A 549,642-nucleotide genomic window follows, 5' to 3' on the forward strand; every position below is an offset into this window, starting at 1 on the left:
ACAACTACTGGCCTGACACATGCAGTGTTACTTTTGCAGAAACATGGAACGAGGCAGACCAGGGTTCAATTCCACCCTCGGCCTTCTCTGTGTGGAGTTTGCATGTTCTCCCCGTGCATGCATGGGTTTTCATCGGGTACTCCGGTTTCCTCCTACATTCCAAAAACATGCTAGGTTAATTGGTGACTCCAAATTGTCCATAGGTATGAATGTGAGTGTGAATGGTTGTTTGTCTATATGTGCCCTGTGATTGGCTGGTGACCAGTCCAGGGTGTACCCCGCCTCTCGCCCAAAGACAGCTGGGATAGGCTCCAGCACCCCCCATGACCCTCGTGAGGAAAAGCGGCAGAAAATGAATGAATGAATGGAACGGGGCTTGTTATGCCAACTTTTGATTAAAAGTTTCCATTTTGGCGACCATTTTGGCCATTTAAAGCATCTTCGGAACACATCCGACTGGTATAACTTGGATAGAACGTGTTTATAGGTCTCTTAAAATAAATGCCTTATAGAACTAATTACTAATTTCTCAGCCTTTCTCATTTGGCCCAAATGGTTATGAATGAGATTGGAGGCCCCGCCTCCACACCCCCTTACCACTCCTCTGCTTTCAATCCTACCCCCACTACCCTACCTTCTTGGATGCTGCGACTAGCCCTGCCCAGAATAAAATACAAGGCAAGTCAACCGGTGTTCCCACTGAGGAGAAGAGTGCCTGGCTGGCTGCACACAAAGCAGAAGAGTGTGAGGCCGTCGGCTTGCTGCTTCACTGCCCCGTGTGAGCGAGCTGACACACACTCGCCCGGCTGCCGTTCACTCTGACACATGCACACACACACAGCTCCCTCCCTCCCTCTCTCTCTCTCTCGGTAATACACACTAACACACGCACACATGCAGACACACACAGTCAGTCAGTCATCAACCTCATTCAACTCCCTCCCAGCCACGGGTCAGCAGCTCAGACAGGCACCTTGTTCCTCTCCAGCTGGATACAGCGGAGCATCGCAAGGTGCATAGACACACACATTTACACACATATATAAACACAAACGCACAAGCATCATCCTTCAACCCAAGGACTTTTTATCTTTGGAACGGGAAGGCGGACTTCATTCCGAGGAGGAAACCGGACAAGAGAGCAACTTTCATTCACTGAAGATATGTGAAAGGCAAGAAGATGACCTCTGCAGGAACTTTGACAAGCTTGATGCAGTAAGAAGCCCAAACATCACCATCCAGTGGGTCTTCTGTGAGTGGCTCCCCTTTTTCCTTGACATCTCCTCTCCTTTCTTCTCCATCCATCCTTCCGCTGGGACGTCTCCTGATCATCAGCATGACTACAGCCTGCACAATAAGGTGCACCTCGGGAGTGTGACCCACCATGTGCAGATGGACGCCATCCCAAGCTCACCTCCATCCTCCTGAACCTGCTCTCAGGCGACGCCAACCTCCCCCGCCGCTGACCAACGCAGCCTCCTTCTGCCGGGCATGCCTGGTCTTACTTCTGGTGGCCGCCGGTGCTGCCTCTGGGGCCTGTCCTCCCGGGTTAGGCCACGAACCCCTCCAGGTGGTCACAGGCAGCTTGAATTGCTCATGGACGTTGGAGAGGCACACTCGCAGTTACAACCACCTCGAGGGCGATGTGAGGCTGCGGCGGCTTTATTCGGCCAACAAGTTCTTCCTCTGCATTGACAAAACAGGGAAGGTGGACGGCACGCGGCGGAAAAACTACGCAGACAGTAAGTAGCCGTCAGTGTCATGAGCAGACTTGTGACGTTTTATTTTTATGGTTGGACTTTCTTATCTGCTACCTTTTATAGCCGCTCTTAGGGATATCCTGCAGCTTCTTGTGTTGTGTTTAGAGTATGAGACACACGTTGCTAGGTAAGACACCCAGTGTGGATTTGGGCTCCTCTGGGGACAACTGCCTTTTTTTTTTCTTGAGGAAAGACATTGAGCATCAGTTGGCAAGGCGGGCATGGAAAAACTTGTCCAAACTGTGAAGAAAGTGCATCAATTGTAAGTAGCAGGTGGACAGGGGAACACACGTTAAGTCATGCATAAGTTGTCTTTGATTAGGAAATAAGTCTGACTGATGCTGTGCAAATGTCTTAGACTACTAGATTGGTTGTTTAAGCAGTAACATTCTCACCTTCTATACACTTTGTATTTTTTGACTGCTCTTTGCACCCTCATTATCTGTTTTAATGTGCGTAAATGTCCTCAAAAAACAAACATGCAACTTTTTGTGTCTTGGGATTACACAAACTTGTATGCATGAGACCCAGCTAGAGCCAGACAGTTTGTAGTGAGCATGCGGTTCAATGACACCTGAGAAGTGCAGCGGCCGCACCTCATTGTGTCCATCAATGGATGTCTTTCAGACATTTGACCAGGTCAGAGGAGCTGACTCATGAGCTGACCTCGCCTCCATGTCCGTCACTCCCTGACTGACAGGCGGGCCCACTGTAATGCCTCTGACTGTAATATTTATGTATTTGTTAATAGCGTTTTTTTTTTTGTTTACATGAGTGTGTGAGTCAGAGTTTTCCCACATGGCTACCAAGGTTGATGGGGAAGGAGCAGCTGTTTTGTTAAAGTCATTCACGGTGCTGTTGCCACTGTTCCTATGTGTTGAGTGACATTTGCTAACCTCTCCAAACGAGGCACATGGAAGATTTTCACAACTATCCAATCCTGTTACAAAGTAAAGTTGAGGCTACTATGTGGTGTTGGATTGGGATATGTGATGTTGAATTTTCACTCAGTCACCAATTCATGTTTAATAAATATGCATGGTACTTACTGTACTTGCTTCTACTTGCTATAGACACCATTGGCTATTTCTAGTACCTGGTACTCGGTCAACCTCATCTGTCAGTGTAACAGCGTCACAGTTTGAAATGTGAAATATGTTAGCGCACTCCCAAGTCTCCACTTTGCTGCTGGCCCTATTTCATTGCTGCCCTCAGTCTCCTCTTGAATGAATTGTATCTCCTTACTCGTACTGTATTAGAGTATTATTGAGGATTATAATGTTGGATTTACATTATATTTTTCAAACAGTACCTGAGTAAGTGTTATAAACATGCCATTTTCGTAAGTTTCGGTACTAAATAAGAAACACATTTGTCTTTAGCTTTACTGAATCTCATACATGATTATGCAATTAGAATAAAACAACTTCCAGCATGGCCCCATCGCCCCCGGACTGCAAGTTAATTTTATGCCACTGTGGTTAATAAGACAAGATAAGATAATAATTAATCTTTTTCATCTTTTATTACTCACACAATGGATACATTTATGTGCAGCAGCAAAGGGCAAACAACAAGTATGAGCAGGTCAATTGCATTTGTTAGCTGATAATGAAGCCAAAAACAATACATGGAGGCAGGAAACTATAACTGAACCTTTATTATAACATTGTTAAATAACAATGCTAACATGTAGGTGATAAATTTTCACTGCAATTAATTGAATGTAAGCTACTGTTTTACTATGATTTTAAAGCACTATTATTACAAATTAGTGTAACATTAGAGAGCTAGTTACTCCGTTCAGTGCAGTGTCCCAACAGATCCACCACTCGTCATTGCTGTTTTTCTTTGAAGACTATAAAGGACTCATTTTATTCATGTTATACTACTTACTTCAGTATGTATGTATATGTCTGACCTTTTGTTCCTGGGCCTGTCCAGGGGAACAACACTCTCAACCTTTAGTTTATAAATGGACCCTTAGGAATAAATGGAATATTGTTGTAGCTAGAGTATAGAAAACTGCTTTGTGACCTTATAAATATGATTTTTAAACAATTTTAGTTACCTTTACACTCGTATGACCTAATACAGTAGACATAAAAAGAGATAATAAGACATAATAGTAAGACTCACATATCACAGTATTGGGATAATTCCTTGTTGTTTCTTGTTTTTTTACTTTTGGGACTCCCTGTGGGGATTATTGTCTCATCGATAACATAATGATATCATATCATCACTGACACACATTGACACCAGTGTGTAGCAGTACATACCACAATGTCTCTTTCATTGCTTTTTCTGAATGTCTTATAGTTGGATTTTACTTCATTTAGTCAAGCAATCGTGTTAATCTACTATATGTTGCTAGTATTTATGATGAATGGCGAATAGCCTACCTAATTAGTTACGATAAAATCGCCACTGTACCTATAAGCGTTTCCAGCATAGCTCACGTCACTCATACTTCAGGTGGTGTCGATTTCACTCCCCCTTTACGTCCTTGTGTACTTTAGCCACCATCCTCTCATTTCCTTTGGTGGAAAGAACGGTTCTCACAAGGAGCGTTGGGCGTATACGAGTCAAGCCAAAACGGCATTTAAAAACATTCGAGGTCACTGCATAAATGCCACAATATAGTTTGTTTAGGCTTTCAATCAGACTTAAAGCCTCTTGGCCCACAGAAATTCTTGATACTGATACGGCGGCTATAGATTAGAGTGGGAGGTTGTACATATTTAATGACCACATGGGTGAATCGGATACCAGACGAGAGCTAACTGACTACAAAGGCACAACAGCTGCTTTAAAAGTTGGGCTGATCATTCCTCTCTCTCCGTCCCCTCTCGCTTTGCCCTGTACGGTCCATCCTGACGACTTCACCTCCACCCCACTCAATTTTTCCAGGCTCCCTCTCTCTCAGGTGCAAAAACAGTTGGAATTAGTCAACAAGTGCTACGTTAATTGAGGGCTGGAAAATATTGTATCAATCCCGGTGGAACAGTGGCATGGAGCAGCTGAGGGAAAAGGCCACTGGGAGGGAAAGTGGCTTTGGGTGAAAGGAGTGGGACGGGATTGACAGAAGACATCGAAAAGAATGAAAAAAAAAAACCAAGGAAGTGTCTTGGGTTACTGATTATGACGAATGAGCTGTCAGGATGAGATTGATGCGCCTTTTTCAGATGCCTCATCGGAACCAGGGAGGTCCAAACGTGTATCACTTACATCTTCAAAGTACTCGCAGTGGGACGTTCCTGCTTTACCTGTGCACACACGCGCATATGCACACAAACATGCACTCAAGCACACACAAACATTAAGGCTTCGGGTTTCTGCGTCCACGGTGCTAAGCTAACCTAGCCCGATGATGATATTTGTAGTAATTGGACCTTGAACTAACGAAACGTTTTGGATGGTACACCGGCTTGTATCACATTGTCATTGCTTTTCATGGTCTCTATTATCGGTGGACCAGCCAGGACACCTTGTGTTTTGTGTGTTGTACAACAACCACACAATGTTTATTTGAAGATATGATATTAAGTGAAGGCCGTAAGGGCTCCTATGGCCAAACTCAGCGCAAAAAAAACGCAGGAAATGCATTCATGGGCGTTCATGTGACATGCTGATTTTTGAGCCATAGACTGGCCGCAGAGTCAGAAACTCCACCCATCCACGGGTCAGACAAACACTTCCTAAGTTGTCCGTGCCGCCAACCTCTGCACACGTTTTCGTACGTTTTGCTGATGTCCGGTTTGGGCAAGGTGTCAATTTTTTTGTACGTCGGACTCCTGTATGTGTCATACGTAATTAGTGTTACTATTGCAGCAACGCATCATCAGTAGGGTAAAACTAACCTGTCTCATAATGCAGTACTGCATTATGGGGATCAATTTCCACGTGCATGCCCTGTGCTGCTAGATCCCCAATGGAGGTGTTGACTGGGTTAAGTCACCAGCAGCGACAAATGGCTCATATAGCTGTTCTACTTTAACTGATCCAGTCTGAGCAGAGTTTGGGGGAAACGACAAAATCACACAGCCAAAAAATTGTATGTCCAGTTGTGACTTTTTGCATTTTTCATTTGAAAAGTAAATTCTATCGTTCAACTGTAGGGGAGCATTCATTCATTCATTTTGTACCGCTTATCCTCACAAGAGTTGTGGGGGGTGCTGGAGCCTATCCTAGCTGTCTTCGGGCGAGAGGCGGGGTACACCCTGGATTGGTCTCCAGCCAATCACAGGGCACATATAGACAAACAACCATTCACACTCACATTCATACCTATGGACAATTTGGAGTCACCAATTAACCTAGCATGTTTTTGGAATGTGGGAGGAAGCCGGAGTCCTCAGAGAAAACTCATGCACGCAGGGGGAGAAAATGCCAATTCCACACACACAACAGTAAAGATTATGAACACTATTATGTTCACTAAATTTAGTTCCACCACTTGAGACTTGCTCGGTAAAAAGTTGCTTACTGAGTAGGGGAGGGGCCTAGATATGTTTTTCTTTTTTATTATTACTTTTAAAGGGGGGAAACACACCACAAACACACAACTGTTTACAAAAGTTCCAGAGGCAAGTAGGCATCATTTGCTGTCCTGGGTCAACATCTGCAAGGCCACAGCCAAAAACCACTTCACATTTATGGTATTAGGAAATTATAAAGCTGAGAAGCAATAAAACAATCGGAAAAGCGCATGCAATTAAAGGACTTTGAATTGGTACAGTGAAAAAATAAGGTCACCTCAACGCACAAGTCGGACCAGATCCGCCAAAAAACTCTTCTAACCGGGGCGTGTGTGGTGTTTACTGAATTTCTCTCGGGTTTTCTGAGTTCACGAGCGTGCTTGAGTTGGATGGCGCCCAGTGTGTGAGAGCAGGGGGGGGGGGGGGGGGGGGGTGGAGTGGAGTGTCGGGGGAATCTTCCACCCCGATGAAATATGTTGTGGAAATTAGTCAAACTTGTTTTAGATGCTCACGACTTCCAGCCAAGCACTTTACGCCAGGATGAGTGTGCAGTAAGTGTCAGTGCTGACCCTTTCCAGGGTCACAGCAAGGGAGCTGGAGTCTGTCCTGGCTGACTTAGGGGTGAAATCCAGACTACACCCTGGACTGCCTGCTAGTCAATCTGCAGGGTCAGTAGGATGATCACACTGAGTGGATATTTATATCTGACACAAGCTGTATTTAGTAAGTCTGCTATGTGAACAACTACACTACCATTTCATGCAACTGAGTGTTGTGGAAACAACATAACAGTGACTGTTCACATCTCTGAAGATGAAAAATTGTGTATCACAGTAGATGTGTATATTAAAGAAAATATGAATAAACAATAGTCATCATGCTACATGGAGTCATGTGAAAAATCATGGGTTGTCCTAATTTTGTGTAAGCTTCTGCTCCTGAACCATAGCACACTAAAGAGTGAAAATTTGTCAAAACACGAACCTGGACTGTGTTGCCTGTGCTATTATTTTTCTAACAACTTCTATGTTGTTAAACCCTGTAAATCTGATTGACTTGGAATTTCTCACCATGCTCAGTGGGCCCTACAATAACACCCACTGTAACCTTAGCCTGTTTAACCAAATCACCACTGAATTCGATACATACATTTAAGAGACTGGCAAAGACATGTCTGTAACATTTGAGTAGGTTTGATGATACCCTTTTTGCAGCGGCACAAGCACGACTACACAACTAATTGGCCATAAGTAATGGACCATTTGTCTAATGATTAGAAAATATTGAGGATACCTGTATGCTAGCATGTCTTCCAAAGCATTTTTTGTGGCGGCGCCACAAATGTCATTTACAGTCATGTAAAAATTTGTCATGTGTCTTGAAAATACAGTCATTAACACAATAATGTCATATAACCCCAAATAAATGAACACATATCTAGTAATCATTACCTCCAAAAAGGATATACAGTACATGCCAGAACACAGGTTGCCAATGAACACTGCAGGTAATCAAACTGACTGCTTGTTGTTATCCATTTTGAGTTCAAAACGCTGTTGTATCAACAGTAGAGAGCAGTTATATCCACTTCTCTACACAGCAGTAAGTCGGACAGAGCTCAGACAGGAACGCGTGACGGAATCACGGGGGCATAAGAGGGAAGCACCTGGTCTAAGGAAGCGCATTTTGGTATTCGGCATCAACAGAATCCGCATGTTAATGAAGCAAGACGAAGGGCAGGGGGGCTGCTCTGCGCGGTATTGAGGTGGAAATTAAAGTGCTGGAGCTTTTCCAGTTGCTCATTAGGCATTATTTACAGGGTGAGAGGGGATTGGTGGATATTCCGAATTCCATAAAATCAATCATCCCAACGGCAAGAATGATGACCTTTGCTTGTAAGGTACAGAACATTATTGACCACCTAATACAAGAAGCTCCCAGAACACTAAGTCCTGGGAACACTGTTGGGACAAGAGTGTTGGTGTCGCTTTAATTAACCAAGTATCCCTGCTTTCTGCTGCCAGGGCGCAGTATTGTGAATGGACTCTCGAAATGTAGCAATTAGTAGCTAACAACCTTTGGCAGTCCGGCTCCTCTGCGGGATTTACTGGGTTCATCAGCGGGTTTATAGAGTCTGACTTTGGCTCCGGCAGCCGATTCTTTTATCGTGACATCCTGTGGGTGTGAAGGCCTTCACAAAGGAGACGACTTCACAAGGGCTGCCAACAGGACACTTGGACTTTGAAGCAATTGAACTGATATTCTGACAGGCTGGTACAAATCAGATCAATGCTTTGTCGAATAAATAAAAAGATTCTAATATTCCTCAAGCCAGAGGAGAAGAAAAATATATGAGTTTCGATTTGCATCATTCCCCATGACTAAACTAGAGTCAAAAGAGCCAAAAGAGTCCAAAAGTTCCTCCCTTATTGATTTAGGAGGATTAGACGCCCTTGTAAAAACAAGCCACCATTAATCATACAATTTTCAAAGAACAAATAGTATTTTTCTGATTGCAACTCCTTACATCAACATGGCAAACATGCTTCAACAAAAATAACCCAATTTGCCATCAAATGTGAAATGTTTTTGGTGAGGGCTAAATATTGTTTTAATAGAATTCACGAAAAAGAGTTACAAAATGACATACATTTTCTACTAATCATTATCCCCCTGAAAAGAAGTTGGCTTCCTAGGTTTTGCTGTGCCGGATCGATGTGCCAATGGAGTCCTCCAGATCTCTTAACACTCAGCCATGGTCCCAACAATACTGGCACTCCCCTGGCACTTTTAAGATGTGCTCCAGGTCTACCAGGTCCCAAGTGTGCAAGTTGGAACTTGATTTGAGATGGTTCTGCTTTCTGGTTTGGCGTCTTGCAGAGACTTGAAACTCATCTGAAAGGAAGGTACAGTTTGGTGGAATGACCGTATAGGGCGATGCTGTTCAAGGACTGAGGGAGCCCCAGCCATTTCCTGAGAAACTGGGTGATGGACTCTTGAGAGCCTCTACCATTATTATTGGGACTTTGTGGAATAATAGCAGCCAGAGTATTCTTGGCAGGACTCCATGCTGGTAGGTCCAGGCTTTGAATTATCCTGGGAGACCAGATGTGTCCATCACTGTGAGCCCGGTGGTCAGGTTGCTCTTGGCTAGTTGTATGGCAGGTGAGACCCTCGGGGAGCTGTCAAAGATCTTGACCAGACTCCTGACTGTTTTTTCAGTACTTGACATCTGGACTTAGTGGGCTTGAATTTATTAAACAATATGAATATATTTTATATATATGTACTATTGCTATTTGTTTGGGGCACCTTGTTCAGACGTGGTCCGTAGGGGGTCTCATAAACGTTCTGCACTCATCCTCAGGCGCAGTAGAGGGTTGTCTACTGCTGTCAGTGTAGGTGCTCACCAGGGACTTCTGTGGGGTCCTCAATGTAACAGTGGAGCCTGGAAGGTTCTGCTGCTCTCTACTGTTCCCGCCATCTTGTCTTGATCCATTAAGATCTGTTGACCAATTCCTGAACATGCATGGCAAATGGGCACCAGGATTTGAGGTGCTTGCTCTGCGATCTCTCCGTGAAGGTCTTGCGGAGGGGGTGAGATTCACTCGTCTGTACCTTCCAAGCAAGAGCAAGCACAACTCCTTCTTGTCTGACCTCGGTTGGGGCGATTCCAGTTAGGGCATGTATTTGGTGGGTTGGTGTGGCTTGTAGGCATCCAGAGACTGTGCGAAGGGCAGTGTCAAGCTTTTTTTTACATGAGGACTGTGACACCAGACTGGGGAACAGTACTCAGCAGCAGTAAAGACCAGGCGCAGCCGTGGTGCACCTGCCCTGCACCACACCTGAGCCGTGCCAACAGGGTGTGGCCAGCACACTTTGGATGCCATTGAGCACCCCAGGACCTCAATGGAAATGCACAGTGTCCTTGTTGTGATTGTTGAGACTGGTTACAGCTAAGTAGTGCACTCCATTTGCCTAAATTGCTTCAAGACACAATTAACTTCACTTCCTTCCCACACTTGATTAAGCGTTATTATTATTATGTATTGCACAACCAAAAAACAATTGTGTAAAATAAGGAAGCTGAATTTGATTTTCTTTCACAGCATGGTGGACAAGTGGGTGGCCATGTTGGCCACACAGTCAGGAGATCTCTGTGTGGAGTTTGCATGTTCTCTGGGCACTCCAGCTTCCTCCCACATTCCAAAAACATGCTAGGTTAATTGGCGACTCCAAATTGTCCATAGGTATGAATGTGAGTGTGAATGGTTGTTTGTCTATATGTGCCCTGTGATTGGCTGGCCACCAGTCCAGTCCCTGTATCTCTCCCAAAGTCAGCCGCAATCCTAATGGGGATAAGCGGTATAAAAAATGTATACGTGTTGATCATTGGTGGCTGTTAGCATGTTTGACTATTTGTCACATTAACATCGCTTCATTCTTGTGATTTGCTGTTACCACAATCAATCATCTGAACTAAGCTGCACTGTTTATTGTTTCTTTCAAAAATGCCTTTTTTTCACAATGTACTGTAGATATCCATAAACAGATTTATGCCCCCTGCTATGATCGCATTAATGGCTTTGTTTTGACTCTTCTTGAACTGAGCCAGACGTGTGTCGGAAAGCTTTTAACCACTGGCCCAGGACTAAAGCACCCCTGCTGGATGGACTTGGCATCCTTACTGCACTTTATAGCTTTAAATGTCAGCCTGGCACTACAGAGGAATGTCATGCACCTGTTGCCCTAAAGACAGACAAAATCTCCAATGCCTTGTTTGATTTGGTCATGCAGGAAGTAATAAGTCAGTAAAATCAGGCGTTTCCTCCGGTCTTACGCGTGACGTGCAGGTTGATCTTTTTTCCGATTATTATCACAGGTGCACAAAGAAGCTCCATAAAGTCCCAATAGACTTTAAACACTCTGTCTTCTGTGAAATAACCCACTTACACACACAAATAGAGCAAGCACAACATGGAGGCCAAATATTGACTCGCTGTCAGGCAATCATGCCATAAAAAAATCGACTTTACAATGGCAATAGAGTTGAAATTGGACAAATCACGAACACCTCAGGAGAATGTGTGAAAGGGATATTTAGCACATTTACTTGATTACACTTGTGTGTAACCACACACCAGAAAGCACAAGATGGACCAACTGCATCATAAAGTGTTGTAGTTACACGTTTTTAGGACTAGTGATTTTTTTTTTTATACACAAGCCTGAAACTGAAACTAGTGACCATAATACTACCTATAACTTGTCTATATATGTTTTTAGTAATAAGTCAATCACAAAAAAGCAATTAACTCTTAATTACTGAGAGAAAAAACATGAAAAAAGAGAGCTATGTTCGAACCGCGATGTAGCGAAGACCAACACTAATTCAATTTTGAAGCTGTACGATAATGAATGGACAAATTAAAAATCCTTACACTTTTTAAGCACTAAAATACTACCCTCCAGGTTTCACTATTGCACAATAAATGGTGTTGCACTGTAGAACACATGCATCTTCTTCTTACTTTATCAACTTTTTGATTGCGGACCCCACCATGTTTAGCTATGCCCAATAAATGACGTAGCATCATAACCACTGTTGCCAAATCATCAGTAAGAAAAGGAGGTATTTGCTGTCCTAGAAGTCGCTAGATGACATCATCATCATCGGCTAATTTGCATTTCATGATGTGATAGATATTGTATGAAAAAGCATAACCTCATAGGAGAGACAAAAAAGTGAGTGAAAAGACATCTTATTTTTTATTCTTGGTTTGTTCATTAAAAATTAACCACAACTTCTGCATGAAACTTTATACTGGCTTCTTCCTTGGAATAAGTGGAGGTCAAAGGCATGGCTTTCAAATTTTTTTCATTACTTTTTTCTAAAGCAGTTGAATTGTGTTGAGCTGACAATGTGTGTTAAACTCTCCATCTCCTATTAGTCAAGATAGTAAACATTAAATGGCAAATCATAGATGTCTCATATAGTAAAATGATGACCATAAGGACTTACAAATTGCTGGAATGGAGCAGGTTGATGTTTCAACAAATGAATATTGTAGCTCTTTGTAGAATGAAAAACTGAGGTTATAGGAATGAGTCATCTTTGACGATAATGAATGCAAATGCGTGTGGTTTAAAAAACATTTGTGTCCTCATATGATCACACATCCACAAGGACCTGTTTTCTATCTTCTCTGCTTCCCAAGCAGCAGGGATGAGAATTTGGCATTGCCTTGGTGCTCTTTGAAGGTGTGTACATTTGTAATGCATGCGCCTGTGTTTATACTTTTGCCATTGCATCAGCATGAAGTGGACCCTAAACTGAAAAAGAAGATTTGTGCTTTCTCTCTAATATGGCTAATATGAGCCAGACTGTAGCTCACACTCCATTGAAATGCACGTGAGTGCATGTGTGTGCGTGCAGATGTGAGTGAAGGTGGGTGTTTTTTGTATCTAGGAGGGAAGAGACACTGTTTAGCATCAAAGGTCTTTCCTTACCTTCTGTAGAGGAAGCAGAATATGAAGACCCAAATGCGGACACGTCCACCACCACACCTTCTCAGCAGCGCGTTAATGAGTTTTGGCCTAAATTCCTCAAAGTGCTGGAAGCTTTTCCATGTCTATTGAACATCGCTTGGAAGCTGTGAACAGTAACTTGGCCTGCAAAGAAAATCAATAAATCAATTAAATAAATAAAAACATAGCATTGATGTTTTCGCCAGCCACGATACATTGATTGTGCACACGTGGTTGTTATCGTCCTCTCTCTCAACTAAACTGGGTGACAAGAGACCCAAATCAAATAAGGCATGGGAGGGTTCGTCTGTCTTTAGGGCAGTATCTCTGTATCTGGTTGAGGTCGACAGGCAAGCCAGTGAAGTTTCCGCAGTCATGCGGTCACTGCACTGGATGGTGAAGGTGAAGAGAGGACAGCAATTTAGCTGTGATTTAGCCGTTGTTCTACGTTTCCACCACTCACAAATGAGCTTTGGGTAGTGATCAAAAGAGTAAGAGCAAGAGTTTGCCCCGTAGAGTGGTTGGACTCATCCTAAGAGATAGGGTGAGGAGCTCAGTCATACAGGAGGAGCTCAGAGGTGAGCTACTGCTCCTGCATATTTAGAGGATCCACTTGAGGTGGCTCTAGCATCTAGTCCGGATGCCACCCTGGTGAGATGTTACAGGTATTATCAAGGCATGATGGCGCTGGAAGAGGTGGCTGAAGATCAGAAAGTCGGGCTTCCCTATGAGATCGCTGGAGAAGAAAATGGATGGATGGTGTAGCACTAAATGCTGCACTGGGATTGTCGGCGTCCACAAGGACTGTTAGGAGCTCAGGTTGGATTTTCTGAAGGCTCAGTCCTGATGGTTTTCATGAGTCTTGTCTCTGACTGTACATCTAATAGACACTCTCCAGACACTTAATTTCTTCGGTAAACCCGGTAATGCAAACGTAATAAAGAATATTGACTGTAGAAAAATAATAATGCTCATAATCTGTCAGGGAAGATTTTTTCAAATCAATCACATTTTTGATTACATTTTTCTTTCTGGATTTTTAATTAAAAATTCACTAAGCTAATACATTTTACATTTTGTTGTGATTTTTTTTCAAATTTGCTTACTTTTCCTTAATTTATAAACAAATTATAATAACAATACAATTAATCATTTCTTAATTTATGTGGATATATAGGCAACCAGAATGTATTCCACCAGTAGTACAGTTTACACAGTAGTTTATACAGTAGTACATTTTAGGTTCATCCTGAAATGTATCTCAAATATCCCTAACTTCTTGTGGGTAGTATGTATATATGTATATGCGTCTTACATAATAAACATTCAGCAAAACAGCTTCCGATAAGAAGATATCAGGTTTGGTGAATTTCAAGTACTGTTACACACTGATCCAAATTCTCCCCTAACAGTGTCAAAAACTGAGAATTTGTGGTACTGGTTTGTTTTGGATAGTGTAACTATCCAAAGCTTTGTGTCGGTCAGTGCTTTCCCATGAATCGCAACTACGTCTCTCCCCCACCTGCCCCCTCCACGCCTGGATAGTGGATCATATTGGGGTCAAGGCCACCATTTGGCCAGTGGAGCAGGAGACAGTTCTGACAAGACTCCTGACTTTGTTTGGGCGCCCTCTGTCACCTCCCTGTGTGCCCGTCTCATTTGAATAATAATGGAAATGTCGGCTACGGCGAGGGCACAGTGTCAGTCAGGTCTGTGCTCGCTCACTGGAACACACCTGAGAGTCACACACCGACGCTTGAGGCTGGCTGCAGGTGGAAGTAAATACTGCACAATAAATAGGAGCTGACATGATTGACACAATTAAGAAAATAGTAAACTTACAACTAAACATGGCAAGATAAGTGGATAGATGTAGGGTTATTGGTACAAATGTGGTTCAAATTCAAAGTCATTAGTGTTCTTGCTTTGGCCCTGTATCAATGTAACCGTGAATATCACTTAAAATAGTTTGACAAGGACCCGCTTTGATTCCAAGTACATTCCAAATAAATACAGTACATTTAAATACGCACTTTAGCAATGAAAGGCTGAAGAAGATTAGTTTGAAAATTGTGAGCGATGTGCTCAAAATCAGTTTGGACTTTTGATAACTCATTTGATTTGGTTTAAAATGTAGTCCCTCAGAGTGAGGTGCTGCCACCAATACACTTGACTGACGTTAGTGCTAGTAACTTTGAGTCCAATCTTGTGTATCGTGTTGTCTCGTGAGCTGGGTGTCTTGTGACACCGCCACCTGTTACCTTAAGCATTTCACCTTAAGTAGCAACAAATACACGTCAAAACCATGCAACATATAATGTAGCTGATGACATTGTCCAAAATCAAGTGTGTTCTTGCTCTCTAACATAGAACAATAATCTGTGCATGTATATGTACAAGCCACATATTGTAGTCAAAGCGAAACCATAAAGCAGTAGCCAAAACAGTGGTACTTGCAATGTAAAATATTTCTGAGGTGGTACTGAGTGGAAAGAGTTTGAGAAGCATTGCAGTAGATAATGACATCAAGTCATTGCAGTTTACAACAGAATAAACATTTTTTTGTCATCGCCCGATTGTCTTCCATACTTGAGTTTGGCTTTGGACGTTCAGCTTAAACCAACCACAGATGCAGCAGCAGTGCGCCAGCTTTCTGCAATTTAGTGGCACGGGGAGGGAATGACCTCAGACTAATGTGGATTCCACCATCCCGGCCACTATTCCCAGGGAAGCAAAGTGCAGGAAACTGCAGAAGTTGTGAGTCACAAAGGCGCTCTGCTTGTAACTATCTGTAAAAGCCTTTGATAGGCGGGCCGTTGGCTTGTTATGGATGTGATGCATGATTTGGAGGGCACTTTGCTCTTGCTGTCCCCCCCCATGCCTTGATTAAAGAAAAGGCCTCCTTAGGCAGGAAGATTGGTACCACACAGGCACACACTCTTGTTTAACCTTTTTCACCTCCACTATCCATCAGTTTCATTGCCCCCCAGTGCCCCCCTTCCCCCTCAGGTTGCCTGCTAGTTTTACCTTTCCTGGTGGAGTCCCCCTACACGCTTGTAAATGTACGTTTTGATCATCAGAGGGACAGCATGCTGGAAGTTAAATACAATCACATATTTGGTGAAAGGATTGATTCTCAAACTGTGGCAAAAAATCCAGTAGTGGTTCGCATGCTCCATTTAGTGGTACTAAGGAACACCAGCTGAATAATATTAAAGATCTCTTTAGTATAATGATTGCTGATTTTGTAAGTTTACCTGCTTAAAAAGATACAAGGTAGACGATCAACAATAATTTATGGTATGATCCTCTACAAATCAGCAAGCATTCTGACCCACACAGACCAGTAATGTGCCTGTGAAGCCCCGAAGAATCGAGAATGAGAACCTCCTGGCCTCAGCCTGAAAATTGAATATGGGTCATGCATGGATCATGGCCAAGGCCACAAAGAAGTGGCTGAAAAACAAACATATTAAGATCATGGAGTTGCCAGTTTCCTGAAGTTAATCCCATTGGAAATCCATGGAGGGAGTTATCAAGCAATAGCCTCAAGACCTACAGGATTTGGAAAGAGGAGTGAACCAAAATCCCTCATCTGGTGACTGTTTTGTGATCAAATAATTATTTTTCCATCCATCCATTTTCTATGTCGCTTATCCTCACTGAGGTGCAGGGGTATGCTAGAGCCTATCCCAGCTGACTTTAGGCAAGAGGCGGGGTACACCCTGGACTGGTCGCCAGGCAATCACAGGGCCCATATAGACAAACAACCATTCACACTCACATTCATACCTATGGACAATTTGGAGTCGCCAATTAACCTAGCATGTTTTAGGAATGTGGGAGGAAAACAGCGTATCCGGAGAAAACTCACGCACGCATAGGAACATGGAAAGTATTTTTTCCTCAATAACAACCTTTGCGTAATGCTATTTTATTCTAGACATAAAAAAATAGATATTTCTGTTACAATAAACCTCCCATGAACATTTGATTATTCTAAGTTAAACAGTGGCACTAAACTGAAGTAACAAAAACAGTGGTGGTACTTGCAAAGTAAAAGATTTCTGTAAATCTTTTGGGAACCATTGGGATAAGGGATACTACACATGCAGCGTGTGTGCAGACACTAATTAGTGCTTGATGAGGAGTGAAAATGTAAGCCTCCAAACAGACAACCCCCCCAGCGTACCCCACTCAGACCTCTCCAGATGTGGATTGTGGACCACTGGGTCAGCCAGTCTGACTGGGGGTAAATCAGACAGAATAATCTGTCCTACAAGGGGAGGTGGGGATGAAATGGAAGGGGGGGTAGGTAATTGGTCACATTTGACCCCAGGCCCTGCAAACTGTGGGAACACGGGTCTTATCTACTATAGCGGTAATTGGCTAATGAAACACTTCCGCAGCTCCTCCGCTAAGATTGTCATCCACCGGTTGGGATAGGGTAAGGCATGAAGCGGGTGTGTGTGGTCAATGCGTGTGTGTGATTGTTAAAAAAAAAAAGAGAGAAAATGGCAGGATACGGAACTCCCTGTGGCCATCTCTACCACTTTTATCAACAACATCATCAGTCTCATGATGGCTGCAGCATAGCGATACATTGACAGCACACGTGTGGTTGCCATTAGGGCTTACATTGGGGCTCTGGAGCATGGATGGTTAATGTAATTCCATGTGGGGCAATGACATTAAGGCTTGGGAAGCGTAGGGTAACTCAGAATACGATATGTGATACATGGCTCACCATCCATCCATCCATTTTCTATGCCGCTTCTCCTCATTAGGGTCGTGGGGGTGTACTGGAGCCTATCCCAGCTAACTTCAAACGAAAGGCGGGGTACAAACTGGAATGGTCGCCAGCCAATCGCAAAGCACATATAGACAAACAACCATTCACAGTGGATGAGGCAAAGCACAAAAAAAACAATTGCATAGTTTACATTTGGCAGCTTTCAACTGGGGTAGGCTCCAGCTTATCTGTGACCCAAATGAGGAAAATTTGTGTCGAAATTCTAATTGATATTTTGCAACTTCTCATACCTCTCAAGTAGATCAAATGTATTAAGTAGAAGCAAAACCAATGTAAATATTTAGTGTATTATATTGAGAGAATGGCCTGGGTAAAATTGAGCAGCAAGACAATGTTGGAAATAAAAGACTCACTCATTTAGTAATACAATATTTAGTATTTGAATAGAAAAATCAGTATTTCTCGAACTAGATACAATTTCTCTGTGAGCATGGTGGCGAACAAGGTGACGAACAAGGTGACTTTGTTGTACTTCCCATGTGTCGTATGGCGCATCTTACAATTTAACTTCACCACAGCCGGTATTTGTTTGTTTTTTCTTCTTCTGTGCCTTCCACCCAATTTTCTGTTACTATCGCAGGGATTTCCGCCTGGATGACATGGTAAATGGTGACTCACTGCGAAGGGATGGTGGAGAACGTTTACAGCAGCTGTATTTCAATAATAATGTAAAAACTAACCATAACCACATACCATACAGTGGAGGGAACTCATCACATGTTGGTGCAGATCCAGATAAAGGTGTGACTTTTCCCACTTTTGCGAACATTTTGATTTTTGACAATTTAAAGAAATATTATTTTAAAGAGAACTAGAAAGATTTTTGCAGAAATTTTGAATGGACCCGGTATTGGTATTGGATCTTTGTAGGTTGTTAGCATGCTATATAAACTGTATAGCCTGTCTTGAAGGGCGGATTCCTAATCAGGTGACCCTTATCATAATCATTTATGCTGCCATGGTTGCACAAATCTTATCAAACATAAATAGGGCTCTCCTCCCTGTTGAGACTTATCCAGGGATAGAACTTCTTTGCACGGTTAGCTCCTCATTAACTGCAACAGAATAATATTTACTAACAAATTATTAGTTTGGAGAATAATAGGATGGGCTGTTGAGTGTTGCTTGCAGAGCAATAACGATGCATAAATGTCACATCTCGTTCTAATCACTTATGGGTGTGGGGATTTCAGGATCGGAGTTAATATTAAGTTTATTGTATACAAATTTTTAAAAAATAATTATATGTCCAGAATGGCAAATGTTATGGCAGGTTGTATAAATGGACGGTATGAAAGTGGTGCAATGGCGTGCATGAATGTGACCTCCCATCACCCTAATCCATGCCCTGTCACATCCACACCTACAGTAGTATACAACACCTCCATAGCGCCACCAGTGGTCAACCAATTATAGCACTCCACAATTACCCCCATAACAAACCAGATGAGCTGAACCCAAACGAAGCATAAATGGCTCCTGTGAATGTTAAGCCCTTTTCAACAGAGATCACACAAAATTGGTGATCACACCCGTGCCTCCCCACCACGGTTATATGTAGCTCTGACAAGTAAAGGCAGAAAATTGTTCAAAAGCAAAAAAAAAAAAAAAAAATCAGTATACGCATAAGGCTCTATGAAGGGTGAAGAACTGATTTTGAAAATGCTTGCATTGTAAGCCCCTTTTACATAGAGTTTCCATAAAGTTGCCCGCTTCATAGATTGTATGCATTTCACACAGCTCTCAGGATGCAGGACATCACCCTTTCACGGAGCGACATGCCATCCTACTATCAGACAATAAGAGACATGCCATATACGTATGGAGTGCATATGGAGTGACGTATAAAATATACGTCGCGTGGCGAGACTTGCTTTCAATACAACAGGAAGTGAGTGTCAGGTGGTAAATCTGTCTAGTTGCACTGTCAAACAGGCACCAGCCTGGATCTGTTATGGCTCTGACACTACTGTACCAAAGCTAGAAAATGACCGGTCAGTGTTGTCCTGCACCATTCCCTGTTGGTGCTGTTCACATACTGTTTTCCTGGCAAAGTCATGCCCACATCAATCAGGAGACAAGAAAAAAGGGTTGGGAGGGAGCGGGAAGTGTGTGTATGTGTGTGTCGGGGGCTACTAAAAGAAAAAAGGGCTAAAGTTACAGTGGTGAGACAATGTCTCTGAGGTCCCATCAAGTGAGCCATTCATGGATGCGGGCCTAGCAGTTTGTGAAGCTGGGTAGACACTCCGATAGAGTGGGGCCCAGGGTGGCCTTGTCTTTTTGTCCCAAGCTGACCCCTGCTCTCCTGCGTGGCCTCTGCGCCCCTCACCTGGCCTGTCCCAGCACTCTGGTAACAGGATACCTGTAATTTGCTCTAATGGCCTTTGAAAGAACCTGGCCCGGGCTAATCCCTGGAGTCTTTCTCCCAAGCAAAAAAGGCTGGTGGTAGTGGTGGGGGACTAACAGGGTGGCAGGGGGCGGGGGGCTGAGTCCTGAAAGAGGAGGACGGGTCTCCTCGAGTGTATGTGTGGGAGAATGTCACCTCTTGCGGATGGCGCAAGGGGACGGGAGTCATCTTTCAGCAGATCCCCGCCATGTGTCGTGTTCACAGGCTCTAAAGACCTTGGATTTGTCCAGAAGATTGTCACATCCTCAAACCACTGCACCAAACCACACCCCCCACCCCTGCTTGGTTCTGTACTGAGAACAACTCGCATTTGCCTTACTTAATCTCATGGGATTTATAACAATCAGCACCTTTTTTTGTATCATTCGGCACCAACATAGCTGCACTTGATTTTAAAATATTGCATCTGTATTGTGAATTTCTTGTAGAAATACAGTATCTACAGTCATGGAAATAATTATTAGACCAATCAGTTTTAATGCCTGGTAAAATTAAAAGATACAGTAAATAACTCATCAGAAGTACAATGTTATAGTTATTCATGGAAGAATATAAGTGATTTTGGAAAAATTAAGAAAACCATGGAAGTTGCTAGATATCATCTCTTAAACTCTTATGAATGATGAAGGTTATCATCATTAATAACCTCATCAGGTTCATTCAGGTATCATCAGGCATTAAAGTAAACAAATCAAGTGAAAAAACAAAGAGGGTCTAATATTTTTTTTCCATGACTGTATCTACCTAGGGCTGCACGGTCCAGTGGTTAGCGTGCAGGCCTCACAGCTAGGAGACCTCGGCTATCTCTGTGTGGAGTTTGCATGTTCTTCCTGTCATGCGTGGGTTTTCTCCCGGGACTCCGGCTTCCTCCCACATTCCAAAAACATGCTAGACTCCAAATTGTCCATAGGTATGAATGTGAGTGTGAATGGTTGTTTGTCTTGTATATGTGCCCTGTGATTGGCTGGCGACCAGTCCAGGGTGTACCCCGTCTCTTGACAGCTGGGATAGGCTCCAGCTCCACTATCATATAATCATATATAATACATAATCATATCTTCACTCTGATCCCTCTAGAAATGTGTCTCGGTGACTCTGTGCATGCAGGCCACCTACTGTACATCCTCAAGGGTAACGACGCCTTTGTATAAAGTCACGGCCAGATGAGCATACATTTCCATAGTGACAGTCTGTTTATATGTCTGCGAAAGCTCAAACGTACCAAGATGAAAAAAGGCAAAAATGAGGTTCACAAATAATCCTGGTCCTTGTTTCCTTGCCTTTCCTTTGTCAGATTTGATTTAATTAAAGCAAACATGAGCACATAGCTGAAGGACCCCTGACTGTCCGGGATTTCCGAGTCAAGTTACTTCCAGACAATCTGAGTTCCGTTTAAAGGGAACAAATATCCCCGGATCACACTGGTCGCTTGGTCCATTGGCACAACCAGGTACTGCCAGGTACTATTACAAGTATCTGGTCATCTATGTGTATTGAGCAGAAACACTGCTGCCTATATACGTATATGCAGACACTTTCCCGTTGGCGTTCAATATGGCATGCATCTTGTCGTTTAATACAGTGTGTGAGTCCAATTGTGTTCTTAACTCATTCACTACCAAAGACGTATTTATACGTTTTTACGTTGTTTCGAGTGGTGATGATGCAACTCAACAATAGAGGAGAGCATGTTTGGTGAAGTTTTACATTGAAAAAAAACACCACAAGGTGGCAGAAGTGCATTTAAGGGCACGGCCTGCATCTCCGTAGCAACCAGGAAGTAAAAAGACATCTTGCCGGAAATTTGAAATAGTTCATTGTGTTATATTTGTAAAGAAAATTGTTATTTTTATTTAAAACAACCATTTCTGTGTGTTGTTCTTTGTTGTGGCATTGTTGTTTGGACATTTTGGCTAAATATATGTATATGGTTACATTTGTGTCAAAGTGAAAGTTATGCTTGAAACGTATTTTCCTTTTTTTGTTGAGAACTGGTATTTTGCTGAAACTTCCCCATGTTTGTGTATGTTGAACGGAAAAAGGTAGAAACCAACTTTTTTTCTCACACTCCTACTGTGTTGCTTGTTATTATTTTTTTGACCAATGCACTACATGGTGATGCAGACCCCCAAAACGTAATCCGCATACATTGAATTAACTTTAAATTTCTCACACAGCACACAATCAACTCTACAAATTACCCACTGTATCTTTATGTGGTTGGGCGTAATCACCAGGAAACTGTGTACACACCTTAAGGGGACTGAAAGGTGCACATCTGTAAAATTTGAGTAAGATTGGTTGAAATAGATGGCCGCCATCAAGCATAACATCTTTACCAGGGCAGCTAATTGGCCATAAGTCAGCACTGTTCGTTTGTGTTAACCCAACCTGTCAAGTGTGAACAGAGGCTATAAGTGCAGGCAGTGTCGGTTTCGGGTTCTTGCAGAAGAGTGTAGGATCTGTATAGCAGCTGTTGCTAGGTAATTAATAAATCATACCCGGAGCGAGTCAATAGGTGTGAAGCACGTCCAGAGGTCAAATGGGAGGGAGGGAAGGAAGGGACGACAGTTTCCTAGAGAGTGAGGAAGGAGATGTGAGTCTGGCAGATGGGAGACAGGAGTGAAGAAAGGAAGGCAGGTACAGTATAAAAGGAGGTCTAGACCGACAGCTGCTCTTTAACAAAGAGTCGGTTACACACACTCATTAAATTGCACACAGCCAGCTCTCAAAGCAACATGCTAAGATGCTATATGCTACTGTTTTTCAAACGCTTAAAGCAGACTCCAGAGTAGGTATTCGTCTTAACAGGAGTTGTGTTGTTGTTTGATACACACTTCAAATTGACCAAAGTGGCTTGTAGCGTACTCTTAAACATCATTGCAGTTGTTTGGTTATGTTTGATCAATTAAAGATTGTCTGGAAATGTTGACTTTTGTTTGATTGGCAAAATGAGCCCACATCTACTTGCTTTAAGGGATGCGATGCCACATTATAACATGCATTTATCAATCAAGCCTTCCAGATATAAAATACAATGGATCCTTGGTTAGCATCATTAATCCGTTGCAGAGTCTGACTCTTATTTTGCAGAGAGACAAAAATATAAACCAAGCTTTTTTAAGTTTTGCAATTATAGAATTAAATGCATAAAACAATTCCAAATGCATATGAATGAAAGGGATAAATACACATTTAAGGTTACTTCTACCTTATGTTAGTGTTCCCAAAGGCACAGTGTGTCAGGGAGATCAACACAAACGAACAGTCACACAAAGAATCACATCCTCATTGAAGGTATAAGTAACCTCAAATGATCATTTATCCCTTTCAGTCTTCGTTTACATGCATTTAGAACTGTTTTAAGCGTCGAAAACTACAATTCTAAAATTATAAAAAGGTGTTTTGTGTTAAAACACAGCTGGGCTCACCTAATGTATTAATAAGACAAGCGGCATATTTTACACTAACTGGAAAATGCACGCAAACTGAGGCTAAATTACTGCATACATTTTCAACATTAACTGGAAAACACGCTAGAGTTTATGAGTTTACATGTCATATGGCTTACAGTTCATGAGGTTTTGTAGAGTCCCACTCAATTCTCCTGCTCAAAGACTAATTTACTTCTACTGTCTTTGTATGACAAGATTTTGGCATATTCCACACTTAAGAAGCGATATATTAAGGTAGCAAAACAATTACATTTGGTGGCACATATTTAGGTTAAGCATACTTGTTTCCCATAAAGGGATGCCGCTGTTTTTCTGCAGGACGTAGAGATCAGTTTTCATATCACAAAGCAACAATATCACAACTGACCCGCTATCACATGCCCCACTGTCGACACATCAGACTCCCAAAGCACAAGACCAGCCTTAATCTGTCTGCTCACAATCAATATGAAGGCTGGGTGGTGACATTTTACCAAATCAGCCTCAAATGCAACAAATGTTGAGGTTTTTAGATAACATATGCTTAGGTTTGTGGATAATCATAATCACACAGCCATGAACAATGTCATCGCTGTGTTACCACATGAAAATATGTTCATAAATGAATAAGAATAAATGTGTCATATCATTTGGCTGCAGTGATATTAAGACCTCAGTCTGCTTAAAACAAATTAGGTCAAAAATTCTTGCACTGCGTCATGAGAGAAACCACAGGAAGTACTGGAAAATATTTTACGCAGCACTCCGACATAAGATCTTAAACCCAAAATGAATGGTACTCTGGGGAGAAATAATAATTGCATAAGCGAATGTTTCCTGGAGTCAAAGAATACATAAACCAAGACCATGTCAAGATCAAGACTCAGAGGAGACCAAGATCAGGTTAAGTCTTATGGGATGTTTGTAAATCCTACAAAATGTCAGGAACAGGTTGGCGGACACAAACTGAAGTGCAGGAAACTAGTAGCTTACCACAATGTATAAACATTGGTGTACTAATTTCTGTGACAACTTGGACACCCACTGACAAATTATGCTTGTGTAACAACAGAGCGCCATGCGTACTATTCTTTAAAATTCCCGTCTCTAACCACCACCTGTGCAGGCCTCCTCGGCCGCGCCTGTTCCCATGGTAATCTCTCAAGGTGTTTAAAGCAATACGGAGTCGTGCCGCCTTTGTGTGCCACGATACACACAGGCGACCACTTTCGCCCGCTAGTACTAGACCCTCGGAGGGGGTCACAGCAGATCAAACGCGCTGGTCAGACCCGACATGAAAAGCTTGTATTTTGAAAAGGAGGGCAGCAGCAGAAGGAAAAAAAAAAAAAAAACGACAGGGCCCTCTTTGGTTTTAAAAAGCGAGCAAACTGTGAAATAATTGAAAAGGTGTGTCAATCAAGCACAGGCGCACAGCGGGAACTCCCAGATTCCCAGGCTCGGCTCTGGTCGAGCAATGAGCCATGGAGGGCCGCTCAAGGGGGCGACACAAGAAATTAAAGAAATAAGAAAGGGAAAGAGCGGAAAAATGTGTGTAACTATTTTCTATTCTTCCACACTATTGCAAATTACCTCTCAGGTGAGTGACAAAGACTTATCATGGGAGGCGGGGGGAGGGGGGGGCAGCCTGCACCTTCGCCCTGTACTCTTTTGCACCACCCTCCTCCCCTCATAGCATGAGGGGGACAAAAGGGAAGGAACCCCATGAGAGTTTCACTCGCTTTTTTTTCCTCCAAGGTCAGAAAAGGCTTGAATGATCTGACGATGGGCTAACGTCCAAAAAATGGGGGATGGAAGGAAAAGAAAGAGTATTAAATTTTTTTTAAAAGGACCTTTTTCTGTGCCCATAGAGGAGAAAATAAATGGCAAATCCACAGTTGACTGGACATGTATAGTGCAGGATTTGCTTGTAATGGCAGCTTGAGCTTATTGACAGTCCCAGCCAAAACATGTCAAAGGTTAAGAGATCTACCCAATTGCAAGTGGGAAGCCAGAAGCACCTTTTTTCATCAGCTCAATGGGGCCATCAGTTGATACTTGCATAGCAGAACACGCTGGAGAAGGGCCCTTCAGTCCCCCATGCAACTAAAGAGCAAACAGCTAATTGGACTCCAGTGTTTCTTCTTTTGATATCATTTAAAAGACTTGCATTATGTGCGCGCTTAGCTTGTGGACTGTTAGAAATAGAAATGGTATAAGCCGCTCAGTGCAAAGTCCAACCTGGAGGACACTTCTCTCTTACTTATACCAATGAATAAGGCACTAAACATGTTTTTGGGGGTTATAATTACCCCCATAGCACACTTCAAAAAGAGGATTAATAGAATGATGGGAAGAGACAGGCCCGTAAAGACACAGTATGAGCACGGACGTAAACCTGCAGAAGGTTACTGCAAAATAAACACTTTATGTTGACTGTTTCATTTATAATAACACACCTCACTTGTAGGTTGTGTGTGTCTGTTGAGATCTCTGCTGGGCCTGAAAATTCTCAGAATCAGAATCGCCTTTATTGTCATTGTATTGCATACAACGTGTCTCTTTCTTTGATTTTGACAATGTTATAAAAGGTTTTACTCATGAAGCTTCAATTTCATTCAAAGGGCAGCGAGACCTTATTTTGGAATCTGTTATTGTTATTTTATATATTGTAATGGTTCCAAAGGTGTTACAAGAAATGTCTTTTTTTGAGAAATTTTGTACAGAACTTCGGAACTTTTCACTTATTGGAAATTTGGTATAATTGTCTAACTTGTCAAATGCTTATTTATTTTGTATTTAATTACAATGTTGATATTAAATATAATATTAATGACTAAAATAATCAACAATAATAATAACTATTATTCATACTATTTCAATGATTGTTAGACTATTTATAATACCTAAAGGGAAACATTCTGATATATTGAATTAACTAGGAATGTTTTATTCTTGTCAAATATAATATTAGTATAGTACACTATTTAAGTTTTAAGTATGTAGTTTAAGTATGTGGTTTCCTCCCGCATTCCAAAAACATGCTAGGTTAATTGGTGACACCAGATTGTCCATAGGTATGAATGTGTGACAGCATAATGACAGCATAATGATGCATGCCCAAGTAGCCAACATTGTAGAAAATCTTATATTTGAAGTCCTATGTCAATGTAATAATAAATTAGGGATGTCCAACTCTCGATTTTCGATTTCGATATCAACCGGTACAGATGGACCGATGTGTTGCATATATTTTTCTTGAGTAAAATTGTTGTAAAACAGTGTTTCTCAATTATTTTCTGTCATACCCCCCAAGGGACAGCACATTTTTATTCATTTGTCTGTACTGTACAGACTGAACTTGGTAATGGTAATGGTATCATTTCATTTGAACATGCATCAGGTTACAATTGAGTGCATCACATATTCCGTTCACAGTTCCAAAAGGAGTAGGAAGAAGCAAAGCTTATTAAATCCTACCCCTCCATCTGGTACTTTTACAATCAGTAACTGTTACATTTGTTCACTTTCTGCTCTCCATAATATAATTTTTAATTTTGTATTTATTTTATAAAAAAATATATATATATATTATTTTTTATTGTTTTATTACGTACCGAAGTACGAGTTGATATGACCATACAATGACATAATGGGTACCATGGTAATTGTCAATATAGTGATATATATAGCACATCATGACTGGTTCAAGACGCTTAATTTTTGTATTTAGCAAACATCAACTTGAAACTAAAACCAGAAAAATAAAACAAAATGGAGAGCATACAAGCGTATTCAAGAGTCAAATTGCATGTTGAGTACTATAAATTATCATTTGCATGTAGGTGTGTTGAAATGAAAGCATCTCACGGCCCCCAACAGTTGGTGTTGTTGTAAAGGGCTCACATTGTTGTTGGTTACTCTGCATTAGTTGGTACTGTCATATCTGTTGTTATCTACTTATTAGGTTGCTGCGTGATGTCTTAGCTCTTTCTTTAAGACACCATAAGTAAGAATGGTAGGTGGAATATTAACCCACCCACAATTTCAATAATGCTAGTGAGGTCATCATGAGCGCTCATGTTGCGCTGCTTGCTAAAGTAGGGTGTTAATTCTTTCCCAGACAATGTTTGATACTGATATCACCTAATATCAGGTTTTTAGGGTGATACCGGGCCGTTAATTAACGACATTATTGTACATCCCTAGAACAAATGTATTATTATTGTGTCTAGCATCTTGGATTACTTTGAACAGTTATTATTAACAGCTTCATTATTAACATTTAATTTGCCCTTATAGACAAACCTGAAATTGAGTTCATTTCCAGTTTAATTGCACCTGGTGGAATGCATAGTAGTTGTCTTCGACTGTGCATCTAAGTGAAGCACATCTTAAAAATACAGTACCTGCAGAAAACATTAAATGTTCCTTTGACGTCCATTAAATGTAATTTAAAAGTTCAATCCAAAGTGACCTCTTTCCATGTGGTATGTGACAAACAAGCCTCCAACACTCCTACTGTGTCTGGAAGTCAAAGCAGCAACTAATGGCCATCACTCCTGGCACCACTTTCAGGCACCAGCGGTTTTCATTGGCCTGGACTAATCCCCCATAAATCCTTGCAGTGCTCCAATGGCCAGCCGGGTCTGGGCTAATTGCTTATGAGTCGCTTGCACGCTCCAGGTGCCACCACAGTACACCCGGTGTTTGTAAACACAGCTCGTAAAAAAAAAAGAAAAAAAGAGGAGCGCTACCATCAAAGTATTCCTCTGAGGATCAGAGGGAGTGGAGGAATGATGGGGGTGCAGCTGGTGGTGGGCCGTGTACCTGGACAGCCAAGAGGGGCATTCCCCTGGTCCCCCGCAGCTGGATAGAGCTGAGACCAAAGACACTCAACAGGAGTTTGTGTTTGTTTACCTTGTCTTTTCTTTTGACCCTTTGTACAGCTTGGTGTCTCCGCCGTGATCTCACCTGGCAGGCATGACAAGTGATGTTCTCCAGCCTGAAAAACAATTCATGATGGTTCAATGTTAGCCGTGATGGCAGAAGCAGATGCTTGTGGTGGTGGAAGTGGCTCGCATGGCCTCTGAGTATCAGCACACTGGTCTGGCTAGCTATCTTACAACTTATTTCTTGTAATATTAGCGGTTTGTATTCATAACATTACAACATTATTCTCAAAAAGTTTTCTCATCATATTACAGCTCTTTTCTGTAATATTATGAGTTGATAACATTAAAACTACAACTACATTATTCTTCAACTTTACTCTCATAATATTCTCATACCTTTTTCCCCATTAATATAACATGTTTATTCTTACAGAGTACAACTATTGTCACGGAAAATCTTAATAGTACAATTCTTTACATGTAATATTACAACCTTTTTCATCTTGTAATGCCAACACAATATTATGACTTTTTCAAGTATGAGTGTATTCCCATCAGAATGTTTTTTGTCTTGATTCTTCTACAAAACATTGAAATTCACAACATTATAATTATAATAACATTATTTTTTCCATTAACATTTATTAACATATTTTCTCCTAATAATACAACATTCTAACTTAATTCTTGTAATATTTCCATAGAACATGACAAATGTTTCAGGTAAAATCAGTTTATTCTCAAAGCATACTGTATATCATGACACTTTCTTGTAATTAAGATTCAATATTTTTACAATATTTGTCTTATGATATATCATTTTGTTGTCTTTTCCCTGTAATATTACTTCTTACTGCAATATGTATTACTGTAATATTACTTCTTACTGTAATATTACATTCTCACACATTATAACTATTTTCGTTATAGACCTAATGTATGACTTTTTCTGGGCATTTTAACATTAAACCTATTGTCTCATAATATTATAACTTGTTTCTTGGCAAATTAATACATCTGCATGACAGTACCAATGTTATATCTGATGACAATTCATTTTTGTCTCAAAATAGAAAATAATATTCTTGTAATATTTTGACTGCTCTGGTTAACTCACAAATTTGTCTTGTAATATGATGCATATTTTCTCATTATAAATATTTTATTTTTTTAAATAAAAATAACAAATAATTAACATTAGATTTCATACATTATGTTTGAACATTACCATTTGTAATATTACAACATTATGATGTTATTCTTATAGTATTTAATATTTGTCTTGGACCTTTTTTTTACAGAATATGAAAAAAAAATCTGGCAATTGGTTTATTCTCATGTCTGTCTGTGTTACATGATGCCTCTTACTGCTGTATTACATTATGCATTATGTTTGGAACATTCACACATTCATATTCACTTTTTCTCGTAATGTTCTCTGTTTTTATTCTTCTATATGCTCAATATATTACAACATTTTAATTCTCAGAATGTTAATCTCATAACATGAAGATTACTCATAATATTACTCCTCTCATGATATGCATTTTTTCTTGTAAGTTTAAAAATTTATTCCAGCAACTTTCAGACTTGTTTATTCTGAGAATATTACAATATAGCCTAAGTCTAAGATTATTTTTCTTTTCCAAGTCCTTTTTTACCCTATACTTTCAAAGAAGCGTTCCCACTATGAACTGTACAAGTGGTAAAGCAAGTTAACCGATATGAATACTAAAATCTACAAAATGTATAAAACCATCAGAACTTTGCCGTAGCTGACCTTGTTCATGCTTCTGCCCATAGAACCATTGATGGGGAAGGCGATTTGGATTTAATTATTTATTCTATGTAAGATATGTTAGCTGCATTTGGAAGACATTAGGTGGTAAAATACATGTATATAAGGTGGTAAATACATGTGTAATAACAGTTCTATCCACATTTTTTTTTTATTATTACGACTCCTTCACTGCCAAGCGAAAGATGATTAAAGCGATATCTTTTCATGCAGTGTTTAGCTCTTTTCCATTGAGGGCCCGGTGATAAAGCCTCGGGGTCACCAGATAAAGTCTCCCCATTGTCGTTGGGACAATAGTTACACACCTCTCTCCATTCATCCATTTTCTACACAGCCTACACTCATTAGGGTCACTAGTGAACTGGAGTCTATTAGTTGTGCATATTTTGAATTTATATCTATTTGTGCGAACAAGGAACATTGCCCTAATGAATGTGATCCTGCACTGCAAAAACTGAAATCTAAACAAGATGAAATAACTGAAATCCGTTCATATGGTCTTAGACCAATATGCTTATGTTAAAGGGGACCTATAATGCTCATTTTTCAATTCTTTGTATTGAATTGTGGTCTTCTATAGAGCAGATAGACACAATAACCCACACAGAAAACTTTTTAGATTTTGTAGAATCTGCACCTATTCCAGATGTATTTCCTTTGATTTGTGCTTCTTGCCAAAATGGTCTGTTTTAATTTATTCCAATAAATATTACAATTTGTACATTAGAGATGCACCAACCATTCCATGGCAGGTCAATGGTTTGCCTTAGTTTTGGCACCGGATGCCCTTTCTGACACAACTGCCTTGGAATCAGCACTGGACATCTCCAACACCGAGAATTGAACCTGCACTACCACACGAAAGGCAACAGCATGTATCCACACCACTACACCACCAGGATAAGTCTAATATCTATTCATACTGTTATTTTACAGCATATAAATACCAAGGGCCAATAAAAAACAAGCTGCCGCGTCCACAGTTTGGACACCCGTCTCATTGTTGTTGCCGTGACAAAAGTAACGCACATTTTATGATTATTTTTTAAAGCATGCAGACAAAAGCCAGATGAACCATAAACCACATGGCACTTGTTTGCAAGCCGATGCCTGAGGAAACAATTAGCCTGCAAAAGCTTACCAGCTTGTTCTTGGAGTGCTGGGGAGACCAGCAGACAAAATTTTTTGTTGTTGTTGTTGTAAACAACTATGATCTTGATGGAGCGTCCCACCTGGAATCAAAAGAGAAACACGCAAACAATTCTACAGGAATCCTCTCTGCAATATGATCCAATTCAACTCATGCATAAAAAGCTTTGTGTGCATGTGTGCTTTCTCTTGTATTAACCACAAAGCATCTGGCATCCTATTGATTGAGCTGCTTTTGATGAAGACGCTAACTCTTGTTCTTCTTTATCCCCCTTTATTTTGCAGGTCTGATGGAAATACGATCTGTCAGTGTGGGAGTTGTTGCCATCAAATCTGTCAGCACCGGGCTGTACTTAGCCATGTCCAAGAAAGGCACGCTCTTCGGATCGGTGCGTATAAAACCTGGCAACCGTTTTTTTGGTTAGAATTAGGGCCAATTTGGGGAAAAAGGCGGAATATTAGTAGAATAAAGTCGGAATATTACATGTCATGTGTGTCGGAAGAGAACTAGAGCTTAGTTTTTCAGAAAGGAAACTTTTCTCTTACTTCAGGCAAGGTTTCATTTCAAATGTGATGGTAAAACAGAGCAGTTAAGCATTTAGAATTTGCAAGTCTTTAGCCCTTCTCATTTCCACTTTCCTTACCCTGCACCATCCAAATGCTCAAGACCAAAGGTCACATAAGAAGTCCCCCCCTTTTCATAGCTGTCTCAGGCAATGCATGTAACATAGATTTATGAGATTTATCTTGTAAATTTACGACTTTGATCTAAAAATCTCAGATTATTTCGATACTGCCTCGTAACAGGGATTGTCTGAGACAAAGACAACTATGAAAAGGGTTGACTTTTGGCCTTGACCAAAGGTCATATATCTTGCTACTTTTTTTTCGTAATTTTACAACTTTATTCTCGTAAATTCACAACTTTAAATTAACTTTCATTAATTTAAATAAATTTAAAATGTGAATTATAAAATTTCAATCCAACATCTACACATAGCTTTGATTTTAAAACTGTCCAAAAACAATTACATTATTAGTTAAATTAATAATTCTTTTAAATTAATTATTATTTCTTTCAGACATGCTTAATGAGTTACATTGGCTAATATGATATGCTTTATAAATTACAAATATTAATGTATTGGCCTCTATTTTTGTTTTTATGTATTTTTGTTTTTGTTAGCATTGGTAAAGGTAAGGTAAAGATATCAAAGTGACCCCGGATCCATTTTCTATGCGACCTTTGCGGGAAAACATTTGGACACCCCTGAAGTAAAGGGAAAAGCAGGAGAAGTTAAACTTTCCAAGATTTACCTCAAACAGGGTCAGCGTGTTGCTATCCATCATGGCGCTAACACCTGGCTGCAGTAGCATGCTATACTGTCAAAATAGACAGCAGACACAAGCATTGACAAAGAGACACCTGGCTCCTTTAAAAGTCTTTGCGTGCCATCCCCTTTCTTTTTGTCCTGCGCATTTCAAAAGTATTCCCGACGCTTTGTGACCTGAGGTGTGCGGTCTACCTCCCCCGGAAAACCAGACATCACGCAATCAGTGATGAGAATCAACCTGCGTCAAAGTAGCGCATCCTGATGGATAAAGGGAAGGTGGTGGAATCTACAAGAAGGGATGTGTGTCTATCTGATAAGGAGCGCTAACCACCCGTGGAAGAGTGGCTATGCTTTGCTTGCATTAGCTTCCTTACAGATCTGTTTATCTTCACGCTAAACTAACACAGCTCAGGGTCAGGTCCCACTTAAAGATACAACATGTGTATTCTTTTTAAATCGTTGCCAAGTTGGGGTTTTAAAATGGGTGGCAGGTTAGTTTTTTCATTGCTATTTTATCAAACTCTCAAGTTAATACAAAATGTATTGACAGATTGTCAGATCAACTACTGTAATCTGACTCTTGGGAAACTATGTTATTGTAGAGTAGACCACAAAATAAAAAAATGTTGAAAAGTTTAGCAATATTTAAAAAAATTAAAACAATTTGAAAATTACAACACTGAAAAAAACCCATATGGATTTGACCCCAGAACTCCCCGGCCCTCTCGAAGGCAAAAAGAGTAATAATCAATTGGTTCTTGTTTTGACGTTGCATAAACATTCCAGAGAGTTTGAAGATCAGTGGAAAATCATGCCTGACAGTGTTGACAAGGAACATTTCCCTAATGAGTTGCTCTCACGCTGCAAAAACTGAAACCAAGACCAAATGAGTAATATGCAATACGATAAATATATCTAATAAGCACCTGATCTGCTGACAGAACTAACAATGTGACTACCCAAAAGGCCATTTTACTTGTTTCAAGCAATTTTCAACACATTTTTCTGTAGAAATATTGCCAGGGTCATATTGCCATCTAAAACCTGTATTAACACTTTGTACAGACTTAGATTAGATAGTGCATAACCCATCAAAATTGTATATCAGGCTGGCTTCTTGACCTGGGGCAGATTTAGTCATTTGGGGGGCCCAAGGCAAACCCAGTCATTGGAGACCTCCACATCCTTGCACTACACTGACAAATTTTTTTATTCTCAAATGATTATTCTTATTCTGTTAACGTGGCTTCACTCTTAGCTTCATATGCAAAGTTGCATGGAACGGCATGACAAGGGATAGGGGGGTGGTTGAATTACATGGAGATACAAAATTGTTCATAGGTGTGGATGTAAGTGTGAATAATTGTTGTTTGTATATGACCTGTCTGGCGAGCAGTCCAGGTTGTACCCCGCCTCTTGCCCGAAATCAGAGCACTCGAGACCCTAATTAGAACAAGCGAGGACAAAAAATGGATGGAAGGATGGATGGACGGGGCTATTCTACTTCTAAACATTCTTTTGGAAGAAGTACTACAAAAAAGCCAAAGAAAAAACATGTTGCACAAGCCTTTTGGTCACATTGTAGAACCTTAAGGATGTGGAAATCCCAATTTGGTACCACAGCGTCAATATGTAGGTGCCATACCATTGTGGAAGGGTGCCAAAATGTTGTGAATTACTGTACTGTAGATTACTGTTGTGAATTACTAATACTGTAGAATCCAAATATAAGATAGGTATTTTTTGTCTACAGAACATTTTTTTTTGTTTAAATGGCCTGGAATATTTTTTCAGAAACAGGTCTTGAAAGGAAGGCTTGATCTTATTTTCAGAGTTCCATGCCTGACTGCGATAAATGAATTTCCACTGTGCAGGTATAGGATTCAATGCTAATAAATGGAATATTTTCATAGTTCGATCATAGAAAACCTGCTTAGGACTTTCCAAATATCTTTTTTTAGTATTATTAGAGCCCTCATGACGGTTCTTAGCAAGCAAGCTAGCCAGCTAACAAGCTAACGAGCGAGTGAACTAACTAGTTAGCCTAAAATGTTTTTCTTCTAAACTTAAGAAGACAAAAACCTACCACTTCTACACGGATTGGGAGGAGAACTGTCATGTGGGACATTCCATAGCTAGTGTTATGGTAATGTAATGTAAGGTAATGTAAAGTAAGGTAATGTATCCATGTTTTGTGTCATTACTACCGCCTAGTGAGCAGAATACTACATATTACTTGTAATTCATTATGTTTTGACAATACCCTACCATTTATTAATTAATTTCTGAAAAAGGGAGCGATAATGGAACGACGGTATTGTCAGGGACGACTACTTCAAAGCAAACAGTGATACTTCTACTATACTTCTTTGGGAGCAGCAGTTCTCCGTCAAACCAAACTTGTCTGTAACACCTTTTCTCCTTGTTCGGTCTCCATACAGGTCAAGTACAACCCCAGCTGTAAGTTCAAGGAGCGCATCGAGGAGAACGGCTATAACACCTACGCCTCCCTCCGCTGGAAGCACGGCGGCAGGCAGATGTTCGTCTCCCTCAATGGGCGGGGCAAGCCGCGGAGAGGTCACAAGGCTCGGCGGAGACACCCGTCCACTCACTTCCTGCCGATGCTGCCCTCCTAGCTCGGCCGTGTTTAGCCTCCTCGGACTCGGATGGCCTTGTTTATTTTTATCCTCAGTTTCTCCCACCGTGTCAGATATATGTACATTGGATCAGATCTGTGACATGTATTTGTAGAGGTAGTTTGTGCTTTTAAGTTATTTTCTAAAGACTGTAAAGACAGTAGTATCTTCAGGCTGTGTGCGTGTGTGTGTGTGTGTGAACACTCAACAGGAGCTCCCATTTAAAGAAGCTTCATATGGACTGCTTTTAGTTCAAAGTCAACAAGAAGGGAAGCATCGAAGCCCGCAGGGATGAACCTATCATCCCTATCTTCACCGTCACCTTGGATATGGGACTTCTAGTGAAGGGACATCAACTTAACAAATGACAACTTCATGTCTTCATGTGACGAGAACACAGTGGAAATAGATGGACAATGACTAGCCTTTCCTTTTTAGATGAGCTGTATGTAAAGCCTATGCATGCAACCGTCAAGATGGCTTCTTCTTATTGTGTCTGGATGTAAAGTAAAACTAACATTTCCACCACACCATAGAGACCGCACTGTTAGCTCCACTCCATGTGGCTGATGTAGCAGCCAGTTCACAAGCATTTTCTACACTAAATAAAAAGGTTCCTGCTAACATTTTCCCGATCTACAACAAGCCTAATAAAACATTTAATATATTCAAAATAGTTTGTAGTCTTAATTGTCACACAGCCGTAAAAATAAGTTACCCACAATAAAACCAACTCATCCACTCTTGTTCAGGTACTCTATGTGTTCCACAGTGGATCACATACATAATAAGCATTTTTTTCAAATAGGCATTTTTATAATTCAAATGTATTACTCTTTTGAATGCAGTTAACTCTTTACTTAAGTGCCACCAGCAATTAACCAGAACTATATTTCTCTTCACCAAAATCCGTCCAGAACTTTACTCACAGGACCAAGTGGGAAGAGGTCCCAGTTGATGCACTACACTGCAGATGGGAATGTCGTACAATTTTATGTCAAAAAATCTGAAGTATCCCATTAACTGTGACAACAGGAAATGCATTTGAAAAAATAAGAACAAGTGGAACTAAAACAATGTACAGGGGTGTTAAACATGGGATTTGTTTGGGTCATGAAACAACTGTTCCCATCACTATCAGTATTTCAGTATCATTTCACCTTACATTTTTTTACTGCTTTGTATGTGATTCTGTTCACGTTGTGTAACTTCCTGTATATATTCGTCTTAATGTGTTTCTTTAAATCTTCTTCTTCTTCTTTCTCTTTGGGCTTTTCCCTTCAGCAGCACCACAGCAAATCAACCGCCTCCATCCAACCCTGTCTTCTGCATCTGTCCCTCTCACACCAACTACCCTCATTGAGAAAGGTTCACTACATCCCTAAACCTCCTCTTTGGGCTTCCTCTACGCCTCCTACCTGGCAGCTCTAAACACAGCATCCTTCTACCAATATATTCACTATCTCTCCTCTGGACATGTCCCAACCATCTCAGTCTGGCCTCTCTGACTTTATCTCAAAGGCCTCTAACATGTAATGTCCCTCTGATGTACTCGTTTCTGATCCTATCCATCCTAGTCACTCCCAATGAGAACCTCAGCATCCTCATCTCTGCTACCTCCAGTTCTGCTTCCTGTCTTTTCCTCAGTGGCACCGTCTCTAGACCAAACAACATGGCTGGTCTCACCACAGTTTTGTATACCTTTCCTTTCATTTTAGCTGAGACTCTTCTTAATCTTAATCTCTTTCTTTCGATATATAATCAAAAGACAGCGACAAAGCAAAGTACCAGGAATGGTGGTAGCACTTTCGTGTTCAATGACGTCCCACTTTGAAGTATGAAGTAATGTGTAACATTAGAGGCATATTTTTTGCCCAATTCTGAATTGCACGACTTCTGTGTTGTTACCATGGAGGTTCCAGTTTGTTATGACACTGTGAAACATGACAATAGCATTTAAGCCTACAGTCTCTGACAGTTGCTAACATCTCCATCGGCGCTCTATACAATAATCCCTCCCTCCTCCTGCTTCTTCTCATCGCCATCATCATCATAATCATGACAAGAATCCCAGCGGGGGCGGCGCTTATGATCTACGCGGGGGGACATCAAGGTCATTTAGACACAGGCGAGCGCTCCAGTGGCACAGGAGGCCACTCTGTCTTTTCAGCCGGTAGAAAAGGAGAGCGGGCGATGAATGGCGGCCGTTGGGAGGTTGTGAATAAAGGCCAAGCTTTCAGCACGTCTTTATGCCAGAACGCTGGGACAGGGAGGGACACGTCTGGCCAGGAGGGCGACGCATCCTGATTATCATCATCATCATCCTCATCATCACACTGTAGTTCAACTCCAGATAGCAGCATGGGGGGTCCTATTCAGCTGTTCCCCCTAATGTCCTTCTATCTTTTTATACATTTTCTGGCTGTGTGTATTTGTTTGTGGAAGCGTCTACTTCTGAGCCGCTGCAGACAAAAGGGTGAAAATTTGTCTAAACATGAACCCCTACTGTGTTGCTTCTGTAATTATTTTTCCAACAAATTAAGCCCCATAAGTTGGATTGACTTTAAATTTCTCTCACAGCTCAAAACACTCAAAAACATCCACTGTGACTTTATGATGTTTATCCGCACACACATTCAGTAGACAAACCAGCAAATGTCTGTCAAATTTGAGACTGGTTGAAACACCAGCAAAAACTTTAACACAAAGGCGTAGGTGGGACTTAACAACTAATTACCTACACAGTAAGTCACCGGCCAATGATCTCATGATTATAAAACATTTAGGATGTCTGTATTACATGTATGCTAGCATGTCTTCCAGTCTATTTTGACCACAATCTCATATGTGGTTCCACAAATGTCATTCACAGTCATGTTTGTAAGGAAAGTCAATTTGCCGGTGTTGAACCATAAACCATGCATACTATAAAGGAACGGTGGACTGGCCTGCTCATCAGCCTCTCATGTCCTAAACTATGTCAAAACTGGACACACCAAAGAGGTGACAGGGGCTGTAATTATCATTGTGCTGACAAAACAAGACGCTTTGGGGCAAAACCAACATGGAAGGTCCCTGAAGGATCAGTGAAAGGATGGAAAGGATATCGGGATTGATGTCAAAAACACAAGGGTCCGGTCTCTGCTTGATCAGACCATGATCGCTGCTGCCAAAGTGTCTAATGCCAATGCACCAGGGAACTCAGTGGAAACATCTGCAAAGAGCGCTACATCTCTTCACAACCTCATAAAAAGCAAGCAAAAGTAATAGAATGGACAAAATCTATAGGGGCCACAAGTCATGCTGCCTCAGTGACAACAAGTGGAACCTTTGAAACCCTGTGTGGTCATTCTCTCTCACAGCGGTTGAAAAGAACTGTGGTGGGTGGGAAAGAAAGAATGAAAAAAAAAATCTTATGTATGTAGAGGAAAGTGGAGGGTAGCGGTTTTGCAGGGAGTAGGGGGTGGGGTGGGTCGTCAGACAGGACCGAAGCACGATGTTTAAAGCGCTTATTGAATTGCCATTACAGCTCCTGAGACTAATTGTGGCTGTTGTGTGTCTCTCGGTGGCCTAGGGGGCTCTGGAGTGGACCCTGTATGCTCTTACCCAGTGGGGTTTTCAGACTGAGTGGCCCTGAAAGAAAAAAGGACCACCGTAGATCAATGGCAAACCTTTCACTCTTTCACGGTGCCCGGGCTAATCCGTCTCACTTGTCTGCCGTTTGTCGAGGCACATTCATGACTCCCCGAATTTAGGATTAGGACTTGTTTTGTTACAAAAACAGCCCAACGTATAGTGCGCCACTGAATGGGCCGAGTAAAGAGCGGCCGATGGAGAGACATGTATGCGAGGTGTCTATGCTGATAGCGCCATTATTAGCAGATGTTCACTGTCTTCTTTGCTTTCACAACAGAGCAGAAATTATGTAATATCACATTCTCCAATTTGTTGTACTCGAAATCCCCTTTCACACAGCCAATTGAAGGTGGGATATATTCGCCCTTTTTCATCAACCTGCCACTTTGCCGGCGGTTGTATCAGAAGCATAACAAAGCAAGACACTGCCTGTGTGAAAGGGTATCATGCAATGCTAAAACAGTGATGTGACGTTAACTCTCCAGATGTGCTTTCAGACAACTCTTAGAAGACTGCTTTCTTCTGGCTTTTGTCCATGTGGTTGTTCTGGTTGAACAGCACCAACATGAAATGGATGGTCAAACTTGACTCACTGAATTTGACGCCTTCTGAGGTTGCATCACAGATGCATAACAGAAGCCAGAATGTGAGGTTTAACATTCATGCCGCTCTCAGCAACTTCCCCATCAACAGCATCTGTATAAAAAGCACAGGTGATTAAATGCCAGATGTAAGGTTTCGCCATTTATTATTTTGTGGCAACCCTTTGTGAAAGCGACTGTAAGGTATTTCAGTGTAATGTAACCATATTTTGGAAACTTAAATCCCTTTCACACTGTCTCATAAAAGTGAATTCTTCTGATCTGTATGGCCAGCACTGACACAGAATTGTCAACCTGGGGATTTTCCACCCTTAGAGGTCTGTGTGAAAAGATTTGAAACAATTCAGTGTGCCAGGGGTGTAGACTTTTAGGCCCTTTTCATCGCAAGCTTTTCCTGGCTTTTTTCTGTGTGGGTATTCTGTGTGAACAGGAACACAGAATGAAATGTCATCTTGGACCTTCTAATTTTTATACATATTTCATCATGTAGACAAAAGAAGAGTCAGATGTCCATATCCTGATCTTGCTTTGAAAGTGAAATTTCATAAAGCACAGGAAAAACTTGAACGAATGGATTTAGCACAGTCAAACACCTGCAGAGGAAATTTCACTGCTTCGATCCTCTCTGTCTGAACCCTTTGCGCTTAGATCGAATTGGCACTGCCGCTGCTGTTTCACTGAGGCGCTTTCTTCTCTCCGAGGGCCCTTGGCAGGCATTAGAAGGAGCTGTACCAAGCCGGCACACTCACCAGTATTTGTACCCCCTGAAGCATTGCCATGCTCTGCAGAGGGATTGTGCACGGTGCACACACCCCACATCGGGCATTCCCTGGATGCCTGTTGCCTTGCCAGACACCAGGTTGGGGTGGGGGGTGGGGGTGGAGCTGGGTGAGGAGGACTGTATGTTGAATCGGAAGGGATGAGGAGAAAACAAGCTTCTCTGGTCATTTCCATTTGCTAAGATGCTATTTGTATTAGCATCTGCTCTGTAAAATGTATTTGCGTATGTATGTAACTGACATGAATTAATTGTATTGCTTATATTTTACTAAGCAGACAGACCCATTCCTGTACCACACAGTCGTCCTCATCATATCGTCAAAGTTTGTGGCTTCACCCTGTCACAGTTTTTCAAAAACAAACAGTCGTCCCTCGTTTATTCACTTGGTCTCAGTAATGGTACTGTAACGTTCAGTGAGGCACCCAAGTATCAGACTTGATTGCTGGAATAACAGACTTTCTTTGCAAGGTTGAATTATTTCATCTGCAGAATAATTATAAGTATAAAATAATAGTCATACATACACACTCAACACACATTTGACATACATAAAACGTCATAAAAATAATCATAATAGTAACACAGGCTACTGTTGCAGCAGAAATCCACTCCAAGCTAAAACTCAACTCTGAACCCCCAACGTCACTTCATGTCCTCCATACACTACGCATTTATTGCAACACACACAAGCATGAGGCTTATTTATGTCTTAAATAACTTATTTTCTCTGATTACGTCTACTACATTGAGTAATATACATGTAAAGCTGACTATAGGGGTGTTATTTTGTGTCTAGAGGGCTCTAATATGGGTTAAACCCATATTTAGAAGGTTGTAAACAGGTTCATATGCTCTGAGTACAAAAATATTTTAGTTAAAAATAAGGAATCCTACTTCCCTGGGATTCACTGATCACAGTCAGGTCTAGAACCAATTTACCACGATAAATGAGGTATTACTGTATATCCCACAGTAGTAAATATAAGTTAACCCCTGCTTATCATAAAATGTCCAACAAAACATCTAACCACTACCCTCACCTTTATAACAATGATGCATAAGCCACTGCAGAAGCAAAATGCATGCATAGAATTAATTTGACATTATGTTTGAAAGCCAAAGTTTAGAGATGCATTTTTCGCAAACAGTTCCGAATGGCCTTTAAGACTTTGCACTGTATAGCAATCATAACAAAGCTAATAACGACAGTTACAAGAGTCATGCTGAGGCCCACCCTCTTGTCTGCCGTTCACTGTTCGAGTCCACATTATTAGTCACTGGCAAAAGTTAGAGCAAACAGTTTAATGCCTACCAAATGCAAGCGAAAGCAGACATCACTCTGCCTTTTGTCACTGCATCGCATGCTGACAGTTCTCAGCATTGCACTCCTTTCTGCACTAACATTCTCGGACATAAAGCTAATTTTTTAAATGCACAAAGCTGTTTTCTATTTCCTGACACTTACTGAATGAAATTGGAGAATGGGTTGCATTAATTTAACATGCACTCCAATTACATACCACATAGTATCCAGAACAGAGTAGATTCTGAATTTGGATCCGAATAAAGATTACATTCTGGTAACCATATAAAGAAACAGCACAAGAGACCACACATATACATATACAATATTATGTTTAGATATAATATATATTTTATATCTTATACATATAAAATTATATAATAAAATTAAGGTATGTTTTTGTATTTTACATTAAACTGCTATCGTGTCTATCTAATGCATGCATATAAATTACCAATAGTCATTCTTTTCATTAAGAATGAGCGTTATTCTCACAAAACAAATCAAACTGTGAAGCATCATTGGTCAAATGGTATGTAATTTTCTGTACAGAATATATAGTCTTACTATTTTGTTTTGTTTATAACCTTGAAGTTGGGCAAATTTTTAAATTGAGAAAGGGCGTCCTCTAACGGTATTCATTGGAAGAGCGTTATACCTCTTCTTGTTGACTCTGTCACCCCCTGCTGGGAAATATAAGTAATTACAATGCATACAAACAGTTACAGGCATAAATGTATTCTCTAATGTAGAATTACTCACTCCAAGTTTATAAGATACTAGAATGGTACAAGGGCAAACCATGCTAAGGTTTTTAGGTATATATGGGAAATGAAATACAGTATATTCTTTCTTCCACTTTTAACCAAAAATATTTGCACCTTTATACTGAATTGCACTAAAACTGTATGTGTTAATCTTTGGCCTGCAAACTGACAATAAGCAACAAAAAGAACATACAATGAGCACAAAACATTTGTTCTTTAAATGTGCCCTTAACGTTCAGATTTACAGAAAGGTAGAGCACATAGTCAGAGTACACTATTACTGCATGCATCTTTCACAATAACCAAAGCCAAAGCGGTTGGTTCATGTGCTGTCCTGCAAGAGGAAAAGTTGACACAATCCTATTCGGTTTAACTCCACTTACAGACCACAACATTAAGTACATTCTGCAGTAACAAGCTCCAATACTGCAAAATTCTACATTTGCATAGATTTCCAAAAAAAATGTTCCCATTTGATGGAGTCATCATAGAAAGTGAATCTTGTTCTATTAAGGTGCATTCATTCTAAGGCTGCAATGAGCAAAATGCCTCACAAAAACACACTAAAGTGCCAGTAGCGCTTGCAAAAGACAAAGGGATGCATTGCGTTCAATAAACCTCATGTGCAATACCAGCACGTTTTGCACATGCTTTATATGCATTATACTTATTTCCTTCCTCTGTAGGTTCATCACATTCATACAAACTTTGTAATGCAGACACCAATATGAAGTTTGAGTAAAACCGCCAAAGTGGAACACAATTCTTGAAGTTTCAAACTGTTGCCATCATCGGAAAATTGCTAGTGGTGTTTTATATAACATTTGACTGCCATATATCCATCCATTTTCTATACAGCTTATCCTCATGAGGGCTCTTGTTGGAGCCTATCCCAGCTGTCTTCGGCTGAGAGGTGGGGTACACCCTGGACTGGTCACCAGCCAATCACAGGGCACATATAGACAAACAACCATTCACACTCACATTCATACCTATGGACAATTTGGAGTCGCCAATTAACCTAGCATGTTTTTAGAATGTGGGAGGAAAATTGAGTACCTGGAGAAAATCCACGCACGGGGAGAACATGCAAACTCCACAAGCGGGGAATTGAGTCTCCTAGCTGTGTGGCATGCACGCTAACCACTCAAACACCATGCAGCCATTACTGCCACACAAGTATAAAAAATAAGTTAAACACCGTATAATGAGACTAAAATAAGGCAAAAGTACTCATCTTTTGACAGTTAATGGAGAGTAATAAATGTCTCTTGTCTACTTCATGTTTGCATATGCTTGGTATATTGTGTGGTGTATGCAATTGTCATATTTAATAAATTACATGTCTCATATTGTCCTAGAGTTGCATTTCCTGTTCCATGGTTGTCATCACACTTCTCCTCTTTGCCATCACTGGTGGCCTTCTTCATTGGCATTAGAAACAATACAAAAAAAGTTTTTCAGGTTAACTTTGGAAGTTCCAATTCATTGCGGCTGATGAATTGTGTCACCCTGCTTTGTTATGTAATTTCACCAACTTTGCAAAACCTTCAACAGCATGTTGGTAAATGCAATGAAGCAACAACCACACAGTTAGTGCCCCCCCCCTCACTCCTCAAAATAAGAGAAACAAGAGTGAGAGGAAAGTGTGCACTTGACCATGGCGATCATCCTCTTGCTCTTCTTCATCCTTAACGGTGAGTTTCAGTTAATAAAGACTCAGCACTGCTGCCTTACAAGTATCCACTAATGACGGATACAACTGAGTAATAATTGTTGCTACTTGCTTTAGGAGTTGATGGCACTCACATTGTGGGGGGCAGAGATGCTCCTCCGCACTCACGACCCTACATGGCCTCGCTGCAAGTTCAAGGTCAGCACATCTGCGGGGGTTTGCTGATCAGAGAAGACTTTGTTCTCACTGCAGCACACTGCAGGCTACGCCGGTGAGGTTACTGTCAATGTGTCACACAAGAGATACACATTTTTTTCGAGTGTTAGGGACAAAGGTTTACAGGAAAAAAGTTATTTATATTGTAAAAATTCCCCTTGAGTATATTGAACTCATTGGCATATCTTGTTCTACATTGCAGTGCAGTTTTTAATGTTTCTATATGCAACCGGTATAATTTAATGTAATTTTTGTTTGTTATTAAACATCAGAATAACCAGCATTTATTTATTGCTCTTATCATAATGCTGTCATTTCAATCTGATTTCCACCAAGGCCGAAGTGTCAGCCTTGACTGTATTACATTTCCAGTCTTTCTTGCTGTCCAGGGCATACACAGTGGTTCTAGGAGTAGACTCGCTACAGGCTGATGAGCCAACCAAACAGGTGTTTACTGCCGCCAGGGATATCCCGCATCCTGACTACGACGGGCATGCAAACGACATCATGCTGTTGAAGGTGAGGGCAGTTGCAAACTGAAAAAAAAAACATTTTAAAACAGCATTAACTATTACACAAGAGTAAAAAGTAATGATGGCATGTGTGATGGAGCTACGGCCAAAAGTATGAGGACAGCATTATTTCTTAAATGTGGGCGTACTTACTTTTTTTTCTTATCCTTAATTGACATTTTTCTGATGTGGAAAAGGCGCAAAAAAGCCAACAAATGTGCATACTTTAATGTTTACTGAACTTAGCGTTGTCATGTACGTGGATGGTCCATTTTCGGGATCAAGTGTGACAACAAAGGAAAAATCTAACTTTTTGTGAACGGTTATAACAGCCATTCTTAGTTTCATAGAGATTCCACCTGTGACATATGTAACCGTTTCAAAGTCTGTACTTCATCTCTTTCTTGAACATTTCTGCTTCTCAACAGCACTCAATTTAGTTTTTTTTTGCCTTGCAGCTTAATGCCAGTGCCCAACTGACAGAGGAGGTGCAGCTGATTGTTCCCAAAAGAGACCGACTGGGAAGAAGAGGCTCTTGCATCACAGCCGGCTGGGGGGACATTGGTGACAACAGGACCTTGGCCAGCACTCTGCAAGAAGTCAACGTCACCCTGCTATCTCAGCGTACATGTCGCAGGCGATGGAGGGGGGTTCCAATCGCCAGGACGATGGTGTGCGGCACAGGGTCGCGAGTCGTTCAGGGCTTTTGTTCGGTAATGTTAATTGACCACTCCTTCATTTTAGGATGTGTAGTGAAGCCCTTTTAAAAGCTGTCCTCTGAGAAGTGGTGGGCATATACACAAGGCAGGCTCATCTAGCTTGGGATGGGATCAGGACGCATCATGTCAAAGAAAATTTGCATGGTTTTACGGCCATGCAGCAAGTTGCAAACAGAACTTGGCTTGTCGGCACTCTTTAGAATGCAGCATTTACAATATGTGAAAATGTAACCTTATGAATAATAACACATACGCAATTATCACGTACCAGTTATCCATCTTTAGTGTCTGTTGCTTTCTGCAGCTAAGTAATTAAACTCCTTGCCTACTATTTATTGGTAAACAAACCAAATTTTCAGCCAAAATACAAACAGGTTTTGGTAAAATTGTTCTTGTTTGTCCACTACATCTTTAGGGTGATTCGGGTGGCCCGCTGGTCTGTGATGGCGAGGCAGCAGGTGTGGTTTCGTTCTCTGGGCGACGATGCGGCAACCCCAGGACCCCTGACGTCTACACACGCATATCGTCCTTCTCAGACTGGATTTCCAGTGTGCTGAACAGCAATTCAACAAATGAGTCCTCATATGATTGAAGATGATGCAAGAGAATTTGTTGGTGCTGAGGTTGTGTAAAAGAATGCCAATCAATTATATTGACTGTGTGTTGTCTGCTTGTTTTTGCTTAATTTGGGGTGATTTTGCTTTGGTAGGGTTTATTAGGCGTGCTTGCTTTTGGGTCAGACTAAGTATTTTCTTGTTGGGTTGACATTTTTCAAGGTTCACTGAGCTATAAAAATGCATTTTTGTGTCACCACCCAGGAGATTTACAGAAAACATGAGCGAGTTTGAACCACTAATTAAAGGAACATTATAATGTTGTAAATATTTGTTGTATATAATTACATTGCAGGATTGCTTGTTTTTCTTCAAACTATGGTAAGTTTGCACATTGCCTCTAACAAATATTGTCCTTTATTTACATTCTACCAATAATAAATTAACTATTATAATTATTATTAAATTAATTACATTTTAATACTTTGTAGGGCGAATTAACTATATTTAGTAACCTAATAATAATAATAAGACATTAATAATAATCATCATCATCATACTAGTCACTGTAGGTCGCTGGTTCTCAATATATTATTGAGAAACATGTTATTTATTTATTTAATATTTATGATTTTGAAAAGTACATTACATTACGTTTTGCGTAGTAAATAAAAACAAAATATGTAAAATACAATTACTTACTCTGCCTGCTGAGCTGGTCCTCTGCCTGATTCGCCGACATTTCCCAGTGTCCATTGCGCGCCTACTAACGTCTTCTGCCACTGTTTGTGACGCTGGGCATCTTGGGAAACAGAGTACTCTCCCTCCTTCTCCAGCTCCACAAAGGTTTCGCGAGATTTGCCGAGTGTGGTTGAGGTGTGTAGCAACATTAGTGTGACAGAAGAACCGAAGCATACTGATATGAAATCTACGTAGAGGTGAGACAAACATGAAGTCCACACAGCGGGGATGTATGGTCGTTAGTGTCCATTCTTGTCAGTATTTTTTAGCAGTGGAACTTTGGAGGGGCGGGTGTAGCCTTTTTTAGCCGCCCCCTTTGCTTCTGGAACGTCTGCATTCAGGTAAAGCTAAAGACAAGAGAGGTGAAGTATTAACACGACATGACAGTTTGACTTATATGTCGGACGGCATCCAGCACAGCTGAGACCTTTGGCCGCCTTCTAGGCTCTTCTCGTTACATTTGCAAACATGTCATGTCGCTAGTACTTGATAACACTGTATTTGGAAAGAATTTGTGTATTTCAACAGTGTTATTAGCTACAAACTCTGCTAACTAGAGCATTAGCCGTACCATACTCCCACACACACATATGACAGCCATTGCGGCTGCGTTTTAGGCAACCTTAGTACACAGGAAGTGTTTCCCTCGGACATGACGCCATTGGCTGCTGGGGCTGTCATTTTCGGCTGATTTTGATGACGTCAGTAGCTCGCGACACACTTTTCTTGGTATTATGTCATAAGTGTGAATGATAATATTGTGTCTTTTTTTGTTTCATCCAGTAGCCTTTACATTTCTGGAGGCATGTCAAAGAAAAGAGGCAGGTATGTTCACACAAAGTCGCTGTAAATGATGTACACTGTAAAATCTGCAATGTACAGAAGCACTCCATTTATATAGGATAATCGCATTATAAGTTGTTCCAAGAATTCCAAATGTCGATGCATTTGTGTGAAGTTGCCTCACTTGAGCCTACAACAAAAGTCTACAATCTTGACCCTGTAAACGTTTATCATACAATGCTGCATAATAATATTATTAATATTATTATTATTATTATCTGATTATATAATAATCTGATTATCTGATTATATGGTGGGTTTTTATGACAAACGTAATTACAGAAAATAACACCCCATACATCCATGAAGGTATTTTAGATATGAATTCATTAAAATTGAATATTTTATTAAATTCTTCATTTATTATTTTGATTATTAATATATACGTGTATATTATTTTAATAAATATAGACAAAAATCTGTATAACGTATTGCACTTTTACTCCAATTCTGCCACCAAAATAATAGTACACATAAATTTATACCTCTTAATGAAAAAAACTGAGCATTATTGTTCTTGTTTAAGCTGATATACATACATATACAGGTGTAGGTGTACCTAATGAAATGTCTCAAAGTCCCCCCTCAAAGCCAGTAACTCTTTTGCAGAAAGCGAAGCAGTGGGGAACTGAGTGACACACTAACCCCCGACCCCAACTGCATCCTGGGACTTCGCATTCAGCACAACTGGCGTGAGAAGGGCAACCAGAGCAAATGGAAGGGCACCGTGCTGGACAGGCTCAGTGTGAACCCATCGCTCTTCATGGTCAAGTACGATGGCTTTGACTGTGTTTACGGCATCGAGCTCTTCAAAGACGAGCGAGTGTCCAACCTGCAGGTCCTCTCTGAAAGCGTTGGTAAGCTAATGTATGTTTAAAGGGGACCTATTGTGCTTTTTCCACTTTTCTGACCTTTAATGTTGTATTCTCGTGTTCAACGATGCCAAAGCTTCAGATAATGAGCTTTGCACTTTTGGAAGTGAGCCTGAAAGAAGTTAGGGATGGCTCTGAACGCTCAGTTTCAGAGAGTTTTCACAGACTTCCTTACATAGGTGTGCCCTCCCCCGGCGGTGCACTGTTTCACAGCTCTGATTTCACCATGTTACCACGGAGCAATAGATTCTAGGAAACATTTGTTCAGGTTTGAAGGACAGCTAACTTGTTGGTTGGTTGAGTTGCAGATTCCAGGTGGTCATGTTGAAGAGTTAGACGCGCAAGTTGTAACAACTTATAAGTGTCCTAACTGTTTATTTTCTGAAAGTAAGCAGATATCGTTGTAGCATTATAGAGTGCTCATACAGGGAGTGGAGTGCAAATTACAAGCTCACCGATGTCTAGAGTTGCTAATAGCCTTTTTCCCACCACCAGTCAGTGGTCTACCAGTTTTTGAAACATGCTTAGTCCCCCCCAAAAAACTACCAGTAGCTCCTAACCACTTTTCAAGTAATTCTGCAATGGGTTTATTCATTTATTATCAATTTCAATTATCAAAATCCTGATACCGACAAAATTAGAAAGCGGGCTTCAGCAGTAGTCCAGAAGTCTTTGGGAACGTTTGTGAGTGGTAATCTGGAAGATCTAGAAAGCGTTATATGTGGGTTATCGTGTGTAGCTGGTTGTCCAGAAATGAATACAAATGGAGGAAAAATGAGCATAATAGGTCCCCTTTAAGCCATGTGGTTATCGTTATTATTGATGTCATTAATATATCTTTCTCCATAGTAAACAACAGGATCAAGATACCCCCCGGGGCTGAGGAGCTGGTGGGAAAAGCTGTGGAACATCTTTTTGAAAAGGAGGATGGAGAGAAGAATGAGTGGAGGGGCATGGTCCTGTCAAGAGCTCCTGTCATGACCAACTGGTACTATATCACCTATGAAAAGGACCCAGTGCTTTATATGTACCAACTGTGGGACGACTATGCTGATGGAGACCTTAGGATTTTGCCTGAAGCAGGTACTAGCAAATTGTGCGTAAATGGCAAATCTAAACGTGGAATGGCCTTGTTAATTGTCACTCGAGGCTCTCAATTGAAAGCGTGGAAGGACTAAGCTGTGAAATTATTTGACCAGCGTGCACAGCCATTCTGACAAGCATGCCATATGGGTCAACAGTATTAGCATTTCTACCTTATAAGAAAGTCATGGGACACAGAAAAAAACACTTGAAACGATCATATTGACCCTGAAATTAAGACAAATTTTCTATCCTGCTTAACGTCATTATGGTCGCGGGCGTGTGCTTGAGCCTATCCCAGCTGACTTTGGGTGAGAATAATACTAAAAATAATATACTAAAAATATATATTTCAATATGAATGTAGTGAGCAGATCTATAGTTGCAAGAGATAGAACTTATTACAACATACGTACGTTGTCCTGGCTGATGAGTACAATAAGTCAATTACGAAAAACAATTGTCACTACATGTGTGTTTGTCAAGTCACTCCACATTACAGGATGAGTGCGTCATGCATTGTTTTTATGTGTACTTTTAACAAGAGTTTTATTGATTTTCCACTTTTACAACAGTTAACATTCATTCATTCATTTTTCTACCGCTTTTTCCTCACGAGGGTCGCGGGGGTGCTGGAGCCTATCCCAGCTGTCTTTGGGCGAGAGGCGGGGTACAACCTGGACTGGTCGCCAGCCAATCACAGGGCACATATAGACAAACAACCATTCACACTCACATTCATACCTATGGACAATTTGAAGTCGCCAATTAACCTAGCATGTTTTTGGAATGTGGGAGGAAACCCACGCATGCACGGGGAGAACAGTTAACATGTGATTCCCTATTTTTTAATATTCATGGGAAATTTTTATTCCACATTGGAACAAAACAGGGGTACAGTATGTGGCACAGTGAGCCTCCCCCACATTTGAAACTGGTTTTCAGAAACATACTTGTGGACCTTTCTGCTTACCCCACACTCTCCCTCTTTCTTGCTGTAGCAAGTAAAAATAACTATGCCTTTAAAGTATGAATGTTTGATCATACCGACCGACTGATATTGGCATAGAAATGAGATATCGCTATTGCCAAGAAGCCGTCTTCCTTCAATACTTACAATATAATGTCAAACCTCAGGTGGAATCACTACCAGTCACAAGCAGTGTTTTGGCACTTTTTGTTGAACTTGTGTTGCATTTGTCTTATTTTGCACAAACTCTATTTGTGAAATGCATGCAATAGAAGAATCACAATTTGTTCAATATACAACTTTAGTTTGAGGGAAGAGCTGCTGCCTATATCGGTGTTGATTGATGTCAGTATTGGTAATGAAGTACTGGAAGATATCGGATATCAGTAAGAAAGTCAATATCGTGCAGCTTAGTGGGTTTGAAAATGATTTCTGTTTTTCTCAAACTGCTGTGCCTCCCACAGGTGTTCAGTCATTAAAAGGTGTGTTTGCTGTTAAGAGTGATGATGTTGCCACCTCTTGCCCCCAGAAAACAAGCACCTGTTGCCTGCTGACAGGAAGCCGGGAGAAGAGACGGAGAGCCTAGTAGGCAAACAGGTGGAGTATGTCACCGACAAAGGCGTGAAGAGGACAGGCCTCGTCATCTACCAAGTTCCGGCCAAGCCCTCAGTCTACTACATCAAATATGATGATGACTTTCACATCCATGTCTATGACCTGGTCAAAACCACCTAGAGGAGAGACCCCCACCCCCAACTCATCCTTTTTATTTAAAGCCATAACTAATTCATGCTTGTGTGCAATCTTTCTTTGCTTTTTCTTTGTATGTTTGCACAGCACAACTGTAGCGTTCGCTGTATTCTATGTACGGCATGGAGGGAGTGCATACTTGTATTGTTGCTGCCGATTGGAAGTCCACCAAATAGCCTTCCCCCGGAAAGCCTGGATCAAGACATCCTCAAAAAGGTACTGGCTATGCAGAAGCATAGTCCACGCTTTTAAGCGATGACCAAAATAATTGCACAGACAGGTTACCCAGCTAACAAGCATGGCACAAGTCAAGATAGACATAGACAACCCTCCATTAAGTGGATTTCCAGACCAATGCTTTACAAGACATTAAAAATTTAAATGTCATTGTCGTACGGCATCTGCTCCTTTTAACCTTTTAACTCAAGCTCCTAGGAAGAACAGCACATTTTTTTGTTTATCAAGCTGCCACATGCTTGCTTCCCAATTACACTAGATGCCACACAAAAAAAAAATCATGAAGTGCCTTCAGGCCTGTCATCTTTTGCAATATTGTACATATCTTTCAAAGAATCATCATGGCGTATGAAGGCTATTTGTGTCTTATTAATAATAGGCTGCAGACAAATTTGTAATAGTCGGTGTGCCCTTGTGTTGTGTTTTTGCCTCTAAATGCAGTATGTTCTTTAAACCAATGCAATGGTTGTGTAATCTCTGATGTTATAACCAGGAGCACTTTATTGTACAACGTTTACATGTTTAGATACGTAGATATCCCCTCTTCAAAATGATGTGTCCAAATATGCTTTGTTATATAGGCATGATGGTAAAAAACAACATACAGCAGCACTTTCAGTATTTGATCCCGAAAAATTGTGTACAATTGTATTAAGTTGCCTGTTGTGATTATTCTCATATGAATACGTCATCCAAACAATAAACAGGCAGTGTGGCTCACACCAACTCTGGTTCTACTTATGTCATTTCTACGCTTGCCAGTATACAAGCTCTTTAAACTTTTATTTTTTTTATTTTAGTCCTCAGTAATAAACTCATAATCCAAATTAGGCACAGCTACACAAGCTGTACACAACTTTTGAGAGAACATTCTTCCTTTATAAATATGCTAAATTAATATTTTTTTTAATGTGTTTTCAGCTTTTTATGTGCCAGCGAGAACCTACACAGGACTTGTAGGCATCCAACCGTGTTCCTCGAGTACTTTTGTGGGGAGTATGGCGTACCAGACGAATGAATTCAGACTGTTTTATCCTTGTTTGACTGGGGTCAGATTTTGGCCTGCATTGCCGACAATAGGTCAGACTATTTTCCAGTGAGGGCTGCACTCCACAATAGCTGCCCTTTGTAAAAGATTCTGTTCATTATTTTTATGGACAGAATTTCTAGGTAGAGCCAGGTAATTGAGGGGATTTGGTTAGGTGGCCTCACAACTGAGGTTCACAACTGAGTATGACACAGCTGGGATCAAATTCAGCATGTCCAAGTTCCCGGTCCATGTTTCTCACACAGAAAGGATAGAGTGCCATCTCCATGTTCTCCCCCAAGTGGAGAAGTTTCAGTATCTCGTGAACTTGTTCACGAGTGAGGGTGGAATGTGAGAACAATGGACAGATTAGTATGGCGCATGCAGTGGTGAACACTTGGAATCTGTCTGTTGTGGTGAAAAGAACACTGAACTGAAAGGCAAACTGTCAATTTACGTTCCTACCCTCACCTATGGTCATGAGCTTTGGGTAGTGACCAATAGGACAAGCTTTACAAGCGGCCTAAATTAAGTTCTCTCTGTAGGTTGGCGAGGCTCTCCCTTGGAGACAAGGTCAGAAGCACTGCCATCCAGGAGAAACTTAGAATAGAACTCCTGCTCCAAGAGGAGCCAGATGAGGTGGCTCAGGCATGCTGGGGAGGTTTTTAGAGCACATTCGACCAGTAGAAGGTCTCGAGGAAGACCCAGGACATGTTGGGGAGACTATGTCAACTGGCCTGAGAATGCCTCAGGATCCACTGGGAGAAGCTGGATGAATTTGCTGGAGAGAGATGTCTGGCATTCCCTGACCTGACATCGGATAAGACAAAGAAGATAGATGGATGGAAATCGGATCAACGTGGTCCCCCTCTTGTTCCATGTTGGTGCCATTCACACAGAACGGTGCCAAGGCAGAAAGGCGCATTTGACACACAGCTCTTGTATGTCATTACACTGTACAGGTACATATACCCAATGTGTCTATGTAAAAGAAAGAACATATTGAGAATGATGCCTTATTTACTCACGCAAGTGCAAATATACACAAATGTAAAAAGCATTTGTGGAATAGATACAATTTAAGCCATTGTATTTTTTAAAAACATATTTTCACTTTATAGCATTATATACAAAGTAATCCACACTTTACTTTCTTGACAGAACCATACATCCCTTTAGTAGGACAAACCTGAATATAACAAGGTCATGATGGATGTTTCTTCCGTAGGCATTGAGGACATGTCAGTTGTGTGCAACATCTTAAAGATTAATAATAATAACCTAATCATCTACTTTGTGAGGTCTTTAACATACTGCAAGCCCTGACTAGAATATTCAGCTGCGTTCCTTGGGGCATCTGACAGAGCTGAAATGGACCACCGCACTCCTGCAATAGACAGCCACACATTCCTGTTTCAGTATCTAATTAATAGTGGTTACTTTCTTTTTAGACATAGATGACTATTAATAATGCTAAAATGTTACTTGAAACATTATCTGTGCAGTTCATATAGGTTTTATGGTGGTGCCTGCTGTTAAAAATTCTAATTTGGGAAGTTTTAAGTGATGTTTTCAAGTAAAAACTCACCAGAGTTCCAAGTTTGGACAGGAGAGAATTCAACCTTGGGTACTGTTGGGAGTTGAGCCTAAGGAATGCAAATAAACATCACAGATAATGCTTTTAATGTAAATGTATAGTTGTTTGTTTGAAAATGGTTGAGTATCAACCTCAAGGTGTCAGTACCTCCAACCCAAAGTACTTCATCCACTCCTCCACAGCGGGCGGGATGGCTGCTCTGGCTCGTCCCAAGGCCTCAGAGCCCTGTTCACCGCTGCCCAGGAGCCCGGAATCATAGGCGACGTAAACAGCACCCCCTGCAATGGTCACCTTCGTGACCAGTCTAGAAATTAAGAACATTTAAGATGTAGCAAAACTTGTCACAATCATTTATAACAAGAATACAGGATTGTAACGTTACTTGATTACTCATAATTGTCTTACACTGTGGATTAGCTGGTTGACATTGATACGAATCTAATGTAAAATACAATAAAGCAGAAATCTAAACACATACGAACATTTTAATGTATGTGACCAAAAAAGCTTTTGAAATAAGAGAACGGCTAATTTTGACATCATACTACTACAGGTAGACCGAGCTAGGTTGGCTAGCTATTTTGGCGTCACGCTTTATCTTAGGCCTAAATCTTCTACAACGGGTATAATATGAAACACTTACTTGATCACAGGAAACATTTTTGCCGCCATGGTCCACAACGACCGCTTCCCTTTCAAACCAACACCGATTCGAAGCTCAACCGTAGCAAAAGTACAGCGTGAAGGACACTGTATTTGTTTACAAGGTGGGTGTCAATAAAGCTTAATTCAATCTTCTGGTGGGTTTTACGGCAGATGTCGCAAATAAATATCACTCGCTGTCGTCTCCTCAATTTGGCACATTCTCGATTAACAAGTACTAATCATTATACTTGTTTTAGTGAAGTTAATTTGTAGATTCATTTTGTAAATGTTAGTCTCGTTCACAACTCATTTATTTAATTAAATTTAATGTTTCTTTTTAGCATCCTTCATTTGCCGTTCTAAATACCTTTTATCGATATTCCATTATTATTATGTATACTTTTTTTATACGTATTTATAATTGTTTTCACTTCTTCAAAAACGACGATTAATTGAAAATGCGTGTTCTGACTCGCTCACTTGTTCCTCTTCCAATCCCTACACTTCTGACCAAGGACTGTAAATAAAAGAGGATGTGTAAGGTAGCGTTGTAAGTACGCCATGGCGCAGAAGGTTCGCCATGATGGGAAGCAAGAGAGCTGGGCGGGGCAAAGCGAACAATGTATGCATGTAATCTAACAATGTATTCACTTTCTCTGACCCGAGTGTCAAATAGTTATGCGCTGTGCGTGCACTTTATAAATGAATGTTATTTACGAAGTACAATTCATATGTATGTGTATATGTACATATACATATAAATGTGTAAAATTCATTATATTGCAGACATGTGACCTGCACGTGACAAATCTGGTCTTTTGGACTCTCTACTGCCGCAATTCATGGCGTAACAATGTGCCGAAAACATAAGATGCGATATTTTTGTATTCTGCTCACCGTCATGGCGGCCAAACCTGCGCAGGGCGTACTACGGAAAATCATGTACATTAGACTACTCTATCTAACGAGAGTGCTTGTTTATGACGTCAAAGTGCCGAATTTATGTGTGTGAGGGGTGGGAAATATCACCTGAGTCACCTCTCTATCTCTACACAGCATTCTTTACTCAAGCGAAGCTCGCAGTCACACATAAGTGTAAATATATAAACATTAGAATAAATTTTATAGAACACTAATGATATGCAACCACAAAATTGCGACTTTAGATCTAAAAATACCCCCAAGAGAAGTGAGCTAACCCTATATCCTTACGATGCCAATAGTGGTGTCATTATAAAAACACAAATATACAACATTAATCGTTTCCTCTAGTAAACACAATTCTGTTTGAAGGAGGTCAACGCCTATCAAGGTTCAATTAACTTATCGGAACGACACACCCCCCTGCAGTACAAGCCAAGAGGGGAGGGATCAGATAAAAAAAGCTCTGGATTATACGATTCACTCCTTTTGCAAAGTAGCTCGGAAATCCAGGGATTTACTCGTCATTTGATGTAATTCCAAATTAGTGTACAACATGAAAACATTGACAAAAATCCTGCTAGCAAGTATTGCTGTTGCATTCCTTGCTGTCAAATGGACTGCACCCACTTTCAAAGCAGGTAAGGTGACTTTCTTCTGCACTTACTTATGTAAGTTTTTCAGACAATATGACGAAAATAAAATGCTAGGTTTATGAGGCCAAGCAGTAGTACTATAATATGTAAATCATTCACCCACATTAAAAGGCTTTGGTGTCCATTAAAATGTATTTGCAGTTTTTTGTGGTCCAAATATTAAGGTAAACCATGTTGATTTGTAGAAATTATCATAACATCATAATTTAAAATATGTACAACTTTGTGGTGAATAACAATATCAATAATAACATTATACATAATGCTGAATGTAGTTATTGTTTAATTATATTATTATTATTTATTTACCTTGAGCTTATCACTGGATCATATCAAAGATTATTTGTAATTTTGGAAAATGTTATATTATATTTTGTTTAAAAGTACTCTTCATAAATATAATAACAACAACAATTAAGATTAAGATTAAGATATGCCTTTATTCGTCCCTCAGTGTGGAAATTTGTATTGCACAGCAGCAAGAGTACAGAGTCAGTTAAGCAGTACAAAATACACAATATAGAAAAATAAACAATATAAACAACCCAAGTATTAACAAAAAATCAACAGTTTTTCCCAGAGTTATATACAATACAGTATGTAGGTAATATGAAACCAGATGAGATATATGACCAGTCTATACACTGAGATCTTGTTAGAGAGTTGATATGAGGCATTATGGAAATACTTCACATAGAACTTAGTATATTGCATTTAGAGCCCTTAATATTGCACATGGAGGTTGATCAGATATTGCACAGTGAATGGGGTCTGGAGTAACTATACTGACTATAAAAAAAAGTATTACACAAGTATTACAAGTATTGAAGTATTACACAGTTGTACAAAGTGGTGTAGAAGTCTATTGGGAGCGGTGCTGGTTGTACAGCCTGACATTGTAATTATGATTTTTGTTACTAATTAAGTAAGCTTACTAAATAGAAATCTTGGATTTCTTTACATTTATTTATAAACATGACCAATCGTTGTTCATATGATAAGAAAAATGCCTATACTGTACTGTGGTGGTTGAATGCAAGACCCCTCCAGCACCAATTACAAGCGAAACGCCTGCATACTGAATGTGATCTTCTTTCGTCTTCTTCCGTCCAGGTGATGGGAAGCTACAGATTACTATACCCTCCACTAAATACAGTATCTGTCTTTGGAGAACATGTTACCACTGGGTGATATTTGCAGGGAAGTTTAACATTACCCGGCGGATAAATTGGTGAAGAGATGCTCAAAGTGAGTGTGTAACCGCACATTATTCGACATGCTTGTGACTGTAGAGTGCATACTGCATTTATTTAACACGATTTGAGAATGTAGCCTTCAGTCCAGCATCTGCAGGCGGTTGAATTACACAGTGGGGAAGTCATTGGGCTTGCACGTATGCATGTCTAATACGGGGTATGTCTATAGGGCTGGTTACAAACCATGCAGAATGCCTGCAAGACTAATTAAACACTGGTTACCAGTCACTGCTAACTGGCGATAAGATCGTATAATTTGTAAAAGCAGAGTGGGAAACTGGTCAAAGTACAAGATTATAAAACTGCATCTGTGTAAACAGGCAAATATGTGCAAGTGTATCCCGTCAAAGCATTGGACCTTAACCCACAGCCAAGCTACTTCTCACTTCTATTAGTATTATCACTTTCTATTAGTATTAGTGTCAGTTATTAGATAACGTTGTTGCTCCATTAGTGGCACATTTATTCTATTATATATGGTTATCTTGGAATCTTTCTTTGAATTTGTATTAGTTTAAACTCCCGTCCGTCAATAGCAAAAACACTGAAATATAAAGACAGAATTGTCCAGTTTCATCATTAAGTCTTGGTTTAATTTGCTCATATAGCATAAAGTATATTTAGAACTTACAGCCATCATTTTAGTTTACATACACTTGTAAAGAACATAATGTCATGGCTGAAATTTGGTTCTTTTATGACTTTATCATATAACAGAAAAAGTGACCAAATCTGCTGGGTCAAAAATATACATACAGCAATGCTAATATTTGGTTACATGTCCCCTGGCCATTTTCACTTCAATTAGGTGCTTTTGGTAGCCATCCACACGCTTCAGGTGGAATCTTTTACCGCTCCTTTTGACAGAATTCAGTTCTGTTAAATTTGTTGGCTTTCTGACTTGTTTCTTCACCATTGTCCACATGTTCTCAAAAGTCAGGACTTTGGGAAGGCTATTCTAAAACCGTAATTCTAGCACGATTTAGCCATTCCATTACCACTTTTGATGGATGTTTGGGGTCAATATCCTGTTGGAACAACCAACTGCGTCCAAGACCCAACTTTCAGGCTGATGATTTTAGAAGAATTTGAAGGCAATCCTCTTTCTTCATTATTTATTTATACTTTGTAAAGCACCAGTTCAATTGGCAGCAAAACAGCCCCACAACATGATACTATCACCACCATGCTTGATGGTAGGCATGGTGTTCTTCGAGTTAAAGGCCTCACCTTTTCTCCTCCAAACATTGCCGGGCATTGTGGCCAAACAGCTCGATTTCTGTTTCGTCTGACCACAGAACTTTCCTCCAGAAGGTCTTGTCTTTGTCCATGTGATCAGAAGCAAACTTCAGTCAAGCCTTAAGGAGCAAGGGCTTCCTTCTCGCACGGCACACCTCTCAGTCCAGAGCGATGCAAAACATGCTTGACTGTGGTCACTTGTGTTCCAGCAGCTTCTAATTCTTGGCAGATCTGCTTTTTGATGGTTCTCGGTTGACTTTTCACCTTCCTGACCCATTTTTTTCTCAGCAGCAAATGATGGCTTGCATTTGCTTCCTGATCGTGACAAACAGTGCCATGCACATTATACTTACAAACAACTGTTTGCACTGTTGCTTTGGGGACCTGCAGCTGCTTTGAAATGGCTCCAAGTGACTTGTTCAAGTCAATGATTCGCTTTTTCAGATCCGTGCTGAGCTCCTTTGACTTTCCTATTGTAGCGTTTATGGGTGTTTGTATCCAATGAGCCCTATTTAAATGGTCTCAGTGAAGTCACCGGCTGTACTCACTCATAATAACTCACAAGATGTTATGAAGCTTATTTCATTTACACAACTTTCTAAGGCATCAACATGGCTAATTCATGTTGCTGTATGTATATTTTTGACCCAGCAGATTTGTCACTTTTTCTGTTAACCAATAATAAAGTCATAAAAGAACCAAATTTCATGAATGTTTTTTTACAAAGAAGTATCTGTTCCAATCACTCTATCAGAGAAAAACCAGAGTTGTAGAAATTACTGGAAACTCAAGAGAGCTATGATATTATGATCTTTACAAGTGTATGTAAACTTTTGACCACAATTGTAACATGCCAATGTTTACAGCTCCTGTTGTTGGTTAATTAGACTTAGGTAAACATGACTTAACTGATTTACCTCAAAATTGTATCTAGGTGCATACAGTAGTATGAAAAGGTTTGGGCACCCCTGATAATTTCCAAGATTTTCCTTTACAAATCACTGGTTGTTGGGATCAGCAATTCCAGTTAAATATATCATATAGCACTGCATCTCCGGAGAAGACAAAGTTTGACATCTTTGACTTCAGCTCATCAAAAATAAGTGTTGCATCTGTATATTTGTTGAGTGTTGTTAGAGCATACGTATAAAAATATAGTAGATGTAATAAGCATTCATAGTCATAAATAAGACCCATGTTTGTGGGTGTTGCTATAAATGTATTCCCTAGGAGAGCTGAGTGCCGGGTTCAGAGTTCAGTTTTAGCTAGTCATTGGTTCCTGCAGCAACAGTAGTGTTTTTATTAGGGATTTTTATTTGGGATTATTATCTGTTGTGAGATCATCAAGTAATTAATAATGTAACATTACTGACACCTAGTGACCAGTGGAGGTTACACTATATCATAATTTATTTGAATGTGTCTTCTGAATGTCTTATACTTGTATTTTATTTTATTTAGCCATTTTTATGCTTAAAATAGGCAAAAAATGGTTTGCTCCAGTAGTATGTTTCAATTAGTAATGGGTCGTATTCAACCACAAAACACATCATTTATTCATTGACATATTTTTTTAAATGTGATTGAGTGAAGCTGTGAAATTCGAGCCCTTTCATTGATGACCATTATCCTAAATCATAACATCATAACATAATCATAACCGCTTTTTACATACAAAAAACACCCCCCCCCCCCCAAGCTCAACAAAAGGGTGCTGGTAAATATGATTTGGTTATTTTTGGAGCCAAACTGCAGCATTTGACTTTATTCCAGAATCCCTCCGAGGTGCCAAGGTCTTGGTGACTGGCGCCAGCTCTGGCATTGGTGAACAAATGGCCTATCACTACGCCACCTTTGGTGCCCAGATTGTTATTACAGCTAGGAGAGAAAAAGTCTTACAGCAGGTAAGTTAAAAGATGATCTTTAGAGTTAACAACTCTCATAGTTGACTCTCATCCTGGCCTCTAGGTGGTGGAAAAGTGCCTGAGCTTAGGAGCCCAGAAGGCCGTGTACATGGCAGCGGATATGTCTAGTGAATCAGACCCAGACAGAGTGGTAGAGTTCGCTGTGGAGCAGTTAGGAGGTCTAGATTACCTCGTTCTCAACCACATTGGTCCGAGTCCCTTCAGCATGTGGGAGGGAGATGTACAGCACCTTCTGTGGCTGATGAAGGTAATAACACACATAGGCGTAACTGTAGTCAGTACTTCCTGGTTCAGTGAGAATGGCAAAAAGACGGGATGGTGCCATTTTTCATACTAGTTGGTGAACGTTAATTCCTGTATCTGGAACGTTTTTCCGCATCTCCATCACAATGTAATGTGTGGGCCATAAACCACCACTGTGCAAATTTCCCAAGATTCGAGGTTGTATATTTTGCTAAGCGCAGGCCACACAGCGAGGAGACCCAAGTTCGATTCCACCGTCGGGCATCTCTTGTGTGGAGTTTGCATGCTCTCCCCGTGCATGCGTGAGTTTTCTCCTGGGACACCGGTTTCCTCCCACATTTCACAAACATGCTAGGTTAATTGGCGACTCCAAATTGTCCATAGGTATGAATGTGAGTGTGAATGGTTGTTTGTCTATATGTGCACTGTGATTGGCTGGCGACCAGTCCAGGGTGTACCCCGCCTCTCACCTGAAAACAGTTGAGATAGGCTCCAGCAGCCCCGTGCCCTCGTGAGGACAAGCGGTAGAAAATGAATGAATACATCAGTAATCGTATTTAGTTACTTTGCAGTACTGTGGCATCCTTGTGTATAAATGTGTGTCCTTCCGTAAAGGTCAACTTCCTGAGTTATGCTCAGATGGCCTGGAAAGGTCTCCCTTTCCTGGAGCAAAATAAAGGCAAGCTTGTGGTCGTTTCATCTCTTTTAGGTAAGTAACTGCATGACTGTTATTGCATATTGTGTAATGATAATAATGGTAATGTTGTTGTTGATGCTTCACAGGTAAAATGACCAGTCCTTTTGTGGCTCCATACACCTCAACCAAATTTGCATTGAATGGCTTCTTTGGGACTTTACGTCATGAGCTGGCCCTGAAGAAGAGCAATGTATCCATCTCCATATGCACACTGGGCCTCATTGACACTGACGCAGCCATGGAGAAAGTCAAGTATGTCTACAGAACAAAACACAATGGCCAATATAAAAGCCCTATTACTTCATCCTTTGGAACACACCCACCTGTTTTCAATACAGTTTATGTAACTGATAGAATTGCCATATTGACAGGTATCTTATTGATAAACAATGACAAACAAGAGCAATGACAACAAATGTCAAACATACTTAATTAAGAAATACTAGAAGACAGCCAAGAAGAAGACTTGACTTACTGATGTTTAAAGGCTTACAACAAAGCAATTTATCTCACGAGACAACAAAACCATAAAAAAGTGTGTAATTTGATGATTTTGCAGTCAAATCACACCTTAAGAGTCATAAAAATACATGCAAACCTATAACAATCATGTAGAGTATTATTAACTGTAAAGCACTGATTATTACAGCACAACCATACAAAGAAAAAAAATGAATTTTCCCATTTTTTCTCAGCAGACTTTTGCACATATTGCTTAAAAAGAAAAATGTGCAGAGACCACACAAATAGTGCCAAGTGAATTATTAATCCATTTTTTTTTAAAATCCTAGGGGTGTCACTAATATGCCAGCCTACCCCGCCAGTGAAGCAGCATTGAAAATCATCATGACAGGAGCTACTGGAGAGCGGGAGCTGTTCTACCCGTGGTACACCTACATCGTCACACTTACTAAAGACTTCTTCCCCTCCATCAGCGACTATGTAATACAAAGCTCCTACAACAATATCCCATAAAAACATGGAATGAGTGTGTACTTTGACTTGATATCTAGAGGGGACCTATTATGCTAATTTTTTGGCTCTTTGTATTGAGTTGTGGACTGCCATTGAGCATCTACAAACGATGACCAGCACAGAAAGCTTTCTAGTTCTTCCAGAATCTGCACCTATTCAGCTGTATTTCTTCTGATTTTATGTTTCCCGCGAAAACGGTCTGTTTTAATTTATTCCACCAATGGCCCGCCTAAAGGCACACCCACTCTGCTGTGGTTGGTCACACTTCCGAGTGCTTAGAAGGATAGCCGATTTGTGCTACTAGCTGCAAAACTAACTTTATAGGAGTTGATAATAAATTGTGATGTGTCTTTTTAACCTGCTTTTAACATATATGTGTTGGATCCCGAATCCGATCCGTAAATACCGACTGGACAGTCCGGAGTTTCTCAGGAAATAGGTTACTTCAGGACATCTTTCGGAATTGTAAACAAATGTGGCTTTCCCTTATGAGCCATTGCTAGCAACATAAACAGAGAAGCAGAGCTTGGGGGATGGCAGAGAGCTATCTGACTTACAGCCATGCCCATATAAGGAAGTACTCTTTCTTTTTTTTATGTTTGTCACACTTAAATGTTTCAAATCATCAAACAAATTTAAATATGAGTCACACAACAGAACAAAAAAGGCATTTTTTTAAAATGAAATGTTTTATTACTAAAGGAGAAAACAAATCCAACCTACATGGCCCTATTTTTCTTTGAGATTAATTGATTAATTGAACTCAATCAGTCTGGAAAAGGCATTAAAGCCATTTCTAAAGCTTTGGAACTCCAGCGAACAGTGTCCACAAATGGCGAAAACATGTAACAGTGGTCAACCAACCCAGGAGTGGCTGGCCAACCAAAATTACCCCAAGAGCGCAGCAACAACTCACCCAAAAGATCACAAAGATACCACAACAACATCCAAGAACTGCAGGCTCATTTGGCTCAGTTAAGGTCAGTGTTCATGACTCCACCAAAAGAAAAACACTGGGCAAAAACAGCCTGCATGGCAGAGTTCCGAGACAAAAACCACTACTGAACAAAAAGAAAATCAAGGCTCGTCTCAATTTTGCCAGAAAACATCTTGATGATCCCCAAGACCTTTGGGAAAATACTCTGATGAGATAAAAGTTTAACTTTTTGGAAATTAATACAGCATTTCTGAATATCAGACCAACAGTAAAATATGGTGGAGGTGGTGTGATGGTCTGGGGCTGTATTGCTGATAAATGGAACCATGAATTCTGATGTTGTGGCATGACCTTAAAAAATTCATGCTGGAAAACCCTTGAATGTGGTGGAGTTATAACAATTCTGCAAAGACGAATGAGTCAAAATTCCTCCACAGCGTTGTAGGAGACTCATTGCAAGTTATCGCAAACTCTTGATTTAGTTGTTGCTGCTAAGGGTGGCCCAACCAGTTATTAGGTTTAGGGGGCAATCACTTTTTCGCACAGGGACATTTTCGTTTGGATTTTTTTCTCTCTTAATTATAAAGTGTTTCAGTCTGTTCTGTAAGAGAAAAACAGTTTACTTTGATGTTCCTACCATTATGTTTATGTCTATGTCTGAGTAAAGAATGTCAATGAATAAATATTGTGCTGAAATGACTGCTCTTGTGGTTGTCTTCTTCTGTATTAATTGCAACAAATGATTACTGTATTTGAATACAGTAAATCATTTGTAAGGCAGAATTAAATATGAAGTTGATGTTGGTCATATTTACAGTGTCACGGACAATTATTTATAACAGGCTTAGCAAATGGCTACATCACAGACATGAATGAAAATACAGTGACTATATGAAAGATGTATTTCATATGCGTGCATGTGTTCCATCCACAAAGATGTCTTGTGTCTGTCACTGGGAAATCATGTGGACTGGTGCATGTCTCCACTGACCTCGTCATCACACATTCGTTAGGTGTGCAAGGATGATCTCCATTGCCATGTCACTAACCCTTTTCAAAGAAAATACTCTTTCTCAATGATGTCAACACAAAAGACCTACATCATAAACTTTGTAAAGAATGCAAATATAATAGTTTTAATACACTAAAGATAATAATGACAGCCGCAGGTATGTGGAACCACCATGGAACGTCACTGATGGCCTCCAAACCTTCTCCTTTGGCTTCCTGCACATCATCATTATTTCACCTGCCCTCCAGCTTGATACAGTAAAGGATGCTACATTGTTATACTACATCATATAAGTCATATATGGCATCAAATAATACATATATTGTTGCTGATCAGAGTGTTGTACAAATGAACGAAGTAGCCAAAAAGTAATAACTAAATAAAGGAGCTATTAATATTTCTACAATTTAATATCATAACTTTGCTTCGAAATGTGAATTTTGTTTGTTCGCCTTCACTTTAGTTATGTTACTACTTAAGTCGCGATCAAAGGCAGATGTAATTCTGTAAGGACGTCACAGGGTAAACATGAGACCACGTGACACAACCAGGAAGTGTGAGGAAGGCGAGACCGTCTGAATTCACCAGGCTGGTACGCGGCTGGAGGAGGAGCCTACGAACGTCTGGCCTTCGTAGACCGGGTAAGCTACTGGCCTAGTAGGATATAGACCCCGAATTCAAATACAGCCAGCGTCTATCTCCCTGTCCAAAAGTGGGTGCTCTAATCAGTACCTTCAATGTCCATATGAGGGCAGTAGTGCCAAGGCAGTTAAGGACTGTACAGTAGTCCACGTTTCCAAACACTTCAAAACCATCTTCATTTTAAGTCCATACCAAAAATTCATTGAAAAAGATTTAATTTTAAAATAATCAAAAACTGCAATTTTCCAAACATCTAAAGCCTAACTGCATCGACACTCCCTTTTTTATTATTTTATTTTTCACCATCCCAGTATCATATGTTGTCATTCTAAAGGAAGCTGACCACGGTAGTGATTGCAGACTTCCAGCAGAGCAATGCTTTCTCACTGGGTTCCTTTTGTGTCTTTGTTCGCTTGGGTCCAAAGGCACCACAGGCATCCTGTGAAGCTGTTGGATTAATCCATCCTTGGTGGTCTTGGCTTTATTGTCCTACTTCCTAGAGGGTACCCTGCTGATAGAAAGCAAAGGGTGGCATGGGGTCGGGGTTGGGGTTCTACTGTATATCAGAAGTGAGTTGTCATTGTCATAAAAAAAGATGGAAAAGGTAAACAAAATTCAAAACAATGTTTTTGGTTTTTTTTTTTGCTGAAAGTTTCACCTGCAGATGTTGCCAGGTTTGGTCATGTGGAGCAGCAGAAAAATATTATCCAATATTTGAGTGGAAGTAATGCTGTAATGTCTCTGCTGGGCATAGGAAATGTTCTGGCATTGTTGTTTTAAAAGTGAAGAAATTGAAAATGTAGAACATTCCGTAGAAGATCATTTTTTTGGTGATTAGTTGTGAACACGGCCAGTCTCGCCCAAAGTCAGCTGAGATAGGCTTCGGCATACCCCCGTGATCCTGGTGAGGATAGGTGGCATAGAAAAAGGATGGGTGGATGGATGGATAGTTGTAAACAATAACATGAGCAATATGTGCAAATATGCCATTGTGGTATCATTTGAGGCAACGTTTTTCTGAAATGTCTGGTGACTGATTGTAAACAGAACCATGTGTTAATTGTGGATAAGTAAGTTTATCATTAATTTTAATGGTTTTATTATTTTACTTTTTTGATTGTTTAAACCATCCATACATTTTCTGTATCGCTTATCCTCATGAGGGTCGCGGGCATGCTGGAGCCTATCCCAGCTGTCTTTGGGCGAGAGGCGGGGTACACTCTGGACTGGTCGCCAGCCAATCACAGGGCACATATAGAGAAACAACTATTCACACTCACATTCATACCTATGGACAATTTGGAGTCACCAATTAACCTAACATGTTTTTGGAATGTGGGAGGAAGCTGGAATATCCGGAGAAAACCCACGCATGCACGGGAAGAACATGCAAACTCCATACTAAGATGCTGGAGCGCAGAATCGAACCCGGTATCCTAGCTGTCCGTTTTCACATATGTCATATAATGGTGTCCTGTTTTTCTGTTGTTATATATTAGCTTGGCTATATTGGAAATCACCTCGTTACCTCAACATACTTTATACTGGAAGCTCTGGGTTGGAATCTGTTGGACTTTCTCTCTGTAGAGTTTAAATGTTCTCCCCGTGGGTGTGTGTGAGTTTTCTCCAGGCACATTCCCCACATTCCAAAAATATGCATGTCAGGTTAATTGGAGACTGTAAATTGTATGAAAGTATGAATGTGAGTTTGAATGCTTGAGTGTGTGTGCACTGCGATTGGCCCTGCCTTTGCCCAAAGTCAGCTGGAATAGGCTCCAGCATAGCCCTGTGAACCTTGTGAGGACAAGTGGCATAGAGAGTGAATGAAAGGTAATTTATTTATCTAATAAAATAATTAAATGTATTATATTCTTCATGCTGATATGACCTACCTAACTTTTAAAAAGTATCAGTATCAGATCACAGATATCAGCCTGAATTTTACTGAGTATCGGATTAGACAGGCATTTTTCTGCCTTCCTTCCACATTGTTATTCTATGAAAAAGGGAATGGAATAGTGTGACAAAGTTGTCCTGGTACTTATCTTTCAGAGGTAGTACTCTCTATTGTTACTCTTTGCAGAGTTCTGTATAAAAGGCACATGTGAATAAATAACAGATCTTCTATTATGACTTGAAATCTGTCATGTCAACAGTCCAATATAACTAATTATACAACTGACACTATTGTGATATGTCAATTGATATGACTGATAGGGTAAGTTATGAAATGCATGTTCTCTTTGTCCTTATCTCTATACTCGCCATGATTTGAGACGTTTGTGGTGATAGTTTAATCCCACTGTGGGAGACAAAGAAAAAAAAGTCTTGTTCTTTTCTCTGTCACAAATATGGTGCTGGGGCCTCCCGGCTAGGAGCAGTAATGGCCTCGGAGAACAGCCACAAACACCTGCAACAGATTAGTGTCCATAATGCTGGGTAATAAATCCTCTCACCCTTCTAGAGCATCTCCATCTTGCATATTGCAGAGGAATTGGGTTGTAGCATACTTTATTTACTTTATATTAGGTTATGCACATGTGGATTAATATAGCTGCGGCACAGATTAGCATATCAATACTACACATGTAAAATCAAATGAAATACCAAATGTAGTTTTATATACAAGACAGCTATATTTGCTTGCTCATGCAGCAGAAATGTAATTTGCCAGGATAGAAATACAGGTCCTTCATTCATGGTAATAGTTCTGTACACCTCAACCAATCACACGGCAGCATCAATTTACGATTCTACGTTGTCGTGCTTCTTTGAGCATGAAGGATAAAGGGTCCATAATCCTCTATCTCGGGGTCAAACAATAGAAAAAAAAGTCAGGCTTGGCACACCTGAAGAAATGTCAGTAAAAATACTTTAAATATTAGTATGGTAGCAAATTAGACAAGTAATTGTAGTTCATTTTTAAAATGTCAATTATGTTTACAATGTTTTGGAAAAATATGCATGCTAGGTTAATTGTAAAATTGTACATAGGTATGAATGTGAGTGTGAATGGTTGTTTGTCTATATGTGCCCTGTGATTGGCTGGCGACCAGTCCAGGGTGTACCCCGCCTCTCGCCTGAAGACAGCTGGGATAGGCTCCAGCACCCCTGCGACCCTCGTGAGGATAAGCAGTAGAAAATGAATGAATGAATGAACTAATTAATCTGGTCTTATTCTGAGACAGTATAAGTCAGGGAGTTATGAGGATCTAGTAATAACCACCTATTATTAATCAAATAAAACCAAACAAACAGATGAATTATTACCTCCGTGAAGTATAATGTTTACTTTTTATCTCTTCAAGTTAAATTCTGCCATTGAACCGCAACATTGTGTGAGGCGATAATTTTGAAAAGAATGTTAATCTTCCTGAATAACGAGCTTGTGCATGACCTCTGAAAAGTTTTCACAAAACATTGAGCTACGATAACAAAAGGGCGAGAGCGAGGAAGAGGAACGGCAGGGGCGACACAGGGGAGGGAGGGTGGTTTGTGTGGGGTTCATGTTGGAAAACCTGTGAAAGGGAGTGCCAGTGTGAATAAAAAGTGTGGGTGTGAGAAGGTGACTGAAGTGGCCCTGTGGCCCCTGACCTCCCTCCCCCAAGATCCATTCTCAGTGGCACAATGGTTGACACCTGTGTCCTTTCAGTAACGCCGCTATTATTATTTATATCAGTCGCTCGGCTAAGCGAGAGCGAGAGGGGGGGGGGGGGGTGAAAAAGGCACACCAGCACCTTAAAACTCATTGTCTTTTAGCTCAAGGGCCAATATTATAGAAAGTAAACTTTGATATACTTTAGAGAAGTAAGCGTGTATAGCAGGATCAATTTAATATCCACTGAAAATGGCTCAACACAGCTATTATTGCCTCAAAAGTGACTAGGAATGTTATTGTGCCTAGTCTTTAGCTAGGCATGATGGCAGTAGCACTGTTATTCCCAGTGGGAATAACATCTGTGTCTAACATCAAGTAGCTCCACCAGTGATCAGTCATCATGGAGGAGTGGAAATTAATTCCAGTTACAACCTGTGCAGGTCTGTTGAATTGAATTCCATGCCCCAAAGGATTAAAGCACAATAATGCTCATATAAATATTCACATTTTGTACAAAATGTGGACATTGGTTCACTGTGAAGTGTACTCACTTGTGTTGCCAAAGGAAGAGGATCACGACTGGCTTCAGAATAATACACTTTCCCTCAATGAACCGCAGTAGCCCAGTGCTGGCAGCACTCATGCAGCCCAAGAACATGATGCAACCACCACCATGCTTGACTGTAGGCAAGACACAATTCTTTTTTTACTCACTTTTGTTGCCAATATTACAGTAATAGCTTGTGTGTTTAGTTCTTTTCAGTTGATAGTAAATGTATACCGCTATACAATTTGTACATAATACACTCTAAAGTATATCTCAGCTTACTTTCTACACTATTGTCCCGTATATAATAAAATGGATGCTCAAATGTGGGGTACTATACTGTATAATGTTTCAGTGACAATGTTATGTGTTGTGTGAGACCATTCGTTGACATCTACTGCCTCATTCTAGTCAGAACACATGCTGCCTGCCAATTGCACAAATGGCCATGGATGGACAACGAACACAAATATACTTTATACTTGTTTTTGAACAACTCTACAATTCTACTACCCTGCTAGTAATGTGAATATGGGTGATTTTTGCAACACAGTCCTGTAGTTTGTTTTCTTCTTGCCATGTTCATCATGTCTTTCTGCAATAGTGGTGGTAGGCAGAGTCCCCACGAGTATGGGTGGCAGGCCCGAATTCTTCTTTTTCCTTTTTTTTTTGTTTCATGAGCTGGGGATGAGGGTGGAGGAGGGAGAAAGTCCAATTAACAAAGGATAAGAAGTGAACCGTAAACACCCTCAACAAGGCCCAACAAACCCACCAGAACAAGAGCTCTCTCGTTGGCCCTCTCTCTCCTTCTCCCTCCCTCAGCTCACCCCGTCCCTACCTCCCTCCCCTCACTCACTCACTCTCTCTTCCACTTGGCTCACAAAAGGAAGGCTCAGAGCTTACAAAGTGCCAATTAACACTGAATGTTTGGCCCTCGCACCTCCCTCTCTGAACTGCTGACAGCTCTGGTGTTTGGGTTAATACTAAAGGCCTGCAAAGAATTATAATTCTCCTCCTTGCCCCCCGCCTTCTCTCCCCTCTTCTATCCTTTTATTTTGTTTCCAATGGGGTGGTTTTACAGTTCAATGAACAGTCAAAGGGTGATATAAAATGACTTCCCAAAGAATTTCATTTAGGGATAAGAAGAGGGGCTGTGTAACATCGCAGCAATAAGGGGTGGGGCTTGCAAAGAAAAAATAAATTGAGGTGGACAAAGGGACATCACCATCCAAAATAAAGCTTTATCAAATATTCTTTCGTATTGAAAGCCCAGCATTTTCACATACATACCCAGCTACTCCATCCCATAATGAAGACAGCAGCTTGGGTCATATACCTGTATCACAGACGAGGCTGATGCTTGTTTTTCTCCCTGGTGAACGCCAGTAAATCACCCCCACCCCCAGCCCCAGCCCCCTTTGAATAAAAGGCCGACCAATGAGATGGGGTTAAAGGGTTAAACTCGGGAGCACGCTGGATGTTTTTTAGAGAGCTATTCTACTGCCTGACCGACTTGGGTCTGCCTAGACAAATTTATGACCTCTTGGGACCAGGTCTAGACTCTCGTCTTTCTTTGCTTGGGGATGAGTTGCCCCATTAAAGTGGGTTAGTCTCAGCCATGCATCAATGGATATACAATCGGGTATGATCGCATGAAAACACTGGATTGCCTGTATGTAAAGAGGTAGTTCAATATTCATTATTAAATCTACTGTCAGCTAACTTAGTTTAGGCCTCGAAATAGCTCAACTAACACATTTTACATGGCATTTATCCACCTTTAACTTTTCCAGTGAACCCAGCAAACAATACTGCATCTCACAATCAGATATGAATAACATATATGAACATATGATTCACACAGCAAAGACCAGCATTGCTTCCAGATTTTCAGTTTTGTTGTTATTATTATGCTCATACACACTCGACAAGAGCTTTTGGATATTTGGATTTCACAGCACCAATGTTTTTGTCACCGATCAGACAGAAATGCTTGCAACAACATCCAGGAAGGTACGGATGAATGTGCACCTCCACACACTTTAAGGTGATAGAAAAGGTGCTGAAAACTATGTAAACTGCTTTCTGTTTTCTGTGTCATTAAATAAATATAGGTACTGTTGTTTCACACCTACCATTTCAAGTTGTTTATCTGAATGGTTTTTGTTTTTGAGGTTGCAAATGATCACCTATATCACCTATAGTCACTGGTTGCGAGTTGTACAAAAGCAAAAACAATGGGGTTTTCAAAAAATATTGGCATTAACAGCTGTGGTTGTAGACAATTGTACTGTTGTTTACAATGAATGCTGCACTTTGTTGATTGTACTTGTTGTACTGATAGTACAACTTTACCTTTCCACTTTAATTCTGCCCTCCAAAAATAATAACTTCATAGTGCATATACAGAATTCTCTGTATTCTTTGCAATTAAAACTACAAGCTATGCTAATTTTATGTTATCATATTAGATATAATGACAATCTAAACCTTGTGGAACTACATATCAAAAGTTAGCATTAAAGTCGGAATGCTACTGGTGATGTGGCACCAAACGAAACTGGTTTTGTTTACATTCAATGTCACATGACCTGACACAGTTCATGGTTCCACTAGTAAAAACCCGGCTGGGCCGACACCTCCACCCTGAGACCTTGAGGGTCAAAACCATCAGCCACCTTTCACAGATGAGGGTGGCTGCGGAGACATGTGATTGGGGTCTTTGCTTTAAATCCAGATTTAACTAAGATAAGAGGACCACAAAATGGGTGGGGGGCTTATACCAGAAGGTCATAAGATGGTGAATTCAAACAAGAGTGTGAAAAAAAATTGAGAGGAATCCAATTTCCACATTGCCCGTCACAAGATTAAGTTACACTATCAGTGTAGTTTATGTGAAGATTTATTCGGAAACAGGTGCTCCCCTCGGACTAGGCAGTAATGTCTTGATATCATCTGACCAGGTCTAGTGCTAATTTTACCACTAATGGTCAATGATGAGACCATGTCAAATGAGGGTCATGGGAATGTGAGCATGAAGATAATGTTTTTTGGGTTTTTTTTTAATTTTTTTTTTTAGAAAAGCTAGTTTTCTTGCATTTCATCTACAGATGACAACAAAATGATCTGCATTCCGACAGACCTGCAAAAACAACTCATAACACTGCCATGTGCATTCCAGCATCACTTTGTAAAGAAACAGCACCCCAACTCCTTTGGGTTGCGATGCAATAATAATACATAACATAGCTTGAATGCTACCCCAGCACTGTGTTCCACCATTACCATTGGGACTGTACAATACGCAAGCTGGACGTACATGTGCACATTGATTTTTGGCTTGAAGCCCCTTAGTCATCAATCTCCTATTTCCCATCATCAAGTACAATTTCCTATATTCCTTATACCGCCCTTAATTTCTCTCTGGAATTTCACTTGAGGAACAAGAAACTGTTCACACTAACATCTTACAAAATTGCAGCATCAGACCCTTAAAAGTAGATCCCATTTACTTTTCCTTACATTTCAGACAGAACCAACCAACGTGGAACATTGCCATGACGTTCAAACAGCAACACAGAATCCCAGTATTGAATAATAAAATGCGTGATGACCGGTGTGATGTATAAAATAACTTACTAGCGACAATCGATTCCCACGTTTGTTGTCTTGGTTGTCAAGTATCGCACATGACATGATCACTTCTTATTCTTCCATTATGGCTCTGATACTACCTCAAAGTCCAGAAAATGGTCAAGTCAACTTGGTCATTCTGTGCTTGTGCCATTCACAGTGAACAGAAACATTGCAACAAGTGGGAAAAAGCCAAATATTAAGAATAGTGAGGGGCATGTGAAATTCCCATAAGCAGAACACAGTGGACATGAACATGAATAGTGTAGTACCGTGGTTCCCAAAGTGGGGTACGTCAATTGCCACAGGGGGTACATGAATAAAAATGAAAAAAACAATTAGCGCCTAACACTCAAAATTACGACTGCGCCTGAACGCCTCACAGGAGACGTGGCAAGGTTCCTTGCTTTGTGTGCATCATATCAACAAAAAAAGTACATTTGAATGATTACTTTGTGCATTAAGAGTGTCTTTATTGTTGGTTGTGTGTATTTTTGTACTTCAGATACTATTAATGGTAGTGATTCTTTTAATAGTAGTTGGGACATCCGATAATGCACACTTTGTAATCAACTGTGCAGATTTAGTTCCCACTCAACGTGATGGGCTGGTGACCAGTTCAGGGTGTAGTCCACCTTTCGCCTGTAGCTGGCCGGGATAGGCTTCAACTCCCCATGACCGTGAACAGGACAAGTCACAGAAACTGGATAGATGGATTGTGGAATGCTGTGCAACACCATGAAGCTGCAACATTACTCAGCACCGCCTGCTGTGGTTTGGGACAGTGTGGAGTTAGGGGTGAATTGTGGGTCAGCCATGGAAAAAAATCTCCTTTATTGTCTGTGTCATGGAATAAGGGATGGGCGGAAGAGATGGATGGTAATTGAAGAGCATGGATGAGAAATATGGGAGTACAGGGTGAAATGTTTGATAAAAGAAAAAGTTTTGACTTGTCAGGGGATGAAGACACGAGTCAAACCTTGACAGTCGATAGGTGAACATGTCCAATTTTGTCAGTCTTCTTTGTCTGTTTTTTAACGTTTCCATATGCTTGACTGAGGCACAGTCAACCCCCACCCCTCTGCTTTCAAACATAGCTAGAAGCATGTGGCTGTATACCTTTAAAGCTCAGCCAACACCCCTGACACACATATTTGTATCCAGCAGTGGATCAAAAGCATGTTTTCCAGCATGTATGCTTGCCCCACACTGAAAGTCATGGACGTATGAAAATTACTCTTGACAGCTTGGTGCACAGAATAGCAATGGCAGGGGCACAGCAGGAAGGATACAGAACCTATCATATGCAAAGGAGGTCTTTAGACTCCTCCGGGTTATCAAAAAAAGATGATTTGTACCAGATTTGGGGGTGTCAGAGTTCTTTACCGGGGGTGATTGATGGCTGCGGGGTAATTGTCCATTGTGAGGAGATGTTGGGGGAAGATGGTGTGTCACCTCGCAGTGAGAGTAGAAGAGCCGGAGAATGGAAGTGATTACGTGTAATATTCTCCATCTGGCAGCCATTGCCTCACAAGACAAGTTTCAAAGAGGAGCAATACAACGGGGAGAAGTAGGAGAGCGCCAATGCAAATTTGCACAGGGATTTACAAATCTCCTGATCTCCAATTTGGGTGCACATCTTGTCGTAGTCTCACCAGACAATCACTCATGAAAGGAAACAAACAGCAAACTTACATAAATAACACTATTGAGGCATTATGCCTCATTGCACAACCTCCTGAATATATTGTTGATATAGCTGGCTGTTTTTGTCTGAGAGCAATCACAAAGCACCTTACAAATGGCTGCCAGTGTGTCAGAGTTGAGCATCAGCAAGGTCACAAGTGATCAAAGCATGCGGAGTTGAGTGAGGGAACGTTATCTGGTCCCAATTACATTAAATCATGGGCAATTTGGCAAAGTGCAAAGTCATACAGAGCGAGAGGAACTCCAGAATGAGAGGGGGAGGCCAAATGAGCCGAGGTTGTCCCTCCTGACATTTCCAACAACAGAACCTGGATTTCATTAGATTTTTGCTAATTGTCATGATAATCATAGAGTCACACATGAAACCTGCTGCAACATAGAGATGTGCATGGCTGAACAATCATATTAATTAATTCATTAGTTCATTCATTTTCTATCGCTTATCCTCACAAGCGTTGTGGGCGTGCTGGAGCCTATCCCAATTTGGAGTCACCAATTAACCTAGCATGTTTTTGGAATGTGGGAGGAAACTGGAGTACCTGAAGAAAACCCAGACACGCACAAGAAGAACATGCGAACTCCACACAGAGATGCCGAGGGTGGAATCGAACTCAGGTCTCCTAGTAGCTGTGTGGCCCTGGCACCGTGCAGCCTGAACAATAAAATTGAATAAATACATAAAATTACAAAGCGGGTGTTATGCACAATGGCTAATGACTAGCTGAACATGAAGCCTGACAGTCATCAGTGACAAGCAACAGCAAAACATGTATTGTTTCCTACATCACAGCCAAAATGCTTGGCCATCAATATTGTACCACTTTCAAAAATGTTAATGGTTACAGATCCGACAGTAGTGTATTGGAAGTGTGTAGGCCGAAATCCAGCCTTGATGCTGGAATGTACATAGTTTAAAGATGCTTTTAGGAACTGAAAAGTCATTGAATGCAAGAGCAATTTTTATATTTTATAATGTGAACAGCGTGGCCTACGATGCTAACATTACACTTGCGATTTAACAGCAACATCGAGCTAAGTTAGCCTATTCACTGAATGAGAACTAACTCCCAGCTCCCAGTTCTTTACCTGACTGAATGATATTTGAGAAGTCCCAGGCTTTACTTTAAGATGTGTAGTGAAGCCTGTTTTTTTTTACATTGAAATGTATTTTTAAAATTAGAATAACCTAGAAGTCAAGCAAAGTCACAATATTGGTCCAATGTATATTTACCTTAAAACCATCAATTTAATGAAAAAAAAACATGAATATGTATAAATGAGTTATACATGTTTTTATTTACATTTATTTTAAGTGTTGCTTCTGTGTTGTGCTGCTTAATGGTTCACTGACAGCACAAACCATGACTATAAACCTTCTAAGAGCTTTGAATAATTAATGATGGCTAATGTTTGGCAACATCATGATAAGTTGAGAAATCTCTGACAAGCCGATAATGCTCAAACAAAAGCTTGTCATTGTCTAGCAAAGGAGCTGAACAGACTACATTTCCCCGCCTATTGAATGCTGATAAAGTCAGTAGAGATAGCCACCACGGCATAACAAAAGGGATTTCTCTCACTAAAGATTTGACTCTGATTTGTCAAGTGGTCCCCTCCTCCCTGATTGGCCCCACAAAAAAGTGCGCCCCACCTCCTTTCATTCCCCTGCTGCACTGCAGCCCTCACCCATCCCCCGCCTCTCCTTCCTACCCGGTCCCCCACCTCCTGCCCTTGTGGCCCCCCACCACCCCTCACCACCCCCACTGCCATTCTCCCTCTCTCGCCTCACGGCTTGCTGTGACCCATCTTGCACCTCCCGAAGCCCACAACAGACGCTTGGTGTGTGAAGAAGGTCAGGAGTTCAGGCTGGGCTGAGGCTCCAAACCTCCCTGTGCACAGAGGAGGCCTGCCCCGTGGGTTTATAATTATCTGCCGTTGGCATTCAGCACAGGTTCAAGCGCAGTGCAAGCGTTGGCACCAGTGTGGGGGGATGCGCTTGGCTAAACACTTGGTGATTAGTTGTCCCTAATTGTCAGCTTCTTGTTGCTATTATTTTCTCTCCCACTGTCTCTCCACCTCAGCACTTTCTACATCTTTACATGAAACTTTACACTTGGTTTATTGTTCCAAAAATTCACTCGGCTGTGCTGCTTACTGCTTCATTATTCCTCCGTTTTTTATCATTATTTGAACAAAAAGTCAAGTAACTCTCATTTTTTTCTACTAATTGGTACAATTTGGTACTTTAAGGCTAATTAGAGGAACAGCGATGGCAACTGTTGAATAAACATAGAAATCTCCACATTATGGTTCGAATTTCACGGCTTCACTCTATCAAGTTTTTTTCATTAATAAATCTTGCTCTTTTGTGGTTGAATCCTGCATATTATTAGTTAAATGATATGCACATTGAAGCAAATATATGTATTTTTTACTAGTCGTAAATATGTTTTCTGTACTCCAGTTACAAAAAATATTAAATTCATGGATAAGGAATCCTACTATCGTGGTTGCGATAAAACGAGGGGTTACTTTATTTACATTTCTGATGCCCGAGCCACATCAACTGGCCCCTCTCGATGTGAAAGAGAAGCGGTTCTACTCTAAGACCCTACCGGATGAGTGAGCTTGTATCCGTGATGTCGTTCTTTCGGTCATGACCCAAAAGCTTGTGACCATAGGTGAGGGTGGGAACATAGATCCACCATTAAAGTGAGAGCTTTGCCTTCCGGGTCAGCGCTCTTTTCACCACGACGGTCCGGTACAGCGACCGCATTACTGCAGACATTGCGCCGGTCCACCAATCGACCTCACGCTCCCACCTTTCCTCATCCGTGAACAAGACACCGAGATACTTGAACTCCTCCACCTGGGGGCAGGACCTTAGTTTAATCCTTAAAGAAAAATAAATGTTTTGCTCTTAACAATTATCGGCATTTCAATCTGTTCCAACATCGATCATGTGAATGAGGAGTAGTGCACAAGGGGTAGACACGCACAAGCACGGAAAAGGAAGTGCTTAACTATATTGAATGTCTTAACTATATTGTTAGTCACCACAGATTATTTTTTCCATTTTTTCCGCGATGTTGTAGTAGAGACAATAATTTTATCGCCAAAGTGGGCAGTGTTAACTTGCCTAATTCACATTAATTCAGTCAGAGAGTTTGCCCACATTGACTCAAGTGAATCGTAAGCCTGACGTGGGCTCACAGGTTTGATGAGTCGGTTGATGCGCAGGGTGACATAGACACCGCATTGATTGCTGAATAATACGTCGATGTCACCACCATATTGGATGTGGCAAGAGCATAGTTCGAGTATACTCCGTATACATATCCTTGTCTCTGGTTGTTTTCTTCTGGATTATGTATTTTTTTTGTCCTTTCAAAAAATTATAGCCTGTGATCTGATGGTCCCCCTGAATGGTGTTTGTATCCATCATGCAGAGATATTAGCAGTGACAGCCTACATGATAGATGACATTGGATGAAATCATTCTCAGTGCCTTCAGAAATACCTCAGCCCAATTGGTCACTCACACTGGACATCTGTGCAAGAGTCCATCATTACTGCTCCCAGAAAAACACATTTCTCGACCCTGAAGTGGTCTGACAACTGAAGCAATCCTGTTGGTGAAATACTGTAGAGCAACAGCAGCTGGGCAGATGTGAGGCCTGGATGGCTGCCAAACAGCGGTCCGCTATTCCAACAGTCGGGCCTTCATCTCAGTGTGAGTGAGGGAAGGGGGTAAAGATAACAGCAGGGAGTGTCAGCATGGAAAAGTGGTACAGGGATAGACCCTTTTAACAAAGCATAAGAGATCCTCCAAATCACTTGGCGACATTACAGCATGGTTGCACATACGCGTTCAATCAGACACTCTGACTGATCAGATGGAAAAAATAAAAAAAAAATTAATCCTGCATTGTGCAGACACAGACTGAATGGCTTATTATCCTCTAACGTTTTAGTGGAAAGCAGAATTAGTCCTCAGAGTCTTCCAATAAAATCTATATTTAACTCCTGCACAGGTGGTGGAAATAAAAACCCACATTTACCTCCTTTGTTGTTGCAAAAGAAAGAAATTGAGACTCCTGTGAGGGATGAGACACGGACTTTTGACAGGTGTTTGTTTGAATATCAAACAGAGCCGTGGAAGGAGGCCTGCCTGCAGATGGTGGGCAGATTGCATTCCAAACAGCAGCTTCAGCCCTGCATTGTCAAGGACGAGGGAGTCTTCCATGATCCTCCGGAGGGGTGGATGATTGAGCAAATCCTGTGTCATTGATGCATTACTATCCTCATCAATGCCTCTACCACTGAACATGAAAAGTCATTGCACGTCTGGATTTGCAGTGCTTTCTTGTTTTGATGCGAAGATCTGAAGACAATGACTTCATGATCGCACACAGGCTATAAAATTATCAATGCAACTTATTAAAAAATACCGGAAGTTGGCAGGAAAATCAAAGACGGACAGTAAATTCATGAGTGAAACCAGCATAAACATCACTTTTAAAGACTTCCTGTATGAAATACAACCTCATGTGTGTACCATAGTTGTTCTGATCCTAGGAACATTTTGTGCCGTTCAGTTCTTTATTGTCAAGATATTTTGTTGTATATAACTGCAAGCATCAGCACAACATTTAATGGCTAATTTTCTGCTAGTAACATTGCTGAATCACTGTTGGTGTGTAAGGAACAGACGGAGCTGCAGCTTTTAGTTTAGACCGGGGTCGGCAACCTTTACTATGAAAATAGCCATTTTACCCCCTTGCCCACTAAAGAAACAGAACATTTAAAACAATATCTTATAAAGTAAAAGAAGAGAATACAACAAATAGAAGTGCAGTTAGTGTGCATGTGTAACGGATGCCAACTACTTGGGTTATCATGGTATCATCTAGGTTAAACCTCACTACCTGTCGCCAGAAGAAATGGGTAACACAGTGAATTGACAGCCTGTTTCTTTTAGCTGGCAACCAACAGCTGTGATGAGTTCACATGCAGAGCCAATTAGGAGTCTCCCACGGTTTTGGTCGTCAAACATAGAGGGAATTTTGGGGTATCAAAGTAGTTCAAATAAGAAAAGACGAGTTGATGAAGTACTCTTGCTAATATTGGAGATAAAGTTACATAACTCTGGGAAAAACGGTTGATTTTGTTAATACTTGGGTTGTTTATATTGTTTATTTTTCTATATTGTGTATTTTGTACTGCTTAACTGATTCTGTACTCTTGCTGCTGTGCAATGCAAATTTCCCCACTGAGGGACGAATAAAGGCATATCTTATCTTATCTTATCTTATAAATGTATGTGTAAATTACTGTAAACTTACCTAATTTGTTTACTCTTGCGCAAACAAATGCTAAATGATCTCTCATTTATTGTTTCGAAATGTCAAATAGCTCTGGGGAAGTATTATTTTTTTTCCTCCATGTTTACCTGTGTGAGGGAGAACTGAATAGCATCCTGTATGCTCATCCTTGTGCTCAACCAATCACCACGGCTCATTCGCCAGGATGCATTCATGGTCTGACACAAAGTTGGATTTTTTAAAACTTATTACAAAGACGTGCATTTTCACAACTCGGGTGAAAATATTTGAGCATTGTAAAGTGAGCTACAACAAAGAGGCTGAAGAGCCACATGCGGCTCCGGAGCTGTGGGTTGCCGACCCCTGGTTTAGACCATGATGCTGCATGTGAATTCCTCCTTTACAGAATTCTCTGCTCTTCAAGCTCAGATTTGTGTGACTCCTTTCTAAAATGGAATCTTCCTTTGATTGAATTTCTAATCTGTGTCGTTTTTGTTGGGGTCCATTTTCCCAGTTGAGTGGACTAGCTGTGGCTAGCTGGCGAAATGACTGATTTGCTGGAGAAATAAAACGAGAGTGGGAGGAAGGTATGAATAGCTGGCAAGGTGCAGCCTGGTGAGTCAACAACAAAGCTCTGCCAGAAAAGGTCCAAGCGCACAGAGGCCAACGTAGAAAGAAAGTTTGTTTGTCCTACACTCAGTACCGTTTACAAATCACACTTGTTTGCTGTATTTTGTCACATTTGTGCCCAGTGTCCATATCACGCACAGTTATGTCGGCAGGAAGACCCAAGAGTTTGTGTGTCAGAAACTTGGGAAATAAAACAAAAAAAAAGCGGTGTTTGGACTGCACGCACTCACACCGAGTCTTCTGCAGACCATTCGTGAGGCCAATGTCAACAAGTGCCAGGCCTCAGCTTAGAGTTACTACCTACGCATACATCACCTGTTTGGACCTGGTTACATAACTTCTTCAGAGAACAACCGGACAAACTAAATGTTATTCTTTAACCTCTGCTGGGTTTTTGTTGCTTGTTCGTCAAATTTCACCTCCAATATGGTTCTCCATCTCCAGAAACCAGAAGGAATAAATCCCACTTTGGTCTTATTTTATGCTATTATTTTTTTCCAGAAATTTTTAAGAAGGCAATTCATGACCATCTGCACATGTTAGAAAGAAAAAAAAGGTTCCACACAACATATGCCAGATGTGCTCGCTTCCAAAGCCAAGTCTCCATCAGCAGCTTGCACTTTTCTTCCCCTGAGGGTGGCAGAGCAGCATGCGTAATGCCTGAGCTGTTTCATGCAACAGGTAGCCTCCATTTCCACGTTCATCCCCACTGTTTCGGAAGAAAGGGACTTATTTGTGAATCTCTCACTGTGAGGAGAGGATCTGTTAACCCCAAAAGCTCCATTGTGAGCACCCCCATGCTGATTTCTACTATAACAATGAAACGGATGGAGGACCCATGCCTGACCCTGACACACACTGAGCTATAGACATGAGGCTATTTTCATAGAACTGTTATACAAGACAAATAGAGTTCCTATAGGAAAAGGGACCAGTGCCAATTTGGTAATGGTAATGCTAATGGTTTTATTTCATTTGAACATGCATCAGATTACAATTGAGTGCATCACATAATCAATTCTCAGTTCCACATGTCCAAAAGGAGTAGGAAGAAGCAAAGCTTATTAAATCCTACCCCTCCATCTGGTACTTTTACAATCAGTAACTGTTACATTTGTTCACTTCCTGCCTTTGTAATATAATTTAAGTATTTAAATTAAAATTTAATTTAATTTAAAAAAATGTATTTAATAGAATTTTTTGTCACCTACCGAAGTACGAAGAGATATGGCCATACAATGACATAATGGGTACCATAGTAACTGTCAATATAGTGATACTTATAGCACATGATGAATGGTTCAAGATTCTTCATCCTTGTATTTAGCAAACATCAACTGCTTGTGTTGTTTCTTGAATTGGCTCATCGTTGTGCATTGTTTGAGGTCCTTACTCAATCCATTCCATAGTTTGATTCCACATACTGAAATGCTATGGCTTTTTAACGTAGTCCTAGCAGTGTTTCAGATTTAGTTTTTCCCTTGTCTTTTAATACAAAAAATATCACTTCATTTGCTCAAATGTTAAAATTGGGGGGGTGGGAGGGTAGCTGAACTGAGGACTGTCTTCACTTTTAGGTTTATTTATTCCTATTTGGCAAATTGTGCTTTTTATGCCCTGCTGAAAAAAAACAGCATAGACCAGCTACCAGCATAGACCAGCATACCAGCCTACATTGTGTTTTCGTGTTGGCATGCTGGTCTTGAGACCAGAAGACCAGCAAGACCAGCATACATTGTGTTTTCGTGCTGGTATGCTGGTCTGGAGACTATACAAAACACAACATATGCACAAAACATATGCTGGTCTATGCTGGTTTTCCAGCAGGGTGCTGCCACTTCCACTTCCCCCACCTCCCACCTTTTGGTGTCTGCTGTTGTGGTGGAGTAGCCTACCAGCATGGGATGCTAGTAAGACAAGGATAGACGATGCTGGTAGCTATGCTAGTTTGTGTTCGCTTGTCCCACTCCTTAATCTATATGACATTGAGCAAATACAGTTACAGTGTATATTTTATGTAAAGTGGACAACAGAGCTTGTTGGAGCCACAGTCATGGACAAACACAGCTCATTAGCATTAAAGCTACAGACACACAAATTGCTATGTTCTCTGCAGACTTAGCAAAATAACTTTTAAAATCAAGTTCAAGATTTTGGCGTATCCACACTTGCGGAATCTCTGAGACTAGATTTTGAAATACTGTAGTATAAAGGGACCATTAAGTCATTCAATCTCATGTGCCAATAATTCTTCCTCCTCTAAACATTTTCCATGCACTCTGGCAGAAACCACATGACATGGGTAATTGCAAAAAGCTAATAAAAAAGCCCACATGCTACTACAGCCCGACATGATGACAACAGAACTTGACCACATACTGTAACCAATTTAAGCAAGTGGCTTCAGTAATTCCTACTGATAGAGTCAATCCAGTCTCAAGTGACACACGGGTGGCCAATAAGACAGTGGTCCCGCAGACTTGTCCTGACAGTGTGGCTTCCTTGGTTGCACTTATTTACAAAAAGAAAAAAAGTTCAAGGTGAGGAAAAGCCATCCAATAAACACAAACTTTGAACAAAAGAGGGACGGAGGAGTCTTTGTAAAGAATTTGGCTGCTCTTTCAACGGCTGGTGTGCTCTCTTAGCACCCCCTGTCAAGAGGAGAAAAATCCCAGGAAGAAACAAACTCAAGAAATGCAAAACAATGCCAAACCTCCTGCTGCCTGATGATGGATTGATTAGGACTTCCTTTCTCTCCAAAGGCCCAGAAGTATAACCTCTATGGTGAAAAGCGTTTTTACATGTCATGACAATTCTTGACCACTGTAAATAATACTCTGCAAGTCTTTAGACAGTTTTTTTTGCTTTGACAAGAAAAGATCAACACAAATCATCGCTACTAGCAACCAAGTGGGACTGGAAGGGAGAGGCGGCTGGGGGGTCAGCAGTCATGGTTGGTTATTCTATACCTTTGCAATAACACACCCAGAGTTCAAAACATGCCTTTGCACCACTATTTTAGATTTAGGCCATGTCCACACAAGCCAAGTACTATTGTTTTCAATAGTTACTGCAGTTATCTTCATTTTGTCTTTGTCTGCATTCAAACTTTACATACTTGAAGTTTATTTAAAGATGTGCTATATTTTGCTAGTATGCCTCAGGCAGGATGCCTCCTCTGTATAGATAGAACATTGTTTTATGACAAAATAATATCGATAAAAAGGCACAAGAGCACTATAAAAAGGGCACAAATCCCAAAGGAAGAACGTTCAAAAACCCTAAAATGATTGTAGAAACAGAATGACACAAGAACCTGAAGTCAAATGCTTGTTGTGTTTTTGAATGTAACCAATATTTTCAGGAAAAATGTGCCCTATGAAGTTGAAGGAACTGATGTGCAAGACGTCCCCGATATTGAGAGATTTCAGAGCGCTAAAGAATGAACAAATTCTTGCTTTTTTGTTGGCTTTTTAGTAACACATTCACATAGTTGCCTACATGCAGAGGACCCTAATGCCTGTCCATTTTTATGGCACGCTGAAAATCAATGAAAGCAGTCATTCAATCATTCATTCATTCATTTTCTGTACCGCTTATCCTCACAATGGTTGGGCGAGAGGCGGGGTACACCCTGGACTGGTTGCCAGCCAATCACAGGACACATATAGACAAAAAAACATTCACACTCTCATTCATAGCTATGGACAATTTGGAGTCATCAATTAACCTAACATGTTTTTGGAATGTGGGAGGAAACTGAAGTACCCAGAGAAAAACCACGGGGAGAACATACAAACTCCACAAAGAGATGCCTGAGTCGGGAATCGAACCCGAGTCTCCTAGCTATGTGGCCTACGCACTAACCAAGTATTGACTTTAATGTTGTTTTGACTGTTGACAACATGACAACAGCGTTTTGGACCCTAAAAATGCAAACACTGATAACGGTTACGGTTTCTGTGGGAGGACTGGAAACGGTCTTCAACTGGGGTGTAGCAGCTTGACAAAAATGAAGAAAAATATATTTTTCAAGCATGTTATATATGCTTCACTTATGTGAAAGGCAAATTGAATAGATTTTTAGTTCTGACAGTGAACAAGCAAACAGAAACTTTGGTTCTTTGGTCTAGATCGCCTCTATTTGAAAGAAAAATCCTTGAGAAAAAAAGTTTGTGTTTTTACCAGATTGTTGCCATTAACTGCAGACCCAACAACAAGAAATGCCTTTCCATTTATTCCCCTGTGTTGATTACTGCACCCCATCAAGAAGAAATGATTATAAGAGGTACTGGTGTTAATGTTCTTTTTATGGGTTGCCATTATGAGTAGGCAAGTGTCTTGTATCCTGCATCCGGTCTTCTGATGCACACACAAAAGAAGAGCAGTCAGCCATTAGTGACTTCCGTTGTAGACACTTATAATGGTGAAATAGCGGTCGGGGCGATTAAGAGGCAGCTACTTTCGTAATTATGATAATGTCAATTGAGCTTGTCAAGGATGAAAAATTTCAGAGGAGACAGTAAAATACACCTAACGAGACTTTTCTCTGTGGTAAACATGCAGCTTTTAAAAGTGTAATTAGCCCTTTAATGCCAAACACATGGCTCGCAAGACGTTCATGAGCCCAACTTCCCCTCTCTCCCCAACTACTCCCACCCCCTCTGCTCAGTCGGACACACTTTTCACATAGCTGGATATCTAACCACACAAATAGGAAGCACTCAGTTGGGTGGGAGGGGGAAAGTTACAGGCAAGCCTCCTAACTCAGCAATTGCGGGACAAATTGTTATTTTCCTGTGCTTAAAAATAAATATATACACATGCAAAAAAAAAAAACCCACACATTAAATTGGCTGTGCTTTTGCTCCAGTTGGTTTTAATAGTGAAAAATTATTTATTTGTTATGGTTGTAGTTAACAAGTTACGTACATTGGGTAACACCACATGTTTACACTTGCACAATTCTACATGTCCAAAAAGGAGTGGGAATAAGCTGAACAAAAGTACGTTTTTAAAAAGTTCTCAGGAAAACAAAATCGTTGACACATAAAAAAAGCCCTCCCTCAAACAATACTGCACCTTGGTCCTTTCCCCCTCTTTCCCACAACTGCATCCCCTCTGTACACCCACCTAAAGCATTTAAGAATTCCCCCTTGAGAGACAGACAGAGATAATTGGTCACAGATTTTTGTTGGCAGGACACAAAGGGACCTCCTATTCACCCCCTTGTGCAGCTGTCCACTTCCCATTCGAACATCTCTGTTCCCCACTTGCTCCATACCCCACCATTGCTTCCCAACCAGTGGGGCTAACGCACGGCCCTTCCCATCCCCACCCCGCCATAACACAGCCCCTTTCACTGCCACAATAAAGACACTGGGACACATGCCTCTTATGACCCTGACCCAGAGCTTCCTTGTGCCCGGAGGCCTCACTGACTGGCTGGATCTGTTCATAAGTTGCCTCTGATAATTAAGAGATCCACCAGACTTGGTCGAAGCACCTGTAGATAGGGTCACGATACAACCTTTTTCGCTTCCAGTACGATACTGATATTGCCAATATCGATATCAATCCAGTAGTTTGGATTGTTTCGAACCATAAGCGACCGGGGCTTCTCCTCCGTGGCTCCAAGGCTGTGGAATGCCCTCCCTGACCAGCTAAGGGTCCTAAACACTGTTTTTGTTCTTTTTAAGACACCTAGAAACCCCTATTTTTAAAAATCTTTTAAATATTGTGCACAGGTATAATTTAAATTCTGACTTCATACTATACTCCTGCTTTGCTTATAAACGTCATTATTTTTACTCTATAGCACTTTAAGATTGCCCAAATGTAAAGTGCAATACAAATAAAATGTATTATTATTATTCATAACATCGAAACAAATCATATGTACTTTTATTACTTCTTTTGTAGCTTGGAATGTTAGAAAAGAGTCGGCAACAGTAGGTATCAATAGTCTTTTATCAATAGGCTTGGGCTACTCAAGGAAGCCTTTAAACTTGGGTTGTTGAATCCAGTTAGTATTAGAAGTATTAGTGAAATGGCGATGTACAAAATGGTGAGTAGTTTGTAAGAATCGATGGATGATATGCGCTCAGTTTGTGTTGAATACCAGGACGACTAAAACAGACATTAAAGGCATGAAAAGACACACAAATACAATTCCCAGAGGGAGTGGGGGATAGAATGGAAGCTCTTAGTTTGGAGAAATATAGAGTGATTACAATTCCAGTCACAACCAGCAGCAGTTTCTGCAACGATCCCTGGATTTCTCCAGCAACAAGAGCAAAGCTGCTCCCGAGGGGCTCATGGGAAGCCACAGGTCAACCACCTCTTTCCTGACTCACCACATGTTCAAGGAATTCCACGTTGCATTGTGGGATATGACACCGGCAACCCCCGTGAACACACTGGCAAATTACTAACACATACACTTTGAAACCTTAAAACCATAAATGTAAAAAAGAATGTTGATGATGACATGAGGGGGTATGATTAAAAGAAAATCATACAATGTATAACTCGGTTTTTATCTCATTAGATAAAGATAGGACAATGTTTAAGATTCACTTCTTATCTGTTTGCCAAAGTGAGACAGCAGAAAACAAAGAAAACGGAACCTGATTGGAGAAGCAAACGTTTGACATTCTTTGGTCTTTCTTGTCTTTGAAAGTTGAGTTTTCCTACATTTACAAGAATGTGTTTGTGTGTAGGAGTACGTAGGACTTTTTTAAAGAAGGAACCAATAAAGTGTTTTGTCTGATTTGGATGGATTTACGATCTTTCTTCAGTTCTCTTTTCTCTCTAAACAGAAGCCAAAGACCTGTTGTCAGGAATTATACCTAAAACCAATGGCTTGGAACTATCTGGAACCAAGCAGGCGCATAATAATTGGAGGCTGATCAGTCATAGTGTATCATTATGGTTCTACAGTATACATTCATGCTATTCATGCTGCAAACATCATATTTTAATGTTTTCAACAGTCTCTAGTTTAAAACTATTTTTCCCATAGGACATAATGGAAATTGTGTTAATCCTTTCCATAGTCAAACTGTGGCCATGATACGCGATACACCCTTTACCAATTTTTCATACAAGTGAAAAAAACATCATGTTTTTTTCACCATTGTTGTAAAAAGTTAACCACTGGGAAATAAATGTTTGAAACACAGTCATCTTTATATTGATCGTGTCGTGTATTTCAGATGTGGTGCAGGAGATGTCTACTTTTTCATCATACTTATTTCATTGTTACCGTCAATTTACAGTAATACGGCTTGAACCATGACAGAGATGCTGAACTTTTTCTTTCATTCATTCATAACCGTTTATCCTCACGAGGGGCGCCAGCGTGCTGGAGCCTATTCCAGCTGTCTTCGGGCGAGAAGCGGGTACACCCTGGACTGGTTGCCAGCCAATCAAGGGCACATATAAACAAACAACCATTCACACTCACATTCATACCTTTGGACACTTTGGAGTCACCAATTAACTTAGCATGTTTTTGGAATGTGGGAGGAAGCCTGAGTACCTGGAGAAAACCCACACATGCACGGGGAGAACATGCAAACTCCACACAGAGATGCCCAAGGGGGAATCGAATCCGGGGAACTGTTTCAATAAGGTTTAATTACATTTCCAATTCATCTTTATTTCCATGCGTCATCTCACTTTTCCTGTTTCTGTGATCATAAATAGTCAAAGAAAAAGCCAAACAGAATTGCTGATTTCATCCTTTAGATGCTCACTGAAATGAAGTCTCATGAGATATGCAGACGCTTTCGGTTTTTCATTCCAAAGTGCATGGATTTAGAAGATCAACTGTATCAGAATACATATGGGGGATGCTGGGATGCACCATGGCTGACTGACATCCATCAGCCTGGCAAATACAGTCATTGATAAGAAAGGCCTGGCAAAGAATGTGCGACAGATATAGTAACAAGAGCAGTGCTATTTTAATAACTCGCTGAAGAATTTATGCTTTCATCTGCATGCGCCTGAATATCCCTGACATCCACAGCCTGAATCCCTGTGAGCCTGGGAAGGGACTATATGGAGCCACAAAGGGCCAGAGGGAGGATTCAGACACAGGTGGTGTACAGCAACTACGAGAGGGTCTGTGTATGCAAGCACACTCTCAGCCTGCACTGATGCACATACCATCCAACTGTATGTATATACTGTATATAAATATGTATACTGTATGTAAATACAGTATATACGTACATGCACATGGCACATGCCAACATAATTGTCAGAATGGAAGATGCAGACAGAACCAAACACACCCAAGGACACTTCCACAAAATATTGATCACAACACTCCAACATCAAGGTAGATTTTCTTTCTTTTTTTTTGTAGAATTCTAAGCACATCTGGTGTGCACACATGTGCGCACAAAGCGTGCCTGTCGCTCACAAGCAGCAGACTGAGATTGTTTTTTCTTCACGGCACAATGGTCTTAACACGCACACAAAGGCAAATATCACACCTAAGTTGGATCAGGCTTGAGAAGTGCACACACACACATTGGGCAGCTTGAACAGGAACATTTAAAAAAGAACCTCTTCCTATTCTGATATTTGAAACCTTCAGTCTTAGTGGAAATAACTGTTTCTTGGGGAAAAAGTGGATAGAAAACACGTTGTTACAATAACAGCGTTTTTAGAATGCAACAATTTGAAAGTTTTCTAAACCAATAGCATGAATATGTGTGTACAATACCTCACAATCAAAACAGTAATGGTGGAACACAATATTGTAGTAGCCTATTATTAGTATTACAAGTTTCTCCAACATGAAATAGATTTATGACATCACTACACTACTAAACGTGGAAAATCCAAACAAGATATTTACCTGAAATTGGGGTCAAAAGTGCTTATTTTTTACTCAAAGGTTTTGGTTTTGTGCAGAGTCACTTTCTATGTTAGACTGTCAAAAGAGCAAGTGGAATTTTGTAATTATGTTGGCGGATTTTTTTGGTTAATAATTTTTACTTTTACCGATTTACTTAAGATGAAAGTGACCTGCTATTTTTTTAGGCATCTTTGGCAAGATGTGTATTGTTCCATGATAATCACAGTTCAATATGTACTGTACATCAATTTTAAGAAGACAATGCTAAACATAAAACTACTTAGCTTGGCAAACAGAAAGAAGCAAACATAAAAACTGTATTCTGGTCTTCTTCTTCTTTCTTTTTGGGCTTTTCCCTTCAAGGGTCTCCACAGCAAATCTATCTCCTCCATCCAACCCTGTCTTCTGCATCTGTCGCTCTCACACCTACTACCCTCATGTCCTCCTTCACTACATCCATAAACCTCCTCTTTGGTCTTCCTCTATGCCTCCTACCTGGCAGCTCTAAACGTAGCATCCTTCTACCAATATATTCATTATCTCTCCTTTGGACATGTCCGAACCATATCAGTCTGGCCTCTCTGACTTTATCTCCAAGGCCTCTAACATGTGGGACATTACATATACACGTTCCTGATCCTATCCATCCTGGTCACTCCCAATGAGAACCTCAGCATACTCATCTCTGCTACCTTCAGTTCTGCTTCCTGTCTTTTCCTCAGTGGCACTGTCTCTAGGCCAAAAAACATGACTAGTCTCACCAAAACTGTATTCTGGTAGCAGGTATATAATAACTCCACTATCAACAATGGCTTTCCAAAGGCTGGACTAAAATTCTCATCCACACTATGCTGATTAGTAAATAGTTGCATTCAGACAGTAATGGATAACTCGGAGAAAATAATGTAATACACAGGGAACACCAACATGGGGTGCTGTGAACACATGCGGACGTAACCACGTGACACACCAAACCATAGAAGAAGAAATAACGCATGAGCATACGTCCGTCGTTTTCCGCTTTCCAAGACTTGTCTAGACATACAAGAAGTGGAATTACTTTCGCAAATCATTGTCTGCTGACAAGCTCACTTCTCGTCACATGACAGTGACAGTGTAGTGACGGGTCGGTGAAGTCATTGGTTCTGATAAAACCGCGATGCAGCTGTCTTATATGAAAATGGCAAGCGGGTGTTTTCAGATTTTTCCTCTCTGGAAGATGTTTTCAAACAACCCAGAATGCCGTTTCTGTACTTTCCTCAAAGTAACCTGTTTCAATTTGTTTGATGATGGACCACCTCCTCATCATTCTTTCAATGTTTGGGCAAAAGCTACAGTAAATATCGCAGCTCTGTGATAGGGAGATGGCATGTATGTGCAAAATAGTTGACAAAACAGATTCCGGGTCAGTCAGTCAGCTCTGAGAAAATACAGCGTTGGTGATATTGCAATACCTTTTTCTTTTTTTCATATATATTTATGCTGAAGAACATTGAGTATGGAAAAGACAGATTTAGCAGTTGGCGTGCTGATGCATATTTACAAAGGGCTATGGCCAACTACTTGCCTGGAAGGCATATTGCACAGTTTCCCATTATTTCTGCTGATCTGTGTGAATGTCATCATTTCTGTCAAAACAACAAACTGCAGAAGATATAGTAAACACTTTCCCAGCCAGGCTAACTGTTTTGTTAGTGAGACTAACAATGACAGCAATTTATCCCGAATTCCAAAGCAATGAGGCAACAAATTAAAACAGGCATTAGCGGTGAATTAGAGCTCTCTTCCTCTCTCTTGCTCTCTCTGAGTAATAAGACACATGACTGACAGCAACGTTATGCAAAACCACTTACAATTGTCCCTTTTATTGGTTCCAGGATTCAAACTTCTGTGGAGAGTCTAGCTATCCAGATTGTGGTTACCCGAGGAGGGTTGAATCGTTTACAGCTGAATGACGACAACGAAGTGTCACGTAATTGAAAGCCTTTTGTCGATGCTGTAGATATGATGCCTAACAAAATTGTGGCTTGAGAAAATCTATAAAGTTGATCTCGGTGGGTGGGATTTACTCAGAAGAATGTTGCAACCGGCAATCCTCTCTCTGTTACAAAATAACATGGCAAGACACAACACAACAGTTAAAACGCTGGATTACAGATTCCAACCACCTCTACATGTTTTTCTTATTAGCATCTAAGAGTGTCACGTGTCCCTTTGTTGTGCTAATCCGAATCAGAGCTTGCCTCATGCCCCTTGTTAGCTACAGTCTTTGCAACAAGGCCGTAACACTGGTGACAAAAATGCAGCAGTGTGACAAGACCTTATTCACTTTTTAGACCTATCACATCATAAATAGACAATCCCGCTACAGCAGCTCACACTCAAAGATAACTAGTGCCTTGCTGATGAAGCTGAGGGTGATGGTGTTTGTCCCCTTCAGACATGAGCGCATTTGAGCATCTGTGGGGCATCCTCAAGCGGAATGACGATGGAAAACCTGTGAAACTGTGAAGCTGTGGTGAATTCCGTGTCCAAGAGGATTAGTGCAAACAAACTTATTGGACACATATTGAACATGTTCACTGTAAGGCAGGGGTCTCAAACATGCGGCCCGTGGGCCAAATGTGGCCGGCAGGACACTAGTTTGAGGCCCCCGCCTTGATATGAAAGTTTAATGTTAGTGGGGCCCGCGCAAGCTTGATATGGATGCTGTATGGTATCATGTACCCAGAAAAAATTATTACGTTTGATTAATGTTCATGTTAAAGGTTAAATAACTGCTAATAGTTATCCTCCCTATCTGTGTGGAAGTGGTAAGTTTTTGGCTATTTAAGTTTAAAGGAAATAACTTGAAGGCTACCGTTTAGGTCGCTAGTGCTCTAGTTTGCAAGTTAGCATGTGTCTCAAGACCCTGCCGTTGTGCAATAAGTTGTAAATAAAAAGAGTGTAAATGTGACTATAGTCGTGTTTTGTCATGTCTACAGGGCTCTAATAATGCTTTGTTAATTTTAATCTGAAAAAAATAATTTGTCTACCCACCAACTATATGTGGTTTCTATTTAAGTTATAAGTCTATTAAGTTTTTATTATTTGCCGTTTTATTATTATTATTAGATTTATTTATTTATTACTGAATAATTGATTTTCTTTATTCTTGATTTGTTTATTTATTTTTCATCTTATTTTGTGAAGAAAAATAAAAAGTAAGATATTTGAGAGCAGTGGAATGTTTTATCAGAGCTTTTCTTGTAGAAAATTGGAACCAAAGCGAAGTTTTTTTTAATTTTTTTGTTTTTAATAAATGCGTTTTTTTGGGTTTTTTTTTTTGGAAAACCTGATGCGGCCCAGTCTCACCCAGACCCGAGCTCCAGTGGCCCCCAAGTAAATTGAGTTTGAGACCCCTGCTGTATGGTGTACTCACTTGTGTAGAGAAAGTGAATACTCAATGCATGTCCTCACTTGCACTAAGACAATAATGGCAATGTGTTGACTCATTTTCAGTGGATAGTCAATATATACTGCAAAACATGCTGCACACTGACTATTTTAAAGCATATCCACATAGTATTGCCCCTTGAAAATATACTATATAATAAACTGCTTGATGCCTTTGTGGGATAAAGTTAAAACAGATTTTTAGAAGAAGCAAAAGAATAAAGCTGGTGTTCAGAGTAAAGCTATAATTTATGACATGTCTCCAGTAAGGTATTTAACTTTTCTTTCTTTACTTAATCCTTGTCTTTGTTACGTTTTTGTGTCCATTGTGAGCAAAGATGATAGATTTAAGGTGTGTGCAAGCAAATAAATGCACCCCCCACATTTGGCTCAGTAAGTAAGTCAGTAATTCATCCTGCTAATGCTGATGCATGAACGTTAGGTGGGTGGTTATTTGTCAATACTGCAGGCCTCGTCTTGCCTCCCGTCTTCAGACCTCATACTGTATATCTCTCATCACTTCACGATGCTGCAGGCAAAGAAGAGTTGAGCATTCATGTTGGAGATGATCATCCTACTTTGCTAGTGTTTGTCTTGTGTGTTGAGGGGAAGTGGGAGGGGGGCAGACGGGAGGAGGGTTTCACTCAAAAAACTGACAAATTGCTGAAAATTGCCTTCCCACAGCCATTCCTATTTGGACACACTTGGCACATCTGGTTGTGATCTGGCAACAAAGGTGCCGTGCATGGCAAAGGGCTCAGTTCTCAGAGTGGTGCTACATATTATGCACTCCTCCTCCACCTTCTGGTTTTGTTTGCAAATGAACTGACTAACCAAACACCCCCATCTGCCTCCCTGTGGGGTGGGGTACTTGTCAGTCACAGCATTCCTTGGCTCCTCTCAAAGCTTTAGGGGTGTCCGTGGATTGTATTTGATGTGTAAGTGAATATGAATACAAGTGGTAAAACTCACAAAAGGGGGACATTGCTACCTTCTACCACAGACAGCCCCCAAAAGATATAACCTCAGCTTGGTTAAGCTGCATATATAGTACCCTTGCATGAACTTGTACCATGTAAACAGCCCAACCACTCCCCACCCACCCGGGGGACGCACTATGGACAAAGCAATAGATGATCATTATAGCATCTTGCTCAATGATTTTTGAACAGGAGCAAAGAGAAATCAAATAAACAAAGTAGCATATATATCATATATTGGGTTTACTATAATGATTACCACTTCAACCACAGCTTTAACCATGACATCAATAACTGTGGCTATAACCGATACAATAAACATCACCTTACCTACAACCAAATCCATAACATCACCACAATTTGTGGCGACGACCATAAAAAAAACAACATCCACTATGAAACCATAACGAAAACCAGTACAACTACGACTGTAGCTAACAATTATCATAAACAAAATCTTATGCATGACATAGCATGACTAAAACCATGACCACAAACAGTAACACGAATAAAAGAAAATAAGAACATTCACTTAAACCAGGGAATGTTCACTGGTGGCTCGTGGACCACATCTGGACATCTGAGTGTTTCCGTCAAACCCTCAGAATAAAATGAATTCAGGATAGAGTCCTGGGCTATAAAAGTAAAACATGGATGGCACTAAATCTATTGGGGGTTGGTCATTTTACAGCAAAAATCTGAGGCAGCCGCACATTCATAGTGAGATCACACAGTCAATTAGGTATGAATTAATAATTAACATAGCGAGACAAAATGCCGGCAGTTGTCCGTCAGCTTGGGACCCGTGCTGAAATCAGTGCACACAACGCACCTTTCAAGGCTCACCATCATGGTCCATGCAAGCTGTGAACAATCATGAGACAGCTGAACCGGGTAAGTGCAGAGATTGACGTGCACCCACCACAACAGTGCTCAGTGCAGAGGGCAAACGTGTCACACGTCATCCATAGCCCAACACAGCCTTGCAGACAACAAAAGTTCCTCCTGCACTAAAAGTGCTACATAGTGTCTACATGCTCCCAAATTACCTACTGAGGCGATACTCATTCCCAAATTTTGACCACACTTGCAAGTACAGCGAGTTGGGACAGAAGTTTGAGCCGCTGCTTGACAGATGATCACATCGCAAGCCTTGAAAACTGTAAGTGCTCACCCCCCTAAATGCCACACCAATCTATAGCTTTTTGTTTTGAAGGACAGTCACGGAGGTGTGTCCTGTGTGTGTGGAGCTGCGTTCAAAAACAAACGTGCTTCTTGTATTTCTTCACTTAGAACCTGCATGTCATCAGCGGGCATTGTGAAAAGTTCCTTACATTAAAGCTATAAAACACAACATGGTGAAAATATATTCATGGATCCTGAGTTGCACACCCACAACCAAACTGGCATGCTAAACTCAGCTAACACCTGCTAGTTTCCATTCAACCTGTTTCAGTAGGGAGGAGTTTGTTCAGTGTTAATGAGTTTGTGCCACAATTGAGTAAAAATATATAATATTAATTTCATTTGATCTAATATTTGGCCCTCACAATTTCTACTAAGAAAAAATTGGGCCCTTGCACAAATATAGTTGTCAAAACTATACTCAATACACTTAATACATTGCAACCTTGAATTTCAGGCCCCCATAAAAATACTTTCATTGGTATGTGACTCAGACGGGTGTGTGGTGCAGCGTGGATCATGTAAATCCTCACCTCATTGTTTCACTGTAATTTTTTTACTAATATGAGTGCTCTGCACAACATCTGCTGAGATGACTGCATGCTTTCTATGTCAGCACTGGCACTGCCATTTTTTGTAATGTCTAGAGTGAAAAACACAACATGAATAGACATTATTATGTCTTTGGAATATATTGTACATCCTGCACTTATTTATACATGTATATAGTGTTTCTGTCAGTTTTTCACATGTTACTTCATCAAGTCCAAATAAAGCCATGACCATAACCATACATTAAAGACGTATCTAACTGTTGTGAAGGTTTCTTGTTCACATCAACATATGCCAGAATGCAAAGTAGAGGAGAGGTCATGGGTACATGAAGCATTGTCAGTCCCGCAGCTGCAAGAGCTGGGAAGAGAAAAACTTTGAGTGCACAGCTGCAAACTGAGGCCTCAGCTTCTCAGGTTGCTTCTGCTTCAGTTTCCTGCCCCCCCTTACCCAGCAGCAGGACTTATTAGACCCCTCCCTCTTTCTTAATCTATGATATCACCTCATGCTTTAAGGTGGTCCTTTTCCTTGCCATAATCCCTTATTTGTGCCACCAACGGTTGTTTACTTGAAGAGAATCCGTTCAGCTACGGTTCTTCTGTTGTCTGTCCTGTCCATTGACTAGTATTGCCACATCTGCTTCAGTTTTGACTTCTCACAGTCTGTTTGTCCATCTGTATTTGTGTTTCTCCACCCCCTCCTCCTTTCCCTCTGTCCCCCATCAGTGAAGGAAGGCTGAGGAATGATCAGTCGGGCTTTGATGCCGCTGGCCTCTGCCCTGGCTTTTCCACGACATGAGGGCCCGAGCAATTATGAGAAAGCGCTCCTATAACTGAATGCGATTATTCACAAACAGTCTGAATGAGGTGGAAGATGAGGATAAGTGAGGGTTGACAAAGGAGAAGAAGGAAATGAGGTGTAGGCCAGAAGGAGAACATTTGGCAGATGGGATTTTCTAATGCATATACTATAAGGTGCAGCTGATTACAACATTTTCACAAATTTTGGAACTGTACACATAAGGTGCACCGGATTATAAGGCACATTGTCAATTACCTTATTGTGCCAAAAATACGGTTAGTAAAACATTTTCCATGGTTGCATGTAATTGATGAAGATGCCAGGAAAATGTGTGAGAAATATGCATTCTTAAATCACTGCCCATGCTTCACGTTTTAACACGACAGATGGCTTCAAAGGTCATCCATGGTTTTGGGCAAAAAAAATGCTTTGGCAATAAAGGGAACATGTAGACCAACAACCATTCACACTCACATTTACAGTACTCATGTACTCTGACTTCCTCCCACCTGCCAAAAACATGCATGTTAGTTGAAGCTAAGCTGCAACAGTAGATCCGGCCTTTCATACAGACCCAACCATGATATTAATGGAATTGTTCACACAGTCAAAATTGCCGCCAAAGTAAGTTTGAGTTGTAGTCCATGTACCAGGAGCTAAAATGTGATGTTTTTCTTTTTCCACAACCAATAGAGAAATCGAGAAAGCCTTTTTTACTGTATTTCTTTGAGGAGGTATTGGTACAGCGTGTCCTATTACATAAAACATCTTTGGTCTTTGCCATGGATTAATGTTAACTCTTGCTTTTAAAATCCTGACAGCAACTTGGCCAGTCCTCACAAGGAGATTTCTGCAGGCGAATAATCTTCAATGAATCAGCTCATCACGCTGATTGCGGCATGAATGCTCAGAGGTGCATGTGATTTGTACAAATCAGCTGTTGAAAGAGGCAACGCCACCGCCGTGCTTTTGTAAAGCAGGTTGGCACCGTGTTGGGAGATACCATTATGTGAGGAGAGAAATGCCATTGTTTACTTTTTCCGTAAAAGGTTTGACGTTCATATCCTTTCATAGTTCATAGTTCGGATTTTTCGACATTAAATTGTATGACATCTTCACCAGCAGTGTAGTGCATCACTAGTGACTTACCCCTTCTGTTAGCCCAGTTCTGGTCGGATTTCAGATAGTTTCCTCTTCTACATTCAGTTAGTTTGGAACTACTTTTTTCCTCTTCTACATTCAGTTAGTTTGGAACTACTTTCCTCATCACTGAAATCCGACCAGGACTCACTCGGCTCACGGGACCAAGTGGAGGGTAAGTCAGTGTTGATACACAACAATGTTAATGGGGATGTCATACAACTTCATTCATTCATTCATTTTCTGACACTTATCCTCATGAGGGTCGCGGGGGTGCTGGAGCCTATCCCAGCTGTCTTTGGGCGAGAGGCGGGGTACACTCTGGACTGGTCGCCAGCCAATCACAGGGCACATATAGACAAACAACCATTCACACTCACATTCATACCTATGGACAATTTGGAGTCACCAATTAACCTAGCATGTTTTTGGAATGTGGGAGGAAACCGGAGTACCCAGAGAAAACCCACGCATGCACATGGAGAACATGCAAACTCCACACAGAGATGGCCAAGGGTGTCATACAACTTTATGTTAAAAAATCCAAACTACCCTTTCAATTTACTCTGAGGTTGTCAGTGCCATGGAAAAGCTACACCCTTGTACTAGCTGCATAATCATGACAACCTGGGCTACAATGGCATTGTCTGTTCTTCAGAGAGTCCACTGTATTAATGTACCCCCCATGAGTATTACATTTGTTCGAGGGCTGGTATTTGAACACCCTTTTTCCCCCATAAAAGTCCCAGAAGAGCACACACATTTGAAACTAAACTACATATCAGGCCAACCTCTCAACTCTGCGACACCCTCCCTGCACCTGTTGTGTAGCTGTGAAAGGCGGCAACAACTGCTTACATGTCCGTGTGTGTGTTTGTGTGCGACTGCAAAGAAGCACAACTGAACATGCAAGCTCACGCGCAATGCTTTGTGCTTGAGCTATACCAGAATGGTGCCTCGTGGCACACGGCTCGATATAACCCTCCACAGAATGCCACAGCGACGCCAGCCAGACTTTGTGTAGCCGCATACCTCTAAGAAGAAGATATGGAAAAAATCTGCGGCCCAGTAAATCTTTGGAGATTACGTGGCTCCTCTCAGCTCTGGCTTCAGTAATGCCTCAAATCCGATAGTGCCATGTCGCAATTTGGGCCTTTTATCTCCAGCAAAGAAATCAATCTCAATGTCCACTCCCCATCAGCATGTCATTGTGCATGCTTTTAAAAATTCCTACACGTGTTTGTGTGTTGCTAAAAGACAGGCGAGGCATGGGACAGGGGGATTACATGTAGAAATAGCAATGGATCAACTGAAACACAACATTGGCTTGATTTTTTAATTGCGATGAATGCCTCCTGCAGCTGTCTGTGGGAACAGCTGCTAGCCCAAAATGTTTGGACAGAACACACTCTGAGAGCAGGGTGGCAAAGAACAATGCTGGATGAATCATATGCAGTTTTACGCGTTCAAGGAAAAAAAGTATTTTTGTTTGACGCTCTCATCTGTTCCTTGCAAAGACACATTTTGTATGCTGCCTGGCAGACGGTGAAACAGTAACATGCACTCACACGTGAAGTGAAATAATACAATGTCCTTTTTTCCCCACTTTCGGCATTGGAATTTTGGAGTGGAATTTATAGCAGTTAGAAGAAGCAGGGGGTCTGAAAGATTCTGAAAGACAGTGCAGTATGGCATTTTTCCGACTTGAATTAAGCAGTGTTGGTGTGCTCTCGCCCCCTCACTTAGCCCCGAGGCCCTATGGCTGACTTTTTCTGCATCTATAAATCACCAGGAACACAGTCTTGTATCATGCAGGCAGGGTGCAGAGTCAGTCGCTACCCAACTAAACACAAAACATAAAGCTTTGAATCATTGCTATTCAACTGGCGAACCACGGGCCAAATCCGGCCTATGAATGGCATCTGACCAGCCTTTGAGTTCAGTTCAAAACTTGGGAGCAACTAACATTCTTGCAGGGGGATAGAGGATCTTTGACTAGCATTTTTGTCATATAGAACGGTTAACCCTACAACCGTTTTGGGTCACAAGCAGAAGATAACTGAGAGTTTTCAACTGACATTGCAGACTTCCAGCCCATATGAAATGAAATAAAGGTCTCAGAAAAGTGGCTGGGCAAAATTTAAGATGTACACAATATAAAAAAGTATATAAAAGTGTAGAGACAAATGTAGGTGGGGCCAGGGTTGTAGAAGTGGATCAACAGACAGAACTCTCTTTTACATTGCACACATGCTTGGCTTACGCTGGGGCCAGTCAGCTACTATGCTCTGTTGTTTGTCCGATGGAATTTTAGAGAATTCAGGAAGGTTTCCAAATGTGACATATGCTTCCAAGCCTTCCAATAATCTATAAACCCCCTAGATGTGGTGTGTGTGTGTGTTGTTGCAAGCATTGTGCCTCTATCTGATTAATGTGCTTCAATCTTCTTTCCATTTGGTGAGAAGGGCCCTACCCAGATATGTTGGAATTAGGCCTCATCGCTCACTACCATGCTGCCCTAATCAAAGTGCCGATTCTTGAAACAGACAGCTGCTGTCATGTGCCTTGACTCCAATGGCTATCTGTCCCCGTGGCTGCCCGAGTACTTAGTTGGCCAGCTGAGGTTGTCAGGGAGCGAGGGCTAGCAACGTTTGTCCATTCATATTGCAGCTTATATACCACAAGCACATACAGCCAAGGTAAGTTTGCACTTGTTTTCTCCGTTTTCCATCTTCAAAGATGCTAATTGAGATTGTGGGAACAATGTTCATGTTGACAGGCCACTGAAAGTATACTTTTCAACTAAAAATATTTATATTGTGCGACAATGGGACCACTAACAAACTAGCTTATTAGAAGTCAACTGTGGGTAGCATGGGCCTACTGATTTTCTGACTTTTTGGGTAAATGTGAGAAAATCTGCTAAATTCAAAATAATCTGAGACTATTCAAAGATAATTACAATACACATCATTAACCAACAATGGTTCACTCTATAGGTCTGTATCTATAGCTGTGCTTGCACTGTAAATGTGTGCACACGCCTGCCACGTTCCTCCGCATTTAACATCCACAGTCAGGCTGGGGATAACATTCCATGAATGCTTTCTTAGGACTGAAATTTTGGAGATTAGAGGGGCTAAATATAAATATTGTTATACGTGTTAGTTATTGTCTGCTCATCTGTTCTTGGTGCAGGACTGTTAACCTGGAAGGGCCAGGGCAGGCAGAAATAATAGCTACTGTTGCATATTAATGGAGTACAACATTCTATTGGAGGTTGTGTTGACTCACACAGTAGCTTCAATCAACAATCAACATAACACTGAAATTAAATACAATTCCAATACAAAACAATGCACAGATAATCTCTGAAATCTCCACCTCAGTGAACATCTAAAGCAAAAAAGCGTGTGTGGCTTTTCCATCCATCCATTTTCTATGCCGCTTATCCTCGGGGGGTATGCTGGAGCCTATCGCTGTCTTCAGGCAAGAGGCGGGGTACACCCTGGACTGGTCGCCAGCCAATCACAGGGCACATATAGACAAACAACCATTCACACTCACATTCATACCTATGGACAATTTGGAGTCACCAATTAACCTAGCATGTTTTTGGAATGTGGGAGGAAACCGGAGTACCCAGAGAAAACCCTCGCATGCACGGGGAGAACATGGAAACTGCACACAGAGATGCCCAAGTGGAGAATCGAACCCACTGTAGGTTCCTGACTGTGTGGCCTACATGCAAACCAGTCGTCCATCGTGCGGCTATGTGGCTTTTGCTTTAGCTTTTTGTGTTTTCTTTGTGATGCCCACTGAAGGGTATTAGTGATGTGATCATCCTTCAGGCAGCGGCTAAAGCTCCGGGCCCAACCCAGGTGTGGGCAAAATTTGGGAATTAGTACCGCCTCAGTACTGATTTGGGAGCATGCAGATACTATGGACACTATGTAGCACTTTTACTGTCGGAGGAACTTGCCAAACTGCGTCAGGCATGAATGACGTGTAACGCCCGTGTCCTCTCCAACTGCTTCTGAGAGCACAGTATTGGTGAGCGTGTGCACCGTGCTTGAAAGGCGCATTGTGCCGCCGGTAGTGATATCAGCGCACGAGTGCTGACATCAACATCATGCATTGCACAGTGCCTTTGGTTGTAATTTTCTGAAATTATTTTAGTTTGAAAGTTTACTACAAATTTAAGGTTACTTAAACGTTGACCTCAGAGGTTCCACTGTATTTTTGTAAGAGTAGAACCTTGTTTTCAACTCAGAACATTGAAAAAGGGGTTGCATTGTTGAAAAACACAAAGAATAATTATTCAAGATGGAGAGGAGCTTAACCATCAAAACACATGCACACAAACACAAAGGCAGCCCTGAGTGTCAAAGGTCATATGGGCCTGAACTCTCTCTCCCTCCCCCACTACCTCTCTTCAACTGAGAACATCACAGGTCCCTCTGTGTGTTGCTCTCCATTTATTTTACCCATCATCCCTCATCGGTCCCGTGTGACCCCCCGACCCTGGAGGTAGGGTTACCTTGTCAGTTGACTGTCTATTCACAAGCACGGCTTGACGGTGCGTCAACAGTGGCACTGCGGAAATAGAAAAAGAGGGAAAGAAAGACAAAATTACGACATGGTCACAATAAATGTTTAAATATGAAATTGAATGAATAAGGAAACTAGGATGGAGATTATTCACATGTGGTAAACCCTGCTTACTCTAACGAGTAGAGTGTAAACAAAGGCCTGCTTAGATACCTACCTGTTGAGGGGTCCCTATAAAAACACTCAAGCAACACCCCCTCCCTCCTTTGTGTATGCTGTCAGCTATCATTCAAGATGCTGTAAGTGGGATCTTTGAGTGGAGATGCTATCATGGCTGGCCCCTATGCATTCACACCACAGTCGCCCTTATCTCCACTGCAGATAACAGATCTCCTGCACAGGCGAGACACACGCACTCACTTTCTAAATCTCACTCAGCTATTTCATAGGCCGCTTCATTTCAGAGAGCTTCTTTGAAACAAACAAAAACACACAATTTGTTTGACTTCCTGTTTAAAATTCAATAAGTGCATACTCTCTTACAGCCAACGCTGCACAGGGCGCGTGCCTGCTACTGATTCCGATCTTTGACGTCGGCCTCTCAGTTGACAGCTCTGGACGAGCGTGAAATGTAGCAACGCGCAGGAAGCATGACAGATCAACAATTTCCTGCCACAAATTAAATTTTTATCACTTTGTAAACATTCTGGTAAACAATATTGCTGATGGATTTAACGTCCTGTGTAAACAGCCAGAGTAGATCAGACGGGTCAGTGAAGTGCGATGAGTTGATATTTTGTCACTGTAAACAAAATGGAAGCTGATAATATAATAAGTCACATCAGTACAGTTCTTGAGTTCGAGCTCAGGATATGGTCCCGAAGCTGGTGCTGTTTTTCAGGCCTTCCACCAGACCACAGCACACTGGGCCTAATAACAAAAACAAGCATCCCGGTGTGGAGCTGGTCCCACAGTGTGAGGACCTTAATGAGGAACATGTGGAGCTGCCCAGACACACAGTCAGAGGAAACCTAATCCTTCAACCCCCCACCCCCTAGCTTTCCTCCACCCATCCCCCATTCCTTTCTCACTTCACGTCACATTCTCACTTGGTAAAGTTGCTGTGCTTTTTCAACAGTCTCTCTGCCGCAGTAAAACACTTAGAGACATTATGTGTCATAAGTGATGCACACACTACTTTATATATTGAAATTCTACAATATGCTTTAGAGCTAACAGTCCTACAATGCAATATGCTCATGAGGAAACACAGAAAAGAAAGAAAGAGGTCTTTCTCCCCACTGCCTCTGACAGGCGGTCCAGGACTTCCTTTCATGTGCTGAAGTCATCCTTACCATCCACCTGGATCAATTAGCTGTTTGCTTCAGTGATCATCAGTCTCGCATTCATTTAGCAGGGATACAAAGATCAGCTCTATTGTTACTAAAGCTTTTTTTCTTTCTTTCTTTTTCCTACTGCTTTAACCTGAAATCTACTGTGTTTTGTCCTTTTAGGAAATGCTGTCAAATGATAGAAAGGATGAAGAGTGTAACAGGTGAGCGGAGTTTTATTAAAACCATCAATCACGCCAAAATAGCCACATCCAAACTGTCAAATGCAGAACTGAAGCAAAGTTTCCACCAGCTGAGCTACCGTTGGTAAACCCTGGTTACCGAATTGAGACAAAATTCCTTTCCTTTACGCTCTGTTGTGCACTGGGTTATTACGACCGAACTGCATCTGAACATTGGCATGTTGGCATGTGGCATAGCTTCGTAATTCAACGCAATCAGAGAAACTAATAAATTTAAGACATAAATAAGACTTGCACTCGTGTTTGTTGCAGTAAATGTGTTCCGGACATGTGTAGACCAGGAAGTGACTTCAGCGATTCCGGGTTGAGTTTTATCTTGGAATGGGTAATGGCCACAACAGTAGCTTGTGTTATTATCATGATTATAATTATTATTATGTCATTATTATTGTTCCTGTTTCTGAACCTGCAATAAAAGCCTGTCGTTCAGGCGATCGAGTCTGATGCTATCACCAAAGATTACAGCCTCATATTTGTAATTTTTATTCATTTAGCCATTTTTATGCTTGGAAAAACATAAAATGTGCTAAAATGTGTGGGGTTTTTTTTTTTACTTATATGTCATATTCAACCGTAAAGCAGTATGATTTAATCATGACGGTGATAGAGCCATGAAATTCAAACTGCAATGTGGCGAGGGACAACTTTCTAATGTGCAAGGTGGAGGTTATCATGAATAACTAATTATTTACTATATAAGTCTATAATTTGCTGAACTGACACAGCTTAAAACACACCTCTTGAGCATTTAAAAACGATGTCCATCCGACAATGACAATGAGTTACCTGACCAAAACCTGAACACAAGGATGCGAGTCAAGTGTTCAGTGTAGTGGGCTAATACAGGACACCAGAGTCAAAAGAATAGTGATGGAGCGCAAGGCTCGTCTAACAAACTGTACATTTATGACACTGCTAATATGTCATAACACCTCATACATACTAGAGGTATCAGCGTACAGTAGTTGCGATTTTTTGCTATGGAACATTGGGTATAGTACAGAGACGTACCAAGAATTAACATGGTACAGAATGAATGAGGGAGGGGGAAGTATAACTGCCTAGTCTTTGGCTAGCAGGACTCATGGCTAGCAATAGTGCCAAGTACCAAGTGCCAAGGTCAGAGCTTGAAAACGTTAATGTCTCCTATTTAGGGCAAATTCCCCTTCCCAGTGAAATACATAAGCAAGCAAAGACAAGTGGATAAGACATTCAACATACAATTTCTTCAGGGCATTGTTTACATCTGAATTAAGTTATTGTTTATAACATTCCACATTTGTCCAAAGCTTCACAAATGCCCAATTTTCCTCACAAAAATTTTGTCATTGTGAAAAAAAACAACCAAATTGACACATTGTTTATGTGTTCTAATTTTCAAACAGTCTTCACAACAAACAGCCCATTAGTGCATGTTGTTTTGGGGGGGATTTAAAACATCACCATACAGCAAACCCCCCAAAATTAGCTGAACAAACAGAGTCAGGTAGAGCTCTCGAGGGGGATAAAGTTGGCACAGTGGTTGCAGTGTGACAGGGCCCCTCCTTACAGCTCAGAACAATCCAAAGGTTCCACTTGGGTTGAGCTGTCTTCGTTTCCCCCTTCACTATATATATCAGCCCCACATCAACATGGGCCCGTCAAGACCTTTCACGAGACTGACAGGCCACCTGAATCACACAATTGTGTGGCCGGAGGAGCCGGCATGTGTACAGAAGAAGCAGTGATCCAGTAACTGTCTGGGTTCACTTCTCTTCTCTCTCATAAAGTCAAGAGTGAGGTCTGAATGTTCCAGCTACACCAAAACAACACATTAACTTTTAATCCAATTGGAGGAAAAAAAAAATCTGCAACAGTTGGGTTTATATAACGCCAACATTTCGTACGGTAATGGCCGGGCACATTAAAATTCTTGCTTTGCACGGCTCAAATAGCCCGCAGCATGTCCCAGGTGAGGGGCTGACGGCTTGAGTCGCTGTGCCTTGCAGATGGTCCGGCCTCACGGCAGCTGTGCAAATGAAAGACGAAGTGTCGTTGAAGGAGTGAGTGAGGTGGAAAGTTGGCCACAAAAGGGAAAGAGTAACATACAAGTTGCTCGCTTAAAAATGTCATGGAAAGAACCAATGGTGCTCAGTGAGAAAATCATTGACTTGATTCCTTTTTGGCCTCAATAACAGATAGCAGCCGTGGTTCAACACATATGAATACAACTATGAGCCAATTTAAACAATTTAGATAAAGGCTACTATCTCCACCTTATCACTTTTCATGCCAGCTATTAAGCAATTCAAATTTCAAGCACCATAAAAAAGTTTTCTTTATGGAGGCCAGCAAATAAAGTATGATATAGATATCCTGTGTTAGTTTGCACCCACAACTGTGTCATTGAAGCACCTTCAGGAGTGAGAAAACAACAGGTGATACCCGCCCGCCTCATTCTGAAAACGTGCCAACATTTGTCTTCAGGAGGGTGGGTGGTAGGGAGTGGTGGTGGAGTGTCAAGAGAGACAGATGTCCTAAAGCCTTGGGACTTGCAGTCTGAAGCACAAGTACTGCATTCAACAATACATTTTGTTTATTTATAAAATGCTACGTAATGAGGATAATGTGGAAATATTGCGAGAAAAAAGCTGGTAACAGGTTGGAATAAAAGACAAAGGCTGAGGATAAATGGTAGAAAATGAATGAATGAATTAATGTCATTTTACAAGAATAAAGTTTAGATAGTACGACAAAAAAGGTGCAACATTTCGCGAGTATAACCATAAAGGATGAGAAAAAAGTTTGAATCCTGAAAGAATGTTGCAATTATAAGTATTAGAAAAGATCTCTCAAAGCTGTAATAATATGAGATAATTGTTGTCATACAATAAGGGAAAAAATGACAGAATGTGAGAAAAAGTCAGAAAGGCATGAAGATCAGTTACGAAAAAACATATTAGAAATAAGTCATAACATTAGGAAATTAACGTTGTAATAATATGAGACAAAAGATTGCAAAGACAAAATTGAGAATGTATTTATAGGACGAGAGAAAAGTAAAGTTGCTAGAATAAATTTCAAATATTCTAAGAATGAAATGTACATAGGCTGAGGTGGTTTAATGGTGATGTCATGAGAGAAAAAATGCAAAGTGGTGAGAATAAAGTCTACAAATGAGGGGTGGAAAGTAGTTAGGGGAAGAAAGATTTTTAATTTTTTTTTTAAATATATTTTGTAGCAAAATCTCTTCAACTTCTCAATTAATTCCAAACAGTACCAATGAGACAGACCCCAATGGCCACTTTTGCGGTGTCCTCACCCCACTACATGTAAATATTAAGTGGTTTGTTAGGGAAAAAAAGAACAAATTAGTCCTCCATTGGCCAGCCATTACTTCGGGGCGCCCCCGGTCTAGGCTCAAAACCCCTCCCTCGGTAGAACCGCCCTGAAGACGGGGGCCCCTTTTGAATGACAAGCGCTTGGTGGAAGAAGACAACATTTTTTGTCTTGATTTTCAGCCGCGGTGTCGATGAGAAGCAGTCGAGGAACTCCATTCTAACTGAATGGATTGGCATGGGGAGAAGCGGACCTCAGATCACGGCTAAGCGGCAGCTTTGGGACTGTGTGACGCTGACGATGGTCGTGATTTCGCTGCTCTATCCATCAGGTAAGCGCTACGGTATGCGCTCAATCCGTGCTGCTGCAGTTCCAGCCCGGCGTGCTGAGCTGTAGAAATCCGCTACACTCGACTCGAGTGCAACTGGTTTCTTACTGAATAAGTCAGAAACATGTTTCCTCGCGTTCTGTTACTCAAACCTCACTCGCTGACGTTTTTCAGAACTAAACTACTTTGTTGTACAAGAAAAAAAGTTTTTAAAAAGTACTGAGCCCACCGCGGAGACAAAGTACCCCTCTGCCTCCACTTTGCTAGCCAACCACACGAGTTTACTAACCATGACACCGTTATGGACCAAAACAACACCTTAATAACTTTATCTAACACGCTCTAAATACCCCACGTCTCATTTTAATTCCATACTCTTCTCTTTTTGGGATAAATCGCCATCGTCCAAGTTGTAACCCCACTTTCCGAAGTTAGCTGCTAGCTAGGTCGCTCCACAGCGTCCAGTAATCAGGAGGGGGGAAATCAAGCTTAATTAGTTTTTAGGGCACAAAGATGGACACAGAAAGATTGTTTTGTTTACTGTGGTCACTACTGCAACGTTTATACACACCTTGTCGTCGAATGTTGTCGGCACTTTTGAGTTATTATCATGCCATGAATGGATGCTGCCGGGGGGCTCCAGTATTTGGTACCAAGCGAGAAAGCAATCCTCTAGCTAACCACGACGGCATGTTTAGGTGGGTAATAATGTTTATTTATTCCACTTCGTAGTATGTTCCTATATACGTAGCTGTTGTTTTCATGATTGTTTGTAGTTAGTAGTTAGAATTAGGAGAATTCCTGGATGTATAATAGCCTTTCTATTATGTACCTCAGGCTGAAATATCACAAAATACCTTTTTTTTTTACACGTTTCTTACGGTCTTATGGTCCAGAATAGTCTATAAAAGACTGTTGTTTCTTTTTAAATAAAATATGGTGTGACACCAGGTATATTAATACATTAACAATGGAAACAATGTTGAAGAATGGTGAAAAATTAGTAGCACTGCAAGTTATGACAATTTATTCATGGTTGCATGGCAGCTAGTGTGATTGTGCAATTGGACGTTGTGTAGTCCCTGATGCCTTAAGAGCTGTGCTGAACAATAGCTGGGGTTCGGCTTAATTCTCATTCAATGAGGATGTGTGGACCTGTGTTTGAGCCCAGGAAGTGCGCAGGGCTGAACCACATTGCATTGGTGCTGTGACCCAGGTGAGAGTGCGGTTTTGGGGGGGCGAGTGTAATGCGTGACATACGGTGGTTGTGTGATATGTAAACCTCACTCCCAGATGCCTTAAGAGCTGTGCCGGACAACAAGTTGCCAGGCCTAGGCTTTTAGCCTGTTGGCTTATGGTGCCCGACTTAGTTCACATTCAATGAGGATGTGTGGACCCGGTTTTGAGCCGGACTGTGCTGGAATCCACTGTTACACACTGTGGTCCTTAAAGCATGTGCTATTGTTTCGGTAGAAGTGCTGCGGCAGTTGGTTTCCCATGCGATAACTGTCAGGGTGCTGGACCCCCCCCCCAAGAAAAAGCAAAGTGGCTGAGGCCGTGTTGGAATTCTGAGAAGGGATGTTGAATGCCTCTGGCTTGACCTCTTTACACTGCATCTCTGTTTTATCAGGGCTAGTGTTGAAGTGCCGCCATGGTGACGTGCATTAATCATCTGTCATCCCCCCTCTCCTCCCTTTGCAAAGTCACACCTCTATGAAAGGGAAGAGGTGGTCTTGCAAAACATTCCCATGGTTTGGGGTGGTGACACCATAGTGTCTCTTGTATCAATGAATAGGGACTGAAGTTGTACAAAGGCTGGCATAACGCCACAGGTGTGTATGGCGTATGGGTAAATGCAGCACCCAGAGGAAAAAAGAAACCTTGAAATCAGATACCTTTAGATTGGAATTAGATCTTTTCCAAATTTTAGCACTATCCTGTCAATGTGAGCCTGACAGTAAGTGATAAAATTGTGTGGAAGATGTCACGAAGTACAGCATACTGGACTTCTACTGTCAAAGTTGGAAGCAGGAAGCCCAGAAAGGAGTGGCTACTCTGATATGCTATCCTTGAGTCAGGTCCTACTACTTCCTGATTGGATCAATATGCGATTATGTGTTAGCATTTAACTGGTTCCAGCTTGTGTCAATCAAGGGTTTGTGTGTTCATTTTAGTGCGCAAGCGTGGCAGCTAGCTTGATAATGTTGCCAGGCAACCTGCAACCTGCTAAATTAAAGTATACAACAGTGCAAACATTGTTTATGTCTATAGTACTTCTATTGTATAAGTCAAGTCAACTTTAACAATGGCAGAGGCAAAAAAAGCTTTCTTTTTGAACGTCCTGATGGCTTCCAGTTACTGGCATGTCAAGGTTGCCAGGCAACCACCTGAGGTGTTTTCCATACGCCACAGTGGAGGGGGCACCATTAAAGATGTGGGGTGCTTTTTTTCTTTCTTCAATGAAACAATGGACCTTGAGGGTTGTGCAGGGGTGTCAAACGGCAGCTATGTGGAGATGTGCAGGGGGGAATTCCTCATGACTGAAGACCCTCGTCTGTGTGGTAATGACTGGCTTTTTTGACAGGAAGCACTGTAGTTAACATTGCCCAATTGACTAATGATTTCTTCTTTTGGACCACATTCATAAAGTGTTTGCAATTGCATCAGCAACAACGTCTTCTTTAACCCTGAGCAACAACATAATAGGTAGTTAGCTGAGTGTCTGAAATACTGGGCAATACTGGTCTTTTTCAAGACCCACTTTTGGAGACAAGACAATTTTTTTAAATTATGTTTTCAATATCAGTGACTGGTAGATTGGGATAGAAAGGAATACCATAATTTTGTAGCTGCTCAACAGTTGTATGCTTCATTGATCACCATGATCTTGGAATTTGCATCATAATGCCCCCTGTGTTGTTTGCTCACTACATTTGACAGAATTTTTTATTTTGAATGGGTGCCTGTGTCACTGGAGTGCCACAAGGAAAGCTCTGACTGACTTGGGAAGAAGTCGTTTGGTGCCACCTGTTGGCTTCCATGTATAATCCACATCCCTATATACTATAAAACAACGCGGCTTTATTAGATTTACAGATATTTCATCTTAAAATGGTCTCAAAATGGTCTTTATTTATTGTTTTCTTTTGCATTGTTAGCGCTTTAGATGTTAACATGTAATTTGGGTATGTAGCTTGTTTTGGGGGTTTAGTAAATGCAAACAGTGATAGCAGATATGCGTTTCTAAAATACATGTAAATAGTAAATAAATATGGATTGTAGGCATTAAATCAGATTTAATAACTTAGACATACAGTATAAATCCAGGCGTACATTACGTCCACCAGGCTCAAACAGTTCAACTAAAGGTCCACAATCAGAGTTGGTTCCGAATTTGCTAAACAACTAAGAACACAATAGACCTGAATCAAAATGGCCAGCATTATACATCAAGAAAGTCATATTTTCACTGCGGACAAATTAGTTATTAGCAGGATCACATAAAAACAGCCAATTGCTGTTTCTCCTTAGTGTCAGTTTAGATTTTTTGATATTTGCGAACAAATGCCAAATGATGCTCATGGTTGTGTTTTGTTTTCCAGTTCACTGCCAACAGTGTCGCATCCAGCGCTGCAATACTGAGTATGTGGCGTCTACCTCACCTTCTAGCGGCCTGCAGGAGGACTCTGCAACTGATGTGGACTACTGCATTGCGCTTAGAGCCTATGCTCTGTGTACCCGTCGGCAAGCCAGAAGCTGTCGGGGCGACCTGGTCTACCATTCGGCCGTGTTCCGCATAAAGGAGTTATTCTCTCAGCACAACTGCTCGAGTGATGGACCCACGTCCTCTGCAAAGATGCCCAGTACGCTGCGGCCAGCCGTGCCACAGCTGTGCAGCTACGAGAACAGAGTACTGACTGCTGGCTCAGGCGGCCAGCAGAAGAAATACGCCCATTGTGGATTATTTGGAGACCCACACCTACGGACCTTCCGTGATGAGTTTCAGACGTGTAAGGTGGAAGGGGCTTGGCCACTGATTGACAACCGCTTCCTGTCAGTGCAGGTGACCAACGTTCCGGTGGTCCTTGGCTCCAGTGCCACTGCAACCAGCAAAGTAAGCTAACCTCCATTCTTTTGTTGCCTGCATAGAACCTTTATTATGGGGCACTAGCAAAGTCTCACCATAAAGTGCCAAAACATATGAAGTTAATCGTCATTCCACAGTGCCTCTCGAGTCTCCCCGGCATTCCTCTCGTCTCGGGGCGGCTTCAGATGTATGAGAGGGGGGGGGGGGGGGTAGCAAGGAGGGAGGGAGTCCTTCACTGGTGTGGAATCACTGACATGCTTGAGTGCTCTACCTTTAACACATGGGTGGTCATATGGTAGTGATTAACGCTCACTCAAACATTCTCCTTCTCCACCACGGCCGCTGCTGCAATCTGGAATGTTTTTTTCACCCCTCTGGTCAAGTAATTAGCCTGGCACTTTTTGTGTAAATACGAGATGATGTGGAAAAATAAAAGAATAATTGGGAAGGGAGGAGTGTCCTTTCTCAATTAAAACAAAAGACTGTCTTTCAAGCTGTAACTTTTCCAAGACTTGAAATTAGAAAGTTGGTTACGTCTTAGAACAGACACTTATTAAGTATCACATACTGACATAACAAAATACACTAGGCAAACCATCCATCCATTTTCTATACTGCTTGTCCTCACTAGGGTCACAGGTATTTTGGAGCCTATCCTAGCGGTTTTGGACCAAGAGGCGGGGTACACCCTGGACTGGTTGCCAGCCAGCAGAACATATATAGACAGACAACAATTCACAATTCAATTCACAACCAAGCATGCTTTTGGAATCTTGGAGGAAGCTGGAGTACTCCGTGAGAACCCACATACGGAGAGGGGAGAACATGTAAAGTCCACACAAAGATACGTACGAGCCATTTGACACAACAATAATGGGCCCATGTCCCAGTTGGAGTCTTGAACGAGAAAACCCTGCTGCAGGTTGGCACACCGAATGCAGCCTAGAAAGGTGGTGTTACTTTTCACCTGGTAAATGCTATGGAATGTAATTGATATAGTCTGAAAACTGATGTTAAAACCAACGAACAGAACACCTATCTCCATCAGATTCCTTGCAAATTGTCCAAAACCCCAGTCTCTGATGCACCTATTCTGAGAGCAAGATCATATCTTCACCACAACTCGTATGCCCCCACCGCGCCTTCAAAGTTGTTTTCAACTTGCCACACTGGAGACAGGAAATCATCCATCAACTTACAGTATCCCCTCTGAAAGTGTAAATGGACCTGTGGTGGCTGCTTTGTCACATACTCTTCAGCCCAGATTTATTTACTTAGTTTTCGGAGCTCAGCTAGAAAACAAACCCTTGACACTGCAAAAGCATAGTGCTTCATTTTCTAAGTTGGGTCTTATTCAGTAGCTCAATGGCTTGTTTCACTAAGGCGCAGTGTTTTACATGTTTAGTTCTCTGCTGCCACCGTGTGGTCGTCACCGGTACTGGTCATGTGGGCACCATTTAGTGTAGGTTATTGTACAAGATTCAGGTCTTGGAATGGTACTGATATTATTTTTTGTTTTCTTTCCAGATCACAGTCATCTTCAAGTCATACCATGGCTGCACGGACCAGAAAGTCTACCAGGCCACCACAGATGACCTGCCTCTGGCCTTTCAGGATGGCACTCGCAGCGGCGGCGAGAGCAGTAGTCTGACCATCTCCGAGCGCGGCGGCTCCGGAGTGGGCCGCCAGGTAAAGATCCAGGCACGCTACATCGGCACATCCATCATTGTGCGTCGTGTGGGCAGCTACCTGACATTCGCCATCCGCATGCCCGAAGACACATTGAACTTGTCTGAAGATGGTGGCAGCGGCCTGCAGCTGTGCCTGCACGGCTGCCCACGCAACGAGCTCATCAAGGAGCACACGCTGGGCCGCCAGAGCCAGCAGCAACAACACCAAACGGGTCCACTGCGACCGCCTCACCAGGTCTACACAGTGGAGCGAGCGACGGCTAAATGTCGAGAGACTCTGCAGGTGGAGGACGTTTACTTCCAATCTTGTGTGTTTGACTTACTCACCACAGGAGACCCCGAGTTCTCCATGGCGGCCTATGGCGCCCTAGAGGACCTAAAGGCACTCCCGCCCAGTAAACTGAAGCAGAACTCCCCGAGGACACCCCGTCTTTACAACAGAGGGACATCGCAGACAGTAGTAATTGACAGCTCGTCTTCTGTTCTCACAGTCATACTCATTCTTGTGCTGCTTTTGTAAAAAAAAAAAAAAGACCATAGATATACTTTCAAATTTCAAAAAGACAGGTGGAAGCACCATTAGCTTGAGGAAAGCATGACGAGAAGATTTGACAATGTTGATTCTGTTTTCATTTGAAGGATTTCACACAAGAAGAAATATTAATGTTTTTTTGTTGTAAATATCAAAATGTCACTCTGCCATGCATCTCTTAAGTGTCCCAGTGATAAACAGCACTTAACAGTACCGCCAGCAGTACGTTTTGTGTATTTAAAATTAACTTCCCTATCACTGTTGATGCTAAATACACAAGCTCCAACAACTGTTTATAAAAAAAACTACCTAACCATCGTACAATGACTCGTCTGTGAAACACTCCCTCTTCAAGCTGTTTAAGCTTCCAATGAAAAAAAGACAAAAAACAAACACAAATCTTTATATAATAATATATTAAGAGTGTATATATGTGTTTTATATTTATGTACATTTGCTGATGTATAGATGTTTTAACTGTAATATTAATGTTCAGTAGGCTGTTTTAGGAAATAAAACTAATGTTGTTCCCTATGTACATTTCTGTATTAAAGTGTTGAAAAATCCTCAAAATTGTATTCATTTTTAGAATGCTTATTGCTATTGACCACTTCCACAAACGTGAACAGTTCCTGCCTTAAGAAAATACTGATATACAGTACATATCAGAGGTTTGGACACACAACACAAATGATGGTCCCAGTCCCATTAGTAAGGCAAGAAATTCCATCTTGGAGATGAATAAAGTATATATCTGACAAGGCACACATGTTTGTTAAGTACATGATTCAATGTGTTCATTCTTAATTTTTAGAATCTATTATGTAAATAGTCATGACAATAAAGAAAACGCATTGAATGAGAAGGTGTCTCCAAACTTTTGGCCTGTACCCCAAGTCAAAACTCTATCCAACACATACTGCATGAGTAGTTGTAGTTCCCATTCTGCCCTGGTGGGGTCCTCAGTCAATAAGAGCTTATAAAAGCGATATAGCTTTATGTCGCTGTGAAGGTGCGCCAAGCTTCAAACACTACAACCGAGATCATTGTTCTAACTATTTTATATTATTATAGGATTATTATATACGTAGTATACACTTAATATATATGCTGTGTGTATACACAGTATATGTGTGTGTAAATCTATACACATGTGTATGTATATATATATATACTGTATACATACTATATATTTATACACACATGCACACACCATCTGTTTATAACTCCCAATTGGGGGACTAATGAATGTGATGTAATGTAATGTAATGTAATGCAATGCATACATACAGAAGAGAAAGATCATTTGTGAAGCTGGTTGGATGTGCCGGTGAAGAGTATTCCCAGAAGTGAGAGAGAGAAGTAGTCAGTGAAGACCTCAATGGCCACATTGGTGAAGGACATAGAGGAGTTGAGGGGATGATTGGCAGGTTCGGTATTAAGGACAGGAACATGGAAGGACAGATAGTGGTAGATTTTACAATACAAATGGAAATTTTGTTTGTTTCTTTCGACTTTTTCCTGATTACGGAGTCGCCACAGCGGATCTTTTTGATCCGCATACTGATTTTTGGCTTGAGCCCTTTAAATTCCGGATGCTCTTCCTGACGACTGGCTGTGGTAAAAGCTTATTTCCAGAAGAGGGAGGAACACAGTGTCAGAGTCACAGAGTCAAAGAACGAGAACGAGGACTTCAGGAAGAAGTTGAGACCAGCTCTTTGTTGCAGATATGCATGTGCGGGGATGCAATGGATGATGGGAAGTTTGAAATTTTTTTTTTAATTCTAAACTCGTATTCAATTTTGTCATGTTTACTTCTTACCTGCCTTTTTGTCTTAACCTGTATGATGATTTTATTGTTCTTTCTAAGACAACACAGTGAGTCACATTGAGTAATAACTCGCAATTTGTGATGGCTTGTGATTGGCTCCTGCCAAAGACAGAGATGCCTTTTCCTCAATGACTCGCGAGCAACACAGTATTTAAACGATTAGTGGTAATTCAGTAAGGACTGTGTGGTGTAGCTCTATGAAATCTTCATGGGACATCTGGTAAGAGTGAGGTATGCCCATCACATCAGGGCATGCACTAAGTAAGTGTCCGAGCTGAATAACTGTCATGTCATGCCACTAAGACGTTGCTAATGGAGATCCATGAAGCCTCCAATTAGGATATGAAATACACACAATGTGTTTTGCTTGATATTGCCACACCATCGCACCACACAAAGTTACCAAGTCATGGAAAGGAGTGTGCAGTGGCTACCTATCAGGCTTCATGGCGAAGTAGGTGTGTCCTATTACGTGTGTTGTTAGCTGCCTAATGCTAGCAGTAAAGGGGAAAAAAGTGCTGTTTTCCTTGAAGTACTTAGGGTCAACCGTTCAGAGCAACAACGGAGTGTGGAAAAGAGTACAGGCAGGAAGGAGTGGGTGGAGAAGAATGTCAGGAGACAAAGAATATCAGCAAAAGTGAAGGAAAGGATGGTAGAAAATCGACTGAAAACCCAAACCAAATCTCTAGCGACACTTTCTTCAGGCAGTGGTACAGGAGAAAGTATGCATCTTTGGGTTTTTTTATGCACCACAATGCTCCATGGCATGTATATGGACACATCTTGGACACAAAAGTATTATCTTTAAACCCTTAAAGAAGAAAGGAACCACTTCCTCACCGGACCTAAAACCTATTGACAACTATATTGGGCCCTAACACACGTTTTAAGGTGAAATAAAACAGTCCTATCTTTTGAAAAGAAACAAAAGTGATGGGTAAATGCCTTTTTTCATTTTGTTGCATAGTAGAGTATATGTGCAAGTAAAAAAAATATCCAAAACCTCACGTTTAATTCCTTAATTATTCAGCTTTGAGGATCATTAACAGTCGGGGGCAATAATAAAATTCATTAATTCATTCATTTTCTACTGCTTTTCCTCATAAGGGTCGCGGGGGTGCTGGAGTCTTCAGGCGAGAGGCGGGGTACACCCTGGACTGGTCGCCAGCCAATCACAGGGCACATATAGACAAACAACCATTCACACTCACATTCATACCTATGGACAATTTGGAGTCGCCAATTAACCTAGCATGTTTTTGGAATGTGGGTGGAAACCGGAGTACCCGGAGAAAACCCATGCATACACGGGGAGAACATGCAAACTCCACACGGAGATGGCCGAGGGTGGAATTGAACCCTGGTCTCCTAGCTGTGAGGTCTGCGCGCTAACCACTCGACCGCCGTGCCGCCTCCAATAATAAAATGAATCCTCAAAAACAACAAACCTTTCCTAATAATAATTTTGCACCATAGAGTGTATAATAGACTTCCATTCATATGGTATATGTCATATTTTAGTACATTTGACTCCATCTGTAAAAGACTGCCAAACTTAGCATGTGACCTATAAACATATATGATTATATATGTGCCATATATCTGTCATCACTCATTAACAATTCACAGTTCCAGATAGCAGATGTGGGTGGAAATGTACTGTATATATGAAACATAATTTGTCACACATACCATCATACTTAATCCCCTCATGTCCTTCTGCTCCTTCATCTTACTGAGTGAGGCTTTAGAACCAGCAGTGACATGTTACAGATCCGCCATGTTATTTATGAAGAGGATGCAGCAGGTGACGCTGCCGTGTCGTCTTACTTTGACTCGGTCTTTCATTTTGAGCTCTAAGAAGTGATGGCAGTGAAATTAAATAAAATATAACCCATGGAAAAAAATAAGCAGACGCTATTTTTAAAAGGCTCCAGGCGTTTTGTTTTGATGCATGTCATTGAGCTCTTCTGAAAGGCAGCGAAAAAACACTACACTAGCATCACAAGCCCAGGAGAGAGCGCTATATCTTCCCCGAATGGTTTGAACAGGTTAGAATTTGTAAAAGTCACTGATAGAGAAGCATTTTCTTTTTATGCTCGCATTAGCATGTAATGGAACTTAGTATGCAATGGAAAAGAAAGTCTGACATGTTGGTAAGCAAGTGAGCTGGATGCATCGACGGTGTACAGCAGGGGTCTCAAACATGCGGCCACTAGACACTAGTTTGAGGCCCCCGCCTTGAAAAAAAGTTTAATGTTAGTGTGGCCCGCATAAGTTTGATATGGATGCTGTATGGTATCATGTGCCCAGAAAAAATTATTACGTTTGATTAATGTTCATGTTAAAGGTTAAATAACTGTTAATAGTTATCCTCCCTATCCGTGTGGAAGTGGTACGTTTTTGGCTATTTAAGTTTAAAGGAAATAACTTGAAGGCTACCGTTTAGGTCGCTAGCTCTCTAGTTTGCAAGTTAGCATGTGTCTCAAGACCCTGCAGTTGCTCAATATGTTGTAAATAAAAAGAGTATAAATGTGACTATAGTCGTGTTTTGTCATGTCTACAGGGCTCTAATAATGCTTTGTTAATTTTAATCTGAAAAAAATAATTTGTCTACCCACCAACTATATGTGGTTTCTTGAGTTTTTATTATTTGCCGTTTTATTATTATTATATTTATTTATTACTGATTGATTTTCTTTATTCTTGATTTGTTTATTTATTTTTCATCTTATTTTGTGCAGAAAAATAACAATTAAGATATTTGAGAACAGTGGAATGTTTTATCAGCGCTTTTATTATAGAAAATCCGAACCAAAGCACTGAAAAAGTTTGTATATTTTTCTGTTTTTAATAAATGCGTTTTGTTTTTTTTTGGAAAACCTGATGCGGCCCAGCCTTGCCCAGACCTTAGCTCCAGTGGCCCCCAGGTAAATTGAGTTTGAGACCCCTGGTGTACAGTGTATTCAGTGGGTTGAGATGAGTGTAAAATAAAGTTATGTGTGTTATGCGGCACTCATCTAATGCGGGGCTGCTGTGCCAGTGTGAGCCGTCGGCTAAGCGGAAGGAAGGTGTGCAGTGATCTGATGTGGTGTCGACCAAAATGAGAGCAGCTTGTATGACTGGTTGGGATGACAGATTAGGTCCAATATGACAAGGACAGGTTGTCTCGCATGATGCTTCAGGGACTGCTGCTTCATCCAGTATTGCTGCCGGGGCACTCATCCCCACCAAGGGAAGGTGTTGCCAGTGGGCTCACTCCTTTCAGTGGGAGCAGGTAGTCCATGGGAAGCTGCTACTGATATCCAAGCATCAGGAGGGCCAGAGAAGTGTCTGCGCTCTGTAGCGCCAATGCAAAAGGAAGGCCGTCCTCCACCAGGTGTGCTCTGAGGCTATTTTTGAGAGTTTGTTTGAACCTCTCTACACCACCATTGGCCTGAGGGTAGTATAGGGAAGTTCTAATATGTTTTAAGCCCCTCTCCTCCAATAAGTTGGTAAAACTGGCTGAGATGAATTGAGACACATTGGCGGTGACAGGCCCTGCGGGCAGCACCTCAGGTCATTTGGTCATTTCCACCAGGAGGAAACGTTGATGCTGAGGAATGCTGTGAAGTTCCCCATAGATGGACGTAGGACCACAATGATGAAGGGCACAGCAGAAGCTGCAAACATTTTATATATAAAGTATACATCTGGAGGTCCTTGATTAGCTAACTATTCACTAATAGGCAAGGTAGCAGTTAGCAGTGCGGTGTCAGGGGACACAGTTGAGGTAGATGAAAATGATAGTCATGCATATTACGTTAAATGGCAACTCCAAATTGTCCATAGGTACGAATGTCAGTGTGAATGGTTGTTTGTCTATATGTGCCCTGTGATTGGCTGGCGACCAGTCCGGGGTGTACCCCGCCTCTTGCCCGAAGACAGCTGGGATATTTGTCCACTGAACTGTATTACACATATATTTTTTATATGACTCCAATTGTTTTTAACATTTTCTTCAACTAAAGAATAAACATAATCTGAAGCTGCCCCGAGCATCTCTTTCCAGGTTTGTACACAAGCCCTGTCTGCTGTCTGAATGCAGTTCGGCTGGATCATGGCACCTGCCAGTTTCTTGTAAGTGTTACATCATTATTCTTGCTAATAAGACGATAAAATACATAGAAATTTTAAACAGGAGGCACATGCAGTACTTGCTTCCACCTGAAGGGGTGTGAGCTGGAAGGCACTAGCCGCTGCCGTCAAATGCAAGATATTGGTATGCCCTGCTGAATGAATGACTTTGACTACCGTTCTTTGCCGCTTATCTTCACTAGGGTCACGAGTATGCTGGAGCCTATCCCAGCTGACTCACACATTCATACCCATATTCATTCCAAGTAATACTTGGAACAAAGAAGTATTTGAATTTTTGTGCGTGTGAAATAACAACATTTAAGGTTAAAAAATAAAAACCTAAAAAATTTAATAAATTTTTTTCTTTCTTTTTTTCTTAAAATAAAACTAAATGTCTAAAACTGGATTTATGCTGGTATGCACTTTTTGTACATGGCACAATTTTGTAACATTCATCCACTTATTTTAGAAAGTATATACATATATTTAAGTATATTTTGTTATTTTTAATTACTGCAGAAAACAAACAATAAAAATAAAAACCAATGTATTCAAATCCAGTTTCAGCGGGCATACCCAATTGCTTTAAATGCCAGAATAAGTTATTTATGATTAATGCATTCAAAAATGTAAGTAAAATTCATACCTATGCCTAAATTTTCAAGCACGATGAATACACTTTTATAAATAAATATACAAATATTGCAATAACAACAAACTAAAGAACCACCTATGGAAAGTGGCAGTGTAACGTAATACTTATCCATATGGCAATGAAAACAACTCCCCCATTACGTAGATAAACATCTGTCCGTATTAAGTGTTTTATTTGTATTTATACACGAGTCACAAAACTTTTAAGGACCCCCCCCCCACTACGCCCTCCGAAGGTGCCAATTAACAAAGGGCTTGGAAATGAAGCATCTGCATAATAAATCTCGGTAAGTTACGATAATTTGCAATTCAGTCGCTCTACAAAGGCAATATTAGGCTAATTTATTATCTGCCAAGACGAGAGGTGGGGGGGTGCACAAAGGGTGTGGAGATAAGAGTTTATCAGGAGGGGATTGATTTTCATTAACTGATTGTAATAAAGATGAACTGCCTCCTGTGCACGCTGACCAAGAGCCACACGTTCTTGTAATTGGGACAATTTATTTCATGAGCTCTACTGCGTGTGTGTGTGTTTGTAACCTTATTACTGTATCCTTAAGGGTGCAATGACATCATCAGTGTTCAATTTCAAGAGCTATGTGGCTATGGCATAGAAGGGTGTCAGCAGCAAGGCGCTTCCTTTGTGCAACAACTCTCCCTTTCTTTGCAGCAACACATAAAAACAACAACATCCTGTTTGATTTTTTTTATTGTAAAATTGGAAAAAAGGAGAAAGAGAGAGAGAAATAGAGGGAGCGAGAGAGAGAGAGAGAGAGAGAGAAAGAGAGAGAGTGAGAGAGAAAAGCCTAAATAAGCATTTCCTTTTTTTTTTTTAAAATACACATTTATATCATCTTTACCATGGACCGCAAATGAAATTAATTTAAAATAAATAAATAAATAAAATGTCATGTCACATACTTGAGTGATGATTAATTATAAAATCATTAATCATCATTAATATGAAGTCATATAAGCAGCAAGTCTTAAGAAATTTCAACGGGGGAATGTTTGGTTTCTCAGGCTAGTCATAACAACAATAATGATGCAGAACACATTTTCTTCCTTTTTGCCGTCCCCCATGAATTATATATATATATATATATATATATATATATATATATATATATATATATATATATATATATATATATATATATATATATATATATATATATATATATATATATATATATATATATAGCCCTGTCATGCTGTACTGACACTGCCACAAAAATTGGTGGCATTTAACTACAAAACCAGAAAATGAAATGAAAAAGAAGAAAGAAGAAAAATACAACATGTAAACAGCGTTGAAATAACAGCACTGAGTTGCTTCTATTGCCCCCTGCAGGCTATATTGTTCATATTGTTCATTTGTTTGCTTTGTGCTGACAAACCGGAATATCCCTTGAGAAGAAAAAAAAAACAACAACCCACAAACCATCCCCTTTCCTCTGTTACAAACCCACTCCAAAAAAGGTCCTGTGCTGATTTTCATAATATACAGATTTTCATCACATTTATAATAAGCTACTATCCTTAGCATTCATACCATATTATAGTAGTAGTACCAATAGTCATAATGTCAAACCCTCCCCTGTTGAGCATGCTCAGACATTGCAAAGGGCACTATGGTAGGGCTGTAACGGTACAACAAGAGTTTTGAGTAAAAAAACTGTACTTTAGACAATGCACTGAATTTCCTAAAAATAAAACAATATTTAATTCTGTTACCATCATACTGCATTGTTTCCGAAAAAGAGAATGACTTGCTACTGTAGCATTTAGTTTTACACGTCATTGCAATCTGATATACGTATATAGTGTTCCTTTACTTAACAGAAAACAAACCAAACCATATGGCATTACCGTTACAACCCTAGAGCGTGATGTGGAGTATGAAAGAATAAAAAAAAGGATGCAAATAAAAAAAGATATGTTATGGCTTGGCCACCTTCTATGGCTCCACTGTGATGGATTTCCCTCATTTCATCACCGTGTTGCAACATACACAGTAACGCTTCTCCTGCTGTGTAATTTTGTCCCACCCCCGCTCGGTCCCCCTCTCTCTCCCTCCAACTCATTACATTTCAGCCACACACAGCTGGCATCTTTAATTTGCATTTACCCGAGCTGTTGTGAAGGCCAAATTTAATTTGATTTTAATAATTCACGCCGCTCTCCCTGGCAGAAAATCCCATAAGGAAAGATTTTTTTTTTTTTTTGTGGAAGTGTGAGGTTTATAAGGCCTTGTATGGCCTGGAGTAAAAAGAGGGCATCTATCACAGCTTCACCTGACAGGAGGATGGCAACAGGAACAGTAACTCAGTGGAGCAAAACTACTTTCCTTCTACTGTGTTGGACCATGTACTTTAATACTGTATTTTCTCATATAGTGGCTGGTACGTTTGTTTAATCAACTGTAGAGAGTCCTGGACATCTATTAAGGTTTAGGCAGTCGCATGGACATAAAGAGAGGAATAATAATCAATAAATCAATTTGTGGTTCGTTGCTGATTCATCGTGTTGTGATGCAAAAGGAATCAGCAGGGGCACTACTGATTCAGCCTGTTTCGTAAAAAAACACACGATATATATGTCAGCTATGGGAAGTTGAGCTACATTCATTCATTTTCTACCACTTATCCTCACGAGGGTGGATCCTTTCTTCTTCTTATACTTATAATTGCAACATTCTTTCAGGATTCAAACTTTTTTCTCATCATTTATGGTTATATTCGGTGTGTGATATGTGTGATAACCACTTGTTCCGCCGTGCAGCCCAAGTTGAGCTACATTTTTTTTTTTATGAAACATGCCTCAGTGTTACAGCTGCTGTTTTGGGTAGCAATGAGGTTGACCTATTTTTTGGTGTCACTTCAAGGGAAGGTGCGTAAAGTGGACAACACACCTGATTCATTGAGACATGACATCGACCAGAGCACAGGCCATTATTTGAGGAAATACGGTACTTCATATGGAATGATTATTAAAAAAATTTGTCCCTTCACAGCTCAAACACAACAATAAAAGTTACTTTCAATTCTTCACTTCACTGTATTGTCAAGCCACATTCTCAGATATAAAAAGGCAGTAATCCCAGAAAGCAAAGCAAGAATAGATGACAAAAGGAAATGACTTCATGTAATGTCTTTGCGCACATTGTAAGGTGACGGTAGTGTAGATATATGGCGGCCATGTGTGACCGTTGCTAATGGTAAGCGGTCGTTTTGTCGTTGGCAGCTGTGGCTGCTACACCTACAGGCCTGCTGCTGTCTAATTGATGGATCATTTTGCTCTTAATTTGACCTCCTAAGGCTGCAAATGTGCACTCTTGCTGTGCTATTATTGCCTTTGGAGAGGAAATGCTCTTCCCTGAACAACAGCATATAGTTGACTCCCTAAACATGCATGTGTACTGTTAGATAGTCCATTAATACTTTGGAATGTTAACTGGCAGCAAATACAGCAAGTGTATTAGTGACACTAAAGATAAATAGTCTATAAATGGACCAATCAGCATCCTTTCATCATGAGAAGGTGTGCCAAGTACAATGTAAACAATAGGCGCCCCATGAATAGGGTTTAGAATGGAACAGTTGTAACAGTTTTATCGGAACCGGTCTTGAGCACGCCAAAGCAGTGACAGCTTTTCTTGATCAAAAGGATATTTTCCTACAATCCAAAATCCAGTGGAACTTCTAAAGTCCAATGCCCTTCAGGCATCCAACAAAGGATGTTAAGAAGACACCTGAAGTTAGGTGAAGTAAACCCACGGTAATCTGGATAATCAGGAGGGTTGGTAGGCATGGATTTTTCCGGATGTGGTGGAAAAAACCTTTTGGCATCCCTCCCTGCCAAGTGACAACCACCGTACCTCTAAAGTTGGCCTTTTCCAAACAGTTTGTGTCTGTTCTTTGCAAAAGCCACCATCTGGCGTGTCAGATTAGATATTTCTATATGTATATTAGTTATATCTGCTGCCCATCTGATCAATATTAACTCATTAGGTTGCCCTCAGATTTGAGGCTCCTATTAAGAGAGCGATACGCTGGCTCCTGGCAGCAGCGCAGGAATCACGAGGACCCCCCCATCCCGCTGAGAGCAGCTGGAGAGGCTTGGCAGCAGGAGAGGCCGTGACCCGACAGGCACCGCTGTTGCGGCACGGCGTTGCGGGAATGTTTACAACCACTGTCAGGCTCATTTGTATATTTTATTAAGCAGTTACAGACACTGTGCTGTTTTTACTGCCTCGCTCACACGCTGCTCAGCCGGATGGCACTTTTAGCACACTGCTTTACGGTCAGATTATCTGGAATATCAAGGCTTTAATGATGGAAAGGAAGGACTACTGATCCTGTTGTTCACTTTATAAAAGGCGCTGCTCTGGCTCATATATATATAAAAAGATTATGCTATTGCACTACTGTTTTCTAGCATAGGTGTTACAAATTCATTGGCCATTAACCTCTAACACTGACTCTACCATGAAAAACATTACTTTCATTTGGTGAATTTAGCAACTCATATCATAATTCCATATGTTGATAAATGTCAGCCTTCTGTGACAATCAGTGAATTTTCCTGTTTCAGGGGTTGCTGCTGGGATTTGATGAAAATCTAATATTCATTTATTTTCTACCGCTTATCCTCACGAGGGTCGTTGGGGTGCTGGAGCCTATCCCAGCTGTCTTCGGGCGAGAGGCGGGGTACACCCTGGACTGGTCGCCAACCAATCACAGGGCACTTATAGACAAACAACCATTCACACTCACATTCATACCTATGGACAATTTGGAGTCTCCAATTAACCTAGCATGTTTTTGGAATGTGGGAGGAAGCCGTCGTCCCTGGAGAAAACGCACACATTCATGGGGAGAACATGTAAACTCCACACAGAGATGGCCGAGGGTGGAATTGAACCCTGGTCTCCTAGCTGTGAGGTCTGCACGCTAACCACTCGAACACCGTGCCGCACCATTGCGGGTGCCAGCATATTGATAAAAAAAATGTCAGAAATTTGATTCCGGCAGTATGCACGGAAAGTCTGAGATGGGCGGGGGTGAAATTGAACTCAGGTCTCCTTGCTGTGTGGCCTGCGCGCGAACCACTATGTCACCGTGCAGCCGAAAATGTAATCATTTTCATTAAATGAGTCCAGCTTAAAAGTGATATACAAAATGAATGAAATGTAGATGAAATGAACATGCCCGTAACAATATCCAACCCCCATTTTCTACGCCACTAAAATAGCATAACTTTTTAAAATATATTCTCAAACCCTTATAGCTACAAAAAAAACATTCCTCTTTTTTTTGTGTTTCAACCTGAAGCTAGTGTTTCCTCCTTAATAAATGTGTAATATCATCAGTAGTAGTTTTTAATTCATTAATACTATGCATTACTGCTCAGAACAATACAAACAGGTTTGGTCCTGTGGTCCCTTTTGGGTGAAAGATTTTCAGTTGTTGCTAAACTCCTCCGGGCTGGTAGCCTCCTCCTTGGCGCTTGCTGGGTGACAATGTCAGAAAAAGAGGGAAAAGAGAAAGACTTCCAGTGGACGAAGAAGAAGAGAAGAAGAGATTTTTATCTTGCCACTGTCCGTCTTCGAGTTTGAACCCTCATTTGTCCAGTGCAGTAAAAGCCACAAGCGCATCTCTCATTTATATATATATATGTATATATATGTATATATATATAATATATATATACACATATATATACATATATACACGCACACATATATATGTTTATATAACATGTATATAGAAATCTATTTGTTGTTGATGCTTCCTCCTGTTTGTTTGTTGCTTAATTAACAATTCCAGTCTCAACAAGAAAAAAAGTTCTGTTGTTCAGTGTTTTTTGTTTTCATCAGTTTTTTCCCTTCCTCACACTGTGCCATCTGTTTGCGTCCCCCGGCGACGCATCTCCACGTCTCGTTCCAACTTATGTCTTCATAAGTAAATGCTGATATGTCTTCCAAAAAACAGAAAAGAAATCCTTATGCGTTGATTTAAAAAAAAAAAACATGTTGCTTTCCAAGAAAAAAAAAAAGATAAGCCCCTCCGTGATATCGTCACGTCTCCTCTAAAACCTGGAAAATAGAGCGTAATTTTTTTTTTTTTTTTACAATTCTTTAATACGGTCGTATTACATCAGCTTAGTGCTTTGCAGAGGGCTAACCCGAACTGGCATACCAATTGATCTTTGTCAATCACCACAGTGGCCCGAGCTCCTAATTAACATGCTGGCTGCTCTGTTGGCTAACCCCCCCCCGCCCTCCAAAAAAAAAAAAAAAAATCTGCACAGAAAACTATTAAGCGTTGCCAGACAACAATTTGAAGTTCAAATGAATGACTCCATGTACACTCAATGGCAACTGGATTAATGGAGGATTTTTTAGGAGGCCAAAATTACAAAAATATTAAAATTAATTATACTGATTCAAACATTTCATAATTTTAGAAATATTTAATTTAAATATAAAATATGTAATTATTTCTAACTTTTTTTCATTTATTGCACTTAAAAAATATTTCATATATTAATATATATTAAAATATTCATATTTCCATTTCATATATTTCATGACTTAAAAAATAATTAATATTCAATGCATGCTCCATGGAATACAACATTAATTAAATGAAGCATATTGAATAAAATAAAATAAAATGGTCAGGTGAAATAAATGAGTATAACTCAGATTTGATTTCATTAATGGATTATTTAAGTATATGTAATATTGTAATTTTAAATCTGTGTAATTAGACAAAAAGAAATGAGCAGTATTATCTTTGTAAAGGCAATATTGTTCATGTAATTGCATGTGATTTGATTGTTCAAGTGGACTTAATGTAGTTGTGTAGAACTCACCTGTGCTGCTGCTGCTGTTGCTGCAATGAATACTAAAGGTAGGCTGTGTCAGTAAGGGCGGCTGGCATCCTTCGGTCTCTTTAGCTGGACTTTCAACCTCTTCATGCCAATCTGAAAGCCGTTCATGGCCTGGATAGCTGCCTGCGCGCTGGCGGGGTTGTCGAAACTCACAAAGCCTGCAGGAAAAAAACCCCCAAAGCTTATCTACAGATTCTAGACAACCAGGAGTACTGAGTAATTCACTGCAGATATTTGGGTTAAGAATTGTATTCACAATGTCTCCACTGGTTACATTCTCGACAGGATGGTGACTTCTGTCAACACGTCTAAATTACTGCACAACCTTGGGACTATCATCTAATTCAACCAATGATGGAAAAAAGGCTATTTAGTATAACCCAAATCACAACATGACCAAGTATGTACAGTAAGCAGGTAAGCAAAGTCGCAAAGCACCATGGGTAATCATCTCCTACACACAATTAATGCCTTATTAATTCACGCCACAGAATGGTGCAGTGGTGCTACATTTGGATTTTGATATGTCGGGCAGCATGGCAGCCGAGTGGCTAGCATGTGGGCCACACAGTTAGGAAATCGGGAAGACCTGGGTTCGATTCTATGTGTGTAGTTAGTTTGCATGTTCTCTGTGTACTCCGGTTTTCTCCCAAATCCCAAAAACATGCTAGGTTAATTGGTGACTCCAAATTGTCCATAGGTATGAATGTGAGTGTGAATGGTTGTTTGTCTGTATGTGATTGCCTGGCGACCAGTCCAGGGTGTACCCCACCCGGGATAGGCTCCAGCATACCCCCGTGACCCGACGATAAGTGGGATAGAAAATGGAAAATGGAAAAATGAATTTCAGCACTGAACAAAATGAATGGGCCAAAAAAGTGAAATGTTGACAAGAAAAAGCAAAAGTCCAATTAAAGGCTGCATTTGGGAAAAAAGACTGGTCAGCAACACCGTTCCCATTAAATACATCAATTTTTTTCAATTAATAAAATATGTATTCCTTGAATAAAAAACTGAAAAATGCAGAAAAATGCTTTTAAGTGCATTAGTCTCTGCTAACTAAAGCTAACAGGAACATGTACAGTGTATTATATTCAGAATCCAAACACAATGTCATTGAGTCACAAGGACTGTCATATGACCTTTCATTACGATGACTGACACAATTCATAATAAAAGTAAAATACAAAGACTCAAAATGATGTAAAAGTGAAACCCAAAGCAGGCCTTGACTCAATCTGGACTCAATTAAGTGCTCATTACATTGCAAGGGTGTGTTTCAACACATGATGAGTCTGCCTGAGACCCCCCCGCCAAAAGTCCTCTTAGATTTACCTGCACTAAACATCCTGTTTGCATCAAGTGTATAAAAAAAATAAAAATAACACCTTGCGAAGTCAGTGACCAGAAACTGCAGTTGAGTGTGTCTCCGCTTGATCCGCTCCCCTGTGTCTGGGGTGTCATTAGGAAGGTTCCATGACCCGTGAAAAACAGCAGGAGATTCTCCTTGGCCACCTGGGGGACGTGTCTGCGCGAGCCTGTTCGGTCGGGTCTGACTCAGACCATTTATGGCGAAGGAGACACATTGGAGGAGCCCTTTCCACGGAGGGCTGCATTTAGATAAACTGAAGGGTGGAGGGGCCACTTTGATATTCCATTGTGACTCACCATACGCTAAGCAATTACAGCAAAACCTTGATTAGCACGTCTTGTCGTGTTATTAATGCACTGCGTGAGTCCAGCTGTGTTCCTTGTGTATTTTTATCAAAAGACGTCCTCGTTAGCACCCGATCAGCTTGCTACAATGTGGAAACATCCATCTATCAATCTATCTACGAGGGTCTTCAAGAGGCGGGGTACACCCTGGACTGGTCACCAGCCAATCACAGGGCACATATAGACAAACAACCATTCACACTCACATTCATACCTATGGACAATTTGGAGTGTTTATGTTTTTTGTTTTGTGTCATTATGTTTTTGGAATATGGGAGGAAACCGGAGTGCCTGGAGAAAACCCACGCATGCATGGGGAGAAGAGATGCCCAACCGGAGATTCAAACCTAGGTCTCCTAGCTGTGTGGCCTGCGCGCTAACCACCATGCCATCTCTTTTTGGGGGACTCAGCCTTCTGAAAGCTGGTATGTTCATTACAGGGTGAACCCTAATCAGTAAAGAGGCTATGCTGTAAGACATCATTTTGGTTTGTATGTGATTATAATGTAGACCATGCTTAATTTTATTTGAGAATATACGAAAGGCCAATAAAATATGGCCAAAAAGTGGCCCCCGAGCCAGACTTGCTCAACATCAGTCTAAATGTATCCCCCTTTCCAGATGAATTACACTGTTCCTACTCATACCCCTGGCCTAACACCATGTTGTAAATGCATAGTATATACGTCAATACCGCAAATAGGTCTTCTTTCATGAATTTATATGTTATTAAGTCCCCCTGGGGAGGCGGGATTGGTGATCAATTCTGCTCCTGAAGTGAAAACAAATGCTGATCTATAACTGTCCTTTGCCTCCACCCCTCCCAACTCACACACTCAACATTCCTGGTCAAAGTTTTTATCAGCCCCGGGGCAAGTTTACTATATGTGTAGGCTGACAGAGCTAAATGAGACAAGAGGAGGCGCGGTGAGGAGGTGCGTGAATCAGCCTCGGTAGTGAGAGTATTGACAGATATTGGGGTGAAAGAACGGTGATGCTGATGCAGCAGCAGCAAGGTGTTCAGGTCACGCAGCGGCTCCAAGGAAACAAGGACATAGATCCTGATCGACGACATCATGGCCAATGTGGCCTCAGTGTATATGTTTATTATAGACCTTTTCAACAGTACTGATGCCAAAACACAACAGTCATCAAGATGCAAATGGAGGTCAGTCGGGGGCACGATCGGTTTCAGCAATTCTTTCATTTTTCTTCGCCTTTGTGCTTTTCCCAAGAGTGGCATTTTTTAAAACAGCTATCCCCAAACTTGCTCATACCTTGGTCAGATTTTGGGATAATTATTGCACTCTCTTCAATGCAATAGTAATTTATTGCCAGTCCGTAGTATAAAAAAAAAACAGCAGTGAGAGCACTTCCCATGCGAGCTCACCGCCCAATGACACAGCAATCCAGGCGCAGTGAGGGGTAACTACCGCTATAGCTACTGAGCCTCATATCCAATATCCAAAGTGAAACTAACCTCCCCACGGTACACTGTGGGCATGTCTGCATGATAATCCTCATGGTGGGTGGTGGGAGTCGAGTAGCAACTAGCATGGTTGGTGTATGGTCCAGAGTTACGAACATGATACAGCAACCAGATTGATCTGACATTATCCAATCTTCAAAAATACAGCGGATCGGAACCCTTATTCCATCCCTATTAATAATTATTTGGACTGTTGGTGGTTGTTGGTTTACGGCAGGGGTCTCAAACAAATGTGGCCCGCAGGACACTAGTTTGAAGCCCCCCGCCTTGATATGAAAGTTTAATGTTAGTGCGGCCTGCGCAAGTTTGCTATGGATGCTGTATGGTATCATGTACCCAGAAAAAACTATTACGTTTGATTAATGTTCATGTTAAAGGTTAAATAACTGTTAATAGTTAACCTCCCTATCCGTGTGGAAGTGGTAAGTTTTTGGCTATTTAAGTTTAAAGGAAATAACTTGAAGCCTACCGTTTAGGTCGCTAGTTCTCTAGTTTGCGAGTTAGCATGTGTCTCAAGATCCTGCAGTTGCGCAATATGTTGTAAATAAAAAGAGTATAAATGTGACTATAGTCGTGTTTTGTCATGTCTACAGGGCTCTAATAATGCTTTGTTAATTTTAATCTGAAAAAAATAATTTGTCTACCCACCAACTATATGTGGTTTCTTAAGTTTTTATTATTTGCCGTTTTACTATTATTATTATATTTATTTATTACTGATTGATTGATTTTCTTTATTCTTGATTTGTTTATTTATTTTTCATCTTATTTTGTGCAGAAAAATAAAAATTAAGATATTAGAGAACAGTGGAATGTTTTATCAGAGCTTTTCTTGTAGAAAATCGAAACCAAAGCAAAGTTCATTTTTCTGTTTTGAATAAATGCGTTTTTTTTTTTTGGAAAACCTGATGCGGCCCAGTCTCGCCCGGACCCTAGCTCCAGTGGCCCCCAAGTAAACTGAGTTTGAGACCCCTGGTTTACGGCATTCTGTGTTACTGCATTTTGTGGTAAACGTTCCGATAACTTAAATTTTGGTCTGTAAACACAAAACAAGAACTAGTTACAGCGGAAGAATGCACTATGTCCAGCTCATGTGCAGCCACACTACTACAAAGTCATTATAAGTATCATATCAAGTTATTGTCTGTTGACCCGAAGCTTACTGTGTCTTGTCCTGTGATTGAAGAACTCACCGAAACACTTGCTCTGGTTGGTCGCCCGGTCCATAAAGACCTTGGAGGAGATGACGGTGCCGAAGGGCAGAAACATCTGCATGAGTTCATTGTCTCCAAATTCCTGTGGCAGGTGGTAGATGAACAGGTTACAGCCCTCCGGACCTGCAGACAGAAACAAGACTGACTGCTGGGAATTGGCATTCTTTATTTCGTCTCTTCTCAATGCGGACTTTCAGGAGGACTTCATTAAGATGAGATGTGTTAGTTCATTAGTTCACCAGGTAGTACCAGGTTAACTGCACGTATATTATTATTGGATTCTTTTAATTAACTAACACAGTAACACCTAAAAGTTTAGAAAAGATTTGCAGAAACAGTAAAATAACACGTTCTGTGACAATGTTAAGGACAAACTGGGCTGTAAGGCAGTTTTCCAATATGATAACCAGCGCTAATACTCCTTTAAGATGACAACTGCCACGTTTCTATATTGTACATGTAGGAAGACGCCATTAACAGTGTTTTATCATCCACATCTTGTATGTATCTATTTCCTGAGATGAGCTGTGAACAGTACATTATATGAGGTCGGTTTATTTATCTATTACACAGAGAATGAGATGTGTGCAGCATCAAGTTAATATCGTTCTCTGGCCTCTTCTCCATGAGAGAGCCAGAGCAATATTGTCCTCTCATGCTTATCTTTGTTATAAATCTACAAAAGTAATAATGTTCTCTCACCCTCACCTTCTCTCTGCTGCTGCTGCTGCTGCTGGATGACCTGTGGCGCTTGGGGCAGCGTCTGGCCAATGGGAGTCAGCGTGGTGGCCGGGTAAATTGCTACAAGAAAAATACGGATGGCGTTACGGTAAGGTCTACGGTCCATAACACAAGACCTGATGGTGTTCTTATAGTGGTGCCATTGCAATACATTTAAAGCTGGTTGTAAATAAAGTAGCGGCAGGCGCTCACCCGTGTATTGTTGTACTCCAGTGAAGGCTTGCTGCAGGGTGTCGGCGGCCGTGGGGCTCTGGGTGGAGTAAGGTGGCAGACCGTTGGTGTAGACCGTCTCCACAGCGGGGTGTCCGTTTGGCTGATGAGGGATGCCGGTGAATCCGTTGACGATGGGTGTGACGATGCTGGGAACGGCGGAGGTGGTGATGTTGGCTGGCGGAGAACTGAGGCCTGAGGGGACGAAAAGAGGACCACTGAGAATTGATCATGACACTGTTACCCATTTGTTTTTGTTGTTGTAGCAAGGTAGAATTTATGGGGCACCATTAATTGTGTCTTCAAGCCACATTTTTTATTTTTTAAACATGTCCCATTTGGCAGTCATGATCACTATGTTGTTTCCTTGGTAACATAGGTCATAGGTTATCTTACACTGCAAGAAAAGGACAGGGAGAGTTGGCAGGTTGCTGACAATGTGTTCAAGTCCGAATTAAGTTATAAAAGGGTGTAAGACTCTATGTGTCTGTGGGGATGTTCCACTGTGCTTCTGTCTGCCGTCATAACAGAGTTGTGTTTGCTCTCTGGTATGCATGTATTCATTACACAAAAATGAAATGTAATTAATGAAATAAATTAGTTACCTTCCCTCACAGGACAGCGGAACCCATTTAAGTCGACATCCCTCAGATTGGTTGACTCACATTGACAAAAGCGGTTGTCGTCATAACCGAGTATGGCTAACGCTTGCACATTTCCTTGTGACTTCGCTAGAGGCATAAGGAGAATGGGCGATAATAAAGCATTTGTGAACCTATGGCAGTTGTGGAAAGAACGATGAAAGAATGGCTGAGATGTCTTCTATTAAAGTCTACTATGCCAAAATTTGCTTAAGTCTGAACTTTTTAAGAAGTAAGAAGAACACAGTAGACCAGGACTTGATGAGTTGGTCGACTTATACAGGTTTGTTGACATAAACAGCGTCGACTTAATTGGGTTCCAGAGTAATATTATCATATTAATTAAATTGTGTTCATTAATTGCTCCTCCAATTGTGACATTTTAATGCACAGTGATGGATTTTGATTGTGCGACAGATAGAAAACAGTTCAGGCATACTGAGACACACATACATTGTTGTCAGCATTGTGCGGAGAAGCTTCACGACCATGCCGAGCTACACCACATTTCCTGGCTAATGCAAGGACAAGTGTGACACGCGCCTGTCAAACATCCGCTATTTGTCATGACACATCAGGAGCATCGCAGGGAAGCCAACCTGTGAAAAATGAGGCCGTGTTTGTGCAAGTCCACTCTACTGCTCAGCATGATGAAACTACCATGAAACTACTGAGGGGAAATAAAGCAAAAACCTGATGGAAATGATTAGAGAGGCATTTGCCTGGAGAAGCAGGTAGCAGAAACAAAATGATGTCCGTTACACACACACCACAACATTTGGCAGGTTGACAAACGCGCGGGTCATAACATATTTGATGCACGCCCGAGAAGCAGCGGCAGGATGGTTCATGAGCGGAATGGAAATTGGTTGCTTGCCGTCCCCTCTCATGCAATGCATTTTAAAAGGGCCCTCCTTTGGAAAGTGTTTCCAATTATGCCAGGAACACCAAAGTACCCATTTTGTGCTAGAATCTCACGGTGTGATGGCCTCTCTAAAGAAGGGGCCTCTGTGGTGAAGCATCCGTGCTCACTGAAGTACAGCTCCCCTGAGACCACCTCTCATTCTGGAAACCTTAGCCCTGATTGGATGAGGGAAGGAGGGAACTTGGGGTTGGGGGAGGTTTGTGTGGTTGTCACAGAAACGCAACCACACATATTTCCCTCATAGTGCTGGGCCTTGGCAGTGGCAGAGCACGTAACAAGTGGCCCACGTAGTATCAGCGTTTCACACTGAGGTTTTCCATAAATGGGGCGGTACACATGTTGTACATCCAGAATTTTGTCTCAGTTTTTTGCACACTGCTTTGGTTTTCGGACAATATTGCACACAATAAAGTAGTTCATGAAATTGAGTGCCCAAGCAAAGCCTCCTACGGTTTGCTGGCTCACTGTCTGCATTTTTATTGAGTGCAACAGCTAAATAACCCTACATGGGACCAAAAAACCATTGCGGGTGCCATTCATTCATTTCTATCGCTTTTTCCTCACGAGGGTCGCGGGGGTGCTGGAGCCTATCCCAGCTGTCTTCGGGCGAGAGGCGGGGTACACCCTGGACTGGTCACCAGCCAATCACAGGGCACATAAAGACAAACAACCATTCACACTCACATTCATACCTATGGACAATTTGGAGTCGCCAATTAAATTAACCTAGCATGTTTTTGGAATGTGGGAGGAAACCGGAGTACCCGGAGAAAACCCACGCATGCACGGGGAGAACATGCAAACTCCACACAGAGATGGCCGAGGGTGGAATTGAACCCTGGTCTCCTAGCTGTGAGGTCTGCGCGCTAACCACTCGAACACCGTGCCGCCCCAATTGCGGATGCCAGCATATTGATAAAAAAAAATGTCAGAAATTCGATTCCGGCAGTATGCACGGAAAGTCTGCATCAACAATCAGTTCGATCATTTTGTCAATTACAATGAATTCACTTCATGTTCTGCTTGTAATAATTCTCTATAAAATGTATTTTGTTTTCCTACCGTGAAATTTGAGCATTTACTTGAAAAAACGGAATTCAAATTCACTCACACTGATTAAAATGAAAGTCCATCCATTTTCTGTATCGCTTATACTGGGAAATGGAAATTAAAGTATCGTTTTAAAAAACTCGTACTGTAATGCTCTGTCTGTCATAAACAAACTAAGACTATTAAATCCACTACCAGTTCAAAACAATGAAGTGCAAATGCCCCGGTAGTCATTAGAGGGCTCACAACAGTGTGAGGTGAGAGCTATTGTCTTCTACACTTCTTTCCTTTTTCCCCCTCTTTAGACTCCCCACCATTGCTCGCCTCCTGTGGGACTGTGATGAATTAGCCTGCAGCTTCTGTCCTTTCTCCCGCCAGTACCTTGGAGAGCATCTCTCCCGTTCTTTAACCAGTGACGACAAGCCTACTAAAGGAAGGAAGGCCACACGCACTCCAACCCCTTGCGGCATATAATGTAGCCTCCAACCCCTTGCGCCATATAATGTAGACTCTCCATCATCAAGTGGATTCATTTTGTAGTAACATACTTTGGGGGGTGCCCTTTAGAGCAATTACATAAGTGCCAGCATGACATGAAAGGTAAGGGGGCAGGCTCCAAAGGGAGTTTGTGACAAACAGGGATGATCCGTTGGGGATAAACATTAGCATGGATATTGTAGTGAGCACTGAAATATTTAATACTGTATGTATTGATGTTGTAAAATAAGAACTTTACAATGATTTTGATGACCATGTTGACCTAGTGTCACCAACCTCTCATGGTGGGTACCTAATATTAATAATCAGAGTTTGTCTAGAGAATTATGGGGCTTTTTTATGGTTACTCTGAGGTTTTTGTTTGTTTTTTAAGTACACGATGGGCCCCATGCCTGTAGGTTACCCACCCTTACTGAAGTAAGCCCACATTCACTGTACTGTGTTCATTTTATGTAAGCAAAATTACATTGAGACACAAGATGGGGGGAGGAAAAACTCTTGATCCACTCTTTGCTGTGATTGCCTGGCGAAAAAGGAGCTTGGGTGTGCGGCAGAAGTATTTATTATGCTAATTATACATTCAAATCAAGCAAGGAAACGGGAGTGCAGTCATTACCGCCAACGAGGACTGTCTGCCGCTGGAGCAAGTAATAAGCACTCCAAACAGATGCTTTCATCTAACTGATTTAAATTGTGATGCATGTTTTTTTTTGGGGGGGGGGGGGGGGGGGGGGAGGAAAGAAAATGTCTAGAAATGAATAACAGAGCCGCTTTTTTAGACAAACTGACACTCCAAGATGGTGCATATTTGTCTCTGACACATACTTAGTTTATATGCTAATCGAGCAAAAGGACTTTTATTTTTTAAGTAATGATCTTTCTCATGTGTGTTTGGTATTACATTAAAACACATCAAGAAGGAACTACAGTAATCTCAAAATTTGTGGCTTTACTTTACTTGTGGTTTTTCAAAATTATATTTATTCCATTCCATTTTCCTCCATTTATCCAGGTCCGGGTCGTGGGGGCAGCAGCCTCAGTAGGGAAGCCCAGATTTCCCGGTCCCCGGCCTCCTCCTCCAGCTCCACCAGGAGGACACCAAGGCGTTCCTAGGCCAGCTGGGAGACATAATCACTCCAGCGTGTCCTAGGTCTGCCCAAGTGAAGGAGAAGCGACTCTACTCTGAGCCCCTCCCGGGTGACTCAGCTCCTCACCCTATCTCTTAAGGTCCAGCTACCCTATGGAGAAAACTCATTTCAGCTGCTTGTATCCGCTATCTTGTTCTTTCGGTCACGACCCAAAAGCTCATGACCATAGATGAGGGTGGAAACATAGATCCACCGGTAAATTGAGAGCTTTGCCTTCTGGCTCGGGTCTCTTTTCACCACAACGGTCCCGTACAGCGACCACCTATTGACCTCATGCTCCCACCTTCTTTCATTTGTGAACAAGACCCTGAGATACTTCAGCTCCTCCGCCTGGGGCAGGACCTCATTCCCAACCTGGCGGGACCACTCCACCGACTGACCCCCAACCTGGCGGGACCACTCCACCGACTGACCGACTGAGTCTCATCATTTAACACCAGAAGGCAACATTTTAACTACATTTACAGGTAAAAAAAAAAGTGGAAAAAAAGCATAGTTCACCTTTAAAGTTCTGCTAAAACCAGCACATTGGCTTTGTTTGTCTTGAAATAAGCTATGGAAATAAATGTTACAAAAATTAGTACCTCTTGGCCATTGTCTTTTTGTAAAAGTAGCTCTCACAACAACAAAAAAAAGATTTGTGACCCTCAATATAGCTAGTAATACCTTTAAACATCGGTATCGGACGATTTCACACATGTATAAAAACTTGATCGGAACATCTCTAGTGAAAAGTGAGAATGAAAGAAACTATGACAACCACCACCACTTAAAACTGATCACTGTTTACAATTACTATACGTATATTATCCTAGTGGAATTGTAGAACAATATTGACTATAAAGTGGTTTTCTTTAATTATGCCTTTTGGCCTATGCATGTTTATTTCTTCACGCTATGCCAACAAAAACTACAACAAATTATAGTGTTGTTTCATGATATAAAATCTGAATGTGTTCATGTTCAAGGTCTTTATTCACAAATATGTTGTACAACGACAATGAGTTCAATGATCACATTCTTTCTTCAGCAACACAATGCTAGTCACATTTTATCACCACCATCATGCTAGGTTCGCCAAGTTGAAGAAAAACGGAATCAGCTCCGACGTCTGTAGCTAAGTGACGTAGCTCCACACTTTATTTTAAGGTGTGTAGTGAAGCCTGCTTTAAAAAAAAAAAAAAAAAAGTTTTAGTTGCAACTTCAAAGCCTCTTCTTACAAAAGTAGTACAAATAAGTGGGGTGGATGATAAATTTTTCTCATGTTTATTGGAATCTTACCAATTTATTGGAAACGTATGACTATGAGAATATCATTGAAAAGTCAGTTTTGCGTACATCTTTCCCATATAGACGGTATCTGTGGCGCATCATCCACTTTTGCAACTACTGCAGTTCCGTTCGTGTGTACAAAACATGAGAAGATACACTTCTCCCATCCGAACAAAGCATCCTATCACAGCTGGATCCTAGTGATGGGAGACTGGGAGAGGCACCTGCTTAACATTATTTCCAAAAAGCATCATCATGCATCATTGTGAGCATACACGCGCTAATCAGCCCAACCATCTGGCTAACGGCTCGTGCACCATTGAGCTTAAATGCGTTGCATCTGTTGATCAAACGGACGCCTCATTGTTTTCCGAGTAACACCCTTAACCTACGTGTCTCTTTGTACTCCGGCCTGCTGTCGCCCACTCATTTTTTTAAATTTTAATTTCACAAAGGTTACGCGGATCGTTTCAATCAAAAATCAATGTCACACGTAGAGCTCGGATGTGGGCACCAATTCAACGACGATGTGATGTTCATGTTAATACACACACCCCGGTCTACCTTGCTTTCACTTAATGCATAAATTAAACCCGAGACCCTAAAACAGAATACAAAATGGATAAAGAAATGAATTATTCCTCTGACTCATGACTGACATCCTCCAGTATCACTCAGTAGTGTCACACTCCCTTGGCCTACTTATGCAGACAGCCTTGTAAGTAATGTTTTGTATCTCTTCAACTGAGTCTAAATAAGTCATAGGCACACAAATGTAGTATACGAGAGCTGCTCCCGAGGCAGCATGACTAAAATTAATGAACGCAGTCAAGTAAAACAGGGAAATAAAACATTTCATATTTATGTTAGTCCTTGAAGTCTGGCAAAAAGAAAAAATAAGCCAGCCTTTCTTTGAAGGATTAATGGTACATCATGTTGAATAATAAAAAGTAATCAGTAGGCATTGGCTCAAAGGGAGATAAAGCAGATGACATCAGTTTCATGCACTTTTTTGTGGATTTGTTGATTATTTTCGCATGTGAAGTGGAATGCACAACGAACTACAACTGGCACTATTGATGCATCTCAGCAAGTTTCACTATGTCAACATGCTTCTTCTTTCTTGAAAGAAAATATAAAAGACAATATTGATATGTTTATATTTTTTCCATAAGAAATAATTAACACAAAACATAATTTATAACATTTAAAACACATTTATAAGGAATAATTATATTATGACATGCAGATAACAATTTGAAATACATACAATATCAATTATGACAGCAACATTTACCGTAACTTTACCATGGCTGAAAACATAATTGTTGACAAAGATAGTGATGTGGCAGCAAGATCAACTCAGACACCACCTTCGAGTTATTTCTTGAATTTTCTCTTGAATTTCTCAATGTGGGTGTGCCAATCTGATATTCTGATATTCTGATATCCGATATCGGCTACAAAACAGCATTGGATTATAACAGCCTGCATGTAAAATCTCTGATATTGACACACCGATACGAGCAGTCCAATCCAGGCTCCGCACCAGCACTTCTATCCAGCAGCAGCCCTTCTAGTAAACCCATGTTATAACAAACAACAGCATTGTAGGCATGTTTAGCAAGGAGTTGGAGGGATTTTTTGTTAAAGTCTGAAAAAGAGTGCCAGTCTGAGCTGAGTACAAAACGTGCATGCTCAAGTTTCCTGTGGTGGCACAGAACTGGGGAAGTTTAATGCGACTGACCTCATCACGACTGACTTTCACAACAACTTCCTGAAACATCCACTGCTGTTTGTCACATTTACAATGTGTGAGAAATCCCCTGCTGGAACTGAAATAGTGAGTGCAAACCAAGGCAAAATTTTTGTGAAAATTGTTGGAATAAACCAAAACATACGCGAATTGGGGCGTGCACTAACTGACAATCCAAAACACACATAAACATGATACCAAAATAGATACGTTGATCATGAATTCACTAAGCTAATCAATCAAGGACATTTAGTCATCCTGCCTGTCACACGTATGCAGACATACGCAGTTGCATGACAAGATTTTTTTCACGGTACAGTATGTATTAACTGCTGTAACGTTACGATCTTTAGCCACTGAATTTGGTACGTGCCTTGAGTGTACTGACAAGCAAAATATTGGTGAAAAAACATGGCTGCCGTCAAGCAAAAAGTCTTTACTAGGGCGGACTGAGCGACTAACTGCCCTTTGGTCATTGACCACTTGTCCAATGATGATGCAACTTTGAGGATACCTGTATTACATATACGGTTGCATGTATTCCAAAGCATAGAGAGTACAATCCATAAACAGTGTCACAAATGTTAACATGAGGACACCTCATGCTTTTTAGGGTAAATACTACCTCTGGTTTATCCATCAGAATTAGAGGCTTCCTAGCAAGACTGGGATGCTACTTTTAATCACTTTCTCTGATTGATCACTGCCATCCAAAAATGCACACTTGATGAATACCGAGCATGAGTGCACATACAGTGAAACGAGTACATGGGCAGCAACACTCTTTTTGTACAGTGCACTTTTACCCCCTTTTGGCTTCAGGTGACCACACATTTGATAAAAGAAAAAGGTTAATTGGGGTCGTGTTGCATTGATTGTGTCTCTTCTGTAAATTCAAATTCACTGACTGTACTGAATTAAATGAAGCAGGACCACCGGGCACGCTGAATAAAAGACAAACTGCCTTCTTGCGGAGAGGCGAACGGAGTTTCAATTTAAATGCCTGCGAGAGAGAGTGAGAGAGAAAGAAAAAAAAAGCAGAAATAATTTGATAAGCGGCAGCAAGCTGGATTGTTGTGATAGCACCTCTGACTGGCTGACGCCGATTGGTTAAAAGTTAGCAAAAGATCACTCGGTGCTGTGGTGTTGACAAAGTAGGTGAGTGGAGCACAACAAAGACTAGGATGCTGTATTATTTATTTCTCTTCTCTGCTTTTGTTGAGGGAAGAATCATTCCCCTCTTCTGTCTTGCGTTCTCTCAAGTAAAAGCTGAATAAGCAAAAGCGATGCAGAGATGTTCAAAGTCACTCTCTTTCCAAATCTTTGCATACTGCACTGTATTTGTAAGAATCATTTGTGAGTTACAGTAAGAAGGTGATCTGATGACCTTGCTGCAACCTGACACATACACACCACCATGGTACCCAAAAGATTGTCATATGAGACCTGATTAGTACAATTTCTGTTTTGTTTTGTTTTGTTTTTTCAAATGCAACCCAGGCCTCTTTCATATGTGGATATAAATCAGATGCTACTTAATCTGAACGTTTGGTCATGTATATTCAACCTATACGTCCTTGTAAGTGCGAGTGTTGTGGAAAGGTACTCACAGATGTAGGCAAAAGTGCTTCTTATTATCCAAAAAAAATACTTTTAAAAAACAGTGTCAGTGAAGCAACTCACGTCAATATCCTACCCCTCCTGGTTTTAAAAGAAAATGTTGATTCCGGTCGCACAAAATCCTTGAAATTGCCATAAATGCGCCAGGACTGAGAACATGTATTGGGGCCTTGTTTACTTCTGCAAACACATGGCACCACGTGTGACCTTGTGTTTTGTGCACATGCGTGTCACTTCCCAGATGCACTGCATTCACGTTTACAAGTCATATTTTTTGGGTAATGTTAACATAAAATATCACATTTTAACAATCAGGGATCATACATTCACACAAACATACACACAACTTCATGTAGAGTACACATTTTTGAAAAAAACGATGACACAAAGACACACACATGCATACAAACATGGTTTAGCTCATCATATGGCGCCGATAAAAAAGAAAAAAAACACAGGATGTCGAAAAGATGGAAAGACGATATCCCTTACACACACACGTGCACACCACAAGAAAAGGGAATGAAACTGAGTGCTCACCCAAGGCTTGATGAAACTCACCCGACACCGGGGTCATGGGGGTGGGCGGGAGGCTGTTGATATTGAGCGCCCCCATCTGGTGGATCTGTGTGGCGGGGAAGGCGGCCACACTTGGCGTCAGGTAACCGCTGTGGCTTGCCGCCATGATGGCCGCCTGCTGCTGCATGAGCTAAATAAGAGGGACACAGAGGATGGAAGGGGGTGGGGGTGGGGGGTATGAGTGGAGGACAGACAGTAATGGAAAAATATAGAAAGTTGGGAAGGAAGGGGGGAGGCAAGGGTGGGATGTATGTTGAGGTTGATGGATGGAGTGCGGAGAGGAAATAGAAAGTAGAGCAGAGTAGAAGAAAGGGAAGAGGGGAGGAGAAGAAGAAGCCTGTCAGCCTATGTTTAGTGCATCTGTCTGGGCTGGCAGCAGGAAGCCTGTCACCAGCTGCTCCTGCTCTCATACAAATCAACACATTGACATGTGCACATTATCTGTGCGCTCTGGGAACAGGCAAAGTTTGCATAAGAGTTACAGCGGGCTCTCCTTGGAAACTTCACAACTACACCGTGTCGCCCCGCAGAGGAATCATGCTCGCACACACATGCACAAGGGCGCCTAGCCGAAAGTGGATGCTAAATAAGAATTGTTTGAAGCAGTGTTACACAATGTTGGGTTGAAATGCTTCAATGAACACCTCAACCTAGTATATGATGGCTAGCTGCCACTACATCGTTGTTAAAACTATAACGCAGGTGCTTAAAGAAGTCAATGGGATTGTTTTTCTTATACCCTTTGCTGCTGATTATTGTTTTCTGTTTGAGTAATATCACTGGATCAACCCTTTTCTTGGGGGTATACGGCAAAAGTGGCTCAACAAACCCAGGCATTGTGCTGAGGATGCAGCTCAACAAAGCCTGAATTGCCAAAATATGGGATTTAAAGGAAAAATGAATTTTAGGACTGCAATGGCACACACCTATTTTGACTATGAAGCCTTAAAAAAAAATTCAAAAAAATTTCTATTTACATATCTGACCTATATAGAGAACTATTTTTCGGACGTAGCGACTCCTTATGTCACTAACCAAGCGTTTTTCAAAACAATTTGATAAGACACCAATCTGTTCTGACTACGAAACAACAAAAGTAAGGTAAAGTATTGTGTAGTAGTAGTCCACATTCCACGTTTTGTTTATTAACGGCGAGATGGACTGTGTTGCTATATCAAGTGCTATGTGCCCCGCCCCGCTTTTGCTCATGTTTTAACTGTGTATTAACGAATGAATGTTGTATTTTTATGTATCTTTTACTCTGTTTGCTTGCTTTTATTCAACTCCATTCTTCTGAAAAGTGTCTTTGAGTATTTTGAAAAGCGCTATACAAATAAAATGTAATATTATTATTATTATTATGTGCTACTTGTATGCGATACCTCTAGAGTTGCTATCCATCTGATACCAAATAAATAGAGGGACAGTTTTATTGTGGTTATATACAATATAATAGCACTCCCCTTTCTGTCTGCCATCCTCCTGCTCTCTACGTGGTATGTCTGGGCTTGCAGTGATGCAATCTTTTGGCGCAATGTCCTCCTCGCCCTTCCTTCCCATGGATGGCAACACTGTATGCCACTCAATTCAGCAAATCCATGTCTAAAATTATCTAAATATGGCCAAATACTGAAAGTATTGCATGTTATCATGAATGTACCTGCTGTGCATAGTGACAGCATGTATAGAAAATGATAAAACTTAGAGGGCTAATATTGTCAAAATAGGTGTTCCTATGAGAGAGCATTGTTAGCTCCCTCATGCTAACTGTTTATCCCCCTTTAGAACACATAGAAAAAGGGAGTCATGTTTCACATAAGGTTTGTGGAAGTGCAAAACTTTAATTGTACTCACTTTGCCAGAAATTGGTTTAAATGGTTTAAATCAGGGGTCTCAAACACGCGGCCCGCGGGCCAAATGTGGCCCGCAGGACACTAGTTTGAGGCCCCCACCTTGATATGAAAGTTTAATGTTAGTGCGGCCCGCGCAAGTTTGATATGGATGCTGTATGGTATCATGTACCCAGAAAAAATTATTACGTTAGATTAATGTTCATGTTAAAGCTTAAATAACTGTTAATAGTTATCCTCACTATCCGTGTGGAAGTGGTAAGTTTTTGGCTATTTAAGTTTAAAGGAAATAACTTGAAGGCGAGTTAGCATGTGTCTCAAGACCCTGCAGTTGCGCAATATGTTGTAAATAAAAAGAGTATAAATGTGACTATAGTCGTGTTTTGTCATGTCTACAGGGCTCTAATAATGCTTTGTTAATTTTAATCTGAAAAAAATAATTTGTCTACCCACCAACTATATGTGGTTTCTTAAGTTTTTATTATTTGTAGTTTTATTATTATATTTATTTATTTATTTATTATTGATTGATTGATTTTCTTTATTCTTGATTTGTTTATTTATTTTTCATCTTATTTTGTGTAGAAAAATAAAAAGTAAGATATTTGAGAACAGTGGAATGTTTTATCAGAGCTTTTATTGTAGAAAATTGGAACCAAAGCAAAATTAAAAAAAAAAAATTTGGTTTTAATAAATGCGTTTTTTTTTTGTTTTTTTTTTGGAAAACCTGATGCGGCCCAGTCTCACCCAGACCCGAGCTCCAGTGGCCCCCAAGTAAATTGAGTTTGAGACCCCTGGTTTAAATGCTTGAATATTTTGAACATAATTTCCGTGGTAGTGTGTCGCAGCCTAACTAGTACAGTTAGATGGCCTCCTCACATGCTTCCAAGACCATTTTAGCCTATGTGCCTTGAGATGACTTGTGTTGTCCAATTAAGAATGAAATCCACTGCACGTTTGTAGTTTGTACGGAATCAATAATGATTTGCAGGCTGTGCCTCTTGTCCTGTTTAATTCGCATAGCTGCCGTTTGTCGAGGGGGGTGGGGGCGGTTGGTGGTGGTGATGATGATGGCTGTGGTCCAGGACTAAGCAGAAATCAAACTCCTCTGCCACTGGCGCTAATGCTAATGACGATAATGCGAAACAGAGGCCGGACAGTACGCCACTAGCCTTGGCTGTATTTGCATGGTGGACCCTGCGACAGGGAATGGAAAAAAAAAGCCACTTATTTTCTCTCAGTGCTGCTGTCAGGTAACGTGAAAACGGCTGTCCTGCTGCAGGATCCCCAGTGCTTGGCATCTCATCCATTAGCCCTGTGCCTCTCCCTGCTGCCTCTATCTATTCATGCCTTTTGTCATTTGCATAATTTTATCAAGGTGGCAAATGGGGATCATCCGTTTCTTTCACTAATACGGTGAGTCGAGTCCTTTATAGTGGTAAAAGGCAACAATGGAACAAAAAAGTGAACAAAAGCCAAGATGAAGAAATAAAGAGACGTGACAAGCCTCCTTTATAAATGTTAGCAGGGTTGAAGTCCAGGATGATAATGTAGACTAAAAACTGTCACGTCACGTTTGCAGCAGAGATGCTAATTATTTGTATTTTGCATTTATTGTCAATGCAAAGATGCATGCATGGGTTTCACATTCCAAAAACATGCTAGGTTAATTGATGACTCCAAATTGTCATCAATCAAAGGTATCAAAGGTATCAAAGGTCTGAATGTGAGTGTGAATGGTTGTTTGTCTATATGGGCCCTGTGATTGGCTGGCAACCAGGGTGTACACCACCTCTCGCCCAAAGACAGCTGGGATAGACTCCAGCATACCAACGACTTTAGTGAGGATTAGCGGCATAGAAAATAAATGGATGACATGGTTGTGCCCTCAGCTTGTTTTAAGTCAACCAGTCAAAGATCCTCCATGACAATATCATGGCTGTTTTGAAGTAACTATTGCAACAACACAGTAATGCAAACCTTTTATTTTCTGTGTGTTATAAAGATATAAAAACAGATTAAAAGAGGTACCTAAGAGTGCACGTAATGAGACTCACCTATTCTGCCTATAAAGCCTTCTGAAAAAACTCCAAAAACCGCCAACCACATCTATTTGCATAATGTGACCTGCATGTTAACCAAGCTACAACGACCTACCCACACCAGCTAGCTACTAGCCAGTTAGCGACGAGCTTCACCACACACTTACTCACAGGATGTCAGCACTGCGCTCACAATGCACATAGCTGAGCTGCTGTGTTTTTATTTTTGAGCTTGGAAAGGTTAATGCTGGATATACTGTTCATTTCCATGTTACTATATGAAATCAATGGAAATTACGGTAAATACCTAAAATAAAACCATAAAACGTTTGTGGAGGTTTCTGGATGTGTTTTAATAGCAGGCTTCGTAGGTGGAATAGGTGTGTCCCATTACGTGCATTGATGAGGTGTCTCTTTTTACATCTTTAGAATGCACAGAAAAGATAAAGACGTGTGTTCATGTCTGACATAAGGATTGTGGATAATGGGCAAATTTCCAAAAAAAAACATGCTTGCATGCTCACTGGCTACCAGATGGTTGCAACATCTACACTCCCTTCCATTCTCAACATTCTCCTCTGCACACTTTCTCGTTGGCCGTTTTCTGATTTTGTGAGTTCATGTGCAAGCTTTACTTTGTTCTTTCCGCAGCTCCCATAGTTGTACATTTGCATATACATATCTGCATCATACAGAGATTGTATTTTAGCCCTCTTGTGTTGCAAAATAAGGTAACAGTGGGATTGTGAGAACTTTGTAAAAAGACAAAACTGTAATTCACCATTAGGGAGATCAAATTGTGCTATTATGAAGTTGAATGCATGGGGACATTCAGAAGAAACTATGCATTAGTAGTGAGATTTCTTGTCTTTGAATCTTTAGATTTACGTATGTTATGACGTTGAATGTGGGTCGCACGCTAATCGAGTGGTTAGCGCGCAGACCTCACAGCTAGGAGACCAGGGTTCAATTCCACCCTCGGCCATCTCTGTGTGGAGTTTGCATGTTCTCCCTGTGCATGCGTGGGTTTTCTCCGGGTACTCCGGTTTCCTCCCACATTCCAAAAACATGACTCCAAATTGTCCATAGGTATGAATGTGAGTGTGCATGGTTGTTTGTCTATATGTGCCCTGTGATTGGCTGGTGACCAGTCCAGGGTGTACCCCGCCTCTCGCCCGAAGACAGCTGGGATAGGCTCCAGCACCCCCGCGATCCTCGTGAGGAAAAAGCGGCAGAAAATGAATGAATGAATGAATGACGTTGAATGTGAACGTGACGCTACCATTCTTTTTCCTTCTTGAGCAGAAGACGAACAAAAAACAGGGCGTGGGTGAACAAAAGGCAGCACAGAAAGTTGTGCGGCTTCCAGCGGTATTCATTTAGTGTCAGGCATCTGCTTTTTTTTATTGCGACCTGATGGCTTTGCTCCTCCAGGGATGCCAGCAGGCAATCACCTCTTTATCACATGGCAATTATCTGCGTAGCTCCGCTCTGTGACTCTCAGCACTGTCACATGTAAAACCCCAGCCTAGGTTGGCGATGGAGACAAAGGGAGTGTAAAGTGGAGGATAAAGGGGAAAAAAAGGAGGGGGTGGGGTCAAAGAAGACAGTGAATGGGAGCTCAAGGGTCCAATTTGTTAGCTAGTATCCTGCACTAGCACTGAAATATTCTAATAGCTACTTCATCTCTCATGCACTTTGTAATGGGTGCACAAGCACAGCTAAACCAGGTCACACAAATGTCGGCGTCATTTCCTGTTGAAGAACGAATCCCCTCCAACAGGGGGAGATGTTTCCTAATGCCAGTTTACAGTCACCCAACCCTCCTTCTCGTCCGCCCACACGCTGTCACTATTAGCAGCCGCTTAAAGCGTCTCCTCTCATCTATCTCTCTCAAGCTCAGGCTGGAGCCTCTTTTTTAAAAAAAAAGGGAGCCCACTGCTTTTAGATTTTGCCAACTCGGTGAGAAAAATAACAAATCATGTAACACCACAAAAATGGCAGACATGCTGCGTTGAAAATGCTAGGTATTTGCCACTGAGGGTAGTGTATTGTACATTTTCACAAGGGTCGAGGGGGTGCTGGAGCCTATCCCAGCTGTCTTCGGGCGAGAGGCGGGGGACTTGTTTGTAATATTACTTTCACTATTAGTGCAGATCTATCCACGCATCCACTTTCTATGCCGCTAATCCCAATTAAGGGCGCAGGGGTATGCTGGAGCCTATCCCAGCTGTCTTCAGAGGCGGGGTACATCAGGACTGGTTGCCAGCCAATCACAGGGTAAATATAGACAAACAACCATTCACACTCACATTCATATCTATGGACAATTTGGAGTCGCCAATTAACCTAGCATGTTTTTGGAATGTGGGAGGAAACCGGAGTACCCGGGAAAAACCAACGCATGCACGGGGAGAACATGCAAACTCCACAAAGAGATGCCAAGCAGAGAATCAAACCCAGGTATTCCCAGGTTCCACTCAGCCCTGAGCAAAACCAAGCTACCCAATAGTGAAATAGTCAACCATCAACCATAGTACATTTTGAGCCCCTGGTTACCAAATATCAGTGTAATAGTACAAAAATCAGAAAATGCCTTTTGAAAGACACTTGAATGTGACACTTGTGTAAGCTACACTGTACAAACGGCAATAAAAGCTGCAGCTATTACTCGTTTTTATGGTCTGATTATTACAGCTTAATATAAAAGCACTGTATGGAAACATGGACCGTATGGCTCTCCACCTTAAGGTGTTGTGTTTTAAGAAATCACCTTTTTTGCAAATGTAATGTCTCCTGTCAGTGAGTGCCAGTGTCTGCATTCATCAAAACAGTTTGGTCAGTGTTGCAGCCCTCTCAGCCCACTCCTGTCCAAAACACATACAAAGAGATCACCCTCCCACCCAGCCAGCAGCCTCCTCTTCTTCGTTTGACTAAAATCCAATTTACTGGCTGTCAACTCAACTCTCTAATCCTATCCACAGCTGTAGTGGAGAGGTAGCACTTTACTGTATTCTCTGGTTACAGTTCCATACACCATCTCTACAGTACATTCGTGAAAGCCACCTCCCTTCTGTTTTGGCCAGCATGTATGGGAAGTGGGACTAAAGATCAAGGCCTTCTTATGTCATTGTAGAACAATGGTGGGCAATGTTTTTTTTTGAGTAGGGGAGACGGGCTATAGGCTGTAAATAAATTTCATTCATTCATTTTCTACCGCTTTTTCCTCACGAGGGTCGCGGGGGTGCTGGAGCCTATCCCAGCTGTCTTGGGGCGAGAGGCGGGGTACACCCTGGACTGGTCGCCAGCCAATCACAGGGCACATATAGACAAACAACCATTCACACTCACATTCATACCTATGGACAATTTGGAGTGGCCAATTAACCTAGCATGTTTTTGGAATGTGGGAGGAAACCGGAGTACCCGGAGAAAACCCATGGGCGTGAGCATGCCCAAAGACAGGCCATGGGTGGTTTAAATTAAAGCAGACCGTTTTCAAAAATCCAAAGAAACAGAGCTGGAATAGGTGCAGATCCTGGAAGGTCTTGAAAGCTTTCTGTGCGAGTTTGTGTGTAGTTGCTCTATAGAAGTCCACAACTCGATAAAAAGAGCCAAAAATTTGCATAATGAATGAATAATATTATGAATAAGGAATCCTACTTTACAGAAATCTAACATGGTCGGGTCTGGAACCAATTAACCGCGATAAACAAGGGATTACTTTATATAAGTCGGTGATTGTATGACATTTAAGCAGCAGTTTCTCCATCCAAATCTCTTATCAGTCAGGGCAGACAAAGTTAGCAGATGAGCTGCTGAATTAATATATTGGAGCGTTTAGCAGCTACACAATCTGACATTTCCCTCAGGAGTGTTGAAGTGCAAACGCCAAGTAAAAAAATAAAAAATAAAAAGAGAGCGGATACTTGGCTTCATTTATCGGGGCGGCCAGAAAGGACGACTCCAAATGAATGTTAATGTTGCCCCACCGTGTTTAGCTGTTTCGGAATGAGAGGTGATGATTTAATGAAGTGCTTCACAACTTGCTGGAGCAACAGTGTGCTGGGGAAAGTGCGGCATTTTCGACTACATTGTGTCTCTAATGCTGCCAATGTTTGTCTTTGTTGAACTAACTTTTCTAAGTGCACCTGAGTGCACACTGTGCTGTAATTGCCTCCACATAGGAGGTTATGTTTTCATCGTGGTTGGTTAGTTTGTAGGATTATGCAAAAACAACTGAACTCATTTACACGATAGAGGGGTGGGGCATGGGCCAAGGAAGTTTGTACATTTGTACATTAAGTGTATAATGAGATACAATCGAATGTTGAATTATTTCAGGATGGTCACTACACACCAACCATTTTTTTAAATTATTTATTATCTTTTCATCTGTAGAACATTGGTTCCCATGGTCATGAGCTCCCAATAGCTCATAACCACTTTTCGATTAGCTCTTGAAAAGCTTTATTCATTTATTATCAACTCCTATAATGGGGTTCAGCAGGACTCCAGAAGCGCTTGGGAGTGTGACCAATCACAGCGGAGTGGGTGTGTCGGGGGGGGGGGGAGGTGGGGGGTGGAATAAATTAAAAAGACAATGCAGCTGGAATAGGTGCAGATTGCGGAAGATCTAGAAAGTTTTCTGTGTGAGTTATTGTATGTAGCTGCTCTATAGGAGTCCACAACTCAATACAAAGCGTCTAAAAATGACCATAATAGGTCCCTTTTAATTTAACTCAAAATATTGAACACAATAATTTGGCTAATTAATTAATTTTATAGCAATTCCGGATCAAAAAAATTTGTCACAAAGACAAGAAGTCCCACACATCTGAATGCGGTGGAGGGGGATCGGCATTATGAAGCAAGTATGAGCCGATATCGATATCGATACCATGTTTATCGGCCGATGCCGAACAATCGGAAAACACCTCCTAGTCAAAACATTGACTTTAAATGACATTACCATAAAACTATATATGATGTCATAGAGTCAATCATGGCAATGCTAACATGACTGAGTGGAAAAAAATGTCTCCTCCCATCCCATGTGGAAGTATTAGTTTTCAGTCTCTTAAGTTTAGAAGAAATTAATAGAAGAAGTAAAGCTTTCTATCTGTCAGTCGTCTCGAGTCCCTACACCACAATGTGTTGTAAACAATGAATAATAGGATTGTAAAGGTGATTACATGTGTGTTATTTAATCTCTACGGGGCTCTTAAAATGTTAAAAAACTGTATTTAGGAACTCATATTCAGGTTTTCTATAATCTAACTACAAAACTACAAAAATATGAAATTAATTAACATTGAATGCTATATTGTGGAAATGTATTCAACGTGTTCGGGTCTGGAATCAATTAAGCGCTACAAATGAGGGATGGCTGTACATGATTATTATTCTCCGTGGCTTTTTGTAGGGTCGGGAGCCGGGAGATGAGAAGAAGAAGAAGAAGAAAACACACAGGAAGCTACAACTTGTTTTTATGTGTTGCACTGGCTAACTTCTTTTTACACTTTACACATGGCAAATATATTAAACAAATATATTAAATATATAAAAATGTTTAATGTTTAAAAATGTTTAAACGAAAATGGCTATTTCTATTTCCATTATTTCCATACAAGGGAAATGGGTTTTGAAATCGGAACAAATTTGAAGGTAAAAAATATAAAATACACACATACACACACTCGTTCATTCATGTAAACTTCTGACCACAACTTTAGTTTTACTAAGCAAGGACACAACTTGTTTGGCTATGAAGGAAATGTAAACGATATGTATACGGTCTTAAGGGGGCTATCCATTGCCCCCATTTCATTTTCATATCAGCACCGCAGGGAGCCCCATATGAAATGTGCAAATGGACCATCCCAAAGTAATTGCGAGGTCCATCACTTCTCTTCTCTCCAGCAAAGCTCTCACCTTCATTACCATTCATGAAATGCAGTCCCTTTCCCAGGAAATGTGTCCAAATGCTAATGTTTTAAGGGTGGCGGTCTGACTCTAGGGTTTGGTCCTGACTCTGAGACTGCGTTCACACTTGGGTACTCTGGTTGGGTACACTGGTCCAAATTAATGCTACAAAAAGAGGCTTGGTGCCCACTTTGGTGTGGTCATGGGAGCAAAGGCTGCCCATGAAAGAACATATGCAAAAAGTAGGGACTTAATTGGACAGCTTTCGTGACATTTCAACTCCATCTATAAATCTATTTTCTATGCCGCTTATCCTCATTAATCGTGGGGGTATGCTGGAGCCTATCCCAGCTGACCTACATATTTGACATCATTGTAACCCTGGTCCATGTCTTTGGCCAGTGTAGTGTTAGTTCACATTTCAGCTCAAGTGAGTTCACTTACTCAATCTCTCAAGCTGGCTCAGTTTGAGAACTTCCAAACTAAAATGGCTGTACTTCACTTTCATCTTGATCTTATGCCGAGTGCATGTTCCTTTTCTACATGCACCAACTGCTTGACAGACAGTATATGTACTGTTTGTGTGTGGATGTATACAAGTGTGTGTGTGCTTCAAACATTGCCTTTTTCCAACTCACCGCATGTGCGTAAGAGCTGTAGGTGCTGAAGGGTAGGGCGATGGCTGGGTTGAAGATGCCAAACTGGCCGACCATCTGCTGCATGCGTCTGATGGTGCGCTCTTTGTCTGTGTCGGCGAACTTCACCACCAAACTGGACGAAGCGCCCTGTATCAGGGAAGAGAGCGAGAAGTGTCAATCAAAGTTCTCTTTCAGGTGTTATTTTACCCTGATCTAGGGATGAAAAGCTAAATAAGTGCATGTGATGTCAAGCAATCTAAAGGCCGAAATTGTCTTCCAATTATTTAAATAATTTTATAAAATTATTGTTGTGTGTTGGAATTATCTGATTTTAAAGAACACCTGACAGAAAATAGTTAAAAGCAAAAGGTCATAAACCAATTATCCTTATTGCTAATCTACTACTAATATATTCCTGAAGGAATAGGCTTTCAATTTTAAATGACCAAAAGAAGACGTGTTATCACAGTGGCATTTTCTTCTCTGCGCTATATTAATAATAGTATTCTTATAAGAATGCACAGAAAAAATAATAGACTCAGAAGTTGTCGGATTTAGCAAAAAAAAAAATTGACTAAAATAATGAACTAAAATACAGATGTAGTATAAGGTAAAGATGCGTTCAAAGATTTGCTGGTAAATAAGCATCACTTATGTTACTGTAATGTTGTGAAGTGTAATGATGAAACACACAAGGATAAACAGGTTTTTTAATTGCAAGTTTGAACCCTCAATGTCACTTCCTGTCTGCCACTCACTTTTCTCTCATGGCCTATTTTCTGTTATTATGTCTACTATATTGGGTAATACAATTGTAAATATACAGTTCATTTCTGGAGGGCTCTAATAATGTTAAAAACTATGCTCTAACTACAAAATGATTACATTTATAAATCTTTCACAGGAATTCACTTATCACGGTTGCGTCTGGAACCAATAAACTACGACAAATGAGGGATTACTGTACAGTACATTCCTCCTGTTTTAACGCCTGTGCTATATTTTACTGTATGCCACCTTGGTCCCCTCAGCCCTCATTGAAAGTAAACATTTACACTAATTTCAGATAAAACCTACACATGAAAGCCCTTTCAGCAAGCACCCATTGACCTCTTACTTCAAAGAAAAGTGCTGCACTTTTAGGTGCAATTTCTCCCATTCTGCCCTCGATGTTTCAATCTTCCTGCTCCACCTGGCCGTCGCTCATACACATTTTGTTGTTGTCATTCTGTGGCCCAAATCACCCAAACAGCAGGTGAGCTGGCCACACACCCTTCATTAAGAATCCTCAAATGATTTACCGGTACAGTTGACCTTTGTGCAGCCCGCCTCTCCTGTGTGCCACGCCATGAAAGTGGCCAATCGATCCACATAAAAGGCCGAAATATTACTCTGATCTGACGGTGTGGAAAGGTTGTGTGTCACTCACAATAAGGTGCTCCCCTTGAAATTGGTGCAAGGTTGTCAATAGCGTCAATCACAGCAGTGAGCGGTGGTGATGGTAGCGGGGTTGGGAATTCCACAGGCCAAAGAAGTACAATGCATTCTCTAATTTTAGCCGGGTATTTATTTACCTCAATCACAAAGCAATAAATAGAGAGAGGAAGTTATTTATGCAATCTCATGATCTCATCTCATGGAAGAAAACCGCTCAGCATTTAATACTGCTGCTGAGTATGTGGTATATGGTATATGGTATAACAACAGTATGGCAAGTATAACACGCACGACTCTCACACCAACAGCTGGGTAGCAACATTTTCAAGCACATGCAGAGGTAGATAAAGCTGCAGAATGCTAACAGACATTGTCATACTTCAAATGCAGATACTGTCATCTTGTGTCTCAGTAGGAAAACCCAGACTTTCCAGTCCCCATCCACCTACTCCAGCTCCACCAGGAGGACACAGAGGCTTTCCCAGGCCAGCTGTAAGACATAATCCCTCCAGCGTGTCCTAGGTCTTCCCCAGGGCCTTCTCCCGGCTGGGCATGCTAGGAACAGCCCACCTGGGAGGTGTTCGGGAGGTATCTGGAATAGATGCCCGAACCACCTCAACTGACTCCTTTTGATGTGAAGCAACAACGAGTCTACTCTTAGCCACTCCCAGATGACTGAGCTCATTTCAGCTGCTTGTACCCATGGTCTCGTTCTTTCAGTCAGGACCCAAAGCTCATGACCATGGGTGATGGTGGGAACATAGACCCACCGGTAAATTGAGACCACTTTAGGAGCACTCCGAGTACTCGACTGAAAACTAGACCTCGGATTTGGAGGTGCTGAGTGTCATCCCAGAAGGTATTTGTACCAGCAAAACAAAAACACAAACAACCTCGGAGGCTACACTGTAAACAAGCTTGCACCATTTGTAAGCCAAACACATTCTGACTACTGTCAGCCACTCCAAGGTTAATTTTGACACCGTTATACATTCACAGGCTTCATCTATCGTTTGTGTCCGGCTTTTCAGTGACTGCATCATTAACTTTATTGTGAGGTTTAACAGTTGGAGTGTTCGGCAAAGGGCAGCGTTACACCAGAATACAGAAGTGAAACATAATACATTACTGGAGTTTTTCAAATTGGCTCGTGGGTTTTTGTGTGAGTATTCTCACGCAGCTACAAAACCTAGATGCTATTTGATATTTACAAGCATTCATTGATTATAACTGACTTCTTTTTAAACCAGGCATGATTGCGGTTATGGAGTTTTGGTATGTGATGAACAGATTGACGCTTGAAGCACAAATCTAGTTACATTTTTAATCCGCCTAATGCGCACAGGGATGTGAACAATGGGGATTAAAAAGTAAACTACTACAGTTTATGTATAAAAGGAGTTTCTGCCCCTTTATACCTAATAATGAGGAGGCCTGGTCATATTCCCAGAAGCCCACCTCATGTAAACAAAGGAGAAAAAGCTACCTGAGCCACGCAGTTGAGCAGATACTTACAATTTTTACAATTATATCTTTACATGCAGAAACACACTGAAATGTATATACATATATATGAATGATGAATGAAATGGATACATAAACATGAAAGGTTACAGGTACCCTCATTGAATACATAATTTTTGACAAAGACACAACATCACAGCAAGATGAACACAGATACCATCCTTGTGTTTTGCCATGAGGTATTCTTTGAACTCAATTACTCAGCTCAAGTCTCTGCTTTCCTTTTGATCACAGTTATTTAAACAACCCAAAATGGGGCCAAGGAGAGTTGTAAGCATCACCATTTGATACAGAAGGCGAGAAAGACTATTGAATTCAGCGAATAACACATGACAAAACACAAAGATTGTGTTTGATCTTCCGGCCTCATCGTGTCCTTGGCAGGAATCACATTGTCAATAAAAGTGAAAGGGACATCCATCCATCCATTTTCTGTCCCGTTTATCCTCACAAGGGTCACAGGCATGCTGGAGCCTATCCCAGCTGTCTTTGGGTGAGAGGCGGGGTACACCAGCCAATCACAGGGCACATATAGACAAACAACCATTCACACTCACATTCATACCTATGGACAATTTGGAGTCACCAATTAACCTAGCATGTTTTTGGAATGTGGGAGGAAACCGGAGTACCCGGAGAAAACCCACGCATGCACGGGAAGAACATGCAAACTCCACACAGAGATGGCTGAGGGTGGAATTGAACTTGGGTCTCTTAGCTGTGAGGCCTGCATGCTAACCACCGCTTACCATTCATTGTCCTAAAGCAGCCTGCTTTAGGACATTGTGTGATAAAAAATAAATGAAGAGCAAAGTTGCACTTATGTAGCGTTTTGACAAGATGCAGACCTTATTGCACACCAACCTGAAAATGTATGCAAATTGAGGCCAAATATTGGCAAACATGTTTGACAAAAACATGATTAAAAACATGCTTCTTCTTTCTCTTTGGGCTTTTCCCTTCAGGGTTCGCCACAGCAAATCAATCCCCTCCATCCAACCCTGTCTTCTGCATCTGTCTCTCTCACACCAACTACCCTCATGTCCTCCTTCACTACATCCATAAACCTCCTCCTGGGTCTTCCTCTACGCCTCCTACCTGGCAGCTCTAAACGCAGCATCCTTCTACCAATATATTCACTATTTGTCCTCTGGACATGTCCCAACCATCTCGGTCTGGCCTCTCTGACTTCATGTCCAAGGCCTCTAACATGTAATGCCCCTCTGATGTACTCGTTCCTAATCCTATCCATCCTGGTCACTCCCAATATGAATCTCAGCATCTCTGCTACCTCAAAAACATGCTAACTGGAGCAAACACTAACCAAGGTTCCAATCTGCAGTATAACAAAATGTGAAAGAAACTTTCATCTGAGTTACTATTTACATCCAGCCAGGAAGATAACGCTCTGGTTGTAGTGTACACAAGTTCACATCACGGTGAAGACACACAAACACACACACACAAAAGCAAATGGAGGCTACAAAATGCAATGTAGCCAAATGCACATATCAGTTAAGCCTGGTATAGTCTCTTTAAATGAATAAGGCCTTTTCAAATTAAGTGTAATATTTCAATGATAGTAACACGTTTTAGGAAAGGTCCATGTTCCATTATTTTCAGACAACCTAAAAGTAAAATTACATCATGACAAAGTCCGCCTCTCTTATAACATGCACTCCCTCTGGATGATGCCGCGATAACACTCAGTACAACTGCATCATACAGTACATACATAGCACATATTGTTTCCTGCACATAAATAAGCCATATGCTATATATGCACCGAGTCACACATATTTACAAACTCTGCATACTGTCCGTGGCTTCGATGCTCTCATTCCTACCTGACTCACACATGTTCCTCATACAAAATGCCCAGTGGCCCCTGAATAGCACCAATGTATTCATCTAGACTCCTGCGAGCTGGAAAATAAGATCAGTCAGGGAGCCTTTGACCCTTCCTCGTGGCTGCCGGTGAGAGTGAAACACAGCTAGTGTGATATAAAAAGTGTGTGTGCTCACGCATATTTTGCAGTCCTCAGTGTTACTCTGTTTTATGTATGCACACACACTATCGCAACCATCGAGTCCTATCTGCAGACATTGGACTATGAAGCCTTCCTGGAGAAATCTCATGTAGTTAGTTGAGGTTTTAAAGCAACCTTGAAATACTGTACATACGTATATTGTATGCCTAGTTCTGATATTGGATTTTCAGTCAAGGTGGAGGCACATGAAATTCTACCTACACTCTGTGTTTCTAGTGTCATTCGTTCATTTTCATTGGAGTTCAACAGGTGTCATGGTCCAAGCAGAAGTTGTAGTAAGTCTACACTTAATAAAATGTACTTACATTTTGTCAGATCAAAATACAATTGCTGCATAAGACTTCAAAATATGAAATATTAGCTTCTATTACAAAAATGTACTACTGTACTGTAGGCACTGTAAGCATTCTGTTATCCATCCATCCATCCTTCCATTTTTATGCTGCTTGTCCTTACGAGGGTTGCAGCGTATGCTGGAGCCTATCACAGGTGACTTTGAGAAAGAAGCGGGGTACACCCTGGACTGGTTGCCAGCCAATCACAGGTGTAGTTCTTTTAGTCATTACAATTTCCAGAGTTTTGAATGGCTCGTGCCATCTGTCATCGTCGCGATGCCTCTGTAACCAGCTGAAAAACAAAGTTTAGCTTTTCACCATTTTTTTTCTTATCCACAATTTTCCATAGACTTGGTTGTTTTGGGTCACTACCTCTATGTCCCTTTGTAAATATGTTCAAAATACTCTGTCCACTTCAAGTAGCTTTGGGTATCAAAATGATTGTTTGTTTAAATAAATACACAGCCATACACATGCTAAAACACTACGGCTCAGGAGAAACACTACAACTGTGCCCAACCAATCAGCATTTGTCACTACACATGGATCTGCCGAGACCTGCTTAAAAACAAAATACAAAAGTATTAGCATTTATATAAAACAATAAAACGTTGGGAGAGTTTTTAGAGGTGTTTCATCACACTAAATGCATTGTTAGCTTTCTTGTGCTAGCAGTTTTTCAATATTGAGAACACTCAGAAAATACAAAGACGTGTATGCACATAAGGATTAAGGATGATGGGCAAAATTCCAAAACTAGTAGTTTTCCTATAAAGCTCATGCAGGGGTAAATAAAGCTGCTGGATGCTGACAACTCGTGATACTTTAAATGCACCTTGCCATTTTGTGGAGTAGAATAAAAACGCCACATCAGGAGACACAGTTTGTAGACCCTTGCAGTTATTTGCCTTTGTTGTATAGAAGACTTGGCGGTTAACTGATTAGAGGTGTTGACTGGAGCATTTACGTTATATTTCCGCTGGTTGTTCAGCCACATGGCAAAAAACAGGTTTTAACAGATTATTGAAGAGAAGGAAGTGAATCTAATCAGGATGAGTAGTTAAAAACACCACAAAGCGGCGATATGTGGTTTTCATCCGACGGCAACAATCTGGTATATTGAATATGCACTCATGCACTATGCTAACTCTATTCATCGTTGCTTCCTTGATTTCTTTTCGTCATCAACATGAAAGTGACCCGTTGGGCTGTAAAGTATCTACACTGATGAGCTCTGTCCGCCAGCAGCCTCAGGATATGAGATGCTGATCATATTTCTATAATCAATTTAGCAGAGCAGGAGGTATAAATCCTGTCCATTCACTCCTCTCTCAGTCTCTCGCTCTCTCTCTCTCTCTCTCCAATTTCTGCACCCCCCTCACCCCCCTCTCTCTCCCCCTTCGGCCCCTTGCTTATAGTTAGATGAATAATTCAGCAGCCGATGTGGTGAAAGGTGGAGTAAACAAGTCTATTGCCTAATATCCCCAGAGGATGCCAAAGAGAGACGAGCAGGGGCAAAGAGCTAGCGCAGATAGTGGACCGGAGCGATAGGGAGGGACAGTATCTATGGAGAATGGACATCAAGTGTCTTTCCTGGCGACCTGCAGTCATTTGCACTTAGATTGACTCGCTAAAATGGCACAGCTGGCTTCTAGTGCCTCTCTCTAGCTGCAACACACTGGCGACCATTAATAATGGAATCATAAAGGACAAACAGCAACCCTGTGAGGAGGCGCGGCAGGAAGATAGAGAGACATAGAAAGAGAGTTCAGGGTCCCTGCTTTTCAGCGATGAAGAGTTTCCAAAACAAAAATGAGAAGGAAAGCGACACACACTGCAGGCCTTTGTGGTAATAAGAGATGTGCCTCTCTGCAGGCTCGCTCAATTGATCCATTCAGGTGAAGAACGCAGATTCCGCCTGAACATGAGGGTGGGGGTGCGTGGAAAATAAGTGATCCGAGGATGAATCCAATGCAGAAGGGAATTCGGAGGACATGGGCACGCTTACATAACAAGCGAATGTAATCTGGCACTGGAGTTATAGTCGTTGATTATGCAAGCAGAACTGCACTGATTGATGACTTGCCTGAAATTCAATTATGGTTCTAAACAGTTTTATCTTCAAATGAGATTTTAAAAAATATCATGTTAATTAAAGAGACAGAGTGCTACACTTCCCCCATTTTTTTCAAAGCCGTGACAAGTATTTTTTTTTTCTTCTAGTACGCTACCAAGGACTGTAGTAATGCAGAAGAGTACAATGTATCCTACGCTTAATCATGATACTGTATATGTTTGGCCATCAAAAATGCCATAACGTAATCATAACTGGATAAACACATTTCAAATGCTATTACAAACACACCAAATATGAATGTGACTCATTGTGACCTGTGCTTGATCCAACTTTGATGTAATGTCCTTCAAACAATTCAAAATGAGGCTCGGTAGTGTGTGTAGCCTCCTGTGTTTGGTTTCACAGAAGTGTGATTGGCTTGGAGCAACATTGCTTTGTTTAAGTGTTCCCTTTATTTTTTCGAGCAGTGTATATTCATAAAATATATCTGTAATTTAGCTAGTTGCAGGTAAGTGCACTCCATTTTGCTCCAGTTGGCACTCCAGTTTCTTCCAAGTACAATTAGTCAGTCAATGGCACACATTTTTAACAATCAATTACGTCCTTAATATAAAAAGAATACAGCAATCCTTTGCTTGTTGTGGTGAATTGGTTCCAGACTCAAAAGTTTCCTTATTTCTAAATGTAATATTTGTGTAGTTAGAGCATGGAAAACCTGGTTACAACCTTCTAAATACAATTTTCAACATTATTAGAGCTAGCTATGAAATAACACCCCTATAAACATCTTGCATATTTTATATAACAGAAAAGAAGACATTTAAGACATAAAGAGCAACTCTGTTCTAGAAGCCAAGTTAGTATGTATGTACATGTGTGTTTAGATATTTTGGCTAAATTTGTACTCATGGCTAAATTTGTTTCAATGTGAAAGTTACGGTTGAAATATACCTTTTCACTACAAGCTGTTTTTCCCCCTTTTTTTGTTGAGAATTGATATTTTGCTGAAACTTACCTTTGTTCTTACTGCTGATTATTGAAGAATGGAAAAGGTCGAAACTTATTTTTCTGATGAAAGATGAGAGTGTCATCTTTCTTTTGATCAGTACCATTATCTATATAGCACGAGAACACAGATTTTGACTGAAAAATCAATCGACATCGTCATAAATTACCAGAACTGAAAGGGATGTCTTTTGAAAAATGGCTGGGATTGAATGACTTAATATAGTTTTGAAAATAAAATGTTACTGAGTGAAGCCGGGAAATTCAAAGCTCAAATTGGCAAGGGATCACTGTGCTTTTTTCAGCACAGTGCCATCTGTTGGGGCACTGACCCACTTGCCCCTAATACAAAATTGTCATTGGCTGTATTTGTATTGCTTTATGTGCAAATTTGATTTGTTGCTGAGTCATTTCATGTTGTGGATATGGTATACAGCGTTCATGTGTGGTGTGCAAAGGGTACTCAGCTGGACTCACTGGCATTGTCTGACTTCCGTGGAGGGCACCGATTGCGGACTGAGCCTCAGTATGTGTGGAGAACTTGACAAAGGCGCAACCTGAAGGAGAGAGAGACACACACACACACACAGGTTATGAATGTGCAATCAGTCAAGTGAGGTGAAAAGTCGACTGAATGTAAATAGAGGATGTGGAAGTATAGCCGAAAAAACAATGAAAAGACAGGGTGGCTGTGCGGCTCACTTCACAATGGGTGGGCAGACAAGCAGGCTGAAGCTGCACGGATGAAGCAGAAAAGTGTACTATTTAGCCGCGCACGCCTGTCTGTGCATATTAAATTCAAGCAAGACTCGTAGCCAAGACTTGCACACAACGCATAGAGCAGGATGTGCAGATCAATAAACCAACACTCTCAAGTCTAATGTCCTTCAAGACCATTGTGGTAAAACATAGATTATTGATGCCTATCAACAGCAACTGTTGCTCATCAATTATTCAGTCATTAAAGTGACAAAACCTACTTTAGAATTTGAAAATGTCTAGTGTTGGGAAGGGAAAGTGGAGGGAAAATAATTAAATTGTGGACAAACAGTGTATTCCACCAGACCTTGGTTAGCATCATTCATTCATTTCAGACTGGCCTACTGAATAGCATGTTGGCCACACAGTCAGGAGATCTGGGATTTCAACCTCTGTTGGGCATTGAGTCTGAATGTTATTGCCGTGCGTGCGTGGGTTTTCTCCGGGTACTCCGGTTTCCTCCCACATTCCAAAAACATGCTAGGTTAATTGGCGACTCCAAATGCCCGTAGGAATGAATGTGAGTGTGAATGGTTGCTTGTCTATATGTGCCCTGTGATTGGCTGGCGACCAGTCCAGGATGTACCCCGCCTCTCGCACAAAGTCAGCTGGGATAGGCTCCAGCATACCCCTGCACCCTAATAAGGATGGGCAGCATAGAAAATGGATGGATGGTGGTTTGACTTTAACCAGAAAGGATGCTAACCAAATCAAACTTCCACATTACATATTATGTAAATCCAATGAACCTGTTCCAGAAAGCCAAAAATGTTAACACAGACACATTGTTTTGCAATGAGTTATTTCTTGAATTAAATAATGTGTCTCACCACAATAACGAAAAAATGGAGCCAAAGAAATTTGCAAGTGTCATCATTTTGATAAAGAAGGTGAGAAACACTATAGAATTCAAGAACTAATTCATAATAAAACAGGAAAATGTCGTCCATGTATTTTCTCACATCACACATCTTCACATCTTCGAAGGTAAAAGTACTCTTAAATGTTCATTTATCCCTCATCATCATCATGTTAATCATGTATATACATTTGTAATTATTTTATGCATGTAAAACTATAAAAATGTGTTGTGTGTTAACATTTCAACTGCTGATGACATCATCGACAGGCGACTTTCAATTCTGGTTGTCATTTTGTAACAAGTAAACTCTTTTGTTACAAGCTAAGAAAGTTTTGTGATAAAAATCGATTAAAACCAGAGTTGGACTCAAGCAGTTTATTTACACCAACTGGAAAATGTTTGCAAACTACAGCAAAATTCCAGCCTCAATTTGATCAAATCAGGAAATATGGTGTGTTTATTTTTGTATTCTTAAATGTTTCACCAACGATCTGCTCCACCAATGAACGACCAGCAGGCCAAGCAGAAATAGATTGTAGATGATAGAAGATGATTAGAACATTACGTTCTGGTGTTCTGGTGTGTTTCACTTACTACATATATCGCTAATTCACCTGGATACAGAGCACACGCTGCAGAGCTAGACAAAGAGAAATAAAGCTTCCTTGGGCTGGCCCTGTGCACCTTCACAGCAGGGATATGTGAATTGTTTTGACATCCATCTTTCCCTTCCTCCTCCTCCTACTCCTCCTCTTCTTCCAAACTACTGCAGAGTCACAATGCTCTGGCTTCCAGCCCTTTTAGATATAATTCCACAACAATTTCCATAAGTGCTAGCTGGGGAATAGGCTGCACCGACATGAAAAACAACTAGTCCCCCCTTGCACCTTGCTATATGTCAGAGGAAATTGATGTCTCCAAAAGTTTTTGGGTTGCCTCGTGCATGCCTTAAGGTAACAATAACTTCCAGTGGCATTGTGGTAAACTTTATTTCCTATATGAGGTGAATATTGGCACATACAGTACCATTTTACTATATCATCTCATGGCACAATACGATAGAAATTAATCTTGGATACAACTTTGAGCAGTCGGGGTACAGCTTAAATGTCAGTATATATATATATACTGTCCACTGACAATAAGTCAACACACACCCATTATTCATTGTGAACATGTCCAAATTGTGGGAATATTTAGTGTGAACACAATTGTTATCCAGCACTGCCTTAATATTCTTGGGCATGGAATTCACCAGAGCTGCACAGATTGTTACTGGAATCCGGCTTTCACTCCTCCTTGTTGATGTCACCAGTGGAGCTGGTGGATGTTCCACACCTTTCAACTTGAGGTGCTCAATTGGGTTCAGTTCTGGAGGAAACATACTTGGGCACCTTCCTCAGCAAGGCACTTCTCACTTTGAAGGTGTGTTTGTGCTCCTTATCATGTTGGAAAAACTGTTATGGGGCCCAGTTTCGGCTTCGGAATATCACAGTACATGTTAGAATGCATGTTTCTACTCAATGAACTGCTCCTCCAGATGTTGGATGATGGACACAGACCAAGGAACAACTTCATGCTCTGTCTCCTTTCTGCACCATTCTCCTTGCGCCGTGAGGCATTCAGGTGCCTGTGTCAGGCTCTAATTGTTTATTATTTGTAGTCACATACCCTCTGTGACAATTGCTGTACCCCACTTTGGGAAACTAGGATGTACACTGACTAGTCTAAAGTACTGAATATCCAAGTTTTCCATCTATAGTATTGTCCCTTGAGAAGATGTACTGTAATGAAAATGGTACTGAAATACTCTTTGCCCGTGTTATTTCAAATGACAGTAAGGCTGCACAAATTGCACCTATTGTCATATGCTCATCTTCATGGCTTTGTTTGGCTCCAGCCTGTTTTGACTTTGCATAAGCGGGAAACCACTTTTAATAATTCTGCATTGATGTGGACAAATATTGGGGAGATACAACTATAAGGTCCACCGCATGATTAACAATCTTTCGTTTTGGGAACTAACAAACATATATCATCTACTTATGAAAATGCACCCTATTTAATGATAGAAAAGCAAAGGTTATCCTTAAGTTAAGGCTTAAGTGCTTACAAAACCTTTATTTGCACATTACGAGTGTAAAACACACGTTATATGCTTTTATAAATAGAAATGCACCCTGTAATTGTTTATGAAATACAATATTGTATTAAGTTTACTGACCATAAAAGCAGGCTTTAGCAGTTCACACACTCATTAAAATTCAATTCCATGATTTTGTAATCATTTAAACTGTATTATTTGCTTTTACAGTCACCAAATGATGAATGATGATGTCCATACAATGTTATAATAGACATACATTAAAAAAACCCAACAACAAACAAGGTATTTTGGTGTCTTCTCACAACCGTAACCACACACCGACATACACACAAAAAAACGCTTCGCATCAACATTATCTTTGCATAAAATGAGGACAGTGTGGGATTGAAATCTTGGTTTTGCATTGCAGAAGTTGTTTTTCTTTTTTCTAGATATGAGATACCTCTCTATATGCTGAGAGAAGACTTTTAGACGGCAAAGTCAGCATTTTAAAATGACGTGTTCACTGTTACTGTATGTGATTACAATTACTGATAAATGGCTCTGTCCTCTTTTTGCTGCGCAGTGTTGAAAATGTGTAGTGAGTATATTTTATATTTATATTTATATTTTAAACGCTAGTCAGGAAGCAGCATCTCTCCAACAAATAGTTGGGACTCCTGCAGTGGGATTCACACATTGATCCCACAGTCAAGTTTTTATCGATCAGTGCCCTTGGTGTCAGAAACGGAATCCATCCAAATTACTAAAAGAATGTCTTCACCAAAAGAAAATGAAAGTTTGGAATGGCCCAACTCAATTCCAGTTTGAAATCTATGGTTGAAAAGCTGCGCGGTGACCTGACAGGGCGTGTGCACAAGCGATGCCCACGCAATCTGACAAATTAGAAGATTTCATCAATCAACATGTGCACAAAATCTTTTTTTTATTTAGGTTTTAATTGAATTGTGCACGTTTTAATCTATTGTCATGAATGGGAGTGTGAATGGTTGTTTGTCTATATGTGCCTTGTGATTGGATAGGCTCTAGCATACCCCTGTGAACTTAATGAGGATAAGTGGCATAGAAGAAGGAAGGATGGATAGAAGTTTTAATCTATATTAATTTTGGAAAAAACGTTGTTTTTTTCATTCCCAAAAGTGGTTTGACATTTTTCATTAATGCCTAAAGCTGTCTGGCTAATCATAATGCATAGCAAACATTTTTCATAATAAAGTGAAATGGCTATTTGACCTATACATACAATACATTATACATACACCCCCTTAAATGACAAGGATGTTCACTCACAGCGTCAGGTCACTCTGTCAGTGACCTAAATTCCTGCTGACAAGTGTGTCACGGCGCCTACCTTTGCTGTTGCCATCAGGACCTCTTAGGACCGTGCACTCCTCGATAACTCCATAGGGTTCGAACAGGCGATAAACATCCTCCTCTGTCTGTTGTTTGTTCAGCATTCCCACAAACAACTTCCTGTCTTCTGGAAAAGAAGAGAAGAAACCCAAAAGGAATTCTATTACACTTTCATTATCAAGTGAAATTTGTATGCTCACACAATTATTATATTATTTAGCCTGGGTCAAGTTTGGGTTACAGTGTATGATCTTTTTTTTCCTCATGACTGATTGTTTTAATCTTTTAGCATCAGTGAGCTTCCTCCCATATGAGTTGCAGCTAGTGGGGGCAATAGTGTGGTCAGGGGTAATAATGAGGAGGTTTATGAGGAGTTCACACCCTCATATAAACCCTCCTTTTCAACACTTCAAGATGATTATTTTGTTACACTTTTCTAGCATCTAATTACATATTTACACTCATGTATTCAAATACAAATGTAATATTAAAGGCAGGCGAGAGGCCTACTGGCTTGATTGTGCGGAATAAATTTTTGATTAACTGAAGCAATTGAGTCAAAACTGGGTGCATTATTTGGCTGTAACCACTAGAGGTGCTCTTGATTCAGTCTGAAGCAGTCTGTGGTCATCATGATGGCAGCTATGTGAGGCTGAGCTACATCCACAAGATGTCAACCCCCCCGGGCAGCAGTATTCTGTTCAATACAATATTGGATTACAAGAGTTCAGAACATTCAGAATATAAATTACAGTATTACAGTAAAGTGTGACTCCAAATTGTCCATAGGTATGAATGTGAGTGTGAATGGTTGTTTGTCTATATGTGCCCTGTGATTGGCTGGCGACCAGTCCAGAGTGTACCCCGCCTCTCGCCTGAAGACAGCTGGGATAGGCTCCAGCACGCCCACGACCCTCGTGAGTATAAGCAGTATGAAATTTATTAAATAATAACATAAATTTTCTCGACAGGTTTATGTCTGAAACAATCTTGAATTAAAATACAAACAAACGCTGTACACAACATACAGTAAGTAACTAATGACAGTGTGTAATTCTTAGCTCATGGGTGCTTTTACAGCCTACCTTTTATGTATCTTGTACATCAGGGGTGCTCACACTTTTTCAGCATGCGAGCTACTTTTAAAATGACCGAGTCAAAATGATCTACCCACTACAAAAATGCAAAACATCTATTTATTTTCAAATGTATTGAGGATTATTTGTACGTACAATGTATGTTGATGTACCTTACATAACCAAATGAGCCAATATTGCAAAACACACATAATTAACTATTAACATTTTTTGTAATTACCTGAGTTTACTTTGATGACTTGCACTGAATTGAACCAGCCAGGGATGCATAGTCCGGACAGTAGCTGCTGATAGCCAGCCTCAAGCACACTTCCAAATGTTTATCAGTCATGGATAATATCCGTATCACAATATCCGTATAATATTCCATATCCGTATGGAAGTGATATGTTTTTTGCCTTTTTACTTGGTCCAGCTCCTTCACTCATTTTAGTGACCATAAACTTTAGCGAGGGCTTAAAATCTCGCAATTCGCCGACTAGCTTAGCACTTTGCATCGTTGTTTACGCATGAGCGGTGACCTAAAGGTCAAATTCAGTTGTCATCTGACTGGTTGTCCTGTATGTCAATCAAGTAACGGCGATGGATGATAGGCTGACATCGTAAGTTCTGCTGCACTTAGAGACGTTGTTTGATTTGATTGGTCGCCCGAAGGGCAACATTCAGTTGTCATCTGATTGGCTGCCCTGTATATCAATCAAGTGACGGCATTGATGCTGGGATGATATTTTTTTAATGTCACGCCGCGATCGACCAGCGATCGACCAGTACCACCTCCGCGATCGACTTAATGAGCACCCCTGTTGTACATGTATATCGGGGTGCACACTCAACATTATCGATCTCTTACTATAAAAAATGTAATCATTCATTCATTCATTCATTAATTCATTTTCTACCGCTTTTTCCTCACGAGGGTTGCGGGGTACACCCTGGACTGGTCGCCAGCCAATCACAGGGCACATATAGACAAACAATCATCCATATAAAATATTTGAAACCTACACTTTGAAACTTTGAAACCATTATACTAATGGATATGCTGGAGCCTCCAAGTAGTTGATATAATTCACAAATAATCCACAATTCAACTCAATATGACAGTAAAATCATATAAGTCCTCAATAGCTGTGCATAACATGAATACCGATAATACGTCAGCGTCCATTTTTTATCAAACATATGCAAGAAATGACAAAGATTATGCTAAACACAATGCAGCCTAAGTCAAGGCAACATATTAAAAAGATTTCAGCAATGGGCCCATTTTCCATTTAACCACCAGCTTAAGAAACAGAAGTGTAGAAAACATGCACTTCTATAGTGGAGTTCACAACGTGAATCATTGTCTCCCCTTTCATTGACACCAATAATATCTATGTTGAATTTGTAGATACCAATATTTTTACTGTGGGCAAATGTGTTGCATTCAGAGCAACTAACATGTCAGATTGTCAGATCAGGGTTTACCTTTCGAAATTTGAAGTGAACTGTACCACTTGGTGAGAACATGCCTCCATGGACCTCTAGTCTCAAACTGATCTCTACTAACCTGAAACTCATGATCCTCTCTCCCATTTACTACCTTGCTTTTTTAAACTACCCCCTACACCCCACCCCCACCCCAGCGCTATTCATTTCCTCTTTCTCTTTTCTCAACGCTGATTCTACATTTTCCACCCTGCACTTTCCCAACTGCCGTCCACTCTTTATCTCTCTTTTTTACTCCTCAACTAATTGCTGCTGATCCAGTGTTTTTTTGTGTCGCCAGAGAAATATTTCAGCGTGCCGCTCAGCTGAACAATAGCCTCGTCTTTTTCTATCCTGCCAGAGAGCGACTGCCTAGACATGGCGTGGTGAATAACGCTGACTTTTCAATAGATAGGCCCCGCACGCTGCTGACTTCTGTTAAGCGCAGTGGGGATCTGATCTTTACCTTGACCTGACATGTTGTGTTTACTGATGTATAACTCTAACGCGACAGTCTCTGCAGGCTGGCAGAAGATGCACTAAAAAAACTGCCTTCATACAGAGTATTTGTACCAAACAGCACAGTGGCGAGGTCATGTCAGAAGGTGATTTGTAACTACAGCTGGACATTCAAAGAAATGATCCATTGGGTATTATTTTTTTTATAGTACCTTAAAGAAAGATAGTCTAAAAGAAATTGTGTTCAGGGAATGAATTTGATGCTTTGTTAGAACAAGGAAAAAAAAATCTGCAATTGAAACTTGAGGCTCTGAGCTAAACAATTTCAGATCCAAATACACAAGCTAACTATAACAAAAGAGTGTTTCTCTTCTGTTACAAAATGAGTATTTACACAAGTGACCAATGGATGCAGGTGTTTTGATGTGCTAACTTTTCCAGCCTGCGGAACCCCCTCTGTTCACTTTCCACTGACAAAAAAAAGACACAATTCCTAGATTCATTCCACTGTAATAAGGACAGATGTTATAATGCACAGAAAAGGGTTTCACATAAGGATTATGAATGATGGGCAACATTTTAAAAAGTGCAGTTCCCCTTTAAGCGATGTTTACACTTGCACACATTTGCCTCTGCAAAATGTTATCTGTAACCATGAATAAATCAATTTAAAAAAATCAGAGGAAAATAGATAATATAATTCTGAATGGACATATTCCTTCATTGCCTTCACTGCTAATGCCACTGGTTTAACCATGTATGTGATACGCGGTGAGAAATTAGCAAACAACAGAAATCACAAGATGTTAAAAGACATTTTCAAAACAAGCACTCTTTTCGGAAAAGTATCCAACTGCAGATGGGTGATAAGGGAGCAATACTGAAACTATTACGGAAGGTTGAGCAACGCAAACATACTTTCAAGAAGTGGATGAAGGCTCCACACTCATCTACAGCTGCTAGTGGCGGCATTGGAGATTGTAAGGAGGAGGAAGCGTTTCCCAGATGGAGAATACATGAAAGAGTTGTTCATAAAAATATCACAGCATCTATTCTTGGGAAAGATATTCATAAAATGAAAGAAATGCCCCCAGTCAAAGATGGGACCAACAGAATGGCAATAAACCAGTAAGCAACTAGTCGGCAAATTGATGACATTAACTCATTCAATTGCCTGTGATGAGTCACAACAAATCGTCAATGATAGATAAAGAATCATCTTATCATGCCCCCCACTACCTGTGACTACTACACACTATGTCATATTGCTTGGTCCTTGACCCACATTACAGTGTGTAAGCACTGGACGGCACAAATGATCACCTATAAAATAATCAAGCTTGTCACAGTGTTATCTAGGGAGGAGGGGGTGTCCCTGGTGCACCCTCCTTATTGCAAGTGGCAGGATCAGAGGCCATGCATCAAAATGGTAGTGATGCAATGTGACATCTGTCAGGGTGGATTGGAGAGCATTTATCTGAAAAAAAAAATGTGTGGAGGAAAGCCCTGAACCGGAAAATGAAAGGCCGAGATGGTACTTCCTTTTAGCTGGGGGCAGATAAATTCGAAGGAGGGGTGACATGTACCCCCGCACATGACCACCAATGTTGCCATCATTTGCATTACCACCGTTCCTTCAAGAACATGATGGAATTGGGATAGACTTTGAGCCAATGCACAAGCTCTCATATGTTTAAATACACATGCACTGAAATAGCAAGGTTGTCACCTCAGGCTGAAAGGAATCAATAGCTACCCCTAAAAGTGCAACTGAACCCATTGGCCCGCAGTATACACTTCATTATTTAGAGTCATTTTTTCATTGGTCCTAGATGTCCCTCGACTATGATGGAAGTCTGGTTTCGGTGTTTGTCAGATGTTATACCTAAATTATAGCTTATACCATACACAGATCATATGAAAAATATAAAATACTGAATGAATACACTAAATAAAGAAATTTATTAAACTATTATGACATAATAAAATAGGTTGCTGTGGCCAGGGAAGTGTACTACACTTGATTGCGGAACAGAAGCGTGTCTACATCCATATTCACATAGAGGTGGCAGTTTCAACAAGGAATGTTAAGACAAGAAGAAAGTTAGTAGAAAAGAAGCATAATACACACTGGAAGTTACATGAAATCGCCACATTCAAAGCCATAAGACCCACAGCCACAGTTTAATAGCAATCCTAGAATATTCCATACATTCATCCATTTTCTATATTTCTTATCCTCATTAGGGTCATGGGGGTATGCTGGAGCCTATCCCGGCTGACTTTGAGTGAGAGGTGGGGTACACCCTGGACTGGTCGCCAGCCAATCACAGGGCACATATAGACAAACAACCATTCACACTCACAATCATTCACACCAATTAATGTTTTGGAATGTGGGAGAAAACCGGACTACCTGGAGAAAACCCACTCTACACAGAGATTTGAACCCAGGTCTTCCTGATCTCCCGACTGCGTGGCCAACATGCTAACCACTTGATCCTACGATATCATCCTAGGAAAACAAAACATGCTCTAATTTAAGATGAGTAGTGAAGCCTGTTTTTTGAATTTTTACTGTACTTCATGAAGTAGTGCATACAGTATATGGCAGGGGTCTCAAACTCAATTTACTTGGGGGCCACTGGAGCTAGGGTCTGGGCGAGACTGGACCACATCAGGTTTTCAAAAAAAAAAAAAACGCATTTATTAAAAACAGAAAAATATACAAACTTTTTCAGTGCTTTGGTTCCAATTTTCCACAATAAAAGCTCTGATAAAACATTCCACTGTTCTCAAATATCTTATATAAAAAAATAAATATAATAATAATAATAAAACGGCAAATAATAAAAACTTAAGAAACCACATATAGTTGGTGGGTAGACAAATTATTTTTTTCAGATTAAAATTAACAAAGCATTATTAGAGCCCTGTAGACATGACAAAACACGACTATAGTCACATTTATACTCTTTTTATTTACAACATATTGCGCAACTGCAGGGTCTTGAGACACATGCGAACTCGCAAACTAGAGAGCTAGCGACCTAAACGGTAGCCTTCAAGTTATTTCCTTTAAACTTAAATAGCCAAAAACTTACCACTTCCACACGGATATGGAGGATAACTATTAACAGTTATTTAACCTTTAACATGAACATTAATCAAACGTAATAATTTTTTCTGGGTACATGATACCATACAGCATCCATATCAAACTTGCGCGGGCCGCACTAACATTAAACTTTCATATCAAGGCGGGGGCCTCAAACTAGTGTCCTGCGGGCCACATCTGGCCCACGGGCCGCGTGTATATAGGGTGCTATATAGGGTGGACACATCTCGCTAGGAGCAAGTCTTCATAGAGGAAAGTTGTTCCTTCACTATGTTCTGAAAACCCACAATTTCAAAAGCGAGTGACAAGAGTGGGAGATGATGAATTTCTATCACGTTTGGTGCTCATAAATACTTATGACCACTAGAACATCATTAAAAAGTCAACATTGCATAATAGAGAACCTTTAAAACACAATCAATGTACTTATAGCTGCTAAAGCACATGCAAAATGCCTCTTCTTGCTATCCTGGTACCCATGCATAAAGCCTGCGTAGACCATCTGTATTCCAAACGAGTCACACAGAGACTTATTACTGTATTCTGGCGTGATAGCACCACAGACTGCTAAGGATTTGGACAGTACAATGAGACTCAGTGAAAAGCAATGTGGGCACTGCGAGAGAAAGAAAGAAGGTGTAAAGAATAAGAAGCAGGGAAAAGAGTGGTGAGTGAGAAAAGTGAGGGAAGGATTCGCCCATACTGTAAATTGCAGTCCTCAATAAGCTGGAATGGATGAAAGAGAAGTCGGGAAAGGAGGATGAGGTTTTAGGAACGACGCTGAGATTCTGGGACAAAGCGGCAGGATGGTTACTATGACAACAACTTATACAGCAGCAGGGCTGTCAGTCATGTTCCAATGCAGAATAGTGGAAAACAGGAAGCATTGGAAAGGGTCATTCCATGCGTGTGTAAATGTGGCTGTCAGTGGCGGCGATAACAACAAATTATGACCGGTATTAGCTTGGCTGATAATAATGAATGGATAAATATATTAACTGAGATAGCATCCGACGCTGAAATGAAGAGAAGGCATCCGGTTTGTCTCCTCATTTAAAAGAAGATAAGAGCAGGAGGATGGATCCAGCGTATCAACACCATGCGGCTACTGTAGCCTTGTGCGCAACAATCAAATCACTTTGTGTCCAGAATACCAAACACCCGCCCCCTTCACAAGCCTATTATACTCCCCCAATAAGCAGGATACCACACAATAACAGTGTCAGCATGTGTTGAAGCATTAAAAACACAGACAGAACGCAATGAAATTAATTAACCCTAAGAGATCACAGTGCTTAGCCAGTGGAATTTAATCCAATTTATGACATATATGGGAATCTAACTGCTTTACGTTAATGAGAGGCTGGGTATGTGTTTGCCCTGACAGCCACAGCGGATGCTAAGCATGTTAGGGATCACTGGCGGGGTGCAGTCAATGAGGGGAAGGCGTCCGGAGGTTTTTGGCGCGCCTCAGGGAGCCAAATTAACGCCTGAATAATGAGCCTTTTTATGTCATCATCAGCGGAGAGACAGACATTTTTTTTTGTCACTATGCCCAGGCCGTTCTTCTTTGGTTAGAATAGTTTTGTTTACCCATTCCGAAAATAAATTAGCATTGTATTTGCAGCTGTCTTTTGAAGCGGGCGCGCTCACCCACTGAGATGACAGTGAGGCCCACGACACGCTTCTAGCCTTAATGAGGTGGCTTATTAGCGCCTGCAACTTCAGACATGTTGCTGGGTGACTGCATGCATCACTAAGAAAACAATGCGTTGGTTCTCACCTAAGCGCCGTTAAAACCGATGATGCCTGTTATGCAGGCGCCACAACAAAGCCAAACAACATGGACTTCTATTGGAACCATGCTCAAGAATCAAGTGGCTATTTATACAATGTTGGCATGAGGGAAGACTTAACACTAAGTTTGTAAGTCATCTTTCGGTAGACAAAGCCTCAGCTTGGTCCGCACTGGATCCTTACTATCCTTTATATCGTTAGACTAGCGGTCAGCTCCAGAGCGGCTCCTGAGCCACATGTGGCTCTTCAGCCTCTTTGTTGTGGCTCCATTCGCATTACTCAAGTATTATTTTAAGACCCGAATGGGGAAAATACATACATACATAATACTTTCTGTGAGACCCTATACCAGCAAGAGTATTCCATCTACTCCGCTTTTTCTCCTCTGAACTACTTTGATACCCCAAAATTCCCTCCAAATCTGGCAGTCAATCAAAATCTTGTGAGACTCGCAATTCGATGCATATTTCTTCAGGCATCAGGTATTGAGATTTTAACCAAGATGATACTGTCATTACCCTATGAGTTGGCATCCACTACACATGCACACTGCATTTCTATTCGTTGTATTCTGCTGTTAAAACTTGTTAAAATTAAGAAAGATAAAGAAAGATATGTTTTTTAAATAAAGTTTTGCGGCTCCAGTCTATTTTTCTTTAGTGAGCGAGGGGGTGAAATTGATCTTTTGATAGTAAAGGTTGCCGACCCCTGCATTAGACAAATGCTCATTTTGCTTAATGGCAGCCATGTTTTTCCAATCAATCATGCTCAAATTTGACACACGTGCTAGTCAGTTGAAAGGATGAATTAGTTATATATAACAAGTGTCTTTGCACACATATACACTTTATGATATCAATATATAATTTTCACCCCTATATTTCTGCATGCTAACTGTTGCACCACTATTATACTGTAGCAAAGGATCCAAGTTTAAATGATCGTCACCAACAATCATGCATAGTCAATGGCGTGCTATGTTTGTTTTGTTTTGTTTTGTTTTTTTGAATATGTGACTGTATAAGGACGAATCCAAAAGTGCGGGTTTTGTGTCACAGATGTTTCTCTTCAGGTCACTGGTGTGTGAGTGACAGGAAAAAAAGCTCAGACTCGCATGTGGGGGAAGTTGTATAGCGGCAACAGTTGGTTCACCATCTTTTCTTCAAATTTTAAAGTATACCATAGTTTAACGGCTTAAAAGATGAGGTAGGTTTGTAAAATTCCAAAATGGGCTGCAGGAATTCACTTATAAGCAAGGGGTGCACTGCTGTTGGCAGGTAGTCCAGTTAGGATAGCAGGTAATATAGTTTTCAACACTTTGTACAGTTCTCTACTACGTTCTCATGAGAACAAAATGAATATAAACGTCAAACAGGAGATAGGGTGAAATTGAGGGCAGAAGACCCAAACAAAGAGAAAAGAAAAAGAATACTCTGGCAGGGGAAAAAAAGGAGCAAAAAAGTGCATTTTCGAGATGAGGAGGTGGGGGTGTTGTTGGGAGGGCGCGTCCAACATAAGCCTCATGAATCAGTGTCAGACGAGCGATGAGAAAATAATTAAGAAACAGGCTATAGCGCTGTGTTAAATACTGCCAAAGGTGGACTACTGTATCTGGATGCAGAAGAAAGGCAATATAGAAGAAAAATCCATATCATAACGGATGCCAAAATGCCCTTCAGGTGGCATTATATGAAAGCAGACAATATAAATAGGACTGCCATATTGTAAATGTTTATATACAGTAGCTACACACAGCACTTTTCAAGATTTATGAGCAGAGCCGTAATGCAGCCAAGTCGACAGTAATATTTCACTTTTGTTATCATATTGGGTGTAAATCTGCTGAGATGTATATGCCGCAGATAAAATAATTTAAGCAATTTCGCCCTCAATTTTTCTCCTTTCAGCTGATGTGCTTGCAGGCGAGGGAGGTGCGGATGTGGGGAGGGGGAAGGGTCTTTCAGTCTCGAGGAGGCTCCAATTGTGCATTGAAGGCTATATAGAGTAGCAGCAGTGCAGACATGCAGCTAAAAATCCCCAAAGCGGGGGCATGGAACACAGCAGCCATTACATTGCACTGATTCATTCATTCAGCGTGTGAGGATATCTGTGGAAGATGTTGAGTGACAGACATCTCCTGGGGGTGCATGCTGCATGTACGTGGAGCCGCTATGTTTGTATGCCGAATGCCATTTAAAAGGATAGCGTTCCCAATTGCTGCAGATTCTAAATCCCCTTTTTTATGTGGGACTGTGTGTTTTGTTATATTTGGTGTTGCCTAACTGTAAGTCTTGGGTGCAACAATTAGCAACCACAGCCTCTCATCTCACACACAACACTTACTGCCATGTTGCACATTTGTATTCTTGTAAACGCCTTCCATGAATCACTCTATTTACTGAATGGTTCTACTCGTATAGGCTGGTGCATTCATCTAAAGTTGACACTTTCACTCGGATATAATGAAATTGTCACATAATAACAATACAGCAACTCAACTTTTACGATGTTATCACACCTCCAGTAAGAAATCCTCTGAAATAAGATCACCCTAATTTTAAGAGGATCCATCTTTTTCTTATGTACTTTTGAAAACAAAAAAGACAAAAAAAAAGACAAATAACAGAAACATCAATCATATTTCTTAGCTGATTGTAGGCTCTTGTGAGATTCAATACAATTCTGACACCAGGTCATTACTGACATCTAGTGACCGATGTAGAATACTACATATTTCTATGTGTTTGAATGCATCTTCTGAGTGCCTTATATTTGTATTTTAGTTCATTTAGCCATTTTATGCTTGCATATGCTTCATTTAGGCAAATTGATTGATATTAATTGATATATTTTGAAAAAAAAACATGATAGAGTGAAGTATCAGAATTTGAAATGCAAAGAGGGATTACTATTGACATTTTACATTAATGTGGCTGATTTCCAGTTGCACGTTAATTGGTGTTTTTTAATGGGGTGGCACTGATCAAGCAAAAGGTTTGTATGTAGAAATCTTTCAACTCCAAATATAAGACATATCTTCCTTCCCTCAGGAAAAATACCGCTTTATATTCGGGTTACTATAGACAACACACTTTGCACCACTTTGGCTAATCCACAATAGCATACTAACTAATTGCTTTTAGTTACGGTGGTATAAAATATGTGAAAAGCACACACCAATTACAGTAAATACTGCGAGAACCTTTTCACTTTTCCAGCCGTACTTTCATGTTAGCGACATGAGAGTCAATGGAGAACAAAAAATAAAACATGGAGCTCCAAAGAGAAGCCCTTTATTCTCTGTGTGAAAAGAAAGGTGGAAATGTGCGGCCGTCGTCATTAATTTGGGGTGGAACATCAGATGGGTTAGCAGTGAGAATAATAACAGCTGCAGAAAGAAATAATATGTTGCCTTTGAGAGCTCCTGTTTTGATTCCTCCGCCTCACTGCGATAAGTGCTTTTCTATTTGGTTGGGGACAATGTTGGAAGAACCTCTAGCCTCAAATACCAAATTGGCTTCCTCTTTGAGTCGTCCCGTGCAGGTGCATTACTTTTTTTTTTTCTTAAAGTAATTGTAGCTTCAGTGACACCAGGAAACTTAGCACTCAGAGGGCAACGCTGTGTATAATTTCCGATCGGCGCATACTGCAAATGAAAAAGTGGCTTCAGAACTTTTAAATCTGTATTATTGATGTTCCTGGCTTTGAAAAGGGCTATAGTTTACCCAAATAGAAAGCAAACCAAACAGCACCTTTGCACATTAAGATGCACCTACCTAAAAAATTGCACATTATTATTATGTTAAAAACTATGATTTGGAATGGAGGCTGCACGACGGATGAGTGGTTAGCGCGTAGGCCACACAGCTAGGAGACCCGAGTTCAATTCCACCCTCAGCCATCTCTGTGTGGAGTTTGCATGTTCTCCCCGTGCATGCGTGGGTTTTCTCTGGGTACTCCGGTTTCCTCCCACATTACAAAAACATGCTAGGTTAATTGGCGACTCCAAATTGTCCATAGGTATGAATGTGAGTGTGAATGGTTGTTTGTCTATATGTGCCCTGTGATTGGCTGGCGACCAGTCCAGGGTGTACCCCGCCTCTCATCCGAAGACAGGTGGGATAGACTCCAGCACCCCCACTACCCTTGTGAGGATAACCGGTAGAAAATGAATGAATGAATGAATGATGTAGAATGTTGAGAGAAGACACAAGACAAGGACACAATATGAACACAGACATAGGTGACACAGTGAAGAAGATAAAGTTTGGCCATTTTCAGCCCAGTGAGTCATATCATAACCACGGTCTAAAAACATATATATGCAAACCAGCAGGTGGTGCCACATGAGTCAGAGCTTTTCTTCCTGTCACTCACACACAACAAAGGTTGTTAACAAATAATGTAGGATGAGATATAATGCTAACTTTAATATAATAGTAATTGGTGAAGCTGTCAAAACGGTCATGGTTTTAAATTCACAACTACAGTATTGACCACGATAGTATTTTTAGGATAATTCCGCAGCTAATAAAGATCTGTCAGTTGTTGTTTCACTAATATTGAATAATTATTTGGCTTATTTTTGCATCAATATGGTATAAAGTATGGTGACCATATTTTGATGACCGAAAACCAGCACATTTAGCCTGGCAATGAAATAGTCACATTATACTCGGAAGTATTGTCAAAATATGTATCCTCTGTATGGAGAGAATGGGTTGTTATGCATTACTATGTATTAGTATTACTATTATCTACAAATAGCCAGGATAGGAGATAAAAATAGTAATTACAGTAGTAATAACAGTAATTTATACCCTAGTATAAAACAAAACATCTATCCATCCATTTTCTATACCGCTTATCCTCACAAGGCTCGCAGGGATGTTTTTGGAAAGTGGGAGGAAACCGGAGTACCCGGAGAAAACCCACGCATGGACGGGGAGAACATGCAAACTCCACACAGAGATGGCTGAAGGTGGAATTGAATCAGGTCTCCTAGCTGTGTGGCCTATGCGCTAACCACTTATACGTTGTGCAGCCCCCATTCCAAATCATATTTTTTAAAAATAATAATAATGTGCAATTTTTTAGGTAGGTGCATCTTAATGTGCAAAGGAGGTGTTTGGTTTGCTTTCTATTTTGTAAACATTCATACCTATGGCAATTTTAAGTCGCCAATCAACCTAGCATGTTTTTGGAATGTGGGAGGAAACCGGAGTACCCGGAGTAAACCCACGCACGGGGAGAACATGCAAACTTCACACAAAATACGATAAGGAATAATGAAATATAAATAAGATAAGGAATAACAAAATACGATAATAAGATACCAGAGGGAATCGAACACGGGTCTCCTAGCTGTTTGGCCTGCGCACTAACCACTCATGAACAGAAAGTTAGTCAATGAAGGACATAATGCATACTGATGACTGTGCCTATAATTTATATGCTATGATGCTTTTTAGGTGCAGGCTCACCATGTCTGCATATTTGCTCTCCTTTCCTAATCATACATTTGACTTATTGCATTCTGTTTCCAAAATCAAGCATGCTGGTGTTACAGTTGAGCAATTTCATTACGCATATAGCAGGACACCGGATGACAAATACAGTCAATCTAATGCATGAGGCAACCTGCTAAGAGATGAATTCATATGTGATCATTTGCAATTCCACCCATCTTCCCCTCTTGCATGATTTGTTCAATAGATTTCATTTGGTATCAAGCAAAAATAAAATGAAATCAATGAGCGTGGGTGGTAGAGGCAACATAGACTGAGCAGAATTGATTTTCAAGGCAATGTGGTAAATACAAATCTCCAGAATGCATTGGTTAAGTGACAGGGAACAGTATGAAACTGAGGATTGTTTTAAACAACCATGTGTCCTTCCTTATATGAAAATGTAACAACATAATTATTTATTCAGACATGAGAAAGACTTGCTTATGTGTAGGGAAAGATGCAGGTTTTGTTATTGTGGAAACAGTCCCTCGCTGCAGTAATGACTGTCACAATGAATCCTAAACAACGACACATCACAACACTGAATCCTTTGTCCTTTTGCTGACCCTCTCATCCAAAACCTACCTCCTCCCTGTGCTGATTTCCTTGCTGTATGTTGATGTCACTTGAACAATAATAGAAAAATTATGCAAAATATTTGTGTATTTTTTTTTAGAAGCGGCAGTACAATAACATTGAAACAAACATTCTTCCTGCCATCACGCATGTACATTATATTGCAGATTTAGACATATTGTGAGGCCGTGAATAACTCACAGATAGATCATACATTTTCTATAGAAGATAAGGACAAATAGTCAGTTTCAACGTCAAGCTTTTGCCATTATAAAACATGTTAATATAGTAAAATGGTCAAATTTGGCCCTATAATTGTAAAAAGGATACCCTTTGTCAAAAGTATAGCTTGGCTTTTCAACGTTTGTATATTACATGACAACATTTTTATTGTTCTTTTGCATGCATGCTAGGTTAATTGGTGACTCCAAATTGTCCATACCTAGGTATGAATGTGAGTGTGAATGGTTGTTTGTCTATATGTGCCCTGTGATTAGCTGGCGACCAGTCCAGGGTGTATCCGGCCTCTTGCCCGAAGACAGCTGGGATAGGCTCCAGCATGCCAGTGACCCTCGTTAGGATAAGCAGTACAGAAAATAGATGGATCTTATTAGGGACAGGGCGTGCATCCAGGCATGTGGGGGACATACACACAAATATTTTTCACAATATTAGTTGTCTTGAGGTTTTGAGACAGGTTTTACGGGAATATGGGATTGAAGTGTCACCTTCACGTTGCGTAGCCGTGTGTATTGTACCCCTGTACAAAACTGAACTCATCCCTCTTACCAAAAGTTCGAGGCAACTCTCAGGCAGATGGCCTTTTCCTCTGGCTCCTCTCCCTCTGACAAACCTTACAGTAAGCATTTTAATTCCCGCTGACCTTTACTCATCTCAACCAGGGCAGTTTTGCCAGTCGCTTTGGGCCAAAACAAAATGAAATTTCTATTTCAGCCCAGAATAATAAATTAAAGACATTCGATGCAGTGTGGGTTGAAGGGGGGGTGGCGGTCTGAGGACTCCGTCACACTCACGTGAAGGCGAAAGCCAGCACATTGTCTCCTGATACAAAACACTGAAACGGGGCTGCAAACACACACAATCGGATCCTGGCTCCAGCACACTGAGCACCAAAGGGCTTTGTTTGCAAGGCAGAAAAATGCTGCATCAGCATGCACTGCAAAGAAGTTTAGCAGGATAGGAAAAGCTAAATTGAAAAAAAAGAAAGAAGAAATGAAAAATGCATGGAGTAGAAGCTGCTGTAAAACAGTTGTCTGTCCGGTCCAAAATCTTGACATTTGGGTAAAAATACTCATTCAATATTCAATCTTTATATGCATCTCTCAGTGGAGGATGGCCACACTGAAATTCAAACATCATGGTCTATGGAAGCATACTTTTTCATTAGTAAAATTAACATAGGAGTTTTTGTGCAGTGAGACCAAGGGAGGCATTAACCTAACCTAAACATTTTATTTCCCATAGTTACAGTTGCTATGACATGGCACAGCTCGGGGGTTTATAAATAGTCCGAGAAACCGTGACTGGAAGTGTATTACTTTGTATTTGAAGACAGATAGCACAGTTAACAAAGGTGTTATGATTGTGATAGTTATACCATGTAAAGTATCACGTATACAAGACGACATAAGTCCTGTTGTAGGAAGAAAATATATATTTTTTACTTTAAAAAAAATCAATGTAAAAAATCCCAATCAACTGGTGAATTTCAAGGAAAACATGTGAATTGTTTGTCTAAGCTACTCGACAGTTGTTTCATGACTGCTTTGTTGATCACCAGAATCTTAAAATTAACATTATAACTCCTTCCCTTTTTGCCAAGTTCCTGTTGTGTGTGAGCGACAAGAAGACAAGCTCTGATTTCCTTATGGAGATTTATTTGACACAACCTGGTTATATATACTGTATAACTGTGTAACAGTTTTTTGTGCAATGACAAAAAAGCAAGTCTAAGTCTTGTCTTGACTTATTAATGAACAAAATGCCTCTAATATCAATAGGGGATACTTAATCCAGCACTTTCTTTGTTAACCAAGTTAGACATTTAAGGAGAGTTAGGCACAAAAACTCAGCAACTGATCAAGCAACAATTCCCCATCCTCCATAATTAATTTATATGGAGCTTCTGTTTAATTCAGCGGTGCATAGGGAACGATGCAAAAAAATCTTCTGATTCTATTGAAGGATACATTGTAAACACCCTCTAAGTAAAGGAGATAAATACAAATTTTATCCCCTTTTGGGTTAGACTGTTTTTAAGGAAAATCATCAGGGAGTTCATTTTTAAACATTTTTTTTAATGTAAAAAAGTTAAAATATTGAAAATAAGGCTAAAGAGTAAGAGCTCCCCTTTGACTGTTTGAGACTTGAGTGGAGGAAGAACTGTATAAGAACTTGCATTATTATATTAAACTCTATGATATATTGTTCAACAACAGCAGACAGGTATAAAACATAATACAAAGTCAAATTTAATGTAATCAGGTTGTATTATTTTGTAACCATCTCCCATAAACAAGCGGCATCCCGTGTGTACTTTGCATCCATGATGAAAATACTGGCATCAATTGATGGAGTGCAAAATTGGCCCCGATTTGCATATGTTGTGCTCAGGGTTAATATCTCTTTTATTTAAATTACCCCATGTCGTCTTTGATAGGTATGGAAATTATGCTGCTGTCGTTTTTGCCCTGAAGCTGATTTTAGTTTATTTATTTTTGTTGTAGGGGCTCTCAGTGGAGGAGCTTTTAATCCAACTAGTTTGTTAAATAAAGTTAATTGCATTGCACCAAAACAGCCCCTGATTAAGCGTTTTGAATGAAGTCAATTCTAATGAGGTTGCGATGTTTCAGTTGCTTTGTCCTCAGCCCGCAGAGGCTCATCTGGCTTGTAAAGTCCAAAAATATGATCGTGTAATTTTTCCATCACTGCAGGCCAACAAACATTATTAATGGTGATAGTTTTGAAAAAAGGGAAGCTTTCCCTATGACTCAAAGTCTGTATTAATGGCAATTCAATTCATGATTGCTAGATTTATATGTTAAGCTGAAAAACAACAACAACAACATAGCGATGAACACATATCCATCTTGCCAGAGGTAATAAACCAGACTGTTTTTCACAAAAATGGCAAATGAAAATGATAACTAAACATTTATAGGGTACACATTATGCTGATGTTTCCACCCTTTGTATTGAGTTGTGGACTCCTATAGAGCAGCTACACACAATAACCTGCACAGAAAACTTTGGGGTGGTGTGGAGCATTGTAGAATGGGAAATGGGGGGGGGACATTTTTGTTTGTAACTGTTACTGCACTCCTGTGGCACAAATCAAAATACAATACAAAATAATCGACTAAATGAATATTTAACATCATTCTTAAGTTTTATTAAACACTGCCTTCTAACAAATGATACCCAGTATCTGATTTTCATTAATCCACATCAACTACTCAAAATCTTCGACAGCTTATGACCGCTGCTTGGTTAACATCTTTACCACTTCCACAACATGACTTCCTTTGATTACTTCTGTCTTCAGATGGAATAGCATTGAATGAAGTCTTCCCCTACAACAGATGCCATCTTTGTACTTTGCAATGACTTTTTGTCTTAAAATCAGTGGTGTTATTCACCTTCCGTGTCAAATTGCTATCACTCAAAACATAAAAGCTAATTATTTAAAAATTGACACTCAATAAAAAAAGGCACAGACCCATGCCGAGGGTCTTTGGTTTGGGAAGTCAATTCTTCAGTGGAATGGTGTGTCTTTCACAGGTCCAGATATTAAAATTCACAATCACATCACTCATGAATAATCAGTGGGATTTGGGATGGACAGAGTTCAAAACAGCATTGCCACATTATTTGGAGGATGTCTGGTGGGCAAAAAAGCTTTGGGCCCACTGGTCTAATGATGACATATGACACAAGAATATGCTACCATGTATTCCTAAGCATTTTGATCACAACCCATAAGGGCCCCCACAAATGTCCTTTACACTTGCTGTGGGGAAAAAGTTATGTTTGGAGTGAAGAGATATACATCAATCAGCAGTGAAATCCTAGTGTTTTTAGGATCTACAAAAGTGGGCAGTAACCAAGACGGATAGTACTTTTCTGTGTATGTGCCTCATATAAATGAAATTCCTATATCATGGCTTTAAAGCTCCATTTCCATCTGCTAACTTCATATGTGCCTCAACCAAGTAAACACAGTTGAGTTTGGGTTTGAGTATTACTGAGTATAATTCATTCATTCATTTCCTACCGCTTATACTCACGAGGGTTGCTGGGGGTGCTGGAGCCTATCCCAGCTGTCTTCGACACTGGACTTCGCCAGCCAATCACAGGGCACATATAGACAAACAACCATTCACACTCACATTCATACCTATGGACAATTTGGAGTTGCTAATTAACCTAGCATGTTTTTGGAATGTGGGAGGAAACCAGAGTACGCATGCAAACTCCACACTGAAATGGCTGAGGGTGGAATTGAACTTGAGTCTTCTAGCTGTGAGCCCTGCGTGCTAACCACTCGACCGCCGTGCAGCCCTACTGAGTATAATATTATAGACTAGTCCTTACTGATGCTAGTTTTGAATAAAAGATAATACAAGCTTTAGTGTTATATGGGTAATTAACCCCGCCCACATCAATCCCATATAAAGGAACATACTGTATGCTCCTTCAGACCTATCCTCAAACACGCCTTTCAACCAACACCCATCTTCGCAAGCTAACCTTTTCTTCAAAGCCTGCTTTTCCAAGAAAATGGGGAAAGGTGACTCCCAGGGCTCCGAATAGAAAATAGCGTCCAAATAACTGTTCAAGCGTGAACGTCTGAACGTTTTTACTCTCCCAGCAAAAGGAACCTTTCAGGAGTCCAGAGATGGTGAAATGTTATTTTTCCAGCTCTCTTCTTTGAGGCGAGCTGAAAAAAGCCATGGCTACAGCAGTTTAGCAAGCGTCCTATTTTAAAAATTGAGCTCTTTTCACATATTTTGAGCCATTCACACCCGCGGGGGGTCTTACAGCCTAGCTCAAATTGCAGTCTTTTTTTTTTTTTATATATATTTTCCAAAAGTACTACATCACATTTTCCATCTTTATCTCCTATAGTTTACCATGCAGCACCGCTTGGCATCTGATCTTTTTTTTTTTTTTTTTAAACGCCAACCCCTCTTACCCTTTCCTTTCATCATCCATCTTAAATACATAAAAAAGACACATAAATTTAGCTACAGTATACTGGAAAGTTATTCCTTCACGCGTGACGATTTTATCTCCTCGATGTGTTACAATAGCTTTCTTTAACACTGTCGTTGGGGATGTTATATTGCCTTGCTGTGTAATTTACAAGCTCTGGGACATGTAATCAGTGTTTGGGCTGCTAGATGCCTTATCTGCAGTGACAAATAACTGTTGAGCTGCAACGACAAAAAAAAAAAAAAAAACACCAAAAAACCCAGCCGATTGCCTTCCAGAGGCGAGCCTCTAATGCAGCAGCGGTCACCAAATGAAATAGCTGTGAGACACATGGTATAAAGTGCTCACTTAATGTGCTCCAAAACAGTTTCCCTCCATCATATTAGGGCTGTTAAATGGGGGGACGACATGTTATGTCTCCCCTATATATGAAGCTCATTGTGGGGATGCTGGGAGACTATTCACACCATGAATCACAAATATACACTTTTCTAAAGCACCATCTGCTCATCTTGCACCCTGCTGACTGACAACAGTCATACGTATACTGATTGTTGCGTCTTACTCTATGTAGACACGGGAAGACCAGTATTTTAGTCCAATTTTAGTCCAACATGTGGACATGTCCTTTCTCTGGAGGAGCGTCAATTATTTGGGATTAATTACAATTAATTTTGCCTTTTATTTATTTATTTTAATTATTCATTTTAAGCAGAATGCCATATACTGTCACAGTTAATCTAGCACAGTGGTTCCCAAACTTTTTTTGTGCTTCCCTTTTGGAGATGAAATTATTTTCCTGAGAGACGAAGAAGACTGTGACAAGTGGATCAGACATTTGGATGAGCATGTTGGGTAATGTAGAGACAGGGATCTGACCATTTCAGAACCTGGTGCCATCATAATATGTAATAATGCCAGAACACATCTAGTTTGAATACTATATTATACTTTTTTTAATACTAAAAAAAGTTTGAATAATACTGATCTGGATAGGCTCCAGCATGCCTGTGACCCTCGTGAGGATAAACAGTACAGAAAATGGATGGATGGATCATCTAGCACAGGGGTGCTCATTAAGTCGATCGCGAGCTACTGGTCGATCACGGAGGTGGTACTGGTCGTTCGCTGGTCGATCGCGGTGTGACATTAAAAAAATATCATCAGCATCAATGCCGTCACTTGATTGATATACAGGGCAGCCATTCAGATGACAACTGAATGTTGCCCTTCGGGTGACCAATCAAATCAAACAACGTCTCTAAGTGCAGCAGAACTTACGATGTCAGCCTATCATCCATCGCCGTTACTTGATTGACATACAGGACAACCAGTCAGATGACAACTGAATTTTGACCTTTAGGTCACCGCTCATGCGTAAACAACGATGCAAAGTGCTAAGCTAGTCGGCGAATTGCGAGATTTTAAGCCCTCGCTAAAGTTTATGGTCACTAAAATGAGTGAAGGAGCTGGACCAAGTAAAAAGGCAAAAACTGGACCAAGTAAAAAGGCAAAAAACACATCACTTCCATACGGATATGGAATATTATACGGATATTATGATACGGATATTATCCACGACTGATAAACATTTGGAAGTGTGCGTGAGCCTGGCTATCAGCAGCTACTGTCCGGACTATGCATCCCTGGCTGGTTCAATTCAGTGCAAGTCATCAAAGTAAACTCAGGTAATTACAAAAAATTTTAATAGTTAATTATGTGTGTTTTGCAATATTGGCTCATTTGGTTATGTAAGGTACATCAACATACATTGTACGTACAAATAATCCTCAATACATTTGAAAATAAATAGATGTTTTGCATTTTTGTAGTGGGTAGATCATTTTGACTCTGTCATTTTAAAAGCACCCCTGATCTAGCATATGGCAGAGACAAATGACAGAACATGAGTTACTATGCAAATTTTCAGATAATGAAGCAAAGCCATAAAAAAACCATGAAAGATATTTTATAAAGGGGCTGCACGGCAACCGAGCGGTTAGCTGAGACCCGAGTTCAATTCCACCCTCGGCCATCTTTGTGTGGAGTTTGCATGTTCTCCCCATGTGTGCGTGGGTTTGCTCCGGGTACTCCGGTTTCCTCCCACATTCCAAAAACATGCTAGGTTAATTGGCGACTCCAAATTGTCCTTTGGTATGAATGTGAGTGTGAATGGTTGTTTGTCTATATGTGCCCTGTGATTGGCTGGCGACCAGTCCGGGGTGTACCCCGCCTCTCGCCCAAAGACAGCTGGGATAGGTTCCAGCAACCCTCGTGAGGATAAGCGGTAGAAAATGAATGAATGAATATTTTATAAAACACAACCAACAAAATTTGACTTGAAATCTGATTTGATTAAAAAATATGTTTTCCAAATGTTGTCTTATATTCAGGATTGTCTTCTATACGGCTCATTACAGTATGTTAATCCTCCAGTGGTATGTATCATGCTTAACAACACTGTCTATGAATTCAAAGTAGATCAAAGGAAATAACGCAGGTCTAATCCAGGATAGGAGTGCTATTTATTTGCAGCCCAAACATTGGTTGGTTGTGTCATTTTGGGCAAGATTTAAGGAAAGGCAATGAATGGCCGTGATGTCATTGCCTCAAAGCTCTATTCAAGATGAGCTAAAGGCGGAGCAACGAATTGAGGCGTGACATCCATTGGAGCGGAGAGCACTGATTATTGTCTTTGCTCATCAGCAGATGAACAATGACGTGCTGGTGTTTAAGATACAAAATATCCTTCTGGCATTTCTCCTGTCAGCAAGCGTGTAAAGAGCAGTCAGATATTTGTTGATTTTTCATTTATCCTCCTTGCACACCTCACCGTCCTCCAACTCCAAGAAGACAATCTGGACTTGTCCTTGGCTGAAACGCTGCACTACTTCAAATGCTTTTTTAGATTTGATGTGCACCCTCACATCAAAGAGACCAGGAGCTTATTTTCAAGTATTTTGCACCCTCGGGCTACAGGACCTACTTCTGAGCTTGCTGTAGCCCCCCCCAACACCCACCACCCCCACCCCCTGTAAATAGCTCGCTTTTCTGTTGCCAAAGTGCAATCGAGCAGAGGGCTGTGGGCACGGGGCTGCCGTGCTCAATCACGCCACATAATAGTTCTGTCGATTGCTTTCCTAAGGTGTTGATCAGTAATGCTCGCAACAACTTAACTGGATCCAACACTGCGAGGGCAAAGGCATCCAGGGTACGCTCTCCTTCGCCTTTGAAAGATCAAACTTCTCGTTGTGCGTTTGATGGTGTTACCCGTTGATGCGCTAGAAGTTTCAGAGCATTCAGAGTCTTTTTAAGCGATATTCCTCTGATGAGAGCATATAAATCATTAAAAACCACGAAGAGTGCATTCACACTTGTCATGTTTAGTTCGTTTAAAAGGAACGCTGATGCATTTGCTCTGCTAGTATGGTTTATTATCCTCCGCGAATGGCATTTTGGTGTTGAATATTTCAGTTACGTCATTTGTTATGTAGTGGTGTGATGTGATTAAAAACATTTAGAGATTAATTATGAGAAAGCATTTTCATAGACAGTCATTCTGTTATTGTGGAAGACCAAGACTTCATATATAACAAAAAAATGTGAGTTTCTAAGGTAAAAGTGTTTTTAACAGATATTGAGACTAGTCTCAAATGCTGCCTGCAACAGTTTCAACCACCATGAGTGAATATTGCTGTGTTCTTTTGAATATTGGTTTTATATATTGCTAAGAGAAGTCGCTCCATGAGAGCAGAATAAAGAGCGAGTCATTCCATTCATTCGCTGGCTTCCAGATGTGCGACGTCCTTCAGGAGAGTAACTACTATCCGACAGGATCTCCGACGACGACGCCACCACACATAATGGTGTAGCATGGTTCTGAGTTTTAATGTGTACAGATTATACACATTTATACACAATTATACGTCATCGCCGAATCTCCATCCATCCATCCCTCCATATTCGATGCCGCTTTTCCTCACTTGGGAAAATCTTCAGTTCTTAAAAAACTTTGAGTTTTGAGTAAAAAATGTGCAACTCTGATATACACGTACAATGTACATAAATGCTCATATTTATAAATATGCCAAATTTTATAGTAAATATTAATTAATACTTAATATTAATATTAATATTAAACTGGATGTCTATAAACCATTGTGGACCACATTTTTCTATGGGCCTGTGAACGGCACATCGTAAAAAACAATATTTAAAATAAAACTGGAAAAACAAAACACAAAAGCATAAAGTCAATGAATCCTGGCAGTAGGGGTGTGACCATTCGTCTTAATAAAGATCCGATTCGTATCACGATTCATGGATGCCAATATGATTCAAGGATATTGGCTCATTTACAATAATAGGATCCAAAGCGACTCAGTAACTTTTCAGCGGCAATAATCCGAACAAAATACAAAATAAATACCTGAATATTGGACAGTGCAGGTGAAGTTTCCTAGTTTCCTGTTGTTTTCTTGTAATGGGATCAGGTATAAATTAATTATGTATCTAAAACAAACAATTAAACAACAATTCATTTCATTTCAATTCAAGTGCAACCAAAACTTCAGGTTGAATTAACAATGAATTAATTAAACATCTTTAATTAAATCAAGTATGTGATTAATTCCATCTGATAAAACATGCCTTGAACTTTAATTTGATACTTCATTCACTTGTCTACCCAAGTACACGGCAACTGCAACCGTACTACAAAATATAATAACTTCTCAAGTCTCAAGTCAGATTGATATTAAACTGAATTTATATCTTACATACCTTTAATGTCCTAAAGCCCGATTCTATAAGTTTGAAAGGCTTAAAGTTGGACTTAACTTTCAATGTGACTTGATGTGTTTCAACACTATATAGATATACTATACAGTTGCACTGCATCATTCAGCACATACTGCTGGCTGTGATTAGCCGTGAACCATATATAAAAATGAATTTATATGCCCTTTAAAAAGTCATAAAACACCCATATTGACTGGAGGCTGCGGGGTGCTGCTAATCAGCTCCCTCTACGCTCCATTTAGCCTCCGTGTCATTAAAGATAATACAAATAAAATAAGTGTTAACATGAAGACACAAATAAATAATTACTAACTGTCATGATTTGCACTACATTTTCCCCCCTCTGCATATTCCCATGCTTGCAGTGCATTTGTGCTGAACAAATTCCAGTTAATTACAAGGCAAATGGTACAAAATGTGTTCCGTGACCATTGCAATGCTGTTCACTATGCTCGGCAAAGGATGCATCACCCATCACGCCCACACAAGCACATTAGCACGAGCAGATATGAAGACTCCAGCAAGCAGCATATACCCTCCTCCTATCTAAGACACACACACTTCTCTTTGTGTTTGCTAACATGCAAATGCTCGACCCTCTCTTGACTTTGACCAGCAGTGTGTGAACAAGCGCTACTCTGGCGATGCAAACCGAAAATTAAAGGATGGTGCAACAAGCATAGTATAGCCGCTTGGTTGATCTAATGAGATCCCTAACTGTTCCCGCCATCTGCCAGATACAAGTCGTGACATGAACCACGCAGCCACGCTAAAGCTTTAAACACGTTTTACATGAACCGACCAGCTCGACCCACTATCCGTCACGTTCTAGCATCCTAACGATCAAATATGTGTGCACTCTAATGACACAAGCGGTATGCACTTGCTCTATATGTGGTTTGTACTCACTGAAATGAAATATTGATCCAAATAGAAGACAACGGCAAACACACAATCATAGCCAGAACTGTATATATTTTTAATCATGGTCTATCTCAAGGCTACTCATAATGTATTTAATTTATATTATCATAAAATGAACATCATAAATCCTCCTATGTAGTTTGCTAACAACCTTTGAGACATTTTTTTTCTCCCACTGAGTCCCGATATAGGGATCTCGGATCCAAGATGAAAATTGATATAAAGATTAATATAAAAGATGCATATAAAGTCTACCAAGTACATTTATAATGCCCACATGACGTTACCAAATACCTTGCCCAATAAAGCACTATAAGTAAATCTACCCTGACCTTTACTTTGCAATAAACTTATTCTCCCATTGATTGTTAATGCTTTTAAAGTCCTTTCTTTAACAGTCAACCCCCCCCTCGAGGATGCCACTGTTCACCTAGCAGGAGAGAGGTTGTTCCTTAAGAGCAGAAGAAATAGCGAGTGATTGACGAGTCTCCATCGGAAAAAAAAGAGTTTTTCCATTCATTCACCGGCTTCCAGAGGTGCAACGCCCTTCAGGAAAGTAAACACTATCTGACAAAAAAACCTCCGACGATGACGCCGCCACACATAATGGCGCAGCATGGTTCTGTCTGTACCAATGCTACTATTTTTGCACCCATTTTCTGCAAAGTTTTAACTTGTACAAATTATACACAAAAAGGCTTCACTGCTGAATCTCCATCCTTCCATTGGATGGCTGGATACAGGGAAGTGGATCGCTGAATCCGAACACTTAAATAAAAATCCCATCAAAACAGTGCAGCAAACTACCATATTGAAGTGATGATGTCATCATTCATAGTACTAAAGCAGGTATGTCACGGACTTGTTATATGGCGCCATATCATCTCCCATACCAAAAGTTGTATTTGAGGGTTTGCATGTCAGGGAGCCATTGGAAGTACATTTTCACTACAACATCAAACTGATGCAGTGTTTGTGTTCATATGCTTCCTGGTTGTCATGGTGTTGATATACTGTTATATTCCTTCTAGTCAGGATAGAGTACTGTACATGTGTGCTTCATTAACATTCTTGGTTATCCTGATAATGAAGCTTTCAATCCGTTGCATCCCGCAGTGAGAACAATGAACCCAATTACCTCCTGCCGCCTGTGAGATGGGATGGCAGACTCCGAGACAGATGGGAGAGGACCGCGGTGCTCAGCCCGGCAACCTGATCACATTCATCTCACTGCTCTTCTCCTCACTTGCCCTGCCCGCTCTGTTCACCTGTGCTAACTTCTCAAGTGGCAGGGGTCAAAGGAGCCAGGATCGTTACATCACATGTAAGGACACAACCACAGACACCTTATACACATAGCTAACACACCTTTAGAGTCCACATAGGCTGCTTTCACATAGATATACCTTAGAGGATTCACAATCTAGGGCTGCATGAGTGCTGACATCTATGGTTCTTTGAAGGGAAACATGAATTTCAACATTTACTGTGACACTGCGAAGCAGTCTTCCAACATAAGGAGCTCGAACACATACGTAAGTGTTATGCTAATAAAGCTGAACAACACACCCCTATAGTTCCTTTAAGACTTGGTATTCACCTATTGTATGAATACCTTCTTCTCTATTATACTTTGCTTGATCGGGAGCCAATACCCATTTTGCATAATCCTCCTTCTGCATTCAAAACATAGCATCATCTCCCATTCTGACACCTTTACGGCTCCTAATTCTGCCTCTGTGATCAATAACAATTGACTTTGTGATCAATGCGTCGCTTATAGTTTTCTACTGTAGTGTGGTTAGCAAGTGAGAGGATCTGCATGCTAATAATTCTTATGGGCATTGATGTGTGTGTGTGTTTTCTTTTATATAAACGGATCTGAGAAAAAGGTGTGTATATGTACTCACACCCTAGCCCACCTATGGAGGCGTGTTCACACACACACACACACACACACACACTGCACACCACATACTGAAACGTTGGATACATTATTGATAAGCAACTAATTACGCTTGTTGCAATTTCATCTGACCTTTTCCTGGATACATCCTTGATCATTATAAGTTAGATTCTCCCCCTCTCTCTCATTTGCAAAGGTAATGTGCAGTTCACCCCCCTCCTTTCCTTCCTACTTCCACACACAATTCACAGATTGACAAAGATGTGTTGTACTTGTCAAGATAAAACCATGTCTGAGGTAAAATGTGAGTTTAGGTTTAATATATGATTTATGTTTCAGGGACAATTGGGTTTGGGGTTCTCAAAACTACACTACTTGAATATCAGCATCATGGCCATTCATTTTTGAAGGATTATACCTTGTAAGATGTCTGTCTTTTGTCAGTTTAAGTCAAGTAACGTTTGTGAATAGCATGACAAGGGCACTTCAAATAACAAATTATGTCAGTCAGAATGTAATGCACCCCAAAAGATGTTGGAAAAGATGCAAAGTGGGAGGTTCCGTAAACATCTGATAAACAGACAACTTCAATATGACCTTTAAGGACAAAAAAGGCAGAAAAGATTTGTAAAATGTAACATTGTGCATACAGTTAAGCCTAAATCATATCTTGGCCATATCCTAGAGTTTACTTATTTATTGTGTATTTTATGACCACAAGAAAGTGATAAAAGACTTGGTACTTGTAGGGATGTATTGATGTATGTATGTATACCATGCAGTGCATGGTATGCTGCTTGTTGCAATAGAAATTAGATAATGTTTCTGATTGAAATATTACAATTCATTTGGACGTCGGTGTAAATGACAGGAAAGCATAACGTTTACAGCATTTGAGTCACATTTGCAAAAATCTACAAATACTTCTCAATTATTTAAAAAAATCTACTTTGCTGGAGTAAAAGGTTCAATCAACTTCAAACACAGGCCAGTAAAAATTTAAAGTCAAACACACACAGGGAATAATAACAACAACAACAACATGGTGGTGCAGCTATGGTGCCCTGAGGTAAAGCAGCTGCATAACTCTAACAGGAGACTGGACACAAGTCATGGGATCCATTTGGGTTAACATGAAAGAGGAAGATCATGATCCGTTGGGAAAACAAATATGCCCCCCCCCCCCGCTGGGGAGCGCCCTCTTCCGCTAAAGACTGATATGGCAGCACAAAGGCAGCATCACATTCTGAGCGGAACATCAGAGAAAACACTCAAGTTAGCCGGCATCTTGGATCTTTGGTCGGCAATGCCCTTGACCAAAAACATCAGCTGACTTTTGTGTTGAAAACTTCAATCACAAAAGCCTGTTTGGTTAAAAATAAAAACAATGTAAAGGTAGAGACATTAAGATTTGATTTTGTGATCGTGCTAAGATCTTTATCCTCCTTAACAGTTCCTCATTTTGAAGTTTGTCCAAAAAATAAAAATAAACAAAAGAGGAGGGCACAACCCTCTACAAACTACGGCCCGGGGGCCACATCCGGCCCGCCAAGTGTTTGAATACGGCCCGCCCAATCTTTCCAAAGTATTTCATTTAAACTCAACATACAACCTGGCATCATGGCCTGAGCCAACCTTTTGATGGTTTTATCAATTTCGTTTTTTGACATGGTCTGTTGTTTACAAAGTGCTCCTGAAAAAAGGGACACAAGCACATAATAATAATAATAACAATTATTATTATTATTAGATTATTATAATTATTATTAGAACTATTATGATTATTATAATTATTATATTAATGCTAATTATTATATTAATTATATATAATATTATTGTTATATTTGCATATTTTACATAATAATAATATAATTATTATTATTTTAATTTTATTGTAATCATTATAATATTTTATTATTTTTAAAATATTTAAATATAAATATAAAATAATAAATAATAATAGCAGATTGCATGACAATTTTACAGATACAATAATACCAGGTGGACTGTTACGTGTAAAATATATAGTCTGCCCCCCCGTAAATTTTGTCAAATCAATGCGGCCCGCGAGTCAAAAAGTTTGCCCACCCCTGCTCTACACTGAAGCAACAGGAAGGAGTGGGCGGGGCTAGAAAGCATGAAGATGTGATGTAGCAAGTGATCCTCCTGGTTTGTTGTCTACAGCTGAAAGACACATGGACACAAACAACACGACCATGACTATTCGTCCTCGTCGTCCACGTTTTGCTTCCTCTTGTGTCCCTGAACGTCGCATGCAAAGTGAGTAATTTAGGCAGACACAAAAAACAAATGTGCGCAAATTGAGGCAAAAGTGTAAACACTCCATGACCATTTTTCCTGCAGAGCAAATGTGTTTAGCATGTACGGGCAACAATAATATTTATACTATTGGCTGGACGGGACAGGTAAAAAGAAGAAGAGAGAAGAAAAACTGTTGAAAAGTATCCTGGTAAATCAGAAAAAAGAACATAACCATCTATACATGATGATAATATATTTTTTCCAGCCTTTTGCCATTTTCTTCTGTCATTTTCAGCTAAAACATGACCATTTGCCTTCACTCCAAATTTGCCCAGGGGAAGAATGCAATTTGGGCTTAACTGCTTGTCTAAATGTCATAATGGCTTTAAATGACGGTAGTTATATTAAGACAGATCTCTCACGTTTCTACTTGTGTTTAGAAGTTTCACAACTTTCCATAGTGTTGTATTATTCAGCTCTTTCCATCGCTATCACAAGGTGTCGGTGATGGGAGTTTAGCTGGAACCAAAATAAATAGAACAAGGTGGGGAGGGTGAAAAAAAAGGCTGGGAATAGCAGTTTGCTGGCAAAGCCATGAAGCGGATGAGGTAGCCAGCCAACGCTACAGCAGGGACAACACCAGCCGAAGGATTAATGGTCCCGGGGGGGAAGCCAAGGTAAGGCTGCTGCTCCCGCTTGACATCTTTGTACTTGTAAGAGCAGAGAAATTAGCCAGGCGACGCAGTGAGTAATGGCCACGCTGTCTCCATCAGTCCCACTTAACAATGCATACAATGACAGAAGTTTTCCTGTGTGTGCAAAGTTATTGTGAATGCTTAGGAAATGCCAGTTTTACCATGGAATATATACACTATTCTATATGTGTCTTTATTATTATTCTAGCCCTCTCTTATTAGCATATTTAGAATTGACTGCCCTTTTAAAGGGGTTGTCCTCTCTATATCCATACAGAGGGTCTGCTCCTTTTCAGCATCCTTTCACCACATAAATATTGCATGCATAAATATTGATGTAGCCAATACATTATGTATGGATTCCCCATGCATGGACTCATATTAAATAATAGCATAATCATGTGATAACTTCAGTACAGAGGGAGCTTGGCTTCCTGAAGATATTCATAACCTGTCATGCAGAGACACTATTTGTCCACTCAGCAGACAATCGTCAGTGGCACAAAAGTTCCATACTTATTGAAATTATAATATAATATATTATACGTATTGACATTAAAAGCACACCTTTATACAACAACAGCAACAAATATTGCCATACAAATTAAAATAAAAAATGATTTAATTTGTTCCAGGCTCATACTCAAACTACAAGTAAAATACAGCAAAAACGACTCACACTTGACATACGTGATGGAGAGTGTTTCCAAAAACATGCTAGGTTAATTGGTGACTCCAAATTGTCCATAGGTATGAATGTGAGTGTGAATGGTTGTTTGTCTATATGTGCCCTGTGATTGGCTGGTGACCAGTACAGGGTGTACCCCACCTCTCGCCCGAAGACAGCTGGGATAGGCTCCAGCATACCCACAACCCAAATGAGGATAAACAGCATAAAAAATGAATGGATGGATATTGCACAACATAGCATAAGAAACAGAACCAATGTTGTAATAGCAGGAAGCAGCAAACTGCTCATCCAGCAATAATACCTCTGATGGGTACAGTAAGACAAGCGTAACATGCAGCCAACATTTTAAAGCGCATGCAGCAATAGATAACGATGCTGGCTGCTGATGAGTCACGATACTTTTAATGCAGCTACGAGCATCTTGTGATGTTAATAAAAACTCTGTCTGAAGGTTGCCAATGTTGTTTTGACCCAGTTCTAATTAGAAACCCTGGCAGTTATTTGCTTTACTATCCCATGCAACTGACTACTACTGGAAACTCAGCAGTTACCTGAATACAGGTGTTAACTGGAGCATTTACGGTACCTCTGTTTTTCATTTTTCCAAAACGTCAAAAACTGAGGAAATGTTTCCTGTAGGAAACAATGTATATTCAAATAATACGTTTCAGACACCCAAAACATATACAAAAAAAACTTTTTCTGGAGAATAATTATAGTTTTACATGCAAAACCAATGATAAATAATTATAATCGACTAATGGATGGAACTTCCCGTACCCCTCGGTGAGATCAACTTTCTTTGGTGGGTTATTGAGCAGTCACACAATAAAAAATATAATGCATGCAACGCATAGGGTGCTTTGTTTGTGCACTTTATTTCACAGAACGATACAGTACAGAGCAAACGGACTAGTTTGTTACGTGTAATGTATCCAAAAAAATACTGCAATATTGTAGCAAAGTTTTCAGACAAAAACCTAATAATGGACTGTATGAAACTAAGGGTTCGACCATATATTTACTTGTATATTACTTGTGTTTCACTTCCTGTGTACTTCCTGCTGGGATGAAATGAAATTCAGTCGCACAATGGGAAAAAAAAAGCATCGGAGCATCCTGCTCTACGCTTAAACTATCTTTCCTGGTTCTTGGCACAGCCCCTCATTGGACCGAGCCTTTGTCAGCCTTGTGTTAGAGGCAAGTCAGTTGATAATACACAATCCCTCTTGGCGGGGATCTGGGAACGAAGGGATGACAGGTGACGAGGGGGTCTCCCAGCTGTCTAAGACCCAGCCTCGTCCCAGCACACTAGTTCCCACTAATGACCAGCAGACTTCTTCTGGCTCCTGCGGGACAACAGCTGCTGCCATCCCCAGCTTGTCGTCAGGCTTTGAAGGGGGGGGGACGTGGCAGCAGAGCGGGCCTGGCTGCTCTCCCATCTCGCCAAGGATGGGGACAGGCGGCCTTGTTGTGCCAGCATGGCGGCTAAACCCACTGCAGCCCTGTCCAGCCAATTACTCCCTCCCAATTCCAAGCTGCCGCTCTAATAGAGGAACTGGGGATCTCACAGTCGGGTTTACAGGTAACACTTCCACCACACGAATGAGAAGGAAAAGCTTACTTTCTCTCCAAACTGGAAAGAAATTACTTTGAGAGTCCTTGTATGGGAGCCCCCGGTCAGGTTTAACCTTTGCACTACTTGCAAGAGAGAGAAAGCGTTTTATAGGGAAAGTAGTAAAGATGTTCATGCAAGGGGGTGCTTAGCTCATCATTCCGTCCACGTTTGCGCCGTTCAGATAAGCAGCGCCTCCAGTGAGCCACCTCCCCTCCTTCGACAGTATACTTTAGCGCTGATAATTTTGTACAGCTCGTCTTGCACCGCACATCGTTTAGAGATGCACTTCAGATTTGGCCAAAGAATCAATGGGCCATGTACGTATGTGAAAGCGGGGATGGGATGGAGGTTGGAATAAATAGAGCTGCTGTAAACAGTCTTAGAGATACGTATACACTTTAAATACAGTCCATATTTTTCCAGTTAGCATTCTCCAAAGACCAAGAAGTGAATGAACTAAATCAGCTTTAACCCTTTAAAGGACAATTAGTTGCCAACCCCTTTCACACAGCCAGTCAAAGCTTTTTTCCACCTTTTTCCATGTCACTGTTCTATCTCAACAAATACATGAGGGTGAAATTTACCCTGCAATTTTCACCATTAGAAAGTCATAACAGGGGGGACAACACCTGTGTGAAAAGGTATTCTGAAGTTTAACAAAAAATGTCTCTTGTTGTCATATCATTTTGTTTTTAATGCATTTGTGCAATTGTACAAAATCTACCAGGGTTTCCGCTACATGTAATTGATCATGGCGCAAATCCATGACAAAATAAAAGCCACCACCCCCCTTTTTTTTCCTTGAAAACAATATTCAGTAATATGATTGGATGTATATGTTATAACGGATGCATATCTATCTTATAATTTACGCACAGATTGACCACAATTACTTTACTGCAATTTAAAATATTATGAAAATGTTTCACTATGCTGTATTTTGATATAACATGCACCAGAATCCCTGTGATTGGCTGGCGACCAGTCCAGGGTGTACCCCGCCTCTCGCCCAAAGACAGCTGGGATAGGCTCCAGCAACCCCCGCAACCCTCGTGAGGAAAAGCGGTAGAAAATGAATGAATGAATGAATGAATGCACCGAAATCACTTGTACAATTTGTTCCTTATTATGGTTTGGATGAAAAATAGTCCGTAAATTTGCTCATGTTTCAATGTCATTCGACATTCTGACATCTTAGTTTAAACATTTTGCCTGGTTCGCTCTGCTTGGTAGCTTGTTTTTGCCCCGCAGGCGAGCTACCACTGGCTATCACATTCATCAGTTTTTTTACGTGTATAATAATCTTATTCTTTTGTTATCATTCTAATACTTATGGCTTATCTTCAAAACTCTAGTTATGTGTTTAAGTTGTTCAACATAAACATGTAGTATGCCCAGCTTTAAATAGTGATGATATCACAGGGGTAGCTCTCAAGCTGATGCTGAGTAGTTCACCAAAAGACAGCATACATCAGCTACCAGCATGACCAGTAGACGCCAGTTGGTCCTCATGGTCTTACCAGCATACCAGCATGAAAACACAACTTATGCTTGTAGCTTGTCTCCTGACCAGCTTATTATTATAAAATAAGTAAATACAAGTAGGGCGGCACGGCGGTCTAGTGGTTAGCGCGCAGACCTCACAGCTAGGAGACCAGGGTTGAATTGCTCTATAGAACAAAGATTGCTTTAGAAATTCTTGGTCTGTGCTTTCAGAGAATCAGAAATTTTAAATATATATATATATATAAATATATATATATATATACTACAACAACAACAAAAGAAAGTGACATCTACTGAACTAATCTCTTTTTCTCCAACTTTACAAAACAATTTGTGAGAGTCCACAGTGCTGGCTTTCATCTAACAATGTGTTATCAGACAGAAAAGCAAGAGAAAATCAATAACAAGACCTGTGGCCATATATAATTTGCAGGGCCAGCACCTGCCTGCCAACTAAATACATTTTTTTTTCACTCCTCCCCCTCTTTTCACCCATGTTGCATTCAAAGATATCGAACAATTTTGTCGGCGCTCGATGGCCATTTTCTCCAATTGTGAGTCGCGGGTTAGCTGAAGTGATGTAAAACTGTGTGGGTGCACACTGGACTATGAAAAGCTTGGACATATACTCTTCAATGTGTTATTTCAAATGCTCGGTTTGGACCTTTCGGAACACATTGGGGGAAATGTATGTTATGAATTCTGTGTACATCTTTCTCTAAGCATCCACTGTGTGCGTGTGTGGTTGGCAGGCAGCGGGGGCGTCTTGGCTGGCCGTAGAGCAGCTCTCTCTGAACCAGCTGGATCCGCCTGTCCCTGTCCAAAGCACTCAGTGCAGACCACATGGTCTCGCCCCCACTCTGCATGGAAGAGGCTGTGCAGCCTCATGCATAGCACATGGGCAAACACCATTCAATTTACCACAAGAAAAATATTATCTATAGAATAGCAAGTTAGCAAAGTTATAAGTTAGGCACTGTGGCTGGAGTAAATCATTACGATTCCTGCAATTTCAATATTTCTATCAGTGAAATCTAACCTGAACTGCTGCACACAAATTTCTCAAAACATTTTTTTGGACAAATACAACACATGGCGGCGCTGTTGTTAAATCCCAAAGTTGGACTGACTTATGGGGTGTATGTATTCCAGAATACATTCCAGATGTATTCCAGTACATCTACAGTATGTTAGATTTTAGATGTGAGTTCTGCTTCTACGTGTTGCCATGCCAATCTAATCTGCCCAGGGCCTTCAGAATTAGGACTGCTGGCCCATGTCACATACACACTTGAAATGTTTGGTTTTATTTTATTTTTTTTTATTCAGATTTATCTGAAGTGAAGTGTGTGAAGTGGAGTTCCACAGTAAAATTTGGATTGGTTGATCAGAGCAAATGTCTTCAACATGCTGAGTTACACCCACGATGGCTGACTGAGGAGGAGACATTTTATTTACATTGGTGATCATTTTCATTGGTGTATAATTTGGTGAAATTCTGAAAAAAGGTGAACTTTGGAACTAGCATGTTTAGCAGAGAAACTCTGCTGTGTCTTCCATGGCTCTCACAAAAGAGGTCAGTGAGGTGTTGGTAGATAAAGTGATGCGGGCACAAAGAAAGACAGGAAGGAAGAGAGTCCCGGTCACATGGTGGTGCTAGTGGAGAACGTATAGCGCACTCCCCCTAAGCAACGTTTATCCTTTTGCCAAAGCAAGGAAATCGGGATGCGTGGACAGGGTTGGAAGGGGTAGAGAGGATATGAGGTAGAAATGCAGCATCTAGTCCTTAAAAGGTAATGCCAAATGAGAAGGGGAGCAGCGAGAATATCTGCCGCCTGCAGCCAGCGAACATGCACCAATGTCAAACGCAGATTGATCTTTGATTATTGCCTCTGTAGTTAATGTCATCCAGATAAAAGCCAAGGCAGCTTGACATGCAGACACAGGGAGGAGTTTGCCGACTTGACAGCATCACATTGCTTCCACCGCTGCTCCCGCTCCCCCAGCATTTTACATTTCTGCAGCTTTTATCTTGTTTTGTTCTCTTTTGCTCACGTGACGTGACAGGAAATAAGCAATTTGCCGTCATTGTGAGCCAGGACGACAATAATAATGAGAGACTAACTCGGCAAAGCACGCATTAGTGTCAAGCAGTCACGTGCATTTGTGCAGCAACAGGAAGAGGAATAAAAATCCTTCTTTCGTTGTTATTCATATTAATATTTTTCTCTTAGAAGTGCACAGCATGACCCATGAAAACTGTCCAAGATCAGTTTTGTTTTTCTACATACAAAAGTCTGAAAAAGAAGATGATAATGATGTTTGATGCTTTGCTCTTTACAATAAGGACCGTTTTTGCTGAAGTTGAAATGAACTCTAGTAGAACCATGTGATGTTTCATGACCAATCAGCATAAACAGAACAAAAAATCAGTCCAATTGTAAACAATGTAGGGTCAATTATGGCTATATTAACTGTTAACTGTAATAATTTCCTTCATAAACTTTTTATTAACATTTTAACATTCTTAAGTAGTCCTCATGATCTCAGTTGACTTTGGGCAGGAGACGGAGCAAACACTGAACTGGTTTAGTCAAGTGAACCAGGCCTTTTAAGGTAAACACCCATTCACGCTCACTCCTATGGACAAGTCAGAGTCCCCAGTTAACCCAAATAGTAGAGCGGCCCCTCTGAAGGTCACAGGAAACATTTCAATGCAGACCTACCAACATGTACACATTTATCGTACTCAACATGCAATTTAATCATACACTTGTATGGTCTTCATTTTGTTGCATTTCCTTGGCTCAAGTTTCAGGTGCAGTCTGTACAGTACAGATAAATGAATAAATATTATCAGTTGTCTAATATTTCTTAATTTTTGGAATGTGGGAGGAAGCTGGAGTACCCAAAGAAAACCTAAACATGTGTGGAACGTACAAACTCCACACAGGAATGCCCTTATAGATTCAAGCCCTCACTGTCCGTACTAACATGCTAACCAGTCTTCCACTGTGCAAACACAATACAACTAAAATAAAGCAAAGCTACTCAAGGTTAGTCTGTTACAGGATGTTCAATTGCTGTTTCCATGGTTATCACACCTATCTCTTGTCTTCTTCACAGATGCCACCAAAAAAAGCCCACAAAAAGCCAAATAAAAAGCAACAGACTCCTTCGTTTGACTTGTGAGGTGAATTGACTACCAACAACCAAATAAAATATGACCAGATTAAAACCATGCTATTTAGATGGAATAACTTAGTAATGAGCAAAAAACACCTAGTGAAGTCTATGTCTTTATAACATAGTTTTACATGATATCATACATGATATCATCACCCACAGTGCAGCCGCAAGAGGCTGCCTTCCAAACTCACACACCTCACAGGTCTGAAATGAACATGTTCCACCTGTCATTAGCGATTCTTCCTGCCTGGTTTTAGTGGAGCCGAGCCCACCACCTCATCCTTGCGTCATCCGTGATGACGTGGAAAGATCTGACACAATCCAAGCACGCAGTTGTCCTTTCCCTGATGACATTGTATTCATGTTTCAGTGATGTCAATGAACCAGTGCATAGATCCTTATCCCTTTAACCCAATGCCCTGCCTTTGCTCTTTGCACATTTCATTTCAAGACTGAACATCATAGCCTTAATGGTGATGGATTATGACAGAAACAGGTAATAAGGAAATGTTGCATGTCCAGTCTAGTAGGGATGCACTGTTTGTTTTGTTGTTGTTTTTTTTTGTAAACAAGTGTGTACTTCACTTCACTTGTGTACTTCTAACTGCCACTGTACTGCATCAATATGTACATGTACATATGCTGCTGTACATCTCTTTGCACAACAGCACAAGATGGAGGTTTTTGCATTATATTTTTCTTGTTTTGCTATTATATTTTTGATGTTTTTGCTCTACTGTATTTGGTATTTGTACCTTATTTTATTTCATTATTTTATTTTACTATAGTATTTTACATTACCATTCCCTTATTTTCTTGAACCCTGCATGCACACCCGTGTTTTCCATATCTGTAAGCTGCTGGATCTGTTTTCTTTTGGAGATTAATAAAGAATATAGCTATCTAGTTATCTATCTATCAATACCCAAGTTAGTGTGGACTTGGCCTAATGCTGAATTAAAAAGGCCAAAACGCATAGTAATAATCTATTTTTTGAATAAAACACAAGTTAGTGTGGACATGGTCTAATCTAGAATCATAAAGCCTTAGCCAAGTTGACTCCCTTAGATCTCATCCAATATCCGCCCTATCAAAGCCCTCTTTGAAGTACAGCTTCTGTAAAAATTGGCTCAAGTGTCATGTCGGAGTTCCAGCAGCCAGAGAGGTCGTTTGAAGCCTTATTGTCAGATACAACCTTTGTGTTCTTGTGTGGGGGTTGAAGGTGGGAGCCCTCTTCATGTTAAAGTGGCAATCAGTGTTCGGACTCGGTCACCGGCTCTAAGAAGGCTGTGTTGTCATTGTCTGCTTTTGCACCCGGGATTGAGTCGCCAGTCATTACTGGCTGTCTCATGAACGACTCCAAGAGAGTTAACAAAGAAAATATAAACCCGAAAATAAATGCAAATGGATGCAAAGGATCTGCATGCGTCTAAAATAGCTAATGCCACATACAATTCTTCTATTTCTGTAAAACGTAGAGATGAGTTCAAATCTGGTAACGGTCTTATTTTTCAAAACCGGTAGTCAGTTTGACTTGAAGTATGTGTTTTACATTTTTGTCCTAATAGCCTATTAACATTAACAAAGGCCAAAAATATTGACTTTTAAAGTGGTTGAAGGATGCAATTGGCTTAACATTTTGCTGATAAATAAATCATTCAGCACACCTAAGTTTGCTAGCAATCATCCTTTTTGTGGAAGGACAAATTCTCCCCCCCATTACCCCTTGCTACTTGTTTGACAGGCAGATGTGCGGAAAGACAAGAGGATGACAAGTGGGCGTGTGGGTAATCACAAGAGCGTTAGCAATGTGTGCAGCACTATTTGTCGTCCCCGCAGGTGAGATGACACAACGGCGGTGACGGCAGGTGAGCCGTGGCTGAGCCTAATTTAAAAGCCTCTATTTGGTGCCTACTGATGCAGCATTGGCATCTCCCACCCCATCACCACCACCAATCTAATGACGCATCACATGTCAAACAAGGCTATGTCTCGCCAGATCTACTATGCCCTTGTCTGTTAACAAATCGGGCACATTTCATGCACAACAATTGTTGACTTTAGGCAACTGACCTTGACGCCACTGGAAAAAGCTCCAAAAAACTAAGGAAGACTAAATAAAGACAATATTGTAAATGCTTTAATTATATCTGGGGCGTTTGTTGACCTAGATCGCAAAAATGAAGGAACGTTAATTGGAAACAGATGATAATCAGAGTTAATAAAAACAACATCAGGGGGTTGCCTACAGCCATAGCTGTTAATACAATTTTTTTTCACTTGGCACTAATAAGAGATGTCGGTGGTTATTTGCTTTTGTAGACTACACAGCAACTATAGGAGACTCAGACATTAATTGAATACAGATGTTAATTGGAACATTTATGTAATATGAACATTACATTGATTTGAATGTAATGTCATATAGATAAACAGTATCATTAAATGGTCACAATGGCACAGTGACAGCATCATTTTAATGGTATCACAACACAATTCAAGTGAGTTCTATTTTCTGCTGCTGCATCTGTTTTATAGCCGCAGCACATAAATGCACTCCACCATCATATCCGTCCCTCCATACGGCCCTAAAGGGTAAAATTTGGATTTTATATTTTGGCATTTCCATCCATCTGGAGACATTACATATGCGATATTCCATTTTTCCCTTCACTTAAGCGAGAGGGCACTATATGTGAGAGTGAAATTGCCTTGTGCGGATGTAAATAAATAGTGACGGTGGTGCATACATTGGAGAGAGACAGATAGAAAGATGTTTATTTCTGTCCCCGCCCTGAGGTGAAGGCAGCACTGCTCCAATGTTGTGTCATTATTTTGACAAACATTCTTTTTGTGTTTGTGTGTGATACAACAACCTCCATATCACCAGCAATTCAGTTTATCATTGTAGGTGGTTTGCTTTATTGAAGGGCTATAAGAAAGAGCAAACCATATTTCTTTGATTCCATTTTTTATGGAAAACAGATCTCTCAATGCACTTTGGACTCATCGACGTACAAGCTGGGCATGTGCTTTCCACATAGAGCACAGCGACCAAAGGTCTCACAATTAGGCCAGAGAAAAGTACCCAGGGCAGAGGCAGCTGTAACCAGGTAGATAATTCTGTGCAAAGCCTGTGTATTCTTAATTATCCCCATTTGTTGCTGTCAATTCAGTCCCGCTATAGTTTTGTGTATGTTATTTGGTCACATCGTGTGGTGCGAGCAATCATGCACCAGTTAAATATGGTGTCTCCTTCAGTATGCGTGGGGCATTGTGTAGTGTCATTGCACAATCCGTAAAGGAAATCAGTTCTGTGCATGCGATGCTGATACAGTTTGGTACACAGTTTGGTATACAGTTTGATGTTTCAACACTAATGTATCCCGAGAGCAGGGATGTCCAATGTACAATGCTTTTTCTTTGTTTTTTTTTGTTTTTTTGGACTCATGTTCTAAAAATATAATTTAATGAGATAACTAAAAAAAAATTAAAAATCAGTAGTAATTTTACAGGAATAAAGTTTTACTATATTGATGTCATAATATCATGAGGAAAAAATAACATCATTTTGGTAGTCCAGAGTTAGAAATATATATATAAAAAAATAGTGCCCCTTTCATCTTGAAAAATTTGGACATACATGCCCTAGAGCAGCAGGCCACACAGCTAGGAGACCCTGGTTTGATCCCCCCCGGGCATCTCTGTGTGGAGTTTGCATATTCTCCCCTGTGCGTGCGAGGGTTTTCTCCGGGTACTCCGGTTTCCTCCCACATTCCAAAAACATGCTAGGTTAATTGGTGACTCCAAATTGTCCATAGGTATGAATGTGAGTGTGAATGGTTGTTTGTCTATATGTGCCCTGTCATTTGCTGGCAGTCCAGGGTGTACCCCGCCTCTCACCCTAAGACAGCTGGGATAGGCTCCAACATGCCCGCGACCCTCATGAGGATAAGTGGTATAGAAAATGAATGATTGAATGCCCTGCAGCCTGTTTATGAGCACCAAACATGAACTTCATGAACATGAACATCATCTTCCTCGCTTGTTTGCTCCACTTTTGAAGAGTAAGAAGCGCTCAAATTATGACTTGAATTTGTGGGCTTTCATGGCGTCATGAAGGAAAAAAACCTCCTGCCTCATGGAGCTCGATGACCCTGTCCCATGTGTATGGCCACCACTTCACAGAGAACAGCTCTCTAAAAGCCAGGCTTCCTGACACATCCTAAAATGAAGCCTGGAACTCAGCCAATCTGTTAATGTTACTGCACAATTGCACTACTTGGAGGATAGGACAAATATAGCTCATTTGCATTAAAGCTACTTGACACACAAAACCAAGGAAACTTACTAAAATCACTTTTAAACTGTCTAAATTCCAGCATTAAGGCTAAATTTTAGACAACACACTTACAATACGCTATTGTGGGACCTGTGAGACGTGTTTAAAATTGATGAAAAATATTATAATAGTGACCTTATCATAAAAAGCCAACACTGAACAACATATGTAATTGAAAGCAATGTAGTTAAAGGACCATTTCCCTGCTCTGAGGCCTGTGGTGCCCCACCCAATCAACCTAGCCTGACCTCACTATGCGCTTGATGATCAGTCTAGTTCCTTATGAAGTGGAGTCATTAAGTAGCAACAAAGGAGAAAACGAGTGATTGCAGTGATTGGACAGAGGTTGCGAGCAGACTCTGCCGTCCAATCACAGGCCTCAATTGACCTCTTCTGGGTCCACTGCAATCAAGGAAGGGACCCACACAGGCATTCGCCACTTGACTATTGTTAACGTTGGTTGGTGCTCAAATAGACTACAATTTTTAAATACTGTTTTGTATCTAGGAGAAAGCTGAATACCGAAAAATGTGGAATTTGATCCATGGAGTCCAAGTGAGATTTCGCTATTACAGTTTCGCTTTTACAGTTTCGCTTTTACAGTGTGTGACAGTAACTAATGTTATTATGTTACTTAAAACACTGCGTGTAGAGTAATACATGTGTTTGACACTGGCACACATTATTATATTCTGGAAAAATGGGAAAAACAGACAGTTAATATGCTTCCTGGATTATAATAATATGGTGGTTAATTACAATGACATCATAAATGACATAGATACAGAGTGGCATCCAATGTAGTCAAGATTGCTGTGCTTCAATTCAATCGTCTGCTATGTTTTAGGACTTAAAAAGACACAAATTCACCACAGAAAGAATTATAAAGTGACCAAAATTGAGCACTAAATTGATCTGCACCCGATCCGTCCCCAAAGAGGTCGGTCCCCACCACTCTACCCTTCATGCTCTTTGAAAGAGTTTGTTTCTCAAGGTGATTGTCGGGGTGATAAGGGAGAGGGTGTTATTAAGGGTGACAGCAGAGGAGCTGAGAGGCAACGAGCGTCTGACTGGGATAACCTTGTCTCACCCTGTCATCCCTGCCTCGCTTTGGCTTCCTCCTGCACCAGCATCTCCACCACCACCTCCGCCATCTAGTCCGGCCGTATCTGCATGCCCCGCATGCCCCTGCCTTCCTGCCAGCCTGCTTGTCTGAACGCACTCCATGCTGGAGTTACCTCCCGGCTGCAGAAAAACTAAACATGATTCCTGACCTTTCCTTCCTGTGTACAAGTGTAACCTTTGGTGCGCCTGTGGGAATGAATGCTTTAAAAAAAAGAGTGAGGAACAGCAGAGCACTCCTGTCATATATATCCTAGGTTACCAAAGCGGGGTATGCGTACCCCCAGGGGGATGCCAACTGTAATAGGGGGTATGTGAATTAAAATGAAAAACAGTTAATGCCTAACACAATTACGAGTGCGCCTGAACACCTCACGGCAACAGAGCAGAAAGGAGACAGAGCATGAAGTTGTTCATTACTCTGTGTAGAAATAAGAAAATGAGGATTTTTCCCAGAAAATGAGGATTTATTATTGGTTGGTTATATTTCTGTATTTTGGATACTGGTTGTTAAGGGTTCCCATTCAATTTGATATTGAATTAATATGCACACTTTAACCATAGCCATTGTGAGAGGAAAAATTCAAGCCATTGAATCGGAATAAAAGATATGTAGGATGATTACTTATCTGTTTATGAGTACTCATGTGAAATTATATCAAAATATGCAAAAGTTACTAAAACATCCATTAACAAATTCTGTTCAACACTGTATCTCAAGAAGCTAAGGTTTATGTTTTTGAGTGTGCAGGAGTATAGGGGGTACATGGCTTCAGGTTTGGGAACCACTGACTGGGTTTTTGCAGTATGTCCTTAAAACAGAATGGCTTTACCCTCAATATATGATCTTTAACTTTTTACAGTGGATTCCAAAAAAAAAAAAAACCAAAGCACTTATGCCATGTAGAGCCAGTGTTTACAACTGGTTTGGCTGTGGGACCTAAAATTACCCCCAATGACAAGCAACTTTCTAAGACAGTATATCCAGTCTAATACTATAGTTTTGACCAGGGTTCAATTCCACCCTCGGTCATCTCTGTGTGGAGTTTGCATGTCCTCCCCGTGCATGTGTGGGTTTTCTCCAGGTACTCCGGTTTCCTCCCACATTCCAAAAACATGCTAGGTTAATTGGCGACTCCAAATTGTCCATAGGTATGAATGTGAGTGTGAATGGTTGTTTGTCTATATGTGCCCTCTGATTGGCTGGCGACCAGTCCAGGGTGTACCCCGCCTCTCGCCCGAAGACAGCTGGGATAGGCTCCAGCACCCCCGCGACCCTTGTGAGGAAAAAGCGGTAGAAAATGAATGAATTAATTAATGAATGAATTAACTTTGATTTCAAAACCGCGGCAGAGACTTCCTGTCATTACAGGATTTTTAACTAGCATTTTTTACTGCTGATTCTTAAAAACAGCAGAGCGCTTATGTCATGCAGATGCCGTTTTCCCAGCAGATTCCAAAAACAATACAGGGTCCCTGTCATACAAATGATGTTTGAGGGCTGATACAGTAGCTACCAAGGTGAAGGTGACATCATCACTTGAAATTAAATCTCAGACTGTTGAAAATGTCAAAACAGCTGTTAACTTTATGACCATGTGATGCCTTCTGATGTTTGCATCTGCACTGTTAAAGCAGTGGATTTTTTTATTTTTTTCCAGAAAGAGAAAAAAAGTACAAGAGTAATCCGGCTTGCTTAAATTCACAACATCATCACTCTGCTTTCTCTTCTTGTTGTTCTTGGGCGCCGTCAGCAATTTGGGCGGTGGCATTATCATTAGTAGTTTGTTAGATAAGGCTAATTGATCTCCACCTAGCTCGGTGTATTAGCGTATCGTGCATGCTCCTCCTTCCAACTGACTCTGCATAACTCTTACAGTCTCAGCACAATCTTAGCCTCAGGAGCAAAGCATATCCCTGCAGAAATGATTTCATCATCATCGTCCTGTGTCTGCTGCTGCTGCTGCTCTCCTGATTTTACATCTAAATCACCAGCACACCAAAGACTTGCAACTTTACTTTAACTTTTGATAAAGTTTTCGACTCTCCAGGGCTTCACCTACATATTGTAAGGTGTGCAGCAGTGACCCAAATATAGTATAAGACAATATTTTTCCTTAAAAAAAAAAGTGTGATAGAGATGGGCCATCTAATGTCCAAAGTGTAGAAATGTATACATGCAAACCAGCAGGTCACTGCAGGAAACATCTCTGAAAGACTAATGTAAGTAAGTAAGTAATGTGTGGTGAGGTTCATGGTTCATGATCGGCAAAGGGAATCGGTGTCAAACCCTAAGCTTTTTAGTCCCAGAAAATGTCCAACCATTTGTAGCACTGTGAAGTACATTCATGGTGATTGTACCCTGTGGCTCGCGAATGGACAGTAGCTCAGTCTATAAGGCCGCTGACTGACCTTACCGTTGCATACTACCGCTGGTATTGTAAATATGGAAACTGGTTCTTGAGCATTTGAAGGAGACTTCCCTGTCTTGGCACGGCCCCTACTTTTCCGATATTGTGATGTGTTGGCTGACCTGACACATGATCACTGGCGCTATCGGACTGAACTGCCTGTGTCGGACAATTGTTTCTATGAGAGGATCAGGACGAGGGGGCCTCAGTGTTGGATTATCTCTGCCTGTTACCGACAACCTCTGACCATGCTGCCTGTTATTTGGAATCTCTCCATTTGTGTTCAGCCAAGCACATTGTTATTGTTCATTTTTGTAGTTATATACTGTATTCCAGGCTGCAAGGCGGATGAGTGGTTAGCACGCAGGCCACTCAGCTAGGAGACCCGAGTTCAATTCCACCCACGGCCATCTCTGTGTGGAGTTTGCATGTTCTCAGTAGACATGCTTACTGGTGGGTATGAGGGGTATTTTTTCTCAATAACTTCATTTTTATACATGAAATAGTGTGAATATTATTATATAATTGTTTTAAACTTGGGCTGCATGGCGTACGAGTGGCTAGTTAGGCTCGGAGATCCGGGTTCGATTCCCCCCTTGGGCATCTCTGTGTGGAGTTTACATGTTCTCCCCGTGCCTGTGTGGGTTTTCTCCGGACATTCCAAAAACATGTTAGGTTAATTGGTGACTCCAAATTGTCCATAGGTATGGATGTGAGTGTGAATGGTTGTTTGTCTATATGTGCCCTGTGATTGGCTGGCGACCAGTCCAACGTGTACCCCGACTCTCGCCGAAGACAGGTGGGATAGGCTCCAGCACCCCCGCGACCCTCATCAGAAAATGACTGAATGAATGAATGAATATACTGTACTCCATCTACCGTTTACAGCATATGTGGTTCTTCGTTGTCTGAGAACCAATTCTATGCTTCCCAATAAGCCTTCTCTTGGGGTGCCACAAGATCTCGCAAGATTAAAATGTGATTCCTCGTTCAGGAAAAAAAAGCAAATAAAATAAATTAAAACGTAAATAAATGAATTAATCTCACAATAAATGAAAATGAACTTCATAATTTTGTCTCTGTGCATTGCTTTCAATAACTTGGAGCGTTTGTTCCAAAGAACAACAGCATGAACGGAGTGAGCCGTTTTGTCAGTCATCCGGTCTTTTTGTCTTGTTGCATGAAGGCCGGGATGGTAAAAATATCAAAATATGAAAATAACCTACATATTGGTTAGTAATATTTGAGTAATGTCATGAAATGTGGAACAAATGTTGAAATCCTTACTTCTCATGGCAAAAGTACCAGTATAAATGCTAAGTATCTTTTTTCTTATTTTTAGTCCCGACCAGAGAATCCAACCACAAGTGTGAATCCAGCCTTGGAGGCCTGCGCTGCTTTGTTTCACGACTGATCTTCATCTCTCTATGAAAGGAGAACACTGGCGTTTCATACATGAACCGCTCTGTTGTCTTTTATACAAGATAAATTCATCGTCAAAAAACAGCAGTCGAGCATGCAGCCAGGCGCTCTCTCTCAATCTATACTTTTTCTTCTAGTTGTCCTTGCGCTACATTTTAAATTATTGCATCTCTCTCTGGTTCTGCTTCTCATTCCTCTGTCACATCTTAGTGGACTGATGAAAAAAAACAACACAATACTGCAACACACACACAAAATACAATGTTATATTACATACTACATGATGTGTATCTAAACATTCTCAATGCTGCACACGTCCAGTTCCTATTACTATGTGATACAACCCCCTCCCAGTGTGTGAGTGTGTGTTTGCATGAGAGATGTACAGTATGTTTGCCTGTTTGTCCTGTCTGTGTGGGTGGCTGAGTGGGTTGTAGGCCCGCCTCCATAATGCCAGTGCCTGTTTCTAATCCAGGCCCTCCTCAGTGGGCTGTAGGCTCCGGCTGTGCTCGGCGGGCCCGCTACAACACCAACTGAGCCCAAGCTGACAGCAAACCTGCTCCTCGGCTCAAAACTTTACTGTTTTGGAACAGCTGCAAGAAAAAAAAGATGGGAGGATGGTCGCTGAGAGTCAAAATCAGGGTGCTGGCTACATGCTCCTTGACTGTTTATCATTCCAAAGTCAATGCAATGAAAAAAAAGAATATCATCAATGGGCTTAACTTAAATTCTTAAACTTCAAAGTGTGACATCAGCATACTTCAGTTCTACATGTGAGAGTGACATTTTTACAGCACATTTTCCAATCTTTGGCTCAGATTTTGTTCGCAGGTTATTAAAAAAGCAGTCACATACATTAGAGAAGTATATTCCTAAAAACAACAGTGATCCTGTCATATAGTAGATGATTTTACCTTTTACTATGGGTTAAAGTCAGTCTGAAGAAACAGCAGACTCATTAAGAAAATCCTATCCTCATGTTTTGTTGTAGATTCCTAAAAACAGCACAGTGTTCCCTCCATACAGAAGAAAATTAAAAAAAAAACAGCAGATTTCTTGTCATATACAGTAGAGGACCCTTGACTAGTGTTTTACAGGGCATCACTAAAAACAGCACAGTGTTTCCGTCTTATAGGTGATTTTTTGTGTTTTTAGGAATCTACTTCCAAAGAAAGAACAGCACCACACGTTTGTTTTATGAAGGCTCTTTGACTAGAACTAGAGTCCAAAAAACAGAAGAGCACTCCTGTCAAATATACATGAACTGATGTTCTTCAAGGATTCCCTCGGAGATGCTGGTGTTCAACTATATCTGTTCCAATTAATGCATGAGGTAGCAAGTTTTAATGTGTCCTTGCTCTCAGTGTTCTCGTTAAAGCAGGCGTGACACATTTTGCTCTGTCGTAGAGGTCATTTTCTTACTAATAATAATTTGCAAGGAAGGCGATGGGCTGCACCAAAACAAGACGTGAAAACAAGAACATTTAATAAAAAAGAAATAAGAAGCAAGGACAGGGTGATAGTAAAGCGCCAAAGCGGCGGACGCTGATTTCTCCAGTGTGAGGACGCCGAGCCCTCTGAGGAGACTCTTTGAACAGCCCTTCAAAATTGAAATATCAACAGCCGTCAGTGCCACGTGTGATGGAAAATCAATCTAGCTTATATCCATGTGAGGAGATAAAAAGCCAGGGAGCTAGGTCCCTGTTGCCTCCACACAGCATCACCTGCAACGTGCCGGAAAGAGGCGTCCAGCAAAGGTAATCGTCATCGGTGACAGAGGCGTTCTGCGACAATGTGAAGGGGCTGTTGTTCTGCTACATTAGGCCGGTGATTGGCCATTAATATTCATTTCACAGTGTGTCTTTGTTAAGCAACAGCAGGAGCTGACAGAGTGTTTGGATGAATTTACTCTAGCGTATATTTTCCCTTTGATTGTATACAAGAGATGGAGCACTCTTAGGTTTCTCTGCTGCACTGTTTGGTGGTGTCAGATTAAGGGGATGCCACAGGGATCCCCCTGCCTCCCTCAGATGAAAACAGCTCTGTTTGGATTAAATGTCCTAAAGTGATAAAATATTCAAGGGGACTTTGTTAGAAGAGTTTCACTTTCATCTTAAAGCCAGCAATGTTGGTTTTGTTAGGCAGCCGTAAAAGATCAGTTTCATTTATAAATGCGTCACAAAGCTGGCAAACCTTCAGGCCTGTGTGGTGTTTACCTGCTGAGACCCCCTGAAGATGCTAAAGTCTAGCAGGTAAACGAATAGGTAAGTCCTTTCACCCTTATGATATCCTGCCATTCGTTTTCTCCCAAGACATTTTGGCTTTTTACGGCTTATTGTCATTGTCATCCAATGTACCTTAAATGACCATAAATTCCAGTTTATAAGCATCACCATCTAAATTTAGAGGAAAACTGATTTGTACATGGCACATGAATGCATGAGTGCACGAGGACACAAGGACAGGAAGCAGAACTGGAGGTAGCAGAGATGAGGATGCTGAGGTTTCCACTGGGAGTGACCAGGATGGATAAGATCAGAAACAAGTACATGAGAGGGACATTACATGTTAGAAGTCTTGGAGATAACGTCAGAGAGGCCAGACTGAGATGGTTCGGACATGTCCAAAGGAGACATAGTGACTATATTGGTAGAAGCTCCTGCATATGCTCCTGTGCAATACTATGTGTATATTTGGATATCTTGTATATATCTTGTTAAATTGTCTTTTTTACTCTACTTTTATATATATATATTTTTTTTAAACATGACTACTGCACTGAAAGGAGAAGCTCTCCAATCTCGTTGTACATCTTGTATAATGACAATAAAGGCCATTCCAAGGATGCTGCATTTAGAGCTGCCAGGTAGGAGGCGTGGAGGAAGACCAAAGAGGAGGTTTATGAATGTAGTAAAGGAGGACGTGAGGGTAGTTGGTGTGAGAGAGACAGATGCTGAAGACAGGGTTGGATAGAGGAGATTGATTTGCTGTGGCGACCCCTGAAGGGAAAAGCCCAAAGAAAAAGAAGAAGAATAAGATGAGTGCACGAGGACCAGGCATCTCCAAGAGCCAATCATGAGCTTGTAAACCCATTGGAAATTCCAGGAGGTCCATTATTCAATGTAGCAAACTCATGGTGTGATCTTACAAACAACATTCTCTAAAAAACTGGAAGTTCCACACAAAAAGAGATGGTTGTTCCGGTTGCTGCAGTGGGGGAGGAGCTGATCCATGGTGGTAATCGGCTTTATAGAGCAAGTATAGGCCGATACCGATCGGTGGCTTTTTATCCATTCAAAGATTGCAGCAAGATTACTCACTTTATGCTGTTGATGCCTTGCTACTTAAATAAGTGTGTCACTAGTATGTTTGGAATGTTGTACTATATTAAAAAAGTGGTTATGTAAACATACTGACTTAAGATACACATTTAAAGGGTTAAAAAAATATAACATTTTAAATTTACAGGAGGTGACATATTTTGTCATCTCATTTTATTCTGACACTGTAGAAAAAAATTTATAAAGATAAATATTGCTGCAAATCCCTACTGACCCATCTCAGTGCATAAGAACAACAAGGATATTATATATATACATGCCATTAGGAAAAAAATGTGGGTGAATTTGTAGGACCTCTTAAGGGTTAAAAAAAGGTGCTCTGGACTGTCTCATCATAATAAGATTAAGGCACTAATTAGTATAACCTCATGCACTGAGGAATATCGGAGCAGAGGAGTGGTCCCTGAGAAAGGAGGCCAGACCGGGTTCTTCCCTTGTGTCACTAACCATCACAGATGCACAGGAGTTAATTAATTCTTCCAGTTCCTGCTCAGTTAATACTGGACTGGAGTGGCCTGCTTGGCGAAAAGAGTCCTTTTTAACTTGTTGTTGATGGCCCCTGCAAGACCACTTGAAGATGATGTGCTACTTTCTACTATAACCCCAGCGGTCCTTCTTTCCTCAATGGATTCCACGATGGACACCAGCGTCATAAGAACTGTCAAAGACACCACTCACGACCAGGTTAAGACGCTGCTGAGTGTTACTGTTAATGTGTACACACAATGGCAAAATCAATGACGCTATAGGGGACATCAATCTTTGGCTCGTCTCATCACTTAGTAGTGCAATGAGAGAAACACGGCAACAGAGAAATTGAGATCTTCTGTGATCTCTATTGGCCTTTCTAGCAGCTTCTCTACCAGGTTGCCTTGTCCTTTGAAGCCTTGTTTGACAGGCTGCCAGGCAGCCAGCCATTTTATTTTCACACCAAATGCAGCCAAAGGTTTTGAGGAAAAGTCTCAGAAGTGGCAGGACAGCAGCTGTATGCACTTGGCATCACTTCTGCATCGTTTCTCTCTCTTCCCCATCTTAAAAATGCTGTTCCTTTTTAAACTAAAACAACAAAAGCTGTGGTAAAAGCACCACACATGAGAACAGTTCCTCAACTTCTCATCCCATTAACATGCATGCACGCCTGGGAGTAAATAAATTGTTCCAAAAAACAGGAGCGATCAAAGGCGACAGAATTAAGGCTGAGTAATGAGGATCTTGGCGAGCACCCTGCAAATTTATTGATTGTTTGCCAAGCTGTGTGCGCACAGGATCCCGCTTCCAAGTCCTCCGCCCCCTTCTCCGCTGTTTATGCTCAGGTTGGAGCAGCAGCAGGTTTTAACTGGGCCCCTTGCACGGCCGTAACTCCGATATTGAGCTTAATCACCATTTAATTCACAGTGCTGCAATCATGCACTTGGCATTGGCAGAGGGAAGAAAGAAGATGGCGCAACAAGAAACTTCACTCTTTACCTCGTTGTGGGTGAAACCGGGATGAGGAAATTAGGGACGTGAGTCCCTGCAGGTTTCAACAAGGCACATATTCTCTTATTAAAAAATAAAGCAACTTTGAAATACTGTAGGTGGTCTTGTGGTTAGCGCGCAGACCTCACAGCTAGGAGACCAGGGTTCAATTCCACCCTCGGCCACCCTCGAGTTTGCATGTTCTCCCCGTGCATGCGTGGGTTTTCTCCGGGTACTCCGGTTTCCTCCCACATTCCAAAAACATGCTAGGTTAATTGGCGACTCCAAATTGTCCATAGGTATGAATGTGAGCATCAATGGTTGTTTGTCTATATGTGCCCTGTGATTGGCTGGCGACCAGTCCAGGGTGTACCCCGCCTCTCGCCCGAAGACAGCTGGGATAGGCTCCAGCACCCCCTTGTGAGGAAAAACGGTAGAAAATGAATGAATGAATGAATGAAATACTGTAATGAAGAGGCTATCCATCTGTTGTGTGTCCATGAAGTTTGGAGATGATAAATTTGATGCTTTGACTTGTATAAATATCTCAAACCAAGTAAGCTATGTAGTGAATATCAAGTGTTTTGTTGTTTATTTTTAAGTGTGAAAGACGAATTATTCAATCCACAAACATAACTAGCAAGACTGCCCATTAGCAAATCAACTATTAAAAAAAAAAAAAAAAACTCCTTGCGCTCACCTCCACGACTCTCACTGTCGGCCGGTTTCACCTGAATGGGGCGAGTCATCTGTAGAGCAGGAGACAAGAAAGACCAACTTAGTATTGTTGACATCGTCTCTTCCATTTTAATAACTGCAGTAAAACAGAGCAAAGCCTGACTGAGGCTATTTTTTGTCCACCAAAGGTGCTTGGAGAGGCTGCAAGGCCTGTTGCAGCCTTAATAAAGGTGAATCTCGCATCGGGACAAGTGAAAAAGAGACGGATCAATCGCAGGCCTATCGATCGGGGGGCCCTTGGGCCGTGGAGAGTGTCTGTCTGGGAAGGATTGTAGGGTGAGGAGGCTCACTCTAATCCACTGGACCCTGATAGGAATGGCATGGCCTGGATTAGACACCTCAGTCATCACTGTCTTTGTGTCACAGTCTCTACCTCGCTCATATTTCAACACAAGACTTGTTTGGACCAAAAGTTGGAAGCCTTCTAGTCATACACATACAAATTAAAGTTAGCATTATTTCAACTTCCCACAGCTGATGTCATATTCTACCATCTTAATAGAATCAAATAGAATATCTTGAGATTTATACTGTATTTGCACACCAACAGGAGACACTTTCAATCCACTTGAAGTTGCTCCCAGTATAAATTACATCAGTCAAAAATGAGCCATGAAGAGGGGGAAAAAACCCATATACAAGTCGTATTGGACAAGTTGCGGTTACCAGTATTTATGATCAAAGTGAGCCTTTTTTTTTTTTTTTAAAGAAGTCATATTGCAAGAGAAGAAGACAAAACCAGAGCAAAAGGAGCAATGATTACATCAACAAGGACAACTAAAGCTACAGAAGATGAAATAAGTCACATTTTGTTGAGCTATATGCATCCAATAAAAATGTACCTTTTTAATAAATGTCAGACAGTTCTCAAAGAAGACACTTAATGCAGTTTTTAAAGTTGCACATTACTTACAGATAGAACCTTGGCTGCGTCATTAATCCATTCCTCAAGGTGTGATTCTAACCAAAATGGCCGCATTACACACCTAAGGTTAGTTTTACCTTCATTGAAGATGTGATTCTTGACATGACTGTTCCCAAAGACACCATGTGGCAGCAAGATCAACCACGGGCACCGCCTTTGTGTTATTTATTGACTTCAATACCGTTTGTCACCTTAATAACCCGAAATGAGGCCAAAGAAAGTTGCAAATGCTGGCATTTGATAAACAAGGTGAGAAACACTCTTGAATTGAAGGACTAACCTATAGCAATACACAAAAGGTGGTGTCCGTGTTGATCTCACTGCCATTCTGTCTCTTTGGAAATTGTCACATCATCAAAAAAGGTTCAAGTAACCCTTTCATTCGCCATGTATATAACTGTGTTTTGCATGTAATAGTATAATGGTAAAATATAGTATATAATATAATAGTAAATCGAAGATACACAAGACTGGGTCCATGAAAACAATATGGGACAAGATTTTAAGCTTTACTTTTAAGAACAGTATGAGGAAAAAAAATATATAAAATATTAAAATGTATTGCAGTCTGATAATTACGCTACACTCTTCTGCACTGTGTATATGCTACTGGCCCCGCCTCTACCCACAGAGACAAAGTGACTGTATGACTGACAAAAGGCCTCACTCTGTTTATACCGCGTTGTTTGATGGACCAAAAACGCCACGGTGCTAAAACCAATCAACTTCCTGTCTGTTTTTGGAGGTGTGAGATAAGGACAACCGGCACGCTTGTACATAGCCAAGTAGTATGCCCCATTTTCGCCTCAATTACTTCAATTGCCTTGCATTAATACACCATTATAAATGCAGTTTGCAGTCCATTTACAATATTTCATCCCCAGACTAGCTGACCCATCCATCTTCAAACTGGACTAAGTTCAGATGAGCGTATATTCCAAGCGTGTACACACCACATTACGTCCTGTTGGCTCAAGGGTTTCTATCCTCACCCGTCATATAAAACAGCAGCGCGTTAGCGCTAAGAGCTTTAATTCAACTGACTGGAGGCTTAACTGAGCAAATGAGGCGGCTCAATGAAAGCATATGGAATTATAGATTTTCCCCAAGCCCTGCAAGCAGCAGCACAGAGACTTCTAGCTCCAAAACTTCCAACTCGACTAAGACTAACTCATTTGAAAATGTACAAGTGAGTCATCCAAGAGCTCATTTGGTTCAAAATTAGTCATTCTGCATTTATGTCAATATGGTTATGACTCACTATGAAAGTGCCATTTGATCTTTTACATTATAACCCCTTTTTATTCATTTACGTTTTATTTCATCCTACGTATAAATGTAGCTGCCATACAAGTTGAGAATATTATATAGTCATTTATCGTCAGTATAAAGACTACATACTGTAATAAAAATGGAACCTCGTTTGCACTAAGCAGCAATATACTGCAGTGCGGCACCCGACTTCTTCAAGGCCAGTCAATTTATAGAAAACCCAAACAGAATAAATACCACACTGTGCTAGCAACCTACATCATTATGCCTTGAATGGCAGAGTTTGTATATATAGTATGTACATATTTATCAGGGGCGCACATTTTTTGCAACAGATCATCCGGTTTAAGGTCACATTAAGTAAGGGACAGGAAGCATAACTGCCTCCCAATGTAGTAAGGTGTTTACATCATAAACAAATAAAGTAGAACCCAGACAGGCTTGCAGGAGTCATGGCTAGCGTTAGTGCCAAAGAGAAGCCCGAGCTAAAAGAACCTTCCATCGGTAATGTCTTCTGTTGGGGAGCACTTTGCCTTCCCAAAATATGTAAACCGACAAGTGGATAAGACAAATGCAGTGTTATCCTATCTTAACCCTCTGGGGTCTACTCAATCAATTTGAATTCTAATACAAAAAAATACTAAACATTGTAAATATTTATTTTGGTATTTTTTAAATTTGATTGCTATTGTTTTTGCTTAAAAATATATTCAAAATCTTTCTATATAATAAATGTTAGGGGGCTGGGGCTCTATCTCAGGCTCTAGATCAGGCTTAAATCTACACAACATTGGTAGTAAAATTGATTTTTAGCCTTTCTTTTTGTAGTTATATTATTTATTGTGTATCACACTGTGCCAAAAATGAACCAGACCATGACCTTATGTACTGTACTATGATTATGATGTACAGTTTCACCCCAATACCAGACCAAACTCGATTGACTGTCATACTGCTTCTGATCAAGACAGTCCAATTGATTGTAACTATAATTTATCACAGAACTAGGAAACACTTTGCCCATGGTGGTCACACAAGAAATAAGTTTAAAATATCCATCCATTTTCTATACTGCTTACCCTCAGGAGACTGCAGGCATGCTGGAGCCTATCCCAGCTGTCTTTGGGCGAGCGGTGGGGTATGCCCTGGACTGGTTGCCAGCCAATCACAGGGCACATATAGACAAACAACCATTCACACTCACATTCATACTTATGGACAATTTGGAGTCGCCAATTAACCCAGCATGTTTTTGGAATGTGGGAGGAAACCAGAGTACCCGGAGAAAACCCACACATGCACGGGGAGAACATGCAAACTCCACACAGAGATGCCCAGGGGGGAATCGAACCCGGATCTCCTAGCCTAACCACTCATCCACCATGCAGCCCAAGTTTAAAACAATTATATAATAATATTCACACTATTTCATGTATAAAAATGAAATTATTGAGAAAAATACCCCTCATACCCACCAGTAAGCATGTCTACTGCCATCATACTGTGTCACTGCAACTTTTGGTTGTCATTAGTAACAGAGTGAGCCACCTATCCACAAAATGTCATGGAAATACCTAATACCTAATTATCTAATTTCTGTCCAACCGATCTGTAAAGGTTGCCATGACATCGGCCTTTAAGCCCCGTCCCGTGTCTTATCAGCATCAGGCTTAATGAGCATTGTGCACATTGGTTTGCAGCTTGGATGTGACGGACAGTTCATTTATTTGTGAAAACACTCCAGCTTTGAGGGAGATGGAACAAACCGAACCCATCAGTAATGGCTGTTAAGGACCATCATGCATTGCTCTCGGACACCTAAATAGGCCATTAAGCCGGTATGTTGGAGAGTGAACAGTAACTAGCATTACAGCAAGCTGCCCCGCCGCCTCCCACACACACAGACACATCCTGACACCCCATGGAACCGAAACAGCGCCACCTTGGCATCTTCTGTCTATTTGACATGTCACAGTCAATGACTTTCGGTGTTTCAGTGCAGGGCTGTAAAAGTTGTTTATCTTGAGGGTGTTTTTTCTCTTATCAGTGTGTGACACTGTCGGCGTCGACTATGAAATCCATGCGCACATGCATCTGCAGCACTGTGTCCTGACTATTTATTTTATTTTACCTTATTGGTAGATCAAGAGAGTGCATCAGAGAGAAAGCATGGAATGAAATTGCTCCGATGCTGCAGAATTGCCAGGAAGTTATCAGGAAAGTCACTTGTTTTTGACTAACAAACAAGAGTAAAATTTGATTGTATTATCTAATTATTGGCACATTTCTGAGTCCTAATACCACACAGTCGTTAATAAGAATTACACATGGAATAAAACAGTTGTTCATCTGTAGCATCTTCAAAAAATATGTTTGAAGAATGACGAATGCTTAAATAGGACTCAAACTACAACCCTCACTAGCATAACACCCCCACCCTGTTTCCCTACAAAGACGTACATGGTGCTAGTTATTATTTACGACAGCTACATTTATGGAATAATTCCAGCGGAGGGAAGGTTACTCACTTCCTCAAGGTGAAAATGGATACGTTTAGCACTTAATGAATCAGGCCTGGGCTTCTCCCCCATATATCAGCATGTTATTAAGACGTTTTAAAATCCCATTATGGTGTTTCTCCTTGAACATGTCATGCTTTTTTTGGACTGCCCTGTCTTTAAATCTGACCTTTTTTTCCCAGGGTTTCTTGGCAACTTAACAAGGGAAAAAGAGATGTGACAATGCAACAAAATATACATAAGAACTAAATTGTTTGGTTTTAACTAGGATGGTTTTAACTGGGTTCTGTTGGTGTCGGGATGTGTCAGAAATAAATACATTAAAACAGCTAGGAGACCAGGGTTCGATTCCCCACTCAAGCATCTCTGTATGGAGTTTGCATGTTCTCCCGTGCATGCGTGTGTTTCCTCCCACATTCCAAAAACATGCTAGGTTAATTGGTGACTCCAAATTGTCCATAGGTATGAATGTGAGTGTGAATGGTTGTTTGTCTATATGTGCCCTGTGATTGGCTGGCGACCAGTCCAGGGTGTACCCCGCCTCCCGCCCAAAGACAGCTGGGATAGACTCCAGCACCCCCGCGACCCTCGTGAGGACAAAGCGGTAGAAAATGAATGAATGAATTAAATTGTCCATAGGTATGAATGTGAGTGTGAATGGTTGTTTGTCTATATGTGCCCTGTGATTGGCTGGCGACCAGTCCAGTGTGTATCCTGCCTCTTGCCTGAAGACAGCTGGGATAGGCTCCAGCATGCCCGCGATCCTCATGAGGATAAGCGGTATAGAAAATGGATGGATGGAAAAAATATAAAATAAAACATACAGACAGATTTACCACTAAGGAAAGAACTCGAAACAATGCCTTTCTGTAGTAACGTATTCCTACAATGGATTAAAGGCACAATGGATTAAAGCATGGATTCAATATATCCCATTATAAATCGAAGACATATGTGCACACACAATTTTGTATGAGTTGCTAAATTACATGTAGATTTATTTTATTTTATTTTAAGGAAACCATGCCCCTCAACATCAAGGTCATTGCTGAGGCAAAGTAACGGTTAATTAACAAGGAAAATGTAGACTAATGTAAAAAAAAAAAACAAGAACGTCAGTGGGGAGGAACAAGGCGAGCCGACAGGGCAGGCTGGCTGGAACGATGAACACTGATCTGACGAGCCAATGAGACACAGGTGGGTAGGACATGAAGGCTGGCAGCAATGGACAGGGTGAACATGGCGGGGCTGACAGGGACGAGGCAGCTGAAAGCTCTAATCAGACAGGGGACGAGTCACTGGTGGACGAGGAAGACAACGCCATGACAACCGAAGCACATCAATATCAAATCCTACATCCAAACTGAAGGGAATTCTAATAACGGTTGTTTTTGTATAATTCAAAGAAACTGGACTAGTCAGTGAAGAGGGGAAAAAAGCAGTAAATCACATTTTGAGGTTTAGTAATGACTACTCCGTCCATTGTAAAAGTCGATGGCACTTACTTACAGTATTTGCAATAAAGTAAGCATACAATATGCATGATGTCTTCTGGCATTCACGTCAGGTTTAATATGGAGTAATGCTTGTCTTGGGATCATTAATGCATTTTAGTGGGCCATCAAAGCTTATGTGGCTGCACTGCTCAGTAACAGCGGCATAAACAGCCCCCTTCTGACTGCTGAGAGAATGGATATATCCCATATCATTGATCCCAGCTACTACTGAGAGGTAGCTGTCCGCAAATAAATCTACCAAGTACAGTGGGATGATGGAAGCGGGCACTGAGGGGGACATGAAACAAGAATTTACAGCCATATTCTTTCAAAATATCAAACAAATATATGTGAATGCAAATGGTTTACACACCATTTACCATTGTTTACTTATTTCCCCATGAGACTAAATAATAAAACATAAAGAACCTTTCTGGCACAAAGTTTCATGGCTGACTCTGCTGCCATTATAGGCATTTTTCGTCTTTGGTTTATCTTTACTAATCTTTACTAAAAAGAAACTGGGTGAGATCAGCTGATTTGGTGACTGACTGACTGACAACGTCTAATCAAGTTATTTTATTGAAGTAATTACAGTAGCACCTCAGGTTTGTTTTGATTCCACTCCAAAAGTTGCACAAAAACCAAATAAATATTTCCCTTAACAATGTTAATCCATTTAGCACATCATCATTATCAACGATCTGGCACTTGCAACTTTTTGCAGCTGTCCATCCATCCATCCATCCATCCGTTTTCAATGCCTCGTTTCCTCACTTGGGTTGTGGGTATGCTGGAGCCTATCTCAGCTGTATTTCGGGCGAGAGGCATTATTTTATTATTTTTTTTTAATCACATATTGGTCTAACACTCCGAAACACACAGTGCACCTCAATGCCTTACCAGCCATTAGTTCTTGTTATGATAGAGAAAAGAGACAGAGAGGAGTTGTTCATCGTTCTGTCTGTGTTCTATGAACAAATAAACCACCCCTACACACATATTAAAAATTATTAAAGGAATCTTTTGACAGTGATCCAACTCTGAAACAGTCATGATCCATTCTTCACATAAACTCCAAGTCACCAATATGTGGATGCTTTGGATGGACACTCAGCTAGTGCAGTTTGACCGTACAATATCCATCCTGTCCTCACGAGGGTCGTGGGCATGCTGGAGCCTATCCCAACTGTCTTCAGGTGAGAGGCGGGGTACACCCTGGACTGGTCGCCAGCCAATCACAGGGCACATATAGACAAACAACCATTCACACTCACATTCATACCTATGGACGATTTGGAGTCGGCAATTAACCTCGCATGTTTTGGAATGTGGGAGTAGGAAGTTGTGAGGGGTGACAGCTTTTGTCAACATTTTTATTCAGATTTGCAATTGATGGTAACTGTAATAAAACACTGACTACTCGCAATTAATTTGTTGGTTCTAAAACCCTCACTTGCTGCAATGTCACCATCGTATATTTTTAAGCTGGACACTCAACTCTTAAAAAAAAAAAAAAAAACACTTAATCTTTACATTTGTTTCTCCATGCTCCATTTCTAGCACCCTCCTCCTCTTTCCCTCTGCTTTTTATCCCCCCGCCCCACTACAGGCTCAGTAAGACAGGCTTTAGGCATTAGCTCAATCCCTCCATCTCGCCGCCCCCTCCCCACCACCTTTTCTCGTGATTGCACCCGGTTTCTGTCACCAACACTGACTAGTCCATTGTACCAGTCATGTAGCGCTCCCACAGCAGTGCTGCTGTAAAGCTTATATACCACAAGACGGGGAGAAATAACCAACAAGGCAGCAGAATGTGACGCTGACAATGCAGCTGTTCCAGAATATTACATAATTGCCCTTGCATTTGGTTATCATCATGTTTTACCAAAGTCATAACAGTGGCAATTATGTACTCAATAAACAACTGCTGGTAATATTTTGAGGAAAATATGTTTAAAAACAAAATAGTTGTTAAACATTAAAGCAACCTTGATGATTTTGAGTGCCATTTTTGTACCAAGAGACTTCATATTATTGTTTTATTCACCTCATTGATTAAAGCCGTACTGACCTGAATATTAGACAACCCTGACAGTATAGCTGACGTGCAAATGCAGACATTCAGCCTGTATAGAGCCTATATAGCCTATACATTTATTAATGGTGTTTCCGAACTGCACAAAAGCACCAAAGTGTTCTGCTGTGAGAACCTTTCCAAGACCCGTGACGTGCCACAGTGTGTGCTGAGTCACGGGGTGCCACCCTCATTAAATCTCGATGAGAGCTGAGGTCTGCTGTCGCTGTAATGAGGACAGCGGCCGTCACACAGCTGGCCTCCTCAGTGGGTGAAACCATGAGAATAATAGACAGGGGGCCATGGAGTAGATGGACTTCTGGCTGCTTCTTGGAAGCACTTAAGTGTTTTTTGGGGAGAAGAAAAGTAGAGAAAAAAAAAAACTTGGACGGCGTCAGACAACAGACGGTCTAATGGTCTTCATCAGGGATGTGGTGGTGCTAGCGGTAATGGCGCTACAGACCGCACGTGTCGGCGACTTTGCTATGGCCTTGAATGCTAATTGTCGTATTACAAGAAGCAATGGAACAGATGGATATCAACAGTTATGTTCCAAAAGGAGCTATTCAGCGTTTGTAAATAGCAGCACCTCCTCAAATAAAATGAGCATTCTTTTGTCTCTGATCATCAAAAGTGGCCTTTCCGGAACATCATCCATGCAATTATCCTAGAGGGTGATGATTAACTTTATGTTTCTTCTTTATTATTACGTTTTCTTCATGGTGACATCATGGGATAGCAGCTAACGTGGGCCTGCAGGTGTCATTCCAAGTCAGCGATTCAACTAAATCCTGTTGGTTGTGATAGGAATCCTGACGCTTATAGCTGCCATCTCCTTAAAGCAGAGACTGCGGCCTTCTTATCACATCCACCACACTGCTGCCACCAGCACATTGCTGACTTGTGGACACCTTTTAAAATCACAGAGGGGACGACTAAAACGTATACAGTTGTGGTATGTATTTGCTTGTGTAAGCTTCTACTCCTGAACCGCTGCACACAAAAACATATACATTTGTCAAAACATTCCTTCTGTCATGCACATGCTGTTATTTTTCTGCAAATACACCACATTGTGGCACTGTTTTAAACATCATAAGTGAGATTGACTTGAAATTTCTCACTCTCACAGCTCTAAAAAAAACACCAACTGTAGCTTCTGGGTGTACACCGAATCCAATTTGGCATACATGTAAGGCTGCAAATAAGGATTATTTTAATAAGTGATTGGTCCATTATTTTTTTGACTTTTTTTTCCACCTCTCTATTCACAAATACGATTTGAACTGACACCAGGTTAACACTAAAACACTTCCACTAAAATAATGTTCAATAATAAAATAATACTAAATGTTTGTCAATTAGTAACAGGATGTGTTTCAACATTTGTGTATGAACATATGAACAAATAAACACGACCACTATCACACATAATCAATAGCTCCCGCCTAAGGCTGGCACTTTTTTCAGAGGTTTCCTGCTTGCCGAGAACAGACACTCAGATGGTGTTAGAGTACCAAGCTAGCATCATGAGCAACAAAGGCAGTGACACAACGAGCCGTGTACAGTTCCCTTGTGAAATGCACCGCATACAAAACAAGTTCAAGATTGCAACATGCACACTAAATACATAGCCATACAGGCAGTGTACCTAATGTTGTGGCCAGTCCATGCGGCAGTCAATTGGTGACTGTTACCGCTGTCTGCATACTTCCCACTGAAAATTAACAAAATTATACATGTAGCAAAAAATTATGTAATTAAGCATGCCTGTTTTATGATAACGTCATGGAATAAGACGAAAATGTCCTTGATGCATAAATGACTTATGTAACACACGCCCTCACAGTGTTGTCTTGTCAAATGCACCACGTACGCTACAAAATAAGTTAACCAAGTACCAAGGACGAAATGTACAAGTCTCATAGTCTAATCCAGCAAAAATGAAGTACTCCTAATGGATAATCATTTATAACTATTATCCGGCTCATTCCTAGCGATATCGTATTAAATTTAGCCCCTGTTGGTGGTGCGTGATGTCAGATTTTACTGAACACGGTGGCCGAGTAGGTTCGATTCCCCCCTCGGGCATCTCTGTGTGGAGTTTGCATGTTCTCCCCGTGCATGTGTGGGTTTTCTTCGATAACTCCGGTTTTCTCCCACATTCCAAAAACATGCTAGGTTAATTGGTGACTCCAAATTGTCCTTAGGTATGAATGTGAGTGTGAATGGTTGTTTGTCTATATGTGCCCTGTGATTGGCTGGCCGACAAGTCCAGGGTGTAGCCGGGATAGGCTCCAGCATGCCCGCGACCCTAGTGAGAAAATGGATGGATGGATGGATACTATACTGTCTACAAAACCTTTTTATTGTGATAAAGCATTTTCTAACATTCCACACTACAAAATAAGTAATAAAAGTATTTATTAATAAGTAATAAAATAATAAGTAATAAGTAAATAAATAAGTAATGAAAGTATTTGTGCTGATATTGCATTGATATTGATATCGAACGATACTCAAGGGTGCAATATCAGTTTCATATCAGAAGTGAAAAGGTTGTACCCTATATGAAACATTCATCTATATTACAACAACTCCATATAGTGTATACATGTTTGCATGTGTTTAACATGCCTGATCAATAATAATTTTTATTATGATTCTCATTCACATTGGTCGCAAAATGTTTCTCTGTAGTATACTTTTTGATTCTTTCGCCAACATGCCAACTTTTTTTTCCCCCCCAAGCACAGAGAGCTATTGACATGGTGTGTTACTGTAATGCGTGAAGCAGTGGGAGACTCATTGTAAATCTATGTCAACAAATACTGGCGCTCTATTTTCCTCCCCTTGCCCTCCTTCATTCCTTCCCCCTTTCCTTCCAAATTTCCCTCCTATTGCCTCTCTCTTGCATTTCCCAACCTATCTAATGAATCTTATCTGCACGGCACACTGGAGGCTTAAGCTTTTGGTGGGCTCACGACTCTACAACACACACACACACACACACTAATATGTTCTTGTCGGCCTCGCTGTTTGATGTGCTTTAAACTCTGCGGTTGATTTTTGAGAAACTGTCCCAAAGATAAGAGCACCGCAACCACGACGGACCCGACCGACGCAGCAGCTCCGGAGGGGCCGCGTGACGGCAATCCCAGCATGCACAGCGCACAAGTGAGGGGGTCTAATGAAACGGTGGATATATTCCGTGACAGAATTACAGATGTCTTCACTTCTTCAAGGTGCCCTCGTGCAGTGACGACATGTTTCCACATCTACAAGTCTGCCTTGATGTTTGCTTTGAAGATTAGGTTTCTTCCTAGCCGTTGGCGAGTTGCTGCTGCTGTAATGATGTAAAATATCACACATGTGCACTCCGGTCGGATCTTGAACTCTTATCATGACACATCTAAGGATCGAAAAATAACCGTCTTCAAATAGCTTAAGCATTGCTTAAAGCAGGGTTGTCCTCAGAGATCTGATTCTAACCAGGAAACTTTATAAATATATCTGCATATGCGCCTCCATATCATAATTATATGACATATTAAATAATTTTTACCAACAAACTTATATGGAATGATAGAAACAGGCACATAGGATACCAATATAGGTATATTACCAATACCAATATGATAACCTAGAGTTAAATAACAACACATAATGGAACATGTACATGTGTTTACATGCAGCTGAATGAGTCAGATGCTACTGAACAGAGTTGTCCCTCATTTATCACCAGTCAATGGTTCCAGACCCGACCGCAATAAGTGAATTAGGATTCAATAATTTTCATACAGTATAGTTAAAACTATTATAAATTATTAGAGCCCTACAAACATGTAACAACACCCCTGTAGTTACACTTGAGATACCGAATACAGTAGACATAATAATTTAAAAGAATAAGCCATTTTAGACATAAATAAGACACATCAGCATCAGCGTACTTCCTGGTCGCTACCTGGTCACGTCTTGGCTTGTGGTGTTGTGGCGCAAGCCCAGAAATGCAGAGAGATGAGAGCCGGGTAAAAAGTATTTATTAAATAATGAATGGCATGGGACTTAATCATGAGCAGTAACAAACGCAAACAGGAGTAATGCTCCAGTAATGCTCCCAGACAAACGCCACAGGCTAGATTAAATAATCAAAGACAACATGAGATGCAGGTGTGTTAGAATATGAAAGTAAAACAGGCAGAAAACACACATGAAATAGGAAAAAAAGATAAATAAGAGCATAAAACAGGAACTAAGGCATAAAAATGAAACTTAAACAGTCGCACAAGCTACAACAACGTAACTGGCACTTAGTGACCAGCGTAGAATACTACTTTATTACCACTGTTTATTGTTAAGAAGAGACTCACTCTCACTATCGCAATGACTTTATTCATTTAGGTCACATACAATGTGCTTAAATATGCATTGTTTTATTTATTTTTACTTATTCATCACATTGCATACAGTTAGATTAAATCAGACATAAATCATTGTCCTCTTATCACCATAACTGTAGTTATGGTGTCAGATAAATAGAATATAACAAATACACACTTTACTTACAGTATTTATATAAAATGACAAAAAAAGCTAAATATGCAGAATTAAACGTATAATATTAACAACTATTTAAAGAACAGTGCTGCAAAGCATGATGGTAGAATTCACTAGACTTATTTGGTATACCCTCATGCTACGCTATATATACCAATTGTGGCAAATTAGTTCAAGTTGTATAGCGCAGCTGGTAAAGTGCTTGTTCAATTCCTGATTTTAACATAAACTACCAATTTACACTTTACTTCCATGATACGTTTTGGAATATTTCCACAGCATTTCAGTCAGGCTTCAGCTTCTGAACGACTCCGGTGTTCATTCTAAATTTAAACACGCAATGTCGGCTGACTGCATCATCTAGTTGATAATTAGTTTTTGAAAAAACGCGATAGAGTCGCGGTGAATGTTCGAACCGCAATTTAGCCAGGGACGACTGTATGTGCTAAAAGCAACCTTGTCTGTGTTATAACACCATCATGAAATGTGTTGGAAGGCAATTTTTATGCCTATTAACTATATTTTTATGATATATTATTGTTTTAATAATCTCAATATTAATGACCCGAATATACGACGACTAAGTCGACCCTTCTTTTGGCATTTCAGTATACCTTCAACGTCAGTGAGGGAAACTTATTATTTTTTATATTTTCTTTTAAAAGGGATGGTATTATTTTAGAATGTTCTGAACTCCTGTTTCCATGCATGAAGTTGTGCCATAGCAGGGCTGTAACTCAGCTTCCCATAGCTTGTGTTCCTTGCATCGATTGCTCCAATAAATTAATTAAAAATGTGCTTTTGGTGCTAGTTTTACAGTTGTTAACTTCTCTTTTTACCTGTAGGAACTTATTTTTACGCTTGTAATACAGTTGTTAATGTTAAAATGTTATTTAAAAACGCCTGTACAGACATTAGACATTGATGGGTTACACTGGAATGAAAAATATGTTTCAAACCAAATACATTTGGAGAAAATGTGTTCTATTCTATCAACATTCCATAATTTTTGCTGCCTGAAAAGAGTAGAAAAAAACTAACATGCCAACCGGCCTTCAGTTAAAGTCATGATGCTGGTTTCAGTCATTGTTGTTATTCAGCGTGTGCACTCATGCAACAAAACACACTTGTACAGGCTTATACGCCCACGGCCACGTGCACGCGCATTCTTAGCAGCGTGTCTCCTTTTTTCCCCGTCTTTTGAGCTGAGCCCGGAATGCTCCCACTGCTGTCACAGCAACTCCAGGATTGTGACAGATTACGGCTGGCTGCCCTGACCGATAGAAGCCAAGAAGTGTTGGCTGCCCACTGATTCATAATTCTTGGCATACCTATGCCGTGTTGACATTTCCTTAACGTGCCCGGGACCTCCACTAGGCATCCTTGTTTTATGCACTATGATTGCCTGTAAGCAATTTGCCAACACTTGCCTGTCACCCTCTCACCATCACACCCCCAACCTCCCTCTGGGAGGTGAGGAGAGGATAGAGATGGAGGCAGCCAAGCACATTGGATTTACATTGCAGGGAGCTAGAGAGGAACAAACAAAACAAACAAAAATGCATTTTGACAAAAATGAAAGGTGAGGAGGGGTCGTCTCGCTTCTCTTTCCCAGCATACACAGGCTGAACACATCGGTCGATCCCCAATTTGTTCAGATTTGCCCACAGCAAACTATAGAAAGTACATTGAAAAATGTCATCATCATTTATCCTTTATAACTGTATATGCCAAGTTTATCCAAGTGTTATATTTACATACTTAGACGTATAAAAGAAATGAGGCCATGTGCAATAAAACTAAATGCAAGTAAAATAAAAACAAATTACTCCCTCTGTGTGGTATATAGGGAAACATGGAAGTGAGGGCTCGTGTTAATTAGAATCCCTTAACATCTTTTAGTTAGTTAACGGTATTTTTGACTTTTTCGCTCCATGGGAACTAATCTATTGTTTATTGAAGACCTAATTGATATTACCTGTGATGATGTCCTTATGTAGAATAGTAGGAGAATATAACCAGTATGAGACAAAACTTTTGAGGCGGCGCAATGGCAAGTCATCTTCCTCGATGAACTGTCATACTAGTGTAAAAATAAGACTACTGCTTTCATATAAGAAACAAAATTGGTCACTCTTATAACGGAATGAGCACAAAGGTGAGGGGGCATTTTAACTGTCATGCACATGTAAAAATAAATTAATCACTATATGTGAGTAAAATAAATGATGTCCTCATGGATATGTGATGACATGTGTAATGACATGTGTAATACTTGCTTTTACTTGCTTTTATAGTCAGTATAGTTACTCCAGACCCCATTCACTGTGCAATATCTGATCAACCTCCATGTGCAATATTAAGGGCTCTAAATGCAATATACTAAGTTCTATGTGAAGTATTTCCATAATGCCTCATATTAACTCACTAGCAAGATCTCAGTGTATAGACTGGTCATATATCTTATCTCGTTTCATATTATCTACTGTATTGTATATAACTCTGGGAAAAACTGTTGATTTTGTTAATACTTGGGTTGTTTATATTGTTTATTTTTTCAATATTGTGTATTTTGTACTGCTTAACTGATTCTGTACTCTTGCTGCTGTGCAATGCAAATTTCCCCACTGAGGGACGAATAAAGGCATATCTTATCTTATCTTATCTTAGGCACGTGTAAGTTTACTGCATGTACCTGGGAAGCCAGGCTCTTCACCACTGCACATCCTGTTCTTTTACCAATGGTGTTGACCGATGTGTAGCACCTCCCTGTGTCTATTTCCTGTTTTGGTTGTCATCCCACTTCACCCCATCGCTGGCACCCTTCTGTGCTGACATCATATAAAAATATATTTACAAATATACAAATTGTGGCGCTAATACTGTATGTTAACAGTTTGTGCACCTCTTCAGAGGCATATTTTCCACAAAATTATGGTTGAACTCCAAATTGTAGGAATTCAGAGGCATCATTTCTTACAACCTGCCATCCGCCATCATGTGCCAGCTTGGGTATTTAAAATAGGGTCTATGGTACACTGGTTATTAATGATAAGATGGTCAACCATTTGTTATCTTATTGGAAAATGCCTGCTTTTTATATGTGTGTGTGTGTGTGTGTGTGTGTGTGTCTATCAAAGGCGGACTGCAAGAGGAAGCCAGAGCTCACAGGATCGACACTTGGCCGGCCAGCCTGTTCTGTCCATCTGCTCAATGCTTCATTCCCAGCATATCAATACCCAACACACACACACACACACAAACACACACACACACCTGCGACTTCAGCTGGTTGCATCACACTCACTATAAAGCCTGTTTGCATGTTGCATGTTTCATCACTTGCCTATAAGGACATTGAGCACTAAACAACAAAGACATCATTCGCCTAAAAGCTGTCAGCCTGCCTCGACCTTGAACCGCGTATGTAGAACCCGAGGGCCTGGAACAAACCGGGAAGGCAGACTGACTGACCGCTCTTCCCAAAACTGCAATAAACACACAGGGACCAAGTGAGAACAAGAGCCACTGGAGCAGAAAACACATCGGAAGTGTCTGTGCCAACTCCTCTCTTCTCAACACTTTGCCTTGGGTGGCGTTTTTCATTGTGGAGGGTGTGAGTGGATGTGGTTTGGGGTGGGCCATTTTTAATGTCATTTAAAATCTATATGACTGCACAAATGCTGCACGACGGTCGAGTGGTTAGCGCATACGCCTCACAACTAGGAGAACCGAGTTCAATTCCACCCTCGGTCATCTCTGTGTGGAGTTTGCATGTTCTCCCTGTGCTGCATGGGTTTACTCCGGGTACTCTGGTTTCCTCCCACATTCCAAAAACATGCTAGGTTAATTGGTGACTCCAAATTGTCCATAGGTATGAATGTGAGTGTGAATGGTTGTTTGTCTATATGTGCCCTGTGATTGGCTGGCGACCAGTCCAGGGTGTACTCCGCCTCTTGCCCGAAGACAATGTGCTTAAATATGCATTGTTTTATTTATTTTTACTTATTCATCACATTGCATACAGTTAGATTAAATCAGACATAAATCATTGTCCTCTTATCACCATAACTGTAGTTATGGTGTCAGATAAATAGAAGATAACAAATACACACTTTACTTACAGTATTTATATAAAATGACAAAAAAAGCTAAATATGCAGAATTAAACCTATAATATTAACAACTATTTAAAGAACAGTGCCGCAAAGCATGATGGTAGAATTCACTAGACTGAATGAAAGTTGAGGAGGGGTCGTCTCGCTTCTCTTTCCCAGCATACACAGGCTGAACACATCGGTCGATCCCCAATTTGTTCAGATTTGCCCACAGCAAACTATAGAAAGTACATTGAAAAATGTCATCATTATTTATCCTTTATAACTGTATATGCTAAGTTTATCCAAGTGTTATATTTACATACTTAGACGTATAAAAGAAATGAGGCCATGTGCAATAAAACTAAATGCAAGTAAAATAAAAACAAATTACTCCCTCTGTGTGGTATATAGGGAAACATGGAAGTGAGGGCTCGTGTTAATTAGAATCCCTTAACATCTTTTAGTTAGTTAACGGTATTTTTGACTTTTTCGTTCCATGGGAACTAGCTGGGATAGGCTCCAGCACCCTTGTGAGGACAAGCGGTAGAAAATGAATGAAGAAAAATATCAGAAATAGTGCTATATGCTATTTAAGTAATGATGACTATTGGGTTTGACACTTACTAAACACCACATTGTGTAACTCCTACAATGAATTGTTTATATGGGCCCAATCAGTCCAGGGTGTACCCCGACTCTCACTCGAAGACAGCTGGGATAGGTTCCAGCATGAACAGCATGAATGAACAACTTTCTGATAGTGAATAAAGGTCTTTGGATGCATCGCCTCAACAATGGTTTCAACAATCTTAATTGTTATGTTAAAATTCTTGACTGTGATCAAATTGATTGGCTTGGATTGCTGAAGGCCTGTGAACGACCTCCTCCCCCCCCGCCATCATTTTTATGCATGTGTGCTAAATGCAAAGATATTGCTTTACAGTGTCACTGAAATGCGGCTAATGCAGGCCAAGAGGAAGGAGAGTGCAGACAGAGTGACAGAGGAGGAGAGGGAGTCTCTGGCTGAACTTTGCATGAACTGGAGTTAAATCACACTCACAAGCTTTCCTACACATCCAACCCCCTCCCCCTCCACCCCACTCTTTTCCTGCCTCAGCTTTTATTATTTATTCATTTTAATGCTGCTCATCTGAACTCATTCTTCGAACATTCACAAGTTAAAGGTTAGTTTAAAATGTGGGCCATTTCAGGTTCATTCCCTTTAGTAGTTGTGATGTGTGTGAGGTTTCCTGAGGTCATGAATGTTTTCGTCCATTCTTTGTTTTCATAAGGGAGCAGCTCTAATGGCCTGTTCCCACTCTCTGTTTGGCGTTATATCCTACCTACAAATGCCATGGGAACATGTGTGACACAGAGAGGAATCCGAAAGCACTTAACAATGGAACCTATATACACTGCTATTAAAGCCCCACATACAGTATGAAGACCTCTAGACGAAGGTGACACATGTGGTGCCAACATGTACTGTATGGTACAGTGGAATGCCCCTGAGGTCATACAATTGGGATTTTTACCATATTCAGGAAAAAGAGAAAAAGAGTTCAAACCGTCGTTATGCATGGAGTCATTTAAAATGTTGTTAACATACTTCACATTTTTTTTCTTTTTCTTTCAGTTCCACTTTTTGAGAAACACTGCCACATGTTAAAATGTACTTAAAACATTGCCTATACATTCATTCATTCATTTTCTACTGCTTTTCCTCACGAGGGTCGCGGGGGGTGCTGGAGCCTATCCCAGCTGTCTTTGGGCAAGAGTCAGGGTACACCCTGGACTGGTTGCCAGCCAATCACAGGGCACATATAGACAAACAACCATTCACACTCACATTCATACCTATGGACAATTTGGAGTCTCCAATTAACCTAGCATGTTTTTGAAATGTGGGAGGAAACCGGAGTACCTGGAGAAAACCCATGCAAACTCCACACAGAGATGGCCGTGGGTGGAATTGAACCCTGGTCTCCTAGCTGTGAGGTCTGCGCGCTAACCACTAGTACACCGTGCTATTGCCTATACAGTCGAAAAAAAAAAACTTTCCAAGAACATTTGTTGAAATCTAAACAAATTGGTGGTCGAGGGGCATCCCATGGCCACACAGTTAGGAGATTGGAGAGACCGGGGTTCGATTCTCCGCTTGGGCATCTCTGTGTGGAGTTTGCATGTTCTCCCTGTGCTGCATGGGTTTACTCCGGGTACTCCGGTTTCCTCCCACATTCCCAAAACATGCTAGGTTAAATGGTGACTCCAAATTGTCTATAGGTATGAATGTGAGTGTGAATGGTTGTTTGTCTACATGTGCTGTGATTGGCTGGTGACCAGTCCAGGGTGTACCCCGCCTCTCGCCTGAAGATACTTGTAATAGGCTCCAGTATACCCCGCGAGCCTTGTGAGGATAAGCGGTATAGAAAATGGATGGATGGGGCATCCCAAAAAATTAATCCACTGTAAAGTTCCACTGTATTCTTAACCAGGAAAAGATTAAATAGAAAGATATGATTAACAAGAGAGAACGGAGACAGTGGAAAAGAAAGTGCAAAGAAAGTGATCAGGCCCCATAGTTCATCTTCATCTCGGAGCCCTGTCCCAAAGCCCACTTCATGAAATAAGTCCTGGGGAAAATCAATGGCAGTCCGAGCTGCGTAAAGGTCAGCCATTCAGCAGCATTGGCCTTGGCGGGGCCAGTTCAGCCTAGGCTTGTACTGTGAGGCTCAGCTAAGTAGAATTAATGGTGGGGGGGGATCGATTATTCTGCACACAACTCAAATTGAACCAAGCGGGGAATCTTTTGAAGGCAGGAACTGCGGCGTGACACAGCCTGAGATGCAGTCGGCGTTTATGTGAAGAGTGTGAAAATAACATCTAAATAAATAAACTTCTCTCACTGTAGGGACCTCTAGCACATCACAAATTCCTCTACTTCTTCGTCTTGTTGTTTTTTAATTTCACGTCACCTCAGGCAACCCATTCTTCTTGTACTTTTCCTTTCCTTAAATTAAATCGATACAGTACCGGAAGAGACAAATCAACGGATGGTGTTGCTCCTGTTTGGAGGCACAGCAGGCTACAGCATCACTTGGAAGAAACTGGTGGAAGAAAAGGTCACGGTTGTATTGGTTTTAAGGAACATTACATAGTAGCTAAACTTGCATAATTCAACCTCTCGAGGAACGAAGGAAGAAGTGAACCTTATTCAATCTTACCCCTTTTGCATGTCTCAGCAATTACTGATGCTTTGTTCACTTCCTGTGTTTAACATGTTACCATTTTCTAATAAGAAGAGACAGGGAAACACACACTGCTTCAACTGGCTCATATTACATTCCTTGCTCAGTCCGTAAAGATGTAAGCTTGAGAATAAGAAGAGACCAAAAGGCTGGAGATGGATGAAAGGGATGAAACAAGGCTCCATTGGGAGGAGAAGTGAGGGATGAGAGAGAGGAGAGGAGTGGGCGGCAGCGTGATGGCGCTGATGGTGGTGGGCGAGTGCATATCATGGAAAAATTCAGCTCGGGTGACTGGAGTGCAGAACGGGAGCCCTCATCTATAATGTATATCATGGATCCGTGAGAGAATTTTTTTCATACGTTTAAAAAAAAAATGGAGCGGGCACAGGGAAGCGTCTTGCTGCATTGCCAGTGGGGGCAATTTAAAGCATTCTGTTCTGTTTGTACTGTCACACTGCTAATTCACATATACCCTACTGCTACTTGCTTTATTTGCTTTACGTGTGTGTGTGTCTGTTAGTTGGGGGGGGGGGGGGGGTTGGACAAAACAGCTTTACAAGTATAAGTAAATGCCTTTAATTCATCATTATTCAAATAACTCCGGATGACTTTTTTCATATTTAAAGCAGCATGGGGAGAAGAATAGTTGGAGTATGAAATCTCACAACAAGCTTATTAAATTGTGGCAGTAAAGAAAAAAAACGAACCTATCGGAATCTTGGCCAAAAAAAAAAAAAAAACACTGGAAAAATAATTATTTTAAGGTTAGTGTCTTATATAATTCCGCACAAAATGAAGAAAAATGGGCTGCACGGCGGAACAAGTGGTTAGCGTGCAGGCCTCACAGCTAGGAGACCCGAGTTCGATTGCACCATCAGCCATCTGTGTGGAGTTTGCATGTTCTCCCTGTGTAGCGTGGGTTTTCTCGGGGTACTTTCCTCCCACATTCCAAAAACATGCTAGCTTAATTGGTGACCCAGAAAAATCCATAGGTATGAATGTGAGTACCCCGCCTCTCGCTCGAAGACAACTGGGATAGGCTCCAGCACCCATGTGACCTTCGTGAGGACAAGCGGTAGAAAATGAATGAATGAATAAAAATATCAGAAATAGTGCTAGGCGACATGGTCTCTGCAGGGACATAAGAAACAGTCGCTAGTTTAAGCATAGCAGGCTACCGAGCTAACTAGTTAGCCTCCAATGTATTTATTCTACACTTAAGAAAGGGTTTCAAACAAAGTGAGAAAGGACAAAGTAAGAAGCCGAAAACTTACCACTTCCACACAGAATGGGAAGAGACCTTATGCCATATCGGACATGCTGTGACTGAGTCCTTATAGTGAAAATGAAGGTAATGCAATGTCTCATCAATGTAGCATTACTGATGCCTAGTGACCAGAATACTCCATATACAACTTAACTTTTAATATTTTTGAGAAATCATAGGGCATAGTCAGACATGAAAAAGTGGTCATTTATTAGTGAGGGAGTTGGAACCCTTCCACATTATGTTATCAGTATTCATTACTGTGACATAATGTCATATTTAACAATTTCACTTTTTCCCATCTTTAATTTTATATTAAAAATATGACAGAAAAACAAGCTAAGGCTCACAAAATCTCGGACCACACTTGGATGTATTTTTTTTTATTGTTGCTTTTGACTGCTTGATTGTCAAGTTGTATTCAAATAGAATCCTAGAAATTACAGACTGTCTGCTGTATGACTTCCGAAACATCTTGGACAGTAAACAGTGGTGTCACGTATCAATTTGCAATAAAAAAATAAAAAAAAGAAATAAACAAACATGACAAGCGGCCACTTAGCCACAGGCCCGCCTAAGTGAAACCTGACGAGGGTTCTGTCTGGTCTGACTTCAACAAACGCTAAGTGACATCCCTAAGTGGGTTCAGGTTGCCTATGTGACATAATTCAGTAAAAATACAAATGAGGCTGGCTGGGAAAACAGATCATTCAGAGAAGGAGAAAAGGAAATCCATTGGGGAAGGTAGATTTTCATGTCATTCAGAGGATTGTCTCTCTATGCCTCGCCGACCATGTGACACACACGCATAAAGAGCACTATATAGAGCTGGTGATTTCCCTCATTGGGAATCAATAACAAATAACCTTACTTTTCACTGGCTATTATCGTCGCTGTCGACCATTCCAAACCGTCTTTATCTGCACACCGGTGACAAGTCTAACCTTGAGCGACCCCCCCTTCTCCTCCTCCCTTACTCCCTCTCCGCTCCCCAGGTAGATTTCAAGCAGAGAGGGTTTGGCCCCTCTGTTTTTTTTTTTTTTTTGGAAAGGTTCAAATTGAGCCCGATGGGAGCGTGGAGCGTAGAGCAGCCATCTCCCATGACAGATCAATGGTAGGTCTCACCACAGGGCAGGGGGCCAGGGCCTTGCACAACCTGCTAATAGAATCCCAATGTCATTGCTGACACTACATCGCCAGGTCGGCTCGGGGTGAGCCTGAGGTAGGACAGTGGGGCAGACTCAGTTTTTGAAAAAAGAAGGGAGAGGTCTCATGATATGTAGGTGTGTGTGTGTGTCTGTGCGCACACAGCCAAAAAATAACTCAATTGTATGAGACCAAAATTCATTGTGTTCCCTGATTTAAAAAATGCTGAGTTCTAAATCAGGAGTGTCCGTTTTTTTTTCCAATGTGGGTCAAGCAGTAGATATATATATATATATATATATATATATATATATATATATTTTTTTTCAACAGGCTGAAACCAACCCAAGTACATCTACTTAGATGTTAAATACAGTGGAGTCTTGCAAGCTGTAAAGTTTTTTTTGTCATTTTTTTTCTAAAATAATAGTCAGTTTTATCAGAAGAAAGCGCATCTCATTCACCCATCTCAGTTATGATTTAATATGTGTTAATACACGTAAAATGTGCAGCACACATGTAAAAGCCATAATTTTTACATTTATGTGTAAAGGTGTCTCACAATGTTCAACTGTTGAAAGGTTAGATTCCAGATAGTCCGATCTGACTATCAACTCTGCAGTTAAATCACATAAAAATGTCATGAAATCAAGACTGTACCATTCTGACCACATGGGATAAGCCCACAGCTGCTGCTGAGCAGAAATATTTACATTTTTATTTGTGTTATACAAAGCATAGTCAATCTAATTTGTGTTTTGAATTGAAAATGATGTGTGCATTTAATGCACACATTTAATGACTTTGTCTGATTAGAATCTAAAAGCATTCCCGCCCTGTTGTGTTGAAAGCAACTGTCACTGTTTGACAAATATATTACATGTCACATCAGCGGGGGCAAAAAGTCAAACTTGTCAAATATCTCTATCAGGGGACTTATATAATATACGTACTGTAAGTATACGGAGACTGTTTGCAATGGTTATGGCAGTGGAGCAAACAAATAGAACAGAATGTGAGGTGCATTCACGGACACCATGTCCTGACGTTTATTTATTTATATTTTTGCAAAGGTAAAGACTTTCAACCAACTGGAAATGGCTACTACTTTTGGGAAGCAACTCGCCGGTTGAGAATCACTGATCTAAAGGACAACATGACGTCAGATATAGATGAGTTGACCTACATTGTTCAGCATTGCTCTGCGTTAGTATGAAAGCAGGAGATCAGAACATTCAGAAATATAATATTAAAAACATAACAAATATTTGATGAATATTATAAATTAAAGAAATTTAGCGAAATGTTTTGTTTTGTTTTTTTTGCTATTTTTGTAATTTACCACTGAATAAGGCATATGCCTCCTACTGACAAATCAATGCTTATCTGCAAGCTGCAGAGCAGTTTTTTCTGTAATATAAGAGTTATAGCAATAACAAGTGTGCTTCAGTGTGAGCAATTACCCTGCAGTAAAGTCACAAAGTCAACTAAATTGCATGATGTTGTATACACAAAAAGCCAAGCAGCCTGTAACGTTGTTGCCCTCCATTTAGATCCACTGCTCCATTACAATCTTTGCCTCTCTCTTAAACAAGATTAATAGGCTTTCCAGCTTGCATTTTGCATTTTTAAAATGCATCCCTTCCTTCCTACTTAAAGCCAAATTGCAATATTTGGATTTCATGAGCACACCAGTGCGGTGTAGCCATGAAAAATATATATATATATATGATTTCATATATCCCACTTATACAGACGAGCTGTTAAGTGGCTATAAATAGTACAGTGTACATACAGCAGAATGAATGTATGCGTGAGAGATGAGTGCAGGGGAAATCATGGCCACCAGAGGAAACATGTCGCAGAGAGCCTTAAGAGCTCCTGATGAAGATGAAGAGAGGATTTAGACCTTTGCATATTTTACTCCGTCTTTAGTCTCTCTGTGTGTAACTGTAACCCTGGTGTAGTTTGTTATTTCCATCCTTTGCAGCGTTCTGCAAAAGACACGGATAAAACATAACAAAACCTTGTGTGCCGCATGCCTGTAGAGATGCATTCAAACCCGTGGCTAAAAGCATGGCTAATAAGTCACGACATTTACTGGTCACATACTGTAGCATGTCAGCCCTCAGGGAGATGTATGTGTTCATTGACTGCAGTAAAATTAGAGGAGCATCTCATAGAGCAGTGATTCTCAAATAGTGGGACGCATTTTGAGTGTATTGCGGATCTATGGACCTGGGGAAAAAAAAAATTGAAAATGATTATGAAGGGATTTTATTTTTAAAAATGTAATATAAATAAAGTATTGTATCGTGACCGTATTGAACTCCAATATAAGACTTTTGGGCTTATGCTTTATACACGCAAACCAATGAATGACTCCCCAAGTGAATCTGAGCTTTTCTTTCTGTCATTCATGCACAGCAGTGACCTGGTGAAACATAGAGACCTGCTAAAAAATGTGTCAGCGAAGGTAAGAATATTGATATTGTAATATGGGAATCGATACTGGTATACGAACAGTGTAGTACAGTCATCCCTTGCTATATCGCGTTTTTTCAAAAATATAATATTGAAAGACATATTATTATACGTAGTATCATGGTCACTAGGCATGTCAGTCATGTTATGAGACAGATTACATTACATTACCTTTCACGCTGCACAGAGACTGGCTTCTGAACCAGCAGACCCAAGCCAAAATGCCATGACTGACATCAAGTGGGAAAAAAGGTTTATGCAGTGTAGAAATGGTAAGTTTTTGGCTTCTTCGTCATTTTTAGCCTCTTTTTTTGAAACACTTCCTTAAGAGTTAATGAGTAAAGGGGAGAAGCTAACTACTGAGATTGTTAGTTTGCAATGCTAGCGGTGGGCGTCTCCGAAAGTGAGATTGTCGCATGTGCAAAAGGAGTGTAAAAGTGTCTATTGGTGTCTTATTTCATGTATTCAGGGATCTCCATCCATCCATCTTCTATACTGCTTATCCACACTCGTATCTGGAGGTATGCTGGAGCCTATCCCAGCTGACTTCGGGCAAGAGGCGGGGTACACCCTGGACTGGTGGCCAGCCAATCACAGTGCACATATAGATAAACAACCATTCACACTTATATTCATACCTATGGACAATTTGGAGTCACCAGTTAACCTAACATGTTTTTGGAATGTGGGAGGAAACCGGAGTACCTGGAGGAAACCCACACACAGATGCCCACGCGGAGAATCAAACCCACGTCTTGCCGATTTCCTGACTGTGACCTACTATTCGGCCACTGTGCGCCCCTATTCAGGGATCTAATAAAGTTAAAACCTGTACTTAGAAAGTATATATTCCATGCTCTAACTACAAAATATTGTGTTTAATAATAGTAATAGTACATCCTACTTCATGGAAAGCCACTTATCACAGTCAAGTCTGGAACAAACGACGACTCTGCAATTACTTGTGTACATTGTACCGCTTATTGAGTAACTAAACATTATTTTGTTTTAGAAATAAACTATTCATTAAATGAAGCAGCCGTAGCAGCCGTTTAGGTGCTTTGGGGAGTGATTACATCCAAAATGATCCATGTTTTGTATCTTAACTGCCATTTGCACGGCTGGTTGGTTATGTTGGTCCTCTGTGATGTAAAGAAATTCAACACGAGCATGTTTAAAATCCACCAGTACGGCATGTGCCTACATTAATTCTCTTAATGATCACAGAGGGTCAGGCAGCCTCTTATCCCTGTCCTGCTATTACACATATAAAACCAACGCTGATCACTGGGATGTTCGTAGAATGCATCAATCTCCAGTAATTAGACATGTTTCGACTTTTATCCTGCATTTTGATGGCTCACGGTCAAGCTGCTCACGCTTCCTTTAATGAACTCGTAAGGACGCCGTGATACAAGACATGAAATAGACAAATAATTAACAGGAAGAGGCTGTTTAACCAGCCAAACGAAGCTGATGGAAGCACAATCACAGCTCCATGGCCCTTTTGCAATACAACACTGTCTGTGTGAAGATACAGCTTGGAGAAAGAGACGCAGCTATCACATTAGGATCATGCCACTCTGTGGTATTAATCTGGGCTGTAAAGACTTTAGAGTAGTGTGGTACTTAAAGCAATCGTGTATGAGAGTGGTTGCATGTAAGATGAAGACACTCAAGTCGCAATATGGCATGTGAGTGTATGAAAAATTACATGTAGGAGGTGGATAAGTGCAGTTTAAATTGGACTGAGTGGTGGCTTGAATTGGAAGTTGTTTGACAAATGTAAACTCAACACAAGTTATGGGAGGCAAACTTTTATAACAGCACCACCATGTGGTGTAATTGTCAGGAAAATAAGAGCACAGGCATTAAAGTAGTAGTGGTGCAACAAGATGTGGATTTGTATTGAAACGTTCCATACAGGGGTCACGGTTTGGTATGCATGTGTATTGAACAATATGGTACACAGTGGCACACTTCCTGTTGTAACCTTGGCACGGCCGGGTGATCGTGTCATTCGCTCTCTTTTGCTGCAGCAGCTGCTCATCACTGTGGCTGCCGTGCTCAAACTGGCTTCCTGTGACACCTACGGCTATCGCGAGCGGGAGAACCAGAGTGTAAAGTGGGAGAAGCCACCCTCAATGAGCACATACTTTGTTGCCGTTCGTCCACGAAGGTGGAGAGAACTACAGTGTCAGCCGTGAGAAACTGCCCACCGTGGCCGGGCAAGGCGCATTAATGTCAGATGCGGTATGTCCCTGTGCATGCACACAGAAAATAATCTCAATGAGCTTTACGTACTGTCTGCAGATTTGACAATGCACACAGAACTATGGTAATGGTTTTATTTCATTTGAACATGCATCAGATTACAATTGAGTGCATCACATAATCAGTTCACAGTTCTACATGTCCAAAAGGAGTAGGAAGAAGCAAAGCTTATTAAATCCTACCCCTCCATCTGGTACTTTTACAATCAGTAACTGTTACATTTGTTCACTTCCTGCTTTCCTAATATAGTTTAAGTATTTTTTTTCTGTCATGTACCGAAGTGCGAGGTGATATGACCATACAATGACATAATGGGTACCATAGTAACTGTCAATATAGTGATATATATATAGCACATCATGACTAGTTCAAGACTCTTCATCCTTGGATTTGGCAAACATTAACTGCTTGTATTGTTTCTTGAATTGGCTCATCGTTAAGGCCTCATTGTTTGAGGTCCTTACTCAATCCATTCCATAGTTTGATTCCACATACTGAAATGCTATGGCTTTTTAACGTAGTCCTAGCATATAAGTGTTTCAACTACACTTTTAATTTTAATTAAATTCTAATTCAAAAAAGGTTTTGTATCAAAAAAGAACGGCTATGACCTCTGAAGTTCCCCAGGGATCAATCCTGGTGCCACTATTGTACAACCAGTATATACTTCCTTTAGGCCAGCTAATACGCAGGTACAATGTGTCCTATCACAACTATGCAGATGACACTCAGATCTACGTGTCACTGACAACAGTTAAACACGGTATTGTGGATTTACTTTGTCACTGCATCAAACAGATCAGTATGTGAATGCAAAACAACTGTCTCCAGCTCAACTCGGAAAAAAACTGATATCATCATGATATCATCATGTGTTTGTCCACATACACAGTGACAGTGTTATCAGTCACCTTAAGACTTTTTGTTCTATAAAACCCAATCATCAGGTTGGAAATGTAGAGGGAATAATGGAATCAGATATGAACTTTAGCAGCCACTTTAAATCAATATTATCAGCTTTTCACCACCTAAAAAAACATTGCCAACATCAAGGGAATAATGTCTAAGCCGGATTTCCAGCAGATTTCCAGCAGGTTCGATGACTGCAACGGCCTTTTCACCGAGTTCCCTAAACGACCTGTAAAACAGCTGCAGCACATTCAGAATGCTGCTGCTCGAGTCCTGATGACACCAGGCAGTATGACCATACTACTCCAGTACTCAGGTCTCTGCACTGGCTTCCTGTCGCTTAGAGAATAGACTCCAAAACAGCTCTGCTTGTGCACAAGTATTTTCACGGTCTTGGGCCAACGTACCTCTCTGTCATGTTAGAGCCACATAAACCGTCTTGGGCTCTGAGAAGCTCAGGGACAGGTCTCCTACGGCTGCCCTGATTCAGGACTAAACACGGTGAGGCTATGTTTCAGTTTTATGCTGCTTAAGTCAAGAACAGTCCTCCAGAAGATGTGTGACAATCCTCAGCTTCGGCCAACATGTTAACACACATTAACTAATACCTACAAAAGTATGACATCATGGGGTTTAGGTACCATATATAAATATATGTGCAAAACTATGGCAAAAAGTTCCTCCAATCTAACAGTGTTATTCCTGTGCATAAGCTAGCGGCTAACAGGTCCCTTTAAATTTCTCCAATGCCAATTAGAGTCTCTGCACACTCCAAGAGGGGGAGGGTAAAAAAAATACCAGGACAACAGTCTGTCAGGCCTGATGCGGAGATGGAAATGCGGTAATTTGGAGTAATTCGGCTACTCGCTAGCGTTTGACTTGCCTGCCTGTTTGTCTGTCTGTCTGTCGTTCTGCGGGAATAAATGGGGTCAGCGGCGTGTGATCGGCAACATTCATTTATATGTAAATGACCCCGTTGGCGCTGCAGCAGCTGCGTGAGGAATCTGCTTGTCGTGGGTGTGCACACACAGCCGGAACGCACAGCCCGAGAAGTAAGCCGGGCCGGTCGGCCTGATCCAACCCTCCTCATTCCCTGTTGTATCATTTAGTCGATGCTGGACTTTCACATACCTATAATAACCCTTTAAACTGATGTTTTTCCATAGTTTTAGGAGTTGGGGTTCCAAGCGTGCTAAGCTGATGCCAAATGGGTGATATAACCCACTGCTGGCTGCTCATCGGTCGAGCAGATACACTATCGTCACACTATTGGAACATTAGAGGATACACAGCCAGAAATATCAACAATACACACATATGCTAATGTTAGATTGGCTTAGTTGGTATGCCCAGAGCGTCACACAGTTCATCTGTGTTTGGTCAAGTGTGAACATGATTGTACAAACCCTGGCGTGCACCAACCAAATGGAAAGAGACCACTTGATGAACAGGTCTTGGCCCATTTGCAAGTAAACTCTGGTGTGGTTCAGTTCTCTAGAAGTCTACACAGACCAAAGGCAAGGACCAGTGTTAAAATGACACAAATGTAAAATGTATTGGGAATGCTGTCTTTTTGCACTCTTTAAAATGTAGTAAATAAAAAACTTATGCAAATATTCAAACCATAAGATGACATTCTGGTTTGGAGTATTTCATCACGAAATCACGAAAGTTGTCCAACCATGGTCTTTCTTTATGCCTATATTCATTACAGTGAATTGTGAACAGTCTTAACCAAATTCAAAGGGGACAAAAATGACCAAAAATTATCCTCCTTGTACAGTATTTCTGTTGAAGAAGCAGGCAAACTATGCTATATTTCAAATCTATGCAAGCATTGGCATTGACGCTGTTGATCAACTAATTGTTCAATCAGCTAATTGCTTCAGCACTTCAGGAGACCACTTCTTAGCAATCAATCATAATTACGACTATCATAGCGATACTGCGCACTTTCTTTTAATCGTGAGCTTTGTGTTGTTATTAGGATTATTATTATTATAAGACACAAACCATACGAGCTACCCTGAGCAAATGCAGTGAATCAGTGTAAAATAAAAAAAAAAAAAGAACAGGAGCCTAGAGGTTGGTTCACTTCATTACTGAGCCATTTTGCTGATACAGAAACTGAGGACCTGTACAGTAAATTTCTGCCTGCTGGTGACACCATAGATAATTACACTGCCATAAATAATGGAGCATGCCTTGCCCACTTCCTGCACAACTTCTCCTAATGAGATGAATAAGCAGGGAAAATTGGCAGGTAAATATGGACTTTGGCAGTGTCCCAGTACTTTTGTCTAGAATTATTGAACGTTGTGCTGCAAGGGTTGGAGATGATGGCCAGTAGCTATGTGGATGATGAATCACTAGACTGTTAGATTTTGGCTTAATGTGACTCTATTGAGCAGCTTTTTGTGTACAAATGACTTTGAATTGAATTGATTTGGATCTTCTGTGACTGGTGTTGAGCATTTAAGTGTTCCAAGGTACCCCAGGCAGAGCTGGGAGCTGGGAAGTCACTGTTCTGCAATTCTCAAGTAAGTCTCAAGTCTTTAATCTCATGTCAAGTTTTGAGTAAAGAAAGACATGAAGTCCAAGACAAGTCTCAAGTCAAGACAAGATCGGTCAAGTCATAACCACTGTTTAGTGTCTCCAAATAAAAAGCATAAAGGGGACCCATTATGCTTTTTCCACTTTTCTGACCTATAAATGTTGTTAGAATGTTCTATTCTCATGTTAAATGATGCAAATGTTTCAGACAATGAGGTCTGCACATTTGGAAGTGAGCCCTGAAAGAAATTGGCTCTGAACACTTGGTTTCAGAGAGTTTTTTTCAAACACCAACTCACTGTGACTTCACAGTGAGCCGGACTTTCCAGAGTCGGGCCATGGGTGGAATGAATTAAAACAGACTATTTTGCATATCCAACGAAATGTAGCTGGAATAGGTGCACATTCTAGAAGATCTAGAAAGCTTTCATTGCTGGTCATCGCGTGTAGCTGCTCTATAGGAGTCCACAACTCAATACAAAGAGCTGAAAATGAGCATAATAGGTCCCCTTTAAACCTGATTGAAAAGAAATACATGCATTCAATGAGGCAGATTCAAAGGGAAAATACAGTATGTTGTCTTTCTGAAAATTACATAATAATGGTTACATTAGTTAAATACTTTGAATGGAGACATATTTCTCTACTTCACTCAAAGTCAGAGTCAACTCCCGAGTCAGTGAAGATGTTACTACAACAAATTAATCAGTACTATACAGTATCTACAGTATGTTATGTGTTCTTTTTACTAAGGGTGTGTATATATGTGATAGAGAAGTCATCCATAAGGTTTGAAAGGGTCATAAAGGGTTACTATTAGGAGGATGCATCATACCGTGAAGCACCACCGTGCAGCTAGTAATAGACACACACACGTATACGCACACACATTGCAGCATTACATTACTATTTCTATTGTCTCCACTGCGCTATCTTCGCTGTGCTGTTCAATTCCTTCCCAACTGTCAGGCCAATAAAATCAAATCATGCTGGAACTGTGGCTCATAAATGTGATTTGTCTGGACACACACAAGCACACACACGCACACACACACAGGTTGTGGCTAAAATCTACACTTGTAGATGGAATGCTTCCCGGTAGACACCGCTATCACCGTAAACAGAGAAACAGAGCTTGGGGGAGGGCAGACAACGTATCTGACCTGCAGTGCATGCCCATATAAGGAAGTCCGGCACTCTGTGATGTCACAGAGAGCTCTCTCAAACTTTTAAAAACAACTTATTTCAGGGCACACTTCTAAATGCTCAACCCACATTATCTGAAACTTTGGCATCATTTAACACGGTAATACAACATTGTAACTACATTTATCGGTCAGAAAAGTTGAAAAAGGATAATAGGTCCCCTTAAAAAAGCATCATGCTTAGATCATGCGTGCAAAGTTGAATTAATCATTTCAAAATGTATTGTTTTGTGACTCAAAAACAACAATACATTGTTTGTCCAATAATTTGTCAATGTAGTTTTCTTAAAAATAATGTTAAAACAGGGTATCGTCTCATTCTCTTGACCTCAATATCATGTATTGTCTCATTTTGTGAGCTGAGTCTGTTGTGACACCTAAAAGGTTTATCGATTTCCTTTGTCATTTATATGTATTCTGCCTTATTTTCTGCATGTTAAAGTATATTCTCCTTAAAAAGTGTTTTCATTAATCTTCCTGGGTGTCTGGAATAGAGTAATTGGATGTCCATTATTTCCTATGAAAAAAAGAAATTGTGTTTATGTCGGACATTTTGGGAATGACAAAAAACCGAGATGACAATGTGGTCGAAGAGTGTGTTGACCGCCAACGGTACACTTCACATATTTTGATAATGAAAACAATTCCATGTATTGAACCAAACTGGACCACCTGCTGTTCAATTGGGTATCTCTATTGATTGTCTGCAAGCGCATAGTCAGGCTTGGGAAGGGAAATGAAGTAAGGGTTTCTAATTAAAATTTCAGAGGAACCAGCTGGATGTCTGTTTCCACCCCCACACTCAATGTGTCCTTGCGTCCGGATTCAGACAGCCTCACCTTGATTTCTTAATTTAATAACCTTGACAAAAAAACAAATCTGCATCCCTCATGGTACCACGAAGCGTGGATAATGGGCCCAGTGTGGCAGCATATACGCTCATGTAGTTACCTACACAAAGCCAGACTGCTAGAGCATACTAATATACAGTAAGTGAGTGCTGTACACACACACACACACACACACACATGTACACACACTCACCCTGTAGGCTGAGACATGGCCGCTCTTTAATGACCATCGTAATGGGCATAGATAGACACAACAAAGCAGTCTGACAGGGTTGTTTGTAGTGAGGTGATCAAATAGGCTACACAAAAGCCTCCTTAACATGGACACTTGGACACACGGATGGATAGGAAAGCAGGTTACTTTTCATCATATTAAGGCATCCTGGAGAGACAGAAGATATTTTTTTCCACCTATTCCACTGAAATCTTGTCGAAGATTGTCAACACTTTTAGCTGTCTTTGAACTCAGAATGCTAAATGCTAAAAACAATGCTAACAACAATGCAATATGCTTCCCTTAGAAAATGTTCTCTGATCTATGCCTTAAAGGCGCAAACAGGCAAACAAATGGTTGAAGTAATAGAGATTGAGAGTGTTTCGTTTTGAAACACTTTCTTTTCTGATGTCTTGGTTAGCAAAGGTTCACATAACCATGACAAGACCATGTCATTCATGATATTAAGATGTGGGAAACACTTCAATTGTGACTTATGACACTGGACGGTAAGTTAGTCAGCACACTGGTCAGTCACTCGATACACCTGTCATTGGTTAAGAAAATGTAGCTAACCAGATTTGCACAATCCTCGATGTCACAAGGTATGCACCTTTAAAATTTGTCTTGATCCGGAATGGTCAGTCAATCAGTCTGTTGATTTATCGGTACCTATTATGGTACAGATCCAGATAAATGGGATCATCCTTGGTTGGTGATTCAATCAGTTGGTTAGTCGATCATCCAGTTTACAAAAAAACTTTTAGCACATATGACATATTTTCCAAGGCACTGGGAATATGTTTTTGTGTAATCCTGACAAACAACAAACCAACCAAAACAATGTGATCACAACAATGATCCTCATTTGGGCTAGCACCATTTTATGCACATTTATAAATGTCTATATTACTTTTGTCATGGCATTTTGATATATTTTTTTAAATCTGGGAAACTGTGAAAAAAATTCTACATCCTGATAAGGCCTAATTCTTACCACTGTCGAATCAATTAAATACTTTTACCTAATTCAACAACGGTAAACATACTTGATAATGTCTCATATACAGTATAAAGGGACAACATGATGTGCAAACACAAAATAGTTACCCAACCTCATTAAAGTGAGCAGCAATTATCCTAAAAGGCACAACACAAAAATAAGTTTCCTGTAAGAAATGTTCTTTATGCCAAAGGATTGTAGTTAGTTTGTCAGTGTGTTTGTTTTGGAGTTGTCACCCCAGCCATGTCTGACCTTTAAAGGCATCACAAAGTTAGGTGAAGTTGTCTTTCTCTCTCACTTAAAGAGGAGTGACATTTAATAGTCCCCACAGGTCACAGAGGGCAACAAACACCAAATACGAGCTGCCAGATGTCTATAAAAAAAAAGGAAAAGAAAATCCCCACCTTGCGCAGCTGGCTAAGAGAGATAGAGTAGGTTGTTGCCTGTAGAAATAATAGCGCAAATGCCACTGTCCTCCTTAAACTCCTGAATTTCTTACTTTGTTCCATATTATCATCCCTTGTGGGCCTCGCCACTCCTTGACTGCTACCTGTCCTTCTTCCACTCCTCAGCAATTAAGTGTAAGCAATGGGGAGGTAGTGATATGACGGTACAGAAAGGAGGAGGACGGATGGCCTCAGGCTTGCCATGCTCTCCAGCAGACAGACCCTGATGCCACTGGCCAATGTAACAGATCCAGTGTCTCAGGAGTTTTAAATCATTCAAACATTTGCCCTTCGCTGTTCCTGTGGTGGGTCAAAAGATGTTTTATGTCTTCTCTGGAGCACTCAGAGAGCCTGTCCCCACCTATGACAATCCTTGTTGTCTCAGACTGCCCTCTGTGTTTTCGTATGAGTGTTGATCCAGTTTTGGGTGTTTTAACCGTTTTCTTTAACTCAAGAAGTAATTTTGTCACATTTAGCTGGGTAGTTAGTTAATTAGGCCGGTCCGTCTGAGGATCCTGGAAGCCCCGATGATCAGTCTGTTGGTTAATGGGTTGACCCGTCCATAGGCTGATCTGTTCGGCCGTCTGTATCATAACTCAGCAAAACTCAAAAACCTGATTTACACAAACCTAGGTAGAGGCTTAGGGGATGGGCCAAGAAAGAAACCATTATTTTTGTTATACTGTAGATATAACAGTCAAATCAGTCTGTCAATGTGTTAGTTACAACAACAAAAGCAACCACATTTTTGTGTGAACTTGAAAAAATGGGTCATCGATCAGTCAAACCATTGACCTAGCGTATTTCTGCAAACTTTGAAAATAGATGGGTCCCAAATCAGGAGCATTCTGGTCAAGCTGTGGGTTTCCGCAGCCGGAGCGGAGTTTGTCTCTGTGCCTACCAGAGACCTACCAGACTGTGGCAAGCCAGACTGGATGAGAACCGGAGCCATAACGGATTCAATGTGAGCCGGAGGTGAGCGGAGGAAAATGGATGGAAGGACTAAAAACAGGACCGTTACTGGGTATTCTCAAGCAGTAAAGTCAGCCAGGAGGTGTTGCAGAAAAGCACAACAACACTCCAATAAGTCCCAGTGACTGACAATCTGAGAGCGGTCGAGCTTGCAATAAATACTTGATTACACCAGCCGAGGTCAGGTAGAACTGAACAGATCCGGTCAGTGTCATCTCCTCCAAAAGCTCGTTGAGAAACTCACGCTCAGCCTCAGCGGAACGTGCTTGGCAATCCCTGTACCTCATTAGGGATGCAGAGTGGTCCGCAGCTCCTATCACCTGTGAGCTTTTTATATCTAGCATAATCTCTTAGTAGATATTTCTTACATCCAATAATGAGCAAGTTATTACTCCGTACAACACAGTAGGGGAGGGGAGAAGCAGAGGGAGTGAGAAGAGAAGTGGGGGATGGAAGGACACGGGAAAGGAATACATTGAGGTGCATTTACAGAGTCTACTAGTAAAATTTGATTTTTTTGTTGGTTGACACTTTGTCCCTTAAAAATGGCTGAAAAACAGTATAGTTTCTTTTATGGAAGTAATGTGTCTCTGATGGCCACAGCCTTAAAAAAAACATAATTTATTTGAATTTTTGGGGTTTATAATGTCCCATAAGGCACTAGAAGCCCATTAAAGCGGCAGTGTTTCCGACTTGTTGCTCTTGCATACTGTATACAAGCTGTATAAACAAATGAGAATGGGAGAGACATAGTTAGTATCAGAGGCATAATAGAGGCGGAACAGCGCTTGTGTGAAAGGGAATTTTACAACAACGCCAGCAGGGTATGAACTTTTGAACGTTGAAAGTAATTGTCACTGTTTGACTACAATTCAATGGAGCTTTTTTACATGAAAACTTGCCATGCCCTGCTTTGTTGATGTCTGTATAAAAGGCACAGGTTAACAATCTGTTATGGCTGTGACGTGACAATTTAGCAGGATCCAAATGTGAAAGATTCTTTGGAGTAGCACCAGATTGTGAACCCTCAACCCTCTTACGAACAAAGAAAAAAAAAAGGATCCACACGAAACTTAAATGGGTTCTTCCTTAACCCATTTTACATTACAAATTAGATTCAAAACATAACTGATTTAATTGGATACAAAAAAGTCATTTAGGAGATATTGTCCAATGGACTTTACCACATTCATGAAAGCAATAGCTGCCCGCCTTCTCCCTATTTGTGCTTCAGCGGGAGAGGAGGTAGGGCAGCAGCGGGGAGGCAAACGGAGAGCCTAATAAATAGGTAAATAAGTACATAGATAAACAGAGCAGCAGACTTCTGCCTGACACAACACCTGAAGCAGTGGAAGACGAGTCATCCGTCTCGCTCTTTCCTTGTCTGCATTGATTGATGTGAAGGAGGAGGATCAAAGGTTGCCGGTGGCAGGGAAGATGCAGAGATAGTGAGAGAGGAGGGCAAAGAAGGCGATTGACGGGTGGGTTGTATGCTAAAAGAGAAAGTTGCATGTCCCTTGCCTTTAAAATGATGGTGCTAAGTCTAATATTAAGGCTTGTGTTCAAGGGGATCCCTCCCTCTCTTCTCCATGTCCCATCCTCAAGAGGAGGAGCAGGGCCAAGCACCATTAATCTCCTATCTAATAACACTGGTAATGTTACACATTATTGGAAAGAGATGGGCAAAATGAACCAATAAGTTATGTGATATGAGTACCCCTCCTTTGCGCTCTGTGTAATCCCAAGGACATTTAGGCAAAAGAGGAAGATGAAATGAGGGTCATGGAGGGAGAGGCAGCAAGGAGAATTAGTGTTGGTTAAATAAGAAAAAACAAATAAAAAGGTGGGTAATGTAAGGTATTTCCTGCCATCGACCTCTCGGCAAGGGACATGCATAGACTTCTGTATGTGGAAGATAAGTGTCTTTGATAAAGTAGGTTAGCATTGATTAATCCATGAAATCTCAGCGCTGTGGACTTCAAGTTAATGACTATGCTTTGTTATTTATTTATTTATTTATTTATTTTCATCCACAATATCCCAAACAACATAGAGACCCTGCAATGGCCGAGTGATGCCCCATGCCCCCCCACCCACCTCTTACCCTTTCATTCGCTGTTATTTTGGCCAATCAATGAAGTTGACATTTGTTACTGTGAAGGATTCACAATGCAATCATGGCATAAAGGCTTGTCGGGGGGGTCTCCGAGGTGCATATAGCGAGGGGTAGAAAGGTCGTGGTTAATCTAAAGGGAACAGGAGTTATTTATCCATACCACACCAGAATAAAAAGATGATGACAGACACGATCTATATATACGGCCCTTAGGGGGGTTATAGGGGCAACATGCAGACAAAGGTGTGCATGTGCATCGTTTCCTTACCTATTTCAAGAGGAAATAAACACCAAGGGTGTGTACACACTCACAGATACTACAGAACTGCATAGTGGAGTAGTCAGTGTACATCATGTATAGTGGTATAGATTTACTACATACTGAATTAGCAGATTGCCATCCTTCATTCAGTTGATTTGGTTTGGTATGGATACTTGCACACACAAATTGCATCAAAGTTTCAAGGGCCAGAACCTTGACAAAAGTAAGCTAGATCGACCACAACAGCCAGCATTCCAAAACAAACTATACAGTATATACCACTGTGCTTTTCTCCGTATCAGGTTATAACCTGGTTTAAAGCCCCCATCTGGATCATTGAGTGCTGTTGTTCTTGAGCGAGCACGCTTACATTCAGCCGTACTGATGTGAAACAAAGCAAACTGCACATGGGTTTCAAACATCACTCACATTTAGAGCAACATTGGAGCAAATCGCACTGGAAATTAGACTCCTAAAAGAGGGGCAGCTTTTTCTTTCCCGCTGCCCACCAAACCTTCACATGCCAGAATTCCCCCCCCCCCCCCCCCCCCATCTCAGTCACATTAATCCATCTCTCAGTCTGCACTAAATCATCCCTCTCTTCTTCAATCTCAGCAGCAGCAGCTGTGTGGAGGAGGTAAGAGTAGATGTCAAAATAGTTGGCAGCCATCTCTAGTAGCTGTGTGCCATTTTAACCTCTGTGGTTATTACACATATGCAGGTTTGTCTGACAACACCCCCCTGGCATTAACCAGGGAATCTGTCCCTCTCTTTTTTCATTCATCACATCATTATTCTTAAATCACGGATAGACCAACAACAAACTCCCACTCGTCATTGCTCAGCAGCACTCTGGGAATGGGTGAAGCTCCATGCCATCTAAGGACTGTTTATACAAAAACGATTATGCAGATAACCATGAAAATTCAGGTCACAGCAGAGGTCTTGTTAAGGAGTGACACCACAAAAAGTGCATTTTATCCGAAGTGTGGCCGAGCAGTATTAGTATTGTAACAACACATCATCAGTAGGATAAAACTAATTCAACACTAAATCCAGCTCATGTTCCCTATTAGTGTATGAATAAGAAAACGCTTGGTGATTTCTGCTTCACCATGATAGGAAGAGCCGCTATACAAGGATAAAACACAGTCTCTGAATGCTTGGCCACATGACAGTTATCCCTGTTTCGCATCTGTTTTTTTGTGGTCCTCGTCACTAAAAATACTTGTTTTATTGTCCAAAAACAAACACATAGTCTGACATATATTTCAACACGTTGGTGGCGCCATTGGAATCAATATCAAAACGCATTCATGATCAGACTTCAACTTTTAATCCTCTTTTGAAGGAGATCTGATAATATGAAGCGATATGTTTGATGGTTAACCAGAAGGAGCAGGCATCACCGCCAGGCTCCACCCACAACGTATAATGAAACATTTGAATGTGCCCTGTATAAATGTGAAAGTGATTCAATAATTAATTATTCATTCATTCATTCACTACCGCTTTTTCCTCACCAGGGTCGCGTGGGTGCTGGAGCCTATCCCAGCTGTCTTCAGGCGAGAGGCGGGGTACACCCTGGACTGGTCGCCAGCCAAGCACAGGGCACATATCAAACAACCATTCACACTCACATTCATACCTATGGACAATTTGGAGTCGCTAATACCTAGCATGTTTTTGGAATGTGGGAGGAAACCGGAGTACCCGGAGAAAACCCACGCAGAGATGGCCGAGGGTGGAATCGAACCATGGTCCTCCTAGCTGTGAGGTCTGCGCGCTAACCACTCGACCGCCGTGCCGCCCATAATTAATTATAACTCGTATAATTAACTCATTATTAACTTGGCTTTTGTCGTCATGGGGTTTCGTTGTTACTTTCTGCTGTTACCAATTGAGGAAGTGACATGGATCTCTTCAGGGTGTCATCTACATCATACACATCTGACCTTGTGGAGCCACGTTATTTCAATTTTGTGTTGCGAGGCCAGTCTCCAAGGCTCTGCCCACATCCTATGGCGTAGGCTATATTGATTCACAATTTGTCATTGCACATCTATCCGGTATCTGTGATTTTCATCTGGCCTCATTTGCTCAAAACCCCTAGGAGGAATTTGTCAAAGTGTGACAACATACTTGAGACAAACATCAGCTCTTGAGACTTTTTTTGTGCGTAACTAAATGAATGATGTCTCAAATTTTGTGAAAATCTGTGAATCGGATGGCAGGGCTAAATTTTCAAAACTTGTAGGGGGCACTTGTTAGTCACTTTGAGGGGATGTCATTTGGGAGCTGCAACATATTGTTCGGTGTTGGATTCTCATTTGGTATATAAGTTTTTGATAAGATGTGACACTTTGATGGTCAATGGCAAAGGCAGAAAAATCACCGCCACGCCACACCCCCCAGGTGTGTTTTACATGCATATTATTTGCAATTTAAGCTCATAAATCTCTCATACTTGTCTGTCATACTCATATAAAACTGTGCCTAAGATGATTTTGTGCTCGAGGTTGTGCTAGATCGAATGTCATTGTAGTTGTTCAAACTTCTGCGATAGTTAGTTGGTCTACAAATCATTAAGGTTTGCTACAACTGCACTTTTTCTCCCATCAAGCACCTTCTTCACATCTTTGTTTCTACTTTTTTTTTCAAGACGCAGTTTATTCCAGGAAGAGGAAGACAGCTCAGTGGGGCCCCTGACAGTACCTGTAAATCACATGTCATAGAAGTGATCTAATGTTGCCGCATGGACCTGATGTACAGCGATGTAGTGTGCTGACAGGTGCATGTACCCGTCGTGCACACATTCATACACCATGCCGCATGCGTGCGCTAATGCACTACATAATGTAAGGCTTCAATGTGGCTGCCAGTCACCTCGCTCAGCACTATAAAAGACACAATGTGCTTTTCACTACGGTACATTAGCTGAACAGTATACACGTCCAACGCAGGAACTTGGTGGCCTCATTATTACTTCATGTGCTTTTTTGTGGAAAAATTCAAAAAGTACATTTATTCTCCGAGCAGAGGAGAAAAAAAATTCCACACCAAGGTGATTAATTTGTATTTTCACTGCAGTTGCACCCTTTTCAAGGATTCTCCGGAGATAATTAGCCATAAGATGTAGACGGGAAGGTCAGTGCGATCAAGATTTCATTCAAAAATATCCACAAGAAAGCATTAATTAGCACTGCCCGCCAGGAAAAAAACAACAAAGTCACAATTAAATGCATAGAGTTGCAATGCCGTGGAAAAAAAAAAAAAACATACATGCATATCAAACAAAAAAAGACCCAAAAACACATTTTCTCTTCTCCTGTGTCCTATAGCTGATGATGCTCCTCTACTCTTCCTCCGTGCACCATTTGAGATATTTCCCCACAGTGCATAATAGAATCACCATAAAAACACTTCCTAGTTGTGTCATGGCCGGCACACCAACTACAACATCAAGCACATTGGAGGTTATCCAGCAATGGACAACCACTTGGGGAATGTAATTGTTGCAGTAAGAGTTGCATGTTTAGGTTGCTATTCATTTTATGTTTGCTGATGTAGTTTTTTTTACAGTAGATAGAACTGCCCTGCATCATACTAGGGATGGGTGATATGGCCTAAAAAAACATTGCAATATTCTTTTCAGTCTCACGTTTGACAATTCCAGCTAGGTTACCATATCAACATGCATCACAGTAGTATTTAAAAATCTCTAGTGGTGTAAACTTTAAAGTTTATGTGGAATGGGGGTGGAAAACAATCAGTCACACCTTGATTGGCTGTCATTGTGTTTGGGCTTGTTTACCATCAGCAGATCGGCTAACATTGTACTTGGAAGGGCAAGGTGAGGAGCAGTGAGCAGCAGAGAGAATATGTAAAAATAGAGGAGCATGTTGTCGGTCCATTCAGCCAGGCATCCATTTCATATACCGATTATCCTCATTAGGGTTGCATCGAGGGGTCTGGACATCGAGTTGACAGTCTGAGCTTTTATCTCCATGGTGAGACTCCCATTCTAAGGACTCTGGTTCGAGCCCAGGTGGTTCACAGATGGATTACCTTGCTGCTATGATGTGGATGATAGTGATGTTTAGGAGAGCGAGTGCAATGGATGCCAGCAGGCACAGCTGTGCAAAAGTATGTTGGTAATCCTCACTCCCTGACACTTTAAGAGTGACACTGAACATCAAGATGACAGTCCAGGCTTTTAGCTTGATGGCTAGTGTTCTTAAATCTCATTTTGTGGACTGTGGCTCAAGTGTGGTGTGAATGTGGGCTGGCTGAATCAGACTGGCTACACTAAAAAGTAAAATTTTGTACCACTGTCATGTACGATGTAAGCAGCAAGCAAGAGCATGTGTTGTGTTTTTCATTTGGCTTTTATAACATTTATTGTAAAAGAAGAACACTCACAATAAGTGGTGTTAGGAGAGGAAAACGAGAACTGAGTGTTCTCTAAATTGTATTCCTATTCAGTAGGACTGTTAAGAGTGTCTAAATGTTCCTTTAGAGCAGTGCTTCTCAAATAGTGTGGTGGGCACCCCTGGTAAGGGGGAAAACTATACTCGTAAAATGTACTCAAGGTTGGCACATTTCTTAGAGTCTTATTCATTATGTCGCCTGGCGGGGGCAGACTGCCGGGACGGAGCTACTTGCGTATACCTGGAAGAAATCGTAATCAGTATCAATATCAATAACATCAATCCCAACGTTGGTATCAAAAGGTTTTATGGTGGTCAGTTTGATCCTGGAACAGATTATTTTACCATTACCATTATTTCCTGTGTACTGTATACTGTACAAAGGATGTGTATTTCCACGTAGTTAATTTTATGCTGCCAATTATGATACCAATCATCCATGAGTGAGACTAGCCAATATTGATCACAAGGATTAACTGTAGAAGTTTCAATCTCTTAGCCAGGGGTGCCGTTAGGCAATTCCATTGGCCCCTGGCAAATTATTTACATATTATTAATTAAAAAATAATGGGGGTGGATTGCCTTTATTTGTGTGAATTTTTGTATTAGTTCACACAAACCTGAATTAAATGCTAATGGTTGTTTTGGAGTACTAAAAGGTCACTGTAGTAAAAAGTCACATTTGGAGTCCGAAAACCAGAAAGTACACGGATACCTCGCTAGCTACAGTAGCGGCTTTGAACAGCATTTCTTGGCATATGCCGATCAGGTTTTTTTATGGAAATAGTTCAATATTGTTCGGTGACCAAGCAATCGGAGCATTCATAATTAAAACCTATGACATGACCAAAGCTCAACATGGTTGTTATTATAACAAACATTGATACAGCTGTAATATTACTATAGATGCCAATGTACCTAATGTATTGGCTGGTAGGTTTACATAAATGGGTATTTCTATCAAACTTCCACTGCCTGTTGAGCTCTTCTGCAGCAATGAACAAAAGTTCTAAGCCCAGCAGATAGGATCTGCTCTATGTTTCATTAACAGCAGCCCAGATAAAATGTTAAAAAGAAGTATAGACAAGAGCCCCCGAGACTTCACAATATGAAGCTTTATTTTTGGGTTCAAAAGTTGGCTGTGGCTGTGCGAGTTAAATTTATCATTTTCCTCCTCCTGCTGCTGCTGCTGCCTTCGGCCCTGCTGCATACTTATGCACATCATGCTTCAATCTGTCAACTGATTTGACAAAAGAAAACCCAGTGAAGAACTTGACGAACTGTAACCTCTATGTGCATTAATATTTATCTGCAAAGCCAGCGAGGCCAAGGAGAGTCATCGGCCGGTGTTACCTGATAAATGTAAAAGATAAAATACCAAATAAATGCAATAGCTTTTCAGTAGCATTGAGGGGGCGGGGCCATACTGGAAGCAGTCCATGATGTGGAGATGGGAGGGTAACGAGGATATGGTCTGTGGTGTGTGTTGTAGCCATAAAGTAACTTACTCACATTGCTGGCGAATCACTGTGGACTGCATGATGAGATCTGACGGACAGAGAGGAGTGGATAACAATGGCGGATGTGTGTGTGTGTGTGTGTGTGTGTGTAGCTACACCATGATCTCACCAAAGTTAATACACTCCTCATATGTCAGCAATCATTTTTATCACAGTTTAGCCTATCAAAGGACAATGCTAAGAAAGTAAACTTGGATATAGAGTACTTTCGAGTACAGCTTGTGTAGCAGTACTGGTTTATTATCCACTGAAAATGAGTCACTGTGATTGACTGGCAACAAGCTCAAGGTCTAGCCCAGCCCTCGCCTGTAGACAGTGAGGACAAGCGGTATAAAAAAATTGGTTGTAACGATGGATGCACCACATTCCACAGTGGCAAGAGCATGGAGGTGATACCAGGAGACAGGAGGAGAGTGGCATAGGGGACCCATAGGATGCCATAATTCAGCAGCAGGATTGCATACAAAATCCTTCTATATTCATATAATAATAGACTCTGCAGTTACTCTCCATTGTAATGTAATGTCCTCTAAAGTGATAGAAATAAGGTTGTTTTTGTAATGTGTAATGTGTGTGTGTGTGTTTGCTGCACAGTGACAGCGAAGGTCAGTAATGTGGGTGTGTCTCGGGCCTCCCAGCTGTGGCCCGGGGCTAAGGAGCTATCACTGTCACATCTCTGTCTCAGTGCTGTTTGGCTGCAGACACCCGCAGCATGGCAGCTACACAGCACTGACTCTCTCTCTCTCTCTCTCTCTCTCTCTCTCACACACACACACACCCGCGTGACACAGTGAAGTAGCCTGACCTCAGGACGCAGCAGCACATGGAGTCTCACATGTGAGAGGACTACTACATTAGGGCTGCCATCATTAGTCGACTAATCATGATTATTATAATTTAATAGTTGACTAGTCAAGTTTTTTTTTTTGTTAATCTTTGTTTTTCTCACACCCCTCAATAGCATACCATAACCCCATCCACTGCCATCAAAGGCCACTCCATCCACAACACAGGTACTTTTTCCTGTATTAATGGCATTTTGAATGCACACAGATACTGTGGCGAGAGCCTGAGGCCTATTGTTGCGTCATTCATCCACAATATTGTGCAAAAAACAATATCTACTGATATTGTGTTGATGAGTGATGAGTAGATATTAATATATTGGACATTGCTATACCATACATGTACAGTACAGAATTAGTTTTCCAGCATTTACCAAATAAGAACTGTTGGCTGCCATTATATCAGTTTCAGAAGACCATAAAACCTTAGTATGTGGCGAATGGCGTCTTTTTGGAAATGTCAGCAGGCTTACTCCGTTTGCTCGAGCGTTCCAGCAAAAGCGAACAACAAGTACACATAATATCAAATACAGCAACAGACAATCAATACAAAAAATACACCATATAACAATATAAAACCAATATATTCCATGCGTCGAGAGGAAGGCATTTCGAAGTTACATCTTACTTTCTTCTCAATCTCCAATCGGTATATTTTTCAGTGGTATCTAACACAGGAAATATGACTTTAAATGTTATTTTACATAGCAAAAATAACAAAGTTACCATGTATCCAGGCTCCTTCAATCACCACTGCAAAAAACACTATTGTCTCAGCTTGCTTGCTGCATTCAGCAAATATGCACTGGCCTGGAAGTTTTGTGCTTCTACAAGCACAAAGTCAAGCTCGGTGATGTTTCAGAGGTGGACATGACCCCAGAGGATGCGATACCTAAACCTGTCTAAAACTATCTTCCTGTTGTTCATCTTTTGCCCCAAAAAGAAGTGCTTATGATGCAAATAAATGAAAGTGAAGGTACATTTTCTCTTATCATTGAACCACTACACTGCTATTTAAAACAGGATAAGTAAAAGACACCGTAAAGGTAAAGGTGACTGCCTCTTTCATGAGCCCTTTCAGAGACATAAAGCAAAGGGGCGGGGCTTCTTCCTCTATCAGTGACCTCCGGCCATAATGTGGACCAGCACCTACATCTGTGTGCCTGTCTCCACCACCACCACTATTACTGCACATGGCCTCTTTATGGCCCAATGCGTGGCACATTAAAAAGAAGAGCACATTGCACAATTACGGCCTAATTAACTGGCCGATATTTTATGTGGTCAGCGAGGCCACAGACAAACTGCACTACACATCATTTGCCAGCATTCTGGAGGATGTACGTCGTACTGGAGCCGCTCCCGGTGCTGATTTACGGACCCCAGCGGCTAATTTGTGGAGCCATGTGCGAGCATGAGAGCGTGCATTTGGCTGAACGCAAGCTTGAATAAAAGAGGGCACGTAGTGTATGTCTTTGGGAAGGAGCTGGGCTATTTGTCTGAATCATTGTTTATACTCCCTCCAACCCCCCCTTGTGCCCTCCTCCCTCAAGCCTCTAAAAGCAGCGGCTTTGCATTGGGATTTGAGGTGTAATTAAATTCAATAAACAGGCGAAGGTGAAGAAATAAATCAAGCAGAAACTGATGAACAACAGGAGATTAAATGCCACTGAGGTGTGCAAACAAATATTTCAATAGCGCTTCAATAGAGGGCACACAGGGCTCACTCGCAAACTTTTTTAAAGTGAAAGGCAACTCCCATACAGCTCCAATACACAATAATTACGTACACCATGTCTTTATGGTCTTTACAGTCATGTAAAAAAAATTATTTCTGCATGTGAATTGGTGACAATGTGTCATAACATTCAGACAAATACGCCACATGGTAGTGCTGTTATTGAATAGTTGAATTGACTTAAAGTTTCTCACATTGTGCCGAATCACCACCAATCACCAGGCCATGTGAAGCTTTGCTTCTTCCTACTCCTTTTGGACATGTGGAACTGTGAAATGATTATGTGATGCACTCAATTGTAATCTGATGCATGTTCAAATGAAATAAAACCACTACCATTACCAAATTTGGTACGCACCTTGAGGAGAGTGACAAGCACTTGTTTGTCAACTTGGAGCAAGACTGGTTGTACAAGATGGCCGCCATCAAGAAAAACACAATGATAATCATGGAATGATTTTATATAGCATCTGTTTACAAAGGACTCAAAGCGCTTCACAGGGAAGTGAACCCATTAATCATTCATCCCTATGTCATGTCATACACTGGTAGCGGTAAACTACATCTGTATCCACAGCTGCCCTGGGGTAGACTGACAAAAATATGGCTGCCAATTTGAGGCAGGCCCGGCCTCTCCGACTACCACCGAACATGAATTCACATTCATACACCACCAGTGTGAGCAGCACTGAAGGCAAAGTGGGTGAAGTTTCGAGAGGGAACAAACTGCCAAACTTCCGAATTCTGGACAACATGCGCTACCTCCTGAGCCACTGCCGGTCATCTTTGCAAGGGCATGAGTGAGACTTAGCAAGTGATTGTCCATTAGTTATTGATCATCTGTCTAATGATTGTAAAATAATTAGGAAGCTAAAGCATTTCGAGCACAACCATGGGGGGTGCCACAAAATGCAATAGTCTTGTGATAAAAAAGTTTTTTTTTTATTTTTTTTTAACACTGAATAAATAACAATGTGAAGGACATGCATCCTCACCTCATCATGATCACTGTTGAGAGCCAAATCTTTATTAATGCCTACTGAAGTACCAAGTAATTCTGCATAATACATGAAGTACATCTGTGCAAATTGGAATGTATTCTGATTTGGTGCGAGCACCACAGAGGATTGCGGAAATACTGATTCAATGAAAAAAAAAAAAAAAAAAGCTTAGTAGTTTGGGTTTTAAGATGCTGTTTGGTTGGAATTTACAAACACATTTTCCCATAGAAAATAAATACACAGAATGAATCATCATCATAAAACCTGGGTAACAGTTTACAATTAGGTACACCACTACTCATTACTACTCATCCTCAGTAACTACTCTAAACGTGTGTGCCTTAGTCATTAGTTCTTAATTAGTTGCTCAATAACTACTGTATTTTTGTGCACCTGATTGTAAAGTGTGACCAAAACCTGTATTAAATTCAACATTTTAGTATTTTGAACTGGCATGTGTACATATAAGTTAACAGTTTTTAGTAAAATGCAAATGTACTACAATATCTAGTCAAACTTTAATGACAAGTGACAAGGGAGGATTACTGCTTTGGAAGCAAGTCACTTCATGTTAAGCCATCCATTTTCTACACCCCTTATCCTCACTAGGGTTGTGGGTATGCTGGAGCCTACCCTAGCTGTCTTCTAAAGAAATATCTATATTTTGTACCCTGTCTATGAATTACTTTGACACACTTCATACTGTTTTGACGGTCATTTGTTTTAAACCACAGGCTACGGGGACAATCTGGAAAACACTGAATACTCGTGGACATAGCCTCATAGTGACAAAGACACTGAAGGGGAGGAAGGTCATTGTTGACATCCTCTAAGCAGTGAGTCATGGTGACGCCATCCTGCTCCATGCCACACTTCTGGCCATTGCACATCCTCAGATTGAAAATTATTTTTCTTTCCACAGCCATCCTTTGTGTGTGGCAAAATCAACTCCTTTTTGGTCCGTGTCGTGTTTTGTACTTGCATAGTCAGTAATGTGAGCATGGCAAATCTCATAATCTCTAGAAGGGTGAAGAAATAAGATCTGCTTCTTCCTACTCCTTATGTTGAATTGTGCCAATGTAAACGTATGATGTGCTGTTGGGAGTAAAGTATACAAAGCATACAGTATATTCCATCATCATGCTGATTGAGAGATGTTAAAATGGCATTTCTGACGTCTTTTGAAACAGTAGCATATTATAATAATACCCAAGTGTCTTTCCCCCATACACCACCCACTTTCTCTTCCATCACTTCTGCTCTTTCACCTCTCGATAAATCTTTAATTCCTAAATAAAAATACAGCTCTCACTCGTCTTTCCGCAATCTCTCTCGCCTTCTCGGGCTCCCTCACACTTCTTTCATTTCATCTCCCAATTTGTCCTCTGTAGAACAGCTGCTCTGCCTTTATTATGTTAGACTCCATCTCCCTGTCTGGCCTTTCGCTCTAATCCTCCAAAGGCCTTTCACATGCACAATATTTCCCTCAGAGCCTCCTCGCCATTCCTCTGACAGGCCTTCACACATTATATTAGGCTTAGCTTTTGCTTATTTAGTTATTAAGTTCAAGCTATTGTCTCTGAGGCTGTGTTCACCCTCTGGTCTGGACCAGGAACAAAAAAAGATACTCGGTGCATCACACTGCACAGTGAAGAACATATTCATAACATAAGGGCTGTATGTAATTTTGGTCAATGTAGCATTAACATTTGAGAATAAGTGAACTGAATTTTATCATAGTTTTCTTGCAAGCTGACGGTGACCCATCCCTCAAGAAGTCTTGGTCCACTTGTTTAGTGCATGAACACACACTTGACCAAATGGCCTGTACAAGCAAAGCAAATGTACCAGAGTTTGTTTGAACTGAACGCACTCTGAAACTTGATGCTACTGACTGTAATAATCTGGAACTACCGTGTCACATAGCAATTTGTCAGTTGTATGCTGCTCTGCAATCATTTTTTTCTGCTAGCAACATTTTTGACAGTGCTAACAAGAGTGCTTTTTGAACACACTGTCTAATGGAGCATTTTGTGAGCTCGCAATCACTCCTGTGGTCAAAGAGAGACAAGGTAGAGTGGAAATTGGGTTGCGCAGTCACCCATTAAGGCGACCACCGGCACCTTGCTCTAATTGTGGTAATGAAGTCCACGCTGACCCTATAATGCAAGGTCCGTGCGTGCAGCCATCCTGACGGTTTTATAGACCTGACCTGAGTTATGGCCCTCACTCTGATGCGATGGAGAGAGAAAGGACTGGGAGGGGCTTGCAGCAGATAGCAATAGACAGTTAAAAAGTCATGCAATGACAGCAAGCCAGGAAGAGGTTTCAAGTAAATCATTTTAATGAAATGAGTCATTTACCTATTGAGGACAGTGCAGGTCCAAGAGAGCTCTAGCCTGGCCCGGTCGTACCCTTCAATATTGCCCCTTTGGCCCCCATCAGCCCTGAGAAAAGCATTTCCTTCCTCATCCTATCACTCCTGTCTCTGCTGCGAGCAGGCCCGATCAGGAATCAATAGCCAAGTCACAAGGAAAAAAAAAGTCTATTACACTGCAGTTATCTCTATCAGTGCCCTGCAAGTAAACACTAATACTGACCAACATGTCTGATTATCAACATCCTCCCTTGGGGATTTAATCTTTGTCTTTAGCAAAAGAGTTCAACATGGGCCTCTGTAAGGATATGTAATACTTTTAAACACTTCAAATAATTTCAACAACTGCAAGTATAATTCAGGTACTTCATTCATGACAAAAAATATCTGCCATTTTAGAGTTAAAAACTCTGTAGTTGTAGAAAAATATGCCTTGAAAGTTGGAAATCAGAATGTGTTATAGCTTCTTCTTACACTTGGATAAAAGACTGGTAACATTGTGATTTGTAGTGAGAGTAGGGAACAGGTGGAGGAGATGCTAGAAGAGTGGAGGTTTGCCCTGGAAAGGAGAGGAATGAAGATTTGCTGCAGCAAGATGGAGTATGTGTGCGTGAATGAGAGGGACCCAAGTGGAAGAGTGAGGTTAGATAGTGAGAAGAGATACAGAAGGTAGAGAATTTTACGTACATGGGGTCAACAGTTCAGAACAATGGAGATTGTGAAAAGGAGGTGAAGAAACGTGTGCAGGCAGGATGGAACGGGGGGAGAAAAATGTGATGTGTGATAGAAAAGTTTCAGCTAAAATGAAAGGAAAGGTATACAAAACTGTGGTGAGACCAGCCATGTTGTTTGGTCTAGAGACAGTGGCACTGAGGAAAAGACAGGAAGCGGAACTGGAGGTAGCAGAGATGAGGATGCTGAGGTTCTCATTGGGAGTGACCAGGATGGATAGGATCAGGAACATCAGAAAGACATTACATGTATAAAGTCAGAGAGGCCAGAATGAGATGGTTGAGACATGTCCAGAGGACAGATAGTGAATATATTGGTGGAAGGATGTGGCATTTAAAGCTAGGAGGAGTAGAGGAAGACCAAAGAGGAGGTTTATGGATGTAGTAAAGGAGGACAGGAGGGTAGTTGGTGTGAGAGAGACATATGCAGAAGTCAGGGTTGGATGGAGGAGACTGATTTGCTGAAGAGAAAGAGAAAGAATAAGAAAAAAAGACCAGTAAGGTCACCTTTGCATTGCACATGTGTGGGTTTTCTCCGGGTACTCCGGTTTCCTCCCACATTCCAAAAACATGCTAGGTTAATTGGTGACTCCAAATTGTCCATAGGTATGAATGTGAGTGTGGATGGTTGTTTGTCTATATGTGCCCTGTGATTGGCTGGCGACCAGTGAGGTACAGAAAATGGATGGATGAGTGTTTAACTTATGTTAAAAGCTAAGCTCATCGTTGCATTATAACTTCATCAAAGTGAAGACTGCTTCATTGTTTTGTATGCCTCACTACAGTATTAGAAGTGAATGAATTAAGCTGGCTTTTTTTACACTTCAATGACAGTAATACCACTTTGATACTATGACTTTCTAATTTATCATCAAAATTAAGACTGCTTCATTGCTTCCATGGCTTAACATTAAAAGTGTTAAAACAATTGCATGAAAAGTGGTTAGCTTCTTTCAACATTAGTATGTCAAATTGTTACTTAAAACAGTGTTTGTACAGTTAATAAATGTTTTATGACAACAAGGTTTTATTTTTTTTATTTACACTATATGGGAAAATTAGTTTTGAAATAGTACCAAATAAAACAAGGTTGTATTGGTTGTAATAGACAAATGTAAGGTTATAATTACCGGTAAACAAATCCCTGTTTTATGGAGGTTTATTTATCATAAAACCAATACTGCTGCTTTTTCAAAGGTGGTACCATATGTTTGCTGGATCTACAAAGTGTGGCAGTCAGAAAAATATAAGAAATAGCCTTTTTTTCATGTTATTTGAGCAAGATCAATGTTGACATTTTTCTGTTGAGGTGCAGCATCAGCTTACATGAGCGAGCTTGCAAGTGGGTATAGGACTTGTGGGCCAGGGACCATAAAGCAATGTGACACTGTTCACTGGGCTTCACCTTGGCCCAGTATCCTTGATCAGTCAGGACATCAGTCAATGTTTAATTGCTCAAATGTTATGTGCAGGACGGGTCAGTCAATTCATTGTGTGTGTGTGTGTGTGTGTGTGCGCGTGTGTGTGTGGTGGAGAACATCCAGTACCAAACTCCTGCTTCCTTTCTGAGGCTGGTTTGCCTGATTAGCTAACATGCTAAATCTTGCACCTCTGTAAACGTTCACGTGGACTGTTCCCACACTTAAATACATGAGCACGCCAGAACGCAATCAGCTATAAAAGTGCTCGTAAATCATTGAGCGCTCTGAATCAGCAAACAGTTGCATTAATCAGATGCTTTAGCGAAGATACTATACTGCTAATGTAATCTATTTATCTTCATTTCATATATATATATATATATATATATATATATATATATATATATATATATATATATATACGTATATATATATATATATATATATATATATATATATATATATATATATATATACGTATATATACGCACATATATATATATATATATATATGTATACACATATATATTGATATATAGTACAAACACCCTAGTAATGTGTTTATCTGAGGTGCAATGAGAAACTGAAAGATTACATGTTTCCATCGAGCATGTATGGTATGCAAATGAACCTTAAGACCCGCCCACTGTAGAAGAATAGCACAGAACGTTTATCTTAAAATACAGCCTTTGATGCGCGGGGCTTCCACGGTAATGAAAGCATTGGGTCTCTGTGAGTGTAGATTGCTTCTGCGGAGCTTCATTTTACAGCTTGGCGTGGAAAGGCGCTCCTCTGGCAACTCTTCCTGAATCTTTCATCACAGAGCACATCCCAGGGGTGCCTCATCACACATCCATGCTCTGTGAGCCGGCCTCGCATCACACGTGTGCGGGATATGAGAGTCAACTGGATGCCATTTCATCTGCTGGGGTAGGGTGGGGAGAGGGGGGATTTGATTGCATATTCAAAGTGGGTGGATGCAAACATGATAGAATGTCAAGTGAGGCAGCGATCGGAGATGTAGCCAGACCCCCCCGCTGGTGTGTCAGAACGCCTTTTTGGAGGTGTCACTTCTATCCAAAGTGAGTGGCTTGAAATAGTGGCCTCAAGTCTCTCACACTTCAGCAACCAACCATTCCTGTTTCACTATATATTCTCAAGGGCAATACTATAGAAATTAAACTTGCTATAGTAGTCAGTGTACAGCTTGTACAGCACGTTCACAACAGTCCAGCGTGAAATGCCGCTGACAGATTAAAATGCATTTCCTTTGCTGGTAGGTAATCAGGAACTCAAACCTCTTGTGCCTGATGGTAGCGTCTTTAGGAATTGTAAACAAATGTGGCTTTCCCGTAAGAGGCATTGCCAGTAAGTAAACACAGGAGCAGTGCTTGGGGGACGGCAGAGAGTTTATATATATAAGAAAGTCCGCCTCTCTGTGATGTCAAAAAGGGTCTGTTTTACCACGCCTTCTGAAATCCGAGCATTTTGAGCCATCCCAAAGTTCTTTCAGGGCTAACTTCCACATGGGCAAACCTCATTATCTGAAACTTTGTCATCGTTTAACATGAGAATACAATAATAACTACATTTATAGGTCAGAAAGGTGGGGGGGGGGGAGCATAAAAATAGCTGAATTTGCAGATTTCCTGACCAACCGAAGAAACTAAAAGATAAGGACACTGTGAGAATGGACTCTCAAGCAAAGGTCCCACCAAGATTTGGTTCATAGAACCTGCCAGTTTGTTTATATTAGCATGTCACCATGAACATAATGTTCCAGAAACATTTATAGTAGACCATGACTTTCTACAGTTTGTGTAATGTCCATCCATCCATTTTCTATACCGATTATCCTCATTAGGGTCACAGGGCTTGTGTAATGTATTTAATGTAAGTGTGATGTCACAATTCCTGCTAATCAGACAATAAAATACATAGAAATACTACACGGGAGGTACTTGCAGTACCAATACATCCTGAAGGGACAGGGTTGTGTGAGCTCAAAGGTGCTTGTTGTCACTGCTCTGCTGAAAGAATGAATGAATGAATTTGACTGCTAAGATGGAAAATTATATACCCACACTCACCAGGAGGTGATCAGACATTTACAATGAAGTACAAATGATTAAAACTGTAGCTGTAGCAGTGTTGCTACCTAGTTGGAGCTTTATGTATCAGTGAAGCTTGAATACCATGCATATGTGGGCAATGCATGACACTCGTGCTGTGTATCTTGTTTTCTTATGCTTCTGAGTCCCATTTGCAGTATGCATTTGCATTCACTTTGACCCGAGGAATATTGCCGTAGTCGGAAAGTGGCTACTGCCATTGAGACATATAATGTGTCGGGCCTGTCTCCTGTTGAGCTATAGAAAATGTTTGCCTGTAAACATGTTTTGCCCATTATGCATCATCTGTTTAAGTAAAAGGTACATTTAAATGTCTAATTAGCTGTCATGTACGGAGGTGTTTGAAATCACCACGTAAATCGCTAAACCTAATTAAATGAGTTTTCCAAAGTGAATTACCATTGAGCTAGAGTTGTTTAAATGCATTTCGTTTCTGTTAAATGTCACAGAGAAATTATTTGTATTTAATGTCAATCATAATCGACATGCTTTATTTGTTCAGTTTACAGGGTTTCAAGGTAAAGGCTCTGAAATGGAACTCAACTTGAGTCTTTATTGAGAACCTATTATCTGTCTGCTGACCTAGCAAGTAGTGATCAAAACTGATACCACTCCAGCACCGTGCACCCTCCCAACACCTTACTCGCCCCCATTATTTGAGAAGCACTGCTCTAAAGTATATACAAGCTTACTTTCAATAATATTGTCTCTTGAGAAGCTGTTTAAAAAAACTACCTACAGTACTTGTCCATACCAAAGAGAAGGCCAGATGGTTGTTTAAGGGATTGTGATAGACGCATTACAGCAGACAAAAACAGAACTCTACATACAGCACATCTGTCCTCTAGAGCAGACAAGACGAGCCAGTGAAGCCTGACTAGTTTAAAACCACCTATCTATGCGTGTGTTCATATGCATCCAAGCATGTGCATCATCTCTTTAGCTTTATGCATGCTTTGTATTAAGCAACGCACAACGGTGTGGGCGCTGGAGAAATTTAGCGAGACGGAAACACGTGCAGGCGTCTCAGCCTCTTCTCATCTTCAGAAGCACACTTTGTGCCGCGCATGAGGCCATGACTGTCAAGCAGATAGGTGCACCAGTAGCAGCATGGTGCAATTAAGAAGGACATATACAGTATGTAGATATGTTAAGACTAATAGGTGGGAGCATTGTAATGCAGATGAGAGATTTTACATGCTTGTTATGCATGTGCTCACTGGTTTATTACTTGTTATGTAATTATGCATGCGCTGTGGTCGCCTTTTATAAAGTGGAACCAAAAAAGCCATGGCTGACATCCGATTTGTTGGAACTCAGAATGAATTAAGAGGAAATAAAAATAATCTGTTCCAGGCTAGACAGATTGTGTTTGTATATATTGTATATACTGTGAATACAAACACAATCTATCGTTTTTTATTTAAGATTAAGATATGCCTTTATTCGTCCCTCAGTGGGGAAATTTGTATTTCACTGATATTGAAAACATTTCACCCTCAGGCATCTCTGTGTGGAGTTTGCATGTTCTCCCCGTGCATGTGTGGGTTTTCTCCGGGTACTCCGGTTTCCTCCCGCATTCCAAAAACATGCTGGGTTAATTGGCGACTCCAAATTGTCCATAGATATGAATGTGAGTGTGAATGGTTGTTTGTCTATATGTGCCCTGTGATTGACTGGGGACCAGTCCAGGGTGTGCCCAGCCTCTCGCCCGAAGACAGCTGGGACAGGCTCCAGCATGCACGCAACTCTCGTGAGGATAAGCGGTATAGAAAATGGATGAACGAATGAATATTGAAAACACAATATTTGTGTTGTCTTAAATTTCTGAAAAATCTCTGAAAAAAATGGATTCCAAAAAGAGGGATGATCTTATTTTCTTATATTTGGGTCAATTAAGTAATTTCTGGTTCCATGGTTAGGATATTTTATTTTCCTTTATGCTATCACTGGTAATAATAGTATATTAGTATAATATTTTGTACAGTGGTGGCCTGTGGAAGTGTAAAGAAAAGAAGGCCCTGATGCTCTGAACATATGCTGACAGTCATGGCAAAAAGCAATGAGTTTTTAATTAACATATTAACATATGCCATATCAGCATAGAGTCATTTTAAATTGTCTCCAGACTTCAGAAAGATGTAACACATTACGCTTGATGACTGCTAAAAAAGTCAGTTGCATCACTATGTCTTGCAATGATTTGATCGTATTTTTTTTTTTTTTTTGGGGGGGGTGCACTGTATTTTGCAAAAAGAAGAAAAAAAACATGGTGCTTTCCTTCCTACGCCTTTTGATTCAGACCCTTTTGTTTCCACATTTCTCCTTCTTAAAGCCTCATCTTGTTTGTTCTCTCTCCAACGCAATTCTTTTTCCTAGTGTTCTTTTTATTTCTTCTCACGCTCAGCATCACCACCCCCCAACACCCCCTCGCCTTTTATCCGCACTTCATACAGAATAACTGTGTGACTTGGTGTGTATAATGAGGCAAGCTTTCTCTACCACTTCACAAACCATTGCCATCACCCATTTGCTGGGCCTGGAAAAACACATTTGGAACAGATATTTTGACATCCAGATGGGTCCTAGTGATCTGGTTCATGTGTTACCCACTCCAAAATCCTAAAAGAACAATGAAAGAAAATTACCTCCATCAAGGGAAAGAGGGGAATGGTTTTTGACCCGTTTGTTCATTAATTAGTTTGCATAATTCATCAAAAACTACAGCACAACTTTCTATTAAACTTCATGGATAGCAAGAACACATTCAATTTTGGTGCAAATGGGTATAAGGATGGGAATGCTATTGCTTTCAATGGATGGCAACTGGCACAATCTCATTCATTCATTTTCTACCACTTATTCTCACAAGGGGGGTGCTGGAGCCTATTCCAGCTGTCTTCGGCCGAGAGACGGGGTACACCCTGGACTGATCGCCCGTCAACTACAGGGCACATATAGACAAACAACCATTCACGCTCACATTCATACCTATGGACAATTTGGAGTCGCCAATTAACCTAGCATGTTTTTGGAATGAGAGGAAACCGGAGTAACCGGAGAAAACCCACGCATGCACGGGGAGAACATGCAAACTCCACACAGAGATGCCCGAGGCGGGAATTGAACTTGGGTCTCCTAGCTGTGAGGCCTGCACGCTAACCACTCGTATGCCGTGCAGCCCAAACTCATTCATTCAACACTATATCAATCCCCATTTTCATGTGTGTTCATATAGGTGACCTCTCCAATTTTGGTACAGTCCAGTGTGCATTCTTTGGTTCGTGTTATTAATACACTGGGTGAGTCCTTTAGACACACACAAAAAAACATAAATGGGCACTAACTTTGCAGACCAGGCGCAGCCGTAGCACACCTGCCCTTGCCCGTCTTGTGCTCTTTTTTCTGGCAGAGTCTTCCGTTAAGTTCAGTTAAAAGCCATTTATTTGGGGGGACGTTTTGCAAAATTGCAAAACTGTTTCGTTGCATCAGATGCAAAATGTTGCATCTGAGTGACAGGAAGAAATGCTTTTACTCTAATGCTAATGACGACCACGAGCTGGTCATAAATCTCCAGACCCTGAATACAAACACAACATGTCATCTTGAGAACAACCATCTTACACTCACGTTTGCACAGTAAAGTGTACTGAACTCCGCTGAGTCTGACATGAGCTTCCCATTCTAGCATTAGCAAGCATGACTCTCAGGTTATTTACAGTGAAAGTCATTAAAGACTAGCACAGGCCCTTAACATGAAGCTCTCTAAACGAATTAGTGTTCTTGTGCATTACAGTAAATTGGCATGGGCAGCTCCAGAGTCAATGTAGCATGTTTGGGACTGAAATGACTCCAAATTAAACGCCCCTAGTCGCACATTGCATGCCACTCCACTACAGAGTTGATTAGAATGGTGATTATATACAAGCAGCACCACATATACTATTAGAGCATTTTCAAAGCAGGTATTTCAGACTATTTAAAGCCCTCCAGTGAGGTGATGGGAGTTTCACAATAGGGACCTTCCATCCCGTTGTGATCATAATCATTTGTGTTGCTATACTATTGACTTTTCTTCTTTGCTGATGAGGGAAGCGAAGTGGTTAAAGGCGGAGGGACAGGTCACTGATGAGTCTTTAGCTGCCCCGAGCAGTAATGAGGAAGCCGTAAAAAACGAGACGGCATTGTGTTGGTACTTTTGGGCACTTCATCTTCAAAATGAATAGTCCCCGACGGACCAGGTGGTTAATGCCATTTATTAATAGACAAGACAGGGCCAAGCAGTTTGGACCTCGGCCCTTGGAGAGCCTTTAGTCAGGATGGAGAGCGAGTGTGTGTGTCTGTGTGTGTGTGTGTGTGTGTGTCAGTGACGAGGAGGTAAAAAGAACAATGGCGGGGGAAAGGACTCAGGAACTGAACTAATGAAAGAAAGAGAGGCAATTATGTTGAGTCTATTGATTGAAAGATTCAGCGAGAAGTGAGTGTTAGATCTTCCTAGGATCTTCCTAGCTTGAAGTAATATATTATTATTAAGTAAAAATGCTGTAAAAGGAGAGACACATATTTATTAAGAAAATTAGCCGCTAAGGTTAATAGAGTCAATGGTTTAGGTCAGTGCCTCTGAAATAGTGGGGTGGGTGTGGTGAGGTGTCGGGGGGGCATGAAAGGCAGAGGCACGACTACTTACTGGCTTGAACAATACTGGTGCCAACAACTCATACGGTGGTTTGTACAGATAAATATACAGCAGGTTCTCAATGGTATTTAAAATTGGGGGTGCGTGAAAAAATTTGTATCCCCAAATTATCATGACATCCATGCCCATGATGAGTACATGTAACCTTTTGGCCCAAACTGTATATCTACAGTATGTATGGGCCTGGGCCCATGTGACCTGGCCTACTAACGAACGAACAGGCGTTACCTCCCTGTTAGCCCACATAGCGCCCCACCATTTGTCATAAACCAGGGGGGAGCTGTCACTGTGGGGACACCGCACCTGTCAGGGCCCGTGAGGAGCACTCCCGCCAAACAGCCTTCATTACACGCTTAAAAGTATCCCTCTTGATAAAAGATCCAAACAAAAAGCACAAGAGGCGGATTTAGTGTGCCGCTCCAGCAGGGCTCTGATAATATTATTGGCGCCAGGCGTGAAATATCACCGCCGTTATTTGCACACGTCTAAATCTCATGCGGGGGAGTGGGTGTCCATGGTGCAGCTCGCTACAGGCCATATTACTATTGATTGGAGGAATGATAGAACAATTTCTTACCTGATGTTGGAGATGCATCAGAGACAACAGCATGGGTGGAAAAAAAGAGAGAGAGAGAATTTGATTAGCGTCGCCCTTGTACTGTACACACAAACATGCTCAGTAGGGAAATACTGAGGCGAGACACATTGTTGTCATTACATGACTCCAATCGAAGTGGAGCAAACGCCACACTGAAAATCAATTCAACATTTTCTCTGTGGTTTCACCTAAGTGGTGGAGTGATTGAAAAACAATTACCATGCGAGAAAAACGACAGAGAGGCTATGAAGTTACCTGTGATGTTTACCTTTACAGGTAAATGGTACGCAACATGATTTTCACCATAGGGCATACTGTATCTACCACATCTTATACTGCACTCATGTCTATTGTTGTGCTTGAAATGCTTTGGAAGACATGCTAACATGGTATAGATGTGATATAGATGTAATACAGATATCCTCAAATCCTTTATAATTCTTAGACAAATCGTCAAAGAGCTACAGTATGACAAGTAGTTGCAAAATTCCATCCATGTACAGTCAGGAGATCGGAAAGACCTCGGTTCGATTCTCTGCTTGGACATCTCTGTCGTCAATTGACCTAACATGCATGTTTTTGGAATACAGCAAAATGTGGTGTTATTACATAATGAGGTGAAACTCTATCATGTTATTACATAATGTGGTGCTACACTGCCTACTTGGTTGTAGAGAAAATGTGTGCTGTTTAATCGCGTTCCGGTAGCTGCAATGAAGACAAAGACATTTTAAGCCATAAAGCCAGCTGAATAGGAACCCTCATCCCTATAAGCCACACTCCAATAGCCCCTGACACTCCTCCCCTGACACTCACTAAGGTCTCTGAGTCCAAGCCCCACTCGACTATCCACAGGAGCCTCCCACCACAAGTAAGCTTTAAAGGCATCAATATTCATTGGCACTGCACGTAAACCTTTGTCATTGTGGAAATGAAGGCGCCATCTGCATTGGCGGGACTCAAACCCACCTTATTCTTCATATATATTCTTCATTGGGAATGCAGCCCAAGACAAAATGTGAGCAAGAGCAACCTACACTTGGCAGCCGAGATGACGGAAAAGCAGAGAACAGTTGCTCTATATGTATATAGCTTTTTTGCACATGATCTTAATTTGAAAAGTTTAGTGGGTATGTGATACTTTTACACATATTGTCCGTGATGCCCCCGCATGTTCCATATTTAGGGCATGTTGGTTGGGTTAATAACACTGTCAAGAAGGTGCTAACTTTCAAATCTAATGCAAGCATTCAATCTTTTCCTCCTCCTGCTAAGCTACGCCCTATGTCTGTTGTCAGCTAATGATTGGAATTTGACAAAAGGTTCAGCACTAACATTAACTATCATTGAATGTGTGAATCAGCCATCCCAAAATGGCGGACATGGGTCCGGATCCGGACACAGTGATGGCCCCTTACAGACCTCTGACCAATTAAAGTAAATGGGAAACATTTTACCATATAATCATGCTCGCGGATCGCAGTGACAGTTTGTGGGCAAAACTACTTCGGTTTTTATAGCTATTTGACAGCAAGCACGGTGACATCACTCAAAATGAACCAGTGAAATAGTTATAGTTAATAGTTTACTTGCTAAGTGAAGGAACACCATTGCTTGCTCAAAAGTAAGAAGAGTTGATCGAGAATAACTGACATTTAAAAGTGAATGGACAGACCAATATACCGGTATGTTCATTCTTCCGAAATCATGTGCCAAACCGCTGTGATTCATATGCTCTGAAACTGTTGAGGTGGTCATAAGCGGAAATGTGACGCGACAACCTCATAAAACACACTCATTCTAGTGGAAGTATCAAAGTCTGATGAGAAAGCGTGGAAATTAGAGCCCAGTATTAAAAATCCTGTGTTTATTCATTGTTTGTACAGTCAAATGTTTTATTATTTATGTGAAATTTGCTATTAAGGTTCCAAAATAATTGTATTATAAGCTGATGTTCAGACTTTCATCACATTTGATGTTCATATGAGCTGCAATTTCAGGCAAAATAAGGTTCGGATCATCTTTGTGAAAATAAATTGCATGAACGACCTTACTCAATTTTAATTTAAGACCACTGATATAGATATCAGATATAGATATAGATATCATAACCACACAATGACTCCAAATTGTGTGTGTTTGTATGCTGCAGACATATACATGTATACCAGACAGTCATGATTAACCAGCCATTTTATTCAGACTTTGATTTGACTCTTGCAAGAAAAAACTCTTAGAGATCATGTGGTCTTATAGACTGCTTTAGAAGCATTAGGCTGAATGCTTGACTGTCTGCACAATGTTTTTGTCGACTTGGAAACAATGGGAAGAACACCAGTTACAGTTACTCCAGAAGCCAGCCTGCGATTTCAATAATTAATGGAGCTGTTCTTGCTGTAAGTAAAACGGGCACAGCATGGCACCGCGAATTGAAGATGTCTTTATTGACCAAGCTGCTGCTGCTGCGGCTGCTGAGTAGTTTTGTGGAATAACAATATAAATGCTTCACATATGCTGGTGTGGGCAACAAAAGCAGCATCTTGTAGACATGTATTTTACGTCATCATCAACGAGTGGCTTTGACTATCTGCTGGGAAGCCGAGTCCATTGAATGAGCCTTCAATGATTAGGTAACTATATTGTCTCATCACTTCTATTCTGCTGTATTACGACAAATTCACTGACTTTGTGGATTCTAGTTTTTCAAATTATTTCCCATATGCAAGGTGGTGGCTATTGTAAATTAGAGAGAGAAGTGATCACATGCACGCACGCTAATACGACCGTAAGTGTAAGAGTGTGATGTGGTGTTGACTTTTGACTTTCAGTATGTTGAGTGTTTGTATTCTATTTCTACAATGTATTGCAGTAGTTATGACTATGAACCAGCAAGGTGCGATCATGGTAGTATGTCATTCCCTTGTAGTGCCTCTTCCAGATAAAGATTAAATGTGTTTATAATGCAGTTGCAATCGCTCATCTCACTAATATTATGAATTATTCCAAATAAGACTGGAAAGGCGGTAAAACGGTAAAAAAGAAGTGACGGACAAGCAAACATGGCCAAGTGCAGCAAGACCTGAATGGCCAAGTTGCTTGGGAGCAGATCAGTGCAATCGCACGAGCCAAATGTAACACACAGTTGATGTGAAGCTCAGGCACGGTACCACTGGCTTAGTGTGAGTATGTCCTAATATATGCTGTCACTAAAGACTACATTAGATTACATATAGAGATTAGATTAGGCTTGAAGCAGCAGCCAGGCATGCACACACAAGATAATCGCAGCCATGCGTATCCATCCTGCTCTGAGAAAGCACGTATCACGAAAGGGTTAAAAGCCAACCGCTCCACGTTTGGCGCTCTAGAGATCTTGTGTGTAATTATTTAAAGCCCCCCCCCCATGTTACATACAGTAGGGGCTGAGAGGAGGAGGCTAGATAGATGTGAATAAAGTCTTTTATAACGGTCCAATGCAGCTCATACGTGAAGTGTGATATGTCCATATTTGCTGTGAAGCTGCCGTAGTGCACAACCAACACAGCCGGCTCCTGGGATCGGCCACAAGGATGAAGTAGCTCCCATAACCAACACACACATAAGCAGCTGCTAATTCTGATGCAACAACCTGGAGCAAGAATGCTCCAATGATGATAAACAAACAACATTTTGGATGGGGAGGGACGGATGGAGGGCTGAATGGAGAACAGGAGGAAAAGGAGCGCTGGGCAAATAAGACTCTGGGGCTTATTTTTCTTTTTTCGCCCCGCCCCTTCCTCCCGAACATGAGATAGTTTCTTTTTAAATGCATGTTTGAAGTTGGGGCTCGGCTGAATGCGCAGTTTGAAAAAGACTGATGCAAGAGGAGTGCAGGAGATGAGGTGGGGAGGGAGGTACAGGGAGGAAAAACAGAGGCGGCTATAGTGAGAGAAGCTCTGTGGCAAGAAAAGGATGCCTCCAGTGGTTAAAAGTGTACGCTGCAGCAAGCATTTTACACTGCTGATAGGAAAACACGGGCTCTATATGACAGCACAATATGTAGTAGCTTTACTCAAGAATAGCATGTGTCAATGCCATGGCAACCCCATTGCATTGTTGAATCAACCTTAGCATTAATGCTAATGTTACTATAGAAGCAACAAAGTGGAGACTGTGGAGCATAATCAGTGTAGCGGCTACATTGTAGCTGATAGTGTGGCAATGGACATGGGATGCAATGAAGGGACAGACTGCTTGATGGAGGAGTGATACTAAACCCCCTGATGCTGCGTCATCAGTAGGTAAATGCGCTAACAGTGTCAAAGCGCTCTGAGTGTCTTTGAGGTGGAAAATCGCTACACAAGTGAAGACCATTTACCATTAAACGTGCCAGACAACTTGCTATCAAGCTCAGATCATAATATTGAAGCACTGGTACAGACAGTATGGATTTTGACACAACACAGCACGTATAAACTGTAAACTGAACAGGCATCAACATTACAATGACACGCATGTCTAATCAACCAAAAATCTAGCTTTTCAGTATGTGGAATCAAACTATGGAATGGATTGAGTAAGGACCTCAAACAATGCACAACGATGAGCCAATTCAAGAAACAATACAAGCAGTTGATGTTTGCTAAATACAAGGATGAAGAGTCTTGAACCAGTCATGATGTGCTATATATATATATATATATATATATATATATATATATATCACTATATTGACAGTTACTATGTTACCCATTATGTCATTGTATGGTCATACCGAAGTACGAGGTGCATTATTTAAAAAAAAAAAAAAAAAACCTGAAACTGTATTATGGAAAGCAGGAAGTGAACAAATGTAACAGTTACTGATTGTAAAAGTACCAGATGGAGGGGTAGGATTTAATAAGCTTTGCTTCTTCCTACTCCTTTTGGACATGTGGAACTGTGAACTGATTATGTGATGCACTCAATTGTAATTTGATGCATTTTCAAATGAAATAAAACCATTACCATTACCAAAAATCCATCCAAGCAATCAAATTCAATGCTGCTATTTTTAATACAACATTTTATTCAGTAGATGCATTGGTTCTGCTCCAGAAGGACCCTCAGGTGGGAAGGTCATGGATGTTTTTTTTTTCTCCACACTTCTACAATTCAGTCTTTCTTCTATCCACATGCACACACACCCACACATCGCCGTTCAACACTTTAATCAGAGCGTGGCATGCTCACGGTCCAGACAAAGCCCAATCAGGGCAGTGATAATTTGGCCCTCTCCTTCAATCAGCTGCAGCATAATTGCATCAGTCACAATCTCCATTTCATCTTTCATCTCTGCACCAGGGTGGTTGCAGTGGCTGGGTGGTGGTGCGGTTGTCAACTCCAAATGGAAGGGAACACTGATGACCAAAGCTTTCGTTGAAAAAGACAAGCAGCAAATCCACAGAGAACAATACAACTAATTGATGCCCTTACTTACAGCCACACTGATTGATACTGCAGATCCGCTTCCATTGTATTATTTTTCTAGACACTACTAATGCTTGTGTTTTCATGCACATACTGATTCCTTCCTTTGAAATGCCACTGCAAACTTCAGCTTTACAGTTGTAATGCCTGCACATACATTAGTATCAGAATTATATTTATTTAAATGGACTAAAGTCCCAACAATTAATTGTTGCCGGTGTGATGTACAGCTACTATTTCAGGAGGTATTTCTGGAAAATAAAACCTCATACTGTGTATTTAACATCATGTTGCAGTAGTATGATTAAAGCGAGTAAGAACAATAGAAAGGGAAGAAAGTATCATCAAAAACAACATTAACATGTAAGACAGGCAAGAGAAAAGCATATATATCATATTCTTCTATCGCTTTTTTTTGCCTCCCAGTTTTAGTAAAGGTGTGTTTGCTGTCTGTCATCCATCGCTCCCACGCTGCTTACAACTTCACTTTGGACAGCCTGTTTCCAATGTCCAGCGATTGGAGTTCTTTAGTTAATGCTTCTAGAATGATGGCAAGCTCAGAATTCATTTGCTTTACTTGGTTTTTCACAGTAGTGGAGAGATGGGCGCAATGTTTGTTTGCAGCTACCGGTAATGGTAGGCGTGGCGAAGGTTAAGTGTATGTGCTGTACACATTACATAATGTTCTCTGATTGTTTTTTCACTGCCAGTGTACGTCCCTGTTTCAGCGGGAAATGGTCAATCAGTCAATCAAGCGGCACACTTAAGGAAGTAACACAAGGACATTTTTACACTGGATTATAAGGCGCACTCTCATTTTTTTAAATCAAATCAAAGGTTTTTAAGTGCGCCTTTTGTGCAGAAAATATGATGTGTGGTTTTTTTTTCTTCATTTTTGGCTGGTGTAGTCTGTAAAATACAGTAGTTATCCTGGCTATTGTCTTTAGACAAACTCATATATGCATATATGTTGAGCATGGATCATAGAGGCAAATGCATATGGCATGTACGTGAAATGGACCCAAATTAAATGGGCCATTAATCAATTCACAGGCAACACAAGGCACTGAGTGGGAATCTATTAAAGTACAGACGGATGAGGATTCACGGCCAGGCTCTATAAGCTGTTTCCTCCTCATCTATGGAGAATTAGCCAATATGCTAATTATTAATTGAAGCAGACTCCAGCCTATAGGGACTTGTATTAAAAAATTCTGTGTTATAGTCTGAACTTTTTCAAAAAGAGACGTGGAATTCCTGCTGTTACTTTGAAAATACCGGCATATGCTCAATGATATGGCGATCACTACTTTCTCTATTTTAATTGTCTGCTTTCACAACTCTCAGTTTCATTACTTTTCCCTTGTAATACAGCCAGAGTAGATGTGGGGCAGGTTTAATGTCCTCAAGGCAACTGAAGTGTGATTGGCAGCTTATATCATGCAATATGTAAAACACCTTCGCTCCTTTCTACCACACCACAAGACGGGAGCTCATTTGTATTAATAGCGTGATATTAGGAAAGTTGGAGCTGCAATGCACCGAGTTCATATCATGAGATTGCTTTAGCATATACAGTATTGTGTCAACAGAGAACATGAGGCTTCATCATTAGCATTAGGTATATAATTAATTCCTTCATTAAGAAGCTGCTGCATCAGGTTTTTTCTACATGATAGAATAGGGTTTCACAGTGCACGTATAGTTGCATATTTTTGGTATAGAACAGCCGTTATAGTACGGAGGCATACTGATACACAGGAGTCAAAAGCAGCCAAAGTTAATACAACACCTTAAAAAGGCAACATTTTCCAATTAATTGTTAAACAAAAGCGTAGCAAACACATCTCTATAGTGGAGTTCAGCATGCGCAACGACACCATCAACTGACTTTTCCTTGCTGCACCATGTACCATGTATGGAGTAGGAGTAGGGTTGGGCGATATCAACCTTAACCTGTATCGCAGTATAACTATAAAAACAAATTAAGTTAAGTCTTTTACAATACATTAAAAGCACGCTTGGCAGTCTATTCCAGCTGTTGAGGGCAGCTACTTTCACAACATTAGATCCACTGTCAGTAGTTACACACACTTAGTTCTTCTCATCGATGTCCCATTCCTGGAGAAACTCACTGATGTTTTCACCTGTGTGTTCCTCCAAAAAAAAACCTGTCTGGAGACAGTATGACTTCAAATTTCAGTCAGCGGTTATGTATATACTGCACATACTGCATATATAATAGAAAAAATGCTTTATGTTTGTGCTAAATGAGTTATGGATGTTTTAGTAGAAAATGTGACATGTTGTTCATGTTCTGGTAACACCAGCTCATTCACTTTGTTTGAGTTTAAATAAGCTATGAAAATACTGTAAATGTTACAAAAACAAATCGAGAAAAATGGTTGGAGACCCCATAGGCAATAAGGAACTACAATCTTAATTCAGACTGTTCAAACTATTACTTCAAGCACTTGTCTTGAAAGGTTGTGAACTATTATATGGTATACGATTTCATAGTTATTTTGTATCATTCATTCATTTTCAACCGCTTATCCTCATGAGGGTCGTGGGTGTACGGGGGCCTATCCCAGCTGTCTTCAGTCGAGAGGCAGGGTACACATTGGACTGGTCACCAGCCAATCACAGGGCACATATAGACAAACAACCATTCACACTCACATTCATACCTATGGACAATTTTGGGTCACCAATTAACCTAGCATGTTTTTGGAATGTGGGAGGAAACCGGAGTACCCGGTGAAAACCCATGCAAACGCCACACAGAGATGCAAGAGGGTGGAATCGAACTCGGGTCTCCTAGCTGTGTGGCCTGCGCGTTAACTACACTGTGTAGCCTTATTTTTGTATCATTATTCTTAATTTGTATTTGAGAATTGAATTAATTGGAGACTTACCTGTTAGCAGCTTACATTTTTGTAATGCTTCATTTTAAAAAATCACTGAAGCTATTTAAGTTTTCCATTTTGTCCACTTACTGTACCAAAAATGAACCCCTACTATACAACAACATTTTGTGCGTTTTTTTCCACCCTCCATTGCCAAAAGCAGACAGAAGGATCAGTTTAGATGATGTATGAAAGTTATTAGTAATGACATTTATGAATATTTTATGGACGGTAGAGAATGTCATCATAAATTTTGATACAAGGAAATGAGGCAGGAATATAAAACAAACAGCATTAAACATTGAACGTGGTCTCCCCCGCTACCCCTGTGTCAGAAAGATAATGTGCAGAATAACGGGTGAGCTAACAGGGAAGAGGAGGTGGAAAAAAAGGAAAATTCTATCAGCATGTGCGCTGCTTTGTAGGGATGGGGGGAAAAGGTCAAGCCCGTGGGAAGGGTGACCATTAGAAGTCGAATGGGGCGTGCTATGTTGGACTGGTGTGTTTTGTTTGTGTTCCTGGATGGTAAAAGCCATCATGACTTATTCATTTTAGGTTTGATAGGTCACCATCACTTATGTTGTTCCTCGCCATGACTGTTTCCCATATTAGCCTGCATTTGCATTAGACAGCCATTTTCAGCCTTTTTTACTATGTTGCTGAATAGGGAAATGAAGTCCACACAATTATTTTACGACTGGAACAAGTAATAGAACGGTAACAGAAGTAGGATGGGGCCTGTGGGTAAACATATTCCACAATGCTATGACTAGGATGAGAAGTTTAACACCTGACTCTCACTTTTCTCATTCTGTTGTGTTGAAAGCAATTGTAGCTGCGTGACAACAATATTTTGACCAAAACCAGTCGTGAAATTTCCTCACTCCTAAACTCCACAGTCAACTGTCAGCTTTAATATAAGGAATGGAAACGTTTGGGAACAATAGCAACACAGCCACAAAGTGGTAGGCCATGTACGTAAACTGATGGACAGAGGTCAGCGGATGCTGAGGCGCATAGCGCAAAGAGGTCGACGACTTCCTGCACAGTCAATTGCTACAGAGCTCCAAACTTCATGTGGCCTTCAGATTAGCTCAAGTACACTACGCAGAGCTTCATGGAATGGGTTTCCATGGCCGAGCAGCTGCATCCAAGCCATACATCACCAAGGCAATGCAAAGCGCAGGATGCAGTGGTGTAAAGCGTGCCGCCACTGGACTATACAGCAGTGGAGACGCGTTCTCTGGAGTGATGAATCACGCTTTTCCATCTGGCAATCTGATGGACGAGTCTGGGTTTGGTGGTTGCCAGGAGAACAGTACATTTGGGACTGCATTGTGCCAAGTGTGAAATTTGGTGGAGGAGGAATTATGGTGTGGGGTTGTTCTTCAGGAGTTGGGCTTGGCCCCTTAGTTCCAGTGAAAGGAACTTTGAATGCTTCAGGATACCAAAACATTTTGGAAAATTCCATGCTCTCAACCATGTGGGAGCAATTTGGAGCAGGCCCCTTCCTCTTCCAATATGACTATGCACCAGTGCACAAAGCAAGGTCCATAAATACATGAATGACTGAGTCTGTGGATGAACTTGACCGAGTCCTGACCAGAACACCTTTGGAGACTTAGAACCAAGCCTTCCCGACCAACATCAGTGTGTGTCCTGACCAATGTGCTTTTGAAAGAATGGTCAACAATTCCGAAAAACACACTCCTCAACCTTGTGGACAGCCTTCCATGAAGAGTTGAAGCTGTAATAGCTGCAAAAGGTGGACCGACACCATATTGAACTCTATGGGTTAAGAATGGGATGTCAGTTCATATGTGAGTCACGGCAGGTGAGCAAATACTTTTGGTCATATAGTGTAGCACTTAAACTAGTGCGCCATCTGGGATCCTTGTTGTCCATTTTAGATATGTAAGCTTGTTTAGACTTGAGTTTATTGCAGTGTAGCAGTGCTTTGGCCCTCCACCCTCCCAATGTATCCCCAACATTACAGCCTCCTTTCCTCTGTACATATTTTTCCAACAGTAAATGGACCGGAGTGGGTCCTCGTGTGGATCCGTGTCAGATCTACTGGGCAAAAAGCGCAACTCATCCCCGGCACACAGATGGCTTGGCAAAGGTAGAAAAATGAAGAGATATTACCCATTTTCATTGGGATGGCACTCAAGCAAAGACAGTGAAATGCACTATAAATACAGGTAGAGAGGCTGACACTTTTACTCCAGACCATAGTCAAAGTGCAGCAGTCAAGCTGGTACAGGCACTGATGTTTCCCCCACCCACATCATCGGTATATATCACTTTAAAGAGGCTATATTTTGCCATTTAGCGCTGATGTGAGCAGATTTTGTTGGGGACAGCAGAGGCACGGAACATCTGGAGAGCGTTTGGGCTGTTTATAAAGACAGGAAGTCCTCACTGACCTGTTTTTCACACTTCATTTAATGCCATGGATTGATGTCAAATCTGTGTAGTTTTTTTTCTGCACACTTGTGTTTCCGCCTATGCAAAGCAGGCTCTTGTGTACATACTTGTGTAGCATAAAGAAGGGGCGCAACTCTGTGCTTCTCAAATAGTGGGGCGGGCGGTGTGAGAGGCAGGGAGGACGTTAAATATATTCGTGTAGACCCGCCAACATGTATGACTTTGTCGTTCGCAGCACTCTTGTATACGCTTGTATGCTTCAATGCTCTCTATGTTGTTGGTTTCAGTTTCCAGTTCAGTCTGTACATTCCAGATAAATTAATAAATATGATGAGTTTCTTGATAGAATTAAAAATTCAGGGGTCGTGAAAACACTTCTGTCACCCAGTGAGGGTATGACAGAAAATAATTGAGAACCACTGCCATAACTCAACAACAGTGTCTAAGGTTGTGAAATTCTGGTTTTGACTTTGATTCTGAGAGAATTGGACAACATGTGCTATAACACAAACTGCAGTCATGCATATAAACAGACTTCAGTTCAACGAGCATCCAAGAACTGGCAGGAATTCCAGGCATTTGCTTTAACTCTCTAAAAGTAGGCTGACATCTCCTGTTTTAAAGACCATACCGCAAAAACATGAGTTAAAGATCCTCTACCTAGTATACTGTATGACAACCCAGTGCATGACAGGATGATTGTCATAAATTTTTGAATTTTCTTTACATTTACATAAGCCCACATCAGCTGTTTTAATAACCTACTGGGAAAACAATTGTCAAAGATCCTCTATATGATAGGAGCGCTCTACTGTTTGAGGGCCCAATGCAAAATTGCAAGTCAAAGATCATCTATGACAGCAGTTTAACATCCAGAGACTGCATAGCCCGTGTCGGGGTTTTTTTTATGGACTTATAGACTATTCTTTTTCACCACATATACATAACTGTAGCAATTAAATCCATGATTCTGTATTTTCATGATAAATGCACTTATCCCACTTGCCTTCTCTAGTTCAGTGATGGAACAGGTTGTTGGCTGTCAATCAGGGGAAAGAAGAAGTCATGGCAGCGGGGTTTACGCAAACATTCACATTCACATTTAATGCTAACGTTAAAATTAGATTTTAGGTGTTAACTGTATTTGTAGAATTATGTGAGTTAATCTTGTCCCAAATTGCTGATTCCATTATTTCCAATGGTGACTCATGTTTTACCATAAAACAAACATTCCACTGTGCATGCCCTGCAGAAAATCCCTCCATTTTAGCAGCACTTGACATCTTGCAACTTCCAACCAGCAGACAGCCTAATTATTGTCCATGCAGCATCCTCTCCCTTCTGCCTGTGACAGTTGGCTTGTCAAAGGCCAGCCAGAAGAATAGCATGCGGCCAGCAGGAAGGCGGGCATTAGCCTTCACATGGCACCTGTTGCCAGCCAGTGTGCCCATGATGTAGGCTGTAGATAATTACAGTGATTTCACACAGAAGAGGGGTGCAGGAGTAATTGGAGTAGCCCTGGCACAGAAAAGCAAGGAAAAGAGGCGGGCGGACAGCACTTTCATTCCACTATCTTGCACTGCACAGAAGAAGTGCACAAATAGCAGCTAAAGATGAAGAGCAGCATCCACATAAAAACCGTAATTAAGTCTTAGTTGCTACAGCAACGTCGTTCCCTGACAGATAACGGAGTGAGGCTACTATTTGGCAAGAATCAGAAGACGCACTGTTGTGCATGTCTTGTCCATAGAGTAGATCTTGCATTTAAAAAGTCAACACTTGTGCTCATCCACTTAGCAGGCCTGTTGTCTACCCTCACTTGAGCTTTTACAAATGAGCTTATTTAGTAAACGTCTACACCGCGACACCCGTGGGATGGCGGTGGGGGTGGGGGGGCGAAGGCGACATGTAATATTACACCAAGTGTAAAGCTTCTGTGATTGGTGTTAAGGTTTCATTACACAAAATGAGTAATTGCTTGTCACTGGGAGCTGGCATATCCCACAATCATCCTCACTTGTGTGCCATCCATCAAGCATTTAAGTGCCGATGACTGGGCTCACATTTAAAGCAGGCCAGCAGAACCACAATGCACGGGGGGAACTCATTGTTTGCTTCGTTACTCCTCACAGCTCCACTGTACGAGTTAAGTTAGCAGTTAAACAGGCCGGGGATATTCGGCGGCTTTCCTGCCTCACGTCTTTAATGCAATTACATAAAAGTATAGACACACACCTATGCACCTTTGGTATAGACACGAATGTAGGACTTTTTTTTTTTTTTTTTAATACGGTCGTCTTATATTCGGGATCTAATGATAGTTTACATACAAATAACCAAATGGGTCCAAAAACGTCTCCCAAAGGAAGATAGCTAAGAAATGTGATATTTTCCAAAAGCAAGTGTGAAATAAGTGGTCATTACGTGTTGGATTTTGTTCCCCTCAAACCCAAATATCAAAAATGCTCAATTTATGCATCCGACTTCCATCAAGGGTGTAGAAGAACTCTACTTTATCTCCAATAACGACGTTTCGTATGAACTAAAACATAAAATGTCAGCCCATCCCTCTCTCAAGTCAGATATTAGTGACCCCTGACCTCACGAATGGTCTTTCAACAGTGCAGCAGAGGCATTGCTGATTCCGTCTCCACTAATTTGCTGTCTGAAAAAGCACACCATGATATCAGCCTTTGGCTAGTACATACTGTAATTTTGGACTGGCTTTTCCAAGGAGCACTAACCTGCTCAATGCAACCCACTGAAAGAATCATGTGACATTTCTTTCCAATATGGAGAAGGACAGCAGTGTGACTGCCGACGACAGCAGCGATGTGCATAGAAGCATTAGTATGAGTAGCTGTCACACGCAATAACAGATATTGTAATATCCATTTGCATCAAGATGCACCCACCCCCTTTTTGTAAGAACCAGCTAAGTCAGCATCTCCTCATTTTTGTGGTGCGCGGTAAGAGCAAGCTGCTCATTCTTTGTCTGCCTCTCTGCTTTGCACTGGAACACAGTTATTCTGTCGTTGCGACAACGGAAAATAGACACTCAGATGGACGGGCGGCATTCACGCTGTAGAGCCCCAAGGCCAGAGCAAAGTAAACAGGTATTCATAGCTGATAGTGGGCCAACGCTGAGGCAGAAATCAATAGCTTAATGGAATTAGCCTGCCTTTGAAACATGACTGCCAATCATATTCACGGCAAGCTTCTTTTGCTATAGAGCTCTACTCAATATATTTAAAGGCTATATACAGAAGCTGACAATCTTCACTTCAACACAACAGCAGCTCATCAACTTAACAGAAACAGTAAGGGAATGGAAACACCTAATGTCATTTCCACCATAGTTTTAGTAAATTTAGTTTACTTTTTTGGAGTTCATTCTGACCCCACAGCAAGCTGAAACTGGACTTCAGCCTGAACACTACACCATTTGCAATCCCATTCTGTGTGGACTTTTCTTGGCTTCTTAAGTTTAGAAGAAACACATTTAAGTCAGGGGTCTCCAGCCAGTAGCTCAAGAGCTCCCAGTAGCTCCTCAACACTTTTCAATTAGGTCTCCACAGAATTTGCTCATTTATTATCAACTCCTATACCCACTATATTAGAAAGTGGGATTTGTTTGTAGTTAGGAAGCACTTTGGCAATGTGACCAATCACAGCGGAGTGGACGTGCACGGAGGCGGGCCAAGGGTGGAATAGATTAAAACAGACCATTTGGCGAGAAGCACAAATCCAAGGAAATACAGCTGGAAGAGGTGCATATTCTGGAAGATCTAGGAAGTTTTCTGTGACTGATTCAACGTAAGCGCCACTTTTATGACCCTGAAGGTAGCATATGTGTATTTTTTACTGATTAGTACAATTTTAACTCAACAAAAGGGGTTCAAGATCAATTCAAAAATGTTCCCTCAGCTCTAGAGTCTCTGCGATGGTCACACAAAAAATGCGTTGTCTTTAACTCACAGGGAGTTTGTTCCACAAGTCCAAATTTATTGTGAATGTGGTGGCCATGTCATGTTCTGGGGCTGCATGAGTACTACCGGTTCATTGAGCGGGTCATTGAGGGGAAACATGAATTCCAATTGGCAGTTTCACAACATAATAATGACCCCAAGCGCACCTCCTAGATGAAAAGTGCATTGCTGACGAAGCTGAAGGTGAAGTTGATGGAGTATCTGCAGTTTCTTGTGTCCAGTTTCATTTCTATAGTAGTGTCCCCTGAGAAGATACACTGTAACACAAATGGTGGTGAGGGGTGTACTCACTTTGGTGACATCCTATAGACACGTTTCAAGGCTCTGTAAAGGGCATAAAAACAGTAACTTTGAGGGCACCACCACACTGACAAGCCAACACACTCCTAAAGGTACAACAATGTGTGTACAGAATGGCATCAAGCAGTGAAAAGCAGCCTCCAACCTAAATCCCCCTTACTCTCTGAGTGGAGGCGTCAGAGCGGTGACCAACACAGGGCCTGTACTGCCCGGATATAAATACATTACACACATACACACTCTCAGAAGCAAAAAGCCAAGTTCACCGCAGGGATGGCGGGTGTGGCAAGCGATTAAGGGCACCGAACAGATGCCCACCTGCTCCCCCCCGAACCTGGCCATGCTTTGGCTATGGTGCCCCATATTGCCCCCGGGTGCCTTAATACACCGTTTCCATCTGTTGCCTGGAAAGTGAAGGGCAGAGATGTCTATGGACGCTAAAGCCTTTGCATACTGTATCTGCCTTATCCACCTACCAGAAAAATGTCTAAATCTGGAAGGCTGACAGGAGCTGTCAACTGCAGAGAGTATTGTGTGGGAGGTCTTTATTACTACAAAAACAGTTTCATCAAAATATATACATATTTTTAGCAGTCATCAGATGTGCTGAAATCTATTCCACCGAAGTCAGCTTTACAGATGCCATGTCTGCTCAGCAGGTGGTAAAACAAATGGGAGCAATAGTCATAGTTAAGTGTATTGCCATGTAGAAGTGTCCCAATACAACCTTTTGTCCCAATACTCACTTTTTGCCTTGAGTATTGATCCGATACAATATCAGCGTGAATCATACATTTGTATCATACATGGCAAAGGTGGCAGTCAGCGTGGACGCGGCCAGGTACTTCATGAAACATGGAATTTTGTAAGTAATACATGGGTATAAAGTTAACAAACAATCATATTAGCTAACATAATAAAGTAAAGTTAGGAAACATTGCATCAGTATAGATAAATGTAACCTTACAGGAACAGTAAGTACATAAGTGGTATAACGTAACATAAATACTATTAGGCTTGTATTTGTGTGGACATGGCTTAAGACTACTGATTGTAGCTGCCGTCCCACATCTATGAAAGACCTCAATGTTCACGCAAAACAAATAAACAACAGGATTAAAAGTGAGGTGTGGAGTGTGTGAACAAACGAGATAAAACATTGATATGAGTACAGAACTGCCTGTCCATCAACCAAACAATAGTCCTACATTGGCTCGCTCCATTTTGGGTATTTTTTAAAATGATTATTATCAGCACAATGCCTGGCTTTACTTTAATTACCTTGTAAATAAACTTGCATGTCATTACTTTTCAAGCCAATTACAGGCTGCCTAATGGAAGCGCTTAATTAGCAGACACACTACTGTTTCAACAAAAAAAAAATAAAAAGAATGAATAGGCCAAAAATGCTGGTGAGGATGGGACGGGCATTCACCGTGCAATTATACAGTCATCATGTGCCCTCCTCCATCTCCTTTGCTGTTTGGCAACGCTGCCACTATAGAGGTCAGCAAGCTCCCGCCTCCCTGTGCCTGCTAAGCGGGCAGCTGACAATGGAGCACACAGCGGGCGGTGACCCAGACCCCCTAATAGCGCTGTGGCTGTCATGGCCCTCACAGCTGGAGAACAGGAAACAGTACCATTCAGCATGATGGCCATCTTGCCCGCCCCCACCACCACCAGTTAATCTCTATGGGCTGCATACATCCTCATAAAACAACCTCAAAAACATTTGAATAATCTGCATTTTTATCAACATTTAATAGATTGTTACAGTGATATGCATGTTTATGATAATGGTAGACCTTCACTTGGGTTATAATTAGAGCCCATTTACAATGACAGCAAGCTTTGTGGAGAGGAAGCTTCCCTACGTCATTAGCAGGGAATGTTCCAGCGTCGGCGCCCGCCTCCCTGAAAGGGTCGGGACTATGTGGCAGGAGAACACAAGAGTAACCATGGCTTCACTAGAGGCTTCTTCTAATGAAAGACACCTTGAATATGGAGCATCTCATTTAGGTGACTACCCAACCTCACATTTCATTATATCTTTTCAAGGGACAATACTACAGAAATGAAACTTTGGATATACTTTGGAGGAGTCAGGTACAGCTTCTACAGATTTACTATCCACTGAAAATGATGAACCCAGCCTCTCGCCCAAAGACAGCTGGGATAGGCTCCAGCACCCCCCGCGACCCTTGTGAGGAAAAAAGCAGTAGAAAATGAATGAATGAATGAATGAAAATGAGCCAACAAAGCCATTATTGTCTGAACAGTGGACAACATGGGCAAGTACGCCTCACAGTGAACATGCCCAAATTGTGTCCAAAGTTACAGTTTCTAATCCCCCATGGTGGATTTGGAGGCGACACACAGTACTTGTACTTGGCCACTCTATCACTTTCGTCTTCAGCTTCCTCAGCAAGGCACTTGTCACCTTGGAGGTGCGGTTCGACTCGTTATCATGTTGGAAAACTGCCATGTGGCCCAACTTCCGGAGGAAGAGGATCACGCTCTGCTTCACAATAACAGAGTACACGTTAGAATACCCGTTTCTCAAAGAATCACAGCTCCTACAGTGCAGCACTCATGCAGCCTCAAAATTATGACGCTACCACTAACATCCTTGACTGTAGGCAAGACACAATTATCTCAGTAGTCATTGCTGGATAGTAAATGGATACAAGCTATACGCTACACACTACTTTTAAATATATCCAAGTTTAATTTCAATGGTATTGTCCCAAATTACAGAATGAAAAAGAAAAACAGGCGTAACCATCTCTGAACTGAAGGGAGCTAGCCAATTCCATTGAGTAACGAGTGGGGGAAATGTTTCTTCAATGGTGTCTGTATCAGTCCATGTGAATAGAGGGAGGAACAGTGCCAGGATAACAGTGTTGAGGCCTAAGCCAGAGCGAGAGCCGTCACCACTAAGATGAGACAATTACAGAAAGATAGAAAAGAAGGTGTTGCTGTCCTAACACTGCTGGTGTGATACAAAAATGCCGCAGGCATAATTGTGTTTTTTTTGTGGCCCTTATCTCTGGCTGCATCACGTTCCGTTTTGGCGACACTTTGGAGACCCTTATTGGTTTCCATTCTCCCACCTCTATCCAGACACAATCAAATTTGCTCCTGCGAGGAAGGAACACAGCAATGATTAGGTCAGGGTGGCTTTTTTTTTTATGTGGCGTTTTTTTTTTTAAGCTGAACAGCATGCTTATCTTGTTTTCATTAAAGGACTGTCACACTGAAGGGAGAAGTGCCGGAAAGGGAGGTGAATAGGAGCATGTGAAACAGAAACAAAAAGTAAACATACAGTGGTGTGAAACATTGTCACACATAAATGTTTCAAGTCATCAAATATATTTCAATATGTCATATAATAATAATAATAATAATAATAATAATAATAATAATAATAATAATAATATAATATAATATCAAACAAAACACAAAATCCAGTCCAGGGAGAAAACCTACATGGCCCTGTGTGACAAAGTGATTGCCCCCTAAATCGATAAAACTGATTGGGCCACCCTTAGCAGCAACAACTGCAATCAAGTGTTACTCATACCTTGCAATGAGTCCCTTAGAGCACTGTGGAGGAATTTTGGCCCACTCATCTTTGCAGAATTGTTGTAATTCAGCCACATTGGAGGGTTTTCCTGCCTGAACAGCCTTAATAAGGTCATGCCACACAGCATCTCAATAGGATTCAGGTCAGGACTTTGACGAGGGCACTCCAATGTCTTCATTTTGTTTTCTTCAGCCATTCAGAGGTGGACTTGCTGGTATGTTTTGGATCACTGTCCTGCTGCAGAACCCAAGTTGGTTTCAGATTGAGGTCACTAACAAATGGCAAGATATTCTCCTTCAAGATTTTCTGGTAGACAGCTGAATTTACGGTTCCATTTATCACAGCAAGTCTTCAATGTCCTGAAGCAGTAAAACAGCCCCAGACCACCACACTACCACCACTATGTTTTTGTCACACCACAGAGTATTTTCCCCAAGGTTTTATCTTTATGTTTTCTGGCAAAATTTAGATGAGCCCTAATGCCTTTTTTAGCAGTGGTTTTCATCTTTTTGTACAGTGTCTTTCTTATGGTAAAGTCATGAACACTGACCTTAACTCAGGCAAGTGAGGCCTGCAGTTTTTTTTGCTGGTCTTTTGTGACCTCTTGGATGAGTCGTCACTGATTTCTTGGGGTAATTTTGAGTGGTCGCTGTTCCATGTTTTGGCTAATGGCTCTCAGCATGTTGTGGAAAACGGCTCTCACTGTGGTACGCTGGAGTCCCAAAACACTGCAGTAGAAATGGATTTAGAAACTCTTCCACACTGATCAATTAATCTCACTTATGTTTTAATGGGGCAATCACTTTTTCCACACAGCACCATGTAGGCCTTAATAATAACATGTTTCATTTAAAAACTGCATTTTGTGTTCAGTTGTGTTGTCCATCCATCCTCACTTGGGTCACGGATATGCTGGAGCCTATCCAAGCTGTCTTCGGGCGAGAGGCGGGGTACACCCTGGACTGGTTGCCAGCCAATCACAGGGCACATATAGACAAACAACCATTCACACTCCCATTCATACCTATGGACAATTTGGAGTCACCAATTAACCTAGCATGTTTTTGGAATGTGGGAACCCAGGTCTTCCCGATCTCCTGACTGTGTGGCAAAACAACTTTTCCACACCACTGTAAATATGTTTTAGAAATATTGACTAATGTATAAGTAAACAGTAAAAATGTATTGCATTCTTTGGCTCCATAAGACAATTACTGAGAGAACACAAACACATGTAGACTGTAAAGTTACTCTCGTTTCACCTTCAAGTTCGACTTAATTGTTGTACTTGGCATTTTGACAACACTGTAAGCTATTCATAGTTCGAAAAGTGAGTGTGCAATTTGATGCAAGCCCAAAAAACAAAATTGGCATGTTGTCAGTAGTAGTGTATCAGGGGGCAAAAATCGGATTACGGGTGAATTCAAATGAGCTCCAAAATGAGCATGAAGTTCCTTTTTGTTCATTGGGCCTGCAGTTAGGGCTATATTTAGGGTGTAAGAACATTTAATAATGCAATCACACGACGCAGTTGCTCTTCAAAGTATTTACTGAATCATCACCTTGGGGGTGAGGATTTAAATTCGGGAATAAATGTGTGCATGAATGCGGCAGGTACAGCTATTGCTCCGCGCCGCATCTGACAGATTGGAACTGAATATATGCAAGAAGCAGGTGAAGGTTAGCGTCGGCCCACAAGGCATCCATCTCCATGACGGAACACATGCAGACAGATGGAAGTTCAGGAGAGAGGCCATGATGAGGAAAGAAACTAAAAGGGAAAAGTGATAGAGGCGGAAAAGTTAGAGTAAAGTGAGAACGTGGAAGGGGAATGCAAATGGATCAATAGGTTTCTATGACAACGCTTCATAGAGAACCTTGATTTTCAAGCTTCCCTGTTCCTTCAAGAAACAAACAGACAGACAAAGAAATGTCAGCAATTTTTGGACAGTAAAGTTGTGTATTGAGAGAACAAAGTCAGAATTTGTTGAGAATAAAGTCATAAAGTAAAGTAATGTTCCAAATAACAGTGGATGTTAAAAAGAAAATATTTTTTTTTCTGTTGGAAAGTTGTTGAAAGCAAAATTGTACATTTAATAAAGTTATAAAATACTCTCAAAATACTCATACAAAATATAATATAAATATAATATAAATATAATATAAATATAATATAAATATAATATAAATATAATATAAATATAATATAAATATAATATAAATATAATATAAATATAATATAATACAAGCTATAATATATAAATATCTTCTAATATTACAAGGAGAATATAGTGGAATTTTAGACAGTTAGACAACAATGAGAGTAAAGTGTTAATATCATGAGAAAAAACATCTTAATTTTTTGAGGAGATATATTTAATGTTGGGGGAAAAATCATTCACATTTTAATTTAAAAAGTCATAAATTTGTGAAAAGTTTAATTTAAAAAATGTTGGTATTCTATGAAAAATGTATAATATTATAGAAAAAAAGTCAACAGTTCAACACAGTTGAATTATACAGGAAAAGGAAAAACCTTTGATGTAAATTTGGAGCTATACTTACTAAATATATAACTCCTTTACAACTTGATTCACGCAACACTATGAGTTCAAATATTGAATCATAATATCTGCTTTTGTCTTGTCTTAAAGATATATACCTTAGTTTTTTTAGGATACATTGCCAACAATTGGATTTACAGTATAGAGTCTATGTCGCTGTGGTTATATTAGCTGTGCAAAGAATTCATTGGGAGTGTGTGGCTGGACTGGGTATACTGCAGATGCTCTAATCTCCCTGATCTATGCCATCCATTTTTCAGCTGAAGCTGCCGTCTTCCCCGGGCCCAGATGGTGTCATTACTGTGGTAAGGCTGAGTGATTATACGCCCGCTCACACTGCGAGAAACGATGGTTAAGGCTTCTATAGGCAGACCATCTCACTCTTTTACTATTCTTTACAGCTTTCCCCCCGTTGCCTGGAACTCATACCTCTTAGAGGAACAAGTGATACAAAGACTTCATAAAAACATGTACAAACCTACCCTCAGTGGTAGACAGGGTAGAATAGATTCCTCAATGCTGACTTTTGTTCGTATCTTGTAAGAATAAATGCTTCATATGTTAAAGATGGGAAGAAAATGTTTTACTTGGGTCCGACCTTGAAGTCCATAAAACATAAAACATGATGGCCGCTAAAAATGTGTATTTTGCATGATGACAGTAGTATAAAGTTTGACATGGGCACTGATAAATCAATAAGTAATCATCCTACATATATATTGGCATCATTCCCTTGAATGGATTGAATTTGAGCTTCACTTTTTTGTCCACTCATGATGGCTATGGTTCAAGTTTACATATTTTTTGTAACATTGCCTTACTGTTATGAGCAGCATGTGATTTTTATAAATATCACATGATTTGGGCTGCACATGAATGTGTGCTTGTGTTTCCTTGTCCTTTGTTTTCCAAGTGTCCCTGAAAGTCGCAGCAACCTGTACCCGAGGACTTCCGTGACCACCGGAATGCACCATTTTAGAAAAAGCTGGAGCAGCACTGACAGCAGTTTGCTAGTTTTGATCCTGCTTGTTGAGTATGAAATGTCCATTATCTGGCTGGAATCTTTCCATGGTGTCTCAATTCTAAAAGAGAACCACTACCCTCTTCTTAATAGTGTCCAAAATACAAAAATAGGCTCGATGACAACATGTCTGGATGGTTGTCTCAACACCTGGGCACGTTGGTTCTACAACGAAATGAACAGAGTGAGTGACTCTTCCTGTCAATTATTCGGTCTCTTAGTCCCAATGGGGGAGGGTTGGGCGCTAGCATGACTGCACTCACTAGCTGTGTGTGTCATGTGCTTTACGACTGAATACGTTTTACATGTCTGTTGTGATCTAATGTCAGCCAGTTTTGTAACATGAAAAAGTTGACGCATAAATAATATACAATACGATGGAACTTACGTGTCCCTAAGTATAAAGCCTCAGTGTGTACCAAAAACCGATGTAAGTGACATTTTTTCTAAAAGAGTCCATTTTATTTTCATTGGGGGGTTTCTGTCCTTTTTTGTTTATTATGTTGTTTGTTCGCCAATTACCGTCCAGCAAAATCTGTTATCGTGAAAGAGCTAATATCATTTCGACCATAGTGCACCAAATCTTAAAGCTTGTCTTCTATAATATTCTTTATTCACTTACACTTCCTTGTAAGTAAGTAATGCCATATCCTCTTATGTTTGTCTCCACACCCTCCCTTCTGTTGACAGAGAGCCTCCCCACAGTTCCCTAGCAGCAACATCTGATTATATAACTCACATTTTTTTTTTTCCTGTGTATTTGAGAAGCTACTTTGCTCCAGGTATTCCTAATTTCCTTTGTTTTCTTGTTTGCCTTTCATATACCTCCCTGTCTCGGCTGTTCCCACATGACATACACATCACATTTGTCCCTATTTGTGCATCCCTCTCATTTCACCGTCGTCTTGTATTACGACTGTCTCTTTCTCTTTGTTTCCTCCTCATCTTGTCGCCTCGTTCTGTCGCCATCAACACTACCCCCGAACGCACACACATGCGCACACACACACGCACCTATTTGCTGTCTGCGCTCATTTTCCTTCTCTCTTGTTCATCCCCACTTCTTCATGTCACACTCTCTCTATCTTTGCCAGCTTTTTTCAGGCGGTCCCTTTGCATTCTCTCCTCCTCACACCTCTTTCACTATGTGAAGATGGGTATCGCACAATGCCAGTGGCAGGTGTGTGTGTGTGTGTGTGTGGGGGGGGGGGTGGTTACGCAATTGTTAAGAATATTATAGTGTGTTGCAGCATTCTGTGGAGGGAATATATGTGTGCCTGTCACAAAAAACGAGGGGTTATTTTAGTGGGGGTGTGTTCACGTAAGTACGTAAAATCGCAAACTTGCTCAGAGGCTCCATTCGCACCTCCAAATCAAAAGTTTCGACCACATGCTAACCTAACAATAATTGTCATTTAACCACCAAGTAGCAGTTCCAAAATGGTGGCCTACTGCCATCGCATCCCTGGATCATCTACTTAGCTTATAATCTTGGAGAGTATCTGGATAAAGGTGCAGATACAGCCACTGCACAGTACTCACCTTAGATTTGTCGGAACCTGCAAATACTAATCTGCATTGAATGCATCTGTCTCAAACTGGCCTCCACCATACCCAATGCCCAGAATTGTTCACGTTATGATGTGGATGATGATAGGCTTCCAAAACCAATCTTCAAATTGTGCAATGTGTATTCGGCCCACTTTTGCAATGAACCCATGTGCAATGAACCATGACAACATGAGAACACATCATTATCTCATCTACCCGAGCACTAAGTCAACAATACATCTACAAGGTATGAATACAACCCTCCTACGAGTACATTTTTACCTCAAAGTTTGTATTGACTGCCAGTATATTTCAAAAGTTACAATGAGGTGAATGTTATTCTTGAATGCATCAGTCAGAATGAGACATCCTAACAAACAACAACAATGAAGAGAAGGAGGCCAGTTTTATTCAAGAGAGGAGCAGCTGCAGCAAAGTGGAGACCATGAATTATAACGCTGTATTGTCCAGCGCTAAGACAAATGCATTAACACGAACGTTAGCATGTGTGTTCATTTTGGTGTTTTTTGTAGTGTATTAAAGAGCTGCGTTTTATCCGACTGAGTAGGCACCATGCTGTGGAAAGTGGAGCTACTACGGTATTAATGGAACAATCCACATCTCAGAATCATGTCACTGTCCAGCATCCTGAATGAACCAGGAATAACATGTTAACCAACAAACTATCTGACTGACATTCTGTTGTAGTTCTATATTGTCACTACAGTACTGTGCATTCATTGGCTTAAGTCATAAGTCTATTCATTGAGATTTACAACAATGCCATCAAGCCTCTAGGAGCTGACTTGTGGCAAAATAAGAACAAAACATGAATGTTATTGGTTAAACACAGTCCACGTCTGCTTGTACAAAAATGGCCAAGTGCTTGGCTTCCTCACATGGCTGTGTGGAGTGAGGAATAAGAGGAACGAGGAGGGCAACAGAGAAAATGGTAATGCACTCCCCCAGCTTACAATGAGCCGCATGGAGAAGCCAGATAAGACACTCTGGCCCCTGCTCCGACTGCTTGCTGGAGTAAAGCCTCTCCATCGACGCAAGCAATGACTGCCAGGCTTTGGGCCCACGCCTTGCCACGGCGCTCCATCCGCTCTTCCCCACTGATGCCTCTATTACAATGGCCGCCCCACAGCTACGTGGGCCCGCGCCAGCCACGCACAGGCTTATAATTAAAGGAACCATGAAGTGCCCCGGACTCTGGCAATTGATCTGAGTGACAGTCCAATATTTCCACCAGGGAAATAAACCTTGCTTTGCCAAGTGAGGCAAAAAGTGAGGAGAATGGAGAGGGGAGGGAGTGCGGAGAGTGAAGTAGTACAAAGCTTGCGGGGAGGGATTGAAGTGAAAATGTTGTACGGTGCTGCACATGAGTGTTATTGCATGACAGGGCACACAGCCGAGGTCTCTTGAACATGTCCACACTTCCACTGTTTCCTGCAAGGTTTTGGAGAGGCTTTTAGCTGGACAGCATGACTACATTTCCCACAAGTCCATAGTGAGCTTGTATGACCCAAGAAATAGAGCAAGACACAGCTGCAAAGTCAGTGAGGGAGATCATAGCGACTAAAGAGAGTAGAAAAATATAGTTTAGTTTAACCATGCACAATGTTTGATATCAGAATGCATTATAATAATGTTTGAGCTTATTTTTCAAGATACCTAACAGGACAAAATAACAAAAGACCCAAAAAATAAAGAATAAAAATATTTTTTATTGCATTAATGATAATTTATATAATATTATTGACATTAAATGTTCAAATATTACATTTATGCCGATACAGTTAAAATAGAACCATTCGTTCATGCATTTATTTTTCTACCCCTTATCCTCACAAGGGTCGTTGGGGTGCTGGAGCCTATCCCAGCTGTCTTCGGGTGAGAGGCGGGGTACACCCTGGACTGGCCGCCAGCCAATCACAGGACACATATAGACAAACAAGCATTCACACTCACATTCATACCTATGGACAATTTGGAGTCGTCAATTAACCTAACATGCATGTTAGGTTATGCATGTATTTTTTTTTCGGAATGTGGGAGCCGGAGTCCCTGGAGAAAACCCACACATGCACGGGGAGAATATACAAACTCAACACAGAGATGGCCGAGGGTGGAATTGAACTCGGGTCTTCAACTATGTGGCCTGCGCACTAACCACTCGGCCGCGGTGCAGAAAATGGAACCATTTTAACCAAAATTTGCATTGAACTTTTTCTCAGTATTATTATGTAAATTCATAGAAATGAAGCAAGCAGTTAAAAGCGTCACAAAACGGAAGTAATATTTGAAGCCTATAACATTAATGAAAACATACTTTATTGTATAAAATACGCAGTTGATGTTTTAATGTCAGCCAGCCTGCAAGTGAAGTGATCATAGTAGAAGCATCAAATGTACCAGTATACAACAACATCACATGCCTTTCACATGTATGTGCTACAAAGGACAAACAGAGAGATCAGTAATGCCTATTTTACAACTAGGTGGATTTAGAACGTGCTGGAAACACAGTATCCACAAAGGCAGCATTACCTCAAAAGGTCGTTAAAAGCAAGATGTCCTACTGTATATTGTATTAACAGGCCGTGTGGCCAAGCACGTCATCCAACTCTGGTGACACGCCGTATAATGAGATGACATACAGCGTGCAGAGTGAAGAGTGAGTATATTAAATAAAGCAACCTTGCCAGTAATTAAAAAGAGAAACGGGAGGGGATGGAGGTAAAAGACAATCAGAGGCAACTTAATGAGAATCAATCAGCTAAGGGAGAAAGGTAGGAAATAGTGTAGGAGGCACCATTATTTCCTAGGGGGAAACATTGTTTTTAAATCTGAACAAATCGAAGGTCAGACAGCGCCATGGAACAAATCATGTTTGGACGCTTTTTCCTGAATTTCTATCATTTCCATCAAACAACTTGGAATTTAACATGAAAGCTGAAGAAAGGTACCCTCCAAAAACAAATATGATTTTTAAACAGTACATTTCGGAGTGACCAGCCTAAGACAGAAGTGTAATAATCAGGCTGTCTAATCGGTATCTTGACTTGCCACACTGAGGAACATTAGTTATATTAGGAATTCTGAATGTTTACTAATGTTTTACTAATTACGAACAATATTTACTCAACAAAAATATAAATGCAACACTTTTTCATGCGATGGACCACCATTTGTCTCATTCATACATCCACCTCATGTTTCAGCAAGATAATGCACAGCCCCATATTGCAAGGATCTGTACACAATTCCTGGAAGCTGAAAATGTCCCAGTTCTTGCATGGCCAGCATACTCACCAGACATGTCACCCATTGAGCATATTTGAGATGTGCTTGACCAGCGTATACAACAGCGTGTACCAGTTCCCACTGATATCCAGCAACTTTGCACAGCCATTGAAGAGTAGTGGACCAACATCCCACAGGCCACAATTGACAATCCGATAAATTCTATCCAATGAAGATGCGTTGCACTGCATGAAGGAAATGGTCACACCAGATACTGACTGGTTGTGAGTCGAAAGAAAGCAAAAAAATGCACATTTCAGGGTGGCCCTTTATTATGGGCAGTCTAAGGTACATCTGTACACTAATCACAAGCATCTTGATGTGGCACACCAGCAAGGTGGAATGGATTATCTCAGCTAAGCAGAAGTGCTCACCATGACACATTTAGACAGATTTGTGAATAATGTTTGAGAGAAATGGTAATATCATGTATCTGGAATGAATTTTAGATCTTAAAGTCCATCTCATGAAAAATGGGAACAAAAAAGTGTTGCATTTATACTTTTGTTGAGTTTTGTACCTGTAGAATTTGTGTTTGAGGCTGGTTCCCCAGATTTAAAACAGCTCTCCACATTGATTTCCTCTCGAACAACTCTGAGAAGGCTGGGGCAAAGTAATACAGCTGTATCATTTTTATGGTGTTTTGTGTGTAAAAATGTCTCCCATCTCCATTTTGGCTTTTTATCCTCTATCCTTTTCAAACTAACCTCCTCCAATGCCGTTGCATATTTGCCCATTTCCCTCATCGGAATACCACTATAGTTTTTCAAAGTGAGCGACCGCACGTCTGCCAGGGTGACAGTAATGCACTATTTCTTTTCATCTCCAAGCGATGGCTGCATTATCAGAGCGTGAGATGTAGCGGCAAGATAATATTAATGGTTCTTCTTTGCTCCGGCAAAACAAGGTAAGTGAGAAAGTATTTGGAAAATAGCTATGTGTGCTGTTTGTCTCTGCTGGGTCAAGAGAGAAATAACTTTTAGCAGCGAGAGCAAAGCCTCCCGGCGCTATTCAATGTGCGAGCTAGGCGTTGAAACATGCCAGCCTGCTGCATGGAGCCATGAAGAAGCACAGACGCTCTACAGGATGATAAAGCTTAATGTATGCTGGGTCAGATTCCGGCGCTAAAGCAGTGTTTGGTGCTGACAAAGCAGGATATCATTAAGATGAGCAATAAAGTCAAATGTAGACTTTATGTGTGTGGGCACTGAGTCACGGAGGATGTTATTCACCTTTAACCGCTTTAACTTCACACACTTGTGTACAACAAACTGCTTTATGATGTGAAGATTGAGCTCCTGTTTGTTTTCATGGGGGATTTTTGGAGTTCTTTGATGATTGCATCAGCATATCTCTTGTTTCATTCACTCCTTGTGAGAACCGCCCTATTTTATACATATCATGAGCGCAGGCAAGCAGCAGTTATCATGTTATCCCACCTGTGTCAACGTTATTTTTGGTCAAGGGATGGGGATAATAATTGATTTAATGATTATTACGCCCATTCCTTCTTGTGTTTGAGTTGTTGGAGGCGATAAACAATGGTCAGTCACAGTCACACCTGAAGTGGACACTGATTGGCGGTCATTGTGTTTAGTATCAGTGTAGTATCAGCTGATGGGCTTCCATTTTAGTTGGGAGGGCAAGGTGAGGAGCGGTAAGTAGCACATAGGAGACGTGGAAATGGACGAGCATGTGAGAGCTATCTGTCCAATGAATGGGATATTTACATTTCAAAATCACTCAGATTTTGGCTTTCAAAAATAAAAGGTTGCAGGCGGCACTCGGGACTAGTCTCAAATACAGCGGAATGTAAATGGATAGGACTGCATCTGTTCAAGGCTGTTAAAAACAATAAATGACATTATAAAGCCACTTTTTAGTTACATATCTTTTTACTCTATATATCTACCACAATGATAATTAATTTAATTGAAAATACCTCAAGGTGAGGGCCTTTCTCAGCAATTTTTAGGTGAGATTTAAAAAGATATTAATTAGAACAATTAACTACAGTTCATAATTAACTGGTTTATAACCAGAATTAATTGGAAGCAGGCTAAACGTGCAAAATAAAAAACAGCTTAATTTTGGAAATTGAATAAACCTTAGGAGAGCATGAGAAAGTGAAAAGTAAAAGCTGAGTAGCGCAACAAGCAATGTATGTAACACGCATGTAAAACGCATTCCATTCACCCGTCGATTATCGAAGACTTGGCAATTAAATGGACAGAGGCGTTAACAGTTCACAGTAACTAACTTTGAGTGGGCCACCATGCGTTAGCTAACGAGCTAGCAAGCTAGCCACAATACATATACAATTATATGTGGTTTGTTTGGTCAGTAAGTAATACAAAAGACCCACATTCTTAACATTTGGATCTCTTAACATAACCTGAAGTTGTTCTTAGCTAAAGAACAAAGGTATAAAAAGTGACCAGTGCGTATCTCTCAGGGCTATTCTTTGGCATAAGGACTGAAGGTACAGACGTATTTACAGAGCACAGCAACTGGCTGTGCAGAGTGTGGGGGTCTATGTGTCAGGGGCACGGCATGACTGAAAAGGACAGCGCTGTCTCTCTGCATCAGAACTCAATGCACCAGAAAAGGGGCCTTTCCACAAGAGTGAGTTTTAAAAGAAAAAATAAAAACAAAAATACTGCAATAATGAAATCAAGCCGAGCAGCCCTTATGGCTACTTAGGAAGAACAACCTTAATTGGAAACCAAAGTGATTATTTTGTAACCGCAGTCCGGCGGATGCATCTTGTCTGTGTTCCTATCTGCTCCATTTATGCAAATTTTGGTTTTAATGAGCCCATCTTAAAATTATGTGTAGGGATGATGGAGAATGGGTTGGGGAAAGTACATTAATAAATTACCCTTCCTGTCTGCATTCATTCCTATCAAAAACTACTTAACCACTGCTACATTCTGGAACAGAAAGGTTGGGAGTAGACATTTTCATAACAATATCCATAAATGCATGTCTTCCTATAGCTTGTGCCCCCTGTAATGCATGGATGGTGCACATATATTAGTGGAAGTTATTGCAAAAACACTAAACCCCACATTGGCCTCTCTCCTCATTCACTCTCCTGGTCTCATGGTGTCTCCATTTTCATGAGAACCTCAATTTAGACACAACATCACTGACATACAACCAGAGCAATGCACACACCGTCCACCCACACATGACTATTTATAGCACATTACCATAATAGTGACCTATTTGTTTGACTTCTGAGGGCAAGTCATGCACTATATGCAGATCAACATTAGGGAAGACCTCATGCTTCATCAGTGAAGATCTCTTTCATATATTTTTCAGCAATTTTATGGATGAATGGAGGACATTCTCACAGAAGCACACCAAAATTCTCCCATCCTCTCCATGTAGCGGAGCCTCCAAAAAATGTACAAAAATAAGCATCATTTTTGTGAAGGTGGTGAAGTCAATTAATTAGTTTCAGGCTCAAAGTCTCTTTATTAAAAGTACAGGCATGTTTTAAGTAGTTGGTTAATTGTCATATACTATAAGTTAAAATAAGGTACACTTTATAATAAAATAGAAATAAAGTACAGTGGAACCTTGGTTCGTGTCATTCATTCATTCAGGTCTGACTCGAACCAAAACGGCTGCTAACATAAACCCATTCAATCTGTTCCACAAAGTCAATAATGTTAACATCAAATATTTTTATAGTTTTACAATTATCGTTTGACATGCAGAAAACAATTTAAAAATGCATATAAATACATATACAGGTAGAAAGGCGGTCTAGGTTAGTTTTACATTCATTGAAAACGTGACTCTTGACATGACTGTTCCCACAGACATGGCAGCGAGACACCACATGGACAATACCTTCCTGTTTTGCTGCAAGTTATTTCTTAAATCCAATAGTGTTTCCAATTGTATGAAATTCATATTTAACTATTTGTATCGGTAATACTGAACTGAGCAGCCAGTTGCAAGAAAAACCCTATGGTACAGTAGTTAACCATTTGCTTATTAAATGGGCTACATGTATTTATTAAAATTGTGACATTCACCATGCTTTCATCCCGGCCCTAATGCTCTTCAGTCATGTAATGATGCAGCTCCAGTTTCATTTTATTTTTAGAATATGTCGCAAGCCAGTAAAAAAATGGCTTGCGACCCTGCTTTAGAATCTCACTGAGCTTAAGTATCATGAGATTTGACTTTTAATGTAAATTAATAGAGAAAATGTTGAAAACTGTGCATGTTTCGGGGCATTTTTAGGTTTCACTGTATTGTCATCTATTTCCAGAGCCACAATCCCAATACTTTTGTCCACATACACATGTATACATAGACATACATTGCTTTTTTTTTTTTTTTTAAGATCGTGGTGGTCCTAAATAGGTGAACAGATTCTTCCAGAAGCACCCCACTGATACAGAATCCTGCTTCTGCATGGCCTTACTTTATTTCAGCAGGACTAATACAAAGGTGTGCTGTGTGGTGTGACGCTAAGTGTTTGAAGGCTACACTCTGGCTCCAGGGAAGCCAGCGGCATTCCAGCACCCATCATCCCAGGTGGAACGCCACCACTGCTGACGCAGGAGAAAAATGGCTTTGAGAGGGAGTGAGATGGAACTTGAAAAGAAGACAATATAGGAGAAAAATGGGACATAGCCTCTCCCTTACTATTTCACGTCCTACGGGACACTGTGTGATGTTCAATCATGACAACACTCATTAAGCCACCTTACAACACATCTGTTGACACGTAAGACTGTGCTAAAGCCAAACCCACAAGGTAATCCGAAGCATGACAATACATAAATCAAAAGAGTATGCATTTCTACTGAACTAAAATTACAGGTCAGAAAAGCAATTACTCTTTTCTGGGGCTGTCAAAGCGAATAATGAATGTGTTTGAAGACAAAACGACGGCAAGCAGGCGACTGGGATGGTTGTCATAACACACGGCAGATTTGGGCCCCAAGGTGACAGGAATTGTTTTACCTTGCAAAAAAATGAAATGTTTTCTTTATCTTGCATTTTTAGTATTGTACGCTGCATTTCTATTGTACGCTGCATTTCTGCTGCATGATGTTTCCCTCCTTCTCGTGTTGCTGCTACATAAGCTAAGCTACTAAATCAATATGTCACTGAGATGGACACAAATTCACACATACAGGGGAACTTCTAAGGTTGAATGCAACACTGATTTGTTTTTATTTCAAAACAATACTATGGCAAAATGGCAATATTCAGTTTCAGTGTCAAACCATCTTACAACGTCAATTAAGTGCACAGGTTAAAAAAAAAAACATTTTAACATTGGCAACTGAGCCACTGCAGAATATATGATGCTGTCATTTTCAGCACCATGGACAGCGGCAAAAGGCAGCACTATGGAGAGTTGGTGTCTTTAAAGCACCACAGTGAATTGAATGAGGCATGAAACGATCACATTTTGAAGTTGGGAGGTGGGGGTTCACAGATATTTGAGCAGAAGCTAGCAGCGTCTTATTTGCTAACTAAAGCAAAGCAACACAAACACATTAAAATAGCACGCTCCAAAAGCACGTACATGCCTGTGTTTGCAACTCCAGTTAAAGCCTCCATCTGTTGCCATGTATTCCCAAGGTGCTCCTAGAAACTGTGAAACGCCCACACATGCAGAAAATTCTGCCAGGAGAACAAAGACAAACATTACAGAACCCCCGTGCACCTCTTGCACCGCAGAGAAGAAATGAAGCTTGTTTTCCCCTTTGCTAAATATACAGACTTGACGTGGGAGCGCGTGGGCTGGCGAGAAGCTCAAGATGCATTGCTTCGCCATGTTTAAGACAGTCATGTTCTCCTGCAATTGGAAGGCTTCTCACAATTCTCACAATATGTAGCACAGATTCCTGGTGAAAATGATTGATTTCATTCATTTTGGAGTGCAAAAAAGATTCCTAATGTCCTTTCTATAAACAATGGGCAAACATCTCCCCAAAAAGCCAGCACTGAAACTGCTGATGAGTTCAATGTAAAGTGCATGCAGAGGTAAATTCAGATAATACCGCTGGATGCTGACCACTTCAAATGCAAAACATTCACGGCATTCACGCAAAACAACTCAGGTTGTCGACAGCCATGGCTGTTAATACCATTGTTTTTTACCCCGCACTAATTAGGGAGCGCGGCTGTTATTTGCCTTTGTAGACCATGCACCCAGCAACTAAAGGAGACTGAATAAAGGTCTTAATTGGAGCGTTTACATCCACTGTATCCTGCACTTGAAAGGCTTCTCACATTTCCCACATGTAGCCCAGTTTGCGAGGACTCCAGCGATTGATTTTATTCATTTTTTAAAACAACAGTACAAAGAGATTCCTCATGGCTTTTCCATAAACATAGGCAAACATCTCCTCAAAAAAGGGGTAGGAAAAAAAATCTATACAATATCAACCACAGCCCCTGGTCCATTCATATTTATAGTCGACATCAAAGGCAAGAGGCAATGCATTAGAGCCCACTCAAGGGGAAAAGCCATTTCCACACTTTCTCAACGGGAGCGTAAAAACGCCTTCATCCTGTAACCCGTGGCAATCCGAAATAACCCCTCCACTGTGTTCTGCAGTCAAACAAAGACGTTTCATTGGAAGCGAGGATCTTTAATTTGATTCGATGTGACCAACTGGCTCACAGTCAGAAGGCCAAAGGGCCTGGAGGAGGAATTCAATGGGCCTAGAGAGACAGGACACACAGTCTGCGTCGCTACTGTGGGGGCTCACAGTTACTGTACATTTTCATGAGTTTATTCCATATGGATTAAAAGATTGTTTCAGCCAGGAGTTTCCCGTGTGCGGTTACTACCGCCCAGTTACTATTTTTGGTCGGCACTTTTTATTGGGCTTCAGCAACGCTATGATGTTGATGTTCGACTAGCTTCAAAGAGCTTAATGTATATCAACCTACATAAATATATTTTAGCATCTTTAGCCTCACGTTTTCTGATTTCAGCCCTCAAGAGAAAGTGGTAGGTATGAATGTGAGTGTGAATGATTGTCTATTGTGCCTGCAATTGGTTGCCGACCAGTACAGGGTGTACCCCTCCTCTTGCCCGAAGACAGCTGGGATAGGCTGTAGCCTACGCGCAACCCCAGTGAGGATAAGTAACATAGAAAATAGATGGATGGAAGTACAGAATTTATGGAAATACGAAAAGTACTAGCTGCACGGTGGACGAGTGGTTAGCGCACAGGCCACACTGCTAGGAGACCTGGATTTGCTCACCGCTCGAGCATCTCTGTGTGGCGTTTGCATGTTCTTCCCATTTGTGGGTGGGTTTTCTCCGGGCATTCCAAAAACATGCATGCTAGATTAAATTGGTGACTCTAAATGGTCCATAGGTACTGGCGACCAGTCCAGGGTGTACCCCGCCTCTCGCCGGAAGACAGCTGGGATAGGCTCCAGCACTCCCTGCGACCCTTGTGAGGATAAGCGGTAGAAAATGAATGAATGAATGAATGAATACTGGCGACCAGTCCAGGGTGTACCCCGCCTCTCGCCCGAAGACAGCTGGTATAAGCTCCAGCATCCCCGTGACCCTAAGCGATAAGCGGTACAGAAAATGCATGGATGGACAAAAAGTACTAGGATAGTAACAATTATAGTAGGTTCTTCAACATATTCCTGTCAAAATCGTTATTTATAATTTCACATTTTGACTCTTTTAGTATTTGTATCAAACATGTAAACAGAATGACGCTTCCTTTGCTGTCTTTGTGAGAGCAATCAACAGGGGATGTGTTTTGAGCATCATCTGCATGCTATGTCAAGCTGAGACAACATAACAATGCCTACAAATGTAAAATAATAAGATATGCATGTCTACCCATCATTGAGTGTGCTACCGAGAGAATAACACTCACTTAGAAGGCATGGGAGTGGGGGCATTTGCTCATTGTTCCGTTTGCAATTCACATGGTGACACTAAGCGATCCAATCCAGCTCGCTGTCAAAGCAAATGCATTAGCCGAACCCAAACGCTGGTACTTAGGATGTCAAGCGCACATGTAGCACATCATCTGTTTCACAACAGTGTGATGGATTCAAATGGAGACGGAGAATGCCGCCTGTCTGTCTTGAAAATTGCACAAACCTCCAAAGAGGGAGGAGAGAGTGTTTGCGTTTGAAGCTCAGGGACAGTTTCTGCCTTTGGTGGTGATTATTGCTAACATCTAAAAGCTCATGTTTTGTCAAAATGTATGTTTCAAAAGAAGACACTTTAAATAACCAACTGACTAAAATGTTTTGACAGAATTTCTCTTCGTCAATTGGGAAAAAACACCCTTTGTGTGCCAAGCGGCACCTCCCTGAGGCTTTGTTGTTCTCCGTAATGGGAGTTCATCTGGATGCTGTCACATCAAACAAAAGGACATCTTAGGTGCTATGTAGATAATGTTATAGAAACTTAGCCCAACACTGTCACCCGTGGGCCCCTCATTTGTCTTTTTATTTGGACGCAGACAAAGAGATAGGCCAGCTTCAAAGGCCCTCTGTATCGACCGTGCTGCTTCAACACTCCTCCAGGCTTCCTATTAGAAAGGATTTGTCTTACAAGCTCTGAAATAACACAAACTAGACTTTGAGAGGCAAAAAAAAGAAAAAAAAACATTGTTGGAGATGTGTTGTGCTGCAGTAGCTTCCATGTGATTCTCAGCTCCTGTTGCTGTGGAAATATGTTGACCTGCTGTGCATGGTGTCTTATCTGACATGGCAGGATATCATCACTCTATCTTCCTGACACATCAATAGCAAACCACAGCACAATATGTCAATGTTATCATTATTATTTTCAAGAAACCTTTCTGCAAATATCAATTCGAAAGCCTCCCAAGGCCATACAGTTTGGAATTTGACAAAAATTGCTCTAAAGTGACATCATTTTGTTAGTGCTAACTGAGCTGGCGTTATTGGGCCGCATGACAATACAATTAAGAATGAGAAGTTCTGTGAAATATTTAACGTTAAAACCATTAGGAATTATCTGCAAGACAGTTTCTGTTTCTTTTTTTTTTCATTTTGTACGAGAAAAAGGTTGTTGTAGGTGTTTTGGAGTGAATTGAATATACTGTACGCTTTATATCCCATCCTCTTTCTGATTTAAATATGCAAGTTACCCCGGTGTAACACATTCACTAGTTACATATGTTTGTTGTCAGCTAATGATAATGATTTGGCTAAGTTTAGCTACTACAGTTAGTTATCAATGAATATATAACCTATATTGTGTATTTTGTACTGCTTAACTGACTCTGTACTCTTGCTGCTGTGCAATACAAATTTCCCCACTGAGGGACGAATAAAGGCATATCTTAATCTTAATTGTTGATATCACTTGATACATACATCATAATAGCATAACTGCAAATTGTCGTTGTCATTTTCTGACATCTTAAGACAAAAAAACATTGTTTTATACAATCTGTTCTTTTAAACTACTACTGGTAGACATAAATTGCTTTCCTTAAAGACAAGATTAATGTCAACTGTTTTATTTTTATTTTATTTTTTTAATTCAGCTTCACTTATTTTAGCAGTTCAACAGTTGTTAATTTGTTTTGTTTTTTAATTTGAAGGACACTTAAGATGATGCAAACTCTGCCAACCTCTGCATTTTTATGTCAAACTATGCTGGTATGATTTGTCTTACACAATAAGGCCAAAAAAAAGGCTGTCTGTGCATTTTTTACTGTTTGTGTATGTGAGTTGCCTTTTTATAAAACCTGTTTTTAAGCTTCTTGTGTTGGAAAACAATGGTCAGTCACAGCCTGAAGTAGACATTGACTGTCTATCATTGTGTTTGGGTTTGTTTCAGCTTTCATTGTTGTTGGGAGGTCAAGGTGGAGAGCTGTAAGTAGTGGAAAGGAGACGTGAAAATGAAGGAGCATGTAAGAGTTGTCGGTCCAATGAATGGGTAATATACATGATATATATATCTCAAAACTGCAAACAGCACCACAGTCAAAGTTAGTGAGATACTGTATACCTTCATTGTAAGGAGTTTGCTTACCACCGAAGCAGATCAATTTAGCCTACCATATTGATGCAAAGTACCCACCAGCACAGTACAGTAGTACAGCCACATCTAACATTACCAGCTATGATGTTAGCAATTTAGGGAGCAAGCAAAGCGTTTTAACCAACAAAGCTAGAGAGAACACCCTTCATATGAGTAAGGTCTGTGTTTGGGTAATTTGCTTTTCCATACATTTCCTTTGCTTCTTTCCTGTAAATGATAACCTATTTTTGTAAGCCATAACCAGCCCACTATCTAGCATCTTCAATAAAAGGTCTGGGCAGAAATGTCAGGGAAAGAGCAACAGAAAAGATTTTTATTTTCTCTTTTTTTGTGCCACAATATCAAATCAACTGGAGGCAGTGTAACTATAGCTGGGCGGCATATATACCCCATTGGGATCGCGCTACAGACGGACACCATCATAAATCTGGCATTACCAGATTCTGGTCATTCAGCAAACTCAGCCTAAGTGCTTTTAGATGTGTCAGAGGACATGACAGACGTCCACTGGCCCGCTGATGACTTGCTATTCATCTTGGCTAAAGTCAGCTAATGGCTCCCGGTAGAGTTTAAACTGCCAACAATCATGGTTTTGTTTATATACAACATTTTTCACCAACACGCCTTGTGCATCCTTTCAGGCCCCAACAAATGTGCAGGGCTGAATCTCCCTACTTTGCAGGCCATTATTGTTTCCCTCTTGTCCCATTTCCAGCATACCTGCTCATGGCTTTGTGTGATGTCAGAACATGCCACACAAGCAATACAGAGTCCACTTATCAGACCTGTGCTTTACAGACATCTCCACTCGTTACCCGCATGTCCGCAGGGTACCTTTAAGCCTGTCAAATGGTCAGAGCGGTGAAGACTTGGAAGGAGTTGGTGGGATAAAAGAGGTTGTTAGAGCAGGCAGGAGGAGCGGTGGCGGGATGGATGCTCCTGCCCTCCTTTGACTGGACTTGGAAGACGGCCACTGAAGTGTAGCCTTTCAGGAATATATAAATAAATAAAAGCATGCCCGCGAGGCTATTGGGTACAAGCTGAGCCCATTACGTTAATCTCATATACATTTGTAAGTCATTATTGTAATTCCAAATGTTTTATGGATGGAATAAAATGTCAGCGACAAGAAGGAATACAAAGAAGATTAGCTACGTGAACGAAAAGTACAAGTAGCTAACGTGATGCCACCGTGCTTTATACAGTTTGATTAATAATTGAATAATTAATTAATAATTAATTAAATCTTAAATTACATTAATTAATAGGTGGTGTTTATTTACATACCTGGAGTGAGGCATGATCACATGTTTACAACCCACAATTTGCAGCCACTAAAAGTCAACTCACATGTCCTAGTAGGTGGTGTTGTTTTGGTTAACCAAATGGTTAGCAGTTAGCAATTTGGTGGTGTGTTTGGGCTCGTTGTCAAATTGGAATGCAGCCTGGTTTCCCGAGGGAGGAAATCATGCTGCACTTCATAATGTCACAGTACATGCTGGGATTCATGTTTCCCTCAACCGCAGCTCACCCAGTGCTGGCAGCACTCATACTGTCCCACATCATGACAATACCATTGTTTGACACAATTATCTTGCTACTCACTTATGTCGCCTGCTATTGGCTGAATCATTTTCATTGGATAGTTAGGTATGAATGAGTGTGAATGGTTGTTTGTCTATATGTGCCCACTGGTATAGGCTCCAGCACCCCCCGCGACCCTCTTGAGGATAAGCGGTAGAAAATGAATGAATGAGTAAACATATACTGCTATACACGGACAGCAGTAAATTATATTTCTTTTTGTTGTATTGTCCCTTGAGAAGATCGAGATACTCTTTATCAGAGGTCTCAAACTCAATTTACCTGGGGGCCACTGGAGTTAGGGTCTGGGTGAGGCTGGGCCGCATCAGGTTTTCCCCCCCCCCCAAAAAAAACGCATTTATTAAAAACAGAAAAATTAATAAACTTTGCTTTGGTTCCAATTTTCTACAAGAAAAGCTCTGATAAAACATTCCACACGACTATAGTCACATTTATGCTATTTTTATTTACAATATATTGCGCAACTGCAGGGTCTTGAGACACATGCTTACTCGCAAACTAGAGAGCTAGCGACCTAAACAGTAGCCTCCAAGTTTTTTCCTTTATACTTAAAAAGCCAAAAACTTACCACTTCCACACGGATAGGGAGGATAACTATTAACAGTTATTTAACCTTTAACATGAACATTAATCAAACGTAATATTTTTTTCTGGGTACATGATACCATACAGCATCCATATCAAACTTGCACGGGCCGCACTAACATTAAACTTTCATATCAAGGCGGGGGCCTCAAACTAGTGTCCTGCGGGCCACATTTGGCCTGTGGGCCGCGTGTTTGAGACCCCTGTCACAACAACTGGGGGTTTGTAGACACAACTGCAGAGAGAACTAGACATTTAAAAAATCAAATTTTCAGCCAGTTTGACACAGTGCTTCTTCATTTTACATGGATCGGTAGGTTTTGCTGTTTTGGCAAGCAAAATAGTAAAAATACAGAGTAATAATGTCTATAAAATTAGGTAATTACAGTTGCATTGTAATTACAGACTGGCATATGTCTGAGAAGCAATACACCAAGCAATTACTTGATACATATCGTCTTTTAGAGAAGAGGCCATTACTTGAGGACTCAGGACTTTTTCTTTCTTTCGCTTGATTCTTCTCAGAAAATCATATTTAACTAAAGTATATTGTACTTTAGAATGGACTCACTGACACATTGCCACATAAATGTAAAACTAATTAGCACAGAGCACGCTGTAAGGCATAATGTTGTGTATTTGTCAAGGACATGTAGATAAAGGGGCATTAGTTGCCTTGGCAGTCAATAAAAGAGAAGACTTTTGCTTTATTTTCTGTCTTCTGGTCCTCATCCATACTATGTACTAATATACTGACAAAACAGGCGCTGTGGTTCTTTATGAAAAACATGGATTATCCAAGATGTGGCAGGAATAAAAGCTGCGTGATTGCTTTGCTTCTGCAGATCTTTTGTTCATTTTGACTCTCCCTGCATGATTTTTAATCCATTTTTTTCCCTCTCTTCTCTCTGCAGCCAAGCTTGTAAATGCGTGTGTTGTATTCAGCTTGTGAGCGCCACACTGTCAACATAATGATTACCTCTGGGATGCCTTTGGACTTCACCGTGGGATTCTACGAAAGACAGGCCACAGCTGTGCTACTTTTCTCCTGATTCATATTGAAGAGGTTGGAGAGAAGGGAGGGGAAAAAAAACAGTCCAATGAAGCAGCAAGCACCCTCCATCAATACCAACCACCCTCCATTCCCCTCTGTCTCCATCTCATTTTTAATCTTCACAACTCAGTGATTCAAATATATTTCCTCCCTTTTGCTTTACCCCATGTCGCTGTCTAATCCACATCCTCGCTGTTTTCCATTTTCTGTCTTCAGTCCAGCTATCTTCCTGTTCCAGGTAGCACGATAACCCAACTGGGTGGCGTGACCCGGAACATGTGCACGAGTGCCACAGCTGTGCAAGTTATTTTTGTAAGCACAAACACTCATTCCAATGGGTGTACAATAGCAGTCAAAGTGTGTCCAAAGCTTTGAGTAGAACTGTAGACAACAATGATATAACCATAAGGGCATTTCTCATGGGTTCATTCAGAAACAGAGGTGGGAGAAGATCAGGGTTTTGCAAGTCTGAAGTAAATCTGAAGTCTTTAATCCCAAGACTCAAGTCAAGTATCAAGTACAGACGTGCAAATCCAAGTCTCAAACCAAGACAGGGCAAGACAAGTCCGAAGTTATAGGTTTAAAATTGTTGAGTCCTAGTAAGCAAGCATAAGCACTGCTACTTGTACCAAACATAATGCCATGACCTTGTAATTTGTAATTTGCAAATGAAATTATCCTCTATAGCATGTTAACACATATCAGTGTTAATCACTACCACTCTCCGGCAGTCTGGTCTCACAGACATGTAATCCACACCCTCTTTGTTTGTTCTTACAACTGATTGGATGCATTCAATAAGGCAGATTATGTGGATAAATTGTCTATGTGGCTTGAAATGATATAATGTCTCATTCGTTGAATACTTTGAATGGGAACATTTTACTCAACACAATTGCTGAAAATGTTCAAGTCAGCAGACTTGACGCCAATGTCCGAGTCAATTGCATGTCTTTAATGATATTGTCAAGTCCAAAGTCATCAGAATTGTGACTGGAGTCTGACTCGAGTCCATACTTCTGTTAAGAAATAATATTTTCTTGAGCATGCAGTTTTGATGGATAGAAAATAGCCCCAATACTAACAGTGTTTGCAGTCCTTATTCAGAAGGCCCTGGGCAGATTCTATTGATGACAACACATAGAAGTTGAAATCTGACCGGACTATGACTGTGAATGTGAGTGTGACCGGTTGTCTGTCACAACACGGACTGTGTGTGGGTGTGGTTTGCCTTTCATCCAAAACTGAACACGATAAGCTCTGCAGAAAAGTAAACACAGTCCTCTGTAGAAAATGGATGGATGGCTGAAAAGCTATGTCAACCATGCTTTTCCACTGCACAGCACTATTTCAGCTCGGAGAGTTTTCAGCTTCCGAATAGTACTGCTGGAAACTGTGAAAACAAACAACAATGGACTCTCTAAGCTCTTGTTGTCCATATGGAATCACAATCCTGACAGACCAGGAACTAGAAACTGCATCTCTTAGCAACTGTGACAGAGTCACTACAATGAAATGGCAGTTAAAAATTAAAGTTTGAGGAAACTAACTTTCCGAGTCATGATGTGCCCGACGTGACCAATGCTAGCTCAGCTAAAGCCAGCATTGTGGTCTCCTGCGGGGCGAAAGACATGACGGAGCCTTCACCGCCGGCGACGGCCCTGACACTGACTCCCTGAGAGAGCGCTACTGACAGCTCTCCTCCGCAATCATAATACCGACTTCCACATGAACAGGCTCCATCAGTAGCACTCCCTATGCACTTGTATTTCGTGTCATATCCCCCCGGGGACCCTCATACACACACACAGTTCTTCTTCTCTATCTTCTCCCAAATGCCTCATGCTGCTTCCCTTATCCCAGCTGGGAAGGGGGCTGGGACTTAAAGATTGGAGGCTTTCCTCAGGCTCTTTTCCACTCACGCCTCCTGTCAGTCACACTCCTCTACTTTCCTTTCCCCCACGCCCTGAGCCATGTGGACTGTATTTCATTAGTCCTGATTTTTGCTGACAATCGCTGACTGTCGTGCTGTGCAACACCCCCCCCTCCGCCATCACTGCCACCACCACCACCACCTTGCACACTCCAAAGGCAGCCTTACAAATGAGCTCCCTACTGGTTCCACTGTAAGTGTGCCATTCCAGTCAGATATACGACGCACGCTTGGCTATTTTAGCTCAGAAGGTATGACTCCGAGGAGTCAACACTCGCCACTCCCCACACCCAAGGTCAGATGTCATATCTGATTAGTGGCATTGGGTGACACGGTATTGTAAGTGTACATGTTTCCTTCATTATGGCGAGAAGTTGCTTGTTCCGCTTGGCTGCCAGCTAATCTGCTGGCTTGTCTGTTTGTGTGTGTTTTTTTTGTAGGCTAATCATTTCTCTTCACTCCGCACACAAGGACACACACACACGCTGGCACAAGAGACACATGGACAAGCTGCCGTTCAAGGCCAGAGTTTATCAACCATGTTCTTTCTCTTGTGCCTGTGGGGCTAGGGCACACCAGTACAAACCTCCTGTGCACAAACCTGCTAATGGATCGACCGCCTGTGTCCATTTTGAAGTCCTGACAAAACCGGACTCATCTGGTTCCACAGTGATGCTTTGCTAACATTAGGTAGTCCGACCTGCATGACATCACATAACCTAATATTCCTACAGGTAGCAGGTGCACATCCAAAAAGCCCCCCCTCCCCTCCTACTGAGCCCATTCCAGTCCACTCCACTCTCACAAGTGAGCTGTCTAACCCAGATCGCAGCCTTGTCACATGATTGAATCTCGCAGACAGATGGGCGAGCGGTCTCCAGCCACAACCAGAAATAGGTTAAATGGGCTAAAAATATCAAAAACATTAATAATTCAGCCCTTTTGGTAACCTGTACCTCAGGAAAAAAATAGCACTCTTCTCGCCATGAAGTGGCTCAACGGGTGGGGAGAGCGGTGATGTGCAGAGTGGGGGATCGTAACAGTCTTAACAATCTTAGCATCTTGTGCTTTTGCAGTCAATCTCTATAAACAGAAAACTGTTTGTCGTATAGAGGATCTTTGACTAGCATTTTTTGCAGTTGGTCCAGCAGAGCGCTCCTGTCATACTGTATAGAAGGTCTTTGACTAGGTACTGAGAACAGAACAAATCCTTTTATTTTTTTGGCCCCTCTCTAAAATACAGAGAAGCCAATCCTCAGAGGTGGCTTCTCTAAATATGTGGCTATTGTTGTGTGTATATGTGTGTGCGTGTGTGCCACAATAGTGTAGCAGAAAGAGCAATGTCAAGACAGAGAGAAAATATTGCGACATAGTGACGGCACCAACAGTTCACCATATATCTGCTCTCGTCTATTTCTAGCTGCTTCTTTGCTCCAGTGGGGGCATGTGTGTGTGTGTGTGTGTGCTTGTGTGTACATGTGTGTGAGGATTCATCTGTTTTCTGAGGAGCACAACACTGCAAGCCGCCACAGCAGCAAGTTACATCAACATGCCACGACAGCCGTCACGCTGCACACAGAGACATATACACACCAGAGGAACAGTTGTGTTTACACATTGTCACTGTCGCCACATTGTCATATAGTGCCGCACAGAGCCACATGCATCACATATAGCAGAACACAGGAAATGTGCCATTGTGGCTTCCTTGCAAATAGTAACATCAATGTGTTGGTCAGTTCACCCTGAGCTAATAAATTCAATGAATGTAACCCTATTAGAAAAAGATGAGTTGTATGTGTTTGTCTGCTGTGACACTATTTTTTTGCCAATACATTTTAGACCTCACCAGAACATCTTCCTCATTCTGGTCACAAACAGGAGCATGGACATCTCCATCACTGAAAACGCAAGGCTTATCATCAATCAATGAATGAGGAAGCACGGCACATGCTACCAAAGCTTTGGACTAATTAATAAATAGTAAATCGATTGTGCTAACTTTTTAGCTCTACCTACATATATCTTAATCTTCTTCTTTCTCTTTGGGCTTTTCCCTTCAATCAATCTCCTCCATCCAACACCAACGACCCTCATGTCCTCCTTCACTACATCCATAAACCTCCTCTTTGGCCTTCCTTTACGCCTCCTACCTGGCAGCTCTAAACGCAGCATCCTTCTACCAATATATTCACTATTTCTCCTCTGGACATGTCCCAACCATCTCAGTCTGAATTTACTTCACATATATTTTAGTAAGATATTTTTATAATACAGTTTAATTTAAAATGTTAATTCTGCAATATAGTATAAGGGGCATGTGACAAAATAAATGAATTATATTATGAGAAATAGTTTTTGAGATAAAAGTTCTATATTTTCTAAGTTTCTAAGTTCTAAGTTTAGTATTTTTTATGAAAAAAGTAGTGAGAAGATGTGTTTTTCAGGAATAACGGTACATTTTCAAGAAATGAAATTATATTGTTAGAGAAAAATAGATACATTTTCTCGCCCAATGACAGCTGGGATAGGCTCCGGCACCCTCTGTGACCCTTGTGAGGATAAACGGTAGAACATGGATGGATGGATATATATTTTCAAGGGAAAATGCTTTTTAGGGGAAACAAGGGCAGCGTTTTCAAGAAGAGAAGGAAAGAGAGAAGGAAAACAGGTTGAAATTTTTGGAAGGAAAAGTTGGGGAAAGTTGTTGTATTTTCCAAGTTTGTATCCAGAAAAAGGTGGTATATCATAACCTACTCTGCGCCTTTACAGTTTAAAATTGCCAATACTGTAAGTCTAGTTTCTTCCTTGTTATTAGTAAGAGTTCAATCATCCAATCGTACAAAGAACACCATACAAGAGATGTGAAGATTCTCCACATTCACAATTCACCTAAGTGGTGTGCATGTCACAAATGCATGTTCCTTAACTCACAGACCTTAGCATTCTTTTGGAGCAAATTCTCGCCGATTGTTGGGTCCAGTGTCTGTTTTTAGGCTGTTTGCAAGGAGGAACCATGAGATAAAATATTAAAATGAAGAAACTAAGAGACGTCACTGCGGCCGCTATGAAAAATTAAAACACGGTAGAGCAGTAAAGATGGGCTTTTGTGGTTTAAACACTAATAGTATATTCAAAACACATGCTACCACTGTTATTCAAAGGATAAATCTTTTAAAGAAAAAAAAAAGACCATGCTTCTTTGCCACAATCATTTAACTGATAGGAACACGCAGTTTTGTACCGCATGCACAAACACACACTCCTGTTTTCCAAAGGCTAAATTCTAATGAGTTCTCTCTCTCTCTCTCTCTCTCTCTCTCTCTCTCTCTCTAGCTACAAGGCTTCACATCCTGCCAGCACCAATTGGCTTCATGCTGACCAGTCCGCTCTATTCCCACCCCCACTCAACACACACACACACACACTCCAAACTCATACACCTCCAACCTTCACACAGTGTACCATTGAATAATTCAGACTTTTGCAGCAGATCGCACGAGCAAGTTTGGCTCATGTGACGGTTAAGCAGAAGAACGGTGCAGAGCATGCAAGATTACGTTTTGTTTTGTTTTGTTTTTTTTTTAATGTTTTTCCAAGAGCAGAGCTCAACGGTGTGTCAAGGAACAGCCCAATGGTGCGGCAGCCTCCTCGTCTCCCCCAGCTGCAAGGTCGGCCACACTCCTCGTACATCCCATTGAGGCCCAGTATAATGTAAAGATAGTACCGCCTATAGTAATACCCATGCACCTGTATGCAACTTTTTAAAGACACGTCACAGACGCAAAAAGATCATGAAAAAAGCAATGGAGGAAGAAGGAGGCAATTGAGAGGGTGGGGATCTATTTAGTGTTGACATTGCAGGAGGCTATGTGTGCATGGTGTGTGTCTGTGTGTGAGTGTCACAACATAATCCTCTCCCTGCTCTCATTGGGGTTTTAATGCGGGTGCTATTTCCATAAACCCACCTCCTACATCACTGCCAGACTCTTACACTTGCACCCCCATCCTAGGTCGAGTATAATAATAAAAAGGCCTGCTACTGAATGGATGCAACAGAAACAGTTAAATAGTGTATGACAGTACATGACATGTGGATGTGACTTAGATTATGTTGGCCTTGAAGTCACCAGGATTTGGGGGAGTGAGGACACTATGGGTGAGATAAGGCACCTACCTACCAAGCGGTACAAGTTACTTCAGCTTGCCACAGTACGGAACACGAAATCTTTGAGTCGCACTTCAGTGTTTCCATGTAGATTGAGTGACTCCATAATGTTGGAACCTATATTTGTGTTGCTATGGTTATCATCACACTTTCCGATCCACCTTTACCAATCCCCACCCATTAAGCCACTTCATGGCGAGAAGAGTGCTATTTTTTCCTGAAGTACAGAAAAAAAGTAGCACGTCACATCACACATCGCATGGGTTTTCTCTGGGTACTCCGGTTTTCTCCCACATTCCAAAAACATGCTAGGTTAATTGGTGAGTCCAAATTGTCCATAGGCATGAATGTGAGTGTGAATGGTTGTTTGTCTATATGTTCCCTGGCTGGCGACCAGTCTAGGATGTACCCTGCCTCTCGCCCAAAGACAGCTGGGATAGGCTCCAGCATACCCGCGAGTGAGGATAAGCGGCATAGAAAATGGATGGAAGTAAAAGACAAAAGTAACATAAATAATAATATTAAAAACATGTTAGGGCCTTACATTTTTTTTTATAAATAAATTACATTATCAGAAAAAGTTATTTATTTGAAGAAAAAAAGTTTCATAATTTTGAGAAAACTAAAATATTTATTATTACTATCATAAATCAAATTCCTAATGTTTTTTAAATGTTATAAGTTTATGACTTTATTCCTTGGTATAATTTTCAGTGTGAGAATAATTGTCAAATCCAATAAAAATGTGTCCTGTGTTTAATTAAACCAAACTAAGCTGTACAATCATTTTGTTCTTTCCGTTGTACTGTATGTATACTTTAGGTACCACATCAAAGTGGTTGGTGCCCTAATAGGAGGTTGCCAAAAAAAAAAATGAAACACTCAAAGGACGGATGGATGGTAGACACTAGACTCATGCAGAATCCTTCTGTTATTTATATTCATTCCAGGGTGTTGTGTTCACTCTATGAATAAAGACTTCCATGCGCTAATTTGCCACAGGAGGATGCAAACATACTCGCAGTTATTACGTAATGAAAAAAGTAGCTCAAATACAAAGACAAATAATATATTCAAAAGTGGTGGGTGGTGTGTCATCACGGCAAGCTGCCACATGTGCATGTTTTACTCCCTGCCTATCTGCATCTGCACTGGCTGCAAATAGATCCAAGCAGTGTGCACATACACACCTGTTTGGTTGTCAGAGCTTCTCGTTGGGTTTTTTTTTTTTTTTGCGGGCAAACTCACATGTCAGGCACTGCCGTCCCTGGGGTTCCTCATGATATCAGCACTATATTCCAGTCCAGTGCATGTTCATTAGGCCATGCTGTTCCTTTCAGCGGCTAACAAGATTAAAGAGTGCGTAACACAAATAAGAGTACAACCAAGAACTCCCAGCAGGGTCCAAACATCTATTTTAAGGCTATCAGATCTCCTGACAGTGAAAGGACACTTTTGCACCCTCTTCATGGTTTGGACTAAACCATCTGTGCCTTCTAGTTTCCATATGGAGAGAACCTAGTACGTATCCAACAAACAATAAAAAATGTTAGAGATGACTACTTGTCTTTACTTGTACTATGTGACATATTGTTCATTCTGGCTACTGTGGCTAAATGCTGATTGAGGCACAATGAGATTTCTAGATGAGGTTATGAAGTATGAAAGAGGGTTTTAATAAAGAAGATCATCATAAGTAATGCCAAAGATCTATTGTCTCCAGAAAACAGTGTGAATGAAACAGGGCATTTTATATTGTAAATATGTATACATGGCGTACCCCGTCTCCCGCCCAAAGTAGGATAGGCTCCAGTATACCCCTGCATACCGCCAGTGACGAAAAAGCAGCATAGAAAATGGATGGATGAATAGTCTTAGTTTTAGATTCATTCATTCATTTTCTACCGCTTATCCTCACGAGGGTCGCGGGGGTGCTGGAGTCTATCGCTACCTAGCTTTCTTCGGGCAAGAGATGGGATACACCCCGAACTGGTCACCAGCCAATCACAGGGCACATATAGACAAACAACCATTCACACTCACATTCATACCTATGGACAATTTGGAGTCGCCAATTAACCTAGCATGTTTTTGGAATGTGGGAGGAAACCGGAGTACCCGGAGAAAACAGAGAGAGAACATGCAATCTCCACAGAGAGATGGCTGAGGGTGGAATTGAATTAGCTGTTTGGCCTGCACGATAACCACTCCCACGTTTTAGATTCTATTATATTATATTTCATCAACAATCTGAACTAATATGAACAATTACAGTGCTTTAACCAGCTTTCTCTTCACAGGTTTTCTTATTGTTAAAGCACAACAATCATCCTTTTTCTTTCTCTTCTACCACCAAAAATACACTACTCGATTGGCTGGAGTGGGGGCACGTGTGAGGAGCTACAAAGCATGTGATTTTGCTGGAAATCCTTCAACATTTGCATGAGTTAAAGCATTAAATATGGTCGGGTGCCTACAGAAAGCCATCTAAATCCAAATCTGGACCGGGGTCTACCTATTGAAGACCACAGGTCAAAAAGCCCAATGGCATAATATTAATGGCCCACACTGCCTCATGTTTCCCGGGCCCACTAAGTGAAGCTGAAAGGACGGCAACAGCGAAGTAGGCGCATACAGCACGTGAACCCTCCGACAGCCTTCAACGCTGGCTTGTTCTATTTCTATGACACGCTCTAGCTCAGCAAGAGAGGGGAGCTGGGAGCTGTGGACGTGTCCAAGAAGTCAGCATGAAAGGTTATATGAAGCACGATTGAACAAGGTACATGAAAAGGGTTTCAAACTGCATGTTGTGCAATGTCGTGTCTTCTAGGGTGCGTGCGTGTGTAAAATGCAACGCTATATTTGAAAACAAAATGGCATGAAAATGTCATCATGGTGACCTTCAAATGAAATAAACGAGTAATGTAAGAGTGTTATCACTCCAGTCAAAATTGAGTGCTTGTCAAGGAGCTTAACATTACATACAGTAGATATAAAAATAAAATAATCACGTCACAAAAAGAAAAATCTGACCATGGTAAGCTACCATTTTTAGAGACATAAATGTGTCTATCATTATTCATCCCTATTCTGTCTATTAAAGTTTACCTATGATGCTTTTTCCACGTTTCTGACCAATGAATGTAGTTAGAATGTTCTATTCTCGTGTTAAGTTTCAGATAATGAGGTTTGCGTAATTGGAAGTTTGGGATGGCTCTGAACACTCGGCTTCAGAGAGTTGTTTTCTAACACCAGCTCACTGTGACTCCAAAGTGGCAAGCATCAGGCAGAAGTGGTTGGAGTTTCAGATTCCAGAGGAAAAATATGAGACTGTTATGTGAGCATGGGCAATGTTGGACTATACGAAGCTGGACTAGCCGCCAAACTGCTGGTGAAGTCTGATACCTTTCCAACGTTGCTTGGTTATTTTGAAGAATCAGAAGTACAAGCTAACAGACCGTTTTGGAAAGCCAAGGAAATACAGTTGGAATGGGTCCAGATTCTGGAAGAGCTAGAAAGCTTTCTGTGTGGGTTATCATGTGTAGCTGCATTGTAAATGATATGCATGTGCAAAGGAGCATAATAGGTCATAATAGGTATTTAAATCGTTGATCTGTTTATTGCAGTACTGCAAGTAGCCACTGAGGGAAAATTGGCAGTATGAGGTTTTCACACTTTACTCTATTGAATGCCATTTAGAAATCCTGTCCATTTATATTTTTCAACAATTAAATAAAATTAAGTAAAATTAAAAATGCATTAAATTAATTGATCAATTCATTTATTTCCAATATATCTTTAAAAATTTAACAAATGCAAATTTTACAACCCAAATGTATGTTGAAAATTTAAATAATAATAATTCTGGACTGCGTGTTTTTGTAACATTATCTTACTTGAATCAGTAGATGCAGGCCTTTTACTTGATTTCTTTGTACTTGGAAGTTGTATATGGCTAAAGAGAGTTCCTCCTATCACTTGGCTACACAACCAACCTAAGCCACCATGCAGAGCTGAAGCATAGCACTGGAAATGATCTCAAATCTCTTGAGCAAATGATGCATTTATGTTGCATGCTTCTACCCTTGTCATAACCTTTCTGGGGGAAAAAACAGAATCACTGTATTGAATGGCTTCACAGGAATGAGGCAGCATATGTCTAATGTCCTCTAGAGAACAAGACACAATGCAATCGTAGAAACAAGACCTTCAAAGGCTGAAGCTGCTGATTGAATTGCTTTCCAGTGTTTCTCATCTCATATATTTTATGAGCAGAGAGGTGGAGGAGACAGCACTTACCCCTGGGAGTGTTTTCTGTTCATGGAGGGCGTTCTGGGCTTTGATGGCGGACTCTCGGGCGCAGTAGGTGAGGAAAGCGCAACCTGTAAAACAGGAACACAACGTTAAGAACAAAAACAAGCAAAAAAAGGGTCATACAGGAGCTCTCAGCCGAGCCACAAATATCTGTCAAAGCCACACCACATTGATACATAGTAAATGGTGCGAATACAGTAGCACAAACATGTCTATTTATGTTTCAAAATGGATCAATTTGCTTGGTTTTAGTTCTCTAAAAGTGGGTCGCAAAGGCTGCTAGAGTATGCGTGCATTCACTAATGGCCGCCCATGCACACGCCACACAACATCTGTCACAGAAGAGACGAGCGATGAGGAGAAACCAGATGGAGTATTGAGGCAATCATTTTCCCTGTGACTGTCTGAATAAATAGATTTGCTTGTGTTCTATTAATGAGGTTCACATGGGTTGCCGTGAATCAGATTTTCTGCCCTTCCCGATAATGCTTTACTGGATCTTGTTTTCCACCTTCGAGTGCATTCAAGCAGGTGGTAATGTACTGTAGGCTTATAATGCAAAAGAGACTTTTTTAATGATGTTATAACAGTAATAGGTGCCACTAGTGTCTGTTTATGAGCACCAAACTTAAGGAAAATATATCACATCCCTCATTTTTTTGCTCCTTTGAGAGAAGCAGTCAATTATGAATTTATGGCTTTTTATGACATGGACATGTCACCACACTATAAATGGAAAGACAACTTTGTAAGAAAAAAATGGCTTCACCACACATCTTAAAATAAATCTCTACAACTCTCTAACCTAGAATAATGTTGCTGTTAAAATGTGTTAAAATGTTAGCACTGTGCTGCAGTTGCTCACATTTGTGTCCTCCTGTCCAACTCCTTAAAGGGAACTAATTTTACTTTTTTGTGCCCGGTCTACCCCGCCTCTCGCCCGAAGACAGCTGGTATGGTTCCAGCACACCCGCGACCCTAGTGAGGAGAAGCGGTATAGAAAATGGATGAATGAATGTATTCTTGTGTTAAAGCGTCAGATAATGAGATTTTCGCATTTGGAAGTGAACGCTAAAAGAAGTTTTGGTTGGCTCTGCATGCTTGGTTTTACAGAACACAGATGTTCTACTGACATAAATGTGATCCAGACTTCCTTATATGGGTGCAAATTGCCTGCACTCTGTAAACACACGGAAGTCCTCGACAGTTACAGAATACACATAAAAAGTGGACAAAATAACACTTCAAACACAACTCATTAATGCTTTTTCCTTAAATAATCCGTCACGTGTACCACACATGCAGAGATTTTTTTTAAAACCATTTTTCCATTCTACCATTCCCTTTTGCTATGCGTGGGTAAGAAAGAAACGCCCCCTCATCCAGGGTCATGACCTTCGAGGTGGCTGCCTATAAAAATGGTGTCAGGGTGGCCTCCAGTGTGTCACTGCAGCCCCAACCTAATGATTTCCAATGACCGCCATGCAAATCACTCAATCACTCACACTCGACCTCACACTGCCTTCTTTGCACGCATCATCATGAGTGCTAACATTTTAAAAAAAAGTGTGGCCCGCAGGTTTTTTTGTTTTTTTTATTGGCCCTTGGGTATCCTGAACATATTACTAATACAATATGGCACTATTTGCTTTTTCACATATAACACACATGTAAGATATTGATGTTTTCTTCAAATAGCGTAGCATATCTTAGACTTCATTCAGCCTACATCCTTCATTTTTTCTGTATGCGGCCCCCAGTGGAAAAAAGTGGGCACACCCCCACTATAGGGGTTTAAGAGGAGGGAATTTACGTTCACTCTTTGCATTACAATTGCAACATATTGTATTTGTTGTGCAGCACAAAGGGCACAGAGGATAAATTAACAACAACCCCCAAACAAAGCAAAGTCCCGAACTCCATTTACATGAGATTCTGTGCTCTTTAATACATAGCTTGATAAGAATTGGCAGGCAACAGGCAAACTTGCTTTACCGACAGCATAATTGGAAGCCAAACAGGTGCTGTGCTGCATGGCATAGCAAAGTGTGAGAGAGGGGGCTGGGGGCATGATGAAATAGTTTGAAATCCAACAAGAAAGCCACGGCGGCATCGGGACCCTGCTGACAAAGCAACAGGGAAACCTTCCTATTGTGAGGAGATGATCCTGTGCATCGTCTGATAGAAACCTTTAAACAGCCTTATCTACCACATTGATTTCACAAATTCCTCCTCTGCTTTTCTCTTTGCAGCTGCCAAATCTATCTCTTCCTTGCAACGCGCCCCAGCTTCCTAATGATATATTTTCATGTGCACCACACTGTGTGTGTGCCTGTGTGTATGTGTGTGTGTGTACTGGGAAATAGGGCCGAGTCTCTTCATCTCCACTGTTGAATTGCCATGTAATTAAAAAGTGAATAAGTGAGTGAGACAGAGGGAGCATGGTGAGATGAAGCATGCAGCCAAGGAGGTCTTTGTAAGCTCACCATGAACAAAGTTTGGCATGGGGAATATTCTGGTAATTACTTTGTCCATAGCCTTAACCACATCTAGCATAGAAGTTATCCTAGAAGACTTTACTTGCATCTATCTTTCTTGTCTATGTGAGGTTCTGCTAGTCTCAAGCTGTCTAAAAGACTGTGGATCGAACAATTAGAAACTAAAGTCAGACGGACCTTCTGTTTTGTTTAACTATTTGCAAAAAATAAACTTGCAGAGGTACGTGTTGCAGCAAGTTGTACGCTCTCACCAGAACAAGATAGTAAGTGGTCAACACATGTTAGGGGACTTGTTATGCTTTGTACACTTTTCTGACCGATAAATGTAGTTACAGTGTTGTATTCTCGTATAAAAGGATGCCAAATTTTCAGATAATGAGGTTTGCGCATTTGGAAGTGAGGCCTGAAAAAAGTTTGGGGTAGCTCAAAACGCTCGTTTGAAAAGGCGTGGTAAAACTGGCCCTTTGTGATGTCACAGAGGGGCGGACACTTCAGTTCATCAATAGCTAAAAAGTTATTTTTTTATCATGATTATATTTCTCTAAACACGTGTACACGCATTAAAAGGAGAGAAAACTGAAGAAACAGGTTGTCTAATAATGACTGTATAGCTGTACAATAATTATAGAACAATATACTGTAGTTATACAGCAGGTGCATGGTTGTGTCTATAGTTAAGCATAAATTACATACCACGGCATTGTCAAGTGCAGTTCTGGGACAGACTGAACTGCACATCGCTTTTCACTCCCTTTGTTGACCGCCCCTTTGAGAGGCCGGCAGAGAGCCAGGCTGCCCCAGGTAATAAAAAAAAGTGTGAACTCGTTCGCACTGTGCCATTTTCCTCGCTACATGGGGGGAAAAGTGTGAAGGTAGCAAAAAAAAACAAGTGAGGCGGTCCTGCTGGCAACGCATCTTGCTTGTTTCCTCCCCTCTCGGACATTATTTGCCATCTTTGGAGAATGGGCGGCTAGATGACTTGTGTTGCACTTTGCACTTAGTAGGAGGGTTGCGATATAGTCAGTTTACGAGATGAGTTGATACATGAGATTGGGTGTATAAGACAAGTCAAGATGAGATTGTAACACTACTTTTAAGCAAAGTAAAGATTGTCTATGCTCTCCTGCACTTTGTGACAAAGACACTGTATGACTGACAAAAGGGCTCACACCGTTCATGGCGTTGTTCTAAAGGAAAAGTGTGTCAAGGTTTTGAAACCAATGCACAGCATGAACCCCGTTTTCCGCGTGCACATGGCATAAGGGCAAGCACTAAGCAGGATGTGGTGACGTTTCGAGGCTTGCGATGTGATTAGCTGTCGGGCAGCGGCTAAAGCTCCGGTCCCAACCTGCTGGACTTCCAAGTGTGGGCAAAATTTGGGGATGAGTACCGCCTCAGTATGGATTTGGGAGCATGTAGACACGATGTAGCACTTTTCGTGCAGGAGGAACTTTCGTTGTGCGTTGGCTGCGACGTGTGACGTGCGTGCCCTCTGCAACCACTTCTGTGAGAAAGCAAGTGGTGGGTCTCAGCACTTCCTCAGTGTGGCTGTCCAATAAGCGCCACACCTCACGTGGACCATGACGAGTGAGCGTGTGCGCCACGCTGACGGACGAGTGCCAGCATTTGGTCTCCTTTCCAGGATGCCGAGGGCACAGAAGAGAGAGTCGGCTGCATCTGCGGTTCAGAAGGCAACTGATGTAGCGGGAGGGGCCCAGCAGAGGCGGGCAAACGTGCTTTTCATTCAGGTTTTTAGTTAATAATGTGAGAAGACTAGAAATAAATATATTGTGAAATACAAAACGGGAGTTGTGGATACCAGCATTTTGTTCATGTCCTGGTAAAACAAGCAGATAAACTTTGTTTGGCTTGAAATAAGATATGACAATAAATGTTACAAAATGAGTAGCTCTTGGCCGTTTTCATTTTGTAAAAGTAGCTCTCACAAGAAAAAACCTTGGCGACCACTAATGTAGCCAGTATTTAAATAATTACACATAATCGGTATTGGCCGATTTCATTCACGGTTAAACAGGTTCGGTATATGCAGCATAAAACCCTGATTCGAACATGCCCAGTTTCCATCTTTTGTCCCAATGACTGAGGACCATTGAAATATCACCATGTCCACCTCTCTGTCTTAGCCAATGAGAACCATCAGTAGTCTTAGTGAAGTTGTTTTTTTTTTGTCTATGTAAGAAAAAATAATTTCCCCTTGTGGGACTAATAAAGGCATGTCTCTCTCTCGTTTGAAAAAACTGAAAAAATGTGTTTTTTATTTTACTGTAACAGTAGCAACTGAGATTTGACATCACACACTGCAGTCATACTGCCAAGGAAATTGTACCATTTCCACCCCCCTCTCCTGCTGTCTGTCTAGCCACAGTCATCCACATCACAGCGCAAGTTCACCTGACTGTCAGGTGGTCTCAGGCATTGAGAGGCTACTAAAACATATGCAGTGCAATGTATTTTTTTAACTGAAAACATTTGTGTTCTTACCTTTTATTTGTGTATAAAGTGCATGCAGCCTTTCCTTCGCCAGGAAAAGTTCTGGTCCATTGTTGTCTCAAAGTTTGACCACCTTCTGGTGAGTTTGGGTATATAGTCCTCCATGGATATATTGAATGCGTTTTGTTCGCAGCTAGTTAGTCCTAGCAGACAAGCACGTGGAAGGACGTCAGTGATTGTACCTTCCAGCTCAGGCGCGCCCCCACCCCTTCAGGAGGTATGCGGTACTGCATGTCATGGTGCGTAAGAAATGTTTCTCCATCATTATATTATTGGTGACATGCTGGCCAACTGAAAGTAGCAAAGCCAACTCAGTGTGCACTCAGACGGCTTGTTGAAAACATTGGAATCATATAGGAAATATATTTATAATCTAATCAAATCGACAAATATTAATATTAATGTTATGTGATATCTATATAGAGTATTTATATAACCGATGTGTTAAATTAGTTGATTGAATTTCACCAATAATTCATTTCATATATGTATTTGTCGCAATATGCATCTTTTTTATTGTCAGTTATTGTATTTGCACTTCTCTATTTGCACTTTCTCTTTCTTTGACATCGTTGTGATGTCACTTCCTGCCATTCTGGCGCGCTCCGCCTTTTGATGATGAGGTATGTTAGTCGGTGGCAACAATAGTTGACTGCATTAAGTTTGACTATATTAGGCATTTCATTCCAGTATGTGTTTTTTGTATTATGTGCAGCATTTAAAGACAATTCATGAAAGTTACTGCTATTAGTTAAGCTAGTTTTTAGGAGTTCGTTTTTTTTCATGTGGTGTTTCTTTTGTAGGAGACGTTTGCATGACAAAGTATTGACGTTGCTGCACATTTTATATGTTGTGCACAGAAAATAAACGCCCCCTCTGGTTGGCGAGAGAATTGCAGCCTTTCCACCTCGTCATTCACAACCAAAGAACACAACGCAGAGCTTATTTTTAGCCAGTGTCAGCACAGACCGGCTACATTTACATAAATATTTGAAAAGAAAACGCAAGAGTTGTTAGATAGATAGATGGATAGTGTAGTGCAGTGTAGTGTAGTGTAGCGTAGCGGCAAAGGAAGCCCAGGCATGCATCATCAGCACTGAAAGAATGCGATTATGTCCTGAATCATTGGCTGGAGGGGAAGCAAGAGGGAGGCTCAGAGGCACAGATTGACCATGAGGGGCGTAATCACAGTGGTCTCTGAGAAGCTTTTAACTCCTATAATCACTCCCTTACCTTGGAAAAATAACGATTCCCGAACTGATCACGGTCCCAAAAAGAGTAAGGTAGGAGTGTAATAAAAGAAGAAGAGCACGCTCCTTCCCGGCCCACCGAAATGCTCTCACTCATTGTTCTGACAACAATATTTTCTCTGCCTGGGCCTAATGGCCTTGTAATGAGTGTTATAATGTAAGCTGTAGCCTTGCGTAACCTGTAAACCTTAATGAAGTCAGACAGCCACCTTAAAAGGGGGCTGAAGGAGGGGTCAGCACAGCTCAGTCACCATCGCCTGATCTCAAAGCCCGCTACATCCTTCCATCGGGGTGTCGTAAATCACTGTAGCCCACTCATCTTTCAAGCTTCAGGCTCCAACGTCCTCCCCCATTTCTCCTTTCACTGACCCCTCCCTGTCACCCCTCACCTTGAGCTATGGTTGGAATTAATGAACATGCATGACCGAACGCAAAAAAAGCAGCACAGGCATCCATCAAGGGTGTATGAGCACAGAGACACGCTATGATACTATATTTGTTTTTTGTTTTGTTTTATTATGTACAGTGTCACGCCGAAACACATGACATTTAATAGCCTGTTGGTCACCACATTCTTCACTACTACAATGTAAACCATCAACCTCAAGATACCAACCACAAGATGGCAGTAGCTGCGTTTGGTACATTGAGTGGTCAGAATCCAGCACTTTTTTTTTACCTCTATATGCTCTTTAAAATGTTGGTTGCACTACTTAACTGTTGATGTAAAGTTCAGGCGTGTTATACTTGTGGTACTGTTGTTTACAGTGAGGTCTTCATTAGTATTAACGCTGGTTGAGTGTCTTACCGCTAACACAATATTGGTTCTGTTGCTGCTGTGTTGTGTAATATTCATTAATTCATTCATTTTCTACCGCTTTTCCTCACGAGGGTCGCAGGGGGTGCTGGAGCCTATCCCGGCTGTCTTCGGGCGAGAGGCGGGGTACACCCTGGACTGGTCACCAGCCAATCACAGGGCACATATAGACAAACAACCATTCACACTCACATTCATACCTATGGACAATTTGGAGTGGCCAATTAACCTAGCATGTTTTTGTAATGTGGGAGGAAACCGGAGTACCCGGAGAAAACCCACGCATGCACGGGGAGAACATGCAAACTCCACACAGAGATGGCCGAGGGTGGGAATTGACCCTGGTCTCCTAGCTGTGAGGTCTGCGCGCTAACCACTAGACCGCCGTGCCGCCTTGTTGTGTAATATACTTGTTAAAAAAAGATAATGTGGTCAAAAAGCGCTACAATTTCCATTTCCACTTTCTTGTTGATTCTAAATCGTTATTAAAGTTGAACAAAATAACGTCTTATATATAATTAGTTTTCACTAAGCCACTACATGAGGCATTACAGTGGTTCTGACCTCCGAGCAGGCTTGAATGCAGCAATAGTCGAGAGACCCTCCCCTGGTATCCTCTCTGACCCCTGAGAGAAAAGACCTGAACCATTGATTTGTTGCTACTCACTCACACACAGACTACACTTGCCTCCCAGTAGCAGTCAAGCAGATCCATAGGCGGCGCATCCCAAAGGAGCGCCATGTCGTGTACTTACATGCCGTACATGTGTTAGGGTGAGGCGTGCGCGGCGTAATAAGGCTGACAAAGGCAATAAATTCTTTTTTGAGATGCTCTGCGGTCCGAGAAGGATCAATATTGGGGTAAAGAAGCCATCATAAAAAAGAAGGATGCACTGACACAGTGAGGCAGGGAGTAATTCTCCCAATACTTAAGACTATATACACTGCGGGGATAACAACATTATGGCACGGCTGGATTCCATTTCCAACTGGCTCCTAATAAAGTTATCCAGGGGGATTGCTGCCTCTTTGAGAGATGACATGACAGATTGCAAGTGGTCATCCGTCGTCAAGTCGGCCAGAATCTTTTCAATACGTGACTGTAGCCCTGAGAGCACATTGGCCAATCTTTGCTCTTTATTTGTTGTCGACTTTCCGAGTACTCTATCCTGCTTCTTCTATTAAAGTCAGTGCCAGCTCTATAAATACATCTCATGGCCAACATCCCCCGATGAGGGAGCTAATTGACACAGTTAATGGATGGACTTTCACAGAGCTGTAAATAATGTGGAGGTTGCCACTTAGCGCCTCCTGCTGTTTTACTTCTGGGAGGCCAAAGAGAGTGAACCTGCCAAGTCCCGTCTCTACAGCCCCGACATGTCACTCCCTCCCTACAAACGAGTAAGCTCTTCCAGGATTTTTTTTCCCACAAAAATCAATACTCCGTACCACTCTCCAACCTTTGCAGGGGAAATGCCGAAAAACAGCATCTTTTGGGAAAAGATGCAAGAAGATACCAGAAAATCATACATTTTCTTTATGCTTAAACTTTACCTTTGAGATTTGACACTATATTACTGCAACCCCCCTGATTTTGTGGATTATGTAGAATGATTTTGTTTATTTCCATTGTGTGATTATTACCTTAATAACTGGTGGGAGGAACAATCACATTGAGATTGGGCACCTGTGAGTGAGCAATTATTTCTGGTTCTCATTAGCAACTAGTGGGAGGAACGATTGCATTGAAATTGGGTTGAGGAGTTGACTAAGTGGATTACTTCAAGTGGTTGTGTTTATTTTTATTACGCAAGGTGGCGGTTATCATTAATAAGTGGCAGGAGGAACAACTATATTCCTCATGCAATACTGGGTGCTTGAGCCATTGTTAGCCACGTTAACAGAGGAGCAGCGCTTGCGGGAGTGCAGAGGACTTATCTGGCTTACAGCCATGAGTTCCTTATACGGATAAGGAAGTGAGCCCCTCTGTGACATCACAAAGGGGCAGTTTTACCACGCCTTCTAAAACCGAGCGTTTTGAGCCATCCCAAACGTCATTCAGGGCTCACTTCCAAATGCACAAACCTCATTGTCTGTAACGTTGGCATCGTTTAAGACGAGAATACATTTTAACTTCATTTATAGGTCAGAAAAGTGGAAAAAGCATAATAGGTCCCCTTTTTAATGGACAGAATAGGGTGTTATTTCATGTCTAGGAGGGCTCTAATGTTTAAAAAAAAAAAAACATTACAAAAGAACATAAACAGGCTTTCTATGCCCAACAAATAAAAATGTTCAATTTATAAAAAAGGAATCCTACTTTGCGGAAATACACTTATATATAAATAAACACTTGATTTGAACAACAGGAGCCATCATTTTCTTCTCGCCATTTTTTCCTGTTAAAAACACATGATGATCAAAATGTGTGGTGGCGTGTGTCAACACGAAGCAGAGGATGGTGAGAGGGCTTACATACATAAACATGCATGGAAAAACAAGCTGGAACCGGTTTTGTTAAAAGAGCAAATATAGCCATAACTTGTGAATTTTGTCATTAGATATTATTTAATGAGAATTGAGGTAAAAAGTAAACAAAAATGCTCACTTCACAACATTTCATGTAAATCTTTTTTTTTTCCTGCAAGCCAACAACAAACAGCAATGTGAGCACAGGCTCCAAAGATAAGAGTGTATTCTGTTCTACAGTAGACATATTAGACGTGACACTCCTGTCAATGCTCACCTTCTTTTAGGCCGTTTAAACCTCTGAGGAAGATCGATTGATCAGAGCAAAGACACAATCGTGGTTGACCGGCAGGCGTCAAACTGTCTGCTAACAAAGGGATCAGGTGCTCAGTGGCTTTGATACCACAAATTGAAAGCTACCTTTTCAAAGACGACGCTTCAAACGGACGACAATCGCTCAGATGGAAGGAGGAACATCTTTTGAGGAAGGTGAGCCAAAAAAGACACACTAAAAAGTCACACTTTATTGTTACACCGTGCATTTTCTGTTTTAGGTCATATTTGCTTTATTATCTCATATCTTTTTGCACTCTTATTATTATCAGTATAAATGGTCTTGATGACTCATGCTTACAAGAGGAACATATTTCAAAATCATCTAAAAATGCATACTGTATTGTCAGATTAAGATGTATACATAGTGCAGTGTTTTGGGGGGAAAATGGGATGGGGGGAGTACTCAGTGATGTCATGCCAGCAGCGCAGCAATGGCAGCTTAACCTATTTTCGGAAATACCACACAGTCTCTATTTATAACTGGCAGCCTTCACACATGCCTGACTGAACAATTACACACACATCTTTTGATTAAGGCTAAAGGCTAAAATTTAATTCACTTTTACTTGTGTTACGTGTTATTTAAAGACATTATTTTGAAAGTCTGTTTTTGAAATGAGTTACATCTTATAGTGTAACCTGGGAATCAATTAGAGCAACGAAGCTCTAAACAAAGGGAAAGAAAAGGAATCTATACGACGCACTCCTGACAAGGGAGTCAAAATTTGAGTATATTGTGTGAACGGCACATCAATAATGACTTCCACTGCAAGTCTTTTTACAGAATTAAATTACAGTTAATCTCAGAGCCCACTCAATAAAACCATGACCAGGTTTTTCTGTCTCCACCCCCAATATCCAGGATTAAAACAACGATCAATATGTACATAGAACAGGTGGCGCACATGGTGAACGAGTGGTTAATATGTAGGCCACACCGTCAGGAGATCGAGAAAACCTGGGTTCGATTCTCCATCTCTGTGTGGAGTGCATGGTCTATCTGCCTGGGTTTTTCTCCGGGTACATCGGGTTTACCCACACATTCCAAAAATATGCACAGTGACAATACCGTGACAAAACAGTCAGCTAAAAGCTCGCCAGCTCCAACCTGGTCTATTTTCGGTGCAGGTGATGCACACCTGGCACAGTGGTAAATTGGCTGACAGACGCGCAGTGCACACAGGTCACCAAAACCTCACAGGCAGGTTTTTGTGTCATTGTCCGACACATTTCAATGCAATAAACAATCACAGTAACCACTATTTAATAACCGTCTGAACCAGCATGTACATTTTGTATTAATTATCCCATCACATCTGATGATAGATAAAAAGATGGATAATGAGAAGTCGGAGTTGGAAGTGGAGGTGGAGATGGGCCATGGGTGGAATGAAGTAAAACATACCGTTTAGGGAATCCAAGGAAATAGAGCTCGAATAGGTGCAGATTCTGGAAGATCTAGAAAGCTTTCTGTGTGGGCTATCGTGTGTAGCTGCTCTGTCGGAGTCCACAACTCAATACAAAGGTTCAAAAATGATCATAATAGGTCCCCTTTAACTAGCCGGCTAGAAGGCGTTGATCCACACAACTAATCTCATTCTGTTTTCTGCTTTGAATACAGTATAAGGCCGCTTGTTGCCAGGCAGAATTTACCAGGCACATTCATTTGCCCAAATTAAAAGAAAAAAAGGCATACACATAATTTAGGGCAATTTCCTCCCCTGGGGACTGATAAAGTATTTCTGATACTGATTCAGAGGGCTGCGCTGCTACACACAGCAGAAAAAGTAAGGAACAGGAAGTCAAAAAGACACACCAAGGACATCACAACCACAAACTGCACAATATGGACTTTTACAGCTTGACCATCATCCAGTGTTACCAGGCTAAATTTTACGTACATATTTAACTGGGAATCATGGAACTGTCCATCATCATCCCAGCCAAGCCTTTCTATGTGCAATATCATCACATATGTCAGAGGTGTGTGCTGTGCTCTTTTGACATTTGCCATAAGACACAAGCAATAAGGCAATGACGTCGACGTTCATTACATCACCGAAAAGAGACTCAAGGGTGCTGACAAACCAAGACAAATGACTTTACACACGATGGCATGTCATGCTACATGCATGCATCTCAATCTTCATATCTTTCATTGTTATGTGGGAGAACCACAGTACCAATATACTGTATCCTGCTGGCTGAGAAGGAGGAAGAAAAAAAGTCAAAAGTTGAATAAATATTTGATTAGCTTATTCTATGATTTAATATGCTCCTGCTTGGCTGCAGTCGAAGGCAATATCGATGCTGAGTTTTCCTAATGCATTAAAACTATGCTGCCTTCATACTGATGCATATATCACCTTGCTTGGCCTGTATGTTGGCTAGGACTGTGTGTCTGACTGACAGCTGTCTGTCTGTCTACTCTAACACCTGTCTGGCTGGAGTCCTGTTTGTCTGTTTTTATACCTGTCTGTGGCACCGCCATCAACAACCTACCGGTTGTACCTGTCTGTGCCTATCTATCATCCTGCCCGTCTATTATTGCTGCCCAACTTGCTGCATCTGCTTGCCAACCTCTCTACCTATCCTTGATGGCTGTCTAATTCTCATCTTTCCTGTCTGTCTGCAACCTCGCCTAACTACAGTATCTGTCTGTCTCACTACGCCTGTCTGTTTATCCCAATGGAACTATTAAACTCCATCCACTGTGTGAGATCTGCATTCCGTGGAAAAAAAAAACTTTTTTCTAATTACAGCCGAAGGGAGAAGTTTTCTGCCTGTAATGTATTGTACATGAGGAAAGCCTTTACCTATTAATACCAATTGGGCAACAATAATTGGCAACCCTCAGATGTCGTGGGCAGAATTAATCATTGGAGAAGGAGGAGGAGGCAGACTAGACGGAATTTTTAATTGGCAGAGGCAGCCACTGTTTAGGGAAGGCAACCAGCTGATCACCCAAGGGACGCACCGCTTCAGACAATGCACATTTGCTAATCCTCTTGAGTCAACTTATTATGGCCATGCATTATTATCGCGCTTTACAAACTAATTCCATGTTCTCCCTCGCGGATTACCACAGGCAAAACACACGCAAAAAAATAACAGACAAAGGACGCGATGGAGTAAATTGCAATGAAAAGCTGCTGATGAATTGTGTGTTTGTATGTGTGTGTGTGTGTGTGTCCTTGTGAGGGGCATAACTCATATTTCCATCAGGATCCATACCTCATAATCCATTTTGATTAATAACATAATTTACTGTACAAAAACCACAATGTCAGAGATGGACAGTGACATAGCAGATTGATTATGTATCGTTAATCACATCACTAATTGGAGGATTGCTAAGGGGCTGAAGTGCTTCTGTGCAAACCTAATTAGATGTAACTTTAGCAACAAGAAGGGAAAGTCCCTCCTTTGATATGAAAGACGTTTTTTACATACAAGTACAGATTGTGGTTCAAATTCCACAGCCTCATCCTATCACCGTTTTTCAATAATAAATTAATAAATCATACTATTTTATGGTGGAATATTGTCTATATAGAATTTTTTTATGCATCTTTAAGACCATTTTACATCAATTAAGCATTTTCAAGCGTAAAAAGTTCAACTAAAATATAAGTATTGTTCATTAGGTGTCATATTACTGTAATGTTTGGTGAGCCATGCACCACACTGGAACAACAGACTTTTATTGCAGGTTTTAATTATCTCACAATAATAATACCCATATAATAAAAATAATAATAGTGACGTGGGATACTGTTACGGCCATAACCCATGCCAAGCTAAAACTCAATTCTGAACCCCCGACGTCACTTCCTGTCCTCCACACATCCGGAACACATTTACTGAGCCACAAACAAGCACAAGTTTTAATTATTTCTTAAATTGCAAATTTTATCTATGTTGGGTAATATGAGTGTAAATTATTATTTGAGGGCTCTAATAAATCATAAAAGCTATATTTAGAAGCTTGCAAACAGGTTTTCTATAACGTAAATACGAATATCTTCCATTTATAAATCAGGAATCCGACTTTGTGGAAATGTGCTTATCACGGTTGGATCTGGAACCAATTAATCATAATAAACAAGACAGTACTATACAGCAAATTTAGTACTATGAGATAAGAGCCATTACCGGAACGACCTGCAATTTAAAAACAAAAAGTTTTCGATGAATAGATCAATATTATAAACATGTGATAAAATAAATAAAAACAAATGTCATCTCATTTTTAAAGGGGCATAACAAGGGAATGTGCAGTATAAAAAAATATATAGATTCCATTTTAAGAAATGTTTTTTGAGATGAGGTGATATGTATTGTTTTAGTCCAATTATTTTTTGCAATTGTTTTGCACCAAAAAATAATAAATTTTAAAAAAATAATAAAAAATAATAGTAATAAGTCTATACTGGCAACACTTTTGAAAAGGGATATAAAGGATTTTAAATGACTTTTCATATTAATAACAATTTACTAAATTTAATCTTTTTAAAATAAACTTACACTGCCATTGTCTGATTTTTTTTAAGAATTATATCAATATTATTATTTTTATTTTGTTCAGTCCAATACCTTTGTTTAATTTTAAAAATATATATATTTCATACTAAAAAAATAAATGAGTCTACATTTTTTAAGGGTTACATGAAAGACTATGTCTTAATCCAAATAGTTTTTCTCAATAGCTATTTTATATTAATCAAAACTGACAATGAATACTTTACAATATTACAATTTGTTTATTTAAGGTGGAACGCAATTAGAATATCAAAGCTACTTCCTCTGCAAGCTAAACCCGCTGGTGATGGAGCCACAATCACTCCACAGTAAATGCTGCAATCATTACGCAACACAGGGCAATGACACGTTCACATGTGTTTGCACACACTCCAGCGCGCAATCACACACCAATGAATGAATAAATAAAAAGTCTTGCCCTGTTCATGTCTGGAATAGCAAATATAGAATTAGAAGCTCATGTCATCTAAGAATATCATGAGACCTGTAGATGCTGTTCTCAAGGTTTGCTTTTTCTTTGTTTTTTAGATTTGTTTTTACAGCAGTGGACTCACAGTCAAAGCTGTAAAACTCAAAATGTATTTTTTTCTATAGAAAGTAAACTTGGATACACTTTAAAGTAGTCCCTGTGCACTTTGTGAAAATTATTATTATTGTCTGTCATTATTGTCTGAATAGTTGGCAATGCAAGTCAGTAGCAGCATGAGCTGCATGAGTGCTGCCTGTACTGGGGGGCTGGACTTCATTGAGAGGAAACATGAATTTCAACATGTACTGTGAAATTGTGAAGCACAGCATGAGTCCCCCCTTTGGAAAAGTGGACTGCAAGGAGGTTTTCGAACTGTCACGATAAGGAGCCCAAACACACCTTCAAGATTACAATTGCCTTGCTGAGGAAGCTGAAGGTGAAGAGTATGGAGTATGGAGCAAGTATGTATCCTTCAGACCGAAACCCAATTTAACACCTTCTTCCAAAGTTTTTTTTCTCCCCGAAAACGTTTGGAGAACTACTTTGTCATAAATCACTGAATTAAATGAGAAGCATGTTTGTTCAAATTTTGAGGGGGTATCCAAAAACCAACAATACATAAACATATATACTTTTCATTTTCATCAAAAATAACAGAAATGTCTTTTTCTGACTAGATTAAATATTGGTTACTGTGGAAACCAAGAGACTCCACCACCATCATCAATGCATCTCAATTTGGGGGAGAACATTTGCAACGTTAGCTTCAGGGAAGTGCAAATCATCAAAGAGCTGATGATGATGGTGGTGATGATGGTGATGGGGGTGGTGGTGGATGGAGAACTCTGTGATGGACTGCAAAGGGTGAAGTCATTTTAAGAAATGAATTTCCCCCCTTTGGTGATTTACGCGCTGAGGCCTATCCATGGTAACCAACTTCATTACGGAAGGTGGAAGTTGTCAAGTGTGAACAGTGAGCAGCGTGGATTTACACCCACTGCCTCCTACTGGGTGAGAAGCTGGTGGGGGGTGGGGGGTGGGGCGTTCCACTCTCCGTGGAGACATCCGTCATGTTGTCATATACTTTGGGGAGCCTTCTTCTTCTGCTGCTGCTGCTACTATACTCCTCTGGTGGGTCAGTGAGGCTTTGAACTGGTTTTGGTCGCCTTAGCGCCTATAGCACTGTACTGTATATCCGGCTGATGTTGAGGGAAGCATATGGATGAATAAAAGATGAAAAGATGGCACTGGCTCTTTAAAAATGTATCCATTCCAAGCGCCTCTGCCCCACTTAGAAGGGGTGAAGCAATAAAATAACACTTGCTTAAGGCTAAAATGATCACCAAATGCGGGAGGAACCGGCGCGTAATTGCACAAACAGAGCATGCGTAATGCGCATCATCATGGCTTAAATGATCCTTATTCATAAGCAAAAGTGATAAAGTGATGTGGTTGTTTAAAAAAAGGCAATTAATGGAGTTGGAGGGTCGCCACGGTACCTTTGTGCATACCGGTGTAGCGGTCCTTGAGCACCGTCAGTTCGTGGATCTTCCCAAACTGTTCAAAGAGAGGCTTCAGGTCCTTCTCCTCCAAGTTGCGCGGAATCTGCCCGATAAACAGCTTAATGGCATCCTGGTCCTTCATGGCGCCGCTCTCCGGATGAAGTGAAATGGGTTCCGAGCCGTTCATGGGTTTGGGCAGCGTGATCGGCGGGTACTGGTGCTGCTGGTGCGGGATCAGGAGCAGTGAAGCTTGACTGTGTCCGCTGAAAAGGAGGCTGGAATAGTGTGGAGGAGCAGGATGCTGCTGCTGAGGAGGAGGATGCTGCTGCTGCTGCCTTCTTGTTTCAGTCTGAGTGAATCTGGCCATTCTGAGCTGGGAGCAGAGTGGATAATAATGACAACACACATACACACACTGTGTGAGAGAGAGCAAGCACTCAGCTGGAAACCAGGCTGACTTTCTAGCCGACACACACGCGCACACACGTACGCACACACACACATACACACAGCATAGAACGAGGCTGTGAGGAGCAGAACGGTGGACCATGAGCATGCACGCGATATTAGACGCTAGTGAGCGACACCGAGTGGTCATTTTTATTACTACACTTTAAGACAGATTAGTTTTGTGTAAAATGTGAAATGCAGCAACTTAAAAAAAAATGTTTTTTTTATTTGAACATATTCGGGCCAATATTGTTAGAATCTCAGGTGTCAACAACAAAGAAAAAATACCCAATTTCAATTTGGTATGGTGAGGAGGGGGAGGAGAAAATGTGGTTTTGGTGGTCGGCCATTGTTACACAATGTCCAAGAATTCTCCCATGAAAATTTCACCAATATCTTGCAATAAATTGTTGCAAAAATATTATACTGATTGATTTGACATGCAAAAGGGAACCTACAAAATTTTTTTTGAGAATAGTCCCTCCTGATCCCCAACCTCCACCCCACTCACTATTTGAGAAGGAGTAAAGGTGGAGCATACAGACCTGTAAAAATGACAGAAACCACTGTAATCTGCATGGAAGTCTAGTATTGCCTCACCAGCCATGAACCACACTCAGAGTCCGGGTCGTGGGAGCAGCAGTCTCAGTAGGGAACCCTGACTTGCCTGGTCAGCTCCTCCAACTCCACCATGAGGACACCAAGGCGGTCCCAGGCCAACTGTGATACATAATCCCGCCGGCATTCCCTATAGGTCTGACTTCGGGCCTTCTCCCGGCTGGGCATGCCCAGAACACCTCACCAGGAAGCCGTCCGGTAGGTATCTGGACCAGATGCTCGAGCCACCTCAACAGGCTTCTCTCGATGTGAAGGTGAAGCGACTCTACTCTGAGCCCCTCCTGGATGACTGAGCTCCTCACCCTATCTCTGGGTGAGTGAGGGTGAGTCCAGCCACCCTAAGAAGGAAACTCATTTCAGCCGCTTGTATCCGTGATCTCGTTCTTTCGGTCACGACCCAAAGCTCATGACCATAGGTGACCTGGGAACATACATCGACTGGTAAATCAGCGCTCTTTTCACCACAACGGTCCAGTATTACTCCAGAAGCTGCGCTGATCCGTCTGTCGACCTCATACTCCAACCTTCCCTCACTTGTGAAGAAGACACCAAGATACTTGAACTGCTCCGCCTGGGGGCAGGACCTCATTCCCAACCTGGAGGGAGCACTCCAACCGTTTCTGACTGACAACCATGGCCTCGGACTTGGAGGAGTCTCATCCCAGAAAGAAAAAGGCCATCCAGACCACATTGTCCACAAATAGCAGAGATGAGATCCTAAGGCCCCAGAACTGGATTGAACTGGACTGCGCCTAATAATTTTGTTGATGAAAACTATGACCAGAATTGGTGACAAAGGGCAGCCTTGGTGGAGGCCAACATTCACCGGAAACAGGTGTGACTTACTGCTGACAATGCGAACCGAGTCCACTTTTCCTGGTCTACAAAGCACAAGTAGACCGGTTGGGAAAACTCTCATACACCCTCCTGCAACCTTGTGAGGGTGTGGAGCTGGTCCAGTGTTCCACGACCGGGATGAAAACCACATTGGACCTCTTGTAGAAGAGGTTCATCCAACGGTTGTATCCTTCTCTCCAGTACCGTGAAATAGACTTTCCCAGGGAGGGTGGGAGTGTGATCCCCCTATAGTTGGGACATACCCACCGATCACCCTTCTTAAAGACAGGGACCACGACCCCAGTCTGCCAATGCAAAGGTACTGTTCCAGGCAATGTTGAAGAGACATGTCAGCCAAGACAATCCCTTAACATCCAGAACCTTGCGTAATTCCGGGGCGAAACTCGGCCACCCCCGAGCTCTGCCACTGAGGAGCATTTTGACCACCCCTGGTACCTCAGCCACAGTGATGGAACTGTCCGAGTATGTGTCGTCAGACTCTGCTTCATCTATGGAAGGTCACCACAACATTTTAACCACAACCTATGTGGGGCACCACAAATGTTATTTACATTCATGTGCAAAACAATTTAATATTAAGTATAAATATAAGTCAAATATTTTTAACAGGCAGACATTGTTTGTTTTTTAGCAGCACACTCCCAGGCTGGTATGCAGAAACTAAACAATTTACTGGCCCAACTTACAGCTTTATTTTGCCCCTGGTCCGCTGTGCTTTAAATGTATTGATTAAAAGAGGCAGAGTACTTTCTTGAATGTGTCAGGCCCTTCGGAATGGGCTGAAAGTAAAATCAGCACTAAGCGGATGTCTCAGCATGTTGGCCATGCTTACATCTGACCACAACAAAGCTGAAGCCCCTCCAATTGAATAAGAGCCCTGAGCTGTCTCTCTGGCTATTTTTAGGGACGTGGTCAGCACACAGGCGAGAGAGAACTTCCACTTCATGGTTTTTATTGACCAATGTCATTAGTGTTTCACCGGGCCCAAGGCGGAGACAAGAAATCAATAAAGGTCACACTATTAGAGCCAACTAAAAAGTTACATACAATCTCACTGGCTGTCGTTTTAGTCCGCTGGCTTGTTAACCAGACTGGACCGCCGAGTGGAAAGGCAGCTTGTGTCGATCTCTTAAGCTTGTGAAGTCTTCGTGGTCCTGAGGGAGGTCATTTTACATTGTGGGCGAGTGTACTTGTTGATATGCAGACACTGAGACAAGCTACCTCATTTATTAAAGTGTACTATATATTAGCGACTACTCCTACAGATACTGCAGATACTGCATGCCATAATGAGCGACTGATGAGGTGCAAAATCTATATATAGTACTGTGTGTGTGTGTGTGTGTCACAAAAACAGCGAAAATGTAGTTCACAAAATGTATATAGCAAAAAGTACACAGAACATGGATATTATAGGTCACTAAAAGGTTGAACAATGACGAAAGACACAAAAACAAAGTAGCGAACAAAATACAATGAATAAACACAGGGCCAACCCGCACTAAAATAGATTAACAACTAGCAAACAGACATCCAAACAAAAAATGACAACACAGTTGTCCATCTGCTACATCGCACTTTGACTTTCGCAGCATCATATTTTTTTCCAAAATATATTAATGAATGATTCCTATTGAGTCAGGGTACAGTAGAGGACTAATGGCAGAGTGATTACAGGTGTACAAAAGTGGCTCCGCCCCTGGAATTTCAACACCTGCACTATAAAAAGAGAGGTGGTAGAGAGACAGGTGTGGCAAAGCAGGATCATGACAATCAGTATTTTTTAATGAAAAATATACTGTAGTTACAATTTACAAAAACAATGAAAGAATGATGTATTATCAGTTATAAAAGATATCGGAAAATTGTAAGTAAAAGAAGAGGTATTACATCACAGATATCATAGTACAAAAATTATTATGTTGTAAGTACTTTAAAGGGGAACTGCAGTTTTTTTTTAATTTTGCCCATCATTCACAATCCTTAGTATGTGAAACATTAACTCATATTCAGTCCTTTTTCTGTGCACTATAATGCCAGAAAAGGAGTTAATATGAGCTATCTAACAAAGCACATCATTGGGACACACCTATTTCGACTGTGAAGCCCTCTAAAATAACTTATATCATGTAATACTTACAGTATTTTGTCATATTTTGATCATTTAAACATTACCGGAACATCATATCCGAGGTGTATTGTTTTCATAGACAATCATTGATTGGCGGAGTAAGACACCTCCTCCCGCCTCTGTGCTAGGCAGATCAGGCTATAGTGAAACACACAAAACACTTACTTACAATATATGCTCTCATGCCGCCTGTTAGAGATTAAGTGTCAAAATAGCTGTGTCCTGATGACTTGCATTGTTAGCAATCTCATATTAACTTGTTTTCTTGCGTTACGATGTACAGAAAAGAGAAAGAAATATACGTTAGGATTGTGAATGATGGGCAAAATTTTTAAAAAGTGCAGTTCATCCATCCATCCATATTCTATGCAGCTTATCCTCACAAGCCTATCCCAGCGGTCTTTGGGCGAGTGGCAGGGTACACACTGGACTGGTCGCACACACAGGGAGAACATGCAAATTCCACACAGATGTCCAAGCAGAGAATCAAACACAGATCCTCCCCATCTCCTGAATGTGTGGCCAACATGATAATATGTAAATTATGCCGTCATGAATAAAGACTACTCATTTCATCAACAAAACCCTTTTTTGCAGATTCCTCTCATTTTCTCACAGAATCCAACTTTTTTTTCTTCTCACCAAGACCACCTGCTATAATGGTCATGACACATAAGTTCTGCATGAGTGGTAGAAAAGTTTTGTACTACTGTCCTCCCAGATAGCCAAAGGCCTGGAAGTAAAATGTGCGCCTTCATCTGGCTTGTCTCGCATCTCATCAGCATTTTAAGTCAGTGGTCCATAAAGGTGTCTCTCTGGTGTGATAAGCCATCATCACATTGCACCCTAATTTTATTCGACATTGCCTTACAGCTGAAGGAGCATGTTCTGTAATGTGTTAAGCAGAGTGCATTGGTGAACCTCAAGATTCTTACTAAACTTGGTATTTATGTAGTTGCAGTAGGTATTCTATATGTAAGAAGCAATGATTCAATTGTGAAATTGAGAAGTTAATGAACTAATAACCCTTACAGTGCTGTTTTTGGGGTACATTCATCTTGCATCTTGACTCTTTTCTCTGCTGGGTGGGTCAGCTGACCTTTCTTGTCCAATTAGCCTGAAGGCACTTTTTGTTATTGGACTTAAAACACAGACATGTGGGTGCCCCTAGACTTTTAAACATGTTTTTATGTCTTAACTGGGGGACGTCTACATACTTCTAATCAGTGGTGCACCGTGCATTTAGTACCTGGGCCTTCAGAAATCAGAAATCAGAATCAGAAAAGGGTTTATTGCCAGGTATGATCAAACACATACTAGGAATTTGTTTTGGTGAAGTAGGTGCAGACACATCTATTAAAAAAGAATGAAAAATACAAAATATACAGAATAAACAGTATAAATATTTGTACACAGTCTGTTTTTTGTTTGTTATTCCGGAAGTGCAGTCTGATTGTTTTTCCCAAGAGTCCAAACTGGGCGTTAATGTGACGCATCAGTGGGGACTTAACCTGCTATCATTTTTCTCAGCAGACACGATAGGGTCAGTACAGTAAAAACGAAGAACAAAAAATATTGTCTCATTCATGTCCCATCCATTCACTCCGAATTTAATTTTAAGCAAATTTTAAGCTTCCACAAACATGAACCAAAAAACACTGATTCTTAATGCCGTGGGCAGATTAGACTGACATGGCAACACATCTAACATACACATACATAACATACTGGAAGCAGTGCAGCCAAGAGACATGCCACAAAATGAATATAATGCACTGTTGGCAATAAATTAGTACAATTTCATGGAATAATGACTTGAATCCAAGAAGTAAATGTAGGTCAGTGCTACTGATAGTGTTTAGGTCAGCAGAGAAGGCTTTCCTGGCCCTGACTGCACACCACTAGCACAAGTTACAGAATGCATTATTGCTGTGATGACTCCTTGCCAGTGTCCACTGCTACTCTGTTGGCAGCACCTTCACTCGTTGGCGCTATTGTTGCCAACTCCCTGAAAAATGGATAAGGGGCACCTTGTTGGCAGGGCTGGCCGACCTACATAATTGTCTTCTTCCACCAGCAGGGTTCCTTTTAGGAGGGATGTCCGATAATATCAGCTCAACTGTGCTGAGATATTAGTATTTGAGTTATTTTTGCACAAAACACACACAACATGAAGACCTTACTCAAGTCACAACAACACCAAAATATCAGTAAGTAAAAGTAATAGTCTGCCATACTGCACACTGGAACCATACAAATACAGTGTGTGTATGGTCCCAGTCTTTCAATACTTCAGTATTCATTCATGTGAGCCAAAAGTAATTTGCTTTTACAGTTTCAAACCACCAGATAGCAGCAGTGTTCCATTTTATTTCCTCTGGCCGACAGGTCTTATTAGTAATACCACATACCGTATTTTCCGCACTATAAGGCGCACCTAAAATCTGATTTTTTTTTAAAAAGCTGACTATGCGCCTTATAATCCGGTGCGCCTTATATATGGATCAATATTGAGCCGCGACAGGTCTCGCAATTTACGGTAAGCATCCACCGACTCCATTTTTCCCGTAGAAGAAGAAGTGCGCTGTGCATACTGGGAAATATTAAACAACGATTCACTTTCATTTGTGCGTTTGTATAAAGACCCTGAAATGGCTCCTATGAAGAGACACGCTTACAACGCAGAGTTTAAACTCAAGGCGATCAGTCACGCAGTAGAACACGGAAATAGAGCAGCAGCAAGAGAGTTTAACATTAATGAATCGATGGTGCGGAAGTGGAGGAAGCATGAGGATGAGCTGCGCCAAGTAAAGAAGACTAAACAAAGTTTCCGTGGCAATAAAGCAACATGGCCACAGTTAGAGGACACACTTGAACAGTGGGTTGTTGAACAAAGAGCAGCAAGTATCTATTAATAAAGTTTGACTGACCTATCTGACTGTTTTGTTGACATTCCCTTTAGCGCGGCACCATCTAATGGTTGCATAACGTAACTACAGCCTCTACTGTAGCGCCTTATAATGCGGTGCGCCTTATGTATGGAAAAAGTTTTAAAATATATCATTCATTGAAGGTGCGCCTTATAACACGGTGCGCCGTATAGTGCGGAAAATACGGTACTAATACTTTGGAGCAAAGGGGAATCATAATGTACATTATCCATTTCTTCCAAGCGTTAAGTGTGTAAATGTGTACATACTGTAGTATACATATGTATGCGTCTGTATATATACACACACACATGCATATCTTGTACCTCGGTTTTCTCAACTGAGAGTTTTTGAGCATTTTTGCAGAACTTTCAACTGCGGAAATATTGTAAAATGTTGTAAAAACTATGTAAAGAAATGTGTTCCACAACACATGACACATTTCCCACAGGAAATCATGCAAAGACACCCCAAAATATTATAAAATATTATTCATCCATCCATTTTCCACTTATCCTCATAGGGCCATGATGGAAGCCCCCCGGATTTGAAATACTAGAGAAACTGATCATATTTATTCATTTACAAAAATGAAACCAGAAAAATACAACAAAATGGAGAGCATAAAAGCATATTCAATATTCATATTCATTAAATTGTCTGTTGAGTACTATAAATTTGTACATGTTGGTAGGTCTGCATTGAAATGAAAGCCTCTTGCCTCCCCCTGACAGTTCCCTGCGACCCCCAGGGGGTCCCGCCCCACTATTTGAGAAGCACTGATGTAGGCCAAGGGTCAGTGAGCTTACCAAACAAAATGTGTGTCCCAGTAATGCAATAGTGCTAAAGGTATTCCAATCAATGAAACAACAAGGGTGCCTAAATTTAGGAAACATGAATCGGATCTGCGAGTGGCTTGTTTGGCAGCCATTAGGGCAAATCTACACAGATGTGTTGTTGTCACTCACTGTGAGTTTATTCAAGGAAACTCTTGAAAGACTAATAGTTGTGCCAAGTTTGCTTCCTCTCGGTAAGTGGAAGTGGGTCAATTTTAACAAGCAGTACAAAAATCTAAACGGAAAACTAATCGGAATTTGGCATTAAGACCTGCAGTGTAAATGTTCTGCCCAAACTTAGCCCAAAAACTTGACTCATGGAAGGATTTCATGCATAATCCTGACACAAGGACTCTATGTCTTTTGATCCCTTAATAAATTCCTGGCTTCAGCACTATGGTGAAATATGGTTGAACAAAAAGGTACTACATGTACTGTAGATCAGACCGAGGAAATAAAATGAGGAAGGTACATGCAGGCAGGAACTATTGAGATGAGAAGTTCTGTGGAAGCACAGTTGAGCGGGGAATTCAATGGTGGACTGAGGAAATTGGGTGCAACAGATGAAAGTCTCATCAAGCCGACTTCTTCCTTTGAAATGTGAGGATGCTGACATGCAGCATCGGCTCTTGACTGACAGAAGACAATTACAACACTCCCCTCTCCAAAAAAAAGCCATTCCAGGAAACCGATCTCAGTAACACACCTATTCATGAAAAGCACAACAGGGATGTATTTTATAGGGGTGTCAGATCAATCCCAAATTCACTCATGTATCCCAAATGTGGACAATGACAAATAAAATACAGACCAGGGATGTCCAATGTGAGGCTGTGGTTGGCAATTGTGGTGTGTAGCTTGTTGTTTTGTGACATAAATATTATAAAACAGTTTTAGGACCACATTTACACAAGAAAAGTTTCTTGCGTTCCTGTGTAAAACATTTGAGCAATGTTTTGTAAACAAAGAATAATAGGCATGTGAAGGTGACTACTTCATGTCAACAGGGTTGTAATAAAGGTAAAAATCATATTTAGAAAGTGATAAACAGGTTTTCTATGCTCCAACTATGAAGATATGCAATTCATTAAAATAGAATTCTTATAGCAGTCACATTTTGAACGGATTAACCACGATAAACGAGGAATGTTCGTATGATTGGCCTTGAAGCTTATTGTATAAATAAAAAGTAGCACAGCAGGCAGTGAGAAAAATATTGTACGGTACTTTTGCTGTATTGATGCATGTTTTGTAGCACAAAGAAAAACACTGCTTTAATGGCAGTGACCTCGTGCAAATGGCCTATAAACACACCACTGACACAGCAAGTTGTTTGGTTGCCGAGGCCAACAAAGGTCTGGACATGTGAACGCTAAACACAGGACATACTGTGATTTTACCACAGGACATAATGTGACTATTGTGAAAAATAAAAGTCGCTGAAAAGACATATTGTATTTATTTTGCAGACCAATTGTCCAAAAAGAATTGAGAAAGGCAATGGTAGGGGGGCATAGTCAAGTGTTGTGGCTGGAGTCAATAAGAGAACAGTTCAATACACAGCAAGGATGCGCTTGGCTTGGTGTGGTTGTGCATCACTGACAGGACAAACTGTGGGACCGTTATCCCTGTTGAAATAAATTCAATAATTCTAGTGTTAGAGCATAGAAAACCTGTTGCTGGCCTTCTAAATCGGCTTTTGACCATCATTTAAAACCTGTAGACATGAAATAGTCACCACTACACTTGCATTGCCGCTGTGCAGTGAACATTCTCAACACACACTACACTGCCACGCTCCACTTCTTAAATGTGCCCACAACATGTCACAAATACTGTATTACACTTCATATCACGTCTTCTGAATGCCTTATACAGTCGTCCCTTGTACTATAATAACATAGTATTATTCATTCATTCATTCATTCATTTTCTACCGCTTTTTCCTCACTAGGGTCACGGGGGTGCTGGAGCCTATCCCAGTTGTCTTCGGGCGAGAGGCGGGGTACACCCTGGACTGGTCGCCAGCCAATCACAGGGCACATATAGACAAACAACCATTCACACTCACATTCATACCTATGGACAATTTTTTGGAGTCGCCAATTAACCTAGCATGTTTTTGGAATGTGGGAGGAAACCGGAGTACCTGGAGAAAACCCATGCACAGGGAGAATATGCAAACTCCACACAGAGATGCCTGGGGAGGATCGAACCCCGGTCTCCTAGCTGTGTGGCCTGTGCACATTTATTAATTTATTAAAATGTTTAAATCCCGATAAGAGCGAGGAGGAAAGCACTTTCTTTAAATTACATTTTTTTTCTTAGCCTTCCACATTACCCAGCCTGACTGCAACTGCAACCTTCTACCACATCCAATCTGAGTGAGTCTATGGCACAACTACTAGATCCGTATGACTGGCGACCATCTGTCTTCTCAAACGACAGAAATAGTCCAATAGGACCATTTCAGGCTGACCTAGCATTGAATTTTCCCACAAGGCAAGATGGAAGACTTTTTCATTATGCATACAGAAGACGTGAATGATGACAACATTTTTAAAAATCTGGCTATTTTTTTGTGTTTTTTGTTCAGCCTGTTCTTTTAAACCACTATTCTAGCAAGCGGTGTTGATATATTTTTTGGTTAAAAAAATGCAACCTTCAACCTGTGACATACAGCAACTTTATTAAGACTGTCTATCACTCTTGCAATTGTTTAATCAACTTAACCACATCAATTGGCACCCCAATTCATGAATACCTAACTTTTTATCCTTGTCTGTTCTATTCAGGATGAGTGTGGACCTTTGCACTGACAGCATTGAGACTCTTACAAAGAATGACATCACACATCTGGATGAGTGGCTCAGCCTTGAAGCAGAGACTCTCTTAAATGAGAGTTGATGTGAATGTAAGGCCTGACTCACTCCAAAGGCAATCTTGTGTAGGTTTTGGAGTTTTTTTGCACATTTGCAATTCCTTTTGCAAATAAGTAGGATTGACAAGCTGCAAACATGCAGGGTAAGGTCTTCATTATTGTAGCATTAATCAAATCAAGCTTTGAAGACACTTCTTTACTTATATTTTGACAGAGTGGCATTTAATCAACTGCAGAGAGTAGCAGGCATTTATTATCACCTATCCCAGCTGTCTTTGGGCGAGAGGTGGGGTACACCCTAGGTAATGAACTTACATCACAGGGGGACTTCTTGATTGCACCACTTTATAATTAATGCATGTAAATGAATTATATTGTTAAACAAAAGCATCCCTTCCCTGATGCCCTTCTGTCCATGGTATCAGGAGGTGATACTACTGGTGTTTTCAGGACCCTCTACTAGTACTTGCAGGGGGAGTCAGCCTCCGAGACAGCCTGATTAAACAATGGTATCCTGGTTGACGTATTTGCATAAAGAGACACCCTGTATTGAAATGTACCACTCAGAGTCCACAGACAGTATGCAGGCTCAAATAGCATGTACTGAAGTTCTATCTGTAAATTTGAAATTTCCATCACAATTCCATTCCATAAAACTGTTGAAATGTAGACATTCATCTTACATTATAAAATATAGAAGAAACTATGTTGTATTTTTCAATGTATAAAAGACAACATCATATCTCCAAGCCTGCTGTAAGATGCTGGCAAAAAATAAAGTCAGAAGACAAACAACAGTATCACATGTCAAATGTTTTAATTTTCAGAAATAGACCAAAAAAAGACTTGCTGAATGAATATGTTTTTGTTTGATGGGATCAACACAAACACTCTATAGCAATAACAAAAAAGAAATGCCTTGGCCTTCAGTCCAATCAATAATAAGAAATAAAGAAATACTGCCCCACAAATAATTAAAAATGTATTCAAAAGTGGGAAAAAAAAGTGTAAAAGTAAAGATAAGTAAATAGCACAGGAAACCGGAGTACCCGGAGAAAACCCACGCACACACGGGAAGAACATGCCCAAGGGTGGAATCGAACTCGGGTCTCCTAGCTGTGTGGCACTCATTCACTGTGCAGCCATGTATTTTGTGCAGCGGTTCTATTTTTGGTGTTCCAGGGTGTAGCTACCGGTCCCCACCTGCTGACCATCTGCAGTCAGACCGTCTTAAACCCTGCTACCACACCAGACAGACACCAAACTGTTTTTTTTTTTGTTCTTCGCCATCCTGCCTGTCCCATTCTCTGCTTTTGCTTGCTACTCTTATCTCTCTGCTTTTGATATTTTAGTTTTGCTGCCTCTTTCTTCTTTCAGTTATTAACCACAAACCTGATCGTGTAATGGTACAGCTGCTATAGAGCCCTAAAATGATTTTTTTTCATTCATTCATTTTCTACCGCTTATCCTCACGAGGGTCGCGGGGGTGTTGGAGCCTATCCCAGCTGTCTTCGGGTGAGAGGCGGGATACACCCTGGACTGGTCGCCAGCCAATCACAGGGCAGTTTCCTATTTATTAGCATTGCATTACTAAGTCAATTCAGCCTCAAGTCAAATAGTGTAAAAATAGCTTTTAATGGGTCAGTAAGGTCCTAGAGATGTGGTGACCAAGTATCACCATATCCCATGGGAAGCCAAATGGGATTTTTTTTATGGGGCCCAGAATTCTTGGCAGTGCCATTTTTTAATTTGGGGGTGGACCTCCAAATAAAAGTCTGCTTAGGGGCCCAGTTAGGCTATGTCTTTGCAGTATGTAGCTTTCTATCTGGATTGTACTGTATTTAGTTGTGGCTTTTTTATTTTGTATGTGCTTTTGTTTATTAAATCATGTGCACATCAGATTAGGTCTGGGTCCAACACAGCAGCGTAATGGCCGTGTAACAATATTGATGTTAAGTGATGCTGTAGTGCTGTTTTTTAGACGTGTGTATACACTAAACGTCTTTACGATAGGAATATGAAATGGAATTGTGTAATCAACAAAAGTAAATAACATAAGCAGTGTTGTGAAACAATCAAAGCAGATGTCAAAGTGGACGTCTATTGTAGTCTATCCCAATGATATTCCCAATGATGGGTTGGGAATTCTTTTGGCAAAGCATTGCATCTGAGAGGTCGTACACCCTGTCATTGTTGTCAGGCTGGCATTTGTGCTAATGAATGGCATTTGGTGTCATCATCTCTACATCTCAGTGTGATGCTGTTTTCCAGAGGCTCCTAAGGCACATTAGCATATCTGTTTCCCAACTTTCAATTAGGACGACAGTGTTATTTGACCTTCATTTTACATATCTGGGATTAAAACAGCACAGGGAGTGATGCTCAGACGGGAAATTGGGAGTTCACAGTCAAATGTCACATGAAATCATCATCGACTGGCAGGATAACAATACCATCATTATGCATGTCTAGGATCCCACCATTAAAAATCCCTTAGGAAGTGTGACATACACTACATGTATGAAAAATGGTGTGGTATTAAGGATACTTGACTGCTTCCTCCCACAAATGAATATTTCACACCTCATTTGACTTCTTGACCTCTCATTTTGAAATCTGTTGAGTCTCCTCAGGGGGAGCCCGGGCCCTGGCATACAAATGCATGGACGCCATGCAGGGTCCAGCCCATGCACTCCAAAATGATACTGCACTCAACTGGTCGCTACAACCATAATTAAGAAACAGTAGAGTCACAGTCAAATGAAGAAAATACCTAGTGTGTATTGCGTTTGTTTCCTTATTGCCGAGCCCTTTGGAACCCTCCTCCTCTGGTAGATAATAAAGCGATTATGTAATGTTCTTTCTATGGGATAAACTTGCCCAGGCACGACTTCATGCTCTCTTCCGGTGTCTTACTAACTTACTTATCCCCATCTTTTCCACTCACTTGCTGGCCTACTTAATGACTCCATGTTCATATCATCTGTTGCCACTTTGATTCTGCTGCTGCTTTTGCTACCTCCTCCTACGTGTCCTGGCACCATTCTGAAGATATATGTGGAAACACACATTGGCCACCTTCGAAATCCTACCTCTGCCAAGGAGGTTATGTTTTTCTCACTCGCTGTGTCTTGTCATCTGTTTGGCAGGAATACATTAAATGTAGCTAGCTGGTTTATGCCAGTCAAGTGCAAATGTCCTATAAAACATTTATGGTAAACTGCTGTGCTCTTTTGTGCCCCATGAGGGATTATAATTAGCATAATACATAACGAGGTAAGGTGCTGTATTTATTAGTGGTGATGTCTTTATTTGTGTCAATTCATTTATGTCAATATGTTTTCCTGACCTGCACGGTGGAAAGTGGTTAGCGCACAAGCCACACAGCTAGGAGATGAGAGTTCGATTCCACCCTTGTGCATGCATGGGTTTTATCTGGGTAGTCCGGTTTCCTCCCACATTCCAAAAACATGCGAGGTTAATTGGCGACTCGAAATTGTCCATAGGTATGAATGTGAGTGTGAATGGTTGTTTGTCTATATGTGCCCTGTGATTGGATGGCGACCAGTCCAGGGTGTACCTCACCTCTCGCCTGAAGACAGCTGGGATAGGCTCCAGCACACCCGCAATCCTTGGAGGATAAGCGGTAGAAAATGAATGAATGTTTTTCCTGAAAATATATGTTTTTGTGTTTTGATTAACAAAAATTGTCTCCAATCTTAGAGATACAGCATGTGCTTTTCCTTGGAAAGAGGCTTTGTTAATATGAAAATATGGACCAATCCAATTTGTGTTATATGGCTCAAATTTCCCAAGAAAAGCCGACACAATCGGTTCAAGTCACATGATTGTTTTGACAGTTTCGGTGCATTGCTTTGTACTGCAGTTTTGTTGTAAGCATACTTCACATGGAGCGGTAATGCATGATTCTGATTAGAATCTCATTAGCTTACAAATATTACATGGCGTTAAAACAAACATTTCACTAATTCAAAAATTGATCGTGGTAATTTTCTAATTTTGGGGTAATAACAACTTTGGTAAGCTACTATTCTAGATGAGAATATTCCATACATATTGTCTATTGAAAGTATGGCTAAGGTCAAATGGCTGCATTGTCAATAAACCACCAAAAAATAAAAGAAGCACCAGACTTTGACCTCTCTGATGTGATTCATCTTAAAGTGGAGACGCTCTGCGGATAGAGCCACCATGTTGTGTGCTTAAAGCTGCTTTGGGCCAATGGGAGTAAAGCAGTCTGGCTACAACGGGGTGTGTTGTGTTGGAGTTTCAACTTTGGACCCGGAGAAGAGCTCAGCTGAGTGATACAACCGAAACTCTTCAGAGACAAAAGCTTCTCCAAAACGGGATATTTTGGTTGGGGGGTTTTGTCTTGGGGCTTTGCCACCCAAGCAAGAAAACCATGGAGCACTATCCTGATCAGGTAAGTCGATAAAACTGTGTTTCAGTCGGTTAGGATTGTATTTTCAGAAAGAGCTTAACTACGCAATGTGTCACATTCTCTTCTGATACGAGCAAGGCTATCCAACTGGCGGCTCCTGGGCCAAGTGTTTCAAAGAATGGGAACAACTAATGTCTACAACAAGTTATATAGAGGATCTTTGCGGAGTCAGGCCTTAAAGGACTCCTATTATACACTGTACTGTAGGCGTCTCAAACACAATTTGACTAAGGATTTCTGGATGTATAGTCTGGGTGAGACTGGGCCTCATGAAGAAATTGTAATAAATACACAATATAATACTGTGGTACTCTTGAGGACTCGAGATGCTTTAAAAAGTTGCTCTTTAATTGGGCAAGCAGGAAACAAAATGGAACTCGCAATATTGTCAACCCACTGGAAATCACAGGAGGCCATTACTCAACATAACACTTACAGTGTCAAAGAATAAATAACTTTAGCATTGTTTACAAAACAAGTAACTGCAGGGCATTGCTTCCGGCTTTCCTGCAGTGGCAGCAAGTTTGAGGATTTTAGCAGTAGGTCCTAATAAACAGCAGAGTGCTGTTATCATATAATGAATCTTTTCTAGTGTTTTTGCAGTGGGTCCTAAACAACACCACAACACTCCTAACATAGAAAAAGACCTTTGGCTGTCATTTATCGACATAATTTGTATTTCGATTCTTGTGATTATATGATAATATTATTTGATGATGATGTTTTCCCTTCTTCAGTTAAATGCATATTCATTTCATATTTAAATATATTAATATATTTAAATATGAAATATATTGACTGTAATCAGTGTAGGGCGGCATGGCGGTCGAGTGGTTAGCGCGCAGACCTCACAGCTAGGAGACAAGGGTTCAATTCCACCATCTGCCATCTCTGTGTGGAGTTTGCATGTTCTCCCTGTGCATGCGTGGGTTTTCTCCGGCACTCCGGTTTCCTCCCACATTCCAAAAACATGCTAGGTTAATTGGTGACTTTATTATCCATAGGCATGAATGTGAGTGTGAATGGTTGTTTGTCTATATGTGCCCTGTGATTGGCTGGTGACCAGTCCAGGGTGTACCCTGCCTCTCGCCAAAGACAGCTGGGATAGGCTCCAGCACCCCCCGCAACCCTCGTGAGGAAAAAGCGGTAGAAAATGAATGAATGAATGTAATCAGTGTATAGACTGGTAAAAGTTACTGTGCTAGATGAATCATACAGTTGTGGACAGCAAGCATTAAAATGAACCTGTATTTGCTAGCCTTTACCCTCCAAAGTGTTTCAAGTGTCAAACAGTACCCAAGCAAAGAACATATTGTGCCATACACTTTGCTCACACAGAACGATGATAAGTGGTAAAAGCAGCAGCTGTGGCATTGTTGGTGACCTTTTGTTGTCCCTTTGTGTGCCTCTGAATGCGTACAATGTGTGTTGTAACTAAATGTCACAATGACAGCAGGGTTATGATGGCATGGAGCTGCTCGACTGGCTGTTTGATCAAAACGACGGCATCCTCCGGCACCACGAAGTGGGACAGCAAGCAGGCAACGAGCAGCACCACTGGCCCATGCAGGAGCCGAATGTGCGTTGAACTCTCAATCAAGTGCAAATTGATATTTATTCGTCTATGAGCATATTGTCACTGTGATTAAGACAAGATAAACAACAATCTCCCTTTTGACAACACTCCCCTAAAGATGCTCCAGCTGGCTGAACAGGCGGACGCCGACTTCCTCAACGCCCTCCTGAGTGGAAGTGATTCTATGTCGGGTTCGCCTCTTTGGGCTCCCTCACCCAGCGACAGCGGGATCAGTGAGGACCCACCCTCGGACCAGATGGACAGCCCACAGCGACCCGAGAGCCCCCCCGGTGATGCCCGTTGTTTGGGTCTGAGGCCACAAAGCAAAGCAGCCTTGGAGACCCGAGTGGCCATCAAGTCCAGTAAGTCACTTATGAAATCATCGATTGTCGGGTCACAACATTAGGTACACCTGTATTAAAAACAGTGGTGGAGGAGAACTACACTGCATTACACAAAATAGGTCGAAAAGCTAAATAGGATAACCCAAATATTCATACACCTCTCAGTATGAACACTGCAGTAAATTTAACAAGACATAGTGATCATTCTCATCATTTTTTTTTTCCTGTCGTTATTCTACTATTCTGCTGGCGGAATAGCATTGTTTTTCAAAAAGGTTTTTACACCGTACTTTCCAACCAAATGTTTCTTGCGAAGGTGGTTCTTCAAAGCAGTCATCAGTGAAATGAACACTGCAAAAAAAAAATAAAACTTCTATACACTATATGTCCATTTGTGTCTTAAACCTTCCTCTTTTGGAAAAGAAAATGTACTCACAGTATACAATATATATATACTCGGATACGATGAACACCCAGCAGCAACAAAACCTTTGGGCATGCCGACTATTGTGATGACAATAGTAACCAAGTCGATGATCTACCTCGAGAAGCGTTTCTTTTCTCTGCTTTAGCTGAGATATGTCATCCCAATGACATCACTTCCAGAAATGACACAGTGATGACAAAACGTCTTGGTTAAGTATATTTAGACAGAAAAAACAAACAGTTTTAACTTTACTGACAAAGAAGACGGAATACAAAGGAAATTCATGCCACAGATGCGCCGCAAACGATCTTACAAGTGTTAATATAAGTTAATCCCTGCTAACAATAAGACATAAAAATAAAACACATAGTTCCATATAGTTAGACCTAAGAACAATACCTAATACAGTCCCTAATATGTTGATACCTCGGATGGTTCCACTATAGTTTTTACTGTTAAAAATTTTACAATTGCTGCTACACTCACAATAAAAGGTTGATGAAATATGCCTTGTTTGAAAAGCCTCCAAATGACATCTGAGTTTGCTTTACAAATCCACACAAGTAATGCATGTCCACTATGTGCCTCCCTGTTTGCGTGTGTGTGTGTGTTTGTGTGTGAAAAGACGTCTGGAAGGCCGAGCTCCCCACGGAGAAGACGAGAGCGCCACGATATCCTTCGGATGTAAACAGAGCACAGCCGTCCCCTGGCTTGCCGCTGACTGTTAAGGATCTGCTGCTGTCTGGTACGACAGAGCCAGTAAGTGAGACAAAGTGTGGTGGTGATGGTGGCGGTATGGGGCTTAGGGGGGGATGATGGCTGATAATCTCTGTTATGCTGCTTGAAATAGTTGTTTAGCTTTGAGTAAGGGTGTAAGGGGCACATGCAAGTGAATGATTACACTTGTCTAGTACGTATGTATTATGGAGGGTCGTTTATAGGATGTATGTTTAGCACTGCACTGTCTGTGTGCTGACAGGGAGCGACAACGGATCTTTGTTTTGTAAGTGTACCGTCTTGACCTGATTATAAGTCGACCCCAAAAGCTGCCTTGTAACTTCAATACATTTAAAGTCCGCCTTCATTTTCGACTGCTTATTCTCACAAGGGTTGCGGGTGTGCTGGAGCCTATCCCAGCTGTCTTCGGGTGAGAGACGGGGTACACCCTGGACTGGTCGGCAACCAATCACAGGGCACATATAGACAAACAACCATTCACACTCACATTCATACCTATGGACAATTTGGAGTCACCAATTAACCTAGCATGTTTTTGGAATGTGGGAGGAAGCCGGGGTACCCGGAGAAAACCCACGCATGAACGAAGAGAACATGCAAATTCCACACAGAGATGGCCGAGGGTGGAATTGAACTCGGGTCTCCTAGCTGTGAGGCCTGCGTGCTAACCACTCGAGCGCCGTGCAGCCCTGGTAATGTGCTATATTACAAAATAGTATCTATATCAAACGACACACATTCCAAAGGAATTATTACAAAAACAGAATGACACAGGAACCCGATATTACCACAAATTTTATTTTCTAAAGTTGCAAGAACTTGCAAATTTGAACCGCCATTGTGCCTGACATCCCCAATTTTACGAGACTTTAACTCAGCAACTGTCAGAGAATTAACTCTTAATATGTTTTGCTTTTTCTGTGCCTTTTTGGCAACTCTAATTCAAAAAGAAAACACATCAGACACTCAGGGATTATTTTATTATTACTATTTTCAGTTAATTAAATGACCAATGAAAAGCAATGAAAAGCAGGACATTTTCATCACTTAAAAAAATGCGAAAACAGGATGTTTGGTCAACAGAGTGTTACTTCTTTTCTGAGCCAATACTCAAATTGATAAATAATGACAATCCCAAAAGTAAATTGGCAATACAAACAATTATGCTGTATTTTGAAAATCAGTAACAATACATCACAATATTTCTGAAAGTAAAGGAAAAACAGTTACACAGATATTTAATGTACAAATATCAAAGATATACATATTGGATTATTCTGGATATGTAGCTACCCAACCAAGGTCTAAGTAGATAATGCTATCTAAGTAGATTTTCACATGAATATCATGAACTAATAAATTGTACATTTCATGTACACTATTTGGGGAGGTACTCTGGCTTATCATTTTTATCCTAATTATCTGGACATAAGGGCAGTAGGGAAACTACAATCCAAATTTTGCAGTCCATTCTATTAAGAGGAGCGTCAAAATGCACTCTCGTTCCTCACTCCCTAATTGGTGGAGTCTTACCGGCTAATTCAACTATTCCCTGCAAGGCCTCACCAGCGAGCGGAGTGAAGATGTAGGGCGACTATTGCAGTGGAAAGTGGAAATGTAATCAAGCACCGGCTGTGATGATTCAAGCATTTGCATTCTCTTCTATCCCCTCTGTCAGCCCCCCCAGCCATTCCAGCAGTACATTCAAGAACTGATTCTCAATGAAGACGAGAAGAAGCTCTTAGCCAAGGAGGGCGTGACTTTACCCAGCCAACTGCCGCTCACAAAGGTTGGTTATTATCACATAAACCAGATGTGGGCAAACTACGGTCCACGGAACATACACAACACCTTAATATTTGTTGCTATGATCCACCAGACGGTTCCAAATTATACATTTTAAAACTTAACATAAAAGCTGTAGTCTGAAATAGTCCTTGCGCTGGTATTTTTTAATTACCATCCTGAACTATCAAAATGATTCCACTGGTTTCTGTTTCAAGTGATATATGGGTCATTATGGTAACCATAGGGACAACGTCACAGCAGCTCTGGGAAGATAAGGCTTTGATAGAAAGCACAGTGGGTGGGGGTTTGTGTACAGAGCATCTCGAGCTGTGTGACTGCGGGGGTCAGAGAAGCAAGCATTCTGTGACAAAGTTCTGCAGTGAAGTGACATTTTAAGAGGGGGTTGGTTGATACTTTTTTGCTGTTTTGGCTTGATTTCAAAATATGTCGAGGAGGTCATCAGGGAAGTACACAAGGGGGGATGGTAACATATTCTTGAAATTCAATGTTTTATAGTTCATGCATCCTTTATTTGTGTACATTATTGGAGTCTTATTCAGTAAATGAAGTATGAGGTAGTCTGTCATTAAAAGGCTTTTAGCTTGCAGTAATGCAAAGCAACCTCCAGATGTGACTCAATTACAAGTACAGATTCAGGGTTTCTCCTAGGATTTTTTAAGCTGTGGTTGTTTACTGCATGCTGCTTTGTCATGCATAGAATTATTATTATGACGACTGCCAATATTTTAATTGGATTTCATTTATCTCAGGTTGATTTGTCATTAAATGCCGCAATCGTGTCTGAATAGAACACTAAGAGGTGAAGCAAATATTCTTTGGTGAACTACTCAACATCAGCTAGTGAGCTACCTGTAGGAGACACCAAAGCTGGACACACTACATAGTGTTTTGATGATAAACCATAAGTATTGGAATGAAAACAAGAGAGCAAGATTGTAAAGTGACACAGCTGAGTGAGCGAGCTGCCACCAGAGAGTCAGTGAGAGCCTGGCAAAATGTGGAAACAAAGATGCCAGAATGTGGATTGAGATTGAAATGTGAGCAATCACACACATTGGCATAGATAAGATTAGCCTGTGACAAGATGTCACCAATTGACTACACATATTACGGACTTTTGTGTATCTGGTCACACATACACAGGGCCCCAAAAGGGCAGACAAGCGATTTTGGTGTATGTTTACCAAAATAAAGCACAGTGAAACATTTTTATGATATTTTAACTTGTTTTCAAAGTAATTGTGGTCAATATGTGAGGAAATAATGAGGTATGTTTTCTAAGTATCGATATAACATACAATATATTAACATTGTTTTCAAGTTTACAAAAAAAATAATTTTTAAGGTATGGCCGCTTTTACTTTGTTGATCAATTACATGTAGAGGAAACACTGTGATTGTATGACATGTCTACAGCTAAAATAGGATAAATTCTAGGTGCACTGCTACATAGGTGTTAAAATATATTCATTCATTCATTTTCTACCGCTTATCCTCACAAGGGTCGTGGTGAGGGGTGCTGGAGCCTATCCCACCTGTCTTCGGGCGAGAGGCGGGGTACACCCTGGACTGGTCACCAGCCAATCACAGGGCACATATAGACAAACAACCATTCACACTCACATTCATACCTATGGACAATTTGGAGTCGCCATTAACCTAGCATGTTTTTGGAATGTGGGAGGAAGCCGGCGTACCCGGAGAAAACCCACGCATGGGGAGAACATGCAAACTCCACACAGAGATGGTCAAGGGTGGCAGTGAACTCAGGTCTACTGTGAGGCCTGAGCACTAACGGCTCGGCCGCTGTTAAAATATATAGTATACATATATATGACTCCTCTGCAAAATGTTTAAACACAATTTGGCCCTCCAGTTAAAAAGTTTGCCCAAACCTTACCTAAACCATTCAAACAATCAGCAACTCTTTTTTCCACGTTTTTTTTTCCCCTTGAGCAGAATGAAGAACGGATCCTGAAGAAAATACGCAGAAAGATTCGTAATAAGCAGTCAGCCCAGGAGAGCCGCAAGAAGAAGAAAGAGTACATTGATGGACTGGAGAGCAGGTAACAATCCAAAGCAGGAATGATTATTGCTTGAAGCAATGCAGCACATCTACACAAAGTCCAATATTCAGTACGGTTCACCAACACGTATTTTTAAGGCATTGTGTGTGTGGGGGGGACTACTTTTTAGCTGCAACCCCATGTTTACTGTCTTTTCCTGACTGTCCAAAACACAAATGTCACAAAGTAACCTTTAAGAATTTGCTCACAGAAGCACGAGGCCTGTTTGCACTGAGTGATCCATCATCGCCAAGTGGACTATTTGCTATGACACACAAGGTTGCATCCATTCTAGGGGTGGTTTTTGCTTTGCAGTAGAATTTCACTAACCAAAAAAACTGAAGAAATTAGTTGAGCACCACAGTGTGATTTTTCAAGCGTACAAAACCACACAAAATAATTCCACAATAGACCAACAGGAACATACAAGTATACACTCAATTAAAATTTCAAGAACAGTGGAAACATCGCAAGAATATGCATTTTTCACAGTTTCAACCAAGGAGGTATGGTTGGTATCAATCTGAATTAGCTTTGTTTGACTGTCTTAGAACCATACAAGTAAAAGGTAATGTGTTTGCTTATTTTTTTACTGGTGCTGATGCTTTTTTGTGCTTTCAGGATGGCCGCATGTAATGCACATAACCACGAGCTGCAGCGCAAAGTGTCCCAACTGGAGAAATGCAATATGTAAGAGATTAGAAAATATAACTTCTCTTTTCCCCTCCCTGTGAGCCCTGTTATCTTAATAGTGGCAGCACATCACTGACATTTCATCAACTGCCCTCATATCCATTCCTGTATAGTCTCCAACAAATGTATTTATTTGTCTTCTGATAGTTCTTTCACATATTTGTCTCCACAGTTCACTAATGGAACAGTTGCGCCGTCTCCAAGCTCTGGTTATGAATACATCTAATAAGCCGGCCCAGACTGGTACATGTTTGCTGGTAAGAGCGGGCATCAAGATGCGACACACTTTGATAGCCAGACAGAATGTGAATGAGAAAATAAATAGCCAATCTCTGTCTATACAGACATGACAAACATTTCAAAAGGACACACAAAAGTACAATCTCCATGTATAAAAAGCACCATTTTTGAATGGACGCCATGTGTCGCTTTTGATATTGGCCATATAGCAGCTGGTTGCACCCTGGCAGTTTTCCAATATTGGAGCTTTAATGAATGACAATATGTGTCAAGTCATTGAACACATTATAATGTCAACTAAGAATACACAGAAAACATACACAAAAACTGACTAAATGTGAATGTATTATAAAAAAAATAGTTTTTTGGTGCCAAAATTATATAAATATAATCACACATACATAGAGTTAAAATATGTATCAGTTAATTGAAGGGTCAAAGAATTTACCAGCCCGCGATGTGAATCAGCACTGCCAAGTTGGAGTCAGTGGTTCATGCATGGAAAAGGGTGGATCTTTGGCACTCCACCAAAGGAGTGCCTTGGCTTGTTTTCCTGTTCGTTCCATCACTACAGAAACCTCATGACCATAATTTCACGCTCGGCTGTGACCCGATCCAGTGAGCACTGAAGATCATGCCCCATGATTCCAGCAGGGCCATATCATCCACAAAAGGCTGAGACCTAATTCTGTAGTCATCAAATTGGATTCCCTCAATGCTCTAACAGTACCCAGATATTCTGTCCATAAAAGTAGAGACTCAATCGGTGACAGCCCTGGCGGAGTCCAACCTCCAACTGACAACGTGTTGCAGTTACTGCCGAAAGTTCAGGCCAAGCCCTGACACTAGTTGTACAAGAAGCAAACCACCTGAATCAGACTGTCCGCTACCCCACACTCTCAGAGCAGCTCCCTCAGAAGTTCTCGATAGACACAGTAAACAGCCTTCTCCAAGTCCACAAAACACATGCAGAATGGTTGACAAAACTCCCATGGATGATTTGTTGGAACACAGTCTACAGTCCTCTTAAAAAGAGGAAACACCACTCTGGTCAGTCAATCCAGAGGCATGTAAGTACGATGCTGCACAGTTGTGTCAACCAAAAGCAAGACAGCACCACAGCATCAAGAGACTTGAGGAACACTTGCCAGATCTGATCCACCACCGGGGTACTGCCATGATGAGCTTTTTGACCACTTGCCGTACCAATTAAGGAGGTCTTTGAAGTATTTCTTTCAAAGCATCACAACAGCTGGAGTCAAGGTCAACAGCGCACCAGCAGAGATGGTGGATGGTGGTCCAGAATCTCTTCAAAGCCATCTTTCTCCATGACTTCCCCAAACTTCTATCACATCCGAGTTTTGGTCACACACAATACAATATAATGAATTTATCTATAAATTAAAAATGTTAGATTTATGTCTGACTTGATGGATAATTGGATGGCTTGAGACAGTCCTGCAGTCCTGCAGTCATGCAGCCCTGCAGACAATAACTTCCAATGCAGTGAATTATTGAATGAAATTCTGTAAAAAATAAGAATCGCATGCAAATTCAAGCCACATTTTACGTCTTCTTGTCCTCTGCTTTTGACTTCTTTATGCCCTGTCTTCTTAGGTGCTCCTGCTGTCCTTCTCCCTAATCCTCTTTCCCAGCCTCAAGCCCTATGCCGACACTAAAGTCAGCCAAGGAGACTTCAGCCCAGTCAGAAGTGAGTATCCTTCCATATTAAATAGCTCCTATTGCCAACCTGACACCGAAAGCCACCTCCCTTGTGAGTGATCCCCCCCCCCCCGGACTGTTAAGAATGACATGTGGCCATCTGAGGGAATATTCTCATCTGTTCGAGGATTTAATGTCAATTCCATAGCACCTACATAATTGAATCGCTTTAAAACACAATTGACTTCAGTTTCTATTTTCCTAAGAATAAAAACAAAATTAAATGTAACATTTTATATTTATTTGACATTATTTGGTAGGTCCATTCATATTGTACACTTACGCCTCTTCACTGTCTTATAGTCCAGTCACGGTCCCTACAGACCCTCCAAGCTTCCCGTGTGCTGCATGCTATCGACCCCCCGTTGTCCACCGAAGACGAGTCGAAGCCTGCACACCCGCATTTCCCGGGAGATTCTGGATTGGAAATTACCAGTCTGATGGGGAACATGAAGCTGAAGCAAGAACTGGACACTTTGTCCCAAAACAGCAGCCAAGAAAAAAGCCTGGGTCATTTCCACCTGGACCCCATCACGGGCCATGTAGCCACAGTCACCTTGGATCCCAAACGCTCTGCTGGGCTGCCGCCGAATGCTGATGACATGTAGTAGAAATTGTCCTCATCCATTGGTTTTAATCATGTTGTCATGAATGTGTTTTGTATCAGTGTGTTGTGTGTTAAAATGATATTGCCTGTCAGCTGGCCTCATGAGCTTTCATAAGCGAGCAGCTTGATTTAGGAGTGTTTGAGCAGAATAAAGCAGCAAATAGTCCGGCACCACTGTGATCGCAGTGGGTAATTTGTTAACTGTTGAGAGGAATTTGGAATACATGCTTTCATTTATGGAGAAAATAGCCTGAAATAAATGATGTCACAAAAATGTAGGATGTCTAAATGCATCTTCTCCCCCCAATGCTAGCTGCTTTAGCCTGAAAAACAGATCAAATATCTCGACAAGGCATCTAAAAGGTAAATATGTAGGTAGGGACAACAGAGGAGAGAAAACTAGGCCAAAGGTCGCATGAACACCCGCTTATCGCATGACCTCACACCGACTTATTGACATGTTGACTTATTTACTTATTAGAGAAGCTTATCTGACTTTTACAGCAGACACAGATGGAATGAAAACTTTCAGCTGTTAATTAGATCAGAATTTATCATTCAAGATGGTACCATCGTCCCTCACAATATCCCACTCCCTCACTCTATCATGATTTTTCAAAAATGCTGTTTTGTGGTTGACTATGCCGTATTATTATTCAAACAATATCAAAAGAGAAAAGTATATGGTGGTATTCTAGCCACTAGGCCTCAGTCATGTTCCATTATTGACATTAGATTACTGCCACACTGCATGGAGTCAGTCATAACATATTAGACATATTAGAGTGAACAGAAGTCCTCACATTGAGTGTGGAAGTGGGAAACTTCTGGCTTCTTTGTCTTTATTCCCTACTCGGTTTTAAAGTTTAGAACACAGTAAATACTTTGGAGGCTAACTAGTTAGCTCACTAGCTTGTTAATGGTGAAAGCCATGGATGTCTCTTATGTCCCTGCAGTGATCCCGTAGCCTGTGTATTACAGAAAATAATAAACAGGTCGGCGGCATGGCGGTCAAGTGGTTAGCACGCAGACTTCACAGCTAGGAGACTAGGGTTCAATTCCACCCTTGGCCATCTCTGTGTGGAGTTTGCATGTTCTCCCCGTGCATGCGTGGGTTTTCTCCGGGTACTCCAGTTTTCTCCCACATTCCAAAAACATGCTAGGTTAATTGGCCACTCCAGATTGTCCATAGGTATGAATGTGAGTGTGAATGGTTGTTTGTCGAATGTCCCCTGTGATTGGCTGGCCCAAAGACAGCTGGGATAGGCACCAGCACACCCCGCGACCCTCGTGAGGAAATTTATTGTTCCATTTATTATATTGAGTCTGACTTCAAGGAAATTCACTTATTGCGGTGGGGCTGGACGAAGTTATCCACAATAAACACGGGGTGACGGGCATTACATTATAATATTACAACATAAAGTCATCATATTGTGACAAAAAAGCTGTGATATTGGCAGAAATAAAACCTACACAACTTTGCGGGATCATGATTTGTCTCATTAAATATAACTTTTCCATAATATTACAATGTGTTACATTTGAAATTTTGTAATATTATGACTTTTAAAAAAACCTTTAAAATGAATAATAACACAACTATATTCTTGCAATTTTTTTCAAAAATATTAAAACTTCATTTTTGGGTGATTATAATGTCATAGTCACAATGACTATTTTCTTATATGATGAGAAAATACATTATTCTGGGAAGATTATGAAAAGGTATGGATATCAGTATACATAATAGTATCAGTGCTGTGTTAAACAGTAACAACCCAACCAAAAAACTAACACATTGGTGCCTTATTTCAGTGCTAAATTAATAGTTGTTATTAATAAATGGTTTGAGTCGATGACCCTCTGTTCTTTTGTACTGTGTGGGATGAGTATTTGCTACGCTGCAAATAAAAGATAAATTAAATTAATTAGAAGATTGCCATTGACCATTTCTTGTGCTTGTAACAGTGTGCTGTACTACAATGCAGTTGTGTACTATGCTGACATGTTATCACATATTTGTAAATCGATAAATTACATCAATAATTTTTTATTTCATTTATGACTGACCATCGGGATACTTTGTTTCTGTCAGTGCTGGAAATGGGCTTTTATACTGGCAAGATTTTCATCAATTGCTCATTGACTGGAAACGTGTCCTCATAGATTATACTGCAGTATAATCTATAGTGGATTGTCAGACTACTTGTGTTACAACGAAATCAATCCCCACAAATGGGAGTTTTTTTGTTTGTTTGGTTTTTACTTTTTAATCAGATAGAAAGTGTTTTGACCATCAGTGCCTTAATACATTGCTTTGATTAAAAAAAATCTCTGGGGAGCCTTTCCACAGAGATGAGCTGCGTCCAGGTCACTTGGGCCATCAGAAGAAAAGCCCCATCTTTGTTTTTTTTAATCTACAAATGGGACTTAATCCAAGAAAACCTCTAAACTCAAGACCTCTCAAAAGCACCCCCAATGTCATTCAGCAAAGAAGGAGATTAAAGAAACCTCAGTGTTGAACCATTCTAAAATATCTGTTGCCTTGTCTTGTTTATTGGCTTGCTGGTGCCTTCGAGTAAAACATAAATAGTTTTTGCACACACGCCAATTCAATTTCCAGGATTTGGGCTGCTTGGAGTGTAATTATCAGCTCATTTTATAATTGGGAGAGATCGCCTCATTAGTCTTGTGCGGGTATTAACTGCTTCCTCATTTGTCTGCTGTTTGGATGCCACTTATCAGCTTTGCTCTAAACTCTGTAAGCTGTCCAATGCAGGAAATGAATTTGTGAATTCTTCCAAACTGCAGTAACATTTATATAGGATTTGTAACGATCAAGAAGTTCATCCATTTCTCTCATTACTGCGTCAGTGCTTGAGTATTGAAGAATGATGTTTATGTTTATGGTTTGCACATTATCTTACATGAGTTTTAGCAAGTATTGTATTATAGTGTATCTTTACAAAGAATAATACTATAGAAAATAAACTTGGATATACTGTACCTCAGAGTGTTTTGCGTGTAGAGCGGTATAGTCGGAAAAACAGTTGTGATATTACAAAATTACATAGAGATCCATACAGGAGAGCTTCTAAGTAACTTCACCTACATGTTCATGCACTAAAGTTCGTCAAAAGAGCATATTCGGGTAGATGTGAATCAACAGTTCTATCATCCTCAATTAGTTACCTCAATATTTGACATATTTAAAGAGATAGAAACACAATATCAAACTAGATAACACAATTACACTAGTTACACATGTTGCAAATTGGCAACGCGGGCTGAAATTTGAATAAAAATCTGTTTTATACACGACAAACACAAAGAAGGTTGTCAACACTGTTTACCCCGTTTATTGTTTGCAGTATATTTGTATATGGTTATAGCTTTAAATCACTATAGTCCCTCAAAGTGATGGCGCCCTCTCTGGCACCCTTTCAGGAGTTGAAATGTGAGGATTATACTCCCTTTACCGTATTTCTATGTTAGTTACTTCCTGATGGAGGGTGACATAAAGCATTATGTGCATTTAGACTGCGGCTAAAACGGTCGGCCTGAGGTGGATGTTTCCATTTTGTCTGTAATTATAACACAGGAATGCAAACTCTAGCTATTAATCAATCAGAGATAAATTGGTAACATGATTAATGCACTCTAAATCTAAACCCAAGTACAAAGAAGAAGAGTAAAGCTGGAGAATGAGTTGTTCTTAAGGGAGCATGAAGGAGCCTGAAAGCTACTTGAGTGCTGAAAAGAAAGTCCTCTGCCTTTTACAGGGACTGCTCACAATTCGGGATCCCACTTTAACTTTCATAGACAATCACATTAATCAGTTGACACCGATTTGTATGGAGGATTTTTTTTACATATACAGACATTCTTTCTGAAGTGTTTGGAATGTTGTCTAAAAGCTCACATAATCATGGAGGGAGAAATGAATAAAAAAAGGCTGACAGACCAATGACATCTACAAGTCACTTTAATTATTTCTGCCTCTGATCACAATGTTGCCACTGTCAGCCGGTTAAGACAATGTAACAGAAAAAAGGCCTCATGGGAGCAAGACGTGTCTTAAATCAGCTTTGATGTAGTTGTAAAATGTTTGGATTGGGATTAGTGTTTTGTGGCCTACACACAGGGCTCTACATTAAAAAAAAAAATGACTTGCCCATGGGGAATCCTTAAGGTGAGAACTACTTGCCCTAACTTGCCCCATGTAAAATGAAAAGACTGCCATAATGATATCATCTCATTTGTGTGGCATCACATGAGAATCTCAAATAAGGATGAAATGATCATCATTTCTTGTGTTTTTTTTCCTGAAATCTGGATTGTCAAGAGACTTCTAGGCACTTTGCCTTGATAAATAAAAGTACATTCATGATTGAATAAACATTGTGCTTATTAAATAATAAATGATTGATTTTAAAATTGTCACAGCAATGTGATTCACTCACCTGTGCCATCATTTGATTTGCTGCCGCTAATAAAATACTTGTTTAGGAGGCACCGTTTCATCACTTTTTGGTGTTTTCCTTCAGAAGTTGTTGAAGAATTAGACGATGTTGGCAGGGACGCCATGATAGATGTTTTCCTAGTCAAACTATCGCTAATTGGTTGATAGCGAACAAGAACGGGTGTGGGTAAAACGCGGACTAAATAAACAATTCTGATTGGTCCATTTCAAGATTTGCAAGGATTGGTTTGCAAATTATCACCGGAATTACGGTGTTTTACCAACACCCAACAAGAACCGCTTTTAAAAAAACACTTGGCAGTATGGCATGCTAAAGTGCACTTGCCCGATGGGAATATCACTGATTGGATTTACTTGCCCGAATTTTGTTTTAACTTGCCCCGGGCCATCGGTACATCGTTATTGTCGAGCCCTGACACAGGTTAAAAATTCTAATCATTCAGCTTTCAAGTCAGTTAAATGTTAGTTATTTCAAATAATTGAAGTAGTATTAATGTTTTTAGGGTCAAACTGATGCCATGACAAACTTGCAGACCTGCCAACATGTATACATTTTTGGTACTCGACAGGCATTTTGACCGAGTATGCTTTGTTGTCCCCCAGGTGCCCAGTTTTCAGTTTGAAGTTAAATCTCTGAGCCACGGCGCCATTTAAAAGGTCAAATATAGATGCTGAGTTTACGCGGGTTTCCCCAGAAACATTACAGACCGAACAACAATCTAAATAAAACTGTTCCGAAAATGCGATTTCCCAACAACTCGTCGCCAGTCAGTCGCAGGGCACATATACTCAAACAACCATTCCTACTCAACCTATAAGACAATTTAGAGTTATTTCTATTAGCATCCTCTGTTTCTTCTGTTAATAGTCAAGTCACGAAATGCTAACAAATGTATTTTCATGATTGTTAATTATGGGATGACATTAAGAAGCAAACTGAGATAAGAATAAAATTGATTTCACCTCAGTTTCGCTTGGACGCTGTGTGATAAAACTTGGAAGATTGTGTGGGAGTCTGCCCAAACACACACACACTACACGGTGCAAAATGTTATCATCATGATCATCAATCCTTATGTGGAATAACTGTGTTAGAGGTGTTAGAGGACATATCAGTTTGGTCCCCACTGCCACTGGCAACCAGAAGCAGCAACCAGAAGCTTTAGTAGTCGGATTAAACAAACCAGACCTTAATAATTGAGTGTCATAAATCATTAGTAATCAAAAATACTGTGGATACACAACAGAAGGCTAATTGATGGCAGTCTAAACCGGTTCATGCTGTTAAGGATGAAGGTCATTTTGGATACTTTCCAAAAACTTCATTATGCATATCAAGCACTATTTGAGGCTCCTGTAGGACAAAGCGGTCAAACTATTCGTTCATTCAAGGAGGCAGGCGGCGTGCTGAGCACATTGCCCATCAAGCAGCAGCTATCTGTTCTTTCATTTCTAACTATTCTGTCATTTAGAATTAATGAGCAGTCACCGACCAAATGTCCTTGTCTAACAAGTAGACTTGACTTCGGGGTCACTCATGTCTCATCAGTGATGAAAGAGACGCAAAGTTACAGCTGTGATACAATACATCAGAGATGTCCAAAGTGCGGTCGGAGGTGTGTGGGTGTTTTTGCTGGCCTGTGGCACATTCTAAAAATATATTTAACAAGAAAATTGGGGGAAAAACAACATAAAAGATGAAAAAAACAGAGGAATTTTATAGGGATACTAAAAAGTAAAAATACTAAATAGTGAAAATATTAAGGGAAAGAAGTTGTAAGGTAAAAGTTGAGGATAACATCATAATATACAGTATAACATACAACAAATAAAAAATATCCTCTTCATGTTGATCGTATCAAATATGATATAATAAAATTTAATATAATAAATATTTAATATATGTATATTTATTTATTTATTTATATATTTGATATTTATATATTTATATTCATATATATATATTTAATATAATAAATAATTTCAATAATTTTCCAATCAAAAATTGGAAAGAATGAAAAAAGTTGGAATATTTGGAAAACTAGGTTACATAAAAAGTTAGATTGTTATGAGAATAAACTGAAAATATGTGAATAAATTCATAATTACTAGAAGTACATTTACAAGAAAGCAGTGGAAATAATTTTAAAAAAATGTAAACAGCTGTAACTTTACAAGAATAAAGTCAAAATATTAAGAAATATTTTTGATTCAAATGGTAAACATGTTGCTAAGTTACAAGAATATATTTGTAATATAATAATTAAAAATAATGTAATCTTAGTAGTAGCGAATATTAACAAAAAAAGTCGTAATATCGGGGGTGCTGGAGCCTATCCCAGCTGTCTTCGGGTGAGAGGCAGGGCACACCCTGAACTGGTCGCCAGCCAATCGGAGGGCACATATAGACAAACAACCATTCACACTCACATTCATACCTATGGACAATTTGGAGTCGCCAATTAACCTAGCATGTTTTTGGAATGTGGGAGGAAACCGGAGTACCCAGAGAAAACCCACGCATGCACGGGGAGAACATGCAAACTCCACGCAATTGAACTCGGGTCTCCTAACTGTGAGGCCTGCGTGCTAACCACTCGGCAGCCCTTCTGAGCATATTTATTACAAAATAGACCCTATATGCGCAGCCAACATATGAATCATAACTAATGCAGTCACTCTTCCCACCTGTTATTAATGATAACTGCCAACTTGCACAATAGAAATAAGCAGAACTAGAAACTAAGTCAGGAAAAGTCGAGAATATTCTCTGTATGTGTGTCCCTCTTCTCTATGTCTCTATCTCAACCCAAATGGTTGAGGCAGACAGCTGCCTCACACTGATCAACCTCAGTTCTGTTCAAGGTAGGTGCTTAGAGTGTGCTTTTCCTTAGTTTCGCCTCCAAAGTGCATGCTCAAATAGAGATATTGGCACTAACTCAATAAAACTGACTTGACTCGGTAAAATAGTGTGTGTGACCAGTCTTGAAGCAAATTGTTACTCCATCTGTCTAAACGCTTGACCCACCGATGTGTGTCACCAGTACATTTCTGTATGCCCTAAATGAGTCTGTTCTGCCGTGGTGACACTTGAGGCAACCGAGTCATAAGGCCCCACCCTCCATAATTACACACTTGTCAAGTGAGTGTGTCAAGTAGTCTGATTTGACAGCAAGACAGCGGATTAAAAAACAGACCAGCGGTGACCATCAATTTCCATGACCTGAGTACCACTTCATGATTTTTTTTTCAATATCCACCTTGTTTTCTCATTATTCATACACCAAAAGGAATGCCGACTTAATGTATCATCGTTTTGCTTTATTGCTGGCATAATAACTCACCATACCGTGTTGTTCAGTCTTTGTAGCGTACAATAAGAGAAACAAAATGTAGGTCACACATTGTATCCTCAACATGGACACATCTGGTGCCACCCAGCCTTGTCATAGTGACAATCATTATAGATGAGGGCTTCATCCTAAAGGTGTTGCAGGGAAGTCATCCCTTCGACTGGCCTTTTTAAATAAAGTTGTCTTTCGTTTGGACAGATGCCTTATTAATCTCCGACAGAAAGTCATGGTTTTCCATTTATTGTGTTTAACTGGTTGCAGAACTACGATAACTGACTTTCCGCAAAGTAGCATTCCATATGAATAAATTGACTATTTTCATGGTCAGAGCATGGAACATCTGTTTAGATTTGATTCATACTATTATTATTCCTGCAGATATAAAATAACACCCATATAGTCAACTGTACACTCCTAGTATTCTTTATTTACAACACATTGTTCACCTGTAATGCGCAGGCTATGGAATCGGGATACGGCATTCTCGATAAACTCCTTCTTTCTCTTTTGGGTTTTCCCTTCAGGGGTCGCCACAGCAAAATGTCCTCCATCCAACCCTGTCTCTCTCACACCAACTACCCTCATGTCCTCCTTCACTACATCCGTAAACCTCCTCTTTGGTCTTCCTCCACGCCTCCTACCTGGCAGCTCTAAATGCAGCATCCTTCTACCAATATATTCACTTTCTCTCCTCTGGACATGTCCCAACCATCTCAGTCTGGCCTCTCTGACTTTATCTCCAAGGCCTCTAACATGTAATGTCCCTCTGATGTACTCCTTCCTGATCCTATCCATCCTGGTCACTCCCAATGAGAACCTCAGCATCCTCATCTCTGCTACCTCTGGTTCTGCTTCCTGTCTTTTCCTCAGTGGCACTGTCTCTCGACCAAACAACATGGCTGGTCTCACCACAGTTTTGTATGCCTTTCCTTTCATTTTAGCTTAAACTCTTCTATCACATGCACACACACACAGGATTCCCAATAAGCACAGCAAAAACATAGCATACCAATTTCATAATTCTAAACATCAGAAAGGATTGCAAACAGAACAAAGTGGGAAGAAGGACAACGTAAGAAGCCAAAAACTTACCACTTCCACAAAGAATGGGAGATTTTTTTTTCACTGTCATGTTGGACTCTGTATGTAATGTAATCTAATGTGATGTCTCATCAATGTAACAATACTGAATACTACATACTATAACTTGTCTGTAAATATCTTTTGAGTCCAGAGCCAATCACAATCATCATTTATTCATTAATCCATTTTCAAAACCAGAGTGAGGGAGCAATGTTCGAACCACAATGTATGGAATATTCAAATTCCTGTTACAAGGTGCTTTGCCATTTATTGAAGCAGGTAGAGAAACTCTGCATGCAACATCGTTGAGTGCAACATAATTGAAGTTATGTACGAGCCAGGTGAAACGTCTGCTACAGGCATTTGTGACATTGAACCGTGTCGTACATTTGGAGGTTTGAGAACCTTGCTAAAATGACAAGAAATGAGTCAAAATGGATTAAAGTGTGGCATTTTTTTTACCCCAACAAAACTTACATTGAAGGATTAACATCCAATGTCAGCTGCACAAGGCTGTCATCTCTGTGTGTGCGCTAACCTATAAGCCAAGCTGACAGGTGTACACACAACACAATTTCATAGCAAAAAGTGGAAGATGACATGCAAGGTATAAAAAAAAAAAAAAAAACAAGAACAGTTAAGCGTTTCTTGCTGTGACGTTGTCAGAAGCACAGCAATATGGCTTGACAGAATACCACCTGCTCATGTACAGCTTTTAAGCCTTAGGCGATGAATAATATACAGGAATTTCTCTCTCATGGAGATTAATAATATCTTAGATATCTATCTATCCATCCAAACATCTTACATTCCATGTGTAGAGATTTATAGAGTAAACCGGTGGGAACAAACAACTTCTCCACATACGAGCTTTTCTTCCTGTCACTCCCACACACACACATCAGGAGACCTGCACAGATGCAGCTGTGACACAAGAGACCCACTGGGGAAAAAAGTGTGTCAAAGTGGTTAGCAAGAGGAGGATTTGTGCTGTTAATTTTAAAGGAACTGTATGCAGTTATTTTATTCATGTCAAATGATGCAATTTAATTTGTAATTAAATACAGTAATCCCTCATTTATTACGGTTAGTTAGTTCTAGATCCGATTGTGAGAAGTGAATTTTTGTAGTCAGATCATAGAAAAACCTGTTTACCACCGGTTTTTAACATTATTAGAGCTCTGGCCATGAAATAACACCCCTATAGTAACATTAACATTTCAAATACCCAATGTAGTAGACCAAACCAACAAACAAACAAACAAACTTTTAAGACATATCATGCTTGTGTGTGTGACCACAAATGTTCCCTAGGGGACCTGAAAGAGAAGCGGACAAAAGTGACATTTGGGGTTCAGAGTTGAGTATTAGTTTGTGTGATAATTCAAGTCTGCCATGGAAGTCTGTTGTTCCGGCGATTAAGTCGGATCCTATTGTGTTTCTCTAACTAATGGAGAACACTATGTTGCACACGTCATTCGTCTTTGAATGTGTTTTTTTAAGACCTTATATTTGTATTTTAGTTCATTTGCACATTTTTGTGCAGGATTTTTTTTTTTAATTCAGGGTAAAAAATACATAACATTTGCTTGAATATGCATTTGTTTTTACTAATAGTATACCAGATTCATCCACAAAACTGCTTCATTTATTAATTTGGAAAAACAGTGAAACTTCAAAATTGAAAACATGAAGTGGAGAGCGACAACTGGATAGACATATTTTGTACAGTCTGTTCTTTCAAACCACTTATGATAACATATGCTAGGCAGCTGTGGTATGCTCATATTATTCGGTTTCAAAAATGTAATTTGGAGCAACTTGCATATGCTCCCTTTAAGATAATGGTGATCAGTAAAGCAAAGTCATCAAGCAACAGTCAGGCAGCTGAGAAAGATGATATATATTTTTTGTAATCTACCATTTTTTCCTACATATATTGAAAACGGGATTTTTGAAAAAGATAGATTTTGTTTTTGATTTTGTCTTAATTTTATTTTATTTTTTGAAAGACAGGTCTTTGTATACTGAATGATGATACTGCTGATATGATACCTAGCAGCATCGTTAAACAACTTTTCAAGACTAATTTTCAGACAATGATCAACAATGAATCAGTCAACAGTTGAGCAGAACAAATATATAAATTTTGATTGAAAGTCTTGTTAATGATTTTGCATCATGGCAAGCCTGACAGCCTGACATGGATAGCTTCATGTAGTGTCTCCATTGAGTCACAGAGTCTATCGCACATTCTTGACTTTATTTCTACCTGACCACAGCAACAGTAATGAATTCCAATATCATAACAACTCACAAAGACCTTTACGGTCCGTTCGTCCTTGAAATGACTTTCTTATTCTCATCACACAACCGCAAGATGCATTCAAGGACACGAGAACATCACCCCTTCATTATGTGTGTGGTCAAAATAAACAGAATAATAAGTGATAATGATCATGGTTTAATTTTACTGGAACTTGCATACACGTTACAATGGAATACATCACATAGGAAGAAGCATAGCTTAATTTAATCCTACCCCTCATCTGTTCTTCATTTCCTGTATTTGGCCTTTTTAATACATACATACATACAGTAAAATTTATCATATTTCACACATACAGTAGCTACAAATCCTAATTATCCATTTTGTGTACCGCTTATCCTCACCAGGGTTACGGGGGTGCTGGAGCCTATCCCAGCTGTCTTTGGGCGAGAGGCGGGGTACACCCTGGACTGGTCGCCAGCCAATCACAGGGCACGTATAGATAAACAACCATTCACACTCACATTCATACCTATGGACAATTTGGAGTCACCAATTAACCTAGCATGTTTTTGGAATGTGGGAGGAAACCGGAGTACCTGGAGAAAACCCACGCACACACAAGGAGATCATGCTAAGTCAAAACTCCTAGCTGTGTGGCCTGCGGGCTAACCACCGTCCACCGTGCAGCCTATAATTGATCATGTTTAATTTATTTGAAAACTGTAATAATGTAAATACAGGATATGTTCTATATACAGTATGTTAGCAAGTTAGAGGAGGAGTTATGATGATAATTTTTGTGAAGATCAGTGATGCAGTATCATCAATGTCCAGCAACTAAGCAATGTACTCAATGTACTGTATCTTTTTGGCGTGGAATCTTCTATCAGCTATCAGCTTTCACTGATATTGAAAACATGATGTTGTCTGTGCACAATATACTGCAGCAGCTCTATCTCCCTGTGACCCTGAACAGGATAAGGAAACTTAAAAAAATGGATGTGGATAAATGATAGCATGACAAAAATGGGTTTTGAAAAAGAAAGGTCATCTTAAATAATGTATTCAATTCAATGGGATTCAATGTGGTACTTAGACCGAGAAGTAGCCCTGAGAAAAAAATCTGATAAGTACAGTAATTGTGCAGTGTAGGGTTCTGTAATTCCACATTTGTGTGACAGGTGTACCATTATTTTTCAATAATAGTCAAGAATGAAATAAAGTCTATGTTTGTCTATAATAGCAAAGGATGTGAGTTTTGGTGAGTAATTAAAAAGTAATGTTGAATCAAACTGCTTTCAAATGACAGTAACTAATAGTAGTATTTTGGAAGTAGCTAAAAGGCACACCTACCTAGCAGAGATATGAGCCACCCAAAACATTACACTCCTACACAGCACCCCCCCAAACCCACCACCATTGGTCCTTAATGGACATGCCAGCAGACTTTGACATGGCAGTGGGAATCAGAGCGTAAACACTCTCTCTACAGCTACAGCAGTCGCCCAGCCGGCTGCAAGAGACAAGCATCGTCAGCGCGGCACAGCTCTTTTGCGCGCTCACAGGAAAAGCTCTAAGCGCACAACAAAGCGGCAAGCAGCAGCAGAGAGGCAGGAGGAGAGCGGCGTCATCTTCAACGTAGCGGGAGACGGCATTTACAGCACACATGGGAGACAATCTGACACAAGGAATATGCAGCCTCCCAGAGAACTTCTCTTTTGGCTTATAATTCAGATGTCCAACTTTCCAGTTGTTGAAGATGTGTGATTTCAAGAGGATCCAACATGAATGAGACTGGATTTCAAACTCTGGCTACGGAGCCATGTGACCAACAGATCCAACTAGATTTGGACAACAACGGTGGGAATTGCAGTACGGGTTCCACCGGTAACCTGTCCCTGCACTGCTGGCTACAGCTGCTAACGAGGGAATCTACCACGGAGTTCCAAGGAGACAGCTCCAGCTTGGTGGTGCGTGTGATGATAGCGTGCGTCTACTCTGTGGTGTGTGCGCTCGGGCTGGTGGGGAATGTGCTGGCGCTCTATCTGCTTCACTCGCGCTACAGGCAGAAGCAATCGTCCATCAACTGCTTTGTGATGGGGCTGGCCATTACGGATTTGCAGTTTGTACTGACTTTGCCCTTCTGGGCGGTAGACACGGCTCTGGATTTCCGCTGGCCTTTTGGACGTGTCATGTGCAAAATCATCAGTTCCGTCACCACCATGAACATGTACGCCAGTGTTTTCTTCCTCACGGCAATGAGTGTGGCACGTTATTACTCCATCTCCTCTGCACTGAAGATGCACAGCAGGAAGACGGCAGCAGCCAGAGCCAAGTGGACAAGCCTGGGCATCTGGGCTGTGTCCCTATTGGTCACTTTGCCGCATGCCATCTACTCTACCACCGCCCAAGTGTCGGATGAGGAGCTCTGTTTGGTGCGCTTCCCAGACACGGCCAACTGGGATCCGCAACTTCTTTTAGGCTTGTACCATCTGCAAAAGGTCCTGCTTGGCTTTCTCATCCCGCTGATCATCATCACGGTCTGCTACCTGCTTCTCCTGCGCCTCGTCCTCAGCCGACGCATTTCAGGCGCTGCTGGTCCGGAGGTGGAGCAATGCCGTCAAAGCCGGCGCTCCAAAGTAACCAAATCCATTGTAATCGTGGTTCTGTCCTTCTTTCTGTGCTGGCTTCCCAATCAGGCACTGACGCTGTGGGGGGTGCTCATCAAGTTCGACCTAGTGCCCTTCAGCAAGGCTTTCTACAACACACAAGCCTATGCCTTCCCCCTGACGGTGTGCCTGGCGCACACCAACAGCTGCCTCAACCCTGTGCTCTATTGCCTGATACGTCGTGAGTTCCGTGCAGGTCTCAAGGAGATTGTCCTCCACACTACACCGTCTTTCAGGGGTCTGACTCATCTGCTGCGGCGCAAAGGCAAAGTGGCAGAAGCACCACCTGTCCTGGTGTTGGTCCAGATGGACGTTTGACCTTAAAAGACATTTTGAAGGTGAGGGTGAAGACTATTATAGATTTGCAAAAGGATGCCTTCACCTCAATTCTGCCGAGGCAGCACGTCTTTAATCATATACCTCTTATGTGCAAATAATCACATACTAGATGCAGTGGGATGTGCCCCATTTTCTCCTCAGCTTCGTCTGAGTACTCCTTATATGATCGTTCATCTTCTCCAGCTATTTGTCGATCTGACAAGCATCACTCCTCCGGAATGCAACCATGAATATGTATAAACGTCAATCATAAATGACATTTAGCAGAGTTGACACTTGTCTGGGATGTTAAGTAGTGTAATCTGCTACACAGTGAGTGGACAGAAAAAAGGTAACAAGCTGAAGCTCTCTGGCTGATGAATGGGGGGGCAGTCATGATTAATACATTGTGATGGGAAATGTAGAAAAAACTGTAGAGTCCAATTCTATCCAGGTCAACGGTGTGTGTGACTGACAGGAAGAGAAGCTCTGCCTCACATCAGAAGAAGTTGTTTGGTGTTTCTTGTTGGCTTTTAGGGGCGGCACGGTGTTCTAGTGGTTAGCGCGCTGACCTCACAGCTAAGAGACCTGGGTTCAATTCCACCCTCGGCCATCTCTGTGTGGAGTTTGCATGTTCTCCCCGTGCATGCGTGGGTTTTCTCCGAGTACTCCGGTTTCCTCCCACATTCCAAAAACATGCTAGGTTAAGCGGTGACTCCAAATTGTCCATAGGTATGAATGTGAGTGTGAATGGTTGTTTGTCTATATGTGCCCTGTGATTGGCTGGCGACCAGTCCAGAGTGTACCCCGCCTCTCGCCCGAAGACAGCTGGGATAGGCTCCAGCACCCCCGCGACCCTTGTGAGGAAAACGCGGTAGAAAATGAATGAATGAATGTTGGCTTTTATCAGTGGTGTTCAAACTCTTTCCAGCAACGGCATCGTGAAAAATGAAAGGATGCAAGGGCCACTATATTTTGCAAAGCAACACATGTAGATATGCTAAGTTATATATAAATCTAGAAGAAACTGCATCTCAGCTATACAGGTGAAGGTTTTTGTGTGAGGTTTTTGTGTAGTATGAACTTTCCACATATCTTCTTCCTTATTTGTAAATGTAATTATTTTAATATTCAAACTTTATTCCCAGATTATTTTTAACCTAATTTTACAAAAATTCCAACTTTATTTTCTTTTTGGCATATTATCAAGTTTATTTTTTACTAAAATGACATAATATTACACTTTTGTTCTCGTAAAATTGCAAATTATTTGTTGAAACTTTTCTCATAAACCCTTTGTATTGAGTTGTGGTCGTCTCCTTTTTAATTTATTCCGCCTCTGGGCATGCCCAATTGGCTGTGATTGGTCCCACGCCCAAAGTACTCCCGAACTACAAACCATATAAGGAACTCTGCCCTCTGTGACATCATAAAGGGGCAGTTTTACCACGCCTTTTCAAACAGAGCGTTTTGAGACATCCCGACCTTTTTTCAGGGCTCACTTCCAAAGACACAAACCTCATTATCTGAAACTTTGGCATTGTTTAACATGAGAATACAACATTATAACTACATTTATAGGTCAGAAAAGTGGAAAAAGCATAATAGGTCCCCTTTAATATTTGGACTAGTTTTTGGTATTTCTGCTGTTGCTTTTATTATTTTACAACTATTTCAGTTTTCCTCTTGGAAGTTTTCTTCTCATAATTATGAACATTATAACTCTTTGATTAACCTAATTTTCTGAAAATTATTGTTGTTTGTTTGTTATTGTTTGTTTCTCATATTATTGTGACTTAACGAAAACTAAAAGAAATTTATATTTCAACATTATGCCACTAAAATGACTTTTCCTCATAACATAAAATTACAACTTTTTTTTTATATTGTAACTTTTCTGTCTTAATATTTGGACTTTCTTCTTGTAAAATTGCTGCTATTTGTATTTATTTAGTTAGTTATTGCTGCTGTTGTTTTTTGTTTTTTGTTTAGTTTTCTTCTTAGATTATAATGTCAGAATGTGCCGTCGGTCAATAAACAACCATCCACAAGCTGCAAATAGCTGTTTCGTCAAATTTGGCTTATTTGAGAATATATTGTTGAAAATAAGCATCACATGACTGTACATGTAATAACCAAAGAGTATGACAATTGTTCTGATTATGATGTAAAATGTGCATGTTTTTCAAACCCCTGAGAGAAATTTTGTTCAATATTCATGTGACATGCAAAAACCATTCCATGCATTATATGATGCTAGGTGGTTGTACAAAGTAAATATTCGGGAAATCTAGTACTACTAAGATTTTTCAAACATCATTGTGACAACTATTCAAATGATTGTAACAAGAGAAGACTGGATAAACCAATGGTATATAACTATTATTGTTCCAATGTTACAACTGTGTGGTAATGAGTAGTGACTTGATGCTATTCCTCTTTCATTCGAGGTTTATCAACCTAATCTGACAAGCTCCTGTAAATACTTGAAGTGTGAAATAAAACTTAAGTTATCTATTGGTGTTGAGTTGATAATGAAATCTTCTAGGTCTTTGCAAGTGCAGGCAGGCTAATGTCCAAAAGAAGTTGACAGTTGATAACCACCTTCAGAAGGTCATTAGTCAATATAACAGTCTGTCTCACTGTGTCATCTTACAGGGAACTCTAAACTCATCACACAGCAATTTAACACTCAAAAGGTGGCTAAGAAATACACAATACAAGTACCATTATGAGTTAAATTTGCAAAACTTTGTCATCGCTGCCTATCCCAGCACTCCAATGCAGTGCAACGCCTCCCCTGGGCTTCTCTGGTTCCCTCTGGTGGACAGAGGCAGCATTGCAGCACCTCTGCAAGCATCCATCCATTTTCTAGGCCACTTTCTATGCCACCTCCAAACTCATCAAGTTTTTTCATAGCTCATGATTGATTCCTGTCAAATAATAGTTCCACATTTACACTTTTTAGAGCACAACCAGGGGCCATGCACAGGGGGGGGGGGTATTTCCCGAGCTGACCAGCCAGTGGCATATAGTCTTTAAAAGATGCCCCGGTCAAAATTCAAATCGTAAAATACATAAATAATGCATTCACTGTCAGTCCAGGACCTTATTGGACAGTGTGTGGGTCTGGTCTTTGTTAGTACTCCCTGATCCGAACCCCTGATCTTGAATCAAAATCATGCTATCATCAATATGAGAGTCCACTTTTATATTCACCCTGTTGAGGTCTGTGTTCCACTGAGTGCAATCCTTGCACAGTTCTTTTATTGAATATCAGACAGTGTGGGTTCATGTCTCTTTGCTTTCCACAATGGCAGCTGGAAAATAAAGGAGACAAAGGCCTTGGCAGGCAACATCCCCATCTGATGTGTCATGAAAGATTTTGTTAGCCTTTATTTTGACTGCTTTTGCAAGAAATTTCTGCTTTTCTACAGCTGAGGCTCTTGAGATTCGTTTCCCCAAGGAAAGAATCTGCAGCTTGCACTGTGCTGCACAAACAACCTATAACAAAAGCTGTTTTTTGGAACTCGCCGTACCTGAGTGATTCCTTAGAACCCTCCATAATAAATGTTCAGAGGACAGCTACCTTGCCTCTAGGAAAAAGGGCGTGTAAGTAAAAACAATCAGTGTTGTGGGGGATGGCTGTGGATTGTTGTTCCTTTGAATTATTTTCTCTCCTTAAACAATGGAATGAGACACAAAAAAACAGTTTGACCTGTATTTCTCTTGACCTTATTATTTTTGTTTACATGTAACATGTAAACAGCCACATTTTCTAAGAGAATTTCCACACATGAAATGTTGCCCTTTGCCTCTTCACACACTCTTCCAGTTGTCCTTGTGACTTTGGATCTATTTTTCATTTTTGTTTTTTCTCTGTCAGGGTTTGCCACAACACCAGCCAGGGTGCTCAATTAAAGCCGGAGTATGTGATCATTTTTAACTTTGAAGTGAGCATCTCAACTATTGTGATGGTACACTGGCTTGTAATGACAATAGTGTCTCTGCGGCTTTCATAGTGACCCAACATAATAGCAACGCCTGGACAGCTTTCATGTTGTGCTAGCTGTCGGCAGTATTTGTACTAAACTTTGTACTAAACTGATTGACATTGCTTATTTCAAGTTCACTTTTAACACATACATTTGTTGTACGTTCTCCTTATGTTATGTTTTCTCAAGCTGTGTTCGATTCCACTCTTTGGGTACTCCGGTTTCCTCCCACATTCCAAAAACATGCCAGGTTATTTGGTGACTCCAAATTGTCCATAGGTATGAATGTGAGTGTGAATGGTTGTTTGTCTATATGTGCCCTGTGATTGGCTGGTGACCAGTCCAGGTTGTACCCCACCTCTCACCCAAAGACAGCTGGAATAGGCTCCAGTATGCCCGCGATCTTCGTGAGGGTAAGCAATATAGGAAATGGATGGATGGATGGATGGAAAAATTGTCAGTGCCCCCCAAAATACATTGTCCATCAAAATATTTCAATGTGTTTTCACTATGGCAGAGAATCATTGAAACATCCCTCATGTCCATTTCTCAGTCTTAGCCTAGTTCTTCATTGACAGTGGTTACTGGGCTATTTTTTTGTTGCGCTAATAGAATACAACTGGGTCTAAAACTGAAAAAGGGGGATTTGACATCACATGCAGGATGTAAAAAAAAAAAAAAAAGGTTCCAATCCGCAGAAAAAGATGTGGCTAAAAACATAAAAATGGCAATAACTAAGCAGACGGAACATAGCAACATTATGCAAGCAGACATCTGCAAAGTCTATGAATGCTTGCTGTCTATCACAGTCCAGGCAAAACATTCTTGTCTTCGATGGGAAACATGAATTGCACAGGAAGAGTTGGTCCAAACCAAAGCACAAGGAAATGGACAAAGAAAGTCTGTCTGACTGACAACTACAACAGGATGTGGAAGTGGAGAGGGTGCACCGAAGATGAAAGCTTGGTGGAGACACGTTGTGGGTCTCAGGTATAGAAAGACAGAGGTTATATTAAAGCATACTAAATCACTCAGGGGATCAACCATCTTTATAAACGAGGGCTTCACAGACTATATCAGGAGGAAAAGGAGGGAGTTGATGCCTGAGCTGCGAGCTACAAAAAGAATGGTGGACATTGCTTATCTTTGTCATGAAAAACTAAATATTCATCCACGCAAACCTGTCATGAAACCACCAACAGGACAGCAGGATCTGAAATTGGAGACCTTTACCTTCCCGGACTATAAGCGATTAGAATTGGACATGACATAGATGACATGTCATAGATCCGGGCACAATTTTCTTTTTTCCCATGGCGGGCAGAGACCAGTCATTTGAAACCCACAATGCCTGCCTGACAAAAAAAATAACATTATTGATTTTGACCATCCCTGCCCTTCATGAAGCCATCTTCATTCACTTCCCGATGCAACATTCCCACTAGCCTGCTGGAAACACGGTTGTATATGAGTTTCCGGGGGCTGGAAGTTAATTTTGGAGGTGATTAACAAGAATGGTGCAGCTGTGCATGACTGAGCTCTACTTAGACCCGCCTTAAGATCCAAAAATGCAAAATGTAAATTCTTGCCATTTTTCAACTGGTCTTTTGATCAGTGGTATAGATGTGCTTTAGTGCTTATCACGGCAATAAGCATCTTTATTCAAGCATGATATTATGCTGGAATATAATATGATATGCTGTGAGCGTGGCTATGCTGGTGTCAGATGATTGAAGTGCAAGGTATGGATCACATCACATTGCAATGCCGGAGTAGTGGATGTGCCTACTCTAATTCCACAGTTATTAGTTCTTGAGTCAAGACAATGCATGATATGCTGCTTGTTCCGATGATGAAAAAAAGCAGAGATTAGCCAGAGTTTGTACAATTCTGTGGACAAATAGATGTAGAATTTGAACAAGTAAACAGAGACATAAGCACCCACTTCACATCAGGCCATATGATCAATAGTCAACCAAACTCCCCCAGGATACAAAGTCATAGTAGGGGGTTCTCGACGCTGACCTTTCTCTGAGACCTAATGATAAAGGCCTAACAGCTCCTGCATCACTGGAATAAAGAATTAGAGCTCATTAGTGTGCCACCTATAGGCTGTTGGATGCTGGGATGACTTAAGGAGCCAAGCTGCTTCAAATAGGGGGGTATGATGCAGGAAACGCAGGCTGCTTATTATGATGCATCTCTACCAGACGGTATCCGCCTACTTATTAAGTCCGTGTTTATTTGTAAAACGTCCTTCCTGATTTCAATTTAAGAAAAACTGACAGCATCTTTCCAAGGTTTATCTTCTTAAAGGATGACTTTTTTTTCTTCATACAAAGGCGGCAATATCCCAAGGTCATAGCTAATTAAACGTTGCAAAGAGCATCTGATTTATGTAATATATATATAATAGTGTCTCTATTCCCCTGGTATCTTGTTCACACAACAGGGAAAAGTTTGAAGAGTTTCAATAAACTGCTTGAAGCCCTTTTTTCAGCTTCCTATCTCCTATCAAGTTGCACTATTACACCCATATCATCCCACAGTGAATTCAATTTTCACTCCCAAAGCCAGAGAATCTGGGACTATGCAGTCGTCCCTCGTTTATCGTGGATAACCAGTTCCAGACTCAACAACAATAAGTGAATTTTGGGGAAAAAAAGGATTTCATATGAATAAATGAAATATTTTCATAGCGCATAGAAAAAATATGATTTTTACCATTTATTGGAGGCTTGTGGACCTGAAACAACACCCCTATAGTCACCTTTACACTCTTATTCTTCTTTGTTTACACCACAAATGCAGCTGCAGGATCACTGCAGGGACAAAGGAAACATGAACACACATCTCTCTCTTCTTTGTGTGTTCTAAAGCTATAAAAGCAGCTAAAAAGAGGCACCTCAATTTACAGGCATCTAAACAAAGCTACAGCGACATTGTTAGTAAAGGGTACATGTTATTCTCGTCTTTTGGCCCTTTGTATTGAATTGTGCACTCCTAAAGAGCAACTACACACAACAACCAGCACAGAAAGCTTTCAAGAACATCCAGAATCTGCACCTATTCCAGATGAATTTCTTTGGATTTTGGAGAAAACCAACATGATGCAACATGTGTATTTTTTCTTATTTTTTCTTTGTGAAATCTTTGGCCGATAGTGTATACTCTAGACTACTGTCTAACACATTGTAATTTTGTGATTGTGGGTAGATAGACAGTCATTTAAAGTGCTTATGACACCAAAACATGTTAATCTTGTCATTAAGATAAGTTCCCACTGGGAAGCTGCCATCCACTCATTGTTATGATCTAGTTCTGAAGGAATTTACTGCCCCGTAGATGGAAATAATAAGTCAAAAACCCACAAGATGTTTGACCATGGAAAAGGTGGCAGTCAATTTTTAGCCAGTCTAGTGCTGTGCGAATTAAGTGTATGATGCACATGCTATAGTGCCTATATGTGCCTATGTTTTTGGCCATGCCTGTCCATGGAATACAAACAAATTAGCTTCATCAGGAGCTACAGCAATTTTTGGCCATTGCTGTAGCTCCTCCTCCACTACGGACTCCAAGCTTGACCTTACCACAGATGAGGACTTAGACCACCTTCCAACCTTCCAAGCCTTTCTGTCAGTTAGCAAAGTCTCTTCAAGATAGCAATTTAAGCTAAAACAAAAAAAGGCAGAGATTATGGAAGGCGACTGAATTTCCAAAACCAAAGCCTCGTCGAGGGCCCCACATCAGAACCAGTCGGCTTTGACTTTCCAAGAGAGCAGTGAGCATCCCTGAATAGGATCTAACCTCTGCTATGACAGCCCACTATCTCCATAGGTGTAAGATGAAAGTCGGCCCGGCATGTGACTGTGGTTTCCCTAACTAGTGCGCACTGCAAGACTGCGCCTCAGATGCTGTCCAGGTGGCCTCGAGGCAGTCACTGACACAGCAGGAGATGCCTTCGCCAGGCTGATACCGATCACATATATTAAGTGAACATTTTTTATGGTGAGTGCTAATGGCCCATGATGCTGTATAAGGGGAAAAGATTACTGCCAGAGGACCAAAAATAATTGTAATTATTAAAAAATAAAAAGGGGGGCCACCCAATGTCCTTTTTTTCATGGGGCTCACACTTTCTGGTTGCACCCCTGCTATTGGATATGAAAAAGGGAACAAGTGAGAAAGCAGTAAGCAAACGAGGTGTCTTTCACCGCTGAGAGAGGCTGGGCATTTAGTCTAATGAATGTAATCATTTTATGATTTGTTATTTGCTTTAAACTGTTGACTGTCCAACTTTGACTATATTAGTATTAGTCTATATTAGTTTTACTGACGATCACACGGTGAGTCTTAAAAACTCACCATACTCAGTCAAGTGTTTGTTCCCCAATTGTCGTATTAAATCAAAGCTTTTTAACATGGTATGCCGGTGAGAATGTTTTCATGGCATGTTTTGTAAAGTATAACATTTCTTTCACTCTGACAAATATGGCAGACATGGTTTGTTTGTTATTTTTTTGGTTTGGCTCGCCTGTGCAGTGTGCAGTCGAGCACATAACCAAAATCAGTATGATGATGACGTATGGGGGTAGTTCCAAAGGAAACAAATTAAGAAGAAAAACATTAAGAAGTTAGAAAGTGTCCAGCCTAAAGCTAAACAATCGCATTAGTAGAACTTTGTTGTCTCTTGGGACATTTAACTTTGGACTTAGCCAAAAAATAAAAAAAAGAACGCAACAAGGCCTTTGCTTCTTCACGCTACAGTGACTTACTTTGTCTCTTGGGTTGCAAAGTAGTATGACAAGACACCGCAGACAGCTGCTAGCTCAGTTTTAATCTTCGCAGTTTTAATGAGCTACTGTTTTACTCTCCATTAGAGCAAGTCCGGTTTAAAAGGAAATCCCACTGGTGGTTAGTATTCAACTGTGCCCAGATTTTAACCCAGGGGTGCCTGTTACGTCAATGGCAAAGTTAGTGCGGGTAGATCGTGCGTGCCACCCACAACATAAACGTCACTTTGAAGATGTTATAGCAGTGGTTCCGAAAGTGGGGTACGCATACCCCAAGTGGTACGTTAATTGCCATAGGGGTGTGGCCAGCGCACTTTGAGCAGCACAGTCTGGCGCAGCGCGGCGCACTCACGCCTCCATCCCTCCCACCGGCGCAAGTGGCAAAAAAGGAGGAGTGTAATCTTTACCAATCAAATGAACGCCTCTCGATGCCTTTAAATACGCAGGGCCCACTGGACTGCGCATCAGAGACCACAATGCGCGTCACCATGTAGACCACCTCTGTTCCTGACAGTCACATTAAACACAGCAGCAGGCTAATCCAGTCATCATGCTTATGATCCACCTGCATTCATGCTCTGTTGTCGCCAAATAGGAGAACCTTTGATGGTATATTCTCGGGATCGCCTCATCCTCCTTGAGAAAAAATGAACTGTAAAAAAATATAACCAACAGTCAGATTTTAACAACAAACTTTATATTAATCTTTGTTTTATTTGTTGTTAATTATTAGTTGTTTAATGGGTCACTTTCTCTGTTTCCACAAAATCTGCGCTGTGTCTTGGCTCATTTGCTTACTAACAGTAAACATAACATGTATTATTATTTAAAATGTATTTGAAATTGGTTATAGGCACCAGCATTTGCCACCAGTTTCTCAATCCACATGGGAACCACATTAACTGATTACACAAGGAACTCTTGTAGGGTGTAAGACATAAATTCTCATGTTCGCCATAAATTGAATTATAACAGAGATTTAATCCCTATACATCATGGAACATACACAAAAAAAAAGAAAAATATTACAACACATGAATAGATTTTAAGCATTTAAGTAGGGAGTTACTTTTCAGTGAGGTGTATGTAATGAGGTACAGTGCAATACAGGTAAATACAGGTAGTCGTAAATATTCTACATGTTATATTATATAACATACTCTCAATTTGTTCAGATTAATACAAATATCTAAAGACATTATATCAAAATAAATGAAACTTCCTTTTCGTTGTGTGGGCGCCAAGAGATGATGAAGACACAAACATTATACAGGTTGCTTCTTGTGGTATCTCTGAGGTTGAATGTTCACCATTTTTCCAGTCTTCATCTCCAGAATACATTATGGAATGTTTCTGTCTATGAATGTGTAATTTTGTCTCAGGGTACATTGTGGTCAAGGACTGTTATATAGAGCATTGGCCCTTTTATAGACATGAGGATTGATGTGCAGTGTCCTTGTTAATAAATGGAGGATTCTCACTGAATATCTCACTTCAGGGTTACATTAAGAAAGTGGGACAGCATCTTGGCCAAACGCAGCAATCATCTTATTAAGGCTTATTTCATTATCTAATTACATAGGCAGTGATGAGCTTTTTACTTCTGTTTGAACGCCCGTTATCCTTTATTGAACATTATAAAAGAAAAAATGTAATAAGTACTGAAAAATAAACGAGATAATATTCCACACAACGACAATGAGAAAGTCAAATACAACAACAAGACAGATGGGGGAGGCAGTCATCATCTAGGTCACTTTCTGGGTGCATAGTAGTTCTATTTCAATACTGCCTGATGGGCTGCCCCATGCATGCGTGGGTTTTCTCCGGGGACTCCGACTTCCTACCACATTCCAAAAACATGCCAGGTTAATCGCCGACTCCAAATTGTCCATAGGTATGAATGTGAGTGGGAATGGTTGTTTGTCTATATCAGGGGTGCTCATTAAGTCGATCGCGATCTACCGGTCGATCGCGTAGGTGGTACTGGTCGATTGCGGCGTGACATAAAAAAAAAATCATCCTAGCATCAATGCCGTCGCTTGATTGATATACAGGGCAGCCATTCAGATGACAACTGAATGTTGCCCTTCGGGCGACCAATCAAATCAAACAACGTCTCTAAGTGCAGCAGAACTTACGATGTCAGCCTATCATCCATCCCCGTTACTTGATTGACATACAGGACAACCAGTCAGATGACAACTGAATTTTGACCTTTAGGTCACCGCTCATGCGTAAACAACGATGCAAAGTGCTAAGCTAGTCGGCGAATTGCGAGATTTTAAGCCCTCGCTAAAGTTTATGGTCACTAAAATGAGTGAAGTAGCTGGACCAAGTAAAAAGGCAAAAACATATCACTTCCATACGGAATGGGAGGTGGACTTTTTTTTTCACAATGTCTTTTTCGAAGTGCGTTTGCCTGGCTAACCTGGCTATCAGCAGCTACTGTCCGGACTATGCATCCCTGGCTGATTCAATTCAGTGCAAGTCATCAAAGTAAACTCAGGTCATTACAAAAAATGTTAATAGTTAATTATGTGTGTTTTGCAATATTGGCTCATTTGGTTATGTAAGGTACATCAACATACATTGTACGTACAAATAATAATAATATATGTTTTGCATTTTTGTAGTGGGTAGATCATTTTGACTCGGTCATTTTAAAAGTAGCTCGCATGCTGAAAAAGTGTGAGCACCCCTGGTATATATGTGTCCTGTGATTGGCTGGCGACCAGTTCACGGTGTACCCCGCCTCTTTACCGAAGACAACTGGGATAGGCTCCAGCACCCCCACGACGCTTGTGAGGATAAATGGTAGAAATTATATTAATTAAGACTTCCCTAAGCCAGTTGTGACAGGGAGTGAACAGGCTTCCACTTGAATGAAATCAGGTGTCTCACCAGTCAAGTTGTAAAGGCCAGTACGTGCTGCTTTGTCACTAAGAGATCAGGAGGGCACCCAAAAAGAGCGGTGCATGTGAAGTACATGTGTCATACACCTGACGCCAGAAACCGATGAGGCTTGAACACGACCAACAAGTGTGTGTAGTTAGCAGGCGACTGCTTTGACCTATTTCTTCCACTAATGTTGTGGAAGTTCACCATAAATAAAGGACGGCGTCAGCACACAGCTTGTGTCTTTAGCTGGTTGCACCATGCACGTGACTGAGGCATGGCTCCTCTATGTGCAGCATGCAGAAAATCTGTCTGTAGGGAGGGGGCTGTCGCTGTGTGACTGGCCAATGACAGAACGTCAAGAGTGAATACTTAGTATGTTATATTAGCTACCTAATGAGGATTTTCAAATTGCCAGAAAATTGCCAATGAGTACATTTGGAATGCAGGAATTGAACAATTGTATTGTAATTGATGTGACACAGAAAGGGGGTAGGATTAAACAAGCTGGTTGTTTTTGTAGATTTTTGTAGTAGTTTTTGTAGACCCACAACAAGCCCACTAATAGAAGGTGCAATATTTTTGTTTTATATTGCAATTTAGGGTTCATGACTTAGTCGAGTTTGAAGTGACATCAATGAAACATTGGATACAACTTACAGGATTTCTGTGTCTGTACCTTATGTTTACTAATTAACCTTCCTGAAACATGCTTGTGAGGATAGAAATGAAGACAAACAAATGTTTTCTCAGTAGTTTGTCACAATTTGAGTTCAACTGTAGAAGTTGAAAAGTACTCACCACTTTCCGACAAAAAGCATAGAAAGAAAATGAAAAAAGTATGCCTTTTCACTGTCGCAAACAATTGCAACAATTTGAGTCTCTTGTGCAGAGCCCAAAACTCTCATCTGTCATCTGTCAACTGGAATAGCCACTTTCCTCTACCCCACATGGCACATTTTGACCCTTAAAAGCCACGTTTTTAAACTTTTTCCATTTATGCTCGTCACTATATGATTAACTCTTGCTTATAAGGCAGGTTTAGTAATTACGGTCGTTTCCATAATTGACGGATAGCCTATATTTATGAATGTTTTATCATATACTGTCATGACACCTAGAGATACAAAAGACTATCAACATTTATCAATCACAGCAGCCAGACCGGCCCCAAAAATACATTTCTCTAGTTTTATTCAAGGAACTTGACAGCAAAACAAATGGGTTGTATTGTCATGAGAGAATGAAATACACAAGTCACATTGTTGCTTGTCTGTGTTGATGTCATTTCTCAAATAGTTTGACATGTGAAAATTGAAAAGTCTATGCATGTATATAGCCCTGCAGTAGATGTTATTTACTATTTATGAAGGTTATTTACTGAATCATCCCGCCAAAGATGTACGGGTTGCAGATTTCAGCACCCTTTGTAGCTGGATAAAAATTAAACCCTGCAGCTACAATAACCTTCAAGAGCGGATATCGTGTGCATCTATCTGCCAGAGCACCGCCTTCAAATATGATGGCAAGCTGGTTTGGTGGTAAAATTGTCCCGATGTCACATGATTCAATACAGCATTGCTTTGAATTTTTGGTGATTAAAAATGAGCATAATGGCCAAGGATAGCGGACATTTGTATTAAATAAAAGATTATTCTGGTGTATGTAAATGTGACTGTAACTCCTCTATTATTGTATCCTATTGTGTGCGCAATTATTCAAAATTTACTGTTTAATGATGTTCTAACTGTAATGTAACTCGGGACACCAAGTGCCTATTGCTGAGCACCAAATGTGACAAAAATCTATTATCTCTCTCATTTGTTTGCTCCATCTTTGAGAGGAAAAGCACTTGGATCAGTGGTTCTCAATTATTTTCTGTCATGCCCCGCCCCCCTGATTTTAAAGATTATTGAGAAACTGACAAGTATTTATTTCTCTGTACTATACAGACTGTACTCAAAATAGAAAACAGGAAAATGCAACAAAATGGAGAGCTGTGAAGTATACAAGAGTATTCAAAAATCAACTTGCCTTTTGAGTACAATAAACGTGTTCATGTTGGCAGGTATGCAGTAACATTGAAAGTGTTCCCTGCCTGTCACGCCACCTTTTTGAAATTTTGACGGCACCCCTCAACCCACCCCCACATTTAGCTAAATCAGATCGCCTCATGTAATAAAAAATAAAAAGCAAGCTTTGCTCTACATCTTAAAATAAAACCTGGAGCTCTGCTAATTATCCATCAGTGGGATGTGGGAGCTGTCAGTTTGATCATGTTTTTCTTCAGCAAATCATTGTTAAAATTTGACTGTAATGCACAGACATCATTTTATGTGGCTTGTGAAAGCCTGTGAATAATGTGTTTGAATTCTTCTAAATATATTAGAAGAATATATATTATAAGAATATAAATATTCTTCCTTCTAAATATCCATCAATCCATTTTCTGTACCGCTTATCCTCTCGAGGGTCGCGGGCATGCTGGACTGGTCGCCAGCCAATCACAGGGCACATATAGACAAACAACCATTCACACTCACATTCATACCTATGGACAATTTGGAGTCGCCAATTAACCTAGCATGTTTTTGGAATGTGGGAGGAAACCGGAGTACCAGGAGAAAACCCACGCACGCGGAGAACATACAAACTCCACACAGAGATGCCCAAGCGGGGAATCAAACCCGGGTTTCCTAGCTGTGTGGCCTGTATTTATTCTTTCATTTTTGACTGCAAAACTGCTGTTCTTGTAAACTTCAACATTATCTGACCATGCAACAAGATATTCCAAACATTTTGTTATTGTCAAAATGATGGGAAAATGTGAATAAGTTATCACATGAAAACTCATATATTCTCCATCTATTGTATCATCTATTGAGCAAACACTTGGAAAAATAGTAGCAGTCAAGACATTCAGCTCCTCAGACATATAGCCTTGAAGTATGTCTCCAGACACTACCTCACTGACCACACTTGCACACACCAACTAATGAAAAATGTCCTTATATGGTTTGTTGGAATGTAAAACAAAAATGTGATGATGATGTAGTGAGTTAATAAAAAGCTGTGATGGGAAGGCCGCTCTTCGTGAAGAGTCTGGCGCTTGGAGCGGAGACAGCTTCTCCACTTTTGAGGCAAAAGAAAAGGTTCTGCCTCTGGCTTTTTTAGTCCTGTTTCCCTGTTGATGAGTTTTATGAATGAATTTTAACTCCTAACATAACTTGGTCCTAACTGTAGTGTACCCCACCTCTCACATCAAATCAGCTGGGACTGACTCCAACATACCCCCTGCAACCCGAGTAGGACAAGCAGCCGAGAAAATGGGTCGATGGATGCATATTGTGTTGTGATGAAAGCCCATATTATTATTCTAAAATTCATAGAAATTATCGAGTAGAAAAAAAAATACAGACTGCCGCCTTGAATCGTTATCTTATTCTTATTTACATGCATCTGTGTGCTTGTGTTAAGCAGTAGTAAGTGAATGAATGCCTTGCCCAATCCGCGAATGCACGGAGAACATACTAGATCCACGCTTGCACATGTTCCTATTGGAAATCAAACTTGGGGTCCACAATCTCAAGCAGTCTGCCACAGCTGTTCCATTATTATTATTAGGGACTGGCTGACACATCTTTGACCCCCTGCTGTTTTGTTTACCGAGCGCTGAGGTTTCCAAGTACGACAGCCTCATACAGTATTTCCTGCAAAGCACAAATGGGATTTATCCCCCTCTTTACATGATCCAACCTCACATCCTGGCAGGAGCAATGAGTGACTCAGTTTAGGCAAGATATTCATGTCCTTGGCTGGATTTTTGGGGGAAATCTTCAACTGAAGTTAGAATATTTAAAATTAGTAACACCTCATACGAAAACCTGCAAGGCACAGTTAATGTTAGAAATGATAGATAAAATGAAGCTTCTTTGAACTAAGTGAAGAATTTGCACTGTTACACAGGGACTGGGTATGCCAGTGTTGGTTATTTCCATGCTTGAGTGAACCAAGAAAAACATACACTAATACATTCAAAATAGAAGACAGTAGATGTAATACTTGGTATACCACTCTACTATTTAACAATAGTAGAGCATCCACAATCCATTCACTTAATATGGTGGCGTAACCTGGTGCTGCCTCCGTGTTTGCCGTTTTTCATCCATCATTATTACACCAAAGTCCAGTGGTTGGAGTTGTTTTGTCAATCCTTCTGGAAAGATGGCAAGCTCAGAATTCATTTGCTTCGTTTAACACACTAGCGGAGAGATAGGCACAATGGTGTTTTGCAGCCCCGGAGGCGTGGCGGACGTTAAGCGTACGTACTGTACATATTACGTACTGTTCTCTGATTGGTTTATCACTGCCAGCTTACGTATCACATTCGTGTGTCAGCAGGAAATGTTTTTCTACCGAAGCAGCAGATTTTGGAACTCAGTGCACACATTAGGCGCACTGTCGATTTATGAAAAAATTAAAGGCTTGTCAGTGTACATTATAGTGTGGAAAATACGATACTTTACTTTTACCTTTCATGCCATGGTCATAATGTATAAGGTGCTCTTAACGGTTTCGCACATTTGGAACTGAGCCTAACACAGCAGTTTTGTGATGTCACAGATTGCCAGGCTTCCTTATATGGGCGTGCACTGTAGGCCAGATACGCTCTCTGCCCTCCACCAAGCTCTGCTTCTCTGTTTACAGTGTGAGCAATGTCTTTGGGTGTAAGGGAAAGCTACTTTTCTTTACTATTCCTAAAGAGGAAAACATCAGACAATAGTGGATAAAAAATAATTAATCTGCTAACGGCATTTCACAGTACTGTTTTGTGAACATGGGCCCGTAAACTTGCTTAAGCCTGACGCCTTTCCAATGTTTCTTAGTTACATCGAAGAATCACAAAAGCAAGCAGTCAGTGTCCTAACTGTGTTTATTTTGTGTAAGTAATGGAAGAAAAGTGGTTGTCTGTGTAGCATTATAGAGTGTGCATACAGGGAGCGGGGTGCAAATTACAAGGTCACTGAGCATGGAGTTACTAATAGCCATTTCCAACCACAATCAGTCGGTCTACACAAGTTTTTTAAACATGACAGGTTACCGATGCTACAGAAAACGCTAAAATGCTAAAGCTACTTACGATGGCTTGTAAAAACGTTCAGGAGGCCCCGCCTACAGCAGGGATTGGGAGCTGCAAGTTGAGAAATTAGTTTTGCATACAAAGGTGATCCAAAGGCATCCAAAACTTACAGTTGCAAACAAAACTTCCAGATATGGAAGTAAAAGCTCTTTTTTGATTGCAAATGCATTATTTTGGCTTTGCAAATGTTTTTTTAGCTTGCAAATCAGTTTTTTGCTTGCAAAATCTTTCTTTTTTTTTGTTATTTGCTGTTTGTTTGCAACTCTTTTTTTTTTGGCTTTCAATTTTTTGATTGGCAAATCCCAAATTTCTCTCCCTATTATACGCCTTTAATATTTCCATCACGTTGGCAGTGTTAACTATGGCTTGTTAAATAAAGAATGACAAAGGCAATGAGTATGACGCAAGATGATGCAAATTCCCCAGCTGAATACTTTAGAATCAAATGACAATGAAGGCACACACACACACCGATAACCGTTTGGGAGTCTGTCACTACATTAATGATGAGTGGATCTGAAACCTCAATATATTGCATTTGTTTAATTAGTTGTGATCAAGCCACATGTCTGCACTGTCTCCATGATATTCTCTGGTGTGTTGAATATTAATCCAGTATAACTCAAATCAGAATCCAATTAGGCTTTTCAAATAAGGTTCGGAGTTCTCTGAGTTTTGAGTTCGGAGTTTTGAACTACCGTCCACATGGAAACCTAGCTTTTTATCCTTTATGAGTGAGCTTGTGGAAAACTCCGACCAGAGTGGAGACTTTCAAAAAGTCTGGCTTCAACTGTTGTGTGTGTCCTGATCCTGTGTTGTGGTCTGTGCTGCTGCTCTCTCCACGCATGCACGGGAAGAACATGCAAACTCCACACAGAGATGGCCGAGAGCGGGGACCGAACCCTGGTCTCCTAGCTGTGAGGTCTGCGCACTAACCACCAGACCGCCGTGCCGCCCATGTTTTATTATTATTATTATTATTATATTTATTTATTACTGATTGATTGATTTTCTTTATTCTTGATTTGTTTATTTATTTTTCATCTTATTTTGTGCAGAAAAATAAAAATTAAGATATTTGAGAACAGTGGAATGTTTTATCAGCACTTTTATTATAGAAAATCGGAACCAAAGCACTGAAAAAGTTTGTATATTTTTCTGTTTTTAATAAATGCGTTTTGGTTTTTTTTTTTGAAAACCTGATGCGGCCCAGCCTTGCCCAGACCCCAGCTCCAGTGGCCCCCAGGTAAATTGAGTTTGAGACCCCTGATTTACATCCTTATGTAAAACATGACACATTTAACTTTAACTTTTCAACACAACACAAGAAAACAACCATAAAACAGCAACAATGTCTTATATTATTTTGAAAAATGGTGTTAAACTGAAGCCATGAAATTCAAACTCCAATGTAGTGTGTATTGATGAACGGAGACGTAATAATGCTCGACCTAGTCAGCCGTATTTGGTTTTTCAAGCATCTGATTAGACAGTAAACACGTTTTTATGTGGACTGACTTTTTTAAATTCCTTTTTTTTACACCGGATATTTGTGTTCATGTGGGCATAGCCTGAAACAGAAGCAATATGTTTATGCTAGTCAAATATCCGTTTTGTGGCAGGAGCATGCAGCGTATATTTTAGTAGACAAACACAACATCAAATTAGAAGCACTCAATAAATACAGGCTCACCATTGATATGAGCCTGGAGTTTGTTTACCGTAGAGACAATTCTAACATTGTTGTTTGATGTGTGTGTGATAGGCAGTGTGTGGTTTTAGCATCCATTGTTCGGTAGTCACGGATCATCAACCAAAATAGCAACATCTTCAATGTCATTGTGGAACATCCTGGGTAGTTAACTTTAATCCAAAATGGCAAAACAACAAACACTCAGCAACAAGTAGCAAAACCCCAGTGAGGTGACACCAATGTGATGTCATATTATATTTTCAATAAAATATTAGGCGCGCAGGCCTCACAACTAGGAGACCTGAATTCGATTCCACCCTCGGCCATCTCTGTGTGGAGTTTGCATGTTCTACCCGTGCATGCGTGGGTTTTTTCTCCAGGTACTCCTGTTTCCTCCCACATTCCAAAAACATGCTAGGTTAATTGGTGACTCCAAGTTGTCCATAGGTATGAATATATGAATATGAGTGTGAATGGTTGTTTGTCTATATGTGCCCTGTGATTGGCTGGCGACCAGTCCAGGGTGTACCCCACCTCTTGCCCGAAGACAGCTGGGATAGGCTCCAGCACCCCCACGACCCTCATGATATGTGGTAGAAAATGAATGAATAAAACTCAATACCCTTTAAATTTACAACAAAAATTTTGTTCCTTCATCTTTAATTTTAATGAGCAGACATGAGCATTGAGATGAAAAAGAGCTAAATCATTGTAACAATTTCAGAGAGCTGTCTGCCTGCTAAATCTATTTGCACTCAAAGTGACACACAGCGATAAAATTGTTATCCGTGTTCCAATGTGGTGATTCTATCAGCTTTTGTCTACAAATCTATTTTCCCATCATCAGCGCAACCAAAGGACTGTGTACACCATCAAGTATGACGGATATTCATTAAATAGGACAACACAGAATAGGAACAACAATCACACATTCATTGTATTAGCCAGGTTCAGGTCTACAGGGGTGAGGAGGAGGTCAAGTGATCATTGATGGGTACGTTTCTTATACTGTCTAACAACTCTGTAGCCTTCCATCATATTTACTACATGCAAAGTATCTGTTTGTCATCCTTGTTTGGCAGCAGCATTTTGTTCTGTGTGCCTGTTCAAGTGTATCATCAAGCATGGAGGACCCATTCCTACCCTCTCATGCACCAAAAAACATTGTTATTGCTATTTCGTCCACACAAAACTTCAGTTTAAACCATCATTATGCTTCTCGCTAGCAATAAAAAGGGGGAAACACAGTGGTGTGGCAGTTGATGTGGAGCTACAAGCAGGAACAAAAAGGATAAGCTAAAAAAATACCAATTACACATGGAACGGGAGGACTTTTTTGCACTCTATCGTGACGGACATGACATGGTTGACTCCATGCAGTGCTAAAGGGGACCATTTAAGCTGATTTTCGCCGTGTTGTAGACTCCCATGGAGCAGCTGCACATGATAACCCGCATAGAAAGCTTTCTAGATCTTCCAAATTCTGCACCTCTTTCCGCAATATTTTCATGGACTTTCTGCTTCCAACCCAAACAGTTAATTTACTCCACTCTCCTCTTGGTACACTTACTCCGTTATGATCCGCTAGCACTCCCGAGGACTTCCAGATGCGTAGGTCCACCTTTACTGAGTGCTGGCATTCTGCAGCCCATATGAGGAAGTCCGGATCACATTGATGTCGGTGTTGGAAAAAACTCACTTCCAAAGCCACAAACCTCATTATCTAACGCTAATGTAAGAACATTTATAGGTCAGAAAGGGGGGGGAAAGCATAATATGTCCCTTTTTAAAGTAATGTGATGTCTCATCAATGTAGCATTACTGATGCCTTTTTACTAGAATACGACATATGACTTCAGTATTGTTTGACTAATAAAAAGACCAACCACGAAACATTGACAATTTTCTAAATCATTTTGAAAAAACTGGACGAGGGGTTAGCATGCACACCTGGGTTCGATTCCCCTGTCAGGCATCTCTGTGTGGAGTTTCCATGTTCTCCCGTGCATGGGTTTTCTCCAGGTCCTCCAGTTTCCTCCCACATTCCAAAAACATGCTAGGTTAATTGGTGACTCCAAATTGTCCATAGGTATGAATGTGAGTGTGAATGGTTGTTTGTCTATATGTGCCCTGTGATTGGCTGGTCACCAGTTCAGGGTGTACCCCGCCTCTCGGCTGGGATAGGCTCCAGCATGCCCACGTAGAGAATGAATGAATGAATTTTTTTTAAATCACAATAGTGAGGGAGCAACTGTACAGCAATTTTCAAATGACTGAATGAGCATTCATGTTAATAAAGTAGATGGGGCTGAACTGTGGCAGAGAAGAGAAATCAACTCGAGCATAAGCCTTAGGGTTCTCCAGATGTTTGAAGATGCGATGTGTCAGACTCTGTGCTCCGCCCATGCCTGTAAGCAAAATAAAGCACATCTAAGTGAGATGCCTTAGGCAAGTTCACGATAAACCTTTGAAAACCGTACATGACCGCTAATGTAAAAGCAATTGGTCTGAAGTCACTTTTATCAGTTGGACAAGATGTTTTAAGAACAGGAATGATTGTAGATTTTTTTTTCCACAGCAACTGACTAGTATAGCAGACAAGGCATATCTGAAATGTGAGACACCAAGCAACAGACCGAAACACAGTAGCTGGCAGGCTATAGGGATCAGTTTTCTGAGTTGGTGGGAAACTTACTTGGTGACATTGTGACTCTCACAATGCTAAAATGTGTGAGTCTATATTCTGTTTCATTTCTGTTGTATTTGCTGCATGGTGGAAAAGTGGTTAATATTTTTGTCCACAAAGTCAGGAGATCTAAAAGATTTGGATTTATATCACAGTTTGGGCATCTCCATGTGACGCATGTTCTGTGCATCCGTTGGTTTTCTCCAGGTACTCCGGCTTCCAAAAATATGCATGTTAGTTTAACTGGAGACTGTAAATTGTCTGTGGAAGGTTGCTTGTCTATGTGATTGGCTGGTAATCTAAAGTCCGCAGGATATCTACTACGTATAGTCTACTATATTTTGGGTAATAAGAGTGTAAAGGCGACTACAGAGGTGGTGTTTCATGTCCAACAAGATCTAATAATGTTAAGGTGGTAAAAGGTTTTCCATTGTCTATGAACTATATTATATTTATAAATATAGATTCCTGAATTTGCAATGTTGCAAATGCTGAATTGCAAGTACGTACTGTATATATGTATGAGATTTTGCCATTAAATAATGCTTTACTAATACCACTGGGTGACAGTATCACACTGCAAACACTTTGTACAGCTTCCAAGTATGGCTATTACCTATGCATGCATTTTTTTTTCTGAAGAGCTGTGCTTTGATTTTCATGAAAATAAAGTGAGCCCCCCTTTACACTCAGCACTAACAAAGCTGTAAAAAAACAAAACAAATCTTCCACCGATAAATCAAATCAAGTCTTCATTGAACAAAGGCCCACTCCTGCACAAAATTCTATCAAAACGCATTTGTAGCTTTTTGCTTTTTTTCAAGATTAACAAACACCCCAGGGGCAATAGAAGTTCTACGATGGCAGCAATAACTGAAGCATAAATATAGAGAGAGAGACAACATTGAACCAGAAGAGCAGCCCCACCAGGGAGCCTCTTACAAGAGGAGAGTGGATTCAGGGACCAGGCGTGGAGCGTGTAGAAGTCGAGTCAATACAAGAAGTGTGACCTTTTAAAAAAAAATAAAAATGGCTCAATGCAGGTTTGCTGTCAGTAAACACAAGGTAGCAAGAATGACATCTAAAGCCTCTTTCAGTACTCACTGTGTCATTAAAAACTGCACTAGCTAGCATTGCCTGGCAACTATGCATACTTGTGTTGGAGTTATATTACGTCAATGTATGTTTGACTCAAGGCAGTATGTATCACAATGTACTATAAGCAGTATTTATCTCACTAAAGTGAAAGAAACTCAGAATGTTCACTGTGTGTGTCACAACCACAGTTTCCAGAGTTTTAATCATCATTAACTCATTCAATCCCAGACATTTTTTATTATTTTAACTAATGTTTCAAGGCACACACAATATTGTGTTGTTTGGCTACTGTAAACACTCTTCAGAAAAAAAGAAAAATAAGCCAAAAAGGAATGGATAACAGCAGAGATTTTAAACAAAATGAAAAAGACAAAGTGTAACCATAAAACTACCATTAACTAAATAATGACATTTAACAAACTTGTAAAGAAGTCAAAGAAAAGTGTTGGGATGAGAAACGTGAGGCGATTGAGAAAAAGATTGGCGCAAAGAAAAGTCAAAGCAATGAAAGAAAGAAAAATGGTGGCATGTGCAAAGAAGATAGAAAGGGCCAAATGCTCTTTGAAGATGAGGATTTTGTTGAAAGATGAACGGAATGCATTCAGCAGCTGTACGACGATCAAAGAGGATTACCGGCAAGCATTGAAAAAGAAAATGAAGAATATTTAGAATTCTTAAAGGACAAACGCCAATATGCAGTCTGAGTCACAAAATTTTAAAAAGAAAGGCATAAGGCATTGACTTGACTACAACAGAAATGTGGAATACTATCTTTCCATTTCCTGTGCGTTTGAGATCACTGAAGTACTGCAATGAAACCTCCAGATATTGAAAGTGCTCCTGAAAGAACCCAAGCACATGTAGCGGATTTCATTCATTCATTTTCTACCACTTATCCTCACGGGGGTCGCAGAGGGAGCTGGAGCCTATCCCAGTTGTCTTCGGGCGAGAGGCCAGCTGGTCGCCAGCCAATCACAGGGCACATAAAAACAAACAACCATTCACACTCACATTCATACCTATGGACAATTTGGAGTCTGCAATTAACCGAGCATGTTTTTGGTATGTGGGAGGAAACCGGAATACCCGGAGAAAACACACGCATGCACGGGGAGAACATGCAAACTCCACACAGAGATGGCCGAGGGTGGAATCGAACTCAGGTCTCCTAGCTGTGTGGCCTGCGCTCTAACCACTGTCCGCCGTGCAGTCTATATGATATTTTTACATTTAAAATAATACTGTTAGACTGTTAGAAGTGAAAAAGTTTGCCAACCCCTGGTCTAGACTTTAGTATTTCTCAGGTACCAGGTACGCGTGAGGCCTGCTGGAGGACAAGAAATCAGGAATGTTGCAGACAACCAAGCGAGACGTGGTGGAATCCATCAAATACCAGCTCAGGGACAGCCTAAAGGAGCGCAACCTCAAATGACCAGGGCATGTACCACGGCCAACTGAGCCCACTTCTCCATTCAACACCACTCCTCCCAATTTGTCTGAAGTTACACAGGTGGTAGAGGGAGCAAGACACCAAATGGTGTACCGTTTAGGGTTTATTAGCAATTTTTTATGAATGCACAACTCATTCTATCCCTCCATAATTTCATCTCCATCATTTCCCAACCTACGACCTGATGGGAGACACTTGGACAATCCTGTGAGCAGTGTGTGTTATTTCCTGGTTGCAATAAACACATAGGGCTCTAACAGGGTGTCTGACTTTGGAGCAAACTCTGGTAATAAGTGTGCTCAGTCCTAATGGTTTTGGAATGCGGTCACGTTTATGCTTGACTCAAGGAAATGTACGCCCTTGTCATGCATAGTCCTTTCAAACTCATTCCACAGATGGACAGAAAATGGGAGAAGAAGGATCCTCCAGCCGGCAACAGGAAGACGTTCCCATCGCTGCTCCACCACCTTGAAATGTCCCGGGATAAAAGGAACAACTCATCATTGGCTCCCAGCTGATGACCCTGCTGGTGGTCAATTGGCAGTGGGACAGGCAGCATTTCAGGAACACCCACTTATTCTTGTGTCTACAGCAAAGTTGGTGTATGCAGATTACCATAGACGGTACATGAAAAAAATGTTAAACGGCTTGATTTAAATTAGCACCAAACATTGAGATTTACATAATGTGCTCAAACATCTCATGTGAACAGCCAAGTTTGTAAGTCTATGCATTAAAAGTGTTTCATCTTGAAGACTTTCATTTATATTGTGTGTTAAAAAAGAGCTGCTCTTCTTATCTGGTGCTGTGACTAATTAGTGTGTTTTGTGCTGTATGGGCCTGTCATTTGCTTGTTGAATAGATGCATGTGTTTTGCATGTGTAAATGTACGCTTCCATGAAAAATGTCCCTTCTTCGGGTATTGCAGTTGCTTTGTTCGGCGGTCCTTGAATACACCATGTGTAATGCAGATTGGGACCTATGTGTATGACTTTCTCCAACGCTGCACAAACAGATGTGAATTTTCTATTCTTGCTTTCACCTTGTCCTTGTTCACAAATGTTAATGTTGTGTGTAAATACACAGAAGTGACGTTTAATGAGGGTATGAGCTACGGTATGTGCTGCTTGGCATTTTTGCTTGGTGCATAGTCTCATGCTATATGTGAATTGATTTTCTGATTGATTTCTGTAGGTTATGTGTCATTATTTATATATTTATATTATTAAGTACCATGTTGTTGCACACAAAGCACAGCAAAAGAGCATAAAGACCACAATTCACCACATCTAACTCCAGCCTGTCACCATTTCATATAATGTAGTATATCATGAGTTTACATGTTCTCCCCGTGCCTGTGTGGGTTTTCTCCGGACATTCCAAAAACATGTTAGGTAAATTGGTGACTCCAAATTGTCCATAGGTATGGATGTGAGTGTGAATGGTTGTTTGTCTATGTGTGCCCTGTGATTGGCTGGCAACCAGTCCATGGTGTACCCCGCCTCTCGCCCAAAGACAGCTGGGATAGGCTCCAGCATGCCCATGACCCTTGTGAGGATAAGCAGTATAGAAAATGGATAGATGGATGGTAATATATCATCAAAAATAATAATTGTTGATAAAATACACAAATCTACAGTCTGTTTTAAATCAGTAGCATATTGAGTGCAATTGAAAAATTTGATTTTGTATGTGTATTATATATTTAAATGTATTTCATAATATAGCAAAGATGTTTGATGTTGGTTTGTACATGTATGGTTTGTGTTTTTTAAGTGTGCAGGAGCAGGGGGGACATGACTTCCAGTAAGATGTCTGAAGAGGAATGCGACTGTGAAAGGTTTGTGAACTACTGTTCTACAGTATCTATCTCTAGCTTCCTTTGTCAACTGTCAACTCAAATTGGGCCATTAGTACTTTCTGCCTCCTGAATAAGCTTTTCCTCCTTCTCCGATGTGCCAAAATAACAACAAAACTGCTCCCTCTTGGTGCTTTAATCTCCCTAATCAGCAGTTTGTGGTATGGAGTCAAATGGCTTTTTGTTATCTGCTGAGTTTTCCCCCTTCACATTTCTCACCACATGTTTCTCTTTCAGAGAACCATAGCCCCCCCCCCCCCCTCCTTGTTTGTCTTTTGTCTACATCTGTTCTAATTTAACTCATTGCCCAGTGTTTGATTTTTGATGTTTGCCCAGTTTGATTTCCTGAATCGTCACAACAGGACCTTGGAAGGAGCATCAAACATGTCTTTGTAGCGCTGCTAGAGTAAAAGACCAATATTGTGTAAATGACATGAGTGTTGCTTAATAACAACTGGAATTTTTTTTTTTTTTACAGTCTACAGAGTAGGCTGGTGTGATGTCATCCTGTCCGCATCTTTTAGATACTTCTACTAAGCCACACTAACAACAAATACTCTACACCAACATCCATCCAGCCATTTTCTATTTTTCGCTTATCCTCACGAGGGTCGCAGGCATGCTGGAGCCTATCCCAGCTGTCTCCGGGTGAGAGGCGGAGTACACCCTAGATTGGTCGCCAGCCAATCACAGGGCACATATAGACAAACAACCATTCACACTCACATTCATACCTCTGGACAATTTGGAGTCACCAATTAACCTAGCATGTTTTTGGAATGTGGGAGGAAACCAGAGAAACCATGCATCCACGGGGAGAACATGCACACTCCACACAGAGATGCCAGAGTGGGGAATCAAACTTGCTCCTCGCTGTGTGGCCTGTGTGCTTACACCAATGTCTAATACAATAAATCTTGGACAGGCAGTGACAACAATCAACAGCACTGCGTTTTCCAGAATTTGTGAGGCACAACTGTCAGTGCCCCCAAGTCTAATTTAAAAAATATCAGCATACGGCATTGATTTTCAATGTACTGGCAAAATTGCAGTAACAAGAACTAGTAAATCTAATCTAATCTAAACATTGTTTATTTACACGTGATTTTTTTCATTTTCTAGTGAGGACCTAATATTTCTTCATTGTAAGTCAGAGGTCAAGAAACAAACATGTTCAGAAACTACTGAGTTTCTACAGGGAGTGAGACCGTATCACTCTAAAATCATGCTGTCATTTCAATTCGATGTTAATTACTCATCGTGAGCTGCCTGACTTTTGCTGCTGTCAATTATTCTGCCAGAGTGTTTTCACATATAACAATGTACCAAAGGTATGATGCCCATTAAGGAAAACTGAATTTTGAGGGAATTTTGTCCATCATCCACAATCCTTATGTGACACATGAACACATATGTCTTTCTCTTTTCTGTGCATTCTAAAGATATAAAAACAGATCAAAAGAGACAGCTGCCAAATGCCAAAGGTGGTTTTATTGACCTCATCCTTGAGTATAGTTTTCCTATTCCTATTGTTATGAGCAAGGTGTGGATAATGGATAATAACTTCTCCATAAGAGGATATAATCATAGATTTCTATGTGCAGGTTTATGTGCTTTTCTGTTCCCTTTTCTGTTGACCTTCACACGTACAGAGTGTTCAGCATGAGAGTGACAAATTCAGTGTCATTTCTGTGCAATGAATAACATCTTCTCATGATTGGGTACCATTAACAAGATGATGTATCTATTTTTATAAGTATTATTTCGAACAGTAGTTCTCAAAACTTTTTTTCCACAAGTAGCACCCCAAAAATATGTATTTCGGCAAGTAGTCACATTTTTTCACCCTATGCTTACCATCACAGTTTAACTTTGAGCATGGGCATGTTAGACATTATTTCAGGAAAGTTCAGATTCAGCTCATTTTTGCTTCATGAATATGTTTTGCACTGCTGTCAGTGTCAGCTGTGGTGAATGGTGCAGTTCTACAGATGAAACCGTGAGTGACGCTTTTCATCACAAATATGTGTTGCTTAATGTTGTCATCATTTACAGTGAAAGTGTTGAGATGATTCACTTTTTAGATTAAAAAAAATACCCCAGTTGAATTTCGAGGACTTATCTGGGTCAGGAAAGCTTGTTAGTAGACGATCCATTCATCCATTTTCTATGCTGCTTATCTTCACTAGGGTTGTGAAGGTATGTTGGAGCCTATCCCGGCTGACATCATCCTGGACTGGTCCCCAGCCAATGGCAGGGCACATATAGACAAACAACCATTCACACTCACATTCATACCTATAGACAATTTGGAGTCACCAATTAACTTAACATGGGGCCCCAAATGACCAAATACTCCCCTGCTGCTACCGCATTTTGAGAATAAATGATTTGAAATGTTTGGGAGCAGAAATAGCCAATTATTGGTTACAATTCAAAAGTCTGAATTGTGAATATTGTATCAGTAATGAAGAATAAAGTCAATTTACTTACTATTATTATTACTGTACTATGCTATGCATCAGATCGCTAGTGTTAGCACAACATACAATAAAATGAAGAAATTAAATGTTACCTGCAGACAGAAGGATGAGGATGCAATAATAAATACATATAAATATATATACTACACGGACTTTCTTTATATTTAAAGTGTTTTAAATCGCAAGGCACAGTTTATTACGACAGAGGGGAGTGATGGCTGATGTTAAAATGACGGATTGCTTAATTAAAGCTAGCGCCCCATCTACTGGACAAAAATATAAATTACCAATATTTGCATCCTCAACAGTGTTTTGTTTGTTGTTTTTTTAGATTTATTGAACAGAACACAGCACAATACAAGTATACATAAAAGTGAACTATTATCCAGGGGAATTAAACAAACACAATAAGGCTACTACTTTATACTACTTTTCTACTTTTATTATACTACTTTATACTAGTGACCTGACGAACAAAAATCAAAATCTTACAACTTTAACTTTTTTGTGAAAAGAAATTATTATTATTATTATGTAATATTATGAGATTATTCTCTAAATAATTTTATTATTTTTATAATTTAACATTATAACATATTATATATGATAATATAATTATTAATAATTCAAAATGTTCTGTTTAAAAAATGTATTTTCTATTACGATGTTATTCATGCACTATAACAACTTCATTCAAGTAAAATTCAAACTGGTAAAATTATATGCAATTCTTTTCTTGTAATATTACAACTTTTTCTTTTTTACTACTTATTTATTATACTTTATTCCCTTTATGTTTTTTCTTGCAATATAAGAAATTTATTCCGGCATCATTGATAAATATATTTTGTTCGAATCCACACTTTTTATCAAAAGGTGGCGATAATGTACATCAAACGTTGCTTGCCAACCGCCGATAAAAAGCAAGGAGAAGAAGAAGCGTACGTGATGACGTAGACGTTCTTCGCCGGCACTATAAATTATGTTTGTCTGACGTCAGCGGCCTCTTCCCTGCCTCGGCCCTCGTGTGGTGGGCAGTGTAAAATTCCCATTCTGCTTTTTCCACCGAGCGAATCCAAAACCATCCGCCAAAATGGTGAGTTGATCGGACTATAGCGTCTTGTAAATGATTAAAATCGCCCGGTATGATGTGACCCTATTGTTATTAGTGCCGTGGCGGTCCTATTCGGGCAGGATGAGTGTCGATTTCACTGATGGGTGGGAAAATGGCAACCATCTTGAGTTTCTCGCTGAAGGCCACACAGTCGTTAAAACACTAAAGTTCTTATTACAAAGCCTCGTTCTACACTAAATATTGTACTCTTGTCACATGTTGTCCAATGATAAGAGTGGTGCTAAAAGCTTGCTAGTTGACACCGGCGGTTTTATTTTCATGCCAGTGCGTTTTTCAGCAGACTGGTCAAAAAGATGTCCGTATTGAGCAGCAAAAAGACGGCTACAATCACATTCTAGTATAACGAGTATGTTGGAGGTAACGATGAGCACTTTGGCAGTCAGCGCAAATGGCCCGCCTGTCTATTGTTATCGTCTAGCCTCCAAGCTAATGTTAGCCTTTAGCTCCAGCATTAGCAGTTAGTGTCAGCCTGTACACGTGGCCTATTCACCGGCACTTGATAGCAGGCGTCAGATTGCCGTACATCCATTCTTGGCATGTTTTATATATGAGGCTAGGCCCCTATACGTTTTGTTGACGGAATACATCGCAGAATACCCGCCGACAGATCCAACGACCTGAATAATAGACGCGTCAGGACTCACATGAAACCACATTGACTACTTATTTAACCAACATAATGCCAGAACCATATAATCATGTATCATGTTTAAAAATTTGAGTCAAACGGCAGGCTCATGAAATTGTACTTAAGTTAATCAATAAATGATATTGGAATACTCTCGAGTCTGCATTACATAGGTGTGTTACAACACCCTAATTTCTCCTGAGTAGGTATCAAGAAGACTTTAGGACCTCAAGTAAACTTTTACTTTTGATCCAAAACTCTACACTCGTAAATGTAAGAAACTTCTGCCGCACCAGACTTTCGACATATTCTAACCTAACTCTGTATAGAAATTGTTGGAACGGCCTTAAACTGTCCCTTGTTTGTCTTGAACATACAAGTTTATAATATTTTTATTTATAATTGTTTAGTGTTATAGTTTATAATGGGACCACAAGGTGATGTGTAGGTGCATCTATGCAATACACCTGGCACTAGAGGGTCATGGGAATAAAGTTTAGATGGTAAAACTGAAGTTTCTGCTCCAACTGTTGCGTTCCTACATCATTTAAGTGTACTTACCTGTTGAGTGTCATGGTACTTGCCTCTCCATTCATTTTTATGATTGACTCATAGTATCTCAATCAGGTGAAACAAAATACATTTCATAGTTCACATTTTTGCGGCTGGAGTGTGTGTAAATAAGCTAGGTATATAGTTTACATACCCCCGTACAATACTGCTTGCCATTGTCCAGGGGAAAACAAGATTTTTAATTTGTGGTTGTGCCGCAATCAATTACATCTAGCGGAAACTCATAGTATGCTCATCTGGTCTGTTCATTGCAGGTAAACTTTACAGTCGACCAGATCCGTGCCATCATGGACAAGAAGGCCAACATCCGCAACATGTCTGTGATTGCGCATGTCGATCATGGCAAGTCCACCTTGACTGACTCACTGGTGTCGAAGGCCGGTATTATTGCCTCAGCTCGTGCTGGAGAGACCCGCTTCACAGACACTAGAAAGGATGAGCAGGAGCGCTGTATTACCATCAAGTCTACGTAAGTGCACATTTCAGTTCAGAACAATGGGTACCTTTCGGGGCATCACTAAAACACAACAGCCATCTCTCGGTTAATTGGTTACAGACCTGACTGAATTTCCACAAAGTGGACTTCCTTGCTTATAAATGAAATATATAACTGAATAAGTTTGTATGAATTAATATAAATTCATATATGTATACTTTTTTGTTTTCACGATTATGGCAACTTTTGTAACCATCTCATCAGTGTTACATTGCTGATGTCCCATGACTGTGTAAAATGCTACAGTTATGTTCATAATAGCAGTGTGTTTAAAAAGGTGCGTAACCCTCAATTTAATTTTATTTTAATGCACACAAATGCATTGGGGGACACTGCACATTTTCATGTTCGAAGAACGTTTGATTGTTTGAAACGAAATGTTTGCGCATTTGGGAATGAGCCATGTAAGAAATTGTGGATTGCTCGGGATGCTGTTTTTCTTTTTTTTTTTCCCCAACACGGTTCACTGGCTTCACAGTGAACCTTGTGAGAAGTCACCAGCTGTATGAGCAGTCTGACCAATCACAGCAGCGTGGGTGTGCCAAGTGGCAAACCGTGGCTGGAATAAATTGGACTGTTTTGGAAATCCATGGAAATATAGCTTGAATAAGTGTATATTCTGGAAGACCTAGAAAGCCTTCTGTGCAGGTTATTGTTTGTGGCTGTTCTATACGGGGCCACAACTCTATGCAAAGGGCCGAAAATGAGCTTAATAGGGGCCCTTTAACAATGTTTACGCCTGGGTTGTTCTGGAGCACACGGCCACCCCAAGGAGAGTGGAGATTTTAAGTGTTGTCGCTGTCTATGCCACTGTTGACAGAAATGTGTCTCTGAATTGAGAAAAATTACAAAACTATTACATGTTATCGGCACCAAGAGTTAATGCGTGATCACAGCATGTATATCAAACGATGCATCGTGTTTGTTTTTTTTAGGACTTCATATTCTAAGTGTCTTGAAGACGGCAGTGTACGCTAACTGACAGCTTGTTTTCTCGTATTTCCCAACTGAATATGTCAGATTTTGCACAACACGTAATGCAGATGTGGCAAATTGCGAAATCTGGCGAATCTCTCCTTTTTTCCACTCAGAACTTCCACGCAGTCACCAGGCATTCTTACATTGACGCTGTTGAATAGTGTGGCAAAGTGTCGCTTCTGCACACAACCACACAAGATAACCCTGCTCACCCTCCCTCCACATGACTCAAGTGTAGTTTAAAAAGCCTGTCTCATGTCTGCGTTTGATAAAAGATAGTCAACCCATCTCTTTTAGATTTGGTGGGGCACTTTGTTTTACTGCCTCATCTCTTTCAAGGAGTGGCAGCAATATCTCCCAAGAATTGACTGCTGGTCATGGTGACATCAGCTGAATCATGTTTTTCCTTTCTTTTTTTTTTTAAATCTCCGCCACTAGGAGCTCTTGCTCCGCCATGTTTTTTATGTGCGAGCGTTAGTATAGTTACACAATTTTCAATGTGCGTGGTGCAGAAAATTTGGGCTGCACAGAGGGCGTAGATGCAAAAGTGACGTAATTTGGCTGCATGGAGCTGTGCGACCCTCGCGGATGCATGAATCGCAAACAAGGTTAAGAAATTAGTTTGCCCCCACTTAGCTGGTGTTTCATCTGGCCACTTAGGCATGTTGAGATCAATCAAGATGGGGCAGATCGGGGGTTTGTGAAGAGATGCACTGTTGAGATGTTCGCACAAACACTCCTCCACATGACATCATTCATTGGCGTCAATTTTGGAAAAGGTCAGGGTCCGACAGTACATTCTTTTTATTGGTCGATTCCGTGACTCCGTTAACTTGGAAATCATCATAGGAACTTGAATGTCCCACTGACCACATCAGCGCCTCCTCAACAGTCAGAACTTGGCCATGGCGCATTCATGGTCTTACACAGTCAGATATTTCAAACTTTTAAGTGTGTATTTTCCCCACCTTGTGTGTGTGGGGGGGGGGGAAATAAAACAAATAAATCAATCTGAAGAGCCACAGGGTGTTCACCCCGACACAAGTTGGACTTGTGAGGATTATAACTAATAATTTTTCTTTTCACATATGTCCATTTTATAGTGCCATCTCTATGTTCTACGAGTTGAGTGAAAATGACTTGGCGTTCATCAAGCAATCTAAGGATGGATCTGGCTTCTTGATCAACCTGATTGACTCACCTGGACATGTGGACTTCTCATCTGAGGTGACTGCTGCGCTCCGTGTTACTGACGGCGCTCTTGTGGTGGTCGACTGTGTCTCTGGTAAGAACAGCACAGGTTTGAGGTCAACATTGTAAGTTGTAAACATTAACAGGAGTGAGTATTTTAACAATGTAAAAATGGGCTATTATGCTTAACCAAATGTCTGCTCTTACTAGGTGTGTGCGTCCAGACCGAAACAGTGCTCCGTCAGGCCATTTGTGAGCGCATTAGGCCAGTCCTCATGATGAACAAAATGGACCGTGCCTTGTTGGAGCTTCAACTTGAAGCAGAGGACCTTTACCAAGCTTTCCAGCGCATTGTTGAGAATGTGAACGTCATCATTTCCACCTATGGTGAACAGGAGAATGGTCCTATGGGCAACATACAGGTGCATGACACTCATATTTTTACTTCTTGGATTGGTTTACTGGAGTAGAACAATATGTAATTGTTGTAGTGCTGAACAGGTATTTTTCCCCGTTAAACTGTTAGATTGAGCCAGTCAAAGGTACTGTTGGCTTTGGGTCTGGCCTCCATGGATGGGCTTTCACCCTGAAGCAGTTTGCTGAGATGTATGCTGCAAAGTTTGCTGCCAAGGGTAACACCCAGATGTCTCCAGCTGAGCGCTGCAAGAAAGTAGAAGAGATGATGAAGAAGCTGTGGGGTGACAGGTGGGTGTCTAACAAACAGTATTATTTAACAGAAGTTTGTTTTATGCCACGGTAATTTCATTGTACGTTGATTAGCTTTGAAATATGCCCAGACTGATAAGTTTTTTACGCATTATAGGTTCTTTGACCCTGACACTGGAAAGTTTTCAAAGACTGCTGTTGGACCAGATGGCAAGAAGATCCCTCGCAGCTTTGTACAGCTTGTCCTTGATCCCATCTACAAGGTATGTTGGTTTTTTTATTAGTAAAAAAAAATCATGGAAGTATGTCTCTAGTAAATACCTGCAAGTGATGACTCAAACTTTCTTCACTTTGACCTGAGTTAATTAGTGATGATGATCATCTTTCTGAGCGGGGCATATATTGTTTGTTTATATGCAACGGGTAGACTTCATATTGACAAATGCACTCAATCACGCTTCAGGTGTTTGACGCCATCATGAACTTCAAGAAGGAAGAGACTGCCAAACTGATTGAGAAGCTGGAAATCAAGTTGGATTCTGAAGACAAGGACAAAGAGGGCAAACCTCTCCTGAAGGCTGTGATGCGTCGCTGGCTTCCAGCTGGAGAGGCTCTCCTTCAGATGATCACCATCCATCTGCCTTCCCCTGTCACGGCCCAGAAATACCGTTGTGAGCTCCTCTATGAAGGACCTGGCGACGATGAAGCTGCCATTGGTGAGATTCAAAATTCCATTTTGGCTATTGTAAAATTATCACTTTAACGTAGATGGATATTTTATTTGTGTAGTGCCTTAACAACGGGCAAACAGTTGGCCCAATTGCTTTACACAATCAAAGTTTGCACATGCACAAGAACAGTCAACGTAACTCTAAAAGCCGTGTTGAAAACCAGTTTTAAAGTGCCTTTAGGTGTGTGGTTTCATTTTTTTCTAAAAGGTTGACGTTTTTATTCAGGTATCAAGAATTGTGACCCCAAGGGGCCTCTTATGATGTACATCTCCAAGATGGTACCAACTAGTGACAAGGGGCGCTTCTATGCTTTTGGCCGTGTGTTCTCTGGATCCGTTTCCACTGGTCTTAAAGTACGCATCATGGGACCCAACTTTGTTCCTGGAAAGAAAGAAGACTTGTATTTAAAACCTATTCAGAGGTTGGTTTTCCCCTCATGGTGTCTGATGTTGGTGCTTGTCACCCACTTGCTAAAATGTCCCTCTTTTCCAGGACCATTCTGATGATGGGTCGTTATACTGAGCCCATTGAAGATGTACCCTGTGGAAACATTGTGGGTCTGGTTGGTGTGGACCAGTTTCTGGTAAAGACTGGGACCATCACCACCTTTGAGCAGGCACACAACATGAAGGTGATGAAGTTTAGTGTCAGCCCTGTGGTGAGAGTTGCTGTGGAAGCCAAAAACCCAGCTGACCTCCCCAAGCTGGTGGAGGGCCTCAAGCGTCTGTCAAAGTCTGACCCCATGGTGCAGTGCATCATTGAAGAGTCTGGCGAGCACATTATTGCTGGGGCTGGAGAGCTGCATCTCGAGATCTGCCTTAAAGACCTTGAGGAGGATCACGCTTGCATCCCACTGAAGGTGAATTTGTATTTTATGTAAATAAGTAGAACCTGCAGACTAGAAATTCAGTTTGCCGCCAAAAAAGTGCATTCCTCATCCAATTTTCTTTTTTTTTTAGAAATCTGATCCTGTGGTGTCCTACAGAGAGACTGTCCAATCAGAGTCAGATGTAATGTGTCTGTCAAAGTCCCCCAACAAGCACAACCGTCTGTTCATGAAGGCCCGTCCTTTTGAAGATGGTTTGGCCGAAGACATTGAGAAGGGTGAGGTCACCGCACGTCAGGAGATGAAGGCCCGTGCCCGCTACCTCGCTGACAAATACGACTGGGATGTTTCCGAGTCAAAAAAGATCTGGTGCTTTGGACCTGACGGAACTGGTCCCAACCTGCTGGTTGATGTGACTAAGGGTGTGCAGTACCTCAATGAGATCAAAGACAGCGTTGTTGCTGGCTTCCAGTGGGCTGTCAAGGAGGTACGAGAGAGTATCTCACAAGCATCCTGTTGCTGTTGGTCCAAAACTAATTTGAATCCTTTTTTTTTTTTCCAGGGTGTCCTCTGTGAAGAGAACATGCGTGCTATCCGTTTTGATATCCATGATGTCACCCTACATACAGACGCTATTCACCGTGGTGGTGGTCAGATTATACCCACTGCTCGCAGAGTCCTGTATGCTTGTGAGCTTACAGCTGAGCCCAGACTGATGGAGCCAGTCTACTTGGTGGAGATCCAGGTAAAAACATTACAAACCAAACGAAACAGTCTTCCAAAATAAGCCTACATTAATGGCTTCCCTCGCCCATTTTCTTCCATAGTGTCCCGAGGCTGCAATGGGTGGAATCTATGGCGTCTTGACCAAGAGGCGTGGTCATGTCTTTGATGAAGCCAGTGTCATGGGCACACCCATGCGTGTTATCAAGGCCCATCTGCCTGTCAATGAGTCTTTTGGTAAGTAATATTCAACATAGCAACTGTAACGGTCTTATGGTTCTGGTCCGCCTGTTTAAAACGGAGCACAGCAATTGAGGTATAATGTTGAAAAGACTTGTGGGACATTGATGCTAACAATGTCCAGTTTTTTCCTGAATTCTCCCCTCATAAAATTAACGAAACCTCGGTCCTCTCGCAGGTTTCACGGCTGACCTTCGTTCCAACACTGGAGGCCAAGCCTTCCCCCAATGCGTCTTTGACCATTGGCAGATCCTTCCTGGAGACCCAAAGGATCCTACTTCCAAGCCTGGTATTGTGGTCACTGACACCCGTAAACGCAAGGGTCTTAAGGAAGGTATCCCAGCCTTGGACAACTACCTGGACAAATTGTAATATCCTGGACCACTGTTTTGGCTTTTTCTTGCCTCATTCCACCAACAATTTTAGTCCACATTGTGGGACCGGACTGTACAGAACAGTGAGCGCTAAAGTTTGCCAAAAGGATTGACATATAATGAATAAACTACAAAAAATGTAAACTAATAAAACGAAATGAACCCAGTATCTGTCCATTTTTTTTTGGCTGTGTATATATTAATCAGTTTTGCACTCGACATCTTTTTGGATTTTACACTGACAAGACTCTTACTCTTTGATACTCTTAACATGTTGGCACAGGCTGTTACCTGAATAGGTGGTGTATAGATGTGTTAGGGTGGAGTCTGAAAGCCACTGGAGTTCCGATATCAAAGATTGGAGATGTGGGCTAATGTAATCTGATAATCTACCCACTCTGATACCAGGTTGGGTAACTTAATGCAACCCTCTGCTTTTTGCCCTGTACATAATGGTACTGTCCATCTTCGGTGCCACGTTAACATCCTGGCTACCATGTTGTCAATAGCGGTTTCAAAGAAAAACATTGAATAAATCTAACTTGTCTTGATAAATTTTGTCCAGCTCAAGTGGAGTGAATGAGTCACGTGCCTCACACACCACTAACTTGTATTCATGTGGCAGTCTGAACCCAGCAATTTGTAGTCCTTTGGTTAGAATACTCTGTACATTAAATATCTGATGTTGGTAGTTACATTTTTGCCTAAACACTAAATATAAGTGCCTTATGCGGAGGATGGGTTGCAGTAGGGCAGTCTAGAATGCATTCGATTCGAGCATGTGACATGCACAGAAATACATTTCACAACAGTCAACCAAGACTGAACATATTAAGTCTGTTTTAATATGCGGGTACATCTAAAAAATGGAATATTAACAAGGTGCAGCAGTAAATAGGATGACTGCAGCCTTCAGAGGATTGTCAAGTAACCATTGAAGAATTTGGGGGAGCTTCACAAGGAGTGGGCTGAAGCTGGACTAAGCACATCAAGCTTAGCAGAAGCGTTTTACCTGGGTTCGGGAGAAAAAGGACTGAATCGCTGATCAGTGTTCCAAAGTCCACGTTACATATGAAAGCAAATGTTGCATTTCTTTTGGAAACCATAATCCCATAGTCTGGAGAAAGAGTGAAGAGGCACACAATGTTGCTTGTCGTTTGAACTCCAGTGTGAAGTTTCCACAGCCAGTGATGATTTGTGGTGCCACGTCATCTGCTGGTGTTTGTCCAATCTGCTGAAAGCCTTTTTGGAGATGCTGACTTCATATTCCAACACGAAATGGTCCGAAGTCATACAAGTCATGAGCACTGTGTTTATGACAACTGGGCGGCCTTAATGTAAATAGACTAAGACAAGAGTGAGCTGGCGATAGTCAACTACAAGCTGGAGCTGTTAATGCTTACACCCCTATTGAAAAGCCAGTATGTCAACATTTCCGCGACAATATACTTTGCTTGTGCGAAAATGTATGTGACAATCGCCAATTCTGCTACTTTACATCGTTACAAATAATGCAGGTTTTTCCTTCAGATCAACTGGAGTTGACCTTTGTTGTGCGTGTGTAAAAATAAATACACTGAATCTAGAGGGCCCGGGTTAGTGCTCGCCCTTCCCAAATAGGCCGAACGACGCTACTGTAACCGAGCAGGTTAAGATTGCCTCCAATGGCGTAGAAGTGCAGTGGGAACAAAAGCACGGGAGGAGGAATGCAAGGAGACACGTTTATTCTCGTCTCTTCACTAAATTCTAACAAGCTACCTAAACACACAGACTTCCGGCCTTCAAAATAACAACACATCCTGTGGGGGGTACCAAAGTAAGGGCGTCACATAAATAGCTTACACTACTATACACCGAACATATATACATTTTCCCGAGTTTAAAATGTGCAAAGACGGCATTGGCAATCTCTAAATTGCAGATGGCTGCAGAGTGTATCAAAAAGTCCCATCAAAGACGTTCAGATTCTGTTTTTTCTCTGCATGTCTCTTGCACAAGCAAAAATCCTTATGAAAAGGCAACGTTGATCATATTACCCAATGAGGAGTGACGTTATTGACCAATATGAATGAAAAGAATGAATTGGCCAATCACGAATCACGTTATTGACGACTCGCGCGCAGGTCTGGCTTGCCTTCCTGTTCAACTTCCTGTTTTTTCTGGTGAGACGAATAATATTATTCAAACGTAATAAAAAAAAATATATATACACATTCAACGGTCGACTTCATGTAAGTACCGACGTTTTACTATACATTAATAACATTAGTTTTATTCACTATTTTCTCCCCGCCTTTGTTTTTGTTCCACTATCGTTATTATCTTCATTGGCTTGCTAGCAGCCAAGCTAGCAAGAGAAGCATCTTCAAGGGATGTTGTTGTTGTTTTTTTTATTCTAATTTTGTTTACTGGTCCCTCTGCACAGATGTTTTCGTCACAGTGTAAACTCGACGGGATTTATCTGATTTAGTAAACACCCAGTTGGACGGACAAGGACTCATGGGTGGGATAAAACAGGAGCAGAATGATGCTCCGCAGCAGCCTAAAGCCTCACAGTCAACAGAGCACCCTCAAGAGGAGGTGTGTGCTGTTTCATTATGTTACGTGCGATTACCTGTGCCACAATTTGATGAATAAAAACATATTACATTTTGATTATTGCTTTACATCATTGCAGCCCAAGAAGAGAGGATGGCCAAAGGGCAAGAAAAGAAAGAAGGTGCTTCCAAATGGCCCAAAGGCACCAGTCACCGGCTATGTCCGCTTTTTAAATGAGCGACGGGAAGTTATGAGGGCCCGATATCCTGACCTGCCTTTCCCAGAAATTACCAAGCGACTTGGAGCAGAGTGGACACGGTTAGCACCAAATGACAAACAGGTACAAATCCCATTGGATGAGGGTGGCATATCTGTACATTTATATAATAGTTAGTTATACAAGTCGTCAACAAGAGTGTTTGTCTTAACCAGCGGTACCTGGATGAGGCAGAGCGTGAGAAGATGCAGTATGCTCAGGAGCTGAAGGAATATCATCAGACGGAGGCGTATCAGATCACCAGTGCCAAGATACAAGACAAGAGGATTAAGAAAGGTGGATTTCATTGTGGTCCCTCTTTGCATTGTGGTTTACTCTCTGCATCATATTAACATTTTCTCTTCCAGAGGACAGCCCCTCTGTAATCATCAGTGCAAGTTCAGGATTGCCAAAGGTGTGTGACACTCTCATTACACCATCTTGACAATCGGTAAAAATGATTTGTATGGAACTGTACTTGCAGAACATTGAGAAGTGTTTCTAATATTTTTGGTTTATGCTATCAGGAGTTTAAAAAGTTGATCTAATTAATCTTTTTTAATATCACCTGAAAATGCTGACACCTTGAGGTATTTTCATTTAAATTCATTACATTTTTATAGCAGATTAAAAGATTGATATAAAACAAAAATGCTGCTTTATCAAGCCAATTGTTGTTTTTAACAGAGTTGAACAGATGAAGGCCTAGCCGTTTACTTTCCACTGTATTTGAGACAAGTCCCAAGTTCTGCCTGCAACCGTTTTTAGCCACCAGGGAAGAATATAGTTGTACCACGTTTATCTTGGTTAATTGGTTCCAGACCCAACCACGATAAATCACTTTCAGCAAAATAGGATTCAATATCGATCAACAGAATATTTTCATTGTTAGAGTTGAGAAAACCATGTTTATGACTTTCCAAATACGATTTTTAATATCATTACAGCCACAATATCATTACTGTACACAAGAAATAACACCCCATAGTCACCTTTACACTCCCTACTGTTACACCCCTATTATCATTATTATTATCGTTGACACCACATTGCTACGGGTTAGAGATGGGCAATACCACTCATTTCAGATACCACTGATTTTGGTCGCCCAAAGTTCCCACCAACCACATATTTAGACAACATCACAGTCATTTAGTTACTTTACATATATTACCTCCAATGGCTGACATATCAAAAGTATCAATATTTAGATTTGAGAATCGATCTTGTAGCATGAAGGGACGGTATCGGAAGCATGAATCCACACATCACCACTGTGGGATCACCGAATATATGAACTGAGAATTTTCACATTTGCAACTGAACTGTGTGTTTGCGCATGTGTGTGCACGTGTGCATGCATTAAAATTTGCCTTCAATGCGTAACCTGCTTTGCGCAACACAGTGAGATGCCTTCTCACTTTGTGGTTGCTGCGGAGCATGTATTCCATATGGGAAATATATAGAATGCACTTTTGCCACCAAAACTGCACCAATCATGCTCACTTCTATTGTAGAGTTGTATCATCATTTCTTTGCCTCTTGCGCAAAAAGACATATAACTATGTCTTTGGTAGTGAATAAGTTAATCACAATTAATGCACTAATTTCACTTAGCTACATGAGAGAAGCAAAATATTGCAAACAGCTCTTAGTATGACACAGTGCAGTTCTACACATCTGCAAACCACAATAATAAACAAACATATTAGTGAATTAATGACTAATACCAAACCGGAGCGTAATTAGACACATTTGTATTTAATTGTATCAAATTGTATCTGTAAGAATTTTAATTTTGTATTTTGTAATCATTTTTCCCCTCATGAAGGCATCTGAACTCCCGAGCAGGTTTGACATCCCAATCTTCACAGAGGAGTTCCTTGATCAGAACAAAGGTAAAAATATTTTTCATGTTGTGGTTCACATATCTAACTTTGGTTGGTCCAAAATATACTGTAATTTGGAATAAGTTTCTACTATAATTGTACTCTCTGAACTGTAACGAATTGTGCTGCTTCTGCATTCATTATTATTTTCACTAAAACAAATGCTCAATTCCGCCGTATGACTTTCAAATTGTATACATTGATTCCAAGTACTGTACCACTAATATTATGTTGCTTTCAGTGGATGTTTTGTACTTTTTCACCAAACATCAGCTATTTGTTTTATGGACACATGTTTACATTAAAAATGTAGCCAAAATAAATAAATTACAGCAGCTATAAATATGACTGTCCATTTTGTACAATAATGGATAAAAAATCACTGAAAAGTAAGTCAAACCCTGCAGGAAAGCGGAATGTTTACAGAAACACTAGCCACAGCAAGAGGGGCAGTACATGGTTCAAAGAATAAATAAAAATACAATATATTTTAATTGTACTATTTTTGTTACTCCTAAGACCGGTCCAGGATGTAGTCCACCTTACATCCACGAGTCCCCTCATGGCCGTAAACACGTAGAAAATGTATGGAAATCTGAATGAAAAATTCAGATTGTATCATTGCTTTCTGCAGCTCGAGAGGCGGAGCTGCGTCGACTTCGTAAGGCCAATATTGAGTTTGAGGAGCAGAATGCGGTGCTGCAGAGGCACATCAAGGACATGTACAATGCCAAAGAGCGCTTGGAGGCTGAATTGGGGCAGGACGAGAAGCGCACGCAGGTTCTTCATCAGCACTTGCTGGCCATTAAACACACTCTGGTCAACAGTTTGTCTTCAGTCCCGCTACCAGGTAAACAGCCTAAAACACTGAGTGAAAGACTCGGGATGCTATGAATGAGCTCAATTTGAGCTGCTACTTACTGAGAGGGACCTCACCCCCGTAGCCATTAGAAACCAAAACACATTGTTAATAATATGTTCAAGATCCAGTTAAAGAAATGTTTTGTTCAGAACTGCCAACACTAACTACAAACTGACTGGTACTATTTTAGTCACTTTTAGTTCATTATAGCATTACCGGTTGTTGTGTCCTACAGCATCTATCAGGCCTGCATTGGGACGGAACCTAATCATGTGAAGAACCTTGGATCCATCGTAGCTTCTGGCTCTGTTGCATTTATATTTCTCATATTTTGAGTCATTCTATAATTAACAACTGCTCTGAATTCCAGTTTTCACTCCTCTCCTTGTGACTTTTAACAGGCACAAGTGAGACGGCATCACTCGGAAATCTGGACTCCTATCTCAGTCGTCTCAGCGGAGTGCTAGAAGGCAACCCTCACAAGCACCGGGCCTTGCTCACGCAGCTTTGCGACATCCTCTCTCATGTTGACAGGTAGGTAACTCATGCCTCTCTGGAGATGCCATGCGCAACACTACCAATGTTTGAGGAAATTTGTCAGTAATCTAATCACTAAGCTAACCATCTAATCACTGTTTAAATGTGTTCTATTCCCAAACAACATGTTTATGTTTCCAGTGAGAAGCTATAGGACGGCAACCCCAGCCACCCACCCCAAGTCATTCCTGCAAAAGGTGCACAAATGTAATGCAAGGCGTTGTTGGGTCAAATCTGCAGCATTTGATGATGAGGACATCTGAAAGAAAGAAAGGGTGGTGCATTCAGTCAAAATTATGTGAGTTGATGAAAGTGTGCACACAATATTTCCACGATTATGTTCTGTCTGCTTACTTTCTGAACATGCATTAAGACTACAGTGGGACTATAATTAAGTTTACAAGTAATGCCGCTTGGCATTGGTGGATGGGATAATGTGTACGCAGTGTTATTTAGCTGTAGATGAATACACTTTCAATGCTGAACTGTTTGCTTTTGACCCAACATGGATAATGAAATTTTACTGTCATGTCATTTTATATCAGTGAAAGTGTGTGTGTACTTTTATTTTCCAAATGCTGAATGAAACATGCTGGAAATATTTCCACCAGAAGGTAAAATCAAGTTTGTCTTTTTGTTCCTGTAAAACAATTAGAAACAACATACACTCAATGTGCTACTGAGAGCCAGTGCATGCTGTGTATGAAAATGGATGCCTTTTCATAGATATTGATAATAGTGCTGAGATTTGATGGGTATAATTGCATTTGGTTAGCTCTTAAATTTGAGTGTTTCTAATGGAGCCAGTACATTCACAAGGTAAAGCCAACTACCAACTGTTTCCATTTAAAAATGTCTAAAGATCTCTTTTAAATTTACGTAAAATCGCGGGGATGCTGGAGCCTATCTCAGCTGTCTTGGGGCGAGAGGCGGAGTACACCATGGTCTGATCGCCAGCCAATCACAGGGCAAATATAGACAAACAACCATTCACACTCACATTCATACCTATGGACAATTTGGAGTCACCAATTAACCTAGCATGTTTTTGAAATGTGGGAGGAAACCGGAGTACCTGGAGAAAACCCATGCATGCACGGAGAGAACATGCAAACTTGACACAGAGATGACCGAGGATAGACTCTAACTCGGGTCTCCTAGCTGCGAGGCCTGCGCGCTACCCACTTCTGTGCAGCCTGTACAGTTTTCAAAAGGTCTTAATGTATTAACTTTACGGTATCTTTATTTAAAACAAACTGCAGTTTTGCTATAACAAGGTTGTAACATAACTACAAAACATAGTACTGTATCTATGCAGTCTGTCAAAATGGCTAGCGTGTCCTTCATGTCTTTTTGGGGGTCTTTTTTGCCAGTATGGATCTGAAATGATGCTCTTAAAAATGTCTTTACAAGGCTTACATTTGACTTGTTGAAACCTGCAGAGACCTTGTAAAAAGTATATTAATTAGTAGGTCGTTGATCAGTCCAAATTATGAACGCTCTCAACAGATGGCACTATTGGCCTGTGTGGGACATTCAGTATGTTCAACTGTTTTTAATCATTTCATCTTTGTGTTTATGTAGAACAGTTCAATGCATGCAGTTAATAATTTACAAAGTTAATTATTGATTTGCTTTTACAAGCGATTCAGCTGCAGGACTGAACACCATCGTTGTTGTGATAAACAATTGACAAAATCAGTAGAATCAGTATAATAGTCATGCTGTATATACAGTATATATTTATCACCTGTATCTGACACACATTCAGCCATATAAAAATGCTGTGTTGCAGTTTTTTTGGCGTACAGTTTAGTTGCTAAATGTTTTTTTTTGTGACTGCAGTTTTTCATATAATTTTTATTGATTTAATGATTTAAAAAAAATGTTTTCTAGAAGATAAATTATAGTGTTTATTTTTAATGTAATAATTATTGTTTTTAAGTAACGGCAACAAAATAACGAGTGTACCAGTGTGTTTACTACACAATACAATGGGGAAGGGCGGGGTCAAGAACTGACGTTCCATAATGCCACGCCCACCTCGCTTTCTCCCGCTACGCTGCTGTGACGTCACCACCGGGGAGAGCTGTCCGTGCCGCGCTGGTTCTGAACGCCAACAAGATGGCTGAACGCTGGGGAGTGGAGAGCTGTGAGAGGAAGAACTGATTTTCAAAACGGACGCCCCCCTTTTTATATTTAAGAGAGGACCTCGACACCGGAGCTCACAGTCAAAAGTGTGAAGAAATCCCACTCATGTGTTGCGTCACGACGCCTGTGAGGCCGCGGAGCTGTTAGCGGAGTGGTCCATCTCGCAGCTTCCTTCCATCGCCAGGCAAGGCTGTGGTTGTCCACCCAAAGGAAAGTAGTGAAGAGACCGGAGATTGAACTAAAGGAGCCACCGAGAGATGTCATTGCTGTGTGTTGGAGGTAAGACACTCACTTGCACTTGGTGTTAGCATCGCCTCATCACATGTATTCAGGAACTCACCACCAATATTTCTTCGTGTGTCATACAGCAAGTTCCAACTAAAGGTGTGGAATATATATCACTCTGAACGGGGTTATTTGTTAGAGAATGCCACATTGATTTATGGAGTAGGTGTATGCTCCTGGCAGCTTCTGTCAAAGGCAATAAAACAAGATGTAACCCACACTCAGTCACCACAGGCACATTTTATAGGGTATTAACCATTGTGTTTTCATTACTACAAAAATGGTACCTTGAAGAGTCTGTCATTACATGACAATATTTTTCCTTGGTCCACAATGATTCCTGATTTATAAGGTTTAGTTTCGCTGCAGTCAAAGCTCATGCTGGTTTTGGTTGGCTTATACTGTGCAAAATTCTGATGCAATTCAGAATACAATCCAAATTTTGGGAAAAAAAACTTCAAGGTTTGAACTACTAAATCTGTTAAATCTGTTTAAAAGAATAAGCTCTGGCCGTGTGTTTTGCTTTTTCTTTGTCTTTTGCATAAACTATACATCACGGAGCCAGGTGGCCATAAGTTGATATCAGAGCTCCACTGCTGCCATACATACTAAAAATGGCAAATGGTCTTTCACTTGTATTGCGCTTTTCCACCTTCAAGGAGCTCAAAGTGGTTTGACACTGTTACCTAATACATTTACTTACTGATGACACAGCATCAGGAGCAACTGCTGTCTTGCCCAAGGATATTTCGACATGATCACGGCAGGACGGAGGATCGAAACCACAACCTCCGGGTTGGGAGACGACCACCTGAGCCACACTGCCCCCATATATTGTGTACATTCAACAGTCTAAGTGGACTAAGTGTTTTTCCAGTTACAAAAACAGTCAACCAAGCATCACAGCTTTCTAAAAAAAAAATTGTTTTTACATTGAAGAAACAATGGTGGTCAACAGTTTTTTTAAAGTTAATGCAAATCAACTTTGGCATACATATCTGTACTGCTGTATTGTTTTTATGTTTAGCAAACAATGGTGTTAACATATTTTACACTTGCGTGACAAGTTAATATAAATAAACAGGCTGTCAGTGTGCCGATGGCTGAAGTCAAGAATAGCTGTAAATAGCATTAGCAGTGCTAGCATTAAAGCGCACTAGATGGGAATGGGAATATACAGTGTAGTAGTCTATCTGTCCATGGGAAAATGTTGGAAGGGGCGTTCAAACAAAATGAGACAAATTGCCGCTTGCATTAAACATTTCTATCTGCAATTAAAGGTGATTAATTATGAGTTAACCATGGACTAAATTTTTTTGATCATTGGGGTTGTAGAGGTTATTGCATGGACGTCAGGTTTGAGACACTCCCTTTATGTCCTATGTTGCCATGACAACCAACCCTCAGTCAACACTCCTATATGTTCTTATTACATTACACTACTGTATAGGTCCAAGGCTAAGCTAAATTGTGTTTTATGTTGAGGTGATAAACATGGCAGCGGTAGTGATTGGGTTAGTGATGTGACATGACACGTTGTCTGTGATACGATGGATTGTGTTGGCACAGATGCTGAATAAGCATCTTCCGATGCAGGCATACAGGCATGGCAGAGATATTAATTCAAACACAAGGTACTGTGTGGTCACGTTGATGGCCGATGAAAACCAAGCTGTGGGCTGACAATGACCCCAAGGCCACACTTGGGACTGCTCTAGACCAGTGCTTCTCAAGTTTGGCTAGGACCGACCATCATCATTCAATGACAAGCAGTGACCCAAATTGCAGAACATTTTAAATTCACAATTCTCAAATCTCTTATATTTGAAGGGACTGTTTGCAACAGTAAACAGCTGCATAGAGAGGGCTAACTTTTGAACATGTTGCACATTAAAACCTTCTCTTATATCCCTCTTCGTGCTCCGAGCATGTAAGCTATACTTAACGTAACAAGAGGCAGGAGCCTTTGCTAAGCACTGGCACTGTGAAGGTGTAGATGCAGAACATCCCTCTAGTTTTTATATAGTATAGAATTAGATATATAGTAAAACATTGAAGTCATCATATTCGCAAGACCATTTCTATTCAATTTAATGAATGTTATTGTGAAATCAAGCTGCTCTGATTCAACTGTTCAGATAAAAAAGTGCATTCCAAAGATTTAAATATACAACTGTAACTTTTTCCTGATAATTCCTTCGGTAGGTTTAATAATAGGAGGCTGATTTCTTCTATAGACCACCCCTCTGACTGGTTCAACAGATCAAATTGGGCATGAAACACCTCCTAGTCCTTCATACTGAACCTGGAAGTCTTCATTTTGAGCACAATTGCCTTATGCAACTCAACATGTACTAAAAGGAGCTCTCTGCTACTGTATATGCAGCTAGATAGATGGCATGTTAAGTCATCACTTGATGTCCTTCCCCGGCCGCTCACAGACATTGAGTCATGAAATTTTTATTTTTTTGGCAGACACCCGTGTCCAAAGCACATTTTTGGGTCACGAGCCACCAGTTGAGAATCCCTGCTCTACACCTGAATTCTGCAGTTTGGGAGAGTGTCTAGGATTTAACTACAGAATCTTTACTATAGCATGTCTATGTCAGAATATTGTTGCAATTGGATTTTCTCTTTTAAAGAGAAAATGACTGTGCTTCCAAATCAGCATTTTCTGGGGAAAACATTTAGCATGCCTCATCTGTTCTCTGCTTCATCTATGCTGCTGGTTTAGTCTTTTATATGCCTGCAAGCTGCAAGTACAAAAACCCACCACCTCCCTCTCCACCCCCCCTTTTCCGGCACCCCCCCAACTCTGTCACGCTGAAGTGGTTATTCTTAGAGTTGGGGATGCAGCTCACTGTGCCTGCTCTCTCACACTCACATAGAGAGATTAATGGAGCACAAGAGAAAGGGAGATGCAGGGCGCACACGTGCAAGCTCGCCACATGGCAGCAGCGGCAGCGAGTGACTGAGGGTGAGGAGGATGATGGGGGGGGATGAAGGGAAAGAGAAGGGAGCAGCGTTTGAGGAGGAGTGTTGGCAAGGGTGCAACTGAGGTGCATCTGCCATTTGCTGAGGGTTTCAAGGGAAGGAAGGCAGAGCAAGAAGCTTCTAGGGAATAGACGGTCCTTCCCCCACAGGGGTGTGACCGCCTCAGCAGCAAATGAGCTTGTGTCCTCATGAGAATTTGGTAGGATTTCACGCTAAATGTCATGTACGCAACATGCACTGTAATTAGTAGAAAAATGGAATTTCAACATTTTCTATATACATTAGTCCGTTGCATGATCACATACAGGTTGGAGCCTATCCCAGGCCAGTTAAAGAAAGAGGCACATTTTTTTCTAGTGTTTAAGATAGATAAACAGGTTAGATGAATAGGTTTTCATGAACACAGAAGACAATTTAGACTTACTTTTGTGCATAAAATAAAGCTTTTTCAATATATTAACAGCCATTTTATTACAATATAGCCTTATGGGACAATACTATAGAAATGCAGTATTTAGTTAGTATACTGCTTGTAAATTACTATCCAGTGAAAATGAGTCAACACACAGCCATTATGGTAATGGTGGTGGTTTAGTTTACTTCAAACATTCATTAATTTTCTACCGCTTATCCTCACGAGGGCCGCGGGTGTGCTGGAGCCTATCCCAGCTGTCCTCAGGCGAGAGATGAGGTACACACTGCACTGGTCGCCAGCCAATCACAGGGCACAAATAGACAACCACTGGACAATTTGGAGTTAAATTAAAATTATCCTTAGGTATGAATGTTGAGTATGAATGGTTGCTTAATGTGCCCTGTGATTCACTGGTGACTAGTCCAGGGTCACCCAAAGTAAGCTGGGATAGGCTCCAGCATACCCCCATGAGCCTAATGAGGATAATCAGCACATAAAATGGATAGATGGGTTGATGGATAATAAAGGAGGCAAATAAATACATTTAAAATCATGTAATGGACCAGTCCAGGGGGTACCCCACCTCTCGCCCAAAGACAGCTGAGATGGGCTCTAGCATACCTGGCAACCCTAGTGAGGATAAGCAGCAAAGAAGATGGATGGATGGAAAATCTTGTGATCAAGATTATACCATTCAGATTACATAGGAATACCCACGGCTGCGTCTGAGCATACATTTTTACCTTTTGTGATGCATCAGCATCGAGAACGTAAACAAATTTGAGGAAAGCGTGGAGGAATTTGAGTTACACACCCCTTACCGTGCATTTTTCTTCCTAATGTGCCATCTAAAATGGACAAGTTGTGATTCCACATCACCCACAAAGTCATAATTGTCACCGAGACATGACTATCCAGCCGACTGCTACACACCAAATCAGAGCTACTCAAATAGTGGGGCGGGCCCCTCTGGGGGTACGTGGTGAACTGTCAGCAGGGACATGAGTGGCAGGGATTACATTCAATGTCAATGCAGCCAAGAACCTGACTGATTTATCAGGCTGAGTACTTGACTCCGCCCCAAACTGAAGAAACAACATTTTTACACCATGTTAAATTGTGACTTTGTCACCGCATTTGGAAGTGAGCCCTGAAGGAAGTTTGGGATGGCTCTGAATGCTTGGTTTTCTAACACCGGCTCATTGTGATGTCACAGTGAGCTGGACTTCCTTATATGGGCATGTCTGGGTAGAAGCTGTACACTACATTGACTGATTTCACCATGTTAGCACAGATCAGTGGCTTCCAAGAAATGCTTGTTCAGGTTTGAAGGACTGCTAACTGCCTATGAGACAAGCAAAAGTGGTTGGAGTTGCAGCAAGAGAGAAATACGGACTGTTTTGTGAACATGGGCAAACCTGGACTATCCGCCAAACTGGCCCGATGCCTTTCCAACGTTACTTGGTCATGTTGAGGAGTCAGAAACACATGCTGTAAGTTACAATTTATCAGCATTCTAACTGTGTTTATTTTGTGTCAGTAAGCGGTTGTATTTGTAGTATTATAGAGTGTGTACACGGGGAGCGTCTTACCTGCATGCATAAGCCGATCCCGCTTCCACATACTCTGCAAGGTTTAAAATATCTCTCACTAACTCCCAAAAAAGACGGGCTTTAGACCAACTCAGTCATTGGACTAGATTTGTGTTAGTTCCACCCCCAGACTTTGATGGGTGGTTGCAAACACAAGTTCGGGAAATAATTCAAGGAATAGGAATTGTAGGGATAGCCATTATATAGTATATGTAACAGACCTACAGTATATATAAGACAGACCTAGTAGAACCACACCTCTACTGCTTGTTAATGAATGTTCCTTTAAATTGTCTCCCCACTTTGGGGGTGTGCAGGGCTTGGGCTTTTGTGGCACTTCATAGATCAATTAGCAATTGGCACAAATCTCATGTAATCTCTGCTTGTTTCCAATGCTAATCCCCATATTGAATAAGGTATTGTCACTCTTATTCATTTTCAACACCAAAATGCTTAACTTTGCATGAAAACAGGAAGAGGGTTTGTTTTTTTAATACAAGCACATGCTCCACCACACCGCTTGACTCATTAATCAGGGGGGTATCTGATGGGCATTCATTATCTCAAGGGCCTTGTGGGGTGACACTGCTATTTTAAGAAAGCCCCGTTTGTCCACAATGATTATGATTATGATGTCACTGGCGGGGGAATGACTCGCTATGAGTTTCTTGGTCTTGGTCTATTTGGGTTGTGGCTAGCAGCATAAACCCCTGCCCTAATTTTTTATGTTTTATTCGATCAGTGACATTGTTCTTTCTGGGAAATCACAGGTTATGTCAAGTGAGTGCTGTTTGTTTCACTACCAAAAACCTTGCAGTTGTACCAATGCGTCGCAATAAACAATGAGAGATTTCATGTTAAGTTGCTTCAGGGATTGAAGGCCAGTCATCATATCATGCCAGTCCCACACTTTTATGCTACGTAACAGAACACAAGCCTTGTCTTTAATGTAAGGGTAACATCAATGAAGCAGCAGGGATGAAAAGCTGATGAAGAGCTGTGAATATTAATGTCATACCTCTGACTGGAATAAAGGGTATCGGCGTGGTGCTGGATGGAATTAATAATGAAAGGGCTGTAGCTTGACGTCACTGTGCTTTAAAAAGTCTTTCTTTTACCACCAGAGGTCTTTGCATGGAGGACGATGAAGGACATCATTTTGTACCAGGCTGATAACAAAACGAGCTGTCTGCCATTCTTGGGACATTCCACCACAATTTCAAACCTAACTAGAATAGCACTAAATCATATTAGCACCTACAACAGCTTCAACTGCTCATAATGGGTTCGATTACTGCAACTTTCCTGACTTTGTGGATTATTTTGAGTCGTGTGAGAAGTCACATGAATTATATGATGTAACAATGAAACTCCAAAATCTGCTCTGAATTTTTTACCTTATCACATCATACTTGTTGCTAGGCAGAATTTGCATGGCGTGATTGATTTGTAGCTCCTGTAGCATCCACAAATAAAATTAAATAAAACCACAAATGGTGATGTTCAATGCAGTTTTCTTAGCAACTCTACGTTTCATATGCACAGTTTGATTCATTTTGTTTTCTCTTTGTCTTTGCAGTGAAAAAAGCTAAGCTTGATGGACCCCAAGGTAAGCTCCTCCTCACTTGTATGTCTTTTCCACTGCATGGTACCTATGACCATAGCTGCACTCACAATCGGCACTATTGTTTTGTAGTTGATACACTGCAGGAAATGTCCGACATAAACATGCATGCTAATATTAGCTTACCCTGGCACTGCAGGAGTACAAGTCCACAGTCTCCACTTTGCTGCAGTGCTGGCCCCATTCTCCTCTTGGCTAAATATGCTGAGAATTAATGACATGGGATGATCTGTTTCAGTACTGTGCAGTGGAAAAGCGACACTACAGTAAGATGGTGGCACAGTGCCATAACTTTGACTTTGTTTATTATTTTTTTGCCTCCTGCAGAAAAATTCAACACTTACGTGACGCTGAAGGTGCAGAATGTTAAGAGCACGACCATCGCCGTGCGCGGCAGTCAGCCGTGCTGGGAGCAGGACTTTATGTTGTGAGTCATTCTCCACCTGTCATATAATAAGGCATGTTTGCATTGCTTTGAGGTAAATTGCAAATAGCGTCTTTTTGGTAGGAGTAATGGAGGGCTTTATTGTTATTGTATGTTGTGTATCACATGGTTATTATATACTGTGCTGTGTGTAGGTGGAAATTTCTGTTAACTACGGCTAGCTTTCACACCAGATGGCTGATATAGGCAACTGTAAACAAGATGATGTGTGGATGCTATACATCATGGTAACACAAATGTCACCCTGGGGGAGAACTCAGCAGGCGTGCTCAGCTGTGGCATTTATTACTTATTCCCAAAGGAGCAAAGTATTTGTCTTTTTTTTTCTTTTTAAAGTGTGCACGAGTGTGTGCGTGTGGAGCAGGAGATGTTAGAGTTCAATCCTCCAGTCAAGATGGTGTCTTTCCATTATTTGGCTCAATCTTACTGGACATTTCATTGTGAGTTAAATGTTTTAGGGGGTTTTAATAATAGTGCCTCTGTATTCTGAATTTATATATCTATTTTTAGAACTGTATGGGAGGCTGGTTGAAATGCTCCATCCACAGGTTCCAACAAGTGCTGTGTGTTGATGTGTGCTATTGTTCAGTTTTGATGGTGAGAGATCTCAGTTATCTGTAGTTTTTTTGTTTATACGGGTAGTTTAAGGTGCTGTCAATCAAACCTGAGCATCATTGTCATAGGTAGACTTAATGTATGATGGGTAGGAAATGGTAATGGTAATGTCTGTGGAGTTTGTTCAAGGAAATGGTAGCACCTTCAGTGTCTGCAGCTGTGTTTTGTAAAGAAATAATGGAAAGATAAATCATAGAGTTAAATATTTGCCATCATAAGACCTTAAAATACTGTCCAGGCAATTTGTTAGTACTATTTTAACATTCTGAACTACCAAGAACGTATAAAAATAGGTTAATCCTTAAAGTGGTGTGATTTATTTTTCTTCTTTGCACAAAAATAAGAAACGCTTAAGAAACACTTCACACCACTGTAAAACTAAAATGTAAATAACAGGAGAGTATGCCGCTGGATTGCTATTGCAGTTTAATTTGACTCCTGTTGCCAAAGAGAAAAACAACACATAAAATGCACCCAGACTGAGGGCTTTGATGCTTGCTGAGGTCTTCATCAATATACCATGTGCAACTTCAGAGGCATCATCTACCTGGATTTGTATCGTCACATTTGCATCATTGGTATTCAATTTTCAGGCTAACAAATGCAGAGTTATTAAACAATAGTTTGTGTGTAACTTTTGTAGTGTATTTATGCTGCTGAGTAATGACTGGAAGAATGAGATGAGTGGGTGTGAGCAGATGCAATATTTCCTCTTGTTGACCAGCCTGGCTTAGACGGCTGCTTCTGTGTGATTTATTTAGTAGTGATTCATCAACATGACTACGGAGCTCTGGAATAAACTCAGACTTTTATGAACACGATGGACAGGTCCAATTGTGGTCATTACCACAACTGTCTGCTTTCTTTTATCCATCCATCTACAGGAGTATGCTAGAGCCTATCCCAGCTGTCTTTGGGTGAGAGGTGGGGTACACTCTGGACTATTCGCCAGCCAATCACAGGGCACATATAGACAAACAACCATTCACACTCACATTCATACCTATGGACAATTTGGAGTCGCCAATTAACCTAGCATGTTTTTGGAATGTGGGTGGAAACCGGAGAAAACCGCTGCAGAGAACATGCAAACTCCACACAGCGGAGAATCGAATCCAGATCTTCCCGAACACCTTCCCGATCCTCCCAGAAAAAGTTACAATTACATTGAAAACTGTTAGTTTAATGGTTTATTTCAAACATTAAAAACATTCAAAATACAACAAACCAACCAAAATCAAAGAAAATATATATGTATATATACGTACACATGTTCGAATCAATCAACACAGAAAAAAACCCAAAAAACAACCCCTATAGCCAACCAACCTCACCCAGTCCAAGGCACTCAACCATGTGCCAAGAGCAACCAGTCCATTATTAGTCATCCTACAATACATAGCATAGTAAAAAAAAAAAAACACCCTAACCAAATAATCATTTCATAAGCCATCATAAACTAACATGGAGAGAAAAACATCAATGTAATGATATTGTTTCAGTCGGATATGAGAAATAAAAGTGAGAGAGAGAGAAAAAATGTTCTTATAAAGAAAAAAAATCTTTCTTATAAATACATTAAATAGTCAAACTTGGATGTTCCTAAAACTGTCATTAATTTGATTACATGGTTTAATCATTTGACAGCCCCACAAAATAAATATAACGTTAATAATGTAATAATAACGGTATACATTTTTGGATAAATCCCAACAAATCCCCTATCACTGGAATGCCCAGGATGTCTGCTCCACAGCACATTGAATTTTATTCCTGTTAAGCACTTTTCTCTTGCAGAGGCCATAAATGGATGGCTGGCTCTCAGGAAGACTCACTATCGCTCCTTCACAATAAAGTAGTACTACAACACAAGACGGTGGAACAGTGGTATTTTAAAACCCAAATATTAATAGAGAAAAGCACACCAACAATCAGGGAAAAACTAGCAAGAACAAAAAGCAACTGTTACAAAAGGCCACAGTGAAAACACAAAAATAGTACAAAAATAATATTGGGCGAAGCCAAAAAATAGAACCTAACAAACAACCTATAATCTATAACCTAGCCATCTAGCACTGGTTAAAATATGTTTGTATGATGTGATAAACCTGCCCTGTGATTGGCTGGCGACCAGTCCAGGGTGAACCTCACCTCTCGCCTGAAGACAGCTGGGATAGGCTCCTGCATGCCCTTGATCGACCCTAGTGAGGATAAGCGGTATATAGAAGATGGATGGATGGATGGATGGATATGATGAAACAGCTAAAACCAGAAAGGGGATGAAAAGTTCCATATGCAAAAACAGTTGAACCATCCAAGGAGTTAAAAGTAAATAAGATTTCTTACTCTGTAAATACCTGACTCTGTCCTTCACTTCACCATCTCCTGCTCATTTCCTCTTCTCCCTTTTTCTTCCTTTTATGAAGAAGCTCGCCAGTGCTGCCATTTGCCAGATTATATCCTCGGCTTCCAGGGAAACAGAGATGCATTTTCATATCAAGTCTATTATTAGGATGTGAATCAGTTAAAACTGCCAGCCTGCGAAGGCTGGACTGTGGATGAGGGATGTTAAAGCTAGCTGATATGAGGGGCTTTCTAGACAAGATACATGATTCAACCACCACTGTAAATTATATTTGTTTGCAAAGTTACAGTAGTCTGCAATGAACGAACAAGAACATTGACATTGGTCATCCATTGGGAAATTTCTACATTTTGCAAAGCAGTGTAATTTACAATGGGGGTTGTCACTTTACACCCATTAAAGTTGTTGTTTTTTTAATTTAAAAAGATGACAAAATATAAATAATGTAAATATTCTCATAATTATCACATTTTTGTTTGTAATTGTGAACATTTATAAATATTTTTTCAATATGCCTAACCTAGCATGTTTTGGGAATGTGGGAGGAAGCTGTAGTCCCCGGAGAAAACCCACGCATGCATGGGGAGAACATGCAAACTCCACACAGAGATGGCCGAGGGTGGAATCGAACTCCGGTCACCTAGCTGTGTGGCCTGCGTGCTAACCACTTGACCACCGTGCAGCCTCCTGATGTAGAGCAGTGCTTCTCAAATAGCGGCTCCCGCCCCACCACTAGTTGGGGTGCAGTGCAGTCGGTGCAGCCGGGGATGAGGGGCGCGAGAGTCAGGGAGTACTTTCAATGTTAGTGCAGACTTGCCAACATGTACACATTTATGGTACTTTTGTCTCATTGCATTTTCCAGGTTGCAGTTTCTAGTGCAGTCTGTATAGGACAGATAAATACATATACAGTATATTATGAGTTGGTAAATTCAAAATAATAAAAGGTTTAAAAGGTTTAAATAAACGCTCAGAACAAATGAGAATCTTGCTGAGTCTACGTAGCGATATTGTTGGTTGTAAGTTGACGGTTGGCATCCTTCTGTCTCTCCTGTTGTTTTGTTGGTAGCTGGTGGAATGTCAAAGTCGACCAATTATTCAGTTTATTGCCACAATTTATAACCCAGCATTAACTTTTCGAAACTAACAACACAGTACCAGAGTACCATTAGGTAGCGTTACAAGGGAGTAACTTGAGGCATTGTGAGTGAAGCTGAGACGTGATCCACAAGAATTATGGTACTCTGTGTTAGCTGCTACAATAACAATATCGCTGGAGCTCAGATAATATAGAGGTGAGTTATGGAAATGCAACACTGTTGCCGTTTTTTAAAGTTTTTTGTTAGCGTCTAATAGCTGTGTCCCAATTTAGCTAGCTCGTATTAACTAGTTTTCTCACTTTGTAATGCAAAGAAAAAGGGCAAGAAATATGTGTTCATGTTTCATATAAGGGTTGTGAATAATGGGAAAAAATTCCAAAAAAGGTGCAGTTCCCCTTTAAGACCTTATACTGTGGTCTTATAATTAAAAATAAGTACAATATTGTCTGTTTGTTGTTATTTTGCTATAATGTTAATTCTAATTTCATACTACTGTTCATATAATCTAGCTGAATAAGGTCATCACAATATGAGAAACCCTTTCAGCATGAGCTGCAAACTACAACCACAATTGTAAACATTTTCAATGAATACGTACCGACTGTTGTTAGATGAGTGCGGGTACCTAATAAAGTGTCCAGTGAGTGTCTGTGTCTGCCAGGTAGATAAGAGGCATTGAGTTCATTGCTGTTTGTCATACAGACACTGTACAGAGTGTGCCTGCTCCATGCCTCTTGTATCCTTCCGCTAACTACTTGACAATCAGCATGTCTTTTTCAAAGCATCTTTTCCTGCTGTAGATTCAATTACAGTGTTTATGCATCAACAAAGTTAAGTGCACATTTTTATGCCGTGACATTGTTAGTTTTAACCCTTCTCTATCTCATTGTGGTGTACAGTGAGATAAACCGGCTGGACCTGGGCCTGACAGTGGAGGTGTGGAACAAAGGGCTGATTTGGGACACCATGGTGGGCACTTTGTGGATTCCCCTGAGTAGCATACGGCAGTCCAATGAGGTATATCTGTGTGTGATTGAAAAGTATGGCCAATATCATTGATCACCATTACGTATGTTAAAGGGACTTTTGTTCTCTGGAACTGTCATATCATGTTGTTGATGTGTTTATAAGTGATCCCTGTTTTTTTGTGTCACTCCAAATCTTGTGAATTCTTATGAATTTCTCACATCACAACTTTAGAGAAGTCCATGTAGGGCCACTTGGCCAGTGTTAAGTATCATTGTATTATATTATCATTAGTATCATTGGTTGCTTTTTTTTCCAAATGGTAGCCAGAAAGTATTTTTTCCTGATGTAAGAATTGTGTATCTAAACTGGAGTGTTTTTTTCTGGGAGCTAAAGACCTACATCACAAATCACTGCTCCTCTGCTCTCGCCATTTCATGGCAAAAGCACATATAAACATCGGCTTCTCCAACATTCACTAAACACTCATCGACCCCTGACCCATTGCAACATAGAAGGCATGGTAGGTGCCACAGGCTGCGTAATCTGAGCCGTTGGGCAAAGAAGAGAATAATGCAGATTTACCTTTTAAACAACTTGAGCTTGGAGTATTTTATTTTATTTTTAACTAATATAGTGCCCTACTGGAATCCAATATTGAGTCACAGGAAGAAAGGGAAATAAATACTGTCCTACATGGTACATCAAAATCCACCAAAGACCACCAGAACCGGCCTGGCTTGACACAACAGAGTGTTTTTTTTTCTTTCATTGTTCCCCTATTTTATTCCCAGGAGGGTCCAGGTCAGTGGTTGACCCTGGACTCCAACGTGATCATGGCTGAGAATGAGATCTGTGGCACAAAAGACCCGACCTTTCACAGACTACTGCTGGACACCCGCTTCGAACTGCCATTAGGTTTGGACTTTCTGGGCTTATTCTTGGTGATTTTCTTGTGTTTTCCCATCTGCGTGAATCACGATGTGTGTTATTTGCTGTAGACATTCCAGAAGACGAGGCCAGATACTGGGCCAAGAAGCTTGAGCAACTCAATGCTATGAGAGACCAAGATGTAAGATTGCCTTTTTACTGTATAACATTCTCCAACAGAAATGCTTACTGTATTACTGTGTGGCTCATATGGGAACTGCGAGCTATTACTTTTATGTCACTCCGGTTCTGCTCTCAGCTTCTCTGAGGCTTATTTTCATGGTGTTGGAAATGGCTTTACTATGCTATGATGTATTATTATCCACGTTTATAGTCCCCTATAGATATATTGTAACAAAATAACCTGTCGTTTATTTAGCATGCACACAAGGTCTCATTGGAGAACATGTCATATTTACACTTTCACTATACATGTCTGAAAGGGAGTCGGACAAATCAGGAAGAATCCTCCATGTCACATCAATTAATTTGTTTACTTCCTATGTTCAATATCCGTCTAAAGTGCATCAATTTTTTTTTGTTTTGCTTGACTGCATCTCTCCAAGGTCCTGGTGTGTGAAAAGAAAACTCTGATTTACTGGCGCCATATACTTTATACTTTATTGACCCTGAATAGATGTATGAAGATCTGACTTATTACTAGTGATAAAATACAGTGTTATGTTTGTTTCAATATTAATATTTGATCATTTTCTGCATTTACATCAGTATGCCTACCAAGAGGAGCAAGAGAGACCGCTCCATGCGCCGTCCACACAATGCTGTGAGTGAACCGACCAAGCCTTTATCTCCGCATCCACCTCTTCTTATAGCATTTCATGCTGTGTCCTTCGGGTGTTCTCTCCACTCCTTCATTCCCCTGCTCATTTGTCAACTAGACGAGAGGCTGAAAATGAGGCATAAAACAGAGTGATGCTGACAAACTGTGTGAGAGCAGGTCTAGGATGACTTGTGTGACAGATATGAAGTGACACAGTTTGTCAGACGCCCCCCCGCCCTCCCCCCTGTCTGCCTCCTAATGACAAAGAATTGTGTATTATCGACATCTTTAGCTTCTGGATTGCTCAGATGCTTAATTTATGGTCCTAATGTGGTTTTCCGCATCCCTTTATCTCATCGTAGGTAATTGGAGTCTGTGGGGAGATCAGCAGAGTAAGTCTTTGCACTTCTGCTAATAAATCTTCATTCACTGTCTGTGGCTTACCTGATGTAATGATCTTGTGCAGTTTCTCCCTCAAGACACCATTAGTTGCTATGAAAATGTCCCCCCCCTCACTTCAAGTTTCTTTCAGTAAAGCTCTTACAGTAACATGCCAAAACGTTCCAATCCAGTCCTCTTCATTGTTTCACATGTGTTGTGCAAACAGATGATGACCCGGACAGCGCCGTGGATGACAGGGACAGCGACTACCGCAGCGAGACCAGTAACAGCATGCCGCCCCCTTTTTACACCACCTCTCAGCCCAACGCATCCATGCATCAGTACCCCATCAGGCAGCACCACTACAGACACTCGTACAATGACGACATCCACGATATGGACTATGAGCACAGAGACATGAGGTAATGTATCACTGTCGCCGTCATTGCATGTTCAGTAGTTTCTTGATGCGCACCCTTCAGTTTACTATGAGGGTTGTTGGCTACGCTAATGCAGATCAAGAATGTGCTCTTTGGCTACTACATTAGGTACAAATACTCACAAACTAATGTAAGATAACTGTAACGTAAGATTCAATACAAGAGCTGTATCAAGAAGGATAGCTTTGTGATGTGTTCTTTTAATTCTGTAGTATTCATTCATTCATTCATTTTCTACCGCTTATCCTCACGAGGGTCGCGGGGGTGCTGGAGCCTATCCCAGCTGTCTTCGGGCTAGAGGCGGGGTACACCATGGACTGGTCGCCAGCCAATCACAGGGCACATATAGACAAACAACCATTCACACTCACATCCATACCTATGGACAATTTGGAATCGGCAATTAACCTAGCATGTTTTTGGAATGTGGGAGGAAACCGGAGTACCCGGAGAAAACCCACGCGTGCACTGGGAGAACATGCAAACTATAATTGACACCTGAACTCGTCATACTGCTAATCTCCAAAAATGCAATTCCTGGATACTCGTTATAATGCGTTACGGATCATACATGTTTACTCAGTACCCGGAGAAAACAGACGCATGCACGGGGAGAACATGCAAACTCCACACAGAGATGGCAGAGGGTGGAATTGAACCCTTGTCTCCTAGCTGTAAGGTCTACGCACTAACCACTCGACCGTCGTGCAGCCCAATTTTGCAGTATTGGACCATTAAAATAAAGAATATTCGAGTGGTTGTTAGCATTTTGGCCACACAGTCGGGAGATGTCCATTGGACATTTATGTGTGCAATACTGCAGCACATCAAACCTTATCAACCTAAAAAAGACTTGTACTTGTACTTGTACTGTCATGATATTTGGTTGGGACAAATCTACAAGTATAGTTTGACAAATCCAACCGTTTGAGTCATTCTTACCTCCAGGTTGAACAAAAAATAGTAATTGTAATTCTAATGATAAACATCTATTTACTGAGTCTGGAAAAATTATGGAATTTTAAAATGTAAAAACATAGGAACTTTGTGTACAAAATATTTGATACAGCTCTTGTAAAGTATGGCTTAAGATTGTGTACCTAATGAAGTGGCATGTGAGTGTTTGTTTTGCAAGGAAGACTTAAAACAGTATTCCTTCATGAATAAGCCACTTTGAAGTCTGCAAGCACAACTCTCCCGAGAAGGCTTGGTCCCGGCGGCCATGTTTTGTTTTACTTTGTCGTACATGGTAACATGGTAACATGCTGTCCCAACTGTGCTCTCCTCCCATAGAGGCTTCAGTGTATACAAACACGCCGGGGGTATACAGTATTTGTATACAGGTTGTGTATGAAGTGGGCTGATTTTATCCTTTATGTGTGCATGTAAGGAACATTTCAATGAATGGGATGCTGGGTGACTGAAATAAGTGCTCACCTTTAGGAGCACACTTTCTTTGTATAATGTGAGCTCTACTGATGCTCCTCTCCTACCTCTTCCCCCTTCCCCTCCCCTGCTCCTCCTACCAGACGCTATGATAGTTTAGACTCGGCCACCAACGGGCGCAGCGATATCGACTCAGGCTCAGGGTCAAGCCGGCGCACCAGTCGTCAGTATTCTCTAGACAGTAGGCATTCACTGTCCGATAGGTGGGTCTCTGTACCTCCTTCCAACTCCTCCTCTTTTCTCCTGCTCTCCAGCCTGTGACTCAGTCTCGCTGTGACGTCAGTGGTGGACTTGTCCCGTCCTCCTCGCTCACTGTGCTTGCATGCATGCGCTCTTTACCCTATCTCTCTGTATATGTACGTATTATTTTAAAAGCACTATTAATACTGGTCCTGCATCTATCTTCAAATCACAAATGAATCCCACAAATGGTGAGCTTCTCCATGTTTTGGTGCAATAAAGTGCATGGGCAAGCTGATGATTTGCTGAATGTACATACGGTTTACTGTATGTGTGAGGTATTCTGCTACAGGCACAGTCAGAGAAATCTACTAATTGTTGGTTGGTAAGAGGCTGTGGAAGACCTCCAATGTGTTAGTAGGACAGGCTGTCATTACAGCCTCGCTCTGTATGTGAGACTTTTCAAATCCAATCAGGCGTTATTGTCACTGTACCAGACATGCAGCAGCTATGCAGGAAGGATGTACGGTAATCATATTTACATGGGATCACTAACATAAATGAGTCCTTAGGGTAAGTGGTGTTGAAAAGTGCTTAAGTCAGTATGGACGGTGTTAGTTTTCTGCCATTTTTTGTGTCGCTGTTCTGTATAAAAGGCATCTAACATATAAAACAACCGACTTATGCGATCTGCTCTTTCTTCTTTTGGTGTGTCACCTATGGTGTGTCCATCCGCGTATCTGTTCACAGTGCCACACATAGGTGTGACTTGTGTATTAAATCCTTTTTACCTCGTTTTTATGTATTTCCATCTGGATGCAGCTGTTTACTAATCCAGTACAGAGTGGATGTGACTTTTGTTATTATATTGTTTCAATATGGATATATACGGATATACGTGCACAGATTTTCAAACCCACAAACAGTCTGAAAGTCCATAGGAAGACAATTGGGATGCAAATTATTTCCTGCATGCACGTAGCCATATCGCAGGGGCAAGGCAGAGGAGAAGAGTGTGACCCTTGTGTGTACACTCTGGTTCTCACGACCTCTGCGGATGCACGGTGGCTGCTCACATAGCGTATCCGACATAAATGCACCTTACCGGGCCACGGTGGGCTGTACGTTTTGTTTCTCCCTATCACGATAGCTATAGGTGCTGTAGGAAGCCAGGATGCCCATCTTGCAATCAAAGTGAGTAGGCTGCACGAGCCTTGTACCATACCCATACACGTATGTCCCCGGTGAGTGAACGGTACGACAGCCTTACATGAAGAGCACCTAGCATACACGTGTCGCACGCCGCACTAAAAGCTATCATTGTCTTATGGAGGGCAAGGAGCAAGCCTGTTGGTGTCATGAATCACCATACTGTCAGGACGACACACTTGCAACCCATCTACCCTACTTTCTCTACATGCTGGCCATAGCCAACAAATTTCCCAAACAGTGCGTAGCCCATGCATGTGGTAATACATATGTTGGAATGTAAGTCCTGCATAAGATGTCGTATTTTCCATTATTATTTCTACTCTATTTGGTAATACGAGTACAAATAGCAACTTTAGGGGTATTATTTCAAGTCTAGAGGGCTCTAACAATGTTCAAATCCATATGTATAAGATCGTAAAAGGGTTTTCTGTGCTCTAACTATGAAAATATTCCACTTATAAAGATGGAAAGGTACTTCACAGAAATTCACTTATCAGGGTCAGGTCTGGAACCATTCATCATTCATTCATTTTCTACCGCTTATCCTCACGAGGGTCACGGGGGTGCTGGAGCCTATCCCAGCTGTCTTCGGGCGAGAGGCGGGGTACACCCTGGACTGGTCGCCAGCCAATCACAGGGCACATATAGACAAACAACCATTCACACTCACATTCATACCTATGGACAATTTGGAGTCGCCAATTAACCAAGCATGTTTTTGGAATGTGGGAGGAAACCGGAGTACCCGGAGAAAACCCACGTATGCACGGGGAGAACATGCAAACTCCACACAGAGATGGCCGAGGGTGGGATTGAACGGTCTGGAACCAATGAACCGCAATAAACATGGATTACTGGAATTATTATTATTACTGGATTATTGGAATTCTGGGGTGTTGTTGGGGAATTTCCTCGTTGACGATGGGGAAGATGTTCTACTAATTTTTTGTAGCAATTGAGCTACGTAAGAATTAATTTCAATCTTCTGAATTGCTGTTTCCATGCAGATGGTGTAATGCGTTGCATGTAAGGCCATGGCCATCATCTTGTTGGTATTCGTCATGGCATGCACAAGTTGGTACTGACTGAATTGACAGCGTAGGTGCAGTCCTACGTGTTTGCAAAAAGTAATTAATTTACTCATCCACCAAAGTTGGTGTTATTTGTTGTGTTTCTTAAGTAATTTGCTAGTCAGTTGAAATTTACAGACACGGGATAAGCGTTTGTCATCGCTGCTGTCAGACTTTACGTTGGGTGAGAGAGATTGTGTGAGAGCACCGGGAACACTGGTCAATGTTTATGTGTCTATTCATCCACTCTCAAAGCCCAACGTCCAAACCTTCCTACAGCGTGTCCCATTCAACTGACATGACACTAATCAATAGCAGTGATAAAATTAAGTGCCAGTGTTTCTCCATGCATGAAAGTAAGTGTTTGTGTCAGATCCCTGACTCTGGCTGTCTTTTAGTGTTATTCTGCATTTGGTATGTATGCCCACAAAAAAAACAGGCTAATGAAATTACCCATCGTCTCAAGGTTGACTTTCTTTCAAAAACAACTGCATAAAGCAGCATTTTTTTCCAGGAAAAAAAAGGACTGAGCAACACCACATTAAGCTGCTTGCCAGAGTTTGAATTTGTCTTTTAATGTCAATATACAGTATTGAACTGCACAGACAGCACAAATGTTTGAAAAATGTATTTTTCCATTGTATCATAGATAGAATACGATGTACCAAAACAACACTATTTCCGGTGTGGGACTTTTCCAATAATTTTGTTGACGTACAAATGCCGTTGTGTACAGTAGTTACACTTTGAATATGTGTCATAGTGTCATGATCTGATTTGAATATGAATTTCCCTGTAGTGTGAACAAGACCATAGATGCATCACCTCCCACCTTCACTTGAGCTTGCTGGTTTGGTTAAAAGTCACTCCTTTTCCCACTAGTAGCTTAGCAGTCTCCCCTCTCTGGCCTCAACCTCAACACAAGTCCCTGTAAATGTCACACTAACACATCAAGTCTTGTAAGTCCTGGATGCTACTGCTTAGTCATTCCTCAACTTTTAAAAAAATATATAACATCTGTACATGTGTTTCTCTTTCAGTCCCACAGACAGTCGCTACGCCTCGTCGGGCGAGCTGAGCCTAGGCAGCTCCCAGCTCAGTGAAGAGTTCATCCCAGAGGACGGCGAGAGCTTGCGAGGCTCTGAGTTCTATGATGAAAATGACTCTTACCACTCTTGCCACTCCTCAATTAGTTACGGCAAGGAGGACTTCCCAGGCTGGGATGGGGAGGACCAGCAGGGTGTGTACAGCGATGAGGGAAGCTACGTGAAAGACGGCGGCGAGGACAGGGCGCTTTATGATGACGAGGAAGGTGAGATGTATGAGGAGGAAGGGGAGTACAACTACGAAGATGAGGAGGAGATGCCGTATGAGGTAGATGAGGAAACGTACCCAGTGGATGGTGCTCTCACTGAGGGGCAGGAGACACCTTATACCGCAGTGAGCACCGCTACCACCCTCCTACCACCGTCTGATAGCGTGTCCTCCAGCAGGCCTCCGTTGGAAAAGCAGACATCTTTGCATCAGCAGCAGCAGCTGCCTTTCGATCAGCTCCAACCCTCAAGCACCGCTCCTCCTATACACCCTCCCCTCAAGCAAGATGATAGCTTTTCCCCTCTCACCTCAGAATCAGCTCCTTTTGCACCCGCACCGCAAGACTTCCTCACCACCACCACCACCACCACCACCACCATCAACAGCACGTCCACCATGACAACAATATCACAAATTGCAGGAGCTGATGTCACTTCCCAAGAGTCTGAGCCAAAGTCTGAGCTGCCCCTGGTGGAACCCCCACCGGTGGAGCAAGAAATGGCTGAGGAGAGCGCCCCACCGGCTGCTGAGGAAAAGTCAGAGGAGCCTCCTGTCCCCAGGTGAACACTGTTTTACACAATTACACAACTAGCCTTGATGATGGAATTTCGACAATTTCAAAGTGCTTTTATTTAGTAAGCCCGACTGGGAACACGTCTGTAGCTTTAATGCTAATGAGCTGGGTTGGTTCACACCTCTCTCAGACCAAGTGTGTGGCTCCAAGAAGCACTACTGTGTACTTTTATCTACTTTTTACATACTATACACAGTAATTCTGCACTTGTACTAATACGTAAATGCCATATGTCCCACAGGGAAGGACACAAACTTATCATGAAATGTACAGCTCCCCTGTCTGTCACTGACTGACGCAGCTCCAGGCTCTATTTTAAGAAGTGTAGCGAAGCCTACTTCTTATGTTTGGTGGTCATAGCAGAATAAAAAAAGTAAATTTTGCATAATAGGAGAACTTTATATTTTGTAATTAAAAATATACTCGTAATGTATCACAATTAATAACACATTTGTTTCTTATCTTAAATGACAGTTTCCCAAAGCGGGAAATCATGGAACCCGGTCCTGCAAGAGCCAAAGCCAACTGGCTTCGATTGTTCAGCAGAGTACGGCTACAGTTGCAAGAGGTACAGCTTGAGTGTGTTTGTGTGTTTGCACTGTGTGCACATAAAAAAAAAAACAATGCACTCCTCTTGAGTGAATGGCTACTGTCATAAGTTTCTTTATATGTTCGATTCCTGCATGGTTTTTTTTTTACCAGCTTTTCAGCTTTTGTGGAATGGTTCAGTGTTTTTCCTGTAGTTTTTGTTTTTGTTTTTTTTTACAACAGTGGATTATATTGTCTTGTGTTGATTCAGTCGTTTCTGTTTATCCCTATAGCCTTGTTTTTGCCATTTCATTATTTTCTTTTCAGTTGTTTGCCATCCTCATAGCGATTTGCATGTAGTCCATTCTGATTGTCCCCTGGCTGGAGCAGAGTCTCAGGTAGGTACAGCCTGTTTGTGTGTTAAAACCACCTTTAATTTATTTTGTACAACTCATTAAGATACTGGAAGCCTGCTAAGTGTCATCTTCAATAACACACAGACACAATTAGCTAGACTGCTTATCTCTGTGTACTGCTTTGTTAGAAGAGGAAAATGTTCTTTTCTTTCTTTAACACAGAACAGCACACTTTCAATAATTTATGTGTACCCAAGCTAGAAGCATAGTATAAAGTGCCACACAGGACACAATAATAATATTCTTATTATCTTAGCAATTGGTCTAATGGCACCCAGCTTGCACAGTGTGCACTTGTGTTCCCGCTTTCATTCTTCTGTGCTCTCTGCAGGCCCGAGGAGAGAGTGTCGGCATTGCTTCTCTGCTTTTATCAGCGGGGTGAGTACCGGCAACCATGACAGAGAGCAAACTCGGGTTTACAAATGAGCAAATCCAGATTGGTGCATGCTTTCTCTTCAGGATGGGCGGCGCTCTTTATAGCATTGACAGTATGCCAGACCTCAGGAAGAGGAAAGCGATGCCTCTGGTCAGAGATCTGGTGGGTGTAATCTCTTTATATTCTCCCATCTCCATTTATTGCTCAGCTTCAGCAGCAAAATGTTCTCATCATGATTTGATTCCATCTGTAGTATGTCACTGCTACCCTTCTTGACTCTGTTCTTCAGCCAATTGTACTACATTTAGGGAGTGATACTTTGTCAGAGCAAGCTGTCAATGTATTTAAAAAATCTAAAAAGTGCATGCAAAATTGCATATAATCTATAATATTTGCATACTTGCCATAGATTGGTGTTTCGAATAAATATTGCTTAATAGTCTCCTTCTTTTCCCCATTTCCACGCCAATGCCCAGGCTATGGTGAGTGGCTTCCTTCCTGAAATATTTAACCACTCATTTTTACCACATTATTCTTGCTTGACTTACGTAAATATGCTTGCTGATCTCCTACCTCTCCTGTTAATCAGTCATTAGTCCAGAACTCCAGGAAGGCTGGCATCACCTCAGCCCTAACATCCAGCACACTGCATAATGAAGAACTGGTTAGTACATCATCATTACAGTGGAGTGGAACTTCAGTTCCACAATGCTAGTATAAATAATAAATAATATTATAGTATAAATAATATCTTCTAGGTTCAAACTGTTGTACCTAGAATAACTGTTGTAAATGCTGCTGACTTTGCGGTTTGCATTCTTCTATTTTGTTGCTGCCATATTGTACTGATCAGTTAGGACTGCAACTTTTGAATTGTGATGCTATGACACAATGTTCTATGGGTGTCATCACCTTTTTTCCTGGTAAAATTTCAGTTTCATCATTTTACAGTTTTGGGGGATATTTTCCCAAAATATTGGACCCATCTTGAATTGTACTACCTTAGAGGCATTCAACATAGATTCCGCTGTATGTCACAATATTTTGATGTATATACAGCAACAACAAAAAAAGATTTTTGCTTTACTTTTAACTCTTCTGCCAATCCAATCTCCCCTTGCAGAAGAGTCACGTCTATAAGAAGACCCTCCAGGCTCTCATATATCCGATCTCCTGCACGACTCCGCACAATTTTGAGGTGTGGACAGCCACCACCCCCACGTACTGCTATGAGTGCGAGGGTCTGCTGTGGGGCATCGCTCGCCAGGGCATGCGCTGCACAGAGTGCGGGGTCAAATGTCACGAGAAGTGCCAAGATCTGCTTAATGCCGACTGTCTGCAAAGTAAGACTGTAGAAAAAATATTCACAAAACGGATATGAATTATTTATTAATGCACGTATCGTATCTGCACCACACTTTGATGTGTTCATTTTTATTGTTTCTCTTCTTGGGAGGATATTAAAATCTATTCATCTTTTTGCTGTCATCTTCCTCTGCTACTCAGCATTTTATAGCTCTGCAAAGGTGCCACTCATGAAATATGTTTTCATTTGTTTGCCTCTCCTTGCTCTCTGTAATGTACTTCACCGTGCAGTTTAATGCACTCGCTGGTCACAACATTAGGTTCACCTGCTGTCACAATTTTGAGTTTTTGGCACCTGCTTTGTAATGTTTATTACCGCCACCTGCAGGACTGGAGAGGAACAGCAGTGCCCAAGTCTAGTATTGGTGTACCTATCAATGTAACCTGTACTTTTATCACATCTCTTTCATATCCCAGTGTATTATAAATGTAATATTATTTCTCCCACTGACCAGGAGCCGCAGAGAAGAGCTCCAAACACGGCGCTGAGGACCGAACTCAGAACATAATCATGGTCCTCAAAGACCGCATGAAGATCCGCGAGAGGAACAAACCTGAGATCTTTGAGCTCATTCAGGAGGTTTTCTCTGTCCCCAAGGCCACCCACGGCACACAGATGAAGCAGATCAAACAGAGCGTGCTCGACGGCACCTCCAAATGGTCGGCTAAGATCAGCATCACAGGTGAGTGGGAGGATCGGAATAATAAAGGTGGTCACCTCTGTGGCATAACGCACACACGCACACAACTGACTTTTCTTATTCCTTCTTCTAGTGTTATGTGCACAAGGTTTACAAGCCAAGGATAAAACTGGATCCAGTGATCCTTATGTCACCGTTCAGGTTGGAAAGACCAAAAAGAGGACCAAAACCATCTATGGCAACCTCAATCCCGTTTGGGAGGAGACATTCAATTTGTAGGTCTTCACTTAAAACTTGTGTATCTTTTACATGAATGTAATATTGCTAAACTTGGTGTAACTCTTTAATCGTGTTTGTGTAGCGAATGCCACAACTCCTCTGACCGGATCAAGGTGCGAGTTTGGGATGAGGACGACGACATCAAGTCCCGCGTGAAGCAGAAATTCAAGCGGGAGTCTGATGACTTCTTGGGCCAAACCATCATTGAGGTCCGCACTCTGAGTGGAGAGATGGACGTGTGGTACAACCTGGGTGAGTTTTACTGCATTATGTCTTTCAGGTTACCACTGACTTCTAACACCCCTGTATTTGTCTTCTGCTCTCCTCAGACAAGCGCACGGACAAATCAGCCGTGTCAGGGGCCATCAGGATGCACATCAATGTAGAGATTAAGGGCGAAGAGACGGTTGCGCCATACCACGTTCAATATACCTGTTTGCATGAAGTAAGATCATCAGTTTGTATTTTTCAGTATAGTTGCCAAGTGTACAGCCCCCCTGTTGTGATCCTGAAAACAGGAAAAGACATATAGAAAATGGATGGATGGTACTACACCACCACAAGGGTCTATTCATCGGGTACCGCTCCTTACTAATGATCACCACTGTGATGGATCCTCTTCTAAATGCACTTCACTTGAGAGATCTCTTTGATCAAGTGAGATAAAGGGCACATCTTGACAGCATCCAGCTAAAAGACATTTCCTTCCCGCTGTGGAAAACTCAGCTGATTGATTGTAGACAATTCGCTGCCCGGAATGGAGTCATTACTCAGCTAATTACTCAGTGCAGGATATCAGCTGAATCTTAAACAAGAAACGACGACTGTTATCATTGCGGTGTCTAAGTAGTCGTATACCGCACGGTGAATTTACAATGTTTTAACACAGCATAATACTTCATGGCCTCACAGGCAAGGATCTGCTTTGTGTTGGTCTCCTTATGGAGTTTAATAATTAATTTATTTATGTTGTTTGTCCAAAGCACAATGAAACCTTGAAAGGACTATTTTTCAACAAATAAGTCTCAAATATCCAATACAGTGTACTGGAAGTGTGTTGGACAAAATCTAGCCTTGATACTTTAATTCAGTTTAAAAGTGTTTCTAATGGTACCTACTGGGTCAAACACCGAAGCAACCGAAAGAGCAATGTACCCCTGATGGACCCCGCTTAAAGATGCTGCGGTATCCTCGGGGCCACCCTGTCATCCAGGGGGCGTGCCAAGACGGTGGCCTATCTGCAGATTGGTCAGAGGTGGTATCATATCGATGTTGAGAACCCTTGAGAGATATATTAATTACAACTAGGGCTGTCAAAGTTAACGCGTTAATGACGGAAGTTTCCTTTAACAGCGGCAATTTTTTTTGACATGCGCTCCTCCTGTTTGACCCTCGGCCCACACCGTAGTTTGATTGAAGCACGGCAACTGTAGCCCCAAGCTGGAATATACGTATATATTGATGGGAAAAGGGGCTGCACGGCAGACCTCACAGCTAGGAGACCAGGGTTCAATTCCACCCTCGACCATCTCTGTGTGGAGTTTGCATGTTCTCCCAGTGCATGCGTGGGTTTTCTCCGGGTACTCCGGTTTCCTCTCACATTCCAAAAACATGCTAGGTTAATTGGCCACTCCAAATTGTATGAATGTGAGTGTGAATGGTTGTTTGTCTATAGGTGCCCTGTGATTGGCTGGCGGCCAGTCCAGGGTGTACCCCGCCTCTCGCCCCAAGACAGCTGGGATAGGCTCCAGCACCCCGGCGACCCTTGTGAGGATAAGCGGTAGAAAATGAATGAATGAATGATGGGAAAAGGAGAAAGAAAAGAGTATTTAGATTGGTAAAGTTAGCTTAAAAGCCCTGGCAGATGACTCTTGTAGCAAGACCAAAGTTATTTGTATCTACTGGATTACAGGTATTGTTTTTATTGTCATATACAGTGCTATCTTGGCATAAGAGTGGCCCAAATAGCCAGTGTTCATTTTTACATCTCTCTGCTGATAATTTAATTGAACTACCAGCTAAAATTGGAGTTACAGCTGCTATTGACGGGCTGTCAATGTGATGACCTTGGCTGAAGTCCAGTGTTATGCTGTCAGTGATTTAGCATGACTTCTCTTTCCTTCCTGTAGAACCTCTTCCACTTTGTGACAGACATCCAGAACAACGGTGTGGTGAAGATCCCCGATGCTAAAGGGGATGATGCGTGGAAAGTATACTATGAAGAGACACCTCAGGAGATCGTTGATGAGTTTGCAATGCGTTATGGAGTGGAGTCTATCTACCAGGCCATGACGTATGTTTCTACTTATAAAAGAGCGCTTTGGGTGCAAGAGCACACACTGTATGCACATGCCTCTTTTTTTTTTTTTTTTTGCAGTCACTTTGCCTGCTTGTCATCTAAGTACATGTGCCCGGGCGTGCCTGCTGTCATGAGCACCCTGCTGGCTAACATCAACGCCTACTACGCTCACACCACCCAGGCTACTAACAACGTCTCTGCCTCAGACCGCTTTGCTGCATCCAACTTTGGGGTGAGTCTCGGTGGTCTTTCTTCACTTAATATCTATGAAGGGAACACTCACTGTCCAGAACATTAGGTACAACATCTGAAAAAGCTCAATTTTTAACAAAATTTGACACTGTGAGATATTAATGAGATTATTAATGAGACAGGCATACCACTCAAAATGTAGTGCAATACAGCTTTATGATATATAATGTCTTATTATAATTTGCAATCCATCATTATAACTGTGAAATTGATTTGTAGTGTTTGATGGATGTTTGCTGATTTCCTATTTTCCACTTTCTAATCTCCACAGAAAGAACGATTTGTCAAGCTGCTTGATCAGCTCCACAACTCCCTGAGGATCGACCTCTCCATGTACCGAGTAAGATTGCTCTCTATCCACTTGTTTGCTCAACTGGATGGATTTATTGTTCTCAAGAGGGGTCATTGTAAGGGGAGATTTGTCTCACAGAACAAAAGTAATGGGACATGACCCAGCAGTTTGCTTTTTTTGTGCCTGCAGAACAACTTCCCAGCCAGCAGCCCTGAACGACTGCAGGACCTAAAGTCCACGGTGGACCTACTTACCAGTATTACCTTCTTTAGGATGAAGGTGACGCCTCTCCCTCATTCATCTTCTTGCAAAGACATTTCATATCATCTCTGTGTGTGTGTGAGAACTGAAAGGCTTTCTGTCAGGTCCAAGAGCTCCAGTCTCCTCCCAGAGCGAGCCAGGTGGTGAAGGATTGCGTGAAAGCCTGTCTCAACTCCACTTATGAGTACATCTTTAACAACTGCCATGAGCTCTACAGCCGCGAGTATCAGACAGACCCAGTAAGCAGTGTTTTATTGTTGACGTGGGTGACTTTAATATGTGCTTGGGGGCATCCTAGCAAATAACATTGCCTCGTCTGTTCATGACAAAATGACTTTATAGTCTGACCATGACGGCATGCATTCATATGTATTATAATTCAAAATGACACACATTTAAACGCTCATCAAACTGCATCTGTATGATTCACTCTTTCTCTTTTTTTCCAGGCTAAGCAGGGTACAGTCCCTCCAGAAGAGCAGGGACCCAGCATCAAGAACCTGGACTTCTGGTCCAAACTCATCACCCTTATTGTCTCCATTATTGAGGAAGACAAGAACTCCTACACTCCCTGTCTGAACCAGTATGTATTTATCAAATATTCCTTTTATTTCAATCTATATTTGCCCCCCATTCATGCTTTTATATGTGTTTTCACCATATAGGTTCCCCCAGGAACTCAATGTGGGTAAAATCAGTGCTGAAGTGATGTGGAATCTGTTTGCCCAGGATATGAAATATGCTATGGAAGGTGAGCTAACACAAACAGTACTGAGCTTCTGTTCTTTGTAGTAATACTGCTGTTTGAAACCATTAATGGCCATTAAAAACAGGAATACTAATGCCTTAATTTGTGAGTGTTAATATATGATGTGTTATTTCATTCTGCTGACATCATCCCAAATTACTCCACTGTGATTTTAGACCTAACTTAAAAAGTTGATGACAGGATCTGAGAACACCAACTCCAGCAGAATATCATCTGATACAATACTGCATATGCTTCATATGCTTCATAATATTAATGAATATATTAAAAATCATCCTGAATATATGTATGTTATACTTGCAAGATGACAAGGAAGAAATTTAAGCCATTATTTATCGCCTGCTGTCATTTTCTTCTTAGAGCATGAGAAAAATCGCTTGTGCAAGAGTGCCGATTACATGAACCTGCACTTCAAGGTCAAGTGGCTTTACAACGAGTACTGCAAAGACCTGCCTTTCTTCAAGAGCAGAGTGCCTGAATATCCTGCGTGAGTTGCAGCCTGCAGCACTAGAAATCAAAAATGTTGTGGTAAATATACAAATCTGCAAAAAAAATGTATTTCAAAACCCTATAGGTGGTTTGAGCCTTTTGTGATCCAGTGGCTGGATGAAAACGAGGAAGTATCTCGGGACTTTCTGCACGGTGCTTTGGAGAGAGACAAGAAAGATGGGGTAAACACCTTTTTCATAGGGATTGCAGAATTCTTGTTCATGCAGAAACACTGTCATCTCTCACTTTGGGATTTCTTTAAGATAGCCTCACTAACTAGCTATTACTCACTCCCTTCAAACGCACTTCCCGCTGTCTCTCCCCTTCCTTCTTCAAAGGCTCCTCAACATTAATAGCACAGACACATCAATGTGTAGTGTTCCTGTAACCTTCAAAATGATGTGTTTGGGAGTTGTTTAAAGGAGGGTACTTATTAGGAACTGTGAAATGCTGTGGATTAAAGGCCTCATCCCAGAGATTTCACAGCATGAAAACTGTCCATTCCTCATTATTAATACACCCTGGAGAGGTACCGAGCAGAAATAGATACTAAATAGCATCCAGTTGTGATACAGTATAAGGCTACAGGGGGTGTAACTACCTAGTGTAAGACAATGTTTTCCAAACTTTCCATCCTGTGACCCACATTTACTAAAGAGCATCATGTATTACCATAATGGGGACTAATGGGTTCACACACGGGAGTTGACAAACGACCACGATTGGTGAAACTCATCGCCAACGCAGAGCAAATTTTGCAGACCGGAAGCGACGAGTGGCTGCGGCTAGCTACACTGATAAGCAACATGCTCACGTCCAGAGCAAATTATGAGTCTTCCACGGTTTTGATTGGCTGTCACACAAACCTGGTTGAGGTGTGCTTCTGTGACAAGGCTCTTGTGAGGATTTCACAGTTTGATTTATTCAGAGAAGAGTTACAATGCATACAAACATTCATTCATTCATTTTCGACCGCTTACTCTCACAAGAGTCGTGAGGGGTGCTAGAGCCTATCCCAGCTGTCTTCAGGCGAGAGGCAAGGTACACCCTGGACTGGTCGTCAGCCAATCATAGGGCACATATAGACAAACAACCATTCACACTCACATTCATACCTATGGACAATTTGGAGTCACCAATTAACCTAGCATGTTTTTGGAATGTGGGAGGAAACTGGAGTACCCGGAGAAAACCCACGCATGCACGGGGAGAACATGCAAACTCCACACAGAGATAGCTGAGGGTGGAATTGAAATCGGGTCTCCTAGCTGTGAGGCCTGCGCGCTAACCACTCATCCGCCGTGCAGTCCTGCATATGAACAAAAAAAAGATTTTTTAGCAAATGAGTGGGATAGCACTTACAGCACATCACAGAGTCTTTCCTGCCACGATGCATCAAACAACATAGGCTCCACAAGCGACGGCTTGCCTGCACACAGCCAAAGTTCCTCCTTCACTAAAAGTGCGACACACTGAGGCTCCCCAAACTTTGCACACGTTTTTGCAAGTAGACAGCACACACTTGGAAGTACTGCGGCTTGGGACCACCGCATACACAGACACAATACAGACATACTTGCTGGCTGCACGGGCGGTCGCTGTGTGTGACTGGCCAATCACCGAGCGTGAAGAATGAATACATTACTTAAGGAGGGTTTCTTTTTATAAACTTTATTCCTAACAACTACAGAACAGTATACAAAAACAATGAGGATACGAATAATTGACACCTGAACTCGTCATACTGCTAATCTGCAAAAATGCTATTCCTGGATACTCGTTATAATGCGTTACGGATAATGCATGTTTACTCAGGCGCCAACAAGATCCCATGGCGCTGCTTTTTTGTTTATATCGTTTTTTTTTAGAAATGTCAAATAGCTCTGGGAAATCTGACAGGGTATGTATTATTTTTTTTTCCCCAAGTTTAGGCAGCACTGCCAAGCAGTCGGTCCAAAAAACTGCTGATTGGTCCTTGTCTGAGCAACAGAGATGAAAAGTTGAACATTTTTAAACTTTCTGGGATTGTGCCGCATGCCAGCGTGTGCACAAAATCTAACACATTTAAATATTGTGTGTCGCCTGGCTGGACCGTGACTCACAATAATTGCCTTGTCGTGCAGGTTTCATTGAAAATGAATGGACTGGATGCAACGTTGCAAATAAGTGAATTATAATTATTGATATAATTACAGTGGTCTACAAATTTTTGGACTGCTTCCGAGATAAAAGTGGCAAAATCTAAATAAAAGTTTAAAATCCCAGTTGCTCCTTATTAATTTGTGAGCATATTTTGGCCAGTCTTTGTTTCTAATGTCTTTACTCGCCTTTTCCACCCCACAGTTCCAGGTCACATCAGAGCATGCCCTCTTCTCATGTTCCGTGGTGGACGTGTTTTCCCAGCTCAATCAGAGCTTTGAAATCATCAGGAAACTAGAGTGTCCGGATCCACAGATTGTTGGACACTATATGAAACGATTTGCAAAGGTAAAGTTTAAAATTGTCTTGACTGGCCCCAGTAGTGAGCCTTGAGGTACACCATGGTCACCGCTTTAGTTATTCCTCTTGTGTCCCTCTTCAGACCATCAGCAACGTGCTCCTGTCGTATGCTGACATCATCTCCAAGTTGTTTGCCAACTATGTCACGATGGAGAAAGTGGTGAGTGGCTATATACACTCTGTGTGTTGTGTTTGTGTGTGACATCATGCTGTTATTAAAAAGTGTCATCTTTTGTTCTTTAGCCCTGCATCCTTATCAACAACATCCAACAGTTGAGGGTTCAGCTAGAGAAGATGTTTGAGGCCATGGGGGGAAAGGATGTGAGTCCATCTTTGTACTGTTGGTGCATACAGTTAGATCTACTAGTATTTGGACTATGACAAACGTGTGTATTTCATTTTTGTGTGCCATTTTTTATGTTCAGCTGTGCGTGGAGGCCAGCGATATCCTGAAGGACTTGCAGGTTAAACTTAACAACGTTATGGATGACCTTAGTAGGGTCTTCTCAGTCAGGTACTCAGGGAGACGTGCTCACATATTCACATATGTCTACATTCATTCACATGTCTCATCTGAATTTTTTATTTTTTTTAGTTTCCAGCCTCATATTGAGGAGAATGTGAAGCAGATGGGCGATATCTTAGCTCAGGTGAAAGGAACGTCAAATGTAGGAAATGCCAGCAGTGTTGCCCAGGATGCTGACAACGTCCTGCAGCCCATCATGGAATTCCTGGACAGCAAGTGAGTCATTCCATATGTTTATCTGCATCTTAATCCACGGTTACACTCATAGTCCACTGCAGGAGTTGTGATCTAATGAGATACCACATTGAGATAAGATTTGTTTCTGCCAGCCTGACTCTGTTTGCAAAGATCTGTGAGAAGACGGTGCTGAAGCGTGTACTGAAGGAGTTGTGGAAGCTGGTCATGAATACCATGGAGAAGACGATCGTTCTTCCGCCACTTACAGATCAAACGGTGAGTGTATTGATCAAGGCATGCATAAACAAGAGCTGTGCAGAGACGCATTAATGCGGGCAATAAGCCAATATGTCCTGTAAGTCATAGTCATACAATCACATCCAGAGGGTCTGCTTTGTTTAAAATAAGCATGAAACCTATGCCATGAATCCACACACACACATCTCCAGCTGCAAAGTTGGCATCAAACGGGGGCACAGTGTACATAAGGAGGAACAAAGGCATCTTCAGTGTGTTGCAGCCTGCGCTCAACCCACACATATTATATTCCAAAGTGCATCATATCATTACACCAGCTCTGGTCTGCTCTCCACTATGTCAGCCAGTTTTGTCCCAAAAGAATGTGGCCCTCTTCCGAAAAGTAGCATACATTTTGGAAAGCAGACTGTAGTTGTTTTTTTTTGTTTTATTTGATATATGTGTGCTCTTTTTGTGTTTGGATATCAATGGAAGAGCCTCATATCAGTGATAAGAGGGTAAGAATTCAAGCTGTAAGTTGCTGGTTCTTATAGTCCAGACAGTGGAGTCAATTGGTTCCCTCCAGTTTTAAAGCCAGGATTTTGGGGGTGATTTTTTTTGTGATTGATGTGGGGCTCTTTGCAGCTTGACTGACCCTTCTTTCTGGTTGTTGTGATTACTATTACATTCTGCTCCCACCGCTCCCTCCACAGATGATTGTAAGTACAGCACTCCTGCGTGTGTGTCTGTCTGTCCGTTTGCGGTGGTTTGGTTCTCTGCTATATGTGGCTGTGATCTTCCCTCTTTTATTTCATTTTTGTAGTTTTTTGACCCTGCATCTCACTTTCACCAGCCTCCCATGCCTTCTCTCTTCTTCCAGTGTTAATTCCCCCCAATAGTAACAAAAACTGTGGAAAAAATGCACAGACAAGACAGTGACGATGGTCTGGTCTGCAAAAAGGGCTTTGTTTTTTCATGTTTTAATTATTATTAAATGATTAATCGACAAATCAGCACCAAATTGTACACCTGTAGTCACCTCCTGCATAATTAAAAATGTTGTGTCCTTGATATCAATCCAATATCTACCAAAAATGGCAAAAATGTATATATTTGTTTTGTAATTTTAGATGTTATTACTAAAAGTTACTGAATTGTCCCTGTAATTCCAGGGTGTCTGCATACAAAAATATAAAAGGACACATATAATAGTTATAGGTGACAAAGTGGAATACATATCTTAAAGGAAAATTGCACATTCTATGAGAATTTTGGCCATCATGCAGAATCCTTATGTGAGACATGAACCTGTATGTTTTTTCTGTGCGTTCTAAAGATATAAAAAGAGGTAAAAAGACGTAATCCACCTATAAGGCCTTTAAAAAAGTTTTTAAAAGCACCAACAACACTCCATTTGCATATAATGTGTAGTGCATATAACCAAGCTATTGCAACATTATTTATGGATGGAACTACATGACAGGTGTATTAACACTTCGCCATACCTGTTGCGATGTGAAATCAGTGCGCCCAGAAAGGAAATTCCGGTAATGCTTCACAAGACCGAAATACGGCAACACATTTTACTGCATGATTACAGCATGTATATAAAACCTTGTTGGGGGTTTTTGGAGGTGTAGCAGCACAGGTGTGTCCCATTATATGCAGTAATTAGCTGTCTCTTTTTAGCTGTTTGTATATCTTTAGAATGCACAGGAATGAGAAAGAGTGTTCCTGTCTCATATAAGGATTGTGGATGATGATGGTGATGGCAACATTTTTAAAAAAGTGCAGTTTTCCTTTAACTCTTTGGACATATTATACAGAATATACTTATTTTTTAACATTTTCATACATGCACACATCAATTTTTCAGAATAATTCTATCATTATTAAAACATATTTCTCCTGTCGTTGTCCTTCTTCTCGACCTACTCCTTGAACCGAAAATTAATTTAGCTGTTTCTATTGTTAGTTGGCGGTTAGCATGCAGCTCACGCAGTTAGCTAGTTTGCTACTCAGACACAGAACTGCATTTGCATCCTAATTTCCCCGTACATAAAGATTAACACTGTTCTTCTGTCCTCTTCTCTCCTTCAACTCTTGTCTTTTGACAAGCATGGTGCATTTCTGGTTGTGATAGGCCCGCCCCCTCCTCTAAACCAATTTCTACCAATTGCTGCCGTCATCCCCCTGTCTCCTGTTCCTGAGCCTGGCCCTCAAACAGGAAGTGGCACTCTTGGCTAGTGCCTGATGTAGCCTTGTCCATTTTCCTTTGCACTGGGACCCTCGGTGCTGGGGAGGGGGAATGTGAGCCCTCCTCGGTGCCGTATCTTCTTAGTGTCTTGTTCCCTGACCTTTCTTCTGCCACCTTTCCTTCACACTTTTCTCACCTGTTTGAACTGTGCCCCCCCCCCCACCTTCCAAGTCCCCCACTGTGGGTTTGTTGCTTGCATCTGATCTCTCTTCAACACTGCAATCTTCTCTCAGTAAATTGTACTACGCTGTACTGTGATGTTTGTCTCTCTGAAGACCTTTCATGTTGGTCTGTCCTGGTTTGGTTTCATGTTCTGTTGTTCACGAGGGTGACTGTAAATGCTGGTCTCATGTTGGCTTGATTGTAAGAGATTGTTGAGGTTTGTCCATGGTTAAAGAAGGTGTATTGGATGTGTTGGGCAGAAAACTAGGTAATGATGTACATGGTTTTTTCAGTAATCAGTAAAATTAACAATTTACATTATATTATCTTGTTTCAAGGAAGAAATTGTTCCATCCATCCATTAATTTTCTATACTGCTTATCCTCACTAAGGTCGCGGGTATGCTTGAGCCTATCCCAGCTGTCTTCGGGCAAGAGGCAGGGTACACCCTGGACTGGTCGCCAGCCAATCACAGGGCACATATAGACACAAACATGAAGAAATTGTTTCAACAATAAATATATGTAGGTTTGTTTTGGGTTTTTTTTCGTTGGCCAAAATAGAAATGATGATGGATGTCCTCGGTCTCTAAACAAGTTCCAGTCCTACAACTGTGATGTCAGCTGAGTTTAGTACAAGTCCGAACTTATACCTAAATTACACAGAACACATGAAGGACATATGAAATGCAGTCATAAAAATATGAAATGACAGTAATAAAAAGGAGATCACAACTCCATACTTACTGGGAAAAGCAACTCTCAATACTGAGATCACTGCACTGTGTAGTTATCACCCTCCATTACATCGGAACAGATCCTTTCACATGTTTAAAGATACCATCTTCACCCTTGATGATGTTTGAGCAGCTTGAGTCGGGCATGGAGCCAATGTTGATACTTACAGAGCATTTTTTGTAGTCTAAATTGATTTGTTGTCACTTTCACCTGACCTTTTGTTGATGCGCTACCAACAGAAGAATCTGACTCATGCTTGGAGGACATTATGGGGGTTACTGGTAAAACATGAACTAAAAACCCCAAAAGTGACGTTGTCCTACTTCAGTGTGGGGAGACTGAACACAATTTTACATCACGCGTACATAGCAAGGTTTATATTACACATGAAAGCAAGTCCCGCCTTTTTGACTTAAACATTACTGACTGTGTCACCATCAAACATGTACTTTTTAACTCCCTGTTTTTTATTGCTTCTGTAGCCCATTTAGGCAAAAAGCCAAAAGTCAAAAGCACCGTTTGCAGATCCTTTTTAAAGCTTCGTTTGTGTCCTTCCTATAGGACACAAGCTGTGAGACATGGCAGATTCCATACTGTAATGGTTATCACTCCAGCCTCGATCCCGAGTTCAAGTCTTGGGACATGAACCAGTTTGTCCCCTTTAAGACTAATAAGAATTGGTATATCTGTACTGTGTTTTCGGGCATTTCTGACGGTTGAAGGCATCTAGCCATTGAGAATGAAATGGCAAATGGCTACAACTACGTATAACGACTACTGCTCTATGTTTTAACCTCGTGCTCTCTTTCCAGGGGAGGCTGAAGAGTGCTTCTCACAGCGATGTAAGGATTAAACCCCTTCAGATCAATGTGTCTCGTCTATCTCTTCTATATGTCTTCTCCGTGTCTATGTCTCTATCCCTCAGCCCCCCCACTCAAACAAAGCCGTGGAAATATTGATTATTTTCCCACCCTACACTACCTTGTTTTCACAAAATATTCACCATATTAGATGCCATCCTTACATTGACATACAGTTAGGTACATAAATATTTGTACAAGGAGAGTTTTTATTATGATATTGCATTTATATACCACTACAATGGATTTGAAATGAAGCAATCAAGATGTGATGGAGACGTTGATCTTTAAGAGCAGCAAGGGCAGGAGGTAGTGATTTATTCACATAGCAGAATGACTATGTTTGTACCTATGCCACACTCTTGCTAAGTGTGTGTGTGTGTGTGTGTGTGTGTGTGTGTGTGTGTGTGTGTGTGTGTGTGTGTGTGTGTGTGTTTGTGTGTGTGTTGAAGAACACAAGTACATGTCAACCTTTCTTTGTACTGACTGTATGTTGACAGCACATGAAGAAAAAAAAAGTGCAATGACATTGTGCAAGGAGCTGACTGTTTATGTATGTGCGTGTTGGAAATGTCACTGTCCTCTATGTGACCCTGCCTCGTAATATCACAATTTCAACAAATAGCTAACACAACTTTGTCCTCCTGTCCTTTTCCTTTCTGTGTCTTCTCGCAGGGCACTCAGCTCATCTTTAACGCTGCCAAAGAGCTGGGTCAGCTATCCAAACTGAAGGTATGGTAAGCCTGTCTTTTTAAGTATTTCACTCAGTGCTTGCCCTGACCTTCCCACCTTAAAAAAACAACTAAAAACCCACCTCTTTAAATCTGTTTTTAATGTCTAACTTTTTATATCTGACTGCTGTACCCCGCCCCGCTTTTACTCATGTTTTAACTGTGTATTAACCAATGAATGTTGAATTTTGGTGTGTCTTCTATTCTGTTTACTTGCTTTATTCAACTCCATTCTTCTGTAAAGTGTCTTTGAGTATTTTGAAAAGCACTATACAAATAAAATGTATTATTATTATTATTACTACATAGTTTGACCCTAATTTTGCTGCTGTCTACTTCCTGACTTCTTGCACAGGAGCACATGGTTCGTGAGGAGGCCAAAGCACTCACACCCAAGCAGTGTGCCGTCATTGAACTGGCACTGGACACCATCAAGGTAGGGACGCACAGATTGGTGCAGACTCTATTACGTTTTGGCACTAAATTACCTGAACTGGACCTCAACGCTAGACATTATAAAATGAATAATCAGTTTTAGTTTAAGTTTTATAAAGATAAATGCTAAGCAAGGTCATTAAAATGAATGTCAATATTTTCTCTTCTTTGGCCGTCCTGTGTCTGTGTCTGCCTTTAGCAATATTTCCATGCCGGTGGTGTCGGTCTAAAGAAGACTTTCCTGGAGAAAAGTCCTGATCTGCAGTCCCTCCATTATGCCCTGTCCCTCTACACACAGGCCACAGATAAACTTATTAAGACCTTTGTCCAGTCACAGAATGCACAAGGTAACCACTTTTTCTGTCTATAACAGATGTTCATTCTCTGATCTAGACGTCACTCAAGTGTAGTGTTTCCCTCTGTAAAAATATGGAGGCTACAGCTGAGTCTCCTAAGAGGATTTACCTAGCCCACCAGCTCCTATTTTGCAAATAAAAGACACACATCCGCCCCCCCTTTGACTGTCAGGCTGCCACGTAACAGCCGTCATGTTTGTGGCAGTCTGCAGCTGACAAAATGTCCTCCAACACCTCTGCTTGAGAAACAATTTAAGCAGGGGGAGCGGGATAGTGTCTTTTACATGCTGCAGAAGGAATTCAACAAAACAAGAACAGTATCGCCCCCTCTTTTAAATCACATAAATGTTTTTCATTCTGTGACTTGTCTTCTGCTTTCTCTGTCCTCCTGCCCCATCTGTGGGTCAGTGTTTGGCGGCAAGGGGGTGAGGTTCACCACTAGTGAGGATGTTTACCCAGACAAGGGTACGTTGCACCCAGGTTCAGACTCTTGAGACATCCAGGAAGCGTCCAGACCTTCACACCCAACACCTCCATGCATCCCAAAACTCCCCCTGCCTGCATAAACTGAACATACTTCCCCCCTCTTTTTTCCTACTTGGGCCTTTCTCTGTCTTTTTAAGTGCACTCCCCCCATGAGGACTTTATGCATTCATGCATGCACTGATGTCTGTACGGATGGAGCTGCACTGATACATACGTCCTTTTCTGTATGTATGAGCAGACACTAAAGCATGATGCGCGGACATCAAAAGCAAACAATAGAAATGCATCAAAGTGTAGAGGAGCATGACATCATTGTTAAGGGCCCGAGGGCCGAACCGGAGTGTGCATTTGCGTGTGTGTGTGTGGGTGTGTGCAAGTGAGCAGCGCCAACAGGGTTGGTTGACACCGTCCATTGTGCATTTTCCAGCTATCCAGGCCGCTTGCTTTGTTGAGGCTTGTTACGAATATGATGGTGGCTCTCCTCACAACAGTCTCTTTGCGGCTGAGCCAATCACAAGCTTCCCCTGCGGTAATGTGGTCTGATTTATGTCACTTTGGACCAGTGTCAAAAGAAGAGATACTCACAATAGGTGGGAGCAAAATATGTTAGGCAACTTCAGTAGGCGAGTGATAGGGATGGAGAATTTACTTACAATGTTGTGCAAGTTCATAGTTCTTGTGAACTATTTTAAAGTGTAGTTCACACAGTATAAATATGAATAGTTCACATTCATTCCTCACGTTTTAATTTTGGAACAGTTCTTTGGAACTGAAAGGACTTTTAATATAGGCTATAGTTTTACATGCAGAAAGCAATGAAAATGTTTATAAATGCATATAAATGGCAAATGAAAGCGATAAATAAACACTTTGGCCTGGATTAAAAATATTAAATGCTAAATATTAAAAATAAGGAAGGGGGGCAGCCACACAGATGACACCTTCCTTTTTGTGGTTGACTACGATCTACCATCAAATATTACACATTGTTGGCCTAAATCAAGCTTTTTCAAGCATAAAAATGTTCTAAATTAATTAAACTACAAATCAAGTTTAAGACGGGCGGCACGGCGGTCGAGTGGTTAGCGCGCAGACATCACAGCTAGGAGACCAGGGTTCAATTCCACCCTCGGCCATCTCTGTGTGGAGTTTGCATGTTCTCCCCGTGCATGCGTGGGTTTTCTCCGGGTACTCCGGTTTCCTCCCACATTCCAAAAACATGCTAGGTTAATTGGCGACTCCAAATTGTCCATAGGTATGAATGTGAGTGTGAATGGTTGTTTGTCTATATGTGCCCTGTGATTGGCTGGCGACCAGTCCAGGGTGTACCCCGCCTCTCGCCTGAAGACAGCTGGGATAGGCTCCAGCACCCCCCGCGACCCTTGTGAGGAAAAGCGGTAGAAAATGAATGAATCAAGTTTAAGACAATACAAGACATTGATGACTACACTGGGGCCACACGGTGGATGAGTGGTTAGCGCGTTGGCCACACAGTCAGGAAATTGGTCTCCCCGTTCGTGGGTTTTATCCGGGTACTCCCACATTCCAATGTGGGAGTTCATTGGTGCCTCCAAATTGTCCATAAGTATGAATGCATGGGGATAAGTGGAATAGAAAATGTATGGATGGACTACACTGGCCTTTTTATCACTAGTGTGTGTTGATAGTTGTCAAGCGGAATCATACAAAATTCCGGAGTTTCTGCTAAAACAGGATATTGATGGTCTGCCATCATTCTTTAAATAATCACATCTTATTATCTTAAAGAAAAAATGCAACTTTTGTTGGCACAGCCTTCCTGCGCGCCAGCCAAAAAACTTTCTTTGTCATCTCTTATGAACATTCTCCATCAAGTAGACTGGTCCAGATGGACGCCTGCTGCTCTCTTTCGTCTTGTTGGAAGTTGGCAGTGAGAGCCACAATCCAATAATCCTCCCTGGAGAGAGACGAGATGAGAGCTGAAAGGCAGAAAACGTGCCAGGAACACTCACTGCCGTCTCACTCCCACCGACACCTTGTTTAGTGGGCGGCCGACTGTAACACACATACACGCGCACGTAAAGGCGGGCTGCTGCTATTCGCCACAAAGCTCCTGTTGATGGAATGAAGACACTAATTAAAACACTGCAAATTAATATCCATCTGTTTCCATATCCTTCTGGAATTGTTTACAGGTCGGATTCCATGTAGATGTAATAGAATCAGAGTTGAGTGGTCTTGGTTTCCCTGAGGAACGTTACGGTGTGCCCACATGTCTGGATCCATCTGAGCATGTCCTGACCTTACCTGTGCTGTAGGGGCAGGGCTTTCATTCACTTGACCCTCTCCAGTTCCTACTTAACTTTACCTGCATCCTATCACACACACTCCTTTGCATCTATGAGTGGGTGCCAGTGTTAAAATTGCAACCCAAATGTTGAATATTAATCACTGCATTCTAATAGTGCAGATCGACAAAAGGTAATATTGTGAAGTTGTAACGTGGGAGGCGGGAAGTGGAAATTTGAATAATGAAGAAGTACCACTCATAGCAGCATTTTATTTGTCCTAATCTGCACACAAGCACAAGAAGCCCAGTGACTCTCTTAAAGTCCTCCCATAACAAAACATATGTATGTAAATGTCGCTATGCATTAATAACAGTTGCATTGAATTTACATTAGACTTGGAGGAGGAGACTTGAACCAGAGTTCACGGTGAGGCTTGTGTTCGTGTTTGGTTGTCTAAATAAGGAGTCATTTGCTAACTGTGTGTGTGACTTGTCCTCCGCCAGGCTCTGGGGTGGACGATGCTGTGGGTGAAGTGTCAATCCATGTGGAGATCTTCACTCACCCCAACACTGGGGAGCACAAGGTCACCGTGAAAGGTAAGATCATTTCTTCTGTCTTATGTCCTTTGACCGTGTGTGAAACGGAGCACCACAGCCAATAAGGAACGTGGTAGTAGTATGTACTGTATGGAACCGAGGGACCTTCTGAACTTTGGAAGAACTTCATTGACACCCAACTAAGTCTTCCCATCATACACTGCAGTCGTCAAGCACTCAAAGACCCACAACAAACATCCAAATTTCACAATAAACGCAGCGCATGTTGCATTCCGTCTGACTGCACTGAACACTTTAAGTATGAACGACAGAGAGGATGACAACATTGTTGTTTGGTATGTGAGTGACAGGCATTGTGCTGGGATGAATTAACTTGACACCCAACAAATCCACTAGCAGTCAACACAGATATTGGGAACAATGAAGAGGTGAAAGAAAAACGGGTAAAATGTAAGTATTTGTGTCAGCATCGGAAAAAGTTACTTTCATTTTGTCTGAGAGCACACAACTCAGCACAATGTTGAGGCTGGACTAAATGAAGAGGATTGCTCAAGCTAAATGGCTAATTTGACCCCAGACATCAAAGCGTGACAAGGAAAGAGAGAGAGCGAAAGCCAGGGGGAGACTGACAAAGTGTGTGATGAAGGAATTCTGAGGCTTTTCAATTTTGATGCTTGTCAAGACAACTTGAGTGGTTTTAGTTCCCAGGAGGAGGAGGCTATTGTTGACTAGCGATATTACGACACTGTTTACCTAGCCATGGTATGAGACACTGTTCGTCTCTCTTTGGAAAAAATTAAGGGTTTTTTGTTAATTTTTCTGAATAATAATCTTTCTGTGTACTAAATATCTTGTGTTATGATGTGGACACGTGGGCCTTTTTTTAGTGGGTGTGGCTTTTATACACCAGTGTGCTCAATAGCCCTGAAATTAATGGTGTCTACATTTATGCAAAATTAGATGTAAATGTTTGTGTATTATTTATTTATATATTCTAATTGTAATATAATATTGTCATTTATTTATGAGAAGTAGAAATATTTTCATTCATTCATTTTCTACCGCTTTTTCCTCAAGAGGGTCGCGGGGGATGCTGGAGCCTATCCCAGCTGTCTTTGGGCGAGAGGCGGGGTACACTCTGGACTGGTCTAGAAATATTTTACCAATATGAAATGGTGATTTTTAAATAAAAAAAATTACTATATTGACTTATATTGATTACTGCTGGCGACCAGCGCAAGATGTACCTCACCTCTCGCCCAAAGTCAGCTGTGATAGGCTCCAGCATACCTCCGCGACCTGAGTGAGGATAAGCAGTATAGAAAATGGATGGATGTACTACGTATATTGATGTTAACTTTTGTAAGAAAATATGCACTTGTACACAAATTAAATGGTAATTTTATATTAATAATAGTTCTACTATACAGAAAACACTCAATCTTCAAGCAATGTTGTACTTTAATGAGACAATTAAAAAAAAAAAACATGCATGCTAGGTTAATTGGTAACTCCAAATTGTCCATAGGTATGAATGTGAGTATGAATGGTTGTTCGTCTATATGTGCCCTGTGATTGGCTGGTGACCAGTCCAGGGTGTACCCCGCCTCTCGCCCAAAGACAGCTGGGATAGGCTCCAGCACGGCCGCGACCCTCATGAGAATAAGTGGTAGAAAATGAATGAATGAATGTATTTTTAGAGAATAAAGTTTAAATATTAAGAAAAAGGTTATACTGTTATAAGGAGAACAGAGAAGAAAGTCATATCTTTCCCTCCCCACCCCTCGCCGTCCCTTCTGTCTCTCTCTGTGACAGTGGTCGCTGCCAACGACCTGAGGTGGCAGACGCAGGGAATATTCCGGCCGTTTGTGGAAGTTTTCATCATCGGCCCTCATCTCAGCGACAAGAAGAGGAAGTATGCCACCAAGTCGAAGAACAACAGCTGGGCGCCGAAATACAACGAAACCTTCACTTTGTGAGTAGTTAGCATAATGATGATGATGCTGATAATGATGTAGAGCAGTATGCAAAAACCCTCCCCAAGGTCACACTAAGGTATTTTTAATTCGATCGGTCCAACAGCGGTAATTAAGTCAAAATATTAAGAGAAAGAAAGTGTCATTTAAAGGGGACCTATTATGTATTTTCCTCTTTTATGACCTATAAATGTAGTTACAATGTGGCATTCTCATGTTAAACGATGACTTCCTTATATGGGATTATATATATCCAGATTGCCTGTACTAAATAACGAATGAATGAATTTATTGATCTTGACACTTATATAGAAGTACAAGCGATCATCCATACATACTATACTCAACTATACGTTGAGACAAGAGGTGGACAGGACAGGATGATAAATCCAGAAGTCCTGGGAGTGTGACCAATCACAGCGGAATGGGCATACCTACAGGAGGTCGGGAGCAGGAGGAGTGCAGAAGGAGGTGCGGAATCTGGAAGATCAAGAAAGCTTTTTCTGCGGGTTATCGTGTGTAGCTGTTGTAGGAGTCCACAAATCAATACAAAAAGCGCTGAAAATTATCATAATAGGTCACCTTTAAGTAGCATGGTAATATGAGAAACAAACAAAATCAAGTTACTGCTGTACGTTTTGGAACTTTTGATTTTGGAAGAAGTTATAATATTATAGGAATAAAGTAAAACTATTATGGAAATTAAAGTCAACATTAGGGATGTCTGATAATTATCCAATCCAATCTACTTTATTTATATAGCACATTTTATAAACAGAGTTTCCAAAGTGCTGCATAGACTAGTAAAATAAAAAGTAAAAATAAAATACAATAAATAAAGCTACAAATTTAATTTAATCCAAAACTAAAAGATCAAATAAAAAATAAAATAGATAATAAAATATTAAAAACAAGAAGCAAAGCAATAAAAGTATAAAAAATAAAACCAATAAAAATAAAAAGAAAGAACTAAAAGACACAGGACCAAACGACTAACTCCGAGTTAAAACCCAGCAAATAAAAGTGGGTTTTAAGACGAGACTTAAAGCTTTCGATGTTGGGGGGGCCTTTTTTTTACATGGGAGGGGAGAGAGTTCCATAGCTTGGGGCCAACCACAGAAAAGGCTCGGTCAACTCGATCGGTCCCAACTCGATTTCAGCATAGAAATGTGATATTGGTCGAAATCGGTATCGGATTTTAAATATCGGAAAACCGATATTTAAGGCAGGGAATCACACTGATGCTGGATGTTGCTCTCATGGAATGTAAAAATGTGCTTAAATAAACAAAACTAAGAGCGCTAGCCCTACATGAAAATGATGAAACTTGATTTTCTTCAATGAGCTTTATAATTGTAAAAAAAAAATTAAATAAATAAATAAATAAACAAATTAGCCATGTAGCCTAAGTAAAGTAAGCCTAATGGCAAGTATTTGACAGATGTTTTACGATGTTGTTTACAGCCATGTTGACAAACTAATTCCTGATGCTGTATCCATTAGCTTCACAACACATACAGGAGATACTGTATGTCATGTGACACATATCGGTATTGGATGATATTGGTGTTGGAAATTGAGTGTTGGACAATATCAGCAAAAAAGCCAAAGCCAATATATGGGACATCCCTAGTCATATCACAAAAAAAACAAGAAAAGTTTAGATAAAAAAATGGAGAGCAAAGGTCGAAGTTCATACAAATAATATGCTAGTATATCCTAAAGCTGAGAGAGATATGCCTGCACTAGGAACTTTTTTCATTTTCTAGTTTTTTGTGTGTATTAAAAATAATAAATAATACCAGAGTCAAGGTATATCATCATGAAAATATTAAAGTTGTACTTTTGATAGAAATAGTAAAATTTTACTACTATAAAAAATTGTTATTAATGAGGTGAGGGACTCGGTGAAGAATTGATGTCTGTTTGGTTTATTGAAAATAAAGTCATATCTGCTGTTGCTGAGTGCCCATTAGAGCGTAGCACCAGTGCTACTTGTACTACAGTTTTCCACGACTCATCTCGTCCTCCCCCCTCATCAGCACTCTGAGCAGCGAGGTGGGCCCCGAGTGCTATGAGCTTCAGGTGTGCGTCAAGGACTACTGCTTCGCCCGCGAGGACCGCACGGTGGGCATGGCTGTGCTCCAGCTGAAGGAGGTGGCCTCCAAAGGCAGCGTGGCCTGCTGGCTGCCACTGGGCAAGCGTATCCACATGGACGAGACGGGTCTGACCGTGCTGCGCATCCTGTCGCAGCGCAACAACGACGACGTGGCCAAGGAGTTTGTCAAGCTCAAGTCAGACCAGCGCTCCGCCGAGGAGGGCCGCAGCTAAGTGGATTTCTGACAGATGGGACCACAGCCACCTGGCATTCCGGTGCTGTAAATACATTCATTCCAATGGGAGCCACGTGCGTTCATCATTATGGAATAATAACATTGGGTCTATATCACTCGTGCCGTTACACGTGTCTCATTCGGCTGCACAGGGTGTCGCATACAGTATCTTGTAGCCATGTTTGTCCCCACTTCCCCCTTCTTTCTGAGGAAGCGCCTTCAGAGAGTCGGAACAGAGGACACTGCCTGACACCCTCAATGCCTTCTGTCTCCTTCACCCTCGTCTATGTGATGGCAAACACAGTGTGTATGAGTGTGTGTGTTCTGCTCTGCTTTATGGAGGAGCATTACAGCCATGCTGACAAGAACAAATAATATCATTATGTTATGTTATATTACGTCACAACAAAGAAGTATATTTTTCAGAATGAAATTGCAACATTATAAGAACAAAATGTAATTATTGAGGAAAAAAAGTAGTTCATTGATCAAAAAAGTGTTACAAGATGTTTGGAATGTTACCGTTGCTTGAAAGAAATGATGGAAATGATAAGTTTTTTGAGAAGTATCAAAGTATCAAACTAATAATATATTAATATAAGAAATATATTATGAGAGAAAGTTCTAATGATATGAGAGGAAGAAAGAAGAAGTCAGAAATAGTCTAAGAATAAGACGACATTTATATTGCAAGAAAAAAGTAATGACATAAAAAAGTTACGAGAAATTATACATCATTTTTCCACAAAGTCTAATTCTTGTAAGAAAGAAAATCTCAATTATTAATCAAATGTTTAGACAATAACAATCCTAACATAACAAGAAAAATCAGTACATATGTTACGAGAAAATAACCCTAAAAGTTGTAGTGTTACACACAACTTTTTGGAAAAAAAAGAGCGAAAAAAAATCCCAAATTCTTGAGAACAAAGTCACAGTCACAGGAAAATATATTAAAATTTTGAGAAAAAGTTATCACTTTATATATATCGTGCAAAATAGGCCTAATGTTTGGCAAAAAAAACTTGAACTGAAATGAATTGAAGTAATATTATCGTTAAACAAAAACATACGATTGTACAGTAGTAGTATCACGTGGAACAAGTTGTAACTTTTCGAGAAAGAAGTTTTCAGTTGAATATTTCAATATAACATGGTAACAATATAAAATAATTATAAAATTTCATTTTTAAAAAATGTTCTGAAACTGCAAGTTTTTTTCCCTTGTCCTAAGATTATTTTACTCCTTAATATCTTAAAGCCATTTTCCTTCCTGTTTTGTCCCTTTCTTTCTGAGGAAGCACTTTTGGATAGTTGCTAGTATATACCCAAGCACAATGGCGAGGTTAAAGGACACAGACATTCCAAGCAAATGAAAGCACCGTTTAATTCCGGTGGAAGCTTTCATGATATTTCTAGTGAAATGTAGTCATTAGTCATACTGTACGTGACCTTATATAGCGTATCATTCAGGAGTGTTACTTGATTCTGGAACAGAGCACACTGCCTGACACCGTCAATGCCTTCTGTCTCCTCACCATTGTCCTCATGATGACAAACTGTGTATATGTGTGTGTGCGTGTTTGTGTGAGAGAGATCATTTATTTTTGTGTCATACTTTGGCTAATCTGACTTTGTTACTGTAAACATTCCAGATTGAGAAATTCCCTGACGCACTAACACGTCTATGTGGGTAATGCCATCAAAGCACAATTAGCAGTAAACCAGAAGGGAAAGTGCGACCTCTGCTAAAAGGGCTGGTTAACAAATGGAGGACTCTGATTGGTACAAGGAGTGTACAACGTCATATCTTCATGCATTCTGATGATAATCTGTGATTATTTTAAAGGTATAGTAGACAGTGGAGCCTCCAAAGTCCAATTCCCCATAAAAAGACACCGTGAGGGAAATAATCAGTTCCAGCATCAAACTGTCACCTTTATTAATTCTACAAGCAATCTTTAAAGTAACATATTAGCACTTAAGAAAACAATCATGTAAAATTCATCTTTTATATTATTAAATATATATATATTAATATATAATAAATATATTATGAAATATATAATGTAACGGGGGCGGTCGAGTGGTTAGCGCAGAGACCTCACAGCTAGGAGGACCAGGGTTCGATTCCACCCTCGGCCATCTCTGTGTGGAGTGCATGCGTGGGTTTTCTCCGGGTACTCCGGATTCCTCCCACATTCCAAAAACATGCTAGGTTAATTGGTGACTCCAAATTGTCCATAGGTTTGAATGTGAGTGTGAATGGTTGTTTGTCTATATGTGCCTTGTGATTGGCTGGCGACCAGTCCAGGGTGTACCCCGCCTCTCGCCCAAAGACAGCTGGGATAGGCTCCAGCACCCCCCCTCCGACCCTCGGTCGGAAAAAGCGGAAGAAAATGAATGAATGACTAATGTAACGGTAAACACAACAAAGGAGCTTAGCCATGTGGCATTCAGCACCCAGGACAGAGACGCGTCCTGCAGACGCTCACTTTGGGGGTTCCACTGTCCTGGAATCCAGGAGTGTACAGTACTGACCTGAATTCCGTGTCAAATCAACCATTCTGACCATAAAGTCATCACTGGAAGAAATTATGTGTATGAATATACTGTAAGGTCACAGGGTGTTTTTTTTTTGTTCTTGTTGTTGTCATTCTATTTTTGGCCTTCCTTCTTCAAGTGTTAGATTGGAACTCTATGCATCTAATCTATAGAATCAAAGTAGTCGTCTCATAATGTTTACATTCTTATATCAGCACAAGAGTTTGACATTTTGTCTTTCATGTCACGAGCCAAACGTTACTACAGATGAATGACTGTGTATTTACTTTGAGGAATATCAGTGCTGGTGGGACTTGAACTCTGTTGTTTGTTCATGAAGGAGTATTAGGGCCACACTGGACAAAAAAATGAAAATTACAGGGGAAAGTCATGTTATAAGAAAAAAGTAGGAACATTTTGTGAGTCATTGGAAAATAGAGGGAAAAGGTAGCCATCAAAGTCATCAAACTGTAGTGCAACAAGCAAAAAGACTTAAGAGATAAAGGTGTAATGTTAGAGTAACACATTTTTTGAGAAAATGGTAACATTACAAGAGTTAAGTCCTATTACCAGATAAAAAAAAGTTTACATTTTCACGATAGTATGGCAAAAAAAACAAGAGAAAAAAATCTTATGCGATTAAAGTCATAATGTAGTTAGAATTTCTGAGGGAAAAAAAGTAATGAGAATACAACATGTAGCGTTGCGTCCCAAAAATGTATAAGAAAAGTCATATTTCCAACAGAATGAAGTTGGAATATTACAGGAAAAAAGTAGTAATACTACTCAAAACCTGTTTTTGAAGAGTAATGATGTCATAAGACAAATTGACTCATATCAGTTTTATTTCTTAAAGATACTTCATTTTGTGAAGATTACACATTTCCTCTTCTAACATGACAACTTGTAAACTGGTAAAATGAATATTTTTTTCTTGTAATATTTCAGGTTATTTACTATCATCAGTGTGGTCCTCGTACTGCTTCTCACTGATGCAGTGGTAACATACACAGGTTGTGTGGCTGTGAAGGAATCAGTCCAATTCAGTGCCAGTCTGGTGTGGAGGACATGTGGACGTTGTCACATAGCTGCTAATGCCACGAAATATCTCTATTTACTGCTGTTGACGATGACGCCGCCATGTTTCAGGGTGGGCACGCAGACGTCTCTGGGACGGAAGCACAAAGAAAAAGCACACATCCATACAAGAGGACAGACGTGCATGTTCTGCACGGTGGCTCACGTGCACTGTCCTGTACTTCCACAAGTGGTGCATGATAGGAACGTTGTAAGAAAAAAAAAAAAAAAGAAGCATCGTGCCAGCACGCGCATATATTTATTATTTGATGTTGTCTCCTTTATTTTGAGATTTATTTTTCAAATGTTTGTGAATATATAAATATGTATTACTGATGATGATGATGATGATAATGTCTAGTGGTACAAAGTAGTCGCATGGGACTTTTTTTATACAGGAGATGTTTCTAATGTTTGTTTTTTTTTAATATTATGGTTTTGGGCGTTGAGGTTTACTGGGACTGCAGTCTCGTGTTTCTGCTTCCAATAAAATATGGGAAAATTGTGGGGGTTTTCCTTGTTGTACTTTCCACTTCATTTGCAGGACGGCGTTTATACTCTGCGTAGGAAGGAGATCTTGAGGGAATCCGGGATGACCAACATGTCTGCACGTACGACAGGAGGAGTGGCATCGGGGAACGTGACGGGAAACTCCCACTTTATATCCAGGAGAAGCTGCCGGTATTGCGTGTGTTCACCGCCTTTGAGGAGCCCCTGTTTGGAGGAGGTATGAGACATGAGACTTCTACTATGAGACATTGGCTATGATACAGTACATGACCATTCCAACCGTACCTGGACCGTGCGGATGAAATTGAGAGAGACTTTTTCATCGAAGTCACCGTGAGGCGTGTAGTTGCTGAGGATCCTCACAATCTATGGGACACATGGTAGCACCTACTTAACATCATGTCCACCGACACAGATGGAAACTTGGTCTTAGTACAGGGAGCCACCTGCTGGCTGCTGAGGGCAGTGCATGTCTGCAGAAGGGCGGCTGCATCCTTCTCAGTCCTTTTCCCGACCTGCAGCAGCTGAACAGCCTGGATGAGGGGCTCCATGGAGGCTGCAGCGCCCTCTGTCTGTAAACCACGGCTACGCAACCACTCCTCCAGCTGACTCACATTGAGGCTGTCATAGAGACACATATACACAAAAGACAATTCATATTCATTCATTTTCATCATTATTATTCATGTTTGCCTGCGTACCGTATGAGTATGCCACGACTGCAGCAGCACACGTCCTTCCTGAGCAGCAGGCTGTTGAGAGCAGAGGCAGAGATGAAGTAAGTGAGCTGGTGGAAGGCTTGCTGCATCAACGCCGGGTGCAAAGCCTGATGGGACATGGCGGCGTGGAGGACCCCCAGCTCCCTCAGCACCGAGGCCACTGTGGGAGTGTCAGCCTTTGCGGTCCTTGGCGCCGAGCCCGCTCGCTTCCGGGAGCCCACCGGCGTCAAGCCCGGGACGTCTTCGCCTTCCAACAAGGCAGTGGCTGAGGAAGACATGAAGAGGTGAGATGAAGGTAGTGGGAGCGTAAAGGGGGTCATCTTCACTTTCGTGGCACCTAGGAAGTTTTGCAGTCGCGTCTCTGTGATGGCGATGAGCTGCTGATAGGCCTGGATACGGAGGTCACTCAGGGTGCGGATGGAGTCACTCAAGTCAAAGTGGAGTGGCTGTACCTCTTCTGGATCATTTGTCTGAAATGATAAGAATAACCCTTTCATATCCTCATCGATACGTGTGTATTTTCATTAATAAATGTTCTTTCGACCTGTTTTGGGTCATGCTGGCTCAGCAGGTCATGAAACAGACAGATGTTTTTCAGCCACATGGCAGTCATGGATACATCATTGGTATGTTTCTGGAAGGCAAGACAGTGTGTGAAGAAAATGACACATGGCGTGTTGCTAGGTGACCATACACCTCACCCACAGAATTTGATGAAACATTCCCTATTTATTTCTATTGGCCTACTTTGTAACTTTATCATGAATAATGTCGCCTTGGTTTGTAGTTCACTCACTGACTCATAATGTTAGGAAATATAAACAGCGACCTTGGACATTTTTTGTTAACTGCACTTTATGCATGCATTAAAATTGCAATCATACAATCCCTGCCTTGGGGGTAGATAAGGTAGAATACATGCATTTCTTATTCTGTTTAAAATTCATTCAACATATATAATTGATCCATTTTTTATTTAGTATTAATAGCATTACTTAGGTTTCTCCGGGTACTCCGGTTTCCTCCCACATTCCAAAAACATGCTAGGTTAATTGGCCACTCCAAATTGTCCATAGGTATGAATGCGAGTGTGAATGGTTGTTTGTCTATATGTGCCCTGTGATTGGCTGGCGACCAGTCCAGGGTGTACCCCGCCTTTCGCCCGAAGACAGCTGGGATAGGCTCCAGCACCCCCCGCGACCCTCGTGAGGAAAAAGCGGTAGAAAATGAATGAATGAGTATTACTTAGGCATTAAAATTGCAATTATACAATTGCTGGTCACAACATTAGGTCGAGGCCCTACGTTCCCAAAGTGGGGTACACGTACCCACAGGGGTACACCAGTTGTCATAGGTAGTAAGTGAAGAAAAATGAAAATTTCTTACAATTATGAGCACCTGAACGCCTCATGACGCAAGGACAACGGAGCAGGAAGGAGACAAGCGCATGAAATAGTTCATTACTCTGTGTGTATCATATGAACTGTTGCTTATTTTATTATTTGATTATTCAGTTTGATTATTGAACCAAATTCAACCAAACAAAGGGAAATCGTTGGCTCTCTCTATCTAAAATGTGTACCTATTCCAAATGTGAGCTGTTACCTTCAGTGCCGTCTTCATGGCGGTGACGGCAGCGCGACAAAGGGAGTAGGCGCTGGTTTGATCCCCTCTGCAGTCCGCCTGGCGAACACACAGAAACACCACGCTGGCAGGCAGCCCGGGAGACAGAGACACTGCAATGTCTGTGCGGATGTCTGAACCCCAAGACAAGAAAGACTACTTAAGGAAAATGTTGAAGATCATGGACACTCCGGTTTTATGCTGCTGATTAGAACCATAAAGTCATCTTATTTAAGACAAAAACATTTGATTTACTTCTTCAATTCTTTTTCAGGTTATTTGCTAAGCCTGCGTTAGCTGCTGTTTGTCTGATGCTGCAATGTGAACCTCAAAAACTCACCAGACTCCGTCAAGTGTTTGTTCTTCAAATGCTGTATTAAATTAAAGCTGTTTAACGTGCTAACGTGCAAGAGCAAGACGCTACACTGCACACAGGCATCACGAAAGACTGAAATAGTCAGAGGTGATCGGCATCAATCGAAGCATCCCTAGAGAAGATGAAGATGTCTCACCTGTGATGAGATTCTTTATGAGTTTGTTCTCATCTCTTTTCTTGCATTCAAGCAGACCAGTTGTTGAGGTTGCTTTCTGTTGATTGGATGAAGATGAGCTCTCAGCGAGAAATGTTGATGGGAATACTACAAAGGAAAAAAAAAACAACCTTTAGTGTGCTTCATTTTTATACCCATGATTCCTTGAGCGCTCACCTTGTGTCAGGAAGCGTCGGATTGGAACGGTGTTCCTAAGTTCCTTCAGCTCCTTCCTCGGCCTCACACACTCCTGCTCACGGGCCTCCAGTAGCGCCTTCACGCACACACACATAGTCAATCACGATATATAACTGCATGGAAATTTGGCCGTTGACTGTACAGAAAGGTGGGACCTGTTGATGGGCAGACAATCCAGAAGAGGTTTGACTCAGCTGACACTTAAGCATAGCCACTTCCTGCTCCCACTGGCTGCGCTGACTTTGCAACTGACTCTCCAGAATCCTGGACAAGTGCAAAAGACAAGCAGGATAAAAACAACACTTTGAATTAGTCCTGATTGAATTAGGACAAATTAATGAGTGACAGCGCACTTGTTGGCCACTCGTACGGCGTCGTAGGCATGTGCCAGGTCCTCTTGGTTCAGCTTCACTGCAGCCTCTTTGGTCACGTCCATCATGTCCATCAGCTGGTCCTGCAATCATAAATGAGCCAAATTTGAAGTAGAAGCAAGTATTTAAAGGTTCCCAATTATGTAAAATTGACTTTTGATGTTCTTATATTAATATGTGACCCGATGGCCTGCTTATATGCACCAAAGATGATAATATTTATCCTCTATGTCACTTCTTTGCTACACTTTTGAGAGATGAGGCACTCAAACTGTTGTTTTCGAAGTTGCAGCTTTCCAAGACATCCTGAAGTTCCGTGTGGACATGACCCACCCCTCGCTAAATGAACCTTCCCCATGTAATGGTAATGCTTATTAAATCCTACCCCTCCATCTGGTACTTTTACAATCAGTAACTGTTACATTTGTTCACTTCCTGCTTTCCTAATATAATTTACATTTTTTTAATTATTAATTTGTTATCTTTTATTTTTTGTCACGTACCGAAGTACAAGGTGATATGACCATACAATGACATAATGGGTACCATAGTAAGTGTCAATATAGTGAGATATATAGCACATCATGACTGGTTCAAGACTCTTCATCCTTGTATTTAGCAAACATCAACTGCTTGTATTGTTTCTTGAAGTGGCTCATCGTTGTGCATTGTTTGAGAGTCTTACTTAATCTATTCCACAGTTTGATTCCACATACTGAAATGCTATACTAATGCTAATGCTTTTTAACATAGTCCTAGCATATAAGTGTTTCAGATTTAGTTCTTCCCTGAGATCATATTTCTCCTCTCTTGTAGAGAAATATTGGATGACATTTTAGGTAATTGGTTGTTTTTAACCATTTTTGATTAACATTAATACACTCCCAATACACTATTGTGGGACATCTGAAAAACAAAATGAACTTGATAGTAAAACATGGAACATGAAGATCAACAAAACTTGAAGATAGAATAAATTTGTCCCAAACCATTGATGTTTCCAGACTCCACACTCTTGTTTCTGGGATGGGAGACGTCACACTGACCCTGCGGACCTCCTCAGGAGACGGGAAGGCGGATGTGAAGGGGGAGAGGGTCAGTGGGGTGAGAGACTGAGGTGATGGTGAGAGAGGGTCTAAGCTCTGAGTGGAGTCTGTCCTTCTGTGGCCCTTAATGCCCTGCATAGTGAGAAAGAAACTCATTACCTGTAGTGCATGTGTTAAATAATAAATACACCATCATGTCATTTGTATTTCTGGACCTGTGTGAGTTGACTCATCTCCCTCAGGTTGTCATATCGCTGCTCCAGCCTGGTGAACTCTCTCAAGAGTCCTTGGTGCTTCCTCCTCTCTTCGTCCAGCTCCACCCTCACGGCTGCCGTGGCATGAGACACCGCTTGCTGCACAAGAGCTGTGCAGAGACCGCAAGTTACATGAAAAGTGTGAGAGATTCAAGTCGACAAGTGGCAAACCCATGTACCTTCTTGTGCTTGTTCCTGCTGTAGAAGACATGCAGACAAATGGTCTCTTTCAGTGCTCAGTGAGGCCTTCTCTCTCTGCAGCGCTTCCACCTGCTAGTGGTTCAAATGTGAATTACACCTCTCATAACAATAATTAATGAAAACATGTCTAAAAATGTTCCTGATAATATCGAATATCAATCATTTGTTGCACAATTATCAACCAGCACAATTTGTTATCGTGACAGGTCCAGTCTTACTTGTGTTAACTGGAGGAGCTCCTGAACAGCCTTCTCCTCTGCTCGACTCCTTTCCTGCTCCTCCTCCTCACTCATGATAGACACAGGACGAGCAGTGAAGTGCTTCTGATGTTCTTCAAGTTTCTGTATTGTTGCTCTCAGAGCACAGAGTTCATTAGCGGTTGCCTCTCGCTCAGTACGCAGGCTTTCTCTTAGGGAGGCATTCTCTCTCGCCTGGACACATGATCATTGTACATCAGAACCTAGCCATAAATCCTTGCCATAGTAACCCCAACCTGTGTATTCTTGCTTTAATATGGAACAGTAAGTTGGAAGAAGACCGTTAATAAAAAAAAGACAGAATCAAACCTCCACCCACCACCTGGTCTGCTTTCATCTGCAGCTGCATCAGTTTGACCTCCATGCCCTTGGTGAGCTCTCGGTACCTCTCCACTGAGCGGGCTTCAGTCTTGAGCTTCATCAGCTCCCTTTTGGCCGCACGACGACGTACACAGCACTGTGCGAAGACCACAGCAGCACGAAACCTTGTGAAGGCCCTCCTCGCTAACCACCCTCGCACTCTCGCCTGGAGCAGGGAGGCAGCTCGTTCTGCCACCAGCTGAGGAAAAACAAACAGTTTCACCTTTGTGTTGATGAAGTTGGAGGTGAGAGTTGATAGGGATACACAACGCTAACCAGTCTGTGTTTGCGGCGGGTCAGTGTGCCTCGGATGAAGGCCTGGATGGTTATGGTGGCCTGACGGACCAGGTGGAACATGTTTCTGGCCACCAGCGTGCGGTAGGTTTTCTGGATGACCAGAGCAGCCTTGGTGTAACGCAGGGTCAAGGCCAGCCTGCAAAGAGACATATTTGTAGGGTTCAAATGTATAAATAAACACAAAATCATTTTAGAGACAATGAATGATTCAAAGCTATCATTCACCGCCTGGCCAAAGCTCCTCTGCAGTATCTTTGTATGGTGATGGTCGCCCAGAGGGTCCTGGTGTAGTGAATTCGGGCCAGCCATCCTCTGACCCAACTCTGAAGGACCACAGCGGCCATTCGAAGCCTTTCCGCTCTCAACCTCTCCAGAAGTGCCACCTGCCCTGCCCGGAAAAAAACTTTGGTCTTTCCGAAGACGAACTGGTCCGGGTCAGGGATGAGTTGAGGCAGAGCCTGGCGGCATGCGAGTTGGACTTCTCCAGAGCATTGGGACTGTCGCAGCAGAACACGGTACCTGAAGAAGAACTCCTCGTACGTCCATCTGGGGAAGATGCAGATTAAGAAAGTTTGAGTATATTATTTGATTGACTGAAGGACACAAAAAGTGATGACCTGGATGGAAAACCCGCAGCACTGATCCGGATGGTCTCAAGGACTCCGCAGGCCCTCAGCTGCTGGACCGTCCTCTTTGGGTCAAACCTGAAAAGTACTTTTCTAAAGTTTCTGTGTGACCTAAATGACAGGACTTGGATGCAAGGACTCACATAAAGGGCTCCTTGAGGTCATTGGGTTTAATACAGCGCACATAGTGAGGAGTGGTGCTGTTCAGCATATCCATCAGCAGCTGCAAGGACTGACGAAACTGACAGAACCAGGCGACACAGGTCATTTGGTGGTACAGAAAGCACTGTTGTAGGAACTAAAATAAGTTCACCTGAAAGCCCACGGTTAACTTGTGCTCCCTGTGAGCTCTTCTTCCTGAGTGGACACTTCCATTGGCCACACTGGGTTTGTTTTCCTGCTGCTGGAACAACTCAGCCACTAGCTCCGACTGACACAGATACACACAGGTAGTTTGGGGATTTTCAGTGTATATTTCACATAAAAAAATGACTTAAGCACTGTTAATATAAAAATGCAGAAACGAATAAACTTGACTTTCTAAGTTGTCACGAAAGTTAAGTTAACCATCATAACATAGTAACACTGGAGTGTTCTTACTTCCCACAACTTACAATTTTTGTGGAGAATAGTGTCACACAAGAAATTCAAAGAGTGAGCTAGATTACCTTCATGGCCCAAATTTTTGTAATCCCCACAAAAAGTGCTTGTTTTTTCCATACATAAAAGTCAAGTAATATTCATTCATTCATTTATTCATTTTCTACCGCTTATCCTCACAAGGGTCGTGGGGGTGCTGGAGCCTATCCCAGCTGACTTCAGGCGAGAGGCGAGGTACACTCTGGACTGGTCGCCAGCCAATCACGGGGCACATATAGACAAACAACCATTCACACTCACTTTCATACCTATGGACAATTTGGAGTCACCAATTAATCTAGCATGTTTGAAAACCCACACATGTACGGGAAGAACATGCAAACTCCACACAGAGATGGCCAAGTGTGGAATCGAATTCTGGTCTCCTAGCTGTGTGGCCTGAGTGCTAACCACTCGGCGGCCGTGCAGCCATTTTAAAAGTTATATCTTTCTAATTAAGTACAGTGACTGCAGTCATCTAAAATGACTTGGGTGTCAAAATATCAACATTTTCATAGAATCCATCATACAGCATTAAGCTGTGTTATCATCATGTCAGGAATCGATAGTTTGGTATCCTTTCTGCCCTTTAGTACAGCATGACAATGCAAGTGCTGCATGCGATTGTAAAACACATGACATCATGTGCGGACATCACAGGAGTGCCTGGCCACTTGATGGCAAATACACACATGGTATTATGCAAGGAGGTTATAGGACAGCCTTGGCACTTTCAGTACTTGAGGCTCTCTTGCTAGGTGCTAGCATGATAACTGTTAGCATGTTAGCATTTTAGCTAATTTACTCATGTCTAAAGGCAAATACACACATGGCATGATGTATGGACACTACTTAACTGCCTTGGCACTTTCGCCACTTAGCATGGTGGCACCTAGCAAGATAGCACTAACTGTTAGCATGTTGGAATTTTGGCTATTTTGGCTATTTAATTTTGGCCTATATAGACATGGCATGATGTAGGAATGCTTTCTCTGCACTTTTGGTGCTAGCATGATAGGATGCTAACATTTTAGCTGTATTCCTCACATCTAAAGGCTTATACAGACATGGCGTGATATAGGGATATTGTAGGACCGCCTTAACACTTTCACTATAGAGTGCCATCTCACTAGATGCTAGCTTGCTAACAGTTAGCATGTTTGCTTTTTTGCTAAATTCCTCATGTATTGTACGCATGGCATTGCTCTGCGGCGTGGCACAGCAGACACCGGCCCGAGGTTCAGAGCACAGATTGCAGGCCCATCAAAATTTCCACTGGAATTTTCTAATTATCTTTATTATCGGGTTTCGTCAGACCTTCTGAAACAGTTTAATTATGCTAACCGAGTTTCCCCTTTATTCAGAATTTTGCACATTTTACCTGACTTGCTTTCAAAACATTGACAAGCTCCTCAAAGATGGTGTCTCGATTCTTGTCCAGGAAACCGCCACCTTCATACTGGACCTGCACTAACACACAAACTGTGATGTGATTACATTCTTGTATTTGTTTTAAGACACACATCAGGCTTTGTGCGGACCATGTCTGCAAAGTGAAGGATGATGAAGGCGCTGTTGGACATGCGAGGTTTACGGAAGTGAGGGTGACCTCTTCCTGTCAGGTGCTTGTCGTACAGCTTCTGAACCCAGCTGTCGTCTGAACCTTTGGGCATCTGGGGGCATGAAACAAAGGAAACATCTGTGTGCTAAGAGTGGTCGTTGGGTTACAAACAAGTTCCCTTCCCAGACTGTGATGTAAGTCCTCTACTCCCCTGAGGTCTCCTTGTAACCATGCACGGAATCCATACATAATTATGATTTTAATTATGAATTATAATTATTCTTCCTCAATGTGGCTGCATAGGCACACACTATATTCATGTACTGTGTGTGGCATGTATTCTTCCTCTAGTGCATGATATAACTAGTTATCTGTGTTTATGGACCAAAATTATATATTTTAGCTAATTTATGGGAGCACACCCTTAACAGGGAACACCATTAACTGAAGACCACCTGTATACACTATTTGGACGAAAGTATTGGGAGATGGAAATTGCTTTCACAAGAAGCAAACATGGAAGAAAATAGAGTCCGACTGATATGGGATTTTTTTTGGGGGGGGGGGGGGCAATACCAATATTTGGACTGATATATGAAATAAGATATACATACAAGATATAATATCGATATACACAGCATTATATACCATACATCAACATAAATTCTTATAATACCCAGAATGAGATTCTTTCGTGAAGTGCCTCCACACATTAATAATACATAGGCTAAAGTGTTTTTTAACCAATACATAATCCTTACCTATATTGAAAAGTTGGATCTGCAGCCACAGACTATTTGCAAACAGCTCAAAAATGTTCAAACAAACATTCTAAAAGTCTCGTTAAACCGAAGCTTGATGAATTAATTAAGAGTATGGTACTAACCTTACACTCCTCATCCAACAGGTCCAACAGGCCAAGCTGTCCCTCGATGAGAAGAATACACTCTTGGTTGTCACTAAACTCGATCCTGCTCCAGGTCAGTTCCTCATGTTCGTATTCCTCCTGTTCCAGGTGGAACACATGCTGCCCACATACAACCATTTGGAACAACATTATTTATAAATACAAAAACACTATCTGATGGAGGTGTCACATGACTCACCCGGTTGAACTGCTGCTGCAGTTTTTCATTGGCGTAGTTGATGCAGAACTGTTCAAAACTATTACGCTCAAACGTCTCAAAGCTGCACAAAGAAGAAGATGTGAGTCGAAGCAATGAAAGATAACACTCCTGCAGCTCAGGGACACACCCGTAGATGTCTAGCACCCCTATGAAGGACCGGGCCCGACCCGAATGACTGCGTACGGCAGCGTTGAGCCTGTGCACGGTCCACTTGAACATCTGCTCGTAGATGTGCTTGGCCAGAGCATCTCGGGCTTCGATGGCCTGCTGGCCTGAAATGGGCTTGACCACCATTTCTCCTCCCAGGATCAGCCTGCGGTGACACAACCAATGGGCCATGACAGCTGCCTCCACCCCCAGTAGCTTAGAGAAGATTGCCAGGGAGATGTCTTCTGCCTGAAAGAAGATCAACATAAGGACTTGACCTCTGTATGAAATCTTTATCTAACTATCTAAAACTGACATCAATGTAGCTGCGCTCTGAACTTCGTCCGCTGGCTTGAATGTTGACGTTCCCCAAGTGAAGAACAGCAGCCAAGATTCTGAAGAGCTCCATCTGCTGCTCTGGCAGCACCCCTGCAAGTTTAGTGGAAAAAAACATATCGATAACAACAAATGTGTGTCTTAATGTGTGTCAATAAGCTCCCACCCAGAATGGTGAAAGCATTGCGAGTGCGCTCCATCTCCATCACATCATCAGTACACGGTATGTTTACATCTCCTCCCTGGTTGGTGTAGCGGAAATGCTCAGGAGTGGCTGGATTGAAACAAATAAAATAAACAAGTAACAAAGAAATAGAAACATCATTAAAGGGAACCGTGAAGGAGGTTCCTTGATGCTCTCACCCAGTTTGAGTGATCTCATTTCAGGCAACTGTCTGGAGGCACACAGCTGGTAGAAGATGTGGTAGTTTCTCTCGGCTGGTGCCTAAAATGTCCATAAGAACAATACACACACATACAGGTGTTGCAATGGGGTAATCCAGAAGATGACAAGTGGTGTCCTTTCTTTAGGTGAATAACATAATAATTTGTTTTTGTCAGATATTGGGGGCACAAATTCCACCTTGCAACAAATGTGAAGCTAATTAGTTATATTAATATCACTTTTTTGTTTTGAAATGTTTCCCATTGCAACGGCATTGACCACCGTGCTTTTTCACAGAAATTGCCGGAGCCCCCCTAACTTTCATAGATGAGCGGCCTTTAACAAGACAATAAAGATAAAATGAGATGACACAGGATACTAATCTACTAACGGCTATTTTCTACTAATGTTTTTCACAAAACAAAAGCTGTACAATTTTATAGCTTGTTTGATTTAAATCAAAAGGTAAATTGTTTAAAAATACATGCTGCTTTGAAAAAAGGTATTTTGTTCAAATTTAAATCATGTCAGTTCAATAGGTAACCAAATCATTCATTCATTCATTCCTTTTCTACCGCTTTTTCCTCACGAGGGTCGCGGGGGTGCTGGAGCCTATCCCAGCTGTCTTCGGGCGAGAGGCGGGGTACACCCTGGACTGGTCGCCAGCCAATCACAGGGCAAAAATAGACAAACAACCATTCACACTCACATTCATACCTATGGACAATTTGGAGTTGCCAATTAACCTAGCATGTTTTTGGAATGTGGGAGGAAACGGGAGTACCCGGAGAAAACCCACAGAGAACATGCAAACTCCACACAGAGATGGCTGAGGGTAGAATTGAACCCTGGTCTCCCAGCTGTGAGGTCTGCACGCTAACCACTCGACCGCCGTGCCGCCGTAACCAAATCAAATAAAAACTAAAAACAAAACTATGGATCAGTGACACATCCGTGACTCATTGATGTGTTGTCCAAAAAGCCACTTAAAAAGCCAGCAGGACTTACAATGAAACTCATGTCACATCAAGAGGAGTAATACATCCTGTGAATAGAAGATGAAGTACTATGCGTTCTACCTACGTGGTTGGTGACCCACCATTTTTTTTTTTTTGTAAATGTTACCTGAAAGACCACCCTGGATTTCTCCAGCAGGTACGTGCTCATGTTGGCCCCTATGATGGCTCCTTTCCTGCTGAAGCCAATCTGGATGTACTTCCCAAAGCGACTACTGTTGTCGTTCCTTGTTGTTTTGGCATTCCCGATGGCCTAGCCACAAAAATAAGTTTCAGGAACACAAACTTAGGTAACAACCCTAAGTTAAGTTTAGAAACCCTAACCACTAGTCATTAGGTCCTCATTAGTGCGTCAGTAGTTCCTCAGTAACTACTCTCGGTAAGTATTCCAGTTCAAATGTACATTACCTCCATGATGGGGTTGGAGGCCAGCACCTTGTCCTCCACGCTGGTCTGCTGAGCAGCTCCCCCCACCACGGCGAAGTATCTCATGGTGAATTTGGCCGAGACTGTCTTCCCCGAGCCAGACTCGCCACTGATGATGATGGACTGGTTTTTCTCCTCCCTGTGCACATATAGATGAAAGAGGCGGTGCTCAATAAAACCAATGGGGGGAAAAAGGCCAGTGACCTCTGACCTCATCATGGTGCGATAGGCATCCTCAGCCACAGAGAAGATGTGAGGCTCCATGTCGGCCATGTCCTGACCGCTGTAAGCGTCAATCACTTCCTCGCCGTAAATGGGCAGCTGATCATAGGGATTGATGGCCACCAAGACGATACCTAGCAAGGATAAATTCTTGGTTTAGTCACTACACTGTTGAAAGAATGTCATGAAAGAAAGAATTACTCAAAATTGTAATAAATGTTAAAAACATTTCCACATCTACATATTTACACATCCATTTTCTATGCCACTTCATCCTCTTGGGTCACGAGGGTATGCTAAAAAAATATATACTGTATACAACAAATAGCTTGATGAACCAATTGGTTAAGGGGTGTAGCATTGTGTAGCATGTGTAGCATACAGTAGCTAGCTCACCACAGTATGTGTAGATACTGTTGTAGTCCAGAAAGCGAACACGCAGGTTGTGCAAAATGGCGGGCTCATGAAGGAAGCTGAGTGCAGTCAGGTCACTCTCGCCCTCAGAGATGTCAGGGTTAGCCAACGGGGGGAGGTCGGAGGGTGCCGCCACTGGATATCGTGCCTCCTGCCAAAAGAGAAGAAACTATTTATTATTTTTATACTCTACTGAGAGGGTTTAGTTCTGTGTGTGGGTGACCAGTGATGTGACCTTTGGGTAATGAGCATCTCACCTCCCCTCCATTAAGTTGCAACAATACATGTTTGTCGTCACACGTGTAGTCCTGGAGAAGCTGAGCCGACACCCACACGGCATCTGGATCAGGAATCCACACACTGGCTCCCTGGTAAGGAAATCATACTTTATTTGATGTTTTATTTGATTCTACTGACACCTGGCCTCACCTTGACAAGTTGGTTGTCAGCCATCAGCATAAAAAACCTCTTAAACTTTGTTAAAAATTAACGTGAGTCGTCCTTAAAATGTTAAATGCCTGCATGGATTAGCTATTATGCACCAGCAACTACAGAATGTGAACAGGTTAATTTAGGAAGAAGTGAACTTTAACTGCAATCAGCATGTCCAACACGTTGCAGTTAGCAAAATCATAAAATAACAGTCTTTAATATATACATGTGGTAAAATGAATGTGAAACCAGAAATATGTGGGCGAAAAAGGAAATTAATCGTGGAATTTACCTTTACCTGAAGAAGGTACACGTCAAAATTACACGTCAAAATTAACCAAATTGTTTGTCATGTTTATTGTTATGTGAAATGAATTGCACAAATCATCGTAAGGAAGTTGAAATTACGTATTACGTTATCCACTGCTGACTACAATCATGCAACAATTGAAATACTAGAACTAAGAAGTTAAAAACACTTAAAACTTTTGAAAGAGCGCTTTGTCACACCCCTTTAAGGCCGCCATACTGGGGAGTCTCAAACGTAAGTAGTATCCTTGGCTAAGCTAGCATCTTCGAGCTAATTAGCATGCATAAAAACCGTTTTAGCTTCCAATTAACGTGTGTTTGAAATTTAAATGAAGTATCATTGAGTGACAAAATTACCTGCTATACTTGATCCAAATAAGCCATAGGCGCGATAACGCGTGTGTTGCAAACTCCTCAGTAAGAAAAGTAGCTATTGGCATTACGATAAGTCACTGAAATACGTCATTTGTTAATTTGCATATTATTTGCATATGACATTGTAACCGATAATGTAGAAAAAGAGGCAGGGAGCACGCAAGAAGCTTTCATTTCAATGCAGACTGACCTCCATGTACAAATTTATTGTACTCAACACGAATGCTGGATTCAGACAAGTTAAAATGTTTTTACTGTACATTATTTAAAAATAGTAGCACTTTAACTATTACACCCTGTTAGTACAAAATAACAAATTAAAAAGGCATAAAACAGGGATCATTTTTACCACAACAAAGCATGTGTGGAATGCGTAATCTGCAAACACTTCCAGGTTACACACCACACGGATTGTGATGTTTTTGCATCGCTGGACATTGAGACAATGATGAAGAGGGGGACGATCAACAATAGCTTTATTGAAACACAAAACTGTTAAAACAACCATAGCCATATAGCAGACTATCGGAAAGTTGACATTTCAAGCAAACACAAAATAATGCACATCCCCCCCGATGTAAAAAAAAAATGTCCATGCGGGTGGGGGGCTTTGAGTTTTGGCCCCCTGTGAGATTGAGTTTGACACAATATAATTTTACCATTAAATGACCTTTGCGAGAAAAGTGTTATGGAAATTTACTTTTTTTAAAAATTAAAAAAAATTTAACTAGATAAATCCTCACAATGCAGTGATAATAAAACAATGGATTATATATATATATATATATATATATATATATATATATATATATATATATATATATATATATTAAATAAACATAGTCTTACCTTGGTGTACAGCTGCAGTGTTGCCATTTATAAACTACTTGAAGGCCTAAAACATATCACAGTAAAAATAACATCCACACTACAAGGGATCCTACACGACTCAGGAAAACGTCCCCCGAGGTTGCATGTGCACTTTGTCCATGCACATTTAATAGACACTTAGAGGACAACTGTCAAGTTAACTGTTAATCTAAAGAGGTTGAATGGGAATTTAACTCATTACATCATCCAGTAGATGACAACCCTGAGCAGTATGTCAACATATAATGCGTGCATTAAAAATGATAATCATATTTTGCAATTCTATAAAAATACAGCATTACAGTGTATTTTGACATAATGACTTTTATTAGGCAATACAATCAAATTCCTCTCAGCATTAAGCTTGCTGATATTGGACAATTTCAGCATGAAACATAATTCTTTACCATTACACATCAACAAAACCGGGATTCAAAAAAAATATATATTCATGAGATCAATTAGTGAGAAGTTAAAAAAGAGGAAGTAATGGGCAATCTGCTGTGACACCAACTTATGTCTGTAGTGACTTGCATGTATTTAAAAAAATAACTGATAAAAGATCACTTTGCTTGGCAACATCATCAACATTAACACTAATTAGTGTATAAATTTAAGTTACAAATGTTCGCCACAGACATAAGAGTAGTAAACATGGAGGGCATCATAAAAATTCAAGATAGTGGCAAAACATTCATGTCCAATCTGCCTTAAAATGAGTAAGCACCCCAAAATGTCACCAACATGGTTGTATAACTCAAGAAAGTTATGTAAAAATATTTATCTTATTCAACATTTGGAGTCTTTTGGTCATCATGATTGCAACTGGTGGAGATCAGGATCACAAAGGGGCTCGTCAAATGTCTATGTGTATGAAGACGACCAAGAAAAAAAAAAAAAACATTTTCACAATGACATCTTTCCTCCTCTACAAGTGCAGCAGAAGGACGAGGTGCCGCTATACGCTCTCCATGTCCTCACTGCTGTTTCCCTCCTCTTTGACGGTGTCGCCCTCACCGGCCGTCGACTCCTCCATGTGAGCCAACATGTCGGCCATCAACGCTTCCTCCAGGCGCTTTCTCACACTGTACACCAGCTCTTCCTGCTTCCTGTTCCCAAACATAACAGCAACCCGAACTGAATGAAACATCAGCAGCACATACAGCCTTTTCCATCAAGGAAATACTACATGGAAATAAAATACAGTAAAATACTTGCGCACATGTACTGGAGAGGCAAAAGGAAAGCATTTGTAGAACGACAGTGTCACCTAGTGGTTTTTATATGTATTGCTGGAATTACCAGTAAGTATAATATGTGCTAATTTTATTGCTCATTTAACACAGAACAGCCAGACCCTCTCCTATGTGACTGTATGTTGCATTTCCTGTTCTGCGGTCATCACCACACTTGTGGAGGTCGCATCACCATGCCTTCTTTAATTAGTCAAAGTACAGGTCAACTTTTATGTATTTTAACAGTAGTTAATTTCTTCTTCCACTTGAGTGACAATGAAGTGCAGCATACAGTGTGATACAGTATAAAAGTATGACGGTAGCCCACCTGATGTCCTCATCAGTGACGATGAATGCCTTGCAGAGCGGCTGCGTGGTATTGAGCCACACGCCCGGGTTCTTCTCCACGGCAGCAGATAGCTGGCCGGTGATGGGGGCAGCGCTGGTGTGGAGGGCGCTGGCGATGGCCGACAGCAGCGTCTTGTCCGTGCAGCCTGGACCAACACCTGAGGGGAGGAAGTCATCACTAAATAGCAGCACTGGCATGCTACATATTTCAACGTAGGTCTCCATTGAACATAAAATGTGAAAAATATGAAAGTAGTTACCTTGGAGGCCTTTAGGCAGCTCCATGGTTTTCACCAGCTCTTCTGCAATGTCGTATGCATTCAGACCACTGAGTTTTTTCTCCCAAAACAGCTGGAGAGAGTGAAATGAACAAGCAAAGAGCACTTGGTTAAGACACTGTTGTTCATCAGGTTTGAGTGCTTGTATTTACAAAGCTGCTTTGTTTGGTTTGGCCCTCACTCACACTGCTGTGCAGCATTTGGGCGTTGTCCTTTTGCCCATCAATTCATTGTACAAAGCTTGATTTCTGCAACTCCCCTCATTGTGTGGGTTATCTAGAGTTTTTCCTGCTAATTTCTATTGTGCAAGGTGATGGATATGATTAATAACTGGCAATAAACAATATTATCATCATTTTAAGATGAAATTTTTTCATGAATGTAATAATGTATGGCATAATAATAATGCAAGTCTACCGAATCAAGAGCAATTAACAGCAAGCTTTGTGGGTCCATACTGCCCCACAGATGGAGATAAAAAGTCAAAAACCCACAAGATGTTCGACTATGGAGAAGTGCCAAGTTGGCAGTAGGTCAATCTACATTTCTCCTGTTAAAGGGATATTTGGGATATTTTGACATGACGTTGTACGACATCCCCAGCAGCAGTGTACTACAGCAGCGGTGAATCTCCTCCCGTTGGGGTAGCATATTGCTGATGGGGATGTCATACAACTAACTTCATGTCAAAAAGTCCCAACTATGCCTTTAATATGCTCCATAGTAGCCAGCCTGCAGACCTAAATTGTTTGCGGTCACTCGTCTTTCGAGCCATTTTTACAGTCGATCCGTCAGTTTCAGTCAGTAAATAAATGTATCTTTTATACCAATCATAGAATAATACTATTGAATTTTATTCCAGGGCTACACACGTGGACAAAATTGTTGGTAACCTTCGGTTAATGAAAGAAAAACTCAAAATGGTCGCAGAAATATCTTCAATCTGACAAAAGTGATAAGTACAAATTCTAAGAACTTAAACCAATGAAAGTCAGACATTGCTTTTCAACCACGAGTATTTACATTTTGTTTGTTTTTTGGTGTCATGAGCACTTTAAAGGGGAACTGCACTTTTTGGGGTGGAAAAATCCTTACGTGAAACATGACCAGATATTTATTTCCCTTTTCTGTGCATTATAACACGAGAAAATGTGTTAATTTGAGCTAGCTAACAATGCCGTAATTGGTATACACCTATTTCGACTATAAAGCCGTCTCAAAAAAAAAATCTAACAACATTGCATCGTTTGATATACATGCTGTGGTCGTGCATTAACATGTACACTGATGATAACATGTAATAGTATTTTGATGATTTTAAACATTTCTGAACAAGAAACGCAATTTCTCTGCGCATTGATACACATACTTATGCTAGTTATGTCAACAACAACAGAAGCGACAACACTTAAGATGTCCCTTTAAGTATGGATCACAACTGTCAAACAAACCAGGACTTAAGGTGTTAAAAGTACGGAACTTACTTGTCGAGGTTGATCCACAGCTTTCTGGGGATCCGTCTTCACTTTGTTGCTCGGATGGTTGGTAACCTTGGTAACGGGCTGCTTAAAGATAGAAGCCGTCTGTCTGACTGGAAGCGACGTGTTTAAGTCTGGTTTTCCCTTTGAAAAAACAGGACAGAAAAGGTCAATTGCTCCCTTGGCCGTTATGAAAAATTTAAATTAGTGCACTTGTATCTTAGCTTAGTTATGGTCATGTATGTACAAAAAGGTTATACAAACACAGCTTGAACTTAAAAATCGAGAAAAGCTTATCAGTGATTTGTTTCAGTAAACCCATAAAAAAAAACAAAGCAAAAGAACCCCCCCCCCCAGATCTTCAGATTCCAATCAGCTTAATCACATACATTTTTGGCAACTCACATTCATACCTATGGACAATTTGGAGTCGCCAATTAACTTAACATGTTTTTGGAATGTGGGAGGAAACCGAAGTAGCAGGACACAAAGAGAACATGCAGAATCCACACAGCAGAGAATCAAAAGGTCTTCTCGATCTCCTGACTGTGTGACCAACATGCTAACCACTCAACCACCGTGCCACTAGCTACCATTTTATAACACGATATGTTCTGAAGGTACAACACTATAGAAATTAAACGTAGATGTGCTTAAGAGTAGTCAGTGTAGAGCTTGTATGGCCTTGCTATGAACTGAAAATAAACAGCTGTGACATGTTGACACAATTATCTATAACTAATTAGACAATAACTGTGTACTTGTTAAAGTGGATGGTAAATGTCGATTGCTTTAGGAGCTGTACTGACCACTCTAAAGTATATTCAGGTTTAAATTCAAAAGGAGTGAGTAGTAGTCACTTTTGGGAGAAACTGTATCTTCCTTACTATTTTAGGTCGATTTAATCAGTGTTCAACCCCCAAAACCGACCTCTGAGAGACAACTTTTGGAGAAGAGTGACACTTTACAATCCACAATGAAGAATAGGATCACATCTTTTAAAGTCCTGGGCCAAAGATGACCACGTTTTACCCCACACCTTGTTCTGATTGTTGTTGTCGTAGCGCATCCTCTGCCGGTTCTTGTTCAATTTGCTCATCAGCATTTTCCCAGTGCGGAAGTCAAAGGAGCTGAGGTCCATCTGGTTGCCAAGGTAACGGGCCAGCTGAGGCTTGCTCCGAAACTTCTTCCCTGATGGACTGGCCAAGAAGGTGGTGTTTAAAAAAAAAACAGGAGAATTGTGAGAATCCTTTTAAAGACAACACGTAGACACATTGAAACATTAAGAGGCGGCACCAGCGGCAGACACACAAGAACATGCAACACAACAGGCAAGTGGAAATGGATTTCAAATGGACAGGTCCCCCTGCACTCACAATGCACTACATAGCAAACACGTTATATCACCTTCAATGGCCACTACACAATATGTAACATTTTGGCAAACGTTTTAAAGAATGGAGCTGGTTGTGATTCCTCACGGGAGGAGTGACAACTGCATGTATTCGTGTACACTATGTCCTGACCGTGCACGCCACTCATGCACATGATGCATCCATCGTCACACAGCACAGGAAACACAGATTGTTAGAGTGGGGGGGCCTACCACAAACTATACAACCGACCCGCCTCCCCCCTCTCTTGCCTCTGTTCCTCATCTGGCTCTTCTCCTCTGCTAAAGGAGAACACAATTCTGCTGTTGTTCAGTCACTTCAGTGTAGGGGGATAAGGCCTCTTGACCCAAACTTTAAGACGACCCCCTCCCTCCATTTTCATATAAAAAAAGGAAATAGTCCTGTGTGTATCCATCCGCGAACAAGCCGCCTCACAAGTTTAGTGACATCAATGCTCTAATTAAGTACCTAAAATAATAGACATCGCTTTTCCCGGCGGACAAACCCGACTTTCTGGTCACTTCTTCCATTTTCCAGCCCTTGGGGAGAGCAGTGCAATCCCACCTTTTCTTCTCCATTCTCAGGGGGTTATAAAATCCACTCACTCACTACAGGTTAATACGATAATTTTTAACAGAAAGTCGTGTTTTGTTTTGTTTTAGCCTAGCTTATCTGGCACTTTATAATGTCGACCATAGCTAAGTCGTAAGCTAGCTAACGTCTGCTAGCTTAGCCAGCCTGCTTGCTTGCTTTGGCTCTTTGTCGCTGTCGCGCAGATCCCTCCGCCACCGCAGTTCTTCAGAACCACATCACTACCCTCGCAACCACCGGGCCTCCCTAAATACATCCGCAAGGAAAACGAGAAGAAAGTGCGCCAAGGCTGTCGGAAAGAAGAACATGACAGGAAGTTAGAACATCCTGACGTCATAATAATAGCACTGTGTCTTCGTCCCAAACCAATTCAAAGGTAGACGACACCTTGAATTAAAAACAATGAAAAAGTTATATTTACTTACTTACTTTATATTTACCTACAGTCACACATACAGAACAATACGTCTTGTAAAAGTTTAAATGATGTTTAACGTCGCAGTGTATATAGTACACTACAGTGTATACGTTATGTCGTAAAAGTATTACACAGTATAGTCACAAAAAAGTTATTCGTTTATTTTTCTGACACGTCTGAAAGGAAGTAAGAAGAAGCAGAGCTTATACGTAGCCTTCTCTGTGTCTCAGCAATTACTGACAGTGTGTTCATTGCATATTTCCCCACTCAGGGACGAATAAAGTCATATATTATCTTACTTCCTGTGTAACATGTTTACAAATTACCATTTTATCAGGGGAAAGAAAATAATAGAGAATGTCTAGAAGTAGAATTGATAAGAAACTAATTTAATAATGTACTTATTAAATATAGAAGGAACACTGACTGAATAAGAGTGGATTATGTTTTTTAAATATTTGTGACTGAATTCAACGAAACGTGACTGCCTCATAAGGTTATATATTGTATTATTGTGAAAAGACCGGAAGTGCCGCCATCTATGCTGTTTGTCTTGACGCTGGTATCAGATAGCAGCAATGTTAACATTAATGATGTCTACTACTGCTACGTCAACTAGACCTAAATAGTCAGGGCCAATGTGTAATGACAACGACCCTACGATGTTCTTGGTCAAATAAATGTTAACAAATGTTTTGTTGTCGACTGGGTTGCACAAGTTTCATGAAATTGGAGAGCCATTTGACCACCACAATGCCGATCGTTGTCGGCTTCGTTTTTTAAATGAATGACTATAGTAGAGTACAGCCATTCAACATACTTTTTCCGCAAAATTTGAAAAAACATAAACGTACCGTGGATGGATTTGGGGGTTGTTTGTGCAGAAAACGAGGCATTGCTATGCAGCAAGGGTCTACGGATCTGTCAAAATGGCACATTTTGGCTCGCACTGCTGCGACAACATACTTAATGCGACATAATAAACATTACATTTTGAACATCGACATTCTATGACGCTACAACGCACGTCGTTGCATCGCTACGTGAGCACAATTCACCGGATCGATGATAAACATTCATATTTACTGACATAGACATTTATTATTAAAGGCACGTTAAGCATATAAACCAAGAAAGTCAATTGCAAACACTTATTGAATGCTTTTATGCTATGTACTTACTCGTTTTTATCCATCTTGATGTGGGTTTTGTTCGTCTCGCTGTATTAAATCTCTTCTCTCTCTCTGTCCCCTCCCCCTTCCACTGGAGAAATTATCCACGCAAATTTCGCCTTCTGCATGATAAGACCACCATTGTGTCCTTATCACAGCGCCTATGGAACTGCTTTGACTGGAGCAGGTGCTGCATCATGTCAATAGCATTCCTCCTAGTTGACTACTATTATATACTATTATAAAAAAACACGTTAATGACTGGAGATATCAAAAAGTGGACAAACAAGGCTGTACTTTAAAGATTTATTTACATTTAAATACTAATGGGTCAAAACAATTACACAGTATGCATCCTCTAACACGTCTCTGCTGCACATCAATTATTTTAACTGGCCCAGGGGAAGCCGTCCACCCTTGTGCTCGTCCAAAAATATGTTCTGGCCCTGCAAGGCAGACACACATCATCATCTTTCTGCACTTAAAAGGCAACCTTTTTATAGAGAGATTTTTTTGATGTGTGTACGTGTATGTGTGTGAAGAACACAGGTCACAGATTTATCGTTACCTCTTTTAAGATGTGTTTGCAACAATACTTGAGATGTCAAAATGGGCCATGTCTCTTTAGTCTGGATGAAGTTATAACTTTTTCTCTCACGCATTTGTTGTCACACAAAATACAGTTGTTCCTGAGTTTAATTGGAACAGCGGGTGGCGGTAGTGAGCATTAGAGGCATAGCAAGGGGCAGGAGTAGAGTCAGAAAGTGTGCTTTCATTGGCAGTTGACAAGAGATAGTCAAAACATTTTAAAAAGGGATGACCAGTATCTTTGGTGTAAATAATGTTCACTTAAACTATCGTTGAATCATTCTTCAAACAAAATTTGCCATCCATTCGCACATACTTATACCTTAATGCCAACGTTACACAAAAAGTGTGTCGGTACTGATAGATTTAAACTGTTGATTAATCTACAGGTTGTATCAAAAAAGCAGACACTAAAGTTACAATTCAATATTTTAATGAAATTTCTTTATTTCTAGTATATGTTGGTATGGACATCATCCTTCGGACCATACCAAAACATGCATTGCATGACTGAACACAGGCCCTTTTTTTTTTTTTTTGGTTATGCTTCTATTTCATAGATTTCATCTACTTGAGCGGCATGATATTTAGTGTTTTCCGAATAAGCTTAACATAGTGTCACTGTTTGCCAAAAAGTTCAAATAAAATCCTGTAGTTATGTTGCACAGAAAGGACTGTTTTTTCAGCATTGCTGGTTGTATCCTGGTTAAAATATGCTGTAAAATACACATCAAATTTCCATACCAATTGTCCTCATTAGAGTTATGGGTAAGCTGCGGCCTATCCCAGGTGAAGGCTGCTTTTTGGTTTTGTTTCATCCTATCAACACATCGAGATATTATCCTCATGAGCCATGAAACACAAATTGGATTTCATCGTGTGGTATGCTGAGGTTCCCAGCCCTAAAAGGAAAGTGCATTTTTTTTCCACTGTGCAATTTCATTGTTTAACAAAATTTTCACTTCGCATTCGCTGCGATAGGGAGGTGATAGTTTTGGTTGACTTGAGACACCACGGTATTAGTTTACAAAAAACAAACAAACATGTGAATAAACATACCAAATGGTGCTTTACTGTACTTTGTGCTGCTTTCAGGTTACCTTGTCAAATGCCTAATTGTCAGCAACTACAATATATATTTCTTCAGTATGCACACAATAAGAAGAAGAAACGAGCGACCTGAAATGTTGCCTTCAGTTGCAAAGCAACTATTGTAAACGTTTCAGCACGATTAAAGAGAATTACTTGATAAAACCCCCTTACAGAAAGACTCACAATTGTTTCAGAAAAAGGCTTCACTCATCATTGCGGAACTTTCCCTTAACGTATGGCACGTAGTCTAGGATTAACCGCCAGTCTGTGAAGTGGACGAGTGCCACGCCGCCCACTGACCCCCAGGCCACCATGTTTGGTACCCTAGATGAACACAAAATAGACAAAAACTTGATATCAAACAAGTGCAAAGACAATGCCAATAATCAGGATAGTGTTACATAAAACCAGCTACTCACCTTGTACTGGATATGCATGGTAGATACAAATTTTCATTTTTCAACAAAAGTTCGCTGCAAACAAACTTTTGAAAATGGTCTCGACATTTTTGACAGTATGAAACACTGAAAAACTGTTTCACCCAAATAATGGCCACCTTCAATTTTCATCATGTTGCATCATTTGATATGAAACTACTTAAGTATTTCCTAATTTTTCGACCCATTGGCAGTTACTGGTAGTTTGAGATCAACCCATTGGAGAACTCTCCAATCATACCTATCTTGCAATGTCAAAATTAAGCATTATTGTTAAAGTATTACATAAAAAACATCTCTTGTATTAGACCTCATACTCAGTACTTAGCACAGTGGTTCCCAAAACTCTTTTGCAGCTCCACACTCGAACATGAACAACATAGGGCATAACGCCCATTTTTTTTTGCTATATAACGAAGCGCAGGACTGCCTGCTGCAGTGTGTCTAGCGAGACAGGGATCTGATCATTTCTGAGCCTGTTGATGTTATAATATGACTTCGGGTCATACTTTTGATTTCTCTTATTTACAGTATGCATTTATCCATTACCAGTTTCAAGTGACAATCTTTTGAAGTAGTAATACCAAAACTGAATATTGTCTCTGGCGCCTCAAGAGTTAATAAAGAAACGTACTCGTTGGAGCCCCGCGACCTCAGTTTGAAAACCACTTAGCAGATTTAAGGCTATTTTTCAGAAAATAACGGATTTGAAATATCACTTACAACACATATATTGCATTAAGCCACGTATGTTTTTTGTATTACGTTAGCTGCAGATAAGAATGATGCTAACAGGCAAAGCTTGCTAAATCAGTACCAAAATAAACAGGGAAGCTAATGTGGTTAAGCTAACGTTAGCTTACTTAAAGCTCAATGGGTCACACAGGACACAGCCGCATTTATGCTAGCGTTTAAGCAACACCACCGACAAATACGTCGACCCAGCCTCACAGTCCCCTGCCGTTATTCGAACCTACCATGTCCTTAAAATCGTAATGTACTTGGCTCCGACGAACTTGTTGAGTATTTTTTGCACCATCCTGACCTTCCCTGTAGAACTTCTTTACTGCGCCATGTAGTGTTTCCCTCACGACGCTTGAGGACCCCCGGCTGCCCGTTCATATGCCTGATGAAAATATCCTGACAGGCCGCCGTGAAAACAGCTAAGGGTCGGTTCAGGTCATGGTGTTTATTTTCACCACATAACCTGACTTAAACTGCAGCTTCACGCGACAAAAACATCGCCTTACACATTCAAATGTAAACATAAAATCATAACCAAAACTACCAGTCTGTTAATTTTTTTCCTTTATTGTTCTTTCAATGTACATAATTTCCCAGCCCCCAAAAACCAAGACAAGAAAAAAAAGGTATATGTTATTAAAAGTTGAACATTTATTGCTACATTACTGTTATATACAGGACAGTTGTCAACCATATTTATATATTTATATATATTTCGAGAGGCACTCTGAGGGGGCCCTGCCGGAGTCATTCCACACAAGATGATGGCTGTCTTATGAATGTCATTTCATCCTCACCTCCTTTTTTTGTGCTCAAAGATATGAGGAAAATATTCAAAATTAAACTAATGCCATATGCTAAAAGTACACCAAGCCCGTTGACACCTTTCATCCAGAGTGCATCGTAGGTTAAGCAATCAGGAAGTCAAACCATATTAAATTGAAATACAAGAAAGTTGTTCAAATACAACAAAAAGTGAGAAGTGAAACTGTCATGGAGACAGTGCAGCAGATAGCTTGCACACAAAAATACAGAAAATGCTTCATTAAAAAAAGCTAACTACTTAAAAAAATCTTTACATTGAAGCATGTCAGAGTCAAAAGCAAACACCTTTTGAGGTGGGTTTGGGGGGCGGGGGAGCCTTGGACCCATGAAACAGCAGTTTGGACAAATATAATCCAGTCGCATAATCATTAGAAAACAAAAGCAATAAAGCTAAACAAGATCTACGTAACATTTATTTATTTTTTTGTTGAACTAGATACAATGAAAGAAAAAAAATCTCTTTATATGATTTAAACTTCTTCCTGAAAAATTGAAAAAAGCATTTAGGAGAGGGGAGGGTGGGGGAATGAACAAGTACCTCTTTTTTTTTTTTTTTTAAATCTCCATGTATAATGAAATGGTATGGTTGACAAAAGAAATACAAAAAACTGTCTTAAATGAAACATCCATAAGTTCAGGCACTGGTAAGGTATCGATCGCTCTCCCATCATGACATCGTTTAAGTCTTGAGGATGAAAAGGCCACACTGTTGATTTGTATAGGTCGTCTTCTTCATCGTCACAATGTATTATTGATATATATATATATATATATATATATATATATATATATATATATATATATATGACACACAAAATAAACACAAAATGCTCTACCTCCCACTTGTGATTACATGTTGGTAAGAGACATTCACAACATTACATGGAAATAACATCACAATAACACTGGTTTGTTCTCCTGCTTAGCCATCAACCTTGCTCTAAATTGACTGGGAGTGGGGGACAAGGAGGGAAAACAAAATGAAGGCGACCCACATGAAGTATGGTGGCTACATTCAAAAACAAAAAAAAACAGTTGCATAATTACTGTTCCAAAAACAACCCAGACCCAGCCACACAACATATGCCCCCCCCCCCAAAAACCCTCAGAAAATAAATCACCTGGGTAGCTGACGCTTTCTTCAAATAAAAGTGGAATTAACACCTCCTCTTTAACAGTTTGTCATGAGCCTTTGAACCACCCTCTGCCCCACCCCGCATGTAAATGTCAAACATCCCATTGTAAAAGTTCATCTACAATACACTCTAAACTTCAAACTAATATTGCCATTTATGTAAAAAAAATCTACAATGTATAGGCTAACAAAAAATAGATATTTTTATATATATTTAAATTTTGAAAAATGAAACATATCAAGAGTATTGTATGTACGGAGTGAATTTACATGTCAACATTTCTCCTGCTAGGAGAGGAGGACGAGGAGGAGGAGGAGGAGGAAAGCAAGGGGCGCGAATTCAGTGGGAATGCTCGTTTGTTTTCAGAAAAGAACACAAAGGAAAATGACTTTTTATATCTATTGGAGAGGAGCAAATAAACCAGAGAGCCCTCAAATCTGCTGGCAGAGAAGCGTGCAATTGGCTTCCTTTTTTGGGGGCTTCTACACCAAACTTGCAACCTTACATAGCTGTGCTTTGTCCAGTCAGCAAACACTTTGACAGAACACTTGAATTTGTAACCCCCACCACCTCCATCTCCAGCACTCATCTTTCAAGAAATGTCCAACCTCTCATTTTGTGTCCTCCCCCAGAACAAATGCTCATTTAAAACAAAAAAAGATTTTAGGCAATTCAACTATGGGCTTGGTTACATAACATATGTAAGACTGTACCATCACACTGGGAATGACATACATTAAAAAATAACTGCTCATACATATAAGCAATCCCTCACCATAAATGTTCCTCACATGTCAAGCAATTTGCTTGAATGTGAAACAGAAAACATGTAACATTGAGGCACAAATCTTTGATTCAATTTGTGTTTTCTTCTTCCTTTCCGTTCACCAGAGAACCTCTCGGCAGTGTGTCAAAAGTCCCAATTTGTGGTAGGGCAAAAACAACAACAAAAAAAAAGCTCTCTGGTCTTCAATCGTATTGTGGAAACCAAAATGTCCAAAAAGGCTTTTTGTACATGTATAAAACAAAGCAAAAAAAACAAACAAAAAACAGTTCTTCACATTTGAGCTTGTCGTCATGGTTGGGAGTGTGACAGGCTGTGTCCGTTTTGGCAGTATGCATGTGTGTGTTTGTGTGTATGTGTGTGCGTGCGCATCTTAAAAGTTGAATGGACAACACACAGACATGTCCACGCATATACACACACACATGCACAGTTAACGGATGGTGAAATCTGTTAAGGCCACATCCACTGGGAGCCAAGGAAACACCATCACATCTGGGGGCGGGATGGGGGAGAAAACAATTTCAGCAACAAAGTCTGAGTCACAAAACAATGAAGGTACTATGGCTGGGCAATATGGACCAAAACTCATATCACAATATATTTATATATCTATACACACCACTTTTAACAGCATGCCAATGCCCTTTTTCTAGTTGGAGGTATAAAACCTCTGCTTTCAAGTGAAACAAAAAGGAATTGAACTGGAGTCTTGATGGATTGATTGCATTGGACCTCAAATTCCCCACAGTAAAGATTAATAGTAGCACGTTGAAAAGCCTACCTGGTGTTACATATGGCCAACCGGATTGTGGCCATCTCCTCCAATACTAGGATGACCTCCTGAGAGCTGCATGGGTGCGTCGCCCACCACCCCAGACACTTTCTCCTCCTCACGTCGCTTTAAACACGCCGCCTTGGGGTTCAGGTTGCGCTCTGATGAAAGTGAGTAGGGAGTAGTGTAAAATCAGGTGTATATTTGCAAGAAAACTGATTTGCAACAAAACATCCCCCCTGTCCCATCATGTAATTTTTTTCTCATCACACTATGCCCTTGTAAATATTTGCTCTTTTTATTTTTTTTCTACTAAGTGCCATGGGACTTTTACAAATTTAAAAATTGTAATATCCAAACAGGTTATAATGTGTGTAAAAAAAAGTGTATTTGTATGAGTACTGACCTCTGACTTGTTGTTCTAGATTGAGGATGACGTTGACTGCTTGGTGCAGGATGAGAAGTTTGGTCTGTGGTTTGTCGTGGCTGAGATGTAGCTGGCACATCCTCCCGAGCTCCTTGAACGCCTCGTTGATGTCCCGTACTCGCAGACGCTCACGGGCATTGTTGGCCACTCGCCGTTCCCTCTCACGCTCCATCTTCACTTCAGGAGGGAGGTCCTCATCATCTTCGTTGTCCTGGCTGGAAGGAGAAGCCGTGATGAAGCTGTGTGCAGGAGGCAAAAATGGAAACAAACCACAGACAGCTACAATAACATTCAGCATAGATAGCATGGATTGTGCACCTAAACAAATGAACGCCACAAGAGTAATTTTTCTCAAATGGTTACAGTGGGGTAGAACTATTCAATATGTTTAACACGTAATCAATATGTTTTAGCATGTTGTGAGCATGTGCTTTGCATAATATCTGGCAGGAGCCCCACAAAGCACAACAGAGGTTATTCTTTTTTTTTTTTTGAGAAACTTACTCATCTTTCTGGTCTGAAAGGCCAGAGAGCATCTGGAGGGTCAACGCCTCCTTTCTGAAATTGTGACATGAAGGGGAAGGGGGGGGATTTCAACATCGTTAAAGACCTAACATTGCCAACCAGGGCCATCAGAGGGACACAGAAATCAACTCAGAACTGACAATACTTATAATGCCTTCATCTACAACTTGTGTGAATTGACATGAAAATCTCCATCCTATTGGAATAAAACAGTCTGAAGAGAGAGAGAAAGCTACCTTGTTCGACTGCGTGCTGTTTTGGAATCCTTCTTTTCCTCCTCAGATTTGTCTGCAATGGATGAGTTTTCATCGTCCTCTTTGTCCTCTCTTTTGATGTCCGAGCTGCTGGAGGAGTGCGAGGAGCGCGTCATGCCACCTGATAGACCTGCAGACAGACATACCCGTGTGATGTAAAGCTCATGCAACATCAATGGGTCACAAGTGGAAGAACCCTACTTACTGGTGAAGCCTTCTGGCTGGCCGGCTGACGGCGTGGACCCGGACGCATGATGACCGTGCAGAAGTGTGCTGCTGGGAGGGAGTCCAGTGGGCTCCTCATGTTTCCCGCCCTGTTCGTGAAAGTGGAAAAATACTACATGAGTGTTTCCAAAAAAACATAGAATGCATCAGTCGCAACGAGAGAAAAACTACAAGTGCAAGAGTCTCCTGTATATAAGTTTGGCATGTGGCTGTCGGCCATGCTAAACTGCTCAATTTTATTCGACAGGAGACTGAGGGCAGTAAGAAGACAGACAGCTGCAGTAAATTGGTTATATATATCCTTGAAGGTCAGCTGTATAGGTCACCCATCCACAGTTGTAATAACTCGGCATGCTTGGCAGCCAAGATGACCAGGTACTACAAAATACCTTCTGGTACCTGATATACCCACTTTTGCAAATGGAAAAGCAGCCCATAATGAGTAGTGTTGTGCAGGTGTCATGCAATAAAAAAAATAGAGTCTACTTCCCAAATAGTACTAATATACACACACAACTGACTCATTACCAGCATTACCCAATAGTTGTGGAAGCACCAACACTGAAAATACTGTAACTGGACAGAGTAAGAGGAAGTCTGAAACACTTGCAGTTTGTCATCTCTCCACCAGATGGCATAAGGTAAACACGTTTGTGCCCCATGATCTAAAGCAGGGGTGTTCACACTTTTTCAGCATGTGAGCTACTTTTAAAATGACCGAGTCAAAATGATCTACCCACTACAAAAATGCAAAACATCTATTTATTATCAAATGTATTGAGGATTATTTGTACGTACAATGTATGTTGATGTACCTTACATAACAAAATGAGCCAATATTGCAAAACACACATAATTAACTATTGAAATTTTTTGTAATTACCTGAGTTTACTTTGATGACTTGCACTGAATTGAACCAGCCAGGGATGCATAGTCCGGACAGTAGCTGCTGATAGCCAGCCTCAAGCACACTTCCAAATGTTTATCAGTCATGGATAATATCAGTATCATAATATCCGTATAATATTCCATATCCGTATGGAAGTGATATGTTTTTTGCCTTTTTACTTGGTCCAGTTTTTGCCTTTTTACTTGGTCCAGCTCCTTCACTCATTTTAGTGACCATAAACTTTAGCGAGGGCTTAAAATCTCGCAATTCGCCGACTAGCTTAGCACTTTGCATCGTTGTTTACGCATGAGCGGTGACCTAAAGGTCAAAATTCAGTTGTCATCTGACTGGTTGTCCTGTATGTCAATCAAGTAATGGGGATGGATGATAGGCTGACATCGTAAGTTCTGCTGCACTTAGAGACGTCGTTTGATTTGATTGGTCACCCGAAGGGCAACATTCAGTTGTCATCTGAATGGCTGCCCTGTATATCAATCAAGTGACGGCATTGATGCTGGGATGATATTTTTTTAATGTCACGCCGCGATCGACCAGCGATCGACCAGTACCACCTCCGCGATCGACCGGTAGCTCGCGATCGACTTAATGAGCACCCCTGATCTAAAGCCTCTTATTTTATCCTTTCCTCAGTTTTGAAACATAACACAAAAACATGTTTTACTAATTTTCTTAAAAATGTTCAACTAATTCATATAACAATACATACAGTATTTCTTGAGCAGTGCAGGTCACATCTATACAATGTAGCATAGCAACAATGTCCTTGAAGAGAGGATTTTCACAATCAATATGTATGTGATAAACTATGACGACGACTATGGATTTTCCTCTCTCCGTGTTGTTACACAACCCCCCTCCTCACAGCGGCAATGGGAAAAAGGTAGTAAGTGGCTCACCATAGCAGGATGTCTGTTGCTGAGAGCAAGGCTCGCATTGGGAAAAGCTGGGGAGAGACCTCCCAGGCCCCCGTTGTGAACTGAGGACAGCAGGCTGTGCATGTCAGAGTGGGCACCGTCTAAGCCGGGTCCTTGGCCCACAGCGTGGTTCCGCAGCACATGTATTGCCTCTTCCAAACGGTCCTCCATTTTACTCTGCTGTAGAAATACACCAGTCGTCAGGGTGCCGTTATTATTTACATAGTAAATTCAATAAACCAAGCACAAGGCTACAGCTGTAATTGTTTCGTGTGGTGCTAAACTATGGTGGCATACCAGTGCATGTGGTTGCCCTTCAAAACTGGGAGTGGTTGGTCTTTGCCACTGGGACTGGGCTCCTGCAGAGATAAATAGTAGGAAAGTTAAATGTGGTTATTGTTAATGTGACACCAGAGGGAGCTGCTGAGGCATTTCGACTCTAAAAACATTTGACAGGCATTAAAAAGGTGCTGTCTGTCAGGGTTAGGTTCTGAATTTGTGTCAGAAGCATTCAAAAGTCCCTTTTCCTGCTTAGCCATGACTGCTAATTGTCGGAACTTCTGAGACTGTATGTGTATACGCTAGGACACCACAGGCATGTGCCCGTGCTAAGCTGTCATTTTGAGCAATTTGAAGCTAAATGTGTGAACAACAAAATTTAAAACAACTATAGCTTAGACATTTAGGCGTGGGCTTAAATATACGTATTTTATAGAGACGTACAGGAGACATGCAATTTTACCTGCAATACCCTGAGGAGACCCTGGTGTTGACGGAGCTGAGGAGAAGTTATTACTATTGTGGTCCGATGGATAAATCTGAAAAAATAAATCCACAAAAATGTTAAAATGAAGCTGGGCAATTATTCATATATATCAACAACAACAACGGGGGGAAAAACTCACTGAAGCAAGAGCCTTGCCAATTTCGTCCCCAGAACTGCCGGCTGTGGTGGCTCTGTTGCCTGCTGAGATACAAATACAGAAAAGTCAGAAAACATTTTAGGAAGCACCAATCAAAAATGTGAGACGTGTCTTACTCATGATGGCCTCCCCATTGATGGCAGGCGTGTGGTTGTAGGTGGTGGGGGCATTGTGGAAGCCGTTGACTTCACTGCTGTGCAGTGGATAGTTCTGTGGGGGCAGACACGGGCCATGACAAAATGGGCAGGATGTAAAACATATACAAAAATAATAATAAATATGTTACAAAATAGGCGTGATCTCCATATGCAACCCACCATCCTATCTTGTGGGTTCAGTGATGAGAAGGAGCCTGGTGGTCCAATATGAGGGGAGTTCCCCAAAATGGCTGAGTAGCCAGAAGATGACCAGGGGTCTTCTACAAACAAAAAAAGATTTAGCCTCATAATATAAAAACAATACCTCTATGCATATTCAGCAAAAGTAAGATATCACCTTGCATGTAGAAAGAGCCTGGGTATACAGCACCGGGCTTACTGCCAGAATAGCCGCCATTGTCCCTGGCATATTCATCACCGGATGTAGAAGCATATACCTAGACAAGCACACAGACAATGATTAACAAGCTCAACATATTTTTTTACATCAATGCTGGTTGTTTATACTAGGGACCATCAATAAAACTATTGTGTTGAAGAGAGTTTGTTTAAAAAAAAAAAGTCAATTTAAATCACACCACAAATTGATCTATAAACATGTCAAATGATTTTAAGTATTTTGTATGATCGTTTTTTCCAATTATCCTTATTCTCTATTGGTTGCTTAAATTTTAAACCTTGAAGAGCTATTTTCATAACCATATTGAATTCGACATCTCTACTGCAGTTCAATGATTGGACAATGATTAGCTTGGGACCACATTAGCCTGTTAACCTGCTACACCACACAGCACTTCCAGGAACATTCATTCAAACGCTGCAATCCCAGTTTGGAATTGTCAAATGCAACAAACTGTCAGAAGAATCTGAGGAAAACCACCAACCACAGGATGACAGCAAGGCTAAAACGGAGGTTTCTAAACCTTCAAATAATGGTTGATGACGTTTGTACATTTGTTGACGTTTGTTAAATTTTGTTATATTGTTATTTCTATTTCATATGTATATCTGACATTTTTTCAACATTATAGTGCTGGTTGTAAGCTGTTATTACAGTTTGTTCTGAGCTTGGCTATATAACATTGAAATAATGTAGAACTGAATCCTTTCTTTATGGTAGGAAACATTTATTATGAACAATTTAATGATGTAATCTGCCTATGTCATGAAGGGTGATTAAGAAAAGGGACCCTGCTTGATTCTCATTACATAGTGGCTTCTTCCCCTTGGCCCTTGGTTTTAAGGCATAAGGGAAGGCGCAAAACAAGGGATAAGGACAAAGGGGAGGGGCTAAGAGATAGAATTCAGCCTAAATCTACGTATTCCCTCCCTGTGTTTACAAATGGTTCCAGCTCATGGCCACAAGATGGCGAGAGGGAGTCGAAACAAGCTAGCTCCTCCCGCTTGTGGAGGATGCACAGCCACCATGGCACGCTGGGCATGGCGAAGGCTCGGATCCCAGTGCACAGCAAGCGCTTCCTCTCACTCCCAGGACCCCAGTGACATCACACAGGCTGGCCAGCAGCCCCTCCCCAGTAACATACACACCATACTGTGCATAAAGTGAGCCAAGGCACAAACCCGTACACACATGCCCCTCTCTTAAAAGGGTCGAGTTCCGGAGGTGGATGGAAATTGACAATTGCGATGATAACCATAATTCAATACAATTTCTGGATATGGTTTACAAAAGTGCATGCAAGCGCACCAATTCAATGGACACGTGAAGAGACCCCTGTTTCTGAAACCATCCGCTACCTCTCAGTCCGCCTCTGTTGCACATGGCAGAATACAGGAAGAAGAAGAATGGGGGGCATTGCTGCAAAGAATGCGAATCCAGAGAAGATTTTTTTTTCTGTAATTTGATTTAACAGGGAGAAGTGGAAAGGGAATGGAGAGATGCACTTCTAATTACAGAGCCATCTGCCTGTTCCTGGACCACATCCAACTCCACAGGCAGCTGGGCTGAGGAGAAGGAGCGAGGGAGGGCGGGAGAGCGATGGGGGCTGGGATCTAGTCAGAAAGGGAGAGAGGGAGAGAGAGAGAGAGAGAGAGGGAGAGAGAGACTGCAGTGGGTGGGGTGGGGGGTGAAGGGGTGAGAGGGACGATTGAGGGGGAAAAATGAGGACCATGATGATTTATGAAATGGGTAGGTAGATAAGGGTGTTGAGTGAGGGAGGGGGGGAACGAGAAGGTAATCTAAATGACTAAAACAATGCTTGATATGGCCAGGGGAGTGTGCAGAAAATGGGGGATTTAACATGATCGCTGTTAATTCAGGGGGAAAAACATGACTAGAGATGGCTTCATTGAACAAGGGGCTTTGAGTTGCTTTCATGGAAAACAATGTTGACTGAATCCTGTTGCTCTAGATGGGAACAAAATAACACAATGACTGCCGCTTGCTACGACGTAATTCTATTCTCAGAAAGAAAAAGGGATTTCTATGGTAAAATCCTCAAGTAATAGGGCTTTAATGCAATTTAGGTTATGAGGTTGCAAAGGCCTCTATGCCAGGGTAGCATGAGATGCAGTATCACATAAAACTAAGCTCAAAAAGTATTTTATTCAACCACACTGGGCGCTGTGGTTAGTTTAATGGTACATAAGGGAGTATAGAGGTTCCTTCAATTTGTTTGATTGAAGGAAAGGTGCATTTGCAGTATGAATCAACAGGAAAAGTACGGAAGCTTGCTTGGATCATGCATTGCCGTGTCCAATAATTTGCTACATCTACCTAAGTACCAATAAGAGCTAGTCAAAGGGGTGTCCACACAAGGCAGAAAGGGAGGGAGTGCGGGAACACAGGATCATCATCGGCAGTCATTAATCTGGGCTCAGACACGGGGCTAAGAGGCCTCGCAAAAGCACCATGCCTCACAACTGGGTCACGGGGGGAAGCCCACCCAGGCCATCATGTGCTGAGGCATAGGCGCAGGGTCTGACAGAGGTGGGGGAGGGGACACACACATCTCATCGTTTGCACTGAAACCACACAGCCGTCGTTCACACCGCCGGAAAATGACTGAGGTTCAGACAGTTGGGGGGTCGTGTTCACACTCACAGGAGAAGTGTATACATGCAGTGGTTTCAGCAGCCACTTCAAACCGCCAGCACCCACAGGTGGGGAAGGGGGGAGGAAAACATTAGCAAACCAAAAGTCAAAAGCAAGGAAGGCTTGCATCCAAATGTAGACGACCACAGTCAATTTGAAGAAGCAATACTGTACAGTAGGTTTTACCTCCAGCAAACCTAACCTGTTCACGCTAGATTTAAACTCACGCCACATTATGCATCCGTGGCTATGCAGTTTGCAAGCTGGTCAACCATAAAAATCAGCTTCTTCCTCAGTGACAAAACATTCTCGCATGCATGCCAATTTTCATGTAACCTCAGACCACGTAAATTGTGAATTTCATGCAGCAGACAACATTAGGTACACCTGCAATTACAATTCAATACAAGAGCTGTATCAAAGCCTTAACTAGATAATCCGGTACCAGTAGGGGTGGTAGGGTACACCATAACGATGGTTTGGTACATGCCTCAGTTTTAATCTTGCGGTTCTCGCATTTTCTGTTCCGTAAGGGAGCAAAATGCAAGAAAACTGCTGAGCTTTTGTGTAAAACACCATTAATGATTTTTTTTTTAATGAAAGAGGAAAAAACAGTTATCACTCAAAACAATACTATTTTCAAAAACTAAAATAACACGGTGGAACCTCAATTAGCATATGCTGGCACTTGCAACTTTCTTTGACTCCAATTTGGATTATAGCCACTTTGACACTTACACAAATTTCTCTCTATTGTCCCGGATTTCACAGTGGCAGTGTGTGCCAATTAGATGACACACCTGAAAGGGTCAAGGCTAGTTTTTGCACTGTTTGTGTTCTGTTCACGCATGAGTTGCGGGGTTTCCCTTAGGATTTTTTGAAGGTGTGGTTGTGGGCTGCACGGGACGCGGCCTGCTGCCGCCGTGTGCCGCCGGTGCTGCATTGCAGTGGCAGTAAACCTTTTTTTCCATTTACCGTAAATTAGTAAATGTAGTAAATGACAAACATGACAAGAACATGGGGAACATGACAAAGCACTGGTGGGGTAAGGCATCTTCCTTCAATACCTCTAATGTCACACCTTTGAAACAGTGGCAAAAAACAGCTACTTGTATCTCTATTTGTATGTGAAATCCCCATGCACTCACTCTAATTTGATAAATTGCTTTGTGCCTCCAATACGCAAGGGGGAATTGTGGTCATTTCAGCTCACTTAGCTACGTATGTATGTGGGTAGATAGAGAATGCCATGTGCCAAGAGCTGTCAGATGGACAACATAGTAACTTTCCACAGTTCTTACATGCAGTCAGTAACATTTTAATGTGTGTTTAAATGACACCTGATTTGCTTCTTGTGGTAATGGAGCTCCTCAGAGAACAATGAAACATGTGACTAACAATTGAAAAGGTGCAATCCCATGCTGTTGAAAATGAACTGCAGCAATTGAAAATGTGTGGACACATAAAAAAGCTGAGCGACTTGGGCAAGTGGCGATTGGCTGAGTACACAAGTTAGACATGTAAACATGACTTGCGTTTCCAACTACTGTATGTGCGCTACCCGTTACACAAAGGCGCCATCAGCTGCTGGGAATTCTGGATACACTGACAAAGACCTCAGATCTCATCTATAAAAATGTGTGTGGAAAGCTGACTGAAAGTCTGCATACGCCAAAAACCCAAAATGTGCATCCAGATAAAAATATTCAGGCCGATAAAAAGTGGCGTCCGCACACATTCATGCAATTTGTGGTTGATAAATTCAATTAAAATTAACTCATGAATGTGGCGTCCATATTTAAAAGGAGCCTTAACTGCATTGTAATGCTGTTGGGAAGACGACAAGGATGAAGGAGCGGACTATCACAGAAAGAGAGGTCAAAAATGTGTTTTAGTTCAAAGCACAACTGTAAATAAAATGATAAAACAATAAGGAGCTGCCTTGTGTTTTTGATGTATATTTTAGTCTGGATACTATACACCGGTGTGTTATGGTGTTTATGATAAATTACTTTTTTTTTAACATGTACATAGTTTGATGTGACTTTTAACGAGTGTCATCTTCTTCCAAACAAAATGATTTGACACACAGTGTCAAGTAAAATAACACATTCCACAAATGTGTTGAAGTCCATAATGGCATGATGTTTTCATGCAGTGATGGATATTGCCTTCCATTGCATGTTTATTACCAACATATGATCTCACTTCACCCACTTAAAATTTGTGTCGCCTTTGTGCCATGTCTCTAAAGAGTCTCTCACTCAGGTTGTTTTTATAGATCACATACTTTGTACAGTTTTGACCCAACATGACTGCACAAAATTTAATCAACATCGGGAATAAGGTCAAACATTATTATGAAGGGTTTGATTGATTTTCAGCAAGAACGAATGAATATAGAAATTGAGCTTGATAAATGTTGATGTCAGCTCACTGAGGATCTTTACCCGTCTGTCACAGAACTGCTGAAGCAGAGTAGAAAAAGCAGTGTGTGAGCGCGTGTGTGCGCATGTGTAAAGAGCGCAAGAGAGAGAGAGCAGTGAGAAGAAAGGTCTCACCGAGGAAGGCAGGCCAGGGGGTTTCCGAATCTTCTTTGGCTGGGAGTCTACATACATGCAGGCAGACAGAAGAAACAAAGAAAAAGGTAAAAGTGAGACAATGTGCAAACGTAAACATCAGCACAGGTGCATTATTAATCTTCATGGGCCTGCAAAAATTCGAACAATGCAGCATTGCAGCGTGTGCCAGACATTATGCGTGTGCATGTCAGAGAAAATAAAATGATGCGTTGCATTCATTGGTGCGTGGCCAAAAGACTAAAATACTGTAATAAAAAGGGAAGTGAGTACAGTACACCTAGCTCATATGTATGTTTTTTCATACAGATCCAGAATTTAGAGCCGTTGACAGGAAAAATATATTAACTCATTCACTGCCTGCCATTATCAGAGAAGATAGTTTCATTCTGTTTTTGGGCATTTTTGCTGAACTTTCAAAGACTCACAGGATATTGAGTTTTAGGACCACATAAACTATGTAAGGAAATTGTAGACTTTCTTCTGTCATCAGAAAAAACGTTTGTTTCTAGCCTTTTTGGGGTCAGCATCAATCGTCAGTAGAACACGAGGTGGCTTCAGCAAAAACACCTGATTTAGACCAAAAAACTGAAAATGAGCTTTTTCTCCCAAAGCAGAACCAGTTACTGATGTCCATATTTTTTGTTTTAGTGCGACTTCAAACATCTGAACAACACTTCCATGAAACAACACAGGGGAAAAAGATTTATGACAACAAAATTTGATTTATGCTCAGATTTACAACATAACAAAATAATTAACTATTTACAGATGTGTGTGCATGTGTAAACTATAAACTATAGACCAACAACTACAACGGCGTCCCCAACATCCCCCTATCCTTCGCAATCGTGACAGATCCACAGCCAGACAAACTCTGCACCAGAGTAAGATGCCTCTATTTTTGTCTCTGCTGGATTCGTCGCCATTTCCCTGTCAACTTCTGTCTTCTTCATATCCAATTTGTTGCTAACAACCGAAGGGGAGAACTGAAGTGTTGCCCCCTACTGGGACAAAAATGCATTGCCGAAAAGCCTGAAATTCACACACAAAATGCACAAGACTTTTCTATGTAGATCCAGCGTAAAAAAGTAAGACGTCCACGTTACTTTTTGAAAAGACGTCTTTGCTAGTGAATGAGTTCAAAATGTCCCCTATTACGCAATACAGACCTTTTTATGATGTTCAGTTGATAAACCGAATGAGACGGGCCTTTAAATGCCTCTATGCTTGTTATCTTACCCAAGTTTCCATCAGGCGGCCTCCTTCGGGGATTGTTTGGGTATGATGGGTAAAACTGGGAGCCTGACTTCAAGCCAGAGGGGGACATGGCATCCGGGCTGGGCATCGCAATGTCACTCGGAAGAAAACCAGGCTGCAAACAGAAAAGAGAAACAGTTTTCCTTAACCAAGAAGATAACAACAAACAGCAGATTCTTTGAGACACGTAAGTGAGGTCATGTAAAGTCCTGCATGCAATTAAGCAGTTCTGATTACTTATACACAAACTTTCAGTGTTACCATTTCTATTTTTCTACTAAGTTACTAAATATTTGTTTGCATTTTCTGCTTGTGGATGCCAGCACTTGTAGCCAAGGCTCAAGGTGCTCAATGAAGCATTTAAACCCGACATTACTCACTACCAACAGGGGTTGGCTCTTTTCTGTCATACCCACTGACTTCTGGTCATCCCGTAGGAGTCGTCCTGTGGTCTCGCAAAAATCCTCATGCTTTTTGTGATGATATCAATATTGGATTGGGACACCCTTAAACTGAAATGCACCATTTAGTGGAAATGGGATTTGACCCCTTCAGTTCCTAAGAGTTTTTTAATATTACAATTTATATATTGTATATATAATACAACGGTTGTATAAAGCGCACTGTAAATGTGAAAAATCAGTATGACCCAAAGTTTTTGATGGGAGTAAAGTCATTTAATTTGCTTAGACATCAGCCGGCTCAGAAATGGTGAGCCTGGTGGAGACAGGGATCTTTTGAGATACCCAACAGGCTCATCAAAATGTCTCTCATACTCTTCATCTCTCATGCAAACACAGGCATCATCGTTATTTACAGTGGGATATTGAACACCACTGCTGATTTCTATGCCATTAGAATTGCATTTCCTTCAGCGCATGCTCCCATGGCTGTGGCTACTTTGTTTTGACCATCTGTGCTACACGCAGCATACGTCATCTTTTCGGAGGAACATGTGAATCCTGTGGGATGTCCTTTCCTGTGACCCAGAACACGGTAAAGATCCAAAATGTGATGTGAAAGACGGGCTGCAGCCAGCAGTCGTGCACTTCCATGTAGAAGACACTTAAAGCTCATTAAACTCTGCAACTTTGCATAGAAACACACACACAAGTGTTGCTCATATGAAAGTTACATGTGTCCGCAACCTCCTTGTTGCAATTTTGCAACTTTGGTGTTTAAAGGGTTCAAATATCCAGTGGAAACATACCTGGTTTGCAAAGGGAGGGTACGATGGCCTCTCATTTTTACCTGAAAGAATAGATTGATGAATGAGCATTAGTATAAAACGCTTCACAATCTGAGAGGCTCAAATAAAATGTGGTTTTCGCCAAAAAAAAGTCCAGAGATGCCATCGTCTTTTTGTTAAAAAAAAATAAACACACTCATAAAGCTGCCAGCCAGATAAAGCCCTAGGGAAGGTTTCCGCTTGAATGCCCTGACACTCAACCAATGAACACACATGCGCGCGTACACACCGACACTGCCAAAAACAGGACATCACTATGTATTCTTATATGGTATGATAAGATAATGGAAAGTGGTATTATGTCTAATATCATATTTATATTTTTAAATCCTACATTATCTTAAAAATGAATGCAAATTCCTCAGGCACTAATAAGAACAATGACATTGACCATCATACCTGCGATCCCTGAACTTATGAAAGGAGAGGACAAGCCTTCATGTTCACTGTAGTGGGCTCCTTCTCCATAGCCCTGCAGGGACACAAAGTGCATATGAGCTGACACATGACAAGATTTGGGCTCAATAACCACTCTTCCTGGCCATCCCCATCATGTTGGCACAACTACTGGGCTTCAAGGTTTCCCTCCCTCCGCTCTCCTGCTTAACTCGCAGGACACATGCCAGACAAATCTGCATCAGCTTGGGGGATTCGAAGCGACTTTCTTAATTATCGATGTGTGCTAATCAAAGCCTGCTGCATGTACTTCAGCCCTTGTTTCTCATATTTTACACCAAGTGGTGCCAAGGCAGTTACAGTGGTTGTGAGGCAGGAATTATCGGTGGGCTTCCACAGAGGTTTTGGGCTACTAGATGACTTGCCAATACAGGATTCGGAGCCAAGGTTATTAGATAAAGTAAAACTACAACTTCCCATCAAACACAGCGCAGCACTAAGCCGTCTTGCTGCTGAGGGAGCGTGTATGTTTGATTAGCAGTGGCAGCAATTTTCAAAATATGCATATGACAACAATTTGGAAAAATTGCATTTAGAGTTTACCCGTCCTTGGCTGAAGGAAGGACTGTTCTGTTCCCCTGAACCCCAGGAACCAGAGCTGCTGCGCTCATCAAGTGCTGAAAAAAAGGACAATTTTGTTTAGAGTGGAGACCAGTAAATGAATGCAGAGCATTAATGAGTGTGTCATTGATACTGGAATAACAGTAAACGGACAATGTCACCAAGAATGTGTCTCTAGTGGTCACAATGGACTTGTGCAAATCATAAGAGAATGACTAATGACTAAATAAGCTGCTGTTGCAACATAATATGAAATCAATCTATGATAAAATGATTATTAGTGTAGTGATTAGCATTCAAGTCATGGAAAAAGAACAAAATAAAGAATTGTCTTAAAGCAATTCAACTAATTATTTTAGCAAAATGGACACATGTAGAATGACCCTAAACGATGTGTGAAACAAGCACTGCCATGTTTAGGTAACGAAATACACCATGTGCAACACACACACAAAGGAAACACTCAGCGAAAAGCCTGGTGAAGCTGAAAACTCCTCCAAATACCCCCATCATCCTCTTCTCCCCCGTCTTGTGCACTAATGCTATCCAGGCTCTCTGGAGACACAAGGCTTAATTGCATGCTGATTTGCATAATTGTGCATATTAATGTAGCTTTCTTATGAATATTCATGTGCTCTTTGATATTTTTTGTGTGCTTAGTTAAAAAAATGTGTGAGAGAAAGCGAGCGAGCGAACATGCGGGTGGGGGGGGGGGGGGGGGGATACAGGGGTCTGGGCGAGATCAGCATCCCGGTTGATGAGAGCGGAATGAGTGATGAGGCTAACAGAGCAGTGCAAGCACCTACACATGCTGAGACAGCCGTGATCTATGGCTGCCTATGCGAGTGGCATGGAGAATTGGGTGAGCACGAAGGAGAGACCTCAGAAGATCAGCCTCGCTCCTTTTGCCACATGTTCTCACTGCACCAATAAAAGCACCACCGACCATAAATACGTCTAAGCAATCAATAAATTACAAACTTGCCCATTAGACACCTTTAATCAAAAACAGTGTATATTAAGCCATTATATTGTACAATATACAAGTCATACCATATAAATACTTCAACAAAACATCAGGTCAGATAGCAACGATAATGTCAGCTCCATCTGATCCATCAACACAACACAAAAAAATTATTACGGTCCAACGTGCTGAAACGTTGATATACTGGTATATATACACTGACCTCCAATGGGTTAACAAGCTTAGGAGTGCATCGATAGCTTGTGATTGGCTGGCAAAACCTGCTATTGTTTCCTCACGGACTCATGCCACTGTATTTAGTATTAATAGCATCTCCTTAGTGAAGGAGAAGTCACAAGATTAGACTTCAACCACACCGCTGCATAAGCCGCAAGGTTCAAAGTTTCTGAAAAAGAGTAGTGGCTTATAAAACAGAATTTATGGTAAATTATCAATTTGGTGAGGTAAGAATTTTGCCATGTGGTGAAATCATAAGAAGAAAATAATATATCATAATTCATAATAAATCAAGCTACACAGAGTGTTTAGTACATAGGCCACACAGTCAGGAGATCGGGAAGACCCGGGTTCGATTTTCCGTGTGGAGTTTGTATGTTCTCCTCGTGTGTGCGTGGGTTTTCTCCGGGTACTCAGTTTTCCTCCCACATTCCAAAAACATGCATGTTATTAATAAACAGTGATGGAGGAAGTCTGGCGCTCCTGGTCCAGAGCTTCCAAAAAATGAGGCCCACAGAATAACTTTGCTGAATATCTCTGCTGCATATGCCGACTAGTAAGAATGTCTGTGTCAGAATGGTGCATGAGTGATCTTAATAGCTTGCTATTGCTATGAAAAACAGTTACAATTCAACTATTATTTGAATAACGATTAATCAGTGGATAATTTTGGGGGATTAAATTAATCAGATTTTTTAAAAAATTACCTCTTTATTTCAGCAGTAAAGAGTTGAACTCTGAGCAATTAAGTGCACAGACATTCTATAATATTCTGTTACAATAATGCTAAACAAAAACTAAATTCTTGTCAAATAGCTTCAGTATGACATTAAATGTAAACAAACAAAATCATGATCATTTTCAATCAATCTGAAGCTTGTTTCAATTAATCGGTTAGGCCATAGATGGACCAAGTTAATATGAAGCAAATACAACATATCAGAAAAAATATAAAAATAGCAAAAATATCCATCACTGTTTTCCAAAGACAAAGCTGATATGTGAATATCTTGCTTTGGCTAAAAAACAAAGATAATACTGTAGGTCTGCTTTCATGGATGACTATGAAAATTATTTTTAAAATATTCACATTTAAAAGAGGCTGAAATCAGAGGCCAAACTAGTTAATTAACTGGGTAATCAATTAACCATCCATTAATCAATTGTTGCAGCTCTAAATTCACCACTACACATTTTCACAAAGCTTGTAATACCATCAAAGCATTCATTAAAATCAGCACGATCTATAGTTTAATAGTTTTTAGAGCCACCCCTTTTGTACGTTTGTTAATTACACATAATTGAGTGAAATTAAATCCTTACCAATCAGCTCAAAGCAACGCGTTGTGTGCACAGTGTTGCAGGTGATCTGCATCATTCTTCTATTTTAAAAGTAAAAATTTCCTTCTATGAGTAGCGCTGCCAAGCTAACAAGTAAATGCATAACAGCTAAATGATGTTTGCAGTTTCAATGCTGCACATTTTCACCTGGGACACCTCTACTTGGGACAGCGGGTGGGGCAGAGTGGAAAGTGGAGTGGAAGCATGGCTGTGCAGGAGAAGTCTGACAACATTGTTTCACACTTACTGGGCTAATTAACTCGGAGGCAATTAAAAACAAGGTGGAGAGCCACTGAGGTGACAATGACACTTTGCTTGCCAAGGAGAGCTTGACAGACTGTGCCAGAAAAGAGATCTTTCTATTGTTGTCAACCTTACAATAACAAAATGCGGGCTATCGGGCAAAAGTAAACTTAAAGATATGAATGCAATGCAGCATCCATATTACCACATCTAAAAACAGTTGCAACTGCAGGCATTGGTGGATGTAATTACTATATAATTATCATTATAAAACCAAATGTGTCACTGACTTGGCGCTTCAAAAACCCCTGCAGTCCCCAATTCCGTACCAGCCCATGGGCATCACAAAAAACACTTGGGGAAAAAAGTACATTGTTACATTTTATGCATACTATATTGAATTAATTGTAATTGTAGATCCATTGTGGAAATAAGGCATTTCCTTTTATATAATAACATACAATCTACAGTATTTAGTTTAGGGATGTCCCGATTGGATATTGTTATCAGATATTGGGACAATATCAGCAAGAAAGGATTATATTGGATTGCATCTCAAATCTCCAATATTGGTACTCTGATAAAAGCAGTTAATTCCAGTCTATTCTCTGTGACGCGAGTGCTGTCATGCCATTCATGTATTACAATACTTTTTTCGTTGCACCGTAACTCTGCTCCGAATTTCTGTGTGGCGCGCATTTAACAAAGGCGAGGAAGCGTTTCTTTCGGCATGCATTTAATCATCAACAAGGGGTCACAAGAGGCCCGCGGTTGGGATTGTACAAACAAAATATCAAATAAAAGTGGAAACATTTAATAAAAAATAATAAAGTATCAAGAAAAAAACTGAAAGTATAGCAGTCCAAAAGAATCGACATTTTGCCAGAACCAGAAAAATACACAAAAGACATTTGCTGGCCATACGGACAACGCCACATTAGTAATGTAATTGCATGTGACGTGATGTCAGTCATATTATGTGACTGCAGTAGCACTTGAGTGTAGAGGATGTAGCACCAGGAATATGTGGGGCTTATGATGGCACTGTGTTTTTATGTACAAGTGCACATGTGCGTTTCTCTGTACGCTGTTTGTTATTATGTTTAAGAAATTTTACATTTCTCCCAAATTTTTCCTGTGCTTCTAAAAAATGTTTCCTGCGCTCCTATTGAAAGAGAAGCATACAGCCCTGTGAGCACAACAACAGTGTTTGCTAGCATGCCATCAAAGTAGCAAGTCACAGGAATGATGTCAGTTGTTTGACAGTTGCAGCCATTGCAGATGAGTGCAACACTTGTCATACACAAGTTTCCCGTGGTGGCACAGAACTGAGACTTTTAATACCACCAACCTCATCACAAACAAAGAGTAGTGTCACAAAGGAAACTCCCATTGGACAGAAGAAAGTCTTCAGATTTTGCAGAAAACAGCGAGTAATGTCGGATTTAAATGCTTACTTGAGCACATCAAACTTAGCTATGTTATGCCTAGCTGCCACTATGAAGATGAAACTATACACCGCATGCAGGAGTTTTTCTCATACTGTACCTACTGTCGCTGCATATTGTTTTTAGCAACACTTAGTAACTCAGTATCACATGATCAAGCCTTTTCTAAAATTACACACAACAAAATAAGTAAAAAGTCTTCATGATTCGTGCTTTCTAATTTTCCAAGCTACAAAAGTAATAGTAAAAACATGTATACTTAGTGTTGATATTGTATCAATATTGATATGTCAATATTGAAGGCTGCAATATCGATCTCATCGGAAGTGAAAACATATCAGGACACACCATGTTGCCATTCCCATTCAATTACTTGTGTAAGACTACATTTTTGGCACTAACCACTACTAAAAAAAACGGTCTCTAGCATTGCCTGAAGAAACTACAGTCTATCTTTTCACATCCTTTCCCCAATTTGTTTGTCGTCATCTAGGGGAAGTGAGCCGGTCAAATCCCATGCGTGTGTGTGTTTTGGGAAGGAGGGGGTTTGAAAAAGTTGCCAGCAGCTGCAAAGGTGACGGAGGGGACGCCTTCCATGTGTGCTTGGCCTACTCCACCACACACACACACACACACACACCCCCTCCATTCCACAAACATCCCAAATCTTCCTTGGTCAGGCCTTACACCACTCTAGTTAAAACACCCTCCCCTCACTCAGACACACACACACACAGTCACTGGCTCTCAAGGAAGAGAGAAATACGCCTAATGCAATTAGCACCCCTCTGAGCACTTTTGTGTTAATGAATAGAAGTGGCTGTTGGGCCACTGGGCTGCTTGCTGCCATTCCCGCGCTGCTGCTGGGTCACTGAATATACAAGCAGCTTAAGTGACATCACAGATGAATATTGTCAGTGTAATGGCGACTATTTCTATAACCCTCATATTCAACAACAGAAGATTCACCTTTAGCACATCTAAATAAGTATTTGTGCTGTAAATGCAACAAGCCATACTATACTGTGCCACTGTCATTGCATGCTTTTATAATGAGGCCAACCGATTTATCGGCGGGCCGATTATGACGTATCACCTATAAATTGACATTGGTGAAAATGTAACATGTTACGCCAATCGAACTACATTACTCGCAGATTGATACTCCACCACATCACACCGGCCATCACACTTGGACCACTAGCAGAAGGTAAGGCTACATATTGGAGCTGCTACTAGTGCTGTGTTTTTACTTTTAAGTTTGGCGTTTGTTGCTATGTAAAACCAATGTGCCCACAAAGGAAGTTCTGGTCATGCTTAAAAGGACCAACATATATATTATCATGAATGTATCTGTTACTACATCAGCAAGTACGTATATAAAACAATAAAACCTTGTTGGAGGTCTTTTAATAGTTTTGTAGGCGGCATAGGTGTGTCCCATTACATGCAGTAACCAGCTGTTTCTTTTTATAGTATATTTTTAGAATGCACAGAAAAGAGAAAGACATGTCATGTCTCATATCGGGATTGTGGCTGATAGGGAAAATTTCCCCCCCCCAAAAAAGAGTTGTCCTATAAGTAACTTGTTTGAGCTGTCTGCAAATAGTGGCTGCAGATAGAACTTTTCAATAGCTTGTAAATATGACTAATTGATATTGGTTAAAAACAAAATCTATGAATGCAATGTATTTGTTTAAAAACACCTCACATTAGCAACATGTATTATCACTTTCTATTCTATGCTAATTACCAAAATGCACTAAATGTATATATTTTTCCTTCACAGGCAGAAGGGAATAGTAAGTTGTGGAGCCACTTAAACAGGTGGTACGTTTGATGCAACATCTACAGTGTGCAAGTTAGCCAGGGCTCCAGCACCAGCAAAGCAAAGAACACTGCAAGTTTGTAGCAACACCTAAATATAAATCACAAAACAGTATTAATAATTAAACTTACTCTTATTTAGTAGTCTTCTGCTTTGTGTTGAATCATACTTTGCTTATTATAATTATTTATGCTCATGTAAAGTACAGTATACAATCCTGTGTATATCAACGTATTGGACATTGGCTTTTTTTTAGCCCCCAATATCAGTATCAACCCCAAAAAATCCATATCAGCCGGACTCTAATCAATCTTTCAGGGCTTGCCCTGGGATTTTTTTTAAACTGTGGTGGTTGTGCACACTGATCTCAAACTGATATTTTATCTCCTCTCCAGGCACCAAAGAGGGAGTCTGATGCATCTGCGCTTCTGAAGGCAGCGGATGTGGCTGGACGGACCCAGCAGCGGTAGATGAGTCTGCTTTTCATTCAGGTTTTCAATTAAGACTAGAATGTGTGCATGTTCTGGTAAAACAGGCATATTGTCTCCGTTTGGCTTGAAATAAGCTATGCAAATAAATGTTACAAAAATGAGTGTCTCTTTTCATTTTGCAAAAGTAGGTGTCACAAGGAAAAATCGTGGTGACGCCTAAGACGGCCAATAGTATATTTATACTGCATGTATGTGATCCGCACCATAAGGCGGAAGAACATCAGTCTGAGGCGGAGTGTGGAATACAGCTAGCAAACTTTATTTTCTTGTTCAACATGAAGTTACACTTGTAACTGCAAAAATCCACTCGCCAGGCGCTCCCTCCATATTCACATCAATTTCGCCATCAAACATGCTGGTTCTGTCTCATTATTGTCGGAGTCTGCTGTCATTAGGTAGTCCGCCCGGCAGTGCCGCTGTCATCGCGTCAATTTCGCCATCAAACATGGCGGGTTCCCTCTCATTATTGTTGGAGTCTGTCCTAGTATTAGGTCATGTGTCAGCAAGAAATGAAAAAGCGGAGTGCTTACAGATTTGGGGCGATTTTTTAGAAAATTAATGACTTAAGTGCGCCTGATAGAAAATACGGTATGTTTTGCTGTAATAAAAAACTCCAAAAGCTAAAAATGTGACAGCTTGAAGTATCACATTAAAATGGGTGTCAATGACCAAGGGCCACACTTTGGGAGTAGAGGAGGAGGAGGGTGGAAGGAATTAACTCCTCACTGCTTAGTAATTGCCCGCAGTAATAGAAACAAACAGAATCCTGCCTTCCACGGCCTGATCCCTCTATTCAACAAGCTCCTTCTTCCACTCGCTGCATGCTGGGCTAGTTTAAGAGCCTGCGAGTTGGGGGTGAGGCACATTGTCTCGGACTCGAGCCATTTCCTGCAGATCAGTGGGGGTAAAGAGTGGGGGAGGAGTGTTTTACACTTCAGGATGGTGGTGGGGGAGTTGTTTCAAGTCTATAAGCCCCCTTTTTGCCTTTGTTCCTCTGTGGCCAAGTTGTCACTCTCAGGAAGACTGGGGAGTGTGACTGGATTTCACACGGTGGGTTAGCAGGGTGGCAGAGGATGGAAAAGTAACATGACAAATGCCCCTTTTCCACTGTAACTGGTTATTTGGTGATTTGCTTTTCCATTGTCATGGTTCCACAATTGGTTCAAATTTTGGGGTCTTTTGTGGTTCAACTTGGGTACTAAATGCTTGTTGGGAGGAGCCGTTTGCATAATAAGGTGGGCAGGCTTACCTAAAAAAAAAAAAAGTCTTCAAATTACTGTCACTCTTATTCCATTGCATTGTAACTCTGCCAATGGAAACCGCTATGAAAACATAGGATGGCATTTGAAGGAGTGCCGAAGAAATTTGTAACGGCAAAAGACCGTGTCGACGTTGTAATGCTTCAAGAGGTGAGATGGCTGCAGCAGTGTTTTTTCCTTATGTTTTTTTTAATAAATAAATAAACCTTAAAGAAGGACTACAGATACAAAAAGAAAGACCTAGGCAGGAGTGGCAGTGATCGGAGGAGAGTAATGCCTTATTTTGAGGAGCTCTACAAAGTTTTGGGCTACAGACACCGTCAGGTCAGCTTGCTGAGGTGTGTATAATACCACAATGCTGGAACCGAATGCAGCACAAACACCAAATTTTGCTACAGTGGAAAAGGGGTATAAGACATTTAGTATGTAACTTTTCCATTGTGTCTACATGGCAACAGTGGCAGTTTGGAAAAAAAATGACATCCACACTGTGCCGGATGAGTAAATAGTTACATCCAGACGGATCGCTGGGTGAAAACGTATGTAATACACAAGGTACACCTTCATGTGGTGCTGTAAACAGACACACAGAACCACATGACACGAAACTATAGAAGAAGAGATAGATAGGAACTTCCAGTTTCCAGCGAAGGGGTTCTCAAAGCTAACAGCCGCTCCCGAATGTAAACACTGTCATCCAGAGCTACACACTTGCTTAAGGGGTCGGTATGGCACACAAAACAAACAGAAAAACAACAGAAAGTAATAAAAACAAAACATTATTAAATATTAAAAACGCAGCAAGAGACAGAGCTGCCGTAACTCGCTTGCACTTGAGTATCACCATCTTGAAACATGAGACCTCCGCATCAAATCCAGTCTGTATCGATATGAACGATATGCTCGTTTTTGATATTGTGTTTCAAAGAAATAATTTTTTAATGTAGACATATATCGCCTAGCAGTGGTTTGGCCATCTACACAAAACTTTCTATTAGCTGCCAAAACCATACAACAAACCCCAAAACAATAAATGCCAAGACACTACTTTTTAGTAAAAACTGACTATCAAGTAAACTTAAAAGGGAACTGATTATGCTCCTTTTTGGCCCTTTGCATTGAGTCGCAATAACCTGCACAGAAAGCTTACAGATCTTCCAGAAACTGCACCTATTACATCTGTATTTCCTTGGATTTTCAAAACTGTCTGTTTTATTTTATTCCACCAACGACCTGCCTCCGGGCACGCCCATTCCGAGTGATTGGTCACACTTCCAAGACAAAATAGTGCAGCAGAGCAGCGAGGAGGACAGGCCTACAGTTTGTACCTGGGCACATCCATATAAGTATATCACAGTGAGCCAATGTTCGAAAAAAACTCTGAAACCGAGCATTCAGAACCATCCTAAACTATAAATACATGGCCGCAGACAACCACAATGTATCCCATTATCAATCTCCATTAAAAGGTGCTCAAGTTTCAATGGTAAGGTCAGCTCAATTACAAATGTATATTGAATACCATTGAATGAATGAGAATTTAATTAAACGCAGAGAAATATATCGTCAAGAACAGTTGAAAAAAATTTCACAAGATCAAAATAAACTGACCTGTGTTCTGCGCAAACTTCTGCAGGAAAACCCAGACAAATTAATTACCAATGTTAAAACTAGGGTGCTATAATTTCCACATTAACGGAATTGGCCAATAAAAGCGAATCTACTGTTAAACGCCGACTCTCACAGAAATTGACAATGTGAATGAAATGCTGTAACCATGAGAAGGAACGTTAGTGTGGACAAATATTCCCCAAGCAGAACACTCATTCATCGCAGCATGTCCTATGAACACTGAACAACCCCACCTAAAGTAAGCATGTCGAGGCGGCAACCAGATACATCGGCGAAAAAACTTTAGGTACTCCGTTAGTGTAGCCCAGCGTTTTAGGATGGCCGCTAACGTCACACGTGAAAACAGGGACAACAGCCGCAGCTGCAAGAGGCACTTGGATAGCTAGCTCACTTAGCAACAGTCAAAACACATTTCCACACACACACGCATCAAACGTGCAGCCTTTAAAATAAGAGCAGATTTTTTTTCACACACCAATGACCGGCCTTCATAATAAAAGTGGCATACATTTTGTCTAATAGTGGTACCAAAATAAGAGTCTCATAAAAAAAAGCTATTACACTGCAACTACGTCTTCTTTAACCACAAGCATGAATATAATTGTTTGTTGAGAATTTTGTAGCATCCGTTTCTGAAATACTGGGCAAAATTGTCCAATGATGTATTATTGTATCAATAAATGTAAGGGTTTTTTGCCTTTATTTAAGTGTTGATCAATTCACTCACACAATGTATGGTGATAAAATAAGTGTAAAAAATAAAATACAGAATTAAAAAAAATGAAAACGAAAACTGATTTTAAAATAAAAACTATTTTTTTTTGGGGGGGGGGGGATTTGATAGGGCCCTAGTTAAATTTGTGTGTTTAACATGTCAGTGCTTACCTGAGCCGCTGAACTGACTGCTTGCAAGGGTCATTGTTCTGTTCTTGCCGTTGGCTACTGGAGGCGCAAACATCTGCAGGATGACAAAAGGGGAACGACAGAGTTAACTAACAAAAGCAAATAAGGCACACTTCACACATCCCATTTCCACTAATAACGGCATCACATGCACTTGTCACTCAGCTCATTGGGGCATTATGTGCCAGTCTGAAGCAAATAAACCAAACTCTTTTCCACTATAAATCAGAGCGCAAGCTGGCGTAACAACATACAAGATCGACGCAAAGCATTTTGATTTCTTGAGGTCTCATAACAGCAATCAGAGTGCTGCTTTCTTCCGCTTCCAACCTTTGCAATGGCTCTCAAGTCAGCCGACAGGAGAGGGGGGGGGAAACTTGTTTGTACAACCCCCTGATGGTTTCTCACCCAATTATCAATGTCATATTTTTAGTAGACAGGAACATCTGCTGTTACAAATTGGCAGTCGATCAATGTGAACATTTTGATCGCAAATTCCACTGTTTAATGAGATCCTCCCTTTGGGAGGAGTGCTCCTCCTTTTTTCTCAGAAGTGGACTGTGAGCCGAAAAAGGGGAGCTCCATGAATAATCTATGTACACAAAAGGCCTTTCCAAAGCAACTGCAATGACAAAAGGATAGTGGCCGACTGTCATAACATATCATGAGTTAATACTGATTAACTGCACTATTAAGGGCAACAATTTGGAACTACTCAGAAGCTGTCATTGAGCCTGCCTGCAATTAAATTATCTGGACGGGGGGGAAACGAGCAAAGTTAAATTAAGACATGCATTGAAACAAAACTCCGAAAGTCCAAATTGTAGATTGTGTCTCAGGAAAACATCTCTTTAGAGAAACTCATCTACAGCAGACAAAGGCTAATGCTTCGTTTCCTCAAAAACTCTTGGGACACCTTTGGTGATATTTGTTTGCTATGCTAGCAACCTGGAGGAATCTCCATACTCCTGAAGAAAAAAAGATATATATAAAAAAAAGAAACTTCATTCAATCGCAGAGACCTCCATCTCCCTTCTGTGTCACCCCTCTCTTCCCAAATGCCACCCCTTATAGGAAAGACTGCACTCCCGCTCTCTTACCGCGCTGAAATCCAGGAGGTCGCTGAGTTCCTTGTCAGTTCCCACTGCAGCCATTCTTTGCTGCTGCTCGTTCATAACCTTCAGTCTCTAACAAACCCTACGAGAGAGATTTGCACATACAGGACTTTAATAATAATAGTAATAGTGATAATGGCACTCACAAGCACATGTGACATAGCTTAGCATAGTAAAACAAAACACATTGAGAATGTCAATGCATGATGCTTTCCTTACGAAAACAGATCAACTACCCCTAACTTATAACGTATTACACACCCACATGATACCAAAGCTGTTTATCTTGTATAACAAACAACTTTTATTATTGCCAACCTAGGCACTCCTAATTTAAAACAAGGTGTTGCTATGTATTTTAAAAGTATTGTTTTTTAGTATTATTTACATTTTTCTCTGGACTCATGATGTACTACCATGAAAAACAAGAATATGCTGCTTTTCCCCCACCAAACAACTACAGTTTAACCACAAGAAGTTGAATACCCCTAAAGTCATACTGGTTGGAAAACAAATTTTGTGATGCAAGCACCGAACTGCACCAGTGATGGCAGAGGATAAATACAACCACCACAGAACCTGAAATGCCATACAACTTTAGCCTAGCAACACAAGTGGTACATGTGCCGCCTGTCCTGGCTGCTCAGCACAATGTTGCTACAACAACAATAAGCTGTCAAAGCGTGTGTCCTGGTAGTTAAGTAGTGCAATGCAAAGCTGGCCATTCTGTACACAAGGAATGGGGGGTATAAACGGTATACGATAGCAACCATGTAAATTTGTCCTACGACAGACTGGAATTCTATTGCAATAATGCAACATGGACAGCGATCGGCTGCAACACATCAATGTAACATAGCTTGTATGTGTGGAGTCACTCCTCAAAGTTACTAATCCATGGCACCAAATAAATGACAATTCCTGCAAAAGTCACTATCAATAAAAGAGGACAAGTAATAGCTAAGCTAATTTCCAAGCTATCTTAAATGTAGAGTGGCGAAAACAGAAAAATAAAGCCTTTAGTACAGATTAGCCAATGCCTAGCTGAAATCACATTGAGCAAAAACGTCCAAAAATGACAATACGATACTGCCAAGGTCAACAGCCAAATAAAGACACTTTGGAATCTGTCAACTGTTTTGATATGCTTCTACTACAATATATTTCGTGTAGGGGTGTCACAAGATGGGACAAATGAGATTAAGTCTATGAGAACAAGACAAGATTTTAACATTACTTTTAAGAAAAGTAAAAAGGGAAAATGTAAAAGAATATATTGCAACTACTAATGTAATTTCTACTACGTTACACTCTTTTGCACTCTGTGTGTAAGTCCCGCTTTCAATCACCAAAACAGACTAAGTCCATGCCGTTGTTAATGGGACAAATGTGCCAAGGTGCTGAAACCAATGCACAATGCAGAGTGAATCCTCTTCCTGTCTCTGCCTCTACATGCACATGGTAGTATATAGAGGCCAGCAAAATGATCAAGTTTTTTCATTTATTGTGCAATTCATTTCGTCTTAGCCTTGGTGTCCAGGAGACATTAGTTATAAATGGTAAATCTAGTCAGATCTTATGGCATGTTGTGACACCCCTAATTTCATGATACACTGTATAGCAATCATCACAATATGTAATATATATGGCAACATATCTTTTTAGGCCACATCACTCATGCCTACTATACACATGTCCTGTGTTGAGAATACTCAGTACAAGTAAAGTAAAGCTGCAGAAAGAAAGAAAAGTCATCTTGCATCTCTTATAAGTTTACTTATTTTTCCATGCATCTATGATCGCTATATGGTTAAGGCATTGTCTGTGCAGTTAAAGGCTGTGTGATGGCCTACAGTATATTACTGAAATATGAACAAATCCGGGGTTAATTTTAGTCTTATTCCAAATAATGTAATTATTCTGTTTTGTCACCATACAGTGCTGATGAAGACGCTGCCTTTTGTAAGGAATTTCAACAACAGTCCCTGCTTCTTTTTCTTCTCTATTTCCACAACTCCAGCAAACCGCACAGCCGTACGTCGATCAAAAAGCACAAGAAAGGCAACATAGTACATTTACAATTACAGACATAATTGGGACCATTGTTAGCCCAAGAAAATAGAGGCCAAAGGCAGAGAGAGCTAATGACTGTATGCAAACACACCATTACCAAATTACCATATGTCAACGCGGAAAAGAAGCTTGTCAAATGACACTTTGCTGGATTTTTTTTTTGCATTACGACTCTGAGGCTCTGTGAGTGTGTGAGGCCAGCAGGAAGGGGGTGGGGGGCAACACAGCGGTAATATAGAGGCACTCGGACACCAACAGGTGGTGTGGTTTTACAGCCCCTTTTGTAATGTAGCACTAGCACAAAGTGATGGTATGAAAACAACAACAAAAAAGGATGATTTGGCTAATGGGGTAAAATCTGCAAGGACATTTTTAGACATGCACACACACACACACACACACAAAACTATATTATATATGACCAAAACAAGTGGAACTCAGGCGGAACTCATTTAACCTTGAGATGAGGGGGAAGGAAATTACCACACACAAATTGATCCACGTGTAAAAAGGCTTAAGAGCATTGCCATGTCATTACCTGTTCCAAACTTTAGTTAAGCCAATGTGCAAAAGACTCTTCTCAAATGTTACTAAAGCACTGAGCACACTGAAAGATGAAGAGGGGCGGGGGGCTTTAACAAAATGGCATCTTGGGCCTACGAATGGATCAATATTTGAAGCAAGCAGACTGGTGGAGGGGGTCTTCGTCACCCCCCACCCACACACAAGGCAAAGAAGCCAGGTCACAAAGACACAGTCAACACAAGTACAACTTGGATGGTTCTTAAAACATAAATAATGGGCCTATTTAATGCTAAACTGTTATAACATGGAAACTCGCCACATGTATACATTAAGTACACAAGCAAAACAGTCAAACATCTTGTAAACACTGGGGCCTCAAATGCAAATTAAGCTCACTTTGAATAAGATTTATTTTCAAACAAGTGACAACAAGCATCCAAGAAGTCAAGCTGACAAGTCACCCAAGTAAGTCATAATAGTTGACACAAATAAATAGTCTGCATCTCCCTGCTCCTTTTCAAACGTTGTTTAATTACATATGTAATGTACTAAATGTATAATGTAGCATGTTCGAAACAAACTACTAGCGTTCACATGTTTGCAGAAGAACTAGAAAGCAAGAGGGGAGGAAAAAAGATGGCGACCCATGCAAACTTTACAATATTGGGGTTCAACTCGCATTATGGTGGGGGAGTTAGGAAGACTGTGGGGGTGGGAGCTACAGAGAGGAATTTCCTGCCAAATGTGCAATAAAATTAAGTCTCGCTGGAGGAAGGAGTGTTAAAAAGGCAAAAAAAGGGGGGAGCTTGTGGAAAGTTTGTCTTACAAAAAGGGGGGATGAATACTAGTAGGCCCAACAACATAAAGTTCAGCTCAACAAACTCGCTAACATTGCGTTGTATTTCTCAAAATGCTAACTAGCAAAGACACACGGTGGAACAGCACATGAAGGTTGTATAGATGTGAAATAGGTCATTTGTATAACAAGAATGTGTGGAAGCAACGAAGTAGCACAAGCTGAAGCTTGCTTAAAGTCCAAGCAGACAAAAACTAACAACCCCTCCTCACTTTACAGCTCGCATTCCCCCCCAAAACTTTTCGAAAACGGGTGTCAATGAAACCTGTTGAATTTCTTTATGGCGAATGTGAGTATTTACCTCTCCTCTGCGAGTGTGTGGTTATCCGACAGCGGTGAAGAAAACGCGGCGAAGGGGGGTAAAAACACATAAAAGTTTAGAAGAATTTCAGCGCATGAGGAGACGCATTGGAGCGCCGTGGACGTCTTTTCCCCCCACTCTCTTTGTCCCGGGAAGCTCGCTTTCTTCAACTACCCGCGTCCACCACTGTTTGCTCCAGTGTGTCGAGTCCGTGTGCAAACAAATCTATCCTAGTCGGTAATCTCGCAGCGTCTTCCTCTCCTGTTTTTTGTTGTTACAAGTGAGGAGATGATTTCATTCTTCTCGTAGACATCTTCACCTCCTCCGTCCACATTGTCAGACGCAACAACGTATCCCTCCGCGCGCAAGAGTGAGTAAGGGCCTCAAACGCTAGCGGTGTCCGATTTCAAACGCCTTTGAGGGACTTGCCTCGTTTAACCGCGATGGGTCGCAATCGTTGACGTCGTCTGAAGAAAAGCGACGACTATTTAAAAAATGAGCTCTATGGCCAAGGTGGCGCTGGAAGGAATCGTCAAAAAACGCGAGAGTACTACATGCACTAGGTCGCGCTGCGGAAGGCTATGGTAAGAAAGTTACCTGCGATTACACAGCAGCGGCTTCGACTAGATGGCACGATAAATGCAAGGGGGTTCAGCCAATGAAAAAGGGGCTTTTGTTGATTGACAGAGATCTCGACTAGTCGATTGTTGAAAACACGGCTTTTTGTGTATGACCCGCCTTCTGCCTGACGCTGACTTTCCCTGTGTGGAGGCTGGCGGAAGGGGCTGCAACGCGCCCGCTGACATCATTTTAATATATTGGTTCACGTCCTCACTCGCTTCTTCCTTTTAACCAAGTCACAGCAAATTACCGTGTGTTGTTGTTACTTTAAATATAGTGTTTTATAACAATGTGATGTTATATATCCCTTATATGTGTATTGGTTAATTATAACACTTCCTTTATAACACGTTACATTTCTGAACCTTCAACGGGCTTTGCTTGTGGTCATGTTGCTTAACACCAGAAATGCGCCATCTATGTTTATGTAACAAAAAAGTACTGTTATAAATTTCAACTATGGGTTTTTATTTTATTCTAAAAGCAAAACAAAAGAAAGACCGCAAACGACATGTGTCACAACTGACTTCTGTGCTCTATGCGAATGGTCTGAGAACCATAAAACCAACGCCTCCCTGCTAACTCTCTGCTTCCTAGGCTTCAAGAGGATCACATCCTGGCAATATTTTTAAGCAACATTTCCAAGAAAAAACACTTCACAACAGTGAGGCATTAACCGAAGCAAGAACACATCAGTAATTCGGTGACTCTTTTTTTTTTAAAAAAGCGTCCAGTACACCCCCCTCCCCACTGGCGTTGACCTACCTGGCTGCACAACACCCATATGCTATTGCACATGCATGAAAAGGCACAATAACCCACTTTATAGAAAGTTATTTGTAAGTGTTGGACAGCTGTTGTTTCTCGCCCGAGGGCTGAGCTTGAGGAGGGAAGTTCAGACAGTGCCTCTTTTGTTTTCCTGTCTGCAAACACAACAGTAGCCCAGTTATAGCCACATAAATACTGCACATATATTATTTTAGACCACCTCTGAGGCTGTTAGAACGCTTGGGGTGTGATGGATATGACATAATGAAGACAACAACGTATGCAAATTGTGTTTAACTGCCTTGTGTTTGTACAGCGGTTCATACGAAGGGAAGAGGGGGGGATTTGCTGTCAAGAGGACATATAGGTAAATAATCCATTGGGTGTCCCCTGAGTGAAGGCACAGCACATTAATTAGCCTCATGGACAGACTTAGGAATGTAATGGGGTTACCGCTCGAAACAAACACACATATGGGTCATAAATACCTTCACAAACATGCCGTGCACACAAAGACAGGCGCTCACATGCAAATGCATCAGAAAATAAGCCAAATAAAAGGGCATCTTGACTTATTTATCTAACAACTCTTTTTTTAGGAAGATTGGAGGAATGCATTCATCAACAAGATTAAGCTTCTCAACAACATCTGCTCAAAGGGGTAGATGACTCTTTTTTTTTCTTTTTTTCTGAGAGAATATCTCCTGTTTTCACTTTTTCCAGCAGACGCAGGGGCCTTTGAGTAAGAATAGCGCCGTTGTCAGTATTAGCAATGAGGCTTGTAAGGCCTCCAAGTAGTTTGTAGTAACAGCTGGGTGTGACAAAGAGAGCAAGCACAAGGGCAGCAAGAGGGAGGGAAGGGGGGCCGGAAGAAGAAGAATCACAAAAAAACCCAATATGAGGTCCACATCTTTAGTGGAGCAGGAGAGTGGTGTGGCCTGTCATGGCAACACATTTTGCTGGATGATAATTGTACTAGAAATGATTGCCGATAAATTTTTGTCAACATTATTTTAAGACCATTTTTTCAATAAAGTAAGGATAATATATGGCATATTAATGCGAGTGCACCATACCAAAAACAACTTATATTTCTCAGTGTATTTAACAGTGTAATTGGAATGTCAAAAGCTTTTGAATAAATTTAATTTAACAAACAATAAAAATACAGATCACAATGAAAATAAAATGGACTCAGTCTCTTTTGTAAATTGCACGAAATAAAAATCACAATTTTTCAGATTTTGAGTCTATGTCAGTTGAGTTATTGTCTGAATTGTGGGGCAAAAAACAGAGCAATAACTTGGAAATACTCTGAACATCACATTGTTTGTCAATCCAGACGTTTGCTCAGTAGCATATACACTTCTGTGATTGACTTGTAGCAACAACACGCGCAGCTAGCAGGTAGTGCAAACGATAGCGCTCATTCCGCGATAGAACAAACCCGCCCAGGTGTTGAGACATATGCACAGAATGAAATCGCTTATCATTCAGCCTGTTTTTGTACAGAGAGAGGAGGAAAACAAACACACATGTTCATGTCAATATATCGAGACCGGCAAAATTGACTTCAATTCATCGTGCAATTCATTGTGACTGACCTAACGGTGCAACAAACAGAGAATTAACATAGTTCTACTTTTTTTAAATTCAAACATAATGTAATAACATCATACTAACAAGATAATGCAATTTCTGCTGAGCTGAAAAACAACAGAAATGTATAACAGCTGTCATTCATTTAATTTGGCTGGAAAGTGTCAAAACTAACATAACATATGTCAGTTTTCCACAAACTCTATGCACTTTTCATCCAAAACATCTCACACTTTAAAAATTGCCCTTCCTATTTAAGTTACATACTAACTGTAAGATATTTTATCAGTTTTCTACTATTACATGTAAACACGTGTAAATAAACACTGCAAGTAATCACCCCAAAATGTCAGTTTTCTACTAATCACATTCACTTTTTGGGGGGCAAAATCCTGCTAAATGCACAGCACATTTTCAAGTTAGCCCAGAATATGCCAGTTTTACACTAAAGATATGCACGTTTTTGTCCAAAGTCGCACTAAATAACCCTTCCAAAATACCCCCCAAGTAACTACTGTAGCTACAATGTATTTACAAAATCTTACAAAACAAGAAACCCCTCAAAAATATATACAAGTTTTGTACTCATAATGCACTTTGTGGAAAGATGTAGAAAAACAACTAAGCTTTTAAATATAATGACAGATATGTTGTAACTGCACTTCCCTTTTTAGTACAAAATCTGGCAGAATAACCCCCTAAATATGTCAGTTTCCCTCTAATAACTGCAACCTTTTCATATAACATCGTTCTTTGACTAGTAATTCATTAAATTAGGCTCACTATCACATATCACAACAGAAGTGGGTGGACCCGCGCCCAGTGACCTCTTCAAAGCAGATTAAACTGCATTTCATCTTCCACGGGCTAACCTGCCACATGACAACGTCAAAAGCTTAGCAGAGCGTTATTAGACGGGACAAAGCAAAGGAAAAAGACAAGCATGTCATTTAATCCCCAAAATACAATAGCAGCACAACGCGACATTTAAAGGCTCAATAGGGAGAAAACCTTGTCCTCTGTTAATTCCTTGCAGGCATTTGTCATGCTTTTATATGTGTAAATTAACAACAGATGCACATGGGAACTTAGAGCATATGTTTGCCACATTGATCAACTATGTATGCATATTGATCAAATATTAACGTTTGTCAATTCAACTCCCATAAGAATTGGCAGAATGTTCAAATGCATTCCTCCCCCATGCAAATTTGGACTGAAATCAAGCAAGTAGCTTAACTGCTAGCGCCACCTGTAATGCTCACTACTGCCACCTGTTGTCCAAATCTGCATCGGGGTCCATCCATCCATCTTCTATGCCGCTTATCCTCACTAGGGTCGTGGGTATGCTGGAGCCTATCCCAGTTAACATCGGCCAGCATGTAGATTCGGACTGCAGGTGGGGCTACACCCTGGACTGGTCGCCAGCCAATCACAGGGCACATATAGACAAACAACCATTCACACTCACATTCATACCTATGGACTATTTGGAGTCACCAATTAACCTAGCATGTTTTTGGAACGCACAGGGAGAACATGTAAAGATGGGAGATGCCAAAGTGGAGAACCCAGGTCCTCCCGATCTCCTGACTGTGTGGCGTACATGCTAACCATTCGCCCACTGTGTGACCACTACATCGGTATCAAACTCAATTTCACTGGGGAAAAACCTGGGTGAGGATACGATATGATTCACAATCCATGACTCACAATAACGATAATATCTTAATACGATGATAGGGTGACACAAAAAATGCATAAATCATTTCATTGTTGGTATTTTGCTGCATCCAGCTGGGATAGGCTCCAGCTGACCTGTGACACAAATGAAGACAAACATATTTGAACCAGAATACAGGTAGTTATACTGCAAAACCAATGAGACTGTTTTAGTGCAACATGACAGCTGGGATAGGCTCCAGCACCCCCGTGACCCTCGTGAGGATAAGCAGTAGAAAATGAATGAATGAATGAATGATTTTAGTTTGGCAGTCTGACAAACAGTGACAGTGGTTCAAAAAACAACATTGCATGTCTCTCATGTAGAGAGACTCTATTAAGTAGCATGGCAGTAGGGATGCATTCATTGACGACCACGGCAACTGATGTAAATAAAACACTAGGGCTGTCAAAAATAGCTTGGTCATAAATTACATTACATTTTTTTTGTGTACTCAATGTATCATGGTAAGCCACGCCTCTTTCTTAAGACGACAGATGGCGGTACAGCGTACATCCCCACAGAGTCACATGGAGTCTGACACTCTTTTATAACTGTATTCTTATTTCAACACGTCAACAGCAGTGCAATTCCAGCACCACATATGTATCTCCAACTCCAAACAAACATGTCTCTAGTCATGGTAATTCCACATTGACAGTCGACTACCAGGAATATCAGGAAAACCTGGGTTTGAATCTCCGCTTGGGCATCTCTGTGTGGAGTTTGCATGTTCTCCCCGTGCATGCGTGGGTTTTCTCCGGGTACTCCGGTTTCCTCCCACATTCCAAAAACATGCTAGGTTAATTGGCGACTCCAAATTGTCCATAGGTATGAATGTGAGTGTGAATGGTTGTTTGTCTATATGTGCCCTGTGATTGGCTGGGCCTCTGATTGGCCTCTTGCCCAAAGACAGTTGGGATAGGCTCCAGCATACCCATGCAAGCCTCATGAGGATGCAAGTGAAAAATTTTGTAACTACATAACTACTGCAAGATAGAAACAAACAAAAGAAAAATGCTGCAAAAAACAACTGCATGACAGATACGCTGCAAGTTCACAGACCAAAAGGAAGTTAGCCAGGCTACTATAAGGGACCAGAGGGATGTTCCTCTGTAAAGGTTCCCAGAGGAAAGCTGGTGGAATAAGTCTTTCTTAAACACTTGTTAGTTATATTTTACAGTTTTACACAGCAACCAATTTGTATTTTATTTAGTTTTTTCCTCAGTAGCACTACCGCATGTTTGAGGGCGGCCAAGTTTCATCATTGGCGGCTTCCATCTCACACTATGACCACAGTGCAGAGGCAGCAACCCACAAAAAGGCACAGCGAGGCGAGCGGCTCACCTCGTTCCACACAGAGCCCCCTCGCTGCCTGTAATATTAGAGGCTTAGCTTTGGGTGGGGGAAGGGCAAGAGGTGCACAGGTTTGTGATCAGACGAGAGAGAAAAGGAGGAAAAAAAACTAGGCCAGGAGAGAAGTAATGTTGAGAAGTTAAGGGCGTCACTTTCAGAGCGAATGGCGTTTTAGCGCTACAACACGTGAACATACAGAACAGTCATGCTCCTTTGCTGCCGTAGAAGCTGGGCTCCGACAAGAGTTGGAGTCTGGAGGTATAGCAGTGGATGGATTGATAGTTTTGGCTCAATGCCCGTGCTCAGTGTATATCTGTGTTGAAGGGGAGGGGCCTGATGGTGGGGATCTATCTGTTGTGCTCATGATAAACCAAGCTTCCCCCACCCCCCTTCGCTGTAACAACACAACCAAAGTCAGGCTATGTTAACACAACCACACTCTAGTCATAATGTCATAAGTACTACATTTGGTTTTTTGAAAATTTCACATACAAACACCACTGAAGACGCCGTCATTCACACATACTAGGACAGGGATTGGCGATGTTACCTTGTACACAAACACTACAGTACAGGCAGTACAGTTTGTATTCCAATGGTAATGGTTTTGAATTTGTGTAAAAAAAATATACGCTAAAAATAGTTCTAGTGACACTAGTGTGATGCAATTGCTTCTCCCACCAGTTATTAAATGCCACCTTGCACCATAGACATAGCAACTCGAAATAATTTGTACTAATGCAGCATTGGATGATGTAGTAACGGCCCACCTAAACATAAGAATGTTGTAATGCAGTGTGAATGTAGGCCATAAATAACTCATGACTTTGGGGATTATTTTTAGTCGTTCTATTTTTTTCCTATTATGCAAGGCGGTGGTTATTATGAATAACTGGTTGCGCTTGCTTGTGCCTTTGACTTTATTAACTATTTTCATTAACTATTAAATATTTATTTATTTCTGTCATGCAAGGTGACTATACCGCTTATCATCAGGGTCGCAGGCGTACGGTGGAGCCTATCCCAGCTCTCTTTGGGCGAGAAAACCCATGCACACAGAGATGCCCAAGCGGAGAATCGAACCAGGTCTCCCCAATCTGACTGTGTGGCCTATGCTAACCACTCGGCTATGCAAGGTGATGTTTATCATAAATAACTGTCAGAAGGATCATAAATTATATGACACGTGTACATTGCGCTTGCATGGGATTGTGTATGAACAATGGCCAAAGGTTTTGACTTTGTGGGTCATTTCGACCGTAAATTCCGGTGTGTAAGCCACACCCACTAAATTAAAAGGAAAATAAGGTGTATAAGCCACACATGTCTATGTCATAAGAAAGCATGTTGTGGCAAACACGGGTCCATGAGGACCAGGCAGCCAATCATGAGCCATGAGGAAAAACTCACAACAAGCTTGTCACCGCATAGGAAATTGCAGTAGGTCATTGCTCAATATAACAGTCTGACTCACAACACTAAACTCATCATACAGCAACTTAACACTTAAAAGGTATACCTAAAAAATATACAACCATGTACCAATACAGTTTAAACATTTTAAAGATTTCCCATAATGCATTTTGTTTGAGAAAAGCATTTAATTGGAGGACAAGCAACATAGAAAGTGGGTGGATGGTGCTACAATGCTGCCCCTGTCCAACAGAGCGAGCCAGAGGAACCCAGAGGGAGGTTGAAGTTCAGCGCAATGAAGGCGTTGCTCAGATGCAATGCATTATGGGATAAGGATTGTTTCATTTTAAACTCATATTGTTACATGTTTGTATATTTCTCATGTATGTATACAGTTTGAGTGTTATATAAAATATAACGACCTCCTGCGATTTCCAGTGGGTTGACTGAGTGCACTGATAGCTTGTGATTGGGTACTGATAAAGAAAGAGCTAACGTTTCCTCACTGACTCGCGAGCAGCACAGTTTTAAAGACTTGTTTAAAGAGTTTTGTTTATGTCAATTATGCAAGAGGGCGGTTATCATTAATAGCTGGCAGAGGAGCAATTGCATTGGTTGTGCGTGAGTGAGTGTAGGTTGGGCTTTGACTTAGTTGATTAGTTTGAGTCTTTCTATTTATTTCTATTATGCAAGGTGGGGTTTATCATAAATAATGGGTGGCATGAGCAGTTGCATGAATTATATGACATATACTGTTTCTGTGTACTGTCTCTTTTGACTTACGTATTCCCTTCTTGTGCAAATGCGCCCTGACCCCAAACACAAACCAGCCCCGTGGTCCACCATTGTTGTTTAGGTTGTGATGTTTTTAAGCATGCCGACACTAAACTACTATACTACTACACATTATCAGCATTCACACAGGTGTTGTTTTCATGCTCCAAACTGTCATGTAATGTCACATAAACAAACGGCCAAAAGGACCGACTGCGGACATGTTGAGCAACAATCAACGTGTGGGCGATCCACAGACTCTCCCACAGTGTTATGCTATCCCTCAGAAGCATAACAACAGCGCTTGTTTGTGGAACAAGCGAGGACAGCGTATCTTGTCCAATTCAACTATTCAAAACAAAAGTTGCCCGATTTTGGCGTCACGGCAAACAGAGTGGGAGGTGGTGAGAGGTAATGTGTGCTTCTCTTTTCCTCCCTTATCCAGAAAGTGTAATTCTCAGCGAGAAAGAAAATGAGTTTGAGGGATTGTCCCTGACATTAATCCGGCCCAAACACTACGCTTCCACAGAGGATGTGGCGCACACTCACAAAGACAAAGCAAATCAACAATCTATTTACCAAAGGAAAAACTAAATCAACAATCCTTGTGGCTTCTGTCTGCTCTCATTTGACAATAGCTTTGCAGCCTGCCTCTATTCTCCCTCTCTGGTGATTTTATGGGACACCTCCCACCCCCACCATTACACTGCCATCTTGGATTGCCATTACCATGCAGTTGTACGCTTGGCACTGTTCTGCTGCCCGAGGCATCACGACATCACAAAACGAAAAGTGTGATTTAGATTTTATTTTTTTATTTTTTTTTACTAACGACAGTGTCTTTTTATACAAAGTCACACAAGACACAAAAAGCTTTTAAGTTACCCCAAGATATGCCAGCTTTCTACTAATAAGAGTGTAAAAACATTTTAAATATTTGAAAGTGACTTTCAAAATCTGTCATTTTTTAAAATTAACTACAAGGCATTTTTGTCGGCAAAGCTGGAGCCTATCCCAGGTGAGAAGCATTGTACAACCTGCACTGGTGGCTAACCAATGGGAGGGCACGTATGCGGTACACAAACAACCATTTGGAGCAGGGGTGCAGCCTGGAGGAAATTAGTGGCCCTTGGCTTGTTTGTAATTGCCCCGTGGAACATGGCAAAAATAAAATGAAAACAAAAAAAATAGCAAAAATTGGAATAATAGAGTAACAAATCTCAATGTAAAGAGAAAAGGCTGAAATGTTGATACTAATAACTAATAGTAAAGCATGACATTATATGTCATGTTTTTTTTAGCCTTTTTACATTTTGAAAATATATAAAAATATCAAAGTGCCCTCAACCCCACATCCTTTCAGGATGCAGCCCTCTCCAATGAGATAAAAATATTTTTGGGATGTAAAAGGAAGCTGGAGTACCTGAAGAAAACCCACACATGCACCGGGAGAACATTCAAACTCCACAATGAGATGATTACAATGCACTTTTCATTGAAAATCTGACTACAGATGCAGCCCATGTTCACATAACCACAAAAATCTGACACAAAGACCACAAAATTTCAGTTTTTATGTACATTACAGTACAAAACTCATATTGAATATTTTTCAAGGAACACCCTAAATATCTACGAGTTACAGTGCCATTTTTATACAAAATAATGATAATCATTTATTTGTAAGCACCTTTTACACAAGCAACAGAGGTTGGGAAAAAGATAAATAAATGCAAACTATTGTAAATAATAATAATATTACAATCAGACGTTTTAAAGCTACAATAATGCTAGTGTTTTCTGTAACACAAATTAACGTATCTTAAATGTTATTATTTTTTTCTAAAAATCAAATACTACCCTCGATATGAGGCTTTTCGGGGTGAAACTGCTGCAGAAAGAGCAAACTCCAGTCAACTCCAAGCGCTGAACTCCATCTAAAAATAGTCCTGTGCTCTTATGTAGCATGATAACAATCAGATCAGAAGCTCAATTGACTCTTAATCAATTGAAGTGGGCATGTCAGGGCTGCCTGGGACCGGAGGGTGCTTGGGGTGGTGTGTGTGTGTGTGTGTGTTAAGAAGAGAGGGAGTGATAGATAGACGGATAAGAGGTCTGGGGGGAGGGAAGCCAAGCAGAGATTGTTGGTGTAGTTGGAACAGCTCAACAATAACAGCAGTGTTGTGTATATGTGTGTATGTGTGTGTATGAGTGACATGGGGAGTGTGTTGGAGTGGAAGTGGGATGTGTTATGTCTCCCACTCAAGTGATTAAATGACATATGTGACAAGATATGATCATTTTTAGATGTGTGTGTGTGTGTGTGTTAATGACTACACTGTGTCCATTATAACACTACACCTATCCACATGCAAAATCCTACACTGCCCTTTCTCTATAAAACTATACTAAATTACATATCTGATTTTAAGTTTTTACTAGTCATACTGATCTGGGACAAAAACCCAGTTAATAAACTCTTTCATAATAAAGATATCACTTTCCACCATTGACAAAGTATCACAGATACTTTAAAAATATGACTGCAAAAAAGTAAAAACAATAAAATAAATCTAAAGTGAAAATGACAACAAAATAATCATACCAAAAATACTAAAATGATATTTATTTAAGAAATGAGTCAACTGTGGTTATAGTTTGGTGTTTGTATCATTTCAGTGCCCTGCTTAGCTTTACGAGGGGGTGAACATATGCTTCCATATGATTCAATGCAAACTTCAACCACGATAATACACATATTGTATTCATAATTCTATTAATAACTCCTGATGAGCATTAATAGGAATGTAAAGGCAACGTTGATTGTGTTTGTGTTGTGATGCATTTGTTATCAAATGCGGCCATCCTGTATCCATAAATGACAACAAATTTAGGATATGGATCCTCCGTTTTTTGTTGTTGTTTTCTCTATTTCTTTTCATGTTTGTCTCCTTCCCCTCCCCCTCTTTCTTTGCAGATTAGAATTCATTAGCAATCAAAGAGCCTCCAGAGAGCGCAGGCTCTTAATTACCTTCTCATTTGCATTTTTGCATATTAATGACTGCAGGGTTTTTTGGTAGGCTTTTTTTTGCCGCAGTGGTTTAAAGGCACCTCAGTGCTCTTGTTCTCTGGGGAGGAAGAAGGAGGAGGAGGAGAGATTGGCCGGAGGCGAGGCTGCAAGCCTGGACTCACCCCCTCCCCCTTACTCTCCACACACACACACACACACACACACACAAAGTTACTTCCTGATGGGAGCTGGACAAGGCAAGGATGAGATTGTCTCGAGGCATATGGAGCGGGTGGGTTTTGGTGTAGGTGGTGGTGATTGTGGTGGGGTGGCGGGGCTACAGGGGTGCACAGGTTAAAGGTCAATGTCCCTTATCAACATAAGAAAGAACACATGTCTCACTCGCTGCCTAATTATTGTCATATTGAGGCGTTTAAAACACCTGATGTGGACAAAATAGAGCCTGAGAGAAAGTCGGCATCAATAAGCCTGTTTGGATGAGACTCGTGTCCCACTGTGTGCAGAGGCAGAGGGGGTTCTTTATATCCCCCGAGAAAGGTGTGCAGTGTTCAAAATGAGGCTACAGTGTGTGTGTCTTTTACATTATTGCCTGCAAGTGTTCACTGTGGGGGCAGTAAGAGCCTCATTTAGCTTAATGATGCTGCTCGGCCTGCATAGCAAGTGAAACTACACATCACGTAAGTACGTATATATACGTACGTTAAACACTGTATGGAGAAAACATGGCTGAAAGAAACAGGCGACAATCCCTCCCCCCGGTCCTCAAAAAAAAAAAAAAAAAAATACAAGCCCCCTTAGAGGCGCTCCACTTTATGTTTTGACTGCAACAATCAAGCTGGACTCTATAGCGCCGTTATATCCCCCCGTGTTTTTAAGATACCTCACAAACATAACAATTAATGAGCTGGAGCCGCCAGACATCTGGCCAACAGGTTCAAACGTGACTGAATAAAACACCTCCTCTCTATGTGTGTGTGTGTGTGTGTGTCGTCATGTACTACAACAACACTGAAGAAAAGTTAACATTTGCAAGGGAAAGTGGGAATACAGTTTATTTTTTTTTGCTATTCACCTGCAATACAAAGTTTGTCCAATGTACCCTGGCTCTTCTCCGAGACGTCCTGCTAGTCAAGTGTGCCAGGAGGCATCCTTACCAGGGGTCAGTGTTTGGTAACTATCCAAAGCTCATGACCATCAATGAGGGTAGGAACGTAGATGGACTGGTAAATTAGATTTCAATGAAATTAGCTTAGGGTGGCACGGCGGTCGAGTGGTTAGCAAGCAGACCTCACAGCTAGGAGACCAGGGTTCAATTCCACCCTCGGCCATCTCTGTGTGGAGTTTGCATGTTCCCCCCGTGCATGCGTGAGTTTTCTCCGGTTTCCTCCCACATTCAAAAAACATGCTAGGTTAATTGGCGACTTCAAATTGTCTATAGGTATGAATGTGAGTGTGAATGGTTGTTTGTCTATATGTGCCCTGTGATTGGCTGGCGACCAGTCCAGGGTGTACCCCGCCTCTCGCCCGAAGACAGCTGGGATAGGCTCCAGCACCCCTGCGACCCTCATGAGGAAAAAGCGGTGGAAAATGAATGAATGAATTAATTAATGAAATTAGCTTAGCTGCCTCGTCACCATTGCGGACTGATGAAGAGTCCGCATCACTGTCGATGTCAAACCAATCCACCTATTGATCCTTTCTTCACTCTTGATCCCAAAACCCCAAGGCACTTGAATTTACTCCACACTTTCCTGGGTGAAGAACCATGGACCATGGATCCTCAGCTGGAAAGAGAAATTCTGTCCATAAAAGTTCTGAACAGAATCTGTGACAAAGAATGTAGTCCAACACGCATTAGAAATGAGTTCTACAGATAATTATCCTCACACCACATTACTAAGTCATTCACCAGGATATCCATGTCATCAGTATAGTTTTGTAGAGAACAACTAGGAGCAGTACTTCAAATCTGCAGTGCGGGTCGTCAACAGGAATGGATACAGGAAGTGATACTTGGGTAATTTGGTGGTTAATGTGGATCCTTCAGGCCAGTGAATCGACAGGGAAGGTGCTAGAATGAAAAAAAAAGTAAAACAAAAAGATGGACGACAAAAAACAAAAAAAAACAAAAACAGCCATCTTGTTCGAAAATACCAATGTAAAAAGTTTGGAGATTTTTAATTTGTGAACTGAGTAGTTGTGACTGATGCCCGGAGGTGTGACACTCTAGGAAACTGACCAACTGAAGCTAAGTACCTAGCAAGCTAATCGATGCTAGGGATAACCAACTAGTGGGACGGTGATACAACCAAAAAACCTTGATGTTTCAAAGCTCGCAGTTGAAGTGAAGTTTCAGCGATCTCAATGTTTTGAAAACCCATAGTAACAGGTCTGCAACATTGATCTAAACCCAAGGGTTCATGAGTACAATTGACTGTCTGAAAAGGATACCACAATTTTGGTGAAATGGATGCTCATACAGTGAATATATTGTATATACTTTGTATAGTTTCCATTTATATTAATTCATTCATTCATTTTCTACCGCTTGTCCTCACGGGGGTCGCTAGCATGCTGGAGCCTATCCCAGATGTCTTTGGGCGAGAGGTGGGGTACACCCTAGACTGGTTGCCAGCCAATCACAGTGCACATATAGACAAACAACCATTCACACTCACATTCATACCTATGGACAATTTGGAGTCACCAATTAACCTAGCATGTTTTTGGAATGTGGGAGGAAACCGGAGTACCCGGAGAAAACCCACACGCATGCACGGGGAGAACATGCAAACTCCAGATGCAGAGGGGGGAAATCGAACCCAAGTCTCCTAGCTGTATGGCCTGCGTGCAACCCACTCGTCCACCGTACAGTCGTTCCATTTATATCGTAAATATTAATATTCACAAAGGGCATCCACTGCCTGGAACTGGAAAAAAGATCAAGGGGACATGCATCCTGGTCTAAATGAGAGACGTTACTCCTCTGGAAGAATCCTTTGTCAGGCAGGTATTGTATTGTATTGTATTGTAAGATACAGCAGTATTGTCATGAGGGGCTTCAGTCATGAGGGATGCCCCCTGCAACATCTCCACATAGCCATCTGCCGTTTGACACCCCTGCACAACCCGAAGCCCCCCACTGTGCCGTACAGACAATATCTCATGTGGGATCTTCTTGTCATGCCAGTAATGTTGGCAGCCATCAGGACTATCATGGTTAAATTTGTTCTCCTCAGAAAATCTAACTTTCTTCCACCTTTTAACATTCAATGTTTGGTGCTCTTGTGCAAATTCCGAAGGGGCAATTATGGCTCAGGGCCAGTGACCTTTTTGGG

General features: G+C 41.0%; 16 protein-coding genes, 1 long non-coding RNA gene and 1 other non-coding gene across 40 annotated transcripts; 11 read left to right on the forward strand and 7 right to left on the reverse strand.

The window, feature by feature from the left end:
* Nucleotides 1-823: 823 nt before the first annotated feature.
* fgf22 (fibroblast growth factor 22) lies at nucleotides 824-35,847 on the forward strand. The gene is made up of 4 exons (XM_058073346.1): nucleotides 824-1,215; nucleotides 1,336-1,742; nucleotides 31,548-31,651; nucleotides 35,038-35,847. Exons 2-4 carry the CDS (start codon nucleotides 1,385-1,387, stop codon nucleotides 35,230-35,232), a joined length of 657 nt encoding a protein of 218 aa, XP_057929329.1. The 5' UTR covers nucleotides 824-1,215; nucleotides 1,336-1,384; the 3' UTR covers nucleotides 35,233-35,847.
* An 8,104-nt stretch (nucleotides 35,848-43,951) lies between these two features.
* LOC131129856 (serine protease 57-like) lies at nucleotides 43,952-46,313 on the forward strand. Its single transcript, XM_058073765.1, has 5 exons — nucleotides 43,952-44,018; nucleotides 44,114-44,267; nucleotides 44,602-44,731; nucleotides 45,183-45,437; nucleotides 45,859-46,313. Exons 1-5 carry the CDS (start codon nucleotides 43,982-43,984, stop codon nucleotides 46,033-46,035), a joined length of 753 nt encoding a protein of 250 aa, XP_057929748.1. The 5' UTR covers nucleotides 43,952-43,981; the 3' UTR covers nucleotides 46,036-46,313.
* A 508-nt stretch (nucleotides 46,314-46,821) lies between these two features.
* On the forward strand, nucleotides 46,822-52,234 carry zmp:0000000521 (spindlin-1). 5 transcript variants are annotated; one of them, XM_058073768.1, is made up of 5 exons: nucleotides 46,822-46,935; nucleotides 47,522-47,563; nucleotides 48,191-48,438; nucleotides 49,303-49,536; nucleotides 51,036-52,234. In XM_058073768.1, the coding sequence occupies exons 2-5, from the start codon at nucleotides 47,544-47,546 to the stop codon at nucleotides 51,239-51,241; spliced, it is 708 nt and encodes a 235-aa protein (XP_057929751.1). In that variant the 5' UTR covers nucleotides 46,822-46,935; nucleotides 47,522-47,543; the 3' UTR covers nucleotides 51,242-52,234. The 5 variants fall into 5 exon arrangements, with proteins under 5 accessions (XP_057929751.1, XP_057929752.1, XP_057929750.1 ...); XM_058073769.1 differs by having other exon boundaries at nucleotides 46,826-47,079; nucleotides 47,525-47,563; XM_058073767.1 differs by having other exon boundaries at nucleotides 46,827-47,079.
* Nucleotides 52,235-53,587: 1,353 nt separating this feature from the next.
* micos13 (mitochondrial contact site and cristae organizing system subunit 13) lies at nucleotides 53,588-54,946 on the reverse strand. Its single transcript, XM_058073771.1, has 4 exons — nucleotides 54,761-54,946; nucleotides 54,265-54,421; nucleotides 54,109-54,166; nucleotides 53,588-53,907 (listed from the first exon to the last, which is right to left on the reverse strand). Exons 1-4 carry the CDS (start codon nucleotides 54,787-54,789, stop codon nucleotides 53,810-53,812), a joined length of 342 nt encoding a protein of 113 aa, XP_057929754.1. The 5' UTR covers nucleotides 54,790-54,946; the 3' UTR covers nucleotides 53,588-53,809.
* Nucleotides 54,947-56,021: 1,075 nt separating this feature from the next.
* hsd11b1la (hydroxysteroid (11-beta) dehydrogenase 1-like a) lies at nucleotides 56,022-64,310 on the forward strand. Its single transcript, XM_058074097.1, has 6 exons — nucleotides 56,022-56,324; nucleotides 60,608-60,738; nucleotides 60,803-61,006; nucleotides 61,618-61,711; nucleotides 61,786-61,951; nucleotides 62,491-64,310. Exons 1-6 carry the CDS (start codon nucleotides 56,240-56,242, stop codon nucleotides 62,672-62,674), a joined length of 864 nt encoding a protein of 287 aa, XP_057930080.1. The 5' UTR covers nucleotides 56,022-56,239; the 3' UTR covers nucleotides 62,675-64,310.
* Nucleotides 64,311-65,258: 948 nt separating this feature from the next.
* Nucleotides 65,259-108,145, reverse strand: LOC131129893 (uncharacterized). Its single transcript, XR_009129915.1, has 3 exons — nucleotides 108,035-108,145; nucleotides 102,213-102,268; nucleotides 65,259-65,773 (listed from the first exon to the last, which is right to left on the reverse strand). It is a non-coding gene; the product is annotated as an uncharacterized LOC131129893 (long non-coding RNA).
* On the forward strand, nucleotides 100,272-114,483 carry rgmd (RGM domain family, member D). 2 transcript variants are annotated; one of them, XM_058073833.1, is made up of 5 exons: nucleotides 100,272-100,371; nucleotides 103,738-103,778; nucleotides 107,318-107,466; nucleotides 111,066-111,577; nucleotides 113,078-114,483. In XM_058073833.1, the coding sequence occupies exons 2-5, from the start codon at nucleotides 103,741-103,743 to the stop codon at nucleotides 113,759-113,761; spliced, it is 1,383 nt and encodes a 460-aa protein (XP_057929816.1). In that variant the 5' UTR covers nucleotides 100,272-100,371; nucleotides 103,738-103,740; the 3' UTR covers nucleotides 113,762-114,483. The 2 variants fall into 2 exon arrangements, with proteins under 2 accessions (XP_057929816.1, XP_057929815.1); XM_058073832.1 differs by lacking the exons at nucleotides 100,272-100,371; nucleotides 103,738-103,778 and having other exon boundaries at nucleotides 107,120-107,466; nucleotides 113,078-114,481.
* A 7,965-nt stretch (nucleotides 114,484-122,448) lies between these two features.
* celf5a (cugbp, Elav-like family member 5a) lies at nucleotides 122,449-344,848 on the reverse strand. 8 transcript variants are annotated; one of them, XM_058073574.1, is made up of 12 exons: nucleotides 344,394-344,848; nucleotides 327,976-328,058; nucleotides 217,751-217,799; nucleotides 166,100-166,228; nucleotides 161,498-161,577; nucleotides 152,592-152,738; nucleotides 142,098-142,266; nucleotides 132,630-132,842; nucleotides 132,399-132,497; nucleotides 131,676-131,819; nucleotides 127,260-127,435; nucleotides 122,449-126,477 (listed from the first exon to the last, which is right to left on the reverse strand). In XM_058073574.1, the coding sequence occupies exons 1-11, from the start codon at nucleotides 344,749-344,751 to the stop codon at nucleotides 127,308-127,310; spliced, it is 1,599 nt and encodes a 532-aa protein (XP_057929557.1). In that variant the 5' UTR covers nucleotides 344,752-344,848; the 3' UTR covers nucleotides 122,449-126,477; nucleotides 127,260-127,307. The 8 variants fall into 8 exon arrangements, with proteins under 8 accessions (XP_057929557.1, XP_057929560.1, XP_057929553.1 ...); XM_058073577.1 differs by having other exon boundaries at nucleotides 132,405-132,497; nucleotides 142,119-142,266; nucleotides 166,100-166,225; nucleotides 344,382-344,848; XM_058073570.1 differs by having other exon boundaries at nucleotides 166,100-166,225; nucleotides 344,382-344,848.
* Nucleotides 344,849-359,375: 14,527 nt separating this feature from the next.
* creb3l3a (cAMP responsive element binding protein 3-like 3a) lies at nucleotides 359,376-370,748 on the forward strand. Of its 2 annotated transcripts, none has more exons than XM_058074300.1 (10): nucleotides 359,376-359,532; nucleotides 361,007-361,129; nucleotides 361,245-361,488; nucleotides 362,523-362,656; nucleotides 364,314-364,424; nucleotides 366,404-366,510; nucleotides 367,132-367,200; nucleotides 367,376-367,460; nucleotides 369,061-369,154; nucleotides 369,469-370,748. In XM_058074300.1, exons 1-10 carry the CDS (start codon nucleotides 359,512-359,514, stop codon nucleotides 369,771-369,773), a joined length of 1,293 nt encoding a protein of 430 aa, XP_057930283.1. In that variant the 5' UTR covers nucleotides 359,376-359,511; the 3' UTR covers nucleotides 369,774-370,748. The 2 variants fall into 2 exon arrangements, with proteins under 2 accessions (XP_057930283.1, XP_057930282.1); XM_058074299.1 differs by having other exon boundaries at nucleotides 361,004-361,129; nucleotides 369,469-370,747.
* An 11,833-nt stretch (nucleotides 370,749-382,581) lies between these two features.
* On the forward strand, nucleotides 382,582-386,421 carry rxfp3.2b (relaxin family peptide receptor 3.2b). 2 transcript variants are annotated; one of them, XM_058073314.1, is made up of 2 exons: nucleotides 382,582-383,572; nucleotides 383,666-386,421. In XM_058073314.1, the coding sequence occupies exons 1-2, from the start codon at nucleotides 382,751-382,753 to the stop codon at nucleotides 383,951-383,953; spliced, it is 1,110 nt and encodes a 369-aa protein (XP_057929297.1). In that variant the 5' UTR covers nucleotides 382,582-382,750; the 3' UTR covers nucleotides 383,954-386,421. The 2 variants fall into 2 exon arrangements, with proteins under 2 accessions (XP_057929297.1, XP_057929296.1); XM_058073313.1 differs by having other exon boundaries at nucleotides 382,582-386,421.
* Nucleotides 386,422-412,976: 26,555 nt separating this feature from the next.
* On the forward strand, nucleotides 412,977-420,775 carry LOC131129907 (elongation factor 2-like). Its single transcript, XM_058073851.1, has 13 exons — nucleotides 412,977-413,143; nucleotides 414,638-414,852; nucleotides 416,961-417,142; nucleotides 417,259-417,470; nucleotides 417,575-417,753; nucleotides 417,872-417,977; nucleotides 418,178-418,430; nucleotides 418,671-418,866; nucleotides 418,938-419,304; nucleotides 419,405-419,758; nucleotides 419,834-420,016; nucleotides 420,099-420,231; nucleotides 420,413-420,775. Exons 1-13 carry the CDS (start codon nucleotides 413,141-413,143, stop codon nucleotides 420,604-420,606), a joined length of 2,577 nt encoding a protein of 858 aa, XP_057929834.1. The 5' UTR covers nucleotides 412,977-413,140; the 3' UTR covers nucleotides 420,607-420,775.
* LOC131130332 (small nucleolar RNA SNORD37) lies at nucleotides 418,038-418,106 on the forward strand. The gene has a single exon (XR_009130031.1). It is a non-coding gene; the product is annotated as a small nucleolar RNA SNORD37 (small nucleolar RNA).
* A 1,892-nt stretch (nucleotides 420,776-422,667) lies between the features above and the next one.
* Nucleotides 422,668-427,327, forward strand: hmg20b (high mobility group 20B). 3 transcript variants are annotated; one of them, XM_058073265.1, is made up of 9 exons: nucleotides 422,668-422,770; nucleotides 423,034-423,188; nucleotides 423,286-423,486; nucleotides 423,579-423,699; nucleotides 423,771-423,817; nucleotides 425,234-425,300; nucleotides 425,926-426,141; nucleotides 426,555-426,687; nucleotides 426,832-427,327. In XM_058073265.1, the coding sequence occupies exons 2-9, from the start codon at nucleotides 423,108-423,110 to the stop codon at nucleotides 426,842-426,844; spliced, it is 879 nt and encodes a 292-aa protein (XP_057929248.1). In that variant the 5' UTR covers nucleotides 422,668-422,770; nucleotides 423,034-423,107; the 3' UTR covers nucleotides 426,845-427,327. The 3 variants fall into 3 exon arrangements, 2 of the variants coding, with proteins under 2 accessions (XP_057929248.1, XP_057929247.1); XR_009129850.1 differs by having other exon boundaries at nucleotides 422,729-422,839; nucleotides 426,389-426,687; nucleotides 426,832-426,856; XM_058073264.1 differs by having other exon boundaries at nucleotides 422,729-422,839.
* A 1,441-nt stretch (nucleotides 427,328-428,768) lies between these two features.
* unc13a (unc-13 homolog A (C. elegans)) lies at nucleotides 428,769-478,758 on the forward strand. Its single transcript, XM_058074091.1, has 42 exons — nucleotides 428,769-429,120; nucleotides 435,707-435,736; nucleotides 436,079-436,178; nucleotides 441,176-441,293; nucleotides 442,037-442,160; nucleotides 442,244-442,314; nucleotides 442,902-442,956; nucleotides 443,316-443,345; nucleotides 443,561-443,756; nucleotides 445,304-445,423; nucleotides 448,723-449,556; nucleotides 450,045-450,138; nucleotides 450,846-450,892; nucleotides 450,974-451,052; nucleotides 451,480-451,554; nucleotides 452,014-452,233; nucleotides 452,711-452,938; nucleotides 453,030-453,171; nucleotides 453,258-453,427; nucleotides 453,505-453,620; nucleotides 455,305-455,468; nucleotides 455,553-455,706; nucleotides 455,998-456,066; nucleotides 456,208-456,297; nucleotides 456,384-456,518; nucleotides 456,729-456,862; nucleotides 456,945-457,030; nucleotides 457,409-457,535; nucleotides 457,623-457,719; nucleotides 459,881-460,024; nucleotides 460,119-460,196; nucleotides 460,280-460,357; nucleotides 460,462-460,550; nucleotides 460,632-460,778; nucleotides 460,892-461,015; nucleotides 465,668-465,724; nucleotides 466,079-466,159; nucleotides 466,358-466,505; nucleotides 466,923-466,979; nucleotides 469,774-469,866; nucleotides 471,643-471,802; nucleotides 473,846-478,758. Exons 1-42 carry the CDS (start codon nucleotides 429,099-429,101, stop codon nucleotides 474,132-474,134), a joined length of 5,472 nt encoding a protein of 1,823 aa, XP_057930074.1. The 5' UTR covers nucleotides 428,769-429,098; the 3' UTR covers nucleotides 474,135-478,758.
* On the reverse strand, nucleotides 477,476-491,575 carry si:dkey-110c1.10 (unconventional myosin-Vb). Of its 2 annotated transcripts, XM_058074081.1 has the most exons (35): nucleotides 491,452-491,575; nucleotides 491,280-491,390; nucleotides 491,005-491,173; nucleotides 490,598-490,742; nucleotides 490,369-490,525; nucleotides 490,070-490,213; nucleotides 488,923-489,004; nucleotides 488,726-488,833; nucleotides 488,540-488,652; nucleotides 488,204-488,472; nucleotides 488,056-488,137; nucleotides 487,836-487,976; nucleotides 486,930-487,061; nucleotides 486,770-486,853; nucleotides 485,063-485,179; nucleotides 484,893-484,990; nucleotides 484,741-484,827; nucleotides 484,349-484,669; nucleotides 484,103-484,259; nucleotides 483,786-484,025; nucleotides 483,428-483,640; nucleotides 483,188-483,281; nucleotides 482,970-483,118; nucleotides 482,698-482,886; nucleotides 481,691-481,791; nucleotides 481,493-481,601; nucleotides 481,317-481,413; nucleotides 481,122-481,247; nucleotides 480,592-480,743; nucleotides 479,531-479,620; nucleotides 479,324-479,456; nucleotides 478,969-479,251; nucleotides 478,714-478,888; nucleotides 478,553-478,633; nucleotides 477,476-478,471 (listed from the first exon to the last, which is right to left on the reverse strand). In XM_058074081.1, the coding sequence occupies exons 1-35, from the start codon at nucleotides 491,479-491,481 to the stop codon at nucleotides 478,310-478,312; spliced, it is 4,941 nt and encodes a 1,646-aa protein (XP_057930064.1). In that variant the 5' UTR covers nucleotides 491,482-491,575; the 3' UTR covers nucleotides 477,476-478,309. The 2 variants fall into 2 exon arrangements, with proteins under 2 accessions (XP_057930064.1, XP_057930063.1); XM_058074080.1 differs by having other exon boundaries at nucleotides 488,056-488,472.
* A 1,739-nt stretch (nucleotides 491,576-493,314) lies between these two features.
* mbd3b (methyl-CpG binding domain protein 3b) lies at nucleotides 493,315-500,090 on the reverse strand. Of its 3 annotated transcripts, XM_058074088.1 has the most exons (7): nucleotides 499,932-500,090; nucleotides 497,954-498,022; nucleotides 497,387-497,546; nucleotides 496,354-496,491; nucleotides 494,852-494,942; nucleotides 494,572-494,749; nucleotides 493,315-494,117 (listed from the first exon to the last, which is right to left on the reverse strand). In XM_058074088.1, exons 1-7 carry the CDS (start codon nucleotides 499,943-499,945, stop codon nucleotides 493,967-493,969), a joined length of 801 nt encoding a protein of 266 aa, XP_057930071.1. In that variant the 5' UTR covers nucleotides 499,946-500,090; the 3' UTR covers nucleotides 493,315-493,966. The 3 variants fall into 3 exon arrangements, with proteins under 3 accessions (XP_057930071.1, XP_057930072.1, XP_057930070.1); XM_058074089.1 differs by lacking the exon at nucleotides 497,954-498,022; XM_058074087.1 differs by lacking the exons at nucleotides 497,954-498,022; nucleotides 499,932-500,090 and adding an exon at nucleotides 498,210-499,903.
* Nucleotides 500,091-500,214: 124 nt separating this feature from the next.
* LOC131130037 (cytochrome b-c1 complex subunit 10-like) lies at nucleotides 500,215-503,179 on the reverse strand. The gene is made up of 3 exons (XM_058074090.1): nucleotides 503,017-503,179; nucleotides 501,786-501,926; nucleotides 500,215-500,368 (listed from the first exon to the last, which is right to left on the reverse strand). The coding sequence occupies exons 1-2, from the start codon at nucleotides 503,076-503,078 to the stop codon at nucleotides 501,806-501,808; spliced, it is 183 nt and encodes a 60-aa protein (XP_057930073.1). The 5' UTR covers nucleotides 503,079-503,179; the 3' UTR covers nucleotides 500,215-500,368; nucleotides 501,786-501,805.
* A 149-nt stretch (nucleotides 503,180-503,328) lies between these two features.
* tcf3b (transcription factor 3b) lies at nucleotides 503,329-535,649 on the reverse strand. 4 transcript variants are annotated; one of them, XM_058074084.1, is made up of 21 exons: nucleotides 535,020-535,649; nucleotides 531,250-531,346; nucleotides 530,132-530,204; nucleotides 519,783-519,856; nucleotides 519,183-519,255; nucleotides 518,745-518,785; nucleotides 517,517-517,649; nucleotides 516,257-516,303; nucleotides 510,978-511,077; nucleotides 510,800-510,900; nucleotides 510,599-510,692; nucleotides 510,465-510,526; nucleotides 510,302-510,377; nucleotides 509,857-509,918; nucleotides 509,542-509,736; nucleotides 507,715-507,823; nucleotides 507,492-507,639; nucleotides 507,235-507,288; nucleotides 506,710-506,969; nucleotides 506,313-506,464; nucleotides 503,329-506,023 (listed from the first exon to the last, which is right to left on the reverse strand). In XM_058074084.1, exons 2-20 carry the CDS (start codon nucleotides 531,322-531,324, stop codon nucleotides 506,319-506,321), a joined length of 1,923 nt encoding a protein of 640 aa, XP_057930067.1. In that variant the 5' UTR covers nucleotides 531,325-531,346; nucleotides 535,020-535,649; the 3' UTR covers nucleotides 503,329-506,023; nucleotides 506,313-506,318. The 4 variants fall into 4 exon arrangements, with proteins under 4 accessions (XP_057930067.1, XP_057930068.1, XP_057930066.1 ...); XM_058074085.1 differs by having other exon boundaries at nucleotides 506,710-506,945; nucleotides 509,542-509,739; nucleotides 535,020-535,648; XM_058074083.1 differs by having other exon boundaries at nucleotides 509,542-509,739; nucleotides 535,020-535,636.
* Between the last annotated feature and the right edge of the window lie 13,993 nt (nucleotides 535,650-549,642).

The sequence above is a fragment of the Doryrhamphus excisus genome, chromosome 5 (assembly GCF_030265055.1).
Source record: "Doryrhamphus excisus isolate RoL2022-K1 chromosome 5, RoL_Dexc_1.0, whole genome shotgun sequence".
In the NCBI taxonomy this organism is placed as follows: domain Eukaryota; kingdom Metazoa; phylum Chordata; class Actinopteri; order Syngnathiformes; family Syngnathidae; genus Doryrhamphus; species Doryrhamphus excisus.

Excerpts from the sequence above, each read along its gene's own strand:
- zmp:0000000521 (XM_058073766.1), top strand. Across the intron at positions 48,439-49,302 it reads GGTCCTCTCTGAAAGCGTTG|TAAACAACAGGATCAAGATA; the intron begins GTAAGCTAATGT and ends CTTTCTCCATAG. Across the intron at positions 49,537-51,035 it reads TAGGATTTTGCCTGAAGCAG|AAAACAAGCACCTGTTGCCT; the intron begins GTACTAGCAAAT and ends TCTTGCCCCCAG.
- hmg20b (XM_058073265.1), top strand. The coding sequence starts at position 423,108 with ATGGGTGGGATAAAACAGGAGCAGAATGATGCTCCGCAGCAGCCTAAA. Across the intron at positions 423,818-425,233 it reads CAAGTTCAGGATTGCCAAAG|GCATCTGAACTCCCGAGCAG; the intron begins GTGTGTGACACT and ends CCCCTCATGAAG. Across the intron at positions 426,142-426,554 it reads GTCTTCAGTCCCGCTACCAG|GCACAAGTGAGACGGCATCA; the intron begins GTAAACAGCCTA and ends GACTTTTAACAG.
- celf5a (XM_058073569.1), bottom strand. The coding sequence starts at position 344,751 with ATGGCCAGATTCACTCAGACTGAAACAAGAAGGCAGCAGCAGCAGCAT. Across the intron at positions 217,800-327,975 it reads AACAGAAAACACTCCCAGGG|ATGACTCGCCCCATTCAGGT; the intron begins GTAAGTGCTGTC and ends CCTGCTCTACAG. Across the intron at positions 132,843-142,097 it reads TGAGTTTCATCAAGCCTTGG|GCCTCAGTTCTCCGCCAGCC; the intron begins GTGAGCACTCAG and ends TCGTCCCCTCAG.
- mbd3b (XM_058074087.1), bottom strand. The coding sequence starts at position 498,319 with ATGGAGAAGAAAAGGTGGGATTGCACTGCTCTCCCCAAGGGCTGGAAA. Across the intron at positions 497,547-498,209 it reads AGCGATGTCTATTATTTTAG|TCCATCAGGGAAGAAGTTTC; the intron begins GTACTTAATTAG and ends CTTCTTGGCCAG. Across the intron at positions 496,492-497,386 it reads ACAACAACAATCAGAACAAG|GGAAAACCAGACTTAAACAC; the intron begins GTGTGGGGTAAA and ends GTTTTTTCAAAG.
- micos13 (XM_058073771.1), bottom strand. The coding sequence starts at position 54,789 with ATGGCGGCAAAAATGTTTCCTGTGATCAA. Across the intron at positions 54,167-54,264 it reads TGAAGTACTTTGGGTTGGAG|GCTCAACTCCCAACAGTACC; the intron begins GTACTGACACCT and ends TGCATTCCTTAG. Across the intron at positions 53,908-54,108 it reads TGTCCAAACTTGGAACTCTG|GAGTGCGGTGGTCCATTTCA; the intron begins GTGAGTTTTTAC and ends TGTCTATTGCAG.
- rxfp3.2b (XM_058073313.1), top strand. The coding sequence starts at position 382,751 with ATGAATGAGACTGGATTTCAAACTCTGGCTACGGAGCCATGTGACCAA.
- LOC131130037 (XM_058074090.1), bottom strand. The coding sequence starts at position 503,078 with ATGGTGCAAAAAATACTCAACAAGTTCGTCGGAGCCAAGTACATTACG. Across the intron at positions 501,927-503,016 it reads ATTACGATTTTAAGGACATG|GGTACCAAACATGGTGGCCT; the intron begins GTAGGTTCGAAT and ends GTGTTCATCTAG.
- unc13a (XM_058074091.1), top strand. The coding sequence starts at position 429,099 with ATGTCATTGCTGTGTGTTGGAG. Across the intron at positions 451,555-452,013 it reads CACTGCATAATGAAGAACTG|AAGAGTCACGTCTATAAGAA; the intron begins GTTAGTACATCA and ends CTCCCCTTGCAG. Across the intron at positions 453,621-455,304 it reads AATATACCTGTTTGCATGAA|AACCTCTTCCACTTTGTGAC; the intron begins GTAAGATCATCA and ends TCCTTCCTGTAG.
- fgf22 (XM_058073346.1), top strand. The coding sequence starts at position 1,385 with ATGTGCAGATGGACGCCATCCCAAGCTCACCTCCATCCTCCTGAACCT. Across the intron at positions 1,743-31,547 it reads GCGGAAAAACTACGCAGACA|GTCTGATGGAAATACGATCT; the intron begins GTAAGTAGCCGT and ends TTTATTTTGCAG. Across the intron at positions 31,652-35,037 it reads AAGGCACGCTCTTCGGATCG|GTCAAGTACAACCCCAGCTG; the intron begins GTGCGTATAAAA and ends GTCTCCATACAG.
- rgmd (XM_058073832.1), top strand. The coding sequence starts at position 107,268 with ATGACAAGCGCTTGGTGGAAGAAGACAACATTTTTTGTCTTGATTTTC. Across the intron at positions 107,467-111,065 it reads TTCGCTGCTCTATCCATCAG|TTCACTGCCAACAGTGTCGC; the intron begins GTAAGCGCTACG and ends TTTGTTTTCCAG. Across the intron at positions 111,578-113,077 it reads GTGCCACTGCAACCAGCAAA|ATCACAGTCATCTTCAAGTC; the intron begins GTAAGCTAACCT and ends TTTTCTTTCCAG.
- creb3l3a (XM_058074299.1), top strand. The coding sequence starts at position 359,512 with ATGGAGCACTATCCTGATCAG. Across the intron at positions 367,461-369,060 it reads AGACTGGTACATGTTTGCTG|GTGCTCCTGCTGTCCTTCTC; the intron begins GTAAGAGCGGGC and ends CTGTCTTCTTAG. Across the intron at positions 369,155-369,468 it reads AGACTTCAGCCCAGTCAGAA|TCCAGTCACGGTCCCTACAG; the intron begins GTGAGTATCCTT and ends ACTGTCTTATAG.
- LOC131129856 (XM_058073765.1), top strand. The coding sequence starts at position 43,982 with ATGGCGATCATCCTCTTGCTCTTCTTCATCCTTAACG. Across the intron at positions 44,268-44,601 it reads GCACACTGCAGGCTACGCCG|GGCATACACAGTGGTTCTAG; the intron begins GTGAGGTTACTG and ends CTTGCTGTCCAG. Across the intron at positions 44,732-45,182 it reads ACGACATCATGCTGTTGAAG|CTTAATGCCAGTGCCCAACT; the intron begins GTGAGGGCAGTT and ends TTTGCCTTGCAG.
- hsd11b1la (XM_058074097.1), top strand. The coding sequence starts at position 56,240 with ATGAAAACATTGACAAAAATCCTGCTAGCAAGTATTGCTGTTGCATTC. Across the intron at positions 61,007-61,617 it reads ACCTTCTGTGGCTGATGAAG|GTCAACTTCCTGAGTTATGC; the intron begins GTAATAACACAC and ends CCTTCCGTAAAG. Across the intron at positions 61,952-62,490 it reads GCAGCCATGGAGAAAGTCAA|GGGTGTCACTAATATGCCAG; the intron begins GTATGTCTACAG and ends TTAAAATCCTAG.
- LOC131129907 (XM_058073851.1), top strand. Across the intron at positions 417,143-417,258 it reads GGTGGTCGACTGTGTCTCTG|GTGTGTGCGTCCAGACCGAA; the intron begins GTAAGAACAGCA and ends TGCTCTTACTAG. Across the intron at positions 419,759-419,833 it reads TCCAGTGGGCTGTCAAGGAG|GGTGTCCTCTGTGAAGAGAA; the intron begins GTACGAGAGAGT and ends TTTTTTTTCCAG.
- si:dkey-110c1.10 (XM_058074080.1), bottom strand. The coding sequence starts at position 491,481 with ATGCTGATGGCTGACAACCAACTTGTCAAG. Across the intron at positions 484,991-485,062 it reads AGTTAACCGTGGGCTTTCAG|TTTCGTCAGTCCTTGCAGCT; the intron begins GTGAACTTATTT and ends TGGTTCTGTCAG. Across the intron at positions 481,792-482,697 it reads GGAGTCTGGAAACATCAATG|GACCAGCTGATGGACATGAT; the intron begins GTTTGGGACAAA and ends TTATGATTGCAG.
- tcf3b (XM_058074083.1), bottom strand. The coding sequence starts at position 531,324 with ATGAACGAGCAGCAGCAAAGAATGGCTGCAGTGGGAACTGACAAGGAA. Across the intron at positions 530,205-531,249 it reads ACCTCCTGGATTTCAGCGCG|ATGTTTGCGCCTCCAGTAGC; the intron begins GTAAGAGAGCGG and ends GTCATCCTGCAG. Across the intron at positions 506,465-506,709 it reads TCTAGAACAACAAGTCAGAG|AGCGCAACCTGAACCCCAAG; the intron begins GTCAGTACTCAT and ends CACTTTCATCAG.